A 547633-nucleotide genomic window follows, 5' to 3' on the forward strand; every position below is an offset into this window, starting at 1 on the left:
ACATAACTTTATCTGCACTAGGAAATAAAAAAAAATTCATTCGACTTGATTTATTATGATATTTGCTTTATTGCAGTAGTCTAGAACTGAACCTGCAGTATCACCGAGGTGTGCCTATATATGGCATTCTGCTAAAAGCAAAACTATGGAAACAGTAAAAATACTGGTTGCCAGGGGTTGGGGTGTCGAGGAGAGGAGGGATGAATAAGCAGAGCACAGAGGTTTTTTTTAGGACAGTGAAATTATTCATTATGATACTGTAAAGGTGGATACATGTCATTATACATTTGTCCAGACCCGTAAAATTTACAAGACCACTAGTGAACCTTCATGTGAAGTATGGACTTCGGGTGACTCTGATGTGTCAATGTAGGTTCACTAGTACAAATGTACTATACTAATGCAAAATGTCAGTAATAGGAAAATTGAGATGGTATATGGGAATTCTATGTACTTTCTGATCTGCTTCTCTGTAAATTTAAAATTGCTCTCCCCAAAATAAAGTCTGTTAATAATAACATTAATAAGGGATCCCTGGATGGCTCAGCAGTTGAGCGTCTCCCTTTGGCTCAGGGCATGATCCTGGAGTCCCGGGACCAAGTCCCAAATCAGACTCCCTGAGAGGACCCTGCTTCTCTCTCTGCCTATGTCTCTGCCTCTCTCTGTCTCTCATGAAAAAAATAAATAAAATCTTTTAAAAAATAAAATAGGGCAGCCCTGGTGGCGCAGCGGTTTAGTGCCACCTGCAGCCTAGGGCATGATCCTGGAGACCCTGGATCGAGTCCCATGTCAGGCTCTCTGCATGGTGCCTGCTTCTCCCTCTGACTGTGTCTCTGCCTCTTTCTCTCTCTGTGTCTCTATGAATAAATAAATAAATAATCTTTTAAAAAAATAAAAATAAAAAATAAAAATAATAATAACAATAATAAAAACCCAAAACACTGGTTTATATGTTTCTCTCTAGCCCCTACTGTGGAAACATAAACACAGAAACCATATCTTTTGTGTCTTTATAATCCTAGAATCTAAGGATAAAAAAGAAGAGTGTCCTATTGTTAGGTTTATTATATCTGACTTCACATGTCTAAAATAAAACTCTTGATTTGACTCCTTGAACCTGCATCTCTCTCTCCTTTCCTGAGTGAATAAATGGCAACCCCAATTCTCCAGTTGCTCAGGCCAAAACCCTGAAGATCATTTTTTACTCCTTTTTTTTCTTCTCTCACACCCAGCCTGTAGACTGTTAACCCTATTGGTTCTTTTTTTTTTTTTTAAGATTTTATTTACTTACTGAGAAAGAGAGAGAAAAAGAGAGAGAGCATGAGCGGGATTGAGAGGTAGAGGGACAAGCTGACTCCCCACTGAGTGCAGAGCTCAATTCCAGGACCCTGAAATCATGACCTGAGCAGAAGTCAGACACTTAGCCAAATGAGCCACTCAGCTCCCCCCCGCCCCCGCCCCGTTGGTTCTATCTGGAGAATATCTTTCAAATCCAGCAACATACTGCTTCCACCACCACTACTACTATCCTCTTTCAAGTCCTACCAACTTCAGGTCCTCATCAGTTCTCATCTGGCCTCACAGCTTCCTAATGGATCTCTATGTTTCCACTCTTGCTCTCCTCCAGCATCTTTTTCATTCAACAGCAAGTACTTAAAAAAAAAAAGATTTATTTATTTTATGATAGACACAGAGAGAGAGAGGCAGAGACACAGGCAGAGGGAGAAGCAGGCTCCATGCATCAGGAGCCCGACGTGGGATTTGATCCCGGGTCTCTAGGATCACACCCTGGGCCAAAGGCAGGTGCTAAACCGCTGCACCACCCAGGGATCCCCCCTCATCGTTGTTGTTTTAATTTGCATCTCTCTTATGACATATAATGTGGAGTACCTTTTCATATGCTTATTTGCCATCTGTATATCTCCTTTGGGCCAATGTTTCTGCTGAGGTCCTTGGCCTATTTTTTAATCAGGGTGGTATTTTATTGTTGAATTTTAACTCTTTTTTTGTATATTTTGGATAATAGTCCTTTATCAGATGTGTCCTTTCCAAATGTTTTCTTCCAGTCTGTGGTTGTCCTCTTATTCTCTTGAAAGTGTCTTTTGCAGAGCAGAAGTTTTAATTTTAATAAAGTCCAACTGACCAAAGATCGTTTTCATGGATTGTGCATTTGGTATTCTATCTAAAAAGTCATTACCATACTCAGGATCATCTAGTTTTTCAATGTTAACTTCTAGGAGTTTATTAGCTTCATGTTTTACATTTAGATCTGTGATCCATTTTGAGTTAATTTTTGTGAAAGGTGTAGGATCTTTTATTGGATTCTTTCCCTTTCTTTTTTTTCTTTCTTTCCTTTTTTTTCCCTGCATTTGGACATCCTGTTGTTCCAGCACCATTTGTTGAGAAGGAGACTATCCCCACTCCACTGTGTTGCCTTTGTTTCTTTGAGAAAAAAAAAAAAAAATCAGCTGTATTCATGTGGGTCTTTCTGGGCTCTCTATTCTGTTCCATTGATCTATTTGTCTGTTGTTTTCACCAGTACCACAATGTCTTAATTACTGAGTCTTTATAGTAAATCTCAAAGTCAGGTAGGTAATATCAGTTTTACAACTTTGTTGTTCTTCAATATTGTATTGGCTATTCTGGGTCTTATGCTGCTTCATATAAATGTTAGAATCAGTTTTGTATATCCACAAAGTAACTAACTGGGATTAATTGGGATTACATTGAATCTATAGTTCAAGTTGGGAATAATGACATCTTGACAATATTGGGTCTTCTTTTTTTTTAAGATTTTATTTATTGATTGATAGATTTTATTTATTTATTCATGAGAGACACACACACACACAGAGAGGCAGAGATATAGGGAGAGAGAGAAGCAGGCTCCATGCAGGGATCCCCATGTGGGACTAGATCCTAGGACTCCAGGATCATACCCTGAGCCAAAGGCAGATGCCTAACCACTGAGTCACCCAGGCATCCCAATATTGAGTCTTCTTATGCATAAGCATGTACTACCTCTCCATTTATTTAGTTCTTCTGATTTCATTCGTCAGAGTTTTGTAGTTTTCCTCATGTAGCTCTTGTACACATTTTTTTACTTTTTTTTTTTTTATTATAGTCACACAGAGAGAGAGAGAGAGAGAGAGAGAGAGGCAGAGACATAGGCAGAGGGAGAAGCAGGCTCCATGCACCGGGAGCCCGATGTGGGATTTGATCCCAGGTCTCCAGGATCGCACCCTGGGCCAAAGGCAGGCGCTAAACTGCTGCACCACCCAGGGATCCCTGTTACATTTTATATCTAAACATTTCCCTTTTGGGATATTAATATAAGTGGTATTGTGTTTTTAATTTCAAGTTCTACCCTTTTTTGCTGGTATATAGAACTGTGATTGACTTTTATATATTAACCTTTTATCTTGCAATCTTGCTATAATAATTTATTGGTTACAGGAATTTTTTGTCAGTTCTTTTGGATTTTTTTTTAAGATTTTATTTATTCATTCATGAAAGACAGAGAGAGAGAGAGAGAGGCAGAGACAGGTAGAGAGAGAAGCATGCTCCCTGCATGAGCCCAATGTGGGACTTGATCCCAGGACTCCAGGATCATGACCTGGGCTGAAGATAGGCAGTCAACTTCAACGCTGAGCCACCTGGGTGTCCCTGGATTTTATTCTTATAGACAATCCAGTCATGTTCAGTTTTATTTCTTCCTTCCGAATTTGTATGCCATTTATTTCCTTGTCTTGTCTTATTACATTAGCTAGTACTTCTAGCTAATGTTGAAAAAGAGTAGTGAGGGGGAACATTTCTACCTTGCTCCTGATCTTAGTGGTAAAGCTTTAGATTTTTTTTTAATTTTTTTTTTTATTATTTATTCATGATAGTCAGAGAGAGAGAGAGGCAGAGACACAGGCAGAGGGAGAAGCAGGCTCCATGCACCGGGAGCCCGACGTGGGACTCGATCCTGGGTCTCCAGGATCACGCCCTGGGCCAAAGGCAGGCGCCAAACCGCTGCGCCACCCAGGGATCCCAAAGCTTTAGATTTTTCACCGTTTCAGTATGTTGTTAGTTGTAGGTTTTTTCTTTATCAAGGAAGTTCCCCAATATTCCTAGATTACTGAGAGTTTGGGGTTTTTTAAATAAATTATTCATTCTTAGAGAGAGATAGAGGGACAATCTCAAGCAGACTCCTTGTGGAGCATGGAGCCTGATGTGGGGCTTGATCCCAGGATCCTGAGGTCATGACCTGAGCTGAAATCAAGAATTGTATGCTTAACCAACTGAGCCACTCAGGCACCCCTTACTGAGAGTTTCTAATCATGAAAAAGAGTTGGATTTTATCAAATTTTTCTGCATATATTGACATAACCATGTGAGTTTTCTTTTTAACCTTTTGATATGATAGATTACATTAATTGGTTTTCAAATATTGAACAGGCCTTCCATACCTGCAGTAAATCCCATTTGGTCACGATGTATAATTCTTTTTATTTATTATTGTATTATATTTGCTGTTATATTCTTAAGGACTTTTGTATTCATTAGAGATACTGGTCTGTAGTTGTCTTGTAATGTCTTTGGTTTTGGTATTAGGGTAATGTTATAGAGTGAGTTAAGAGAGAATTAGTTATCTTAATGGTGGATAATATCGAATTTTAACCATCAAACTAGTATTTCTGTTTAAGAATTACAGACCACTGCAGTGCCTTGGTGGCTCAGTCAGTTGAGTGTCTGACTCTTGGTTTCCACTTGGGTAGTAATCTTAGGGTCGTGAGGTTGAGCCTGCTATGGGCTCTACACTCAGCATGGAGTCTGCTTGTCCCTCTCCCTGCCCTTCTGCCCTTCCCCCTACTCGTGCTCTCTCTCTCTCTCTCTCTCTCTCCCTCTCTCTCTCTCCCCCCCCCCCCCCAGGCTGGATGAATAAATAAAATATTTGAAAAAAGAAGAGGGAGAAAAAAGAAATACAGACTAATGGGGTGCCTGGGTGGCTCAGTCAATTAAGCATCTGACTCTTGATATCAGCTCAGGTCTTGACCTCAGGATTGTGAGTTCAAGCCCCACACTGGACTCCATGCTTGGCATGGAGTCTACTTAAAAAAATAAAAGATACAGGCCACTATTCTTTTGTTTGTTAACACATTCTTTTTAGAGTGGCACCTGGGTGGCTCAGTAAGTTAAGTGTCAGACTCTTGATTTCAACTCGGGTCATGATCCTGAGATTGAGAGATTGAACCCTACATTAGGTTCCACACTAGGCAGAAAGCCTACTTAAGATTCTCTCTCTCCCTCTCTCACTGCACCTCTCTGTCTGCCTTTGGCTCAGGGCATGATCCTGGAGTTCCAGGATCAAGTCCCACATCAGGCTCCCCGCACAGAGCCTGCTTCTTTCTCCCTCTGCCCGTGTCTCTGCCTCTTCTCTCTGCATGTCTCTCATGAATAAATAAAATATTTTTTTAAAAAAATGAATCCTGAGAAATTACTCTCCAATCACATTCATTTCTTCAGTTCTCTCAATAAACATTTATTTATAACTTACTCTGTATCAGATATTCAGAATATTGAGGCAAATAAGGTGTGGTCACTGTGTTCAGGAAGCTCACAGTGTATTCGGGGGAATAAATTTGTAAACTAGTGGGATGCCTGGGTGGCTCAGCGGTTGAGTGTCTCCCTTCAGCTCGGCGTGATCCTGGGTCCTGGATCAAGTCCCACATAAGGCTCCCTGCCAGGAGCCTGCTTTCCCCTCTATCTGTGTCTCTGCCTCTCTTTCTGTCTCTCATGAATAAATAAATTTTTTTTAAAAATTGTAAACTAGTAATAGCAAAGCATTTTTTAAGTAATATACATAATATTATGGCACAGTAATAGATTTGCCTATGTTAAACACATATAGAAACTATCTACTTTGAAACTGGCAACAGAGTTAAACATAAAATTAGATGTTCTAACGAATAAGATATTGACCATTTCAAGACGCCTATTTAAATTAGGAGTATAGGGACGCCTGGATGGTTCAGCAGTTGAGTGTCTGCCTTTGGCTCAGGGTGTGATCCCAGAGTCCCAGGATCGAGTCCCACATCAGGCTCCCTGCATGGAGCCTGCTTCTCCCTCTCCCTATGTCTCTGCCTCTCTCTCTCTGTGTCTCTCATGAAAAACTAAAGTCCTTTTTAAAAATAAATAAATTAGGAGTATAGCCTGTGGCATTAAAGGGTAAGGATAACAAATCCTCAGCAGTATGTGCTTACAAATTAACTGGTAATAGCCTAGACTATTACTAGAGATTTTTTTTGTTTCATTTTGATGTCAAACTGAGGGCTTAGTTGACCAATTAGACAGAGCTTCGGAGATGGGTGGTCAGACCAAGACTGATTGTACATTTCCTTAAATTGGCTTTAAGTTTGTACAATGGAAAATAGAGCTTCAGGAATGTTGTGTACTTGTAATCTGAATATATTAAGGAATGATTCTTAGGAGGTAAAGGAAACTCTATCACTTTCATCAAATTATCAAGCTGCATCCATGTATATCCCTAAAAGAAGATTATTTTCTAAGGGGCATTTTTTGAGACATCTATGAATCCATACCTTTATTAACAAGTCACTGCTATAATCATGTTGTATAGTTTACCGATCAGGAGGGCGCCTGACTGGCTCAGTCAGTGAAACATGTGATTCTTGATCTCAGGGTTCTCAGTTTGAGCCCCATGTTAGGTGTAGAAATTACATTTAAAAAATTACTTAAAAAAATTTGCTTATGGGCAGCCCCAGTGGCGCAGCAGTTTAGTGCTGCCTGTGGCCCTGGATGTGATCCTGGAGACCCGGGATCGAGTCCCATGTTGGGCTCCCTGCACGGGGCCTGCTTCTCCCTCTGCCTTTGTCTCTACCTCTCTCTCTCTCTATCTCTATGAATCAATCAATCAATTAATTAATTAAAAATAAATAAATAAATAATTTGCTTTAAAATTTTGCTAATTAGGTTATAGCTTGTTTAGATACTCAACAGCCCTAAGGATACACTTTGAACATGTTTTATTCAGCTAATTTAACAAAGTTTTTTGTTCACCTATTTGTTGGGCACTGTGAGTATAAAGATAGATAAAATAAAATCTCTGCCCTCAGAGTGCTCACAATTTAGAAAGATAAGCAAATATGTTAAATAATTGCTATAGGATTTAGTAAGTACTATAATACAGGTATGTTTGAGATAGATTGTGGCACAATGGAAACCATATCTTCTTAGGTTTGTCTGGGAATGTTCCACAAAGGGGAAGAGATACTGGTTATTGTATGTATGACTAGAAGTTAGCCAGTTGGGAAGGGTATTCAAGATGAAAGAGTACAAAAGAGTGAGTCTTTAATAACATGGTGTTATGGGCTGACCTGTGTTCCCCCAAAATTCCTATAGAAGCATAACACCTAGTTCCTCAGAATGTGGTTATATTAGGAGGCAGGGCCTTTAAAGACGTGATTAAATTAAAATGAGGCCTTTAGGTGGGCCCTAATTCAATCCTACTGATGTCCTTATAAGAACAGGAAATGTAGGGCAGCTCAGGTGGCTCAGCAGTTTAGCGCCACCTTCAGCCCAGGGTGTGATCCTGGAGGCCCAGGATCAAGTCCCACGTCGGGCTCCCTGCATGAAGCCTGCTTCTCCCTCTGCCTGTGTCTGTGCCTGTCTCTCTCTGTGTCTCTCATGAATAAATAAATAAAATCTTAAAAAGAAAAAAAAAAAAAGAACAGGAAATGTAGGGACACCTGAGCGGTTCAGTGGTTGAGCATCAGCCTTCAGCTCAGGGCCTGATCCCAGGGTCCTGGGACTGAGTCCTGCATCAGGTTCCCTGCAAGGAGTCTGCTTTTCCCTCTGCCTATGTCTTTGCTTCTGTGTCTCACATGAATAAATAAATAAAATCTTTAAAAAATAACATAAAACAGATAATGCAGACATTCAAGAGACACCACGGATGTATACACACAGAGAAAAAGGCCATCTACAAGTCAAGGAGAAAGTTCTTAGGAGAAACCAAGCCTGCCAACACCTTGGACACCCAGCCTCTAGAATTGTTAAGAAAATAAATTTCTGTCTTTTACGCTATCCAGTCTGTGGTGTATTGTTATGGTACCCTTCAATGTGCGTTTTTTTCACACCACCAAGAAATTCTTCAATTCTCAGCTGATGGTAATGGAATGCCTTCCCATTTCAACTCAATTCTGTCTACCCTGAGATAGCATCAGATGTCACAGGTTAAGGGTCCAGACCCACCGAGACTGCCTCTCTCTTTCCTCCACTTCGGATGCCAGCGGCTACTCCCCTTTATCAACTGCTGTAGATTAGAGAGTTCAACAACCTCCTCCTGGGTTTGATTAACTGGCTAGAGCAGCTGACACAAGTCAAAGAAACATTTACTCACATTTTTTAGTTATTATAAAGAATATAATAAAGGATACAGATGAAGAGATACATAGGTCTGTTTGAACACTGACAATTGGTTCAGTTTGGTTTAGGCAAAGGAGAAATATACTTAAAGTGTGACTAGTGTGACTCAGGAGTTTATTAATTTCACTCCATTTTAATTCATTTATGTTTGTATTTAAAAATTGAAACCAGGGGATCCCTGGGTGGCACAGTGGTTTAGCGCCTGCCTTTGGCCCAGAGGGCGATCCTGGAGACCAGGGATCGAGTCCCACATTGGGCTCCCTGTATCGGGCTCCCTGCATGGAGCCTGCTTCTCCCTCTTCCTGTGTCTCTGCCTCTCTCTCTCTCTCTATCATGAATAAATAAATAAATCTTTTTAAAAAATTAAAAAAATAAAAATTGAAACCATGTTGGGGCACCTGGCTGGCTCTGTCAGTAGAGGATTGAACCCTTGATCTTGGGGTGTCAAATTTGAGTCCCATATTGGGCATAGAGATTATGAAAGAGAGAAAGAGGGAGGGAGAGGGAGAGAGGAAGGAAGAAAGAGAAGGAAAGGGAAAGAAAGAGAAGGAAAGAAAGAGAAGGAAAATGACAGAAGCAATTAAAAAAATTGAAGCAATGTAAAAAAATCAGAAGTACTATAAAGTGTTTTTGTTAAACACAACTTCATTTGTTTTAATCAGACTACATTTCACCTTAATTGTTGAAAATTCAGTGTTCCAATTAAGGTGTGCTGGAAGCGTAAAATACAGATCTAGTGCCGAAGAGAGAAAGAAAGAAATATCTCATTAATAACTTTTATATTATTTACAAGTTGAAATGACAAAATTTGGTGTATATTAGGTTAAGTAAAATATAATTTTGAAATTAACTCATTTCTTTTCACTTTTTAAAAATGTGGCTACTGGAAAATTTTTAATTTCATATGTAGCTTACATTATGTTTCTACTGGACAGCACTGATCTAGACTTTATTCAATAACCATTGGTACGTGATGGATTGATTTTTGAAGGAAATTGGAGGAGGGGAGACCCCTTAAAAAGTGATAAGGATCTGAGAGCTGGGATTAGGTGCTTCAGGATTAACTGGAGTGATGAATGGTTGAAATCCAGTTTGGACAGGAAAATCAACATTTTTCAAATTTTTTCTCTCTTTACCCTGTGTTTTATAGGGTATTTTCACATTTCTCATTCAAAAGGAACTTTGACTACACCCAACCTAGTAAAGGAACATCAGTAAATAACATACCGCAACAAAAGATGTTCTTTATGAGAAAAATTACAAATGCAAGCAGAGCAAGTAGAATTAACTCTGGCAATCTTTAGAGTAGGCATTAGTTTTTTGGTGTGCCTTGTAATGCCATTACACTGTTCTATGAAAGAAGCAGTCTTCTCTGACTTAACTCTACGTGTTTTAAAGTCCTGTATTCAAAAAAAAAAAATAAAAAAATAAAAAAAATAAAGTCCTGTATTCCTTGATTGCAGGATTTTTTGGTTTGTTTGTTTTCCCACTCAGTTATCACAATAGCAAACATCCTCCCACCTAGCAGGAAGAAATTGGCTTGAGATGTATGGTCTGCAGATACCTGTTTTTGGAGCTAAGAGATTTCAGGCCATTATTCACTCATTACTTCTCTTCTTAGCAGACCTACAATGAAACTATTAGGTAGGAATTTCATAATATTTCAGTCTATTCCATTTTTAAATGTATCCACCACATTTCCTCTTTTGTTTTCATTTCATTTCATTTCATTTCATTTCATTTCATTTCATTTCATTTCATTTCATTTCATTTCATCTTCCATCGAAGAACATCTCACAGGAATCAAATGATACATGATACATGTTCCAGGACATTTACCTTGCTGCGCTTCCCTAGCGTTGTAATCACCAGATTTCAGGAATGCTGTAGCTCCCGACTGACTGGAGCTGGTATTCTAGTAAGTGGGACCTACTTTCAAAGTAGGTCCCGAAGACCCCAGCCAGCCAACCAACCAATCTCCCCCAAACATACCAATATAAGGTTGTATTGAGCAACCTTTCTGCTGCCCAGGGGGAGGATTGCCTAATTTAGGTGTCCCTTGCTCTGGGGATAATAAGCCCAGTGTTGACTGATTTCTGGTCAGAAGTTTATTAGGTCCTCTTACTCAAAAAGCATCTGACTCAATATGTTCAGCACGCTTTTAGATTCTTGAGATTCAGTTGAATTCTAGTTGTAACCTTTAAAAGTGTGTATAATGCTAAAAGTAGAGTGCTCTCTGTCCCACTTAACTTTTTTGAAGGTAAGTTTTTCAAATTCAATTAGCCAGATGTTTCAGTTCTCTCTCCCTTGTACCCTCCCTCCTTTTTCACCAAAAAAATATTCTCCAGAATTCACACGTCTAAAACTTAACCTTCAGTATTGTCTTTCTCCATCACGGTTTTACACTAATTTAGGATACATACATTCTTTGCCTTTATAATTACATTTATTTCCTTAACCATTGGGCAAATAGTTACTGGGGCGAATCCTGATTACAAATTCTGATTACAAAAAAAAAAAAAAAAAAACAAAAAAAAAAACTAATTCTGATTACATTGGAGGCTGCTCTGAGTAAATGAACAGGCTCATACAGACCCGCTTTGTACTTTTACTCGTGCAATTTGCTCTTGCAAAACATTAAAGACTAATTATACTAAGTCTGGGGAGAGGGAGAAAGAAAAGATAAAGTGATTTATAGCCAAGAATGACCCTGTGAAACAAATAAATAAAAGCTAAGATAAAAAAGAACATAGAAGAGACCGGAGGAGAACAGGGCATCGAAGCTGCAAGGTCCAGCCATGAGCCTCACATGGCTATTGAGTACTTACATGTAGCTAATGCCACTGAGAAACTGAATTGCTAAAAAAAAAAAAAAAGAAAGAAACTGAATTGCTGATTTTTATTAGTTTAGAATCAGAGCAATTTAAAATATTTTCCCATCAAACACAACTTTGTTGTTACTTTAACTGTAGAAAATGGAGATGTGGGGATGCCTGGGTGGCTCAGTGGTTGAGCGTTTGCCTTTGGCCCAGGGCGTGATCCTGAGTCATGGGATCGAGTCCCACATCAGGTTCCCTGCATGGAGCCTGCTTCTCCCTTTGCCTATGTCTCTGCCTCTCTCTTTCTATGTGTGTGTGTCTCTCACTAGTAAATAAATAAAATCTTAAAAAAAAAAAAAAGAAAGAAAATGGAGATGTGTTATAAATGTGAAATATACACTGAATTTCAAAGACGCAGTAGGAGAAAAAAAGGGAACTACCTTAGTAATAATTGTTATATTGATATTATACTGAAATGATATTATTTGGGCTATCATGGGTCAAATAAAGTCATTATTTAATCTCTTGTGTCTTTTAAATTTTTTAATATGGCTACTAGCAAATTTTTCATAACATAAGTAGCTTGGATTATATTTCTATTGGACCTCACTGCCTTACAGGATATTCTTTGTCCTTTGGCTGCTAAATTCAGTTGCTGTGGTAACTTAAGGGGCCTCTAGGCTCAGTGTTTCCTGGAAGGACTGGAATGAGGTGGGGGAGGGGAAGTGTGACCTCAGGGAAGGTTTTCTTGGATGTCACGCTTCACTCATACTTGGTTCTCTCTGCTAATGATCAGATTTAGAAAATAGCCTCATTAAAAAAAAAGAGAGACACACACACACAGAGACAACATAATCTGGTTTGTGTCTGGTTCAGTAGCATCAGTTTGAATTCTAGGCGCTGAACCAAAACCCGAAAGAAAATGCACACACACACACACACACACACACCCCGTTTACCAACTAGAAAAATTGTGTCCAGTTACTGTGCTCTCTCTGCTCACCCTCTTCCCCCATCCTGAAGGAATTGCTAGGCTACAAATTAACTGGCATTAGGAAATTGACCATTGATATCCATCCCTTCCCTCCGGAGCCCCAGCAAAGCCGTGATAACAATCTCTCACCCAAATCTGTTGTTAGAACCAAATTGTTTTCTTTGTTTACTCTTACACTGGAGCCTCCTCTCTCTGTCTCTCTCTCTCTCTCTCCTTTCATTATCTTTCATCTTCCTTTTTTCGAATTTTTCTTATCTGTTTTCCCCCACTCATCTCAGCCTGTAATTAATAAGAATCAATTGAGACTGTCCCTTTTTTATTCTGTAAGTGGAAGTGGTACAGGACTTTTGTCGCCTACATGCCCACAGTCCTTGGTTGGCAGCAAAGCAAAGTTTATTGAGCAAGAGTATAAAGCTCCCGGAGAGGGAGGGGGGCCCAGTGGGTTGCCCCGGAGTTTCTAAGTTTAGGGGTTTTTATGAGCTCTTTTAAGCGAAATTTCTTAAGTGATCAGGGTGTGCTGAGTCGTGCCAATCAGGGCTTTGGTCACGTATCTGTCTCCCTGTTAGGTTAATGTCTCTGTGCTGATGGTCTTTTTTTCCTGATATCTGGAGGCTTAGGTCTTAACTGCCCCTTGCCTGTGATACCAACAAATGCTTTGTGGTTAACTGTCTTATTTTATTTAGGAATTTTTGCAGAAGTCATTTCTGCAAAGGCTGAAAAGCAAACTGTTAGTGTGATCCTGCCTACGCTGCAGAACAAGATGTCAATGCTATTTTATTTCAGCTGTCCTGACTCCATATTTTCTTGCTGGGGACCCTGGCCCTAACTACTTAACTGTTCAACTAACCCCTAACAGAATAAGAAGGGAAATGCTATAAATTCCTTAAAAGCCATGACACTTTTTTGTCCTACGTGCTGATGAAACCCGTTTCTTGGAGAGTACCTGACATGTAGTGTGCACTCAGCAAACACCTTTTTAACTGAATTTGGTAATTGTTCCATCTTCAGATGCTATAAACCTGAGCCTAGAGGCAAAATGTTGTAGAATCGGTAGGATTCAGAATAGGTGGTATGGTAAATGCCATATTAAGGAGTTTGGATTGTATCCCAAAAGCAGTTGATTCTCTCCTTCCTGCAGCCCAGGAGAGTTGGTCTGGCTCCCAGATACTCAGATTTTCTTCCTCCCAGGAGAGAGTGTGCTAATCAGAGAACAAGGAGAGCCAAAAAGTGGCCCAGTTCGTTCCTTGCTAGCTTTTCTTCTCCAGACTGCCCTTCCTTCCCCTTCAAGATTGTAGACCTAGTCTATAATCAAAAGGCAGCTGATAAGTTCATGGCATTGTGAATCCTTCTGCTTACACACCTTCAAACAACCTTAACTTTCAGATAGCAGCACCCCGTTGACTCTACCTTGTGTAAATAGCATTTAGTCTCATCTCTATAGATTGACTTAATTCCCAGCAGATGGAGAACACAAATTAATTTGCCCTCCCACAGGCTTTTCTGGAGCATTTTGTCTGTGAAACTAAGATGCTATAGCAGCTATTAGAAGGGGGAAGGAGGACCAGTTTAAAAAAAAAAAAAGAAGTGGGGAGGGTGAAGGATGTGGTTTTAAAAAGGGGGTGGGAGGAGGGAGGGAGTTGTTGCCTAGGGTGGGGGCAGAGTTTGAAGTCACCAAATTCCGAGAGGTCACGGGATCACTTGAGCCGGGTGTGGGGCGGGGCCGGGGGGCTTGTCTTCCTTGCAGGCGCCACCCTTTGCAGAGATTATAAATTAGTGCCTGGCGAGCTCTAACGTTGAGAGCGAGGAGGAGATGTGCTGCGGAGCTGGGGACCAGTAGAAAAACTTGCTGCCGAGAAGGACATTTTGGAGGTTTTGTTGACTGGAAGGCGGTGTCTCTGGGATCCCAACTCCCAGATCTTTATTGAAGATTGGAATAGAAGTAAATTAGGGCCATGGGGACACAGAAGGTAAGAAGGACTGATAGAATTATCAGTTATTTTTTTGCTTGTTGGGGGTACACTCAAAAGGCAGGCCTTTATGGAGGTGCTGTGCTCCGTTTTAATCTAAGTCATCTAGCCATCCTCAGGCCTATTCGTTTCTTCTCCAGCCTGGGATGCCATGGTTCTGCCAGTTATTTTTGGATGTCCAAACCTATTCAGGATTTATCCCAGTCCCATTCACCTTCCTGTCACAGGGAAAGCCACCTGGAGAAGCTATGTGTTTTTCTCAGGGTTGTTATTGTTTTTAACATAATCACATGGTACTGAGGATGCGGGGATGAGATGCCTGAGTCTGCAGGCTGCTTGGCTGTGTTGATTCCAAGTATGGGTCTCTTGAGCCGGCAGGAAGATTCCTCTGGAAGCATTAAACCTTGAGAGGACCTGGGATTCGTTTGAGGGCATGGGTCAGTGTCCGGCCATCTGCTCTGTAACCTAGAGAGTCCTTGGATATTAAGGAGAGAGAATTCCAGTTATCTTTATTGTGGTTGTGATGTGAGTGCACAATACATTAATGTGTTACTGTGTGTTATGGAAACAGTATTTTTACAGGGAGAAAATCGTTGTCACCAAGGTGAACATCTCTTACTTCATTTGAAAATGAAGGAAGATAAGGGATGAAAAAACAGGGTGGAAAATGAAAAGGCCCTCAAGGATAGTAAATGATGATGAGGCCAGGCTGAAAAGAAGAAGAGGTCCTTACTGATGAGAACTAGATTACACAGCTGTGTGCGGGCGAGGGCGCTTTGGTGCTTATACCTGGTGGCCTGGGGTGCAGGGTCAGCTTCGGAGAAGCAAAACTCCTGGCCACTCTGTCTAACCTAAAAGGAGGAGGGAGTTAAAGGTAAGGAAGGGTTGGGCAGGCGCCGCAGAAGATGTCCTCAGCCATAAAAATTGAGCTTATCTTGAACTGAAAATCTAACACTCACTTAAATTACTCCCAGTAAGGTGAGAGATGACTCCCTCCTCCCCCCCCCCACGACTCCTGTCTGTTAGGTTGGGAGTGAACTTGTGTTCTCCCTTTGTGGGGTGGGGGTAGTGGTACAAAATGAAGTAAACAGGAAGAATTTCAAATGTGACCAGGATACCGTGGGTAGATTTTATAGATTACGTTATCCTGAGCAATAAGAACAGCCGAATGGTGAAGACACCACCACCACTCTGGTCTTCAGTAGGATCCTGGGGTACAGGATAAGACAACACTGGATCTAGCTGTTTCCAAAATAGTCCATTTTTAGGAATCCCAGGGCTCTCTTTTCCTGCAGTTCTATGCTTGCTTTTACCTGGGGCAATTTTTTTTTTTCTTTTTAATAGTTTCAAACAGATTAACCCAGTTGTTCTTAACTTTCTAGCCAAATTTTCTTGGCACTTTTCCCAAGTGTACGTGGTTGTCTGTATATCTCTGGATAAGTTCTTGAGGATAACCGGTTCTTTTGTGTTCCATTTATTACCTAAATTTCATTAAGTTTTTGTTCTTTACATAGCATTCTTGGGCTAAGTGCTCCTAGTATATCTCCTTAATCGAGAAGAAACCATCATTAGTCAAGAGCTTTAAGGAAAGTTTCTTCCCTTCTCCCTCTTCTGCCCCCCACCCCAGGTCACGGTGTCTCTGATCTTTGCCATCTCCATTGCTACAATAGGCTCTTTCCAGTTTGGCTATAATACCGGAGTCATCAATGCTCCTGAAACGGTGAGTGCCAGGCAACTAGAGTTAGAATTTGGAATTGGGAAATTATTCCTTTAAAGTGGGGTTCAAAAAATAAATAAAGTGGGGTTCAACAATGAAGAATTTCAGTAAAACTTGGTATCTAGCTTGGTGAAGGCTGGAGAGACAGAATAATATTGGTGGGGAAGGCTAACTGAATCATTAATCAAAGCAAAAAGCTCAGTTGCTCTCTATACCCTTGACTGGACTGTACCCATTCTTCCTCTCACCTTATCATGGCACACTTCTTTTGTTATCCCTCAGGGGGTTAGTTACAACGGGGGTGGGAGGGTCTTAGGGGAGGACTAGGGGTAGTCTACTGAACATCTGTGCTACTACCTATCTGGATTTTCAGGACAAATCAAAATTGTTCTTTTCAGAGCTACCATTAACCTCCAGTATGTTCTCTATCTCTTCCATCTGCATCCATTTACTTGATTCTCTGCTGTTAATCCATAATGCTGTTTTCTTAGAGAGAAAGATCCCCCCCCAATATTTGCCCCTTCTCTCATTCAACTGTAACAGTCTGTCTGCCCACCAATCATTTTAATTTGCAGATAATAAAGGACTTTCTCAATTACACCTTGGAAGAGAAATCGGAAAACCTTCCCACTGAAGTGTTACTCACTTCCCTCTGGTCCTTGTCTGTGGCCATCTTCTCTGTTGGTGGTATGATTGGCTCCTTCTCTGTTGGACTCTTTGTCAACCGCTTTGGCAGGTATTGACCAGAAACTGGGTAAGGAAGGGGGCTATACTGGTTGCATTGGGAACAGGTATTGAGAATTAGGATGGGGAGGCCATGATGCATTTGAATGAAAACATCCCCAATTCGAATTGAGGTAAACTAAGCCAACTGGCACTGAATAGGACTGCTTGAAGCTATGCTGTCCATTAAAGAGGGTCGCCTTTGCAGTCCAGCTGAAGCTAATTCAGTAGTCTCTAATAAAGTGTACTATGGAATTTCCCAGAAACATACTTGATTTACAAGGTCAGGAGTTGTTTACTTTTCTTTAAAATTTTGGGATTTCATGCAAGTGTTTTCATTATTTTATAAAGCAGGATTGGGAGGAAACATTTTATAATCCTTGGCCTGTGGTAAATGTGGATAATGGCCAAATTACTAACATTTTTTCCCCATTACTAACATTGAATCTTCTCATTCCACACTGACTTAATAAAACATCGTAGAATATTTTCAGTTATAACTGGTGAAGAAATCATTTCAGTTGCTAATTAGATGTTCTGGAAACACAAGTAGAATTTAACTTTAAAAAAAAAAAATTAAAGTGGGCACCCCATGTGGCTCAGTGGTTTGGCGCCACCTTCAGCCCAGGGTGTGGTCCTGGAGACCAGGGATCGAGTCCCACGGCGGGCTCCCTGCATGGAGCCTGCCTCTCCCTCTGCCTGTGTTTCTGCTTCTATCTCTGTGTTTCTCATGAATAAATAAAATCTTTAAAATAAATTAAAAATAAATAAAAATAAAAAAATTAAAGCAACCCATTTTATTTGATAATGTTTGATGTTTGTTGTGTTTGCATTTTTAAGGCCACAATGTGGCTACTCAAGTCACTGAAATTTTATTTTATTTTTTAATTTTGTTTATTCATGAGAGACACAGAGAGGCAGAAACACAGGCAGAGGGAGAAGCAGGCTCCATGCAGGGAGCCCAACGTGAGTGAAACTCCTCCTCCCCAGACTGGGATCACACCCTGAGCCAAAGGCAGATGCTCAACCAAGTCCCAAGTCATTGAAATTTTAATGTGCCTTTCCCATAACTCCCCGTGACTTTCTTCCTATTGTTATTTTATTAGCAAAAGAACCTAATAGAGGAAGTGGGGTCTCCCAGGAAAGGAATGCAGAGAAAGGTAAAAACCGAATGAGGGATGAAATTTTACCCTTTAACAGTAGGCTCTCTTTGGCTGCATATTTAGGATCTCCCTGGGAGCTTTTAAAAGTACCAGGGTTTTAGAACTCCCTGGATAATTCCAGCAGACCACCCAAGGGGAGAGTTGCTAAAGCTCTAGTTTTTCCCAACATCTGCAGTAAATTTTCAGTGTTAATCTTTGACTTCCATTTTCGGTTAGCGGTTTCGATGGCTTTGCCTCCCACATTTAACACATAGATGCAGTAATTTGTTATTTTATACTGGCTATCAATACTAATTGAAAATGGCCTCCCCACAAGCTAGCCTGGAGCCAGGAGAGCTGAGGCTGTCCACTTTCTGCCCATAAAAAAAAATTTAGTCTGAAATCAGTCATCATTAGTATGTTGGGGGCATCCAAGCAACTATATTATAATAAAATGCAGTAAGAAGCATAAAAAGAGAGCAGCCTGGGTGGCTCAGCGGTTTAGTGCCGCCTTTAGCCCAGGGCCTGATCCTGGAGACCCGGGATCGAGTCCCACGTCAGGCTCCCTGCGTGGAGCCTGCTTTTCCCTCTGCCTGTGTCTCTGCCTCTGTGTGTGTGTCTCTCATGAATAAATAAAATCTTTAAAAAAAAGAAGAAGCATAAAAGGATCAGCACTGGTCCAGAAATTTCTCTTGAATGTGTTCAGGGACCAGCTGTATCAGGATTGCCCAGTACCAATGGTTCTCAAACCTTAGCTAGAATCCAATCACCCAGATGGCTTTTGGGAACAGATTGCTGGCCTCTGTCCCAGAGTCAGACTTAATGATTTAGTAAATTGGGATGGGGTGGGTCAATTTTAATTTCTTGCAGATTGGAAGCTAATGCTGTTAGTTAGTGGACAACTTAAACAAGCTCTCTAGGTGAGTTTTATGCATACAGAGGTATAAAAACCATTGCTCTTATCCCAGCCAGAGATGTTCTGATAATAGTAAGAGGAAAAGTTAGACCACAAGAGAAGATCTGTGAACCTGGAGAAGGGTAGAGAGATAAGGAAAGGAGGAAAGAGATCAGGCCAGGCCTATTTTGCTAACTTCTCTTGTCTTCATTTAACCTTTCAGGCGCAATTCAATGCTTATGGTCAACCTCTTGGCTGTTGCTGGTGGCTGCCTTATGGGGTTCTGCAAAATAGCGCAGTCGGTTGAAATGCTGATCCTGGGCCGATTGATTATTGGCCTCTTCTGCGGCCTCTGCACAGGTTTTGTGCCCATGTACATTGGAGAGATCTCTCCCACTGCCCTACGGGGGGCCTTCGGCACTCTTAACCAGCTGGGCATCGTCATCGGGATCCTGGTAGCTCAGGTACTCTAGAACTCATGCTTTGAGTTTTAGTCATGGCTCATTAAATGAGTTAACATAGATAAGCTCAGGAATATCCGCATCTATTCAACTATATGTAAGTTTCAGGTACTTTTCTTATTGTAGCTCACAAACAGCTAAAGAAGCAGGAAGGGTAGAGAAAGAAACTTTTTTCCTGCTGTAAAAAAATGGATGATTTGCTGAAATGTGTTTTTTCTGACTTTTTTTTTTTTAAACCAACTTTTGGCTTATATATATATAAAGAATGAGCTATACAGTATCCTATTGATCTGGTTTCTAGATCTTCGGTCTGAAAGTCATCATGGGAACTGAAGAGCTTTGGCCCCTGCTCTTGGGCTTCACCATCATTCCAGCTGTCCTGCAAAGCGCCGCCCTTCCATTTTGCCCCGAGAGCCCTAGATTTTTGCTCATTAACAGAAAGGAAGAGGAGAATGCTAAGGAGAGTGAGTATCCTTCACACTTTGACTGTAGGAATTTTAGGGTTGTGGTTTAGGGCATTGGATCTGTTTGGTCCTCTCCTTTCCTTGCCCCCTCAGAACCCAAATGGAGACTTCCCTGATTGCTCTTGAGTCAGAAACTTTCAGCCCCTAAAGAGTGACGTGAGAAGCAGGTTAAGGCACAGATGCTAATTGATCAGCCATATCCAGAGCTCATCTCTGTGGCTTTTGCCCAGCTGTATTAGAGGGGAAATGAAGATGGAATAGCACCTAATCTTTATCTTTTGTTTGACCAGTCCTCCAACGATTGTGGGGTACCCAGGATGTGAGTCAGGACATCCAGGAGATGAAAGATGAGAGTGCTAGGATGGCACAAGAAAAGCAAGTTACTGTGCTGGAGCTCTTCAGATCGCGCAGCTACCGGCAACCCATTATCATTTCCATCATGCTCCAGCTCTCCCAGCAGCTCTCTGGAATCAATGCTGTGAGTAGCTACTCTGTGGCCAGTGGGGGTTGCCCACTGCACTTAACTCACTAGAGGGGCTGAGCACAGGCAGTTGCTCACTTTGTTCCATCTACAGAGTCAGAGTCCCCCAGTGATGCTTGCCACACAGCAGCCACTCCAAAAATGTTGATTACCCAATTTTAACTTAGTTTTAGTTTAGTTTTGTTTTGTTTTGTTTTTTAAATAAGATTTATTTTAGGGGCACCTGGGTGGCTCAGTCAGTTAATGATCTGCCTTCAGCTCAGGTCATGATCTCAGGGTCCTGGGATCAAGCCCCAAATCGGGTGCCCTGCTGAGCAGGGAGCCTGCTTCTCCATCTCCCTCTGCCTGCCTTTCACCCTGCTCATGTTCTCTCTCTCTAATAAATAAAATCATAAAAAAGAAAAAGATTTATTTATTTTAGAGAGAGGGGCAGAGGGATAACGAACCTTGAGCAGACCCTGCACTAAGTACAGAGTGCGACATGGGGCTCAATCTCACAACCCTGAGATTACCACCTGAGCCAAAACCAAGAGTAGGACACTTAACCAACTGCACCATCCAAATACCCCTGTTTTTATTTATTTACCATTTTTTAAGTTTATTTAAGTCATCTCTGCACCCACCGTGGGGCTCAAACTCACAACCCCAAGATCAAGAGTCAGCCAGGTGCCCCTGTTTTTATTTAAGATTCTATCTGCAGTATGTGTTTTCCATGTGGAAAAAATTAAGAAAATAAATAATAAACGAAAAATTCATCACCTTTAGTCTCAGAACTTCTATAAACATTTGTCCTTTCAAACTTTTTTCAGTATATAGGACATCACAAATGTGGGACTCGATCCCAGAACTTCAGGATTATGCCCTGAGCCGAAGGGAGACTCAACCACTGAGCCACTCAGACGTCCAGAGTCTTATTTTAGAAAATACAAATATACATAGTTTGTATCCGAGGTTATATGTATTTGAAGAGTTGTTTCCTGAGAAGGTAAATCCCAGCGTAGACACATAAAAAGTCTGACAAATACAGCTATAGAGGCAAAAACACAGGATGAAATAATAAATTCCTGGCCCCAAACCTTAGGGACTGAACCTAGATGATCTAGATCCTGTTCCCTTGTTACTTTGAGGTTTGAGTCCAATATTTTGACATCTGTTTAACTATGGTAGCTATAGCATCTTTACATTTCAGCACACTGATCAGTAAATAATTAAAAATTAAAAATAATATATACTAAAGAGTAGTTTATTTAATAGTATATGTTAAAAGGATAGCTGGTATCATTTGCTAAAACACTTGGAAGGGACCTAGAGCTAGGGATTCCAGCCCAAGTTCTGTTTCTAATTACATGAGCAGGCTGAGATTATTTCTCAATTTCTTCACTGTCAAATTAACATATTGGTGTGGGCTTATCACTGTTTTAGGGGTTAGGGGAATTGTCCATTGAGGAAGTGTAATTGAGGAACTTGCTGCTGGCTTTGTTGGAAGAGCACATAACTCTTGATCTCCGGGTATGAGTTTGAGCCCCACAATGTGGGGTAGAGATTACTAAAAACAAACCCAAAACTTTAAAATGAACCAAAAAAAAGCTTAATTGAAAAAATTAATGGGACTAAAACCTTTATATCTAAGTTAATAAAATAGAGGTGTAAGGAAGAGACTTCATGAGCAGAAGGAATGAGCATAGAAGAAAAAATGGAAATGAGCAGCTAGAATTGAAAAGAACTAAAAACAAAGATACAGAAGATAATTTATTTGCAGAAAAGATACTGTAATTGAACAAAAAAAACCCGGAAAGGACTCCTTAACCTCCTGACCCTTTTATTTTTCTTTTTTTTCTCTCTCTTTTTTTTTTTAAGATTTTATTTATTTATTCATGAGAGACAGAGAGAGAGAAAGGCAGAGACACAGGCAGAGGGAGAAGCAGGCCCCCTGCAGGAAGCTTGATGTGGGACTTGATCCCGGCACTCCTCGGATCACACCCTGGGCCAAAGGCAGATGCCCAACTCCTGAGTCACCCTGGCATCCCAAGTTTATTTTTCTAAGGGTTCTCTTTTAACTGTTATGCACAACTGCGGTTTCAAAGTTGTCTTTTGTTTCCTATTAGGTGTTCTATTACTCAACAGGAATCTTCAAAGATGCAGGTGTTGAGGAGCCAATCTATGCCACCATTGGTGCAGGGGTGGTCAATACTATCTTCACTGTTGTCTCTGTAAGTTGGATGGTGTGATCGTTTGGGGTGGGGGGAGGGCCATTCTAACTGTGCCATGTTCAAGGATGGGTTTCAAGTCCTGCCATTTCCCTACTATCATTTAAACCTTTGTGTTGTTTCATTTTGGGGGGAAGAAGAGCTAGTGAATGATGGGTATAAGGAGTCTTCACTCTAAGCAAATATAAAAGGGATGAGAAAGAGGGAGGTATAAAAAGGATCCTGTAGGATGCTTTTAACTCGGAACTAAAAGGGGAAGTGTGATTTTAATAAGTATCCTGCTACTGGTAAGGCAGATTCAGGTAGATCAAACAGTGTTTTCATGAAAGGGAAAGCTGAGATTTTATGTTCTATTCTTCCTTTAGCTGTTTCTGGTGGAAAAGGCAGGGAGGAGAACTCTACATATGATTGGCCTTGGAGGAATGGCTGTTTGTTCCATCCTTATGACCGTCTCGTTGTTATTAAAGGTGAGTGCTCTTTGAGTGAAGGAAAGGGAGGGATTACAGGTGATTCTGTGACACAGGTGGGAAGATGAGGGTAGAGATCCATAAAGTCACATGCCCAGAGTCTTAAGAAAAGTGAATCATCAGAGATGGGTAATTAAACTGCCGGAATTCTTATATCTAAATGACATATAGTTTGCAAAATACCTTATGTAATTTAATTCTTCAAGTCATCTCAAGGTAATTATTCCCATTTTATGAGTGATGAAATGATTTTTGTGCCAATTGACACAGATGGAACACAAGGCTAGGATTCAAAAACCCAGGGCTTTTGACTCTTAAGTCCAATTAACTCCATTGTAACCCAGGACAGAAGGGAGCTTTTCATTGTCAAGTCTTCTCCTCTGGGAGGCTAGATCCTCTCCAGGCCGAGCTGTCTTTACTACTCACTTTCCTTTTTTCCTTCCTCGTTTAGGATAACTATAATTGGATGAGCTTTGTTTGTATCGGGGCTATCTTGGTCTTCGTAGCCTTCTTTGAAATTGGCCCAGGCCCCATCCCCTGGTTTATTGTGGCCGAACTCTTCAGCCAGGGACCCCGCCCAGCTGCAATGGCAGTGGCTGGTTGTTCCAACTGGACCTCCAATTTTCTGGTTGGGCTGCTCTTTCCTTCTGCTGCAGTAAGTAAATTAAAACAAAATTAACCAAGACCATTTTGAAACCAGCTCACCTAAGCCAACAGGTTTAAAATCTGGTTACTGACACCACAGGTCTAGGTGTCAAGTGTTTCGTGTTTGGTGTTTTCTTTAAGATTTTATTTATTTTAGAGAGAGCATGAGATCAAACGGGGAGGTGGGGTAGGGGGTGAGCAGAGAAAGAGGGAGAGAGAATTTCAAGCAGACACTGCACTGAACACAGCCTGTCATGGGGCTCCATTTCACGACCCTGAGATCAGGACCTGAGCTGAAACCAAGAGTCAGATAGATGCTCAACTGACTAAGCCACGCAGGCATCCCAGATATCAAATGTTTTAAACCAGATTTTCTTTCTTGTTCTCAATGACCTATAGAAAAAGGAATGGTTGTAAAAAAAGATTGAAGCAGGAAGGCAAAACTGGGAACTTTTATTTTTTTAAAGGAAACTCTACCTATAACACGGGGCTCAAACTCAAGAGCTAGAAATCAAGAATTGCATGTTCTGCTGACAGAGGGAGCCAAGTACCCCAAAACTGGAAACATTTATTTATTTAATTTTTTAGAGGATTTTATTTATTTATTCATGAAAGACACAGAGAGAGAGAGACAGAGACATAGGCAGAGGGAGAAGCAGGCTCCATGCAGGGAGCCCAATGTGGGACTCGATCCCCCAACTCTAGGATCACGCCCTGGGACGAAGGTGGGCACTAAACCACTGAGCAGCCCAGGCGTCCCAAAACTGGGAACTTTTGAAAGACCACTAGTCTGAGGTGATTACAAAGGCATAGTTCTGCCTAGATACAATGATCATGATAAGTCTCAAAGGATTCCAAACCAGCACTTAAAATCCACAATTTGGATTAGCTAGTCATTGACATGACTTCATGACCTTAAAGGCTCATTGAGATGGGAAGGAGAGGAGTTGGGCAATGACCAGATCTTACACTGATACTCCTTTTTCTGTATCTTTTCACTAGTTCTACTTAGGAGCCTATGTATTTATCATTTTCACTGGCTTCCTCATCATCTTCTTGGTCTTCACCTTCTTCAAAGTCCCTGAGACCCGTGGCAGGACTTTTGAGGAAATCACCCGAGCCTTCGAAGGGCAAGCGCAGGATGCCAACAGAGCGGAGAAGGGCCCCATTGTGGAGATGAACAGCATGCAGCCGGTGAAGGAGACCGCCACTGTCTAAGCCATGCCTCCTTCCTGCCTCCCTCCCAACATGGAAAAACCACCTCTCCCGGATGAGGGAGAAATCAATCAGGTTGTAACCCAGGACTGTTTCTGAATGCTGCTACTTGATTCCTTTCTCTTCCCCACACACTCCATGAGCACTCAGAAGAACCCAATGCTGGAGTTAGTTGTATCTTCAATGGCTTTTGAAACGTTTCATTTCTTGGACATTCTCTTCTGTTTAGAAGAGACCAAGTGAACCTACCTTCATTTCAGGAGGAACTGGCCACTCCAATATTGTCATATGGCAATATGACAACATTGCCAGCTCTTCCTACCTGGGGTTCTGGTAGGTCCTCACCAGGGCCAATAGGGGAATAAGAGTGAGGTGCAGCCCCCGCCCCCACACACACACACATACCAGACCTCCCAGGAAGCATATCTACATAAGTGTGGAGGGCAGAGAGGGATTAAATAGAAGCACCCTCCTCGCTTCCATACAGCTCTGCAGAGCAAATTAACTTGAGTTTTATTTATTTTATCTTCTGGTTTTATTGCATAAATATTTATTTTTTTAAGTGTAAAGTAATTTTACCAAATAATGCAAACATAAGGAAATTGAGGTTAGAGTTAGAGGGAGGTGCTTAAAGAGAGGTTTATAGGGTAGAAGATTTGATACGGGAGAGGTCAAGGTGCAATAAGGAGGGGAGATTCAGGGAGAAACAGAATGTGTTCTCAGACGGTGTGTGAAGTTTGCACGTTGCCTCTTAACCTTTCAGGTGGAAACTCTCAAGTTTAATTTCTCAGAAAAGTCATGTGCCTGTATTAAGCTACTGCTTACCTTTGGAATTTTTTTCTTTGTTTAAAATTACATGTAGTATTACTTGAAATCTAGGGTTATTATTAAGATGGGCATTATAGTTCACAGTGGTTGATGGGTTCTAATTTTGGTTGGAGTCCAGAGAAGGAAGAGAAGGTTATTTCTAGAAATCCTTTCTCCTTGCACTGGACCAAATGACTTCCTACCCTTGTAGTGGACTCCTTTTTTTGTGGGGGTTTGTTTTCTTTGTTTTAAAAATATTCCTAACACCCGCCTAGTAGGAGAACCTTCTAAATGAGCAACCCAAATAATGGTTCTTGATAGAGGTTCAGTATTTTCTCCATTTTGTTATTTAGGAGATTTTAGTTATTATTGATTGTTGTTTTGTTTTAAGCCATAGCTTTAAAAGAATTCAGAGGAGAATGTTCATAACTAACTTGGAATTTTTAACCTCAGCTCTGGGAGAGGATTTTTCCTGAACGACTATTATCTAATGGAAGTATGTTGTTCCTTTAGGGTCATGGCATGCTTGTTCTTCTGTTACCATATTTCCATAGTATTACGTACAAGTGCCCTTAGGGGCCCATACATTTGGGATGGTATGAGTAAATGTGCAGTGTAGCCCACACTTGAGAGTATGAATGTATACGCACTGTCACTTTGCTCTGGGTGGAAGTTGTTTATTGGTAACTTGTGTCCCCTATGCTCTATAGCCTACTTTTGAATAGAATATGTTAAAACTCATCTCTATGTATATAAATAACACTGCCTCTGCTGGGTGGAATTTGCATCTATGGTTTTCTTCCAAACTTTAGAGTTCAGTCTCCCCTAGCTACCTTTCCTTGTTGGAGAGTTGGGAGAGAACTCCTTAAATCTTGACATTGAGGGTGGAGGATTCACCTCCCTCTAGACCCAGATGGTAAGAATAGCAAAGAAAAGTGTGAGATCAGAACATTGTGCCCTCTTGGAAGAGAGTCGTGGAGAAGGGGCCTTTCTTTTAAGGGGATAAGAAACAAACTGAAGACTTCTAACTATGGAGCATTTTAAGAGTCAGATGAGTTGGAAGGATGGATGCTTGCCCCAGGTCATGGACACCTCCACAAATCATCTAGTTTCCCAGTATTTTTATAAATGAAGATTGGGCTTCATGACACTTTACTCGGTCTTCCTTCTTACATAGGTTTTTTGATTACCCTTTCTCTCCTTGGTGCTTATATATTTAAGACCCTTTAGCCAAACCCTTGCCAATGACAGTATTTCAGTCACGAGTTCTCACTGTTTCCTCTGATCATTGAGCCTTTGGAAAAAAAATCTCACAGAGCTTATATGTAATGGGGCTTGGTTGAACAGATGACTTCCTGTAACTGCACCTCTACTTCTGGCTTCTCAAAAACAGTGGGTTGGCAGTAATGCAGCGTGGAAGTTTTCCCATTTCTCAGTGACCAGATTGTGAATATTTCCAAATGGATTTTCTATTATTAATGTTACTGTGGTTCTTTGTTTTGAAATAAAAATTCTGAATGTACATGTGACAATCATGGGCTTGGCTTTTTGGGTTTATTTTGGTTTGTTTTTTTGTTTTGTTTTTTTTTTTTAAGATTATTTATTTATTCATAGAGACACAGAGAGAGAGAGAGGCAGAGACACAGGCAGAGGGAGAAGCAGGCACCATGCAGAGAGCCTGACGTGGGACTCGATCCAGGGTCTCCAGGATCACACCCTAGGCTGCAGGCGGTGCTAAACCGCTGCGCCACCAGGGCTGCCCATGTTTTGGGTTTTTGTTTTTTTGATCCTTCCTATAACAAGAAAATCCGCTTTAAATCCTGGTTTGGCCACCCAATACCTGTTACCTTAAGTAAGTTTCTTTTTAGAATCTAATACAAATGAAAACGGTACTTGTTTATGACACAGATGAAATGAACAGCCTTACTGCATTGCTTTGCACTTAAATTGTTTTGTTTCCCCAGTTAGAATACTTTTCTCTCTTCTGCTCTTTTTTACTTCTTTTCCCTACTAGTCTTTGCTCTCTGAAATTCATCCTATTCTGATGTCAGGATATCCATATTACATGTATTCATCCATTTAAGATTATTTTTTAGTAATCTCCGCACCTAATGTGGGGCTTGAACCTACAACTCCAAGATCAAGAGTTGCACACTGAGCTGGACAGGTGCCCCCCCCACCCCCATGTTACATTTATATACCTACTTAAGATCCTTCAGTAGCAAAAAAAAAAAACTTAAGCCCCCATCACACCACCTCCCAAAGGCAAGGTCCCTGCTATCTTTTTAGTTTATCATTCCTTAGTTCCCACTTATACAAGAAAACACCCATTTCACTTCATCCATTAATGCCTTTAACACACCCACTTCACTCATTAACACCTTCACCCCTTCATTTATGTATTTCTGACATTCTCTACATTTCCTTTCACTTAAGCTATTTGAATGGCTTTTTATTTCTGTGTAGCTCAGGCATGAGCTCCATAAAGACTGCCTTATTGGCAAACAGTCCCTCACACTTCTCTTTAGTGAATGAGAATGAAACCCTGAATGTCCTGAAAGAACTTGGTGACTGCACCATAACCCCCATAATTGTGGGGATCTTAACTCCCTTTTTCCATCTTTTATTTATTGATTGGAGAAAGAGTGGGAGAGGGAGAACCAGACTCCCCAGTGAGCAGGGAGGTGGAGACACAGGTATGGATCCCAGGACCCAGAGATCACGACCTGAGCAGAAGGAGGAGGATTAACTGAGCCACCCAGGTGCCCCTCCCTTTTTCCATCTTTTAATTCATTCTCCAGGTGCACCTGGGTGGTGGCTCAGTGGTTGAGTGTCTGCCTTCGGCTCAGGTTGTGATCCCAGGGTCTTGGGATTGAGTCCCACATAAAGGCTCCCTGCAGGGAACCTGCTTCTCCCTTTGCTTATGTCTCTGCTATTCTCTGTCTCATAAGTAAATAAAGTATTTAAAAATAATACTGCATTCTTGAATAACCAGAGTAATCAAAATAGATCCTGTCACTGCCCTTAAAGCCTTCCCATTACATCTTGTCACACTTAAAATATCATCCAAACTCCTTTACTCTGCCCTGTAGATTCTGTGACCGTACATCCCAGCTCACTCCTGTTACCCTAGTGTAACTTAGGGTATACTGCTTCTCATTCATTATCAAAATCACTTTAAAGATATCTTACGGTTACTCTACCTAAAAGGTTTGCTTCCCCAACTTCATCTCTTACTATTCTGCTCACAGAAGTCTAGCCCCACTGGCCATTATAGTTCTCAACTCAAGTTCATTATCAATAGCTTTTTTACATTTGTCCCATTGTGCTTAGAACATTTTGCCTAAAAGAAAAAAAAAAAAGAACATTTTGCCTCAAAATTTTGTATGGCTCAGTCTATTTTGTAAGTTAGGTCTTAATTAAAAACCACTGAAATAGGGATCCCTGGGTGGCGCAGCGGTTTGGCGCCTGCCTTTGGCCCAGGGCGCGATCCTGGAGACCCGGGATCGAATCCCACATCAGGCTCCCGGTGCATGGAGCCTGCTTCTCCCTCTGCCTGTGTCTCTGCCTCTCTCTCTCTCTCTGTGACTATCATAAATAAATAAAAATTAGAAAAAAAAAACAACACTGAAATATAAACTCAAAAGCAAATACCTTGTCTGTCTCACTGCTACTTTGAACACAGTGGAACATGGCTGGCTCCTATCAGAAGATAAAAACCACACAATGATTTAAACAGTGTAATATAGGGGATCCCTTGGTGGCGCAGCAGTTTAGCCCCTGCCTTTGGCTCAGGGCGTGATCCCGGGCTTGTGGGATCAAGTCCCACATCAGGCTCCCTGCATGGAGCCTGCTTCTCTCTCTGCCTCTCTGTGTCTCTCATGAATACATAAATAAATATTTTTTTAAAAATATTGTCAAACTGGGGCACCAGGCTGGCTTAGAAGAGCTTGTGACTCTCAATCTCAGTGTTGAATTTGAACCCCACATTAGATGTAGAGAATACTTGATTTTTTTTTTTTTTTTTAAGTAAAAAATAATAGGAGGGGTACCTGGCTGGCTCAGTTGGAGCATGCACCTTTTTTTTTTTTTTTTTTTTTAGAGCATGCAACTCTTAATCTAATCTTGGAGCTGTGAGTTCAAGCCCTACATTGGACGAAGAGCGTACTTTATTTTATTTTTTAAGAGACCTAGGCAGAGGGAGAAGCAGGCTCCCTGTGGGGAGCCCAATGCAGAACTCCATCCCAGGGCCCCGGGATCATGACCTGAACCAAAGGCAGACACTCAACCACTGAGCCACCAGGTGCCCTGAGGAGTGTACTTCAAATATATATATATAAATATTTTTATATATTTATATAGTTTTATATATTTATATATTTACTTATTTATTTATAATTAAAAAGAAAAAATAATAGCAGAACTTGATATGGTATCCTAGAGCTAAGGGAGAGTACCCAAGGAGAGACACACTTGGGAGAGAAGCCACCTCCCCAAGGCTGAGGTTCAGATGCTTAACCTAAAACTGAGCCACCCAGGCATCCCCTGAGGCTGTGGTGTGAGAAGCAAGGTCACTCCAGGTGAGCCACAGCTGGTGGCCAGATATGTGAGTGTACAGAAGAAGTCAGGGCACCAATATTGTGGGGTGGGGGGCCGTACTTGAGGCCTTTTGAGAAGTGATTGCCAGACATGGGCTGGGGCTGTGAGGAGACTATGGGAACTTGCATTCTGGGTGCATGGCTGAAGCTGGGTGCCACCAAATGTTCTGTTATCTATGGTGTAGCCACTGGAAATAGCAGGAAAAGACCCTTCTTTTTACAGTATCTTTCCAGCACCATCTACTGAGAAAACTTCATTGGGCTTAACACTCTCAAGAAGAAATGATTTAGGGGCACCTTAGTGGCTTAGTCAGTTAAGCATCTGCCTTTTCTGGGGTCATGATCCCAGAGTCTTGGGATTGAGCCCTTGGCTCCCTGCTCAGCAGGGAACCTGCTTCTCCCTCTCCCCCTGCTTGTGCACTCCTGTCTCTGTCAAAAAAAATCTTTTTTTTTAAGGGCACCTGGGTGGCTCAGTGTTTGAGCATCTGCCTTTGGCTCAGGTCGTGATCCCCAGAGTCCTGGGATCAAGTCCCACCTCAGGCTCCCCACAGGGAGCCTGCTTCTCTTTCAGCCTATGTTTCTGCCTCTCTCTCTCTGTGTCTCTCACGAATGTGTCTCTCTCTGTCTGTCATGACACACATTCATGGGTCAAAGGTAGACGCTCAAACGCTGAACCACCCAGGGGTGCCCCCCAAAATCTTTTTTTTTTTTTTTTTTAAGTAATGATTTAAAGGAATTCCAGCCATTACCAAAACAGTGAAGGACGAATTGGGAGCTGAGAGGCAAATAAATCAGTACTGGCACGTTAGATGGCTGGCTGGCTGAAATGAACCGCGGTTTGAGACTACTCTTTCCACATCTCCCAAACCCACCGTGCTTTTGATAAAATTCAGGTTGAACATGCCCTTTTTTTTTTTTTTTTTTTTTTGAGCCTAAGATGTTGCACCACCTCGGTTCAAGGTTCCAACTAGAGGGCTGCAGCGGAAGTTGGGGGGTGGCCCCCGCCCAGCATTGGGCAAGGGAGGAAGGGGAGAGGAAGGGGTGCCCCTGAGCCTGGATGCTGGCCGCAGGTGAGCCCCACCCTCAAGCTCTGGCTCTGCGTCCTGGAGCTTCCCTACGCCGTCCCATCACCACGGAGAACTCCTTGGACGTCGATCCCCAAAGTAACCGCAACGAATCACGCAGCGTCAACTCTGTGTCTTTGATCACGGCCCTGGGTGCGGGCCAGGGCAACCGCGGCCTCGCCAGGAGCCCTCCTTCCTTTGAGTCGTCGCCTTGCACCTTGAGCTCCCGCCGCGGGCAGAGAGTCCGGAACCTGCGGTTTCCGGCGCTACGCCCCGCCAGCCGCAGGCCTGGCCGTCAGGCCGGCCCCGCCCTCGGCCCCGCCCACGGCCCCGCCCTCCCCTGCGGCGCGGCTGGAGGCCCGCGGGGCTGGGGGAAACCTCGGGCACCGCGGGAGGCGGGGCTTCGGCCGCGCCTTCACTGCGCAGGCGTGGACGGCCCCGCACCTGTCCGCGTTCCATTTCTTTGCTTTGGCATCATTGAAACGATTTCTGGCTCTCGTCCAGGTCATAACCCGGCAAACCTTCCAATGCAGGTATTTCTCACCTGTCCTATTATATATATATATATATTTTTTTAATAGTGCAGCTGCTTTTTTTTTTCTTTTTTTTTCAATATTTATTTATTTATTCATGAGAGACACAGAGGGAGAGGCAGACACAGGCAGAAGCAGGCTTAGTAAGGCATGTGAATTAGATTTCAGAAATTAAATCCAAATCTCACTTTTTTTAGATTTATTTATTTATTTATTCATGAGAGACACAGAGAGAGGCAGAGACATAGGCAGAGGGAGAAGCAGGCTCCTTGCAGGGAGCCCGATGTGGGGCTCGATCCTGGGACTGCGGGATCACGCCCTGAGCCAGAGATGCTCAACCGCTAGGCCACCCAGGCGTCCCTTTTTTTGTTGTTGTTTTGTTTTTTGTTTTTGTTTTTGTTTTTGTTTTTTGTTTAATGAGGAAATTGAGCCCAATGAATGAATTGGCAAAACGAGCTGGCACGGCACCTCTGTCTCTCGACTCAATGCTTGAGGACTGGAATAAAGTTAAGTAGCCGATGAGGTGTAAGGGTGCCAGTTTCTGCATATAGTTACCAAAATATTTTATTAACAAGTATTTAAATTATTTTAAATATTTTACTTATTTACTTGAGAGAGAAAGAGAGTATGAGTAGGGGAGTGGGCAGAGGGAGAAGCACATTCCCGCTCAATATTGGGGGGTTACCTCCAACCCAGGACCCTGGGATCATGACCTGGGCAAAGGTAGACCCTTAACCCAGGTGCCTCAAGAGGTGTTTTATCTTTACCAATCTGAAGTGTGAAAGGGATTCTATACTTTTAGGTTTACATTTTTATTATGACATTGGGTATTTTTTTAGAGTTAGGAGTTGTTTGCATTTCCTTATCTGAGAACCATTTGTATGTATCAGAGGTAAAATATTTTGAAAAGGACATGTTTTAGTGAAGAAACAAGACAAACTGAATAGAAAATAGATTTTATAGGTAAAATAGTTATCATATGACACACCAAGTCCACTCCTAGGTATATTACCCAAGAAAAATGAAAAAAGATGCTTGGGTGGCTCAGTCGAGTGGCTGCCTTTGGCCAGGGCGTGATCCCTGGGTGCTGGGATCGAGTCCCACATCAGGCTCTCTGAATGGAGCCTGCTTCTCCCTCTGCCTGTGTCTCTGCCTCTCTCTCTCTCTCTCTGTGTCTCTCTCATGAATAAATAAATAAAATCTTAAAAAGAAAAAAATGCTTAATGTCTTAGCCTGTTCAGGCTGCTTTAACAAAATACTATGGACTAGGTAGCTGATAAACAACAGAAGTGTGGGGATCCCTGGGTGGCTCAGTGGTTTAACACTTGCCTTTGGCCCAGGGTGTGATCCTGGAGTCCCAGGGATCCTGCATGGGGCCTCCCTGCATGGGGCCTGCTTCTCCCTCTGCCTGTGTCTCTGCCTCTTTCTCTCTCTGTGTGTGAATAAATAAATAAAATCTTTACCAAGAAGAAAAAACAACCAGAAGCGTACTTCTCACAGTTTTGGTCTAGACACTGAAGTCCAAGATGAAAGTGCCAGTTTGGTAAGTCTTATAAAAGCATTAATCTCATTCGTGAGGTCTCTCCCCTCAAGACCTTATCATCTCCCAAAGACCCCACCAACTTATACCATGACATTGGGTTAACGTTAGGACTTTAACATATACATTTGGGGGGACACAAACATTTACAGTACAGTTAAGATGGTTTTGATTTTTTTTTAATTTGATCAAGTTTAAGTCATCTATTGTTCATGTCTACTAGATTGACAAAACTTTACAGATTGTAAATATCAACTGTGGGCAAGAATGCAAAAATGGGAACTGTCTTTACCGCTAGTAAGAGTATACAAATATACCACCACTTTAGAAAGCAAAGCACGGCTTTCTAGGAAAGTTGACTGTGCCCCAATTCTTCATCCACCCCACTCCACCCCCCCATTCCATGCTTTGTCAAATGGTTTTGTAGTTTTGTTATGGTCTGAATATTTGTGCCCCCCACAATCAGGTGTGGCCTTTGGGAAATGATTAGATCATGAGGGTGAAGCTCTCATGAATAGGATTAGTGCCCTTACAGAGGCTCCCTACCCCCAAAGAATTCCCACTCCTTCCCTCATGTGAGATTACAGCAAAAAGGTGGCAGTCCATGAACCAGGAAGTTAGCTCTCATCAGACACTAAACCTGCTGATGGCTTGACCTTGGACTTCCCAGCCTCCAGAACTGTGAGAAATAAATTCCTGTTGTTTATAACTCACTTAGTATGGTATTTTTGTTATAACAACCCAAACAGGGGTATGCTTCCATTTGTTTGTTTATTTCAGCCAAGTTGTGCTTGAACTCCAGACTATGAGATCAAGAGTTGCATGCATTTCCAACTGAGGCAGCCAGGCACCTCTTTTTTTTTTTTTCCCAATTTATTTTTTATTTTTTCATGCTTCCCTTTAATTTTAGGTTCAGCCATTTGACATGACTTGGCCAATAAAATAAGGCAAAAGAAGTACCTGTCTCAGCTCTAAGCCCAGGCCTTAAGAGATCATGCCCATTATCATTTACCCACTTGCATATCTGCCATTGCCAGGAAAGAGCTTTCCTGGGCAATGGCTGCAAACTTAGCCTGGCCTCCAGAATAAACATATAGAGATCTCTAGTCCAAACCAGAGAAGCCTCACTCAGCTAAATCTGTAGCTTGAGGCTTAGCCAAACTCAACCTGTATCTGCTGACCACTCCTAGCCTATTTCACAGATATCAGAGTGGTAATAAATAATTGTTATTTTATTTATTTTTTAAGATTTTATTCATTATTCATAAGAGACACAGAGAGAGAGGCGGAGACACAGGCAGAGGGAGAAGCAGGCTCCCTGTGAGGATCACGACTTGAGCCGAATGCAGACGCTCAACCACTGAGCCACCCAGGTGCCTCAGTAATTGTTATTTTAAGCTACTGAATTTGGGGGCTTTATGAGCAAAAGATAATTGTAGGATATAACTACCTGATGTCCCGTATAACTCCATGCTAAATCATATACCTAAAAGAAATTTTGCACTAAATTTAGGCAAAGATAGATGCTGAGAGACCGTTAGAAACTATTGCAATTATCTAGGTGAGAGGTGACTCTGACTTGGTACCAGTGGGGCTGGAAGAATTGGCAACAGCTATGTGGCTTTGACAACAGATGTACCAAGTCTAAAGATCTGGAAACTCAAAAGAAAAAGAATCAATAAATGCCAGGCAAACTTTAATTAAAAGAGAGTTATTTGGGCAGCCCGGGTGGCTCAGCGGTTTAGCGCCACCTTCAGCCCAGGGTGTGATACTGGAGACCCAGGATCGAGTCCCACTTCGGGCTCCCTGCACGGAGCCTGCTTCTCCCTCTGCCTGTGTTTCTGCCTCTTTCTCTCTCTTGCTCTCTCTCTCTCTGTCTCTCATGAAGAAGTAAATAAAATCTTAAAAAAATAATAATAAAAGAGAGTTATTTGGGGGCACCTGGCTGGCTGGTGGAATATAGGACTTTCTTTTTTTTTTTTTTTTAAGATTTTATTAATTAGGGACACCTGGGTGGCTCAGCAGTTGAGCGTCTGCCTTCGGCTCAGGGCCTGATCCCCAGGTCCTAGGATCGAGTCCCACATGGGGTTCCCTGCATGGAGCCTGCTTCTCTCTCTGCCTGGGTCTCTGCCTCTCTGTGTCTCTCATGAATAAATAAATAAAATCTTTAAAAAAATAAAAAAAGACAAAAAAGACCCAATTTACCATGAACATATAACAGTTTTAAATATATATAAACCAAATAAAATGATACCAAAATATATAAAGCAAAACTGATAAAATTAGCACACCAACCATAACAGTTGCAGAATTTGACATGTCAATTTCAATTCTTGTATATGAAATAAATTAACATTTTGTTTGTCATATATTTTGCAAATGTAGATTTCTCTTTTTTTCCCCTATGCTATGGAATTAAAAAATAATTATTATAAATCAAATTTAATAATCTTGGGGCACCTGGGTGGCTCAGTCAGTTAGGCATCTGTTCAGCTCAGGTCGTGATCCCAGAATCCTGGGACCCGCCAGCATCAGACTGCCTTTCCCCCTGCTGGTGCACTCTCTCTCTCTCTGTCAAATAAATAAATAAAATCTTAAAAAAGAAAAAAGACTTTCATCCAAGTATTATAAGTATTAAATATTAAAAATATTTATCAATATTTCTTCTAGTAATTTTATAACTTTCACTTATGTTTAAATCTTTGATTTCTATGGGATTTATTTGTGGGTATGCTGTAAAACAAGAATTCATCTTTGTGTTTTTATCAATACCTAGCCAATATCTTTTACTCAACAATCCATCTTTTCTTTTTTCTTTTTTTAGATTTCATTTACTTGTTCAAGAGACAGCACAAGGGGTAGAGAGACAGCATGAAGGACAGAGGGAGAGGGAGAAGCAGACTCTCCACTGAGCAGGGAGTCAGTGCATGACTCAATCCCAGGACCCCGGGATCATAACCTTAGCCAAAGGCAGACACTTGACCGACTAAGCCACCCAGGCACCCCTCCATCTTTTTTACTTTGATTTGAAATACCAACTTTACCGTACATTAAATTTTCATATGTACTTGGTGCTATTTTGGGCCATCTTTGTCCAAAATATCTATTTTTTTCTGCAGCACTAAATTACATACATATTTCAAAAATATCTGCTGGGCTACTCTCTCATTTTCCTTTTTTGGAATTTTTCAGGATTAATTTTTTCAAAAAAAAAAGGATTAATTTTTTTCAACTTCCAAAAAGAAACCCATCCTTCTGATATATATATACATATATATACATACACACATAGATATCTATATATATATACACACACATAGTATACATAGATAGATAGATATTAGTGTATGTGTGTGTAAAGGGATAGAAGTTTATTAAGTAAAGATACAGACAAAGCTCTCAGGAGTGAAAGGGGTCCCCACAAATTTGCCCACATCCTAATATTTTAATTGAGATAACATTGAATGTAAATTCATGCGAGGAGCACCAACATTTTAAAAATATTAAGTTTTCCTATCTGTACAGTCCTCACAAGAGTTTTGGTGGGTTGCTTTTTTTTAAAGATTATTTATTTATTTATTTATTTATTTATTTATTTATTTATGAGAGAGAGCACATGAGCAATGGGAGGGACAGAGAGGGTATGGGAGAGAAACTGAAATTGACTCCACACAGAGCAAGGACCACAGAGCCTGACTTGGAGATGATGACCTGGACCAAAATAACAGCTGGCCATTTAAATGACTAAGCCACTTAGGCACTGCTTTAGAAGAATTTTCTAATTTTACTCAGACAACTTCTCATAAAATACTTATGAGATATTTTATATAATTTTATTTTATTGGTGCTTATTGCAAATGGCTAGTTTAGTAATGAAAATAGGTTTAGGGGCACCTGGATTGCTTAATGGTTGAACATCTACCTTCAGCTCAGGTCGTGATCCCAGGGTCCTAGGATCAAGTCCCTCATCGCGCTCCCCACAGGGAACCTCTCTCCCACTGCCTATGGCTCTGCCTCTCTCTCTCTGTGTCTCTCATGAAGAAATAAATAAAATCTTTAAACCAGAAAAGAAAAACAGGTTTACTAGAATCTGAAAAATAAAACAATGGAGTAATTTCCATCACTGCAAGTGTATCTCAGCAATGTTTATGTAAGAATTCTTTAAGGGATCCCTGGATGGCGCAGTGGTTTGGCGCCTGTCTTTGGCCCAGGGCGCAATCCTGGAGACCTGGGAATCCCAGGTCGGGCTCCCGGTGCATGGAGCCTGCTTCTCCCTCTGCCTATGTCTCTGCCTCTCTCTGTGTGACTATCATAAATAAATAAAAATTTAAAAAAAAAGAACTCTTTAAAATATTATTTTAGGGGCACCTGAGTAGTGTAGTCAGTTGAGTGTTGGACTTTCACTTTCTGCTCAGGTCATGATCTCAGGATCATAAGATCAAGCCCTGTGATGGACTCCACACTCAGTGGAGTCTACCTTTAGATTCTCTTTGCCAAAACAAACAAACAAACAAACAAAAAAAAGATTCTCTTTGCCTCTGCCCTTCCTTTTTTTTTTCTTAAGATTTTATTTATTTATTCATAAGAGACACACAGAGAGAGGCTGAGACACAGAGGAAGAAGCAGGCTCCCAACAGGGAGCCTGATGTGGGACTTGATCCCTTGGCCCAGGGTCACACCCTGAGCCAAAGGCAGATGTTCAACTACTCAACGGCTGAGCCACCCAGGCATCCCTCCCTCTGCTCAGGCTTGCTCTCTCTCTCTCTCTCTCTCTCTCTAAAATAAATACATAAATAAATGAATCTTTAGGTTAAAAGTAGTATTCTAGGGCAGCCCGGGTGGCTCAGTGGTTTAATGCCGCCTTCGGCCGAGGACCTGATCCTGGAGACCTGGGATTGAGTCCTGCGTCAGGCTCCCTGCATGGAGCCTGTCTCTCTGCCTCTCTCTCTCTCTGTGTCTTTCATGAATAAATAAATAAAATCTGGGGGATCCCTGGGTGGCTCAGTGGTTTAACGTCTGCTTTCGACCCAGAGCATGATCCTGGAGAACTGGGATCGAGTCCCACGTCAGGCTCCTGCTTGGAGCCCGCTTCTCCCTCTACCTGTGTCACTGCCTCTCTCTCTCTTTCTCTGTTTCTCTCATGAATTAATAAATAAAATCTTCAAATAAATAAATAAATAAAATCTTAAAAAAAAAACAACCATAGTATTCTAGTCAACACTGGTATATCCAATCAATGTGAGTGGAAGGATGGATTTATATGCCTTCTGTTTTACAGTGCTAAGTAGAGAAAGCATTTCCCAGTCAGATACAATATCCATTCCTAAAATATATTCAGGCAAAGGAGATATAACCATTTCACATAAAGCCAGTTCAAACATACCACTTTCCACCCAAATTTTCATCTTAATCTTTTCCCTTGAATTCTTATATCTTTCCAACATAACTGTAGCCCCTATTAGGACTTCACCAACAGATTTTAGAACCATAGTGCATGGGGCTGCCATGTCAAGCATCCTAGAAATGTCGGGACAACTGGGTGGCTCAGCGATTGGGCATCTGCCTTCAGCTCAGGTCATGATCCTGGGGTCCTGGGATCAAGTACCACGTCCAGCTCCCTGCATGGAGCCTGCTTCTCCCTCTGCCTGTGTCTCTGCCTCTCTCTCTGTGTCTCTGATGAATAAATGAATAACATATTAAAAAAAAAAAAAGGATCCTAGAAATGTCACTTCTCCACCCATGTGCATATGGCTTTGAGTCCCCAAATGGAGTCAGGCCAACAAACCAAGGCTGTTTCATCATTTCTTTTTTTTTTTTTTCATCATTTCTTATTTTGATTAATTGCAAGAACATCACTCCAGGTAATTGGAGATCAAATTTTTTGAATTCTTCTAAACTAAGGCAAAGAAAGCATGCTTGTTTAGGGCCATTCAATTTTTTTAAAAATCAGCAGCAGCTAATTTCTTTTAAAGATTTATTTATTTATTCATTCATTCATTCAAGAGAGACACACAAAGAGAGGCAGAGACACAGGTAGAGAGAGAAGCAGGCTCCAAGCAGGGAGCCTGATGTGGGACTCAATCCCAGGTCTCCAGGACCATGCCCTGGGCCGAAGGCGGCACTAAACCGCTGAGCCACCCAGGTATACTGTAACAGTTTCATAGTCTTACGGTTTATGTTACTCCAGGTCCTTCCTGTAATATGCCAATTTTCTGTAGAAAGAGACCACAGAAGCAAATTAGAAATAAGGCATTATAATTTATGAGAATTATAGTGTAGAAAGTAAGCAAAATGCTTATTAAATAGGACTAAGGTATCAGCACTCCAGGCTTTAAAATTAAAACCATAGGCTCTCAGGGTACCTGGGTGGCCCAGTGGTTGCGCATCAGGTTCTGATCCAAAGGTCTGGGATCAAGTTCCATATCAGGCTCTCCATAGGGATCCTGCTTCTCTCTCTGCCTATGTCTCTGCTTCTCTCTGTGTGTCTCTCATGAATGAATGAATGAATGAATGAATGAATGAATCTTTAAAATAAAATAAAATTATAGGCTCTCTTTTATATATGTTAATATACCAAAGACCCACTCCAAGATTTGCCTGGGGGTATGTAGAAAACGAAGGGCTTCATGACACCATTATAGAAGATTAGATATTTGATGCTTAGCAGGTAAGGAAAAGGTGGGCTTTACCATAAATTAGCAATTTCCGAAAAGGTTACTAGAAAGTTAATAACATACATGGGAGTTACTGATAACATACTTTGAAAACAAAAATATAACACTGTTTAGAATAACAAAAAGGGTATAATATATTTTTTTAAGACTTTATTTATTCATGAGAGACACAGAGAGAGAGGCAGAGACACAGGCAGAGGGAGAAGCAGACTCTCCGCAAGGAGCCCGATGTGGGACTCGATCCCAGGATCCCAGGATCACCCCCTGAGCCAAAGGCAGATGCTCAACGGCTGAGCCACCCAGGCGTCCCGGGTATAATATTTAATATCTGTAAATGTACTATGATGTTTGTTCAAGGGATTTAAACATTAACCAAGTTTTCTATTGATTGAATGCTTATCTTAATGCATAACTTAGAGTTTTTTTATTATGGAAAGGCTGATTTCCTCCTTATAGTCTAGTAAGACAAAGACTGAGATTTGTCATTGCCTTTAGCACTATGGAGACCTTTAGTGATCGTGAGAGGAACAATTTTCATGCAGTGATGGTGTTGAAAATTTGATTGTGGGGGCACCTGGGTGGTTCAGTGGTTGAGTGTCTGCCTTGGTCTCAAGTCATGATCCGGGGATCCTGGGATTAAGATTCGCATCAGGCTCCCCTGGGGGAGCCTCCGTTTCCCTCTGCCTAGGTCTCTGCCTCTCTCTCTCTGTGTCTCTCATGAATGAATAAATAAAGTCTTTAAAAAGAAAAAAAGAAAAATTTGATTGTCATGGGTTCAAAATAGAATGTGAGCATTTCAGACAAAATATACTTAAAGAAGAGAGAATAATAGTGTAGTTGGCTGAATAACGACAGCATAAATTCCTAGGAGTGGATCAAAGGTTATTCATATCTTATATTTCCATGCCTATAACTGACATTATTGCGTATATTCTAGGAGCTAAAAAAAATCTTATTAAACGATTGTCTCATTAAATCCTCACAGGAACCTTTTGAAATAGCTTTGAAGCATTACGTACAAGAAAATTGAAACCCAAAAGACCGCAAAGAAACTTGTCCAAGGTCACAAATGACAGAGCTGGGATTTTAATTTGAGTGTTTTCTAACTCAGAAAACCTGATTGGGGCCCTCTTATCTGACCGCCTTTCAGAAGGCCATACCAAATTACTCTCCCTTCAGTCTTTTTTTTTTTTAATGGTCCCTTTCTTTTATTAATCACATAATTTTTTAAAAAATTTTATATATTTATTTATTTATTTATTTATTATTTTATTCATTTATTTGATAGAGCAAGCAGGGGAGCAGTAGACAGAGGGAGAGGGAGAGAGAGAGAGAGAAGCAGGCTCCCTACAGAGAAGGGAGCTCCATGTAGGGCTCCATGTAGGGCTGGGATCATGACTTGAGCCAAAGGCAGACGCCTAACCAACTGAGCCACCCAGGCACCCCTCACATTAATTTTTAAAAGATTTATTTATGTATTTATTTGAGAGAGAATGTGTATACACACGCACACAGACACATACACAGGCACACACAGGATCAGGGGAGGGGCAGAGGGAGAGGAAGAGAAAATCTCAAGCAGACCCCTCACTGAACAGGAGCCCAATACAGGACTTGATCTCATGACCTGGAGATCATGACCCGAGGCAGAATGAAGAATCTAGTGCTCTGGATGCCTGGGTGGCTCAGTGGCTGTTTGCCTTGGCTCAGCGCATGAGTCTCACATCGGGCTCCCTGCATGGAGCCTGCTTCTCTCCCTGCCTGTGTCTCTGCCTCTCTCTCTGTCTCTCATGAATAGATTTTTAAAAAAGAAGAATCTGGGGGATCCCTGGGTGGCTCAGCGGTTTAGTGCCTGCCTTCGGACCAGGGCATGATCCTGGAGTCCTGGGACTGAGTCCCACATCGAGCTCCCTGCATGGAGCCTGCTTCTCCCTCTGCCTGTGTCTGTGCCTCTCTCTGTGTCTCTTGTGAATAAATAAATAAAATCTTAAAAAAAAAAAAAAGAAGAAGAAGAAGAAGAATCTAATGCTCAACCCATATGTGCAGTACTAAAATTTTTCAATATTTGCTACTTTTTGAGACTGAGGTGCTCACTTTAGCAAGACATATGCTATTATTTTATTTTATTATTATTTTTTTAATTTTATTTATTTATTCATGAGAGACAGAGAGAGGCAGAGACACAGGCAGAGGGAGAAGCAGGCTCCATGCAGGGAGCCTGACATGGGACTCGATCCCGGATCTCCAGGATCGTGCTCTGGGCTGAAGGCAGGCACTAAACTACTGAGCCACCCAGGGATCCCTGCTATTATTTTAAGGCTGAGAATATGTGCCTCCTGTATTACAGGTTTTCTGGCTTGCATAGAACATCCAAATTTGAACAAATGATTTACTATATTCTTTTAGTTTCTTAGTGATTAATTCTTTAGTATTTATGTTATAAATTCATTTTAAATTTATTTTTATTTCAGATATAGTTTATTAGGAGTTTGGTGTGTCATAATTCCAAAAATCTCAGCATTATTTACAAAGGAATTAGTTTATGATAAAGAAAAGGAGTATATGGAGGGATCCCTGGGTGGCGCAGTGGTTCGGCGCCTGCCTTGGCCCAGGGCGCGATCCTGGAGACCCGGGATCGATCCCACGTCAGGCTCCCGGTGCATGGAGCCTGCTTCTCCCTCTGCCTGTGTCTCTGCCTCTCTCTCTCTCTCTCTCTTGTGACTATCATAAATAAATAAAAATTAAAAAAAAAAAAAAAAAAAAAAAAAAAAAAGAAAAGGAGTATATGGAGGGATCCCTGGGTGGCGCAGTGGTTCGGCGCCTGCCTTTGGCCCAGGGCGCGATCCTGGAGACCCGGGATCGAATCCCCATGGAGCCTGCTTCTCCCTCTGCCTGTGTCTCTGCCTGTCTCTCTCTCTCTCTGTGACTATCATAAATAAATAATAATAAAAAAATTTTTTTAAAATCATAAGAAAAGGAGTATATGGGGACGCCTGGGTGGCTCAGTGGTTGAGCATCTGCCTTAGGCTCATGGCATGATCCTGGAGTTCAGGGAGTCCTGCATCAGGTTCCCTGCAGGGAGCCTGCTTCTCCCTCTGCCTATGTCTCTGTGTCTCTCATGAATGAATAAATGAAAAAAAAAAAAAAAAAAAAAAAGAAGGAAAGGAAGGAAGAAGGAAGGAAAAGCAGTATATGGAGAATACAATCTGAAGATTTGTAGGAGTCTTAATATCACATATTTGCTGTCCCGGCAAGTTGCTCTGTCCCTCTTCGGGAATCAGCTTGCTCACCCAGGATATGCAAGTTGATAATGTTAAACTTTTTCACATAATACAATAAAAGCTGATGTTACAAGTCTACTTTGTAAAATGGTTTCATAATTTGAATAATATAATCAGTGCTTCAACAATTACTTACAAATGTGTGCACACACACAAATACTTATGTATTTGTCTAGAGGGATCTATAAATACAATATACATAAATTCTAAAGTGACTTGCGGCTGAGGGTAGTGAGAAGGATGGTGATAACAGTGATGAAGAAATGACCTTTTAAAAAAATGACCTTTTTATGGGATCCCTGGGTGGCGCAGTGGTTTGGCGCCTGCCTTTGGCCCAGGGCGCGATCCTGGAGACCCGGGATTGAATCCCACATCGGGCTCCCGGTGCATGGAGCCTGCTTCTCCCTCTGCCTGTGTCTCTGCCTCTCTCTCTCTTTGACTATCATAAATAAATAAAAATTTAAAAAAAAAAGAGAGAAATTTAAAAAATGACCTTTTATTTATTTATTCTTTAAGATTTTATTTATTTATTCATGAGAGACACAGAGAGAGAGGCAGAGACACAGGCGGAAAGAGAAACAGGCTCCATGCAGGGAATGTGATCCCAGGACTTGCTCCCAGGACTCAATCCGGGGACTCAATCCTGGACTCCAAGATCACTCCCTGGGCAGAAGGCAGGCGCTCAACCACTGAGCCACCCAGGCATCCAGAAATGTCCCCTTTTATTTTTTTTTTAAGATTTTATTTATTTATTCATGAGAGACACAGAGAGAGAGGCAGAGACACAGGCAAAGGGAGAAGCAGGCTCCATGCAGGGAGCCCGACCTGGGACCTGATCCTGGATCTCCAAGATCAAACCCTGGGCTGAAGGCGGCGCTAAACCACTGAGCCACCTGGGCTGCCCCAGAAATAGCCTTTTAAAAAAATACTATACAGGAGGCACCTGGCTGGTTTAGTCAGTGGAGCATGAGTAAATTAATAAATAAATAAATAAACTATACAACATTCAGAACTTTTCTTTTTACAATGTACAATAAGCATATTATTGCAATAAGCAATTATTTTATTATTTTATTAGTAAAGTCAATGGAAATTCTTTAATATAAAGTTACTATTATTAGCCTTATGAGAAATATTCTTGTTGCGGGGCACCTGGTTGCCTCAGTCAATTGAACATCTTAGCTCAGGTCTTGATCTCAGGGTTGCAAGTTCAAGCCCTGGGTTGGGCTCTATGCCCAGTATGGAGTCTACTTAAAAAAATAAATAAAAATATAAAAGAACTATTTTTATTGCTTTATCCTGGGGTGATGCACCAAATCTTAAGTTCAGGTGATCCTGGGCAGCCCCAGGGGTGCAGCGGTTTAGCACCGCCTACAGCCCGGGATGTGATCCTGGAGGCCGCTCTACTGCACCTGGAGACACACTCCAGGCCTGCCTTATTCCACGTGCGTCTCACAAGCCTCCCTGCATGGAGCCTGCTTCTCCCTCTGCCTGTGTCTCTGCCTCTCTCTCTGTGTCTCTCATGAATAAATAGATGGAGTCTTTTTAAAAAAATTTTTTTTTTCCAGGTGATCCAGACAATGAAGTAGAACTTTTATCAAGTTTCACCCCAAGCTATAAAACAATTATTATTTCTACTTCCTAAATAATTTATCTAATCAGCTGAAATGCAAACTGTGAGTATATATTTGTATCCTACCAGAAAATTTATATATTTGTGGCATATGTTTTTTTATTCCAAATAGAATTAATCATTCATATGATTTCGAGCCTGTTTTTTACATAATAATATGTCCTAGCAATCTAAACTATAATAAACTCTTAATTCAATCTGTAGTTTCCTTATATATTTTGTAGTATTTCTAGACTCTTACCCCGGAAAGCTGATTTAGTTTACAATGGTGTATCTGTCACAGTTACACATGAGTTACTATGTAGCAAAAACTGTTGGTTTTTCACCTATACCCAATTAGTTAAATCTCTTATAAAGGCTGTATCTTTTTGGTTTTTTTTTTTTAAGATTTTATTTATTTATTCATGAGATACACAGAGAAAGAAGCAGAGACGTAGGCAGAGGGAGAAGCAGGCTTCCTGGGGGCTCCATCAGGGACTCGGTCCTACGACCCTGAGATCACCACCTGAGACCTGAGACCTGAGACCTGAGCCAAAGGCAGACACTCAACCACTGAGCCACCCAGGTGCCCCATAAAGGCCATATTTTTTTTATCTGGAAGTGAATCTTGATTTATCTAAATCAATTATACTGATTTCATTTGTTTGGCCAAAGTGTTAGTTTTAATCTTGGGCTTATTGTCAATTCTGGGTAATATGTGAAGAGAAGCCTGCTGAAAAATCGAGAATTTTCTGGCTTATAATTGTTTACACTTAAAACCCATAACAGGGATCCCTGGGTGGCGCAGCAGTTTGGCGCCTGCCTTTGGCCCAGGACGCGTTCCTGGAGACCCGGGATCGAATCCCACGTCCCGGCTCCCGGTGCATGGAGCCTGCTTCTCTCTCTGCCTGTGTCTCTGCCTCTCTCTCTCTCTGTGTGTGACTATCATAAATAAATAAAAATTTAAAAAACAAAACAAAAAAACCCATAACAGCAACAGCCCTCTTTGGCCCCAAAGTAACCATAAGCAACATCAGCGATCAGAGTTTTGGTCTCTGAATATAATTCCTTACTAGAAGTAGCCAAGAGGGAACGGCCAACTCCAGGGGTCAGTGGAATGTGTAAAATGTGCCAGAATGTACTTAAAATGTGCCAACTGTACTCTAAAAAAAGGCAAACAAACTATAGAACCAATGTTCTCCGGAGTACATAGGCACTAACCTGAAGGAGCTTTCAGCTTTCACTGTCCTAATATGGTACAACTTGAGAACTGGGGAAAAAAAAAAAAAAGATTCACAATCAATTGGCTGAACTAGTGTAAAAGTGTGCAAAAATTAGTTTCATAACTCCAGTATAAATTGTTTTATACCAAAAACAATCAAATTTCTTTTTAAGGATTTTATTTATTTATTATGAGAGACATAGAGAAAGAGAGGCAGAGACATAGGCAGCGGGAAGCAGCCCCCCACATGGAACCTGTTGTGGGACTCGATCCCACGACCCGAGCCAAAGGCAGATGCTCAACCCAGCGGCGTCCCTCAAATTTATTTTCTATTTCCCTCCTCTGGCTAAAATAACTATGACTTTCTCAAAAGTATTTTTAAATTTTTTAAAATTCTTTTTTAGTTCTATAATGATAAAATAGAATGTAGTTGTTGATTCTTGAAGGTGTCATCCAAATTTGCCCAGCTTTGTTCAAAATGAAGATGCCTAGTTTAGCATATGTGGGCTTCCTAAAGGAGGCATGTACTTTATTATGACCTTGATTACTGGTTTATTATGAACGGAAATAATTCAGAAACAGTCAGAAGAGATGCATAGGTCAAGGTATGTGGAAAGAGTGGGGAGTTCACCAACCCAGAAGCTTCTCTTGTAGGAGTTTTTGGTAATAAAAATGAATTCATATTTTATTCAGTAGACCTGATTTTTTTTTTAAGATTTTATTTATTTATTCATGAGAGACACACAGAGAGAAAGACACACACACACACACACACACACACACACACACACAGGCAGAGGGAGAAGCAGGATCCCTGCAGGGAGACCCCCGGATCAGGACCTGAGCTGAAGGCAGATGCTCAACCAATGAGCCACCCAGATGTCCCCATTTAAAGGTTTTGAAGAGTAAAATATTTGCATTTTAGATTATTCTCCCTGTGTTGTGGGGAAGGAATTGGAAGTGGACAAGACCAGAATTAGAGATTTTAATGATTAGATCTACCAATATGGACCTAGATTAGGATCCATTGGAAAACAGCAGAGCAGAACATCTGTCTGGGACTTTGGAGTCAGGCAATTAAGGGTTTAAATCTAAATTTTTCTGCATATAGTCAGTATCACCTTTGACATTGTTTAAGCCCATGACTTCTTTCTCTTTATATAAAAATAGTAATGGGGTGCCTGCCTGGCTCAGTCAGTGGAGCATGCAGTCTTGATATCAAGGTTATGAGTTCGAGCCCCATGTTGGGTATAGAGATTAGTTAAAAATAAAATATTTTAAAGTTAATTAATTAAACTTATTATAAAAATAAAATTAAATGGTTATAACAATATCTACCTTAAATGAATATTCAAGGAAGTATTTTTTTAAAGATTTTATTTATTTATTCATGAAAGACACAGAGAGAAAGGCAGAGACCTAGGCAGAGGGAGAAGCAGGCTTCCCCAGGGGAGCCTGATGTGGGACTCAATCCCAGGACCCTGGGAACATGACCTGAGCCAAAGCAGATGCTCAACCAGTGAACCACCCAGGTGCCCCTTCAAAGGTGTATTAAAAAAACTTATTACACACTTGTTGCTCAATACTAATAGCTAATATAGGAACCTGTTGGTTGGTTTGGAATATATTAAAAAGGTAGACTTGACTAGTAACTATTTGGATATGGTAGGTGTAGGAAAGTAAGTATCCTAGGATAACTGCCAAGCTTCTGGCTATGATAATAGGGTGAATATTGCCATGAGCCAGCACAGAAAATCCTGAAAGAGGAGTGTGGGAAGAAGATGATGGGTTTGATTTTGGATGTGTTAGATTTGTAAAATTTCCATGAGAACTGTGATTACGGAGTGCTTATCCTGGGAGGTTTTGCATAGGTTAGTACCAATCTTCACCACAAAGTAAAAAAATTATTACTTACATTTATTTATTTTATAGACAAGAAAACTGAGTGTCAGAATCAGTCTAAATGAGGATACTGGTGCCTGGATGGCTCAGTTGGTTAAGTGTCTGCCTTCTGCTCAGGTCATGATCCCAGGGTTCTGGGATTGAGTCCATCTCCCAGCTCAGTAGGGAGACTGCTTCTCCCTCTCCCCCTGCCCCCCATTCAAGCTTTCTCAAATAAATAAATACATCTACTTATTTTTAAAATTGTATTTATTTGACACAGAGAGAGAGTGCACAAGCAGGAGGAGCAGCAGGCAGAGGGAGAGTGAGGAGCAGACTCCCCACTGAGCAGGCTCAGTCCCAGGATCCTGGGATTGTGACCTGAGCAGAAGGCAGACACTTAACCAACTGAGCTATCCAGGCGCCCCATAATAAATAAAATCTTTTTAAAATAAATAAATAAACAAGTAAATGGAGATGCCAAGTTGGCAGATATGTCTGAGATGTGGGCACTGCAGACTCTTAAAGTGAAGATCCAGATTTGAGCAGAGTGAGCCTAGAGGTGCAGAAATGCAGGTAAAACAAACCAGGGCAAAGCATGAGGACTGATCATAGAACAGGTATGATGGCAGAATGCGGTGGAGTCCTTCAGTCGGCAGAGGAGGAGCAGCCCAGAAAAAGTCTGCAGGGGGATCCCTGGGTGGCTGAGCTGTTTGGCCCCTGCCTTTAGCCCAGGGCATGATCCTGGAGTCCCGGGATCCAGTCCCAGCATCTAGTCCCGCATCGGGCTCCCTGCATGGAGCCTGCTTCTCCCTCTGCCTGTGTCTCTGCCTCTTGTGTCTCTCGTGAATGAATACATAAAATCTTAAAAAAAAAAAAAAGAAAGAAAGAAAGAAAGAAAGAAAGAAAAAAAGAAAAGTCTGCAAGGTAACAGCGGGTGGGAGAGGCATTCAAATGCCTCAAGAATAGAGAATTGTTTTTTCAGTAAAGGTGTGATGCAATTAGAAATAAATATATCCTAAAAGTGGAGGTGTGGTCAATGGGAAGCTGACAGCAGGCTGCCCCAACAGAAAATTTGGCCCCTCCCTTAATTACATACAGGACTCTAAATTGGGGGGTCTTTCCCAGAATAAGGGTTATTAGCAGAGATGAAATTTTATTTTTATAGTCCTGTCTGTACCACAGGGGCCAACATCTAATTAGCAAACATCTGCTTTTCTTTTTGCCCTATGAGTTGCAGTCCTTCTCTTCACAGTTCTCTATCACCAGCTTCTTAGTTCAGTTTGACATACAGACCTCATTTTGCTTGACTGCCTTTGGATTTCCATATCTGTGTTGATTCCCCATACATACGCTATTAAATTTGGTTTTCTCTTGTTAATCTGTCTTATGTCAATTTGATTCTTAGTCCAGCTGGAGGGACCCTTGAAGGAAACAATTCTTTTTTTTTTTAAAGATTATTTATTTATTTATTTATTTGAGAGAGAGCAGAGCTAGTAAGAACATAATTGGCGGGGAGGAGCAGGGGCGAGGTAGAAGCAGGCTTCCAGAAAGGGACAGAATTCTTGCTCCCTGACCTCAGCATTCTGAAATGGAAATAAGTGTGTATGGTTGCACAGCGGTTTAGTGCCTGCCTTCGGCCTGGGGCATGATCCTGGAGACCTGGGATCAAGTCCTACAGCAGGCTCCCTGCATGGGGCCTGCTTCTCCCACTACCTGTGTCTGTGCCTGCCTCTGTCTGTCTCTCATGAATAAATAAATAAAATCTTAAAGAAAAATTATTTAAAAAAAAAAAATAAGTGTGTATAGAAATATAGCTAAGGTGATGGATTCCAGACTCAGTTCTTCTTAGATACATGTCCATTGCGAAATTATTACCCTCGTCATCTGTAATAAGATGGTAATGCCTCATCTTGTTTTATGAAAATGAGAGATGCATTTAAAGTAGTTATCATAAAAATAAATAAATAAAATAAAATAAAATAAAATAAAATAAAATAAAAATAAAGTAGTTACCACACAGACACCCAAAATAAAGCATTTATCACAGTACTCGGCATATAGTTGCTATAAATGTTAGTTTAGAAAGAGTAGGGTAGGGATCCCTTGGGTGGCTCAGCGGTTTAGCGCCTGCCTTTGCACCAGGGCGTGATCCTGGAGTCCGGGGATTGAGTCCCAGTCAGGCTCCCTGCATGGAAACTGTGTCTCTGCCTTTCTCTCTCCTCTTTCTCTCTCTCTCTCTCTCTCTCTCTCTCTCTCTCTCTCGGTGTCTCTCATAAATAAATAAAATCTTAAAAAAAAAAGTCAGGTAAGGTAATATCTAAGGTCAAAGCATTTAGCCATCTCTGTCACCTCCAAGAAGACAGGCACATGTCTCTTCTGCTCACCTCCAACACCTAGCAATACCTGATACCTAGGAAGTATTAATAAATATTCCTTGAATGAGCTAATGAAGGATGAATTTTGAGATGATTTTTATTTTGATTTATTACAATGGCTCATGAAGGACAGAAAACGAATTACAGTGGATTGAAAAGGGATGGGGCAGTTTCTCAGGGGAGACAGGCAGTGTTATAGTAAACTCAAACTGGGAAGAAAAGGCAATATACCATTGGATGGGTAATTTAAACTTCCAGAATTTTTAGTTTCTTTACATATAAATGGTAGTTAACCTCAGAGTGTAGTTTAAGGATCATGTGAAATAATATTTATAAATATTTTCCCAGGAAAAAGGAGTGATATAAAAATATGTACTCATAGTAATTTTCTTCCAAGTTGAAACTGACTTATTTTTCACTGTTCTTTTGGAAAATGCAAGTAGCATAAGGAAAGACACAGTTGGGACACCTGGGTGGCTCAGTGGTTCAGGTTGAGTATCTGGTTTCAGCTCAGGTGTGATCCCGTGATCCCAGGATCCAGGATGGAGTCCTACATCGGGATCCCTGTGGGGAGCCTGCTTCTCTCTCTGCCTGTGTCTCTGCCTCTCTATGTCTCCCATGAATAAATACATAATTTTTTTTAAAAAAAGGAAAGACACAGTAAAGAGCCATTGATGGAGTTAAGAATAATCATATTTCTCTTATCCTGATAAAGGACTTAGAGTGTAGAGTCTCAATAGATCAAAAGAACCGTTTTTCTTTACCTAATGAAATAAGAATTGATCAGAGAACCAACCAGTGGAAATTAACGTATTTGTGCTGAATGGTTCGTCCAGCAGCGCCCAAGACACCTGCAAAGCTACACAGTTTGGGGAATGTTAAGTATGATCGTAGGATTAAGTGGCTGAAGAAGGATTGGAGATTTAAGAAATGAGATCTGGGATCTAGGAGAGGCTTTAATCAGGGAAGATCTAGGGTTGCAAAAAGGACAGGAATGTGTAGCTAATCTGGTTTTATGTGCACTTGCTAGATAGTCTGAGAACGTTCACTTCAACTGTGGAAAACAATTGAAATTTATGTAACACATAAGGGGCGCTTCCCTGGCTTAGTTGGTGGAGCATGTGACTCTTGATCTTATGGTTGAGTTCGATCCTGGCATAGGGTGTGGAGATAACTTAAAGAAAAAGTTTTTTTAAGATTTTATTTATTTATTCATGAGAGAGAGAGAGAGAGAGAGAGAGAGAGGCAAAGACACAGGCAGAGGGAGAAGCAGGCTCCATGCAGGGAGCCTGATGCCAGATTTGATCCCACATCCCAGGATCATGCCCTGAGCTGAAGGCAGATGCTCAAACCCAGAGCCACCCAGGTGCCCTAAAATAAATAAATAAATAAATAAATAAATAAATAAATAAATAAATAAATAAATAAATAAATAAAATAAAATTATAGGGGCACCTATGGTGGCTTCAGTCAGTTAAGCATCAGCCTTCAGCCCTTGTCATAGTCCCGGGAGCCTAGAATCAAGCCCCAGTCAGGCCCTGGGGAGCCTGTTTCTCCCTCCCTCTCCTTTGCCATTCCCCCTGCTTGTGCTCTCTGTCTCTATCAAATAAGCAAAATCATTTTTTAAAATTATAGATAAATTAACCAGTAAGACATAATTAGATTTAGATGGGCAGAGTACATGTGCATAGAGCCCAGAAAGGAATGGAAGGAGCAAGAGGCACCTAATTCTTTTCTTTAGCCTAACACTAAATATCCTTACATAGCCAAGGCACTCAATCTGAACTTCAATTTGTGGCCAGGAGTACTTGTGGTGTCTGCGATAGGGCAAGCCTGTGGGATCCTGGCCGGGTACTTTTACTCTGCAGAACCCAGGCCTCCGGTCTCAAATTCTCATCCTCCATCACTGCACCAGATATATCCTATGAACATCCTTGCAACCAGTTCTACGTACAAGAGCATGACCCATCTCATTCCCCATACTTTGCTCCATGAGAGTTTGGTTAGGTGGATTTAATACAATTCTAGCATCTTAATTTGATCTGTGAGCTCCTCGGGTAGCTTACTTGGTAGGATACTTGGAGCTAGCGCTACCTTGTATTCAAGTAATTCCTTAGTTTAACCTTCTAGAATTCTCAAGAACACTTTCTTTCTAGGACCACAGAGTTGTACATCAACCACCCTGAAAGCAGGAATCTTTTAAAGAGACTGGCCACCAGCTGCTGCTTCTTTTCAATCGGGTTTCACTACAACCTCACAGAGGAACCTATTCAAATGCTTACCTTTCAGCATCCTTAGTCGAACTAACTTCCTGTGCCAGAAGCTTTTGTCTGCCCCAATTGGCCTTCTTTATTTAACAAATTCCCTTTATCTCCCGCTTGCGGCAAAGCTCACTTGGCCCCAGGGGGCACGCAATATTTACTGAAGTTCCTCCCCCACTTTCCTGCCCCTGTCTGGCAGTTGTCTGACTTTACCTTTAGGTTTGCAGTCCTGGCCTGTTTTTCCCCTGTAGACACCAAGTTTTCTGAATAGTAGGATTATTCAGAACAGAATTAAACACGTTCTTTACCCTGAGAACTAGGTGCTTGAAATTCAGTAAGCAAGGCTTTTAATCCTCCCACTTTAGAGCTTTGAATCCGGACTGTAAAATCCAGAAGAGCCAGGCAAATTGACCCAGCGTGCTTCTTCCTTTCAAAAGACACAAACTGAAAGAGAAATGCTAGCCGAAAATGAAGGAAAAGTGAGTTTTTAAAAATAAAATAAAAAATAAAAAAAAAAAAATAAAAATAAAAATAAAATAAGATAAAATAAATAAATAAAAAATAAAAAAATAAAATATGATAAAGTAACTAAGGACACTGGAAGTAACCACCTCCTTTTGGAAGATGGAGAGAGCAAGATTTTCAAAAGAAAGGGATGTGAGAAGATGGAGGGGTGGCAGGTGAATTTATAATTAATTCCCTTTCTGCCTTATCTCTATTATAGGTAAATATTCTTGGTGAGTCTGGTGACCAAAAGGATAAGTGGAAGGCTTTACGTTGAGTTTGCACCTCTCCTAACTCCTCTTGGCAACTTTTTCAAGCTTTTATGTGGCTTACTTATAAAGATAGTGAATTTTGTTTTTATTAACTTTATTCTCAAACAGCAATCTTATACCTTCTTAGGTATTTATTACATATACATATATAAATTATGTACACATATGGAACATATGTATATATATGTTAATAGCAAAATAATTTGTAGTGGCAAATAACATTTAATATTATAAAACTATTGAGTCATCTTAATTTACTGTTGTGGAAAGATCTCTATGATATATTCTTTAAAAAATAAAACAAAACAGGGGCACCTGGGTGGCTCAGTGGTTGAGCATCTGCCTTTGGCTCAGGTTATGATCCTGGGGACCTGGGATCAGTCCCGCATCAGTCTCTCCCCTCAGGGAATCTGCTTCTCCTCTGCCTAAGTCTCTGCTTCTCTCTTTGTGTCTCTCACTCATAAATAAATAAAATCTTTTTTTAAAAAAAACAAAACACTCATGTTTCAGGGCACCTGGCTGGCTCAGTGGGAAGAGCCTGCTACTCTTGATCTCTCGGTCATTGGGTCTGAGCCCCACATTGAGTGTAGAGATTACTAAAAAACAAAAAACGGGCAGCCCCAGTGGCTCAGCAGTTTAGCTCCACCTTCAGCCCAGGACTTGATCCTGGAGACCTGGGATCGAGTCCCACATCAGGCTCCCTGCATGGAGCCTGCTTCTCCCTCTGCCTGTGTCTCTGCCTCTTTCTCTTTCTGCGTCTCTCATGAATAAATAAATAAAATTTAAAAAAATATATATTAAAAAAAAAACAAAAAACCACAAACCAAAAAACCCACTCCTATTTCTGTGCTCATGCACACCATCCATTTTATCTTATTTATTTCTTAATTTGTAAGTAAGCTCTGTGCCCAATGTGAGGCTCAAACTCACAACCCTGGAGATCAAGAGTCACATGCTTTCCTGACTAAGCCAGTGGGGCATCCACTCTGTAACATCTATATACATTTTTTTTCTGATATATTCGTAAGTAGAAAAGGCAGGTTGCAGAACAAAATATATGATGAAATTCCATATTTGGACAGGAAAAATGTGTTTTAATTCTGTTGTGTGTCATGTGTACACACACAAATGTCTGGAAAGATAATATTAAAGTTAACAATGATTTTTTTTTTTTTTTTTTTTTAGGGAATGACGAAGTCACATTGAGCTCTTAAGGAGAGTCCCAAAACTCAATCTTTCCCTTAATTCAACTACCTCAGCTTCACCTTTATGTTCTTCATATGAGAAAGATTTTGATAGGAGAAGATTCAAGAGAGAAACCATCTCAACCTTGGCTGATACAGTTAGGAAAATAATTTTTTTTTTAAATGTAATTATCAGGGTGCTTTCCTGGCTTAATCAGAAGAGCGTGTGACTCTTGATCTCAGGGGTTGTGAGTTCTGGCCTCATGTTGGGTGTAGAGGTGACCTAAATAAATAAATGAATAAAAACATTTTAAAATGTAATTATAAATTTTTCTGCTTTTTCCAAATAGATATACACCTCTAAATTCTGACATGCAAAGAAGTTGAAGATATAATGCTAAGCGGTAAAAACAAAACAAACTTTTGGAGGAGAATGTATGCTATAATCCTGTTGCAAAATCCATGAAAATTCACGTAAAACCATCCTTCTTGGGACGTCTGGATGGCTCAGCGGTTAAACTCTGCTTTCGGCTCAGGGCATGATCCTGGAGTCCAGGGATCGAGTCCCACATTGGGCTCCCTGCATGGAGCCTGCTTCTCCCTGGTCCTATGTCTCTGCCGCGCTCTCTCTCTGTCTCTCATGAATAAATAAATAAAATCTTTAAAAAAACCAAAAACCATCTATCTTATATATGTCAAAATATTTATTGGAGAAATTAAATAAATTATTCTTACTAGATTCATTTTATGATTCATTTCTCTACGGCTTAATTTGTTTTCAATGGCAAGTTTTAGTTTTGAAATCAAAAAAGCCCGGGCACCTTCTTTCTGCCCATGGGCTCTGCCCCAGGGCTTTCATAAAAACACCTATTTACATGGGGGGGCATGCAGGGGAAGGGAGGGGGAAAAAAGAGGTCCAATCTTTTATTTATTTATGAAAGAGAAAAAGAGAGCAGAGGGAGCAGCAGGCATAGAAGAGAAGCAGGCTCCCCCCTGAGCAGAGAGCCCGATGTGGGGCTTGATCCCAAGGCCCTAGGATCATGACCAGAGCCGAAGACAGGTAACCAACTGAACCACCCAGGTACCCTTATTTATTTTTAATAGTATATTTATTTATGACAGAGAGTGAGAAAGAGTGTGCATGCAGAGGGGTGTGGTAGTGGGGAGAGCAGAGGGAGGGACAGCTCTCTCCTGAGCTGAGTCAGAGCCCAACATGGGGCTTAATTTCAGGTCCCTGAGATCATGACCTGAGCAGAAGGCAGATGTTTAACCACCTGAGCCACCCAGGTCCTATCCTTTGAAAAGATAAATCCAGACTGTCTCTGGTTCCCTGATGATCCTGGGTTTCACAGTCCTCTGCCTTTGAGGGTTTGACTTTACCCCAACATTTCACCTGTTGGGAAGAAGAGACAGTAGGTGAATGGCATCTCCAAAATGGCTAATCTCCAAAAGAAAAGGCTGGACACCAGAAGTCATCTTTTTCCTTTTTCCTTCTTTCCTTTCAATCTTTATTTTTCTCCTTTTCCTTTCCAGTAATCAAGCATGTTTTATTTATTTATTTATTTATTTATTTATTTATTTATTTATTTATTTATTTAAATATTTTATTTATTCATTCATGATAGACAGAAAGAGAGAGAGAGGCAGAGACACAAGCATAGGGAGAAGCAGGCTCCACGCTGGGAGCCCAATGCGGGACTCGATCCCGGGACTCCAGGATCGCGCCCTGGACCAAAGGCAGGTGCCAAATCGCTGAGCCACCCAGGGATCCCCCTCAAGCGTATTTTAAACAGGTATTCTTTTTGGCACTCTGAATCTTAATCCTTGCCCATTCCCAATGTTCTATAACTGAACTTAATCCAAAGCAGAAACAAGCAAAAATCAAGCGTATAAAAACACTGTTCCACAACAAAGTTCAGTACTGGAGAGCTAACTTCAGGGGCACCTGGGTGGCTCAGTGGTTGAGCATCTGCCTTTGGCTTGGGTCATGATCCTGGGGGCCTGGGATGGAGCCCTGTGGCTAGCTCCCTACTCTAAGGGAGCCTGCTTCTGTCTCTCCCTCTACCTGCTGCTCCTACTGCATGTGTGCACACACACTCTCTAATAAATAAAATCTTCGGGATCCCTGGGTGGCGCAGCGGTTTGGCGCCTGCCTTTGGCCCGGGGCGCGATCCTGGAGACCCTGGATCGAATCCCACGTCGGGCTCCCGGTGCATGGAGCCTGCTTCTCCCTCTGCCTATGTCTCTGCTTCTCTCTCTCTCACTGTGTGCCTATCATAAATAAATAAAATTAAAAAAATAAAAATAAAAAATAAATAAATAAAATCTTCCAAAAAAGGGGGGGGGGGAGGCTACCACTTTATAATAGCTATTTTCCTTTTTTTTTTTTTTTTCTAAGATTTTATTTATTTGTTTACAAGAGACAGAGAGAGAGAGATAGAGGCAAAGACTCAGGCAGAGGGGGAAGCAGGCCCCATGCAGGGAGCCCTACACAGACTAGATCCCTGGTCTCCAGGATCACACCGGGGCCTGAAGGCGGCGCTAAACCGCTGAGCTACCAGGGCCACCCTCTATTTTCCTGTTTCTAGGCTATGGGTCACCATTTAGTATTAACTCATGTGTTGGTAATTCATTATGTGCAATGAATTTTATAAAAATGAGACATACTGGGGGGATCCTAGGGTGGCTAAGTGGTTTAGCGCCGCCTTCGGCCCAGAGGATGATCCTGGAGTCCCAGGATCAAGTCCCACATCGGGCTTCTGCATGGAGCCTGCTTCTCCCTCTGCCTGTGTCTCTGAGTCTCTCATGAATAAATAAAATCTAAAAAAAAAAAAAAAAAAAAAAGACATTACCAACCCCCCACCCCCATTTTCTTACAGTAAGTGCTACGCCTTAGGTGGGGCCTGAACTCGTGATTCTTGAGATCATAGGTCCCGGCTCCACTGACTGAGCTAGCCAAGTGCCCCTATTAAAGAAATAAGTAAATCCTCTACCCTCTTAATTTTTCCTTCACTCAATACGTTTAAAACATAAATGAGGGGCAACCCTGGTGGCGCGGCGGTTTAGCGCCACCTGCAGCCCAGGGTGTTATCCTGGAGACCCCGGATCGAGTCCCACGTTGGGCTCCCTGCATGGAGCCTGCTTCTCCCTCCACCTGTGTCTCTGCCTCTCTCTCAGTGTCTCTCATGAATAAATAAATAAAATCTTAAAAAAAAAAGTTTCAAACTGGGACGCCTGGGTGACTCAGCAGTTGAGCACCAGGGCATGATCGTGGAGTCCCTGGATCGAGTCCCACATCCGGCTCCCTGCATGGAGCCTGCTTCTCCCTCTGCCTATGACTCTGCCTCTGTGTCTGTGTGTGTGTCTCTCATAAATAAATAAACAAACAAATAAATAATCTTAAAAAATAAAAAAATAAAAATAAAATAAAACATAAATGAGGGAAGCCCATGTGGCTCAGCGGTTTAGCACCGCCTTCAGCCCAGGGCATGATCCTGAATACCCGGATCGAGTCCCAACTCGGGCTCCCTACATGGAGCCTGCTTCTCCCTCTGCCTGTGTCTCTGCCTCTCTCTGTGTCTCTCATGAATAAATAAATCAAATCTTAAAAAAAAATAAAAATAAATGAAAAAGCCAAGTGGCAGAACACTAAGATCCTGTGTTTTTCAAATATCATACCCAGGAGATGCCTGGGTGGCTCAGTTGGTTGGGTGTCTGCCTTTGGCTGGGTTGTGGTCCCAGGGCCCTGGCATCAGACTCACACATGGGGCTCCTTACTCAGCGGGGAGTCTCACTTTCCCTCTCCCCCTTGCTCGTGGGCTCTCTCAAATGGAATTTTTTTTTTTTAAGATTTATTTGTTTATTCATGAGAGACACAGAGAGAGGCAGAGACATAGGCAGAGGGAGAAGCAGGCCCCATGCAGGGAGCCCAATGTGGGACTCGATCCCGGGACTCCGGGATCACACCTGAGCCAAAGGCAGATAGATGCTCAACTGCTGAGTCACCCAGGTGCCCTCAAATAGAATCTTAAAAAAATGAATTAAAATGGGATGCCTGGTGGCTCAGCAGTTGAGCATCTGCCTTTGGCTCAGAGCTAGATCCTGGGATCAGGGATCGAGTCCCACACTGGGTTCCCTCTGAGGAGCCTACTTCTCCCTCTGCCTGTGTCTCTCTCTTCACTCTGTCTCATGAATAAATAAATCTTTAAAAAAAAAATGACATACTTAAATCTGATTGAATTATAAAACTAAAAATGAGGATTTAGTGGTGATTTCATGTACTATTTTAATTGTTGTATCGATGCTGTTTTTATTATCTATGGAATAATATAGTCCTTGGCACAAAACTCAAATATCTGGCAGTTTAAAAGAATATTGTGTTGTCTTGGCAGAAATGATCTCCGATTTCTTCTACAAGATTTTTTTTTCTAGATTGATTGATTTATTTATGATGGACAGAGAGAGAGAGAGAGAGAGAGAGGCAGAGACACAGGAGGAGGGAGAAGCAGGCTCCATGCCAGGAGCCGGACGTGGGACTCGGACGTGGGACTGGATCCCGGGACTCCAGGATTGCGCCCTGGGCCAAAGACAGGCGCCAAACCGCTGAGCCACCTAGGGATCCCCGATCTCCGATTTCTTCTGTCAAATGCCTAGATAATTTGATTGGTTAAGGTTACACAGAAGCATTGGAAAATTGGAGGAACCATGAGGGAAATGACCAGGAAACTGCCTGGTTGGGGTCTCTGCTGCTTTGGAAAGTGGATATTCTTGTGGAGGAGCAAGACAGTACTGACTGAAAGGGTGCTCAATCAGATCAATTTGGGGGCGAGCAAGGATGGGAAAGAGTAAAAGCATTAGCATTGTTCCTAGATGCCTGCCTTGCCTCTTCTAAGGTGAGAACATAATTCACCAGGAAAAAACAAAACAAAACAGCTATTTCAAACTAGCCTCAGACCTTAACATTTCTCTCTGATCCAGCTTGTAACATTAATATATTTATATATAGCTTCAACCACATTAAATTGTGCTTTGTAGTCGGTAAATTTAAGGGTTTTTGTTTTGTTTTGTTTTGTTTTTTTTTTTTAATGCTGGCTTTGCAGCTCACTGGTTGAGCATCTATCTGCCTTTGGCTGGGAATGTGATCCCGGGAGTCCCAGGATGAGTCCCACATCAGGCTCCCTGCAGGGAGCCTGCTTCTCCCTCTGCCTGTGTCTCTGCCTGTGTTTCTCATTAATAAATAAAATCTTAAAAAATAATAAAGCTGGCATTTACAGAAGATCTTTAAAAATATAAAATAGGGGCACTTCTTTTTTAGGACTCAGTGGTTGAGCAGCTGCCTTCAGCTCAGGGTGTGATCCTGGGTTCCTGGGAGGACTCCGGCATCCGGCTCCCTGCAGGGAGCCTGCTTCTCCCTCTGCCTGTCTCTCCCGGATAAATAAAATCTTTTTAAAAAAATAAAAAATGTCTTAAAATAAGCTTGTTTCAACTTAGTTTTTTCTGGCAGAGTGTAATTGGACAGAAGGGTGGACACAGAACCTTCCCTGTGAGTTACATTAGCTGACCTCCCCATCCCCTCCTTTTTTAAAAGATTTTATTTACTCATGAGAGACACAGAGAGGCAGAGACACACAGGCAGAGGGAGAAGCAGGCTCCATTCAGGGAGCCTGATGTGGGACTTGATCCCAGGTCTCCAGGATCACGCCCTGAGCTGAAGGCAGACACCCAACCGCTGAGCCACCCAGGCATCCCAACATTCTTCTTTTAACTGCAAATAACCACAAGTTTTATTGTTTCATTATTATATACATAAGGGAAATAAATTAGTTCAGATTAATTGGTCCGTCACTTAGCATTGCATACTTAGCATTGCATACCTTTCCTTTCTTTTTTTTTTTTTTTTTTTTTAAAGATTTTACTTATTTATTCTTGAGAGACAGAAACAGAGGGAGAAGCAGGCTCCATGCAGGGAGCCCGACCTGGGACTCGATCCTGGGTCTCCCAGGATCACGCCCGGGGCTGAAGGCAGGCATTAAACAGCTGAGTCACCCAGGGATCCCTCACTTTTACCCATTTCTAATAGCAGCCTCCCCCCAATGGCTAGAGAAATTTCAGTTGTTTCCTGTCCCATTGGACTATAAAGACCCATGTTTAGTCCAATTTTTACTCACTGAGTGACTGGTGAAATCAGGGTAGAGACAACAGAAGGTAAAGTGGATATTTTATTTGTACTTAAACCACCCAAACTGGTACTATTATCATGATACATTAAAATACAAGACATCTTTCCACAACTACTAGAATGAACAAATTAACAATTCTAGTAAATCACAAAGGGCAGAGGAAACCAATGAAGCATATTGTATATAGCTTAACCCTTCACCGTTAATTGAGGTGATGAAAACAAGACTCACAATCTCAGAAAATACAATTATCCTTTATCACAGGTCTTTGTATTTTTACTTCCTTTTCTTGATAGAATCTACAGCCTAAAGATACCTGAATTGGTATTACATCTAGTTATCTATAGCCAGAAACATCTTATCATGTTGTCTAAAAACCTTTGACTCCAATCATATTGCCTCAATGGATACAATAAGCATAATGGGACACTATCGAGGCAGAGATGTAGGACCCTAAAAGACAAATCCTATCAGAAATAATACTGCCCAAATTGAGATCGAATGATATACTTATCATCACATATCTTCAGGTTGAATGTTCAGAGTAATTTGGGAAAAAATCCATTATTTGCTGAGTACTAAAATACTTAGTGGATTGCTGTAGGACACCATGGCTTTCCCCAGCAGTTTCGAAGATGGACTCCAGATCGCCCATAGAATTTTGCTGGAACTGGATCGGGGGCTGCAGTGATTCCTCTTCACAGTTGTGGAGCGGATTGTTCCAGGCCTGGTTGTTCCAGGCTTGAGGGCACCAGGTCTGACTGTTCCAGGAGTGGTTGCTCCAGGATTGGCTGTTCCAGGATTGGCTGTTCCAGGTCTGGCTGCTCCAATTCGGGTTATTCCAGGCCTGGCTGCTCCACAGTGGGAGGTTTCCAGAAGGGTTCAGCAGGTACCCCTGGCGACAGGGGTAGAAGCCTGCGTATTCCGTGGTGGCAGAGCTGTTCTGAAAGGGAATGGCGGGTTAACCCAAGAGCTCTAAGGAAAATCAGAATTGTGTGTGGGCCGCGTCTTAAGCTTTAGTAATGAGCAGAACAGGAAAGTCCTTGAAAAGAAAGCAGAAAAAAAGAAAAGCTTCCTGTTACCTGAGTCACACTGTTGCTCTCCTTCGGCCAGTTGCTTTTCTGCCACCTCTTGCTTTTCATCCTCTGGTTCTGGAACCAGGTTTTAACCTACAAGGGAAAAGTGACAGGAAGACATGAAATACCAGTAGTGCGGATATGCTAGGGATCAAAGATTATTATTGACATTGTTTCCCCCGACAACAGCTATCTAAAGCTCAGGAACAAGACAGAAACTTCTAGAGTCCTTCCTTTCTTTCACGGAAACAACGTTCTAGGGATGGATGTCAACGCCCTTTTTCAATGAGCCTACCAGTTTAGAGAAGACACATTACATATCTATTCACTAGGAAGTTCACGTTTACTTTTCTTAAAGGATTTTATCTATTTATTCATTGGAGACACAGAGAATCAGAGACACAGGCAGGAGAAGCAAGCCCCACATGGAGAGCCTGATATGGGACTCGATCCCAGGACCCCAGGGTCACACACACCCTGGGCCAGAGGCAGATGCTCAACCACTGAGCACCCAGGCACCCCTAGAAGATTCACATTTAAATAAATGTCTAGGAGTGCCTGTGTGGCTCAATGGGTTAAGCGGCTACCTTAGGCTTGGGTCATAATCTCAAGGTCCTGGTATCCAGCCCCATATTAGGCTCCCTGCTCAGTGGGAAGTCTGCTTCTCCTTTTCCTTGAATGTCCTGCTGTCTTTCTCTGTGTCAAATAAATAAAAATAAATAAAATAAAAATTAAAAAATGAATGAATGTCTACCCACCTCTTTATTCACACTTACTCACGCCCCTAGTTGGTTAAATGTACTTTGTGATTAAAAAACCTCCTCCATAAGCACACTTTTTTTTAAAGATTTTTAATTTATTTGTTCATGAGAGACACACACACACACAGAGGCAGAGACACAGGCAGAGGGACAAGCAGGCTTCACGCAGCAAGCTCGATGTGGGACTCAATCCTGGATCCTGGGATCACACCCTGAGCTGAAGGCAGACGCTGAGCCACCCAGGCATCCCCATAAGCACACTTCCATGTAATACAATAGTGGTAATTTTAACTCAAAAATTATGAAATATACCACTAGGACAACTATTGAGAAAATATCAAGTTATGTAGGAGCACACAATAAACTTAAACTTCCAAATGATTTACAATGATAAATTAGAAAATGAAATTAAGAAGGACCAGAAGTATGTATGTACAAGTGTACACACACACAATAACTTATGGAATGGAGGTCTTTGGGGATGCCTGGGTGGCTCAGCGATTGAGCATCTGCCTTTGGCTCAAGGTGTGATCCTGGAGTCCCAGGATCAGAGTCCCACATGGGGCCCTCCTGCGTGGAGCCTGCTTCTCCCTCTCCTTGTTTCTCTGCCTCTCTCTCTGCATCTTTCATGAATAGAGAAATAAAATCTTAAAAAAAAAAAAAAAAAGGAAAAAAGGAATGGAGGACTTTGTCTAAGTATGGCACCAGTGATAGAAAAACACCATAAAATATCTGACTGAATAATAAGAATATGAAAAATAATTAACCTCATTAGTAATCATGCATACAGATAAAAGATTCCATTTTAATTTAATAAGCAGTGTTGGTTAAGGACTCTCCCTATCCCGGAAGATGAGATTATATAACTCCTTTGATCAAGGAGAAATTGGAAATATTTTTATGATCTTGACATGTGCAACATAGAAAAACTAGTTAAGTAAATTATGGCATATTAAAGAGAACCTTTTTTTTAAAAGATTTTTATTTAAAAGATTTTTATTTATTTATTCATGAGAGAACAGAGAGAGAGAGAGAAAGAGGCAGAGACACAGGCAGAAGGAAAAGCAGGCTTCCTGATGAGCAGGGAGCAATATGGCAATATGTGGGGCTCAGTCCCAGGACCCTGGCACCACGACCCTAGCCAGGCAGACGTTTAACCGACTGACCCACCCAGGTGCCCTAAAGAGAACATTAAAGATGATCGTGAAATGTTAGAAAGATCTCACTTTCATATTAAAATTATTTGTAGGGTATGCACAAATAACAGGCTACACGGATGTTAGTAATGCTCATCTGCAAATTAGCGTTTTTATTTCTCACTGCAAGGACAACAAAACCAACCCTACCTGCTTATAGCTGAGGTTCAGAATGTTGGAAAGTTCTTGCATCTGCTGGAGACTGAGGTATTTCTGTCTCTGAAATCGATCATTGAGAACATACAGCTGGGTCTGAGAGAACACAGTCCTCATCTTCTGTTTCTTGCCCTGGGTCGCATCTTCCTTCCTCGCTGTTCTCTGCTCTCCAGAGGTGGGTGGGAGTTTTACCCGCGGGCTGGTGGAAGAATCGGGGCTGTCCTGAGTAAGCAGATCCATGGAGGAAGGAAGAGGAGAGACTGTTGGGAATAAAAAAAGACACTTTTCTCTAAAATTTTTCAAATACTAAATTATCTTTGCAAATTTATTGTTTTCAAAGCATTTTTAAAGTCCTCACAACCTCGGAATTAGGGAGTAAGTAAAAATTTAACTCTTACATGACCCTGAACACTTTTTCTAGTCTTTGTGTGATGGCACTACAGGAAGTATAGTAGTTGGCACCTTAAAAAAAAAAAAAAAAAGTATACACACACACACACACACCCAACATGGAGCTCAAACTCACATCAAGATGAAGAGTCATTTAAAAAAAAAATCAGGGATCCCTGGGTGGCGCAGCGGTTTAGCGCCTGCCTTTGGCCCAGGGCGTGATCCTGGAGACCCAGGATCGAATCCCACGTCGTCGGGCTCCCGGTGCATGGAGCCTGCTTCTCCCTCTGCCTATGTCTCTGCCTCTCTCTCTCTCTCTGTGTGTGACTATAATAAATAAATAAAAATAAAAGAAAAAAAAATCAAGAGTCACATGGTCCACCAACTGAGCCAGCTAGGCACCCCTTGAACCTCTTTTGACAAAAGCTTTTTTACCAAATTGATGCTCAAGAGCCTAGGCTGTGGCTACTCAGAAAGGTGGGAATGATCGCGGGACTCCCTTCAGTAAAGGTAACCATCACCCACAGCAGATTCTGGGGACCCTTTAAAATCCAGTTTATTACTTCCCAGTTCTAAACCCCAGGACTAGCAGGAACGGGGAATTCTGCTAGGCTTCTGTTTCAATACAGACTCTGCCCTTTACTAGCTCTGTCACCGCATTTCCAGAATTATTTGTCTCCCTCCCAGAGTTCCTTAAATTGAGTAAAGCAAAGTGGCTGAGAAAGTTGGCTAGCACAGGACCTGGCATATATGGACTTTCTAATTAATAATTAACTTCCTATATTGCCTACATTTGGTAGCCACTTAGTCTTAATTACAATGCAGTATTTATTCCCGTGCTCAAATTCAGCTCTCCCCTAGTCATGGAATAAAGTGACAGCCTTTATGGGGCAAGAATTCACAATTTTATGCTTTTTGTAAATAGATCGAGAAGGAAAGAAAGTGGTGGTAGACCAAGGACTACAGCGGGGCATCGCCTAAAAATTAGCTCTACAAACTAGCACTTGACTCGCTAAGGAGATTGTGCCCACTTGCTTATTCCTACTGGCTCACACCCAAGGGATGTCTCATGATCCAGCACTGTATTTTCAACATTAGAAATTATGAAAGGACATCAACATGAAGCTTAGGACAACAGGGTAACATGTAAATAACTTTTAAGTCACTTTTTATCAGAAGCTTTTAAGAGATGATCTTTTTACCCAAAAGCTTTTAAAAAATGGTAAAAGCTAGTTTTACATTTTCATTTTTAACAACTACTGCGGGATTGGTTTACCAAAAAAGTGGTACTACCTTACTTACCTTTACAGTGTCCTCAGCACATCCCCTCCCACATGTGGTTACCATTCAGAAGCCGAACTGGGTTTCAGATCTGGGCTCTAGCCACTTTGACTGTCAGAAGATTAAACCTTCTGGAATTATCTACCATAAAATGGGATGGACATTTCTTCGGGATGTTGGAGACTGGGCATAGCAGCCTCCCAGAAACCCAGAACCGCCCCCTAGTTAACACCCACAGAGCCAAACCAACTACTAGTGTCGTACAAAGGCAAGATATTTCACCAAGGTGACATCCATAACTAGCCACGCTATTTCTGGCCCTCCTGGAAAGACAGACGAGTCATAAAGGTGATGCTCCTCGCACCCCCACCTGCAGCGGTGATGTTAGGATTTCTGGCTTAGCAGTAGCATTAGTATTTAATAGTATTAGTACTAATACTAATTAGTAGTAATTAGTATTTACGATGACTGTGGGCTCAGCACTCCGTGACCACTCGGGCATCAGCTCATTTATCACAACCCATGGGCTTTCCACTGCGCCTGTGCACGCGAGCCCTCAAATACCCCGTCTACCACCTACCGAAAGGCCAGCGTCCTGTGGCCCTCGTCTCTTGACTGACATCTGAGACAGGTGAAAGGCACAGGCCACCAAATTACAACGGAGACAGGTGTCAGAGGTCTAATCGAGGACACCTGCTTAGAATAATGCGCTACAATTGCTCAGGAGGGAAACGAATGGCCCTGCCCCTCCCTCTCCTAGCACTTTTCCCTGCAGATCAGCTTTTCGAGGACTGACTTCCCCCTTACCGGTCTCCGCGTGGGGCGTCTCAGCAGATGACATTGGCAAGGATGCAGGATTTTCTCGGGGCCCGTAAGTCTCAGGCATTGGAGAAGGGTCCCTAGAGTTGGGTGCTTGGGGGCCAGGCGGGCATTGGGGCGGAGCTGGATCCGCACTCATGTCGCTGGGTTGAGGGTAGAGGGGGGGAAACAAAAACAAAGAGCGAGATTGTAGAAAGGCCCAGCTTACGGCTCTAGGTGGAAGAGCGGAGAGGAGTACGAAGGCCTCCACATGTAAAGAGTAGGCGAAAGACAAGATGCGGCGGGGCGCCGGGCAACGGCGAGAGGCCAGCCCCTCGGCAGAAGGTGACTGTTTTGGAGGCCCCGGGTTTATAAGGAGGGCTCGGCCACCCTCAGCCCCGCCCCTGCTGGCAGCCCCACGCCCACACACACCCTCGCGAATTCGCAGTTAATCCTGTCTGCCAGTCTCACCGAGGCCATTGTCATGGAAAAGGTCGCTGCCGGGTAGTCCAGACTGGGTGGGGAACGGGAAAGCCCCGGCCGCAGAACCTCGAGAGAAAGCGAACCCCACAATTAAACATTTCTGGGTTCACCACGTTTCCATCCTTTAAAATCAAAGATACCCCTGAAGCTACCTCAGGTGATGGAAACTGACGCTAGAACAATTCATTTCTCCACTTCAGACCCCCTAGGGTCTCAAACTCGAGCTCGTGCTGACAGAAACTTCAACCAGGGAGCTGTTTTCCTCTCCGAGTCCCCCTACGGTCACAGTAAAAAGCATATTGTATGTTGCTAAGGTGTCAGTTGGTGTTAAAAACAGTACTTATTTTCAAGGCCCTCTTAATGTTTTTTAGCTTTCAGAGAGACTGGCAAGTTTTGCCCCCAGGACTGTTGTTTCTCTTTTTAAAAAAAAAAAAAAAAAAAAGCCAGAGGAAAGGAGCTGTGGCCTGCTGATCAGCTGACTTTGGTGCCCTAAGGGTAATTACGCACAGGCCATCCATATGGAAAATTTTAAAGTAGTTTTTATATACACATTGCTGGATAGACTCTTGGCTCAGTTTCCTCATCTGTCCCTCTTCTGTATTGTGTAAAGAGTGAAGAAAATACAAGCTAAATCCTAATATTTGACACATCAGTGATCTATAATATTTGGAACATCAGATCTACACATTTCTGTTAGTAGAAATTCTATCTTTATCCTATGCTCGTGATCTCCAAGTTATAAATTACCTTTTTGTCATGATTATTATTTTAATATAGTGAACAACATGATAGATTGGGAGCACCCCCTTCTTATTTGGGACATTCCTAGATGTAAAATAATGAAATTTATTGACCTGTAAACCAACTCAGTTGAAAAGAGGGAGGTCAAGAAGAACATCCCCTTAGCAAATGATATTCCTGTAAATGGTCTTGCCAAAGCATTTGTGACAGGTTCCTTTTAGAATATGTGTTGGGCCTCTTATCTCTTCTTCCTAAGCAAACCTCTTCTGGCTTTTCTTCCTCCTCTGGTTCTTTTCTAAATTTTCTTTCTCTGGCCTGGCAATTCTGTCAATATTGGGCAATCCCACTCCATCCCCACTCTCATTTTTTTTTTGTAGTTGTTTTTTGGTTTTGGTTTTGGTTTTGGTTTCCGGTATGCTTTCCAAAGGACCAGCTTTTACAGTTAGGTTTCAGCCCTAAGACAAAGATAACTGTGTAGCTTCAATCTTCCTCCCCACTCTCAAATTCAATAATCGAGAAACCTAAGATTTCTTCCTCTTTTCCAATCTCCCCCTCCTAAAAGTATACCCTTAGCCAATTCCAATTATATATTTTTCAGAGATGCAAGTCTGACTAATCCTCCAGTGTACTCCACCACTTGGGTCTCCACCTAGAGCTGCTGCTTTGGTTGCACGAAAAGAGATTTTTTGTTCTTAAGGATGCCAATTCGTGAGCATAGGAGTATTGCCTGCACCAAAGCACGGAGATCAATTCTATGTAATCTTTTGTCTTCTCAGACCATCATTCTGAAAGGGAAAAGAGGAGGAACAGGAGTGTCAAGGAAAAGGTGGGTGGAAATACAATGTGCTCAGGCAGACAGTCTCTGTCTTGTTATAGAGGAGGATTTCTTTCTTTCTTTTTTTTTTTTTTTTTTTTGATTTTATTTATTAATTCATGAGAGACACACAGAGAGAGGCGGAGACACAGGCAGAGGGAGAAGCAGGCTCCATGCAGGGAGCCCGATGTGGGACTTGATCAGGGGACCCCAGGATCACAAAGGCAGACGCTCAACCACTGAGCCAGCCAGGCATCCCCAAAATAGGATTTCATTAAAAGGGGGAACATGGGATGCCTGGGTGACACAGCTGTTGGGCGTCTGCCTTTGGCTCAGGTCACAATCCTGGTCTGGGATTGAGGCCCGCATCGGGCTCCATGTGAGAAGCCTGCTTCTCCCTCTGTCTATGTCTCTGCCTCTCCCTCTGTGTCTCTCATAAATAAATTAATTAAATAAAATAAATAAAAGGGGGAACATGAGTGATGGATGAACTGATTGTGGTAATCCTTCTACAACATCTATGTGTATCAAACAATTATGTTGTGCACCTTACACTAATACAATGTCATATGTCAATTACATCTAAATAAAATTGGAGGAAAAAAATTGGAGGAAATTTTTTAAATTTTAAATTTTTTAAAAAGCAGAAAACTTGACTTTCTGGCTTTCAATTAGCACAGTTGGTAAATGAGTGCAGTCAAGGCCACCAAACACCTTAGTTTGCCCGCAGCTCTCTAAACGGCAGGTACCAGAAGCTTTGTTCTTTGTTGATGGGGGTCTTTGCCTGAAAGCCTGGGCTGAATTCACCCCCATCCCCCACCCGTGTCTCATTGTATTTAGGGTCAGAGCCTCTGCAGTGAAAGACCAAAGGGAAGGGGGCTGGTAGCTAGAAGGCAAACTCACTACATTCTTTGCCCAGGAAAGCAATTTGAATAAGGTTGAGAATGCTTGGGAAGGTGTCAGAGACCTTGAATTTGTGGGGTGGGCTGTGTGTTGGAGGAGGGGTGTGTTATAATGTGCTTAGAGTCCAGGGCTGCAAATGCAAAAGTGATTTTAGATTTTGTCTTCCTAGGAGCGTAATCCAGAAGGGGGAAGAAAAACAAGAGCTAAATATTAAAAATGAAAAATATTTTTCACTTAAATGTAAGAAATGCACCGCAGGCAACGTGATGTTTTAAGAGCACAGATGTCCCAACTTTGCATCAGAGTTTGGTGACCTGTCAGGATAAGGGGGAAGTGACAATCATTATAAGTATTTTTTTAAAAGATTTTGTTTATTTATTCATGAGAGACACACAGGGAGAGGCAGAGACACAAGCAGAGGGAGAGGCAGGCTCCCTGCAGGGAGCCCGATGTGGGACTCAATCCCTGGACTTTGGGATCATGACCTGAGCTGAAGGCAGATGCTCAACACTGAGCCACCCAGGTGTCCCTGTTTCTACTCAATTCTTGTGTACATTTCTGTTCCTGTTTCTCTCTTCTTTACATTGTTTCACTCTACCTAATAAACCCAGTGTATAATTGTTTCTTGTCCCCATATGTACAAACATATGTGTGTGTATAGATATATTTAGTGATTTTTAACATTTTATTGGCCAGGAAGTATTTATTTATTGCTTATTCAACTAATAGTTCATGAGTGCCTGTCATGTGCTGGAGAGAAAAATAATTAAACATCATCTCCACTTTTGAGGAGCTAACGGTTCAGTAGAGTAGATAAAAATACACCAAAAAGACAGTTATAATGTCGTGTGATGAGAAAAAAGTAAAAAACCAAAAAGGAGGTATGCATTAGATGCTAATGAACAAATAAGGGAAGGTGTGGCCAGGGAGGGGAATCAGGAAAGACTTCTTGAAGGATGTTCTTTCCATTGAGGCAGAGATTGCAAAAAGGTTGAGAGCATAGGGAAGCAAATTCCAGAAAATGAACACTTCGGCAAAGGCAGTATCAGTGTCTTAGAGAAAATGAAGGGTTATTGGAAAGTACAGTTGAGAGACCTAATGAAGTGACCACAACTAGTGGTCAAAACAAAAACAAACTAGGGATGCCTGGGTGGCTCAGTGATTTAGCATCTATCTGCCTTCCGCTCAGGTAGTAGTCCCAGGATGAGTCCCGCATTGGGCTCCCCGTGAGGAGCCTGCCTCTCCCTCTGCCTGTGTCTCTGCCTCTCTCTGTGTCTCTCATGAATAAATAAAGAAAATCTTAAAACAAAACAAAACAAAACAAAAAACAGGGACGTCTGGGTGGCTCAGCAGTTGAGCATTTATTTGCCGTTAGCTCAGGGCATGATCCTGGGATCTGGGATCAAGTCCCACATCGGGTTCCTTGTGGGAAGCCTGCTTCTCCCTCTGCCGGTGTCTCTGCCTCTCTGTCTGTATCTCTCATGAATAAATAAATAACAGCTTTTTTTTTTCTTTTTAATAAATAACATCTTAAAAAAGAAAAAAAAAAGAAAGCAAAACAACCTTGTTAAGTTTTTAATTAAATCTCCTTTCCTTAGTTTATCCTCTATTGGTGTTGTACCTGCTAACTTAATGGTTCTCTCTCTGTCTCCTCTCTGGTTCTTCTCATCCCCAGACATCAAAAAGTTATAGTGGGGATCCCTGGGTGGCGCAGCGGTTTGGCGCCTGCCTTTGGTCCAGGGCGCGGTCCTGGGGACCTGGGATCGAGTCCCACGTCGGGCTCCCGGTGCATGGAGCCTGCTTCTCCCTCTGCCTATGTCTCTGCCTCTCTCTCTCTCTCTCTCTCTCTGTGACTATCATAAATAAATAAAAAAATTTTAAAAAAAAGTATTTAAAAAAAAAAGTTATAGTGTACCAAAGCTTAGTTCTCAAACCTCTTTTCTATCCACACTCACTACATTGGTGATTTTACCCTGTCTTCTTTTTTTTTTCTAAAGATTGACAATCTTTTTTTTTTTTTTTAATTTTTATTTATTTATGATAGTCACAGAGAGAGAGAGAGAAGCAGAGACACAGGCAGAGGGAGAAGCAGGCTCCATGCACCGGGAGCCCAACGTGGGATTCGATCCCGGGTCTCCTGGATCGCGCCCTGGGCCAAAGGCAGGCGCCAAACCGCTGCGCCACCCAGGGATCCCTTACCCTGTCTTCTTGACTTTCAATACCATCTGTATACTTTTGACCTTCAAGTGTACATCTTTAACTCAGACCTATTCTGCAAACTCAATCTCATATATTCAACTGCCTACTTAACCTTCCCACTTGGGATTCTAAAGGGCATCACAAAATTAATATTTCAAAAACCAAACTCCCAATATGCCTCCTATAGTCTTCTCTATCTCAGTGTACGACAATTTCATCTTTTTAGCTGCTCAGACCAAAACCTTAAAACCATCCTTGTTGACTGTTCTTCAAAATATATTTAGAATGCAATTGCTTTTTTCTTTTGATTTTTGTGTCCTCCAGTGTTTCTTTTTTCAGTTGCTGGAGTGAGTTTTGATCATCACATGGACTAGTGCTTGGGGAACCAGCAGAATAGCAAGAAATGGTTATTTCTTTTAAAGAACATTTATTTAATTTGTTATTGCCTGCATCCCAGGAGAGCTGGGGGCTTGAGATTACCTGTGTCCTCTAGCAAGTGTGCCCTTCCAAGCTGCATTTGACTTTTTCTAGAATCTCCAAGGCTACCACTCTCTCTATCCCTTGGATTATTCCAATAGCCACCCAACTGGTTTCCATGTTTGCATCCTAGCCTTCCCATAATCTAGTTTCAACATACCAGCCAGAATGAATTTTCATTAAGACAGGTCATATCAAGGGCACCTGGGTGGCTCAGTTAATTAAGCATCTGCCTTCAGCTCTGGTCATGATCCCAGGAGGATGGAGCCCCAAGTCCAAGTCTGCTCCCTCTGGAGCAGCAGGGAGTCTCCTCCTCCCTCTGCCTCTGCCCTCCCCTCATGCACACTCACTTGTGCTCTTTCTCTTACTCTCTCAAATAAATGAAATCTTTAAAAAAGAAAAAAAAAGACAAGTTATATCAAGCTATTCCTTTACTCAAAATCCTCTTTCGGCATTCTCACATTTCAAGGAATAAGTTAAAGTCCTGGATTACGTGAACCCTTTTGTTGCTTTGTACTTAACCTCTGTCCTGTGACCTTGTGTTCTCCTCTGCCCACCATGACACTGACCTCCTTGCTGATTCTGGAACAAGCCAGGAAATCTCCAGATTCAGGGCTTTTGCTATCACTCTTATCTCTTGCTGATCTGTTCTTCCCCCAGAAATCTAAGCAGGTTGATCTCTTACCTCCTTTCCATCTCTAATATTACCTTCTCTCTCTCTCTCTTTTTTATTATTTACCCTTCATTTATTTATTTATTTTTAAGATTTTATTTATTTATTCATGAGAGACACAGAGAGAGAGAGAGAGGCAGAGACACAGGCAGAGTGAGAAGTAGGCTACACGCAGGAGCCTGATGTGGAACTCGATCCCGGGACCCCAGGATCACACACCAGGCCGAAGGCAGGCACTAAACCTCTGAGCCACCCAGGGTCCCCTAATATTACCTTCTCAGTAACATCTCCCACCCCCTATCATTTTCCTCTTGATTTTTCTTCATAACTTTTGTCACCATCTTGCATAGTATCTCTGTTACCTAGCATCCACCTATCTATATCATCTATCATGTTCTATTTCCCTACAACTAAAATACAAGCTAAGGGACACCTGGCAAGCTTAGAAGACTAAGGGTTATGGGTTCCTCCTAGTCAGAAGATCTTGGGGTTATGGGTTCGAGCCCCACACTGGATGTAGAGATTACTAAAATAAATAATATACTTAAAATAATTGTTAAAGTATAAGCTATGTGATGGGGTTCCTGGCTGGCTCAGTCGGAAAAGCATGTAACTCTTCAACTCAGGGTTGTAAATTCAAGCCTCACATTGGGTATAGAGATTACTTAAATAAATTAATTAAAATGTTTTTTTTTTTTTAAGATTTTATTTATTTATTCATGAGAGACACAGAGAGAGAGAGGCAGAGACACAAGCAGAGGGAGAAGCAGGCTCCATGCAGGGAGCCTGACTTGGGACTCGATCCCGGGTCTCTAGGATCATTCCCTGGGCTGAAGGTGGCGCTAAACCGCTGAGCCACCAGGCTGCCCTAATTAAAACGTTTTTTTTTTTTTTTTTCTTTTTTTTTTAAATTTTTTATTTATTTATGATAGGCACACAGCGAGAGAGAGAGGCAGAGACACAGGCAGAGGGAGAAGCAGGCTCCATGCACCGGGAGCCCGACGTGGGATTCGATCCTGGTTCTCCAGGATCGCGCCCTGGGCCAAAGGCAGGCGCCAAACCGCTGCGCCACCCAGGGATCCCTAATTAAAACGTTTTTTAAAAATCTTTAAAATAAATATAAGCTATGTGAGAGCAATTATTTTAATTTTTGCCGATTTTGTTCAGTGTGGTATCTCTAGCCCTAGAAGAGTATGGTCTATAGGCCACCATCATTATCATCACCTGTGAGCTACTTAGGGACACAAATGGGTGGGCTTTACCACAGAACTACTGAATAGGAATCTCTGGTGGAGGTGACTAGGGGAATGTGTTTGAAAGTTCTCTAGGTGCGGGATACCTGCGTGGTTCAGTGGTTGAGTGTCTGCCATTGGCTCAGGTCGTGATCCCAGGGTTCTGGGATCAGGTCCCACATTGGGCTCCTCACGGGGAGCCTGCTTCTCCCTCTGCCTATGTCTCTGCCTCTCTCTGTGTGTCTCTCATGAGTAAATAAATAAAATGTATATTTTTAAAAAGTTTGCCAAGTGGGTGCATGGGGTGGCTCAGTCAGTTGAGTATCTGACTCGTTTTCAGCTCAGGTCATGATCTCCGGGTCATGGGATTGAGCCCCATGTCTGGGTCTGCACTGGGCACAGAGTCTGTTTGTCCCTCTCTCTCTCTCCTTCAGCCCCACCTTGAGCTCTCTCTTCCTCTCAAGTAAATAAGTAACTAAGATTTTTTTTTAAATATTTTATTTATTTATTCGTGAGAAACGCACACACACAGAGGCAGAGACATGGGCAGAGGGAGAAGCAGGCTCCATCCAGGGAGCAGTACTCAATTCCAGGACTTTTAGGATCACGCTCAGGAAGGCAGACACTCAACTGCTGAGCCACCCAGGCGTCTCAATAACTAAGATCTTAAAAAAAAAAAAAAAGTTCTCCAGGTGGTTCTTTAGCATGCCTTTTTTGAGAACCACCATCTAGAAAGGTACTAGGAAGAGAGTAGATATTTGATCATTATCTGTTGATGAAGGAAGGGGTTTAAATGAGACCTAGGACTTTGTAAGCAAATAGAAGGTAGGAGCCATTTCCTTACATTTAAATATTAAACTGCCTTTCAATGTAATATAGAAAATAATCCTGAAAAAGCAACAATGCTTTTTGCCTCAAGTCCTCTAAACTGAATTCAATGATCCTGAAGCTCTTCTAAAAGAGTCCACATTAAACTGCAACAAATCGTCTTTCTGGCCCCTCTGGGGGATAGATTACTCTCAATTTAGCTGTGTGTTATCAAGATAAACCATACAGCCACCAAAACTGGTGGGTTAGAGATTACAGATGGAATTACAAAAATATATTCTCTACTTACTTTGTCTGTTATCACTATAAGAGCAAAAATACACCTTTCTCCCCCTAATAGAAACTTATTATGAAAAATTTCACACTTACATAGGGGTTAATATGATAAATCCTCAATGTATCTGTCACCCAGTTCAAGTAATTTATGGCCACTCTTGTTTCATCAATGGCTTTACCATGAGCACAAGTTTTGAAGTTTAGTAAAAAGTTCACCCAACAAAATCTGTGGCATATCATTGACCCCTTTTCCACCATCCAGACTTCTTTTCAGTCAATCAATAGCTATGCCAGGATAATCTTATTTTCCAACACTTCTCCAGGCTGCCATCTCAATGTTCAACACTATTTCCCTGATCCTTTTTTTTTTTTTTTTTTATTTCCCTGATCCTTGTTCAGGCACCATCTCTTGCCCAGACCTCTGTACACTCCCACTGAACCTGAACCTTCCACACTCTGAACCAACTGTGTACCACAGTGATCTACTTTTTTTTTTTTTTAAAGATTTTATTTATTAGAGAGTGACAGAGTGAGCACAAGTGGGGGGAGGGGCAGAGGGAGGAGAAGCAGGCTCCCCTCTGAGCAGGGAACCTGAAGTAGGGCTGGATCCCTGGATCAAGACCTGAGCCAGAGGCAGATGCTCAACTGACTGAACCACCCAAATGTCACTGGAGTGATCTACTTTCAATTCAGCCCTATATCCCTCTGCTTAAATTGTCTAAGGAAGCACCCTGTCAACTCTCTGCCTGCCTCTCAAATCCGTTCTAAGCCTTGGCAAATTACTCTACCCAAGCAATCCCTCCAGTCCTGAATGCTTCCCTCCCCTTCTTTGTTTGGTTCATGTTTAGTTAACTTATTTTTTTTAATTTTTAAAGATTTATTTATTTATTTATGATAGACATAGAGAGAGAGAGAGAGAGGCAGAGACACAGGAGGAGGGAGAAGCAGGCTCCATGCCGGGAGCCCGATGCGGGACTCGATCCGGAGACTCCAGAATCCCGCCCTGGACCAAAGGCAGGTGCTAAACCGCTGAGCCACCCAGGGATTCCCAACTTTTTTATTTTTTTAAGCCCTCCCCCCCCCCCTTAGTTATCTTTTAAGACAGGGATCAGGTGTCAGCTTCTCCACCCCCCTTCTCCCAATAAATTAGGTGTCTCTCTTCTGTGCCTAAATCTCCCACAGCAGTGGTCACTATGCATTTTAGTTATAAGTTTTTGTGTTTGGAATAATAACTGGCTGGTGGGGCAGCCCCGGTGACCCAGCGGTTTAGCGCCGCCTTCAGCACAGGGCCTGATCCTGGAGACCCGGGATGGAGTCCCACGTCGGGCTCCCTGCATGGAGCCTGCTTTTGTCTCTACCTCTCTGCCTCTCTGTCTCTCTCTTATAAATAAACAAATAAAAATATCTTTAAAAAAAATAGTCTATCACAGTTTTTTAAAAAATATTTTATTTATTTATTTATTCATGAGAGAGAGGCAGAGACAGAGGCAGAAGTGGGCTCCATGCAGGGATCCCGATGTGGGACTCGATCCCTGGACTCCGGGATCACGCCCTGATCTGAAGGCAGATGCTTAACCGCTGAGCCACTCAGGCGCCCCGTCTATCACAGTTTAAAAAATAATAATAACTGGCTGGAATAATAATTCCTTAAGGGCCTTATTTGTTACTGTAACCTAATGTGATGGTGACTCAAAGTATAGTCCTTTCCGGCAACAACATCATCACCTGAGAACTTAGTAGAAATCCAGATCATAGGCTTGGTGATACCCTAGACCTACTGAGTCAGAATCTCTGGGAGTGGGACCCAAGAATCTGTCTTTTAGGAATCTAATTCTTGTGCATCCTGAAGTTTGAAAGCCACTGCTCAAAAAAAAAAAAAAAAAAAAAAAGCCACTGCTCTAGAATACAATGCTTAGCAGTAGCAAAAAATCTCAATACATATTTACTAAATTAATCAGCTCTTGTGTTTAAAACAGATATTCAGAAAATTGGGGAATTACAAGAATTCTCAAAAGAAAAAAATCCAAACAACTTCTTTGGTGTGATTCTGTTTTCTATTTGTCAAAGTTTAACCAAAGGCTTTTCATATGTAAGAACTAAATTGTACGTGTAGCAAATTCTAAGGTCTCCTTGGGGAGAGTTCTGAAGGGTAAACTGAATTGTCAAAGAGCCCTGACCTAGAGCAACACTATTGATATCAAGGTGTGACTCCCTCTTTCCCACCCTACCCTCCGGGGACCTTCAACCCAACTTGAAAAGGGATTCCTTTTTTCACTCCTATTTGGGCAAGCCCCCAGGGAGAGGAGGAATACCTAGGAATGCCTACCAAAATTTAGGGGAAGTATAAAATTGCTCTGGAACAATGTGATATAATTGGCCCCAAAGAGACAGGCTCCTGGGTTTCTCAGTGGGTGTGAGAGCAGGAAAAAGAATTTGGAAAAATTAGAGGGTGGGAGGGGCTGAAGGAAGTGTGTGTGGGGGAGAATGAGGGAAAAATCTAGCACCTTATTTGTTGCTTTCATTAGCTGTAGTGGGATGAAATAAAGCTGTTAACCCTCAAAATACCGTATCTAAATGTTTTACTTGTAATATCTCAGGACACCAGAGTATTCTAATATTGTAAGAGGAATAAAAGGAGAGGGAATAAGAGTGTCCTGCCTTCCAGGAGTAAATGAATTAAATTGTGTGAAAGAGCTCAAAGTTAAAAGCAAATTGTGTGATGTTGAACCTTTTCTTCTTTTTTTTTTTGAGTAATCTCTAGGCCCAACTTGAGGCTTGAATTCACAACCCTGAGAGTTGCATGCTTTTCCAACTGAACCAGCCAGGTACCCTAGAAATTCAAATTCAGGAAAACATTTGTTGACTGTACTAGAAAGGGTTAGCACAAAAAGATGAGGCAAAGCCTTTTTTTTTTTTTTTAATTAAAATTGAGAAATAACTCGCATACGATGAACAAATCTCAAGTTGTACAACTTGATGAATTTTTTACTCATATATACAGATCAAATGACAACTGTCCAAATAAAGAGAGAAGGGGATCCCTGGGTGGCTCAGCGGTTTAGCGCCTGCCTTTGGCCCAGGGCGTGATCCTGGAGTGCCGGGATCAGAGTCCCACATCAGGCTCCCTGCATGGGGCCTGCTTCTCCCTCTGCCTGTGTCTCTGCCTCTCTCTCTCTATGTCTCTCATGAATAAATAAATAAAATCTTAAAAAAAAAAAAAAAGGAAAAGAGAAGTCAGCCCTACCTTTAGTCAGCAAAACCAAGTACTGACTTATATATACGAAGAAATGGGGAAAGTCAAGAAAATCGATGCCTCTAAGTCTGTTGATGTTTTTTTAAAAAATTATTTATTTAAGTAATTTCTGCACCGAGCAGAAACCCAAAACAAATAGAGAAGCCACTTCCAGCACAGTAGGCCAGCTTGCATTTTTGTTAAATGCTCGGAATCTCAAAATCCAATGTCCTTAGATCTTTGTCATTTTTTGTGTGTTTCAGACATGAGATAAGACAGCTTGAAATTTTTTTTTTTTAAGATTTTATTTATTCATGAGAGACAGAGAGAGAGAGGCAGAGACACAGGCAGAGGGAGAAGCAGGCTCTATGCAGGGAGCCCGATGCGGGACTCGATCCCCGGACTCCAGGATCACGCCCTGAGCTGAAGGCAGATGCTCAACCACTGAGCCACCCTGGTGCCCTACCCCCCTCTTTTTTTTAAGTAGGCTCCATGCCCCAACATGGGACTTGAACTCAGGAACCTGACAATCAAGGGTTGTATGCTCTAGAGACTGAGATAGCCAGGAGCTCCACCAGCCTCAGTTTGAATCCCCCTTCTATCGACTAGCTATGTGATAATTAGTTTGACATTTCTGTGCCTCAGTTTCCTTCATATGAGTAACAAGTAAGGATTAGAATACATACAAACTAATTGGATGTGGACATGGCATATTGGAAGTTCTCCACAAATAAATGCCACTTTATTTTCTCTGTGCAAGCTATATTTTAGGGAATCCATGAATTCATTCACTCAACAAACAGCTCTTAAGCATCTCTGAAATGTCAAGGGCTAGGAGAAAGAAAAGAATTTTGCATGCTTCCAGTGCCAGAGCATTTTGTAGTGTAGTAGAGAAAAGAAGCCCTGCGAACAGATGAGTGCATTAAGATGTTATGGAACCGTGTTGTATGTGTGAGGTACGGCAGGAGTACAAAGGAGGGACTTCTACCTTGGAGGGAAATCAGTTAAGAGTATCCAGTCTCACCTACCCTGCAGCTGTCAGTGCCCTTACGGCCTGGCGGAGTGGTGGTATATGCTGGGCTGCTATGACCTCAGGCTGCTGCATGTCCTGGGCTTCAGGTTACCACTGCCCACCTGCTGGTCCCTTTTCCTCTACGCTCACCACCTCGGGAGCCTGCTGGTGATGTTGGTCCTGGACGGTCCTGCCCAGGCGAGGGGACCCAGGCAGTGTACCTGCTTGGGTGAAAAATTCAGCTTTTTAAAAAAGATTTTATGTATTTATTTCTGAGAATACATAGAGAGGAGAGAGAGAAGCAGAGACACAGGCAGAGGGAGAAGCAGGTGCCATGCAAGGAGCCTGATGTGGGACTCGATCCCGGGTCTCCAGGATCAGGCCCTGGGACAGGCGGTGCTAAACTGCTGAGCCACGGAGCTGCCCTTCACCCACCCTTCTGTAGGAGAATGTCTTCGTGATGAAAGGAAACTTGCAGATTCACAGGACAGTGAACTCATTAAAAAGTACACTAAAGATAGAAAGACTGGGCCAGTTGAGACAACCGTCCGTTTGTTAAAGAGGTGGATCCCATGACCCCATGAGGGCTGCCTATGCAGCTCAGAACAGATTGATGGGTTTCCAAGAAATCAAAGATGACAAGATAATAGGTGGGAAGGCAGATTGTATCTTTCAGTCTGGGTTTTTTTGTTTTTGTTTTTTAAAGATTCATTTATTTATTAGAGAGAGAGAGCTCGCATATATGCATTTTCGCAGGAGTGAGGGGAGGGGCAGAGGGAAGAGAGTACCTTAAGCAAGCTGGGCAGTCTGTGTGAGCCCATGCTGGGCTCCACCCCACCACCTCCAGATCACCACCTGAGCTGAAACCAGGAGTGCTAAGCTTGGCCAACTGTGCCACCCAGGCACAACCCCCACCCCCCTTCTGTTTTGAGGGAAAGAATGAGACCTGGGAACCCTGGGTGGCTCAAGCAGTTGAGCATCTGCCTTCCGCTCAGGTCGTGATCCTGGAGTTCCAGGATGGAGTCCCGCATGGGGCTCCTGTAGGGAGCCTGCTTCTCCTCCCTCTGCCTGTGTCTCTGCCTCTGTGTGTGTGTGTCTCATGAATAAATAAGTAAAAATCTTAAAAAGAAAAAAAATGAGATCTGTATTGAACCAAGTCTTGGGAGGAGAAAGAGTAGTGGTAGAGGTCGTGACCACAGAGAGAGCTTGGAAAAGAGAAGTCAGGGGATCCCTGTGGGGCTCAGCAGTTTATCCGCCCCCCCCCCCCCACCCCCGCCTTCGGCCCAGGGTGTGATCCTGGAGTCCTGGGATCGAGTCCCACATCAGGCTCCCTGGATGGAGCCTGTGTCTCCATCTGCCTGTGTCTCTGCCTCTCTCTCTCTGTGTCTCTCATGAATAAATAAATAAAATCTTTAAAAAAAAAAAAAAAAAAGGAAAAGAGAAGTCAGCCCTACCTTTAGTCCGCAAAACCAAGTACTGACTTATATATACGAAGAAATGGGGAAAGTCAAGAAAATCGATGCCTCTAAGTCTGTTGATGTTTTTTAAAAAAATTATTTAAGTAATTTCTGCACCAAGCGTGGGACTCAAGCTCACCATCAAGAGTGGGGTGATCTTCCCACTGGTGCCAGCCAGGTGCCCCATAGGACTGTCTTCTTTTTTTATTTTTATGTTTTAAGATTTTATTTTCTAATCTTTAAACCCAAGATGGGGCTCGAACTCACAACCTTGTGATCAAAAGTCACATGCTCTACCAGCTGAGTGAGTAGGCACTCCTATTGAAGTTTTTTATGAAGTTGTGAAGATTTTTGTTGGACAAAGAAGGCTAACTCTAAACCAGAAAGTGTCCTTGAAATCATGCTTGAATATTGCTTTGATAGCTGCTGTTTCAACCCTTTTTAGGCAATTTTTAAAACGATTTTATTTTTTTTTTATTTGAGAGAGAGTGGGAGAGAAAGGGAAGGGAGGGGGCAGAGGGAAAGAGAAGCAGAGTTGCTGATGAGCAGGAAGCCTGACATGGGGCTCAGTCCCAGGAGCCCGGAATCATGACCTGAGCCAAAGGCAGATGCTTAACCAAGTTAGCCACCCAGGCAGTCCCCTTTTTAGGCAATTTCAATCTTTCATAATTACCTCTCAATTAATGGCTGGAAAAATATGTAGTGAGACAAACTAAGTTTTTTATTTTTATTTATTTTTTAAGATTTTATTTATTTATTCATGAGAGTCAGAGAGAGGCAGAGACATAGGCAGAGGGAGAGGCAGGCTCGCTGTGAGAAGCCCAAAGTGGGACTCCATCCTAGGACCCCAGGATCACCTGAGCCAAAGGCAGATGCTCAACCACTGACCCACCCGGGTGCCCCTAAGTTTTTTATCTTCAATTTTTTGGTTGTAGGAATAGACAGAGAATTTGGGTCTAACTTCATCTTAGCTGTGGAGCTCACAAAACAAAGATTATTAGCTAGTTCTTTGCTTTTACTCAAAAAGCAGATTCCTTTTATAGTTTGTACCTTGTGTAAGCAAAACTTTTTGGTGAGTGTATATATCCCTTTAGTAATTACAACATTTTAGGATTAAGGAATCTCTACCTCCTCATTTACTTAAAGGTTTTAAATTTCCAAACTGTTAAGTAAATTTGTGGACCAAATTCCAAAGGAACCTTTATATAGTCAGTTCTTGCAAAATGTGTTTGATAAGTGAACTCATAAAAATTCCTAAGACGTGTTTTAGTATTTATCAAATAACCCACCATTTCCTATAGAAACATAAGAAAACTTAGGCTTTGTTTTATTACAACTTATAGAAAGTTGTGTGACAGGGTATCTTTTATACTTTCAAGGATTGGGATAGGGTCATTGGGCTTTCAGGGCCAGGTGGAATTGTCAGCTTTATTCAGACATAAATCTGAGGTAAGAGGCAAGGATCACATCTAATGACATGTGTTCCTGTGCTCTATTATATTGCATTATTAATTATTAAACTGATCTTTCCAAAATTCCTAGCAGTGGAACCTTGAAATGCATGTACTAGGTATATGATAAAATGATTTGCTTAGTGCTTTTTTTTTTTTTTTAAAGTTTTTTTTTTTTAAGTTTTTTTTTTTTTTTTTTTAATTTTATTTATTTATGATAGGCACACAGTGAGAGAGAGAGAAGCAGAGACATAGGCAGAGGGAGAAGCAGGCTCCATGCACCGGGAGCCCGACGTGGGATTCGATCCCGGGTCTCCAGGATCGCGCCCCGGGCCAAAGGCAGGCGCCAAACCGCTGCACCACCCAGGGATCCCTGCTTAGTGCTTTAGTAACACTTCCTTCAAAGTTTTTTTGTTTGTTTATTTTCTAGACTAAATGTACAGTTGGTATGAAGTAAAAAAAAATCTTAACAGTTAAAAATATGTATATATCATCATAAAACGACAGTACTTGAATTTAGTTTTGAAAGATAGTCACGCAATAAGAAAAAAAAAGGCATAGCATAATTGAAGAAGCCTGATGTCTATTGGAGACTATGCATAGTTTGGTGCAAGTATGGATAGAGATGATGCTACAACTAGTAGTAGGTAGGAGCTAGATCCTACAGGTCTCTGTCATGCTAAAGAGTGGATTTTATACTAAAGACAGTGGAGCCACTGAAGAGTTTTTAAGTGGGGAATGATATAATCAGTCTTATAGGAACATCTAAAGAGGCATTGAGGAAGAGGATTGGATCAAGATCCATTAAGAGATGGAGGGGTTGTTGAACTAGTTGACCAGTTTTGTTTGGTCCATGAGTATTAAGAGTAATTTCTACAATTCAATTAATTGATTGATTAATTTTTAAAAGTTTATTTATTTCTAATCTCTATACCCAATGTGGGACTCAAACTCAACCCTGAGATCAAGGATCATGTGCTCTACAGCTGAGCCAGGAAGGCACCCCATATTCTACATTTTTAAATGGTTGGGGGGAAAAGTCAAACGATTAATATTTTGTGACTTGTGAATAGTATCTGAAAATCAAATTTCAGTGTCCTTAAAATTGTACTGAAACACAGTCCACGCTCATTTATTTATATATTGTCCATGGCTGCTTCCATGAGCCAAAGACAGAATTGAGTAGTTGTCACAGAGACTATACAGTTTGTAAATCCTAAAATATTTACTACTTGACCCTTTGCGGAGAAAGTTTTCTGATTGAATGTGGGCAAAAGTGATCAGAGTCCCTGTAAAAGTGGGAGCCATGCAGAGAAAAGTGGGAGTGAATGTATTCAAACTGCATTTATGTGAACTACATTGATAGAATTTATAGGGGTTGGCAACTAATTTGATGTAAGCGGCAAGAAGAATGGGGATTATTAGGACATTTTTAAAACTAGTGTCTCAGTTGACAGAGTTGCCAGACACTTGATTTTATTTTATTTTTCTCAGTCACTCAATTATAAATTATAAGCAGAGAAATAATTTTGGAGAAGAAGATAATCAAAGTTTCAGGTGTTTTTAGATCGATGTATCTGAGATATATTCAGATATTGTTGGAATAAGGGATGAAACTCTTTCTTTCTTTCTTTCTTTTTTTTTTTTTAAAGATTTTATTTATTTACTTATGAGAGACAGAGAGAGAGAGCCTGAGACACAGGCAGAGGGAGAAGTAGGCTCCATGCAGGGAGCCCGACCTGGGACGTGGGACGGGACTCGATTCCGGGACTCCAGGATCACACCCTGAGCTGAAGGCAGACGCTTAACCTCTGAGCCACCCAGGTGTCCCAGGGATGAAACTCTTGAGAGAGATCTCATTTTAGATTAGTGCATTCATAGTCCATAGCTGGTAACTGAAGCTATAAAATCAACCAGAGTGAAGGAGTGGTAACTCACTTTCCCCTTAGGTTTTATATAAGGGTAAAATAAACATTTCAATAGGAAAGACACTTGGGAGATCTCACTCAGATTAGAGTGCGGCAGGGAGTCCAAGAGACAATAGGGTGTGGTGGGGACTAAAATGATGACAGGAATGAAGATTATGTATAAACTCACTCTGGACTTTCACTCCAAGACTGACCTGGCTACAGCCACTGCTGAGTGCCCCATCTGCCAGCAGCCAAGACCTATACTGCATCTCCAACATGGCACCATTCCCCAGGGTGGTGACCAGCTGTCCACCTAGTGACAGGTGGATTACATTGGACAGGTTCCATCTTGGAAGAGGGAACACTTTGTTCCAATTGAAATTGACATTTACTCTGTATATGAATTTGCCTTTCCTGAACGCAGTGCTTCTGCCAAAACTACCATCTGTGGACCTACAGAACACATATTCATACATTATTGCTTTGGATTGAGGAGCTCATTCCATTGCAAAGGAAGTGCTGCAATGAGTTTATGCTTATGGAATTCACAGGTCTCACAATGTTTCCCACCATTCTTCTTCTTTTTTCTTTTCTTTTTTTTTAAGATTTTATTTATTTATTCATGAGAGACACACAGAGAGAGAGGCAGAGACACAGGCAGAGGCAGAAGCAGGCTCTATGCAGGGAGCCCGATGAGGGACTCCATCCCCGGACTCCAGGATCACGCCCTGAGCTGAAGGCAGATCCTCAACCATTAAGCCACTCAAGCATCCCATCCCACCAATTCTAAGGTAACCAGGTTGAGAAAATTATGGAATAGTCTTTGGAAGACTCAAGTATAGTGCCAGCTAGATGGCAATACCTTTTAGGGCTGGAGCAGTGTCCTCCAGGAAGCTGTGCATGCTCTAAGTCATCATTCAATACATGGCGTTGTCTTCCCATAACCAGAATTTACAAGTCCAGGAATCCAAGGTGTAGAAATAGGTGTGGTATCCCTACTATTATCTCTAGTGATCTACTAGCAAAAGTTTTGTTAAAATTTTATTTATTTATTCATGAGAGACACAGAGAGAGGCAGAGACACAGGCAGAGGGAGAAGCAGGCTCCATGCGGGGAGCCTGACGTGGGACTCAATCTCGAGACTCCGGGGTCACCACTTGGGCCGAAGGCAGGTGCTAAGCCACTGAGCCACCCGGGCTGCCCTACTAGCAAAATTTTTGCTTTGAGTCCCAATGATCTTATCCTCTGCTGGTCTAGAGATCATGCTCTATTATTAAGGTCAGTAGAAAGTTATAATAACCCAATCTAGGAAGGACCACTAATGGCCTAGACCCCTGAAGAATAAAGATTTAAGTCACTAGCAGGAAAAAAATTACTATCAGCTGAAGTGCTTGTTGAGGACAAGGGAATATGTGCCGGTTTCTTAACAAGTTTGATGATTATAATACAATATTGTTGTCCATATCCACTATACTTGTGTTAGAGCTCTAGCGCTTATCTGCTACTGATTGGATTCAGAGGAAATAAGGAAGAGTACTGAAAGAAATTGGTACTGAAACTGGGTACTGAAAGAAATTAGATATAAATACCACCGATGCCCATGAGACCAGTTGCAGAAACAAAGGCTGTGATTGTTATAAGTGTTTCTTCCCCTTTTTGTTACTGTGTTAGTCTGTTCAGGCTGCCATAACAGAATACCACAGACTTGGTCGCTTGAACAGCAGAAATTCATTTTCTTTCTTTCTTTTTTAATTTATTATTTTATTTTATTTTTAATTTTTTTAAATTCATTTTCTTATGCTTCTAGAGGCCAGAAGTCCAAGATGACAGTGCTTATATGGTTGAGAAGTAGAGGAAGAAGTTATCCTTAGTCCACATTTCATCTAGCTAGACCAAGGATTAAATTTACATAAGAGATTAATAGGAGAAAAACCCAAAGTTTTATTACATGAACACACAGAGGCCCAATAATAGGATTGAGACCTGAAGAAGTAACTGAATACAGGCAGTTTTTATATTGTTTAGACAAAGAGACAATAAATCTGTGAGGAAATGAAAGGACAAAGAAAACTTAACATTGGGAGTTTCAATTAGTAAGAAATTCTAAGCAGAATTTCAGCTGTGGTAATAAATTAGTATAAAGTTAACAAAAGTTATTTCTACAGCCTCTAGGCTCTGAATTTCCTCTCTCTGGTGAAGGATGTTTCCTTCCCTCCTGGTAGAGAGAGGCTGCCTTTCACCTGGGAGATTTATTTCCTGCCTTCATGGGACAGAGGAGGATATGAGTGTCCTTATGGCACAGGCTATCTCTTAAGTAACTTTATTTTTTTAAGTAACTTTTTATTTTTATTTATTTATTTGTTTATTTATTTATTTATTTATTTATTTATTTATTTATTTATTTTTTAAGTAACTTTTTAAAAAAGATTTTATTTATTTTTTCATGAGAGTCACAGAGAGAGAGGCAGAGACATTGAGGGAGAAGCAAACTCCCTGCAGGGAGCCTGATGTGGGACGAGATCCCGGGACCCTGGGTTGAGTACTTGAGATGAAGGCAGATGCTCCACCACTGAGCCACTCAAGCATCTCTCTTAAGTAACCTTTGTTGAAAATAATCAATATGCCGGAGTGGCCCATTTTGGGGCAGCATGCCTTTGGCCCCCTGCAGTTGGGTTCTGGTGAGAATTCTTCTGGGATTGCAGATGGCAGCCTTCTTGATATGTCCTCACATGGCCTTTTCTCTGTGTGCATACTCTTGGTATCTCCTCTTCTTCTTCCTCTTCTTCTTTTTTTTTTCTCTTCCTCTTCTTTTTGAAAGACTTTATTTAGAGCATGAGCAGAGGGAGGGGCAAAGGGAGAGGGAGAGAGAGAATCCCAAGTGTACTCTGCACTGAGCACAAAGCCCAAGGTGAGGCTGAGTCCCAAGACACTGGGATCATGACCTGTGCCCAAATCAAGAGTCATTTGCTTAAATGACTGAGCCACCCAGGTGTCCCTGTCTCTTAATCTTCTTCTTCTTCTTTTTTTTTTTTTTTTTTTTTTAAGATTTTTAAATTTATTCATGGGAGACACAGAGAGAGAGCCTGAGACACAGGCAGAGGGAGAAGCAGGCTCCCTGTAGGGAGCCCGATATGGGACTTGATCCTGGGACTCCAGGATCACGCCCTGAGCCAAAGGCAGACGCCCAACTGGTGAGCCACCCCGGCATCCCTGTCTCTTACTCTTTTTTTTTTTTTTTTAAGATTTTATTTATTTATTCATGAGAGACACAGGGAGAGAGAGAGAGAGAGAGAGAGGGGCAGAGGCAGAGGGAGAAGCAGGCTCCACTCCAGGATCATACCCTGGGCCGAAGGCAGGCGCTAAACCACTGAACCACCCAGGGATCCCTCTCTTACTCTTCTTACAAGGACATCAGTCCTGTTGGATTAGGGCCCTACCCTTATGATATCATTTAACTTAATTACCTGCAGAAAAGTCTTTTCTGCAAATATAGTCACATTGGGAGTTAGGGCTTCAACATACTAACTTGAGGAGGACGTAGTTCAGTCCATAACAGTTATAAATATATGTATATGTGTGTAGCAAATATTTTTTTTACTTCCATTTCCTTTTCTTCTTTTTTAAGATTTATTCGAGAGACAGAGAGAGAGTGGGGGGAGGGACAAAGGGAGACAGTCTTCTTCTTCTTTTTTTTTTTTTTTTGGTAAGGATTTTATTTATTTATTCATAGAGACAGAGAGAGAGAGAGAGGCAGAGATACAGGCAGAGGGAGAAGCAGGCTCCATGCAGAGAGCCTGACGTGGGACTCGATCCACGGTCTCCAGGATCACGCCCCGGGCTGCAGGCGGCGCTAAACCGCTGGGCCACCGGGGCTGCCCAGGGAGACAGTCTTCAAGCAGACTCCTTGCTGAGTGTGGAGCCTGACACAGGACTCCATCTCAAACACATGAGATCATGACCTGAATTGAAACCAAGAGTTGGATGCTTAAACGACTGAGCCACCCAGGGACCCCAGTTTACTTCCTTCTCTTATCCTATATCATGGAACATAAGATGTATTCATAATTGTTAACTTCCTATCAGAGTATTTAAGTTATAGGATATGAAGGAAAAGAGTATACATCACCCAAAGACTGCATCATCTCATTGGGAGAAAGCATGTTTTTGGCTGTATGCAGGATATTTGTATTATCAGAAGTATGACTTTGCTATTTGCCTGATTTGGAGATTAAATGTAGTTTAAATGTATATGGGTGCCAAGTTGCCAAGGTTTCCAGTGTAGGGCTATTGCTAACAAGGTTGTGACATTCTTGTATATTTTTTCCTGGTGTATTTTTTCCTGTTATAAGGACATATACTGAGTAGTGGAGTTGCTGATTTATAGCATATGGGTATTTTTGGCTTTGAAAGATATTGCAAAATATTTATTTTTCAAGATGGTTTTGCCAATTTATATTCCTATTAACAGTTGATATGAGGTAGTTACTGCATCCTTGCTTATACTTGACACTATCAATTTTTTCAATTTTAGCTATTCTTGTGAGTATATATATTTCATTGTGTTTGCAACTGGCATTTCTTTGTTGGTATCAGTAAAGTTGGGTCATTTGCATTTCTTTTGTGAAATGTCTGCTTAGCTCTTTTGCCCATTTTTCTATTGGGTTGTTTGGCTTCTTATTGATTTGTATTAGTTCTTTATATCTTTTGATGAACAGAAGATCTTAATGCAGTCTAATTTGCCCATTTTTTTTGTAATGCTTTTTGTGTCTTCTTTGAGAAATTTTTCTGTCTTGAGGTCATTACACTTCTCCTTTTTTTTTTTTTTTTTGGTGAAAGATTTATTTGATCTGAAGAGAAACCAGAGTATCATTACACTTTTCTATATTGTTTTTTTCCCCAATTTTTTTTTATTGTGGTGAAATGCATATAATGTAAAATTCACTATTTAATATTTTTCACTGTACAGTTCAGTGGCAATAAATACATTCATGATGTTGTGCAGCCATCACTACCATCCATAATCCCAGCGTCTCAGGATCCAGTCCCATATCAGGCTCCCCACTGGGAGCCTACTTCTCCCTCTGCCTGTGTCTCTGCCTCTTTCTCTGTGTCTCTCATGAATAAATAAATAAAATCTTAAAAAAAAAAGATTTTATTTATTTATTCATGAGAGACACAGAGAAAGAGAGGCAGAGACACAGGCAGAGGGAGAAGCAGGCTCCGTGCAGGGAGCCTGATGTGGGACTCAATCCTGTGTCTCCAGGATCAGGCCCTGGGCTGAAGGTGGCACTAAACCACTGAGCCACCCAGGCAACCCAAATAAAGAAAATCTTAAAAAAAAAAAATTACATTTCCCTAAAGATTAGTAATATTGAGCATCTTTACTTTTTCTTTCATTTTTTAAAAAGATTGTATTTATTTATTCATGAGAGACAGAGAGAGAGAGAGAGAGAGAGAGGCAGAGGGAGAAGCAGGCTCCATGCAGGGAGCCTGACATGGGACTTGATCCCTGGTCTCCAGGATCAAGCCTCGGGCCAAAAGTGCCACTAAACCACTGAGCCACCGGGGCTGCCCTTGAGCATCTTTTCATGCACTTGTTGGCCATTTATATATCTTTTCTGGAGAAATGTCTGTTCACTTATTTGCCCCCTTTCCCACCAGGAACCCCCACCTCACAATCCCATTTTTTTATTTAGAAAAAAAATTTTAAATTGAAGTATAGTTGACACACAATGTTAATCCTTTGTGTATTTTTTTTAAGTTAAAAAAAAATTTTTTTAAAGTCATCTCTATACCCAACATGGGGCTTGAACTCACAACCCTGTGATCAAGTCCTGTGCTCCACCAACTGAGCCAGCTAAGCACCCTTCCTTTGCCTACTTTTGAATTGAGTTGTTTGGTTTTTTGTAGTTGAGTTTCAGTAGTTCCCTAAATATTCTGAATCCCTTATCAGATATGATTTGTAAATATTTTCTCCCATTCTGGGAGTTGCCTTTTTACTCTGTTGATCTTGTCTTCTAGTGTACAAATTTTAAAATTTTTACAATTTTGGAGTTTTATTTTATTTATTTTTAAAAAATATTTTATTTATTTATTTGAGACAGAGAGAACAAGCAGGAGCAGCATAAAGGGAAAAGCAGACTCCCCACTGAGGCGGGAGCCCAACATGGGGCTTGATCCCAGGACCCCTGCATCATGACCTGAGCCCAAGGCAGACATTCAACTGACTGAGCCACCCAGGTGCCCCCAATTTTGGAATTTTTTTTTGTTTAAGATTTTGTTTATTTAGGGATCCTTGGGTAGCGCAGTGGTTTAGCGCCTGCCTTTGGCCCAGGGCGTGATCCTGGAGACCCGGGATCGAATCCCATGTCGGACTCCTGGTGCATGGAGCCTGCTTCTCCCTCTGCCTGTGTCTCTGCCTCTTTCTCTCTCTCTCTCTCTGTGTGACTATCATAAATAAATAAATAAATAAAAAGATTTTGTTTATTTATTCATGAAAGACACAGAGAGAGGCAGAGTCACAGGCAGAGGGTAAAGCAGGGTCCATGCAGGGAGCTTGACGTGGGACTCAATCCCAGGTCTCCAGGATCGCACCCTGGGCTGAAGGCGGCGCCAAACTGCTGAGCCACCTGGGCTGCCCTTCTTAAATTTTTTATTTTTTATTTTTTATTTTATTATTTTAATTTATTTTTAATTTTTTCCCCTTCTTAAATTTTTTATTTTTATTTTTATTTATTCATGATAGGCACACAGTGAGAGAGAGAGAGGCAGAGACACAGGCAGAGGGAGAAGCAAGCTCCATGCACCGGGAGCTCTACGTGGGATTCGATCCCGGGTATCCAGGATCACGCCCTGGGCCAAAGGCAGGCGCCAAACCACTGCGCCACCCAGGGATCCCCCTTCTTAAATTTTTTAAATTAAAATATAGTTTTCTCTGTAGACATGTTACTTATCATTTGTTACATCTAGTTCTAGGTCCTTGAGATTTTTTTATGCTATTGTACATCACATTCTTTATATATATATACACACACACACACACACACAATATATATGTATTCTAAAGATATATCTAAAGATATATTCTAAAGACATATATATATATTCTGAAGATTTTATTTATTTACTCATGAGAGATAGCAGAGACATAATGAGAGGCAAAAGGAGGCTCCTTGTAGGGAGCCCAATGTGGGATTTGATCCTGGAACTCTGGGATCACACCCCGAGCCGAAGGCAGATGCTCCACTGATCCACCCAGGTATTCCTCACCTCATATTCTTTTATTAAATTTTATTTTCTTCTCTTGTAGTTGAAATATGATAGAATTTTATATATTGATTTTTGATCTAGCAACGTTTCTAATTTTTAAATTCTAATAATTTATCTGTAGGCTTATAATTTTTATGTACATAATTATGCTATCATTTTTTTTCCTTTTTCAAATTCTTATACCTTGTAATTTTGTGTGCATGTGTCATTATTGTACTTGCTAGGGTTTCCAATACAATAGTAAACAGAAATAGGAATAATGGTGGCTACAAAATATTCTCAATCTAAAAGGGAAAGCTTTTGGGGGATCCCTGGGTGGCTCAGCGGTTTAGTGCCTGCTTTTGGCCCAAGGCATGATGCTGGAGTCCCGGGATCAAGTCCCGCATCAGGCTCCCTGCATGGAGCCTGCTTCTCCCTCTGCCTCTCTGTGTCTCTCATGAATAAATAAATAAAATATTAAAATAAATAAATAAAAGTGAAGGCTTTTAGATCTTACCATTAAATATTGTATTTGCTATGGCTCAAACTTACACTTTGATTAAGAGGCATGCCTATTTGTAGCAGAACACCTTGTCCTCAGTCCACTTCCTCTAGAAATGTAGGGCAAGTAGGCCCTGTAAAGCCTTGTAAATCTTCCAAAAGCCCTGCCCTGTTCTTGTGGTGGCCCTGGTGTCCTGTAGAGAGGAAAGGGCAGGGGAGGAATTCTCACAAATGCTTCAGTTGCAGATGGATCTAGTGGGGCAATCTGCCTTTGGGGATTGCAGTTGCTCTTCAGCGCAACACTGACATCATCTGGATGGAGGAAGAATGAACCATTGCAACCAATGGATTGAACTTAGAGCAGTACGGTGATTACTCAAAAACCGTGGCCATTAACCTTTGTGTGGACAATTGGACTGCTCTAAAGGGATTCATCCTATGGCTTGGACAATGAGAAGCTCTTGTAGGACCAGTATGCATGGAAACAGGGGAGCCTGGCAGACTTACTTGATGGAGCAGGAGACTTGTCCTCAGGGTCGTGAGTTTGAGCCCTAAGTTGGGTGTGGTGATTACTTAATCAATTTTTTAAATAAAAAAAATATATATGTGGAAAGACTTTGGGGTTCACCTGCAAGATCATCACTGTCTTCCCATGTGTAAGGCACTGATACCCTCTAGCAATCAGGAAGCTAATGCCCTATTTCTGGTACAAGTCCTAGCAACTGGCCCTTCAGTAGATAGCAAATTGGGTGCATAGAAAGAGTGGCCACTGAAGTGCTCGGATGGGATGGCATTTTGCCAAGGATGCTGGGTTGCCCTTGAAAGACAATGACTTGGGGACTCCTGGGTGGCTTAGCATTTGGGCACCTGTCTTCTGTTCAGGTCGTGATCCTGGGATCCAGAATCGAGTCCCACATCGGGATCCCTGCATGGAGCCTGCTTCTTCCTCTGCCTATGTCTCTGCCTCTGTCTCTCACTCTGTCTTTCATGAATAAATAAATCTTAAAAAAAAAAAAAAAGAAATACAGTGACTTGGTTAATGAATGCAATAACAGCGTGCTCTACGTATTCTTTTTTTTTTTTTTTTAAAGATTTTTATTTATTCATAGAAACACAGAGAGAGAATGAGAGGCAGAGACAGGCAAAGGGAGAAGCAGGCTCCATGCAAGGAGCCCGACATGGGACTTGATCCCGGGTCTCCAGGATCATGCCCTGGGCTGCAGGCAGCGCTAACTGCTGCACCACCAGGGCTGCCCTGCTCTGTGTATTCTAAACAACACCCAAGGCAATTGCCAAAGGAGTCTGGATCCATCCACCACAGTTCCCAACCAGTGAGTGGTTGGCAAACTGATTATATTGTCCCCCTCCCTCTGAATGAAGGTTCTAAATATGCCCTGGTTTGTGTAGACACTGCATCTGGTTGAACCTGAGCTTTTCCCTGTCACTGTGCAAATCAGGTTGTTACCATTAGGGACATAGAGAAACTGAGTGCCAAGTACTCCTACTAGATAGACAGTGTTTTAGGAGTCACATTTCAAAGGTCATGATATGCAAAACTGGGCAAAAGAACATGGGATTGAATGGAGGTTTCATCTCCCCTAGGACCTGCAAGCAGCAGGATTGGTAGAAAGGAAAAATGGAATATTAAAGCAGCAGGCTAAATTATTACAAGTAAAACCACTTTGGCTGGGTGGACTAAGGTCCTGCCCTAGGCTTTAATACTTTTAAATGATCAACCAGTAGGGCCTTTTGCTCTATATGCCAGACTGCAGACTCCTGCTGAGACACTAAATGTCATAAAAGTATAAAAATCATGGGAAACAGCCATTGCCCCAACTCTTACTGTGGATCAATGTGCTAGGCTGCTGAGAACACCAAGCCCCTTGGGACGCCAAGCGGTGATCCTGGAGACTCGAGATCGAGTCCGACATTGGGCTCCTTGCATGGAGCCTGCTTCTCCCTTTGCCTGTGTCTCTGTCTCTCTCTCTCTCTGTGTCTCTCATGAATAAATAAAATCTTAAAAAAAAAAAAGAAAGAAAAAAAGAACACCAAGCCTCATTGTGCCTGAAAAAGGAATCATCTAGAATTTGCAATGGGAATGGGTGAGTTACTTTTCACCCCTGGCTGAGGGCGAACTACTCAATTTCACTAGAATCCTGTTGTCTTTTTTTTTTTTTTTTTAAATTTTATTTATTTATGATAGGCACACAGTGAGAGAGAGAGAGAGAGAGAGGCAGAGACACAGGCAGAGGGAGAAGCAGGCTCCATGCACCCGGAGCCTGACGTGGGATTCGATCCTGAGTCTCCAGGATCGCGCCCTGGGCCAAAGGCAGGCGCCAAACCGCTGCGCCACCCAGGGATCCCGAATCCTGTTGTCTTGCTACAAGCTGCACCTGTTGAAATGTATTCTACCTGGAATGGAACGTGCAGCAGATGAAGAGGGGGAGGGAGGCGCTGGAGTATCCTCATCTGGCATATCTCACCCCTAGTCCATCTCCTCACACTTGACGGTGCTATATGATATAAACAACCAGGTCAAATTCCTAAAGCTGCCAACCTCCTCCTCAAGGCCAGATGGGCCCATTTCTGTTTTCACTGGTACAGTTATTTGACTGCCATGTTTCTCCCTCTCTATTGGCCTGGAGAAAAACGTAGCATATGTAGAAATCCTTACTATGGGGCGCCTGGGTCACTCAGTCGGTTAAGCATCTGCCTTCCCAGGTTGGGTCAAGATTTCTGGGGGGGGGGGTCCAAGGATTGAACCCCACTTTGGGCTTCCTGCTCAGTGGAGAGCCTGCTTCTCCCTCTGCTCCACCCCCCTTGCTCCTGTGTGCTCACTCCCTCTTTCTCTCCCTCCGCCTCAAATAAATAAATAAAACATTAAAAAAAAAAAAAAAGAAAAGAAAAATCCTTGCTGTATTTACCCAACAAGCCTTAAATGATAGCTGGCAAAGCCTGTGTTTACTGACAACTAAAATGTCTCTAATGAGAAAAACTGTCCCCCAAGACAGGATGGCCTTGGACATTATTACTGCCTTGTAAGGAGGCACCTGTGGCATTATCCAGAGAATGCTGTGTGGTCATAGTTGATGATTCTGCTCATGTATCATCTTTATTAAATCACATGAGAATACACGTGAACACCTTGAGTGATTTAAACTCTAGCCTAGGGGAATTAATAAATCATGGGGCTCTTGGTAGAAAAAAGTTTATTACTTATTTTGGGAATTATTATCTTAATCTGTGTTTTTTCTTGCATGTGCCTGTATTTCTGCTATGGTATCTGCCTCCAGTACAGCCAGAGAGCCACCAAATGAGCCAACTCTGTGCTAATGAAACCCTTTGCTCACCCCTCAGGGCACACTTGAGAAGAGGGCATGCAAAATTTTAAGAACCTGTCACACAAGAAGTAGTGTTGGAGAAAATCAACCAAGAAGATGTGATTGCTGGTTGACCTATGACCCAGCCCTGGGCAGTTGGAGGCTCCTCACCCCCTCCCATGTCCTTGGAATGTATGTTCTGTCCACTGTTCCCACAGTGGGGGCCACTTTCAAGGACAGAGCCTTGAGGGAGCAAGGTTTTGTTGAGACCGTCTGGACGGCATACGTGACTGAGTCCACGGAAGACCTCTCTACAACTTTGAAGACTGGCAGGCAGATTCTGAGATCCATTCATCTTGTGGCTGCCCAAAGCAAGGCTCATAAATTAGTTCCCTGGCTTATTAACTCTGCCACCTACTAACCTGGAATGGTCGGTCTCTTTCTGCTGTCTTTCATTGCCCTCCGTGTGGGGCGCCAGTTACAGATTTCCCTGGGAAAAGTCATGAGGTTACAACCAACAGGGTAGAAGGCAAGAGTTTTTGCTTTTGTTTTTCACCCTGTGAACTTCAAGCATTTATTTAGAAGGTCCTAGTTCATACCTGGAATATTTCTGGAGCTCTTTTTTACTTCTGCTTAAGTATAATGCCTTATTCAGTAGAGTGCACAGCAGGGTGCGAGGTACTTTCAGGGAACAGTATCTCATTTGATTTTTTTTTTTTTTTTAAGACTTTATTTGGGGCAGCCTGGGTGGCTCAGCGGTTTAGCGCCACCTTCAGCCCGGGATGTGATCCTGGAGTCCCGGAATCGAGTCCTGCATTGGGCTCCCTGCATGGAGCCTGCTTCTCCCTCTGCCTGTCTTTGCCTCTCTCTCTCTCGTGAATAAATAAATCTTAAAAAAAAATTATTTATTTGAGAGAGAGCAAGAGAACACAAGCAGAAGAAGGAGAAGCAGGTTCCCCACTGAGCAGGGAGTCCCATGCAGGGGGACCCCCCGGACCCTGAGGTCATGACCTGAGCTGAAGGCAGACGCTTAGCTGAGCCACCCAGGTGCCCCACATTTGATTTTTACAATTCAACTGCTTTTATATAAACACAAAAGTATTCCAAATCATGTACAAAAGAAACCCTGCCCTCATCTATGACTCTTTCCCACGCCTGAGGCATCAATGTTGACAACCAAAAAGCCCTATTTTGGGAGGTGCCTGGGTGGCTTACTCCGTTCAGCATTTGACTCTTTTGATTTCAGCTCAGGTCATGATCTCAAGGTTGTGAGATTGAGCCCTATGTCTGGGTCTGTGTTGTTCCAATTTAATTTAAAATTTTTAAAAAGATTTTATTTATTTATTCATGAAAGATAGAGGAGAGGCAGAGACACAGGCAGAGGGAGAAGCAGGCTCCATGCAGGGAGCCCAATGCGGGACCTGATCCCAGGACTCCAGGATCACGCCCTAGGCTGAAGGCAGATGCCCAACCGCTTAGCCACCCAGGTGTCCCATCGTTACAACTTTAGTATATGTGCTGCTGAATCGAGCACAATGTCTGGCTCTGTGCTAGGCCTGGAGCCTGCTTAAGATTCTCTCCCTCTCCTGCTCCCCTCTGCTCATTCTCTTTCTTTCCCTAAGAAAACAAAACAAAAAACCCAAAACCCTATTTTGTCTTACTCTTCTGTGATTTTTTAAAAGATTTTATTTATTCATTCATGAGAGACACACACACACACACAGACAGAGACACAGGCAGAGGGAGAAGCAGGCTCTCCACAGGGAGCCCAATGCAGGACTTGATCCCTCCCCGACCTGTGATCACATCCTAAGCCAAAGGCAGACACCCAACCACTCAGCCACCCAGGCGTCCCTGTGATTTTGTTAACTGATTTTCCCAGGACACCTGGGTGGCTCAGTCGGCGAGGTGTCTGCCTTCAGCTCAGGTGATGATCCCAGGGTCCTGGAATTGAGCCCTGCATTGGACTATTTGCTTCCAGGGGAGCCTACTTCTCCCTTTCCCTCTGCCTGCTGCTTCCCCCACTTGTGCTCTCTCTCTCTTAAAAAACAAAACTGGTTTTGCCAACTATATTCAACTGTCTCAGTACAGAACATTTTGAGACTCATTTTGAGATTTTGCCAGGCATGTGGAAGGGCAACAGGGCAAGGCAACCAAGATAAGATGGTGATCCAGGTTGTTAACTACATAATCCAGACTTTAAAGAACTGAATGAGACGAGCGAGTGCTACTACATCAGAAGAACATTGAGGCATCAAGTCACAAGTTCTCTTTGAGGTTACATTGAAGCTAGGGAAGGGCAGTACAAACCAGCTGGAAGAACAGAAAAAAAGAGGAAAATGTCTAGGGGATCCCTGGGTGGCTCAGCGGTTTAGCACCTGCCTTTGGCCCAGGGTGCGATCCTGAAGTCCCGGGATCAAGTCCCGTGTCGAGCTCCGGCATGGAGCCTGCTTCTCCCTCTGCCTGTGTCTCTGCCTCTATCTCTCTCTATGTCTATCATAAATAAATAAATAAATAAATAAATAAATAAATAAATAAATAAATAAAATCTTAAAAAAAAAAAAAGTGTCTACAGTTTGAGATTTCCAGTGTGAAATACCTGTATAACGAGGTCAGATCTTTACCATAAGTGAGTGAAAGTCAGTGAGTTTCAGAAATTTCAAAAACTATAAGGCTTAGATGTTGGATGGTTCATCCTCATGAAATGAAAAATCACACTGATATCAAAGTCGGATGAGAGCTGGGGAGAGACCAGAGCAGTGGTAGATAAGGATCTAGTTTCTTTACTGATCATTTTCCTTACTCCCACTCAAGCTCCAACTTCTTGTCTCATGTCCTTATGTCCACTGGTATCATCTTTTTGCCTTCACTTCCTTGTGCACGGTTCATGTGTCTCTTCCCTCTGGCGGAAAACCTGAAGAAGCCTGCTTCTCTCTTTTAGTCACACACAGCAGATTAAAAAAAATCACCCTTCCAGGAGCATCATTATGTTTGCAGAGAAAAGTCAAAGGGGCTGGTTAGAGATATGTTGACAGATGGCAGGATATATCAAACCTTTTAGATCTTACAGTGGGTTTCCCTTTCATTCTCTGAACATTTCCACAGAGGCTAGTCATTTTTTCATTGTTTTTTTAAAAACAAAATCAATGACTATATGTTATACAGAAAAACTTCAAATCCATAGTAGGGAAAAAAATGTTTAGAAACTCCTTTACAGGGCACCTTGGGTAGCTCAGTGGTTGAGTGTCTGCCTTTGGCTCAGGTCATGATCCCGGGGTCCTGGGATGGGATGGAGTCCCGCAACAGACTCCCTACTGGGAGCTGCTTCTCCCTCTGCCTATGTCTCTGCCTCTTTCATGAATAAATAAATCTTAAAAAAACAAAACAAAACAAAAAAAAACACCAAACCTCTTTACACTCACCTCATCCAGTTCTACTCCACAAAGTTAACAATTGTTCTAATTTTTTGTTTATCCTTCTAAAACTCCACCTACACATGAGAATGGTGTCACACAAAATATTTCACAAGACAGTCCATGTGTTTAACATATATCAAAATGTGTTAAATCTAGAAAACAATTTAAACAAATATGTTAAATCCCCAGAACAAAGGGATCTTCCTAAAACACATTTGAAAATTTCAAATAGGGGATGCCTAGGTGGCTCAGGGGTTGAGCATCTGCCTTTGGCTCAGGGCGTGATCCCAGGGTCCTGGGATTGAGTCCCACATTGGGCTCCCTCTTAAATAAATAAATAAAATCTTAAAAAAATAAAAATAAAAAAAATTTCAAAGAGGTAAAGAGATAAAAGTTATGGAGAAGGTACAAGAAATTTGAAATCCTCTTGCATTAGAATGTTAACAGAGAGCATTATGAGTGTATAAACACTATATATGAAACACAAATTGATACAGCCTAGAATATTTGCTAGGTTGTAACTGAAAAGACAGTTTATAGCTAAGAGATGCAAGCAGAAATTGAAGCTTAGGCATTAGGAACTGGTACTTTTTTTTTTTTTTAAGATTGTATATCTATTCATGAGAGACACAGAGAGGCAGAGACACAGGCCAAGGGAGAAACAGGCTCCTCAGAGGGAGCCCAATGCAGGACTCGATCCCAGGACCCTGGGATCATGATTTGAGCTGAAGGCAGGCGCTCAACCACTGAGCCACCCAGGTGTCCCCCTCCCCACCCTTTTTAAACAAGAAGTAGGATTTATTGACAGACATGAATAGGGAGGGGGCAGTGTCCAGGTTCTCATGAGTGCAGAGCCCACCATTTTTCCAGGGGACCATGAGTAGGGATATATTTGGCCCCACAGCCATCTGGGATGAGCGGCTTTTCAGTCACCATGTCTTCAAATCCGTCCACATTAAACTTAGTAAAGCCCCACTTCTTGGAGTTGTGGAGCTTCTGGCAGCCAGGGAACTTAAACTTGGCCCTATATAGGACCTCAATCAGCCACTCCTTGTCTTTCAACTTGGTACAGATGGACACGATGACGTGGCCAGTGTGGGCCCTTGGCCACTGTACCCTGGGGCTTTCCAAAGGCACCTGGCATACCTTTCTGGAACCTGTCAGCCTCAGCACAAGACAACACCTTGATATAGATGATGTGGAAGGGGTGGAGCCTCACTCGGATGTGAAAACCATCGTTGCCACAGCTTTTCACCATGTACTTGCTGGAACAAATATGGGCAGCCTCCGGAGCTTCAGAGAAAGGCCGCACATATCCATCAGACACTATCTGGCCACATGGTGGGAACTCATCCACTTTTGCCTTCTTCTGCCCCACATCAAAGACGCAGATTTTGGCATCAGGGGCACCTCTGCAGAAGGGAGATTTTGGATATGACCTGTTCTTCCAATACTACTAACACCTGGCAGAGCAGCAGCCCATGGCGGCACCAGGTTCTTCAGTGGCTGGGAAGGAAAAGAGAGGAACTGGTACCTATTGGTAAAATCACATTTCCCAGCAGTTCAGTTTTCTCACTTATGGTTTAGAATGATGATCAAGTTCAGATAATGCATTAAAAATTGTATATAAATATACATATATAAAAATTCTATATAAAGGCTACTACTTTTAAAAATGTTGATGTTCTGGGATGCCTGGATGGCTCAGCGGTTGGGTGTCTGCCTTCGGCTCAGGGTGTGATCCCAGGATCCGGGATCAGGTCCCTCATGGGGCTCCCTGAGAGGAGCCTGCCTCTCCCTCTGCCTGTCTCAAGTGATTAAATAAAATCTTAAAAAAAAAGGTGATGTTCTTTTTTTTTTAAAGATTTCATTCATTTATTCATTTAAAAAATTTATTTATTTATTCATGAGACACACAGAGAGAGAGAGAGAGAGAGAGAGAGAGAGAGAGGCAGAGACAGAAGCAGGCTCCATGCAGGGAGCCCTACATGGGACTCGATCCCGGGTCTCCAGGATCACACCCTGGGCCAAAGGCAGGCCCTAAACCGCTGAGCCACCCGGGCTGCCCTCATTCATTTATTCATGAGAGATACAGAGAAAGAAAGGCAGAGACAGGCAGAGGGAGAAGCAGGACTGGATCCCGGAACACATCTGGAGCTGAAGGCACACGCTCAACCGCTGAGCCACCCAGGTGTCCCCAAAATGTTGATGTTCTTATCTTAATTTTTTCCAGTCATGTAAGGTTCTACCAATAGGAAACACAGAAAAGACAAGCGTCATAAATATTCAGTGTCTAAGGAACAAAAAAAGACAAGATTATGAATTCTATACCGCGATCAATAAACATCTAATGGTTGTAGTTGTATATTTGATAATATGGCCACATGGTAGATGGTGTCGTGTCTGTGTATCCATATGCATTTTTTGTGTTGAGCAGAATAACAAATAGGGCAGTCAACAGTTCTTTGTGTCACCAGCCAGAACAAGAAGTTTCTTTTTTTACATGTATTCTTACTTTATTAAATCTTGCTAGCATTCTTTAAAGGAAAAACGCACAGATAAGTAGGTTACACTGAAGAAATCTAATTTTTATAGGAGAATTAAGAAGCGTTGGGGCGCCTAGGTGGTTCAGTCGGCTAAACGTCTGCCCCATGTCACGGTTGGGCTCCCTGCTCAGCGAGGGGCCTGCTTCTCCTTCTCCCTCTGTTGTTCCCCCTGCGTGTGCTAGTTCTTTCTCTCTGTCTGTCTCTGTCAAATAAATAAAATCTTAAAAAAGAAAGGAAAAGAAAAAGCCTTTAAGACACTTCCAGAAGTGTTTGAGTGTCTCAGTGGTTGAGCGTCTGCCTTTGGCTCAGGGTGTGATCCCAGAGTCCTGGGATCCAGTCCCACATGAGGTTCCCTGCAGGGACCCTCCTCCCTCTGCCTGTACCTCTGCCTCTCTCTGTGTCTCTCGTGAATAAATAAAATCTTTTAAATATATATATATAAAAAGACACTTTCAGGTATTATCTTCAGTGATACTTATCTTTATTCTGGGACTTCAAGTCATATTCAGCCCCTACAGCTACCACAAATGCAGCAAATCCCTATTTGAATAATGCACCAAAGGAAACATTGTTTGCAAAGCCAGCCAATGGTTGGCTCCAAGCTTCCTAGCAGCCCCATGGATCCCTTGGCCTATGTGCAGTGAGCTTCTCCTGGACAGATTGAAATGGTTTTCCTTCTGTCTTCCACTGTTTATAATCTGGAAGTTCCAGTTTAATAGGACAGCGTCTGATAGCAATCTGACCTCTTGTAGCACTTAATATTCAACCGTCCAGCCAGAACCAAAGGGAAACGGTGGTATATGAAAAGTTTTTGGGGTATCTGAGAATTATGGGACACAATCTGTCTCTAAAAGTCAATATAGGGACTCCTGGGTGGCTCAGTGGTTAAAAGCCTGTCTTTGACTCAGGGTGTGACCCTCAGGGTGCGATCCTGGGGTCCTGGGATTAAGTCCCACATTGGGCTCCCTGCATGGAGCCTGCTTCTCCCTCTGCCTCTCTCTCTCTCTGTATCTTTCATGAATAAATAAATAAAATCTTTAAATAAATAAAAGTCAATATGTTCCTTTTTTACTTCCTTCAAACTTAGTGTTCTACATACAAAACAATCTTACCTCTTGGATCTTTTCTTATATTTCTGCTTGTACATATCTTTATTGTATCTCTTCCTCCTTTTACGAAACCATTGCTTTATCTAAAAAAGTGAAGTTAGGGAAATGATGAACCAAGGAATAAGGCCACTGGTTTATATGGGTGATAGCACTACACAGGTGACTCTTTCAATAAAGAAACATGTTGTCATACCTGTTTTACTGTCATGTTAAATTCAAATGCCAGTGATTGGCTATCTCCTCTTGTGGGGCATTTGTTTAACTTAAACATTGCCCAGAGAGTGTCCATGAGGGGTTTGCTGACTAATCGTTCCTGGGGACATTGTTCTTCCTTTTCCTCTTCCTCTTCCAGTTTTTCTTCTACTTCCACTTCTTTTTCTTCTCCTCTTTCTCTCCATTTTTCTTTTCTCCTTTCATCTTCATGATGATTCCTATTTGATTGCTCTGGATTTTGACCACAAAGCATAGCTGGTTCTTTCTGTATAGCAAAATCTGTGGAATAAAATCAAACTGCAGCTAAATTTGACTTTTAGATCGTATTCAACATTCTTCAGTGAAAGAATATATTTGATTTTCATAAAGTAACAGTGTTGTCCATTGTTGGAAAAAAAGAGAGGAAAGGAAAAGCAAAGTTATTAAAATCAAAGATATTCATAAAAAGATCAGTTTAGGGCAGCCCTGGTGGCACAGTGGTTTAGCGCCACCTGCAGCCCGGGGTGTGATCCTGGAGACCTGGAATAGAGTCCCACATCGGGCTTCCTGCATGGAGCCTGCTTCTCCCTCTGCCTGTGTCTCTGCCTTTCTCGCTCTCTCTGAATGAATAAATAAATAAGTCTTTAAAAAAAATAAAAATAAAAAGATCAGTTTAAAAATAATTTACATTTGGATTTAAATATAGACTGAGTAGGAAAGGGGCTATGTATTGAAATTAATATGTCTTCTTGTGATGTTAGTAAAAAATAGGGACGCCTGGGTGGCTCAGCTGTTGAGCGCCTGCCTTTGGCTCAGGGCGTGATCCTGGTCCCAGGATGGAGTCCCGCACTGGGCTCCCTGCGAGGAGCCTGCTTCTCCCTCTGCCTGTCTCTCTCTCTCTCTCTCTTTGTATCTCTCATGGATAAATAAATAAAATCTTTTTAAAAAAAAGTAGGTTACCTTGGGGTGCCTGGGGTGGCTCAGTCAGTTAAGCATCCAACTGTTGATTTTTCCTGAGGTCATGAGATCAGAGTTGTGATATCAAGCCTCATGTAGAGGCCCTCAGGCTCCATGCTCAGTGCAGAGTTGGCTTGAGATTCTCTTTCTCCTCTCTCTACCTCTCCCCCTTCTTATTCTCTCTATACATACATATATACATACATACATACAATCTTAAAAAAAATTCACCTTGAAAAAATTATAAATGACCTTTCTTTAATATTTTTTTAAATGACCTTACTTTAAGGACTATCTAGGCTTTTTATTTTCTCTTGAGAGAATTTTGGCAAGATATATTGTTTTTAGAAATTTGTTCATGTTTCAGTTTTTCCCAGGATATTTCTGGCATGCACCCATAAACTGACATTATTATTATTATTATTATTATTATTATTAATTATTTTAAGTTAGGTTTATACTGAATGTGGGGCTTGAACTTAGGACCTCTAACTAAGAGTTGCATGTTCTATTGAACAAGCCAGCCAGACACCCGATAATTATTAATAAACCACTTTTTACTATAAAGTACTCTGGTTAAAACTACATATAATCCCTCTACTTATACTATTAAAGAAATCAAATCAGTAATTTAAAAATGACCAAGATAAGGCCTCTGGGTAGCTTCGTTGGTTAGGCATCTGACTCTTGATTTTGGCTCAGATCATGATCTCAGGGTCATGGGATTGAACTATGCATTGGCCTCTGCACTCAGAGTGGAGTCTACTTGTCCCTCCCCTTCCTCCCACTCTCTTCCTCTCTCTCTTTTTCTTTTGGATAAATAAATAAAAATCTTTTTTAAAAAGGAAAAGAGGAGGGATCCCTGGGTGGCGCAGCGGTTTGGCGCCTGCCTTTGGCCCAGGGCGCGATCCTGGAGACCCGGGATCGAATCCCACGTCAGGCTCCTGGTGCATGGAGCCTGCTTCTCCCTCCGCCTGTGTCTCTGCCTCTCTCTCTCTCTCTGTGACTATCATAAATAAATAAAAAATTTAAAAAAAAAAAATAAATAAAAAGGAAAAGAGGGTACCTGGGTGGCTCAGTGGCTGAGCATCTGACTTTGGCTCAGGTAGTGGTCCTGGGATCCTGGGATCAGGTCCTGCATCAGGCTCTGTACAGAGAGCCTGCTTTTCCCTCTGCCAAGGTCTCTGCCTCTCTCTCTGTGTCTCTCATGAATAAATAAGTAAAATCTTTTTAAAAAAATAATAAAAAAGGATAAAAATAACCAAACACATCAGAAAAAGAATATATTCAATAACTTAGTAGAAAGCAATAGTCATTGAGATGGTAAAGTGTTGTACAAATGGACAAATTAACTACTGAAACTGAAAGGGAGTCTAAAAACAGATCCAGGGGATCCCTGGGTGGCTCAGCGGTTTAGCGCCTGCCTTTGGCCCAGGGCATGATCCTGGAGTCCTGGGATCGAGTCCCACATCAGGCTCTCTGCATGGAGCCTGCTTCTCCCTCTGCCTTGTGTCTCTGCCTCTCTCTCTCATTCTCTCTCTGTCTTTCATGAATAAACAAATAAAATCTTAAAAAAAATAAAAACAGATCCATGTATATAATCAAAAGTTGATATATGATAGAGGAAAATTACAGCTCTGTAATGGGCCATTTAATAAGTACTGCTACAGGGACGCTGGGTGGCTCAGTGGTTGAGTGCCTGCCTTCCGCTCTGGTCATGATCCCGGAGTCCTGGGATTGAGTCTTGCATTGGGCTCCTCTCGAGCAGCCTGTTTCTCCCACTGCCTGTGTCTCTGCCTCTCTCTCTCTGTGTGTCTCTCATGAATAAATACCATATATATATATTTTTTTAAGATTTATTTATTTATTTATTTATTTATTTATTTATTTATGATAGACAGAGAGAGAGAGAGAGAGGCAGAGACACAGGAGAGGGAGAAGCAGGCTCCATGCCGGGAGCCTGACGTGGGACTCAATCCCGCGACTCCAGGATCGCACCCTGGGCCAAAGGCAGGCGCTAAACCGCTGAACCACCCAGGGATCCCAAATAAAATACTTTATTTATTTATTTTTTAAAGATTTTTACTTGTTTATTCATGAGAGACAGACAGAGAGGCAGAGACACAGTCAGAGGGAGAAGCAGGCTCCATGCAGGGATCCCGACATGGGACTCGATTCTGGGACTCCAGGTTCACACCCCGGTATGAAGGCAGGCAGTAAACCTCTGAGCCACACAGGGATCCCCCAAATAAAATATTTTATTTTATTTTATTTTATTTTATTTATTTTTTTCAAATAAAATATTTTAAATAAATATATACTGCTAGAAAAGATTGATAAAATTTATATTAAAATTAAGAACTGCTGTGCAAAAATCCCATAAATAAAGTGGAGAGAAAAAACATAAAACTAGAGAAAATATATGTAATAGATTTATGTAATTTATTTCAGGCACCTGGGTGGCTCAGATGGTTGAGTGTCTGCCTTTGGCTCAGGCCATGATCTTCAGATCCTGGAATCCAGCCCCGCATTAGGCTCTGGCCCAGCAGGGTGTCTGCTTCTCACTCTTTTCACTGCCTCTCTCTCTCTCTCTCTCAAATGATAAATTTTTCAAAAACTTAAAAAAAATAAATTTATTTATTTAGAGAGACAGCACAAGTGTGAGGGGCAGATGGAGAGAATCTCAAGCAAGCCCTGCACTGAGCGTAGAGTGCCACACAGGGCTCAATCCCTACGACCCTGAAATCAGAACCTGAGCTGACACCAAGAGTCAGAAGCTTAAAAAAAAAAAAAAAAAAAAGAGTCAGAAGCTTAACCACCTGGGGTGCCCATATGCTCCTGTTTAGAAAACAATTTAATGCATTCTTAGAGAATTTTACATTCTGGGCAGCCCCGTGGCTCAGCGGTTTAGTGCTGCCTACAGCCCAGGGTGTGATCCTGGAGACTCAGGATCAAGTCCTACATCAGGCTCCCTGCATGGAACCTGCTTCTCTCTCTGCCTGTGTCTCTGCCTCTCTCTCTCTCTCTCTCTGTGTGTACTCTCACGAATAAATAAATGAAATCTTAAAAAAGAAAATTTTACATTCTCTTATCCTTGATATATATACATAGAAAATCTCTTGCAAATGTGCATCAGGAGATGTAGGAATGTAACAGCAATGTGAAAAAATAGAAGTAGAAATAATCCAATGTCTATTGTCACAGGAAGTTAGTGAATTAAAGCCACATTCAACTACAGTTAATTGTAGAAACATAACTTTGGTTTTTTTTTTTTTTTTTAGATTTTATTCATTTATTCATGAGAGACACAGAGAGAGAGAGAGAGAGAGAGAGAGAGAGACGCAGAGACGCAGGTAGAGGGAGAAGCAGGCTCCATGCCGGGAGCCCGACGCGGGACTTGATCCCGAGACTCCAGGACTTTAGGGGCACCTGGGTGGCTCAGCAGTGAAGCATCTGCCTTCAGCTCAGGGCATGATCCCAGAGTCCTGGGATCGAGTCCCACATTGGGCTCCTTGCAGGGAGCCTGCTTCTCTCTCTGCCTGTGTCTCTGCCTTTCTCTGAGTCTCTCATGAATAAACAAATAAAATCTTAAAAAAAATAAAATTAAACAAACACACTTCATATATTATACTATGGAATATTATACAGCAATAAAAGTATTCAGTCGATCAATAAATACTAACATGGAAAGATCGAAGTCCCAGATATATTTGAAATAAAAGAACCACTTTAAATTAACACATACGGGCATCCCTGGGTGGCCCAGCGGTTTAGCGCCTGCCTTCAGCCCAGGGTGTGGTCCTGGAGTCCCAGGATCGAGTCCCACATCAGGCTCCCTGCATGGAGCCTGTTTCTTCCTCTGCTTGTGTCTCTGTCTCTGTGTCTCTCATGAATAAATAAATAAAATCTTAAAAAAAATAAATTAACACATACAGTAGAACACATTTATTAGAAAAACAAATTTTTTTTTTTTTTTTAAATACAGAGAGAGAGAGAGAGAGGCAGAGACACAGGCAGAGGGAGAAGCAGGCTCCATGCAGGGAGCCTGATGCAGAACTCGATCCCAGACCCCAGGGTCACGCCCTGAGCCAGAGGTAGAAGTTCAACCACTGAGCCACCCAGGTGTCCCTACCTCAGCTCTACTCTTAAAACCTTAACTGATTGAATTAGGCTTACTCAGTCTATCTAGGATAATCTCCCCTCCTTCAAGTCAACTGATAAGAAATTTAAATTAGATTTATAACTTTAAAATACTACCAATACCTACATTAGTGTTTGAGTAACCGGGATCTTTAGCCTAGGTAAGTTGCACATAAAACTGACCATCACACCCTGATGCTAAAACCAGACAGATATTTTAAGAAAAGAAAACCAATTTTTTAAAGATTTATTTGAGAGAAAGACAGAGAGAATGAGTGAGAGGGGTAGAAGGAGAGAATCCCAAGCAGACTCCCTGCTGAGTGTGGAGCTGGAAGTGGGGCTCAATCTCACGATCTTAAGACCTGAGCCTAAAACAAGAGTCAGACATCCAACCGACTGCACCATCTACATTCCCCTCCCACCCCCATCTTACCTGAAGTATCAGGAGCTTTCAAAGTGTCAGGAGTCCTCTCCACCTTGAAAAGCTTTCTTCTCATAGCTTCCAGCACATCATCTTTTTCTGAGTTTCCTTTTAAATCAATGGCTGCTCCCTCAAATTCTCTTTGGGGTGCCTGGCTTGGTCAGTTGTAGAACACACAACTCTTGGTCTCAGGATAATGAATTTGAGCACTGCATTGGGTTTAGAGATTATAAATAATTAAACTTTAAAAGAAAAAAACCACAGTTTTCTTTGCTCCTTCTCTTTCCTCCTACCTTTCCCCAGCCTTGGTACTATTGAGTCACTCAAGGCTAAATCCCTAGATCTCTTCTCTCCTATTTATTCATGGTCCTAGCCTCAGTAATCCATTCTGAAGGATTTAAAGCCATCCAAATGGTGGCTGCAGATTTTTATCCCTAGGCTCATATATCCAGCTCCTAATTCAATATTTCTGCCTTGATGTTCACCAGGTAACTTAAGTCAAACTTAAAATTCCCAGATTTGGAGGCACATGGGTGGTATAGTCAGTTAAGCATCTGACTCTTGGTTTTGGCTCAGGTTGTGATCTCAGAGTCATGAGATCGAGCCCTGCTGGGGTTCCTTGCTGAGCGTGGAGTCTGCTTGAGAGTCTCTCTCCCTCTACCTCTCCTCTTTGCCTATTCTCTCTTTACCTCTCTCTGAAATAAATAAGTAAATCTTAAAAAAAAAAAAAAAATTCCCAGGCTCAGTCACAATCCCTTTCACTGAACCCTGACCCACTTTCAGTGCCCCCCACTTGAGCAACAGCCAAGTCCATTTGTCCAGCTAATTGAGTTAAAAACCTTGGTGGTATCTTTGATTATTTTCCTTTTCTCATAATCCAAACTCATTTGTCAGAAAAATCTTGCTTTTCTTCCTTCAAAATTCTTAGAATACTACCACTTCTTAACCACCATTTTCTCTAGATATATTTCATAACTCTCACTTTTTGTCTTTGCCCTTCCCACCTCATAGTCTGCTTCCAACATAGAAGAATAGTCCTTTAAAAATATAAACTAGGGGATCCCTGGGTGGCTCAGTAGTTTAGCGCCTGCCTTCAGCCCAGGGCTTGATCCTGGAGTCCCGGGATTGAGTCCCACATTGGGCTCCCTGTGTGGAGTCTGCTTCTCCCTCTGCCTGTGTCTCTGCCTCTCTCTCATGAATAAATAAATAAAATCTTAAAAAAAAAATAAAAATAAAAATATAAACTAGGTAATACCATTACTCAAAAGTTGACAATGCCTTCCTATTTTTTTTTCAGAGCAAAAGCCAAAGACTTTACAACAACTTAGAAAATCCTATAGAAAAAAAAAAAAAAAAGAAAATCCTGTAGGATTTGATTTCTTGCTACCTTTCATATTTCTACTACCATTTCCCTTCACTCCCTTTGCTCCAATCCCCTCTGGTTGCCAGGCTTTTTAATAAACAAGCCAAGCACAGTCTCAGTTTAGGGGGCTGCTATTTCCTTTGCCTACAAAATTACTTCTCCAGATAAAATCACAACTTTTTCTCCTACCTTCAGTTTACTCTTCAGTACATTTATTGGTGAAACAGTGACCAGAAATGAGACTTGAGTCAGTATTTGGTGAGACACTTAGGGCTTTTGGATTAGGGTCAGAGGGTAAATGGAAACTACTGGCGAGTTTTAATCTGGGTTGCGATCAGGTAAAATTTATATTGTAAAATTGATTAGAGCTATTCTAATCTGAGGACCATCAGGAGGCTGAAGTCTTTTCCAACTCAGGCTAAGGGTGTTGTGCTGAATATTTAAGACTACTGAATACCATTGAAGAGTTTTAAGGGATGAGATAAACTACAGAGTAAAGAATAGATTGGATTAACAACAATTAGAGACTAGTTTATTCCCGGGTAGTAGAGATTACAGTGATAATAGTGACTAGAACTAAGATAGGTATCATCTGCATCTTGGTTTGTCAATGGGTTGCAAAAAATGAACAGCCAGTGATAGAGTGGGAAAAGTATATATACAAGTTTAAAAATGAGTGCATTTCCAGTAGGTATGTGAAAAATGTTCAATTTAATCAAGATGTAAAGAAACTAAATATGGACACCTGGATGGCTCAGTGGTTGAGTGTCTACCTTCAGTTCAGGTCATGATCTCGGGGTCCTGAGATCGAGTTCACATTGGGCTCCCCTGGGGGAGCCTGCTTTTTCCTCTGCCTATGTTTGTGCCTCTCTCATAAATAATAAAAATTATTTATGAATAAATAAATAACATCTTAAAAAAAGAAACTAAATCTTTTTTTTAATTGAGGTTTTTTTTTTTTTTTAAGACTTTATTTATTCATGAGAGACACAGAGAGAGGTAGAGACACAGGCAGAGAGGGAGAAGCAGGCTCCATGCAGAGAGTTTGATGTGGGACTTGATCCTGGAACTCCAGGATCATGCCCTGGCTGAAGCCAGATACCCAACTGCTGAGCCACCCAGGTATCCTAAAAAAGAAACTAAATCTTAATAATGGGTATATGTGTATAAATATGAAAAATTTTGCAATATGATGCAATTTTTATTAAAAATTATATTAACAAATATTTACTGACCACTAACAACGTAGATGGCAAATATGTGTATGAGCAATCTAGAATATGTGCCAAAATATTAAAATAGGTTTTTTCCTGGCAGATGGGAATGGAAGTGATTCTTTTAATTTTTTATTTGTTTTGCTTGTTTCTAGTTATTAAAAGTTCTGTAATGTGCAGGACTATTGGTGTAATAAAAATAAGTAGAAAAAACAGACAATGCATTTAGGGGATTCAGCATACCCATTTATCCAATTCTTTTAGAATTTCAAGGAAAAGAATGAAAATAATGTCTAGGGTTAGATTTTTTTTAGCTAAGTAGTTTCCCAGCAAACAAGGGATATAAAGTTGTTTTGTGTGGCTCAGTCCATTGAGTGCCTGACTTCAGTTTGGGCCATGGCCCCAGGATCCTGGGATTGAGTCCCACCTTGAACTCCCTGCCCAGCAGGGAGCCTGCTTCTTCCTCATCCCACCACCCCCATGCTTTCTCTCACTATCTCTCTCTCAGATAAATAAAATCTTAAAAAAAAAAAATTGTATTAATTGGAGATGCAACCATTGTACAGATTATCTAGTGACTTTCTAGGTAATCCAAGCAACAGACACTCATATCCACCCTAGACACCCCACCTATAACAACAAACCATCTTTATACCAGTGGGTCTTAACTCTTTTTTTTTTTAATATATTTTTTTAAATTTTTATTTTTTTATTTATGATAGTCACAGAGAGAGAGAGAGGCAGAGACATAGGCAGAGGGAGAAGCAGGCTCCATGTAAGGAGCCCGACGTGGGACTGGATCCTGGGACTCCAGGATCACGCCCTGTGCTGAAGGCGCTAAACCGCTGAGCCACCCAGGGTTGCCCGTAATGCTTGATACTCATTAAAATCACCTGGGAGAGCCTGGACTACACCTTAGAGCAATTTAATCAGAAACTCTGTAGGGCAGGGCTCAGGCATTAGCAGCCTCTAAAGTACCTCAGGTGATTCCAATATGCAATCAAGAATAAGCCCACAGCTTTCCATTCATCGCTCCTCTTTTGATTAAATCACAGAGAGATGTTGAAAATGATGATTGTATCAACACACAATTTTTGGTAGGTATAAATCTGGTTCTCAGAAAGGATTTATGCCTGTTTGAAATATTTTAAAAAATAGTAAGTGTGAACTGCTTGGTATACACCGCCCAGGTTAAGGCAACATTGGAAATTAATGTCATCTGCTCTTGAGCAAATGAAAAGAAAAAAATAGTGTTGGGAGTATAGTACTTATGGAAGAAGTTTCAGACAAGGAAAGATAGTGAGTGTGTCTGAAGTATAGATTGACAGTGGAAAGACATTTGAAAGTTTGATACTTTGGACAATGGGTTGATAAAGGTCATGTGAAATCATTAGACATTTTGTGCTCTTGTTGATGTTATTTGCCTCTACAGTGGAGATTTTTTAAATGGTGCACAATCTATCTATAGTGATATATATTCTGGTGATTTTTAAAAAATTAATTGATCATTGATCAATTAATATTAATTTATTTTAGAGTAAAATAAATTTTACTCTACACCCAACCTGTGGCTCGAACTCATGACCCTGAGAGCTAGAGTCACATGCTCTACTGACAGTCAGCCAGACTCTATTCTGGTGAATTCTTAAAATTCCAGAAAATGGGCAGAATTAGTTATACATCTTTTTTTTTTTTTTTAAAGATTTTAATTTATTTATTCATGAGAGACACTGAGAGAGGCAGAGACACAGGTAGAGGGAGAAACAGGCTGAATGCAGGGAGCCGGATGTGGGACTTGATCCCCGGACTCCAGGATCACGCCCTGGGCCAGAGGCAGATGCTAAACCGCTGAACCACCCAGGCATCCCACTTTTTTTTTTTTTTTTTTTTTTTTTTACTATTTATTTATTTATTTGACAGAGAGAGAGAGCACAGAGGGAGAGGGTGAAGTAGACTCCCCACTGAGCAGAGAGCCTGATGTGGGACTCAATTTCAGGACCCTGAGATCATGACCCAAGCTGAAGGAGGACACAACTGACTGAGCCACCCAAGCCTCCTAGTTAAACATCTTTGTTGGGAAAAAAGATATAAATTTAATTCAAAAAAAATTTTTTTAATTTTTTTTTAAATTTTTATTTATTTATGATAGTCACACACACAGAGAGAGAGAGAGAGGCAGAGAGAGAAGCAGGCTCCATGCACCAGGAGCCCGACGTGGGATTCCATCCCGGGTCTCCAGGATCACGCCCCGGGCCAAAGGCAGGCGCCAAACTGCTGGGCCACCCAGGGATCCCTTAATTCAAATTTAAATTAATTTTTAGGGCAGCCTGGGTGGCTCAGAGGTTTAGTGCTGCCTTCAGCCCAGCGCATGATCCTGGAGACCCGGGATGGAGTCCCGCGTTGGGCTCCCTGCATGGAGCCTGCTTCTCCCTCTGCCTGTGTCTCTGCCTCTCTCTCTGTGCGACTCTCATGAATAATTAAAGTCTTTAAAAAATTAATTTTTAAAAGGCATTAAATTCATAATACCAGACTTCTCCACAACATGAATTAATGTCAAAAGGTGAAGACACTGATGTCGAGTGACTAAGTTTAGAGATTCTTATTCAGTAAATCTGGGGTAAGGACTGGAATTCTGTATTTTTAAACCTCACTGCAACAAATCATAAAACATCAAGAGAAAGTGTCTTGACACAAGATACGGTGTTTAAATAATTGAGAAGATATCCTTAGGTCTACATTTCTGAGAATTTTTGAAACCCAAGATACAATAAAAGAAAAAAATAGAACAAATATTCTATGAAGAATAGGCACCGAGGCAGCCCCGGTGCCCAACGATTTAGCGGCGCTTTCAGCCTGGGGTGTGATCCTGGAGACCAGGGATGGAGTCCCACCTCAGGCTCCCTGCATGGAGCCTGCTTCTCCCTCTGCCTGTGTCTCTGCCTCTCTCTCTTTCTGCGTGTCTCTGTGTCATGAATAAATAAATAAAATCTTTAAAAAAAAAAAAAAAAGAATAGGCACCGAGGATAAGAACTATCCAGAAGGAATTGGTTATAGTGATAGAACTGAGGCATGTCATTGGTTTTAAGAAACAATCCTCCAAAAGTTCAACCAATCTCACACTGTAAAGACTAGGAATTGGGGTGCCTGGGTGGCTTGGTGGTTGAGTGTCTGCCTGTGGCTCAGGACATGATCCTGGGGCCCTGGGATCGAGTCCTGCATCAGGCTCTCCACAGCGAGCCTGCTTCTCCCTCTGCCTATGTCTCTGCTTCTCTCTCTGAGTCTCTCATGAATAAATAAATAAAATCTTTAAAAAAAAAAAAAAGACTGTAGGAATTAAACTACTATTCTTGTCTCTGAATTCTCCCAGACAAATTTGGAAGCTCTAAGCTTTCTCTGATCTCTGGAAAATGATTCAAAGGTAAGTTTGAAACAATTATCATATTAATAATATTATCATATTTCATCATTAGTATGCACCAGCATCATAGTTAATAGAGTTTGGATTAAATATTCCCCTGATGACATTATTCCCAGTGGGCTGACATTATACCTGTTTTACATATGAGTAAACTGGGGCTTAGAAAAATTGAGTAACTTGCTCAAAGTCACATAGATAGCAAGTGATAGAGCCAGGCTCAAGACAAGCTGTCTGATTTCAGTGCCTACGCTTTTAAGATTACACTGTATTTCCTCTCACTAAAGGTGATGGATATTTCCAACTTTGGGAAAGGGCAGAAGTGGAAAGTGTGATATGCATGTGAGACTTCTAGGAGAAATAATTTATTTGAGAGGAATAAAAATGTGAAGAGCAGTATTACAATTTAGACATTAAAGAATATTGATGTCAAGAGGTGTGTCGGTGGCTCAGTTGGCTAAGCATCTGCCTTCTGCTGGGGTCATGATCCCAGAGTCCTGGGATGGAGCCCTGTGTCCAGCTCTCTGCTCCATGGGGTGCCTGCTTCTCCCTCTCCCTCTGGCTCTGCTCCCCCTGCTTGTTCTCTCTCTCTCTCTCTCTCTGTCAAATAAATAAAATCTTTTAACATTTAAAAAAATTAATTTCAATTTGCTATTTTACATATACCAATCATGGTAAATGATTTAATCAATCATGCCTATGTGATGAAGCATCTGTAAAAACCCTACAAGACAGAATTTGGAGAGCTTCCAGGTTGGTGAACCTGGAACATATCACATGTCACTGTGTGGGGCCCCAAACCCATTAGACAGAAGCTCCTTCATCTGGGGCCTTGACATGTGTATCTCCTCATCTGGTTGTTGATTTGTATCCTTTAATATTCTTTGTAATAAACCAGTAATCCAATAAATAAACTGGTTTTCTGAGTTTTATGAGCTACTCTGGCCTATTAATCAAACCCAAAAAGGAGGTCATGGGAACCTATTACTTGTAGCCAGTTGGTCAGAAACACAAGTAACAACCTGGATTTGTGATTGACATTAGAAAGAGAGGTAGACTTATGGGCCTGAGTCCTTGACTTGTGGAATCAGATGCGAACTCTGGGTAGATGGTGTCAGAATTGACTTGAATAAGACAATCAGCTGGTGTTCAGATAATTGCTTGGTGTGAGGGGAATAAAAGCACCCATCAGAATTGGTGTCAGGACTGTATTAGGTATGCATTTTTGGTGTTTAATGTTAATTTTATGCTCATTTGCATACATGAAATCAGAGAGAATTGAAATTTGTCTGGAATGTGTGACAGATTTTGTGAGAATATTTTCAGGTGGCAAGTTTAAAGGTATAATGCTAAATACACTGTAACCAGATGCAAATTTGATTCTTTCTTTCTTTCTTTCTTTCTTTCTTTCTTTCTTTCTTTCTTTCTTTCTTTCTTTCTTTCTTTCTTTCTTCTTTTTCTTTTTGAGTTTTATTAGCATCTGCCCAAACTATAAATAGGATGTTCTGTATAAAACATGCTAAGAGATTATAAAACAGGGGTGTCTGAGTGGCTCAGTCAGTTAAGTGTCTGCTTTTGGCTCAAGTCATGTCCCAAGGTCTTGGGAGGAGCCCCACACTTTCCCCTCAGCAGGGAGTCTGCCTCTGTCTCCCTCTCTCTGCCTCTCCCCCTGGCTTGTTCTCTCTCTCTTGCCCATTCTCTCTCTCAAATAAATAAATAAATAAATAATATTTTAAAAAGATTTTATTTATTTATTCATGAGACACATAGAGAGGCAGAGACATAGGCAGAGGGAGAAGCAGGCTCCATGCAGGGAGCCCGAGGCCGGTACTGGATCCCAGGACCCCTGGATCATGACCTGAGCTGAAGGCAGATACTTAACCACTGAGCCACCCAGGCATCCCAATAAATAAAATCTTTTTTAAAAAAAGGGAAAGAGATTATGAAACAGATTTTGCTATTTATTAGTAGCTTATCACCCACCAAAGTGTTTCTGAGGCAAGGAGGATGATCAATAAAGGTAATCAAATTTCCCTAAAGAGTTGGTGGAGAGCTGAGCTAGCCTTCCCTGTCCACACACCAGCCTCACGCTCTGGTGGAAGAAAAAAAGTTGCAGCTTTGTCAATCCCGGTCAAGTAAAGAGAGTGTCTCAGAGTCACTCACAGAGCTGGACTTTTGTCTTTGGAAATGCGCAGGGCCTGACACCTGACTCAACCCCGAGAATGCTTGTGTGAGGCACAGTTGGGAGCTGTCCATGGTGGCCAGAAGGTCCTGCTGGCAGCGGCTTCACTAAGAAGCTGATCAGGCGGTGGTAAGCCATATACATAACCATTTGACAGGGTCTGGGCTGGGCCTGACATGACAGGGCTGCTTTCTCTGGCTTCCCAGGTCATCTATCCTAGCAGCCCCTCTTGAAAGGGACGCTGACTACTGGAAGGCTGGTTCTGAGGAGGAAGACCCCTGGGACAAGTCTAAGAGGTACAGCCCTCATATAGAAAATTCATGAAAAAGGCACCCAGGGTGGAGATATTTTAAAAGACAATAGAAAATGCCTTGGGAAGACAATCCTGAAGCAGGATCTCTGCCATGTCTAGAGGGCACACTTGGCAGAGTTACAATCATACCAGTAATGTAGGACTTTGTCCTTTTTCTTTAATTTGCCTATCATCTAGCTGAGTCAGACCTTGTTAGGCTGGGGAGATGCAAGCTTTCTCATAATTTTTTTAAGGTTTTATTTATTCATGAGAGACACACACACACACAGAGGCAGAGACAGAGGCAGAGGGAGAAGCAGGCTCCCTGTGGGGAGCCCAATGTGGGACTCGATCCTGGGATCCTGAGATCACACCCTGAGCTGAAAGCAGACTCTCATCTGCTGAGCCACCCAGATATCCCTCTCATAATTTTTAGATTTTTTAAAATTTATTTATTCATGAGAGATGCACAGAGAGAGGCAGAGACACAGGCAGAGGGAGAAGCAGGCTCCATGCAGGGAGCCCGAAGTCAGACTCGTTCCCAGGTCTCCAGGATCACACCCGGGGCTGAAGGCAGCGCCAAACCACTGAGCCACCTGGGCTTCCCCCTCTCATAATTTTTAAAACATTTCCAATGATATATTTGAAATTGTTTTCAATTAGAAAATGAGTTTCACCCCATGGCTGATTTGTCTATTATTTGAAGAATATGTTTTATTTTTTTTTTTTTTTAATTTATGATAGTCATACAGAGAGAGAGAGAGAGAGAGGCAGAGACATAGGCAGAGGGAGAAGCAGGCTCCATGCACCGGGAGCCCGACGTGGGATTCGATCCCGGGTCTCCAGGAACACGCCCTGGGCCAAAGGCAGGCGCCAAACCACTGCGCCACCCAGGGATCCCTGAAGAATATGTTAAATCCTAGACAGATAACTCTTTTGACAATCTTAAGCCACTGATTTATTTATTTGTTTATTTATTTTTTTATTTTTATTTATGAGAGACACACAGAGACAGAGGCAGAGACACAGGCAGAGGGAGAAGCAGGCTCCATTCAGGGAGCCCGACGTGGGACTCGATCCCAGGTCTCCAGGATCACACCCCAAGCTGAAGGTGGCACTAAATTGCTGAGCCACCGGGGCTGCCCAAACTAATGTCTATTTTGTTCGGACCTGTGTCCGGGAGCATCAGGCAATCTGCAGCAGTATCATGAGTGTTATTGTGCATTTAATTTAAAATGTCTATTTTTTTAAAAAAAAATTATTTGTTTATTTGACAGAGAGAGAGAGCACAGGAAGGAAGAGCTTCAGGCAGAAGGAGAGGGAGAAGCAGGCTCTCTTTGGAGCAGGGAGTCTGATGCAGGGCTCAATCCTAGGACCCCAAGATCATGACCTGAGCCAAAGGCAGGCACTTAACTAAGCCACCCAGGCGCCCCTCTATTGTTATCTTCTAGGGAAACTTTGGGGAATATCTTAGTCCTCTCAGGTACAGACACTGAATAAACCCAGTTCTACTTAGTGGTTTTCCATATCAGAGAACTTACTTGGAAAGTGACATGAGGTTGTCTCTATTCTCATATCTCACAAAAAAGGGGAATCCCCTCACATTACCAAGTCTTGGACTTTGTTTAAGATTATACATTATACTCCCATTATACTCTTGATGTGCTTCAGGAGATACTACTCCAAAATACAGCACTTTGATATATCGAATATTCTAAGCTGAAAGAGTTTGAGAAAACTGCAGGAACAGGAAGATCACTCTGACCCCACGCCCCTTCTCCCTTGAAATAGGCCATAAAATCCTCTTGTGAAAGGTGCTCTTCCTATACCCAGAGGAAAAGAAAACATCCTTATCTCTGAAGACAAAGAGATGCCCAGAAGAATCCTAACAAACAGGCCTGGCTGGGTTTCTCCTAGTTTACCACAATTAACTCAAACTCTTTGATATATCGTATTTCTTCTCAACTGTCTGCTGTTCATCATACCTAGCATAAAAATACCCAGGTTTAACCATTTCTTTGGGTCTTCATTTTCTTATTTGTTTATTTTAAAATTATTGGGCGGCCCGGTGGCGCCCCGGTTTAGCGCCGCCTGCAGCTCAGGGTGTGATCCTGGAGACCTGGGATCAAGTCCCATGTCGGGCTCCCTGCATGGAGCCTGCTTCTCCCTCTGCCTGTGTCTCTGCCTCTCTCTCTGTGTCTCTCATGAATAAATAAATAAAATCTTTAAAAAAAATTAAAAAATAAAATTATTTATTTATTTATTCATGAGAGACACAGAAAGAGAGGCTGAGACACAGGCAGAGGGAGGAGAAGCATGCTCTATGCAAGGAGGCCGATGTGGGACTTGATCTCAGAAATCTGGGATCATGCCCTGAGCCTGAGCCAAAGGCAGACAGAGACTCAACCACTAAGCCAGCCACCCAGGCATCCCTAGGTCTTCATTTTCTTATGAAGTCTCCAGTGTCACATCAAACTTATATGTTAAATGAATTTGTATGCTTTTTTTTTCCTGTTAATCTGTCTTTGTTACTTTAATTTTCAGACCCAGCCAGGAACCCTAAGCAAGTTAAAGAAAACTTTTTCCTCCCCTATACTCTATAACGTAGACTGTAAACTCCTTCCAATATGTGAAAGGGTCTTTGACCTACACATGGTAAAGAAGAGAGGAACAAAGCTAGTTCCATTTAATTTTTTTTCTTTAAAATCTTTTGTGTCTTTTTTTTAATCTTTTGTATTTTTAAAAAATATTTTGTGTCTTAAACCAGATTGCACACTGTGGACTTAGGAGCCAAGAACTTGGACACTTTTGTTGTCTGATTTTACCATGCCTGGGTATAAGCAAGTGAACTGGTGCTGAAGGGATCCACAGGAGAAGAGACACATCTGTTAATTCTTTGCAGAATTATCCTACCTCAATGGAGTTAAGGACCATCCTCTTATCATCCTATTTCAGTGGAGTTAAGGATCATCCTCCTATTATCCTACCTTAGTGGAGTTAAGGATGGAATTCTTTGGTTTTTAGCTGATGAATGATGATTCCAACAGCAGAAACTGAAAATTTTGGAGAGAAATAAGTAGGTGTGTGAATTAGTTTCAGACAACAGGTATAAATGAAGAATATCCCCACCAGTTGAAGATATGACTTTAAAGACCTCAGGAAAGGTCAGAGCTAGACAGTGAATTGGGAGCCATTAACATGGTAGTGCAATGATTCATTTAGATGAGATGCATCCAGAAATTGCTTCAAATGGCAAATGGATTTTTAGAAGTTACTTCAGGGTGAAAAAAAAAAAAAAAAGAATCATCACCATTTCCACCTCAACTAGCCAATGACTTCTTTTTTTTTTTTTTTTCTATCTAGACAGTTGTTTCTTCAAATTATATTTTCAAGGCCAAAAGTTTGTCCCTCTAACCCCTTATGAAAACCTGATTGTTCAGAAGATGAATATTTTGGGAACAACAAAATTAAAGGGGAAGAATTAATCAGCTATATGATGATAATCATTGATGATCTTTTTTTTTTTTTTTAATTTAAGTAATCTCTACACTCAATGTGTGGCTCAAAATCACAACCCCAAGATTGAGAGTCATGCATGTTCTTCTGACTGAGGCTCCCAGATGCCCCTCTGTCAGTCTTAATGTAACTATTTTATGTGGCAGGTTGTAGGGAGGTGTGGGGGGGGGAATGGCAAGGAAATATGGATAACCCTTATCAGAAGTTTGAATGGAAAAAGGAAACAGGTGGGTGAAGCTATTGTCAATTGTCAGACCAAGTTTTTTTTTTTTTTTTTTTCAGACCAAGTTTAAAGGACAGAGGAAATGGCAGCAAACGTCTCTGGATTAAGCAAAAGGGTCAGAGTTAAGGACTCAGGTGAGTGTGGTTGGCCTTGAGTAGAATGAAGACAAGGAGGAGTCCCTCAGCTTTTATTCTTAGACCCCAGAAGTGACAGTGACAGGTACCAGGTACCTTTGTGAGATGCTTGGGCGGGAGGGGGCATTCCTGGGGGGCAGGGAGGAGATTGAAGAAAGTGGCTTACTGGTCTTAGTTTTTGTCAATGAGTTAGGAGAGAGGATATCTGCTTGGACAAAGGGGAGCAGGGTTCCATGGGGGCTATGAGGATTGATGAATAAAAATGATATAAACTGTTTATTGAATACTTTCCATTTAATATAAGCTAGTAAGATAAGAATATTACATAATTTTATTTATGTAATTATAAAATACTTGATTTTATTTATGTAATTATGTAATTACAAAATACTTAAAACAACCCTATAAGATGGAAACTACTAGCTCCTCATTTTATGAACAAGGACGCTGCTGCTTAGAGCAAGTCAGTAGCTTGTCTTAGATCATGGTTTATTTAGTGAGTGGTAGAGCCTGGAGAGGAAGAAGGACTGCTGGATTCCAAATTTCGAAAGTCAGGATGCCATCCAGGAAAGCTCAAGAGATCATCCCCAGGGGATCTGAGAGTCATGAGGTGAGATATCTCTACTCTGATCTGCCTAGCTGCTTGAGAATAATAAGCATCTGTACTTAAAACATTAACAGAAGTCTTGTGTTTCCAGAGTGAAAAAGAACAGGGCAGGTAAGCGATAAAAAGAGATGTGTCAGAACCTTTCTAGCCGGAGTGCAATCAGCAAATCTGAAAGCTCTGCAGGGCGCATTTATCCAAAGGACAAATCTGCTTAACAACAACCCGGTTAAAGTGTGCTGCAGAGGCCTTGTATACAGGTTCTCGTACATTTTCTCCTACAAATGCTCCTTATGGCAATTTTATTGAAGAAGCCACATATGAAATGAGATTAGCAAAACCCCTTTGGCAACATTCCCTGGCGCCTCCACCTCTACCCTGCCAAAGGCTCTCAAATTTTGGCATGCATGATAATCCCCAGGAGGCCTTGTTAAAACAGAAGCTCCTGCTGCTCAACCCCATAATTTCTGATTCTGTAGCTCAAAGGTGAGCCTCCAGAATTCGCATATTTGACACACCCCCGGGTGATGGCCACTGGTGGCCACGCTGCTCCTCCTCCGGGGAGCACACTTTGAGAATCCCCACTCTGGCGTGCTACACATCCATGCTCAACTGAAGGATTACAAAGGGTAGACCCGTGGGTTAGATTGGAAGTCCTGGTGCACCAACTAATGCCTGAAGGAGAGCTGACCTTCCCGCTCACCACAAGGGACTCCCCATGGTTTGCTCCAGAGGACAGAGCAAAAAAATTAGGACTTTCAGAGCACTAGCTAAAACATTAGAGGGATTACACAGATAGCTGAGCTCATCTAAACTTTAACCAACCGAAAGCAGGTTTTTTTTTTTTTTTTTTAAGATTTTATTTATTTATTCATGAGAGACAGAGAGAGAGAGAGAGAGAGAGAGAGGCAGAGACACAGGCAGAGAGAGAAGCAGGCTCCACACAGGGAACCCGATGTGGGACTCGATCCTGGATCCCGGGATCACACCCTGAGCCAAATGCAGACGCTCAAACAGGAAGCCACCCAGGCATCCCAAAAGCAGGTTTTCACTACAGTCTTCTCTTACATCAGACCAGTAATATCTTTAAGAATCATAAAGAGCTGCTATTTAGGTATTTTCTACTAAAGAAATTTTAGGAAAACATGGTGCTTTATGACAGAAGACAGAGTCAAAAACTTCAGTGGTCTGTGCCCGATGCTTCTGATGGAAATTTTTTTCAAGCATTCTATTGCTCCATTTCTGGGAAAAGTTTTGTTGTTTTTTAAAAAAATTCAAATCACATTGATAATATGTTTTCGTGTGGACTTGAAAAATGTCCTGGTGTTTTAGATGCTGGCAGTTTTAAAATACGAAGTATAAATTCCCAGAGGGCCATTGGTAGAGAAGCACTCACCATATCATTATCTCAGAGACTTTTAAAATATTTTTTAAGAGGGACAATAATAGTATTTATTTTCAAAGTATGATTAAAAAAACAATAGCTTAAGACCTGATACATATTTTTTTTTACCTCTTTTCAATAAAGTTAAACTTGGTTTGTGTAGTAGTTTGCTAGCGCTGCTGTAACAAAGTATAACAATTTGGGTGATGGAGACGTTTATGACATAGTTCTGGAGGCTAGGAGAATAAAATTGAGGAGTTGAAGTAGTTGGGAAGGATCTATAATATTGTTTTTAATTTTTTTAATTTATTTTTTAAAAGATTTTATTTATTTATTCATGAGAGAGAGAGAGAGAGAGAGAGAGAGGCAATAGACACATGCAGAGGGAGAAGCAGGCTCCTTGTGGGGGGGACTTGATCCCAGGTCTCCAGGATCAGGCCCTGGGCTGAAGGTGGCGCTAAACCGCTGAGCCACCTGGGCTTCCCAATATAATACTGTTTTTTTTTTTTTTTTAATATATATATATTTTTAAGTTTATTTATGATAGTCACAGAGAGAGAGAGAGAAAGAGAGAGAGAGAGAGGCAGAGAAGCAGGCTCCATGCACCGGGAGCCCGACGTGGGATTCGATTCCGGGTCTCCAGGATCGCGCCCTGGGCCAAAGGCAGGCGCCAAACCGCTGCGCCACCCAGGGATCCCATAATACTGTTTTTTAATGGAGATATAAACTTTGCCATAGAGGAAATCTAATGTCTCAGATTAACAACAACAACAACAACAACAACAACAACAACAAAAAAAAAAAAAACAAAAAAAAAAAAAAAAAAAAGGAAGGGGAGCGGAGAGGGTAAAATGTTGTCAACTTGTTGCTTGAGAAAAATTATTGTTAGGTGAAAGGTACTGGACTATCATCTGAATGCCAAATACAACTGTTCTTTATATCCCCAGGGACAAACATAATGTTCTTTTCCACCTTGGGACCCACTTGCTGGGAAGCTTCTAACTTTGTTTCTTCCTCAGGTACAAATGGATTGTCCAGATCAGGACTCTAGTGCTGTAGATGTGCCTGGGGCAGTCTCATTTCTTTTTTTTTCTTTTTTATTTATTTTTAAAATTTATTTATGAGAGACATAGAGAGAGAGACACACACAGGCAGAGAGAGAAGCAGGCTCCATGCAGGGAGCTCGATGCGAGACTTGATCCCAGATCTCCAGGATCAGGCCCTGAGCTAAAGGTGGCACTAAACCACTGAGCCACCCGGGTGGGGCGGTCTCATTTCTAACTGCAGGCCTCCCTTGAAAGCTCAGAGAAGTATGTGATGTATAAACATTACATTGTATACTTATGGATAGTAAGACTGGGAAGAAACACAAAAATGTTCAGGCTGATTCTTTCTGAGTAATTCACTTGCAGATGATTTTTATTTTCTCTTTTCACTTTTTGTATTATTTAAATTCTCCAGGATGAAAATGTGATACTTTCAAAGTTAAAAGAAAATACTGTTGTTTTTTGTTTTAAGGCTATGACTTATTGATTCATATTAGTGCTACCGCTTCTGATAAATATTTATTGCAATTTGGAAGGGCCATTTATTTATTTATTTATTTTTAAAGATTTTATTTATTTATTCATGAGAGACACAGAGAGAGAGGCATAGACACAGGCAGAGGGAGAAGCAGGCTCCTTGTGGTGAGCCCAATGTGGGACTCAATCCCAGGACTCTGGGATCATACCTTGAGCTGAAGGCGGATGCTCAACCACTGAGCCACCCAAGCATCCCTGGAAGGGCCATTTAGACAAAATATAAACACTGACACATCCTTGGTACATCTCAGTTCAGTAAAAAAGCCCTTATCATTTTTACATGATTGTTAAGTCATCCCACCACCCCCCACACACACACGTGAATGTGTCCATGTACTGCGTCTGATGTCTCAGTGAGCACTACTGCCATGATTCTTCTGAACCCATAACCACCCAGATTTCAGTACTAAGAATAACCTGAGAAATATTAAAACAAGGAAACAAATAGCAAACTATTGACCACAAATGACATTTATATAATTCAAGGGACTTCTAGTTAAACAGCAGCCAACCGAGGATATTTTTGAGTAATTGCTGAATTTCTTTCTGCATCTAGAGAGAGCGAGTTGCAGTAGAGCTAATCCTCATCCCAAGCAGCAGACTGGGCAACTGAGATAGGAAGAACTTGCCAGGGAGAAAGCAAAGCTGCCTCCACCAGGCCAGTTAGAGATTTTCCAGGACAGATTAAAACTACTGAGAAATCTGACCCGATGGGACTTCTCACTCTTGTGTACTTGCTCTGTACGCATGAACTAGAAGATAATTAGAAAATGGGGCCCAGGGGCACCTGGCCGGCTCTGTCAGTAGAGCTCGGAACTCTTGATCTCAGGGTTGTAAATTCAAGCCCCCACACTGGATGTAGGGATTACTTACAAATAAAATCTTAGGGGGCAGCCCAGGTGGCTCAGTGGTTTAGTGCTGCCTTCAGCCCGGGGTGTGATCCTGGAGATCTGGGATCGAGTCCCACATCGGGCTCCCTGCATGGAGCCTGCTTCTCCCTCTGCCTGTGTCTCTGCCTCTCTCTTTCTCTCTCTGTGTGTCTCATAAATAAATAAATAAATAAATAAATAAATAAATAAATAAAAATCTTAGGGACCCCTGGGTGGCTCAGTTGTTGAGCATCTGCCTTTGGCTTAGGGGATGATCCTGGGTCTGGGGATCGAATCCTGCATCGAGTCCCACATCGGGCTCCCTGCGAGGAATTTGCTTCTCTCTCTGCCTATGGCTCTGCCTCTTTCTGTGTCTCACATGAATAAATAAATGAAATCTTAAAAAAAAATTAAAAAATAAAATAAACCTTTTTAAAAAGTGGGGCCCAGAGAGGAAGGAAGCAAGGAAGCCTACTGTTTCCTAAACCCTGTGATTGTACATTGCTTTTTATCCACTCACCAAAAAAGTAGAAGGTTTTTTTTCAAGATTTTATTTTTAAGTAATCTCTATACCCAGGGTGGGACTCAAACCCACAACCTCAAGATCAAGTCACACGCTCCACAAACTGAGCCAGCCAGGCATCCCTCCCTTTTTTCTTTGTCTTGCTAAAGGTTTGTCAATTTTATTTATCTTTTTTTTTTTTTTTTAAATAGCTCTTAGTTTTGTTAATCATTTTTGTTTTTCTGCTATTTCATTTATTTCTGCTCTGGTCTTTGTGATTTTCATAGCTTTTTTATTTAAGAAAATTGGATGGATTTGTGATATTGAGTTCTAATCTGGAGCAAAAAGAATCAGACGATCACTCAAGATAAGAAGCTTGTGACGGTCATATTATGATCACTGTTTTACAGATGTGGAAATTGTGTTGATAAGGTCACATAGCTGGTGTGGGGGGAGGGGATGGGGGTGGGGGAGAAGGAAACCTTGGTCTAACCACCTCATGGTCCAATCTTCAGAAATACTCTTTGGAAGTTAGGAGGATGTCTTTTCCAGCCAAAGCAAGTACCTGATAAGATATCAGCATTCCAGAAAAAGTCTATTTTTTCCTGGAGTTATCATGACTTCAGTCATTTTTTCTGTATAAAGAGATTACACCAATAGTCAACCACCTAGGGAAAGAAAAAGTTTTACTTTAGTGGCTCAAACTGGTGTTAAAATAAGAAGCTTTAAAAATACTAAGCCCTGCACTCCATCCTTAGAGATTCTGATTTAATTGGTTTGGGGTATGTCTTAGACATTGGGATTTCTTAGAGCATCTCCATGATTACAGCTTTGGAAGCCACTGGTCTAGTTTGGTGCTTTTCAAAGTTCTGTAGCACCTAGGAATCTTGTTAAAATGGAGATGATTCAGTAGGTGTTGAGTGGGACCCAAGAATCTGTGTTTCTAATGACCTACTGCTGTTAATTCACCTTTTTAGTGTCAGGTGTGCAAGGTGACAATTATTTTTTTAGTGCAAGGTGACAGAATTATTTTCCTATAACTTAACTAGAGGTTGATGAGCAGGAAGCAAGTTGTAGTGTAAAAAAAATGCAACTGACTTGAACAAAAGGGGTAGGGGAACTCCTGAGGGAACCAGACTATCAGGACAAAAGCATAGGGTGGCAGGAAGCAACAGGTGGCCATTAGGGTAGTGAAGTTCTCTGGATTTCAAAAGTTGAGAAAGGGGTTTTGCTGAAGGATCCTATATCAGTCCTCATTGTCCCCCCCTGAGGTGCAGGCTAGGAAAGCACCAACAATTCAAGCTACCATTCTGAAATTTGGGGCGTGGGAGTAGGGAAGTGAGTTGAGTGGCTCACTGGGTGGCTCAGTCAGTTGAGCATCAGCCTTTGGCTGAGGTCATGATCCCAGGGTCCTGGAATTGAGTCTGCCTTGGGCTCCCTGCTCCATGGGGAGCCTGCTTCTCCTCTGCCCCTCCCCCCACTCATTCTCTCGCTCTTTCAAATAAATATATAAACTCTTCAAAAAAATAAAGTACATTTGGTAATGTGGGGTGGGAGAATCTCCCTGAGTTATAGGGTTCACTGTCCTAAGAAAGCCCAGAGTAGAAGAGGAACACAGCAAAGACTGAGCATAGGAACATGTGTGTGGAGGGGGCACTGGGCCTTTGAGCAACACACATGTAGGATTTGCTGGGAAGCTCGCCTATTTTTCACTGTAATCTACCTACTAGTCTAAGCCCAATTCTTGGGGAGCCAGGGATGAAAAGGAGAAGTAAAAGGAAAAAGAGAGCTTTTATGTACATAATGTTGACACTAAAAAGTGAAGGAAAGTCCCAGGAAAAACCTAATGGGTTGATGGTGCCACTTTTGCAAATTTCTAAATTCAGCAAGAAGGCAAGAGTGCATTAGAGGTCATTATTGATGAATTCATTTATCGAGTCCTTACTGAAGGCCTGTTATGTGTTCAGTGGTCTTCTAGGTCTTTGGGATACATTAATGAACAAAGCAGACCAGAGACAGAACTAATTGAGCTTTCACTGTGGTGAGGAAAGGGAGATATTTGCAAGACTAGAAGATTTTTCTCCAGGAAATGAGAAGCATAGAGGCACAGTTAACCTTTAGAAATTGGTGAGAAATTTCTTTTTTTTTTTTTTTTTTTAAGATTTTATTTATTTATTCATCAGAGACACACACAGAGAGAGAGAGAGGCAGAGACACAGGCAGAGGGAGAAGCAGGCTCCATGCACCGGGAGCCTGACGTGGGACTCGATCCCGGGTCTCCAGGATCGCGCCCTGGGCCAAAGGCAGGCGTCAAACCGCTGCGCCACCCAGGGATCCCCTGGTGAGAAATTTCTAAGTAATTTTTAAACTAATAGGTGAAATTTGTTCCTAAAAAATTGTCAGCATTTTGAATGTGAAACCATGAAAACATTTCTCTCTTCTGTTTCTCCGGCTTATTTCTTATTTATAGCCATCACAAGTCTTTTTTTTTTTTTTTTTTTTAAGATTTTATTTATTTATTCATGAGATACACAGAGAGAGAGGCAGAGACACAGGCAGAGGGAGAAGTAGGCTCCGGGATCCCGATGCGGGACTCGATCCCGGTCTCCAGGATCACGCCCTGGGTGGAAGGCAGGTTCTCAGACGCTGAGCCACCCAGGGATCCCACCATCACAAGTCTTTACTCTGTGGGTAAATAACAGAGAGGAGGATTTCAGACTTGAGCGTTGGAGGTGCCTACGTGGCCCATTTGGGCAAGCATCTGTTTTTCGCTTAGGTCGTGATCCTAGGTCCTATGTTGGACTCTGCTCAAGGGGAAGCCTACGTCTCCCTTTCCCTCTGTGCTCTATCCTCCCCCTCAAAAACAAACAAACAAACAAAAATCTCAAAAAAAAAAAAAAATCACACAATACTTGAGCCTGGGAAGAACTTTGTTTGGGATGTGCTATTTTTTTCTTTCTTTTTTAATATTTTATTTACTATTCATGAAAGACACAGAGAGAGAGAGGCAGAGACAAAGGCAGAGGGAGAAGCAGGCTTCATGTAGGGAGCCCGACGTGGAACTGGATCCTGGGTCTCCAGGATCAGGCCCTGGGCTGAAGGCAGATGCTTAACTGCTGAGCCACCCAGGCAGGTGTCCCATGCACATCTTGATTCATTAGAAAAATTACTAAAAGAAATAACTGCCTGACGGTTGATATGACCAGGTTGTTGTTGCAGAATGGGGTGTGTTCAGTTATGCAATTATTTTGGTAGAGGGCAGCCTGAGTGGCTCAGGGTTTAAGCACCTGCCTTCCACCCAGGGGGTGATCCTGGAGTCCCAGGATCAAGTCCCAGTCAGACTCCCTGCATGGAGCCTACTCCTCCCTCTGCCTGTGTCTCTGCCTTTCTCTCTCTCTCTCTCTCTCTGTATCTATCATGAATAAATAAATAAAAATCTTAAAAAAAAAGAAATTATTTTGGTAGAGACCAGGTTTAAATCAGACAAGAGCCCTAAAAAAATGAAAAAAAAAAAGTAGTAACATATTTCTGGCTAATAAAATCATAAGTGGGTATTAAAGGAAACGGGGTTTGGGATTGGGGAGAACAAAATGAACAGAAAATCATATAATCACCTTTACCCTACCAGTCAGATACAAAAATAATAATTTAGAAGCTCCTTTCTTTTTATTATTTTTAATATATATACATACTTGTTTGTATGCACAATATAAACAAAGTTGTGAAAACTATATATATGCTAATTGATATACTGCTTTTTTGGGGAAAATTTTATTTTTTTTATTTTTTTTTTTTTAATTTTTATTTATTTATGATAGTCACAGAGAGAGAAAGAGAGGCAGAGACACAGGCAGAGGGAGAAGCAGACTCCATGCACCGGGAGCCCGACGTGGGATTCGATCCCGGGTCTCCAGGATCGCGCCCTGGGCCAAAGGCAGGCGCCAAACCGCTGCGCCACCCAGGGATCCCTGGGGAAAATTTTAATTCATTTTTTAGGAATACTAGTGAGTGCTTATTTCTTTACCTTCTTAAACCCTCTAGCAGTTTCCTTTAGAAAGGAGTATACTTGGGATGTCTGGGTGGCTCAGTGGTTGAGCATCTGCCTTCAGCTCAGGACATGATCCCGGAATCAAGTCGAGTCCCACATCAGGCTCCTGCATGGAGCCTGCTTCTCCCTCTGCCAGTCTCTGCCTCTCTCTCTGTGTGTGTCTCTCATGAATAAATAAATACAATCTTTAAAAAAAAAAAAGGAATATACTTTTCACATATTACATCGAGCATATTCTCTTCTATTAAACATTTTTCAAAATATGAGTTTTAATGGGTGCATAATAATTTACTCTATGGCTCTCCAGCATCATTCATTAGTTCCATATGATGACATTTGTGTTTTCTACAATGTTTTTGTTAGAAGTAATATAATTACCTATCACATACATCACTGTCTATATTGTATGAATTTATAATTCATTTTTATAAATATTTTATTCTTTTAAAGATTTTACTTATTTGAGAGAGAGAGAAAGAGAGCATGAACAGGGTGAGGGCAGAGAGAGAGAGGGAGAAGCAGACGCCATGCTGAGCAGGGAGCCTGATGTGAGAATAGATCGCAGGACCCCAAGATCATGACCTGAACTGAAGTCAAATGTTCAACCAACTGGGCCACCCAGCCACCCAAAGATTTTATTTTTTAAAGTAATCTCTGTAACCTGCAGCTCAAACTCACAACCCCAAGATCAAGGTTGTCACGCTCCAACTGAGCCCCTCAGGCATTCCTGTATGAATTTACAATTCATTGTATTTTATTATTTTTTAAAAGATTTTATTTATTTATTCACAAAAAACACACACAGAGAGAGAGAGGCAGAGACAGCCAGAGGGAGAAGCCGGCTCCAGGCAGGGAGCCGGAGGTGGGACTCGATCCCTGGTCTCCAGATCACACCCCGGGCTGAAGGCGGCGCTAAACTGCTGAGCCACCAGGGCTGTCCTCATTTTGTTTTTAAAGATTTTATTTGTTTATTCATGAGAGACACACAGAGAGAGAGAGAGAGAGAGAGAGAGGCAGAGACAGGAGAAGCAGGCTCCTGCGGGGACTCCAACGCACAGCTCACGTCATTGCACACCGATGTTTCCTGGGCTGAAGTTAAAACCACGGAGAAGCCCAAGCATAAACCAGACACCAGGAAACGTCCTGCCAACCAGGAGTGTCAGTGTGCACAGGCCTTTGCTGCAGGTGTTGGCTGCCTGATTATGATTGCTTTATGCTTCAGGAAGGTGCAGGTTATCCTCTGCACTAGAACTTTTTTTGCAGTGTTTTATTGTCTAGATTCTCATTCCTGGTAGTGTGGGCAGTGTGAATTATTATTATTTTTAAAGATTTTATTTATTTATTCATCACACACACACACACACACACACACACACACACACACACACACACACAGGCAGAGACACAGGCAGAGCAAGAAGCAGGCGCCATTCAGGAGCCCGACGTGGGACTCGATCCGGGGTCTCCAGGATCACGGCCCTGAGCTGAAGGCGGCGCTACACCGCTGAGCCACCCGGGCTGCCCCTGGCAGTAAGAATTATGATGAACACTTGCCCAAGCAGTGAGGATCCTGCAGTTCGTTTATATGAAGGCCTTGATTGGTCCCGGTAGGTTGGGACTGGGGACGCAATGGTGCGGGCTCCACAGGAAGGAGGACTTGTTCTGCGGAAGAGCAAGTTATAAACGGCAGGTAAGAGTCTGACAGCATGAGATGCTATCACTGGTTGCTCATACTATAATTTGATGAAAATCACGGAGTAGGAGCAAGCGATTTCATGTCTATAGTTTTTAAATAAATCTTAATCCAGTTTTCATATTTGATGTGGCTTTCCAAATCGTTAGTACGGAAGTTAAGCCTCAGACCCTTAACAACCTTAGTGTTTATTGGGGCAGCTGGGGGGTTCAGGGGTTGAGCTTCTGCCTTCAGTTCAGGGCGTGATCCTGGAGTCCTGGGATGCAGCCCCGCATCAGGCTCCCCTTTCTCCCGCTGCCTGTGTCTCTGCCTCTCTCTGTGTCTCTCATGAATAAATAAAATCTTAAAAGAAGAACATTAGTATTTATTAAGAGATTTTAGCTATTATATTCTTTAAAGTCTTTTTGTTTTTCTCAAATGTGCCTTTGTACTGAGTATAAAAACAACAGTGCACAAATTATTTTACACTACAATTTACTGAGTTTCTTACTCTGAGACATTTTCTTCTCCTCTAAGTATGAAAAGAGGCAGTCTTTAAAAAAAGAAAAGAAAAGAGGCAGCCTTCAATGAGAAATTAGTAATTAAAAAAAAAAAAACAGGGATCCCTGGGTGGCGCAGCGGTTTAGCGCCTGCCTTTGGCCCAGGGCGTGATCCTGGAGACCCGGGATCGAATCCCACGTCGGGCTCCCGGTGCATGGAGCCTGCTTCTCCCTCTGCCTGTATCTCTGCCTCTCTCTCTCCCTCTCTCTGTGACTATCATACGAAAATAATAAAATAAAATATTAAAAAAAAAACAAAAAAACAATTAGATCTTCTGTAAGGATAGACATTTAAAAAAATTTTTTTTTAAATTTTTATTTATTTATGATAGTCACAGAGAGAGAGAGAGAGAGGCAGAGACACAGGCAGAGGGAAGCAGGCTCCATGCACCGGGAGACCGATGTGGGACTCGATCCCGGGTCCCCAGGATCGCGCCCTGGGCCAAAGGCAGGCGCCAAACCGCTGCGCCACCCAGGGATCCCAAGATAGACATTTTAAAAAAATATTTTATTTAATTATTCAGCAGAGAGAGAGAGAGAGAGAGAGAGAGAAAGAGAGAGAGAGAGAGAGAAAGCATGAGCAAGAGTGGTAGCAGAAGGAGAGTGAGAAGCAGACTGACTGCAGAGCAGGGAGCTTGATGCAAGGCTCAATCTCAGATCATGACCTGAGCTGAAGGCAGGTGCTTAATGACGGAGCCACGCAGGTGCCCCTAGAATATGCTTTAAAAAAAAATTTTTTTTTTTTTTTAGCTAGGTTCCATACCCAATGTGGGGGTTGAACTCAAGACCCTGAGATTAAGAGTCACATGCTCTACCTACTGGGCCAGCCAGGTGCCCCAAAAATAGACTTTTATTTTTATTTACTTATTATTTTTTTCTTTTTTTTTTAAACTTATTTTTATTTATTTATGGTAGACATAGAGAGAGAGAGGCAGAGACACAGGCAGAGGAGAGGGAGAAGCAGGCTCCATGCCAGGAGCCCGACCTGGGACTTGATCCCGGAACTCCAGGATCACACCCTGGGCCAAAGGCAGGCGCGAAACTGCTGAGCCACCCAGGGATCCCCTATTTTTTTTTTCTTAAAGATTTTATTCATTTATTCATGAGAGACACACAGAGAGAGGCAGAAACATAGGCAGAGGGAGAAGCAGGCTCCCTGTGGGGCGCCTGCTGTGGGACTTGATCCCAGGACCCCGGGATCACAACCTGAGCTGAAGGCAGACATTCAACCACTGAGCCACCCAGGTACCCAAGAATAGATTTTTATATCCACAAAATAAACACATATTTATTAGACAATATGAATGGATCCATGTGGATTTTAAATTGAATGAAATTCATGTAAAAAGTGTGGCCATGGGCAGCCCAGTTGGCTCAGCGGTTTAGCGTCCTCTCCTGCCCAGGGTGTGATCCTGGAGACCCAGGATCGAGTCCCACGTCAGGCTCCCTGCGTGGAGCCTGCTTCCCTCTCTGCCTGTGTCTCTACCTCTCTCTGTGTGTCTCTCATAAATAAATAAATAAATAAATAAATAAATAAATAAATAAATAAAATCTTAAAAAGAAAATAAAGTGTGGCCTTTTGGCCTCACTGCTGTATCTACCTTACCAAGGTTTCTAGAGTGTGACTTTAAGGCATAGCACATTGTGTAAAACTGGGGGCAAACCAGCTTTATCAACCCTACTTTACTCACATATACAAAGAACATGTATAGAATGGGGAGCTATGGGCAGCCCCGGTGGCGCAGTGGTTTAGCGCTGCCCTCAGCCCAGGGCGTGATCCTGGAGACGGCGGATCAAGTCCCACGTCAGGCTCTCTGTATGATGCCTGCTTTTCCCTCTGCCTCTCTCTCTCTCTCTCTCTCCTCTCTCTCTCGGTCTCTATGAATAAATAAATAAAATCTTAAAAAAAAAAAAAAAAGAATGGGGAGCTATAATCGAGGGCCACCAAAGTACTGTATAACATTCACTACAGATTGTATCATCACAAAAGTCAGGAGTTTTTGCCCATTTTTTTCTGAGTCCAGATTCGCCCTAATATGTTTTCTACATCCCGAGGAAAGAAATCGGGGAAAATGTTTTTTTTTTTTTTTTTTTTTAGATTTTATTTATTTATTCATGACAGACACAGAGTGGGGGTGGCAGAGACACAGGCAGAGGGAGAGGCAGGCTCCATGCAGGGAGCCCGATGTGAGACTCGATCCCCGTCTCCAGGATCACACCCTGGGCTGCAGGCGGCGCCAAACCACTGCGCCACCGGGGCTGCCCTGTTTTTCTTTTCATTAGAAAACAGTCAATTGGAAGAGGTATTAAAGAGTGAAACATTGCTGGTTTGGCTACAGATAAGCCGATGTCTTTCCTTTCAGACCACATTGTGAATTCTCTTTAAAAACAATTGTAATCTAGGGGTGTCTGGGTGGCTCAGTGGTTGAGCATCTGCCTTTGGCTCAGGGCATGATACTGGGTCCTGGGATGGAGGCCTGATCATGCTACCCTCGAGGAGCCTGCTTCTCCCTCTTTCTATGTCTCTGCCTCTCTGTGTCTCTCATAAATAAAAATAAATAAATAAATAAATAAATAAATAAATAAATAAATAAATAAACAAACATAAATATAAATAAACAAATCTTTTAAAGAATTGTAATCTAAATATTTCGGAATTAAGTTTTTATAACATAGATCCTGCTGAAACTTTTCAGTATGAATGGTATCAGTTATCTTAAGAAGAGACAAGGGCACCTAGGTGGCTCAGTTAGTTAAGCATTCAACTCTTGATTTCAGCTCAGATCATGGTTTCAGGATCCTGAGATTGAGCCCCGCATCAGGTTCCCAGCTCTGCTTGTCTCCCCTCTTCCCCTGCCCCTCCCCTCCTCCTCTCCTCTCTCACAAATAAGTAAATCCTTAAAGTAAAAGAGCTACTTAATAAGCACATTAGTTACATTTTTTTAAAAAGATTTTATTTATTTATTCATGAGAGACACAGAGAGAGAGAGGCAGAGACACAGGCAGAGGGAGAAGCAGGCTCCACGCCGGGAGCCCGATGTGGGACTTGATCCCTGGTCTCCAGGATTACTTCCCGGATTGAAGGCGGCGCTAAACCGCTGAGCCACCTGGGCTGCCCCCCCCCCCTTTTTTTTTTTTTTAAGATTTTATTTATTTATTGAGAGAGAGTGAGCAAGAGAGAGAGCAGGTGCAGGGGGAGGGGCAGAGGCAGAGGGAAAAGCAGGCTCCCCATTCCGCAGGGAGCTTGATCCAGGACTCAGTCTCAGGACCTGGGGATCCCGGGATCGTGACCTGAGCTGAAGGCAGATGCTCAACCAACTGAGCCACCCAAACGTCCCTAGTTATATTATTTCAATGCTATTTTTATTTATTGCCTTAGATACACTTAGGCACTTACACTTAGATACGCTATTTTTTATTTAGTGTAACAATGTTAAAACTTTAGTTACAACTTTTTATAGGCATATATTTGATTTTAAAAAGTTTATATTTTTTACTTATGCACAAACATATACAGTTTTGTTTATTTTATCTGACCATGTAAAACTACCGACTATTTAATGGCTTATATATTTGTTTTAATGCAGAATTTCTCAGACATACTGCATTTGTGCACCTGTCAAAGTTTTTTTACTCCTTTATGAAGAATCTCACAAGGAGATAATGGGCTCTACCCATTCACGGTGACTTGGGAAGTAAGAAGGTTTATACACTTTAAGTAAGCTTCCCCACTAAGTACAGATTATTATTGACTGCTGCTGTTTTATTTTTTATAGTCATAAACGTCATGTTTTTATTACCTGACATGAATTAAATTTAGGACACAAGTTGGAGCTATCTTCCCAGAAATACCATTAACAGAAACAATAAATAGTGTATCTGAGATGCAAACTGTAAGCAAATTGATCTGTGGATATTTGTCAGTTCCAAGCAGCAAAATTTGATCCCTGTCCAGGTGCTTGTTTTATTTAATTTTTTAAAAGATTTTATTTATTTATTTGAGAGAGAGAGAGAGAGAGAGAAAGCATAAGAGCATGAATATGGGGGAGGAGCAGACTCCCAGAGAAGGAGAAACAGGCTCCCAGCTGAGCAGGGAGCAGGACAAGGGGCCGACAGGGATCGATCCCAGGATCATGACCTGAGCCAAAGGCAGACCCTTAACCAACTGAGCCCCCCAGGCACCCCCAGGTGCTTGTTTTAGCTAGCAGAGAAGCACCAACTGTTAAGGAGAATTCTGTTTGCAGAGGAGTGGGATCGTCCTTTTTTCTCAAACAATTATCTATACTTTCAGCATTCAATTTCAATTATTCAAAGATTCTCTTAGATTTTAATTTTTTTCATATTGTCAGTGTTGAGTTTCTCAGAACTGCTTCTTTTCCTGTGTTCAGCTTTGAGAATACAGGTTTTCCTAACAGAAAAATGTTAGTAAAAAGAATCTTAGAAACAAGTATTCTTCTTCCCCTGAAACTACAAGCAAAGGCACTCTAGTTCTGCATCATAAAACTGTCCTTGAGTGAAATATCCACGCTCTTTTCTAAGGCCAGTACCTCTTGCCTGATGCTTGAGCTCATCCTCTCAGATTGCTTCCAGCTGTGACTCTGGGAAATCTTGCGGCTGTCTGGTGCGTCATCACTCTTTCCCTCAGTACTTGAGCTTTCCCCTCAGCATACAAATATACTACTAATGCAGAATTCTAGAGCCATCTGGGGACATCTGATGGTAGACTATTAAAATTCCTTAATCCATTTTTAAAGACTTTTCCAGCTGCCTCTAAAAAACAAGAGAATTGAACTTCTTGACATAATTGTGTTCATAAAAGACTCAGTCTCAAAACTGGGTTGCCCCTCCCCAATAGCTACTGAATCAGAATCTGCATTTTTAGCAAGATCCCTAGATGCTACATAGAAGTTTGAAGAGCACCAAACTCAACCAATGACTCCCAACGCTAGAATCTGATGTCCAGGGCACACCGCAGAGCAATTAACTCAGAATCTCTGGGGGTGGGGGTGGAGTCCATATATATATATGCATTACAGGCTCTATGCCCAATGTGGGCCTTATACTCACCACCCCAAGATCAAGAGTTGCATGCTATACCAACTGAACCAGCCAAGGGTCAATTTTTTTTTTTAAGGATTGATTTATTTACTTTAGAAAGAGAAAGAGAGCATGAGAGGGGTAAAGTTTGGACAGAGGATAAGGGAAAGAATCTCAAGCAGACTCCCCACTAAGCAGGGAGCCCACAACCCTGAGTCGAAACCCAGAGTCAGACGATTTAACCAACTGAGCCACCCAGGTGCCCCAACAATATAAAATAATTGATGCCTATTTATATAGCTTCACATCAGGACAAACATAAGTTCTACTTGTTCCACAATAAATGTGGCTAAGATTGACTGCTGGATTGGTGAGATTGCAGTGTAATCTGGAGTAATGGATTTTTATATAGTGGAAATGACTAAAAGAGGAAGGCCAAATGTATGTATTTGCAAGAGTAATTGTGACTATGGACCATGGCTAAGAAGGGAAGTGCAGCAAGAAGATATGAAAGGGTAGACAGAAATTTAGGCGTCAGAGGATTGGAGATTGTGCAAAAGTATGGAAAACTGTCGCTCCACAAGAGTCTTGCCCTTTTTAAAGTATCCTGGATAATGGGAATAAGAGACCTGGTGTTAATATTCACCAGTATCTGTGTTTCCTTTCTCTTTTGGAGGACACACCTTTTCTGCAGTTAAGAATAACCATATAATTGACTTCTGGCCAATGCAATGTGAGTGGAAGTGACAGGCACCACCCCCAGTCTGGCACAATCCTTTCTCTCTTTTCCACATCTATCGATTGACTGGAGAAGATGCTTAAGACCTAGGAAATGGCAGCACATATGATGGAAGGAGTCTAGGTCTAGATGCTATGGACAGCCACCTAGCCAAGCATGTTCACATTGGGCTGGAATATGAGCAAGAATTACTGTACTCTTCTGAGGAGTTTGCTGTAAGGAAATTAGCTAAAGACACAGGAGAGTAGCTGATGGTGAGAGTAGCTTTAAGAGAAGGTGTATTTAAAGTGGGGGAAATGAGGACAATTTTGATGCTCATGGACATGATCCACAGGGAGGAAAAAGAAATGTTGAATAAGGAGAGAGGGGAGAATTGCTGGAGCAACATCCTAGACTAAATCATGGGGATGAGATTTTGTGCACACATGCTGAGTTTGGCATTAGTTAGACGCATAGAGAGGCTGTCTGTTGTAATAGGAGAAAAGGCAGAGCATGTGGGTGCAAGTGCTAAGTTAGAGGCAACATTTTTTTTACTTTTTTTTTTAAGATTGTATTTTTAAGTAGTCTCTATACCCAGTGTGAGGCTGGAACCCACAACCCCAAGATCAAGGGTCACATGTTCCACCAACAAAGCCATCCAGGTGCACCTGACTTACTTCTTAAAAGCATTTATGTATAGTTTTAATTTTATTTACTTATTTTTAAAATATATTTTAAAAATTTATTCATGAGAGAGAGAGAAAGGCAGAGACATAGGCAGAGAGAAAAGTAGGCTCGCAGGGAGCCTGATGCGGGACTCGATCCGGGACTCTAGGATCACGCCCTGAGTTAAAGGCAGATGTTCAACCACTGAGCCACCCAGACGCCCCTATGTATAGCTTTTAAAAACCCAGAAATACAAATATGGATAGCTCCAGTTAGTCCTGGAAAGTCTAACTCATTTCTACAAGGTCAGAAAGTAATTTCATAATATAGAAATACTTCATTTTGTTAAAAAAACATGCTCACCCTATAATATTCTGTGACAAATTATGCTGATATGAACATACTTGAAACATAAATTCTTTTGCACATATCTAAAATAGTTTTCTGGAAGTAACACTGCTTCCTCAAATGGCACGCATGTTTTACATTTTGATAGGTTCAGTTGTTCTCCAAAATAGTTTTATTTGAAGAGTAATCAATAGTCACTGGGTAGATGGCAGTTGTCCAAGGTGTTTGGTGTTGATGGGGTTGGGTTGGGGGTGTTAGGGCAGGTGTCAAGGTTGATGGTAAAGTAAGCATGGCTACAGAATTAGTAATGGGTTATTGGTGGCTGCCAAACATCGATGGATCAAGATAACTTTCCCATATTAAGGTTTGGTGTGTAGTTGCTTTTGAGTTCCTTTCTGATGTTTCTCTGTCTTTGTCCTTTGATATTTCTGTTTGCCTTAGACATCTAAGTGCTTTCCCATTCATAGCCTATCATGGGTTTCTTCCCTTGTATCTAGTCAATCCTACATCCCACCAACAAAGCTTTCAGCTCAAGCTTCTGTAATAGTTGTCATCAAATTCATCATCAAGGAAGATCAATAGGGGTCCGACCAACATATCTAAAAACTCTCATACCTTACTGAGTAAAATATTATTGTCGTCCAGTTATTGATCTAATGGCCCAACCATCCAGACATTTTTTTCTTTTCCACTTCTGGAAAATATCCACATTCTATCAAAAGCAGAGTTAGTTGCAACATATTGCTAAAAGCTTTTGAATAATAATAAGTTTGTTGAGGGCAAAGATCTCATATTAGAGTAATTATTATCCCACACAAAAGCAGTTGGTGCTGGGTAATGAACATACACTTAATAGTTTCAATGTAACACTTCAGCACCATGTTGCTGGCCTCTTCCATGTGGTCATGCACTTCCCTTTCCATCAACATCATCCCGTGAGTCTCTCTAATCATGATCCTTTTCAACTTCCTCCTTTCTTGATGTGCCTGTTTAAGCATGGGAGTCAAAGTTGAAATGCCCTATACAGGATAAAAATCTATGTATGCTCAGAATGATTGCAATCTAGTTAGAACACTGACAAAAGTAATAAATTTTTTTTTCCCATGAACTGATTCTTTGATATTCCTTGTATGTTTTCATACGCAGGCTTATAAAGTCTCTGCTTAACAGCAGTATGTGTGTGGAGGGAAAATGGGGTGGTGGGAGGGGCACAGAAATCTTTCAGAGGGGGCACCTGGGTGGCTCAGTCAGTAATGCATCTTACTCTTGATTTTGGTCAGGTCATAATCTCAGGGTCCTGGGGTGGAGCCCTACATTGAGCTTCATGCTGGGCATGGAGCCTGCTTGGGATTCTTTCTCTCCCTCTCCCTCTCCCCACCCCATTCATGCATTTATGCACTCTCTCCACACCCCTGTCCCCCACAAAAAGGAAAAAATCTCTCAGAGGAATACTGACAGCTCCAAATCCTACAGCCTCAGAGTATAATGAGCATAAACTGCTGTGACATTCAAATTTTCCTTATGGAACCCACGTTAGCCAAGATACAAGGGAAGATGGAAAGAAAGAAAGAAAGAAGAAAGAAAGAAAGAAAGAAAGAAAGAAAGAAAGAAAGAAAGAAAGAAAGAAAAGAAAAGAAAGAAAAGAAAAGAAAAGAAAAGAAAAGAAAGAAAAGAAAAGAAAAGAAAAGAAAAGAAAAGAAAAGAAAAAAGAAAAGAATAAAAGAATGGGGGATGCCTGGGTGGCTTAGTGGTTGGGCATCCGCTTTTGGCTCAGGATGTGATCCCCAGGGTCCTGGGATCGAGTCCTGCATCACACTTCCCATGAGGGGTCTGCTTCTCCCTCTGCCTGTGTCTCTGCCTCTCTCTCTCTCTGTGTGTCTCTTATGAATAAATAAATAAAATCATTAAAAAAAGAAAGAACTAATTAAATGTATCTGATGCTGTTTTTTTTCAAGTATTTAATTCCTATTAGTCAACTTATATTAGTTTCTGATGTTTAATTTTTAATAATATTTTATTTAATTATTCATGAGAGACACATAGAGAGAGAGAGAGAGAGGCAGAGACACAGGCAGAGGGAGAAGCAGGCTCCATGCAGGGAGCCTGACGTGGGACTCGATCCCAGGTACCCAGGATCACGCCCTGGGCTGAAGGTGGCGCTAAACCGCTGAGCCACCCAGGCTGCCCCTGATGTTTAATTTTAATGTTTTATTTATACACACTTATTTGGTGCTGATAACTACAGTAGCATTGAGAGTCTTCTTCCACTGCTAATCTTTGAAAAATAATATTCAGTAAAAAAGCATAAAATAACAATTTCTCAAACTATTATATTAAATTGTTAAAAGGTACCATTCTCTACATCATCTTTATCCTTTACATTCTTCTGTACTTTTGCTTCCCATTTTCTCTGATTGGTTCAAATTATTCTTTGTTTTGTTTTGCTCTTGTTTGTTCTGTAATCCCATGGGTGTGAGGAACATCTTGACTCTGTCTTGACGTCATTCCTCAGTTTTATAAAATCTTGGCCATTTCATCTTCAAAATTTTCTTTTACCTCATTCTTTTTAAATTCTCCTTCTGGAACTCAATTACATATGTTAGACCTTCTCACAAGGACCCATATATGCCACTTAGGCTCTCTCCTGTTGTTTTGTCTTTCTGGTCTTCTGTATGGATTTTTTTTTAAAGATTTTATTTATTTATTTATTATGAGTGACACACAGAGATAGGCAGAGACATCATGCCCTGAGTGAAAAGCAAATGCTCAACCGCTGAGCCACCCAGGCATCCCTGTATGGATATTTTCTTCTCACTTATCTTTCAGTTAACTAAATTTTCTCTCTCTTTTTTTTTTAGGTAACCTCTGTGCCTAATGTGGGTCTTGAACTCACAACCCCAAGATCAAGAGTTGTGTGCTCTACCATGCCTGCCAGGAACCCCAACTAATTTCTTTCTTTCTTTCTTTCTTTCTTTCTTTCTTTCTTTCTTTCTTTCTTTCTTTCTTTCTTTCTTTCTTCTTTTTTTTTTTAAAGATTTTACTTATTTATTCATGAGAGACACAAAGAGAGAGAGGCAGAGACACAGGCAGAGGGAGAAGTAGGCTCCATGCAGGAGCTTGATGCGAGACACGATCCCGGGACTCCAGGATCACGCCCTGGGCCGAAGGCAGGTGCTAAACTGCTGAGCCACCCAGGGATTCCCCCCCCAAATAATTTCTTATTCAGCTGTGTTTAATCTGCTGTGAAATTCACCTACTAAGTTCTTAATTTGGGACGCCTGGGTGGCCTAGCGTTTAAGTGTCCAACTTTGGCTCAGGTTGTGATCCTGGAGTCCTGGGATTGAATTCCACATCGGGCTCCCTACATGGAGCCTGCTTCTCCCTCTGCCTATGTCTCTGCCTCTCTCTGTGTCTCTCATGAATAAATAAAATAAAATCTTTTTTTTTTTTTTAAAGTTCTTAATTTGTGGGACAGCTGTCTGGCTCAGTGGGTAGAGCATGGGACTTTTGATCTGGGGTCATGAGTTTGAGACCCACATTGGGCATGTTTTTTAAAAAAAATTCTTAAAAAAATAAAAAGATAAAAAAAGTTATTAATTTGTTACTTTTTTCCAAATATATATATGTATACTGGGACACCTGGGTGGCTCAGGGGTTGAGTGCCTGCTTTCTGCCCAGGGCGTGGTCCCCGGGGTCTTGGGATCGAGTCCCACATCAGTCTCTGCCTCTCTCTCTGTGTCTCTCATGAATAAATAAATAAAATCTTAAAAAAAGAACATGTATGTATATATACACATATGTATATATATTTTTTAGTTTCTAGTGCTTTGCTGAAATTTTTCATCCTATTACTTATATTCTTAAGCATATTAATCATAGGTATTTTAAGTCTGATTCTAATAACTCTAATCTCTGGACCTGGGTTTTATTTTATTTTCTGTTTAAGTCAACTCTTGTCTTTTTGTATGTCTAATATTGTTTATTAAATACTAGATATGGGATCCCTGGGTGGCGCAGCGGTTTAGCGCCTGCCTTTGGCCCAGGGCGCTATCCTGGAGACCGGGATCGAATCCCACGTCGGGCTCCCTGCATGGAGCCTGCTTCTCCCTCTGCCTGTGTCTCTGCCTCTCTCTCTCTCTCTCTCTCTCTCTCTGTGACTATCATGAATAAATAAATAAAATCTTAAAAAAAAAAACTAGATATTATGTATACAAACTTAAGTTGGAGCATAACTCCCCATCCCCCCCCTTTTTAAAATCTCCATCCCTTAAATGTGGCTGTGCATAGGACTTCTTTCCAAAGGGTACAATACAAAGGAGGATAAAAGAGTAACTTTACAATGGAGAAAACTGACAAACATTACCTCAGCCAGGTGATCAAGGTCAACGTTAATAGCAATAAGCATGTTGATAGTATGTATCCTTGATATGATGAGATGACAATGGGACTTTACCTCTGGTTTTGCTCTGAAAAACCCTCAATCCAATTTATCATGAGAAATATATCAAATTTCAATATGGGACATTGTACAAAATATATGACCAATATTCCTCCATCAAGGTCATCAAAAACAAGGAAAATCTGAGAAACTGTCACAGCCTGAAGAAATTTAAGACTTGATGACTAAATGTATCCTGGTTAAATCTGGAACAGAAAAAGAACAGTAGGTTGTAAAATAAGAAAATCTGAATAAAGTATAGGCTTTAATAATGCATCATTATTGGGTCATTAGTAGTGATGCCCATACCATACCGATGTTAATAGTAGGAGAAACTAGGTAGGTAGTATATACAGGAAACTCTTGGTACTATCATCTCAATTTATTATTATTATTATTATTTATCTTTTTTTTTATCATCTCAATTTAAATCTAAAACTATTTGGGACACCTGGGTGGCTCAGTCGTTGAGTGTCTGCCTTTGGCTCAGGGTGTGATCCCAGGGTTCTGGGATCGAGTCCTGCATCAGGCTCCCCACAGGGAGCCTGCTTCTCCCTCTGCCTGTGTCTCTGCTTCTCTCTGTGTCTCTCATGAATAATAATTTTTTTTAAAAAGATTGTATTTACTTATTCATGAGACACACACACACACACAGAGGCAGAGACACAGGCAGAGGGAGAAGCAGGCTCCCTGCAAGAAGCCCGATGTGGACCACAGGATCGTGACTAGCCGAAGGCAGACACCCAACCACCGAGCCACCCAGGCATCCCCCAAATTTACTTTTGCAAATGTCAGTCTTTATGAGGTCAGAATCTATTTTTCGCCCTCCAATATTCCCTGAGGGCAGCTCAGGGTGGGTCCTACACTTGTTTCTCCCTCTTAACCTGTGAGATTCCTGAAACTATTCAGATTCCCAGCCTCTGAATTGCCACGTTCAGGGCGGATACCTAGTCTTTCAGGCACTGCTGAGTCAGCAAGAGGCAGGTCCAGGCTTCCCTTCTCTGATACCTTGGCTTCTTCAATTCCTTACTGCATTGAAAGCTCTCTGATGCTTTCAAGTAGTAGTAGTTGTTGTTGTTTTAAGATTTTATTTATTCATGAGAGACAGAGAGAGAGGCAGAGACACAAGCAAAGGGAGAAGCAGGCTCCCTGCAGGGTCTGATATGGAACTCGATCCCAGGACCCAGGGAACACAACCTGAGCTGAAGGCAGTCGCTCAACCACTGAGCCACCCAGGCATCCCTCAAGTAGTTTTTGTGCTTATCCAGCTTTCCCTGATCTCAGCAGAGAGTTGACCTGACACCAGCTATTCAGTCACAATCCAAACCGGAAATTTCTGCTTCTCATTTTTTAGATTACTTTTCATTTCCTCACCGATACCAAAATACTGAAAAACACTTCTGCTTTCCATGAATCCTGGAGCTTCTTCTTTCAGCCAGCCAGTAATTTAGTAATAAAATTTTTAAAAAGATTTTATTTATTTATTTATTTGTAAGAGAGAAGGAGAGCAAATGGGACAGCACAAGCAGGGGGAGTGGCAGAGGCAGAGGGAGAGGGAGAGGGAGAAGCACGCTACCCACCGAGTGGGGAGCTTGCTGCGGGTGGAGCTCAATCCCAACACCCTGGGATCATGACCTAAGCAGAAGATAGATGATTAATCAACTGAGACACCTAAGTGCCCCTAGTAATAGCATCTTAAACATCAGTCAGATTTTTTAAAAAATTACATAGATGCTAGAAATGATTAATAACTAATTAAGGAATAAAATTAGAGAGTCAACAGGAAAGAACCAAGTGACATGACTAAAATCATCTTCTAGGAAAGTAAAAGGTACTGGTATCTGTGCTTGCTTCAGTAGTTAAATTGGAAAGGTACAGAGATTAGCATGGCCTCTGTTCAAGGGTGACACATAAATTCATGAAGTGTTCCATATTAAAAAAAAAAAAAAAGTACTGGCATCCGGTCTGTTATTTTGATAAATCCCCTAGTGATCGAGCTCTCTAACTGCACTAGCAGGACAGCAAAGTTCCAAGATAAGAACTAACACAGATGAATTCACTTTCTTTAATTCCATATAGATCAAAGGATGAGCCTGGAATATTTTGTGGTACCAAAAAGTAAGGAAATACTTAAAAGAGTGATGGCCACATGTCAAAAGGATGTAGTATGAAGGCTGAACTAGCCACATCTAGGAGAATTTGAATATATTTCCCTAAATATTTATAAACTATTTATATTACTAATAAATTATGAAGTTATGCTACCATCAATTGAATTTCCACCAAATTAATCAGCTCTTATTTTTTTATTTTTTTAAAGATTTACTTATTTTTTCAAGATAAACATAGAGAGAGAGACAGAGGCAGAGACACAAGAGGAGGGAGAAGCAGGCTCCATGCCGGGAGCCTGATATGGGACTTGATCCCGGGACTCCAGGATCACGCCCCGGGGCCAAAGGCAGGTGCTAAACCACTGAGCCACCCAGGGATCCCCATCTCTTATAATCTGATATGTTAGACTAACATAATTGCTTGAATATTATTAGAAGGAGATTCATAATCATATGATCATAAAGCTGATCAGTAAACTTACACTAAAACTAGTTAAAATAATTTTATTTTTTTAACTTTTTTTGTGTGTGTGGCACTGGGCTGGCTCAGTCGGTAGAGTATATGACTCCTGATCTTGAGGTTGTGATTTCAAGCCCCATGTTGGCTGTAAAGATGACTTACAAGTAAAATATTGAAAAAAATAAAAATACTTTTTTTCTTTGTGTTATCTTTTTTTCTAGAGTGAGAATTAGGGGCAATAAAGTCTAGATCTTTTCTAGCTTTATTTCCCACTCTCTTCTGCATTCAGAACATCATCAATCCTTCATTCCTATGTTCAAATCTTTTTTTTTTTTTTAAGATTTTATTTATTTATTCATGAGAGACACAGAGAGAGGGAGAGAGGCAGAGACACAGGCAGAGGGAGAAGCAGGCTCCAGGCAGGGAGCCTGATGTGGGACTCGATCCCAGGACTCCAGGATCATGCCCTGGGCCCAAGGCGGCGCTAAACTGCTGAGCCACCCAGGCTGCCCCATTCCTATGTTCATATTAAGATTTTTGCATTTGGGGAGCCTGGGTGGCTCATTCAGGTAAAAGTCTGACTCTTTAAAAATTTTTTTTTTTTTTTTTTTTTTTATTTATGATAGTCACAGAGAGAGAGAGAGAGAGAGTCAGAGACATAGGCAGAGGGAGAAGCAGGCTCCATGCACTGGGAGCCTGATGTGGGATTCGATCCTCGATCTCCAGGATCGCGCCCTGGGCCAAAGGCAGGCGCCAAACCGCTGCGCCATCCAGGGATCCCAAGTCTGACTCTTTAAATATTTATCTGGAATACTAAGTTTTGAAGTGCCCTCTCCATGTGTCCTGGCCTTCCTTGTCCCATCCTAGTCCCTGTCCTTCCTCTCCTATGGCCAGTAACACCCATTCCCTTATTCCACAAACATTGGTAGATATTGCCAAATGACCCTGGGGTGGGGTGGGGGAACTGCCCCTAGCTGAGAACCACTGCTCCAATGGTGTTAAATATCACTTTCCTGGCTCACACTGCACCCGAGTTCCTGTCAGGAATTCTGATTCCCTTAACACTCCCCTCTAGGAGTCCCTTTCATCTGGATCAACCAGGTTTTTATCGCTAGGAACTGCTTCTCTATTTGGTCCCAGGATTAGAAAAGGTAAATACGTTTTCAGCTGCTGGAAGATGGCATTCGAAGAATGGACAAACCCTTTTAATTTCTAAGAAAGAGAATTCTTGGCATAGCCTACTAATCGCAGAAGCAGTTGAGATCATGTGGTATTGTGATCCTAATCTAGACAAGATAGTGCCCGCACAACCCATTTCCTAACTTCCAAACACACATTCTAGAGGTTGTCTCAGAGAATGAATTTGTGCAGCGTAATTTTTAACAGTCATATCTGGTTTTAGATTCTCTACTTCCTGGCTTGTGACTTAAGTCAAATATTCAGGTTTTCTGAGACTTCCATCATAGGGATACTCCTCTGTGTAATGAGCATCATGACACCCACTGCACAAAGTGTTGCAGATAAAAAGATGATCTAATTTTTAAAAACTTTTCTGGACTTGCCATGAATGAAAATGTTGCAGGAGCACCCGAGTGGCTTAGTTGTGAAGCATTTGCCTTCAGCTCAGGTCATCATCTCACGGTCCTGGGATCCAGCCCCCCCCAACCACCCCGTGTCAGACTCAGGGAGTCTGCTTCTCCATCTACTCCTTCCCCTGCTCTTGCTCGCTGTTTCTCTCTGAAAAGGTTGTAGTTCACCTGGCCCTTGGAGCCTCTCTGCAGGCTCCTTTCTTGCCTGTGGACAGGCTCCCTGGTGAACATCATGTTCATGTTCCCCCCGCATAGGAGTGAGACATGCTCTCTAGCCATAGATGTCAACAGGCATGAAGGTGGCTTCACTTTTAAGATCTCTTCAGGGACAGATCCTGAAACCTAATAAAACCCCTGCTTCTGGGTAGGATGTACAATGTACCCCAGCTTTTGGGTGCCTTGGAGCTGGACCAACCGGGATTGAAAACTGCTACCAGGTTTGGCACATTAGAGTCAGGAGCTTGGCTGATTTCAACGAGGAAACGTGCATCCATCTGTTAAATCATCGTAGAAGGTGGTCTGTGGTGTCTTTAGCTTTTTTTGCGGCAAGTTGTACATGTCTCAATGGCTCCACCTGCTGTCAGAAAGAAGAACGTGACTTCATCCCTCACATTTTTAGATTTGGGGTCAGAGCCAAGTTAGTGGGGGGATTGGGAAGGATGGGACTCCTGCTACTGTTTTATCAGAACCCTCCTGGACTGAGGACTTGGTGAGTAGCATTCTGACTCAGGTTTGTTTATATTTTAAGTCTGTCGCTTCTGTTATATTAATAGTACTCCAATCTATGTTTTTCCCTTTGTGACAAGGTTTTACTTAGAGCTGATGAAAAATGCATATATAACTCTTCAGATTTCTTCCTTCTTCAGATATTATTGGTGTGTTGTGATTTTGTAGGAAATTTTTAAGTAAATTTCAAATTTATCAGGGTAAGGATTTACCTACTTTTTTTTTTTTCAGTTTTACTGAGCTATAATTGGCATATAACATCATGTAAGTTTAAGATGTACAATGTGGGGATCCCTGGGTGGCGCAGCGGTTTGGCGCCTGCCTTTGGCCCAGGGCACGATCTGGAGACCCGGGATCGAATCCCACATTGGGCTCCCGGTGCATGGAGCCTGCTTCTCCCTCTGCCTGTGTCTCTGCCTCTCTCTCTCTCTGAGTATCATAAAAAAAAAAAAAAAAAAAAAAAAAAAGATGTACAATGTGATGATTTGATACATGTATATATTGCAAAATGTTTATGACAACAAGGTTAATTACATCCATCCCCTCTCATAATTATCATTTCATTGTTGTTGTTGCTATGGTGGGTACATTAAAGTTTTACTCTTATAACAACTTTCAAGGATACAATAGAGTATCACTAACCATAGTCACTGTGTTGTACATTAGCTCTCTGGAACTTACTCCTCTTATGACTTACATTTATTGTAAGACTCATCTTATTGATGAACATCTCCCCATTTCTCTCCCCATGCCCAGCCCCTGGCAAACACCATTCTACTCCGTTTCTATAAGTTTGACTTTTTTGGATTCCACATGTAAGATCATGTAGTATTTGTCTTTCTCTGACTTTATTTCACTTAGCATAATACTCTCAAGGTCCATCTACATTTTTGCAAATAATAGAATTTCCTTCTTTTAAAATTTTTATTTATTTATGATAGTCACACACACACACACACACACAGAGGCAGAGACACAGGCAGAGGGAGAAGCAGGCTCCATGCACTGGGAGCCCGACGTGGGATTCGATCCCAGGTCTCCAGGATCATGCCCTGGGCCAAAGGCAGGCGCCAAACCGCTGCACCACCCAGGGATCTCCAATTTCCTTCTTTTTTTATGTCTGAATATGACACTTTAAAAATTTTATTTATTTTTCTTAAAGATTTTATTTATTCATGAGAGACACACACAGAGAGAAGCAGAGACCTAGGCAGAGGGAGGAGGCTCCCTGCAGGGAGCCCGACTCCACCCCCGGACCCCGGGATTACCACCTCAGCCAAAGGCAAACAGTCAACCATGAGCAGCCCAGGCATCCCTATTTCCAAATTTTTGAAGAACCTTCACTGTTCCACAGTGGCTGCACCAATTTACATTCCCACCAACAGTGCACGAGGATTCCCTTTTCTCCACATTCTCACCAACACTTGTTATGTCTTATTGTTGGACCCTTGCTCACGGGTGCCAACGTGTCCCGGTGGACGCCCCAGAGACTCAGACCCCAGACAGGCAGATGCAACAAGCAAGAGGGTTTATTGAACGTTTGCGCAAACGGGCTCTCTGCCTCAGAGGTGGCAGAGCGCCCTGATTAGCAATTACAGGCATTTTTTAAAGGCAAAAAGACCACGGGAGTAGCATAGCATTGTGACATGATTTATTTCTTTGAAGGTCAACATGACCATGTTCAGGGACTTTTCCAGTCAGGGCAAGGGGGGGATAGTTTTCCTATCTCGGAAAAACAGAATGTTTTTGTTGCTTGAATTTATGGGAGGCACCTGGATGGGCTGCCTCAGGGTTAGGCCTGGTCCCACTCACGGGTGTGTGTGTGTGTGTGGGGGGGGGGTTCTTCATTATCTTGATAATAGTAATTTTAACAAGTGTGAGTTTCCCTTATTATATTTAGAGCTTTTGGAATAAACAGGAATGCCATGTATTTTCATTCCTAAAATCAGAATGTGTGCCTTATCTTTTTAAAATAATCAAGTCTTTCCAGATTTTATCAAAATTGTTTAAAGATTTTGTTTTTTAAGTAATCTCTACACCCAATGTGGGGCTCAAACTTATAACTCCAAGATCAAGAGTCACATGATATAACTGAGTCATCCAGGTGCCCCCAGAATTTGGTAGACCTTTAAAATCTTGCATTGGATTTGTTTATTTTTTAAGTGAGTCCGTTCCATTTACCCCTCAATTGCTGTTGCTCCTGAGGTTATAGTTCTGTGGCTTTCAAGGTGGAGACACACTCTCTGTGGCTCTTTGTCAGGAGCTGAAAGTTGCTCTCCTAAGTAGAGCCTTCTAAACCAAGCATGACTCATTTTCCCTAAACAGCCTATCCATGTATATGACTCCTATTGGGATGTAATGGGAGAAGCAGGCTTGAAATGCGTATGTATTACCAGGGGCCATGCTATTAAGTCTATTCCCGTATTATACCATCTTCTCTAATAAAAGAAAGACAAAGGAAGCGAAACACACTCAAAAACCTCTATGTCAGGGTGACTGGGTGGCTCAGTTACTTAAGCATCTGCCTCCTGCTCAGGTCAGGATCCCCGGGGTCCTGGGATTTCACATTGGGTTCCCTTCTCAATGGAGAGCCTGTTTCTCCCTCTCCCTTGGGCCCTCCACCCCACACCCTGCTTATGCTCTCTCTCATAAATTAATTAATCAATTAATTATTTTTAAAGATTTATTTATTCATTCATGAGAGACACACACAGAGAGAAGCAGAGACACAGGCAGAGGGAGAAGCAGGCTCCTTGCAGGGAGCCTGATGTGGGACTTGATCCCAGATCTCAGAATCACGCCCTGAGCCAAAGGCAGATGCTCAACCACTGAACCATCCGGGTGTCCCTCTCATAAATTCTTAAAACTTAGTTTCCTCCTTTAAAAACAAAAAGACAAACAAAAAACCCCTCTACATCTACCCACTAACCTGGGTAGATTGTATTGAGCAGATAAATTCCAGACCAAGACCTTAACAGTCATCCAGAGCCCGCTGTCTGTTTAGCTACACTGGGCCATTTCAAACACTCTATCCGTCAGGGTGCAGACAGGAAAGCCGAAACCACACCAGGTATTTCAAACATCGCAAATCTATGAAGAGGAATTGTTATGAAAATATTTGAAGGGATCCCTGGGTGGCGCAGAGGTTTGGCACCTGCCTTTGGCCCAGGGCGCGATCTGGAGACCCGGGATCGAATCCCACGTCGGGCTCCCGGTGCATGGAGCCTGCTTCTCCCTCTGCCTATGTCTCTGCCTCTCTCCTCTCTCTCTCTCTCTCTCTCTCTGTGACTATCATAAATAAATGAAAAAAAAAAATATTTGAAGAGCTCATGGAGCAAACTGAGAAGGGCGGGTAACCCGAAGTGTAGTGTTTGCAGGTGTTGCTCCACACCCAAGGCAGGGAGATCTGAGCACAGAACACACTCCCTGCCAACAATATTGCCAGAACCCCTAGAGTCTGCTGCTGAAACTGCCCAAGCCTGTATAGCCTGCAGCATTGCATTGTTAGAGGGGAGCTTTCCAGACACAGAACAATGGCTTCTCCCATTTTCCTGTCTTCCAGTCTCCCCCAGGACTTCCTCTTTGGTCAAACACAACCAGAACCCAGCTGCCCACGGATTCCAGGAAGTACAATTTACAGGGGTCTAGTCCTCTGCAAAACAGAGCAGAGCACAAGGATAGATGCTCTGTTTACATTCCACTGAAGAATGGAAATGGAGCTGAGGACAGGAAAATAATTGGACCACTCACCTTTTGGGTTTGTCTTTATTTTTTGTTTGTTTGTTTATTTATAGCAGGGGAGAGGGAGGGGCAGAGGGACAGGGGGAGAATCTAATGCAAGTTCCACACCCAGCACAGAGCCTAATTTCAGGATCCTGAGATCATGACCTGAGCTGAAATCAAAAGTCAGATGCATAACTGACCCAGCTACCTAGATGCCCTTAGATCTTTTTCTTAAAGATTTTATTTATTTGAGAATGAGAGAGAGAGAGAGAGAGAGAGAGAGAGAGAGCGAAAGCACACAGAAGAGGGATAAGCAGACTCCCCACTGAGCAGGGAGCCTGATGCAGGGCTCAAACCCAGGGCCCTAACCCAGGGCCCTGTGATCATGACCTGAGCCAAAGGCAGATGCCCAACCATCTGAGCCACCCAGGTGCTTCTAGATTGATTGATTGATGATTGTATTTATTCATGAGAGACACACAGAAAGAGAGAGACAGAGACACAGGCAGAGGGAGAAGCAGGCTCCATGCAGGTAGCCTCATTCGGGACTCGATCCCAGACCCCAGGATCATGCCCTGAGCCAAAAGCAGCCGCTTACCTGCTGAGCCACCGAGGTATCCCTAGATGGTTGTTTTTAAATAAAATGAGACAAGTATCTGTCTCCCAAACTCTAGAGAACACATGTTAGCTCTGATTGTCCAAAGCATCCCTTTATTTGGCTTGAGATGGGCAGTGAGCAGCAAAGCACAACAAACTTCCATGTTGCTGAAATCGAAATACTGAATAACCTTTTTTTTAATTTCATGGTTATCCTGTAACAATTGTGTCGATGTTTTGCACTGAGGATGCAAAAGCAGAAGTGGGGAAGACGCTGGTGCCTTCCCATGACTGGAAACAGTGGTACCAAACTTTACTAATACTTACTGTATAGTTTGCTACCATGCCTGCACAGTAAAACTAAGTGCCACTGTCACTAAGGAACGTTTTTGACTGTAGTAAATGGAAGGATGTGTAAAGTGCTCTAACTCCAGGCAGCTCCAACCCGGGCTCTGGTTAGCCTTATCTTATTCTGGACCCAGATACTTAAGAGAACAGCAGGTTTGTTTATCTGTGAGAGTAAGGCAACTGAAGACCTCTTGTACCACCTATAAAATCAACAATGCCTCATGGATTATGTCTTTTTTTTTTTTTTAAGATTTATTTATTGACTCGAGAGATAGACAGCAGAGAGCATGTACTCAGGAGGAAGGGCAGAGGAAGAGGGAGAAAGAATCTCAAGCAGACTCTGCAGAGCAAGGAGCCTGCCCTGGGGCTTGATCTCAAGACCCTGAGGTCCCAACCTAACCTGAAATCAAGAGTTGGACACTTAACTGGCTGAGCCCAGGTGCCAGGGGTCATCTTAATAAGGGTCTAATTACCATGTAGAGGGAGGGTCCCTCAGAGCTCCTGCTCATATGATAACAAAAATGATTATAGGGTGAGTATAAAATAAAGGTATTCCAGATAGGCAAGTTTCCTTTCATAGAAAGCTGCAAAGGCAATATTTATCAAAATAGGGAAGGAACTCCCCCGCCCCAAAAGGAAATGAGCATGAGCTCAGGAGAAGGCAACAACTCATTACCTGAAGATGGTGAGGAAAGTAGCTCCACAGTGACAGGTATACACAGGCATAGAGAACAAAAAATCCACATGCATGCCCAGAAAGCTTCAGGAAGGAATTTGGATAACTGGGAAAGAATTCAGAGTTAAATTACTGATCAGTACTGATAAAACAAAGTGTGCAGAAAAAAATTAATCCCTGAGAAGATAGTTATGCAGAAAAGGAAAAATAATTTGATACATCTTTTTTTATTTCCTAATACTTTTTTTTTTAAACATTAAACTTTAGAGAATCTTTTTTTTTTAAATTTTTTAAATTTATTTATGATAGTCACACAGAGAGAGAGAGAGAGAGAGAGAGAGAGAGGCAGAGACACAGGCAGAGGGAGAAGCAGGCTCCATGCACCGGGAGCCCGACGTGGGATTCGATCCCGGGTCTCCAGGATCGCGCCCTGGGCCAAAGGCAGGCGCCAAACCGCTGCGCCACCCAGGGATCCCATACTTTTTTTTTTTTTTAAAGATTTATTTATTTATTCAGAGAGAGAGAGAGAGAGAGAGAGAGAGAGAAGCAGAGGACACAGGCAGAGGGAGAAGCAGGCTCCATGCAGGGAGCCCGACGAGGGACTTGATCCAGGGTCTCCAGGATCATACCCTGGGCTGCAGGAGGCGCTAAACTGCTGCGCCACTGGGGCTGCCCTCTAACACCATTTTTCTTTTTTTAAGTTTTAATTTAAATTCCAGTTAACACACAATGTGGTATTAGTTTCCAGTGTATGATCTACTGATTGATTCAGTATTTCCTTATGTCACCTGGTGGTCATTAAGTTAATGGTCGTTCCAGTTGGAACTCCTTTTTTCCTCACCTCCCTACATTTTAGTTATGTTATTATATTTCACATCCCTTGGTATGTGTGAAGTTCCTTCACTGATTTTTTGAGGTTTTATTTATTGATTGATGAGAGACACACAGAGAGAGGTGCAGACACAGGCAGAGGGAGAGGCAGGCTCCCCGCGGGGATCCTGATGTGGGACTTGATCCCAGGACCTTGGGATCAACCTGAGCCAGAGGCAGATGCTCTACTGCTGAGCCACCCAGGTGTCCCCCTTCACTGATTTTTATGTAAACATTCATTTTCACTGCTTTTGTGTTTCCTCAAGGTGGCCTCTTCTCTCCCCTTCAGCTGTGGAGTTTGTTGTCCGCCTTCAGGTCGACTTCTGGGGTATTGAGGATGGTTTGTTAGTTTTCTAGTTGTGTTGGTGGGAGGAGGTGAGCCTAGGGTCCTTCTCCACCAAGGCCATCTTCCCGTTCCTATGTATTTCCGTTTTTAATAACTTTCAGAGTCTTGATAATCAGAGTGGGAGTTTAATGTACAAGGCCTCCTGCCGAGGAATCAAGAAACAGCAAGACAGGGGCACCTGGGTGGCTCAGCGGTTGATCCCGGAGTCCTGGGACCGAGTCCCACATCAGGCTCCCTCTGACCATGTCTCTGCCACTCTCTCATGAATAAATGATAATTTTTTTTTTTAAATTCTGGACTTGAAGACACTGGAAAACATGGTCAACACTATTGACCTTTTGCTTTGGGGGCTCTCTGCACGGCGGTCAGCATACCGGGCTTTTACCCCCTCTACCCACTAGATGTCAGTAACACTCCCTTATTTGCCAAACTGGGGAGAGGAGGAACTACTGGCTGTTTATCATCTGTCTTAGCTTTACAAAGTGCAGCTCTCAACATCTTACTGATTCTGTCTTCTCAGGTTGAGAGGTAAAAAGAATTTAAAGATTTTAAGAAGGTTTTGGGGATTGAGATATGTGAACTACATACAAGGTTTTCCCCTAGAGTTGCTTTTCCTTTCCTGAGAAGGAAATTTAGACAGGAAGGTCTTTACAGATACTGTCAGAGAATCATGGGCAGTAATTACCAACTTTGGCCATATGTTAGAATCAGCTGCGGGAGAAATGTATGCATACTTCCTCCTCAACCTCAACCATGCCCGGGAAAACATTGGTTTGGAGATGGGCCCAGAATAGGTATTGTTTAAAAGCACCTTGGGAGACTCTACTTGCAATCTCTGCAGAGAAGCACTGATCTAGGAATGAGATGAAGCCCGGGTAGCAAACAATGATTAGGCTGAACAAAAAAAAATTTTTTTTTCCCATAGAAAATACTTGATGGGGCAAAGAATGATTCTCAAAGGGGAACAAAGTGATTTTTCCAGCAGCTTCAAGTATCTGAAACATGGATGCAGCTTGTCTGAATACAGACAAGAGAGTTTGGATTTCTTTCCCAAGTATCTGGGGGGGAAATCTTCAAAATTTAAGATATTAATCATTAAAATCCATTTCCAAGTTGAATTTGATGTGGTTTCATTTTTTTTTTTTTAAGATTTGTTTATTCATGACAGACACACACACACACAGAGAGAGAGAGAGAGAGAGAGAGAGAGAGAGAGAGAGGCAGAGATACAGGCAGAGGGAGAAGCAGGCCCCATGCAGGGAGCCTGATGTGGGACTTGATCCCAGGTCTCCAGGATCACGTCCTGGGCTGAATGCAGGCGCTAAACCACTGAGCCACCCGGGGATCCCTTGAGGTGGTTTCAAATAAGTCAAATATCTGCAATAAACCAGTTTAAGTCGAGAGAATATTTTTACCTTGAAAGAGATAAAAGCAAATATTCTATCTCTAGCCAATGATGCTTGAACATTAAATCCAGCACCAGGGCAGCCCCGGTGTTGCAGCGGTTTGGGGCCGCCTGCAGCCTGGGGTGTGATCTTGGAGACCCGGTATCAAGTTCCACATCGGGCTCCCTGCATGGAGCCTGCTTCTCCCTCTGCCTGTGTCTCTGCCTCTCTCTCTCTCTCTGTGTCTATGAATAAATAAATAAAATCTCTAAATAAATGAATGAATAAATAAATCCAGCACCAATCCTCCTTGTCTGCAGGGCAAAAAGGGCAAGAGTAACTTATTCATTATGCTGTTTCATAAGAGAACTTAATAATTCAAGAAAATTAAACTTTATTCTGGTAGCAACTTAAAACAGGAATTTATTACCAAGAAATCTGATTTTCATCCATCTCATTTTTTCTTTTACAAACCCATACTTTTAGTTTTTAATGCTTAAATTCTCAAGGGGTACACCATCACATCCACTGTGTTCAGTGGTCTTAGCAGGAATTTGGCGTAAACCATGCCACTGTCACATGCCTGTTACCTCTCCCCAAATTATTCTGGTTTTGTTTAGTTTGCCACCAGGAGTCAGTGTTCTTTGCACGTATTTAAGCATGTCTCTCACCTAGATAGAATTCAGTTTCATGTCTAACATAAACACCTTCAATTTTCTTTAAAGATTTTATCTATTCATGAGAGACACAGAGAAAGAGTCAGAGACATAGGCAGAGGGAGAAGCAGGCTCCCTTGATGTGGGACTTGATCCCGGGACCCCTGGATCAGGACCTGAGCTGAAGGCAGACTCAATGACTGGACCACCTGGGTGCCCCACCGTGAATTTTTTTTTTTCCTTTATACCTTCAATTTTAAGAAGAGCTGTGTGATTCCTTTGGTTTCAGAGACACCAGTTATAGTCAGCAAAAATGGCTTTAGAAGTCCTTTCGCCAGCATCACTACAGCCTCCAAAATGGCAGGAAAGGGCCTTAGGTAAAAACTGAGGATTTATATTCAAGCACAGCTCACCTTGTACTTTCTGTCCTCCTTCACGCAGCATTGTCCAGAATGCACTACTCAAACACAAAGGTAAACCTGGAGTATCTGAGAAGTGTTATTTTTCTTCAGTTATATTTCTTTGATGTTTTAGAAACAGTGGGATCTTGTGCAGTCTAATGAACAATTTGGAGTACTGCTGTTTTGTTGTTTCTGAAATGTGGGCTGAACAAATCCTCCTTAGGGTAATTATTTCTTTTTAAATCTGTGTTCTTAAAGATAAACGAACTAAACAGCTTTTTTTCATTCACAGAAATTGGGGCATGAAGATAAGCCTTAGTAATTCAAAACTGAGGGGCACCTGGCTGGTGCCATCAGAAGAACAAGGGACTCTTGATCTCAGGGTCATGAGTTCAAGCCCCATGTTGGGCAGAGATTACTTAAATCTTTATTTTTAAAAAGTAGAATAGGGCACCTGGGTGGCTCAGTGGTTGAGTGTCTGCCTTTGGCTCAGGTCATGATCCTGGTGTTCTAGGATTGAGTCCTGTATCAGGCTCCCCATAGACAGCCTGCTTCTCCCTCTTCCTATGTCTCTGCTTCTGTCTCTTATAAAATCTTTTAAAAAATTAAAATTGAAATAAAATGTTAAAAAGTGGAATACCAAGGAAGAGGAAAAGGATTCCAGAATTCACTATCCTGAGCACTGAATTCTGTTCTGATGTCCAGGTAACTCCTTTCGATACTATTCAAATATTCTTTAATGCATTTGTGACAGACTAAGAGTTGCTTTTCAAGTCAGTTTTCTGTCTCCTTTGGTAAAACTTTAATTTTTTGCTTGGCATATTGCACCCTCAGCTAAATATATAGGTTTCCAAACCACTCTTATGATTAGTATGGCTACAGGATTGAATGCTAGCCAAAGAGGAATAAGCAGAGGTGTTGTAGGAAGCCTCCCAAAAGGATCCCTAAAAGATTCAATAAGCTAATTGTGGCCTATACATGCTACAATGTTTGAACCGGAAAACATGTTAAACAAAATAAACTAGACATAAAAGGACAATTCTATGATTACACTTATATGAGGTAGGTAGGAGATGCTGATGGCTGCACAATGGGAATGTACTTTATGCCAGTGAACTAATTACCAATGGTTAAAATGGTAAATATTATGCTGTGTATTTTGACCACAATAATGACACAAGGAGTTTGATTTTTGACAAAGGTGTGGAATTCAATGGAAGAAAGATGGCCTTTCAATAAATGCTGCTAGAGCAGTTGGAAATCTATGCGCAAAAAACAAAAACCCCTCTGCTTCATACCTTATACAAAAATTAACTGAAAACGAGAATCATGGACTTAAATTTAAAACAAAACTAAACATCAGAAAACATCTTAAAGATCTAGGGGTAGGGAACACCTGGGTGGCTCAGTGGTTGAGCTGGTCGTGATCCTAGGGTCCTGGGATCAAGTCCCTCATCGGGCTTCCAGAAGGGAGCCTGTTTTTTTTTTTTTTTTCTTTTCTTTAGATTCTTATTTATTCATGACACACACACACACACACAGAGGCAGAGACACAGGCAGAGGGAGAAGCAGGCTCCCCTCTGGGGAGCTCTGTCGGTCTCTTCATGAATACATAAAATTAAAAAAAAAATCTAAAGGTAAGCAAATAATTCTCAAGAGTTGACACAAAAGCAGGATTCCACCCCTACACCCCCACCCAAAAAAGCAGGATCCCTAAAAGGAAAAATCTGTAAGTTGAATTTCATTAAAATTAAGAACTATTGCTCCATAAAAAAATTTTAGGAGCATAAAAATAAAGCAAAACAAAGGATAAAAAAAAAAACCAAAGTGGGGAAAAATATTTGCAAACCATGTATTTTCAATGTAGATGAAACAGGCCTCTACTGGAAGATGCCATCTAGGACTTTCATAGCTAGTGAGAAGTCAGGCCTGGCTTCAGAGCTTCAAAGAACAGGCTAATGTTAGTGGATAATGTCACTGGTAACTCTAAGCTGAAGCCAATATTCATTCAACATTCTGAAAATTCTAGGGCCCTTAAAATTATGCTAAATGTACTCTGCTTATGTTCTATAAGTGAACAGCCTGCATGACAGCACGTCTGGTTACAACATGGTTTACTGAATATTTTAAGTCCACTGTTGAGTCCTACTGCTCAAAAGATTTCCTTTCACATATGACTGCTCATTGAAAATACACCTGGTCACCCAAGAGCTCTGATGGAGATGTCCAATGAGGTTCATGTTGTTTCTTGGCTGCTAATACATCCATTCTGCAGCTCATGAAACAGGGCTTTCACCTTTCAAGTCTTATTTTTAGACTTGAGTCTTATTTAAGAAATACCTTTTGTAAAGCTATAACTGCCATTGATAGTGAATTTTAATAGATCTGGGTAAAATATATTGAAAACCTGGAAAATCATTCTTGATGCCATTAAGAACATTATTCAAGGTAAGAGGTCAAAATAAATATTAACAAGTTTTGAAGTTGATTCCAATCCTCATTGGAGGATTTTGAGGAGTTCAAGACTTCAGTAGAGAGTTACGATAGATGTGGTTGAAACAGCAAGAGAACTAGAATCAGTGGCAGAGCATTAAGATGTGACTGAATTGCTGCCATCTCATGCTCAAACTTGAATAAGTTTTTTTTCTAATGAAAGAACAGAAAGAGCAAAGAAAGTTGTTTCTTGGGCAGCCCAAGTGGCTCAGCGGTTTAGTGCCATCTTTAACCCAGGGTGTGATCCTGGAGACCCGGGATCAAGTCCCACGTCCCTGCATGGAGCCTGCTTCTCCCTCTGCCTGTGTCTCTGCCTCTCTGTCTCTCATGAATAAATAAAATTAAAAAAAAAAAAGTTGCTTCTTGAGATGGAACCTACTTCTGTTGAAGATGCTGTAGAGATTGTTGATACAGAGGACTTAGAATAGTACATTAACTTAGTTGATAAAGCAGCAGCAGTTTGAGAGGATCGACTCCAATTCTGAAAGTTCTGTGGGCAAAATGCTATCAAATAGCATAGATGGATGCTACACAGAAATTGTCCTGGAAAGGAATTGATGAAGCAAACTTCATTGTTGTCTTCAACATTGGAGGCCAGACCATTGGCCAGTAAAAGTATTACCACTGGCTGAAAACTCAAGTGGTTAATATTATCAAAAAAGCATTTAAGGCATAAATATTTTTAGACATGTTTTTTGCACATTTAATAAAGTATAATGCAAACCTAACTTTTATAGGCACCGAAAACCAAAAGATTCATTTGACTGGCTTTGTTGTGAGACTTGCTTTATGACAGTGGTCTGGTCCAAACTCACAACTCCAAGGTATGTTTGCAAATAGTAGAAACAACAAGAAAATTAAGTGGAAATATTTAAAGGATGCATAGGAAAAAATATAAAGATAAAGGCAATCCAAAATACACAGGACTGGACTCCCCAGGGAAAACAAAAGGAATGGAACAGGACAATTATGAGGAAAGCCCTCAGGAAACTAAATGAAACAAAGAACACACCAAGTTCGGAGGAAATGATCCAAAATGGTCCAAACAGAGAGCTATTTGAGGAGCTATCTTTAAAGATAAAAGACCCTTTTGAACCATCAGGCAAAAAGAGAAACACGTGAAGGGGTGGAGAGGGGGAAGGGGGAGCAAGCTGGCCTCAGCTCTCATTAACACTCAGCATTTACAACATTTCAACAATGCTTCTAATATCCTTGAGCAAAAGGAGACGAGTGGTCAAGAAAAAAAGAACAGTTTGAAATATTAAAGACTTCAGGGCACTGAGTCCTTTCTGAAGAAAGCACTAGAGAACAAGTGAGGAGTAACTGCAGGAAAAAGGACTTAAACTTTTTTAAAAAAAATTTTTAAGGAAAAAGGACTTTAAAAAAGGACAAAAATGGGATCCATGGGTGGCGCAGCGGTTTAGTGCCTGCCTTTGGCCCAGGGCGCGATCCTGGAGACCAGGGATCGAATCCCACGTCGGGCTCCCGGTGCATGGAGCCTGCTTCTCCCTCTGCCTGTGTCTCTGCCTCTCTCTCTCTCTCACTGTGTGCCTATCATAAATAAAATAAAAGTTTAAAAAAAAAAAGGGGGACAAAAATGGATATACAATAGTTGTTTCCGGGGATCCCTGGGTGGCTCAGCGTTTTAGCGTTTTAGCGCCTGCCTTTGGCCCCGGGGCGTGATCCTGGAGTCCCAGGATCAAGTCCCACATAGGGTTCCCAGCATGGAGCCTGCTTCTTCCCCTGCTTGTATGTCTGCCTCTTTCTTTATCTCTCATGAATAAGTAAAATCTTAAAAAAAAAGTTTCCTATGAAAACTTGAGTTCAGCAAGACAAAGCTGAATATATAATTTAATGGACTCCAATTCAAATTAAGAGGTAGAGAAGACAGAAGGGTAAGAGGGGAAAATGTAATAATCACTGCATTAGGAAAATAGGTACTAAAAGTAAAAATGTTAATGAAGTTATATGATATTTGAATTCTCCTAAATTCCCAAACTATTACACACATACAAATATAGCTGGCATGATAGAGGGAAAAAAAAAAAAAAATCACCCACCGAAACATTTTCAGATCGTGTTAGACCACAAAACCTAAATCTTTGCTGTGTAAGTCATAAGTCACAAGAATGATATAGAAAGGCTGAATATAAAGGAATTGTATAATTTTGCCTAAGTCTCTTAAATGACTCATTACATAATACTCTTGCTCAAGTTACAAGTACTTGAGGTTGAAGGGTTGTAACGTCTGAAATTTACTTCCAAATACCTCAGTAAAAAGTGTTAAGCATGGCTAACATCTAGATGAGTTGTGTACATAAGTTTATTGCTCTAGCCTTGGAAATTGTTTGAAATTTCTTAAAAAGCTAAAAATAAGTGTAGGGGCAACCTGGCTAACCCAGTCGGTGGACTTTTGATTTCAGGGTTGTGAGTTTCAGCCCCACTGAAGTAATAGTTTACATTGGGTGGAAGTTAATTTAAAATATTTTAAGACTATATTTGAGAAAGCTAGTGAGAAAGGACAAGCAGCGGGGAGAGGGAGAAGCAGGCTTCCCGCTGGGCAGGGAGCCCAATGAGAGGCTCATTCCCAAGATCCCGAGCCAAAAGCAGGTGATGCTTAATTGAGTAACCCAGGGACCTGTAAAAATAAGGCAACAACAAAAAAGTGACACCTGTTCTATATTGCAATCAGTGAGGAAATCTAACATAAAATCCCTTAACACCTGATAAATGAACTTTTTTTCATGATAAAAATCTTTTTAAAAACTTCCTTTATTTATTCATGAGACAGAGAGGCAGAGACACAGGCGAAGGAGAAGCAGGCTCCCTATGGGGAGCTCGATGTGGACCCGATCCCAGATTCCAGGATCAGGACCTGAGCCAAAGGCAGAGACCCAACCCCTGAGCCACCCAGGTGCCCAAAGAAAGGTACTTAAGAGGAAAGATGAAGAGGCACACAATAGAGCATTTGCTTTAGGCACAGGCAGTATTTCCATCTCACATCAGCCACTTCTTACGTGGTCTTGAATGGGCTTAATGAATACGGAACACATACTGTGTAATCTTGTTCCAAGTTTAACCTAACTTCAAGCCTGCCCACACTTACCATGTTGGTAGACTAGGATAGCCCGACTGGTTTTAGGTAGAATAACCCCTGAAGACCTACCTTGGTAGCAAGCAGGGGCTAACATTTAATATCCCAAGACATCACTGTTGCACTTGCCATTTATTGCAGCCAGTCCTCTCAAGTTCGTGCTTGGTTTCTGCCTCCACTCTGTTCTGAAGACCCACAGATCATCATTTCTTACCTATGTATTTATCGCATGGGATTTATTTCTTCAGCCTAGGTCTTTAGTGGCTTCTCTTATGTACGGTGTTCTTGTAAATGAACAAAACTCTGAACACGTGCTCCAATTCTATCTCCCTCCCAGTTGAGAGCTCTTCCAGAAGTTGGTATGGACAAGTATCTGTGTCCCTTAATTTCTAACCTTACCCACAAAGGTATCAAATTCCTTCCCAACAGGACAATATCACACATTAAAATGTCAGGTTACATTATAGCAATGTCATGAGGGTAAGAACTATTGTTCACTGAATACACAGCTAGCAAAAGCAATATAAAAAAATAAGATTTTTACTGCTATCACGAGGAGAAACAGGGGGACCAGCAGAGGGAGAGGGAGCAGGCTCCCCGCTAAGCAGGGAGCCTGATGTGGGGCTCAATCCCAGGACCCTGGGATCACAACCTGAGCTGAAAGCAGATATTTGACTGAGCCACCCAAACACACCCCAATAACAAGACTTTAAGTATTCAAATAAGTCTCAATTTTAATAAGATCCTCTACATACACATTTGCTACTAAAAATTGAAATAGCACATCAAGAAAATTACAATTTCTGAAAACCAGAAAAATCTACCTTATGCACACCCTCCCCTAATTATACTCTAACCAAACCACCCCAAGTTTTCTGTGTATTCCTTCTGCACAAGTTACTTGGCTTCCAATTTTTTGATGTTAGGTTTTATCTTAATGACTTTAGGCTTCTCAAACACTTAGGCACACTCAACCTAGTAGTGCTTCCTTAGGTCAAATTGAAAAGTGGACATAAACTGAAACCATTCAAATGCAAACTACAGGAACTGAAGTCATTCAAATGAAAACTACAGGAATCCTCACAAACTAATATCAAACTGGAATAGATACAAGACAGTTTATATCATAGATTATTAAAATATTACAATTTGTCTTAACATAGAACAGCTTTCCCGAGCTGCTGCATAACGATCCTAGAATTATTAATCAGAGGAAATAGTACAAGTTTATGTTTACATTGGCTCCGTGTCATAATTTTTCTCCATGCTGGTATCCTCAGAAACATCTTTATGATACAGGCAATAATGACAGGTACATCTAAATCTTTCCACTCTGGATTCACCCTGGGGGGAGGGGAGTGGAGAAATGGATTAATTGCACCATGAGCTGTAAACAACCCTCAAATCTAGGCTTGGTTTTTATTAATAACCTTTTTTTTTAAAACATTTTTTTAAATCTTTATTTATGATAGTCACAGAGAGAGAGAAAGAGGCAGAGACACAGGCAGAGGGAGAAGCAGGCTCCATGCACCGGGAGCCCAATGTGGGATTCGATCCCGGGTCTCCAGGATCGCGCCCTGGGCCAAAGGCAGGCGCCAAACCGCTGCGCCACCCAGGGATCCCTATTAATAACCTTTTTAAGTAGACTACACACAGAGCATGGAGCCCATGCGGGGCTTGAACTCACCACCTAGATCAAGACAGGAGCTGAGATCAAGAGGCAGATGCTTAACCAACTGAGCCACCCAGCAGAGCCACCCCTAGAATAGCCCTTGGAATACACCTTTTTTAGGGACAATGAGGCAGGATTGAAACGTGGGTACAAAAGAATGCCATATTGTGGGTCATTATGTGATGGTAACAGCTGATTGTCCAACAAAAATATATTCTGGTGTCATTCTCTGAAGGTCTTAAATGGGAGTGATTACTTCTCAACACTGAACTCAGGTTGTATGCCCTCTTACTACGGAGTATTATCATGACCGTTTTTTGAGAACATTTTATTGGGGGATCCCTGGGTGGCGCAGCGGTCTGGCGCCTGCCTTTGGCCCAGGGCGCGATCCTGGAGACCCGGCATCGAAACCCACGTTGGGCTCCCGGTGCATGGAGCCTGCTTCTCCCTCTGCCTGTGTCTCTCCTCTCTTTCTATCATAAATAAATTAAAAAAAAAAAAAAAACATTTTATTTAGGGGGGGGGCGGGCTCAGTGGACAGAAACAGAGGGAGAAGCAGGCTCCATGAAGGGAGCCAGATGTGGGACCCAATCGCAGGACTCCAGATCATGCCCTGGGCCGAAAGCAGGCACCAAACCGCTGAGCCACCCAGGAATCCCTCCATGACCATGTTTTTGACAGCACTTCAAGTACAAATATAGCACACCAAGAGTTGGCCTTAATGTAAGAAATAGACTGGAGGTGATGTCAGTGTAGGTTCATCAACTACCAATTTATCATCCTGGCATGGAATGTTCACAGTGGAGGAGACTGTTCAGGAGGTATGTGGGAATGCTCGACTTTCTGATCAATTTTGCTATTAACCAAACTACACTAAAAATTACAAATATGAATGGATTTCTCCAGAGCTGTGCTCGCTTCGGCAGCACATATACTAAAATTGGATTTCTCCAGAGTTTCTGGATATTCAGAAAAATCAAAGTCAATTTACCTTTCCTTCTCTCAAAAAGAAAAACCAAGAAATAGGGTGCCTGGGTGGCTCAGTTGGTTAAGCGTCTGCCTTCAGCTCAGGTCACTTTCCCAGGGGCCCTGGGACTGAGACCCGCGTCTCGGGCTTCCTGCTCAGTGGAAAGACCGTTTCTCTCTCTCTGTCACTCCCCTTGCTTATGCAGTCTTACTCTGTTACATGGATAAATAACATCTTTTAGAATACAAATCAGATACCCACCCACATGTATCATTTGAAAAAAATCTTATTTTACCTCAATTTCCTGCTCTGGTAGATCCTTTTGAAGCTTTATGGGAAGAAAAAAAAAATGATTGAAAGTTAGATTACTAATATTATATATCTACTGGAAGATAAAAATTGGAGAATGTTAAGAATCCAAGTCTTGGGCAGCCCCGGTGGCGCAGCGGTTTAGTGCTGTCTGCAGCCCAGGGCGTGATCCTGGAGACCCAGGATCGAGTCCCGCATCGGGCTTCCTGCATGGGGCCTGCTTCTCCCTCTGCCTGTGTCTCTGCCTCTCTCTCTCTAAATGAATAAATAAAATCTTAAAAAAAAAAAAAAAATCCAAGTCTTATTCACACCCTGCGCTCACCAGGATAGTTGAGTGACTGCTGCTCATCATTCTTAATTGCTTGTGCACCTCCACTCCCCCACCCCCACCCCCATGGGGAAACGCTGTCTAGATCACAGGAACCTACCATGGACCGCTTGTTGAGGTAGCGCTGGTACTGAATCAATCGAATCATCCTCTCCATCCTTTCTTTCCTAGCAGTTAACAGAGTCCTCACTCCACTCCTCTTCCTGTTGTTGCTGAGGATGCGGTCAACAAGCCCCTGTGGTTTCTTCTCTCTCTCCTGCTGCTGGGGTGGATAATCTGGTAGCGGGGAAGGGAGTTTGATACTAGGGTCGAGAGTCAGTTTGCTAAGGTTCTTTACTAACACTTCGGACATGGTTTGAACAGCTGCTGAAAGAAAAGAGAAAGATCCATTAGGATGCATTCCATCATCCAGTAGTTACTGGTCTCAGGCTGCAAGTAGGTCTGCTCTTAAGCAGATCAAGGATGGACAATGGGAGGTTTTTCAGGGTGGAAGATCACATAGCACGTTACCTACTGTGCCATCTAACACACTGCACATGGTGAGAGGGTTTGAGAACATGCTTAAGAATCTGCTTTGATAAAAAAAAAAAAAAAAAAGGGATCCCTGGGTGGCGCAGCGGTTTGGCGCCTGCCTTTGGCCCAGGGCGCGATCCTGGAGACCCGGGATCGAATCCCACATCAGGCTCCCGGTGCATGGAGCCTGCTTCTCCCTCCGCCTGTGTCTCTGCCTCTCTCTCTCTCTCTGTGACTATCATAAATAAATAAATAAATAAATAAAATAAAATAAAAAATAAATAAAAAAAGAATCTGCTTTGAGGGGATCCCTGGGTGGCGCAGCGGTTTGGTGCCTGCCTTTGGCCCGGGGCGCGATCCTGGGGACCCGGGGTCGAGTCCCACGTGGGGCTCCCGGTGCATGGAGCCTGCTTCTCCCTCTGCCTGTGTCTCTGCCTCTCTCTATCATAAAAAAAAAAAAAAAAAAAAAAAAAAATCTGCTTTGATGGGGGGCACCTGGGTGGCTCAGTTGGCTAAGCAGTTGACTCTTGATCCCAGCTCAGGTGTTGATCTCATGATCTCAGGGTCCTGGGACAGATAGAGCTCCCTGTCCAGCTCTGTACTCAGTATGGAGTCAGCTTGTCCCTCTCCCTCTTGCACTCTAGCTCTAAAAATAAATAAAACCCTAAAAAATAATCCATTATGATGGGAAACAGTTTGTTCTTTTTTATTTATTTTATTTTTATCTTTTTTGAAACCGTTTGTTCTTAAAAAAAAAAAAAAATCCACCCCCTTCCTATTTTGGTAGTTCTGAAGGTTATTTTTCCCCTACAGGGACAAAGGATACCTAAGTGTATGATTCCAATTGGAATAACATGGGACCCCCCCCTCCCCAAAAAATTCAGGTATTGGCAGTTTTTCCATTTTCACTTCTGTTAATTTGTAATAGAAGGTGGGGGCGGACAACAAAGTACCAATGCAAGTCAAAAAATCAGTAAACAAGTTTCAGCAGCTCAACTTGGTAACAATTATTCCCCTCTTTGGGATACCTGAGTAGCTCAACACTTGAGCATCTGCCTTCCACTCAGGGCCTGATCCTGGGTCCAGGGATGGAGTCCTGCATCGGGCTTCCTGCAGGGAGCCTGCTTCTCCCTCTGCCTGTGTCTCTCTCTGTGGCTCTCTCATGAATATATAAAGTCTTTAAAAAATTACACACCTCTTCAGTTTTCTTAGGCACACACTGTGAAATAGACAAACCCCAAATACAACAGTCCTTATACAAAACTAGGAAGCTGAACTGGCTGTTACCCTCTTCACTTATATCCAACCATTTCATGGTATGAACTCAAACACTCCTTTGTTTTGGGATGGGAGATCAGCCACTCACTTGCCTCTCTGATCCAAACCATTATGCATACCCCATACTCATATCTCATATAAAGGAGTTAACATTAATTCTTCCTGATGAAAGCATTAAGAGTCAGGATCCATTTCACTTCTAGGGACTTGTGCACAAGTAATAAAGTTCCCTAGTTGTGAAGCCATTAGGTACTAAGAGTCAAGGAAACGCAGAGATAGAATTATACAGATATTCTCTTCACTAATCTTCCCCCTATATATACCCACCCAGATTCTTTCCTCAAAGGAGGTGGGTGGGGTGGGCAGGTCTGGATTGGGAAGGGGATGCTGCCGGAATATTAAATATCAGTAAGCTTCCCACCCAGCTTTCTAGCTGCCCAGTGAGGATTGGCTCGGGGTTACCTACCACCACCCAGCCCCACCATTAGTCAGGGTAGTGAGGTTTCAAGTCCATTGGTTTTCTGTGGCCAAGCGTGGGATTGGGTAAAGCTCCAAGAAATAAGTTTTGGTACAGGTGGAACCCAAGGAGAGGACCCCGTTAATATTTCTGGAGCACTGTTCCTAAGAAAGCCCTCCAGAGTTTGTCCTACTAATTTACATTATAGAGCACATTCACTGGCTTTTTTAAGTGTGTCCCTTGGATTTCCTCTGAAGAGCCACTTGGTTTATTAACATTCCTAAAGGATAAATTCAGCTGCAAAACCAGTCCAGAGAAGTTTGGGGAGATGAAGAAAAACTTTAGGTTATTCTGGAGTTCAGGTTTCTTGTATTTTGTTCCTTTTTATCATTCCTGATCCGTATGGCTAATAGGCAGACATTTTGAGCCAGGACCTAGAAGGATTCCAATTGCTCTTCCCCAGAAGCTGGGTTGGAAACATTTAAGTGTTCCTGAGTGTAGAAAGCAGAGAATGCAGGCCTCAACCCTCCTTCCCCAGTCTTCCTTTGCGTTGTTTATCACTGGGGGTACCCACACGACCTAGGCCCTCCTGCCTGGATGGAAGAAGTTTTTCACTTCGCTGCATTCCTCCTTAAGACTGAAGTCAACTTAAGGAAGGCAACCTCTTCACTCGAATAAAGGGTACATCCGACTTACCTGAACCTTCCTGAGAGTGCTCTTCAGGAAACATCTGAGAGGATCCCGGGGCCCAGGCTGGGTGCAGCTGCTTTGGTGAATCCATTGAAACCCTAGTTGTGGACTGAAGCTCCTGGATCTTCGGGTGCCAGTGGGAGGTGATGCTCAAGACTCAAACTTGCTAGCCTGGGAAGAACTTTAGAGCCCAGAAAGAGCAAGAAAAAAATCCAAATTCCAACAAAGCCTGGCGTGGCAAGAGGAAGAACAAACCTCAAAGTTTCGGTCGGGTTTCCTCTTAAAACGAAAGATAAGCCAATGAGCCAGCCTATTTTAATGTAAATGCTAATGGTTAAGGGGATAAGGTGAGTGGGCGTAGTAGTATTAGTGGACTAATAGGGTAATTCTTCATCTGCTCTGCATCAAAACAATCATACTCTCTGTCACGTAGGCTGGAAAATTGTAAAAGAGCCTCGGTGCTTGTGTCTCCCAAGGGCTGCCTCAAAAATCAGTTTTTCTCGAACTACTTCTGGAGATGGTTACAGGTTTGTGGACTGGGCTTTAAAGTGTTATAGTGCGGAGATGAAGGGTGGTCCCCCCCAACTGTTAATTATTTCCCAATTAAATTAACTGAGAAAGGGACAGCTGGGTTGCTCAGTGGTTGAGCATCTGCCTTCAGCTCAGGTTTGGATCCCAGGATCGAGTCCCACATCCCTCTGCCTGTGTCTCTGCCTCTTTCTGTGTGTCTCTCATGAATAAATAAATAAAATATTTTTAAAAAAATTAACTGAGAAAGTCCCTAAAAGTTTTCCTTGGGGACGCCTGTGTGGCTCAATGTTAATTGAGCGGTTGCCTTTGGCTCAGGGCGTGGTCCTGGAGTCCCTGGATTGAGTGAAAAGTTTTTCTCATCTCTGACACATTTAAACCTGTGGATGCCAGTAAGGGAATGAGAGGAGAAATGAAGTGTCTTTTCAAATTTTTTTTGGAAGTGTGTCTTACAAATACTTTAATAGCTTGATGTTTTATGGATGTGTACTTTGGATCTATAATCTTAGTTTGTCTTATGGACAAGTAATTGAATTGCAATTAACATTTGTGAGCAGCTGAGATTAACTAAATGTATAAGCTCTCACCCCCACCCCAATACTGTACTGAACTCGGGCAAAGAGCACCCACATTAACTGCTGATTGCCTGCAGGAGGTGGGAGAACAAGTTACCCCCCAAACATGTTTTTCCCATCTTCTATGTGCAGTTTTCCTTAAACCCCCTGTAGCTGGAAATCATGAGAAAATACTCAAAGGCAATCTTGCTTCTTTTTACTAAAAAGCAAAAGTCGAAGTTATGATCAAGAGATATTTTGGAGATGGGGAACAGCCATAAAGGGATTTGAGGTTGCAATTTTTTATTCACGTGGTTCTCAAAAAGTATGGCCTTCAGACAGCATCAACAGCACCTGGTAACTTGTTGGATTCGATTAGAAAGCAGTGAGCACCAACCCAGATCCAAGGAATCAGAGCCGGCCCAGCAGTTTGGCAGGGCCTCCCAGGTGATCCTGCTCTGTGCTAAAGTTTAAGGAGCACTGCTTTATGGCACTCTTAACTCTCCACGCCTGTTGTGTTCTCAGATGTTCTCCCCTTTGCCCTGGGTACCGGTCCTGCAGCAGTGTCTCAGAATTTCGTTGGAGAAGTAAGGGCAACAATCAGACTGAAGGAGATGTGAGATGACAAGCGTGAAAAGGGCTGGCATAGACTCTCACTCAAAAGATCCAGACAAAAAAAAAAAAAAAACAAGATCCAGACTTAGAGGAGAGCCATTGCTACTGGAAGGTGTGGGATGTGGATGGTGGAGATTCAATTTGCTTCAACATAGAGAAGCTGAGCCAAAAGAAGGTTAAAAAATATGAGAGACAAGAGGATAGTTGGGGAAACACTCCCTAAATATGCTTTAAAAAGATTAGATCTTAAAAATCTTTAAAAATTATAACACTTTTCTAGTTAACCTGTTTTTTTCTTTATAGTATGAAAGATGAGGTTAGAGGCCAAATGGATTGAAACAACTTGAAAAAAAATCCACAAAAACAAAACCCAGACTGTAAAAGAACACATCAAGAAAACGATCCCTAGGGGCAGCCTTGGTGGCTCAGCGGTTTAGTGCCGCCTTTAGTCCAGGGCCTGATCCTGGAGGCCCGGGATCGAGTCCCACATCAGGCTCTCTGCATGGAGCCTGCTTCTCTCTCTCTCTCTCTCTGTCTCTCATGAATAAATAAATAAAATCTTTTAAAAAAAAAAGAAAACGATCCCTAATTTCTCCAGAGATAAGAAATCCTATGTAGTATTTTTGAAACAGGATGCACCTTCTAGAACAGGAAAACGGAAAAAAAAAAAAAAACCCTGGAAATTAGAAGTTTGGTATTAGAAACAACAACAAAAAAATGGTTTAAAGATAAAATCAAAGATATCCCCTTAATAAAGTAAAGCAGAACCACAAACATGTAAAATAGAGCAAATATAAGAAAACGAGAATTTTAAGGGACGCCTGGGTGGCTTAATGATCGAACGTCTGCTTTCAGCTCAGGGAGTGATCCCAGGGTCCTGGATCAAGCCCTACATCGGGCTCTCCTCAGGGAGCCTGCTTCTCCCTCTGCATACGTCTCTGTCTCTCTGTATGTCTCATGAATAAAAAAATAAAATTAAAAAAAAAAAAAAGAAAAGGTGAGAATTTTAAGATTCGGAATATAATGGCTTCAGATTCCCCAACAACACTGAATGTTAGAGGATAGTGGAGAAAAACCTTCCAAATTCTGAAGGAAAGTGCTTTCCAACCTAGAATTCTGTATATAGTCAAAGTATTGAGCATGTATGGAACATTCTCGGATACTCAAAAATGTCACCACCAGGAGAGATTCCTTTGTCTTGTGGGAAATGAACTGGATACAAGAACACTACCAGGTAAGTACTCTTAAGGTCATGAAACAGAAAGGCTCACCAACCACATTAAAAAGCTCCTATCAGGCAGGGCAGCCCGGGTGGCTCAGTAGTTTAGCGCCGTGTTTATCCCAGGGTGTGATCCTGGAGACCTGGGATTGAGTCCTACGTCAGGCCACATGCTTGGAGCCTACTTCTCTCTCTGCCTCTCTCTGTGTCTCTCATGAATAAATAAATAAAATCTTAAAAAAAGAAAAAGCTATCTCACTATATTTCAATTTAAGGTGCACAGCAAAAAGCAAGTGATGAGGTAAACAGATGGATTCAGAATGTTAAAAACTAGATAACAGGCTCAAAATGGAGTTGTTCCTGCTACGCTCCATATCACCAAATTGATACTGAATGTAATTAGTTTTGGCTCTCCCAGAAGTGAAATCTGAAGCCAGGAGTCTCCTGATTGGCGAGTTAGGGAATCTGCCAGTAGACCTCTGCCATTCCCAACAGGAAAGTCCCCTTGTATTAACCAATCTACTTTTTCACCCAGTACCACTTCCTTACTCCTACTCCCTTCTGCCTATAAAATCTCTTTTCTTGTTTACCACTTTAGAATTCCTTTCTACCTGCTAGATTGGATGTTGCCCAATTTCTGAATTATTGAATAAAGCCAATATGATCTTTAAAATTGATTCCACGAATTTTGTTTTTTCGGGAAATAGGATACAGTCGAGACGGATCTTAGTTCCCAAGCTAAGGGATATGCAGTCGATAGACTTCAATACATAGTCCCCTAAAATATGACATCTTGGCTGATCAAATATTTTAAGCTGAGAGTTGCCCTTCCCATACCTGCAAGAAATGAACATCCTCATCTCCAAGACAGAGGGACACTGATAAGAATCCAAATGAAGGGGCACCTGAGTGGCTCAGTGGGTTACGTGTCTGACTCTTGGTTTTGGCTCAAGTCATGATCTCAGGGTCCTGGGACCAAGCTCCACATCAGGCTTGTGCTGCAGAGTCTTCTTGAGATTCTCTCCTCTACCCCTTCCCTGCCCCACACCCAGCACTCTCTCATATAAATAAATAAAATTTTTTAAGGTTTTATTTATTTATTTGAGAGAGAGCACAAGCATGGGGATCAGAAGAGGGAGAGGGAGAAGTAGGCGCCCCACCAAGCAGGGAGCCCAATGTGGGACTCAATCCCAAGACCCTGGGATCATGACCTGAGCACCCCAGGTACCCCTAAATAATGTTTTTTGTTTGTTTGTTTGTTTTTAAGAACCGAAATGAACAGGCCTTGCTAAGTTTCCCCTTTCACTATAATTACCTCATACTCCTTAACCCATGACTGTCCACTCTTCATCAAATCTAGCATAAAAAGATTCAGCTTACCCACTTGTTCGGTCTTCGTTTCCTTATGAAGGCTGCTGTAAGTAAAATTTATACTGAGTGAATGTGTATGCTTTTCCCTTGCTAATCTGCCTTTGTCAGTTTAAGTTTTAGACCCAGTCAGAGACCTTAACAGGGTCAGGAAAGCTTCTTCCTTCCTCACACACTGTTTATATATGTTCATCTCTTGACTGCTTCATCCTTCACCTTTCATGGGGTTGTCATGAGAACCAAAGCTGAGGTTTGAGGAAAGAGCCCCTAAACAGAGAGTGCCAGGTACCAAGAACGCACCCTGTTTCCACCAGTGGCCATAGCTGTAGCTGGCCAATTAGCCTGGTGAGCAATCATGAATTTTGTTTGCATTTCAAGCGCAGAGCCTATGTGGTCCCACAATGAGATAATAGTGGGTACCACTAATGCGTTACTGACCGTTGACATAGTTGTCACTCACAGGTGATATGATCATGACTTGTTTTTTCCATCCTTTTCTTTCTGTAAGTAATAACTTTTTTTTTTTTTTAAGATTTATTTATTCATGAGAGACACACACAGAAAGAGGCAGAGACACAGGCAGAGGGAGAAGCAGGACCCTGATCCAGGACTCAATCCCAGGACCAGGATCCCAAGACCCTGGATACACAACCTAAGCCAAGGGCAGATGCTCAACCACTGAGCCACCCAGGTGCCGCTTGTAATATTGATTACTATTTTACTTACTGGATATATATTTTATAACCTACTGTATGTTTAAACACACATAATGAAATCTGCCTATATCGCATGTGCTAGTTATTTAGTGAGCATCCACACTTAACTATGAGTTTCATCTTTGTCTCATAAGCTGCTAGCTTAAGGGTATCATCCATCCCATTTCTTTTTTCCCTCTATTGCAGAATTGAATACACTCAAATAACATTTTATTTTATTTTATTTATTTATTTTCAAATAACGTTTTAAATGCACATTATATATGGTGCCTGAGTGGCTTAGTGGTTGAGCATCTGGGGTTAGTGGTTGAGCAATCCTGGGATTGGGTCTCACATTGGGCTTCTTCCAGGAGGCCTGCTTCTCCCTGTGCCTATGTCTCTGCCTTTCTCTCTGTGTCTCTCTTGAATAAATAAAAAAATTTTTTAAATCAAAAGAAGAAAAAGCACATTATATATACATCAATGAGAGAAAGTTATATGATCTCACTTATATGAGGAATTTAAGAAACAAAACATAGAAGCATAGGGGAAGGGAGGGAAATATAAAACAAGATGAAATCATGGAGACAAACCATAAGAGACAATCATAGGAAACAAATTGAGGGTTGCTGAAGGGAAGGAGGAAGGAGGGATGGGACAACGGGGTAACAGGCATTAAAGAGGGCACTTTTTTTGATGTGATGAGCAGTGGGTGTTATATGCACCTGATGAATCACTGAACACTTCTCTCTCTCTGAAACTGCATTAGGTGTTATTTAATTGAATTTAAATTTTATAAATAAATAAATACATACATTTTATAAATAAAGAAATAAATACATGCACCTTATACCTTTTACTAGGAATGCTGATCTAACTAAAACAGAAAATAACCAAATTAGAAGGAAAAGGAGATTTGAAATTTGTGAATGTGTGGTAGAGGAGAAGATAAAGCTAAATCTCTGTTGAAAGTCATTAATAATGCCCAATACCAAAAAAAGGAAGGAAGGAAGGAAGAGAGAGAAGGAGACAAATATATAAAATCAAGAAATATCATTATAAACATGCTATTTTGAAATATGGAGATAAACACACACACACACACACACACACATACACACACAGAAAATCCGCCAAAAAAATTTAAGGTCGGTGCTCCTCAGAAATAAAATGGAGAGGGCAGCTGAAGACAGTCTTCACAAATCCACAATTGTGGGCTACTTTACAGAATATGCACATATAACTTTTTAAAAAATAGAAAATAGGAAATATTCAGAAAATAGGAAGTATTCAGGAAACAAGAATGAACATGTTTCACGCTTAGGTTAGGAAAGGTGGGGTTTTTAGGGAGAATATGAAAAGTTTGAGGAGATTCAAAATGTGGAAAGGAACAATATAATTACAAAAACGTTGCCAGATTTCATACAGAAAATCAAGAACCATGGGACGCCTGGGTGGCTCAGCAGTTGAGTGCCTGCCTTCCGCCCAGGGCGTGATCCTGGCTTCCTGCATGGAGCTGCTTCTCCCTCTGCCTATGTCTCTGCCTCTGTCTCTCTCTTTCTCTCTCCATGTATCTCATGAATAGATAAATAAAATCTTAAAAAAAAAAAAAGAAAAGAAAAAGAAAATCAAGAACCAAGTTAGATTTATTTTTTTTATTTTTTATTTTTAGATTTTTTTTTAAATTTTTTTTTAAATTTTTTTTTTTTTTTTTTTTAATTTATGATAGTCACAGAGAGCGAGAGAGAGGCAGAGACACAGGCAGAGGGAGAAGCAGGCTCCATGCACCGGGAGCCCGATGTGGGATTCGATCCCGGGTCTCCAGGATCGCGCCCTGGGCCAAAGGCAGGCGCCAAACCACTGCGCCACCCAGGGATCCCTATTTTTAGATTTTATTTATTTATTCATGAGAGACACAGAGAGAGAGAGAGAGAGAGAGAGAGAGGCAGAGACACAGGCAGAGGGAGAAGCAGGCTCCATGCAGGAAGCCCAATGTGGGACTCGATCCTGGTACTCTGCGATCACTCCCTGAGCCAAAGGCAGATGCTCAACTGCTGAGCCACCCAGGCGTCCCCCAAGTTAGATTTAAAGGACAAATAATACAGTAAAAAAAGAAAGAGAGAAAGAAAGAAATTGCAGCATATATGACAGATAAAGAACACAATAATACTAATGAATAATGAATAAGAATCCAGGGGGCAGCAGGCTGGCTCAGTCTGAGGAATCTGCAACTCTTGATCTTAGACTCCTAGGTTCAAGCCCCACATTGGGTGTAGAGATTACCTAAATGAATAAAACAACAACAAAATCTATTAGATGAATTTCAAAAAAACCCAAAGATTTCTCATCTGAGGAAGTATGAGTAAACTAACGTGTAAAATATTTCACTTCTACTCAAGTTCTAAAACCCTAATTCAGATAGCTTTTAAACTATTTCATGGAAATTTTAGAATAGATAATACTAGGAAAGATGTATTGTGAGATTAGCATTTCCCATAGTTGGCAGCTGTGAATGAAATCTTTGAAATATTGTCTAACAATAGATATTAAGAGCTTTAAAATACATACATGCAAAACACGAGATTTGAGACCAGGTAAACTCTTCAATTATCTCTAGTACCTAACACATTACAGATTCATAGACATGAAACACTTGCTTGTTGAGTGAATTAACACTTAAGACCAACATCTCTACTTAGAGTATTATTAAAAACCAAATTCAACTGAGTACATTTTAAAGATCTATATTGGCTTTCTTCAACGATCTATGAATGGGACGGCAACCCATCTAGTGGATAGATTGGAGCTCCCAGGACTGCACAAAATGAAGGGAGACGGGAGCATCAAGGACATTACACCAGGTAAAAAAGCTCATTGGAAAAAATAAATAAATAAATAAATAAATAAATAAATAAGCTCATTGGTTATTGCAAGGTCACTTTCCTTTAGGGGATGTTGGGATTCCATCAGGCCGACTACCTAACTAGTGTTGATCAGGCGATTCCTGATTGATTGGTTTAAGATATCATCTCTGGGAGAGCTGAGACTATAATTAAGTCTCAGTTTGATGAAGTGTGTCTTAACATAAGTGAGTCATCTTGGGCATGTTACCTTGGTTCTAATGCTATCAAAATGGGCACAGATGTCCAAGGGAATCTCAGACACATAAACATATGGTGAACCAATGCATACCATTTACATTTTCCATTTTTGAAAGTTGGAAATATGAATTATCTTTTCTTAGTAAGAACTAATAGCTAGGATTACAAAATAGAGCTGGGGGAAGAGAGCTTAATAGGAAGAAGGAAAAGAGGAAAGAGAGAGCAGCTGGGAAGCTGTTCCAACCCATGTAAGGGCTTGAATTCTCTCAGATGTTGGGGCTCTTTTCCAGACATCAAGAACTGTTGATGTTTTCAAGGGATAGTGTTATTTAATTAAATAGAAGGAAAGGAGAAACCAATGTATCAAACAATTTGCTCATACAAGTTACAGTTCCATGGATATATTATTTTTAAAGTAAATTAACGTCACAATTGCAAAATATATGTGTAACTAATATCTTTTTGGGTTCTGCATGATTTACTATTTTGCAAGGAGAGATGTTAATGATGTAGTATTTTAAAAAATGTCTTGAAATATAATTGACATGACATCACGTAAGGTTAATAAAAATGGTGTGTTCATTTGATTCATTTATATATTGTAATACGATTCCACTTTGGGGTTAGCTAACACCTCTATCACATCACATAATTATTTATTTCACGAGGAAGAAATTAAAATCTAGTCCTTTAGCAACTTTCAAGTTTACAACATGGTATTGTTGTCTATAATCACTATTTTGTGATCAGAGCTCCAGAACTCATTTATGTACTAGTTGCACGTGATTTATTCTTCTACTATCCCTAGTGCTTTGTTATTTGTTTCTTCCTGTTGTTCTCCACTACCCTCAACAGAAGACAAAGTAGGAAACCCACAGGAGGTGAAAGAAGTGTTTGACAGGAAAAGCTTCAGAGAACTGGTCCCAGTTAGCTCCAAATTTTTCTGTTGGGGAAGATTGCCACTATTCTCCCTTTTGTCCTATAATACACAGGCCTAGCTTGCAAAGCAGGGTGGATTTTTAGGCAATCTCAAAGAGATACAACTAGAAAAGATAGGCTTTTTTTTTTCTTTTTTTTTTTTTAAGATAGGCTTTTTAAATTTTCCAATAGAATTGTGGAAGTTGCGGTTTTGTGAGAGAATAGAATTGGAAGCATATCAGTTCTAATTCAATCTCAATACCCACCCACTTAATTCTTTCAGTCAATGGTTCATTTCTTTTTAAATGGACTGGCAGATGGGTTTATTTGATAGGCTAAAAAGGGGTAAGAGCTGAATTTCTAGGCCAGTCCCACCTACCATTTTATTGGAAGTCTGCTGTAATTGAGCTAAAGTTGTTTTTCAGATCAACTTGAAGCAAAATATCGCCTCTCGGACAGACCTCTGGGAGAAGGTCAGATCTAGATCTGTTCAGATCTAGGTGGAAGTTCAAGCTGTGACTAGAGAGCTCCATGGACCCGCCGAAGAAGTTTCCTTTGAACTTCAGGATTCACAGATGGGCAGGGGAGAAAATTAAGGGGAAGACACAGATAAGCCTGATAACTCCCTTCTTGACAATGGGTAATTTCAGATTCCTTGTATTAATTTCCAGGCCTTGAAGGAGGAAAAAACTAAGTACACTTCCTCAAGCCAGAAGCAGAAAGCTTGTAAGTTCCTCCTGTGGCAAAACAGGAGGGCAAAGGGAAAATCTGTTAAGGGTGAACTACATTATTGAACTATGTTAACAATGCATTGTTAAAAACACACACACACACACACACACACACACAATGCATTGTTAAGAACAAGACAACAGGGATCCCTGGGTGGCGCAGCGGGCGATCCTGGAGACCTGGGATCCAATCCCACGTGGGGCTCCTGGTGCATAGAGCCTGCTTCTCTCTCTGCCTCTCTCTCTCTCTCTCTCTCTCTCTCTCTGTGTGTGACTATCATAAATAAATAAAAATAAAAAGTAAATAAAAAAAAGAACAAGACAACATGTTGGCAAATTGAATTTAAATTAAAAAAAAAAAAAAAAGACCACAGGCACGAAATGGAGTCACTTGCACTAAGCCCCACCTCACCAAACCTAGAATTAATTACAACTTTGGCTCTTCTAGAAATGGAATCTCAAACCTGCCAATCAGGGATCACCTGATCAGCCAGTGCTAGGTAGGTAAGCTGATAGATTACTTTATTATTCCCTAAAGGTAAGTAACCTTGTCAGAACCAAGCTGCTTTTTTGCCTAAGTATAATGTCCTGTTCCTGTTCTCTTCTGCCTTTAATTTTGTACAGCTCGCAGGAGCTCTTTTCTATCTGCTGGATTGAATGCTTCCCCATTCCAACTGATTTTTGCTCAAGTAAACTGACAATTTTTAATATGTCTAAATTCATCTTAAAAACTTTTTGGGAGGGGCAGCCCAGGTAGCTCAGTGGTTTAGCGCCGCCTTTGGCCCAGGGCTTGATCCTGGAGACTCGGCATCCAGTTCCATGTTGGGCTCCCTGCAAGGAGCCTGCTTCTCCCTCTGCCTGTGTCTCTGCCCCCCCCCCTTAAAAAAATAAGTAAATAAAATCTTTAAAAAAATTTTTTTTTTTTACTAAATCAGTTCATACCATTTTATTCATATTGGAGCTCCACTGGAGTCAGGGATGAAGTGTCCTCTTTCTAAGAATGAAATCTTGAAGTAACATCTCAGATGCTCTCTGAGAAGGCAGGATCCATAATTTCTCTGAATTACTGGTTTCTCTTTTCTGGAGGCATCGAATTAATCATCATGCTGCCAAAATCCGAACGGAGCCAGTCATCAGTGTCCTTCCCTTCTCTTAATATGAGGCAAACTTTTACATCTCAGGCATTTGTGCATTTTTTTTCTTTTTCTTTCTTCCTTTTTAAAGACTTTATTTATTCATGAGAGATACAGAGAAAGGCAGAGACATAGGCAGAGGGAGAAGCCGGCTCCCTGCGGGGACCCCGATGCGGGACTCCATCCAAGGACCCCGGGATCATGCCCTCTGCGCCATGCAGGCTCCTCTGCGCTTTTTCACGACCTGGTGGGTAGGCCACGGCGCTGGGGGCCTGGCGGAAGCTGCCTACCAATCACAAAGTAATCTGTATATTTCATTTCTGTTGGAAACTTCATCTCACAAGTCTTGCATTTTCTATTTTCCAAAGGGAAACCAGCATATCGATGTGTCAACGTTAGGGCCCGAAGGCTGTGCCACGACTGACCAGGCGCCTCGGCGCCAGCTGCTCCGCGGTGGGTTGGGGGGACCGCGGCCCGTGCACCTGCTGAGGCCCGCGGCGCACCAGGCAGCCCGGCCAACGCCGCAGCCAGCAGCCCCCGGCGCCCCGCCCCGCCCCGCCTGCAGAAGCTTATCGCTTAACCGTCCAGAAGCGTCCAGTACCCAGACTCATTTTTGGAAAAGGGAGTGTTCAACAGTGAAATAGCTTCAACTGGAGGCTGGAGGAGGCGGGAAGTCTTTTAAGATCAGATGAAGGGAATTTAAAATTCTAATCTGCCCCAGGAGTTTAAACTGATGGAGCCGGCGCCCTGGCTGTACTTTCTCTCTTATCTGGTGGAGCCCACCTCTTCCCTCCAGGCGGCTTCTCTAGCTCCGAAAGCTTTTCCGTTGTCTGCTTGGTTTCAGGTCAGGCAACAGAGCCACAGGCGAGATAAAAGCTTTGCCTCCGAGGGACGCCTGGGAGGCTCAGCGGTTGAGCACCTGCCCCGGACTCAGGGCGTGGCCCACGGTCTCAGGATCGAGTCCCCCGTCGGGCTCCCTGCCTGGGGCCTGCTTCTGCCTCTGCCCGAGTCTGCCTCTCTCTGTGTGTGTCTTTCATGAATAAATAAATCTTTATAAAAAAGAAAAGTCTTGCCTTCGGGAGCAAACATTCTGGTGGATTGAGACAACAAACCATAGATCCAAAATATAGGGTGGGTCGTGAAAAGTATTCCAAAGAGAGGGAAAGCCTGGTACGGGAGAGGCGGAGCTGCTGCTGGGGACGATCTCTCAAACGCGGTTTCTGCGTTGCCTGCGCTCCGCCCGCGGTCTGGGCTGGGTTTGGCTGGGCGGGTCTCCCCCTACACGCCTCTGCTTCTCCCCCCTTTCTCCGGCCCCTGCCTGGGTCCCTCAGCCCAGTGTGTCCCCTTTGCGCTGGTTCAGGTTGTCCACTGCATCTCGAGTGGAGAAGCCTGTTTCCCCCGGTGTCCAAGGCCATCTGCCCTGATAAGGCCCGACACGCGTCAAGTGGGGGGTAAGCAGCGGGGCTCCCGGCACCTGCGCCCACCCGGGCACCGAGGCCTCTGCAGCCCCGGGCGCCCGCCACACCCGACCGCTCCAGGCTTTGCCTCTTTTCTTGCCCGCACCGCCTGAGGCTGCTTTCCTTTCCGCGAATCCACCTTAATTCGTGAAATTCCACAACGAAGAATCAATATTCCCCGGGTTCGAATCCTGGGTCTGTCAATGATTGAAAGGCTTAGTGGAAAACACTTAATGACTTTACAATAGGAGAGCCGGCTAAAGAGCGGCCTGCGGGGCAGGGCTCTGATAGGAAGAGCTCAGTATGGGGGTAAATGTCCCAACATCTGCGGTTTGAATGGAGATCCTGGAACCATAAGGTACTGCCTAACTAGTCAATTAGGCCGGGGGAGCGCCTGGGTGGCTCCATCGGCTAAAGCATCTACCTTCCTCTTATGTGATGATCCCAGGGTCCTGGGATGGAGTCCCGCATAGGGCTCCCTGCCCAGTGAAGAGTCTGCTTGTCCCTCTACCTCTGCCCCTCCCTCTGCTGTGATCTCTCTCTGTCTTAAATAAAATCTTTGAAAAGAAGAGGGAAAAGAAAAAGAAAAAAGGAGAATGGGCATAATTCCCCCACTCCTTTTTTTTCTTCTTTAAAGATTTTATTTATTTATTCATGAGCGACACAGAGAGAGGGAGGCAGAGACATAGGCAGAGGGAGAAGCAGGGTCCATGCAGGAAGACCGATGCTGGACTCGATCCTGGGAGTCCGGGATCACATCCTGAGCCAAAGGCAGATGCTCAACCGCTGAGCCACCCAGGCATCCCAACTCCCCACTCCTTAAGTGTGGGCTGGACAGCCTCGTTTCATTTCAAAGTGTACAGTATGGAAAGTGGGGGTTGGGGGCACAATGGTGGAGAAAACTACCAAACATGATGACCTCAGCCAGGTGATCAAGGGCAACGTCAAGAGTGATAAGTCACATTGGTAGCACGTACCCTCCCTTGATCTGAAATGATGAAAATGACACTTTGCCACTGTGGTCTCCTTTCAGTAGTCTGTAACCCTGATCTCTTCACAAGAAAAAAAAATAAGGATGAATTCCAGTACTGCAATATAGTACAAAATGCCTCACTAGGACTCCTCCAAATTGTCAAGGTAGTCGATAACAAGGCAAGTCTAAGGAATTCCCCAGCCAAGAGAAAGCTAACGAAGACAGGACTGCTACATGTAATGTGGTGTCCCGTGTGGGATCGTGGAACAGGAAAAGGACATTAGGTAAAAGCTAAATAAAGGAAATCTAAAATAAATTTTGATTTTAATAATATATTAATATTGGTTTATTAATGTTAACAAATGTACCATTCTAAAGTAAGAAAATAATAGGGGACACGGTCATATTTGCTTCTCTATTTTCCTATAAATCTAAAGCTATTGGCAAAAAATGAAGTGTATTCCATCAAGGGCATAGCTCCTGGCAGTTTGACCTTTTATCCTTTATATACAGTCAGCAGCTTCAGCCTTTTCTACCTTTGCTTCCCTCAGGCTACCTTTACATTTATTAGGAATTTTGTATATCTTTCTTTCTTTCTTTCTTTTTTTTTTTTTAAAGATTTTATTTATTTATTCAGGAGAGACACAGGCAGAGGGAGAAACAGGCACACTGCAAGGAGCCCAATGCAGGACTCAATCCCAGGACCCTGGATCAGGACCTGAGACAAAGGCAGACGTTCAACCACTGAGCCACCCAGGTGACCTAAGATTTATTTTGAAGTAATCTCCACACTCAATGTGGGCTCCAACTCAGCACTCCAAGATCAAGAGTTGAATGCATTACCAACTGAGCCAGCCTGGTGCCCCTGTTTATATTAGAATTCCTAATGTTTTGTGTAGTTGCATAGATTTTGAGTGTTTTTGTCTCTTTACCCTATATTCTCCATAATGACTGCATGTGTGTTTCTGTTTGTGAGCATATGCACACACACAATTTTGCAGGACATGAGACTTTTCTGAAGTTGTATGTGGCAGGCTGAATCATGGCCCTCAAAAGGTGTCCAAATTCAGTTCCCTGGAACCTGCGAATATGTTACTTTACATGGTAAAAGAGACTTTGCAGATGTCATTAAGATTCAAGACACCAGAAGATGATCCTGGATAATCCAGGTAGGCCCAAGATAATAATAAAGGTCTTTGTAATAGGGAGGTTGAGGGGCCAGACAGACAAGCTTAGAAGAAACGAAATACTGTTTTCATTTGGGTTACAGAACAGTAGCAGATGAGAGACAAGGTCATAATGACCCCAGACTCAGCTTCCTATTAATATCTCCCCCTGGCACAGGAGAGAAGCCTACCTATGGGTATCGATGAAACTGGACCTGACATTAAGTGCTTGGTGCTTGCACACCATATTGGTGTGCAAATTTTTTCATCCACATTTTAAGGGAGGTGTCTCTACCCTGTGTGCAATGAGAATACTTCCATCTATGTTCTGGATTTCAGCCCCCTCTTCCTCAGGGAAATGGCTTTTCCTCTTGCTTTCTGTCTTCCAACTCTGGTTCCTTCCCATGAATATGTTTGAACAGGTCTAAGTCCCTACCTACAAAAAATACCACTTTCTTTTCTTTCTTTCTTTCTTTCTTTCTTTCTTTCTTTCTTTCTTTCTTTCTTTCTTTCTTTCTTTCTTTCTTTCTTTCTTTCTTTCTTTCTTTCTTTCTTTTCTTCTTTTCTTTCTCTTCCTTCCTTCCTTCCTTCCTTCCTTCCTTCCTTCCCTCCTTCCTCTTTCTCTCTTTATTTCTTTCTTGATTTTATTTTTAAGTAATCTCTACACCCGACTCAGGGTTCAAACTCACAACCCCAAGATCAAGAGCTGCATGCTCCACTGACTAAGCCAGCCAGGTGCCCCCCAAATACCTCTTTCTTTCCTTCTCTCCTTCTACTTCATCTCTTATCTGCTGTTCAATGCCGATTTCTCAATATCAGCCCTTTCCTTTTCTGGTCTCTCATCCCTCAATCTGGAGCCTACCTGCTCCCTTGAAGAGCTTTCTGTAGCTGCTCTGTATATATATATATATGTATATATATATATATTTAAAGGTTTTATTTATTCATTCATGAGAGACACACACAGAAAGAGAGAGAGAGAGGCAGAGACACAGGCAGAGGGAGAAGCAGGCTCCATGCAGGGAGCCCAACACGGGACACTTGATCTCAGGGTTATGAGTTTGAATCCCACATTGGGCATGGAGCCTACTTAAAAAGAATTAAAAAGAAAGATAAACTGAGACGTATTGAAATTTTTTTAAGAGTTTATTTGAGCAAAGTTTATTTCTTTTTTTTTTTTTTTAAAGATTTTATTTATTTACTCATGAAAGACACATAGACACACACAGAGGCAGAGACACAGGCAGAGGGAGAAGCAGGCCCCATGCAGGAAACCTGATGTGGGACTCGATCCTGGGTCTCCAGGATCACGCCCTGGGCTGAAGGTGGCGCTAAACCGCTGAGCCACCCGGGCTGCCCGAGCAAAGTTTATTTCAATCAGACAGCACCAAACTGGAAGTAGTTAGGAGCACTGCAAGGACAGGACCAGAGGGAAAGACATACAAAGTTTAGAAGAGAAGCAAGAAAATTATTTGGTTGATTGGCTATTGCTTAAAGCCTTGGTGGCTATGCTGGTTGTCCCTAGCATTTTGATTTTGTAATATTGAAGCATTCATGGGCTTAGATTTTGGTTTATTTATGTAGGCTCCATGGCATTAGAGTCACATCAGTCTAATGGCCTCCTTGTCTAATTAATTAAACAGTTCTTTCTGTGGATTCTGCGCTGTGTCCATGATTTTTCTCACGGTACATTAGATGTCGTCAAGGATTTCATGGATGTGATTTAAGAAGTTAAAGAACTCCCTAAAAATGCAATCAGGGTTGTGAATATGTTTTCTCTGGGAAGCAGATAGATTACTTTCATTATATTTTTCTAAGTGTCCCTGACTCATAAAAGATAATGATCCATTGCTCTGAGCAAGCTTCCTGGGCAATCCAGTGACACCTAAATTGGCGTATGCAACTCTCCACTCAACGTCTCTTTGGACATTAAGGCGGCAGCTGAGCTTTACCCCCAAACCTGCTCTACTTCCTCTATTTTCTACCTCAATGATTGGCACCCTCATCCATCCAGCTGCCCAGGTCCAAAGCTTCACTGCCATATAGAATTCCTCCTTTTCTTTAGCCTAGATACTCAATCACTAATTCTGTTTAGTTGTATGTATTTATTTTCATGTCTCTCCAATCCTTGCTGCTAAAACCACTGTTATTTCCAGTCAGAATTACTGAGCCAGTCCCCTGGTTGACCTCCTCCTATTACTTAGTTCTCTGTGATCCATTTCTTTTCCCATTGAGGGTATGTTTTGCTGAAAGGTTATGGGGAAATCCAGCCCATGCCCTACTATGGGGCTTTATTAGTCCAGAAGAGACTGTGTCTAAATGACTGTCTAGAGATGAAATTAAAAAAAAAAAAGTACTACAGTTGATGTGTGCTATCAAGCAGATCCTGGCCTCATGAGAGCCAGGGTGATGACAAGCTTGCTTTTAAACTCCTCAAAGCCAAATGCCAGCCAAATGAAGTCCACATTTTTCATATGGTTTACAGGGCTTCTCCTGCTCTAACCCCTCTTCTATTTTATCATCTTATCACTTCTCCCAGGGTTTGGTTTAGGCTCTGCTCAATTCTCAACCTCATCCCAAGTCCTGTGTGCCTGCAAGCCCCAGATGTCAGGCACATGTGCAGCTCCCTGCTGCCCCACCTGTCCCCCAAATCCCATGATGGTAATGGTGAATACTTGTTAAGGCTGAGTCGGGCTGAGCGCTTTGCTTTAATTATTTCCTTATTCTTACAACATCCATATAGGAAAAGTACCTTTTTTTTTGGATAAGGAAACTAAGACATAGAAGTGAAGTAACTTGCACAAAGCCACATGGGAAATAGTGATGGAGCCCTGGAAAGATCCAGGCAGTTGGCCTTCAGAGTACATGTCATAACCACTTCTCTAGCCTTACTGAAATGGCATTTCTTCCAGGAAGCACCTCAGATCCCTCATTTCTAGGTAAGGCACTTTTCACATTGCTGCCTCCGGATGCTGTACTCACCCTATTACATCATCATTGTTGGTTTTCTTACTAGTCCCCTGACCAGAATACTAACTCCATGAAAGAAAGCAGTTGTTCAAAAATGTCATTATGGTGGCATTCACACTGCCTTGCCAGGGACCCATATTAAGAAATATACCCAGGGTGGGACACCTGTGTGGCTCAGCGGTTGAGCATCTGCCTTTGGCCCAGGGCATGAACCTGGAGTCCCAGGATCGAGTCCCACATCGGGCTCCCTGCATGGAGGCCTGCTTCTCTCTTCTTTTGCTGACTATGTCTCTGCCTCTCTCTCTCTCTCTCTCTCTCTCTCTGTGTGTGTTTGTCTCTCATGAATAAATAAATAAAATCTTTAAAGAAAGAAAGAAAGAAAGAAAGAAACAAACAAACAAACAAACCCAGGGCATCTGGGTGGCTCAGTCCCTCAAATGTCTGCTTTCTGCTGGGGTCATGATCCCAGGACCTTGGTATCAAGCCCCAAGTTGGGCTCTCTGCTTAGTGGGAAGCCTGCTTCACCCTCTCCCTCTGCCTCCCTCTTCCTTTCCCTTTGCCTTCTGCTCCCCCTGCTTGTGTGCACGTGCTCTCTCTCTTTCTCTCTCTGTCAAATAAATAAAGAAATTTTTTTTAAAAAAGAAAGAAATATACCCAATATAGAGGTGGGTGCCTTGAGGACTCAGTTGGTAGAGCATGCAATTGTTGATCTTAGGGTTGTTAAGTTTGAGCCCTACACTGGGTATAGAGATTACTTAATCTTCCAAAAAAAAAAAAAAAAAGGAAGAATAAATATAAACACTATAAAATTTAAAAAATAAAATAAAAAAATTAACTCCCCTCCCAAAAAAAAGAGAAAGAAATATACTAAGTAACATATCCAGATAAATATTAATAGCTAAAATTTTCAGGAAAAAATTAGCCATTGCGCAATGCACTCTGATATTATCTACAGGGTTTTATTTTTTTAAGATTTTATTTATTTATTCATTCATAAGAGACACACACACACACACACACACACACAGAGGCAGAGACACAGGCAGAGGGAGAAGCAGGCTCCACACAGGGATCCCAACGTGGGACTCGATCCCAGGTCTCCAGGATCAGGCCCTGGGCTGAAGGTGGCACTAAACCACTGAGCCACCCGGGCTGCTCTCTACAGGGTTTTTAAAATATATTATATTTATTTATTCATGTAAGACACAGAGAGAGAGAGAGGCAGAGACACAGGCAGGGGGAGAAGAAGGCTTGCCCGAGGGAGCCCAATGCAGGACTGGATCCCGGACCGAGGGATCACACCCTGAACTGAAGGCAAATGCTCAACCGCTGAGCCACCCTGGTGTACCAGTTTATTTTATTTTATTTTTTTAAGATTGTATTCATTTATTCATGAGAAATACAGAGAGAGGCAGAGACATAGGGAGAAGGAGAAGCAGGCTTCCTGCAGTGAGCCTGATGTGGGACTCGATCCCAGGACCCTGGGATCACGACCTGAGCCAAAGAAAGATGCCCAACCACTGAGCCACCCAGGTGTCCCCAGTATTTTTTTTTCAATGCCGACACACAAAATTTATTTCGATATTCATTAATTAATGAGTTAAAACAAAGGTTGAAAAACACTCACCTAGGGCCCTTGGGTAATTCAATTGGTTAAGCCTCTGCCTTGGGCTCATAACATGATGGGGGGGGGGGGGGGCCTGGGATGTCCCTACATCAGGCTCCCTGCTCTGCAAGGAGTCGGCTTCTCCTTCTGCCCCTCCCCCCATTCATTCTCTTTCTCAAATTAATAAATAAAATCTTAAGAAAAAAAGAAAAGCACCCACCTCGTGCATTGCCTGGAACACCTCGTGCATTGCCATAATATCTGTTTAGTCATTTGTTTGATTGCTAAATCAATGGGCACGTATATTTCATACTCATCTATATAGTAAGTCACATTTAGTCAAAGAATGAGTGCATCAGTTTTCAAGGTTGTTTTGGTTTTTGTTCTTTCTACCTCAACCTTAAAATTTGTTAATTCTGCTACTGCTTTTAACAGCAAAAATAAACTTGGAGCTCCTGAATCTCAACAGAGGTTAAAGAGGTTAATCCCAAGGGTAAAGGTCAAGAGCAACATCTTTTCTATTATCTTCCAACCCTTTAAAACAAGAATAACTTTTAAAAATTTGTTATCTAAGAATGCGAGGCTTACAAAACACTGTTATCTAAAGTAATACAAATGACCCCACCAATCCTTATCAAGGGCTAACTTCTACCCTTGGAGGAAAGGAGGACTACTTTTTGTTTTCTTTGCTCTAGGTCCAGACATTCAGGGTAACCGGTTTAGATAAAATAAATGGCTTAAAATAGCATTAATATTTTATTTCCCTTGCCTTCAGAAAAAACTAAAAGATTCACACACAAGCTGTTATCCAGAAGAGAGATTGTTCATAAACATTTAAATTGCCATTCAAGTAATTTCTTAGTCATAATGTACAAAATATCAAATATGACATTTTATCATGAAATATTATTTTATCTTTCATCTAATTTTTATTTCCAAAGTTATTTGGGCAGCCCCAGTGGCTCCGTAGTTTAGCGCCGCCTTCAGCCCAGGGCATGATCCTGGAGACCTGGGATGGAGTCCCATGTCGGGCTCCCTGCATGGAGCCTGCTTCTCCCTCTGCCTGTGTCTCTGCCTCTGTCTCTCTCATGAATAAATAAAATAAAATCTTAAAAAGAAAAAAGTTATTCAATTCTGTGTTAAATATTTATCCTATCTAAAATACATAATTGACTGTTGCTCTATGTATTTATTTATTTATTTATTTATTTATTTATTTATTATTTAAAAAAGATTTTATTTATCTATCCATAAGAGACACAGGGAGAGGCAGAGACATAGGCAGAGGGAGAAGCAGGCTTCCCACGGGGAGCCCGATGTGAGACTTGATCCCATGACCCCAGGATCACGACCTGAGCCAAAGGCAGATCCTCAACCACTGAGCTACCTAGGCGTCCCAGCAATTCTATATTGTATAAAAACCTATAATATGCATATTCCTTGACCCAATAATTCCATTTCTAGGAAGTTGTTCTTTAGAATTACTTGAAGTGCCCAAAGATATTTCTATTTATTTATTCAACAAGTAATATTTACTTATTTATTATATTTATTGAGTAGTGACTGTCTTACCCCACTAGAATGTAAGTTGTTTGAGGCCAGGGATTTTTATCTGTTTAGCTCACTCGTACATCTCAAATGTGTAAAACAATGCCTGGCACAAATATCCATTGAACAGATTAATGAAATTATTTGTATGTTAAAAAATACATGCTGTGAAGGATGTATTTTTGAAAGTAAAGGAGACTGCAAGTGTGAGAGAAGAGCACAAGTTGGAGAGTAAAATGGAATGGTAAGACTACACTTTAATGAGAGAGTGAGGAATGTGTAGAGACTTGGAGGTGAGAAAGTCAGACATGGGGACATCTAGTGAAAGTTTTCCTGGCAGAGGGAGCTGTGAGCACATAAAAAATTTAGAATAGCACCAGTGGAGGAGAGGGAAGATTTCTCTCTCTCTTTCTCTCTCTCTCTGTCTCTCTCTCTCTCTCTTCTCTCTCTCTCTCTCTCTCTCTCTCTCTCTCTCACACACACACACACACACACACACACACAAAACAAATTGGAGTAGCAGCCAAATCACTGTGCTGGAGCCAAGTGAGGAAGGGGCAAAATTAGTAGATGAGGCAACTGGGATAGGATCTTGTAGACAATGACTTTTCCTTTGAGTAAAACCGCCACTGGAGGGTTTATGAGCACATGAATGAATGAGTTAACTGACCTTTTTAAAAAGAATTTGGCTGATGTAGGGTGCCTGGGTGGCTCAGTCAGTTGAGTGGTTCAGCATCCAACTCTTGATTTTGTCTCAGGTCACGATCTCAGAGTTGTGGGTTGGAGCCACATGTCTGGCTCACCACTCAAGCAGGGAGTCTGCTTGAAATTCAATCTCCCTCTCCCTCTGCCCCTCCCACCTCTCATGTACATGCATTCTTTCTTTTTTCTCTCTCTCTCAAATAAATAAAAAAATCTTTTTTTAAAAAAAGATTTATTTATTTATTCATGAGAGACACAGAGAGAGACAGAGACAAAGGCAGAGGGAGAAGCAGGCTCCCTGTGGGGAGCCCAGTACGAGACTCAATCCCGGGACTCCAGGACCATGCCCTGGGCCCAAAGCAGGTGCTCAACTGCTGAGCCACCCAGGCGTCCCTAAATAAATCTTAAAGAAAATAATTTGGCTGATGTGTTGAGAACAGACTGGTGGGGATGGGGATAGGCCAAGATTGGAGGCAGAGATCAATTCAGAGGTTACAGTAGAGAAGAAATAACAGTGTCTCAGATTAGAGTGGCTGCCGTGGAGTACAGATTCTGAAAGTATTTTGAAAATTGAGCCAGGAGAATTTCCTGATGAACTGAATATGGGGTATGAGAAAATGGAGTCAAGGAATTCTAAGGGTTTGCAGAGGGGTAGGGTACACAGAGCAGACATTCCAGTTTGAATAACATAAAATTTTACAATGAATTTTAGACACCCCAGAGGAGATGAGTAGATAGCTTAGTAAAATGGTTCTGAAAGAAAGAGATGATCTGAGCATACAAAAAGTCATCAGGATATATCAGGATATATATATATATATATGATGTTTGAAGCCATAGCTTAGATGAGATCAAGGTGGTGAATGCAATTAGAAAAGAAAAGAGACCCGAGACCTGAGACCCAAGGTTGGGATACCCCAACTATAAAAGACCAGTGGGAAGAGGAAGCAGAAAAGGAGCTTGGGAATGAATGACCAGTGAGATAGGTGGTAAACCAAGAGAGAGAGCACACTATCCTGGAAGCCAAGTAAGGGTAGGAAGTGGGAGAAAGTGATCAACTGGGTGAAAAGCTGCTGAGGGATAAAGTCAGATGAAAGTCAACAACTCAGTATTAGATTTGGTTGGTGCCGTGGACAAGAGCAGCGTTGTAAAATGAAAGAATAAAACAGGGTGCCTGGCTGGCTTAGTTGGTGAGCATGTGACTTTTGATCTGTGGTCATGAGTTCAAGCCCCATTTTGGGTTTAAAAAAAGAAAGAATAAGACAGCAAATATAATGAATTATTTCAAGAAGTTTTCGGCAAGGGGCACTTGGGTGGTTCAGTGGTTAAGTGTCTGCCTTTGGCTCAGATCGTGATCCTAGGGTCCTGGGATTGAGTCCTGCATTAGGCTCCCCCTGCTTCTCCCTCTGCCTATGTCTCTGCCTCTCTCTATGTGTCTCTCATGAACAAATAAAGTTAAAAATAAATAAATACTGCTTCTCCCTCTGCCTGTGTCTCTGCCTCTCTCTGTGTGTGTCTCTCATGAATAAATAAATTAAAAATCAATCAATCAATTAATTAATTTTTAAAAATGCTTAATAGTAAAAAAGTGGTGCCTAGGTGGCGCAGTCAGTTAAGTGTTGGACTCTTGGTCTTGGTTCAGGTTGTGATCGCCAGGTTGTCAAGTGAACCCCAGGTTGGGCTCTATGCTCAGCGAGGAGTCTGCTTGGGATTCTCTCTCCTTCTCCTTCTGTTCTGGTGTATATCTCACTTCAAACAAACAGACAAATCAAAAAATCAAACAAAATGAAAGGTCAGATTCTTTCCAAAAATATATTGTTAGTGTGTTGGCTTTGGAGGTGCCCTCAACAAATTCTTATTCTGCCTGTTTGGGTAATCCCTTATTGCCTGTGCTCATTCCTCTTTTCTCTAAAAATTGCAGGAGAGATGTCTATGGTGACCAGGGTGTGGGTTGTTGTAAGTAGTATGGAAAATCTTAATGAGTTTTCCTTATTCCTGAAGATCCTTCTCAACTTTTTCTTAAATTTTTAAAAAATTTATTTATTTATGATAGTCACAGAGAGAGAGAGGCAGAGACATAGGCAGAGAGAGAAGCAGGCTCCATGCACTGGGAGCCCGACGTGGGATTCAATCCCGGGTCTCCAGGATCACGCCCTGGGCCAAAGGCAGGCGCCAAACCGCTGCGCCACCCAGGGATCCCTGAAGTTCTCCTTACTTCTTAATGTAACTACCAGTTCTTTCCCTGTAGGACTTTGTATTGTCACTTCTATACCTTAGTCCTTAGAATGGTTTTCTAGACAATCAGTAAATATTTGTTCACTGACTGGCAGAAGCATCTGAATCACTCTGTGCTTTGGTAGTTATGACTATGCTGGTTTTAGTAACTTTTTTCTGATGATAAAACTAATAAATATTTAGTATACAAATTTTGAAAACTATAAAATTTACAAAAGTTATAAGAAATAACAACTATTAACATATTGATACCAATCTTCCAGACTTTTTTCTGTGCCTATTTGTGTAAAATTGGCTTTTCTATATATTGTTTCAAAATCTGCTTTTTTTGCTTAATAATATTCATGGCTATGCTTCTATAGCATTAAGTATTTTTTTCAACATTACTTATGGTTGAATAATATTTAATTTGTAGATACTCTATAATGTATTTACCATTATACAGTTAGGGGGGCAACCCAGGTGGCTCAGCGCTTTAGTGCCACCTTCAGCCCAGGGCCGAATTCTGGAGACCTGGGATGGAGTCCCAGGTCGGGCACCCTGCATGGAGCCTGCTTCTCCCTCTGCCTGTTTCTCTGCCTCTCTGTGTCTCTCATAAATAAATAAAATCTTAAAAAAAAAAAAACAAAAAAAACAAACAAACGACCTGAGCCATTATACAGTTAGGTTATTTTCAAATTTTCTTGATAAGAAATAATACTAAAATGAATAAAATTATAATTCTTTGTCCACTCCCATTAATTAATTCACTCAACCAATATTCATCAAATGCCCATCATTTGTCCCTACCCTCATGGAGCTTATAGTCTAGTGGCTTAGAATCATATTCCAGAATCAGAATTGCTGATCAGAGGATATGAGTATTTTTTTTTTTTAAAACTGTGGTAAAATGTACATAACAAAATTTATCATATTAATCATTCTTTTTTTTTTTTTTTTTTTAAGTCATCTCTATGGATGCCTAGGTGGCTCAGTGGTTGGGTGTCTGCCTTTGCCTCAGGTCATGATCCTGGAGTCCCAGGATCAAGTCCCACATCAGGCTCCTTGCAGGGAGCCTGCTTCTCCCTCTGCCTATGTCTCTCCCTCTCTGTGTGTGTCTCTCATGAATAAATAAATAATTTTTTTAAAAAAGTCATCTCTACCCCCTACATGGGGCTCAAATTCATGACTCCAAGATCAAGAGTCATACCCTCTACCCACTGCCCCAGCCAGGTGCCCTGCTATTGTCTTTTCTCATCTTCCCAGTTGATAGACATTTTATTGCTTTAATCTGCTTTTTTTTTTCCTAGTGAGGATGAACATCATTTATACTTATGATCACAGTAATTCTGGTGGACTGATATATTTTGTTTGTTTGCTTTATTGATTAGAAAACCAAAGATCAGAGAAACAACTTGTGCAGGACTGCCCAGACAGTGAATGATAGACCTGGGGTTTTAATCTAAGTCCATGACTACAGAACCAGTTCTGTACTATTTAGCCATATTGCCTCCCTTTTTGAATTTCTGATTTGGGCTGAAAATCCAGAATCACAACGTTTTTGTTTGTAAAATCCTTAAAGACAATCCAATTCAATCATGTGATTTTATAGGTAAAGAAAGTGAGGCCCAGGCATGCCTGGGTGGCTCAGTGGTTGGATGTCTGCTCAGGGTGTGATCCCGGGGTGCCGGGATCGAGTCCCATGTCAGGCTCTCTGCATGGAGCCTGCTTCTCCCTCTGCCTCTGTCTCTGCTTCTATCTCTCTCTGTCTTTCATAAATAAAATCTTAAAAAAAAAAAAAAAAAAAAAAAGGTGAGGCCCAGATAGGTTAACCCTTTGTGACATCTCAGACCATTTAAATCTTTCTATTTAAAAAATTTCCAAAAATAAAAAAAATAAAATAAAAATAAATAAATAAATAAATAAATAAATAAAAATAAAAAATTTCCATGCCTGGGTATGTATCATAAAACACTGACACTGAGTGAAATAACCAAGATTACACAGGCCATTAGAGGAGCTGTGATTAACTTAGGTTTTCTGACTCTTGCTTGATTTGGTGCTTTTTCTTGCTATATATAAATTGCTATATTGCATACTCTCAATTATTTTCTTTCCTTGATTATGTCCCCTTTCATAAGTAAAAATGATAACAATAATTAATACCAGCTAATTTTTATCCAGTAGGTCAAATGACAAAACTAAAACAGGTTAGTAACAAGTTTGATGTCTTTTTTTTTTTTTTTTTGATGTCCCTTTTTTAAGAGAAAACAATCAAGGATTGGGAGAGTACAGTGCTTCACAGCAGAGGGACACTCTTCTCTAGGGATTGGTTCAAGTGTCGGGTTTTTTGTTTTGGTTTGTTTTGTTTTAAAGATTTTATTTATTCATCAGAGACACACACAGAGAGAGAGTCAGAGACATAAGCAGAGGAAGGAGAAGCAGGCTCCATACAGAGAGCCTGATGCGGGGCTTAACCCTGGGACCCCGGGATCATGCCCTGAGCCAAAGGCAGATGCCCAACTACTGAGCCACCCAGGTATCCCTGCAAGTGTCGTTTTTATAGAGCTTTAGAAGAAGCAATATGAAAACAAGGCGTGATTGGCTAGGAGGTTGGGGATTTCCTTAGAAGGCTAGCAAGTTCTACTTTCAAGGGTAAGGTGTGCTAGCTAGCTAAAGCTGAGTTGAGGATTGTGATTGATGTATGTTAAGTTTTCTTTGATAGGTGTTTCCATAAACGCAGGCTAACTTAGATGTAGGTTTGTGATGTGGGCACCAGGCCCCCGGGGTGGCCTAAATTTCATGGGTCCCAATATACTAATGAACTTTATCAAGTGCTTCAATGGCAGACATTGAACTGAGCATTGAGTACACATCATCCCATCAGATTTCTTCAGCACCTTAGCAAAGAATGTTTTATTCTTACTTTACAGTTGAGTGACTTGGTCATGATCACACAACTTCTAAGTGATGGAGCCTGAATTTAAACCAGTTTGTCTGATTCTGACTTTAAGAAAAGTTAAACAAGGAAAAACAAAATGCAACTGACACTTATTGTTGAAAACAGGTAGAGATTATAGATGAATTTAAAAGTGCTAACTTTTCACTTTTTAGGATGCCAGCAGGAGGAGATAGGAGAAATGGAAATGGAGAAAACCTGGCTATCCAGAAGACGACGACCTCTGGAAATAGCACTGATCCATTTGATCATTTATTTATTGCCTAGATATCTACTGAATGTCTACTACCTGCCAGACACTTACATGGGCTGTGGAGATACTTAGAGAATACTACACAGTGAAAATACCTAGATGGAAACACATGATTCCAATTCCCCAGAAGTATATCATCTGGGAGGGACAGAGGTAAAAGACACAGTGAGATGCACTGTAGGAAGCGCTGTAACCAGTGCCCACTTGAGGTTCAGTGGGAGAAAGAAACCTCTACATCTACTTTGGTGAGTCAAGAGGTTTTTGCAGTGGAAATAAACTTTGAACTTGGTCTGGGGCAAGGCTCTCAGATGAAATGAGCTCACATGGGAACGACAAATAGATCAATATCATTATAGCATTAACACTGCCGATGGTGGGTGGGAGGAAATGAGACTGGCTGGTGATTGTGATGTGGGAAACAAAGGCAAAAGAGATGTAACTTAAATGAAAATCTCCTTACAGCTTGCAGCCCACTGATAGGTTCCTGGAACATGGACCAGGGAATCCAAGGCTGCCTTAGTGCCTTCAAGTTTATTTTATTTATTTATTTATTTATTTATTTATTTATTTATTTATTTATTATTTTATTTATTTTTCATGAGAGACACAGAGAGAGAGACAGAGACACAGGCAGAGGGAGAAGCAGGCTCCATGCAGGGAGCCCGATGTGGGACTCGATCTCGGGACTCCAGGATCACACCCTGAGCTGGAGGCAGACAATTAACTGCTGAGCCACCCAGGAGTACCCCTTCATGTTTAAAAGTAACCTGATTGGGGGATCCCTGGGTGGCGCAGGGGTTTGGCGCCTGCCTTTGGCCCAGGGCTTGATCCTGGAGACCCCGGGATCGAGTCCCACGTCGGGCTCCCAGTGCATGGAGCCTGCTTCTTCCTCCGCGTGTGTCTCTGCCTCTCTCTCTCTCTGTGTGACTATCATAAATAAATAAAAATTAAAAAAAAATTTTTTTTTAAAGTAACCTGATTGGGGCACCTGGGTGGCTCAGTGGTTGAGCATCTACCTTTAGCTCAGGTCATGATCCCAGGGCCTTGGGACCCAGTCCCACATCAGGCTCCCCGTGGGGGGCTCTGCTTTTCCCTCTGCCTATGTCTTTGCCTCTTTCTCTGTGTCTCTCATGAATAAACAAATTAAATCTCTAAGAAATATAATAAAAGTAACCTTATCTTGGCACAGCCCACCCCTCAAAGTCCTGAGAAACTTGCTTCCAGATTCCTTGGAGACTTGTGCTATCCCTCACCCCCACTAATTAAAAAGTATACAGTCTGTCACTCCTCACAATCCCAGGACAGTTCTTTCTGCCCACAGGTCCCGTCCCATGAGCAGGGAAGGGGTGAAGGTCTAGACAGGAGAGATAAGAGGCCCCTGACTCCTGTGACTGGGTTCCAGAACTATTTCTGGCAGGTGGAGATGTCAAGACTCAGCACAACAAGAGGTAAGGGGACAGACTAAGACGGCACAAGAATCTCAAGGCCACGAGCTTCCCAACTGGTTCTCAAGAAAAGACTGCCACTAAAAGCCCTCAGTGGCAACCCTTTCAAGACCCTCTCACTCCAGAGAGCTTTTTCTTTCCTTTCTGCTCTCACCTCCACTTGATAAACGTTTATTTCATTTCACCCTTTTGTGTCTGCGAAATTTATTCTTCACTCTGTGAGACAAGAACCCTGGAATCCTGCAACAATATGGGTGCCAGACAAATACAGTCTTTGAATGCCAAGCTAGAGTTTTGATTTTATCCTGTAGATGATGGGAAACTATTATTATTACTTTAAGATTTTATTTATTTAAGAGAGAGAGAGAGAGGGAGCAGTAGAGGAAGAGGGAGAAACAGACTCCCCACTAAGCAGGGAGCCCAATGCGGGGCTCGATTCTAGGACCACAGGATCATGACTTGAGCTGAAGGCAGAAGAGACATTTAATCAACTGAGCCATCCAGTCTCCCATCTAAATGGGAGACTATTATATATTAGACACAACATTTTGTTTTTCCTTTGAGGGAAACAAGTTCTTAGAATAGGTGGTATAAAAGAATGTAAAATAAAGTTCGTGTTCTCAAAAAGCATGAAAATTAGTTTGGCAAGAAAGCAGCTAATTCTTCTATAGCATTTGGAAATCTCCTAAGGGGTTTGTAAAATGACAAAATACAACACCAGAAATTGATGTATGCTGCCATAAACTCAGTAACCTCCATGCCTTTCCACGGTTGTTCCTTCAGCCTTGAATACACGATTGTCTTGCTGAAAAATGTCTACCTCATCTTTGAAGCTCTCTCCTCTGGGAACACTCTATGCTTGCCATTTGGCAGGCATTGTGCAGAACGTTTTAAAGACATCATCTTTTCAGAGTCCTATAACGAATCAGAAGGTCAGCTTTTCTTTTCAGGTGAGAAAACAAAAACTTCAGAAGGTGAAGTGGCATGCCTAATTTCATATAACGAAAAAGTAATGGAATCAAAATTAACCCAGTCAGTCCGATTTTTGACTTTTAATCAGGAAGGGCCAAGTTAGGGGCGCCTGGCTGGCTTAGTTGGAGGAACCCCTTGATCTTGGGGTTGTGAGTTCAAGCCGCATGTTGGGTGTAGAGATTACTTAAATAAAACTTTAAATATAAAGGAAGGGTAAAGTTAGGTGAACAAAATTCAATCCCTCTTAGAGCTGAAAACAGTGTAGATTGAATTCCTTGGGTGAAGTTTTCTCCTCCTTTTTAAAAAAATATTTTATTTATTTATTTATTTATTCATGAGGGACACACAGAGAGAGGCAGAGACAGACAGAGGGAGAAGCAAACTCCTAGTGGGGAACCTGATGTGGGACTTGATCCCAAGACCTGGGATCACACCCCGAGCTGAAGGCAGATGCTCAGCTGCCGAGCCACCCAGGCGTCCCAAGTTGGGTTTCCCACATCGTTGTGGATATGGTCTAATGGAAATCCACCTATGTATTTGTCAGTGACAAGACTTTGCATTTTTCATTACTATTCTAGCACCTTACCTCAAAGCCTTACACATATAGATGCTTAATCAATGTTTGTTAAATGAATAAATGCATGTATCCTTTCCACTCTGTCTACCGCTGACAAACCTCAAATTTTTGTAGTGAGGTCTCTGCATTGGTAATCTTTGTTTTGTGAACTTTTGAGGGGAAAGAGTAGAGCAAAAGAAGAGAAAAAAAAAATTCGATGTCCTTTCACATCCAATTGCCTTTGAGGAGCTGGGAAGAGAGCAATTCACACTTGATAATCTTACATCAGATAAAATTAGCAGCACTTGAATTGCCAGGCAGTCAGGCACTAAGGCTCTCTCCATCCCAGCTAGCAAGCTTGGTCTCAGTTCAGAGGCCATGATTCCTTCCCGGACTGTCTTGGCTCTCCGCCTCCTGTTAACTCTGGCTTTGGCCCAAACATTCCAATTTCAAGAACATGTCTTTCTCCAATTTCTGGGCTTAGACAAAGTGCCTTCACCCCAGAAGTTCCAACCTATGCCTTCTATCTTGAAGAAAATTTTCCAGGATCAAGAGGCAGCAGCGATCAATGGGGACTCCCAAGATGTATGCTACATAAAGGATCTTGGTATCAGTGGGAACATACTCCGACTTCTCCTGGATAAAGGTAAGGAAATTAGAGTGCTTTCTAGACAAAGGTGTGGCAGTAGATGGAATGAAGAAGAAGGACAAGGTCACAATTACCAGGGGGTTTGTAGAAGGCCTTGTGCTGGTAGTTTACATATTTTATCTCATTTAATCCTGACCACATCCCGAGATTCAAAAGGTAGGTTTTCTTATCAGCTTTTTAACAATAAGGAAAGTAGGTCTCAGACAGTAGATAACCTGTAAGCTATTCAAGATCATACAGCCAGTGCGTGAGCAAAGTCAGGGTTCAAAACAGGTTTTTTCTGAACCGACCCTTTTGTACTACAGGTAAGGGGGTTGGAGTGAGGGTGCAATTATGGCTCAGGTATCACTCTTCAGGCCACAATTTATGCATTGTGGTGCCTTTGATATGGCAAGCAGGGGGCGGTGAGCATTTGGAGTCCAGTTTGCCTTGGGGACTCTTGCTTCCGGTCTCCACACCTCCCCACTACTTTTAGATAGAAATGGCTTGTGATTTGTGAGTACAGAGCACTGATATATATGCCATTGTCATGCCCTTCAGATGAGGATCTGATTGACATTCTATAATTTGTCAAACTGACACCACCCACCAAAATTGCCTAGGCTGACTGTTAAAAGTAGACTCTCTAAATAAATAAATAAATAAATAAATAAATAAATAGTTGGTTCTCCTTACCGGTTCCTGAGCCTCACTCTCCCACCCAATTCTTATTCAAAGCCAGAGATGGGTGTTGTAATCTGCATTTCTGTAAAGCTTCCCAGGGTCGGGGGATGGGGATCAGAAGAGGAATGGAGAACCCCGATTGGTTGGTTTTACAGTAACTGGAGAGAAAATTTGGAAAATTTGAATACTTATTTGTCCTGGAAGCATTTCTGGGATACCTACTATGTGCTGGGAACTGTGTTTGGCTATGCGAATATAGAAATTAAAGATAAAGTCTGCCTTTTAAGAGTTCATAAATGATAGAAGAAAAAAACTTGTAAAAAGGAGATAGAAAAACATAAAACTGCCACACTTTATGCTAAGTATTATTATGTTAAAGACTCTAGGCCTTGGGGGTGGGGGTCCAGGCACAATTCCAGGAGGAAGGTTAAAAGGGATGGGAAGCTAGTTGAAGAGTTTTCCTTGGAAAGAGTAGAAAACAGCCATGCAAAAAACTATGATTTTTGTGGTGACCATAATCCCATCAAATGATACAGGAAAGGGCGTAATTTTGACATTATCCATCCCTAACCTCCACATAGAGAAAACCATTATAAATAGTTTATACATATATTATTCCAGACTTTTTTCCTTTGTGTATATTTATGATAGAAGCTTTTATTTTTTTAATAAATGGGGTCATACTATGCATTACTCAAGTATTATGACTATCTCATACAAATCAGAACTAAAGGTTATAATTATCTCACTTTATTTTTTTATTTCTTAAAAACTTTATTTATTTATTCAATGAGAGAGAGAGAGAGAGAGAGGCAGAGACACAGGCAGAGGGAGAAGCAGGCTCCATGCAGGGAGCCCAATGCCAGACTCGGGATCCCGGGATCACGCCCTGAGCGGAAGGCAGACGCTCAACCGCTGAGCCACCCAGGCGTCCCGATCCTTTTTTTTCCACCTAGAACGTTCTTAAACATTTTTGTGTCATGGGTCCCTTTGGCCTTTCTATTGAAGCTGATGGACCCCTTCTCAGAGTAATGGCTTACATACCTAAAATAAAATATTTAGAATTCCCAAAGAAATCAATTAAATATTACAATACATTTATAAAAATATTTGAAACCAAATGTGTGTATAGTAACATACATGGATGCTAGAGTTCCGTGAAAATAAAGAAGTAATTCTTTTTCCCATCCAAGTTCATGGACCTTCTAAATTCTATCCAGGACCCCTTGGGGACCTGTGGGTGTGAAGATAAGAAACTCTGGTCTCAAGTGAGGAGTGAGAGAAACAAATCCTTCCAATGGTAGGGTTTGAGTAACTCATCATTTTCTGCCCTTATTTTGTATATGTAGATATCATAGAACATCTGACACTTCTATCATATAGGTGGATATGAAGTCAAATATGTTATGGTGACTCTCACATCTCTGTTCCAATCCAGGTCTCTTTCTTTACTCCAAGAAACGTCCCCAAGCCTCCTCGTGCTTCCAGAAATTCCTCTACTTTAACCTCTCTGCCATTAAAGATAAGGAGCTGTTAACAATGGCCCAACTGGGCCTGGATTTGGGGCCCAACACTTACTATAAGCCAGGACCGGAACTGGAGTTGGCTCTGTCCCTTGTTCAGGAGCCTCACGGGTGGGGCCAGTCCATCCCTAAACCAGGTAAAATGCTCGTATTACAGTCAGTACCATGGCCTCAAGGTGTCGTCCACTTCAACCTGCTGGATGTGGCTAAGGATTGGAATAACAACCCCAGGAAGAACTTAGGTTTGTTGCTAGAGATACTGGTGAAAGGAAACAGAGACTTTGGGGTGAATTTTCAGCTTCAGGACACCTGTGCCAGACTGAGACAGTCCCTTCATGCTTCCCTGCTGGTGGTGACTCTCAACCCTGAGCAGTGCCACCCTTCATCCCGGAAAAGGAGGGAAGCCATCCTTTTCCCTAAGGCTTCTTGCCAGAACCTCTGCCATCGTCACCAGCTATTCATCAACTTCCAGGACTTAGGTTGGCACAAGTGGATTATTGCTCCCAAAGGGTTCATGGCAAACTACTGCCATGGAGATTGTCCTTTCTCACTGACCACCTCCCTCAACAGCTCCAATTATGCGTTCATGCAAGCCCTGATGCATGCGGTTGACCCAGAGATCCCCCAGGCTGTCTGTATCCCCACCAAGCTGTCCCCCATTTCCATGCTCTATCAGGACAATGATGACAATGTCATTTTACGACATTACGAAGACATGGTGGTTGACGAATGTGGATGTGGGTAGGCTGTTAGAAATAGAAGGAGTGCCCTTACAATAAATCTAATAAAATTAGAAACTTGGTTTATGACTTCTTGGATCTAAAATAACAATATATTAATGTTTAAAATTTGTCTTCTTGGAAAATCCATCATGATTAATGATCTCCCTAATTACATACACACACGGACACACACACACATTCAGCCCTAATGATCTAACAGTCATGATGTAAATAGGGAGATATTAAGCATAATTTATGCTAATAAATTAGAAACTGTCTTCCTAGAAAAAAAAAAATAAGTAACAGTCATGATGCACTTGACAGTATGTTAGACTCTAGATAGGAGACTGAAAAAATAAAAATAAAAAAAATAGATAGGAGACTGGCATTTATTGGTGGCCTATTATGGGCAGGCATTATCCTGTGTGTTACCTATAAACATCATTACAGGATGTTTCTTGAGGTAGGCCTTATTATTTATACTTCATAGATATTGAAGGTGAATAACAAATTTCCCTAAAGTCATCAACTTTCCCTGGCAGATCTCACAGGCTAACAACGTTACTTTTTTTTTAAACAATGTTACTTTAAAAAAAAATTATTTTGATGAGCACCTGGGTAGCTCAGTTGGTTAAGTAGTAGACTCTTGATTTTGACTCAGGTCGTGATCTCAGGATCCTGGGATTGAGCCCAGAGTCTGAATCAGTTTCCACGCTCAGGGGGGAGTATACTTGAAGATTCTGTCTCCCTCTTCCTCCGCCCCTCCCCCTGCTCATGTACACACGCTCTCAAATAAATAAATCTTTAAAAAAATTATTTTGAGACAATACAAAATTATAAGAAAAATATTATCAAAACTGTACCTGATATCTACATTTTGTTCTTGTCCTTTATTGTTATATATGATTATTTTTAAAAGATTTTATTTATTTATTCATGAGAGACACAGAGAGAGACAGAGATACAGGCAGATGGAGAAGCAGGCTTCTCACAGGGAGCCTGATGTGGGACTTGATCACCGGACCCAGGATCATGCCCTTTGCCAAAGGCACATGCTCAACTGCTGAGCCACCCAGGTGTCCTGTTATATATGATTTTTATAGCTCAGATCACACTGTACATATAATTTTTTTAAAGATTTTATTTATTTATTCATGAGAGACACAGAGAGAGAGAGAGAGAAGCAGAGACACAGGCAGAGGGAGAAGCAGGCTCCATGCAGGGAGCCCGATGTGGGACTTGATCCCCGGGACTCCAGGACCACGCCCTGGACCGAAGGCAGGTGCTAAACAGCTGAGCCACTGAGGGATCCCCTGTACATATAATTTTCTATCTTCCTGTATTCAACATTATCATAGGACTTCTTTTCATATCACCAACATCTTATGTAGATGTAGTTCTTTTAATAGGTGTATTATATACAATTAGATGATTATTTAGATACATATTTTACTTAAGAAATTTTATCATTGGGCATTATTATATTGTTTACAATTTTCATGGTGGAATACTGTTATGATTCTTTGTATATCATTGACCATATCTTGTCCCCACTTAGAAAAATTTTAGACATGGAATTACAGAGTCAAAGGCATAAATTGATTTCCATAATTAATAGAAAATGTACTGATATTAAATATGCATATGATGTAGGGTAAAATGCAAAATTCACACAGACTTCAAGTACAAAACTCTAGACTTGGTAGGATACTTGGAGTTGTAGCAGGAAGTAGGAGTTCACTCATCTTTCTTGTTGAGAGAACTAAAGCAGAAGTTTGTGAATCACTGCTTCATTTAGTCCCCCCCTTTTTTTTTAAGATTTTATTTATTTATTCATAGAAACACAGAGAGAGAATGAGAGGCAGAGACACAGGCAGAGGGAGAAGCAGGCCCCATGCAGAGAGCTTGACATGGGACTCATCCAGGGTCTCCAGGATCATGCCCTGGGCTGCAGGCGGTGCTAAACCACTGCACCGCCGGGGCTGACCAATTTAGTCCCTTTTTTAATGCCATTTGTCACTATCTTATGTCAACTTCACCACTCTCACCTGGATTATTGCCACAACTTTTAACTGAATTGTGGTTTTATTTTTAAGTTTTTAAAAATGTCAATTATTACAATTTAACTATATTACAAATACACGTATAGATGCCCACATAATATTCCCAGTCTCTTTTCCCATTCTCGTAATGAAACCACCATCCTGAAGTTGATATATTTTTTATTTATTTATTTATTTATTTATTTATTTATTTATTTATTTCAGAGAGAGAGAGAGAGCACAAGCATGAGCATGGGGAAGGACAGAAGGAGAAGCAGAGTCCCCACTGAGCAGGGAACCTGAGGTGGTACTCAATCCCAGGACCCTGGGATCATGATCTGAGCTGAAGGCAGATGCTTAACTAACTAAGCCACCCAGGCACCCCACTGAAGCTGATATGTCTTTCCCATTCTACAATTTGAATACATGTATTTGAAATCATAAATAGATAAATCATTGCTGCATAAATATGTAAACTTTATAGAAACAATATTGGAGTATATTTTTCTACAACATTTTTTCCCTCTACTATTTCACATATAATTAATTTTTCCCCCTCTGCTGAGTCATAATCCATTACATGTATATTTCACAATAGATTTATCCATTATTGAACACTGGAGGCATTCAAACAAACTGCTATAATCATTTCAATAGGATGGACACAAAGTCTCTTTGCAATCTCCTTGTCCAGCTGGGACTTCCTTGTAGCACAGCAGTGAAGGGGTAATTATAAGGAGAAGGGACTACAGAACTTGTAGCAACTCTGAATGCATATCCTTGAACACAAATAGAACTGATCGATAAAAAGCACCTTGTCAAATGCTGTTTGAACCAGGAACACTGTTCTGACAGGTTTTGGGGAGATTGGCTTTAGACATACCATTTAGAACAAGTTAGTGGAACAATCAGGATGTTGCCAACAATAGTAACTATGTCAATATGTTTACAGAAGTACTTTCAAATTATATATATTTTAAAATTTTATTTATTCATGAGAGACACAGAGAGAGGCAGAGACACAGGCAGAGGGAGAAGCAGGCTCCATGCAGGGAGCCCAATGTGGGACTCATCTCGGGGCCCTGGGATCATGCCCTGAGCCAAAAGCAGACGCTCAACTGCTGAGCCACCCAGGTGTCCTGCAAGTTATACTTGTTGAAGAAAGAGCTAAGATCACTGTAACAGAAGACGGTTGTTTTGGTAAAGGTGGCAATGGTTTGGTGGGGCTTCTGCGGTCCCAGCATTCTTGGTAGTCCATTCAGGCTTGAACAAGTGAATATGATTGGTATAGACAAAATTCATAAAAATTCACCTGCAAACCAGTCATCAATATATGAGTTTACAATAAGATTCCAAGGGAAGAGGATTAGCCAGCATAGTATGTTTGATTGAAAAGTGCACATGGAAAACAAGTTATCGTAATATTTATTTTGGAAATCAGAGGAAGGGAATTAGCTAAATGATCTAAATGGTGAGATTTATTAACCTCCAGGTGCAAACAGTAGAGGAATTGTAGTCATTTCAGATCATACCTTCCTATTAACATTCTTTAATCAGTCTACATGTTTGCTTGGATAATGGCTTTCTTATTTATAATATCACATGCTAAGCTTTGTTGATTGAGTAAATAAGCTGCTCATTTGATTGGGGTGATCCCAGATTATGTTGGACAAACATTATAAATCATCTTGTAGGGCAGTTTATTTCTGAAGTAAATTATCTGTTTTATTTCACTGAGGGACGCCTGGGTGGCTCAGTGGTTGAGCATCTCTCCTTTGGCTCAGGGCGTGATCCCAGGGTCCGGGATGGAGTCCCACATCAGGCTCCCTGCAGGGGGCCTGCTTCTCCCTCTGCCTGTGTCTCTGCCTTTCTGTGAATAAATAAAATCTTTTTTTTTTTAAGTTTCATTTCATTGAAGTGATATTTATTTTTATACACTATCATTTTTTTTTTAAATAACATTTTTTTTTTTTTTTTTTTTTATGATAGTCACAGAGAGAGAGAGAGAGAGGCAGAGACACAGGCAGAGGGAGAAGCAGGCTCCATGCACCGGGAGCCTGACGTGGGATTCGATCCCGGGTCTCCAGGATCGCGCCCTGGGCCAAAGGCAGGCGCCAAACCGCTGCGCCACCCAGGGATCCCCACTATCATTTTTTGATGATATATATTTACTGAACTTTAGGATCAGCATAACAATAACTTCTTGAACAGTATGTTTGAGGGCAGCCCTGGTGGCGCAGCAGTTTAGTACTGCCTGCAGCCCGGGGTGTGATCCTGGAGACCTGGGGAACTGGGATCGAGTCCTGCGTGGGGCTCCCTACGTGGGGCCTGCTTCTCCCTCTGCCTATGTCTCTATGAATAAATAAATAAAATCTTTAAAAAATAAATAAATACAGTATGTTTGGGGGAAAAACCTGGTTATTCAATCTTCTCCTTGATTGAGTTCTAGGTAAATAGAAATTTACTGTAAATGGCACACCTGGGTGATTGAGTCAGTTAAGTGTCTGCCTTTGGCTCAGGTCATGATCCCAGGGTCCTGTGATTGAGCCCTATGTGGGGCTTCCCCACTCGGCAGGGAGTCTGCTTTTCCCTCTCCTCCCCATCTGTGCTCTCTTCTCTGTTTCTCTCTCTCTTAAATAAATAAAACCAAGAAAGAAAGAAAGAAAGAAAGAAAGAAAGAAAGAAAGAAAGAAAGAAAGAAAGAAAGAAAGAAAGAAGAAAGAAAGAAAGAAAGAAGAGAGAAAGAAAGAGAGAAAGAAATTAAGAAATTTACTGTAAGGACTAGTTTTGGTAAAACAGGTAATCTGATCCGAAAGTGCTTAGTAAAAAAAACCACAAAACGCTTAGGAGATATTGAATTTGAGATTTTTTAAAAAAAGATTTTATTTATTTATTCATGATAGACATAGAGAGAGAGAGGCAGAGACACAGGCAGAGGGAGAAGCAGGCTCCATGCAGGGAGCCCGACATGGGACTCGATCCGGGACTCCAGGATCACACCCTGGGCCAAAGGCAGGTGCTGAACTGCTGAGCTACCCAGGGATCCCCTGAATTTGAGATTTTAGAAGAGAGATGGACAAAATCAAAATGGTTTCTTTAAATCAACTGGCATTAAAATATTAGAACAGAAATAGGTAATTATAAAATGCAATCATACCACTGTTAGTGGTATTTTTTTTTAAGATATTTATTTATTTATTTATTTATTTATTTATTTATTATTTATTTGAGAGAGACACAGAGAGAGGCAGAAACATAGGTAGAGGGAGAAGCAGGCTTCATGCAGGGAGCCCAATGTGGGACTCCATCCCCGACCCTGGGATCACGCCCTGAGCCAAAGGCAGATGCTCAACCCCTGAGCCACCCAGGCATCCCTGTTAGTGGTATTAATCAAAGTATTAGAACAGTGAAAATACTAAAGAAGGAATACTTTCAGACTAGAATGGGGGAAAAAATAGTAGGTGTGAATAAAATTTAAAGTAAATAATAAACAATTGGGTCTATGTTATGGTAATTCTTTGACATGGAGCATGTAATTAAGTAGAGTCATATCTGCAGAGAATCCTCTGCATTTAAGGGAAGAAATTCAATCTCTCTCAGAACTCCTTGACTTCTCATTTCTCTGGGGCATTTCAACTGCCTTGGGCTGCTTTATTGGTAGGAAAGTGAGGGCTGACCTTGGTGAGTTATTGTCACTAGGGGTGGGGTGGCAAAAGAGTGTGGCCTACAGAAAACCACAGAGCGGTTGGAGGAACAATGCTGAGGTTGGTCAGCTGTACAAAAGGCCAGTACATCAGTTCACTCTTATACATATACATTCCAGAATTTCTGTCTCTGTCCCCACACCTGTCATTTCGATGAGGAGAACAAAGGTGAGAGAAATGGAGCCAAAATCAATCTCCTTATGAAGCAGGAGAGCTTGGTTCTTGTCTCATGGAGTTAAAGGATGAATCTCTCAGACAAAGGAGAGTGAGTAAATCGATAGTTTATTAAGTGAGGATATAGAGAACACTCTCAGGAGTGAGAAGGGTCCTGACAGGGTTGCCACTGTAGGTTTTTTAGACTGGTCTTTTATTGAAAACTTGACCAGGGAGCTTGCGGCCTTGAGATTCTTGTGCGGTCTTGGTTTGAGCAAGGACTGTTGAGAACACCCTTACTGACTGTGGTCTGGTCGTTTTCTGTGATTACACTGTAGCCACCAAAGAAAAATACACCCTAACATCTGGGGTCAGGTGGTCTGGTTTATTCCCTTATCTCTGGTTTTCTTATATCAGCATTTTAGAAACTTTGTTGTGTGAGCCTGATTCCATGGCCCCCTATCCATCTCTCCCTGCCTAGTCCTGTCTCTTACCCACTTACAGCTTGCAGCCCAGTGACAGAGACCTGAAATGTGCAGAATGTGACCTTCCATAAAGAACCCATGGCTGCCTTAATGCCTTCATGTTTATGTTTTTTTTTTTTTAATTTTTATTTATTTATGATAGTCACAGAGAGAGAGAGAGAGGCAGAGACACAGGCAGAGGGAGAGGCAGGCTCCATGCACCGGGAGCCTGACGTGGGATTCGATCCCGGGTCTCCAGGATCGCGCCCTGGGCCAAAGGAAGGCACCAAACCGCTGCGCCACCCAGGGATCCCTCATGTTTATGTTTTATTAAAGACTCGAAGAAACCTTATCTTAACAGCAGCTGGCCCCTCAAGGTCCTGAAGGCCTTGCTTCCAAATTCCTTAGAGACCTACACTATCCCTAACCCCGGCTAACGAACATATAGTCACTTCTTACAATCTCACTGCAGCTCTTTCTGCCCATGGGTCCTGTCCCCATGCTATAATAAAACCACCTTTTTGCACTCTAAAATATCTCAGGAATTCTTTCTTTCTTTCTTTCTTTCTTTCTTTCTTTCTTTCTTTCTTTTCTTTCTTCTTTTTTTGGGGGGGCGGAGGGTTAAAGATTTTTATTTGAGAGAGAGAGAACATGAGCAGAGGGAGAGGGGGAGGGAGAAGCAGACTCCCTGCCAAGCAGGGAGTCCCACCTGGGGCTTGATCCCAGGACCCTGGAATCCTAACGTGGGCAGACACAGATGCTTAACCAACTGAGCCACTCAGGCACCCCAAGAATTCTTTCTTGGCCATTGGGCTCCTTGATCCCGCATCAGTCCTTTCCCTGGAGAACGCTGGTCCTGGTGCAGAAGACCCAGATGGCCAGGGGCGCGCCAAGAGCCTGGTCACTTGAGGTCAGTAGGGAAGGGCACAGGCACTGTGACCACGCAGCGTCTGTCCTGTTAGCCTGGCAGCCTCAGAGCAGCTGCTGCAGCAAGTGGCCAGCCAGTCCAGGAGAAGCCCAGTTTAGAGCAGATTGTTCATGCAACACTGGTGCTCTGGGTCGCAGGGAGCAGCACCTGACACTGGCCACCAGGCCTTATTTCCCAGGACCTAGTGCAGTAATTGGCATGTAATAAACAATAACTATCGGTTCTGGGGGACAGGGGGTGGCCACAGCCCAGAGAACTGGTGACCCCTGCCCCCTGACTCCCAGAATAATCATTTCAGCTATTTAAATTTTTTTTTAAAAGATTTTATTTATTTATTAATGAGAGACACACAGAGAGAGGCAGAGACAGAGGCAGAGGGAGAAGCAGGCTTCCCACAAGGAGCCCCATGTGGGACTTGATCCCAGATCCTGGGATCATGCCCTGAGCCCAAGGCAGATGCTCAACCGCTGAGCCACCCCGGTGTCCCTAATCATTTCAGCTATTATCACAGAGTTTTCTGTGCTTTGCCTGTGAGTAGAATACTTGGAGTCGCTAAGCTCAAAATAAGATGTTGGCTGGTCCCAGAGACAGAGGGTAGCCAAGGTTGCAACTGAAAAAAGGTTTGGAGGGAGGTCAGAGAATGTAGAAGGGGTGTCTCTGGATTTGTTCTGTCCAAACACAGTTGAAGAGATAGATCCATGGGACTGCCAGGAGCACTGCCTTCTCTTACTTTTTGTTTAATTGTTTGCTTAGCAATATTAAACAGCAAGCTGGTACAATTATTTTGGGATAAAAATTGTATCACATATTTTGCAACCATTACCTTTGCCATGTTGCAGTGATGTGAAATTTATCTTTCTGAGAAAGATGCGCACAGATCTTTTGGAACCTTACTTGAGAATGGCTGGTTTAGCTATAATCTATATTTTCATCTTTCAAAAAAATAATAATTATGCAGTGATTAATACAGGTAATTGCCCAAGGTCTCCTGGAACAATAATTAAATCAATAGTTATTTTGAAGGGAAGAATATGATAACTGCCAAAGATATCAACAGAATACACACGGAAACTGAAAGGTGGGAGCAAATCTACCTAAACTTGACTCTTGATATAGGGGTCATAAGTTCAATTCCCATGTTGGGCATAGAGTTTACTTAAAAAAAAAAAAAAAAGCTAGAACAAAGGTAGGAAATAGATGGCAGAAATTGAAGATTTATTTACAGGGGGTTGAATTTGTTAATTATATTGCTTTTCTGCCCTCTGCTGATTAAAACAGGGAAGAGTAAGTTATTAAAATACATGATTCCTAATATCTGGAGGATCAAGGGTGTCCTTGAGAACATGATAAGACATATAGACTCTCCTCCAGAATATAATACACATAAATACAGAATATTTTGCAAATAATTTCAGTTGTTTCATGGAATCCCTGAAGTGTAAACTATAGGATTGTGAAGAACACATTCTTCTTGAGGTTTCTTTCTTCTTTGTTTCATTATTTCATTCTTCCTGGTTTCCTTCCTTCCTTTTTCTTTTTTTCTTAAAGATTTTATTTATTTATTTTTAAATTTTTATTTATTTATTCGTGAGAGACACAGAGAGAGAGGCAAAGACAGAAGCATAGGGAGAATCAGGCTTCTCGCAAGGAGTCTAATGCGGGACTCCATCCCAGGATCCCGGGATCATGCCCTGAGCCGAAGGCAGATGCTCAACCGGGAAGCCACCCAGGCGTCCCAAATTCAGTGGTTTTAATAACTATATTCACAAGTATAAATCCATTACAACTGTATAACTCCAGAAATTTTCATTAACCCCTAAAATAAATCCCATTTCCATTAGCACATAGTCCCCAAGTCCTCTTACCGCCTGCCCCCATCCTCTGGCAACAGTAAAGTACTTTCTATCTCTATGGATTTACCTCTTCTGGAAATCTCATATAAACAGAATCAACACGTAGTCTGTTGTGACTGGGTTCTTTCACCGAGGATAATGTTTTCAAGCTTCATCTGTGTTGTAGTGTGTATCAGTATTTCCTTCCTTTTAATAGCTGAATATTATTTCACTGTATGGATATGCCTCAACTTATTTATCTGTTTATCAGTTGATGGATATTTGAATTGTTTCTGCCTATTGACTAGTATGATCTTTTTTTAAGATTTTATTTTAAATTGTATTCTTTTTTTTTTTAAGAGAGAGCACATGGGTGAAGGGGGGGAAGAGGGAGAGAATCTTTTTTTTTTTTTTTAAAAGGTTTTGTTTATTTATTCATTAGAGACACAGAGAAAGAGAGAGAGAGGCAGAGACACAGGCAGAGGGAGAAGCAGGCTCCCTCAGGGAGCCTGATGTGGGACTGGATCCCGGGACTCCAGGATCAGGCCCTGGGCCGAAGGCAGGCCCTAAACTGTTGAGCCACCCAGGCATCCCTCTTACAAATAATTATTGTCATGACAGTGTATCATATCTGATAGTTCTGAGTTTTCTTTATATATATAGATATAGATATACATATACATATAGAAATAGATATAGATAGATAGATTTATTTATTTGAGAGAGAGAGAGAGACAGAGTAAGTGGGGGCAGAGGGGCAGAGGGAATCTCAAGCAACCCACCCCTACCCCCCACCGCCCTGCTGACACACAGCTCCATGCAAGCCTCAGTCCCACAACCCAGAGATCACAACCTGAGCTGAAACCAAGAGTCACCCAAGGCGCCCCGATTCTGAGTTTTTTTTAACACAAAATCTAATCAAAAGTACCCTTAATGACAAACATTCGATAAGAATTCTAATAGAAACAAACTCGAATTATACTTTGCCTTAACTATCGCGTATATGCTTTCCGTGACTGTGTCATATTAGTATCTTCGTGCTGCTATAACAGATTATGACAAATTTAGTGGGTAAAACAATATAAATTATCATATAGCTCTGGAGGTCAGAAATACACAATAGGGCATGCCTGGGAGGCTCAGCGGTTGAACGTCTGCCCTTGGCTCAGGGTATAATCCCGGGGTCCGGGATGGAGTCCCCATCCAGCTCCCTGCATGAACCCTGCTTCTCTTCCCTCTTCCTGCGTCTCTGGCTCTCTTTCTGTGTCTCTCATGAATAAGTAAATAAAATCTTAAAAAAAGAAAAGAAAAGAAATAGACAATAGGGTCTCACTGGCTAAAATCAAGGTGTCATCAGGCCAGCGTTTCTTTAGGGAGGCTCTAGGGAAAAATCCATTTTTCCAGGCCCTTCCAAGCCTAGAAGCTGTCCTCATTCCTTGAATCATGGCCCTTTCCAGTCTTATCTCTGCTTTCATATTTGCACGGCTTTCTCTCAGTCCGATTTCTTTTGCATCACTCTTATAAGAGTACTTTTGATTAGATTGAGACCACTCATAATAGAAGTAAGATTACTTCTTACCTCAAGATCCTTAACTTAATCACACCTGCAAAGTCCTATATGCCCTTGTAAGGTACTGCACTTACAGGTTCTAGATATTAGGAAGCAGACGTCTCTGGGTGGCTGTTATTCTACTTACCATAAATATAACTTTGAAACATTTGGCTTCTGAAGGACCTTCGTTTATGATGTGGCACTTCTGCTCCTTCTTCAAAACTCTCAGCTGTCACTCCAAACTGCTTTCCTTGTGGGAGTTGCAGCTTATCTTTCATAATTAAGGAATATCTTTTATTTAGGGCTCCAGTATAGGGTTCATGGTACTTGAGATTCAAATTCAGGAGCTCTAGATCTGAGACCCTAGAGGGAGGGAGACTTAGGTCTTGAAAATGACCTCAATTCTGGGAGTCTGTACTGAAACTCAGAGATGTTTGAGCCAAAGTTCAGACAACAGGAGGCAATGGTAATCTGGAACACAGTTTTCACTGTAGTCTCAAGAAAAATGAAAAACCAGAAGTGGACTTGGCCATACACTTAACCTTGGCTTCAAAAAGGAAGGAAGATCATGTGAAACTTGTACATTAATTGCCCAACTCAGAGGCCGAAGTCCTACTGATTTTGCATCTAACAGCGCCCTTCCCCATTCCAACAGGATTAAGGGCAAAGAGCAAAATAAGAGGAAGTTAGAAATAAATAATAGTTAAAAGGCAAGTCCACAGAATCTTCACCAGGTAACATTGAAAGTCTTCAGGTTTTTTGTTGTTGTTGTTGTTGTTGTTTTTTTAGTCTTCAGGTTATACAAACTGGTTAATGCTCTCTTCCCTTTGTTCTTCCTTTGTGCTCCCTAATAAGGAATGATGGGTCAGTCTTCTCTCAGCCTTCACTCAAAGGAAAGGGAAAAGTTACCAAATTCAGATGTTATCGGGGAAGAACATAGAAATTTGGTTCTCCTTAGTGATTTACTCTACAGGATTAATTATTTGAATCACAAGCTTTGTTATCAAAACATTGATGCAAATCCCCACGCCAATGTCCTTCTTTAATCTGCTCCTTGTTTGTACAATCTAGGTACCCAGTAACTGCCTGACTTGGGACTGAGTCATCCTCTGCTCAAGCCAGGTAGCAGTGATCACACCTGTGACGTTCAGGCATGTTGTTGGTAAGAGCAATCAGCACAATATATAGTTCCAGCGGAAATGTCCGGTGACAGAGCACCATGGCTTCTGACAAAGGTAAACTGGACCCAGAGTCTGGCAAACTCTCTATTCTTGAAAAGGGCAAAAACTGTGTGCGTGTGTGTGTGTGTGTGTGTGTGTGTGCGCGCAAGCGCGCTAGCAAGTCTCCTGCCTGTACTTTTGTCCTTAGGCATTTTTCAACTTTTCTATTTCTTAATATATTGATATTATTCTTAAACAAGGTTTATTATTATTAATACTAACTTTTCACATCCACAAATGATTTTGATCAAATGACACAAAATCAGCAATGCTTATTTCACCATAATATAAAATAAAAAATATAACTGTTAATATATATGTATAACTGTTAAGTAACAGTTTAAAATAGCAACAGAAATGAAAGAACAAGCTCATATTCATTGATAATTTAAGATTCAGTTACTTAATGTTGGAGAAATTCGTGGGAGAGAGAGGACACTTCAGGATGTGGAAGGAAATGATTTTCAGCTGAAGTGAGATTTGAGCTGGATCCTAAAAGGGTTTCAGAATTTGGTTTGGCAAAAAGGAAGAGAGTCTTGACTGATACAAAGAGCTTGAGAGAATTTATAAAGATCATGTGTGGAAATAAAAGAATAAACTGGTTTTGGCTGAGGTTGTGATCTCAGGGTTGTGAGATCAAGCCCTGCATTGGGCTCTGTGTTCAGCTGGGAGTCTGCTTAAGGATTCTCTCTTTGCATTTTCCCACTACACTGTCTCTCTCTCTCAAATAAATAAATAAAAATATAAAAGTATAAAAGAAAGAAAGAGGAATTTCTGGGTGGGTTGGTGCTTGGGTGTCTGCCTTTGGCTCAGGGCATAATCCCGGGATCGAGTTCTGCATTGGGCCCGCTTCTCCCTCTGTCTGTCTCTGCCTCTCTGTGTGTCTCTCATGAATAAATAAATAAAATCTTTAAAGAAAAAAAGAGAAATCTTTAAAGAAAGAAAGAGTTCAAAGAAAGAGAGAAAGAAAGAAAACAAACCTGGAGTGATATTATAGATGGCTTTTGAGTGCCAAGCTAAGGAAATTGAGCTTGATCTTTTTAGAGAAAATTTTGGAGAATTTGTGAATAGCATAGCCATGACTAAAATAGTGCTTTATTTTCTTTTATTTTTTTAGAGAGGGAGAGGGAAAGAGAGAGTCTTAAGCAGGCTCCATACCCAGCATGGAGCCCAACATGAAGCTCCATCTCACAATCCTGAGATCACAACCTGAGCCAAAATCAACAGTTGAACTCTTAAGCAGGTGCCCCTAAAATAGTGCTTTAGACATACTTAGCTGGCATTTGGCGCCTTTGTGACAACAAGCAGAAAAGACTTGGAAGCAAAGAAACCCATTGGGAGACTTTGCGGGAATAGGAGCATGATGATAGCAGAGGATATATATATATATATGTATCAGTCTTAGATTTTAATAACAATATTTTTTACTCCATTATGCTTTTCCTCTACTAAAATTCTCTTGTGTGTGTTGGGGGAAAGACTAAAAGCATTATTTATTAAGTGTCTGGGTAATATCCCTGGCTTTCCTCTGAAGGTGGTCTGTTTTTTCCTCTCAAACCATCCCAACTAATGTGACTGCTATTATTGCCTTGCATCAAAGGGGTATAGATTCTGAAAATATATCTCACTCTTTCTTTTTCTTTTTTCTTCTTTTTTTATAAGATTTTATTTATTTATTTGACAGAGAGCAATAGCACAAGCAGAGGCAGCAGCAGGCAGAGGGAGAGGGAGAAGCAGGCTCCCTGATGAGCAAGGAGCCCTATGGCGGGCTTGCTCCCAGGACCCTGACATCATGACCTGAGCTGAAGGCAGACACTTAAGTGACTGAGCCACCCAGGTGCTCCTCTCTCTCTCTCTCTCTCTTTTTTTTTTCTTTAAGATTTTATTCATTTATTTGAGAGAGAGAGAGAACACAGCAGTGGGAGGGACAGAGGGAGAGAGAGAAGCAGACTCTCTACTGAGCAGGGAGCCTGATGTGGGGCTTGATCCCGGAGGGATTTTGACCTGAGCCAAAAGGCAGACACTTAACTGAATGAGCCACTCAGGTTCCCCTATCTCATTCTTTCTTTCTGAAGTTCTGACTACTGCTTCACCCAGAGTTCTCCCACCATCAATATGACCTTCTTCTATAGGTATGGCCTCTGTTTCTACAGGGCTCCCTCTGAGTGGACCTGCTGCTTCAAAGGCCCCAATTTGGATTGTCTGAGATGTATCCATTCTAAGATATTAGCCACCTTCTCCTTCCTCCATCTCAGTGCTTAAATTCCCTGTACATCCTCTTAGGGATAAGAGGTTTACTCTTCAGGTCACACTTAGGATAGTGTTTCTTGACTCTGTCCTTTTTCTAGATATCTGGTTAATTTCTCTTTTTATTTTTAATTTTTTATAATTTTTTATTTTTTTAAAAGATTTATCTATTTATTTATGATAGACATAGAGAGAAAGAGAGAGAGAAGCAGAGACACAGGAGGAGGGAGAAGCAGGCTCCATGCCAGGAGCCCGATGCGGGACTCGATCCCAGGACTCCAGGATCGTGCCCTGGGCCAAAGGCAGGCACTAAACTGCTGAGCCACCCAGGGATCCCCTAATTTCTCTTTTTAAAGGTCTCACACTCCAGAGACACCTGGGTGGCTCAGTCGATTAAGTGACTGACTCTCGATCTTAGGGTTGTGGGATCCAGACCTCTCTCACCCACAACATTGGGCTCCATGCTGGACTTGCAGTCTGCTTAAGATTCTCGCTCTCTCTAAAAAATAAAGACAAGACAAGAGAAGAAAAAGAAAAGAAAAATGTCCCACACTATAGCTAGAATTATAGCTCCCCTCTGGGTAACTTTCTACTATAGTACAAATGCACAGAGAGTGGCCACACACATATGCAGAACTGAGGAGGAAAAAACTTTTCCTTTACCCTCTTAGATTATGTTTTGGGGCCCCTGCAGATTTAAACTACCAAAAGACAGATTAGCAAAAGAAAAGACAAAATCATGTACAAGAGTTCACAAAAATGGGACTCAAAAAGGTGGGTAGTGTTTAGGGCTTGTATACCATCTTCATAGGAAAGCAGAGAGTCAGAAGAGCACTTATGGGAACACAAATAAACTTTTAGGAAATAGAGATGGGCCTTTAGGAGAATAGATAGCCATATGATAATTTTGTGACAATATCTGTGTGGGCGTGTATCTTGAGTGGTAAGAGACAATCTCTTCTGGTTGTTCCAGGGAATGGGATTTATGACAATTGATTTATTTTGAGTTTTTTTTGAAAGCCTCTGCTTGTAGGAAAATAAGGGATTTCAGGGCAAGGCAGTCTCTTTTCAAATGTTTTCAAATCCAAATTATTTTTGTGCCTAAGTGGCACATTCTGGACACCTCAACACGTGCACGTGCGCACACACACACACACACACACACACAGAAGGCCTTGGGCAAAATGCCTCCTATTTTGGAGGAAGTGTCTTCCAGGTCTTATGACTCTTCTTGGCTTAAAAACATCACCACAGGGGCACGTGGGTGGCTCAGTCGGTTAAGTGTCTGCCTTTGGCTCAGCTCCTGATCCCAGGGGCCTAGGATCGAGCCCTGCATTGGCCTCTTTACCCAGTGGGGAGTCTCCTCCTTCCCCCCTCCTGCTTGTGCTCTCTCTTTTTCAAATAAATACATAAAATCTTAAAAAACAAAACAAAACACCACCTCAGAGTTAAGGTTTGCCAGGAGGATAGACTGAATGTCCTGCCTGCAGCTCAGCATAGCCACATCACCCTCAGAGGTGGCAGTGATGTATGTACCTCTCTGGCCCACTGAGGAAGGGTATCATGTGGGGGGAACCATCTGCTCTGTGTCTCCTCTTTCTTGGAAAAGAGACTGGTGGGATGCCTGGGTGGCTCAGCAGTTGGGCATCTGCCTTCAGCTCAGGGCGTGATCCTGGAGTCCCAGGATAGAGTCCCACATCAGGCTCCCCAGAGGGAGCCTACTCCTCCCTCTGCCTTTCTCTCTCTGTGCCTCTCATGAATAAATAAATAAGATCTTAAAAAAGAGAGAGAGAGACTGGTAATAATGACAATTGAGCCTTTTGATTTATTGGTCCTTTTATCCCATTTCCACAAATTTTATCTTTCAAATAACCAGGGAGCAAACACTTACCATGAGTTCTCGTTGAAAAAAAAAAAAAAAATCCATGGGCTTCCAAAAAAAAAAAAAAAAAATGACTTGCATTTCTGTTCTCAAAGTTTTAGTATTCTGTGCTGTGAATACTCTGAATTCAGGCGAGGCCAGTGCTCATTTTATCTCTCCCAAGCTCCGTTTTGAGAGGCATGGGCCTCTAAAATCCAGGACTTGAACTTGAATCATCCTTATAAGCTCTCATGGTTCCCAGGACACTTTGAGAATACAATCTGTGGCTTAGAATATAAACTCCACGAGCATAAAGATAGGGATTTGCTTTGGTTCCTGTTCCTGTCCTTCAAAGGCCTACATTTCGTAGGCCTGTCATCAACATTTGTTGAAAGGATGGGGCACCTGGGTGGTTCAGTCAGTTGAGCTTCCAACTGTTGATTTTGGCTCAGGTCTTGATCTCGGCTCAGGTCTCCATCTTAGGGTTGTGAGATTGAGCCCTGAGTCAGGCTGGGTGCAGAGCCTGCTTACGATTCTCTCTCTCTCCTTCTGTTCCTCCACCCCCTCTAGAAACAATAACAACAACAACAATGAAAACCTAAAAAAACTAAACAAAATCCCAAAAAACATTTGTTGAAAGCTTAAATAAGTGAAATCCCCACTTTCCCTACACAGACTATAGTTTGCCAGGTTTCAGGGGTGACTTACCTGCTGGTCACCAGTAGGCTCTTCTTGGCCATTCTTGATGTCATGGCCCTATGTGACAGCAAAAGGATGGGCACAGGAACCAAACAGGGCTCTTGGCTGTTCCATGGAGTCTTTTGACTAAAGGAGGATCAGGATTATCTCCATTCCCTGAAACCTTGTGCACTGGGATCTCAGATGACTGGTCATGGCCATGTTGACTCAACTTTTACTTCCTGGCTCCCAATTCCCCTGTTAACATTATTGTTCTTTTCTTTCCCTAAGGGCACTGGTTGTTGGTTCTTGCTCTTCCTCCTTCTGTGTTAGCATGATTCAGAGGGAGAAGTTTGTCACCCTTGAGATCCTCTATGCAGCAGCATTTTGCGGTCAATGCCTTCAGTACCCGCTGGGCTCCAGGTTCTCTTCTATTGGTTCAGTAATATCTTTCTGTGTGTTCTTTGCAAATATTTTTTCACTCCTGTCACTTATGCAGATGCTTTTTCTCATTCCTCTTGATTTGTGGTTAAATAGGCTCTATCTATGCTCATGACCCTGAGATCAAGAGTCTCATGCTCTACCCACTGAGCTAGCCAGGTGCCCCCAAAGTACACATGTGGTGCCACAACTTCTCTCCACATTACCAAATACTCATTCCTGAAAACTGTTACTTTGAGGGCACCTGGGTGGCTCAGTTGGTTAAGCATCTGCCTTTGGCTCAGGTCATGATCCTGGGATTCCGGGATCCTGGGATCCTGGGATCAAGCCCCACATCAGGCTTCCTGCTCAGTGAGAGTGGAGAGCCTGCTTCTCCCTCTCCCTCTGCCCCCTCCCCCACTTGTGCTCTCTCCCTCTCTCTTTCTCTCAAATAAATAAATAAAATCTTTAAAAATAAATAAATACATTGTTATTTTGAGATAATCATAGTTTAAAACATGCAGCCTTAGGAAATAATAAGAGAGATTCCTTATACACTGCTCAGTTCCCCCCAGTGGTTACATCTTGCAAACTATAGAGTAAGATCACCACCAGAATATTGACATTGATACAATCCACCAGTTTTATTCAGATTTCCCTAGTTTCATTATAGTCTTTTGTGTGTGTGTGTTTAGTTTTATACAATTTTGTCACCTGTATAGGTTTGTGTATCCACAACCACAGTCATATCTGAATGTTCCAACAGTACAGAGACCTCTCATTGCCCTTTTATAACCAAACCCTCCTTCTTCTTGCCCTACCCCTGTTCTTAATTCTTGGGAATCACTGATCTGTCCTTACTTCTAAAATTTTGTCATTTCAAAATGTTATATAAGTGGAATCATACAGAATGGAACCTTATGAGATTGCTCCTCCCTCCTCTAGCATAATTCCTTGGAGATTCAGCCAAGTTCTTACATGTATCAATGGTTTGTTCCTTTTTATTGCTGGGTAGTATTCCATGGTATAGTCATACCTCAGATCATTTAACCATTCACCTACTGAAGGTCATCTGGGTTGGTTCCAGTTTTTAATATTACACAACAAGCTCATATGAACATTTGTGTACAGCCTTTATGGGAACCTGTTTTCCTATGTCTAAGATAAACGCCCAGGGACCGAATTGCTTGGTTTTATGGTGGTAGCATCTTCAGTTGTTTTCATTTTAGACTAATTCTTAAAAAGTAATCTCTAGGGGATCCCTGGGTGGCTCAGTGGTTTAGCGCCTGCCTTTGGCCCAAGGCATGATTCTGGGGTCCAGAGATCAAGTCCCGCATCGGGCTCCCTGCATAGAGCCTGCTTCTCCCTCTGCTTGTGTTTCTGCCTCTATGTGTGTGTGTGTGTGTGTGTGTGTGTGTGTGTGATGAATAAACAAATAAAATCTTTAAAAAAAATGTTATCTCTATACCCAACATGTGGCTCGAACTTACAACCCTGAGATCAAGAGTTGCAAGCTCTATGGACTGAGCCAGTCAGGCACCCCCATGCTGCTGTTGTTGTTGTTTAAATATTTTATTTATTTATTCCTGAGAGACACAGAGAGAGGCAGAGGGAGAAGCAGGCTCCCCTTGGAGAGCCTAATATGGGGCTCAATCCTGGGACCTGGGATTATGACCTGAGCTAAATGTTGGTAGCTAAAGGTAGCTAAAAGACGCTCAACCACTGAACCACCCAAGTGCCTCTCCATTTTGTTGTTTCTAATTGAGAAACTGCCAAACTGTTTCCTAGAGTGGCTGTACCACTTTCTTTGCATAATGCTGTTCTCCACCACCCCCCTATATATATAATGGATAGTAGTGAGATTCATTCAGTCATTTGTTTAATAAATACCTATTGCTAACCAACATGTTTCAGGCAGTGTGATAGGATCCGGAACAAGATACACATAACCCATATCCCACATAATTTACAATTCAGTGTTATTATAGGCATATAAATACCAATCAAAATATAGCATCATTGCTATGTTGAAGGAAGTACAGAATGCTATGGAAGCACATAGAAATTACACAAGAGCCTCTGAGGAATGACTTTCTCATTGCACTTAATCATTCTTGTTGGAGCATTAAGGAGGATTACTTGGTTTGGGATTGGGTAAATAGATTTCATCAGAGCCCTTAAAAACTTGCTTTTCTTGGTAGTCCAATCCAATTAATACTGGAGAGAATTTTTTTTTTCTTGAGAGAATCTTTATTTATTTTTTTTAAAGGTTTTCTTTTTTTTTTTTTAATTTTTATTTATTTATGATAGTCACACACACAGAGAGAGGCAGAGACACAGGCAGAGGGAGAAGCAGGCTCCATGCACCGGGAGCCCAACGTGGGATTCGATCCTGGGTCTCCAGGATCGCGCCCTGGGCCAAAGGCAGGCGCCAAACCGCTGCGCCACCCAGGGATCCCTGGAGAGAATCTTTAAACTCCATTTTCTGATTGCAGGTTTGGAAGAGAGAGTTTTTGTTTTTAGCTAAATTTGTGTGTGGGTGTTCTTTGACATAATCATCTCTTGGTCAACAGGTCCTTCAGCTGGAGATGCCACCTTGAGGTAAGAATAATACTATCATAGTGACCATTTTTTTAGAAGATTTTATTTATTTATTCATGAAAGACACACAGAGAGAGGCAGAGACATAGGCAGAGAGAGAGTACTTTACTTTTGTTTTAATAATTACCTTCCAATGGGGCACCTGGGTCGCTCAATGGTTGAGCATCTGCCTTTGGCTCAGGTCATGATCCCAGGGTCCTGGGATTGAGTCCCACATTGGGCTCCCCACAGGGAGCCTGCTTCTCTCTCTGCCTATATCTCTGCCTCTCTCTGCGTGTCTCTCATGACTGGAGAAATAGAATCTTATAAAAAAAAAAAGTACCTTCCAGCTTTGTTCCTTTATTGCTTTACCTTTGTTTCTTCTCTGTTTAAATCATATGATTGTATAACTACTAGTGAAAAATCCAGAGAACTCATCTGTCACTTTGATTTCATCTTTTTGTTTCATACTATATACCCATTTTCAAACATAGCATTAAAGCAGGGGGTCATCTGTCAGGGAATATATTATCTCATGATGGGTGGGAGGATTGATCTATGTAATAAATAAATGTAATACTTTAGGGATGAGTGGAAATATTAGGATGTAATAAGCTGATGACTCAACCATATTACAAAGAAGAGCCCTTAGCACAATCCTGAGTGTCCCCCGAGTTCCAGCTTTGACGCATGGAAAGTATTAAATCTAAAGATGTCATTGGGAGGGGTGCCTGGCTGGCTCAGTCAGTAGAGCATGTGACTCTTGATCTCGGTGTTGTAAGTTTGAGCCCCACATTGGGTGTAGAGATGACTTAAAAATAAAAGCTTAAGAAAATAAATGAATAAAGATGTCATTGGGAGCAGTTTGAATTTTTTTCTTATGAGGAATTAGTATACAGAATTTATTGTGGAAGAATCCTGAGTCTGAATCTCTCTCTTCTTACATTTGGCAACAGAATCTTGTTGGCAATTTGAGGCTTCTATGCCCAAAATCTAGTTAGAGTCCACTATGGCATGAAGATTAACAATTGGGACATGGCATTTCTATGGTGAGACAGAAAGATTAAAATATAAAGAGAAGGCTTATTTTTAAAATTTTTTAAAAAATATTTTAGTTATTTATTTGAGAGAGAGACAGAACATGAGTGGAGGACAGAGAGAGAGGGAAAAACAGACAGTTTGCTAAGCAGGGAGCCCAAGTGGAGCTTGATCCCAGGACCCTGAGATCATGACCTGAGCTGAAGGCAGATGCTTAACTGACTGAGCCACACAGGTGCCCCAAAGAGAAGCCTTTAAAAGAGCAACAAAGACACCTTTATATCTGAATTCAAAATTACCAAGTAATGGTATAAAGAGAGTGATAACCAAATAGCATGAGTTGGGAAAAATCTCTTCACTATGCTTGTGAGAGAAACTTTGATAATTCAAAAGGACCTCCTGAGGTAACTGAGAAATAGAATAGAAAAAAAAAAAAAGTTTTCTGAGATGTCATGTTTTAGATCTGCCTGGTAGAAGAGGGGAACAGGAAATGATTTCTAAGGTCCCTCCAAAGATAGCATGACCACATGCGAGTGCTTTTTGTGTTTCAGGAGGAGAATTGAACCCTGGGAATTTGAAGGCTTCTTTGACCCCAGAGAACTCCGTAAAGAGACCTGCCTCCTCTATGAAATCCAGTGGGGCACAAGCCATAAGACCTGGCGAAACTCAGGCAAAAACACCACCAACCATGTGGAAATCAATTTTATAGAAAAGTTTACTGCAGAAAGACAGTATTGCCCATCCATTCGCTGCTCCATCACCTGGTTCCTGTCCTGGAGTCCCTGTTGGGAATGCTCCAATGCTATTAGGGGATTTTTGAGTCAACACCCTAGTGTGACTCTGGTTATTTATGTGGCCCGGCTTTTCTGGCACGCGGATCCACAAAACCGGCAAGGACTCAGGGATCTCATTAATAGTGGTGTGACTATCCAGATTATGACAGTCCCAGGTAAACACAATAAACAAAGAGTCTTGGGTGTTGATGAGAGACTGTGGTACTGGCATGTTTCAAGGCCAGGAGCTTGATTATCCCACTCTGGAAGTCTCAGAAGTAAAAGTCCAAAATAACATGAGAAAGGACCAGGTCTGATCTTCATAATAAGGAAAATATCAAAAAGAGGACTCCTTTCTCCATTCCTGCCACTATAACCTCTCAGCTGTCTTCAAATAAACTACCTTGTCCTATTTTAGGGATTCTGGGGAGAGTTTAGCCTATATCCAACAGCAAATAGACTACTGGGCTTTATCTAAACTATATAAGTAAAAAAAAAAAACTATATAAGTGAGGCTCTCTTTAAAGTAACTTTCTGCTGTATTTGTTGAATGAACCAAGATTTGTGTTTCCTTAGAGTATGATCACTGCTGGAGGAATTTTGTCAACTACCCACCTGGGAAAGAAGATCACTGGCCAAGATACCCTATTCTATGGATGAAGCTATATGCACTGGAACTTCACTGCATAATTCTAGTAAGTTACTTTAAGGGACGAGATTCTGATGCCAAAAGAAGCATCCTTCTTCAAACTTCTTTTCTGATAAATTGACATGTACACTCACCATCTGTCATTTATATTGAAATCTGGTTATTTAACTACTTGATCCATCTGAAAAAAATGTGAGAATAAAATGATCTCTTTGTAGGAAGTAAGTGGGAGAAGGAAAAGGATAAACTGGTCTGTGATATATGTGGACTCCATGTTAATTTGATATTACTATTATCATTATTTTTTAATTATCATTATTTTTTAAAATGATTTTATTTATTTATTTGTGAGAGACAGAGAGAGAGAGAGGCAGAGACACAGGCAGAGGGAGAAGTAGGCTCCATGCAGGGAGCTGGATGTGGGACTCAGTCCGCGACTCCAGGATCACGCCCTCGGCTGAAGGCAGGTGCTAAACCGCTGAGCCACCCAGGCATCCCTACTATTATCATTATTATTACAACACTTACTGGCTTTAAAGAATGGCAGATATTCTCCTTTCCTATATTGGTGTGTGTCATCCTATTGAAGAAATGGAGGTGTCTCATTTGTATTCTCTTCAAAGTTGTTCAATAATCTTTCAACTAATGTTTTAAAATGTTTGTGGTAGGGGCATTTGGGTGGCTTAGTTGGTTAAGTGGCCAACTCTTTTTTTTTTTTTTTTAAGGTTTTATTTATTTATTCATGAGAGACACAAGAGAGAGGCAGAGACATAAGCAGAGGGAGAAGCAGGTTCCATGTGGAGAGCCCGATGTGGGACTCGATCCCAGGACCTGGGTTCATACCTTGAGTCAGAGCCAGATGCTCAACCGCTGAGCTACCCAGACACCCCAAGCGGTCAGCTCTTGATTTTGACTTGGATCAGGATCTTGGGGTCCTGGGATCCAGCCTCCTGTCAGGCTCTACACTCAGTAGGGAGTCTACTTGAAGATTCTCTCTCTCCCACTGCCACTCCCCCCCCCCCTGCCTCCCCGCTTCAACTTTTCTCTTTCTCTCAGATAAATAAATACATCTTAAAAAAATAAAATAAGAGAAAATAAAACAAAATGTTTGTGGTAATAATAGTATCAAGAAAAATATTATTCTAACTTTTTTTCTTCCAGAATCTCCCTCCCTGTTTAAAGATTTCAAGAAGAAATCAGAATCAGCTTACATTGTTCAGACTTACTCTTCAAGACTGCCATTACCAAACAATTCCACCTCCTATCCTTTTAGATATGGGGTTGATACAACCTCTTGTGACTTGGAGATGAATAGAGTGGTTCCTTGCATGACACTGTTTCTGTAGCAGACACTAAAACCCACGGAAGAGTGAATGCTTTTGGAATGTAGAAATTTTCAGTTTATGTTTCTGTACGTCAAAAATGAATCATCCAAAAAAGAAATAAAAAAAAAATCCTAGTCACAAGAGCATCAAAAATAATAAAATACCTCAGAATAAATTTAACAAAGGAAGTGAAAGGTTAGTACTGCAAAACCCAGGACGTTGATGGAAGACATTGCAGAACATGCAAATACATGAAAAGATAACCCGTGTTCATGGGTCAGTAGAATTAATATTATTAAAATTTCCATACTACCCAAAGTGATCTGTAGAATCAATGCATTCTGTATCAAGAAAATGGTACTTTTTTTTTTACAGAAATAAAAAAACAATTCTAAATTTCATATGAAACTAAAAAAGAGGGATGCCTGGGTGGTTCAGCAGTTGGGTATCTGCCTTTGGTCAGGGCCTGATCCTGGGATCAGGGATCAAGTCCCCCATTGGGCTCCCTACGTGGAGACTGCTTCTCCCTTTGCCTGTGTCTCTGCCTCTGTGTGTGTGTGTGTGTAAATAAATAATCTTATAAATTATTTATAATTTAAATAATAAATAAATAATAAATAAATAATCTTTAAAAATAATAAATAAATAAATAAATAAATAATCTTAAAAAATAAAAAATAAAAAGCTTCTGTATAGCCAAAGAAACAACCAGTAAAATGAAAAGGCAACCTATGGGATGGGAGAAAATATTCGCAAACTACATATCTGATGAGGGGCAAGTATTCAAAATATATAATGAACTCATACAACTCAAGAGCAAGAGAACTAAACAATCTGATTTTAAAATGGGCAAAGGACCTGAATAGATATTTTTCCAAAGAAGATATTCAAATGGCCAACACCTATGTGAAAAGTTGTACATTACTAATAATCAGGGAAATGCAAAACTACAATGAAATATCACTTCACACCTGTTAGAATTTCTATCATCAAAAGCATAAATGATTGGCAGCCTGGGGGCCCATCCAGTTAAACTTCTGCCTTTGGCCAGGTCATGATCCCAGGGTCATGGGATCAAGCCCTGCATCAGGCTCCCAGCTCAGTGGGAAGTCTGCTTCTCCCTCTCCCTCTTCTTCCTTGCTCATGCTCTTTCTCTCTCCTCTCTCAAATAAATAAATAATATGTTAAAAAATAGGGATCCCTGGGTGGCGCAGCGGTTTGGCGCCTGCCTTTGGCCCAGGGCGCGATCCTGGAGACCCGGGATCGAATCCCACATCGGGCTCCCGGTGCATGGAGCCTGCTTTTCCCTCTGCCTGTGTCTCTGCCTCTCTGTCTCTCTCTCTATCATAAATAAATAAATAAAAATTAAAAAAAATATGTTAAAAAATAATAAGTGATAACAAATGTTAGTGAGATTGTGGAGAAAAGGGAACAGTTGTACACTGTTGGTGGGAATGTAAATTGATAGAGCCACCATGGAAAACAGTATGGAAGTTTCTCAAAAAATTAAAAATAGAAATACAATGGGGTGCCTGAGTGTCTCAGTTGGTTGAGCATCTAATTCTTGATCACAGGTCTTGATCTCAGGGTCATGAGTTGGGTGTGGTGCCTACTTAAAAAAGAAAAAAGAACTACAATATGATTCAACAATGTTTTTCCTGAGTATATATCTGAAGGAAACAAAATCGCTATCTTGGGGTTCCTGGGTGGCTCAGTAGGTTAAGCATCTGCCTTTGGCTCAGGTCATGATCCCAAAGTCCAGGGATTAAGCCTTGAGTCAGGCTCACTGCTCAGTGGAGAGTCTACTTCTCCCTCTCCCTCTGCCTGCTGCTCCCCAAACCCCCGCTGTATTCTCTCTCTCTGAAATAAATAAAATCTTAAAAAAAATGAAATCACTGTCTCAAGATATTTGTACCCAATGTTCATTGCAACATTGTTTATAATAGTGAAGACATGGAAACAACCAATGTGTCCATCAATAGGAATGAATAAAGAAAATGTGATGTATATTATATACATACCCACATATATACATATATATGTGTGTGTATACACACACGTGAAGATTATATAGCCATAAAAAGGAGGTAATTCTGCTATTTGTGACAACATGGATGAAACTTAAGGGAATTATGCTATTTGAAATAGAAAAGACGGATACTATATGATCTCAGTTATGTGTGGAATCTAAAAAATCCAAATTCATAGAAACAGAGAAGATTAGTGTTTGACGGGTAGGGATGAAGGTAGTCAAAGGGTACAAACTTCCAGTTTTAAGATAAATAAGTTCTGGGGATATAATGTACCACATGGTGATTATATTTAACAATACTGTATTGTATACTTGAAGTTTGCTAAGAGAATGGATCTTAAATGTTCTTACCACACAGTCTCACACACACACACACACACACACACACACACACACACAACTATAACTATGTGAGGTGATGGATGTGTTTACTCACTTTATTGTAGTAATCATTTTGCAATATATATTATATCAAATCACTATGTTGTACCCCTTAAACTTATACAATGTTGTATGTTAACTATGTCCCAATAATGCTAGAGGAAAAAAAAAAGAGATTAAAAAAAATCTAGAAATTTTAGCAAACAGAGGTGTCATGGAGCATGTCATCTACTGCCCTCTTATAAATTATTCCAGTCCATTGTGGCTTTAAGACAACAATAAATATTTATTGTGTCAGCTTCATCAGGAATTCATGAGTAACTTATCAGAGTGTTTGTGACTCAGGATCTCTCAAGAGGTTTCAGTGAAGCTATCAGCCAGGGATGCAGTCATCTCCAGGCTTGATTGAGGCTAGAGAATATGCTCCCCAGATGGCACAGTCACAAGACTGGAAAGTAGGTGCTAGTGGTTGATGGGAGGTCTGTTTATTGCCAGGATGCCTCTCCCCAGGCTGCTTAGGTGTCCTCATTTAAAGCAGCCAGCTCTCTACAGAGTAAGTTGCCTAAGAGAGACCAAGTTGGAAGTTGCCCCGTCTTTAATGACTCAGTATTGGAATCATACACCACTTCTTCTGCAGTGTTATATTGGTAATGCCAGACAGTCATGATTCATGTGGGAGGGGACTACACAAGGACTTGAACCCCAGGAGGTGAGAATCACTGGAGGCCATCTTGCATTTTAACTGTAGGGACTTTTGCCATGTGTTTGGGACAAATAATTACATGGAACCAATTTCTAAGATGCTAAAGGGAAACAAGGAACAGGTCATACTTATTTCTGACTCAGGACATCGTAAGATTTTTTTTTTTTTTTAAGATTTCATTTATTCATGAGACACAGAGAGAGAGAGGCAGAGACACAGGCAGAGGGAGAAGCAGGCTCCATGCAGGGAGCCCGACATGGGACTTGATCCCGTGACTCCAGGATCACACCCTGGGCCAAAGGCAGACACTCAACCACTGAGCCACCCAGGCGTCCCAGGACATCGTAAGATTTAACGAAGATTTACTAGTCAGAATTTATAGGATGATTTACTCTCGTAATTATCAACATCTTAAACTTTGAGTGGCTAAATGCAAAAAAACCCCAGTTATTTCTTCCTCACACTGCAGCCTAATGTAAACTGGGTGAGAGTGTCGTGGATCTGTGCAGTTTTTTGGGACCCAAATTCCTTCCATGTCCTATGGCCTTCGGAGAATTCTGGAGTTCTCCACATTCAGCCCCTCATAGGAGAAAGAGCACACATGGGAGAATAGAGAGACAAAGACAGAAAGCATTAATTTGCGTGAAAGAGTGTTTTTTATTTTATTTTATTTTATTTTATTTTATTTTATTTATTTTATTTATTTATTTTTTTTTATTTTAAAGTAGGCTCCATGTCAGGCAGCCTGGGTGGCTCAGTGGTTTAGTGCCGCCTTCCGCCCGAGGCATGATGCTGGAGACCCAGGATAGAGTCCCACATCGGCCTCCCTGCATGGAACCTGCTCCTCCCTCTGCCTGCGTCTCTGCCTCTCTCTCTTTGCCTCTCATAAACAAACAAACAAACAAACAAACAAGCAAACAAACTCCATGGCTAGCATGGAATCCAACACGGGGCTTGAACTCATGACCCTGAGATCAAGACCCAAGGTGAGATCAAGAGTCTGACACTCAACTGACTGAGCCACCCAGGTGCCTTGAAAGAGTACTTCTAGAATCAAGGACTGGAAATGACAAACATCACTTCTGATTCAGTTCCACTAAGCAGAAGCAGTCATGTGGCTCCACTCAACTCTAAGAAAGACAGAAACATGGTCCAGGAAAAGAAGAAAATGGAACACATAAAGTGCCTGCCACATGAGGAAACTAGGAAATGGAAAGATTATGCAATTTAGCCAGGGTCAGAAAAAGAACACCATGGGACTAAATAAAGCCAGTGTGCTTTTTAAAAAAATTATTTAATTAAAAAAATTTTTGTTTGGGCATTCAGAATATGCCAGTAACCAACATCTCACCAACTTTCATAATGGAGGGACGCCTGGGTGGCTCAGTGGTTAAAATCGGCCCTCTGCTCCGGGCATGATCCTGGAGACCCAGGATCGAGTCCCACATCGCGCTCCCTGCATGGAGCCTGCTTTTCTCTCTGCCTCTCTCTCTCTGTGTCTCTCATGAATAAATAAGTAAAATTTTAAAAAGAAAAAACAACTTTCATAATGGAGTCAGACTGGCTCAGATACTTGCTTTGCTTGCCCTCCTGGGTTGGCATGGGAATGTAAATCAGTTTTCTGGGTGTGTGTGTGTGGGGGGGGGGCATAAATAGAGGCTGGGAACTTTTTTTTTTTTTTTAAGATTTTATTTATTTATTCATGAGAGAGCCAAAGGCAGACACTCAACTGCTGAGCCACCCAGGCATCCCGAGGTTGGGAACTTATGGAAATGTCCATATGAAAATTATATGCATTTTTTATTTTATTTATTTTATTTTTATTTTTTTAATTTTTATTTATTTACGATAGTCACAGAGAGAGAGAGAGAGAGAGAGGCAGAGACACAGGCAGAGGGAGAAGCAGGCTCCATGCACTGGGAGCCCGACGTGGGATTCGATCCCGGGTCTCCAGGATCACGATCCTGGGCCAAAGGCAGGCGCCAAACCGCTGCGCCACCCAGGGATCCCCTATATGCATTTTTTAATTTAAAATTTTTTAAAAGATTTATTTCTTTATTAGAGAAAGAGAGTGAAAGACATAGAGTGCAAACTGGGGAGAGGGGAGAGAAGAGAGAGAGAAAATCTCTAGCAGATTCCCTGCTGAGCTGGAGCCCAGAATGGGGCTGGATCCTATGACCCTGAGATCATGACCTGAGCTAAAATCATAAATAAATAAAAATAAAATATTTATTTGTTTATTTTTTTTAAAGATTTTATTTATTTACTCATAGAAGCACAGAGAGAGAATGAGAGGCAGAGACACAGGCAGAGGGAGAAGTAGGCTCCATGCAGGGAGCCTGAGGTGGGACTCAATCCAGGGTCTCCAGGATCATGCCCCGGGCTGCAGGCGGCGCCAAACCACTGCGCCACGGGGGCTGCCCAAAATAAAATCTTTAAAAGAAATAGTTTATTTTTAAGTCATTTCTATGCCCAGTGTGGAGCTTGATTAATAACTCCGAGATCAAGAGTCATATGCTCTACTGAGCCAGCCAGCCACCCTGCCTTGTCTTGTATATTAAATATATCCCTCCATAGTCCACACCCCCAATCACTTACCTTTTGTCATTTTATTCTTGCTTTAAAAGTTTTTGCTAGGGACAGCTGGGTGGCTCGGTGTTTGAGCATCTGCCTTTGGCTCAGGTCATGATCCCAGGGTCCTGGGATGGAGCGTCCCTGCAGGGAGCCAGCTTCTCTCTCTCTCTCTCTCTTTCTCTCTGCCCCCCCCCCCCCCCGTGTGTCTATCATGAATAAATAAAATCTTTCAAAAAAATAAAAGTTTTTGCTAACTATGAGGCTCCTGGGTGACTCAGTCAGTTAAACATCTGGCTCTTGATTTCAGTTCGCGTCATTTTTTAGAGTTGTGAGAACCTGTTGGGGCTCCATGCCCAGCCCGGAATCTGCTTATGGTTCTCTCCCTCTCCCTCTGCTTCCACCCTCCAACCCCTTCTCTCTCTCTCTCTCTCTCTCTCTCTCTCTCTCTCTTCCTCTCCCTCAAAAAAAATAAAAGTTCCTGCTAACTTGATGGGACACCTGGCTGGTTCAGTCCATAGAGAATGTGAATCTTGATCTTGGGGTGATGATTTCTTTTTTTTGGGAGGGGTGATGATTTGAAGCCTCATGTCACTTGTAGACATTACTTAAAAATAAAATCTTAAAAAAAAAAGGTTTTGTTAATTTGATTTGGGAAGTTGGTAATGGATAAGTCATTAAAGTGTGAATCATAAGTAACACAAGAATTACATGACAAAGTTATAGAACAATATGGGAAAGACTTAAAACTCTAAATAAACACATAACATATTAAGAAAGGATATACCTATGATCATCACATTTCTTGAAGAAAAATAAGTTTAGATTGACCCTTAGTGAATCTCTGAGGTCAATATAAATTTTTTCAATTTTGAAATCTCCATCTTGCTCAAATATACTCAATCTGGTTGTTTAATTTCTGTTGTGTGTCTGAACCTTTTCACATCCACTACTCTCATCAAATTTTTCCCTGTACTTTTCCTTCATCTCACCATTCTACCTTATGCAAAATCCACTTGACTTGCCTCACTCATCTTTATTTCCACAGTGACTAGGTCAGTGGCAAATATAGGACCTCCCTGTCTATACAATCATTTCATTAGGGAAAAAAAACCCAATAATTTAAAACTACTAAAGGCGACATGAGAGGGTACAAGGAACACTGTATGTCAGAAAACCTAAAAATGTTCATAGCTCTGTCACTTAAACACTGTAACCTTGAATAAGTATATTAACTCGTCTGGGCCTTAATTTAATCATCTATAAATTTTAGTGATCATGGCTTAAGGAAAAGATTAAGACGATATATGGCTTAAGGAAAGGGAAGATTGAAGTCAGAAACTTCTATTTCTCTACTCCATTAGTCATCTATTGCTATATAATAAATTACCCCCAAAACCTTGTGGCTGAGTCAAGACACACTTTCAGTTTCTGTGGCAAGAACTTGGGAGTGGCTAGGTGGGTGGTTCTTGGTGTGGGTTTAGAATTTGACTCTAGTACTTTAGCACTTGTAATAGATCTGCCATTTGTCAAACATTTGCAAATTTTGTTAATATTTCAAATCCACAGGGCTCCTGGGTGACTCAGTTGGTTAAGCATCAGACTCTTGATTTCAGCTCAGGTCATGATCTCAGTGAGGGTTGTGAGATTGAGCCCTGCCTGCCTTAGGCTTCTCACTGGGCATACAGCCTCTTTAAGATTCTTTCTCTCTCTCTCAGGGCACTTGGTTGTCTCAGTGGTTGAACATCTCCCTTTGGCTCAGGTTGTGATCTGTGGGTCCTGGGGCTGAGTCCCGCATCAGGCTCCCCACAGGGAGCCTGCTTCTCCCTCTGCCTTTGTCTCTGCCTTTCAATCTGGGTCTCTCATGAATAAATAAATAAAATCTTAAAAAAAAAAAAAAAAAAAGATTCTCTCTCTCCCTCACCCTCTGTCCCTCCCTTCTCTTCCCTTCTCTTAAAAAAAATAAAATCTACATCATTTCTGCAGGAAGTAGGTTTTCTTTCCAGTTTTTTAAATTTCCTTGCCTGATTTACAGAAAACTGATAGTATCGGAATTTTCTTATATGTCATGGCGGGGGGGAGGCTATTGATCAGAGACTGTCATATCAACCTTGGGAACTTTTGCCAGATGTATTAATAGGAAATCCCCAGGTTGGTTTTTTCCTACAGAATGGGCTGACTTGAATTTTGTTTGTGAGACAGGAATAATATTGTCTGCTCAGGAAAATTTCAAGCACAGAAGAGAGAAGAAAAAAATTCCCAGGGCTCCCAGGGTAATAGTAGACTCAGTAAGTAATTACATAGTTTTGGGCATGAAGTCAGTGGTCCAGAAAGAATGTATCTAAGAAAAAGCGTGAACTTCCAGTTTTCCCACATTCTTGCCAACACTGGGTAATGGAAAAACAGTCCCTCTAGGAATTGTCTGTTATTATTCTTTGCCTATTTCTCTTTTGGTTTTTGTCATCTCTCCTCTATTAATTTGTTTTATTTTTTATTTTTTATTTTTATTTTTTTTTCCTCTATTAATTTGTAAGAGAGCTTTGTACATTAGAGAAAACATCCATTTCTGTGATATGTATTTTTCCCTTTTGATTTTGTTTTTTCTGTGCTCGCTTCAGCAGCACATATACTAAAATTGATTTTGTTTTTTCTTCCCCTTAGGAGAAATGTTAATTTTATGTAGCCACATATATAAATTTCTAGTTCTATATCATGCTGCGAAAGGTAATTTATGTATCGGAACTGTGCTATTGTGAATTATAATTTGAATTGTCATCAATATATATTTGGTCTTCACCCATATTTCTAGCACAGAGCTTCTAAAACCCTTGGAATTTCCTAAGTGGCTGGAGGGATGAAGGATTAAAGCCTCTTTTGTTATGTTAATGAGGTAACTTTTGGAATGCCCCAAGTCTCTTAAGAAAGAGGGGTGGTTGCCAGGGGAACTGACCACGAGGTTAGAGGGTTGGAACTTTCAGTTCCAAGTTGCAGGAGGGGAGAGGAACTGGAGGTTAAATGGATCACCAGTGGCCAATAACTTAATCCATCATTGCTGAAGCACCGGAGCCATCATTCTTAAAAACCAAAGGGACAGGGTTTGAACAACTTCAGGGATGGTGAGCAGCTGGAGATTTCAGGAGAGCTTTGTGCTTGGGGAGGGTGTGGAAGCTCCCATCATTTCCCCACACTTTCCTTAATGTATCTATTCTGATTGTTCCTCAGTTATATCTTTTTATAAGATGCTGGCACTCTAGGAAGTAAAATGTTTCACTGAGTTCTATGAGGCCCTCTACCTATTGCAGGGAGTTGTTGGAAACTTCAGTTTGTGTCTGGTCAGTCAAGACACAGGTAATGAACCTGCCATTGGTGTCTGAAGGCAGGGATTGGGGTATGGGAGGTGTGTGACAATCTTCGTGAGACTGAGACCTTATTATGTGGAATCTGATGCTATCTCCCAGTAGATAGTGTCAGAAATGACACCAGCTGGTGTCCTAAGCATTGCTTTGTGGTGTATATGGGTGTTACCTTCCTTTCCTATTGGAATTGGGTCCAGAACCTCATTTAGGTACCCACAAAATGGTGGCCAGTCCATGTCACAAAACTAGCTGAAACCTAAGTCAGCTCCTACTTATAAGACATGCTCCATTGTGGGTTTTTTTTTTTTTTAAGATTTTTATTTATTTATTCATGAGAAACACACAGAGAGAAAGAGGAACAGACAGAGGCACAGGGAGAGGGAGAAGCAGGCTCCATGCAGGGAGCCTGACGTGGGACTTGATCCCAGGTCCCCAGGATCACACCCTGGGCCGAAGGGAGTGCTAGACCTCTGAGCCACCCGGGCTGGGCTGCCCGACATGCTCCATTGTTAAAGAAACATAACAGACTAATCACTCTCCTCCCTGCTCAGCTTTAGCTCACCTTGCCCTAGAAAATAGCTTTATAAGGAAATCCCTGACATCCTAGTTAATCATGCCACGTTTTCAAGTTGTGTCTTCTAAATGACTTATAAAACTCACTCTTGGCCAAACATCCCTGAGAAGAGTGCTTCATTGCTTATGAGGGACCATACTCCCCTAGTACTGGATGATTTTCCCTTGAGTGAAAGACATCAAACTTGTTTGTTTTACTTTCATCTTTAAGGATGCTTATTAAGGGACGCCTGGGTGGCTCAGTGGCTGAGTGGCTGAGTGGCTGCCTTTAGCTCAAGTCCCACATCAGGCTCCCTACAGGGAGCCTGCTTTTCCCTTTGGCTGTGTCTCTGCCTCTCTGTGTGTTTCTCATGAATAAATAAAATCTTAAAAACAAAAACAAAACAATGTATATTAAGACTCTTACCTCTTCCAGAGTATAAATATATTCACTCAGGGCCCCTGGATGGCTCAGTGGTTGAGCATCTTCCTTTGGCTCAGGTAGTGATCCCAGGGTCCTGGGATCAAGTCCCACATAAGCCTCTGCTCAGCGGGGAGCCTGCTTCTCCCTCTCCCTATGTCTCTGTGTGTCTCATAAATAAATAAAATCTTAAAATATATATCTATAGATATATATTCACTTATCTCCACCTCCTCCCACCCAAGATGGGGGGAGAGAGTTGACAAGAAAAACCAAGTAGACTCACCATGCTCTACAGCTATAGGGGCCCACTTGGGACTGTGATCTTAAATTCAGTCTTTAATCTACCTTTTGTGTGTCCTTCTCCAGTTACACTGAGCTGCTAAGGTGTAGGCACGGAGAGTGCAGATGGAGTTTTAGCAGATGACAGCAATAAAGTGAGGAGCAAAATAGTTTCAGGTGAGTCGGAGTCTGAGCTGGATAAGAAAGAAAATAGAGAGGGCTGGTGGGTTGGGAAAAGTCAGAAAGGTCAACCAGCTAGAAATCTTGATAAGATCATTAAATAGGTCTCGTGGGTGTATTTAAACAATCAAGCTTGAAGAATGGTATGCTATAATCAGAAACAGGATGGATTAACTATTTTGAAAGCAAAGTACCTACAATTGATAACATAGCTGAGGGTGTGACCCAGGAAGTCTGTGGAGAGTTCCAGTAAAACATAGAAAGGAGGAGGAGGTCAAGTAACTAAGAGGTAAGCCCCATGACTGTCTTGCTGTTGTCTTGGTGTTCTTAATAAGTTTCAGAATTTTCCTTGGTGTTCTCACATGTTTCTTTTCATAGATGAACTTTGGAATAATTTTATGGGATTCTGAAAGGTCTGTTAGGATTTTCAAAATGTCTGGGGCGCCTGGGTGGCTCAGTGGTTGGGCATCTGCCTTTGGCTCAGGGCTGATTCCCAGGTCCTGGGATGGAGTCCCACATCGGGCTTGTCTCGGGGAGCCTGCTTCTCCCTCTGCCTGTGTCTGTGCCTCTCTGTGTCTCTTAATAAAATCTTAAAAAATTTTTTTTCGAAATGTCACCGTTGAGGCTGTAAATGGCAGACGAAAAAAGGCAACTTTTCCTCTATTCTCCAAAAATGTGGTCCTGTGTCCATTTCTTCCCAGCCAAGTTTCTTAAAATAATAGTGTATACTCATTATTTTATTTACCTATCTTTTGCTCCTCAACTCCTTCAGAAAACCTATGCTAAGGACAGGTAAACTCTCTTCAATTTTTATCTTCACGTATTTGCAGAGATTTAGTAAAACCAATTTGGGAGATAGCAGTGACTAAAACAGAACCCACCTTGGCTTTCATGGTGCTCAAATACTAGTTTACTCATTCGATAAAAACACACTTCTCATAAGATCTCATTCATGTCCATGGCTTCAACTATAATCGGAGGTGATGGTCATAAGATACTAACAATGGATATCATCCAAGCGCCAACTAAATCGGAACAGGGCACCAGCCAATCAGACAGCTAGCCTGGTTGCACTGTTATGTTGGCTGAATATCAGCCCAACCTACAATATTAAATACTATATGATATTATGATGTCTGATAGTTAAGAGAACAAACTGGAAAGTCCAGACTGCTCAAGTTCTAGCTCTTAGTTCCTGCTGTGTGACCCAAGGGCAAGTTACTTTACCTGTTCCACTTTCTTCCTCTAAATGGGGATAGTGGAATCACTATCATGGGGTTGCTAGGAGAATCAAATGAGATATACATGGAAAGCATTTAGAACGGCCTGGGATATAATAAGCACTCAAAAAATGAAAGCTATTATTATTCGGTATTTTACAACTATGTCTCTAATCCTGACTCCCTGCTCCCACCCCAGCTTCAACGTTATAGATGAAGTGGCTTTCTTCTGCTCCCAACTATACCATGGATGCTTGGGAAACCTACAAGTCTCAGTATAATTAGTAGATGCAGCTTTGTAAACAAATCGGGGAAATGAATTTTATACGCCCTTGATTATAGGTACTAGGTTGAATGGGGAAAAATAATACAAACAGTAAATATAATAAGATACTTATCATATACTGGGTACTGTTAAAAGTTGGTCATGTATATGGACCGATTTAATGTTAGCAGCTGTCCCATCAAATAAGTCCTGTTACTATTCCCACTTTGTAAATAAGAAAGCAAGCACAGAAAGTTCACATGATTTGACCAACATCACATACCTATTAAGTTTTAAACGTCTCTGCTTCCAGAGTTTAAGTTCCTTGTCATGCCACTATACTGCCTCACCAAAGAGGAAGCAGTTATTTGTGACAAAAAGAGCATTTCTTATAACTTTCTCTACATATCAGATCTATTTCCCACTGGGTACTGTACCAAAGAAAGAGTAACAGTAACTCAAAGTAAGATTATGGAACAGATGAGCCATCCTGGGACACAGGATACAATTCTGAGCTTAAGCTGTTATTGCCATATAAGTCATTGCTATATTTAAAGTATATACTTAGAAAATCTCTTCTTTGAGTGAGCCAAAGTGAAAACATTTCATTAAGAATAATATTGTAACTTAAAAAAAAAAAGATTTTATTTATTTATTTGAGAGAGAGAGAGAGAGAGAAACAGTGGCAGGGAGGGGGAGAGGGAGTGAAGCAGGGAGCCAGATGTGGGGCTCGGTCCCAGGACCCCAAAATCATGACCCGAGCTGAAGGCAGATGCTCAACTAACTGAGCCACCCATGTGCCCCTGTAACTTTCTTAGGAAAAAAAAAAAAGTGTGAGAGCTTGTACTCTAAGTAGATGATCACCACAGGTTCCTCTAATTTTGTCATTCTATTCTTGATAGATTTTGTGTTTTTAAGACTCTGGTTCAACTTTACCAATCTTTATGAAGGCCCTTGCAAATTTCTGTAGCTCACTGGTTTCAACATTCTTTATCCCTCTTGGCTTAATTTTGGGTTTGGATCTCATCTCTGATAAAGGGTACATGAAGGCCTCATGGGATTTAAATCAGAAGGAAAAAGAAACCAAATTTCACGGACCATGACAGCTTTAAAACCCTAGGGGAAGGTTTTATTTGATTAACACTCAAAGGTGGTTATTTGTGCTGTGCAGATTTCATGGTCCAAAGATTAGAACAGCTTGCTATGCATCAACCTAGCCAGGCTTTGTACCTATCTCTCCAATGGTGTGTGACTTCAGACAAGTTCTGTCCTGAGCTGGCCTTTCTACAGCTAACCTGTCCAGATCCTGATAATCACACCTTCCCCTTTCCTCTCAGCCACATGTGGGATAGCTCCTGAGCTGTTAGCATCCCCAGGACACTTTACTGTCTCTTTTTGGCTCCCTTAAGCCCTATTCTCACCTTGTAAATAGTGAAAGTATGCCATCTGTTGCTTCCAGGATTCTGACCATTTTTATGAAATCAATGGGAAATATATTCTTGATTTTCCCAGGTTTGTGGGCATTGGCAATATTCGGTAATTGTTTTTTGTGAACCACCACATGGATGCATGTATTAGTTTGTTGTTTTGGCTTAGAAAATCAGGAATAAAGGAGACACCAGCCCTCAACTTGGACACCTGTATGGAATGGGACCTAAGTATGCCTCTTGTTTTTTGTTTTTTGTTTTTTTTTTTAAAGATTTTATTTATTTATTCATGAGAGACAGAGAGACAGAAAGAGAGAAAGAGAGAGGTAGAGGGAGAAGCAGGCTCCATGCAGGGACCCTGAATGCGGGACTTGATCCGGGGACTCCAGGATCACGCCCTGGGCCAAAGGCAGGCGCGAAACCGCTGAGCCACCCAGGGATCCCCTAAGTATGCCTCTTGTATACCCAACTGTGCAGTGCTAGCAACCAGATCCTGTCTTTGGGTCACATGCTAGACTCAGAAAAAGGTGGGCAATTCCTCAAGCATCTACTTTTCTTCATTTTTATTGGAGTTGGATGCTGGTTTGTGAGCTAGAAATTTCAGTGAGGGTATATCTGATTAGAGGGAGGTTGTTGGAGAGAGAATCTAAAGGATTTATTAACTGTCACTATAGTAGCTTTAAGAGGAGGGGGCAGTCTTCAAAGCTTGGATTGGAGGTAGGGGAGACATACCAAGAAGCAAACCAGTCAACTTCTCTAGCTTGGATTTTCTATTAGTACTTGATGCTTTTGCTTTATGCTACAACTTGTCAAGTATCTTACACAAGGGGCACCTGGGTGGCTCAGTGGTTGAGCATCTGCCTTCGGCTCAGGGCATGATCCCGGATCTGGGGATCTAGTCCCACACTGGGCTCCCTGCGAGGAGCCTGCTTCTCCCTCTGCCTATGTCTCTGCCTCTCCTTCAGTGTCTCTCATGAATAAATAAATAAATTCTTTAAAAAAACCAAACATATCTTAGACAAGCTGGTGGATGGTGTGTAGATCTTCCTGGGCTTTTGACAAATGCACAGAGGTTTGAGCAAGTTCATAGGATAAAGCCATTGGATAGTTCCTAGGGTAAAGCCAGAGCCAAAGATAGTTGCTGAAAAATGGTATACTCTTAGAGGAGTAAATTATTCTATGGGATTTCTGTGAAGGTAAGGTTGGTGAGCCAATCATATTCTTTGAGAGATAAATGGCAGAGACACTCTCCCAGGGTCTGACTAGTCATTAAGAAGAAGACTTGCACAGTATTTTTTAGAATAATGATCTAAAAGGAGAGCCATATGGGAGATTATATAGCCAAGTAAGCAAAAGAGGTAGAATAATCTAGTCTTAAAATAATAAGGAAAACTGCCTCCTTTTATCTTCTTCAACATTCAAACCCCTAATGAGGGACATGTTTGTACAGTTTTCTTTTCTTTTTTTTTTTTTAAGACTTTATTTATTCATGAGAGAGGCAGAGAGAGGCAGAGACATAGGCAGAGGGAGAAGCAGGCTCCCTGCTGGGAGCCCAATACAGGACCCAATCCCAGGATCCCAGGATCATGACCTGAACTGAAGGCAGATATTCAATCACTGTGCCACACAGGTGCCTGTTCGTACAGTTTTCCCAGCTGTATCCCAAATTATATTTCCATGGAGAGTCACATGCTTCCTACGAACATCCTTATACCACAAGGTAATAAACTTCTCAGCCTTCAGTAAAGAGTTATATATCACTTCAAGGCATTTTTTCCCCCGCAAGGAAACAAGTTATCCCCTATATGATAAAAAAAGAATAATAAGACCATGCTGAAATATAGGTTCTATGCTGTCAACTTCCTTTGCACCAGCCTTAGAGTTCATGCACAAATTTTTTTTTCATGCACAAAATTAAAAAAGTATTGCAAATCATAGAAACTGAGTCTTCTAAGGAAATAATAAAACCATGTAAGAATGGAAAGATAGGGATCCCTGGGTGGTGCAGGGGTTTGGCACCTGCCTTTGGCCCAGGGCGCGATCCTGAAGACTCAGGATCGAATCCCACGTCAGGCTCCCGGTGCATGGAGCCTGCTTCTCCCTCTGCCTGTGTCTCTGCCTCTCTCTCTCTCTGTGTGACTATCATAAATAAATAAAAATTAAAAAAAAAAAAAAAGAATGGAAAGATATTCCATTCTCTGTTTTTTGTCTAGTCTAATAATTAAATTGACATAAGAGATTAACAGGAAGAAAACAAATTTAATTTTATATGTATAGGAGCCCTGTAAAAATATAAGACTCAAAGAAGTGACCAAAGAAGGAAGCTTTTAGAAAGAAACACAAATTTATAAAAAATTGGCAAGACAAAGGGGTTTGGGTTTGGGGTAGTAAATTGTTGCATAAGTAACAAGTTTTGTTTATATAGCCTTCTTGGCCCTGTATTCCCTCTCTCTGGTGAGCAGGATGCCTTCTACTCTCCCAGTACAAGGGAGGTAACTTTCACATGGGAGATTTATGTACTGCTTCCAGGAGGACAAAGGAGGGTCAGAGTGTCCTCCTTGCATCAGCTCTTTCTCAAGTACCTTTGATTCACAATAATCAGTATGAGGCATACTTTGAGGTGGTATATTCTGTTCTCCTTCAACCTGAAAACGTTAAACCTGAGAATGACAAGCATCTACCACCTATGTTTGATAAAACAAGAGACTCTGTCAGGGATTAAAGGGAATACCCAGGGCAGTATATGACTGGGGTGGGGGGTGAGGGCATCCTCAGGTTCACCAACTAGATGCACTCATGGACTTAGGAAAGAGGCAGGTATAAGATACGATCATGAGTGATGGATCAAGGAGATCACTAGGAACTATCTTAAGACCTGCCATGTTGTGGCGTGCTTTATATTCTTTTATGAGGTGATCAGTCAAGTGCAGCCATAAGAGGAGACTGAGATACTCAGGGAAAATTTATTATATTCACAGGTTCTAGAGACAGGAGGCACAGCATGCCATACAGGGCCACATGAAAGAACATCAGAGTGGTCAGTGAGCAGAAGCCTGGAGGGAGCAGAACGTTTAGGGGAGAGCATTGGAGTTTCCAGGGGGAAAGGCAAGGCAGAGTAGGGTAAATAGTTTAGGACTATCTAGCTTGATTAATTTTGTTGGGCTCTAACCTATAGTGGTGGTCTCTACTTGCCTGGTGCCTGGTCCTGGGATGAATAAGGGAGAAGAATTTTGCTTCCTGGGGATATCGGCCAAATAAGGAGGTATGGCTATGGATTTGTTAGTTTGCACATCAAGGACATGCTGAGTCCTTGCTATCTCTACTACTGAAGGTGGTTGTGTTGTTTTTTTAATTTTTTTTTTTTTAAGATTTTATTTATTCATTCATGAGAGACACAGAGAGACAGAGAGAGGCAGAGACACAGGCAGAGGGAGAAGCAGGCTCCATGCAGGGAGCCCGATGCAGGACTCCATCCCCAGTCTCTAGGACCACACCCTGGGCCAAAGGCAGCGCTAAACGGCTGAGCCACCTGGGCTGCCCTAATTTTAATTTTTTTAAGTAATCTCTATGCCCAACATGTGACTCAGACTCTATCAACTGAGCCAGCCAGATGACCCTTTCTAAGGTGTCAAAATATAATAATATACAGAAAAAGCTTTAAAATATGTACAGCACAGGGGATTCTACTATGTATCAGTTGCATATATGTAACATTAAATTTATACATAAGTTAAGTAACTTTGGCCATTTGGCACATTATATTTTGTTGGTATTTATTTAAACATTTGTTTATGTTGCTTTTCAGCAGTTTGGCAGTGGGTAGCTGAGTATTTTAGAGGTGTTTGCTTTTAGATCTTAAATGGTTTTTAGACCTTTGAAAAGTTTATAAGGCCTAGGGTAGCTCAGCCTCCAGGCCATAACCTAGTTTACCAAATCACCTGATGTCTTTTATTTATTTATTTATTTATTTATTTATTTATTTAAGATTTTATTTATTTATTCAAGAAACAGAGAGGCAGAGACACAGGCAGAGGGAGAATCAGGCTCCATGCTGGAAGCCGGACGTGGGACTCAATCCTGCGTCTCCAAGATCATGCCCTGGGCCGAAGGCAGCACTAAACCTCTGAGCCACCCGGGATTGCCCTACCTGATGTCTTTTAATCTACCTTCACATTTTTCAGGAGTGATGGCTTGTGGTGGTGATCTCAAGTTTTGATGGGTATCATATCATCCCTCCACTCAGTAAGACCAGGCAAATTCACCCTTGACTAATGTACTGTGCAAACGTTGGCCTGCTATAATACCAAGCATCAACTGATCTGAAACACTACAGAAAAGATAAAGCCATCCTGCCCCCCATCAAAACAGAAGATATTATTTGTGCCTCCCAGGCAAGAGAAGTAGCCTGATTGCAGGCAATCTCAGAAGAATTAAGACTCTGCTGATTAGTTTGACCTGTAGCTCTGCTTAAGATGCAATCAATTGGGCCCCTGGGTAGCTCGGTTGAGTGTCCAACTCGTGATTTCAGCTCAGGTCGTGATCTTAGGGTCATGAGATTGAGCCCCATGTCAGGCTCTGTGCTAAGTGTGGAGCTTGCTTGGGATTCTCTCTATATCTCTACCCCTGTCCCCCTCCCCCTACAATGTGCACACAAGTGCATACTCTCTCTTTTTTTTTTTTTCTTTTTTAAACTATTTTTTTATTTATTTATGATAGTCACAGAGAGAGAGAGAGAGAGAGAGAGAGAGGCAGAGACACAGGCAGAGGGAGAAGCAGGCTCCATGCACTGGGAGCCCGACGTGGGATTCGATCCCGGGTCTCCAGGATCGCGCCCGGGGCCAAAGGCAGGTGCCAAACCGCTGCGCCACCCAGGGATCCCCATACTCTCTCTTAAAAAAAAAAAAAAATCAGTCAGAACAACACGAATCAGGGTGTACCAGGTTTCAGATTATTTTCTAAAAACAATAATGGACAAAAGAATACAAATCCTATAATTCCCTCTCATACTGTCAAACTTTATGAAAGAACAATTTCCTACTGTTGCTCCCAATCCCCAATTCTTCCCTGCTTATTGTTTCTTCACCCTGATGTAGTCACCTTTTCACTGAAGCCCTGTTGTTCACCTTTACATCATTAAATCCAATCAGTGCTTTTTTTTTTTTTTTAAGATTTTATCTACCTAATCATGAGAGACACTGAGAGAGGCAGAGACATAGGCAGAGGGAGAAGCAGGCTCCCCACAAGGAGCCCGATGCCGGACTCAATCCCCACCCTGGGATCACGCCCTGAGCTGAAGGTAGTTGCTCAACCACTGAGCCACCCAGGTGACCCAGTACTTAATATCTTATCTGCTTCTAACCACTCCTTTGTGAAAATTCCCTACTCCTTTGCCTCCATGGATGCTGCTCCCTTGGTTTCCCCCCTTTTTTCCCCTGGATGTCTCTTTTGAGACCCATTCTTAGATTCTTCTTTCCCTTTCTACACCTTACCTGTCTGTGATCCCCAGTTATCCCTCTCATTTCTTTGCATTTAATATCTTTTCTTCTTGGGGACCTCCTATACATGCATGAATTCATTTAAGAAGGCACAAGCCTGGAGTGCCTGGGTGGCTCAGTCAGTTAAGCATCTGCCTTTGGCTCAGGTCATGATCCCAGGGTCCTTGGATCAAGCCTTGCACCTGCTCCCTGCTCAGCGGGAAGCTTGCTTCTCCTTCTCCCTTTGCATGCTCCTCTCTCTGCTTGTGCTCTCTCTCTCTGTCAAGTAAGTAAATAAAATCTTTTAAAAAAGAATATACATGTAAATATATATATTTGGGGACACCTGGGTTGCTCAGTGGTTGCCTTCAGCTCAGGGCGTGATCCTGGGGTCCTAGGATGGAGTCCCACATCGGGCTCCCTGCATGGAGCCTGCTTCTCCCTCTGCCTGTGTCTCTGCCTCTCTCTCTGTGTTTCTCATGAATAAATAAATAATCTTTTCTTAAAATTTTTATTTATTTATTTATGATAGTCACAGAGAGAGCTCAGAGAGAGAGAGAGAGCGGCAGAGACACAGGCAGAGTGAGAAGCAGGCTCCATGCACCGGGAGCCCGATGTGGGATTCGATCCCAGGTCTCCAGGATCGCGCCCTGGGCCAAAGGCAGGTGCCAAACCGCTGCGCCACCCAGGGATCCCAATAAATAAATAATCTTAAAAAATATGTATGTGAAAGCATAAGGCTGATGACTACCAAATCTATTTTTCCAACCGACATCTATTATTTACAACCATTTTCCTGCTGTTATGCCTCAACGTAAACCTGTAGTCCTCAAGAAACAACAGATGTTGGCAAGGATGCAGAGACAAGGGAACCCTCTTACACTGTTGGTGGGAATGCAAATTGTAGCCACTCTGGAAAACAGTATGGATGTTCCTCCAAAAGTTAAAAGTAAAAAAACAAAACAAAACAAAACAAAACAAAAAACAAAAGTTAAAAGTAGAGCTACCAACAACTCAGCAATTGCACTACTAGGTATTTACTCCAAAGATACAAATGTAGGGATCTGATGGGGCACCTGGACCCCAATATTTATAGCAGCAATGCCCACAATAGCCAAACTATGGAAAGAGCCCAGATGTCCATCAACAGATAAATGAATAAAGAAGATGTGTTGTATATACACAGTGGAATATTACTCAGCCATCAAAAAGAGTGAAATCTTGCCACTTGCAATGATATGGATGGAACTAGAAAGTATTATGCTAAGTGAAATAATTCAAAGAAAGACGATTATCCTATGATTTCAATCATGTGGAATTTAAGAAACAAAACATGAACATAGGGGAAAGGAAGGAAAAAGAAAATAAGATGAAAATAGAGAGGGAGAGGGCCCCTGGGTGACTCATGGTTGAGCATCTGCCTTTGGCTCAGGACATGAGCCTGGAGTCCTAGGATCGAGTCCCACGCTGGGCTCCCTGCAGGGAGCCTGCTTCTCGCTCTGCCTGTGTCTCTCAGGAATAAGTAAATAAAATCATAAAGAAAAGAATAGGGAGGTAAACCATAAGAGATGCTGAACTCTAGGAAACAAAAAAATGAGGGTTGCTGCATGGGAGGTGGGTGGGGGATGTAACTGAGGGATGGGCATGAGAGGGCATGTGATGTAATGAGCACTGGGTGTTACACACGCAACTGATGAATCACCCCTCAACCATACCTCTTCCACAACTAATTAGCTAAGGCAGATGCCACTCCTTAATATTCACCAGTGCCCTCCCTCATCCGTGACTCTAGTCCTGCCTTAAAGTCTTCATCCCTTTTATCCAGGCCTAACTGCTGTAGTATTTTAAGAAACCTTCCAGTCTCCAGTGGATCCTGTCTAATTCATCCTCCAGCCCACTGCCAGAATGTTCCTAAATGGCAAGATGTATCAAGTTAGGCCCCCCCTTGGAAAAAAAAATCCTCCTGGATATTCTCCATAGCCTTTAGTTTTAAAATTAAACTCCTCAACTTAAGACAAGGGTTTTCATGATCAGGCTTCTGCTGATAGAGGACCTCAGCTTTATCTCCAATCAGCTTGTTCTCCCACTGCTGAGTCACACCAATTTATACCTTCTGCACTCCTTAAACCTCTCCATCTTTAAACGTGCTATTCTTCCTGCCAAGTGTATCCTTATCACTTTTCACTCCTAACTTCTTTTTTTTATTCTTAATGATTTTATTTATTTATTCATGAGAGACACACAGAGAGAGGCATAGGCAGAGGGAGAAGCATGCTCCCCATGGGAAGTCCGATGTGGGACTTGATCCCAGGACCTCAAAATCATGACCTGAGCCAAAGGAAGATACTCAACCACTGAGCCACCCAGGTGCCCCTCACTCCTAACTTCTTTTAATGTAAGCAAGAAGACTGGGAGGAGGCATAAGTGGAGCTCTGGAAGGATAGTAGTGTTCTACTTCTGGATCTTGGTGTTTGTCATACATTCATGAAAATTTTCAGTGTCATTTGTGATTCATGCACTTTTCTCTATGTGCATAATATTTACATTTTTAAAAATACTTAAAACTTAAAAATATTAAGATCCTGGCTATTCTGCTCTGGGAAGCCTTCTTTGGAACTTTAATTAAAACAACTTCCTCCACATGTCTGCGTGTTTGAGTCAAATTGTATGTAATTGTGGATTGGTAGCCTCTCTTTTCTAGGAGTTTTTTTTATTTTTTTTTAATATTTTATTTATTTATTCTTGAGAGACAGAGAGAGAGATTGAGAGAGAGAGGCAGAGACACGGGCAGAGGGAGAAGCAGACTCCATGCAGGGAGCCCAATGCAGGACTCCATCCTGGGACTCCAGGATCACACCCTGGGCCGAAGGCAGGTGCTAAACCACTGAGCCACCCAGGGATCCCCTCTAGGAGCTTTTTAAGGGTAAAGACTATTTCTCATTAGCCTTGTAGCATGATCACCCACCACAGTGTTTGACAAAATAGTAGGTGCTCAAAAGATAGATGATACAGAAACAGATGACTCTTCTCCTTCTGCTTTGAAGGAGACATGGCCACCCTGACCAGTCATAGTCAATAGAAAATGGAGCTCGATTCCAGAGTTTTGAGATAGAGCTCTGATCCTACCAAAATCAGTGATTTTTACTAGACTACTGAAGAGTTAAGCTAAGATTGAGTAGAGGAGAATCAAGATGGAAATATCAAGAATGAATAGACACAGATTCAAAGCCTAGAACAACAGAGATTAGAACTGAGATGATTCAATGACACTGAATTTAGAGCACAGACAGGACAGAAATAAGCCAAGGGGGGTCCTGGTAATGGTGAGAAACACAAGCTGGCGTTGGGCTTTGAGTGTAGAATTAAAGTGTTATTCCTGCATGAGTCATGCTGGCTTATGGGATCATTGGATAAAGAGACAGGAGGTTAGGCAAGGATGGGGCCACTGGGTGAGACCCTGGGGCCCAGGTATGATGTATTTCTCTCAAATACAACTATTTTTGAAGAGCAACACTCCAGTCACTGTAGAAACCTGTGATTTGCTTTTCATTCACTCTTCCTTTGCAACATTCATATCTAATCACTTGTCTCTTCAAAGTCTACAGACTGGTTCATGCCTCTCATTTCTAATTCCTATGGACAGCACCTTGGTAGGAACATGTTTTAAACAGCCCAGGAGATAGTTGAGGCAATTAAATTGTCCCTCTTTGGGAAATTTGAAAATATTGCCAAGTAGCCATAATGTTTATGAATAAAACAAACAAACAAACAAAAAAAAACAAAAACAGAAGATGGAAGCATCCAAGAGGGATTGTATGCAAGTTCAAGTATTATGGAACAGAAACTTGGAGTAGAGGAAGTAAGACAATTAGAGAGGTGAACAGGGGTGCCTGGCTGGCTCAGTCCATGGTATGTGCAGCTCTTGATCTTGAGGTTGTGCGTTCAAGCCCCACCTTGGGTGTAGAGATCACTTAAGATAAAAATCTTAAAAAAAAAAAAAACATAAATAAGGGAGATGAACAGAGCGAACCCTTATGGGGGAAAAAGGAGACTCTGAGACAGAGGCCATGTGTTCCCTGAAAAAGAGAGAAAGTAGTCAGTCACTAGAACCCTATCAGTTGCTAGTGAAACCATCTCACTTTTCCAGTTAGCCTACCTGTGACTGAAATAAATCTCCTTTTTATGTGTAAATTGAGCTGGTCTCTGCAACTAAATGGGTTATATTAATACAAGTAAGCTTCAGAGTCACAGGTACCTAAATTTGAATCTACTTTGGGGGACACCTTGGTGACTCAGTTGGTTAAGCATCTGCTTTCAGCTCAGGCCTTGATCCCAAGTACTGCATCGGGCTCCCTGCTCCATGGGGAGCCTCCTTCTCCCTCTGCCTCTGTGTCTCTTATGAATAAAAAAATCAACCAATCAACCAACCAATCAATCACTTTGGTAGCTGACCATGGGACTATAATGTAGTGACCGAGGTAATGTGTAAAGCAATTAGAGCCACTACAGGTTATAAGGTCTGCACTCAAAGATGGTAACTGTGGGGGTGCCCGAGTAGCTCAGTCAGTTAAGCATATGACTTCAGCTCAGATCATGATCTTAGGGTCCTGGGATAAGCCCCCACACTCAGCAGTGAGTCTGCTTCTTGTTTCTAATTCTGTCCCTCCCCCAGATTGTGCACGCTCTCTCTCAAATAAACACATTAAAAAAAAATCTTTAAAAAACTTTAAAAATGGTAACTGTGATATGTGTTTTTTTGTTTGTTTGTTTTTGTTCTTTACGTATACATCCTGTGACAAGTTTTTGTGAGTCAATTTGGCTTGGTCCCAGTTATTCAATCAAAGACTAACCCTGGTGTTACTCTGGGATATTCTGTTGATAAGCCTAGAGTCCATAATCAGTGGACAGTAAGATTCCTAGATAATCTGGGTGGGCCTAATTCAATTAGTTTAAAGGATATAAGAACAGAACTGAGGCTTCCACAGAGAAATTTACCTGAGGACTAAAGCATTGGTTTCTGCCCTAAAGCTCCTGCTTGTCTTCGTGGTGGCCAGCGCAGATTCCAGATCCCAGCTTCTACAAAGGCCTGCAATCACGTAAGCCAACTCCTTAATGTAGATCTCCTTCTCTTTCTCTTGGCGAGCTCCAACTAAGATTTGTACAGATCGCTGAACCCTCAAAACATGTTTCATAAATCACTGGTAGTAGAAGAAAGCTTTTAGACGTTGAAAGACGCATGCCTCTCCTAGACTTATTTTATTGGAATTATCTCAATTCCTTAGTGGTGGAATAGTCTATGTTAGTAGATAAACATAGGAGAATATGAAGTAATAAATACGCGTCCTAAATTTTATTTTTTTTGAGTCCTAAATTTTAAATGGTATTCTCCTCGCTTCAATTTTAATTATTCAAACTTTAGAGTTACATTTCTTTTGTTGAAATATACAAAATAAAAGTGAAAGTTCCCTCTCCCCTGCCTTCCCATCCAATTTTTCTCTTTGGATGTAATCACAGCTAATAGTTTGGATTTTCTCTATGCAGCGCTTTTGCTAACCAAGTATCTATATAAATATATGTATATATGGAAGTTCAATGTATACATATATGTATATTTAAGCATAAATGAGATCAACCTATACAAAGTGTTTTAAAACAATTGTTTTTTCACTTAGTAATGGTGCTTTGGATATTTTTTTATGTCTGTTTTACTGGCTGCTTGGAGTTTATTTTCTACTTGGTGCAGGGCACATGGTTACAAGGTGTCAGAAGAATTTTGTGTGGCTTGGATAGTAGAGAGTACAGTTCTCTCAACTCCCTTTTTGGTATTTAGCTGTTTTGATATAAAAGGACTCAACTGCTTCTGCTGGCTGCAGCCTGCCTACTCTACGGGGAGGGGAGCGGTGGGGAGGAGTTCTGATAAGCCTAGCATCTTCTGAAACCTAGTGGCTGGTCTTGGCCACTCAGGACTGGGGCCCAGCGTTGGCCTTGTCAGGCTGGCCACTGGGCCGCTTCCTCATGGCTTCCAGAGCCATGTCACAGGTGATGGAACCACTGGAGGCCTGGGAAGAGTCTTCAGCCTTCTGGGTACCTCAACACTAGAGCCACGAATGGGAAAGTGAACTTCTGGTAAAAGAAGCTTGTCCCCAGGGACCCTGGTCAGCATAGGGAGATGGGAGTGGTGAGAGATGGCTTCTCCAGGATGCCCTGCCTTCCGCAGGAGCTGTTAAAGGAAGTAGAACCCTCCGGGCTTGGGTAATAGTCCGGGGTGGCCATGATCCAGATTCTGGAGTCGGGGCTGGATGACATACGGTCCCTGTGCACTGGTGGAAATCTTAGGCGACCCCTCGTGGGCCTTTCCTCTGGATGGCAGGTGGTGGGGACCAGGAACCAGGACCCTAGGACACAGCCCACTTGCAGGGAGACAGGAAAAGACTGCTGGATCACCTAGGTTTAGGCAGGTCCTGTCTTTTTCTATATACATTTATGTAGCTTTACAGTATTCTTTAAAAATATATATATATTTTGGGCCCCTGGGTGGCTCAGTGGTTGAGTGTCTGCCTTTGGCTCAGGTCGTGATCCTGGGGTCCTGGGATCTCTGCCTCTCTCTGTGGCTCTCATAAATAAATAAAATCTTTAAAAAAAATAAAATCTTTATTTTATTTTTTTTTTTTTAAATTTTTATTTATTTATGATAGTCACACAGAGAGAGAGAGAGAGAGAGGCAGAGACACAGGCAGAGGGAGAAGCAGGCTCCATGCACCAGGAGCCCGATGTGGGACTCGATCCCAGGTCTCCAGGATGGCGCCCTGGGCCAAAGGCAGGCGCCAAACCACCGCGCCACCCAGGGATTCCAAAAATAAAATCTTTAAAAGAAAAAAATTATTTTATTTAGAACACAAGTGAGGGAAGAGGAAAAGAGAGAGGGAGAGAGGCTCTCAAGCCCACTCCAGACACTGCAGGAGCTGCTAGGGGTTAGATCTCACCGCCTTGATATGGAGACCTGAGCTGAAACCAAGAGTCTGGTGCTTAATGGACTGAGCCCACCCAGGGAGCCTCACAGTATTGGGACTCTAAATTGTAGACTCCTCTAAGTATGGATGTTCTATGCTTACACATTCCACTATTGGCTTTGTTATTTACAATTTCTCCCTACTACAGGGTTGGTTTGTACATATCTTTGTATATATAATCTTGGGTACATCTAGGAGATTTTTTTCAAGTTAGTTTCCTAGGAATGAAATTGCAAAGTTAAAGGTAATAGGTATTTAAAATACTATATAAGTTGCTTCTCCCACCAAAAGTACATAGGATTAACAACTTCATCATAGTGATATCAATGTTTAAAATATGTAACAGAATTTATAAAGGTCACTTTTGAACCATTCATCACTTTATTCACAGAGATTTTTGGAAATATACTAAAGTATTTAACGTTTCCCCCCACGGTCCTGGTAAATTTCAACCTCTTCTATCAATTTTTTCTTATTTATTCAACCTACAATGATCTCTTCCTTCTAGAAATCCAAACCATTATTGTTAACACTTATTTGTCACTAAGTCATACAGTGACTGGCAATTTCTCAAGCTGCATTGTAGTTGCACCGTTTAACTTCCAAAAGTTAGAACAACTATAGAATTGTGCCCAAGGGTGGTTCAGTGGGCTGTGTTGGACTCTTGATTCTGGCTCAGGTCATGATCTTGGGGTCGTGAGATGGAGCCCTGCACTGGGCTCCCCACTCACTGGGGAGTCGGCTTGAGGTTTTTTCCCTCTCCATCTGGCCCTCCCCACCCTCAAATAAATAAATAAAATCTTTTTTAAAAATGTGGCCAAGACTATGGGGAAAAAAATCAGTCAAATTAGCGAGGAGATTAGTTAAATCCAATCAAGTAGTGAAGGAGGTTAGCTGCAACAGGATATCAAATTCCATCTACCCAAATTGGGTAACTACCATTTACTTGCTGAGAGTACTTAGGGATCTCCTGTTGACAAATCAACACTATAAAAGGGCTGGTGGGCCCATTCCCCCAATAGAATAAACTTGGAGCTTTGTAGTTCTCGAGATTCCACTTCTCAGTGAAATTACTGAGAATTAGTGAATATCATGACTATTACAATAGACTAAGATGTTGGTAGCTCCAACTAAGATATGCCAATGGCCTCCATCCAAAGACAATAAATAACACGTCTCTTGTAGGTGAACAAGTGGGATTTATTACTCTTGCCATGAAGAAGAATCCACATTATGGGGAGCTATTAGCCATAAAGTGTCTCAGTAAGAGAAACACCCTCTCATTGAGACACTTCATGACTATGAATCTTATTACAGAATTTGGGTTTTGGTTTGGCGATTTGAGGGAGAGGCTAGGAAAATGGGGATTTGTTAGATTAGAAATTGTGAGAGAATTAGGTCAGTTCTATAATTGGGTGTGTCCCATCTTTCTGGAGGGCTGACTAGACAAGGATAAAACTGTAATTGGTAAAGAAGTAGCAATTTCTTTCCAGCCAAGAGAGGTGGTGTTTGGTATTTTGCCGGTGGCTCAGACAAATTATGAAATGGTTTTGCTCTCTCTCATTTTATCAGTCTGAGTAATCTTGTCTGAGGTTGGTATTTTATGAGATTGTTTATGTCCATCAGAAAAATAACAATGACCTGGTTTCTAGAAGTGTCAAGCCAGCTTTAAACTATTAGGGGCTTTTTTTGTTTTTGTTTTTGTTTTTTTCTTTCTTAGGTACTAGTAGAGGGGAAAGAGAAAAGTAAATAAATTCAAGAAGTATTTAGCCTACAAAGTCAATAGGACCATATACGGGGGCGCCAAGGGTGATGTCAAGGGCGATTTCTAGGTTTCTATCCTGCAAACGAAAAGGGTAGCAAAGCTAATCACTAAGTACCAGCTTTGTGTTATCTTCTAATTTAATACTTACCAAAAATATGTGAAAAGTTCATATTATCATACCCATATAGAGATCAGAAATTAAGGCTATAAAGGGGTTAAATATATCTTGCCCACTGTTACATAGAAACAGAATTCAAATTCAAGGTCTCCTGACTCAAATCATACCGACTTGTCTTAATTGAGATAAGATTCACAGAACATAAAATTTACATTTGTTAAGTCCTTTTATAAATTCACACAGGTGTAAATTTTAGCTCTCTAAAATACACACAATTTAGTGGGTTTTAGTACATTCGGAATGTTTTGCAACCGTCACCACCATTGAATTGCATTGAATTGTAGACCATTTTCGTCACCCCCAAGAGAAACTCCATACGCGATAAGTAATTCCCATACCCTTCTCCCTCTTGCCCCTGACAACCACTGATCTTTCTGTCTCTGTGGGGTTACGTGTTCTGGACATTTCATAGAAATGGAGCCATGAAATGTGGCATTTTGTGTCTGGCTTTCCTTCCGTTGGCACCATGTTTTCAAGATTCATCCACATTGTGGCATGTGTCTGCTTCATTCCTTTTTATGACTGAATAAAATAGTGTTGTATGGATATAGCACCTTTGTTTTATCTACCCATCACTTGACGGACACTTCATGTTTCCATATTTTTGGCTTTTAGGAATACTCCTGCTGTAAATATTCATGTATGAGCTTTTGTTTCAAAACTCAGAGTTTAATCTCTTGGATATATATACCTAGAGGTGGAACTGCTGGGTTATATAATAATTCAATGTTTAGGTTTTGAGGAACCATGATAGCAGCTGCACAGCTGCACATTTCCACCAGTAAATATATGGAAGGTTTCAGTTTCTCCACATTCTTAATTGTTTTTGATGTTGTTGATAGCCTCCTAATAGTAAGAGTGGAATCTGATTGTGGCCTTGATTTGCATTTCCCTAGTGACTAAGGATGTTGAGTATCTTTCATGTGCTTATTACCCATTTGTATATTTTTGGAAAATGTGTATTCAAATCTTTTGGTCATTTTTAAGTTAGGTTGTTTTTTATGTTCTAAGAGTTCTTTGTGTATTCTGTCTACTAGACTCCTACTGGGTATATTATTTATAAATATCTTCTCCCATTTTGCAAGTTGTCTTTTCACTTCTTACTACTGCCTTTGTACAAAAGCTTTTAATTTTAACGAATCCAATTTCTCTATATTTTTCCTTCTGTTGCTTGACTTGTCCAAGGTTGTGAATATTTTCACCTATGTTTCCCTCTAAGGGTTTTATAGTTTTAGTTCTTAAATGTAGGTATTTGGTAAATTTTGAGTTAACTTTTGTATAAAGTATGTGGTAGAGATCCAAAGTCATTCTTTTGCATATAGATATCCAGTTGTCCCAGCACCGTTTGCTGAAAAGGATTATTCTTTCTCCTATTGACTGGTCCGGGCACCCATTTGAGTGAATGCACAACACAACTGTGTATTTAATTTGTCCTGTGGATCTACTTATCGGCATTGCAAGAGTTGCTAGGTAATAAGTGCACAGTGAGGGTAGCCTGGGTGGCTCAGTGGTTTGGCCCCACCTTCAGCCCAGGGTGTGATCCTGGGGACCTGGGATCGGGTCCCACATCGGGCTCCCTGCATGGAGCCTGCTTCTCCCTTGCCTGTGTCTCTACCTCTCGTCTCTCTGTGTCTCTCATGAATAAATAAATAAAATCTTTAAAAAAAAATAAGTGCACAGTGATGGTTATATTGACTATTTTTCTCACAGTCAAGGACAGTTGTTACGAAGTTACGAATAGGCACTCTCTGCCATACTGGCTCTCTACATTTTGCTGGATAAAACACTATTTCTTTGCAATGTTCTGCCATCCTTCCTTTTCAAATCTTTTTTTTTTTCTTTTATCATACTCTCTTACACAGTGAACATTTCTTTGAGAGAAGCATCACATACATACAAAAAATAGGAAAGGTTGGCCTGGTTGACATTGTTCAAGTCAAGAGACCCACTGAAGAGAACTTATTTTTCTCTTCTCAACATTGAAACAACTCCTTTCCAAGTGTTACCTAATCTTATATGTGAAATTTGTGGTTGTGGTTTCTGACCTACTGACTTCTTTAAAGGGATTTATGTTTCCAGATGTGTCAGTTGAGGCATCAACTAATTTTAGAGTGTCTTCTTCACAGTCCTCATATTCATTTCAAGAACCTTTATTATAAAATAGCCTGAAGGTGATCATGCATATTTTATACCAAGAAAAATTGTCTTACGTACAAACGAAAACATCTCAGACAATGAAAACATACAGCACATGCTTATATATTAATGCCTTGGTTAGATGTTTTGGGATTACGATCCCCCAGGTCCTTTCATTAGGAGGTCTATATAGATCATGGACTGGTAAAAGTTTGTTCACTTGAAAGCGAGCTCCAAAGGAAGAGTAGAAAAATCTATCACTAATATTGAGAACTCCGTCTGAATCAAATAACAAAGGATACATATTATAAAAACACTTGATCTTCTCACCATGCTTTTAAGGTTTGTTTCCTCCCCACCTAAGAGTCTTAGAACAGGACACTTTCGGTGCTCCCCGACCCTGCAATTCGGTCGTTTCCCAGTAGGGGACGCTGTTGCATCAAAAACTGCACCACTTGCAGCATATAACCCTGTTGGGCCTCAGTTCCTTCTGTACTTTCAAGACTTGTTTCTTTTTTTACAAAGTCCTGTATATGAATATTTTCCTCTCTAGACTTTGAGAGAGTTGAAGAAAAACAGAATTCTTGAGATTATCCTTTTACCCACTGTCCTCAGAGATGGTTCACTGTATGTGACATTCTTGGAGGTTGGTATCAAAGTCCCAAAGTACGAAATGCATCTCGTAAGTCATCAACCTCATACAGGGGCTGTTGAGAAAGAGAAATAAACTGAGTAGATGAATTTGTAACATTTTGTTGGGCAGTAAATTCTGGGGAATAGGGAAAGGAGAGGCTAGAATCCTACCAGGAGAAAAACACAATCCTGCGGGGAGTCTAAAGGAGACGCTGGTGGGTGATGAGAGGGGAACCGAAGGGCCTGTCGGCAGAGGGCTCTGAGTCGTGAAACAACAGATGAGCAAACGCAGAGGTAGGAGAAATGACTATAAGGCATACAATGAGGCTTTCATCAAAGGAAAAATAAGAGTGATACCCACACACTCATGCACAGATGACAATGTAAAAAATGTAAGAGGGGAAAATAGAAGTAGCTCCAGGAAAAGATGACTTTGGAGAGAGAAAGAAAGCGAGAAGCAAAGTAGCCTCTTACCAAAAGAATGCGTCGAAGCTGTCTGGATAGTCGAACGGAATTTTCGTGCAACCCCTCCCAGGCTTTGAACGTTTTTTCACGATTTTCCACAAAAGTATTCCAGCAATAAAAATAATCTTTAAAAGGGTAGGGGAACGGGGCAGAAGATAGTTCAGATCCCAAACGTAGAGGAAAGAAAGAAATCCCTGCCCCAACCCCTTCTAAGTCGCATTTCCCCCAAAGCCTAGTACCCAAGCCCTTCATTCCCTTTTGTTCCCGTCCGGTTTGGGGCTGAATGCCGCGCCCCCGGCCCCCCATTTTCCGCAGTGCGAATTGCGATCCCCGACGGGCCAGGTCCCCCTCGCACCCTTGAAGGTCATGATGGCGATCTGGACGCCCGCCCGGTGCAGCCGCCGCAGCCCCTCGGGCTCCGCCTTGCGGTCCTCGCAGAAGTAGAGGCGCGCGGCGAAGATCCTCAGGCTGAGGTTGGGGTACCCGCGCAGGAAGTCCGCCACGTGCCGCGCACAGTCGTAGCAGGGGCTCCAGGACGTGAACCAGGTGACGCGGTAGCACCGGCCGGGGTCCAGGTCCCAGTCGGAGATGTAGCGGAGGAAGAGCAGCTCCACGTGGCAGCCCGACTGCGGACAGAGCAGAGGTGGTGGCGTTTACTGGCCTCGCCGGCCGCCGGCCGTGCCTGTGGCTTTAGGGTCACTCGTTCCTCTGCCTCCCACGGTCGCCTTTTCTAGGGTGTCTGCCCTTTGGGGGGCTTTAGGTTACAAAAGGGGTATGCATTTTCTGTGGAGCAGAAAAGCAGGAGGATGAGGTGCGTCTGTCTCAAGTAGCATCGCACTGTCCCGGAGTTTGGAGTGCTGGCCTGCCACGTGTCCCCCCCCCCCCCTTTTTTTTTTGCGCCTTTTTTTTTTGCGCCTTTGAGGAGAAAGAAAATGTTCTGGAAGGGCCCAGGGCTGTATACCATTGCGGAAATACACCAGACCACTGGTGGAGGCAGGAAACAGGCTGGGAGGACTGAAAGGGGTAAAGTAGGCCATGCTCAGGCCAACAGAGGGGTTTGTAAGAGAAGTCATAGGCGCTGCTCTGGGTTCAGAACCAATTAAATAAGGTGTTTGCTATCCTGTGATCCCTGGGATTGTAATCTAATCGCGCAATAGTGAGCTGTAGCAAGTCTGCTTAGTATTGCAGAGAAGTCGTCAGTCCTAGAATCTGAAGATCTAGGTCCATTTCCTTGGCATCACCACTCCAGTGAGTGGGACAACTCACCCAACTCTTGAATCTTCTAAGTCCTCACCAGTAAAATGGGCTAGTATCGTGGCGATTAAATGAGAAGGATCAAAGGGTTGGTAACAGCAAAGCCTTCTCTACTCAGAATGTGTCACCAGACAGGAAAGAGATTAGAATGTGAAGCAATTGCAGTGAGCTAATTTACACAATACAACTGGGGGCAAAGGAAATTGAATAGTAAGATAAACACTTTAAGAGTAGAGCCGGACAACGTTCTTCTACCTATGGATTCTTCCCTGGATCCCACCAAAATCAGATGTCACTGCCTGTTTTGAGACAGAAAATATTTATTGGCAGAAGCTTATGGAAACCCATCTGAATATGGTGAAGTCGCTTGAAAATGTAATTCTCTGATCTCCTAGATGCTGAGATTGATTTAACTAATTAATCAACCAGTTGCAGCTTCCGTGGTATTCTAGGTCTCACCATACTGAATGTACTCCTTGGCCTACGGTCTATTTGAGCAGGAGGGACTGGAAATTATTTGGAAAACAGAATTGAGTCATTAATTGCTCCTTTTCCTTAATTCTCAAAAATTCTAAAAACTTGTTTTTACATTTAAACTTCAGCTTGAATGAGCTGATAACATTTTTCCAAACCAAAAGGCCCTTGCACTTGATTTCCTTAATCTCAAAGGTAGTTTGGATGCTGGGGAAAGGGAAGGGAAATTTGGGGGCAGTTACTCTTGGCACTGATGCAAGGTATGGCAGACGTGCCAACATGATTGGGGAGGACATAAGATGGCATGCTTTGGGGCATACGTAATGTAATTTCATGGACATATAAAAAACAAAGATTTGAGGAATCTAGTGGAGACCTAAACCTGAAACCAGCTGCGGATGGTTCTGAAAGCGTCTGCAGTCTAGCTTGGAAGCAAATAACTGATACCTTGTTTCGAAGGTGACCAAAGTCCAGAGAAAAGGAGGTGGCACTATCCCGCCGCTTCACCACGTAGCACAAGTAAGTCTCATGGCGACCCTTGGCCCAGCGGACATTCTTGAAATGGTAAAGAAACTTCCTCTGCTTCATCAGGAGGCTGTGGATGAGGAGAGGGAGGGACATGCAGAAGCACAGCTCATTCTCTGGTCACTCCTGGCTTTTCTTCAGCTTTTTAAAAAAAATCTATGATGGCTTGAGCCAAACCAGAGAAGATTCTCTTCCTTACTTGGCTGGCTGCGTGAGACCTACTGAACTTGGAACCATTTTTGTGCTGATATTTAAGACCAAAGGACAGGTAGTCAGAACCCCCAAACCATAGGAACTCATAGGACCGTCTGCTCCCACAGCTGTCCATTAGATGTGGACAACTTGGACACTTCTGAACTTGGTCCTCGGTTCTATATTTTTTCAGAGATCTCCCCCTCCCCAACTCTACCTAAATGTCCAATAGGCACTTCAGACTCAACATGGTCAAAACAGTAGTCCTAAACTGTCCCCTGTCCTGACCTTCCTGTCTCCTTACTTTTCCATCTCAAGTAACCAGGCTCAAAGCTTGGGGTCATCTATGATTCTTCTCCTTCTTCATTCCTCATATTTAAGTAATGATCTAAATTTGATGCAAAATTCCAAATATTTATTTTTTTCTAGTATTTTTTTTTTACTTTTATTTTTTTAAGATTTTATTTATTTGAGAGCATGAGAGAGGGAGTATGAGAGGGAGGAGGGTGTGAGGGAGAAGCAGACTCCCCATTGAGCAGGGAGCCCGGTGTGGGGCTTGATCCTGGGACTCTAGAATCATGACTCAGGCTGAAGGCAGATGCCCAACTGACTGAGCTACCCAGGTGCCCCAGTATTTTTATTTTTTATTTTATTTGAGTTTTAAAAAGATTTTATTTGAGAGACAGTGCCCACAAGCAGTGGGGAAGGACAAAGGGAGAAGGAGAAGCAGACTCCCCGCTGAGCCAGGAGCCCAATGCAGGGCTCCATCCCAGGATCCTGGGATCTCACCACCTGAGCCACACAGATGCCTCAGTATTTTTATTTTTTAAACGTCCAAATATTTCTTGAGTTTGTACCTACACTATTTCCTGTTTTCTGCTTCCATCCAAGCCCACACCTTCTTTCTATCTCTTGTCCTGGCCTCTCAGTTGATCTGTCTGCCCCTAGTCCCTCAGAAAGAATATTCTCCATGCTGTGCCAGAGTGATCTCACAAAAACCCAGGAGTGACCATGTTATTTCTATGCTGAAAATCCCTAGTGAATTTCTTCTGCTCACAGGATAAATCCCAAATTCTGATGTGGTATTTAGGCCAGTTTTTACATTTGATCGTCAATCTGCATTTCTAGCCTCCTTTCCCACTACTTTTCCCCTTCCCGTCCCTGTCTGCAAGTGGCTGTACAGCCGAATCCCTGGCACTGGTGTCTGATTCTGAGGCTTTTTCTTTCCAGTCACCTTGTTGCTGTACTTGCTCTCAGTGAATGCTTTCCTACCTTTTTCCACTGGACAAAACTCAGATCCTTCAAAGCTGGCTCACAGTTCAACTCCTCTTTCTCACTTCTACTATTCCAAAATTTCTAGGCAAAAAATCAAACACTAGTAGCAACAAAAAACTCTCCTGTACTTTTTGTTTTCCAGGTTATCCCTATCAAAGCCCTCATGTTCTGTCACAAGTTGATCACTGACATCTCTATCTTCCCAATGAGACTTTCTGTGTTTTGAGGCACAAAGTGTCACTTTATGAGAAAGATTTCTTTTAATATAAGAGTAATACTTGACTGTTGTTAACTTGTATAACACAAAAAGTTGGAGGTTTTATGTGTAAGAAAATTTTTTAGAGGTTTTATTTATTTATTCATGACAGAGACAGAGAGAGGCAGAGATACAGACAGAGGGAGAAGCAGGCTTCCTGCAGGGAGCCTGATGTTGGACTTGATCTCAGGACTGGGATCACGCCCTGAGCCAAAGGCAGATGCCCAACCTCTGAGCCACCTGGCATCCCTATATGTAAAAATATTAAAGAATTAAATTTAGGGGCATCTGGGTGGCTCTATCAGTTAAGCATCTGACCCTTGATTTTGACTGAGGTCATGATCTCAGGGTTGTGAGATCAAGCCCACATTGGGCTCTCCACTCAGTGGGGAGTCTGCTTAAGAGTCTCTCTCTTTCCCTCTGCCATCCCCTCCCACAACTGGCGCACACACACACACACACACACACACACACTCTCAAAACCTTTACAAAATTTTATATTTAAAAAATCTAAAATTTAAGATACAGTGTCTAAAGATATTTGGATGTATCTAATGACAATTACTATTAAAATTTTTGTTTTGCTGGGAATCCCTGGGTGGCTCAGCGGTTCAGCACCTGCCTTTGGCCCAGCGCATGATCCTGGAGTCCTGGAATTGAGTCCCACATTGGGTTCCCTGCATGGAGCCTGCATCTCCGTCTGCCTGTGTCTGCCTCTCTCTCTCTCTCTCTCTCTCTCTTTCTCTATGATGAATAAATAAATAAAATCTTTAAGAAATTTTTTTTTGTTTTCCTAATCTTTTTATAGGCATGTTTACATGATTTTGATTATACTGATTTTGTATGCAATTTTTTGCATTCTGGTTTTTTTTTTTTAATATTTTATTTATTTATTCATGAGAGACACACACACACAGAGAGGCAGAGACACAGGCAGAGGGAGAAGCAGGCTCCGTGCAGGGAGCCCAATGTGGGACCGATCCTGAGGCCCCAGGATCACACCCTGGGCTGAAGGTGGCGTTAAACCGCCAAGCTGTGGGGGGCTGCCCACATTCTGTTTTTTAACTTGGCAACATAATCTAAATATTACTCTGTGTTGCTCACATGCAGGGACTGGTTGCTCTAGCTTCCTCATGCCTAACAGTGTTTTGCATGTCATATGCACTAAACTGAACTGAATCTGTGGCAATACTCTCAACTAACCAAAGTTTCTTTACAGTTGTGGATATAACAACCTATACAGTGTGGTTGATACCAAAGCCCTAATGATGTCTCTGGTGTTTGTCCCAGGTCTTTTCCAGAAATGTATTTATCAAGTTGTGGAGGTAATGCTGCCACCTAATGGCACTGGCCAGAAGTGCAGTAAACTTGTAAAAGTGAAGACCTAAGAAGGATTTGAATACGGTTTGCTGGCAAGAGAATTGAAACTTTTTTTTACCTTTATTTATTTTTTTAACATTGAGGTATAATTTACATATGCCACCAATTTAAAATGTGTGATTTTATGAGTACTGGCAAATGTAAACACCCAAACTGCAACCACAGAACATTTCCAGAGCACTCCTCCCCACAGTTTGCTCATTCACCTTTTCAGTCAGTTCTTCCCCACTCCCCTAGGCAACCACTAATCTGCTTCTTGTAACTGTACATTACTATCCACTTCCTAGAAGTCATTACAAGTCCTACATTATCTCTTCCTTTGTGTCTGACTTCTTTCACTTATGATAATGACTTTGGAATTCTTTTATAGTGTTGCACGTGTCAGTAGTTGGATCCTTTTTACTGCAAAGTAATATTCCATTACATGGTTATTGCACATTTATCCATTCACCTGTAGATGGACAGTTGGGTTGTTTCTACTTTGGTGCTATTGTGAATAAAGTTTCTACAAACAGGAGCAGCCTTAGGGCATACATATGTTGAGAATTAATTTTTATGTACTGCATGTGATAGGCCCTGAATTTAAAAGTTAAATACCCAAGCATCCACCTTATTAGGTAAGCAAGGATGAGCTTTTTATAGCTGTCTCAATTTAAATGTCGCGCTTCACACACATGAAGCTTATTGAAATACACTTTAAGTCCTCAGGTAGAGAACTAGATTTTGTCATCAGCATACACATATCAAACATTATAGAAATTGTTTAATCATATTTTTTTAGAATTAAAAATTAGCAGGAATCTGAAATGAATGCTAACAAAGATCTAATAACTATTGGCTTTAATTTAAAATGATAATTTTACTGCTTGCTTTGGCAGCACATATACTAAAATTGGAATGACACTGAGAAGATTATCATGGCCCCTGTGCAAGGATGACATGCAAATTCATGAGGCATCCCATATTTTTTGACCAAGATCATAAGTTTTGATGGTGAAAACATGACAATAAATTTTCATATACCAAAATATAAAATAAAATACAACAAATTGATACTTTTGTAGTAATCATCATAGCACTTACCACCATCACTATTACTGTTGTGACATAATTAGCAAATAATCCTTAGCATATATAAACCGAATACATATTAAGTGCTTAATACAGCAGTAAAAGGGAACAGAATCTCTTGGAGCTCAGTTTTAAGTAGATTAAGCATCATTCCTTACTGATAAATTTCTTTAAACAGGTAATCTACCCTCCTAGGCTATATGGCGAGAAAGGGATGGAAAGGGGTACTGTATAATGCACACCAGGCCATACGAAGAGGATCTACTACTTGGAGAAAGAAAAGGTGTTCTGGGAGTATAGGAAAGGACATGGCATAGGTCAGGGAATTCAGATGGACTTTTGCCTTCTGCCTTACATGAAAATATGTAGGTATTGTTTCTATCAGAAGTGATCAGTCACAGTGAAGCAGATTGGTTGACTATGATCCTTTAATTAACTTCCTTGGTCCAATCACTTTCCTTCAACTATAGCTAGGAGCCGGGTTTCAAGTACCCTGTTCTCTTAGTTTCTCTTTTGGGTACAAAGGACTTTGTAGAGGCAGTTTTTCAAGCTCACAGGTTGACAGCTGCTCTAGACAGCTGTGTTCTGTGAGGCAGAACATTGCCGCATCCCCAGCAACGCAGACCAGAGACAAATGGGTTAAAAATAATCGTGACCAAGTCCTCTCCTGTGGTGTGCCATCACTAATGCCCTCTGTAGGTCTTATTTTCCCTAATCATAATTATGTATTTCCCTTTTTCTCCTGTTGAATCTCATCTTTTTCCCTTTTGCCTTTGAATTCCAACTATTAATCATTGCTTTGCATTTCATTAAGTACAAATATTTTCATTGAACCCTTTACCTCTGATTTATACCTCAGATTAATTTTCAAAGTCTCAGTGCAAGCTGGGCAGACATTTAACATTTTTACCCAAGAAAATTTTCTGAAGAAAATTTAGACTTCCATTAAAAAATCATAATTCTGGTGGCACTTGGCTGGCTCAGCCAGTGGAGCATGCAACTCTTGATCTCAGGTTTGTCAGTTCGAACCCATCTGTTGGATGTACAGATTACTTCAAAATACAATCTTTAAGAAAAAAACACCTTAATTTAGTAGTGTAAATTCTTTGTGAAGGAGTTAAATTGAGTTAAAGCATATGGATTAGATAGGAATCATAAAAGCAGGAATAAAATAAGTTGTGATAATTGTCATAAACTGCATGTGAAAATCTTACAAAATACATTTTAAGAAATAAGTTGAGGGGATGCCTGGGTGGCTCAGTGGTTGGGCGTCTGCCTTCAGCTCGGCGTGGGTGTGATCCTAGGATCCAGGTTCGAGTCCTACATTGGGGAGCCTGCTTCTCCCTCTGCCTATGTCTCTACCTCTCTCTGTCTCTGATGAATAAATAAAGAAATCTTTTTTAAAAAAAAGAAATAAGTTGATGTCTGAAGAACTTGAAAAACTAGGTAGATAGTAAAAATGCCATTAACTGCCTAGCAATTGTACCTATAATGTTAACTTGCTTGCCTGAGGTCTCCTTCCTGTAGTAGATACATTGCATCATAGAAACTTGTAAGCAGTTTTTAATATTGGCATTAAAAAAATAATTTCCTTATTTATTTGTAAGTAAATGATTCAGTAAAGGCTCCCTAGGAAAGTTTACAAGTCCTTTTGTGGTAGAATATTTACAGAATTATTATTATAACTTCCACTACTGTTTTTAGTATAGACATTCTTGCTATTACCTTTCACAATTTGAATCTCTAAACACTTGCTATATTAAAAAAAAAGCATTTACTATGTTAATATTATTATCATAAATTAGTTCTAATTGCAGAACATGGCCTTACATGGCACATAACTGTTCTTTTGAATATGGAAGAGAGACAGAACCAAGAGAATTAAGCAGAGAGCTTGTAAGATCTGAACAGATGAGACAGATCCTGAAAAATGAATGTGCATATTGACCAAGCAGTGAGTCAGATAGTGAGAGGAGAGAAAGGGACCCATCTGAAAACTCAGATTTGCTCTGAGAGAAAAGTCAATGCCACCACCCGTGAGGAGACTGCTTTACCTGTCCATAGTGGATTCCAGAGTGTCTTTCTTAGTCTTAGGCCAAGGAGGGCTTGCCTCAAGTTCTGCTGCTTCACTGATTCTGTCTGGCAAGGCATTGGCCCCACACATTCAAATTTGAGCTTGCCCTCTTTGGCTCCTCCCCCCAAGGCATCATCACCTCCAGGTACCCCAACAGCCTTCCTCCTGTTTGGGTCAAAAAAACATAGGCGGGGCTGTCATAGGCAGAGTCATGTAAGTAAGTGATTGCTTAATGTATAGGTTCCTTTAAGGCTGCATCTCTAACAATCCAGTCTATGCTCCACAGGTAAAAAAGATCAGGAAGGAGATCGCAAAAGAGTAATTTTTGCTGGGGCACCTGGGTGGCTCAGTGATTGAGTGTCTGTCTTTGGCTCAGTTCGTGATCCTGGGGTCCTGGGATCGAGTCCTGCATGGGGCTCCCCCCCAGGGGGCCTGCATCTCTGCCTGCATCTCTCTGCTGCGTCTCCACATCTCATGAATAAATAAATAAATAAATACAATTTTTTTTTTAAAAAGAGTAATTTTTGCCAAAGCTGTCTTTTCCATGAAAGCCATATGTTTTGAAGTCAGAAGGAGCAGCATCCCAAACCATTAAAAAGAATGTTCATTTCATTAGACAGAGTCGACATCTAAATGACTGCCTTGAACTTGGAAAAACAGTTTGGGCTTTTCAAATGAAAGGTTTTAAATTCCTACCCTTGGGATGCCTGGGTGGCTCAGCGGTTAAGCATCTGCCTTCATCTGCCTTCAGCTCAGGGTGTGATCCTGGAGACCTGGGATCGAGTCCCACGTCGGGCTTCCAGCATGGAGCCTGCTTCTTCCTCTGCCTGTGTCTTTGCCTCTCTCTGTATGTCTCTCATGAATAAATAAATAAAATCTTTAAAATTAATTAATTAATTCCTATCCTCATACGATTTGGTCTATTAAAGGTTTTGCTTCTCCCTCCTACCTCAGTCTACATGTGTTCTATTACTTCATTCGGTAGAAACTTAATACCTAAAAGAAAGAAAGAAAGTTACTACGTCACTACATGGTAGAAATTGTGGTTTCCATACACTGGTAATACAATGGTGAGTGAAGCAGCTAGGGTCTCCTCCCTTCCTGCCTCAAGGCTGTAAACACCACCTATACATTGATCCCCAAATCTCTAGCTCCAGCTTGGACCACTTCCTTGAACTCAAGACAAATGCACACCACTTCTGCCTCAGCATCTTCATTTAATATCTGATGGGCATCTCAAACATGCCTCAACCTGAGCTCCTGTTCTCTCTCTCAACACACCTGTTCCTTTTGCCACCTTTCCTATCTTGATGGCGATGTCATCCCTCCCACTGCTCAGACCAATGTGGCAGCCTTCCTTGTTTGCTTCTCTTCCTCTTAATGTCTTAATTATCAAATCCTGCTAACTCTACTTGCAGAATAAATCCAGAATGGACCACTTTTCAACACCCCCAGGTCCAAGCAACCCAGATTGCTGCATTTAGCTTCCACACTGGTTTTCCTGCTTCATCCTCCTTCAATTATAGGCTGTTCTCCACACAAGAGTCAGATTCATCCTTTTGAAACCCTTTAGATTAGGGGTGCACAGGTGGCTCAGTTGGTTGAGCATCCCCCTTCAACTCAGATCATGAGATCAGGGTCCATGGTATTGAGGCCCGTGTCAGGCTCTGCTTCTCCATCTCCCTCTGTGCTCTCACTCTCTCTCAAATAAACAAAATATCGAAAACCTTTAGATCATGTCACTCCTCTATCCAAACTCTCCCTGTCTCCCCATTCTCTCAGTTATAGCCAATATCCTAACAGGACTCATAAGACCCTCTGCCATCTGCTCCTGCTTTACCTCTAAACTTTCACCCTTGGGGAGCCTGTCTGGCTCAGCTGGTAGGGCTTGCAATTCTTGGTCTAGGGGTTATAAGTTTGCTTTCCATATTGGGTGTAGAGATTACTTTAAAAAATAAAATCTTAAAAAAATTCACCCTCATCTCTCCTTTCCTTACTTACACAAAGAACACACACTCCTACCCCGGCCTTTGCACATACTGACCCCCTGCCTGGAGTGCTCTTTCCTTGTATATCATTATGCATTAAAAAAAATTTTTTTTTAAATTTTAATTGCAGTATAGCAAATATATAGTCTATTCATTTCAGGTTTTTAAAAATATTTTATTTATTTATCATGAGAGAGAGAGAGAAAGAGACATAGGAAAAGAAGCAGAGAGAAGCAGCCTCCATGCAGGGAGCCCGATGTGGGACTTGATCCTGGGATTCCAGTATCATGCCCTGGGCCAAAGGCAGGCGCTCAACAGCTGACCCACCTAGGAGTCCCCATTTCAAGTGTTATATCATCAAAGTTTGATTTCCTTATTTACGTCTTTACTCAAATATATCTTTGTAGTTGAGGCTTTTCCTGGTGACCACATCTAAAATGCAAGGAGCTGGATGCAAGACTCGAATCTGGATTCCGGGATCACTGAAGTGTTAGAGAAATCCAAGGGAATAATACTATGTGAGAAGTCACAAATAGGCTAATTTTGTCTCTTATAGTTTAGGAAAGAATTTTGAGGGACGTCTGGGTGGCTCAGTGGTTAAGTGTCTGCCTTTGGTTCAGGTTGTGATCCCGGGGTCCTGGGATGGAGTCCCCATCAGGCTCTCCACAGGGAGCCTGCTTCTCCCTCTGCCTATCTGTGTCTCTCGTGAATAAATCAAATATTTAAAAAAAATTTTTTTTGAAAAAACTAGTTTCTTCACAAGGCTCTGCTCAAGACCACACCTCATTCCTAGTTTTGTTCTCCTGCTGTCCAGTCTACTCCTCTTGGTCGAAAAGCCTCTTTTTCTCACTTCCACGGGGAAATTCTACCTTGTATTCTCCTGGATTATTCTTACTCATGAGTCCATTTCCTATCTAGACATTTGTTTCTCCAAATCTTTATTTCTGAAACAGATTCTGAGGGCACCAGAAAAATTATAACCACTCACCTTTGGCACTCTGAATTCCATAGAATGGTTGAATGGGGAAAGAAGGGGAGGGCACTTCACAAATTCCTCTGCAGAGACTACAGTGAGGCACAGCCATGGACAATCTGATCCCTTTAAGTTAAGTTGTCTCCTCAGATATGGGTTGGGCCTTTACCCTATTTTCATCCAATTATCCAGAGAATTATGCACACATACACACATCTTACTAAAAGATAAATATTAATTTTTAGAGGTGGTGGTATCTCTAAATCCAAAAAATAGAAGAGAAAAAAATTTCCCAACTGCACAAATGATATTGCTGCTTGCACTTCTCATGATTATGCAAAGCTGTATTAGTTTCCTTTATATATTATGTCCCTCTGAGGGACGCCTGGGTGACTCAATGGTTGAATGTCTGCCTTCGGCTCAGGGTGTGATCCTAGGATCCAGGATCAAGTCTTGCACTGGGTTCCCTGCAGGGAGCCTGCTTCTCCCTCTGCCTTTGTCTCTGTCTCTCTTTCTATATCTCTCATGAATAAATAAATAAATCTTTAAAAACAACTGTATCCCTCTGTTCCAGCCAGAAATAAGAAAACTAGCCTATTGCTGATTCACATGCCTCTTTGTTTGGTTTTGGTTTGATTTGTGTTCACTTTGGGCAATTCTAATCATTGCTAAGTGTATGGTTCAGTAGCATTGATCACATTCACAATGTTGTACAACCATCACCCCTATGTGTTTCCAAAATGTTTTTATGACCCAAAAAGGAGCTTCATATCTATTAAGCAATAGCTCAGCATTCCCTCTTTCTACATCCTGGTAACCTCAAATCTGCTTTCTTAATGAATTTACCTGCTCTAGATATTGCATATAAGTGAAAAATATTCAATGTTTGTCCATTTGAGTTTGGTTTATTTTACCTTGTATAATGTTTTCAAGATTCATCCATGTTATAGCGTGTATCAGAACTTCATCCCTTTTTGTGGTTTATACATTTATAATGTTCCATTGTATGTATGTAGCACATTCTAGTTATCCATTCATTTGTTGATGGACACTCCAGGTATTTCCATCTTTTGCTTATTGTTCATAGTGTTGCAATGAAGATTTGCCTGAGTCCTTGTTTTCAAAACTAGAAGTGGAATCACCTTCTTCTTCTTTTTTTTTTTTTTTTTTGTGGAATCACCTTCTGAATGACAACTCTGACACACATGTAGGCACTTGTGTACACGTACACACATATACATGCACATACAAATTCTGGCCTAAGGGCCCCTGGCTGGCTCAGTCAGTGGAACGTGGGACTCTTTTCTTTTTTTAAGATTTTATTTATTTATTCATGAGAGACAGAGAGAGAGGCAGAGACACAAGCAGAGGGAAAAGCAGGCTCCATGCAAGGAGCCGGATGTGAGACTTGAATTGGGATCCCGGGATCACGAACTGAGCTGAAGGCAGACGCTCAACCACTGAGCCACCCAGGCATCCTGGAATGTAGGACTCTTGATCTGAGCATCGTAAGTTCAAGCACCATGTTGGGCGTAGGGGTTACTAAAAAAATTAAAAACCTAAAAAAAATCTGCACCAAACTATGAAGTTATAGTTTTAAAACCCAATGGTTCCTCACATAAGAGCCCTCTTTTCTGCTCAGCCTTTTGCCGGGGAGAGATCTTCATTCTTTTCATAATGTTACATGTCTAACAAGCCCAGCCAGTAGCTGGGAAGTAGAATAACTATACCTGAGATCTGAACTCAAGTCAGCCCTTTCTTCCATAGTATCCATGCAATACTGTCATAGTGGTTAAACCAATCCCACAGGCTGTAATCAGATTGACCATATCAACTCAGCTTTCTCAGAGCTACAGAGAAGGATTTTCCCCTGTATTACTGTGTCACTTAGAATTGGGTTTGGCTATATATATGTCAGGCAAACTCAATGAATTACTTATGGAAGATATAATTTCATGAATTACTTACAGAAGATATAATTTCTTTCCCACATAAAACATGTACATGACTAGCAAGTAATTTAATCTACATAAAACATGTACATGACTAGCAAGTAATTTAATCTAAATCTAATTGAAATATGTTTGGAGCTCTTTATTTTGTCAACAGAGTATCTGTGGGTCTCATTTTCAGCCGGAGTGTTTTTCCCATCTCAGCTCAATGATGAGGCTTGAGTCTCAGCCATACCAAGGGGAAATGAAATGCTGTGTATCAGGAACCAAAGAATAGGGGTTGTGGGAGAGAAAATAGAAAGGTGGCTATGGGGGACACCTGACTGGTTATATTTTGAAGCATACAACTTGATCTCCAGTCTGGGTTTTAAATTTGAGCCCCACGTTGGGTGTGGAGATTACTTTTTAAAAGGTAGAGTCAGGGATCTCTGGGTGGCTCAGAGGTTTAGTGCCTGCCTTCCGCCCAGGGTGTAATCCTAGAGTCCATGGATCGAGTCCCACATCAGGCTCCCTGCATGGAGCCTGCTTCTCCTGCCTGTGTCTCTGCCTCTCTCTCTCTCTCTCTCTCTGTGTGTGTGTGTCTCTCATGAATAAATAAATAAATAAATAATCTAAAAAACAAGCAAAAAGGTGGAGTCAATTCCTCCAAACTGGTTTCTGAAGCAGAATTATCTGTGGATATTTATTTATTTATTTATTTCATCTGTAATGTAGATTTGATATGGTGTTGGCAAATCTATTAATACAACATGAGTATATTCTTGTATATCTTGCATTTGAATATCATACTTTTCACTGTATAGACTAAAGATTTTCTCCAAAAGATGTAAATACTTTAAATATTTATTACTTGGAAATGAAGGTGGTGGAGAGAAAAAAATCTGTTTTGATGTTCTGCTTTGGGGCAATTTAGAAAGTGCTCTTGTAAGTTATAAACTGAAATTCATTTAATTAATTTTTGTTAAAGATTTTATTTATTCATGAGAGAGAGAGAGAGGCAGAGACATAGGCAGAGGGAGAAGCAGGCTCCCTCTTGGGAGCCTAATGTGGGACTCGATCCCAGGACTCCGGAATCACACCCTGAGCCAAAGGCAAATGCTCAACTGCTGAGCCACCCAGGCAACCCCCAATTAATATTTATTGAAAGCCTACTATGAGAAAACATAAGGCTGAGCTTTGAAGGGGAACAATGATGCATACTGTAATTCTTCAAGGAATTCATTTTCGTTTAAAGCTTCAAAAATAGATAATGAGATGACAATATGAAAGAATTAAATGTCAATGAAAGACAAATCTGAAATTACAGAATCAGGGGTGCCTGGGTGGCTCAGTCCATTGTGGGTGGTCATGGAATCCCACCCCCCCACCCAATCCCTCTCCTTCTGCTCCTCCCCACACTCTCTGTCTCTGTCTCTCTCTTTCAAATAAATAAATAATCTTAAAAAAATAAAAATTATAGAATCATAGTATCTCAGAGTTGGAGGAATCTTAGTGTATATCTAGCCTTATGCTTCTCGAAATGACATGCATATTTGGAGATATTCCTAAATATGAGTGCATGACAGGATATTAGGGAGCAGATCAAAACTGTAGGATAAATATGTCATGCTATCCTAGAACACAAAAGGTTTCCAAAGACTAGCGGAAAATAGCATTATTATTTTATGTATTTACTTATTTTTTCCTAAGTGGAAAGAATGTACCAAACATACTTTGTGCTTTTCTTAAGCAAATGACAAAGACCTAGTTTACCAGCTTTAGTTTTTTAAACTGAAGCTTAATATTACTTATTTATTTTATTTATTTATTCATGAGAGACACAGAGAGAAAGGCAGAGACATAGAGGGAGGAAGCAGGCTCCTCACAGGGAGCCCAGTGTGGGACTTGATCCCCAGAAGGGGATCTTACCCTGAACCAAAGGTAGATGCTAACTGCTGAGCCACCCAGGTGCTCCTTAATATTACATATTTAAACGACTGTCAAAACTTACTAAGTTGCCAGCATTAAAGAGCAACTGGAAAAACATCCTCAGTTTGTATTAAACGAGAAATGTATTACCATTAATGCTTTAATATCTCTCACTACTAAATACTGAAAAAATTGAAATTATTTTGTGGAAGATTCATCTTGGCCATATTTTTTTTAAAGATTTAAAAAAATGTTTTATTTGTCAAAGAGAGAAGGAGCACAAGCAGAGGAGAGGCAGGCAGAGGGAGAAGCAGGCTCCCCGCTGAGCAAGGAGCCAGATTCAGGACTTAATCCCATGACCCTGGATCATGACCCGAGCCGAAGGCAGACACCCAACCAACTGAGCCACCCAGGTGTCCCCATCTGTTGATGTTAACTTCACAGCAGGCTGGCTCTACTTGGCTCATGCTGCAAATACAATGGAAAAGCAGGTCCATATTGGTGCTAGTGTATGGAAGAATCCTGGCCACATTGGATTACATTTAATAAAAAAGCAAGGATTATTTGAAGTAGAATATAATATGCACATTTGTTTTTCTTATATTTATAGCTTTTCCTCAATATGTAAAATGTAAAAGTTCTTAAAACATGGAGGATTTCAGAGATGATTATTCTCCCTTGTATGTATGTAGAGTAAGCCCACATCTGGCAGGCACACAAGTGTGACAGCTAATATAACATCATGTAAATATTAAGAATTAAACAGATCCCAGGGAAATTTCAGCCTAATATGGGTTGTTTGGGATTGGATCCTCAGATGCTCAGCATTTATTTGCTCTTTTATAGGATGTTTGAATGAGGGGGGAGATTTTGAGGAACAATGGTTCTCTAATTCTCCATAGGAAGCATGAATCCTAAAGCATCCCAAACAGTGGTCTCCTAACCTCTTGTATAATTCTAGTCACAGGACATACATCACCCACTTAGCTGTAGAAAGTGAGCTCAGATACCTACTGTGTGTGAACCTGAAAGTGAGATACTTGGAATTTGTGGAATAAGCCTGAAAAAAACTTTTCATCCTCTCTCCAGGTAACAGAAGCTCCATGAGCAAAAGCAGGGACTATTTTGATGTATTTCATCTGTTTTAGCAACAATGAGTAGCTTAGTTTGGTATGAATGATGGCTCACAACAAAATAATGATCACAGGTAAAATTGAGATGTTATTCATATTTCATGTAATCTTCTTAAGGAATGCTTTTGGGTATTTTTTTTTAAGATTTTATTTATTGGGATCACCAAGGTGGCTCAGTAGTTGAGCATCTGCCTTTGGCTCAGGGTGTGATCCTGGGCTCCTGGATCGAGTCCCACATTGGGCCTCCTACATGGAGCCTGCTTCTCCCTCTGCCTGTGTCTCTGCCTCTCTGGTCTCTCATGAATAAATAAAATAAATATTTTAAAAAATATTTTATTTATTCATGGGAGACACAGAGAGGCAGAGACACAGACAGAGGGAGAAGCAGGCTCCCCACGGATCAGGGAGCTAGGTGTGGGACTCGATCCCAGGACCTCGGGATCACGACCCAAGCCAAAGGCAGATGCTCAACCACCAAGCCACCCAAGTGCCCTTTTAAGGAAAGCTTTTGAACAAAGTGGAGAATTATATACCTTGCATAATGGCTGTAAATCAAAAGCTACTATAGAGGCATGACTTGTCCAGCATAAGAAAATAATTTTTTTTTCTCAGAAAGCTGTATTCCTGCTTCCCTTTCTTTTAAAGGAAGGAAAATGACATCTCTTCTAAGTACCATAGCATTTTTCATTGGCATTTGGAGCTGGTGCAGTTAAAAAGACAATTCTGCAGGGTTTCATTTTGCTATTTTTAAAACTTTCCTTACTAATTACCCTCTTTCCTCACCAACTTCTCTTGAAAAACCACAGGACAACCTGGTGAGTTTATTTTTGACAAAAACAACAAGATTTGGAAATTATGCCTCTGACTGGGTGAAGGTTTGGACATCTGGACTTCACCACCACTGATCTTCACCATGGGAAGCCAGAGGTGAAGTTTCATTCTGGCCAGCACAGGAGGCCAAAAGGCCCCCTGGGAATCCTCCAGGGCACACATTCCTGGGTCTGTGAGCCAAGATGCTCAGATAATGACTCCCCAGGCCACTATTTTTGGACACCAGGTAGATTGTTCAATATGATACTTTCTTGTTTTTGAAAAAGCCCAAAAAAGGGATCCTTGTGGGTAAAGTGTGGGTTTTGGAGTGCTTCAACTTCTGCATTTCCTGATTTTTGTTTTTCTCAGTTGAGTACCAGACACATTACTGAATTTCTCTGGGGTATCAAGAAACTGAGGGACAGATCTTTAAACATATACAGGAATTACTCACTCACCTTCTGCTGTGCAGCTGCCCAGGTCTCATTGAGGTTGAGAGAACCAAAAAAACAAGTATTCATCAAAAGCCTAGTGCTGGGCAAAGGGCTGAAGAAAAAGTTATTTTTGATGGGAAAAGTCACGGAAGAAGCTTCATTGATCATGCACATAATGAAAAATAGTATAGGGTAGTGGGAAAAGTTAGGTTTTGAAATTAAGTACATTAAGAGTTGAATTGTCTCCACCACTTCCTAGCAAAGTGTCTGAATGTGTTTCAGTTTCCCCACGTGTAAATGTGAACAAAAATAGTAAAAACAGCTAACCTTTATTGTGCACATACTTTAGGTCAGGTTTTGTGCCAAGTATGTTACATATATTTTACTTTAGTATAGGAGATAGAAACTATTATCCCAACTTTCAGGCATGAGCACTGAAGCTCAGATTTGAAACTATTATCTTGCAGGATTCTTAAATATAATATAAAATAGGGACTCCTCCTGTTGCCTATTGCATGGCAGATAATCTATAAAGAACACCTGGTTTTATAAAATATTATAGAATGGATATATTTAGAAGGCCAGATCTTTCAAAATATCAATTGTGATCGTCAGCACGTTATGGGAGAACATGGTTTTCTGATTAGTAACAAAGTATGAGTGAGGAGTTTTGTGGTTCTCACACTTCAGTGTGAGTGAGTGTATAAAACTGCAGATTCCAGTATTTAATCCCTGAAGAGTTTATTCAGTAAGTCTGGAATGCAGCCCAGGTTCTCTGCCTTCCTGACAAGCAGCCTTTCATTCCAAAGCAGGTGGTCTGGTTGGACCTAAATTTGAAAAATATTGGCTGAGAGGAGCTCAATTTTCTCCCAACTCTAAAATTCTGTTTGTATGACCTCACTCTAAAATTTTGTGTTTGTATGACTTCAGAGTTTTGAAAAATTAGTGTGTGTTTGCTTCATTGCTTTCTAGCCATTTGGAATGCCAGGGAAAATTAGAGATGCTCCAAATAACATGGAGATCTTTTCTCTTTTTGTGGGTAGGTGCATTCCAAAGACCAAATTCCATGTTATTTGTTTGCTCAGTGATATAACATAAGGAAGGATAATTGCAATCATGACAAAATATCTCTAAAGTGGATAAGGGACAGTCCTAAAGAAAGTATGACATATGATAAACAGTATGTTACCCAGAGAATTGCCATTTTCCTATTTCTCTTTTAACTAGTCTGGGACACTTGAAATAAAATCACCTTCTGCTCTAAGGAAGTCCTGGCACCATATTTGCACATTCTTCCTCTGTTTTTATAGAGTCTGTGCTGATCATTGCCTTTCTTCTCAATAATTGTTCTGTCACTAATTAAATCACAACCCTCTTGGTTTTATTATATTGTGTTCTTTAAAAAAAAAAAAAAATTTATCCATGAGAGACACACAGACATAGAAACATAGGCAGAGGGAGAAGCAAGCTCCCTGCAGGGAATTAGATGTGGGACTCTATCCCAGGACCCCAGGATCATGCCTCAAGCCAAAGGCAGACACTCAACCACTCAGCCAACCAGTCATCCCTATTATATTCAGTATTCTTGATGAGATTTGAGAAAGAACTGCTTGATATCAGTAGCTCCAAATTGTGTTACCTGGTTTCCTTTTCCCCCATGACCCTCACATCTTTCCTCCTCCTCCACTCAATCAACATGTGGCTAAAAGTACCAACAAAGATCTCTTCACTTTACCAGAGGGGAACTGGAAGAGCTAACTACATCACTAATACTAGAAAAAAACATGACTTGTACGCTCAGCATTTTCATTAATTCATTCAGCATGGTCCTGGCTCCCACACATTCTGGTTACTTTAGACCTCCATCCACAGGTTCCATAGAGGAGGTATGGCTACAGATTGAAAGAAGTAAAGTCAAAGTTCTCCCTATTGGGACAGTTATTTTGGATATGCTCTTTAATTAGTTGCTTATGCCCTATACAGACAATCTTTTTAAAAATATTTTCTTTATTTGAGAAAGACAGAATATGTGAGTGCGTACACATGCAAGCAGGGAGAGGAGCGGAGCAGAGGTGAGGGAGAGGGATGAATAGACTCTGCTGAGCTCTGAGCCTGATATGGGTCTTATGACCCTAGCTAAAACCAAGAGATAGATACTTAAATGACTGAGCCACCCAGGCTACAGATAATCTTAACAAGCAGGGTTATGGCAGATACAATAGGTCACAGCGTATATGATTCCATTTTTTAAAATTTTTATTTATTTATGATAGGCACACAGTGAGAGAGAGAGAGGCAGAGACACAGGCAGAGGGAGAAGCAGGCTCCATGCACCGGGAGCCCAATGCGGGACTCGATCCCGGATCTCCAGGATCGCGCCCTGGGCCAACGGCAGGCGCCAAACCGCTGCGCCACCCAGGGTTCCCCTATGATTCCATTTATATGAAATATTCAGTATAGGTGAATCCTGAGAGGCAGAAAGCAGAGTGGTGGCTTCCCAGGGACTAGAGGGAGGAGTAATTGTGTAATGGATATGGAGTTTTTCTTTGGGGTGATGAAAAAGCTTTGGAAATAGAGGCGCACCTGGTTGGCTCAGTCAGAAAAATGTGCAACTCTTGATCTTGGGGTCGTGAGATGGAGGCCCATATTGGGTTTACTTAAATAAGTAAACTTAAAAAGTTTTGGATGTTTTGGAAGATATGTACAATTTGCATACTAAATGTTGCTAAATTGTACACTTTAAGATAGTTTTATGTTATGTGAATCTCATAAATTCTTGATTAATTCAGAGACTTCTGAATAAACAGCCATAAAAAGGAGGAGATGATGACAGGGCTATTCTCATTATGCATGATGTTAGTCATTAGTATGTATACATGGAAGAGAGTCTAGAGTAAGGGAAGCAAAGGTGATATACACCCTGGGACAAAGGAGAGGATAGTAATGGGAATGGGAGGGATGAACTGAGATATAAATGACAAATTCACTTGACCAACACTTGGGGAGCAGGTGCTAATGGGGAACTGAAGGCTGTGGTGCGGCTGTACAAAATGAAGGGCCTCTTTGTTTCTTAACAGGAGGAAACACAATACTTTTTAGTATAAATTAAAGCATTGCTTTATCTCTAATCAAAAATTAAACCCGAAAACAAGAAAACGTATGCCATTGTAGAATACCAAAGGTGCTATTCAAAGCAGAAACAGGTTGAGTAACAAAGAAGTTACTCTAATCTCATTGAGGGAAAGACACCATGTCTTACTTGACTTTGTATTCCCAGCACTGTGCCAGGCATTGGTAGTCAAATGTTGCTGCTGATCAGGTCCTCTTCTAATCATCTAATTCACTTAACCTTACAATGGCCATAGGCATTTGGTATCATTGAGTTCTTCTGAGGCACAGAAAGGTTAGGATCACAATGGTGGAATTAGGCTTTGCACCCAGGTAGTCTAGCTTCTGTTTGTGTTCTGAAACACTTGCTATATTTCCTGAAAGAATCAAAGAAATAATAATTAAAAGACTGACTAGTCAACAAACATATAGCTTCTCTTTTTCCTTCTGAGGAGAGGAAAAAATCTGAATGTCTTTGGCACTTCCCATGTTATTTCTCTGGCCAGATTCATTGCTCTCGACCATTGGCTGTGTGCAAAAAATTTCCGAGTAGCCTAGTTCCTGGGTAGTCTATGGCAGCATGTGAAAGCAAGCCAACACCTGCTTTCCACCTTAATTTTAATAAGGGAGCACACATCACATTCCTCACAGGGTAAAAAAAGCATTGGGCACCCTGAGATAATTAAGGAAACAAATAAGTAGTATTGTATCATCCAGTTCTAGTCTCCAAAATTAATAAAGCCTTCAGCCTGTCCTGTAAAATTAGTGACCCCTAGCAGAAACAATTGTATACGTATCTTTGGCAATGGTGATGTCTGAAACTAGCCTTTGACGATATGCTAATAATGTGGAAAAAATTGCTGTTTTTCCATCAGGAGTGGACTAGTAAATTTGGTTATCTAAAGAGTCTAATTTTGAGGGACGCCTGGGTGGCTCAGCGGTTGAGCATCTGCCTTCAGCTCAGGTTGTGATCCCGGGGTCCTGGGATCAAGTCCCACATCAGGCTCCCCGTGGGGAGACTGCTTTTCCCTCTGCCTATGCCTCTACCTCTCTCTCTCTGTGACTCATGAATAAATAAAATCTTTTTTAAAAAATCTAATTTTTATATTTAAGTATACTGTATTTTTTGTACCAATTTTTGAAAAGTCTAAACTCTCTTACAAACCTTTGGCAACTCAAATACTTCTGACTTTTAAGTACTTTTGTCTCCGGGATCCCTGGGTGGCTCAGTGGTTTAGCACCTTGCCTTCAGCCCAGGGCATGATCCTGGAGTCCCGGGATCGAGTCCCCCAGTGGGCCCCCTGCATGGGGCCTGCTTCTCCCTCTGCCTGTGTCTCTGCCTCTCTCTCTCTCTGTGTCTCTCATGAATAAATAAATAAAATCTTTAAAAATAAATAAAGAAACAAACAAACAAATAAATAAATAATTTTGTCTCCAAATCTTCATTTTGCAATGGAAGGAACATTAAGTTTTAGAATTCATGGGTTCAGCCTTCTTTCCACTGTGCTACATTTTATGAAGTCAGCAGTACTTCTTCACTTCTCAAAACCTTATTCTCTGTCCCCAAAATAGAAGCAATGATCCCCTTAAACTTCTCACCTTGTGGATTGTTCTCAGAATGAAATATGAGGTTCCTAAAATACAAAAAACAACCTGATAAAAAAAATTTTAAGTGAAATGTAGTCTGGGTTAGTTGGAGTAGGAGGTGGCATCATGTGAGTCACCATCCACCACAAGTTGAGTGCCAGGACTCCAAGAGCTGGGGCATCTACCAAAGGCTAGGCAGGCTGAACAGGTTTCTGGCCAGATGAGCCAATTATACCTTCAACCAAGTTGTGCCAAAAATGTTGAATCACACCAGCCAGCCACCTCGGTTCCTTTCTTGGACCATTGGAAGATGAAGTTTCCTGGCCCAGATGACAAAACAGCTGTGTTGTAGGGACAGTATCAGATGATGTTGTATGTCCCCTACATGCCAAACTATCTGTTTGCACTGGCACACCCAGAGCCACAGGCTCAAGAGCAGAGACCTGATCAGTACCTTAGACCAGCTGGCCCCAGGGTTCCCCAAGGGATGTGGTGCCATTGTGACCTGCACTCCCATTCTCCAATGGGCCAAGAGGTGTATGGGCATTTGGGCAAGGTCTTGCAGAACGGGCATAGCCAACCAGACCCTAAGTGCTCTCTAAGGGCCGAGCATGCCAGAGGTGGAGGACATCTGCCAGGGCCTGCAAAAACTCACCCTGGATCCTGCTCTCTCATTAAGATTTTAGATGTTGAAAAAAAATTTAAATTAGAAAACTTGAATTAGAGAGAAACTAGTATTGTACACCTTTTGCAGGTTTCCACACCTGTCTGCTCAGTGCCTAACCAGAGAGGGTTACCTCATTTTGTAACAAGAGAAGGAAGAGCCAACCTACTCAAGAATAGTTAGGGAGAAATCAATCCATTTTAGGTAGAAAAAAAATCTTATTTTATTAAATATGTAATATTACAAGTGCTAACCCTTTTGAATACATGATCTTGTTAATTCTCAGAACCACTGCTAAAGTAGATGTATTTCCATAAATCTACAGTTGAGCAGGAACATACAACTACTGAGTGCTATGTCAGGACTGGCCCTGAAACAAACACAGATTCCTTTATGTTAAATTGAACAGGATGATATAAATATATTTTTTGTTTTTTCTTAAAGATTTTACTTATTTATTCTTGAGACACAGAGAGAGGCAGAGACATAGGCAGAGGGAGAAGCAGGATCCCTTCGGGTAACCTGATGTGGGACCTGATCCCAGGACCCTGGGTCATGACCTGAGCCAAAAGCAGACAGTCAACCACTGAGCCACCCAGGTGTCCCTAAATATATATTTTATTATACCTAGAACCATGTTGATTTGAGTGTAGGTGCCCCATGCATAGATATTTTTTAGTTGCTATGAGGCAAGATAAATTATTCCTGCCCTATGTCATTACAACATCCTGTAATTCTTATGAATTGTACTTACACATTAAATCTATAATTTATGAAATATTGTACTTTATCACTTATCACACTGCCAGATCTTTCTATCCCACTTCCTGTGAGATATTGGCAACATAAGAGCATAGTTTAACATTACCGAGTTAATGATTACCTTCCAGCAAACTAGTTTCTCTGAGTAACCAGTTGAGGAGCTGTCATTCATGATTTTATATGAACATTTTCTAAGTAATTTTTGTTTTAAACACATTGATTTTGAGGTTAACATTACACATTTTCATAAACTTATTTATATTAATAATACTTTGTTGGGGCGCCTGGCTGCCTCAGTCAGTGGAGCATGCTACTCTTGATCTCAGGGCTGTGAGTCTGAGCCCTGTGTTGGGTATAGAGATAACTAAAATAAATAAAATCTTTTTTTTTTTTTTAATAAATAAAATCTTTAAAAAAATTGGTTTCCCTTCCTCCCCAAATCTCATCCCTTTTGGAATGGATGGATAGATATATGGATGTAATTTTATACAAATGGAAGAAAACTTTTTCTGTGCAGTCCTCATTATCCTTTATTGTAACTCCTTGCATTTGACCTTTAGGGACAGAACAACGTATTAGGACACAGTGTATAATGACGTAGTTGAAACTTCAATGCCCATCAATCAATCCCTTACGGATCATTTGGGTTATTTTCTATTAAACTGTCTCTTTAAATTTGCTCAGATTTCATCTGTTCATTTTTTTTCCAGATTAAGGGAGGAGGTGAATCTCACACAAATTTAAGAGATCATCCTGAATTCAATCCTCATGGATTATCATCTAAATTTAACAATATACTCCATAAAGCTACACATATGGTAGGTAAATCCGCAAAAGAAAGGAAAAGGGAGAGAAAAAAATAAATTAGCAGAGCTAGAGAAAAGGACCCCCTGGTTTAGTCAAGAAAAAACCAGAACCTTCCTGAAAGTGATTGGACAAATTGAAATTAAAAAAAAAAAAAAAAAAAAAAAAACACCTTCATCAGCTATTTAAAAAAAAAAAATGAAGGTTTGAGGTGAAATGAAGCTCAATTTGTCAACAGGAAGCTATGGGCTCTGCACCTCTATTTATATAAATAGCATTTGCTTTTTCCATCTTTGGTTCTGCCCAGAAGTTGTTGTCTGACCGCTGCTTCTGGCTCTGCTTGACTGGTTTTTAGAAAAAAAGAAAAGAAAAAGAAACTGTGGCCACATGTTCCTTTCTCTACCACACACAACCTCTACAAGTCACTTTCCCTGAAGTTTGGTTAGTGAAAATGCTAAATGATACAGGATTTCAGTGTTTATTGGAATGTTGTATTTTTAACCAAATCTGCCTCCCCGAGTTGACAAAATTATAAGGACAGTCCTGACTTCTTTCTGCTGTGCTCTTGAGGTCTTTCCATTCTACCCTGTAAAGTTCCAGGTCTCTCGGGACCTCTTTGCCACACTTTCCAAATTCCCTTTTCCCATCAAGTCTGTGAATTGCCGTCTTCCAACATTCTGGTCTCCTACCTTGATGCCAACCTGTCATTCTCTCCCATCTGCTAACTCCCCTTGTCTGGGGTCTGGGAGTTTCTTCTCAGATTTCTTTCTTCACTGGGTTACAGCTGCTTCGGTACTGAAGGCAGGGTAACCCAAGAGGCTGCACCTAAGTTGTTTGCACCTCTGACCTGTGTAACACATTTGGTTTGACACAAACACCCTGAGGCAGAGGAGGGAGGGGCTTGCGGCTAGCAACATCCACTGATTGATGTCATCAAAAGTAAGGCCCAAAAGTGGGGAGACCAGCTGGGGTTTGCACCATCTGCCTGTGAGTCAAAAGAATACTTAAGAGAAAGTGTGCACCGAACTATATTTAGAGTATAGTGCACACGTGAATTTCCCATTCAAGGAGAATTTTCCTAAGCATGAAGTGTGGAAAACATTAGGCTCAGAGCAGGAGCAGTTCAATTGTGGAGGAGGAAACAAGAGATAACCTCACAGGTGGGCAGATGAAGGTGCCATCTTTCAAAATACCAGGGGGACGCCTGGGTGGCTCAGAGGTTGAGCGTCTGTCTTTGGCTCAAGGTGTGATCTCTGGGTTCCAGGATCAAGTCCTGAATCGGGCTCCCTGTGAGGAGCGTGCTTCTCCCTCTGCCTATGTCTCTGCCTCTCGCTCTGTCTTTTCATGAATAAATAAGTAAAATCTTTGAAAAAGAAAGTACCAGGAACACATTCAATCTCAAAAAGATACTCTCCTAAAAATACTTTCACCAAATCCTTTAATTCCAAGGCTAAAAATGCACTGATATGTTTCCAAATATTTTTCATCAAAATATAAATGCCTTGGGACACCTGAGTGGCTCAATGGTTGGTTGAGCATCTGCCTTCGTCTTAGGGCATGATCCTGGGATTAAGGATCAAGTCTCACATTGGGCTCCCTACAGGGAGCCTGCTTCTCTCTCTGCCTGTGTCACTGCCTCTCTCTCTGTGTCTCTCATGAATAAATAAAATCTATCTCTCTATATATGTTTATTAATAAATTCCTTGCTGAAGAGCGATATCAGTTGTGCTCACCAGGAAAGGGATAGTATTAATGCCTAAAAGAGTAAAAAATTTTCAAAGCTTTTCGTGGGAGGAACAAGGAATGAAAACTAGAACATCAGAAATGGGGCAAAGATGAAAAACAAGGAGGTAAATGAAATTCTGCCAGTGGACAAGAGAACAGAGGGAAAGAACAGGACCGTGGCTTCTGGCTGGCCCAGTTGGTTGAGCGATTGACTCTTGGTTTCAGCTCAGGTTGTGAATTGGAACCCCACTGTTGCCCCCCACCCCTGTGAGGTCCCCTATTCTGCTCTATACTCAGGGGGGGAGTCCACTTATGGTTCTCTCCTTCTCCTCCTCCTTCTGCATTCTCTCTCCTTCTCTTAAAAAACAAAAACAAAACAAAAAACAAAAACAAACAAACAAACAAAAAACCCAGGACCAGGCACCTGGGTGGCTCAGTGGTTGAGCAACTGCCTCTGGCTCAGGTTGTGATCCCAGGGTCCTGGATTTGAGTCTCGCATTGGGTTGCCTGTGGGGAGCCTGCTTCTCCCTCTGCCTATGTCTCTGCCTCTCTCTCTGTGTCTCTTATGAATAAATAAAATCTTAAAAAAAAAAAAACAGGACCAATACAATATCCTGAAACTAATCTGGGACTGTCTTTATGAGAAAGTTGTGGCAGAAAATAAGAATCTCTAAGCATAAGGAAAGAAAGAATGGGCAGCAAGTTAGAAATGTTGGTTTACATTTCAAGAGTTAAAAAGGTAGAAAATATAAGAACAATGAGAACTAGGAAAACACTGAAATGCAGAAGAGAAGTGAGAATAAAGCGTGAAGCTTTACCTAGGAAGACTGTTGGGACTGAAGGGGGCAAAAAGAAAAAGAATTCTCTGAATTGAATTTTCTGGAGGAGAGTAGATTTGATGTGTTGGAGAACCAATGGCAAAGTTGTGGAGTGAGGAAGGATATAATAGAGAATAGTGGAATAGAGCACTACTGGTGCTCTATTTGCAAAGTGGGATAAAACTGTAAATTGAGGTGGGGGTGCACCTGGGGGGGCACAGTTGGTTAAGCCTCTGACTCTTGGTTTTGGCTAAAGTCATGATCTCAGAGTTGTGAGACTGAGCCCCAAGTTGGGCTCCACAGTCAGTACAGAATCATCTTGAGATATTCTCTCCTTCTGCTCTTCCCTACTACATGTGCTCACTCTCCCTAGAATAAATCCTTTTAAAAAATGCATATGGACACCTGGGTGGCTTAGTCATTGAGTGTTGGACTCTTGATTTCACTCAGGTCATGATCTCAGGGTCATGGGATCAGGCTCTGCGCTTAGGATGGAGTGAGTCTACTTGTCCCTCTCCCTCTGGACCCACTACCCACTCGTATACCCTCTCCTCAAATAATATCTTTTTTTTTAAGATGTTATTTATTTATTCATGAGAGAGACACACACACACACACAGAGAGAGAGAGAGAGAGAGAGAGAGGCAGAGACACGGGCAGAGAGAGAAGCAGGCTCCACGCAGGGAACCCGATGCAGGACTCAATCCCAGGACTCCAGGATCACACCCTGAGCCAAAGGCAGATGCTTAGCCACTGAGCCACCCAGCTGTCCCTCAAATAATATCTTTAAGAAGAAATTTAAAAAAAATTCTTTAAATGAAAAAAGCATAAATTTTGATCTTTCTAGACATATAAGAGAACAAAGAAACAGATCAAAGACCACTCTCCTGAAAAGGAATGAAGAAACATTTATTTTAAAATATTTAATTTGAAGTATACACAATACTGGGAATTGAAGTGCTTTGTGGTGGGAATGCCACTTCATTCAATATAAGGTAGGAGGGTCATGTTCATGGTGAGATTCTTAAATGATTCTTGGAAATTCTGTGCCTATGAGATTTCTTTACAGTGGGTATAATATTCACTTAATAGATATATCTATACAGAAATACTTTTAGAGGATGTGGAGCAGAGATTACATACTTTGGGTCTTTTCCTAGCATTTCTCTTTAATCAGTTGTGCAAATCCCATTAAACTAAATTGTTTCTTAATAGCAAGAGTCTGATGCACATTAATATAGTTGAATTCTTTCAATATGAAAAGAATCTAACCCTACCAAGCAGAGTGGATTTTTTTTTTTTTTTTTTTGTAACTTGCCTCGAATTCCCTGACTTCCTAATTAAATTCCACTGGCTGTTTTGGAATGTTACTAAGTTATTCAGATAGAAGGATCTGTGTAGTATGTAATTGGTCACTTATAACGGGAATTTTGTCTATTATGTTGTAGACTGCTGTCTTCATAGAGGATATTTCTCCCGTTATAAAGCAGATGAGGTGGTTGTGAATTAGACTGCTTCTAGGCTTCAGGAAATATGAATGATGCATTTAAACCTTGAGAATCACAGAATGGAAAGAAACTGTAGAACCAACATAAAATTAACTTTGTTGTGTAAAGATGGGAAATTAAACCTAGTTTACTTGTTTCTTGGTTTACCTGATTACTGCTAGAGCCAGGATAAGAATGTAGTTGTCGGAATATTGTCTTTCTTTAACACTTTTTAAATAAACTATTAGGTAAATTTGGTCTGCCTGCCTTTAAGCCCCAAATCAGGCTCTTCCAGGCTTGTCAATGTGGTTCCAAGAGAAAACCAGCAGGGGCATTAGTTTCAAGCGAGGCAGCTCCCAGATTTAGAGATTAATTTTTTTACCCCCTAAGGAGTATTCACTCAAAGACATGGAATGGGAGCTGTCAGTACCAGCTGTACTTGAGTTTCTGACCGAAAATGATGAAGAATGGACTTAATTATGCTAACAGATTGAAAATCTAGACATACACTACCCAATACCCAATTAGAGATATTTTCTATATAGATCATGAGCGTTACATGTGTACAAAAAGGTTAACGTTAGGCTGTGGTAAAGTAACCATTTAATGCTGAGGCTCTATTTGGGAAATACACTACAAAAGTTAAGATCCGTGGCTGTCATCTCATGACACCAGTAGGGCAAAAATTAATCACGTCAAATTAATTCTGTTACACAGTGTGATCTTTTTTTTATACTAACCATTTCTTATGGAAAGCAAGTCCTCTTGGACGATCCTCTCGCCAGCCCATCACAGGCTCTACATATACATGTACCCAGTGTGGACTGAGAAGTATTACTTTGTAGATGTATTTTCAATAAAGAAAAGAAATTAGTTTTACATTAAAAAAAAAAAAATCAGGCTCTTCCAGAGCCCATTTGCATGGTTATCTCTACAGATCCTGGTTATTGATGAGGATGAAAGAAGTAGCAACAAATCAAGGAACCTCAGACCAATGCTATGATTTCACATTAAATTGTCTAACTTGTGAGGGTGGGCCAACCTCCATATGACCAAAAATGAGTAGGTAAATGGAACTTTGCACCTCTACTTGTTGTACAACTGCATGAAAAAGTGAATAGGAGACCACGAGTCCAAGTTCCATACTTGGTCTACTCTTCTCCTTTATCATTGGCCTCCAAACTTAGCAGATGTCATCTTGGGTCTTTATATATTGCCAGTAGGATTGTATAACTTGGTTCCAGAGAATTCTCTAAGACTACAGAAATTACCATGACTCTTCTCAAAGAAGACCTGCCAGGCAAATCCCAGCAAAATAGTTAAAATAAGAGTAATGAGGACTATGTAAATGAGTGGGGAGTTAATCTAGGAAACTCTTCTTAAATAAATGGAGTTCTATGACTAGTTAAATAGACAGCAATAGGTTCTTCCACCCTAAGATCTATTTCAGACAGATTCAATAGTAAATATTAACCTAAAGTTTATTTTCCTTTGAAATTCTATGTAGAATGTTTGTATATAAGCCACATGGTTATCATTAATCTACTATGTCTATGATATTGAGAAGCGGTGAAACCATGCAATAATATAGACCTTATGTTATCAGTCTGGGTGAAAAATCAGGGAGTGGGGGCAAAAGCTAGGTACTGCAAAGGGATTGGTTTAAGAAATACTAATGTCTATGGGTTAGCTGACAATGATTGGACAAGGAGTTCCTTCTTGTTGAGCGTTTTCTTCCTCCCTCCCACACATTCTTCTTTCTGCTTGACGATCACAGACCACTGGGTCTCTGCAAATTCACACTTTCACAGGGAGGAAGTCGGAAGTAGTTGGAGCGACGGAGTCGCCTTGGGGGTAAACCAGCCATCTGACGGCAAAGTTCGTCTAGAAGAGAGACAGAGCATAATGGAATGGGAATGCAAAAAGATAAGGGGTCCTCTTTTATGAGAAAGAGAAGACTATAGGTGCTGTAGTGAAAGATCAAAGAGAAATAGATCTGAGCTAGAACCCCAGATCTGCAGATTCCTGGTTATTTATTACTTACTAGAAAGTTTAACTTTTCTCAACCTCACTATCCCTTCCAAGTATAGTCATGCAATACCTGCCTCAATGGTGTACTTGTGGATATTAAATTCAAATAATGTATGCAAAGTACCTAGCACAGGTGGCCAGTCAATTTTAGGTTCCTCTGTATACCTCGCTCCCAATTCTTAAAATCATGGATTTATTAAATCTCAAAAAAAAAAAATGAAATTCAATCATTCCTTGTATATTTAAGTGTTTACTGTGCAAATAGCTAACTTTAGCAAGTCCCCTGAGACACTTGAAAGTGCCTAGAGTCCCAAATACTCATCTTCAATCTCAAGGTGCTTCCCTTGCAGGTGGCTTGCGCAAGGTTGATGGGGGCAAGCAGCAAGTTTCCTTCTGCGAAGTTAACTACAGCTCTTACTCAGGAGCTCAGTGCAAGATAGGCTGCTGAGTCAGAAGGGGCTGTGTCTGTGGTGCCTTCACCAACCGCACTTATCGTTTGGGGCTGGCCGTGGGGAAGGTGAGAAGTATCTTTGTTTCCACAATGCACGGTTTATAACCACATGGTTTGTACCCTTGTAATCGTTCTTATAAAGTTTTTCTACCCTCTTTTACTTCTAAAATTTCACAATAAGTCATGTAAATGGTTCCTGGAATTGGTAGACTGTTTAAAATGTTGCCAGCTTCTAAAAGTCCAGTCTTTCTTTTTAAAGATTTTATTTATTTATTCATGAGAGACACACACAGAGAGGCAAAGACATAGGCAGAGAGAGAAGCAGGCTCCCTGCAGGGAGCCTCATGTGGGACTTGATCCCAGGGTCCCTGAGCTAAAGGCAGACAGACGCTCAAGCACTGAGCCACGCAGGTGCCCCAGGCTGGGGTTTATTTGTTTGTTTTACTTATAGGACCTATCTAAACATCAATATCCGAATTAGTGGAGTTATTATTACTATTTTTTAAGTAATCTCTATACCCAACCTGTGGCTTAAATTCATGACTCCAAGATCAAGGGCTACATGCTCCCCAGACTGAGCTAGCCATGTGCCCCTGACTTGGCTTTTCACCTAGAGCCTCAGTGAATGATCTTCAAAGCAGCAAGAGCTTCAGAAAGCTCTATGTATAGGACAGGTCGGGGGTTGCAATCAAGCTGGAAAGAGATCCAACTGTACTTGTCTTAGGGTTGTGTTAAGCATACTTCTTTATTTATATTGCTCATTTAAGAGCATCTGGGTGACTCAGTGATTGAGCATCTGCCTTTGGTTCAGGTCATGATCCCTGGGTACTGGGATCAAGTCCCATATCAGGCCCCCTGTAGGGAGCCTGCTTTTCCCTCAGCCTATGTCTCTGCCTCTCTCTGTGTCTGTCATGAATAAATAAAATCTTTTAAAAAATGGTTATTTAGCAGGGCACCTGGGTGGCTCAGTCAGTTGAGCATCTGCCTTCAGCTCAGGTCATGATCTCAGGGTCCTGGGATCAAGCCCTGCATCCCATCAGGCTCTCTGCTCAGCGGGGAGCCTGCTTCTCTCTCTCCCCTCTGCTATTCCCCCCACTTATGCTCTCCCTATCTCTCAAATAAAATCTTAAAAAAAAAAATTGGTCATTTAGCAACGACCAATCTTAAAACCCAGACATCATCTTACCTTTCATAACTTCGTGCTCTTTACAGACAAGACGGGAGCAGATCTCATTGTTGATGATATACATACGTCGTAAACTGCCATGGTCCCAGTAACATGGTTAAGGAAGGAGATAGAAAAAAGCATTGATGGAGAACTAGCCTAGGCTGAGCGTGCCTCCTCAACTTCCATATTCTCCACTCTCCCCTATCTGTTCTCCTCTTCTGGATTTCCTTAATTATTTTGGATTGCTTTTTTTTCTCTCCCAGAGGAGTAAAGGGGATAGACTGGAATTAATCCTTCTTCTTAGTGAAACTTACCCACTCCACCTAGAGTCAAGTTTAATGCTCCCTGCTAGTTTTTACCTTTAAGAGTTGGATCTTTTACTTTGGCCTTTTTCTATGAAGTAATAGATTCACTGTACCAGTCAGTGGTACATGACTGTCTTTTTCTCAGCCCTCTCCTCACTTGCCTACTAGCATCTAGTCTTATTGGTCAGTCTGTCCTCCATATACCTCAATTTAAGCTCTAGGTTCTATTTGGCACCAGCAGGAATAGCAAGGGGGGTCACCTTAAAAACTTCTGTGCCACCAAAGATTGAAATTCCATAGTGAGTGCTCTTTAAATAGTTACTGACATGAAAACACTATAGAAGAATCTGCATCTCCTGGGATTCTTTTACCTTGTGAAACATAGCTGATGAATGCATTGCTTGACTGGCCGGTGCACAGAGTAGAGTCTCGTGCAAGCAAATTTTTCATCCCGGCAATCTGAAGAAGTCCAACATAGAAAACAGAGGCATAAACAAAGGATTCAAGAGATGGAAGAAGATAGATAGAATGGGGAAAAAATATAAGTATTCTCTACACAGGATCTTTGTAAGTTGGAGAATGCCCTCCTTGTTCACAAAAGCAGAACAGGAGGAAATTGGCTAAAATAAAATTTAGGTGCTTTCCTACTTGGAAGCAGAAGTAGGTAAAATAATCTGTAAGAGTTCTTCTAGGAAAGTCTTTCTAGGTTTATCCAGGTGGCAGTATGAAATACAAAATTGAAATGCTGCTGCTTACCCCATTCTATAGAATAAGAATTCTTAAGTGGGTCATAGTTTCCGTTTCAGTAGTTTCCAGTTTTAGATGCACATCAGAATCATCAGTACAATAGAGAATGCAGCTTTGGCCATGACAACTAGAGTAATATTGAGTCCTTGCAGTCACTCCCTGACTCACTAACCATCACAGAAAGTCCATAGGTAGTTTAAGAAGAGGACTGTTACCAGACTATCCAAGAGTGCTTCCATATTTTCTCCCATGAGTTTGAAGATAGGAGCTCATAAAAAAAGGAGGGTACTGGGATCCCTGGGTGGCGCAGCGGTTTGGCGCCTGCCTTTGGCCCAGGGCGCGATCCTGGAGACCGGGGATCGAATCCCACGTCAGGCTCCCGGTGCATGAAGCCTGCTTCTCCCTCCGCCTGTGTCTCTGCCTCTCTCTCTCTCTCTGTGACTATCATAAATAAATAAAAAATTAAAAAAAAAAAAAAAAGGAGGGTACTAAAAATATTCTTTAACAGAGAATTGGAAGCTGGACAGCCCAGGTGGCTCAGCGGTTTAGTGCCGCCTTCAGCCCAGGGCGTGATCCTGAAGACCCGGGATTGAGTCCCACGTTGGGCTCCCTGCATGGAGCTTGCTTCTCCCTCTACCTGTGTCTCTGCCTCTCTCTGTGTGTATCTCATGAATAAATAAATAAAATCTTAAAAAAAAAAATAATCAGAAGCAAGCTGGAAGGTATACCAAGTACCCTCCAAAGAATAAGAAGGTATATGAATCCCCAAGAAGAAAGCTGAAGAAAAAGACATGCAAAAGATAATCATACCTGCTGTGGTATTTTTATCATTGGGTGAAGCTGGAAGGCAGAAATTTCATTGAGTTATTACCAGTTCTAGAATTCATTACTTCTGTAATTGTCAGGTTGCCTCACTTGGGACCCATACGGGGCAACCATAAATAAAAAACAAGTGAGTTGGAAATGCTTTTAGCAACATCTAAAAACCCATAATGGGCTGTTTTGACCCACAAAATTGTGGAAATTTATAAGTTAGAATGGGAAATTTGATATTGCCTTTCTCCTTTCTCTTCTAGAATTGAAAACTGCACGGTTGTGTTGTTGACAAAAAACAAATTTAGTAGGGACACAAGGCAAGTAGCCATATGCCCAGAAGGGCTTCCTCCTACAGCTAAGGAGAGAAATGAATGTTAACCTGTAGAAGCTCATTTTCATAAAAGAAAATCACCTCTCTGTAAATCAGATACATCATCATGGGATCTTAGATAAAAGTTAGCAAAGAATAGCAAAGGTCACAGCCATAGCCAAACCTAACCTATGGTCAAGCTAAATAGGGACCTAGTTTGTAGAATGAATAATAAGTTAAGGATCAAGATGAGTTTTGGGAATACACTAACCATGGGAGTTATGTCATAATGCCATTGGAGGAGTTGCTGATAGATAGGATAGATACAAAGTGTAATAGGTGATCTCATCTATCCCCTGGTTTCAATTGCAGGCTTACATGCTGAGAAGTCTCAAACTTCCAGCCCCAATCTCTTCTAAGCTCCAGACCTATGAAGCCACCTGCCATTTTATGGAAGAGTTTGTGGATTTTTCAGAGATCCTTCAAATCCAACGTATCTTAAACTGTCTGATCTTTCCCTTCACCAATTAAAACCATTCTTCGGTGAATGGTACCACCATCTACCCAACAGAACACTAGATATCATCTCAATAGTCCTCTCACACAACTCACACTTAATTCTATCTCTACCTTAGTTCAGGCCACCATCTTTTACTGGAACTAGTGCAATAGCATTCTGGCTGAATTTCCAGTTCAAAAATCTGATGGGAATCTTTCTTTGTCTAATCTAGTCTCTGATGCTTTTTTATTTTCATCCTAAGCCTTTGGGCATAGTGTTTTCTTTACCCAGAAGCTCTTCTGCCTGTTTACTCGATTCACTGTTTTTTGTCTTTCAAGAAGCAACTTAGTCAATGTCCCCTCCACAGAAGCCTGTTCTGACCCCCAGCCCTGAATATTCTCAAGGACTCTTTCTAGAGCTTCCACAGCTTCTTTTGTTTATCCTGATCATGGCATTTTGTGAAACTGAATAAAGTTATCTTTCTTTACCTTGTGTATTACACAACAAATATCTAGTAAAATGAATCGGCTTCATATTCCTGGCATTTAATAGTAGGTTTTCAGTAACTATTTCTTCAAAATCATCTAGTTTTTGTCTCCTTTTCTCACATCCTACCACTGTTTCTTGTAGATTTTGCCTTAATCATTTAATAAACCTCGTTTCTTCAATGTGCCAAGCACTATTTTGTGTTGACACCTTTGAACATACTGTTCCCTCTTTGACTGCCTGGCCGCCTCCAATATTTCTTTCAAGAATTGATTTAACCATTTCTTCTAGAAAGTTTCCCTTTATCTTCCCAAATATTGATCTGTTTATATATTTGTCTTGCCTTTACCCATCCGGTCTTGGGATCTTTGAGGGAAAGATCACATGTTGGTATTTTGTATATCAAACACCCAGCACAGTCTCTGCTTGTTAAGGAATCAAAAATGTCATTAATATAAATTGAACTATTGGAAGAATGTGCTACATAAACTGTAGTCCTATCTATTTAGGATCCTTCACCAGCTGTAACTGCCTTCCATAATGGGTTCTGGGGAAAGCCCAGAACGGCCCCAGTGGCCCTGGGATCCCACATCTGAACTCACCCAGGTCATCTGTGGAAGGCTCGATATCGGCCAGAACTGAAAAGGCACAAAACAGCAGGTGTGAGGAGGGCTTTGAGTTGGCAAGGGAGAAGGCAGAGGATAAAAAGGGAGAATGGAAGGGTGCCTGGGTGGCTCAGTTGGTTAAGCGTCTGACTCTTGGTTTTGGCTCAGGTCCTGATCTCAAGATCTTAAGAGAAATCCCAGCATGGGGCTTTACACTGGGCCTGAGCATGGAGTCTGCCTAGGATTCTCTCTCTGCTCTTCCCTGCCCCCCCCCTCCAAAAAAAATGATTTAGAAAATGGGAGGATGGGGGTATCAGGCAAAGTCAAGGCTATGGCTGGAATTGTGTATTATATCCAAGGAAATAGAGTTAATTGAAGAAATTATGAAATTTTTTTGGTACTGTTTGGCCTACTGACAAAATTATACTTTATTATGCATGCCTTATTTTAGTTATGCATCCACTTTGTTTCATCTATTTAGAGGACTGGGGGACTCTGTTTCCTTTTATCCCACTGTCACTGAACAAAACACCCCCAATCCCTTTATCCCTTTCTCAGAGATAAAAGCACAGGATTAATTAAAAGCTGGAATGAATATTGTGAATATCACAAAGAATCATGCCATTGTAAAAGAACGGTAATAAAATTTACCTGTTTCATCTGTAGAGGGCTCATTCACCAGATCTGCAAAGATACAATATAGGTAATAAAAAAACATAGGCAGGAAAAGTTGTAAAGGGAAGCAGGATAAAGGGGTGATCTAAAAGGAGGCAAGAAAGATTGAAGTGAAAGGATGTAGTTTAAGGGACTTCCACAGAAGGAAATAGGAGAGAAAAGACTGGGCATATTCACAGCATCAGTGGCATCTATGACAGATACTAGGGTCTGCATGAGCTCAGAGCGCCCACTAATTTCTGTTCTACTCCTTGTTTATCTTTGTTGGACATCACCCTCAATCCTTCTATTCCCAGTACAAAAGCAAAGAAATAAAAAGGGTAGCTTACTTGGATCCTCTGTAAATGTTTCTGGTGTCACTGGAGTCACATCATCTGAATGAAAAAACAAATCAGAAAACATTATTTTTTTAACAATTTGATTTGTTCAATTTGAGAGAAGGGGAGAGAGAAAAGATAAGCAGGGAGAGAGAGAACAGACTCCCTACTGAGCAGGGAGTCCAACATAGGGCTGAAATATAGGACCTTGGGATCATGACCTGAGCCAAAGGCATATGCTTAACCGACTGAGCCACCCAGGCACCCCAGGAAAACATTTTTTTACATTTAGTGCCTCCCATTCTTGCACTCCCAGTAAGTGGCTAGCACAGCTGCCAGCCCACAGCAAGTATCCCACAACCCAAACAAATTTCCATTTCCCACTTCCATGAATATACCTATGAGGTCCTAACCTAGAATGTCCTTTTCCCTTTGTCTCTCACATGCCCATCAGATAATCCTCCACAGGCATCCACTTTCCTAGTCAGACTTTGGTTTAGGAAGAGAAGAATAACATATTTAATTGTCCTACAAAATAATAATGTATGTCGCTAATTTGAGTTTACTATGTGGCAGGCACTATTTAAATATGTTTGTACAGATGATAAAATTGAGCACCGGCTAAGTAAATAATTTACCCAGGGTCATAGAGCTGTGATAAGTACAGTGGATTGATGACCTCTTTGTAATACTTATTTTAAGTGAAAATTGTCTTTCCCAAAGACCCTGATTTTGATAATTACAATTTTGAAATAATTGGATATCACTTTGCTGATATACTTACATACAAGCATATTCACCAAAGATGATGTTATTTTTTTTTAAGATTTTAAAAAAAATTTTTATTCATGAGAGACACAGAGACTGGCAGAGAGAGAAGCAGGATCCCTGTGGGGAGCCCGATGTGGGACTTGATCCCAGGACCCTGGGATCACTACCAGAGCTGAAGGCAGATAGATGCTCAACCACTGAGCCACACAGGTGCCTGATGTTGATTATTTTCTGGTGCTTAGTGAGAAGTGAGGTGAGGAGAAGGGAGGGGATACTTGTAGAGAATACCTTGCAGTTGTTCATTGGAAAATAAAGGCAGGAGGACTAAAAAAAAAAAAAGGGTTCAGGTCTTAAGGTGGAATCTATTATGATACATTAGAAAAATGTATCTGAAACTATAAATAATAGCACTACCTGAAACAAATTGTCTCAACCTTAAGAAGCAAAATGACAGGGCAGCCCTGGTGGTGCAGTGGTTTAGTGCTGCCTACAGCCTGGGGCACGATCCTAGAGACCTGGGATCAAGTCCTGCATTGGGCTTCCTGCATGGGGCCTGCTTCTCCCTCTGCCTGTGTCTCTGCCTCTCACTCTCTCTGAATGAATAAATAAATAAATCTTTAAAAAAAAAAATAAGAAAAATGACAAAGCAGTGTTCACATCTAAATATTTAATAAATATTCCATCTTCAATTATCCTTTATTGCACACGATTTATCATCATAATCTAGTTTGCCCACCAGGGGTCAGCAAATTCTTTCTGCTTTGACTTTTTTTCTTAAACTGGTGTCTAAATGCCATGTTTAGTCTGGAGAGAATAGCATTTTTAGAAAGCATGCCAGAGCTATTGATCATTGTGGCAGAAGCAAAACACAAATAAAACATTGTGAAGCAATTTCCCTGGCTTACTACTTACATCATCCTCTTTTTTAAAAATTCAGGTAGAAGGGGATCCCTGGGTGGCTAGGCAGTTTAGTGCCTGCCTTCGGCCCAGGGCCTGCTCCTGGCGTCCCGGGATCAAGTCCCACGTCAGGCTCCTTGCATGGAGCCTGCTTCTCCCTCTGCCTGTGTCTCTGCCTCTCTCTCTCTGTGTGTCTCTCATGAATAAATAAATAAAATCTTAAAAAAAAAAATGCAGGTAGAAAGTCATGAGATTTGACCAAAGAGCCTTTTTATATTTAACACTCAGCATTAGTTTTCATATTTCAAAACAAATTTTGGTAAAAGAAATCCAAGTCTGTTCTAATCCCCCAGGACATATTTAAAAAAAAAAACCATTAACCCTAGTCATTCTGAAAACCATAAGAGGGGAGTGGAGCCTCTCAGGGTGTAGCCTGGTCTCACCAGTTCCCTTCCTCTCTAGCTACATTCCAGGCCAGCCACTCACAGAAATGGAAGTGAAACAGTGGGAGAGCAGAGGGGTTGAAAGTGATTCCTTGCTGTCACCTAAGAATTTCTGGATAAAGTACTCTATTTCGGTATATTCCTCAGATTACCTACCTTTTCCATGAGCTACCACTGTGTAAATCCTTATCTAGAATTCATGAATGTTCTCTGAAAAGAAATCTTAAGTAGACATTTCAGAAATCATATATTCCTGCTAGGAAAGCATCACAAATATGTAGACAAGGACCTGACCATAACCAACCCAGAGAAATGAATTCAGAATTTTTTTGCTAATGCTGAATGCTGATATAGGCCCAGAAACTTAGGGATTTGGATCCCTTTACCCACAGCAGGAAAAAAAAAAAAAAAAGAATTGTTTCTATATTTTCTGTACCAGGATGCAAAGAAAGAAATGATATTGTGTCCCAATGCACACATAGAAAATTGAAGCAAGTATAATAAGGTAATCTTTTAGTCTTGGAATGTACTAGTAATGTACTCCATTTTTATTTTAGTGTATACTAATTCATTAAAAATACCCATTGTGATCTGCTAATTTGATTTTATGGCCCTTTAATGGCTTATATACTGCTCTCAAGGGTCGGGAAAAGTAGGAGATAAGTTGTAATTATATTGAATGTCTGGAGGCAGAGTGGAGATGTTTATTGGAGTTTCTGTCATCGAACCGAAGGAAGCCAAAACATTTGGGTTTGGTCCATTAGTGCCAGAATTTCACTGTAGCACTGAGATGACTTCTTTTTCTGCCTGCATGTTAGCTTCTCCATTGTTATATGGAGAAGAAAATGCTGTTAGGATTAGTGGCGTTTTCTGAGTGAGATAAGGGCTGTATTGGAGAATGGGAAAAACAGATGGGCATAGTGGATGTTTTCGGCAAGGTATTTCAGTTGTTAAAAGAGGTAAAGTTTTATGAACTGGATAATAGGATTGTGGAAACTGGTGAATTAGAGCCTATTTTCCACACATTGGCACTGTGTCCCTCTGTTATATTATACATTCTTTAACTCTGAACATTCATCTATACTATCCTGATAATCCCAGCAGATAGGGTGCCTGGCTGTCCTGTCAGAAGAGCATACGACTCTTGATTCACAGGGTCTTGAGTTCAAGCCTCACACTGGGGGTAGAGATTACTTAAATATTTTTTGAAAACACAGAAGAGCCCAGATCCAAGAATTTACCTACCTCCTCGTTGACCACTGACTCCTAGTGGTGTCCACTCTGTACCAAAGGACAGAGAAAAGGGTTAAATGACTCCAGCTCCCCACCCCATATGGTTTTTATTAGATGAACCAGAAAATGATGAGAAACTGGTTGTACTTGATTTTTCTGCACTGTATTTCTATATGGTTCAATACAACATCACTCAGACCATTAATGACATGGAAGTACTCAAGAAAAAGAAGTTCCTGAGAAGAAAGCCATGCTTTGCCAAGCCCTGACTCCAGATGCCCTGTTACCCCCTTTCCTAGCAGAAGGAGTGGGATCTTGTTCAGCACCTGGGGCCAGCAGCCTCTCTACTGTGTCCTGTAGTATCCCCACAGCCATCTTACTAGCTACACTACTGAACAAAGCGCAAAATGATTTTCTTACAGTGTGTATCTGGCAAAATGAGAAAATAAAGCAGGATTTCTCTGCGGTCCGAAGATTCACTTTCTGTGGCCAATCTCCTAGCTCCATTCTGTGAAACCTGTGATGGCTTTTCTTAGCTTACAGCCTGGCACATGTTTTCATGTGTGCCTGTGAATACATTTGTGTATATGCTGGAGCTAGTATGGGTTAGGTGGGAGCATATATTCCTCCACTGTGTCCCTTCATGTATTGAATTTGGCCCAGTTTATTAGTTGTCTCCATATCATGCCATTGTGTATCAGCTTCTTGCTCCTCTGTTTACTTGTATCTTTCATTGTGTGTGACCCTCTTTTGGTTAATAGGCCTTTGTGTGGATCTTCTACTCAGAACTCAGGATATGTCCTCCCAAGTCTGAGGTCATCTCTGATTTCATCTCAGCCCCTGCTTCTCAGAACCAAATCTGTCCTTTTCTTTAATGGCGATCCTAGAACTCAGTAGCAAGCTCTGAGTAGCCTCTGCTGCCAGTCTCCTTCACCATCCCTCAATCCTGCCCTCTAACACACACATCCACACACACCGAGGAGCTGGCATTGCAGGGAGAAAAGATTCAAGGTAGGGACTCACCAGAGGGGATGATGAGCACGGTGAGATACAGCAGCACCTTGGGTCCCGTGAGCAACATGTCTAGTGGGAGTGTTGGGAGAGTAGAGACTGTAATGCTCGCAGACACATCAGCATTGAGGTCCAGGCAAGGGTACCTGTAGGGCTCCTGTCTCTTTGTCTGCCCAGGGCTTTCCCTGGTCCCCCCTCTGACTCCAGGCCTTTCTCTCCTTTCTTTCACTGAACATTTATTTTCCTTCAAATTATCTTCTTTGCCCACTCACCGTTATTCTCATTCTCACTCCTCTTTTCTGCCAAGTCAGAGGATACTTTCCATTCTAACTGGTATCTTTGCTCATGTCCTGTGGCCGCTTTCAACCCCCAGTGTCTTATAGTCCTTTTCAATATCTGTGGCTTCTTAATATCATCTGCTAACCTCAGTGTCTTATCTCTTGAATTCCATGGATAATTGAGATATTCACTCAATTCTCAGTCATTGTCATTCCCTATTGCCCCACTCTGGCCTTTCAGTTTAACACACACACCCACACATACCCAACCCATCCAACACACCCTCTTTCTGTTTAGGGTTTTATACAATCAAACAACTCACTGTGTATTTCTCCTCTGCTCTTTTCACCGAGTCCGTTGTCTGCCGAAAATGCGGCTCTCTCCTTCTCACGCTGTTTCTACTTTGGCTGGAGAATAAGATGAACAGAGCCACTCCCTGGGAAGGACTTCAAATTTGGCCTACTCTGAAACAATGAGATGAGGGAGAGCGAGGGAGAGAGAGAGAGAGAGCACACGCGAGACAGAGAGAGAGAGAGAGAGAGAGCGCGCACCAGGCTAGAGGAGTGTGATGAGACTGGAATGAGAAGGGGGCTGGGGATTTGCACTCACTCACACCCTCATTCCAAAGGTTATGACCACACCAGTGAGTGATACTGCTGCTCCCTAGGAGGCCTGGCTCCCACTCACAAATGCCTTTCTTCCATGAGCCTCTTTTCCAAACTCTTGCAACCCAGCCCCTGGCCCACCTCTGCTGTGGGTTCCTTCTTACCTAAATAGTTCCATTTCATGCTTGGACAGCCTGCCCCTTCTCTGGCCATCTTCCATGTTTGCAACCTCCTCCTTTCTCACTTTCTTTTTCTTTCTTTTTTTTTTTTTCTCACTTTATTTTTCGACATTCATTTCTTCAACTCTAACAAATTTCTTTTTCTTTCTTTCTTCCTTCCTTCCTTCCTTCCTTCCTTCCTTCCTTCCTTCCTTTCTTTTTCTTTCTTTTTACATCCTTCTTGACCCACACACTCAAGAATGTGGTTTTTTTCCCCCTCTCAGGGAATTCTATTCATTCCATTTTCAAACACAGATACCACCTGAGTTTTGTCTAAGGTTGGGTTGGCTGTTGTTAGGATTAGGAAAAACTGAAAAATACAGTACCCTTTGAATCCTTTTGAAATGTGGAGGAGTTCTGTGAGAAGACCCGTTAGCCTTCTTTTTGTCTTTTGGCTTTAAGTTTATGCTCAGAATCTTGGTTGCTGGCATCTTGAGGATAAAATGCCATTGGAAGCCCAAAGAACATTGGGTGCCAAGTTCATTCCACTTGCCTTATTTTCCAACAGTACTTTTCTTCATATCGTGGAATATGTAGATAACATGTTCTCTGATCCAGAAGTTTTAAAGACTTTGTATTTGCTCTTATTCACAGAAACATAGTGGTTTAGACTGGTAAAAATACCTCCACTTTGGAAGGAATAAATTAGAATTACAGAAAGTCTAGTCTAAGGAATCAGTGACCATGTGTGCATTTAAAAGTGTATTAAGTTTCAAGTTGTCTCTTAGCTCCCTGAGTCTGCATCGTGTATCTCCCTGAGGAGAGTATAGGTAGAGAGAGCAGATCTTGTTAATAGAATACAGACTAGACAAGGAAAAAGAGTTAGAGAAAGGAAGGAGGGAGGGAGAGGAAGGAAGGAAGGAAGGAAAGAAGGAAGGAAGGAAGCAAGCAAGCAAGCAAGCAAGCTGGTTAGTTGGGAGGAAGGGAGAAAAATGGACATAATCAGAAATAAGGAAATAGCACCTTTGGCTCCTCCAAAGGAGCGATACATGTTCCATCTCTGAGATACATGGGTGCTGATCAGTCTCTAGAACAAATCTGAGTACCAAACCCAGCTCCTCCTCATCTGCCTGGACGAGAACTTGCTCTTCGCCCATCTGTTCTGCAGTGAGAATGTAGAGGCTGGAAAACAGATGTGATTCTAATCTGGTGAGAGTCAGGGAAAGAAAAGGCAGGGAGGTGGGGGTAGGGAAAGAAACAACAACAAAAAGCCAGATGCAATTCAGAGCTAAGGCAGGACATATAATAGAGAGCTTAGAGCAACAATCATGTTTTCCATGAAGCTCAGACAGATGGACAAACTGAACTCAGGCCAATCATTTGGCAGCGAGAGCAATGACCTCAACGTGCTGGCCCAGCTCGAGACCATAGCATAGGAAAGCCTCCCCAGGCAGTAGGAGGGGGTGCTCTCCTGGGGTCGCAGGAGGGAGTCTGAAGCTGGGGCAGTGAAAATGGAACAGAATGTTCAGAGTAAGGCAGAGGGAGAAGGCAGGGAGGGACCAGGGGCTTAGAAGGAAAGGAGAGGAAACCGGCAAGCACTGGGGAAAGCAAAAACTTCATCTGTTCCTGCTGGGCTTATAGTCATTCAAGAATGCAGTGTGTTTTGAGGTAGTCTGATTAGTGTTTCTCCCTTGCAGCTATGGTGGCCCCTTTATCCTGGCGTTGTTCCCCCATTTGTTTTCAGAGTTCAGGCTTGGATGCCCAGGTTTGGAGAACCTCAGATTAACTTTTCTCAAGGTGATTTGGTCAGCACCTGTTCTATGACGCCATCAGTTTATCACTGGAGTATGTGGAGTCACGATCAGCACAAATAGTCAAAAAATGAGCAACCATGAGGTGCCAGGGTGGCTCAGTCAGTTGGGCAACTGCCTTGGGCTCAGGTCATAGTCCTGGGGTCCTGAGACTGAGCCCTGCCTCGGGCTCTCTGCTTGGCAGGGAGCTTGCTTCTCCCTCTCTCTGCTGCTCCCCTTGCTCATTTGCACACACTCTCTTTCAAATAAATAAAAACTTTTAAAACAAGAAGAAAGAAAGAAAAGGAAAGGAAAGGAAAGGAAAGGAAAGGAAAGAAAGAAAGAAAGAAAGAAAGAAAGAAAGAAAGAAAGAAAGAAAGAAACGAAGAGCCACCATCCAGAGCTGTGAGAGTATAATTTTCAGTTCTCACTGATCCTGGGGAAGAACTCCCAGGGCAGCAGCAATCTATGCTCCCCTCAACATAGACTGATCCAGGAAGCCCAGGTGGCTCAGCGGTTTAGCGCCACCTTCAGCCTGGGGCGTGATCTTGGAGACCTGGGATTGAGTCCTGAGTCAGGCTCCTTGCATGGAGCTGGCTTCTGCCTCTGCCTGTGTCTCTGCCCCCTCCCCCTCTGTGTGTGTGTGTGTGTGTGTGTGTGTGTCTTTCATGAGTAAATAAATAAAATCTTTTAAAAAGAAACAAAAAAAACATAGACTGATCTCCTGTGGGTAGAGAGAACATTCTCCAGCAACAGGAAAGTCCCGCATGGAACTGTCTGAAACCATCTGGCAGGTGCAGAAGCCATTTAAAGCAGGCAAGGTAATGTTTGAGTTACCTAGGAATTTTTTCCTTTTCCAAAAGGGTCTCCAGTCAATGGAAGTTGGTTAAAGTGCAAAGAAACAGAAGGGAGGCAGACAAGAGAGCTCAGCAAGCTGGCTCTATTCATCTGTTTATTGGCCTGTAAAGAATACACCCATTAGCTGAAGGCCTCTGGGCAAATGTACAGAAACGTTATTACTACAGTCCAATCTAACTAAATTAAATCCAGGGCCTAAATGAAAAAAAAAACAAAAAACCAACCATAAAAGGAAGGCAAGAAGGGGGGAGGATTATACGAGGTGGGGAAGGAGAAAACACAGAAAGCCTGTGTGTGTAGAGGAATGAAGCAATAAACTAGTAATAGCCAAACTTAAAAGATGGACTCAGTGTAGGAGTTAGAAGCTAGCAAACATATGTCGTCAGACAACTGCCCACTTCTTAGTAGCCCAGACGTGCTGTAACACACTCCATCCCTCTGTGCTTTGCACTGTGTGTTCCTTTCTGACCTAATTCCAATTCCAGTAAATAAATGCTCATATATACATCGAATCCCAGGTTAGATGCTATGCTATCTCTTCCCAGAAACCTGTCCTAGTATCCTCTGCTTCTGGAGAGTTTTGTTTGGGTTTTTAAAGTAAGCTCTGCACCCAATGTGGAGCTTGAACTCACCACCCTGAGATCCAGTCACATGCTCTACTGACTGAGCCAGCCAGGTGCCCCCTGCTTCGAAAGAGCTTATCAGGAACAGCCTGGGTGGCTCAGTGGTTTAGCACTACCTTCGGCCCAGGGTGTGATCCTGGAGACCCCAGATCTAGTCCCACATTGGGCTCCCTGCATAGGGCCTGTTTCTCCCTCTGCCTGTGTCTCTGCCTCCCTCTCTCTGTGTCTTTCTCATGAATGAATAAATAAAATCTTTATAAAAAATAATAATAGAAATAAAGAGCTTATAATTTTCTTGATTGAGCTACCTTTTTATTTTTTTTTTAATTTTTTTTTTTATTATTTATTTATGAGAGTCATACAGAGAGAGAGAGAGAGAGAGGCAGAGACATAGGTAGAGGGAGAAGCAGGCTCCATGCACCGGGAGCCTGACGTGGGATTCGATCCCGGGTCTCCAGGATCGCGCCCTGGGCCAAAGGCAGGCGCCAAACCGCTGCGCCACCCAGGGATCCCCCTTTTTATTTATTTTTATGATTATGTCCTCAATGATGGGGAAACATAGGGCTAGCTGAGGACAAGGCATGAGCCCAGAGCAGCACATTGACAAGTCCTTGAACAGGCAGAGGGACATTCCTCTACGAACTCAACTGCCTCGATACATTGCTAAGGGCAATAGGCAATCTTAGCCTGCCCCCCAGGATCCTGTAAGTCTACATTAATGGATAAAAATTCCTTTAGAAATTCCCTTTTTCGGGCAGCCCGGGTGGCTCAGCGGTTTAGCGCCATCTTCAGCCCAGAGCCTGATCCCAGGATAGAGTCCCACATCAGGCTTCCTGCATGGAGCCTGCTTCTCCCTCTGACTATGTCTCTGCCTCTCTCTCTCTCTCTCTCTCTCTCTCTGTGTGTGTGTGTGTCTCTCATGAATAAATAAATTAAAAACCTTAAAAAAAAAAAAAAAAGAAGTTCCCTTTTTCTCTACTCCCAAGATACATGTTGGTAATCATCCCTCAAGCATATGACCTATGGGTATACATCTGAAGGGTCTCATGACTAAGGTTTTATTAGACGGTAATGAGGGACCTATTCCCAACAATAGCTAGCCCCCTCAAGGTCCTGGAAACCTGGCTTCCAAAATCCCTTAGAGAGTATGCTATCCTCAAACCCCTCCCAAGTTCCAGGTATATAATCAGCCACTCCTCCCAGGCCCTGGGCAGCAGCTCTTCCTGTCCATGGGTCCTATCCTCATACTTTAATAAAACCACTATTCTGCACCAAAGATGTCTCAAGAATTCTTTCTTGGTCATCGGCTCCGGACCTCACCTATATTCCAAAACTTCATCATTCAACTCTATTATATTCTTTCATTTGCATGTCTGCATTCCTGATTAGACAGAGTTCTGACATTGCAGAGGCAAGCTCTTACTCATCTCTGGCTGATATTAAGATTAGCACTAAAAAGTCAAAATTTGGTCATTCGAGGTGAGTTGAGATGAAGACTTAAAGTAGGAACTTGCTATTTCCAAGTAGAAACTTTGAAAACCTGAGTCAACTGCAAAGAAGTACAGGATAGAATTCTAGAGAAGAAAGTAGTTTGAGAATACACAAGGAGTGTAGCCTAAGTGGAACAAATATCCAGTGTATTGAAGTGACCTGAGATGAATAGAGCAAAAGGAAATAGTTATTTAAAAAATAACAATAATTTTGTTATTGTTCAGAAACAAAGGAATTCTGGCAGCAAGGCTGTAAAATCAGTGCATGTAAAACATGTAATCTAAATCTACAGTAATTAGTACTTTCGTCCTACTATTTTGTTTGCGTAAATCTGATTGCACTGGTGGTCTTGCACTGTATACCCACACGCCCTTGGCCATGCAAATGTAAAATGCTCCATCCAGTTTCAGGATTTTTTTTTTTTAAGATTTATTTATTCATGAAAGACACAGAGGGAGAGAGGCAGAGACACAGGCAGAGGGAGAAGGCTCCATGCAGGGAGCCAGATGTGGGACTCCATCCCGGGACTCCAAGAGCACACCCCGAGCCAAAGGCAGATGTTCAACCGCTGAGCCACCCAGGTGTCCCAGTTTCAGGATTCAATTAAGATTTCCAAAATCCACAACAACAATAACAAATTTAGCTGATAAAACTGGCTATAAACAAAGTAGGACAAATACTAGAAATTTATTAATGGGAAGGAAATTTCTATCTTCCCTGTCTACTCATTAGAAAACAAAACAGAAAGTCTGGTCTTTGCAACTAGGGGGGGAAAAACAGGAAAATTCAATTGTATATAATTATTAACAATAGCTAACATAATACATTTGTAGATGTGTATGATACCTATTTATAAGCAGCCTGCAGGAGTGGGGAGGCATGATCACCACCTCCTTTTCTTTAACCACTTGAGTGTGGGCTGGATTTAGGGACCACTAGCAAATAGAATGCAGCAAAGGAATGGTGTGTATCTTCCCAGATGAGATTACAAAGACTGGCTTCTAGAATTAGTGCTCTCTTTTGATCTCTTGCTTGCTGTTTGCTCTGAACAAAGCCAGCTACCAGGCTGTGAGCTACTCTATAGTAATGTTCATGTGAAAGAAGGCATGTCTTTAGCCAACAGTCAGCAACCTCAGGACAGCAAAAAGCCACGTGAATGAACTTGGAAGTAGATCTTCCCTCAACTGGGCCTTGAGGAGACTGCAGCTCCAGCCGACGTCTTGAACCATAGCCTGAGACTGAGCCAGAGATACGCGGCTAAGCTGTACTTGCAGTCCTAATCAACAGAAATTTGGAAACTAAATTTTTGCTGCTTTAAGCTGCTAAAAAGATAACTAATATGTCCTATACTACATTACAAACTATTTTATCTATTATATAAATAACATATTTCTAACTGTATATGCTATATAATAATGTAATATAATACTGATACAATATATGAAAGACTAAATTAGCTATTATGTGTTAGCTATTTATACATATATAAATATATTCTAGTTAGTGGTGATGACTAATGTTTATGGAATATTGACCATATGCTAGACACCGTGTTAAAAAAATATGATCAGGGATGCCTAGGTGGCTCAGTCAGTGGCTTAGCGTCTGCCTTTGGCTCAGGTTGTAGCCCTGGGTCCTGGGATGGAGTCCTGCATTGAGCTCCCTGCGAATAGCCTGCTTCCCCTCCTCTGCCTACGTCTCTGTCTCTCTCATGAATAAATAAAATCTTAAAAAAAAAAGTTATGGTTATGCTACTTCACAGTAAAGCATAAAGAGGGATGCCTGGGTGGCTCAGTGGTTGAGTTTCTGCTTTCAGCCCAGGGTGTGATCCAGAGTTCTGGGATTGAGTCCCCCATTGGGCTCCCTGTGAGGAGCATACTTCTCCCTCTGCCTGTGTTTCTGCCTCCCTCTCTGTCCCTCATGAACAAATAAATAAAATCTTAAAAAAAAAAAAAGCATAAAGAAAAGAGAAAGATGGGGATGCCTGGGTGGCTCAGTGGTTGAGTATCTGCCTTTGGCTCAGGGCATGATCCTGGAGTCCCGGGATCAAGTCCTACTTTGGGCTCTTTGCATGGAGTCGTCTTCTCCCTCTGCCTGGGTCTCTGCCTCTCTCTCTATCTGTGTCTCTCATGAATAAATAAAATCTTTTTTTATTTTTTTTCCTTTTTAATTTATGATAGTCACAGAGAGAGAGAGAGAGAGAGAGGCAGAGACACAGGCAGAGGGAGAAGCAGGCTCCATGCACCGGGAGCCCGACGTGGGATTCGATCCAGGGTCTCCCGGATCGCGCCCTGGGCCAAAGGCAGGCGCCAAACCGCTGCGCCACCCAGGGATCCCAAATCTTTTTTTAAAAAAAGGAAAGATGAAAGGAAACAACAGATAATGGAGAAAGGAAAGACACAGATAGGAAGAAAAAAAAGAAGAGAGAAAAGAGGATGTGAGAGACAGAATTCATGTGGAAACCACAAAATTATCCTGTAATATTGAATATGAATGATTGGCATAATTCAGTAGTATAATTTACTTGAAATGTAGACCATAAAAAAAAAAAAAACCAATTTGAGGCACCTGCCTGGTTCAGTCTGTAGAGCATGTGACTTTTGATCTCAGGGTTGTGAGTTTGAGCCCCATACTGAGTGTGGAGATTACTTGAAGTATTTTTAAAAACATTAAACAATCACAAAATCTGGTTTGTAAGAATGAGCTTAAGGAATTTAAATAATTTTGCCTGAAGAAAAAACCTAAAAGAGGAACTTAATAATTTTTAAATGTGCTAGTGAGGATTTGGGTAAAGTTTTTTATTTACCACTTCCATAAATATTAGGACACAATAAAAAATGAATTTATTCTGGCATTTAGTTAAATTATATATTGAAGTGACATCCTGCATAAATGAGTGTAAATGTTTTATACTTATTTACTGTGCCTGAGTGGCTCAGTGGGTGGATTTGTGCAACTTTTTTTTTTTTTAAGATTCATTTTTTTTTTAAGATTTTATTTATTTATTCATGACAGACAGAGAGAGAGGCAGAGACACAGGCAGAGGGAGAAGCAGGCTCCACACAAGGAGCCTGATGTGGGACTCGATCCCAGGATCCCAGGATCATACCCTGAGCGGAAGGCAGACACCCAACTGCTGAGCCACCCAGGCATCCCAAGATTCATTTATTTTAGACAGCCCAAGCACGTGTGAGTGAGGGAGGAACAAAGGGAAAGAGAGAATCCTAAGCAGACTCCACCCTGAGACTCACATGGGGCTCAACCTCAGGACCCGGATATCATGACCTGAGCCCAACCCAGTTATGATTTAACTGACTGAGCCACTGAGGGATCCCAAGTGTGAGATTCTTGATGTTGGGGTTGTAAGTTTGAGCCCCACTTTAGTTGTAGAGATTATGTAAGAAAATATTTAATTAATAAATAAAATGTTTATTCAACAAGCATGAAGAACTTCCAATACTCCAGCCATTCTGTTATATACATTTGAAATATAGTGGTAATAAAATAGACAATATTTTGCCATTATATTGCTTACATTTCTTAAGAAAGGCTACAGAAATTCCTTCTTTGGAGATAAACTTCTTTTTTTTTTTTTTTTAAGATTTTATTTATTCATGAGAAATACAGAGAGGAGAGAGAGAGGCGGAGAAGCAGGCTCCATGCAGGGAGCCCGACATGAGATTCCATCCCGGGTCTCCAGGATCACGCCCTGGACTGAAGATGGCACTAAACCACTGAGCCACCCGGGCTGCCCCTGTAGATAGACTTCTTTAGTGACTTAAGGTGGATATATTTCTAGAAACAGCATGATGGATTGGAAAATCATTAAAGTTGGAACTCTTCATAAGTAGGCTCCACACCACACTTAGTGTGGGGCTTGAACTCATGACCCTGAGATCAAGAGCCACAGCTGAGCCAGTCAGGCTGTCCATGATTTTTTCTGGTAGAAGAGTGAAGGAGACTCTTAGAGCTGTCCCAAAGATGGTGATGGGCAGGACTACAGTGCCACTCTTAGAAACACTGCATACTGGTTGGTCGATTTTTTCCTTGATTTTGTGTGTCAATCAGGCAGAAATTCTGCTTTACATGGTGTTGTCTACAGGATCCAAAGTGGCCTTGCTCCAACAGCTAGCTGGCCCTAGCTGCCCACAGGAATCCATGACGGGGTTGCTGGCAATGGTTCTCTTCCATTAGTGTTAACTCATTTGGGTTTTGACAGTGTAGCCATGGGTTGAGATGGAGCATTCCAAGAACCAAAGGAAGAAGTGGAGCTTTGTTAAGACTCAGACTTCATTACCCAGCATCTCTCTCCCACATCCTATTGGTCAAAAGAAGTCTCCATGGTCAGTCCTAGTTTTAGGGGAGGAGCACCAGACTCCCTCCTGATGGGAGGAGAGTCAAAAAATGTGCAGCAATCTTTAATCTACCACAGTGCCTCTGAGGTTAAAGTGAATCTTTTCAACAGCCTAGGTAAGTGCCAAACAGACAACATTTGTATTTTGCTCTTTCCTGGAAACCTCATTCACTGCTCTTGCCAATGCTAAGCACAGCTGTCGTACAAGGGCCTCTTTGATGCTCAGTATTATAGATGAACTGTACTCTCATTTTCTTGTTTTCTGCAGCATTGGGCACTGTTGACCAATCCTCCTTGTTGACGTATTCTCTTCCCATGCATGGCATCTCTGACACCTCATCCTTCTTTCCCTCTCTGCTCCATTCTGTGTTCTTTACAGTTTTTTTTTTTTCTTCTGTTCATGCTTAACATGCTGGTCATTGTCAAGGTACTCACACCAACATCTCTCATTAGTACATTCTGTCCCTCATTAGTCATGTTCACTATCATGTTTGTAGGCTTATACTCCCAGATCCACACCTCAGTCTAATTTACATCTGTTTCTCTACCTCTGAATGTCCCACACATATCTCTGTTTGGAATATGTCCCACAGGCACCCTGAGTCAGTCTAGAGTTGACCTGAGCAAGGAAGCAAGCCTAAGAGCAGACTCTGGCTGAGCTTTCAGGAGTGACAACCAAGAGACTCCATTGCCCCTCCTACCATCAGAAGGCTCCCTTCCAGACTGAGACATCACCACTCAAGCTCTAGAACTACCCTGGCTCTGCCACCATCCACACTAGCAAAATGGACCCTCACTTCCTGCCTTTCTCCTCACTTACTGTGGTTTTGACTTCAAGTCTTCTACTAGTGCAAATGGTTGCTGGGACTTAACTAACATCCCAACTCCAGCTGTAGTAGAGTCTCGGGTTTGTAGTTTGTAGTTTCCCACCCTATAATGCAGAAAGGTACCTTAGAAGGAGGTTTGAACAAATGTTGGGTAAGCTAAATTATGATGTCTTAGTGTCTTAGGTGGCATCGCCTTCTTCCCTGCACAGTGTCATCCCCCCCTCCCCCAAACCTCCCTTAGGACTGTGCTGCTACTAACTGCCCAGCTACTGAATTGAAATATGGTGAGTCATGCTCAGGCTCCCCCCATTTCTTTTTCTTTCCACCTGAGTCCTTTCCCACACACCTTTTGTCATCAGAATTCTATTGATGTTATATCCTTTATCTTTCACATCCATCCATTCTATTATTCCCATCACCACTTGAGTTCAGCCCAGCTATTACTCTCAGTTTCAGCGTTTCTCCACCCTTACAACACAAAGCATCAGGAGTACTATTTCTAGCAATGGTCAGATTAAGTCACCTGCTGGCTTCAAGCCCTTAAAGGTTCCTTATCCTTAGGGTATGGATGGAATTCTTAGTATGCATACATGGCTATTTATAATACTTTTATCTCTCATCACCAGTGCTCCAACCCACCCAGTCTATCTATATCTAGGACATTTGCACCTTGCTTTTCACCTCTACTGAATTACTTGCACTTCTGAAAAGCTGCAACCTCTCTTTTGCTTCTAAGCCACTGTACATGCTATGTTCTATTTGCCACACCTCCACCATAATCCTCACTTTCCCACAATCTTTTTGTTCAGCTGGCTAATTTTTAATCATCCTTTTTAATTCAGCTTGGGTAATAATTCCTTTGAATTGTTATCCAGAGCGTCTCCACCACAATGAGTGGCTCAGTGTGGATAGATGGTGTGTGCCCGAAACGAAGTGTGGAGACTCAGTCTGCGCATCGGAAAGAAGTGTTGAGTGCGAAGGGGAGAGGATGTACTTCCTAGAACTGGTCACAAGAGGGCAGCAAATAACTGCTTTAGGTCACCTAGGCCGTTTTGCTGCCTTTTCTTGCATCCCATACTCCAACTGTCTATTGATATTTATGTAGCACGACTCTGGAGCTATGCCTAATGGGATGGAAAATTTCTAATGACTTAGAATCGTACTTCATTTATATTCTGATCGGTTTCTTCATGCCAGCCACTTCACTGCGTACTGGTAACTACAAAAAGATGAATCAGCAGCACCTGGTTGGCTGAGTTCTTATAGTGTAGGACTCTGTGAGTTCAAGCCCCATGATGGGTATAGAAATTACTTTTTAAAAAAATGAATCAGTCACAGTTCCTACATTCAAAGAATCAATAATTTAGTGCAAAAGAGAAGTGTTTCTGAACTGTCTTTATTCCTGGACATATGAAGAAACAAGTGACTTGACCCATTTTCATCAGTAGCAAAGACAGTTTCAGATGGTGGCACAATGGCCAGTTTCAGAGGGTACCTGGCTAGCTCAGTGGGTAGAGCATGCAACTCTTGATCTCTAGGGTCATGAGTTCAAGTCCCATTTAGCCTACAGCTTAGTTAAAAGGATAGTGGGATGGTTGGTTATTGGGTTCAAGTAAGATAGTCTCCTTAATGACTGACATGTTTGAAGACCACATTACCAGGAACCCAGCTAATTCCACCCAGGTAATTCTCGGGTGGCTGGGAAAGCATGCTCCATCCCAAGCCCCCTGTTTTTCTTTTTGTCTTTAACAGACTTGAGCAGTGTTATGTTCACAACAAAAATGAAGTGAAAAGTACAGAAAATTCCTATATAACCTTTGCTCTCCACACCCACATCTTCACCTACTATCAGAGTGGTGCATTTGTTAGAGCTGATGAATCTACACCTATGCATCATTATCACCCAAAGCCCAGAGTTTACCTTTTTTGCCTTTGTTATGACAATGTATGACAATGTATCATGACCTGTTCTATCATTAGAATGTTATACCAATTCACTACCCTAAAAATGCTTTTTAAAAAAAAAAAAAAAAAGTAAGCTTTATGCCCAACATACAAGCTTTATGCGGTGTGAACTCAAGACCTTAAGATCAGCAGCTGCATGCTCCTCCAACTCAGCCAGCCAGGTGCCCCCAAAATGCTCTATTTACCCCACCCTCCCCTCTAAGCTCTGACAAGTGACTCTACTGCCCCATAGTTTTGCCTTTTTTTCTGGAATATATATAGTTGGAATTTTTTTTTAAGTTGGAATATTTTATACTATGTAGCCTTTCCAGATTGGCTTCTTTCACTTAGTAATATGCATTTAAGATTCTTCCATGCTTTTCAATGGCTCGATAGCTCATTTCTTTTTAGTGCTGAATAGTATTCCATTGTCTGGATAAAACAATTTCATTATCTGCTCACCTACTTACTGAAGGACATCTTAGTCTCTCCCAAGTTTGGGTAATTATGAATAAAGCTGCTCTAAGCATCTGTGTGCAGGTTTTTGTGCAGACATAAGTTTTTCCTTTGGGTGTATATCAAGGAGCAGAATTAATAGATCCTATCTTAAGAGTATGTTTGCTTTTACAAGGAACAACCAAACTGTCTCTTCAAAGTGGCAGTATCATTTTGCATTTCCTCCGGCAATGATTGAGAATTCCTGTTCTTCTGCATCCTTGCCATTCTTTCATGTTATCAATGTTTTGGATTTCAGCCATTCTAACAGCCATGTAGTGATAGCTCATTGTCTTCAGTTCATAATTCTCTCATGACATATGATACCTCCAGAGTGTGTTTTTGTTTAGGTTTTATTTATTCATGAGAGACACAGAGAGAGAGGCAGAGACACAGGCAGAGGGAGAAGCAGGCTCCCTGCATGGAGCCTAATGTGGGACTCAATCCTGGGTCCCAGGATCATGACCTGAGTCAAAGGCACAGGCTCGGGGCAGCCCCGGTGGTGCAGCGGTTTAGCGCCGCCTGCAGCCCGGGGTGTGATTCTGGAGTCCCAGGATCGAGTCCCATATCGGGCTCCCTGCATGGAGCCCGCTTCTCCCTCTGCCTGTGTCTCTGCCTCTCTCGCTCTCTCTGAATAAATAAATAAATAAATAAATAAATAAATAAATAAATAAATAAATAAATCTTAAAAAAAAAAAAAAGGCACAGGCTCAACCGCTGAGCCTGAGCCACCCAGGCGTCCTTCCAGAGTATTTTTCATATGGCTATTTAGCGTCTATGTCTTTACTGGTGAGGTGTACAGGTGGGTCTTTTGCCTTTTTTTATTTTTTATTTTTTATTTGGGAGGGAGACAGAATGAACTATGGAGAGGGCCAGAGGGAAAGAGAAGCAGACTCCTTGCTGAGCAGGAAGCCTGATGTAGAGCTCTATCCCAGTACCTGAGCCAAAGGCACAGGTTAACTGCCTGAGCAACCCAGAAACCCCCACCCCTGTTTTGTTTTGTTTTTTAGTTTTTTTGTTTTTTGTTTTGTTTTGTTTTTGCTAATTTTTAAATTAGGTCCGTTTTCTTATTGTTGAATTTTAGGGCTTAAAGACTTTGTGTGTGTGTGTGTGTGTGTGTTTTTTTTTTAATTTTTTGTTAACTTTTTTATTTATTTATGATAGTCACAGAGAGAGAGAGAGAGAGAGGCAGAGACATAGGCAGAGGGAGAAGCAGGCTCCATGCACCAGGAGCCCGACGTGGGATTCGATCCCGGGTCTCCAGGATCGCGCCCTGGGCCAAAGGCAGGTGCTAAACCGCTGCGCCACCCAGGGATCCCTGTGTGTGTGTTTTTAAGATTTTATTTATTTATTCATGAGAGACACAGAGAGAGAGACGGGGGCAGAGACATAGGCAGAGGGAGAAGCAGGCTCCATGCAGGGAACCCAATGTGGGACTTCATCTTGGGACTCCAGGATCACGACCTGAGCCAAAGGCAGGCGCTCAACTGCTGAGACACCCAGGAGTCCCATGGCTTAAAGACTTTGGATAACAGTTCTATATCAGATGTGTTTTGCAAATATTTTCTTTCCTCTGTGGCTTGTCTTATTCTCTTGACATTACCTTGTGCTGAGCAGAAGATCAGATTTTTAATGAGGCCCAGCTTACTATTTCTTTCATGGATCATGACTTTGATGTCATATCTAAAAAGTCATCTACACACCCATGGTCATCTGCTATCTTCCAGGGTCCTTCGCAGTTCTGCTATCTTTCAGGGGTTTTGCAGTTTTGTGTTTTAGATCTATGATTCCTTTTGAGAAGGCTGTGAGCTCTATATCTAGATTCATGGATTGTTTTTTGGGGTGGGGGGGCACATGGCCATTGGGTTGTTCCAGCATGATTTGTTGAAGACTGCCTTTGATCCATTGTATTGCCTTTGCTCCTTTGCCAAAGATCAGCTGACTATATCTATGTGGGTCTATTTCTGAGCTTTCTATTCTGTCCCTTTGATGCATTTGTCTATTCTTTTGCCAATGTTACACTGTCTTGATTACTGTGGCTTTCTCAGATTTATACATAAGTATTATATTTTGATGGGTACTGTGACAATGTAAGGTATATATATTGAGTCTTAGCTTACCCACAAACACTTCCTAAAACCCTAGGAATTGACACGTGTCTTTTTGGATGTTAATGAGATGACTGGTGGTTGGGGACTCCAGGATAGCCTCGGGATGGGTGCTGGTTGCCAGGGGAACAAACCAAATAATTGGAGGGCTGGAACTTTTGAGTCCTACCTCCTGGGATGCAGTAACTGCTAATGGACCATGATGATTGAATCTACAACCCCCATGTAATGAAACTTCCATTAAAAAACAAACAAACAAACAACAACAACAAAAAAAAACCCTAACCAACTGGATTTGAAGAGCTTCTGTGAACACATTCAACTGCTGAGAGGGTGGTGTGGCCTGAGATGACATGGTAGCTCTACACTCATCCCTCATACCGTTCCCTATGCATCCCTACCATTTAGCTGCTCCTAAGCTGTAGCCTTTATAATAAATGGGTGATAACAGGAAAGCACTTTCTTGAGTTTGGTGAGCCATTCTAGCAAATTACTGAACTCAAGGATGGACTCCTGATTTATAGCTGTTAGAAGAGAGGCAGGATGTACAATTGATAGATGGGAGCAGTCTGTGGGACTGAGCCCCTAACTTGTGAGATCTGAGATTAACTTCAGGTAGATAGTGTTGAATTGTAGGATGCACAGCTGGAGTTTGAGATTGATCAATGAATTAAACAACCCTATTTGGTGTCAAAAGTGTTGTGAATAGAGAAGAGACAGAAGTTTTTCCTTTCAGGTGATAATGTACTTTTTTTTAAAGGACTTTTTAATTTATTTATTTGAGAGCTCAAAAGCAGGGGGAGGGGCAGAGGGAAAAAGAATCTCAAGCCACTCCATACTGAATGCAGAGCCCAACACAGGGCTCCATCCCATGACCTGATAGACATGACCTGAGCCAAAACCAGGAGTTGGACACCCAAACAACTGGGCCACCCAGGTGCCCCATAAATGGTATGTTTTAATGCCAAATTCCGCTTGTTCTTTGCTTGCATTTGGAAAAATGTATTTTGTACAACTCTATATTCTGCAACTTTGCTAGTTTCAGGAAGGTTTTTTATTTTTATTTATTTATTTATTTTTGGTCAACTCCTTAAGATTTTCTATATAGATTATCAAGTCATCTGTAAATAGACAATTTTATTTCTTCATTCTCAATCTGTATACCTCATCTTTGCTATTCTTATTGCATTAGCTAGACTTCCATTATGCTGTTCAAGAGTAGTGATGAGATGATACATCCTTGCCTTGTTCATGATCATAGTGTGAAATTGTCTAATATCTCACTATTAAGTATGATATTAGGTAGAGATTTCTATCTGTCAGCTCTGCAGCAGTGATGAAGTTTTGGAATATAGGTAAGGTCCAGAGCTGACGACCAAGAAAGAATTCTTGATGTCTTTGGTGCAAAATGGTGGTTTTATTAATGCACAGGGCAGTACCTATTGGCAGGGAGAGTGGCTGCCCCAGGCTTATAAGGAATGGCTGACTATATTCTTTCAAGTTGGGACAGTTTTGGGGATAGCATACTCTATAAGGAATTTTGGAAGCCAGGTTTCCAGGACTTTGAGGGGGCTAGCTATTGTTGGGAAAAGGTCCCTCATTACCGTCTAATAAAAACCTTAGTCATGAGACCCTTCAGATGTATACCCATAGGTCATATGCTTGGAGGATGATTGCCAACATGTATCTTGGGGGTAGAGAAAAAGGGAATTTCTAAAGGAATTTTTATCCACTAATGTAGACTTACAGGATCCTGGGGGGTGGGCTAAGATTGCCTATTGCCCTTAGCAATATATCGAGGCAGTTGAGTTCGTAGAGGAATGTCCCTCTGCCTGTTCAAGGACTGGTCAATGTGCTGCCCTAGGCTTGTGCTTTGTGGTCAGCTGGCCCTCTCTCCCCCAACAGCAGAACAATGTGATCCCAGTAAAGACTGAGTAGTTCCCCTTAACATAGGAATGCAAAGTATCCCAGTGGGATGTCCCATTGCAGATCCGCAGTAGATAATTCCTTTCTCTGGCAGGATGAGGCTTGGTATTTTCAGCAGCACCTCATGTTGATCCATGGTGAGATTTGGAATGATGGATGTTTTTTGCATCTTCCATATCTTTACAGTATGGGGTGCCTTGACAGGGTACCCAGTCTGGCATAGGAGTCAACAGGCCTTACTGGGTGATCTTTCAAATGTATTAAAGCCTAGGACAGGAGTGCCTGTCTGGCTCCATTAGTAGAGAAAATGATTCTTGATCTTGGGATTGGACATCAAGCCCTATGTTGGGTGTAGGGATTACTGTAAAAAAAAAAACTAAAATAAAATAAAAATTTCACAGTTGTAGAACCCCTCGTTCTTCTAAGAGAAAAGACGCTGTCTTTTTAAGTAATCAAAGACTTGCTAAAAGCCCAGGGTGTGATCCTGGGGTCACGGATTGAGTCCCACTTCGGGCTTCCTGAATGGAGACTGCTTCTCCTCTGTGTCTCTGCCTCTCTCTCTCTTTCCATGCCCCCCATGCATAAATAAATACAATCTTTAAAAAAAAAAAAAAACTTGCTAAAGACAAAACATAGCCTTTTTATCTTGGTAGATTACATTAAATTTTTATGTATTGGAGTGCCTGGGTGGCTCAGTCAGTTAAGTGTCTGCCTTTGCCTCTAGTCATGATCCTAAGGTCATGGGATCAAGTCCCTGCTCAGCAGAGAGCCTGCTTCTCCCTGTTTCCCTCTGCCTGCTGCTCTGCCTTGTGCCCTCTCTCATTCTCTGACAAATAAGATCTTAAAAAAAAAAAAAATCCTTTTCTTTTTTAACTTAAATAAATCCATTCTGATCTTAGCTTCACTACACATAAAATTCCTTTCTCAATATTCCTTTCCACAAACTTTCTGTAATTTTCTGTATCCATTCAGCTTTACTCTATCTTATTTTTTTCATCTTGGAACAGTAATTTTACTTGAGGATAAATTCACTCTCCCCCTTTACCAAAAGAGAACAACCCCCCTCATGTCCTTCACATCTTTCCTTACTCCCTTAAACTCCACCACATTCTACTTGCCTTATTTTCATTCATAGTCATTTGCTTCCACCCTTATTATTTCTAGTAATTTTGTGGAAAAAAAAAAAAGCTTGCCTGTTTTACAAATCAATGGTGGTAGTACCCTCCAGAGATTTATTTTTTTTAAGATTTTTTTTTTTATTTATTCATGAAAGACACAGAGAGGCAGAGACACAGGCAAAGGGATAAGCAGGCCCCACGCAGGGAGCCCAACACAGAACTCGAACCCAGGGCTCCAGGATCACGCCCTGGGCTGAAGGCGGTGTTAAACCGCTGAGCCACCCGGGCTGCCCCCCTCCAGAGACTAAAAAAAAAAAAAAAATCACATATACACAACATACATCTACACAGATCGCTTTTATTTCACTCTCTTGGCTACAGCTTTTTACTGAATATTTGTGATCTTTTGGAGGGTACCGAGTAGATTGGGGCAAGGGAACTTATACAGCACTATATTATAAAAACCTTTCTGCTCCTGGTCTTTTCTTTGTATGCAATGTTTTGGTTATCTCCTAGGTGTTTACATTTCAAAGACATGATAAGATTTACAATTTCAAGGGGGGCAAAGAAACAATGTTAAGTTTTTGCCCTCGGCATTTTTGGCTAATTGCTACTTAAAATTGCTTTTGTAGGGCAGCCTGGGTGGCTCAATGGTTTAGCACAACCTTTGGCCCAGGTCGTGATCCTGAAGACCCGGGTTCTAGTTCCGGTAGGGCTCCCTGCGTGGAGCCTGCTTCTCTCTCTGCCTGTGTCTCTACCTCTCTCTCTGTGTCTCTCATGAATAGGTAAATAAAATCTTTAAAAAAAAAAATTGCTTTTGTAGAATGCCTGGGTGACCCAGGCTCAGTGGTTGAGCATCTGCCTTAGGCTCAGGGTGTGATCCCAAGATCCGGGATCTAGTCCCATATTGGGCTCCTTGTGGGAAGCCTACTTGCCCCTCTGTGTCTCTGCCTCTCTGTGTCTCTCATGAATAAATAAATAAAATCTATTAAAAATTAAAATTGCTTTTGTTTTGGGAGTTGACAGCGTGGGGGATTTCATCTCTTTCCCCATCAACCATCACAACATCCTCTTCATTCCCATCACTTTCTAGGGATTCCACCCCTTAGCACCCCAGTCAGGCTTTGTCCCAAACACTCAGACCTTTATCTGTGCCCATCTAATTTTTGAAAATGGCCCCCTAGGGGATCCCTTGGTGGCTCAGTGATTTAGTGCCTGCCTTTGGCCCAGGGCGTGACCCTGGAGACCCGGAACAAGTCCCACATCGGGCTCCCTGCATGGAGCCTGCTTCTCCCTCTGCCTGTGTCTCTGCCTCTCTCTCTCTCTCTCTGTATTTCATGAATAAATAAATAAAAATTTAAAAAAAAGAAAGAAAATGGCCCCCTAAAGTTTCCAGATTATTCTGCTTTCCTACCTTGTCAGCCAGCCCCAAAACTAGAAGAACAGTGGAAACCTTCATGCTCTTCTTTCAGTTTCCCAACTCCAGCTGCAGTGTCTGGTTGGACACTTGTGCCAGCTAAACTGCCCACAAGTAGGAGCCATTACAGCAGCCATGTGTCCCTCCCCCCCTTTTGTACAGTATACTATGCAGCTCCTCAAATACGCACATCAAACCAGCCAGCGTTTTCAGGATGTCTTCATACTCATGTGTCAATCTGCAGGCATCTAACACAGAAGCCACCTCTTTCGCTGACAGGGAAGTCAATGGCCATCTAGGATCTCTTCTGTAGATACCTCTTTCCTGGGGCCTATTCCTTTGCTTTCCTGCTGGGTTTACCAATTTTTAGCTTGCAAATTGGTCCTGTATTTTGTCGGCAAAGAGATACTGAAGAGGCAGACCTTTCCAGATTGGTAAATGGCAAGTTTTATAAGCTAAGGAACTTACTTACAAAGCTTGTCTTAGGTGGTCTCAAGATGAGATCTATGCTCCTGCCTGCCAAATCTTAAAAGTTTATATAGAGGCCTTAACTGTGTTTAGTCACATCTATTGTGCAGATAGTCTCAACAACCCATTTCTATCTCAAGGCTGTCTCCTTGGGGCAGCTGCTGGGAATAAGGAAGGCAAGCAAAATGCATATTCCAAAGACTGCATGAGGGAGAGAGGCCCTTTAATTGTCCAGATCTACCTTGCCAGTCCAGCTGGGGGTCATGCTTTCTTGATGATCTCCTCCAACACTAAGTTGGACCCACTTCAATTCTGGCTTGTTCCTGAATCCAGTCTGGAAAAAAAAATACTCAAATAAAGCTCCTAACACAGAAGCTGCAGAGCTAGATCAGTGAGGCACCAGACACAGGGAAAAAGCAGTGAGTTCATTGGGCAACTTGGTGTCATTGGGTTGCTCATTGATCCTGGGGATTATCAAAAGTCTCCTTTGGTTCCCTCTGCTAACACCAGGACTATTAAAAAGATAAACAGAGACATATTAACATTTTTAGGAGTTTATTTGAACAAAAAATTTATTTGAATTGGGCAGCACCAGACTGGAAGTGGTTATGAGTGCTCTACCCATAAGAACTCTGTGAGAGGGACCCTGGGTCACTCAGGGGTTGAGCATCTGCCTTTGGCTCAGGTCGTGGTCCTGGGGTCCTGGGATCAAGTCCCACATTGGGCTCCCCTTGAGAGCCTACTTCTCCCTCTATGTTTTTGCCTCTCTCTGTGTGTCCCTCATGTCTTTCAAAATCTTGAAGAAAAAAAAAAAGAATCCCCTGATTGGTAGATAAGATACAGGATGGCCCAATAAATTTGAATTTCAGATAAATAGATAAATTTTTAGCATATTTCAAATACTGCAGTATTCGCAAGAAATCTCATCTGTTTTAACTGAAATTTAGTGCACTTTTTCTCCAACCATCGATAAATACTTTCAAATTGGTTGTTTGAATCTTCCTTGTGTCAGATACATGTGATGGGTGTCTATTTTGTTTTTTTAGGAAATTTCAAAGTACATAATCACATGAGTTGATTCTCTTTATCACGGATTTTCTGTTTTTTAAGAGAGAGAGAGAGAGAGAGCAGGGGAGGGGCAGAGGGAGAAGGAAAGGGAGAGAGAGAATCTTACCCAGGCTCTGGGCCCAGTACCAGTACGGAGGCTGATGCAGGGTTTGATCTCAAGAGGCTAAGATGATGACCTGAGCCGAAATCAAGACTCAGATGTTTAAACAAATGAGCCATTCAGGAGCCCCTCAGTGATTCTCTTTTTAACCATTTGTAATCTCTCCTACTACTAGGGTTACCTTAGTGACTTCCTGGGTAACAAAAAGCTTGAGAAACTGTTATAACTGATCTGTCATACTTTTATCTCATTTGTTTCTCCTTTTTCTTTTACACCTGCTCCATTTCTCTCTCCTCCTCCCTCTTGTCTTTCCTTCTTAAGTCTGTTTCTTTGCTTTTGTTCGAGTTGTCTTTCTTGAAATTTCTACCATGGCTTTCTCTTTTCTGCTTCCTTCTCTCTTTTCTTTCTTTTTTTTCCTTCTCTTTTTCTCTCCTCCCTGCCTTCTCTGAAAGCCTTCCATGTCAAAATCAGGCTCAGTAAGAACAAGTTAGGTCAGTAGGAACTGACCTACGGTGTTGTGTTCCAGAAGGAGATTCTGTTCTGACAATCCCTTTGCCAGAGCAAGTTCTCGGCTGGGAGAACAGAGAGCTTCAAGAAATAATTCCTTTGCCTGAGGATCTGTTGGGAGGGTGATGGATGGCACTGCAGTTACTACTTCGGGAACTGCAGGAAAAGGAGGGGAGCCACTGCCAGGCAGCGGGGAGGAGGTGGCTGGGAAAAAGAGCCAGTCAGGAAGAGCTTATGAAAGGGGAGGAGAATGTACTGGCTGTGTATGCTGCATGCAAAAGACCTTTCTGCAGATATTGTGTCTTTGTGAGCTGACTGCAGAGGCCATGTGCATGCAGAATGTGTGTGAATGTATGTGTTGCTGATTTCAGATCATGGGTCTGTGCGAACTGCTGAGTACAAGAATCAGGAATGTATTGTTGAAAGGATTTTGCAGTCAGAGTGCTTGTTTGTGGTTGTATGGTATGTGTGACTGACTTTTTGCCAAATGCACTGTTCTGATTCCAGCTCTGAAAGTTTAGTGGAAGTCTGGCCGACTAAGCCAAGACACAACAAAGTCCGAAGGAAACATGGGGGCAAAGATGAGCTGGAGATAGAGAGCTGTTGTAAAAAGAGGGGGAAAAAGATTTGAAGAAAGAGGGAATGAGAAAACAGAAGATTGAACAATAGAAATTCCATTCTTAGAAATTTTAGAGGAGGAGGGAAAGAAAAGTAACATTCTTCCAGATATAGGCATTGTATTTCCCTAATTCTTCCTGCACCTTGTTGAGATTGTTCCTAATTTTCCTCTTTCTTTCTAGACAAGTCTATCTAAACATATATGCTACAGGTATATTTTGAGTATGCCAGGAGATGTTGTAAAACTTAAGTTATCCAAACAGGAGCATTGATAGTCTTAAAAGAGAAAAAAGGTTTGTTTTATTGTTGCTGTTAGATAGGAAAGCTACTGGACATAATGGAAGGACATTCATTCTTTTTAAAATTTAGTTTCTTTTTTTAAAAAAAGATTTTATATATTCATTCATAAAAGACAGAGAGAGACAGAGAGAGAGAGGCAGAGACACAGGCCAAGGGAGAAGCAGGCTCCATGCAGGGAGCCCGATGTGGGACTCCTGGGTCTCCAGGTTCACGCCCTAGGCCAAAGGCAGATGCTCAACTGCTGAGCCACCCAGGCGTCCCAAGGACATTCAGTTTTGATCAGAGATTAATTGAACAGCATCAGAGAATTATCTTCGTGGTGATTAATAATGTGAGGTGCAGAAGCACGAGCATTGAAACATACTCTATCTCCACATTCCAGTGGTGGTTATTATTACTACGGTTATTAACAAAATTTAACAAGTACTACTTACACCTGGAATGAAATACTTAGTCCTAAGAACTTGTAGATCTAGACAGATAAACCTAGAGGCATCATAACCTTGCACTTGGATGTGGGCCGTGGAGGGAAGTTTCAGTTGGGAGCATCCCAGTTTTGCTTTGTTGCCAAAACACTAATTACATATTTTTTATTTCAAATCATAACCATTACAGTGTCTTTCTCATCTCTTCACTTGCATCATTTTTGAAGTATAAGAGGTTAGAAATTATTATAATTACATTTGCAGTGCTACTTTTGCCCCATCATTAATAGGTCTTTTGTTTCATTCAGCCATCTTTTCCTCCTTTTCTTTGTTATGTCTTCCTCTTCATCATGGTTCCCTGGATTTGATTAAAATTCTCTTTAACTTCTTGCCTCACCTGTCTCTCCTTTATCAAAATAATTATTTATCAGGCTTGTCTTTCTCCTCATTCCTTTCTCTGGTGTCTTTGTCTCCAGCAGAGGGGGTCTGAGGGTGATAGGAGGTAGGGATGAGGCCTGGGAGAAGGCAGGCTGGAAGGGGGAGGAGGAAGTGGTGCTTCAGCTGTTTCTGCAATCAGCCTATGAAAGGCTGATTTAAGCTCGCCTCTGTAAATTCCTAGCCTCCCGGCCCACAGATCACCCTTCAAAGAGTCTCTCTACTTTCCCACCTTAAATTCCACCTCCCCTTCTCCCCACCACATTTCTCGGGTGACATCACTTTCTGCCAGCTGTGACTGCCAGGGACGCTGACCTACTTTTGCCCTCTCTATTAGGCACCAAACCCTGGCTTCTTGGCTAAACTCTGAATTTCTGGTAACCACTTGTTTGCCCCAGTGTGTCCGTTTGGTCCCTTTTAAACCATGAAACATTTCATGATCTCTCATAAGGCAGTAGTTTTATTTTTAGTCTTTAAATGTTGAGAAAAAGCATAATGATGAAAAGCTTTCATGACTGGAGCAAATTCATTTATTACTTAAATGGTTGTTTCGTTCTTTTTAAAGATTTTATTTATTTATTCATCAAAGACACAGAGAGAGAGACAGAGAGAGGCAGATAGAAGCAGTCTCTGTTCAGGGAGCCTGATGTGGGACTCAATCCCAGGACTCCAGGATCACAACCTGGACTGAAGGCAAGGGCTCAACCGCTGAGCCACCCGGCATCCCTACTTAAATGGTAGTTAATCAAAATGGAATCTCTATAGTTGGAGAATAACAAGTACTGGTAATTTTTTAAAAGATTTTATTTATTTATTCATGAGAGACACAGAGACAAGAGAGAGGGAGAGAGAGGCAGAGACATAGGCAAAGGGAAAAGCAGGCTCCATGCAGGGAGCCCGATGTGGGACTTGATCCCGGGACTCTAGGATCACATCCTGAGCCAAAGGCAGACACTAAACTGCTGAGCCACCCAGGGATCCCCACCAGGGATATGTTTAAGACCCCTAGTGGATGCCTGAAATCACAGGTAGTTTATAGTCTGTTTTTTCCTGTACATACGCACCTATGATAAACTTTAATTTATAAATTGTGCATAGTACAAGATTAGTGATTAAGCTAATAATAGAATAATTATAACAATATACAATAATAAAAGTTATATGAATGTGCTATTTCAAATATCTTTGCTGTATTCCCGCTTCTTCTGGTGATAATATGGGATGACTCAATGTCTGTGTAATGAGATGAAGTGAGGTGAATGACATTGTGACGTAGTGTTAAGCTATTGACAAGGATCATCTGCTTCCTGACCGTGGTTGACTGTGAATAACTGAAATCACAGAATGCAAACCACGGACAAGTTGGGCTACAGTAATAAGAAATGGGGGATATTGGAGAGAAAACCAATTTTAAAGCCTTTGGAGGGATTAGAAGAAATAGTTAAGAACATCTAGTTTGGGGACGCCTGAGTAACTCAGTGGTTGAGCATCTGCCTTTGGCTCACAGAGTGATCCTGGAGTCCCGGGATTGAGTCCCACGTGGGCTTCTTGCATGGAGCCTGCTTCTCCCTCTGCCTGTGTCTCTGTCTCTCTCTCTCTCTCTCTCTGTGTCTCTCATGAATAAATAAATAAAATCTTAAAAAAAAAAAAAAGAGAGAGAGAGCATCTAGTTTGATGCTTGGATTCAAGTTATGGTTGAGTCATTTGCTAGCTGTGTGAATTTGGATAAGCTACTCAGCCTCTCAGTGCCTCCATTTGCTTATTTGAAAAGAAGATACTGAGGGTTGCCTGGCTGGCTCAGTGGTTGAGCGTCTGCCTTTGGCTGTGGTCAAGGTCCTGGGATACTGGGATCAAGTGCCGCATTCTGCTCCTCTGGGGGAGCCTGCTTCTCCTTTACCTATGTCTCTGTCTATGTCTCAGTGTCTTTCATGAATAAATAAAATCTTTTAAAAAATGTTTGCTATATATAATTCCATATTATAAAACATTTTAGGTGTATTATGAGCCTGGGGACAAATAACTAAATATGCTTCAAGTATTTTTTTTTTAGATTTATTTATTTATTTATTCACAAGAGACACACACACACACACACACAGAGGCAGAGACCCAGACAGAGGGAGAAGCAGGCTCTATGCAGGGAGCCCGATGTGGGACTCGATCCTGGGACTCCAGGATCATGCCCTGGGTCGAAGGCAGGCTCTAAACCGCTGAGCCACCCAGGGATCCTGTCAAGTATTTTTTTTTTTTTTAAGATTTTATTTATTTATTCATTACAGACACAGAGAGAGAGAGGCAGAGACACAGGCAGGGGGAGAAGCAGGCTCCATGCAGGGAGCCCAATGTGGGACTCGACCCCGGGTCTTCAGGATCAGACCCTGGGCTGAAGGCAGATGCTCAACCGCTGAGCCACCCGGGCGTCCCTGTCAAGTATTTTTTTTGATAATTCTCTCATACCTATGTTTTCATTCTTCATTTCTCTACTAGTTAAGCCAATATTACAGATCCTCTATCTAAGTCTAGGTTGCCCATGCTAGTTATCTAGAAAAGTTCTGGGAAACAAGAAGGATTGGACCTGTATATTAGAGATTTGTCTAGCAATTGCATTGTCACTCAACGTGGATTTTTCTTTCCTCTCTTTACTCTCTCTTCTGATTTTTTATCATGCCGTTGGGATAAAACTCAAGTTGCAAAACAGAGAGAAAGAAGAAAAATCAAGGAGTTGGGAATTTAGGTGGAGTTGGCAGGAAGAAATGTGATTTAACGGCAAGGAAGTTAATAAAAAACGAACTCAACAATTGATATGGGGTTTGAAAGCCAAGAAAGCAAAAGTGATGTAAAAACAAAATAAAAGGAGCCTCTGGTTAGCTCATTTGGTTAGGCTTCCATTCTACTCAGGTCCTGTTTTAGGTTTGTGGGATCTGATCAAATCCTGCATAGGGGCTCCACACCCAGCCGGGGGTGGGGCATGGGGTGGGGTGTCTAGTTGGGATGCTTTCTCTCTCTCTCTCTCTCTCTCTCTGCCCCTCTCTCTGCATGAGTACGTGCTTTCTCTCTTTAAGATCTTTATTTTTATTTTTTTAAATATTTTAATTTTTATTCATGAGAGACATAAGCAGAGGGAGAAGCAGGTTCCATGGAGGAAGCCTGATATGGGACTCTATCCCAGGACCCCGGGATCATGCCCTGAGCAAAAGGCAAATGCTCAACAGCTGAGCCACCCAGGCATCTCTAAAATAAATATTTAAAAAAAATAAATAGAAAATAATGCATAGGGCAAATAAGAATTTGGACAGAATACATAAAAATTATTCTGTTTCTTTGCACTAAGGACAACTACATAAACTTAGACTCATGAACAGGGCTCCATAGTCTAATTTCTTTTTCAATGTGCAAAAGACAGCAAAGCAGACCAGGGCAATCATGGCAGTGCTAGGTCACAAGAATACTTCTAGAATTTTTATTCAATATGTAAATGTTTGTTCATAATTTGGGGCACTGATAGATGAATTCTGACTGATCCTTATAGACCTTGTGTGGTTTAAATATCAGCATTTCTGGTGCCTGGGTGGCTTAGTTAGTTAAGCCTCCAACTCTTGCTTTTGACTCAGGTCATGATCCAGGGTTGTGAGATCAAGCCCCATGCTGGGCTCTGTGCTCAGCACTGAGGGATTCTCTCTTCCTCTGCCCACCCCCTGCTTGTGCTCTCTCTCTCTCTCTCTCTCTAAAATAAATAAGATCTTAAAAAAAAAAAATAAACATTTCTATTGTTGAAATGTCTGCTAATTCATTTATATTTCCCTGTACTGAGGGTCTTTCTTGTTTTTTTTCCTTTATTATTCGAGGCTTGCTCTATTCTGTAGAAGAAAACACACTGCTTTCCACATTTACTTATTCCATTCTATTTTCCTTTATTCTTCCCAGATTGATACCCTTTAAAAAAATTGTCAAATTTTACATTTTATTTAAATTCAATGTAGTTAACATATACTATATTAGTAGTTTCAGGGGTTGAATTTAGTGATTCATCAGTTGCATATGACACCCAGTGCTTAACTACATTAAGTACCCTCCTTAATGCCCATCACCCAATTACCCCATTCCTCCACCCACCAAATTTAAACATTTTAAAATTTTATTTATCTTTTAAAGATTTTATTTATTATCCATGAGAGACACAGAGAGAGGCAGAGACCAGGCAGAGGGAGAAACAGGCTCCCTGCAGGGAGCCCGACAGGATCACGCCCCCAGCTGAAGGCGGCGCTAAACCGCTGAGCCACCCGGACTGCCCTAAACATTTTTTAAAGTAATCTCTACCCTCAACATGGAGCTCAAAATCAATCCTGAGATCAAGAGCTGCATTCTCTACCAACTGAGCCAGCCAGGTGCCCCCAGATTGATACACTTTTAAGATACTCCAGTGAACAGGGAACAGGAGACTAGGAAATTACCACCAATGATTTAATCTCATTGCTTCAATTTTCTGTCGGAAGGGACTAGCAGTATTTGCTTAACCTTACTAAATTGCTTGAGGCTAAAATTAATTTAAATGTTGAAGGCTTTAAGGAACATTTACAAATGGTTATTTTTCTCAAACTTTAATGTGTCTAAGAATTACTTGGGGTGCAAATTAAAAATGTAGAGTCATGGCTGGTTCTGTAAGCTTTCAGTTTGGCTCAAAAAATGCAGATACACAAGCTGATTCAGAAGGTCAGAGATGAGGGCCTGCATGGAATCTGCATTTTAAACAAGCATTCTAGGTTATTTTTATGTGGTAGAGAAAAAGAAATATTCCTTGCAACCAGATACAATTACAGGAGGGGGAAACCTACATTAGTCCTCTAAGTCTTATTTTTCTTTACATTGTTTCCTCCTGATTCAGCAAATCCAGGACTTCACTGCCTCCCCTCCCATCCTCCTTTGTGTCTGGCATTGGCATTTTCTTAGCATAGTTAGAGAGACGCTCAGTTTAATGTGTAGAAATGGAGTGGCGGAAAAGGAGGAGGGATGTGGGTGGGGAAAGGCTAGATCAGTATTTAGCTATTCTAACTGTGAAGACTGTTGTTGTCGGGCTGGTTCTAGCCGGCTGGTTCAGGGAGAGGAAGCGGTGGGGAGAGTTAGATCTACTGCAGCTGCTGTTACCATTTCTTATTTGCTAGTGTAGGTTCTGATGTGACACCCACTACCTTTTCCCCACCAACATGAATTTTACAGTAATCACATTAGATATGCCATAAAGAATACTATTTTAGGTACTGATAATAATCCTGGATTCATTCCTGTTTACAATTCTCTTTACTACTTTGAGGACTTTAATTTTGATCAAATCCCAGCTTGTTTTCTTGTGTAAACCGGGAGGAAAAGATTTGCACCAGATGGTGTCTATGGGGTACTTAAATATTTTTGTTTGACATGCATCGTAGGTAATAATATGTGCATTATGTTTTTCTGCCTGATGTAGAGGATACACCACTGCAACACAAGTCAAATCAGCGGCATGGGATTGGTTGGACCCGGACAACTTTGTTAGGGGAGCTTTTATTTTCATCAACTCCTCGCATTTTATGTGCCTTCCACCTAGTATATCCATATTGTTTACCGAAGAGCTTGTATTTTTCTTTTTTTTTTTTTTTTTTTTTTAATTTTTTTTTAAATTTATTTATTTATGATAGTCACAGAGAGAAAGAGAGAGAGGCAGAGACAAAGGCAGAGGGAGAAGCAGGCTCCATGCACCGGGAGCCCGATGTGGGATTCGATCCCGGGTCTCCAGGATCGCGCCCTGGGCCAAAGGCAGGCGCTAAACCGCTGCGCCACCCAGGGATCCCCGAGCTTGTATTTTTCTTAAGGATTTTATTTATTTGAGAGAGAGAGAGTAAGTGCACATAAGTGGGGGGGGGGGGGTAAGGGGGTGCAGAGGGAAAGGGAGAAGCAGATTCTCTGCTAAACTGGGAACCCCATGTGGGGCTCCATCCCAGGATCCTGGATCATGACCTGAGCCAAAGGTCATGACTACCCAACTTAACCAACTGAGCCACCCAGGTGCTCCTACCAAGAACTTTTAAAAGTGCTTCTTGCTGCAAATCTAGCCATCATATTCTAACCAGTTAATACGATTAACTGAAATGTGTCTAGATAATGTACACATTTCAATACAGTCATATGTAGTTAATTCTAAAATCTCTGTTGTCAAAAATAAAATAAAATAAAATCTCTGTTGTCTAAACCTGGTCCAGCTTGGATGCATAATAGAATTCCCCAGAGAGCATTAAAAAATATTGGTGCTTCCATCCAAATCACAGATATTCTGATTAAATCAGTTTTTAAAAAGCTCTCCATTGATTATAATGTGTCTAGGGAGGAGAGCACAAATAGGGAAGTGTTTTTGTTTAGGTAAAAGATGCATTTCAATTTAGTCTCAAATATATTACTTATACATTGGGACATGCAGTAAATGTGTGTAACTATTTGTACTATTACACATATTTAAATATTGTATAACTTGGGATCCCTGGGTGGTGCAGCGGTTTAGCGCCTGCCTTTGGCCCAGGGCGCGATCCTGGAGACCTGGGATCGAATCCCACATCGGGCTCCCGGTGCATGGAGCCTGCTTCTCCCTCTGCCTGTGTCTCTGCCTCTCTCTCTCTCTCTCTGTGTGACTATCATAAATAAATAAAAATAAAAAAAATAAATATTGTATAACTTGTCTTAGATATTTGACTTTTTTTGGTATCTGTCTTGTATAATAATGGCCTATATCTATCTTACCTATATTTAATCAATTTTTATTTTTTTATTTTTAAAGATTTTATTTATTTATTCATGAGAGACACAGAGAGGCAGAAACATAGGCAGAAGGAGAGAAACAGTCTCCATGCAGGGAGCCTGATGTGGGACTTGATCCTGGGACTCCAGGATTAGGCCCTGGGCTGAAGGCAGGTGCTAAACCTCTGAGCCACCCAGGGATCCCCTATTTAGTCAATTTTTAAAGTAGGTTCCAGGCACAGGAGAGAGCCCAAAATAGGACTTGAACTCAGAGCCCTGAGATCAAGAGTTAAATGCTCAACTGACTGCCCACCCAGCTGCCGTATATACATATATATTTAAAGATTTTATTTTAAATAATCTCTACACTCAGTGTGGGGCTCAAACAATCCCAAGATTGATCAAGAGGTACATGTTCTATGTACCGAGCCAGTCAGTTGCCCCAATAGCTAATAATTTTGGGGCACTTACTATATAGTACATTATATTTAAGTTACCTCAATCTTTATTTTGTTGATGAGGTAACTGAGGCTTACAGAGTTTAAGCAACAAATCACATGCCACTAATAAATAAAGCTGGGATTTCAAATCAAATTAATCTGATTCCAGAGATGCTAGGCTCCTTATATATTCTCAAGGGATTCACCCAGCTGAGGAATATTAATTGGCTAAAGAATATTAATTTTATGGTTAAAAATGAGTGGTGTACAAGCTACTTAAAATATTTATTTATTACAGGTTTTGTTTATTTATTTATTTTTTTAAAGATTTTATTTATTTATTCATAGAGACAGAGAGAGAGGCAGAGACACAGGCAGAGGGAGAAGCAGGCACGATACAGAGAGCCAGACATGGGACTCGATCCCGGGTCTCCAGGATCACGCCCTCGGCTGCAGGCATTGCCAAACTGCTGCCCCACCGGGGCTGCCCGGTTTTATTTATTTATTCATGACAGAGAGAGAGGCAGAGACATAGGCAGAGGGAGAAGCAGGCTCCCTACAGGGAGCCCCATGTGGATGTGATCCCAGGATTCTGGGATCATGCCCCAAGTCAAAGGCAGATGCTCAACCACCCAAGTATTCCTAAAATACTTTTTTATTTTAAGGTACTCTACCCCCAATATGAAGATCAAACTCGGGACCCAAGCCTAAGTCACATGCTTTACCAATTGAGCCAGTCAGTTGCCCCAAAATACTTTTGCATATATTGCTACCCAAAGGAGATGTGAGTCCATACCTGTCTAAACATAGCAACCATAGGGCACCTGGGTGGCTCAGTTGGTTAAGCAGCTGCTTTTGGCTCAGGTCATGATCTCAGGGTCCTGGGATGGAATCCCACATCAGGCTCCCTGCTTAGTGGGGAGTCTGCTTCTCCCTCTCTCTCTCTCTCTCTCTCCCCCTCCCTCTGCCCCTCCCCACTGCTAATGCTCATGGTCTCTCTCTCTTTCTGGCTGTCTTAAATAAATAAAATATTTTAAAAAAAACCATAGCAACCATAAAGAACAAAGAATATGACTGAGTCTAAGGAACTGAACCTTTTTGGACCTTGCTTTCTATTATAGAAATGTCAAAAATACTTTCTTCTCACTTATTACTTCATACAAAAATATAAACTATGATTTTGATCATTCTTCTAAATATTATCTTATATAGTGATGCTTTAAAATGAGCCATATCCTTGGCTTTCCTTTTTTTTTTTTTTTAAGATGTCATTTATTTTAGAGAGTACATGCACATGAGTGAGGAAGGGGCAGAAGGAGAGAGAGAGAGAGAGAGAGAGAGAGAGAAAATCTCAAGCTGACTCCATGCTGAGCAGGAGCCTGATGCAGCAGCCACATCCTTGACCTGGAGATCTTGATTTGAGTCAAACTAAAGAGTATTGCTCTATTGACTGACCCACACAGGCACCCCTCCTTGGCTTTGTATTTGTTTGTTTGTTTATTTATGAGAGAGCAAGAATGAGCAAAAGGAGAGGAACAGAGGGAGAAGGAGAAACAGACTGCCTGCTGAGCAGGGACCCCAACGCAGGGCTTGATCCCAGAACCCCAAGATCATGACCTGAGCTAAAGGCAGATGCTCAGCCGTCTGAGCCACTCAGGCACCACTTGGTTTTGCTTTTAAGAACATAGTTCTGTTTGGGGCACCTCAGTGGCTCAGTTGATTAAGTGTCAGATTCTTGGTTTTGGCTTGGGTCATGATCTCAGAGTTGTGAGGTGGACTCTGCCTTGGGCTCCGTGCTCAGAAGGGAGTCTATTTGAGGATTCTTTCTCTCTCTCTCCTGCCTCTCCCCCTCCCCGTGTGCCCATGCACATATTCTCTCTTTTCTTTAAAATAGATAAAACCAAAACAAACAAACAAAAAACATAGTTCTTTTTGTTTGTTTGTTTGTTTGTTTCTGACTACCTTAAGTGGAAAGCAACGTTGTATACATTATGAATTTCTTTGGATGTATCTGGCACATAATGACAGTACATGAATAGATAGCATTAAAATTTTTTTTTATTTTTTAATTTTTAAAAAAAGATTCTATTTATTTATTCATGAAAGACCCAGAGAGGCAGAGACAAAGGCTGGGGGAGAAGCAGGCTCCCTGCAGGGAGCCCAATGTGGGACTCAATCCCAGGTCCCTAGGGATCAGGAACCTGAGCTGAAGGCAGATGCTTAACCACTGAGCCACCCAGGTACCCCGATAGCATTTTTTTTAAAGGCAAGTGGTCAGTGAATTAATAGTCTGATACTCCCTACCCACAGTTTCATCCTTTTTCTGGGTGATACATGGTTACCCCAAGTTGAGTTTCTTAAAATTAGGACTGAAAGATAGGCTACGTTTTATTGATAATCTGCGGGGCCAATCATGCAACCTTCTCTCTCTGTCAATTTTCCCATTTATCCTTGACCAGATTCTCATTGTATTAGTATCTCTGTGATCAAGGAAGCTTGATCACAAAATGCTTCTCTTTTGTCTTTAGGTTGAATATACTTTGTTTCAGGAGACTGAATATCAGGGTGGAAATAAATAGCAACATTTTAGCTCTGTAGACTTTACCCCCTTTCTTCTTTAGGTAGTGTGTCATGTAGCACATTTATTTCTCTAAATGTGTCCTTTGTGAAACCTGTTCACTATCCTAGGTTACTCTTGGTGGCAAAATATAGCAGTAGTATACACTTCAAATACCGTTTGCTTTGTGCTGAGCATTAAGTCCTATACACTTACTGGGTCATTTACTCCTTATCAATTCAATGAAGTAATTAGTTCTATTTTTTTTTTTTTTAAGATCTTATTGATTTAAGAGAGGGAGCAACTACAAGCAGGGGAGAGGAACAGAGGGAGACGGAGAAGCAGACTCCTACTTGAGCAGAGAGCTGTAAGGGGGTGGGAAGTAGGGCTGGATTCTGGATCCTAGTGACCTGACTGAGCCACCCAGGGCGGTGACTACTTTTAAAGTTTCTATCAAATATTTTTATAGATAACTTGTGTAATCAAGTATATTAAGATACAGAGAAGTCAGGGTGCTTTTTTTTTTTTTTTAAAGATTTATTCATGAGAGACAGAGAGGCAGAGACATAGGCAGAGGGAGAAGCAGGCTCCCTGTGGGGAGCCTGGTGCAGCAAGACTCAATCCCAGGATCCTGGGATCACCACCTAAGCCAAAGGCAGATGCTCAGCCACGGAGCCTCCCAGGTGCCCCGAGGTCAAGGTACTTTAGAAGATCACATAAGTAAGTGAAACTACAAGTCTGGTCCAGTCCCACAAGTTACCGCTCTGGGTTATGCTCTATCTCTTAAAGGACTAAGTACTGAGTGAAATTAGAGGGGGGGGGGGGGGGGGGGCAGACCAAAAAGATTGGGAAAGGAGCGCTGAAAGGAATTTGTTGGCTGAGGCTGCTCAGAATGGAATGTGACTCAAGAAGGCAAACTGGTTAGGACATTATTGTATCTCCTATCTGGGATCTGGGGCGATAATAAATGAATAAGGTTATTTGGAAATGAATTTGCCATGTAAAGTATCACGGTCATCTGTTGCATGGCTTCATTCTTCCTGATCTAGAAAAACCAACAGTAAGTAACATAGCTGAACATACTCATTGTTAGCTTCCTTTGGACTATCAGTTTATTTTTATAGACAGCTTGGATTTTCAAAATGCTCCTAAATATATTTCGTTCTCACAGCAACCTTGGAACAGACTCTTAGCTTTTTATAACAAAGGCTCAGAGGAAGTTAAGGAACTGATTTGCCCGAGGTCAGTGCTGGACCACACTACCCTGTCTGTGCCTCTTAACCTCCTTCAAGCCCCGAACATACGATGTACTGTGGCTCCACGATCTGCCCCACATCGTACAGAGGCAAGGTCTTTATTCCGCACACGGATAAACGGACCTTCCAGGTATTGATCTTTGTTCCCCGGCTTGCCTCCGGGAGCGGGGCTCGGGCGCCGCAAGGGCTGCGCGGGAGGTGGGCCGGGCCGGGCCGGGCCGGGGCCCGAGGCGGGGCCCGAGGCGGGGCCCGCAGGCAGCACCCGGTCCCCGCGAGGCTTGAGGGTTCAAAGTGTGGATGGATGCGGCCCCCGGAGGGAACGTGAGGGCGAGGAGGGTGGGCAACGGAAGGGACCAATCTCGCGGTTCCAGCTGGGAACAAACCTCGCCCCCCCACCCGTTTCCTTTCGTCGGTGAGGACGGTTTGGCGGCGGGTGGGGAAAGCGCGTCCTCGAAGCGCTCTCGCGCTCCCATCGCCCTCCCGGCGCGCGCGCTCCATCGCGCCTCCACCACCCGAGAGGCCGGCGATGGCTGCGAGAGGGGACGCGGAGCCCGGGGGGCGGGTCCCGCCGCAGGTGTCGGATCCGCTAGGCCCGGCTCGGCTGGCTGGCCCGGCCCCTCGGCCCGCCGGCCGCCGCCCCCTGCCCGCCGCGCCGCCGCGCCGCCGCGCCTGGGGGGCGGGGCCGGGCGCGCGAGGGTCCTCCGCACGCGGGCGGGCGGCGCGCGGCGCCTCGGTCTGGGGAGCGCGAGGCGGTCTCCGCCGGCGTCGCGCGCGCTGTGTGAGAGCGGGGTCGCGCGCGCGCGCACCACAGGCGAGTGAGGGCGCGAGGAGCGAGGAGCGAGGAGCGGCCGGGTGTGAGTGTGTGTGGGGGCGGGGGCGAGTGTGTGTGGGGTGGGGGCGACGGAGAGCCAGACCGACCGCGAGGCTGTGAGAAAGTGGGCGAGTGTGCGAGGGCGCCCGGCCTGGCTGCGGGAGCCGCGGTGGCGGAGGAGAAAGGAGGCGGCTCCCGGCATCCCGACCCCCTCCCCCTCCCCATCTCCTCGTCGGACTTCCAGCCCGCCCGGCAGCCCGCGGTTCCCTCGGAGGCCCCAGCCCGGCTCCGCCGGCCGAGAGCGAGGGAGGAGCCGCCCTCCCCAGGTGAGCGGTGCGGGTGGCTTCCCTCCCCAGGTGGAGCGGCGTGGGGCGGAGGCGCGCCCGCCCCCCGCGCCCCTCCCCCCAGCAGGCGACTGCAGCCGGAGGGACTCGGCGACGAGACGGGGCTCGGCCGGGGCCGGCGGAGGCCGGGGGTCGCGGCGCGGCGGGAGGCGGCGGGAGGCGGCGGGGAGCCCGGCCGGTGCCTGTGCGGGGCGGAGGCTGGTGACGGGAGAGCTGTGGGAGCGAGGCGGCGACCTCGGGCGTGAAGTGTGCCTCCCCGGGTCTGAGGGGGTGTGGTGGCCCTGCGAGTGCTTGTCGGAGTAGAACACGCGTGCTGCCAACCTGTCCTTGAGACTGTGGTGATCTCTCCTACCCCTGCCTCCATCAGACATTCCTGCGGTGTGACCGAGGGAAGAGGCTGTGCTGCCGTTTGCACTGCGCTTAGTGTGGCTTAAATGCCCTGTTCTCCTCCTGACACGTAAGATTTTAGAAAGTGTGACAGTCATTCCTCTTTCTCTTTTGACAGTCCTCTGAGTGAGAATGAGCTGACCAATAATCGCCTATTTGAATCTTTTTTTTTTTTTTTGCAAGCATTTGACCACGATGCACATCTTGCCTCTCCATCCCCTCCCTTAAACCCCAAATAGAAGATAATAACTTCAGATTTGCCTTACTAATGTATCCTTATCTCTGATTGCAGATTTGTAATCCCCAGTATTTTATCCCATTTGTGGGTTTGAAGAGAGATGGGGCCTTAATTGTATTCAGTGAGTGAGGTTATTATGCTAACCGTGTTGAATGTGACTTCGATGTAAATTCTTTCAGCTTGCTGTTATTTTCCCATTAATTACATAAATTGTTCCCCCATCTTTCTTTCGGGAGTTGGGCTAAATTCTAAACCTGTATGGAAAATACATGGGGCAGCCTAATATGGGAGACACTCCTTTTTTGTGGACTTGATGTTTATTATATTTAACGAAACTCTTTTTATTTGTTAACCATTAGAATTTAAATGCTCTGTAGATCTCATTTCTTTCACATTTAAAGGTCACTTTTTTCTGTTTTTTAGAGAAAGAATTGATTGTCAAAACACTTTAAGGTATTTATTTGGAACAAAACAGTCTGAAATTCCAGTCATAAGGATTGAGCATTTATTCACTAACTTTTAGAATGACAATTTGTAATTTTAGAAAGTCATAGTTTAATTTCCTTTCTAATGCTTACCGGGTTATTTGGTTAGTGTGTTAAAGGGGAGGAGACCTATCTTGTTTAGAGGTAATTTTATTTCTATCTTTGTCAGTGCAATTAATTTCCTTCTTTTATGCAGTACATTTAGTTGTTAGTTTGGCAAGATGGCTGTTGGTGTTTTCATCTTTTTCTGTCTGCTTTTTTTCCCTCTCTTGCTTTCCTCTTACCCCCATCAGGTGTTGGAGTCTGCTTGTCGGGGAGGGGGGCATTCTGTGTTTCTGAGAACAGAGAGCCAAGAAGGGGAGCAGCAAATTCAGTCACTTAGAATCCTCCACTCAGTGAAGATCCTTTTTTCTGTTCCCGCCTTTCCCCCTGCAGGGGGTAAGGAGTTGTTTATTTCTAATCTTTACACTTTGGGCTACCAGCTAAAATTCCACTTATGTTTCTGGTAAATATCTTTAATATTTTTTTTCATTTTCTTTGATTGTTTATTGAATTCAGTAGCATCTGAGGATGGAGGGGAGAGTGACAACAATAAATTTCCCTTTTTTCCTTTCCCTTCTCATTGAGTCCCCTTTTCCTCTCCAGAGGGAAATTACTAGCAATGTTTTATAAATCCTTTACCCTTTTTAGCCATATCATGAAGAAACAAACTAAAGAGAATATATATATATTTTTAACTCAGACCAATGAATGTCAACCAGCCTTCAGTCATTAGTGTGTTGGAGCACAGGATAAAACATGGCTTAAAAAAAAAAATCTCACTCAATTCTTGATTTCCTCAGTTTGTATCCACCTGGGATTTGCTACTGGGGTAAGTCACTAGCCGGATTTCTCAACTTCTCCCTTCCCTGTGAGCTGAAATACCGAACATCATAAACACTGGATGGGGTTGGGGGGGAGGAGAGAGATCACAGCCAGTTGTTCCACAGTTTGAGAAGTAGCTTTTATCATCTTCCTCTGGGAAGCAGGCAAAGAGTCCTAAACTGAGTGAAAATGGGTGGAGGAAGAACTTCTGTACCCAGGAACATGTGAAGAGTGAGAAAAACACACACACACACACACACAAGAAGGGGTGAGTTTTGTGTTTGTTACTGGGGGTGTAGTTTAGTGATATGTGGATTTGTAGAGTTTATGGCATGTTAGCTTACAGAATATTCTCTGCAAGTGAGATTAAGTCATAAGCATATGGGAAAAGAGCCTTGAGAAATTAGAATCTAATGTTATTTTAAAATCTGGGAGTAGATTGTGATAAGAATAATGAAAATATTTTAATGTTAACTGTACTGGCATGTGCAGTTTCAAGAGGTTGAATAGGAGAGATTAGGTACAGATGTTGAGGAAATTGTCTTTCATTATTTGGGAATTTTCCTGCTTGTCATATTAAGAGCTGTTAAATGGTAACACACTACCTCAAAATACCTGTGCATAGTATATTTTAGATTCATGTACCATATGCATCTGTGTACATATTAGGTTTGCAGAGAAGAACTGACTTTCTGGCTTCATAACTCCTACTATGGTATTTTTACAATGTTTTCTTTTCCAATGTTTTTTTCCTTTCAAAATTGGCTTGAAGGACAAAAGCTACAGAGCTAGTCAGCTCTACTCCCTTAGAGCCTGGTCTGCATAGAACCCATCTGCTTGTATCTTTTTTATTCCTTTTACTAAAATTATAAGTTTTTTTTTCCCCTCTGACTTTGTTAGCAAAACTAATTATTTAAGGATAAATTGTATAACAACAATGGAAAGTAGCATTAGGCTTTTTTTTTTTTTTTTAAGATTTTATTTATTCATTCATGAGAGACACACCACAGTGAAAGAGAGAGAGAGAGAGAGAGAGAGAGAGAGGCAGAGACACAGGCAGAGGGAGAAGCAGGCTCCATGTAGGGAGCCTGATGTGAGACTCCATCCTGGGTCTCCAGGATCACGCCCTGGGCTGAAGGTGGCGCTAAACCACTGAGCCACCCAGGCTGCCTGGGTTGTTTTTTTATAAGAAATTGAAAAGACAAATTAGGAATTTAAAACATTTTATATATTTGAGAGAGAGAAAGTGGGGGGGGGGGGAGAGTAGTGGGAGAGAATTTTCAAGCAGATTCCCTCCTGAGTGCAGAGCCCAGCTCCTGTCTCTATCCTATGACCCATGAGATCATGACCTGAGCTGAAAAGCCAAGAGTCACCAATCAAGCCACCCAGGCATCTTGATAAATTATGAATTTTTACAGCTGTGTTTAGATGGTGATACACATTGGCCTGGTATTAGATATTGAAAATAGCTATGATTTTTTTGATACTGTCTTACGGTTCAGTGTAACAGACTCCTTTAAAATAATTTCTAACCCCTAACCCTAACATTTGTCTCTCAAACATGAGGTTCTATGTTACCTGCTAAGGATAATAGAGAACAAAATGGGGATTCTGTCTTCATGGAGTTCACAATCTAATTTCATTGATCGTTGTTCTTTTCATCTGGTGGTGTGTTCTCCCAGCAGTGTCTGGTGGAGTCTACTAGATTCTTCTAAAATGTGTACAATTTGTCAATTGATGAAGTAAAATTTGTATAAGCATTGATACGCCTAAATAATTTTTGCAACCCTTTCAAAAGTGGTAGTAAATCATCAAGTTGTGACCAATAAAAATAAAAATTCTACAATTGTTGAATCACTCAGGTATCTTGTAACACCTGAAACTAATATAAAACTGTGTGTTAACTGGAATTAAAATTAAAAAAAATTCCAAACATACCCCTTAAATGTTTTTACTTTATTCAGCTCCTTACTTTCCCTTTCTCTCTCCTCTTCCCTTTTTAACCTTTTTGATATTCGCTCTTGGATTCATGTTCTTAGGAATAAAGAGATAAGATCTCCAAAATGGAACATGGATTTCTTCTTTTTTTTTTTTTTTTTGAACATGGATTTCTGTGTTAGATCATAGCAGTTCTCTTTTACTGCTCTGCTGTCCCATATTTGGCAGCATTTCAGACGTTGATGTGTTTTTGTTTTATTTATTTATTTATTTATTTATTTTTAAATGAGTTTTTTTTTTTTTTTTTTTTTTTATTTATGATAGTCATACAGAGAGAAAGAGAGAGGGGCAGAGACACAGGCAGAGGGAGAAGCAGGCTCCATGCACCGGGAGCCTGATGTGGGATTCGATCCCGGGTCTCCAGGATCGCGCCCTGGGCCAAAGGCAGGCGCCAAACCACTGCGCCACCCAGGGATCCCGTGTTTTTGTTTTAAAGATTTTATTCATGAGAGAGGGAGAGAGAGACAGGGGCAGAGAGATAGACAGAGGGGAGACAGGAGCCCTATGCGGAACTGGATCCCAAGACCCTGAGATCAGGACCTGAGCCAAAGGCAGACAAACTCTACCACTGAGCCACCCAGGTGCTCCCAGACATTGATAGTACATCTTGGAAATTCATGCAGGTTTGTCTAAATAACAAACTTGAAATCTTCCTGAGTTCTTAGTTAGCTTATTCCTTTGACATGTGATTTAGCTAGCCATATCTATAAAGTCTTCAGCTTGAGTATATTAATCTGTTTCTCAACTCCTTCTTCTTCTTTTTTTTTTTTAAAGATTTCATTTATTCGGGATCCCTGGGTGGCACAGTGGTTTAGCGCCTGCCTTTGGCCCAGGGCGCGATCCTGGAGACCTGGGCTCGAATCCCATGTCGGGCTCCCGGTGCATGGAGCCTGCTTCTCCCTCTGCCTGTGTCTCTGCCTCTCTCTCTGTGTGTGTATCTCTGATGAATAAATAAATAACATCTTTAAAAAAAAAAAAGATTTCATTTATTCATGAGAGGCACAGAGAGGCAGACATAGGCAGAGGGAGAAGCAGGCTCCCTGCTGTGCTGGGAGCCTGATGCAGGACTGGGTGCCAGGACCTTGGGATCATGACCTGAGCCAAAAGCAGATGCTAAACCACTGAGCCACCCAGGTGCCCCCCAACTCATATTTCAAAATAAGGTCCAGAAAGAAAATATGGGAAAGAAGGCCCAACATTTAGCATGTTAAGCATGATGAATTTTTTTTAAAGATTTTTTTTTTTTTTTTAAGTAATATTCCAAGTTGGAGCTCTAACCTCACAACCCTGAGCTCAAGAGTTGCATGGCCCACTGACTGAATCAGCCAGGCGTCCCTAAAACATGGTGAACTTTGAGCGAGCCACACTGCATAGTGTATCTCAGGACAGTTTTGCAAATTTTGTGCCATATTCCAGAGAGAGCTACTTTGATTTAACATTCCTGTATTAAAAAAAAATAGCATTCCTGTATTAAGTGAAATCATTAGAAGTTTTATTTGGATTCCAGAGAAAACTTTTTTTTTAAGAGAAAACATTTTTTCCAGAGAAAACTTTTTTTTTTTTAATTTTTATTTATTTATGATAGTCACAGAGAGAGAGAGAGAGAGGCAGAGACATAGGCAGAGGGAGAAGCAGGCTCCATGCACCGGGAGCCTGATGTGGGATTCGATCCCGGGTCTCCAGGATCGCGCCCTGGGCCAAAGGCAGGCGCCAAACCGCTGCGCCACCCAGGGATCCCGAAAACTTTTTTTTTTTTAAGATTTTATTTGGGACACCTGGTGGCTCAGTGGTTAAGTGCCTGCCTTCAGCTCAGGGTATGATCCCGGATTCCTGGGATTGAGTCCCAGGTCAGGCTCCCTGCGTGGAGCCTGCCTGTGTTCCCTGCCCCCCCCCCCCCCCCCCCCGGCTCTCATGAATAAATAAATAAAATTTATTCATGAGAGACACAGAAAGAGGCAGAGACATAGGCAGAGTGGGGAGAAGCAGGCTCCATGCAGGAGCCCGACATGGGACTCGATCCTGGAACTCTAGGATCATGTCCTGAGCTGAAGGCAGACGCTTAACCGCTGAGCCACCCAGGCATCCTGAGACAACATTTTTTATCTTATTTTATTTTATTTTTTAATTTTTTTAAAGATTTATTTATTTATGATAGAGAGAGAGAGAGAGAGAGAGAGAGGGGCAGAGACATAGGAGGAGGGAGAAGCAGGCTCCATGCCGGGAACCCGACGTGGGACTCGATCCCGGGACTCCAGGATCGCGCCCTGGACCAAAGGCAGGCGCTAAACAGCTGAGCCACCCAGGGATCCCCGAGACAACGTTTTTTAAAGATTTTTTAAGTAATCTTTACATCCAACATGGGGCTCAAACGCACAATGCAGAGATTAAGAGTGTCATGTTCCACTGACCGAACAGCCAGGTGCTCCATCCAGAGAAAACGTTTTAAAAAAGTTTAATCAGTTTTATAGAGTGCTCGCTTCGGCAGCACATATACTAATTAGTTTTAGACCACAAACTATTTTGGGAAATTTAGTAACAGAACTACAGGTAATCCAAGGTAACAGTTTTCTGATCCTTTAGATGAATATGTGTTAAATTTGCATGTTAATTTGCTCATGACATTTGTCTTATCCAGTTTTCTTTATTTTTACTGTCGTAAAATACACATAGCATAAAATTTACCATCTTAATCATTTTTAAGTATGTAGGTATTAACTATATACCTGTTAGTGGTATTAACTATATATTCTTGTGCAACTGTCTACCATATTCATCTCTAGAACTCTTCATATTGCATAAACAAACTGTTTCCTAATAAAACTAAGTCTCGATTCCCCCAACAGCCCAACCCCTGGCAACCACCATTCTATTTTCTGTGAATTTGGCTTATATACTGATGCATAATGTCCTCCCAAGTTCATCCATGTGGTGTAGTATGTATTGGAATTTTTATTTTTTATTTTTTTAAAAGATTTTATTTATTTATGAGAGACACAGAGAGGCAGAGACACAGGTAGAGGAAGAAGCAGGCTCCATGCAGGGAGTCTGATGTGGGACTTGATCCTGCGTCCCCAGGATCAGGCCCTGGGTTGAAGGTGGCCCTAAACCGCTGAGCCACCCAGGCTGCCCTGTATTGGAATTTAATTCCTTTTTAAGGCATTATATGTATATTCTGTATTTTACTCTTTGAGTCATCTTTTGATGAACACTTGGGTTGCTTTTACCTCTAGTTATTATAATGCTGCTTTGAACATTTGTGTGCAGACCCCTCTTTGTGAAGACTCTGCCTTCATTTCTTCTGGTTATATATGTAAAACTAGAATTACCAGGTCAAATGGTAATTCTGTTTTTAAGTTTTTTTTTTTTTTTAAGATTTTATTTATTCATGAGAGAGAGAGAGAGAGGCAGAGACAGGCAGAGGGAGAAGCACGCTCTATGCAGAGAGCCTGATGTGGGACTCGATCCCTGGGACTCCAGGACCACACCGTGGGCTGAAGGCGGCGCTAAACCACTGAGCCACCCAGGGATCCCAAGAGAATCCCTTTTATAAACAATACCACTACTTGCTGATGTCTGCAAACTTTGATGTTAAGGGAATAATTTCCTATAACTTTTGGGCAAGGTATGGTAGACTACACTTGTTAAGGTAAAGTTCTATGGCCTACAATAAAGAATTACCAAATATTGACATAAGCAAAAGAGGTTGTAGGTGGTCCAAGGTTATGGCACCACACAATTGTCTGGGATTCAAGTTCTAACAGGTAGCTGTGCTTTTCTTAGGGTTCACTCCTGTCCTCATAGTCCAGGTGGTAGTTAATCATGACATTTACATTCTAGATAACAGGATGGAAGAAGGGCAAAGGGGCAGCATATCTCTCAAATATGCATTTTTTAAGAGATTTTATTTATTCATGAGAGACACATAGAAATGCAGAGACATAGGGAGAGGGAGAAGCAGGCTTCTCATTGAATAAAATTTACTTATATGACCACATCTTGTCGCAAGAAAGCTTAGGGAATTCAGTCCTTTAGTTACTTGGCCTGTGGTTAACTAGTATCAGATATCTTACTACTATTGAGTCAGTAGAAATGGTTATTGAAAAGGAACAGGCATTCTCTGCCATGGAGTGTATAGAATTTGAATTCACTCTGGACTTTATCACTTTGTAATTTTGCAAATTTAGACAAGGTTAACATCTCTCCTGGAACAGCCTCACTTGCCAAATGAACACAATAATGCTTCAGGGGATGGTTGTGAAATGAGAAGCTACAAATTGCCTAACACAATATTTGGTATTATATGATCACTTACAATCTGGAATTCTTATATTTTTCCAGATTCCTTTCAGTGTCTTTAGGCATGGTAGAAAAAAATAGAAATCAGAAAACCTGAAACCTATTTCTGGCTTAATTATTGTGGTAATTGTCCCCTCTCAGTCTTTGGATTCTAAGTTTATATGCTGTGTCTTTTTTTTTTTAAATTAATTTTTAATTTTTTTTTATTGGAGTTCAATTTGCCAACATATAACATATCTATATGCTGTGTCTTACCTGGAATAATTTTCCTAGTAGTAAGAGGTACCTTAATATCTTCAAATGGTAGATTGTAATTGTGCTTTTTTTCCCTAGCGGAATAATTACCATTGGGAAGGGTTCTCATGAGATAAATGAATGAAGTACTTTATTTATGATTCCCATTTAATTAGCCCTGCCTAGACTATTGATAGATGACACTGACTTTGTTTTTTTTTAAAGATTTTATTTAATTATTCATGAGAGACACAGAGGAGAGACATAGAGGGAGAGATGACAGTGACTGTTATTGGTGTGTGTATCCAGAAGTTTGCATGGGAAAACTATCTCAAATGTAAAAGTGAATTTTCTTTGAATGTCTCCTTGTAAAAAACAAAAAACAAAAAACAAAAAACGAAAGAAAAACAGTAGCAGTTTATCAGTAGCATTTATTTATTTATTTGTTTATTTTTTGTAGCATTTATTTAGTATCTGATATTTGCACATTGTTTTCCTTGATACTGTGGTGGAAATGAAGAAACAGAGGATGAAAATTAGTTGATCTGAGTTTACATTACTCCTTTGTATATGTGGACATTTGCAAATGCTGTATTTTTCTGACTTACACTGTTGGAGAATGAACTCTTTTCTTAAAGATATCTTACTGGATAACCAAACCTATTCCTTTAGGTGTCATGGGGACAAAAAAAGAACCATTTTACCTTTACAAAGGAGTCTTTAATGGCTTTTATTTTTTTTGTTTTAATTTTTATTTATTTATTTATTTATTTATTTATTTATTTATTTATTTATTTATTTATTTATGATAGTCACACAGAGAGAGAGAGAGGCAGAGACATAGGCAGAGGGAGAAGCAGGCTCCATGCACCGGGAGCCTGATGTGGGATTCGATTCTGGGTCTCCAGGATCGCGCTCTGGGCCAAAGGCAGGCGCCTGACCGCTGCGCCACCCAGGGATCCCTTTAATGGCTTTAAAACGGACTGTAATCTGAAGTTTTTTATTTTTAAGAATCAGGACTATCATTTTATTGGTGGATTTTTGGTCTCCTGGACTGTGTAGATTTAGCGTTATGCTTTTGACTCTCATCAATGTTTTTTTTCCCTCCCCCCCCCCCCCCCCCCGGGTGTTCATGGATGGGATAAATAGAAAAAATAGATATGTTGGAGGAGGCACTGGCCTACTGGTTTCCACCTGACCCACAGGAAGGTGGCCTCCCAGGAGGGCCATAGATTGGGGGGGGGAGGGGAAGGGGGAGGGAACGCAGAGCCTCTGCCTTTGTGGTTGGAAAGTCTTTGTTTGTTGTTGGTATTCTTAGATGTGAATTCCAGTAGAGCAGCCTGATAAAGGCAAGCAACCCTGGGTGCCTGAGGATGGTCAGCTGCTCCACTACCTGTTGAAATAGAAGAGGACCATTGGGTAGCGAGAGTTGTGCTTTTTTCTTTCTCTGGCAATAAACTGGTCTTTGGAGATCATTGTAAAATTATACTGGATAAAAAATTGGATAGGTGTCTCTTGAAGATACCAGCACCAATGAGATGGTAATTAACAAGCTGGAGGTTGTTAAGCTGACTTGCCCTTTTCAAGCTGGGGATGTCATCTACTTGATGTACATTGGAACACAATGTGGCATACCTCTGTGATTCTTTATATGAAAAGCAAGACAAATCTTTTGAAGCTGATAAAAATGTATTTCAGGGGCACCTGGGTAGCTCAGTGGTTGAGTGTCATCTGCATTTGGCTCAGGTTGTGATCCCAGGATCCTGGGATCGAATTCTGCATGGAGCAACCCACAGGGAGCCTGCTTCTCCCTCTACCCATGTCTTTGCTACTCTCTCTGTGTTTCTCATGAATAAATAAAATATTTTAAAAACTTGTATTCCGTATGAACAAAGGTATCTTGGTACAGGGCAACAAGGTCATGATCCCCAGATCTTGTCATATTGGCTGCCACTAGGTGGGCTTTGAGGAATCACAGTCCTTGACATTGATACTGGAACTCTTCAAACTGGTGTCTACCTCTTTCATAGAGTTTTCTGCAGGGCGACAGCATTTCTTTAGTTTCAGATCTGGTTGTGCGGGTATCTCCTATGAAAGTATGTAGTCCAGTTGTGTCAAATGATGAGATCTCTAGCCTTGCTTCCAAATCATGAAGGCGAGAAAGAACATTATTTTCTTTGTTAGAATCCCAGGGTCAAGAGGATTTGGAGCCCATTAAAAAGAAAATGAAAGGAGGGAAACCTGGGTGGCTCAGTCACTTAAGCATCTGCCTTTGGCTCATTCATGATCCCACAGTCCTGGGATCGAGCCCCCTGTTGGACTTCCTGCTGGACAGGGAGCCTACTTCTCCTTTTTTTTTTTTTTTTAATTTTTATTTATTTATGATAGTCACACAGAGAGAGAGAGAGAGAGAGGCAGAGACACAGGCAGAGGGAGAAGCAGGTTCCATGCACCGGGAGCCCGACGTGGGATTCGATCCCGGGTCTCCAGGATTGTACCCTGGGCCAAAGGCAGGCGCTAAACCGCTGCGCCACCCAGGGATCCCTACCTACTTCTCCTTTTTTTGCCCCTCTCTCCTGCTCTTGCTCTCTCTGTAAATAAAATAGAAAATATGTATTTATTTTTTAAAAAAGATTTATTTATTCATGAAAGACCGAGAGAGAGTCAGAGACATGGAGGAGCAGGCTCCTTGCAGAGAGCATGATGTGGGATTTGGTCCCCGCACCGGGATCATGTCCTGAGCCAAAGGCAGACGCTCAACCACTGAGCCACCTAGGGGCCCCAGAAATCTGTAAAAAAAATAAATGAAAGGAGATAGGGAGGCTAACCTGAACTTGGCTGTTGTCAGTTACATACTAGTGTGGAAACACCCAAAGATTATGCAAGGGTATTAGAGCTGCAGCCATGAAGCCAGACATGGTGATGCTCACGTGCATGATCTATCAGGAGTTGCTGCACAACTACATGAGACTGTAGCCCAGGTGTGTGTTTGTCTGATTATAAAATGATTAAAAAACATCATGTATTACTCTTGTGGCTTGGGCATTTTCTATGACTTGTCACATCAGTATTGGCAAGCATTTCTGCTTCCCAGTTGCCAGTGGTTGTAACATCCTATCCTGATTTCTGTTGGGGCCTGATTTCTGCTGTACTCATTCAGTACACATTCACGCAGTAAAATTCAGTCATACTGGTCAACAGATGATGTTTAAGACCCAGGTGTCAGGGAAGGCACCAAGATGGCTCCAGAGTATTGGAGGTCATTGACAGGGTGTTTCAAAAACAACTCAGTCTAAATGGGTCATTTTTACAGTGCCCCTTTCAAGGGAAACTGGGGATCTCTACATTAGGTACTCTGGTGCGACTTTCCTTTTGTGGAGCTTTTCCTTTGAAACTTCTCAGTGACGACATCTTCCACAGATGCAGGTCACACTCATGTGTGTATCTCCCACGTTATTTTATTCCTTCCCTGCTTTCCCGTGATTGATGCCTTTGAGACACTGGGTTGTGGGGCAGATTGGGTGAGTGTTGTAGTCATAGCAGGCCAGGGTTGTGGGGGGGGGGGGCTGCTGTGTGTGTGTGTGTGTGTGTGTGGGGTGGGGGTGGCTCATTTGGCTTATGATGTTCTAGTCTAAATGTGTGCCTCATGTTAAGGGTGGAGCAGGCCCTTCTGACTGAAACCCTGGAGAATGCATGACTGGTGTATGAGGGACCACTTCTAAGTTCTGTAATGCTGGAAGCTGTTCATCTGAATGGCCGTTGCTTCCCTTAGTTCTTAGCCTTGTTGTTTTTTCTATGTTACATTTGCCATTAGGATTTTTTTGAGGGGGGGCGGGTTTTGTTTAGGTAGGCTCCTTGCCCAATGTGAGGGTTGAACTCACAACCGAGGTCAACAGTCACATTCTTTACTGACCAAGCCAGCCAGAGACCTCGGGAATTTCAATTTTGTAAAAAGTTTTCTTTCTTTCTTTTTTTTTTTTATTTTTGGGTTGAAATCACCTGTTAGTAAAACTTTTAACTTTTTGCTTCTTAGGAAAATAATTTTCAACTGTTGTCTTGTTCATGATACAAGCTCTTGCTCATGATGTAAACTCTGAGAAGCAGCACTATTTCTGGAAGAATGTCCTTTTTTGTATTCTAGTAAACAATCTGTGTTTGTTTAAAAAATTTAAAGTAAGCATAAAAACATTGAGTAAGAGCATGCTATCCCCTGACTGAAATAAATTTTAGTGAATGGACCCCAACGTTTATTTTTTTAAAAGTTTTTTCCTATATTCTTGAACTATTAATTTTTATTAAACTTGCTATGTAAATGACTTTAGTGTTGCTACTCCTCTAATAACACAGGTGTTGCTGTCTCATTATTTCATACATTCTTGGGGGTGCTTGGTTGGCTCAGTTAGTTAAAAGTCTGCCTTCAGCTCAGGTCCTGGGATCGAGCCCCACATTGGGCTTCCTGCTCAGTCTGCTTGTACCTTTCCCTCTGCTCTCTCAAATAAATAAAATCTTTTTTTTTAAATTTTTTATTTATTTATGATAGTCACACACAGAGAGAGAGAGAGAGAGAGAGAGAGAGAGAGAGAGAGGCAGAGAGGCAGAGACACAGGCAGAGGGAGAAGCAGGCTCCATGCACCTGGAACCCGACGTGGGATTCGATCCCGGGTCTCCAGGATTGCGCCCTGGGCCAAAGGCAGGCGCTAAACCGGTGCGCCACCCAGGGATCCCAAATAAATAAAATTTTAAAAATTCCTGTAGATATGTTTGTAATAAAATATACATATAACAAAATTGAATAAACTATAGATGTATGAGTATACATAAATGGAGTTTATCATAATTGAAGGGATGGAGATGTACTGATGATTACAATCTCATCTATTTTATATTAAGGGATTTGCATTTTGGGGGAAGGAATAAATCAGTCAAAAGTAGATGATAGGATTAAAGTACATTCCTAGATAGTATATATTAACACAGGGATTGGCATTGAATATATAATATAGAAAATCAGACTTTTACTAAGAGACATGCTGTAATTATAAAACTACAATGCTAGCTTCCCTGGTGGAAGATGGAGAAATTTTGTTTCAGGGGAGGTTGTGAGTTTCTGTATTTCTAGCAGTATAAAAGTTTGATTTGAATGGAAGGGAAGTCATTAATTTTGTGTGTTTATATAGTTAATATATAATCACAGCATTTGTGTGAAAGCCAAGAATTAAGTAGATTTTTATAAACATTAATGTAAATGTTTTTAAAGATTTTATTTATTTATTTATTTATTTATTTATTTATTTATTTATTTATTCATGAGAGATACAGAGAGAGACAGAGATACAGGCAGAGGGAGAAGCAGGCTCCCCATACGGAGCCCGATGCGGGACTATCTGGACCCCGGGATCATACCCTGAGCCAAAGGCAGACGCTCAACTTCTGAGCCACCCATGCGTCCCATTAATATATTTTTTTAAGTGATCTCTAAGCCTGATGTGGGGCTCTTAATCATGACCCCAAAAGAGTTGCACATTTTACCAACTGAGCCAGCTAGGTGCACCAAATCTCTTTTTTCTTTTCAACAGGAGAAAATCAAATTTAATTTTATATGTAAGGGGGAGTCACAGAGACATGAAACTCCTTAGGTTGAATTCTTAATTTACCCTATATGTGAATTTTGTTTTTCTGTGTAGAAAGAATCGGCATTCAGGAAGAAATAATCCAGGAAAAAGGAAGAGCAAGCAGATCAAGATGTGTAGCTCTGTGGCTGCAAAGTTGTGGTTTTTGACAGATCGTCGAATCAGGGAAGACTATCCCCAAAAAGAAATTTTACGAGCATTAAAGGCCAAGTGTTGTGAGGAGGAATTGGACTTTAGGGCTGTGGTGATGGATGAGGTGGTACTGACAATCGAGCAAGGAAATCTGGGTAAGTCTATACTAAGTAATTTAAGATTTTTATCTTAGAATATATTGTAACTACCTTTTTAAGGAATAATTTGGAGGAAGGAATTGTTAATAGCCTTATTACTAAGTATCATCTAATCTTAAAATCTAGCATATGTTATGGAAGTAATGAAAATACCAGTATTTATTGAACCTCTTAATTTATTATTTAGGAAGTAGTTGGGAGAGAAATTAAAAATGATCTAGTAATTTTTTTCCCATTATTGCTGTCTTCTAATTTTTTTTTTAATATTTTATTTATTCATGAGACACAGAGAGAGAGAGATAGAGAGAGAGGGAGAGACACAGGCAGAGAGAGAAGCAGGCTCCATGCAGGGAGCTTGATGTGGGACTTGATCCTGGGTTTCCAGGATCAGGCCCTGGGCTGAAGGCAGCACTGAACCGCTGAGCCACCCGGGGTGCCCACCTGTCTTCTAATTTTAAAATACCTTATTTATAACATGCTCCTAAGAGAATTTGCACCTCATGGAGGTCCTTTTAATAAATGCATCAAATTCCTTTTTTTTTAAACTATTTTTTTAAAAACACATTTTATTTATTTATTCATGAGAGACACACACAGAGAAAGAGAGAGAGAGGGAGAGACACAGGCAGAGGGAGAAGCAGGCTCCATGCAGGGAGCTTGACGTGGGACTCTATCCTGGGTCTCCAGGATCACACCCTGGCCTGAAGGCAGGTGCTAAACCGCTGAGCACCCGGGCTGCCCATAAACGCATCAAATTCCACATATGATTTCTTTTTTAAGATTTTATTTATTTTAGAGAGAGTACAAACAGGAGGAGAGGCAGAGTGAGAAAAGACACCTCCCCACGCCCAGCAGGGAGCCTGACGCAGGGCTAGATCCCAGGACCCTGATACCATCATCTAAGCTGAAGTCAGATACTCAACCGAGACACCCAGGGCCCCTTCACATGTGATTCTTAATGTTTTTTCCTGTATATTTTATATAAATAGTGTAAAATAATAATACAATTTTTTTTCTTTTACTGGATAGAAGTATCCTAATGATTTGACTCAAATAGTGATGTCTGTTAATTTTTAATATTTCATGTTTAAGGGTTCCAGTGGGAAAATATCTTAGAAATATAGAAATTCTTAGAACTGAGGAGTCTTTACATCTTTGGAAAGCTATGACTTGTAGCTAAATTGGTCATTTTTCTTAGCTTTATATGGTGGTGGCATATATGTGGCATTTTTAATTTCAGAAAATACTTTAGAGTTTACTGATGGAATTGGATAAGGGTATAAAATACCCAAAATAGATTCTACATCACTTTTCTTGCTTTGTGTCTAGATCATGAGGCCAAGTGTTTTAATTCCCTCATCAATAAAATGGAGAGAGATGGTTATTGTGAGAATTTATAGTATTAAGTCTATAAATCTGTTATTAGGGTAATTTCATACATAGACCAGTTAATAGATCCAGAATATTACCTGATTAATAACATGATACTGAAGGGACATGTGGATGACTTAGTGGTTGAGCATTTGCTTTTTTTTTTTGTTTTTGTTTTTGGTTTTTTTTTTGAGCATTTGCTTTTGGCTCAGGTTGTGATCCTGAGATCGAGTCCCACATTGGGCTTCCTGTATGGAGCCTGCTTCTCCCTCTGCCTGTGTCTCTCCCTATCTTCTGTGTCTCTCATGAATAAATAAATAAAATCTTTAAAAAAAATACATGATACTATAGTTTAGGTAGAGTCTCTTAGCAAATAGTTACTCCTTACTGTGCCCTCTTGACATTTATTTCATTCTCATTACCTCTCAACAGTTTTTTTTTGTGACAGATTTTTCATATGTAAATTAATTTACATAAAAGAGTTAATAGGTAGAAAAGCAGAATGAGCCCCGTTTTAGCACAAATGATTCTCATTGCTAATGTAGAATCAAAAGTAATTGTTGCTTTAGAGGTAACTTATTTAGAACTGAGCTGTTTCAGGACGCCTGGGTGGCTCACCAGTTAAGCCTCTGCCTTTGGTTCTCCCAGGATCAAGTCCCGCATTGGGCTCCCTGCATGGAGCCTGCTTCTCCCTCTGCCTGTCTCTATGCCTCTCTCTCTCTCTGTGTCTCTTATGAATAAATAAATAAAATCTTTAAAAGAAAAAACCAGAACTGTTTCTAGATTGTTTCACTTGAGTGTGTAAGTAGTTAGTACTTTTATTTTTTTTATTTTTAAAGATTTTATTTATTCATGAGACAGACACACACACACACACACACACACACACACACACACACACACACACAGAGGCAGAGAGAGGGAGAAGCAGGCTCCATGCAGGGAGCCCAACATGGGACTCAAATGGGACTCGACCCCGGGTCTCCAGGATCACACCCTGGGCTGAAGGTGGCGCTAAACCACTTAGCCACCAGGGCTGCCCTAGTAAGTACTTTTATAGAAAAGATGCACACTGTTTTCAGTCAGGTTTTCTTTTTTTAATTATAACTTCCTAGGTCCAGCAACTAGTTACTCAGATTCCAGAGATTTGGGATACAGCATACTTCATTCCTAAACATAATTTGAGTACTTACTATGTGTTAGTTAATTGGTATGTTGTGTAAAATGAGACAAAGTAAGATTAACATTAATCAAGTGATTATACAAATAAGTGTAAAATAGTTACAACTTTAAAATGGACGGATGTCACTTTGCACCCCCCTGCCCTGCACCTATGACAGATACTCCTGATCAAAGCAAGGTAAATCTTTTTAAAATCCTGAATCTAGGGGCACCTGAGTGGCTCAATCTGTTAAGCATTTGACCCTTGATTTCAGTTGAGGTCACGATCTCAGGATCCTGGCATCTAGCCCCTTTGGACTCTGTGGTCAGCAGGGACTCTATTTAAGATTCTCGCCCTCTGCCCTTCCCCCCTCCTCATGTGCATGTATGTGCTTGGTCTCTCTCTAAGTTTGGCGCCTGCCTTTGGCCCAGGGTGCGATCCTGGATTCTGGGGATCGAGTTCTGCATTGGGCTCCCTGTGTGGAGCCTGCTTCTCCCTCTGCCTATGTCTCTGCCTCTCTGTCTTTTGGTCTCTCTCATGAAAAAATAAAGTCTTAAAAAAAAATACAAATTTTCTCTCTAAAATAATTACATCTTAAAGAAAAATAAAATCCAGAATCTATTACATGCTTTTACAGTATACAGCTTTTCAACGTAAGTGCATGTACAGTTGTTGAGATTGGAGTCAGAGAATTGGATGCTGTATTATGTTAGGAGCCATTCTCTCCAAGTATGTGTGAAAAGGGGATTAAAGGCCAATGTGGTACATAGCTCACTAACACCACTTCCACAAACTTATGGTGTATGTTTCTGTGTTTTAAAGGTTGGAAAAGGGATGCCTGGGTGGCTCAGCGTTTGAGTGTCTTGCCTTTGGCTCTCTCTGTGTCTCTCATGAATAAATAAATAAAATCTTAAAAGAAAAAAGGTTGGAAAACCAAAAGCTGCAAAAACAGATATTGGCAAGGATAATAGAGAAATTGGAGCCCCCTCCTATATTACTAAATCGAATATAAAATGGTACAGTCCCTTTGGGAAACAGTTTGGCAGTTCCTTTAAAGGTTAAATGTAGAATTACCATAGGATCTATCCCATTCCTGCATACTACCTAAGAAGAATGACAACATATGTTTGGGAGAGTTTAAGATGGGTTGGTGTTAATTGTTCTTTAAATGTTTGGTAGAATTTACCAGTGAAAACATCTGATGCTATGCATTTCCTTGTTTGGAGATTTTGGATTACTGGTTAAATATATCTGTTCTGAATTTTTATTTCTTAATGATTCAGCCTTACTAGGTTGTATATTGCTAGGAATTTACCCATTTTTTCTAAGTTATCCAGTTTGTTTACATATAATAGTTCATAGTTGTCTCTTAGAATCCCTTTTATTTCTGTGATATCCATTGTAACATCTCACTTAATTTCTAATTTTTATTAAAGTCCTCTCTTTTTTTAAAAAAAGATTTTATTTATTCATGAGAGACCCAAAAAAGCAGAGACACAGGCAGAGAGAGAAATAGGCTCCCGATGGGGGACCCCGATGCGGGACTTGATCCCAGGGCCCCGGGACTGCGACCCGAGCCAAAGGCAAACGCTCAACCCCTGAACCACCCAAGTGCCCTAAGTCCTCTTTTTTTCTTAGTCTAACTAAAGGTTTGCCAATTTATTGATCTTTCCAAAAATCTGTGTCTTGATTTTTTTTTCTCTTTTCTGTTTCGTTATTTGTGTTTTAATCTTTATTTCTCTCTTCTGTTAATTGTGGGTTGAGTTTGTTCTTCTTCCTCTTATTCATGGTGTTAGGTTGTTGCTTTGAGATTTTTCTTTTTTTAACGTGCATTTTTTGATGTGCATGTTTATAGCTTTTCCCTTCCCTCTTAACAGTGTTTTCACTACATCCCATGAGTGTTTCACTTTTATCTTAAGATATTTTCTTTCTTTCTTTTTTTTTTTAAGATTTTATTTATTTATTCACGAGAGACAAAGAGAGAGAGAGGCAGAGGGAGAAGCAGGCTCCGTGCGGGGAACCCAATGTGGGACTTGATTCTGGGACTCCAGGATTACGTCCTGGGCCGAAGGCAGGTGCCAAACTGCTGAGCTGCCCAGGGATTCCCCTATCTTAAGATATTTTGTAATTTCCGTTGTGACTTCTTTTGTCTTGCTTGTTTATGAGTGTGTTATTTCGGGGTGCCTTCGTGGCTCAGTCCGTTAAGCAGGCAACTATTGGTTTCAGCTCAGGTCCTGATCTTAGGGTTGTGAGATGGAGCCCTGTGTCGGGCTCAGTGCTGGGCAACGAGCCTGCTTAAGATTCTCTCTCCCTCTCCCTCTGCCCTTCCCCACCCTCAAAAAAAAAGTGTTATTTTCTAATTTCCAGATATTTGTAAAGTCTGTTTCCTTTTGTTAATTTCTAGTTTCATTTCATTGAAACTTGAAAAGATAACTTGGTATTATAACAGTATTTTTAAATTTGTTAGGTCCGTTTGGTCTGTATTATTTTCTAGTTATTTTGTTTCCTTTTTAGAATTTTCTCTCTTTATCCATTGTTAAAAGTAGGGTGTTTCATGATTTAGTATTAGTGTCTATTTCTCTTTGTGGTCTCTCACTGTTTCATATATGTGGGTGCTATATTAGGTGCATGCATATTTATAATTGTTATAGCTTCCTGGTAAATTGACTCATCATTATAATGATGATTATCTCTTGTGACAGTTTTTCCTCTGAAAGCCTGTTTTGTCTCATAAGTAGGGCCACATCTACTCTCTTGCTAATAACCATTTGCACAGAGTATCTTTTCTCAGCCTTTCACTTTCAGGCTTTGAGTGTCCTTACATCTAAAGTGAGTCTCTTTTTGATAGTGTATAGGTGGATCTTGTTTTTTGGTTCATTTTGTTCTTCTGTATCTTTATTTTTTTTAAAGATTTTATTTATTCAGGAGAGACAGAGAAAGGCAGAGACATAGGCAGAGGGAGAAACAGGTTCCCTGAGGGGAGCACTTGATCCCAGGACTCTGGGATCAGGTGCTCAACCACTGAGCCACCCAAGTGCCCCCCCTCTGTATCTTTAAAAAAATCTTTTTTTAGGCACAAAGGGAGGGGCAGAGAAGGAGAATCTCCAGAGGACTGTCCCTACTGAGTGCAGAGAGGGAGACAGAGCTTGACCTCATGGCCTACAAGACCATGACCTGAGCTGAAACCACAAGTTGGATGCTTATCCAACTGAGACACCCAGTCACCCCTCTTCCATTGACTTTTAATGTGATTACTGAAGGAGCAAGACTTATTGTTTCTGTTTTATTTTCTATATGTCATAAACCCATTTTGTCTCCCTTTTCCTCTTTTGCTACCTTCCTTTGTGTCTTGTTAATTTGTTGTACTGCATTACTGTGAAGATTACATAATACATTGTATAGTTTTAATCTATTTTAGATGATAAATTTATTCATATATAAACTCTACCCTTATAAATTTCTCAAGCTTTTTATATTTATATTTTATTTTATTTATTTATTTTTTAAAGATTTTATTTATTCATGACCGACACAGAGAGAGAGAGAGAGAGAGAGAGAGAGAGAGGTGGAGACACAGGCAGAGGGAGAAGCAGGCTCCATGCAGGGAGCCTGATGTGGGACTCCATCCCAGGTTTCCAGGATCACACCCCAAGCTCTGAAGGTGGTGCTAAACCGCTGGCAGTTTTTTATATTTTTAAAATAAGCTCTAGGGATCCCTGGGTGGCGCAGCGGTTTGGCGCCTGCCTTTGGCCCAGGGCGCGATCCTGGAGACCCGGGATCGAATCCCACGTTGGGCTCCCGGTGCATGGAGCCTGCTTCTCCCTCTGCCTGTGTCTCTGCCTCTCTCTCTCTCTGTGACTATCGTAAATAAATAAAAATTAAAAAAAAAAATAATAATAAAATAAGCTCTAGGCCCAATATGGGGCTTGAACTCAGGACTCTAAGATCAAAATTTGCATGCTATTCTGACTGATCCAGCCAGGTGATTCTTTAACGCTTTTAACATTTAAATGCTATACCAGCAATAACACTGATTTATGCACTACCATTGGAGTATTTTAGGCTTCTGTTCGTATTTATATATTTACCTTTATCCAAAAGCTTTATTTTTTATGCCTTTGTGTTGCCTTCTAGCATTCCTTTTTTTTTTTTTTTTTTTCCTAATTTTATTATTCACAAGAGACACAGAGAGGGGCAGAGACAAAGGCAGAGGGAGAAGCAGGTTCCATGCAGGGGCCCAATATGGGACTTGATCCCAGGACCCTAGGATCATGCCCTGAGCCAAAGACAGACACTCAACCGCTGAACCACCCAGGGGTCCCATAGCATTCTTTTTTTTTTAAGATTTTATTTTTAAGTAATCTTTGCTCCCAATGTGGGCCTTGAATTTACAACTCTGAGATCAAGAGTTGCATACTCCACTGATGGGAGTCAGCCACAATCCCTGCCCTATAACATTCTTTTTCAACCTGGACTCTCTTTAGCATTTCTTTTATGGCCAGACTATTGGTGAGGAACTCCTTAGGTTTTCTTTATCTGGGAAAAATCTTTATTTCTCAATTTTTGAAGGCCAATTTTATTTGAAAGATTTATAAAAAAATTTATTCATGAGAGACAGAGAGAGGGGCAGAGACATAGGTAGAGGGAGAAGCTGACTCCCCATGGGGATCCTGATGCAGGACTCAATCCCAGAACTCTGGGATCACAACCTGAGCCAAAGGCAGATGCTCAACCACTGAGCCACCCTGGCGTCCATTGAAGGACAGTTTTGCTGGATATATTGTTCTTAATTGTTACTTTTTATTTCAGCTCTTTGAATATGTGATCTTACTATTCTGGCCTGTGATTTCTTTCTTTCTTTCTTTTTTTTTTTTTTAAGATTTTATTTATTTATTCATGAGAGGCACAGAGAGAGAGAGAGGCAGAGACACAGGCAAAGAGAGAAACAGGCTCCATGCAGGGAGCCCAATGTGGGACTTGATCCCGGATCTCCAGGATCATGCCCCAGGCTGAAGGCAGGCACCAAACCACTGAGCCATCCAGGGATCCCTGCCTGTGTGATTTCTACTGAGAAATGTTTTAATACTGTTATGGGAGCTCCTTTGTTTAGGATAGATTGCTTTCCTTTTTTAAGATTTTATTTATTTGAAAGAGAGAGAAAGAGAGTGAGCAGAAGCAGGGGAATGGCAGGAGAAGCTGACTTTCCACTGAGCAGGGAGCCTGACGTGGGGCTTGATCCCAAGACCCAAGGATAATGATCTGAGCCCAAGGCAGATCCTTAACCAACTGAGCCACCCACCCACCTCCTCTTTCTGATTTCTAGATTTTTGGTCTTTGACTTTCTTTTTTTAAAGAAAGATTTGTTTATTTCAGAGAGGGAGTGCACTGGGGGACAGGCAGAGAAGGAGAGTAAGAGAGTGTGTTAAGCAGACTCTGCTGAGTTTAGAACCTGATATTGGCGCAATCTTACAACCCTGAAATGAGCACCTGAGCCAGAACCAAGAGTTGGACACTTAACTGACTGTGCCAGGCAAGTACCCCTGTCTTTGACTTTTTAGCTTGATTTTGATTCTCAGTGTGAGTCTCTTTAGGTTCACCCTACTTGAATATTTCTTTTCCCAGATTGGGGTACTTTTCAGTCATTATTTTGTCAAAAAATTCTCTGCCTTTTTGTCTTGCTTTTTTCCTTCTGGGAGTTCTATAATATCAATATTGATCTGCTTGAGGGGTACCTGGGTTGCCCCAGCAGTTAAGTGTCAGACTCTTGATTTCAGCTCAGGTCATGATCTCAGGGTTGTGAGATCCATGCTGAGCATGGAGCTGCTTAAGATTCTCTCTGCCGGGAAGCTTGGGTGGCTCAATGGTTGGTGTCTGCCTTTGGCTCAGGGTGTGACCCTGAAATCCCGGGATTGAGTCCCATGTCAGGATCCTTGTGTGGAGCCTGCTTCTCCCTCTGCTTGTGTCTCTGCCTCTCTCTTGTGTCTTTCATGAATAAACAAACAAAATCTTTAGAAAGAAAAATGACTCTCTCTGCCACCCAACCCCCAAAAGAGTTTGGAAGTGCTCTATACGAAGGCAATCCATAGAGATTGAGAATGATGGTTGTTTTTTCAAATGTTGAAATACCAATAAAAAATAATAACACATAGAGAGAAACATGGTACAATCAGAGAACCAAAATAAATATCCAGAAATGACCCTAAGGAAACAAAGATCTAGTACAATTGAAACTAATGGAACATTGTATGTGAAATATACTTCACTAAAAAAAATGTTTTTAAGAGTTCCTAGGTGGCTCAATTGGTTAGGCATCATACTCTTGATTATGACTGGGTTGTGAGATTGAGCCTTTTATGTCAGGCTCCATTCTCGGAGTCAGCTTCAGATTCTCTCCCTCCCTCTGCTCCTCCCCTCTTATATGCTCACTCTGTCTCTCGCAGATAAATTTTCAAACCGTCTACTCCATTATAGCTTTGTCTTTCTTTTATTTGTTAGTGTCACAAAATTATATCTTTATACATTTTGTTTCAAAAAACATCTTTTATCTTTTATTTTTAAAAGATTTATTTATTTATTTATTTATTTATTTATTTATGATTTTATTTATTTATTCATGAGAGATACAGAGAGAAGCAGAGACACAGGCAGAGGGAGAAGCAGGCTCCACACAGGGAGCCCGATGTGGGACTCGATTCCAGGTCTCCAGGACCACGTCCCGGGCTGAAGGTGGCGCTAAACCGCTGGGCCACCCAGGGATCCCCAGATTTTTTTTTTTTTTTTTAATTTTTATTTATTTATGATAGGCACACAGTGAGAGAGAGAGAGGCAGAGACACAGGCAGAGGGAGAAGCAGGCTCCATGCACCGGGAGCCCGACGTGGGACTCGATCCCGGGTCTCCAGGATCGCGCCCTGGGCCAAAGGCAGGCGCTAAACCGCTGCGCCACCCAGGGATCCCGGATCCCCAGATTTTATTTATTCATGAGAGACACACAGAGAGAGAGAGAGAGAGAGAGAGAGAGAGAGAGGCAGAGACAGGCAGAAGGAGAAGCAGGCTCCATGCAGGGAGCCTGACGTGGGACTCTATCCTGGGTCTCCAGGATAATGCTCTGGGTTGAAGGCAGTGCTAAATCGCTGAGCCACCCAGGCTGCCCATAAATAATCTTTTAAAATGCATTAGTATCCTAAGTTTGTAGGAAACAGGAATTGGGAGTTAACAACCAGTGACTTGTTTTCACATTAATGACTTTATTTTTTTCTTTAAATGTGTTAATTGCCATTGTCATGTAGAAACAAAAGGTATGGTTAGACTGTTATCACAATAATACTAGCTTTTTAAATTGCACATGTATTTACCTTTATTGAGATCTTTATTTGTCTGATTTTGAGTTAATGTCTAGTATCCTTTCACTTCACCTTGGCAGGACTTCTTTGAACATTTATTGCAGGACAGGTCTAGTGGTCATTTACTTTTTCAACTTCTATTTTTCTGGGAATGTCTTAATTTCTCCCTCAATTTTGAATGACAGTTTTATTGGATATAAGATTTTTGGTTGATTTTTATTTTTGCACTGTGAATATTTTGGCCCCTGATCTTTTGGCCTCCAGTATTTCTAATGAGAAATCTGCTGATAATTCCATTGAAGATCCTTAGTATGTGATGATTTGCTTCTTTCTTCATTTAAGATTCCTTGTCTTGGGTTTTAAAAGTTTGATTATTGGGTCACCTGGGTGGCTCATTTGGTTAAGCATCTAGCTTCAGCTCAGTCATGGGTCCTGGGATCAAGTCCCACATTGGGCTCCCTGCTCATCAGGGAGCCTCCTTCTCTCTCTCCCTCTGCTTCTCCACCTCCCCCCCCCCCCCCCGCCCCCGTTCTCACTCCTGCTCTCTCTCTTAAATGAATAAGAGTTTTTGTTTTTTTTTTTTAAGAAAAAAAAAAGGTTTGATTGTAGTGCATCCTCAGCATGAGTCTGAGTTCATTTTACTTGGAGATTGTTAAGGTACTTGGATGTTTCTATTCATGTCTTTCATCAAATTCTTGATGTTTTCAGCCATTATTTCCTCAGATACTCTCTCTACCCTTTTCTTTCCCTCCTACTCCCCATCCCATTCACTCTCTGGTTCTCTACCTTACTTCTGGGACTCCTACAATACATGTCTCTTCAAGTTTAGTGATTCTTTTTTCTGTCTGCTCAGATCTGCCTTTGAATCTGTGTAGAGAATTTTTCATATCTGTTATTGGACTTTTCATTTTCAGCTCTACAATTACTCCTTGGTGTCTGTGTTCTTTTTTTTTTTTTTGTCTATATTCCCATTTGTTTCACCCATGGTTTTCTTGATTTTCTTCTCATGTTTCTTTAGTTCTTTTACTATCGTTGAGACAGTTGTTTTAACATCCTTGTCTAATATATGTGGTATTAGCACTTTTTCAGGAACTATTTCTATTGATTTATTATTCCTTTGAATGACTATACTTCCCTGTTTCTTTGTATGCCTTGTGAGTTTTTGTTGAATATTGCATATTTGAATCTAATAATGTAACTCTGGGAGTTAGATTCCTGTCCTTCCCCAGGGTTTGTGTTTTTTACCTTTTTTTTTTTTTTTAATTGTTACAGGCTCTTCCATGTCCTGAGGATTAGCCTGGGCTGTAAATTTAATGTCTTGTCAGGACTTTATAAATCTTTACTTAGTTGTGCACAGTCATTTTGTAATTTTTCCCATATGTGCAATTGTTTATTGCTGTAGTCCTAGTCTTTCATGTCTGGTTCCTGAAAGGGGAAAAAGGATAAGACATAGGGAAGCAGAGAGGATATTTGAAGAAACAAATCCTTGAAAGTCACTTCACCTGGATGGGGAGGGGCTTGTAACAGTAGGTGGGGGTAGTACAACAATAATGGCTACTGGCTCTTTGTCTGCAACTCTGTGATCAGAAGCTACAACCAGCATCAGAGGAGAGATCTCTAATATTTGCAGGACAGGATCTTTTTAGTGAATTTTGGCTTCTGCAAGCTATGTCAGCTGCCTCAGGAACAGGTGCACAGTTGTGCATTAAGGGTGGGAGATGGATAGTGCTACTATGCTTAGAGGGTGAAATTGACCAAAATTTGCTGAATTTTCCATTCTAGTCATTTCCTGAAAGTTAGAATCCTTCAACAGACTGCGGGGTTCTAAAACAATTATATCTGACAGGTTTTGCCAGTGCAATAAATGTCTAGGGGTGGGAGACAGATTCCTGGTACACCCTACTCCAGAAGAATTTATTTATTTGAGAGTGTGCATGAGTGCATGTGAAGAGGGGAAAGGCAAAGGGAGAGGAAGAAGCAGACTCGTGGCTGAGCAGGGAGCCTGATGTTGGGCTCAATTTCAGGACCCCAGGATTATGACCTGAGTTGAAGGCAGGCAACTAACTGACTGAGCCACCAAGACACCTCTCTGTTGTCATTTTTGATTGTGGTTCTGTTTGTTGTTGTTGTTGTTGTTGTTGTGTTGTTTTGTATTTAATTTTGGGAATAAATCTCTTATTGGTTATACATATTGTGAATATTTTCTTTCACTGGTTGGCTTGCCTTTTCACTCTGTTAATGGAATCTTGGTGGGTAAAAGTTGCCAATTTTAGTTAGGTTATTGTATTTCTACTTTTTTTGGTTAGTGCTTTTTGTGTTCTAGTTAAATATTTATGTACCTAAGAATTCCTTTGAGATACATACTGAGATATCTACTTGATGAAGTATGACATTGTTAAGGAAAATTATGATGTTGGAGAAAAGGACATACGGTATGGAACCATTTTTCTAAAGAGAGAGTATATGCAATTATAACCTTTGCTGGGATCCTAATGATTTTTTTTTTTTTTTTGATCCTAATGATTTTATACTTTACCTGTGAAGACCTTTGTTGTCTTATTTTTCTAAAGAGAGAGTATATGTATTTATAACCTTTGCTGGGATCCTCTGATTTTATACTTTACCTGTGAAGACCTTTGTTGTCTTATTTCGGAAGAGATTGACAAGAACTCAATTTTTGTTTTCCAAAACTCATTTCATACCTGAAATAATCTGTAATCTCCTTTTCACACCTTGTTTCTGAAGAGATGTTGAGTCTGGAAATTTGAGTCTGTTTTTATTCTTTTTAAAAATGAGTTTGTAAGAAGAAATCAGTTTGCTTTTACATATACCGTATTACTTTGGTGTTTTGGTTTTAATTTCTAGATTTACAAATTGCTTACTTTTAATATAGGCATACACTTTGTTGTTGTGTCCCTCCCCTCCCCCCTTCCCCTTTAATGTTAGAGTTCTCTTATGATAGTTGATGATTTGATTAGTTGAAGCAGTTACTGTCAATGAGACCTTAGCTGCTCCTAATTTATTGGGCCAATCCTCACTCTTTGGTATTTTTTTTCCCATTGTTACATTAGTAGATAAACCTATCCCCAAATAACACTTAAGTAATTGAAACATTTTAATTTATTTTCAACATTTTCCTTAAATATTCCCCTAGAAGTTTCCTCTTAGTTAATTGCGAAGGAAAGAGAAGGGAATAATTTGAGAGCAGTACTACATACAAAGCATAGCACTAGGCATATGTATCTTGTTTTTTTTCTCTTTTTAAAAACACGAATAGCTTTATAATTTTTACTAATTACAAAGTGACACAAATAGTACTGAAATATAAAATTAAATATCATTTGAAATTTTATCATCCATAAATTGATCACTGCTAAACACACATATAAATGAATTAAAGCATATATACTGTTCTTTAAATCTTTTTGCTTATCAGTGAGTGTCACTTGTGTGCCAAGATATTTTAGGTACTGGAGATACAGAGTTTAGCAAAAAGACATGTTTTTTTTTTTTTTTTTAAAGACATGTTCTAATAACTGGTTTATGACTTTTTTAAGGTAAGTGGGAAACATGGACATTATACAAAAGCCAAAGAAATAATTACATACTAAGTGGTATAAAAGAAAAATACAGTGTGATTTGAAAATCAAATGGAATCTATGGACTCAATAGAATCAAATAAAACCCATGGAATCTACTTTTATTTCTTTTTAGGATTTTTTATTAAGTAATCTCTATGCTTAGCATGGGGCTTGAACCCACAACTCCGAGATCAAGAGTCACATGTTCTACCAACTAAGCCAGCTAGGTACCCCAATGGAATCTAATTTAGACTGAGAGGTTAGAAAAGGCCTCTTTAAAGAAGTGACGCTAAAACCTGAAGGATAAGTAGGTGTTACCCAGGTGTACAGTGAGAGGAAAAGTATATGCATTGCTCTTACGTAGTTCTAAGTTCTAGAAGAGGAGTCACTGTTCACTGCCGGACTGTCCTCCAGAAATTGATACTACTGTGTCCTTTTCCAGTATGCTCTCCAGTGTGATTGTTTGCATTTTAATGTTAATTAGATGACAAATGGCCCTGGTTGAGTCACTTTTCTGCTTAATCTTTTAGGAACTTGGACTGTGATTCCAAACCCAGCTGGACAGTGAGATTTACAGTTGAGTATTTCCTTAAGTCAGAAAATAAGTTGAGTATTCAAAGGAAAAACCTTTACCAATTTCAGTCATCAGGAAGAAATTTCTTTTATGAACTCAGGCTCTCCCCGCCGATTATCACAATAGTTGGGAGCTTTGATTATACTTAGTCTCCATGCTAAATTGGTCTGCATTTTTATTAATTCCCCAATGAGATACTTGAATCAAATTTATGTTTTCTGCAGTACTGAGTGCCTATACCAGTTTATCAGAGCAATTGCGTATCCGTTTCCAAAGTAGTTCAGGAAAGTGAAACAATTGGATTAGTTGTACCTATAATGCTTTAAACTTTTTCTCATATAGGGATCAAATTGCTCATGGAAATGGTTGTAGTTTTTATATACAATGTTGAATATTATAAATTAAGGTATGAATATAAAATGTATGTTCATATGAATACAAGTTACAATGATAATTTATAGACAAGAAATGAGATAAATTAGGAAATGTGATATTCTTGCAAATAAAAAGAGTAGTTTTTTTTTTTTTTAAGATTTTATTTATTTATTCATGAGAATACACAGAGAGGAGAGAGAGAGAGAGGTGGAGACACAGGCAGAGGGAGAAGCAGGCTCCATGCAGGGAGCCTCACATGGGACTCGATCCTGGATCTCCAGGATCAGGCCCTGGGCTGTAGGCGGTGCTAAACCGCTGAGCCACCCGGGCTGCCCAAAGAGTAGGTCCTTAATTATAGATGCCATGTCAAAATAATTTCTTGGTAATGCTTTTGGATAATTTAGAGATAAAGACCTTGATTATCTCTGGTCTATGTATGCCCCCAAAATATAGTCATTAAAGTTAACCAAAACTGTCCTAACAAATATTATTAAATAGTGTGGACTGCATAAAAGGTAGATAAAGTTGATAATTCAGTTCTTGGCTTTTAGTCTTGGCCTTCGGTATCTATGCCCCCATTCCCCTGTCCCGCCTTTTAACTAACAGCACCTGGATTTCATTTTGAGAAATCTCCTCTTCCATATTGTGCAATCTTGGTGAGACTGTTGGTCATCAGTGCCCTGCCCCCCTTGATAGTCAAGCTAGGCCATAGGTTGGAAGTCTTTGTCTCTTTCCCTGTTGTTGTTTTAAGATTTTTTTATTTTAGGGGATCCCTGGATGGCTCGGCGGTTTGGCGCCTGCCTTCGGCCCAGGGCGTGATCCTGGAGACCTGGGATCGAGTCCCACGTCGGGCTCCCTGCATGGAGCCTGCTTCTTCCTCTGCCTATGTCTCTGCATCCCTCTCTCTCTCTGTGTGTGTGTCCCATGAATAAATAAAATCTTTAAAAAAAAAAAAAAGATTTTTTTATTTTAGTGAAGAAGAAAGTGCAAGTGGGGGTAGGGACAGAGAGAGAGAGGGAGAGAATCTCAAGCAGAGTCTGCACTGAGTGTGGAGCCTGACTCTGGGCTCCATCTCACAACTGTGAGATCATGACCTGAGCCAAAATCAAGAGTTGGGTGCTCAAGTGACAGAGCTACACAGGTGCCCTCTCTTCCCTTTGAATTCTAGCAGTTTGACTCAAGGATAGGAGAATGTTTATTTAATGATGTTGATGTGGAACCTAGAGATTCTGGGTTATTTCTTGGTCCTAGATTCCCAGAATGGCCCTAGTCTTTTTTCTACGCCTGTTTTTGTTATCGTTCTTTTTAGTGCTAAGTACAATCCTATATCCATCCATTAATTTTTTTCTTGCTCAACTTAACTAGAGATATTTTAGTTGGTTATAAATCAAATAACCTTAAACCAATTCAGAAATTAATTCCAGAGAGCTTATTGCAAATGGTAGACCTTCAGAGAACTGATTAGTTGGCATAGACAGGACAAAAAATCAAATTTGGACCTTCTAGAACGAGGAGTTCAAATCTCAGTTCTTTTTTCAAAGCAAATAATAAAAATCAGGAGCTTTCTAGTATCTGGGCCTATATGTCCAACTTAGCCATTAAGAGTACATTACTGAAGAGTCTTCCAGCTGTCATGCTGCTTAGGAAATTAGCACAGCTAGAGATTTGTAGGGAATTCATGTGACATAAAAATAGAGATTGGGCTTTAGAGCTAGCTAGATCTAATTGTCCTGGCTGTTCTAGTTATTAAACCTTTTGCAGTTGGTCAGACTGGTTGTCTGGTTTTATCTACTTACTGAGAAATTAAATCTGTTGGTAAATTCTCTTTCCAACAAGGAGGAATAAAAATTAAAAGGCCTACTCCACAATGTTGTGCTCAGGACTACTTGAGATGTGTAAAAAATTCCCTGCTTGGCATCTTACATATAGTAAACATACATTAAATGGCACTATTATTAATTAGGAACAAGAAAACATAATATGCAAATTACTTTTTAAAAATGTAATTATTTATTCTCTAAGTATGCTCTACATCCCATGTGGGACTTGAACTCATGAGCCAGGTGCCCGTTTTGCACAGTACTTTCGGTAGTTGTGAAATTAGGTGATCTGATTCTAGAAGACTCTTCTGTGAGAGGTACCCAAGTGACAAGTCACCAGAGAACTTAGAGTAGTAGTGAATTTACTCAACTGAGTTAGGCAAAGAATGTTATTAGTCTGAGGTCTTAGAATTCAAATTATAGGGACACCTGGGTGGCTCAGTGGTTAAGTGTCTGCCTTTAGCCCAGGGCATAATCCTGGAGTCCCAGAATCAAGTGCCGCAGAATCAAGTCCTGCGTCGGGCTCCCTGCATGGATCCTGCTTCTCTCTCTGACTAAGTCTCTGCCTCTCTCTCTCATGAATAAATAAATAAAATCCTTTTTTTTAAAAAAAAGAATTCAAATTATAAAGTTATATTTCTGTTACAAACACTTAACAATATTCAAACGTTATTACAAATATCAACTCATTTAATCCTGGCAATAATCGCATGAGGTTGGTACTGTTATTGTTTGTTTTACAAATAAGAAAATAGAATCCTAGATTGGTTAAATGTTTTTTAACCTACATCATAAAGCGGTAGATGGAGGAGCCAAGATTTAGAATCTGGCAGTCTGTCTTCCGATTTTGGAATATATTTGTATTTCTTCCCTTTTCCTACATATAAAGTGGTATACTATAAATAGTCTTCTGTCTCTTCGTTGTTTCCTCCATTTGATTCTATATAGGATGTCTTATGCAAATAATATCTGCAAAAGATGACAGTTTTCTAGTTTCTTTGCCTCTTATTTTTCTTAGTTTACTGGATTAAGTAGAAACTCTAATACAATGTTGAATAAAAATGATGGTGAGCACACTTTTCTTCTGCTTGATCTTTTTTTTTTTTTTTTTAAGATTTTATTTATTTATTCATGAGAATACGCAGAGAGGAGAGAGAGAGAAAGAGAGGCAGAGACACAGGCAAAGGGAGAAGTAAGCTCCATGCAGGGAACCTGATGTGGGACTCAATTCCAGGTCTCCAGGATCATGCCCTGGGCTGAAGGTGGCGGTATACCACTGAGCCAGCCAGGCTGCCCATCTTCTGCTTGATCTTAAAAGGAGTATTTTGAGTTTGTTCCAATAAATAAAACTCCCATTTGCTGCAGATCGTTTTGGCAAATACGTTTTACCAGAAAGAAAAGGAAATTTTCTGTGAGCAAAGAAGTGTTTCTTCTTAAACCATGTACTCCTCAAAAGTTGTTTATGGTCAGTTTGGTTTTAGCTGTTTTAGTGGGTATAAAATGGTGTCTAGTTGTGATTTTGTATCCCAGTGTAGTAATAATAATAAGGTTGAGTATCTTTTCTTTTCTTTTCTTTTTTTTAAGATTTATTTATTTTAGGGAGAGAGAACATGAACAGGAGGGGGGCAGAGGGGGGAAGGAGAGAGAATCTCAAGCAGAACTACACACTGAGCATAGAGCCAGATGTGGGGCTCTATCTCAGGTCTCTGAAATAAAGTCCTGAGCAGAAAACCAGAGTTGGACGCTTAACCAACTATGCCACCCAGGCACCTGTATATCTTATTGATTTTTTAAAAAGATTTTACTTATTTATGCATGAGAAACAGAGAGAGAGAGGCAGAGACCTAGCAGAGGGAGAAGCAGGCTCCCTGCAAGGAGCCTGATGTGGGACTTGATCCTGGGATTCCAGGATCACGCCCTGAGCTGAAAGCAGATACTCAACTACTGAGCCACCCCAGGTGTTCCCCCCCCCCCCCCCCCGGCATCTGTATTCATAAATTTTATAATGAGCTCACAAGTTCCACACATAGAACACTTGGAATTTTTATTAGGATTTATTTATTTTTATTTATTTATTTATTTATTTATTTATTTATTTATTTATTTATTTATAAAGATTTTATTTATTTATCCATGAGAGATGAGGGGGTGGGGGGAGAGACACAGGCAGAGGGAGAAGCAGGCTCCATGAAGGGATCCTGATGCGGGACTAGATCCCGGGTCTCCAGGATCATGCCCTGGGCTGAAGGCAAAGCTAAACCTCTGAGCCACTGGGGCTGTCCTTTATTTTTTATTTTTAAAAGACTTTATTTATTCATGAGAAACACAGAGGCAGAGACACAGGCAGAGGGAGAAGCAGGCTCCCCGAGGGGAGCCCGATGTGGAACTCGACCCCAAGAGCCTGGCCTGGGATCGTGCCCTGAGCCAAAGGCAGACGCTCAATCACTGAGCCATCCAGGTGTCCCTAGGATTTTTTTTTTTTTTTAATTTATAGATCAGTTTTGGAAGAGATGACTCATACTATTGAACCTTCCAATATGAAAGAATTTGCATGTGCTCTTATACTTGTTCTCTCTATTGTCTTTAATGTTTCTATGAAATTTTGTGATTTTTATTCCCAGAGAACTTGTACATCTTTTGTTAGATGTACTTAATCCTATGAATTTTATACATCTGTTGCTATTGTAAATTATAACAATAAAAGTTTTCTTTTTTCTAATTCATTGCTGGTTGAGTTTATTAATATTGACAGGTGGGGAATTCCCGGGTAGCTCAGTGGTTTGGCACCTGCCTTTGACTCAGGACATGGTCCTGGAGTCCCGGGAATCCCGCATCTGGCTCCCTGGGTAGCTTGCTTCTCCCTCTGCCTGTGTCTCTGCCTCTCTCTCTCTGTATCTCTCATGAATAAATAAATCTTTAAAAAATAATATTGACGGGCAAATAACTCACTTCGATAATTTATGATATTTTTGATTGCTTTTAAAATTGTATCATATACAAGTAATAACAATTTTATACTTCATTTCCAATCCTTATATCTTACTTCCTTTTCTTGACAGCACAGGGCAGGACCTTTGGGACCATATTGGATTAAATAGTTACAGTGAACATTCTAGTCTTACTCTTGATCTCAGAGGAAAGCTTTCAACATTAAACCAGTAAGAATGATGTTGTCGTAGGATTTTTAAGATATTCTTTATCAGATTAAGGAAATTTCCTTCTATGAGTATGCCAAAAGATTTTTTAAAATCCCGAATGCTTGTTGCATTTTATCAGTGTTCATACATCTACTGAATGGTTAAACATATTTTTACCTATTGCAAATTACATGATTGGTTTTTACAAGTTAAACCAACCTAAAAATTTTAGAATAAACCTAACTTGCTTATGATGGTTATTGTTATTACAGTGGTGGGTTTAATTTTTTAATATTTGAAGATTTTTATATTAATATTTATGAAGGAGATTGGCTTGTAACTTTCCTTTTGTGAACTTGTCACTGTCTTTTTCTGCTAAGTTGTTTGGCCTCACAAAAAGGGCTGGACAGTGTTTGTTTTTAATTTATTTATTCATGAGAGACAGAGAGAGAGAGAGAGAAATGCCAAGACATAGGCAGAAGGAGAAGCAGGCTCCATGCAGGGAGTCCGATGTACTTGATCTTGGGACTCCGGGATCAGCCCTGAGCCAAAGGCAGATGCTTAACCGCTGAGCCACCCAGGCGTCCCTGTTTTAGATTTCTATTTACAGTTTTGGTAAATTGTATTTTTCTAGGAATTTTTGTACATTTTTTCTAAGTTTTCAGATGTGTTGTTAACAAAATCATTATCTTTTTAATGACCACAGGGTATATGGTGAAGCTCCCGTTTTATTCTCAACTTTATTTGTTCCCCTTTTTTTCCTTCCTCTATATCAGTCTTGCTAGGGACTTAACACATTTTTTATTTTGGGCGGGGGGCCCCCACAAAATTTTAATTTGGTTGTATTTTTTATTTTTGTTTGCTTTGTATTCAATTAATTTCTGTTCTCTTAATTTTTTTTCCTTCTATTTACCTTGCATTTTTTAGATGTTAACATGATTTCTTGTTGGTCTTTCTGAGTTTGCTAGTTTTTCTAACACAATTGTTTTTTTTTTTTTTTTTTTTTACACAATTGTTTTTTAAAATATTTTATTTATTTATTCATGGGAGACGGGCGGGGTGGGCGGGCAGAGACACAGGCAGAAGGAGAAGCAGGCTCCATGCATGGAGCCTGATGTGGGACTCGATCCCGGGACTCGAGGATGAGGCTCTGGGCTAAAGGCAGGGTTAAACCGCTGAGCCACCCGGGCTGCCCCTAACACAATTTTTTTTAAGATTTTATTTTCTTTATTTATTCATGAGAGACAGACAGAGGCAGAGACACAGGCAGAGGCAGAAGCAGGCTCCATGCAGGGAGCCCGATGTGGGACTCAATCTCAGGATCAGGATGACGCCCTGGGCCAAAGGCAGACGCTCAGTCGCTGAGCCACCTAGGCATCCCTTCTAAAACAATTTATAAGGGACAATTTTGTTTAGGCAGTATAGCTTCAGACTCATACCTGGCTTTAAATCCCTTTTGATGCTTCTTGAAAACTGGGAGATAAGTTTAAATTTCAATAGATAATAATTGAGCATTTACTGTATGCCAAATAGTGCTGGTAGACATTAGCTGTTAAAAAGTTAGTCAGATTCCTACTCTCAGGGAATTTACTTTCTGCTTTCTTCATTTCCCAGCTGCAGGAGGGGATGGTGGATGACAGTGATGATTAAGTGTGTATTATGTGCTGGGTACTTTTTCACTAATGTAGACCAACCTAATCCTCAGCACAACTCTATAAAGGAACTACTCTTAGTGTTCCCATTTTACAGATGAGGAACTTGAGTCACAGAGAAGTTAATTTGTCTGAGCTTACACAGTGGGCAAGTGGCTGAAGTAGGTTTGAATCAGATGAAGGGTTATTGTTACAGGCATGCCAGCGAAGACCTTGCAATAGATCTCTTTTTGCCTTTGCTATTCCCTCACCATTATTCCTTGCTATTTGGGGATCTAAACAAAAATGTTTGAGGGAAAAGCCTTAATTCCCTATAGTTTTCCTGGGAACATTCAGTATTCAAGAGTTTGATATAGTTCTCCTCCTTTTGTTATTAATTATCCCATAACCTTTAACTTATTTTTAAGATTATATAAATATTTATATAAATATGTATTTATATTTGTTTTTACTTATATATAGCTGAATTTAGAAAGTTCTAGTTATCATTAGTTGTGTAAGCTGCTATTGATTTCCAAAATATGGGTAAAACAGATTAATAGAAATATTTTTCTTTATCCTGGAGCCACTGTTACAAAGAAGTTTGCCCTTTTAAAAGTGGACAGAGGGGGCTTTGCCTACATCACAAGGAAGCTTTGCTGCCTGTCTCCTTTCTTCTGCAGCTGCAGTTCATTTATGTCTGGCTTCATTAACAGTGACTTGAATTATACATTTACCCACCCATGTCCTATACAGCTTCTCTTACCATTTCAGGAAATCTTGCTATTGGGGGGGGGGGGGGGGCTTAAAATAATTAGGTTAGATATAGTATTTCAACTTGTAATTTTTAAATTAGGGTAATAGTAAAGGAAAAAACTTTATAAAAGGTTTTCCTGCTAAATTAGCAAAATAGAAGTATATCTTGTTTCTAATAGTTCTTGTGCGTAAAATATTAAAAATATTAGATATAGTTTTGATTGGGATTGGGGAAAAAAAGATAAACAAGTTTTATTGCTATTAATAGATATTAATAGATATCATTTGTGCCATTAACCTACCCTCCCCAGCATTGTAAACTGAGGGTAATTGATAGCCACTAACAATTATTAAGCACTTACTGTATGCCAGTCATTTATTAGGTACTTTACATGCATTTTTTCCCTCTTGTCTTCATCCTTAAAAACTCTCAAGTGGGGTTAGAATTTTATCCCAAAGCTCAGTGTCTTAAAGAGGGTGTTCAGCAAATGTTTTTGAATATATATAAAAGAAGGAATACATAAATGGAAGAGGCCCTTATATGCATTTTGTTTTCTTGTTTATCAATTTCAGTATTTCTCCTAGATAATTTTTTTAAAAAACTATCCATGGAAATGCTGATGAGAATGTACTCAAGCCTTTAGAGCTTGAATGTTGGCATTTGTAAAATTTTAAGGAAATGAATAATTTTTTTTGTTAGGAGATGAATTATTTTAGTTAGTGACATTACATTTCTGTTTAATTGATGTTTCCTTTCTACCAATTTTTGGGGTAGAGTTGGTTATATTGACCTCAGATTCTTTGGTAAAGGTACTTGGAAAAGTAGCCAATCAATCACTACCTTCAATAAAGATGCTTTTATAAAATGGACAGTGATAATCTGATTGCTTGTTTACCTGCTTTCCTTCTCTTTCTTTCTTTCTTTCTTTCTTTTCTTTCTTTCAAGATTTTATTTATTTATTTATGAGAGACAGAAAGAGAGAGGCAGAGACACAGGCAGAGGGAGAAGTAGGTTCCATGCAGGGAGCCCAATGCAGAACTGGATCTTGGGACCCCAGGATCCCTCCCTGAGCCGAAGGCAGACGCTTAACCGATAAGCCACCCAGGCATCCCATCTTCTTTCTTTTTTAAAACTTTAATTCAATTTAAGGGGAAAAAAAAAAGACCACCAATTCACCCATTTTCTCTCTCTTTTTGTTTTTAAACACATGACTGTCAGCTGCAGTGTAGCAGTGCTCAGTGATAATGAGGTACACTGTTACAGTTGTCTTCCTTTTCTTTCATTCTATGCCACTGATGAGGGATCTGGAAAGGAATTTTATTGGTTCCTTATCATATCCAAAGAGGCTTACCTTTGAAGAAAATAATTTTGTTTTTACCTGGGATTACTAGCTAAGACTTGGAAACAAATTGGAGGGGAAAAGGATTGTTGAGGAGGGCTAAAGAAAGATATTTTGATAGGAAACAATATATATCCTGTTAGGAAGCAACTAAGCAGATAGGAAAGACATCATATATATATTTATGAGAAAGGATTCTTTTAATTTTTTTTTTAAAGATTTTACTTATTAGATCACTTGCTTGCATGAGCGGGGGCGGGGGGGGGGCAGAGGGAGAGGGAGAAGCAGACTCTGCTGAGCAGGGAGAGCCCAATTTGGGGCTGAATCCCAATCCCTAGGATCTTGATCCTGAGGATCATGACCGCAGGCACACACCCACTGACTGAGCCACCCAGGCACCTATGGATTCTTCTTTTTCTTTTCTTTTCTTTTCTTTTCTTTTCTTTTCTTTTCTTTTCTTTTCTTTTCTTTTCTTTTCTTTTCTTTCCTTTCCTTTTCCTTTTCCTTTTCCTTTTCCTTTTCCTTTTCTTTTTTTCTTTCTTTTTCTTCTCTTTTCTTTTCTTTTTCTTTTTTCGATTTCATCTATTCATGAGAGATGCAGAGGGAGAGGCAGAGACATAGGCAGAGGGAGAAGCAGGCTTCCTAAGGGGAGTCTGACATGGGACCCAATCCTAGGACCCTCAGGACCCCTGCCCTGAGCCGAAGGCAGACACTCAACTACTGAGCCACCCAGGTGTACTGGCACCTGTGGATTCTTAATTTTATACTTGTTTTAGGTATTTGATAATTATTAGCTGTTTGAATTCTTACACACCCTTATTAGAAACCTTATAGTGTTTTATCTGTCTTTAGTACATAAATACCCATTATCTGATTGTCCTATCAAAAATACTTCATTTTGATTAGTTTGGAACCTAGTAAGGGAAACAAGCCAGTAATTAAAAAAAAAAAAAAAAAGTTTAGGAGGACATTTCTTATGTGTTAGATATACATGAAGACAGATTTGCCCTTTGCATTTAATGGTAGGCATTAGTTCTGTCTGAACAATTGGAAAATAGGTTTATAGTGACGGAGTATCTTAATGTTCAGAATTATTTGGTCTTTTTTTTTGGTGATAAGATTCTTGAGATTTTAGAATGTGGGGAATACCACTTTTTGGTAAATTTTTAATAGTTTTGTTGGTTAAGTAATGGATCAGTTTCCTGAACTATTGACCTAAACAACTAAATTTTGTTACTTGAATTTAGCTGGGGTGAATATGGAGCTCAAAGTTGTTAATCTCTTATACTGCCAGCTTGCTCTTTCTTTTCTTTTCTTTTCTTTTCTTTTCTTTTCTTTTCTTTTCTTTTCTTTTCTTTTCTTTTCTTTTCTTTTCTTTTCCTTTTCTTTTCTTTTCTTTTCCTTTTCTTTTCTTTTCTTTTCTTTTCTTTTCTTTCTTTTCTTTCTTTCTTTTTCTTTCTTTCTTTCTTTTTCCAACTTGTTTTTTCTAGCTAGAACTCTGGGAAAAAAACATTTCTGGACCTAGATTTGGTTCAGATTACCTTTAGCAAGTTATTCTGTGTTTTAGGTTTTCCTTCTCACTCCTTCCAAGATATGAACTAATAATTTTATTGTGTTAATTAACACTTACAACATAAATGGCAGGGGAAGTAGGGTAGTGGTAGAAAGTAAATGGGGTTTTAATGTTCGTGAAAGCATGAGAAACCATTAAAAAACAAAAGAGAAAAAGCTCAGCAGCAAACCCTGGAGATTTAGAAATAGGAATGACTAACATCAGTTTTCTTTGGGTGAATTTGATATGATGTCTTGGTTTCTGCCCCCACCCCACCCGCACTTTGTATTTAAAATTTTGAGTAAATAAAATAAAATTTTGAGTGAATATATAAGTTAAAAGAATAGAATTATGGCTAGCTATATTCTTGCTGTCTATATGGAGTGTTCAGTAATAAGCTTTTGTTTTATGTCTCTTTCTCCTTATATACATTACACACAGCTTTTTGAGAGTTGTTAGTCTTTCATGACAGGTAGCTGTACCTGTTTTCGTGTTACCCCTAAATTCTTCAATATCTGTAGCCAAAAAATAAAGACACTGTCCTATAGAATTTAATACCAGGGGATCCCTGGGTGGCGCAGTGGTTTGGCGCCTGCCTTTGGCCCAGGGCACGATCCTGGAGACCCGGGATCGAATCCCACGTCGGGCTCCCGGTGCATGGAGCCTGCTTCTCCCTCTGCCTGTGTCTCTGTCTCTCTCTCTCTCTCATTCTCTCTCTCTCTCTCTCTCTCTCTCTCTGTCTCTGTGTGTGTGTGACTATCATAAATAAATAAAAATTAAAAAAAAAAAAAAAAAGAAGGGCTTACTTAATAAATATTTACTTAAAAAAAAAGAATTTAATACCATTAGCATACCTTAAGAAATGAATAATTCTTTAATGTCATCTAATAAATACTAGAGTCAGATTTTCAGTTAATTCTAAAATATCTTTATCTTTTCTTTATTTTATTTTATTTTATTTTTTTAAGATTTATTTATTCATTCAGAGAGACAGAGAGGCAGAGAGAGAAGCGGGCTCCACTCGATCCCGGGTCTCCAGGATCACGCCCTGGGCTGCAGGCGGCACTAAACCGCTGCGCCACCGGGGCTGCCCTCTTTACGTTATTCTTTTCAGATCAGGCTTTCTTTGTAAAAGTGTTCATGCAAGGGTATTTGGATGTAACGTCCACTTAGTCTTCCTAACTCTAGAACTCCCATCTTTATTTCTTCAGTGACATCAACTTTTTGAAGTAATCGGAACAGTTATCTTAAATGTCTCATTCTTTGTTTGTCTAAGAGTTCCCTTGTGGTGTCTGCCTTCTGAAGTTGCTAGTGAATTGGTATGATTACATACGTTTTGAGCAAAAAATTGCTGCCTAGGTGGTGGTAGTTACTTCAACCAGGAGGCACAAAATGATCGTCTGTGTCCCACTGGTAGTGATGCTAACTTTGATCCCAGGGTAATATAGTCTGTCTGTTACAAAAACTTGTTTTTACTTTTGGCTTAGCAAATCAGATATTTTGGCATTATACAAATATCCCATCAACCTTTTCTTAATGCTTTTTTTCTTCCTTAATGCTTTTAACATCTTTGATCCTTGCCTGAATCACTTACTGCATTGGGCTTTACAAAATGATTATATTTCAACTTTAGTTATTCTTCTATGTTAATTGGCATTTGTCTCTAAGGAAGAGCTTTTCCCACCTTTTCCTGGTAAACTGTAGTTCCTGCTGAAATGGTAGGATAAATGTAATTTTTTCCTCATTATTTACTGGTTTTTAGAATAAGGAATTATGTTGTAGTCCTTTCAGTGATAGTAGATGAGGTTTTTTTTTTTTTTAATTGCCCTGTTTCTATAATTATGAATTCATGAACTTTTTTGCATTGAATGTGTTATTAGTTAATTGGCCTTTTTGATGGTCAAATCATCCAAAATTTGGCTAATGGGAACCCCTCCATATTGTCTCCTATTTCAGTGACACATCTCCGGTAGTCTTTGAGTGCGTCCTTGATCTATGGAACAGAGATCGTGTGGGTTTTTAATTGTGTACAAATAGTACCTTCAATTGAAACTTTCAGTTAAAATTCTTTCAGTTCCCTCCCCCCCCTTTTTAAAGACAAAACATTTAAGAGCTAAAATAAATAAATAAATAAATAAATAAATAAATAAATAAATAACATTCTTAAAATTCTGTAAGGTCTAAATATTCAGAAATCTTGAAGGATCCTCTGGAACAATAGCAAGTGGAGGGAAAATATATCAGCAAGGGACCTGTTTCTTTCTTTTCTTTCTTTTTTTTTTTTTGTTTCTTGTTTACTGAGGACAAAAACACTAGTATTTTTAGTGCTGTGGCCAAATTCTACTCTCATAAAGCACAAGGTTACAGTAGGGCTACATAAAAGATTCTCTACCTTAATTATTGGCAAGGAGATTTTTAAAAAAAATTTATTTATGTATTCATGAGACAGAGAGAGAGAGGGAGAGGCAGAAACACAGGCAGAGGGAGAAGCAGGCTCCATGCAGGGAGCCCGACGTGGGACTCGATCCCGGGACTCCAGGATCGTGCCCTGGGCCAAAGGCAGGCGCCAAACCGCTGAGCCACCCAGGGATGCCTGTGTAGGAAATTTTATACACATTCATGTGCACTTGTGTACTGAATAACAGGGATCTAAGCAAAGAGTTATTTCTTGTGTTTCAGTTTTATAAGCTGTACATCATATATACTAGTACCATTTGCTAAGAGTGCCTAAGAGGTCAGTAACACGGCAGAGTTGTGAGAAATGTTGCTTTGCCTTTTTAGGCTCACATTGATCTGTACCTGCCCTTCTTTCTAACTGTAGTTCACCTTCTGCTTGTCTAAAATAACAAAGTGTTTCTGATACAAGAGGTATTGAATTTCTTTCCATCCTCAGTAATACCCGCATATGTTATATGCAGATCTGCACTTTGGGGTAAAGTACTCCCATGCTCCTGATTTCTGGTGACAGCAGATAGGTGGTTTCTATTGTTGGTGTGTAGACTAAGAGTGGAACATTTCTATTACTATATGATCTGTGTACATACATTTGATTATTATTCAACCATTAAAAAGAAGGAAATCCTGCCTTTTGTGACAGTACGGATGGACCTTCTGGGTACTATGTTAAGAAAAGTAAGTCAGACAAGGAAAAGCAGATACTGTATATGATCTTACTTATATGAGGAATCAAAAAAAGCCAAACTCGTATGTACGGAGAATAGTTTGGTGGTTGCCAGAGGTGGGTGGTGGGGTGGGGAAATGGGAGATAGTGGTCAAACGTTACAGACTTCCAAGTTATAAGATAAATAATCCTAGAGATATAATATAATGTTCAACATGTTAACTGTGACTAATAGTGTATTGTATATTTATTTATTTATTTATTATATATTTTAAGAGAGAGCAGGGGTGGGAAGGAGTAGAGGAGAAGGGGAGATACGGATATCTTGTTCCTTTATTATTTAGGACCTCTTTAGATAGAATGGAAATGGATAAAATCCAAGGAACTTCTCCTTTTATTTATTTTTTTAATATTTTATTTTCAAGTAACTTTTAGACCTAGCTTGGGGCTAGAACCTACAACCTTGTTTTTGTTTTTGTTTTTTGTTTTTGTTTGTTTTGTTTTTTTTAGAACCTACAACCTTGTGATTAAGAGTTGTACACTCTACCAACTGAGCCACCAGGTGCCCTAAGATTTGCTTTTTAAAAAACATAGTATTATGTATGTGGACATTTTTCTGTCTCTCAACAGAGAGATTATGAGATTCTTTTTAATTTTATTAAGTAAGTTCTACACCCAGTGTGAGACTTGAACTCACACCAACTGAGCCAGCCAGGTACACCTATGACATTCTTTTTAAAAGGCTATGTGGTATTTCATTGTATTGACGCACATACCATAGTTTTTTTGACCACTGCAGAAATTTTTCTCATTAAATTTTTTTTCTTGTAAAAGAATATAATTTAAGTAGGAATGTCTCTTTGTTCCGGTGAAATCTTAACAAAATGGTACATTTAGTTTTGTGACCCAAGCTTTTGTATATTTTGGTATATTCCCTTTTAATGGTTTTGGCTTCATTCCTATATATTTCAGGTCTACGGATCAATGGAGAACTAATTACTGCCTATCCCCAAGTGGTGGTAGTGAGAGTACCAACCCCTTGGGTACAAAGTGATAGCGACATCACTGTTTTGCGCCATTTAGAGAAGATGGGATGCCGGTTGATGAACCGACCTCAAGCCATCCTGAACTGTGTTAATAAGTTCTGGACATTTCAGGAGTTGGCTGGCCATGGTGTTCCTCTGCCAGATACTTTCTCTTATGGTAAGTTCACCAATAAGAATTTACAGTCTAAGTTTTACAGCACTTACAGTTTTGAAAGCCATACTAAATTGAGTTATGTGATAAAAGAAATTTGTAAATATAAAGATACTTCTTAAAAAAATAACTTACACGACGCCTGGGTGGCTCAGAGGTTGAGTGTCTGGCTTCTGCCCAGGACGTGGTCCTAGAGTCTCAGGATCAAGTCCCAACATCAGGCTTCTTGCATGGAGCCTGCTTCTCTCTCTGCTGCCTATGCTCTGCCTCTCCCTCTGTGTGTGTCTCTTGTGAATAAATAAAATCTTTTTAAAAAAAAAGGAAAGAAATAATTTATAGGGGTTCCTGGGTGTCTCAGTTGGTTAGGCATCTGCCTTAGGCCATGGTCATGATTTTGGGGTTCTGTATTGGGAGTCCTGCATTGGCTCTGTGCTCAGCAGGGAGCCTGCGCCTCTGTCTCCCTCTGAATGCTCTGCATACTTGTGCACTCTCTCTCTCTGTTCAATTAATACATAAAACTCTTAAAAAACCTTTTCAGTTTTAACAAACTGGGCACGAGAACTATGAATCCTGTGTTAAGATTTAATTCCATGATATTGGTAGAGTTGATTTAACAAACTTTTCTTGTAAAGGGCCAAAAAGTAAATATTTTGCACTTTCAGGGCCATAAATTCTCTCTTGTGACTCTGTAATGTTGTTGTATTGTGAAAGCTGCTGTCGACCACACTTAACCAATAAAACTTTTTAAGATTTTATTTATTTATTCATGAGAGACAGAAAGAAACACAGAAACACAGACAGAGAAGAGGCAGGCTCCATGCAGGAAGCCAGATGTGGGACTCGATCCCGGGGCTCCAGGATCACACCCTGGGCCGAAGGCACATACATGCTCAGCCACTGTGAGGTGCCTGGGTGGCACGGTGGTTGAGTGTTTGTCTTTGGTTCAGGTCACGATCCTTGGTTCTGGGATGGAGTCCCACACCAAGCTCCCTGCAGGGGAGCCTGCTTCTCCCTCTGCTTATGTCTCTGTGGATCAGTACTCTCATAAAGAATGATAAAAATGTCTGAGCAGTGCCAGATTTCTATAGAAGTTTCCAGTGCTTACGCTTATATTTATCTGATCACATCAGTAGCAGAGAAATCACAGATAGGCACAGGTTACTGGACAACAGTTTTGAGTAGCACTGGTATAAATAATATTATGTTAATATATTTCCTGCCTGTCCAGTTCCTTTGTTTAGAAAAGATCAAGCTTACTATAGATCATTACAATTTTCCATAAAGACAGTTATTCAAATAAATGTTAAGTGGTGTGCTTGGAGAGTTAATGAGGCATTCTTTTAAAAAAGATTGATTTATGAGAAAGGGTGCACACACGTGGGGAAGAGCAGAGAGAGAAAGGGACAAGCAAAGTCTGCACTGAGTGTGGAGCTCAACTCAGGGCTCAGGCTCATGACTCTGAGATCATGACTTGAGCCGAAATCAAGAGTCTCATGTTTAACCGACTGAGTCACCCAGGCACCCCAACTTGAATATTTTAAAGAAATGAACCAAGTCTCCAAGTCTGTAGGGCATGTGTGGATATATTGCTATTTTTAGCAATTGCACAAGAAGAGACTATATGAATAGTTTGAGAATTCTGTCAGATGCTTTTGGGGTATTTTAGCTTATATCATGGGTCTCCACTTCTGATTTCAAGAGAATGGAAAAGAGAAAATGGGGCAGCCTGGGTGGCCCAGCAGTTTAGCGCTGCCTTTGGCCCAGCGTGTGATCCTGGAGTCCTTGGGATCAAGTCCACATTGGGCTCCCTGCATGGAGCCTGCTTCTCCCTCTGCCTGTGTCTCTGCCTCTCTCTCTCTGTGTCTCTCATGAATGAATAAATAAAATATTTTTTAAAAAGAAAGAAAGAAAGAGAAAATGGTTACCAAATTAACAAATGTTACCTATGCTCTAATGTTGAAGGTTTATTTTATTTATTTATTTTAAAGATTTATTTATTAATGAGAGAGACAGAGGGAGAGAGCGAGAGAGAGAGAGAGAGAGAAGCAGGTTCTATGCAGGGAGCACAACGCGGGACTTGATCCCGGGTCTCCAGGATCATGCCCTGGGCTGAAGGCGGCACTAAGCCACTGAGCCAACTGGGCTGCCCATGTTGAAGGTTTAAAATTAGGTGACTGAATCATCTTAATTTCTCTAAACTGCAAACCTATCATATTGCAGTTACTTAGAGAACTTTTTCGTGGTTTAATTTTTTTTATATCACTATGCTGATTTTTTACAACTATAGTTCATTTTTGCTGTAATCTTATTACTGTATCACTTGTTCATAGGCAATAAAAACAGTAAAGAACAAAACTCATTGATACTGGGTGGCTCAGTGTAGAAAGAACTGATGAATACTGGAGATTATAAAAGTTAATTTGTGTTTGAGAGGGAGAGAACACATGTAGGATCTTTTCAACCTTGGATGAGTCTTCTAAACAGATTCATTCTTCTAAACAGGGAGATAAATCTACACTGAAGTAGATCTTGATGCTTCTGTTTTTTATGTAGTGGAAGAATAAGGGATAAAAGTAGAAAATATTGTATAGAATTAGGAAACTTTTAGCTGAAAGATACTTAATTTCTTGAAGTTAGATGCTAGCATATTTATAGTTTAAAATGGCTTTCATCCATTTTAAAGGGCTTGTTTTTTATTTATTTATTTATTTATTTATTTATTTATTTATTTTTTAAAGATTTATTTATTCATTCATTCAGAGAGAGCGAAGAGAGAGGCAGAGACACAGGCGGAGGGAGAAGCAGGCTCCATGCAGCGAGCCCGACGTGGGACTCGATCCTGGGTCTCCAGGATCACACCCCAGGCTGCAGGCGGCGCTAAACCGCTACGCCACTGGGGCTGCCCTAAAGGGCTTGTTTTAAAATGGTATTTGACTGTACTTTCAGCTTTTTTTTTTTTTTTTAAGATTTTTATTTGTGAGAGGCACACACACACACACACACAGAGGCAGAGACACAGACACAGACAGAGGAGAAGAAGGCTTCATGCAGGAAGCCCGATGTGGGACTCGATCCTGGGACTACAGGATCAGGCCCTGGGCCGAAGGCAGGTGCCAAACCACTGAGCTACCCAGGGATCCCAGCTTTTTTTTTTCTTAAAGTAGCCTCCATGCTGGGCATGGGGCTTGAGCTCAAAACGCTGAGATCATGAGATCAAGACTTTAGCTGAGATCCAGATTCAGATATTTATATTTTATTTTTAAGATTTTATTTATTTATTCATGAGAGACAGAGAGAGGCAGAGGCACAGGCAGAGGGAGAAGCAGGCTCCATGCAGGGAGCCCGATGTGGGACTTGATCCTGGGTCTCCAGGATCAGGCCCTGGGCTGAAGGCAGTGCTAAACCGCTGAGCCACCTAGGCTGCCCCAGATTCAGATGTTTAACTGCCTGAGCCACACAGGTGCCCCTCAATTTTTAATTACTTTCTTTAGGAAAATTTAGCCATCATGTTCATAACCTTCTACCTCCTCTGTTTTGCTGACTTTAGTATAGATAAAACTTAACACAAAACACCTTTGTTACTGTTCTTAATTTCTTTTTTGCTCATGTCAGGTGGTCATGAAAATTTTGCTAAAATGATTGATGAAGCAGAAGTACTGGAGTTTCCAATGGTAGTAAAGAATACACGAGGTCATAGAGGTGTGTATGAATTGCTACTATGGAATATCATTTTGACTTTACTCTTAATAATTAATAAGGGTGATTATACAAAATACATTTCTAGTAATTTGATTAATGCTATTATTATTCTCTTTGTATTTTCTCATGGTTATTGACTAGATAGTAACCTTATCAATTGAAATATATACCTTTCGAAGCAGGACTTTGGGAAAATAGAAGGAAATTGTTGGTGCATGGTACTTGATACAGAAGTCTACTGTGAGTTCAGTTTGGCTAGAAGTGATTTCTGTTAATTTAGTGGTTGTCATAGAAAATTTAAGATGCATATTTAATTTAGACCAACTTTCAAATTGTATCTTTATCTTCCTTTTTAACAATGCAAGGACCTTAGATCACTAACACCAGTCATCTCTGTCCCAATTTACATAGTTTAAAGACTTAAATATATAAAGCAAAACTATGAAGCTGTAGAAGAAAGTATATAAAGATATCTTAAATGACTTCAGAGTAAGGAAGGATTTCTTAAGGCATAAAATATTCATGAATCCAAGTACTTCATAAAGCTTAATGCCTTCACGGGGATAGTTGGATCGGGGTCCAGCTGGGGCTGTTGAGTGTATTGTTTATAATTGGGTCTCCAATATGGCAGCCAGGAAGTCTTAGGGCTCCACAGAGAGGCTCCAGTGAACACAGAAGCTGCATGACCTTTTCTGAATTAGCCTCAGAAGTCATACAGAAAAGCTTCTCCTATGTTGAACCCTCCTAGATTCAAAATGAAAGGACAAAGATTCCCCCTTTTCTTGATGGGAAGAATGTCAAAGGATTTATACTCATGTTTTAAAAACAGCCTCTTGTTTTGGAACAAAAATTGACAAATACAGCAATGTAATTGATAGTGAACTCAAATAAGACTAGGTATGTAGTAACATACTTCTATTTTACTGTATGCATGTGTTATATATATTGTATAATAATATGTAAGACACATTTTTTACTTGGAAATGTTTTCCAGTAAATGAGGCTGGCATTGTTGGCTTACCTGGAAGAATACAAATCTTAGACACTTATTTCATGACATATAACAAAATAAATTATGGATTACTGTAGGAATTCAGGGAGTGGTAAGAGATTATTAACTTTAAACACATTTTTGCATTGTTTTACTAATTACCATAACTGTTACTTTGGTTAAAATGTAATGGATTCTCAAAGAGCAGGTTGAGACCCAAGAAGAGGCAGGTAATACATACAACTGCTGTCAATATGATGACTTAATATTTTTTAAATTCTTTTTCAATATCAGGCAAAGCTGTTTTCTTGGCTCGAGATAAGCACCATTTGGCTGATCTAAGCCATCTTATTCGCCACGAAGCTCCATACCTGTTTCAGAAGTATGTTAAGGAGTCTCATGGACGGGATGTGCGTGTCATTGTTGTGGGAGGCCGTGTAGTTGGCACCATGTTACGTTGTTCAACAGATGGAAGGATGCAAAGCAACTGCTCACTAGGTAAAAACAATGCAGGTGTCTTTCTAGTATATATAGTATTACAATAGCTTGTCCAGTGAGTATTCATATATAACTACTACAGATCTTTTTACTTAATAGGCTGAAAAACTCGTAACTATATCAGTAGACTTGTAACGAATATAATAAGTACAGTTTTGAATTGTTTTTCTGGTAATAAAATTGGATTTTTCTGAATCATAAATTTGTTTCTACCTGTGCTCAATTTGTAACCCAATTCACATTTGTGTGAAATATCTGACCAGAGTTAAAGATTCCATCTTCGGTGATATACTGATTTTGTATGTAATTGGAATTCATTCAAACTGTTTCCTAACCTATTTTACCCATCAGTTCAAACAAGATTATTGATTTTACTTTAATGGTGTATTTTTTGAGATCTCTTATTGTTAAAGTGCCTTAGAACTTAGTTGGTTTTTTTCTTTTCTGTGTATTTCATTTTCTTAGTCATGTGATCTGGATTGCGTCTTTAAATACTATCTATGGGGGATCCCTGGGTGGCGCAGCGGTTTGGCGCCTGCCTTTGGCCCAGGGCGCGATCCTGGAGACCCGGGATCGAATCCCACATCGGGCTCCCGGTGCATGGAGCCTGCTTCTCCCTCCGCCTGTGTCTCTGCCTCTCTCTCTCTCTCCGTGACTATCATAAATAAATTAAAAAAAAATAAAATAAAATAAAAATACTATCTATGTTTTTATTTTCAAGTTTATATCTCCATTTTAGGCTTTCTCCTTGAACTCCAAGTACATATAAATAACTGTCCACTCAGTATGTCCAAGTAGTTGTCTAACATATTTTAATCCTCTCCAAAACTGGACTTCCAATCTAATTCCCCCTCTTAGTGTGTTTCACCTCATATTCTCATCATTTAATGGCAACTCTTGTTGAGTCTCTTGTTGAGACTCCTGTAGAGTCATCTAAATCTTTTTTTTTTTTAAGATTTTATTTATTTATTCATAGAGACACAGAGAGAGAGAGAGGTAGAGGGAGAAGTGGGCTCCATGCAGGGGTCCTGACATAGGACTCGATCCTGGGTCTTCAGGATCACGCCCCGGGCTGCAGGGCGGCGCTAAACCGCTGCGCCACTGGGGCTGCCTGAGTCATCTGAATCTTATACCACGTATCAAAACTGTCAGATTTCAATTTCTTGATATTTCTGCTCTCTAAATGTATCCAAATCTGACAGTTTCTCATTATCTCTGCCAGTAACATTGTCTTACCTTATTTGGATTACTTGTTGTATCCCCTGATTGGTCATCTTGCTTCCATCCTTACTTAGTCTCCTACAGTGTCTTCCTAACACAGCAGTGATGTGATCTTTTTAATATACAAGTGCAATCAAGTCAAGCTTTGTTTAAAATCCTCCAGTGGTTCCCTGTTTCATTCAAAGTACACTAGTCTATAGTCTTACAGTAGACTAACAGGCCCTGCATTATTTGCCCCTGTTACCTCTAAGAAATACAAACACAGGGGTAAATCTCAGAAACATAATGTTGAGAAAAAATTAAAGTCACCGAAGAGAGTACATGTTGTATGATTCTATTTATATAAAATATAAATATATGCAAAAATCTATAATAGTTTGCTGGGAATATAAATTTATGCAGTAAACTATAAAAAAATATACTGGGGGGTGCCTGGGTGCCTCAGTGGTTGAGCATCTGCCTTGGCTCAGGTCGTGATCCTGTGGAACTGGGAATGAGTCCCGCATCAGGCTCTCTGCAGGTAGCCCACTTCTCCCTCTGCATGTGTCTCTGCCTCTCCCTGTGTATCTCATGAATGAATAAATAAAATCTTAAAAATATATATATGTATATTAGTATATATTTGTGTGTGTGTGTGTGTATATGCACATATATATTGATAAATTTGAAATTCAGTATAGGGGCATAGAATAGGAGCACAGGGGATTTGAAAGCTAACAGTGGTAAATAGCCTCTTTTCTACTCTTAAAAAAAGGATTTCTGAAAAAAGAAAGCAAAAAAAAAAATGATTTCTGCCTCCTGGCATTAGTTCTTCATATCCCATTTTCCATTTTTCATCCCATCATAATATGCTTATTTGCTGCTACAGAGCTGCATGGCATCTTTTCATTTTTGGGACACTTTTTTTTTTCTTTTAAGATTTTATTTATTTATTCATGAGAGACAGAGAGAGAAAGAGGCAGTGACACAGGCAGAGGGAGAAGCAGGCTCCATGCGGAGAGCCTGATGTGGGACTCGATCCTGGGACTCCAGGATCATGCCCTGGGCTGAAGGCGGCGCTAAACCACTGAGCCACCCAGGGATCCCCTTCTGGGACACTTTTACTTTCTTACGTTTCTACTGTGAGATTTAATTAACAATTACTTTTTATACTTTGAGCAAAAGAAATTAAAAAGGTAAGTTAATTTTACATAAAGAAGTGATACTTTTAAAATTTTGAAGTAACTGAGGCTTTTCCTAGGAAAGTATGTACCCATTAACCAGCTTGAGAAATAAGTTATCAATTGAATTAAGTTCTCTGTTAACCCCCCCCCCCCCCCACCGTGGTTATTTCTCCTTTTCCTCCCCAAGTTCTGAACTTGTTTCTCTTTCCCTTAAAAGTGCTTTCAGTACTTCTGTCTTGATAAACAACTATACCTCCCAGGTGCCCCCATGACATTACTGGAAGTCTGTACCTCTTAATCACCCCCTTCACCTATTATAACCATCCCTCCCACTCTGGCAGCAGGTTGTTCAGAGGCCTAAAAAAAGACCTCTGAAAATAGGAATTTTCTTATATTCAATATTTACAGTAATGGCAACTACCATCTCTTTAGCACTGGTACTGTAGTAAGTGCTTTATGACTATTGCTGGATCAAAATGTATTTACTTTTAATTTTTATAGATGTGGGCAAGTTAATTTCCCAGAAAACTATATGTGTATTTCTACTTCTGACATATTAAAATACCCTTTTTTCCTCCCAGCCCACAAGCAGTAGTGTTACTTTTTTCTTTCTCAGGTTTTTGCCAATCTAACGGGAGTTAAATGCTATCTCACTGTTTCTTTCAGTTTATTTCTCTGTTAATGATGGGAGTATCTTTTCCTGGCTTGTTGATAATTTATGTGTACTTATATATGAATTACTTTTATTATATTTGTCCTCTTTTCAGTTAGGTAGTTTGTCATTTTTGTTCAACATTTCTGACCTATAATAACCAATAAATGCTACCTATAGAGCAGCTATCCTCAGTTAAACAGCCCAGAATGCCTCTATTCAGTTTCTAAATTCTTACCAGTTGAGAATCACTGCTTTAAAATCTCCAGTACAGTGTTATGTAATGATTGCAAGTATCTAAGTTTCTGATTTTCATTGAAATTGCTTTAATGAAAATTAAAGCTCACTTTGGTAGCATATAAACAATACAGAGAAGATTAGCATGGCCCCTGTACAAGGTTGTCATGCAAATTCGTGAAATGTTCCCTATTTTTACAGTGGAATATTACTCAGCCATCAGAAAGGATGAATACTTACCATTACTTCAATATGGATAGAACTGGAGGGATGCTGAGTGCAATAAGTCAATCAGGGAAAGACAGTTATCATGTGGTTTCACTCATATGTGGAATATAAGAAATAGTGAAAGGGATTATAAAGGAAAGGGAGGAGACTAAGTGTGGATAAATTAGAGAGGAAGACAAACCATGAGACTCCTAACTGGGAAACAAAGGATTGCAGAAGGGGAGGAGGGTGGAGATGGGGTAACTGGGTGACGGGCACTAAGGAAGGCCCGTGGGATGATGGGATGAGCACTTGGTGTTATATATGTCATACTATATGTTGCCAAATTGAATTTGAATGAAATATTTAAAAAATAAAAAAATTAGCAATTAAATGGATTTAATGATTTGCTATTTCGGATATTTAAGTACCTTTACTAGAGTTTTTTTTTTTTAGTAGGAATGAATTCTATCTAGTGCTTTTGGCGTCCTTGTATTGATAAGATCATTAGTGTGTTTTTCCACCTTTAATTTCTTTATGTATTGCATTATGTTGATAAATTTTAGATTTAAAACAGTTTTTGAACTACCCTTGCAATTGTAGAATAAACCTTCTTTAAATGGTAATAGCATATTTTTGACTGGAATTCCTTTAGTATTTCATGTAAATATTTACATCTATTTTAATAATTAAAGATTGGCCCATAGTGTTTTAAAAGCATCGTGATGATTTTTTATATCAAAGCTATATAACATTCGTTCTTTGAATGTATTGGGGGAATTTTTATTCTTTTCCTAGGGCATTTTATAGGTAAAGTAACATTGGAATAAAGGATAGCTAAACAAAACTCCTCTTTGAACCCATTTGGTCCTGATTCTTTTTGTAGAAGTAACTTCTTTTATCACCTTTCCAGTCTCTTCTGTAATAACAGTTGGCCTCTTTAAGTTTGCTGCTTCTTGGATCAATGTTGATAATCTCTCATTTGCTTAGAAATCAACCATTTGTTTCAGGTTTTGATACCAGTTTGAGATAATTGCTTACGCTTATTTGAACCTCTGCTTTGTCTGCAGTTCTGTCTTTGACATCATTCATAATCTTGTCAAAGTAACATTTGGATTTCTTTTGTCCTATTTTTTCTATTCTAGTCATTCAACTTTTTGTTTTTATTAAATCTTTCTTCTCAGTTCCTTTTTCTAAGAATACTTAATTTCTTATTTCAAAGTAAAAGTTTTGGTATGAAGTGTTTTTACAGGTGGGTTTCATTTTCCTTTAGGGGATTAGTGTTGCAATTTGAGTCCTTAATAATCTTTCGGTTACTTAAATCATTAATTTATAATTTCTGAAATTCTTGGGGCAGCCCGGGTGGCTCAGTGGTTTAGCGCCGCCTTCAGCCCAGGGCATGATCCTGGAGACCCTGGATCGAATCCCACGTCGGGCTCCCTGCATGGAGCCTGTTTCTCCCTCTGCCTGTGTCTCTGCCTCTCTCTCTCTCTCTCTCTCTCTCTCTCTCTCTGTCTCTGATGAATAAATAAAACTTTTTAAAAAATATTTCTGAAATTCTTGGGTTATTGTCAGAGAATGTTGCCTATGAAAAGTGTTTTACAGTTTGTTGGGGCACCTCAGCCTGGTTGGCTTGCGTGTCTAACTCTTGATTTCAGCTTGGGTCATGATCTCAGGGTTGTGAGGTCCCACAGTGAACTGATTGTGGAGCCTGCTTGGGATTCTTTCTGTCTCCTCAGTCTGTCCCAGCTCCCGCGTACAAGCTCTTTCTTTGTCAAAAAAATAAAAATAAAAAAATAATAATAATGTTTTGTTTGTTTTGGGCCAACACATGATTGATTACTGCCAATATTTGATAAAAGAAAAATGTGTATATGAATATATACTAATTCAAGAGATATAAGGCTATAAAGTGAAGTTTATTTTTGACTTCGTCCCTTATCTCTTTGCCCATTCCTTTAGTTTTCAAAAGTTTTTTCCATTTAATACAGGATATAGATAAACTTTGTCATTCATACCAATCTGATCAGTTTCCACCTTTTCCATGGGAAATTTGAGTTTGTTTTTAGTGTAATTGCCAATACAATTCATTTTATTCCTTCAGTTTTATCTTGTGTGTATTATTTAAATTGTTTCTTCCTCTTTTTTTCTTTTTTCTAATTTTTGGTGGTTTGTAAGGTACCGTTAATTCCATTTCCACCCCTGTTCCCAAACTCCTGTCAATCTGCATGCTCATTCATGTTTTAACATTCCATTAATGGCTAACCTCTTTTCCTATGCTCAAATCAGACATATTTCTTCCTATTATTTGGAAAGGTAACAGTTTTCCCTGATATTCTTTTCTACTCTCCTGCCTTTATAAAACTATGAACTCTTCAGGATAACTTCCCCTCGATCCATATTATTGCAAGTAAGATAGGTTTCTATGAAAGTTTAATGCTATGTTCAGAAAAAAATAGCATTTTGAAAAAGTACTAAGTTATTTCTTTGAATTGGACAAGGATTCTCTAATGAAGAAAACTTAGACTTCAAAAGCCACAATTTTACACCAGAATGGCATCTTTGTTATCATTACTGATTTAAGAGTTAACGTTAGAGGCAAGCTTTAGTTTTACTTCAGAAATTTATCATTTTGGTAACTTATCTTGTTTCTTTTTTGCCAGGTGGTGTGGGGATGATGTGCTCGTTGAGTGAACAAGGAAAGCAGCTAGCTATCCAGGTGTCTAATATCCTAGGAATGGATGTGTGTGGCATTGACCTATTGATGAAAGATGACGGCTCCTTCTGTGTCTGCGAGGCCAATGCAAATGTAGGTTTCATCGCCTTTGATAAGGCTTGTAATCTAGATGTAGCTGGTATCATAGCGGACTATGCCGCCTCCCTCCTGCCCTCTGGCCGGCTCACCCGGCGTATGTCCCTGCTCTCCGTGGTGTCCACGGCCAGTGAGACTAGTGAGCCGGAGCTGGGTCCCCCAGCCAGCACTGCTGTCGACAACATGAGCGCAAGTTCCAGCTCTGTTGACAGCGACCCTGAAAGCACGGAGCGAGAGCTACTCACCAAGCTCCCAGGGGGCGTATTCAACATGAACCAGCTGATAGCCAATGAAATCAAACTCCTGGTGGAGTGACTCCACCGGTAAATAATTAACCAACAAAACCCTTGTAAAACTCACTTTCTTTTTCTTCTTTTTTTTTTCTTTCTTTCTTTTTTTTTTAACCAACTTGCAATGCTGTTCATGGAAGGTACTCAGGAAGATGAGAGAAAATTGATTAGGATTAGTTAGAAGAGAAGAAAGGGGAAATAGACTAGACCTCTACTGTTACTGACTTTCATTTACAGATACTACAGATAGAAAGGCAGAAGAGGTGAGATTCAGAAAAACGTCAGGCTCTTATAGTTAACCTTTTCCCCCCCCGTATAGTTACCCTTTTAAATTAATCAAAAATATGTAGCTCTCAGACCATGAAAAACACAGTTTTTTTCATGGTCCCTTGCTTTTGCTTTTGTACAGTTCCTACAAATTTTAGCATAGCATAACTCACATTGTGTTGCAAAGATGTAACGAGTGAGGAAAACATCTACCTAAATTACAGAAATTTTTACATGCAAATCTGAAAATTCTGACTTTACCATATTAACTAGCAACTTTATGTTCATAGTTTCTGAAATCTTGAGCTCTTTTACTGGATTTATGATTTTTGGTTTTTGGTTTTCCCTTAATTTGGGTGGGAGGGCAACATTAATATGACCCAATAAAGGTCTTTTAATGACAAAACTGGCATTTTTGCATGATGGGGAAATGAACAGTATTGCAATGTCTGGTACACAAAATGACATTTACTCCAATGTAGATAAAATTACACTAGTTTAAAATATGTGCATTGACTTGTATTTGTTAGTGTTTTAATCTTTTTTGAAAGATATATGCTCTGTTAATGTTGCAAATTTTTTTTAATACATGCTAGTCTAACATTCCCTGAACTATGCCTGCATCTTTAACAATGGCCAAAGTGAAGAAAGTGCTACCTTTTTTGTTAACAAGACACTGACTTGAAACATGTGCATTTAAAGCCTTTTCCTTTTTCCTTTTTTCTTTTGGTGGTGGGGCATTTAAAGTATAAGGACAAGGAAGAATATTTTTGGGGAGCAGATCAAGGGCCTATAAGTTCTTAAGCATAAAATTGAAGTGATTTATAATACCAGCGTTATATATTTGCATTTTTCACATTTTAGGAAGGAGTATATATGTGTGTGTGTGCACGCATGCATGTGTATGTGTTTTGCTTTTTGTTTACACCAACCGATCAAAAAGGATAGATTCTAGAAAATGGAGCATGATGGGGAAACAGTTTTACTTTAAATAACAAATAACTTGTTTTAATAACTACACTGGGGTAGACGTACTCACTAAAGACATAGAATAGATGCTTCTTAGGGTTTTTTATGTATATGTATGTTGTTTGGTTTTTTTCTTTGGTTCTAGACTGTTCAGTGTATGATTTATTCAAGGCTACATGCTTTTCTCTGCTTCTGGCTGTGCATTTTCTATTACACGTAGGTTTTAGGGGGGTGGACTGGATGTTTTTGTTTGGGGACTTATTTTGCAGTGTTAAGTCTCTTATAGCCCAACTCTGAAGCCTTCAATACTGTCCACTCTTTATATTCCTTTAATTTCTGAAGTTATAAAAGCCCCAGAATGGCATATAACACGAGCCTTTAGAACATGGGTAAATCTATTTAAATAATGGTTTAGAAGGTGTGTTAAGAAATGGAGATGCTCCAGAGCTCAACGTAATTTTTTTAAACAGCAAGTTCCATCTCACTACAATCCTCTGAAGCTTTTACCCGAGTCCTTTCTTGCCTCTCCAGTGCTTTTTTCCTTCAGATGGACCTTAAACATAATTTCTTGGACACTACTAGAGAGACTTCAAGGCAATAATAAAAGAGCAGTATTAACCAGCTCTAACAGAGGTTTGATCATGCTTGTACAGTTTTCCCCCGTTTTAAAAAGGAATGTAATAAAATTTGTTTTTTTCCATAGAATTAAATAATATTAAAATTGAGTGAAAGGTTGATTGCTGGCAAATAGAATAGTACCTCTAATCTGTGCAGTGTCTCATTTCACCTCAGAAAAAGATGATAAGAGGATTTTCTAATTTATTTTAAGATATTCTAATCTCATTTAAAGAATTTGACTTGCATAGGGTTATTGTGGGCCTTACTGTGTGTGTGTATATATATATACACACATATGTATGTGTATATATATATATACATATATGAAAGTACCTCTGACTCATTAACAGAAAGAAACACTTGGTACTTCTTTCACTGAATGATCATAGGAGGATGCATAATATTTGGGATAGAGAAATAAATGAGGGAGAAAGAAGTGCTTAATTAAGTCATAATTCATATGTTTGTGTAGAAACCATCTGGTTGTCACATAATGATACATTACTTGCATAATACATGCATATAGATTTACCAATTTTTAAAACATAGAACACATACACTACTTTGATGAAAAACTCAGGGTTTCTGTTGGGTGGGATAAGGTGTCAGGAAAAATGTAGATAGCCTTTAAAAACATTTTATCAAACTAACCAAATATAAGAATTATTGGAGACTATTTCACCTTTAGTTTTATTCACTACTGATCAATATTTTGTGCATTCACACTATATTAAAACATAGCTTTACGAACCTATTTCTGGATTTGCACTCACATGTTAGAATGAGAAGGGTAGGAATGGTCATCTTAGGGTTTAAAACATGAATATCTTCTTGAACTCCCTCAAAAATTAAGGTAAAGAATATGAACAAATCATTCTGGAAGAACCCAAATGAAACACCCCAGATATTTAAGTGAAAGTTAAATATATTTTCATATTGTTGAATAATTTTTGTATAATCTTCATTGCTATTATGAGAGGTAAAAATGTATTTATTAAATATGTATAATTTCTATCATGCCCAAATCTGAATTATTGTAAAATTGTATATTGTTAAAATTGTAATTTTTAATTGTATTTTAAAAGTAATTCTTTCTGCTATTGTTTTTATGTTACCTATGATGAAAATTGGACTACACACACACACACGCACACACACACTATTCAATTTAAAATTTTTAATAGTTTTTTTCTTTTTTTGGTGCCTAATAATTGATTGGTCATTTCTGCTGGCTTTTGCTCCACTGAACTTTGAAATCTTTCTGTACATGCTATCAATAAGAAAATATGCTGGAACATTAGAAAAAAACCACCAAGAGACTTGATTTCATCAAGCACTTTATCAGACTTTTGAGAAGGTATCGAAGGCATTGAGAGAATTGACTTTCAAAATCATCTTTTTCTCAAGAAGAAAACAATGGAAAACAAATTCTCTTCATTCAGTGAATCCTCAGTTTGGGGTCTGGGGAGCTTAGAGACATTGTGAAATCAAATCTTGTGTTACATTTTTCTCCTGGCTCACTCTTTTTGAGAAGGTTTATGGGCTATATGGCTGGTGAGACACGATCCCCTCCTAAGAAAATGTAGGTGCTCAGACAGGTAACCTCTGCTGCTACTGTTTTTATTTGTTTGTTTGTTTGTTTAATTTCATTTCAAAATTTGTTTTTGTTATACTAGGATATTCTTTAATGTAATATATTGCAGGATTTATAACCAGGTTCACTGCTTTCTTTCTTTCTTTCTTTTTTTTTTTCTTAAAAAAAAAAAAAACAAAGTTTCATTTAAGATACATTTAGGCGCCTTTGAAGCTTGGATTTTGGAATGTTTCAGTAGTGGACAGAAATCTGCTGTTGGAATCTTCTAGTCTTCCAGGTTTAATTTGAAATGTTTTTAGTTTTGTTTTGGATTTTCGTGTGGTATTTTATTTCCTTTATATCAGTGCCCTTTTGCCATGCTGTTTTGGGGTGGCTGCCTAACTCTAGTGAAAATTCTTCTATATTAACGAAAGTTTGGTGTTTTAAATTCCTTAATGTTTTGCATTTTTTACAATTGTTTTTAAAGAAATATTCTAACTGCTTGCACTGTTACTGTTCTTTGCCAGCCTTTTCAGGAGCCAAAAAAACAAAAACAAACAAACAAAAAAATACCCAGAGAAAAAACTTTCCTTCTTCCCCCTTCCTGATGATGAGTGAGAAGTATTGAGAACTTTCGGGGTCAGTGCCCTTCTAAACTCCCCTTCCCCCAATAATGCAGCTGTATAATGAATGGTAAATGCAGCGGTTTGGATTCAGGCACAGCCCCAGCCTGCTTGCAGGTAATTTGACTCTCCTTTCTTTGCATCGCAAGGCTAACTTTCTTTTTTAAAAATTTTCTTTCTTTATGTACTTTAAAGGCAACCATGGGTTTGTAAAAACTCTTGTTTAAAAAATAACGCATAAGTAAATCTAACAAATAATTTGATTAAAGAAGAACTTTTGGGGTTAAAGTTTGAATTGGTTGGGATGAACTCAGGACTTTCTTTGGGGATTTACTTTAGCTATTTAGATAACTCCATTCCTTGCATATATGTCTATAATTAAGTATTTCAGAGTGTGACTTTTTTTGGCTTTGTTTTCGTTTTGGGTTTGTTTGTTTCTTCCATTGTGCTACTCTGGCTTAAGCTTTTTCAGGGGTTGGTGTTCCGAATACACAGTGAGCTCACAGTATAAAGACATCAATTAGGAGTTGACAGGTATGGAAAACTAGAGTTTTGAAAAGGTAAAATTAGGTTCTAGGATATATATGGTAAAAACTCACCGTAGTGTTGAGTTGATCTTAGTGCTTCTCCTTGACATAAATTATAAGGAATGATGAGACAAAGATAATAGAAAGCATTTCAGTTATTTTAGGAACAGTATGATTTCAGAACTAATCATTTTAGCATTTCTAAGATACTAGATCTAACAGAAAAGTACAAGGTTATCATAATGGTTTAAGCATTAAAAAATTACAGGTTTGAACAGATTGGAGGGCATTTCTGAAGCACAAATCAGTAAGCACGTTAACCAAGGCTATAAAATATAAAACAAAGTCAGTGGCAGGAATGAGGAATACAACTTGTCCGTTGTAATAGCCTTTCCATTAGTTAGTTAATGTAGTATCCTCTGCTCTGTCTACCCTAGTCCACCTGCCCTTTCCTCCTCTCTTCTGTCTTTCCTAAAGTTTTAGTTCTAATATGAGTTATCAATGGGAAGATATCCTTTTTCTGCTAGGTAGAATTTTAGTGACAGTGGTCAGGACCACTTCAAGATATACTTCTGCATAATTTTATTCGTTGGCTTTAGATGTCCTCTCCGAAGTGGCTTAAAGTTCACTAGTTAGCTAATAAGATATCCTTGTTTGTAATGCATTTTATAGCTGAAGGCATAACATAATTCTTTAACCTTTTTTGTGCTTCAGTTCACTTGTTTAAGATGGGGCCAGTCTTTCCCCTAAACATCTTAAGACAAAAATATTTATGTGTTGAGCTAAAATTTACTAACAGAGGAATCCCAACTGCCTCCTGCAGGAATTTATAACTTATACTAAAAAAGGCTTGAACCAGAGAAACTTGTCCTCTTGCTAAGAGTGGCCAGCATTAGCATGTGTGGACTATGCGATTGCATGGGACATGGAGGATTTAACAGTCTCCATTCTGCTGTCCCCATGAAGATTACTGACTTGTTAAGAATGACCTTGCTTTCAGATTTCACCATATTCAAACTTACTAGCTGGGCCTTATATAGCATATATACCTGGCTGCAATTGTTGGGTTTGGGAACATGAGGGGTGGGGTGAATTGTTGTTGTTTTAGGTTTCAGTCAGACAGACATCACTGTGCCCCAGTTCCCAGAAGCACAGCAGGCCTCTAGAAGCATCCGTGGGAACGGCGCAGTCCTGACATCACCAACTCTCCTGCTCAGGCTCATCCCATATACAGAGGTCAAAGGGTGGGGTTTGAGATCGGGGGAAGGAATGAGAAAGTAGAAACAATGTCACTGCAGTGCCACTGTTGACTAGCCTTTGGTGCTTATGTCAGTGTTTGTTTTATTTTTTATGTTGGCAAAATACGTATTTTGGGGTAAAGTTAATGGGAGGGTGGAGCAAAAACAAGCCATTACTATCGTTAGTAGTTCATTATTGGATACTGTTCTTTAGTAACTACTATGGAATAAACTTGAAACTTAGACCATCAATGACAAAGAGAATGGGAATAGAAATGAATCTCAGGAATTTAACAAACAGAAAACATTTATGTTAGTTTCCAGTTCTACAACTGCTATTACATTTGTGCCTCTGTCTCCCCTTTTCACCCTAATTTTTTTGTGTATGTATATAGTTTGAGGAAATGTGCATTTGTGATCAGTCCTTTTAAAAGGACTTAATGACTTTATTACTCTTGCAAAAGATATACCCAATGCTTATATGGGCATACAAATGCTACCCTATTTTAAATGTAGGTGGCGTATGTGTTCGTGTTTTAATGTATTCAGAGCCATTGGGCAATAAGCAGTCCAGAACATTGAAAACTCATGCAGGTAAAGCACCTAACACCTTTAGTTTCTAGATTTACTTTTAAAAACTCCTTTATTGCTGCATCTTCCACAATTCTTTAATAGTCCCTGAACTTAAAATTTGCAGGAGTTGTGGACTACCTCATTAAAATTTTAAGTTGCACACTTATAAGATTGTAGGGATAGGTGAAAAAGGAAAGTGTAACAAAAGAAATGGCTCCCTGCGATGGCAACTGCTGAGTGTCTAAATCTTTCCAGTTTAAAATAGGAAATTGCCAGCTTAGCATGAATATTGATCATACATTGTTTGGTTTTCTGTGATTGGGATTTTTGTTGTTTTGACTTTGGCGGGGAGGTCTTGGAAAATCAGTGAGAAAGCTCATACACATGTGAAAGTATGAAATGTTTTAGGAATTTTTCCATTTTATCTGAATAATAAGCAAGAACTTTTTCTATATACCCTTCTGCTGCAGCAGAGAGATAAACTGGTAGGTGGCAGCAGAAGAAGGAATTCTTCAGATTGATGGCTACTGAAAGGATCTACATAGGAGAAGAGATAGAGCATAACATATCAAGTCAAGCAAAGGGGGCATAAAGTGGAAACAGGACTAAAATTTTTGGATTTTGACTAAATGGTAAGTTATTTTCAACTAAGAGTCTGTGATCAGTCTGATAGTGGTGTTATAGGCCATTGTGATATGAAATCACAAATGGTTCTGTAAGTTCTTGCATTAGGATGAATTTAGCCTAACTAGGGTACTATCGTTTTTTAATTTGGAAAAAAAAAATCAATATGTAAAATTAGGGATCTTTCCCCAGTATGTTGATATATATGAACCTTCTTCCAGCTTTATTGAGATACAATTTACAATTATAAGATATTTAAAGTGTACAATATGATTTGATAGGTGTATACATTGTAAAAGAATCCCCCCCACACACAAGCTATTCTGTAACATCCAATATGTGAATCTCAATGATGACAAAAATTATGCTTCTCATAGTAAATCTGATTTTTAAAAATCTGCAAGATAAATGAAATATACATTGTCTAACTATTTGGAAGAAATAAAAGTCTGTGTCCGTTTCATTGGCAGTACTGGGGGGATAGCAACAAAAAAGTAGGTAATTGGGAAAACTTAGGGGGTGAAAATGATTTTTTTTTCTTCAACTGTCTCTTACCTAGTCCTTTTTCTTGTCATTGTGTCTGCCCATCAGTTCCATTCTGTTCACTTCTCTTTGTTGCTTATCTGTCTCTGCTCACTTTCTTCCATTTTCTTTAGTTGTGTTTTTGTCTCCCTGTCTTTGTATCTCTTCCTCACCTTGGTCTCTTTGTATGCCTCTCAGTTCATTACCTCAGAAATTAACTTTTCCAGTGTTGCCATTTTTCACCTCTGCCTTCCATTTTTACTGTGTGTGTCTCTCCCCCACACACTTTTTGTCTCCCCCTTTTCATTTGCATTCTCTTTATCTGTATCTGCCAGGGTAAACAGTTTCATTTTCTTTGCATCAACAACTGCCTTAAGACATTTTAATCAGAGTATCAACATTGTGATTATCTATTTTAGAATTTGGTGAGAAAAATAAAAAATAAAAAAGAATTTGGTGAGGCTGAATAGAAGAAATTGGGATTTTTTTTTAAGTCCCTGAAGTTAAGATTAAATTTCAGAATTGTAATTGATTGATTTATTTACTAATTTATTGAAAAATTTTATTTATTTATGAGAGAGAGAGAGAGGCACAGGCACAGGCAGAGGGAGAAGCAGGCTCCATGCAGGGAGGCTGATGTGGGACTTGATCCCCGGACTCCAGGATCACGCCCTAGGCCAAAGGCAGGCGCTAAACCGCTGAGCCACCTAGGCTGCCCTCATCTAGACTTTTAACTTCAAATGGATTCAGTCAGATATCACTGCCCCAGTTCCCAGAAGCACAGCAGGCCTCTAGGAGCATCCGTGATTTTTAAAGTTTTTGATTTTTAAAGTTTCTAATGAAATCAGAAAATGAGCAGAGCAGTTATTATTTTGTAGATTTTTACTAGAGAAAATAAATTTTTTTTTTGAGAAAATAAATTTTTTATTGAGCTATTTGGCATATACTCTAAGCTTTAGATGTACAACACAATGATTTAATATTTATAGACATTGGGAAATTATCACTATAGTAAGTTTAGGTAGCATGCATCATTATACATAATTAGAGTTTTTTTTCTTATGATGAGGACTTTAAAGGATCTACTCTCACCAACTTTTAAATACGCAGTACAGCATTATGACAGGTATTTTATAACTGGAGAGAAAATAAACTTTTAGTCTTTCAGATAAAAGTAAGCTAATAAGTCTTTTCTAGAATACACATGTGAACATTTTAGAACTGTTAATTAGCTTCCTTAAAGTAGCACACAAGTAATTGTTTTCAAATTTTTTTTTTTTATAGGTCAGGTTGTTTTTTTTTTTTTTTTTTTTTAAGATTTTATTTATTTATTTATTCATTTATGAGAGACACAGAGAGAGAGAGAGAGAGGCAGAGACCCAGGCAGAGGGAGAAGCAGGCTTCATGCAAGGAGCCCGATGTGGGACTCAGTCCTGGATCCTGGTATCACGCCCTGAGCCAAAGGCAGACGTTCAACTGCTGAGCCCCCCAGGCATCCCTGGCATCCTAATTTTATAGAAATTAAAAATAGGATATCCAGAGGACAAATTAGTATTTAAAGAAAAGGAGTGCTGATTCCTATTAATATATGTAGTAACAGATTGAACTACCAGCATACAGGTGCCCTCCATAGAAGTTTAGAATTTTTAAGCTGGAAAACGTAGAGGCTATATATAATAATCTTGAATATGCTAGTAAGGAAACTAAGGTTCAGAGAAGTTAGTAACTTTCCCAAGATTATAGAACCAGAGCACGGACCTAAGTCTCCTACATGCTAATAGAGTGCTCATTGCATTATATATCACGTATCTTTGAAAATATATTGTAGGAACTGAAGAAATGGAATGCTCTGTAATAAGAGCTGTGATATACCAGTAAGAAGTTAGCAATGGTTATCTAATATAGGGTGGGGAGTCTATTCAAATAAAGGATATTAAGGCAAGCTGTGGGTGACTATTTTAGATGACTTATATGTAAAATTAAAGAGTACATCATTTACAGGGTTTGGTAAATGAAAAGGTGTCCTGTGTTAAGACACAGAGGCCTTCAGGCTCTTTGCAATTTCTAGTTAAGGGAGAAGAGGATTGGATTCCTTAGACCTAGTATATCATGGTTGAATAGTAACATGAAGCGATCTTTTCTAACAGTTTTGTCTTTATCACAAATTCTGGTTCGTTTATAAATGTCAGTGCTTTAGAACTGAAGGAAAATGACCAACTTGAATTTTTATCTGAAGCAAAATTTATTGTTTATTGTGTAACTTACTGAAAAGGTAACCTAGGGATGCCTGGCTGGTTCTGTCTGTAGAGCATGTGACTCCTGATCTTAGGGTTGTGAGTTCAAGCCATACATTGGACATAGAGCCTACTTAAAATAAAAATTAAGAAAAAAATGTAACCTAGGGTAATAGAGTAAGAGCATAACATCTAAATATAATTTTGTTTGTTTAGGCATTTTGGTATAATTTATGTTTTATTTTATGTTTTGTGTGATATTGTGCAAGGATTATTTTTGCCTTAAGGTTTTCCTCTTAGTACAGTTATTTCTAACTAAAATCACAGTTGTCTATAGTAATATTGCAGATGCATCTTTATATGTCAAAATAACAGACTATACCTTAGTATACTTTGTATACCTTTTGCAGCTGAGATCCCAAAGGTAAAGTGTGATAATCACAAACTAGTTGTAAATTTTTTTTGATAATCTAGATAGTTGTAATATTTTATTGTCACATTTGTTTTCAATATTTTCTTTTTCTTTTTTCTCATCTTAATTATAAAGACTGTTTAAATCTGATTTAAGTGAGCTGTATGTGTTTTTCCCCTCTAGGTTCTTTTGAAGTAACCAGTGATCGTTTTTGCTTATTACTTCATTCACAGAATGGACGAAGATAGATTTGACTGTATGTCTTTTGAAATGGAGGATAGAAATACCCAGAACAAGGAAGCAGTAGCTCTAACCTGTTTGATTCAGTGTGTTTCCTAAAATAAAAATACCAGAACTGGGAATTAAATAGTATGGAGTATGATTTGTTCCTTTGGCAGTTATTCCTGCCCGCTCCATCATATATGAATTCACTTTAGACTGTATGGCTAGACTTGAACTCTAGTTCCACATGTATCATTCTCTTTATTCTTTTCTTTTCTCCACTTTGTGAACTCCTTTGGTTCTTGACATACTAATTTTTCTATAATATATATTCTGAAATGATTACTTCTCCTCTTAGAACATAGGCCCTACAATATGTATAATTTTACATGTAAATATGTATTACATGGATTTACCCCTGCCTCTCTCCATCCCATTTTATCTGTCCATGCTGAGTAACTGTTTCAGTGTTTTTTATTTTCTGAAGAAATGCAGCCTTTTTTCTGTTTCACTCTGACAGGACTCTGGCATATGCTTATCACAGCATCACTCATTATATTTTAATCTTCTTGTGACTAGAGGCCGTATCTGACCCACTATATTTGAACTATAGAAGATCTGATACATACATGTGTATACAGAGGCAATCCTAGTACTTAGGACAAAAAATACTGATATTCTTTGTAGTCAGGTATTGATACAAATTCTAATTCCATTATTTACTGGTTACATGGCCTTTGGACGAATCACCCTCTTCAAACCACAAGGGAGTATTTGTAAAAATTGGAAATGAATGTACCTACATTACTAGATTCATGTGTAAGTACAGTTTTGCTATAACACATGTGTAGTGCTTAGCACATACTTGAATAATAAATGCTGACCTTTAATTCTATCAATTTTGGGTATGGATATCTTTTTCAAGAGCTACTGAATCTTTTCATTTGGAGTCCATGAGATTTTCTTTCTTTATTACTTTTTGGTTTTCCTGTTTAAGTTCCTTTCATAAGATTTCATGGTTGGAACATTGTGTATGCATATGTATGTGCATGTACACATTTCTGGCATTTCTCCTAATCTAGACTGATTATTCCTTATCTCCATACCTCATTGACTGAGGAATTTTATATAAGAAACCTTTTATCTTCTCTATTTTCTCCAGTTTTTCCCTGTCAGCTCATAACAAAAATACTTTTTCTTATAAATCAGCAGAACAAAACAAGTGAGGAATATGCATACCATGCACCATAAGGAATAATTTAGGATAATATGACTTGTTTTCCTAAAAATAATTTGAAATGACTTAAAACAGAGATGTACTAAAACAAATGGAGAAGCCAAAATAAAGGGCAAAAATATGGTGAAACAAAGGTTAACATCATGCAAATGCATACTCTCAGGTCTTATATATTTGCTTAGAGGTGGAACAAAATTGGCAAAGAGTGGAATAAGATAATTACAGGGGCACCTCAATGGCTCAGTTTGTTGGTCGGCTGACTTGATTTCTTCGGCTCAAATCAGTCTGCTTGATTTGAATCCTGACCCTGCTACTTAGGAGCTGTGACATATTGGACAAGTTACTTAACCTTTCTGTGCCTTAGTTTCCTCATTAGTTTTTTTTTTTTTAATATTCTATTTATTCATGAGAGACACAGAGAGGCAGAGACATAGGCAGAGGGAGAAGTGGGGCTCAATCCCAGGACCCTGGGATTACAACCTGAGCCAAAGGTAGATGCTCAACCATTGAACCACCCAGGTGCTCCAACAAATAGTCTTTAAAAACTAAAAGTTTATTATTTAAAGCATCTATGCTAGTGTCACTTTGGATCCTCCAACAGGCAGACACTAAGATGGAGTTAAATTTGCTAAAGGTGTTTTGAAGACGATGCAAGTGAAGGTTATTAAGAGAGAGGGAACAGTATGTGACACCTATGACAGAAGAGAAAAAGATTGAATGGAAAAAGCATCAGACCTAAGCTGCTCTGAGAAAGCCTCTGCCAAGCTGATAGAGGAATGTTAGACCAGATTACCCATTATGGCAGTTCTGTATTGGGCAGAACTGGCCTGGCTAGTATGTTAGGAGTAGCCTTAGAAGAAATCATGGCCTCCATACAAATGCTGTGACAGATCAGGAGTTGATGCTGGAGGCTGCTTGCATCAAGTTTCCTTTTTTCCCCAGCTTGACTAAGATATAATTGAAATGTAACATTGTATTAATTTAAAGTGTATAGCAATGATTTGCTATGTATATATACCGCAAAATTATCACAATGAGTTTAGTTAACATCCATTACCACAGTTATAAATGTTTTTTCTTATTATGAGACTTTTAAAGATCTACTTTCTTAGGAACTTTAAAATACTTGATATAGCATTCTTACCTGTGGTCCACATGCTGTATATTATACCCCCCAGATCTCTTCTATCTCATAACGGGAGGTTTGTACCTTTTGGCCACCTATACTTATCCTGGTCCTTTCTGCAAATCCACCTCTGACAAATCTGATCTTTTTTTCATATGAGTTTTTGTTTTTTAGATTCCACATATGAGCTCATTACAATATTTGTCTTTTTCTGTCAGACTTTATTTCACTTAGCATAATGCCTCCAAGTTCCATCCATGTTGTCACAGATGGCAAGACTTCCTTTTTTATAGCTGAATAATACCCCATTGCTTCTAGTTTGCATCTAGATACCACATTATTTTTATCCAGTCATTCATTGATGGACACTTTAAGTTTCCATACCATGGCTATTGGCTATTGTAAAGCTTAGTGAACATGGCATTGCAGATACTGGATCACATAGTACTATTTTTACTCTTTTGAGGGGTCTCCATGTTTTTCATGGTGGCTGTCCCAATTTACATTCCTACCAGCAGTGTACAAGATTTTCTTTTACTCCACATCCTTGCCAGCATATTTCTCTTTTTTTTTTCTCTCTTGTCTTTTTGATAATAGCCATTCTAATAGGTGTGATATGATAGCTCATTGTGGTTTTGATTTGCATTTTTCTGATTTGTGATGTTGCTCTTTTTCATGTGCCTGTTGGCCACTTATATCTCCTATTTGGAAAAATTTCTATTCAGGTCCTCTATTTTTATTAACTATTTTCAGATATGTAATTTGCACATATTTTCTCCCATTCCATGGATGGCCTCTTCATGGTTTCCTTCACTCTGTAAAAGCTTTTTAGTTTGATGTAGTCCTTTTGGTTTTGTTTGCCTTTGCTTTTGGTGTCAAATCCAAAAAACTATTGCCAAGGTCATTGACAAGGAACTTACCCTCTGTTTTCTTCTAGGAATTTTATGGTTTAAACCCTAATGTTCAAGTCTTTGATTTATTTTTTGTCTTTCATTTATTTTGAGTTAATTCTTATATATGTCTTATGGTAAGGTTCATTTTCATTCTTTTTGCATGTGGCTGTCCAGTTTTCTAACACCATTTATATTATAGTATCCTTTACTCATTGTATATTGTTGGCTACATTTTTAATTAATTGGGCATATAGGTGTGGGTTTATTTCTAGGCTCATATTCTGTTCAGTTGATTTATGTGTCTTTGTATGTCAATGTCATGCTGTTTTTATTATAGCTTTGTTTGTTATATTGTTTGAAATCAAGAAGTATGAGGTCTCTAGCTTTGTTCTTTGCATCAGGTTTTTTTTTTTTTACACTACATTTTAATTTTTTTATAAATTTATTTTTTATTGGTGTTCAATTTGCCAACATATAGAATAACACCCAGTGCTCATCCCAAGTGCCCCCCTCAGTGCCCATCACCCAGTCACCCCCACTCCCAGCCCACCTCCCCTTCCACCACCCCTAGTTCGTTTCCCAGAGTTAGGAGTCTCTCATGTTCTCCATCAGGTTTTTTTTAAGGGATTTGAGAGCACACCTCTGTGGCAACTCCATTTCACCCCTTACACTGCACAGATTTGTTCCACATACTTTTGGGGAGCAGCTCCTTTATAATTCCATGAATCTCTTACATAAAAGCTGTATCATATCTTCTCTCACCACTGACACACATCATACTATAGATCTGGTGGATCATATGGCCCAAGTTGTAGGGTTGCTTGCACCCCAGCCTGAGTCTTCTACAGATCCCTTTTCTGATCCAGGTCCTACTCAACCTGGATGGACTAACCTTTTATGTCCTCCAGTCTGTGGGTTGGAATGCTGTTTCTAGGTGGAATGTGTTAGCTCCATAATCCAGAGAGAGCCACCAGGTATTGTGCTTCCTGTCATGAAACAGGTGATGCAAATGTAGCAAGGTTTAACTTTATAGGGGTGTTCCAGCATGCCCTTTACCACTGGGTCTTCTAAAAACTTCATAAGAATAGTAGACCCTCAGATCTTTATAGAGTTTACCTCCCACCCTCTGAAACACGTATCTCCACAAGGCCTTCAATGTGGTAAACTTTCGCGTTTCTTGTCTAATCAGCATGATGTCATTGATGTGATGTTCTGTGGAATGTCCATTTGACCTGTAATGTAGATTAATTCATCAAAGGTGCAATGGTTAACATATCCCTGGAGCAAAACTATGAATATTTTCTATTCTATGTACATACAAACTATTTTTGGTCCTCTTCTGTTCAAGATAGAAATTTTTTTTTTATTTACCAGATCAATGGCTGTATATTAGGCATCTGAGATCTAATAGCACTGCTGTGTGCAGTCATTGGCTAGGAGTAAGCCAAGAAGACAGTTGGCTTGAATGCTGAAGTGGATCCAAAAGAGGAGCAGCTGGAGACTGGCCAGTCAACTACATTTTTCACAGCACTTTAGGAGAGATCTGATTGGTAAACCTCATTGGTAAACAGATGAGTCTCAAGAAGAAAAGAAACTGGAAAGATCCACCAGTATCCCCACCCCTCCTGATCTTACTCCCTGGAGGGAATTATTGTTAACATTTTCTTGCAAAAAAAAAAAAAAAAAAAAGCATGCATTTTTTCCCCCTTAAACTCAATGGGACCATGATATAAAGCATCCCATAACTTCACAACAATACTTTAAGTATCTTGCAATACAAATAGGTATACTGCTACCTCAGTTTAAGCAGCTACATATTAAAGATTTTATTTATTCACGAGAGACAGAAGCAGAGACACAGGCAGAGGGAGAAGTGGGCTCCCTGCAGGGACCCCCATGCAGGACTCAATATCCGGACCTGGGATCATGCCCTGAGCCTAAGGCAGACACTCAACTGCTGAGCCACCCAGGCATCCCTCCAGTTTTGTTTAAATGAAATTTCTCTTCTTAAAAAAATTTTTCTATTAAAAATTTTTTTTCTATTATATGCCACCAAACAAGTCTAATACAAGAAAAGAGAATGAGAAAAATAGAAAATAAACTTTGACAAAATTTCTTAGAATAACCAACTGAAAAATTTTTATAGAGAAATTGAGCTTTGCATTTGTTTGCTGTAACAAAACAAAACAAAAGGTGACTTAATTCTGTAATCCAGAAGGTTTATTATACTGACCTGAGTGGCACTAGGTCTAATGGAGGATAGCTGGACCATAATAGGGATGTAGTAGGATTAAAGAATTGCCAGGTCTAATTAACATCTAGGGACTATGCAGTGCCAGCAGGAATAGTGAAGCCATTTCTACCATTTCAATAAAATCAATTGAGTATTTAAACACACACTCGGGATATATTCAAAATCCATATTTGGCCTAATTAGGGTAGAGGATCATAAAGCAAAAAGAAAAGAAAAGCTGCCAATCCAATATTTCCAAAACAATTTTTATAGTCCTCAATTTTATTTTCATATATACTCCATCTCTAAATCTACAGGAAAATCCTTTTGAGTGAAAACATGACTAGACAGAAACAGTACATATTTGGTGGGCAAGTAATAAACATTGTACATCCATTTTATAAGCAGAGGAATTAGCATAATTCTAGACCACTTTATGTGAAGCATCTGTGCCAAAGAGCCTGAAATAGTATATAGTAGGCCTAGTCTGGGTTAAAGAGGCCTGACTTGATATCATAAATGCATTATACCTAAGTGTAGATCTATACAGGTTTCCCAGTTCATGGAGTTTGCAATGAAGTCAACTAATAAGAATAATCAAGTTCATTACATGCCCAATAGTATCTAATAACCCTAGCCTAATCATTTGACAAGTATCATGCATAGTGAGCAAAGAAGTTAGAAAAGACTCTAAATTTCACCTGCTCCAAATACTAGTTTGTGGACAAATTAAACTTTTCTATGCACCAATTTTTTTATCTGCAAGAGATGATCAGTGATAAGTTTTCCTTTATTTGGAAGTAATCCTAATAACATTTGGTACACAATTGATATTAAATAAATGGCTCTCCTAGAATTTCTCCCCTTTGCACTGAACAATCAACAAAGATACGGGATAATGTAGGTCTTCCGTGAGCCAGAATTCTGCTGGGATATGAAGAAAAGGAAATACCTGTAAACAATTAAAAACATTTATGTGGGGACACCTGGTGTGAGCATCTGCCTTCCGCTCAGGGCATGATCCTGGGTCCAGAGACCCGGTTCTGCATTGGGCTCCCTGCAAGGAGCCTGCCTGCCCCTCTATGGCTCTGCCTCTCTCTGTCTCATGAATAAACAAAATCTTAAGAAAACACATTTGCATAATAGCAAAAAAGCAAACAACAGAATGCAAGAATGTTTGCAAATCATGTACCTGATAAGAAATTAATATCCAGAATATTTAGAGAAAACTCAGCAATAGAAAAAACAAACCAAATTTAAAAACAGGCAGACATATCTCCAAAGATGTGCAAATGGCCATTAAGCACATGAAAAAGACGCTCAACATTAGTAATGAGCGAAGTAACATAATAACATAAGTAACATTAACGAAGTGCAAATCAGACTATGTGACATCATCATTAAGTGTTAACAGGATAACTAATAACAAGTGTTGGCAAGATAGGTCAGCCCCTCCTGATACACATAGTTTCCCACAACAATAAAAGGGAGTGGTAGTTTTCTTTCACAGAAGACAGAGGAGGTGAAGAAGGAAACGAAAATGGTTGAAGAATGTTAATATAGACTTGTCTTGGGGCTCCTGGGTCACCCAATTGGTTGAGCATCCAACTCTTGTTTTCAGCTCAGGTCATGATCTCAATTGTGAGATCAATCCCTGCAGGGGCTCCCCAGTCAGTGGGGAATCTGCTTAAGAATCTTTCCTTCTGCCCTTCTACCCACACTCTCTCTAAATAAAATTTTCTTTAAAAGACAGTATCATCTTAATGGAGAAAAATAATAATTGAAAGATTAAGGCATAGATTTGGAGAAATTACGTACCTTCCAATGATCACATACTAACAAACCCAAGATACAGAAACACTAGCCTTGGGCAGCCCTGGTGGTGGGGCGGTTTGGCGCCTCCTGCAGCCTGGGGTGTGATCCTGGAGACCCGGGATCGAGTCCCACATCGGGCTTCCTGCATAGAGCCTGCTTCTCTCTCTGCCTTTCTCTCTCTCTCTCTCTCTCTGAGTAAACAAATAAATCTTAAAAAAAAAAAAATAAATAAAACAATAGCCTTTTGTTAACTCATAGTCACTACTATCAGAGTAGGGATTTCAAGGATTTTGGTCTGTTTTATAATGATCTGGTAAAGGAAAGTTAGTTGGAATAGTTCCGGATACTCAGGAAGCAAGAATGAAATATCTTCCACTAAGTATTGCAGTAGGCAAAATTCTAAAACAGCCCTCAAGATTCCTATCTCCCAGTGTACATGCCCTATATAGTTCCCTCTCCTTGAATGGAATCTTTGAATATGATGAGATATTCCTGTGATTAGGTTATCTTATATGGCACAGGTAAAGGGATTTTGCTGTTAGAATTTAGGCCTCTAATCAATTTACTTTAAGTTAATCAAAAGGTGGGTCTTGGTAGGTCCTACCTAATTAGGTGAGCCAATTAGAAGATCTAGAGGACAGGGACAGGAGAAATCAGATTTGAAGCAGCAGAGACTTGTTGGCCTTAAAGAAACAAACTGCCATATGGAGAGGTCCATATGGCAAGGAAAAGTAAGTGAGAGTCAAGCCTAAACTATCACCACCAACCAGCCAATCTTTTGGTCCTGCAATCACGAGGAACTGAACTCTACCAACAGCTAGTCAACTTGGAGCCTCATGAAATTGCAGCTTAGGTAAGAACTGAGACTTGTGTCCAGATTCCTGACTCATGATAACTCTAAGATAATAAATATATGTTTCAAACCACAAAAACTTGTGGTAGTTTGTTATACAGCAATGGAAACCTAACATAACTATCTTTATAGTAAAAATATTTATAAAATAAACATTTTAATATTTTTATGTACATGTATTATACATTACATAAATATATAAATATGTTTTATACTATAAAACATAGTATGTAGACTGGCAGATTTGTGCTGCGTTGTCTCTGATGGTGGGGTAACAACATAGCTTATAGGTTCACAGCCATAGGGATCTAGTATATGATTTAGGGCAATAGCATTATGTGATGGAGAGAGTGCTGGATTGAGAGACAGGAAATAGTATTGTGTACTAGTTTAGCCATGAGTAACCCTAGATAAATCATTTAATTTGGGGGAGCTTCAGTTCCCTCATCTGGAAAAGGAAGGAATTAGACTGGTTGGTGGTGATAGTTGTACAACAATGTGAATGTACTTAATGCCGTTGAACACTTGAAAATGATTAAAAGGGTAAATTTTATGTATATTTCACCACCATTTTTTTTAAATGTTTGGAACACAATTCTGCCATTAATTTCTAAGGTGCTCAGGTCCCTGGGTGGCGCAGCGGTTTGGCGCCTACCTTTGGCCCAGGGCACGATCCTGGAGACCCAGGATCGAATCCCACATCAGGCTCCCGGTGCATGGAGCCTGCTTCTCCCTCTGCCTATGTCTCTGCCCCCCCCTCTCTCTCTCTGTGACTATCATAAATAAATTAAAAAAAAAATTTAATTTCTAAGGTGCTCATTTTACCACATCTCTATCATCAAAAATGTTGAGAAATTGAAAAAAAAGAAAAAAAATGTTGACAAATTTTAAAAAGATGGTGATACTGTATCATAAGTCTTCAATGAATCCTAATAGGAATATTAGACATTTTGCCCTTTGAAATTATGTTTATGAGGCATTTCAAGTCGAGCTTAATATCAGATCTTCTTCTTTTTTTTTTTTTTTTTAAGATTTTATTTATTCATGACAGACACAGAGAGAGGCAGAGACATAGGCAGAGGGAGTAGCAGGCTCCATGCAAGGAGCCCTATGTGGGACATGATCCCAGTACCCTGGGACCATGATCTGAACCAAAGGCAGATGCTCAACACTGAGCCACCCAGGTGCCCTCAGATCCTCTTTCCAGAGTCTGAGTCCCTTTATTCTCATCTCAGCCAGATTTTGGGTTAATTACTGATCATTAGTAAAACACATTAAAAAACTAATTAAATAAATAAATAAAAATCAAAAATAAATAAAACACATTAAATATCTCTTGTTCAACAATAACACTTAGCATCAAATAACCTTTGTTATTGGCAAGACACACTCTGATATATTACATTTTTGGTAATTGGATTTCTGTTTTTGTCTCCTATAGGTGGATACCTATTTTTTAACCTTCCTAGTATCCTAATTCTCTATGACGTTCATTCAACAAATACTTAAAGTGTGTACTGTGCACTATTTTAGCTGCTTAGGTTAGAATAAGGAAAAACAAAAAAAGCCTTGCCATTATTTACTTTTTAGTACAGTAGAGGAAACAGTAAATTATAAATGTGTTTAAGCTGAAAATACTCCTGGAATGTTTGAGGAACAGCAGTGAGTATGGATGGACAGAGCAGTAGTAGGTCAGAGAGGTAATGAAGAGACAGGATAACTGTAGAGACATTGTTTTAATTTGAGGGAAATTGAAAGGCACTGCATACTTTTTAACAGAAAAGTAATAGGATGGGGCACCTGGGTGGTTCAGTTGGTTAACCGTCTTCCTTTGGCCCAGGTCATGACCCGAGGGACCTGGGATGGAGCCCTGCTGAGCAGGGTGCCTGCTTTTCCTTCTCCCTCTGCTCCTCACCCTGCTTGTGCTCTCTCTCTGTCAAATAAATAAAATCTTTAGGAAAAAAGAAAAGTAATATAATCTATATTTTAAAAGACTCAATAAGACTCCTTTTAGCTACACTGTTGATCATAGACTCTGGACAATCACAGGTAGAAACAGGGAGACTATGGAAATAATATAAGCAAGAGGATTTCTACTTCTTGCCAATATGGGGTAACAGAGATTAAATTTTTTTTTAAGATTTTATTTATTCATTCATGAGAGACACAGAGAGAGGCAGAGACAGAAGGAGAAGCAGGCTCCCTTCAAGGAGCCTGATGTGGAACTCATTCCTAGGACTCCAGAATCATGCCTTGAGCCAAAGGCATACACTCAACCCCTGAACTACCCAGGCATCCCAACAGAGACTAAATTTGCCCTGCCATCTGAAAAAAACTAAAAAAAAACAGGACATAATATATAAAACAAATATTGAATGTCAGCAGAAGATAATGATTCCTATAGAGAAGGAAAACAACTCAGGTGAGCCCTGTGATTGCCTGCATACTACATGGAGATTTTCCTCATCACAGTGCGGGGAAAGGCAGACAGGGGCCTAGTGGACTTACTGAGTTGAAGATACGGAGTTGAGAAGTAGAAAACCAGCACAGGGATCCCTGGGTGGCGCAGCGGTTTGGCGCCTGCCTTTGGCCCAGGGCGCGATCCTGGAGACCCAGGATCGAATCCCACGTCGGGCTCCCGGTGCATGGAGCCTGCTTCTCCCTCCGCCTGTGTCTCTGCCTCTCTCTCTCTCTCTCTGTGACTATCATAAATAAATAAAAATTAAAAAAAAAAGAAAAAGAAAACCAGCACTGTGGGAATTCTCAGAGCAGAGTCCCAGAGAAGAAAGAGCTGCACAGATGAGTACAGAGTTTGCAGAATATCTCCCTGAGTTTTTGGATGAGTACTGTTCAGCACATGTGTATGAAGACACTATGTAAGGACAGGAAAAGAACTGCCTGAAATCACTAGTGGGAACAGTCCCTGGGGCTCACAAGAGATTTGGAATAGTACTCCCACCAGCCAGAGTGGAAAAACTAAGTAGATCATGGGGGGGAAAGTCGAGAACTCCGAAGGGTATTGCTTCAGGCGTAGGGGAAAAAAATTGCCCTAGACTAAAGGCTGCTCCATCATACCTAACAAGCTTAAAAGAAAGCCTCCATCACAGTTGGGGCAGACAATAGATTAGCCAAAATTCTTTAAAAGGAAAAGGTGAGGAATGAGATGGGCAGATAGGCTTTGCAAACTCCAACATATTCCTGGGATCTAAGGGGCCACATGCATGAGTAGGGCTGTACACATGCTCAGGAAAGACCTGAGAAGGTCCTAAGCTCTTACTTTTGACTGGCCTTGTGAGTACAGAAGCAGGAAATAAAAGCTAAGATAAAGTGTAAACTGCCTGGGTCAATGTAGAAGATGTGCTCCAACATGTACAAAGACCTCTCCACAAAGACGAAGATTTACTGGCTTTAGGATATAAGGGGAAAAAAAAAAAGGATATAAGGAAATTTCTCTCCAATTATTAACTGACCATTGAGCTGAGGAGGGGCATGCGCGCGCGCGCACACACACACACACACACACACACACACAAATAGAGAATTTACAGAATCAATCCAGAAGACTCACTGAACAAACAACTACAAGTAGCAACAACAAACCCTGGGAAGGGGAGAGAATCTGATTTCCAGAGTTGCTTAATTATATTATTTGAAATGCCCCATTTTCAACAAAAATAAGCACATATGCAAAGAAACAGGAAAGTATGGTCCATACATAAAAGGAAAGAAAGCATTCAGTAGAAATTGTACCTGAGGAAGAGCAAATGATTTACTAGACAAATATTTTAAATCAGCTATTTAAAATATGTTCAAAGAACTAAGAGAAAACTATATCTAAAGAATTAAAGTTTGAGAACAATGTCTCATCAAATTAAGTATTGATAAAAAGTATGAAAAGGATCCAGATAAAATTTTTGGAGTTGAAATATACTATATCTGAAATGAAATAAACACTAAAGGAGTTTTGAGCAAGAATAATTAAGAATCAGCAAACTTGAGGATAGGTCAATTAAGATTGACAACATAAAATGGGAGGAGGTGTGGAGCCATAAATAAATATACAGTTTTTGTAAACTATCAAAATTAAATTTGTATTAATTGAAGTTAGAGTGCTATCAATTAAGATGTTAATCCACAGAGCAACCACTAAGAAAATAATTTAAAAATATATAGTAATATGATAAGGAAATGAAAATGATACCATAGGATCATCTATTTAGCAGAAAAAGATGCAGGAATGAAAGAACTGAGAAATGATAAGCCATATAGTAAATGGCAAAATGGCAGACATCTATCCTCCTTTATCTGTTAACATTAAATGTAAGCAGGTTAAATTCTCAAACAGCAGAAATTGGCATATGACTACATAAAAGGAAAAAAATACTCAATTTTATGTTGCCATTTTAGATTCAAAGAAAGAGAAGGTTCACAATAAAAGGATGGTAAAATATATGCAATGAAATAGTAGCCAAAATAAAACTTGAGTACTGTACTAATATCAGAAAATATGGATTTTAAGGCAAAAATTGTTACAAGAGAGGAAAAAAAAGGATAAAATAATAAAGGTTAGTCTATCAAGAAGAAATAACATATATGCACCTAATAACAGAAACTCAAAAAGCAGGGTGCCTCTGTGACTCAGTGGGTTAAGCTTCTGCCTTGGGCTCAGGCCATGATCCCAGATCCCTGGGATGGAGCCCACATCAGGTTCCCTACTCTGTGGGAGAGCCTGCTTCTCCTCTTTCTCTACCTGCTGCTCTACCTACTTGTGCTCTCTACCAAATAAAAAAGAAAATCTTTTTTAAAAAAATCAAAAAGCATGAAGCAATAAATAAATAAATAAATAAATGGACAAAATTGACAGGAGGAGAAAAAATACCAACTTTTGATAATAAAATCAGGCAGAAGAGTAACAAGTAAATAGGAGGCTTAAACAGCAGTAAAAACCAATTAAACCTAATACTTCAATACCCAACAGCAGCAAAAGACGTATTTCTCTCTAGCACATACAAAACATTCTCCAGTATACAACATATGCTATACCATAAAAAAACTTCAACAAATTTAAAAGGATTGATATTATACAAGTTATATTCTCTAACCACAATGGAAGAAATTACAAACCAATAACAGAAAGAAATTAGGAGAATTCACAGCTATGTGGAAATTAGACAACATCTAAGTAATCAATGGACCAAAGAAGAAATCACAAGGAAATGGGGAAATAATTTGGGATAATAAAAATAAAGATGCTGGGATCCCTGGGTGGCGCAGCGGTTTAGCGCCTGCCTTTGGCCCAGGGCGCGATCCTGGAGACCTGGGATCGAATCCCAAGTCGGGCTCCCGGTGCATGGAGCCTGCTTCTCCCTCTGCCTGTGTCTCTGCCTCTCTCTCTCTGTGTGACTATCATAAATAAATAAAAATTAAAAATAAAAATAAAAATAAAGATGCAATACACAGAAATGTATAGGATACAATGAAAGCAATGGTTAGAGGTAAATTTATATTGTAAAAACCTATATTAAGAAAAGAAGAAAGAACTCCAATTATTTACCTGAACTTCTACCTTAGGAACTGAGAAGAGAAGAGCAAAGTAAACCCAAAGCAAGTGGAAGGAAGGAAATAATAAATGTTAGAGTAGAAATTAATGAAATAGAGAATACAAAAACAATCCAGAAAATTGAAAAAAAAGATGGTTCTTTAAAGTGAACAAGAAGTGCCTGGGTGGCCTCAGGCAGTTAAGTGTCTGCCTTTGGCTCAGGTCATGATCTTGGGGTCCTGAGATTGAGTCCCACATTAGGCTCCCTGCTCAGCATGGAGTCTACTTTTCCCTCTCCCTCTCTCTGTTCAGTCTCTCAAATAAAATGTTTTAAAAAATAAGAAAATAGGGGCGCCTGGATGGCTCAGTGGTTCAGCATCTGCATTTGGCTCATGACATTATCCTGGGATCAAGTCCTGCATCAGGCTGCTACTCCCCACCTCCACAGGGAGCCTGCTTCTCCTTCTGCCTATGTCTTTGCTTCTCTCTGTGTGTCTTTCATGAATAGATAACATCTTTAAAAAAATAAAATAAAATGAACAACAAAATGGATAGACCATTAGCTAAACTGACCAAGGTGGGAGTGATGTGGAGAGAATACTCAAATTATTGAAATTATGAATGAAATAGGGGATATTACTATTGACTTTACTGAGGTAAAAAGGTTATAAGGCAATATTATGAACAACTGTATTTCAACAAATTAGATATCTGGAAAAAAGACAAATTCCTAGAAAAACACAAACTATCAAAACGGACTCAAGGTAATATAGAAAATCTGAAATAGATACATAAAAATTAAAGATATTGAGTTAGTAATAAAAATTTCTTACAAAGAAAAACACTGCCCAGGGAGCTTTACTAATAAATCCTACTAAATGTTTAAGAATTAACACCAGGGATCCCTGGGTGGCGCAGCGGTTTGGCGCCTGCCTTTGGCCCAGGGCGCGATCCTGGAGACCCGGAATCGAATCCCACGTCAGGCTCCCGGTGCATGGAGCCTGCTTCTCCCTCTGCCTGTGTCTCTGCCTCTCTCTCTCTCTCTCTCTCTGTATGACTATCATAAATAAATAATAAAAAAAAATTGTTTAAAAAAAAGAATTAACACCAATTCTTCATGAACTCTTCCAAAAACTAGAAGAGTAAGAAATACTACTCAATTCACTCTGTAAAGCCAGTATTACCATGAAACCGAAACTTGACAAATCACAAACTATCAGAATCTCAAAATCAGAATTCATAAATCATGAATATAGATGAAAAAATCCTCACCAAATACTAGCAAAGTGAATGTAGCTTTTTATATAAAAAGGACTGTATGCCATAGCCAAGGAAGATTTATCTTAGGAATGCAAAGTTATCATCCAGAATCAGTGAAATAATGTAATATACCATTATCAATAGAATAAAGGTCAAAACCACATGAATATCTCATTATGAGTGGCAGAAAAAGTTTTTGACAAAATCCAATACCCTTACATGATAAATAAATTAGGAATAGAAGGAAACTCCTTTGATTGGACAAAGGACATCTGGCAAGGTTGAGTCAATTCAAACATTAGTATAATCCATCACATCCATCATATCAAAATATATCAATAGATGTAGAAAAGGCAAAATCCATCCCCCATTTTTGATTAAAAAATTTAAAAATAAAACAAAACAAAACCCCACAACTAAACAAACTAGAAAGAGAGGGAAACTCCCAACTTGACAAAGAACGTCTACCCCAAAAACTTATAGCTAACATCATAATTAACAAGGAGAAATCATATGCTTTCCTTTTAGGCCAGGAACAGGGCAAAGATGTTCTCTCTCACCTTGCATGTAGCAATAGTTCATTTCTTTTTATTGCTGAATAGAATTCCATGTACACTGTCACATATTCCTTCTATTTTCTGGAAAAGCTGGTGGAGAATTACTATCATCCTCTAAATATTTGTAGAATTCATCAGGGAATCCATATGAGCCTAGAGTTTTCTTTGTGGGAAGGTTTTCAAATATAAATTTGATTTCTTTAATGTAAATAGGACTAGTTACATTATTTTTTCTTGAAAAAGCTTTGTAGTCTGTATTTTCTAAAAATTTCTCCATTTATCTCAGTTGTCAAATGTGTTGTCATAACATTGTTTATATTTCCTCATCTTTTTGATGTCACTAGGATGTTCTTAGTATTTTGTACTTGCCTCATTAGTTAACTTGGCCCAGTCTTTTTCTTTTTCCCCTAAAGATTTTATTCATTTATTCATAAGAGACAAGAGGAGAGGCAGAAACACAGGCAGATGTGAGGAGCCTGATGTGGGACTCAATCCCAGGAACCCGGGATCACGCTGTGAACTGACGGCAGAGGCTCAACCGCAGAGCCACTCAGGGCCCAATCTTAAAACTCCCCAGCTGGCAGAGAAACAAGCATACTTAACCAAAATTTCAAAATCTCTACTAGAGTTTTCTCTGAAAACATTTAAAATTTCTTAATTGCCCTTCAATTACTTCTTAGGAGACTGGGTGCGTTTGAAACACTGGTCAATCATTGAGAAGATTAGAGATGTAGAAGATATATAAAAAGATTGAATAAAATCAGTGAAATGAGGGGCACCCGGCTGGATCAGTCAGTGGAGCATGGGACTCTATCTCGGGATTGTGAGTTCAAGCCCCACATTGAATGTAGAGATTAATTTTTAAACAATTAGAGAAATGAAAAGAATCTGAATAAGTCACTTCGGTCATCCTTCTGCCATGAGTTAAGTTCATGTTTGAACAATGTGGGCCAATTACATTTTAGCTTAGTTTCTTAAAACTTCTTTCACAAAGATTGTTACCTCCTTTTAGCCGTCTAGTCCAAAGGTAACAATCTGTCTGAAAGTATGTTTCCTACTGTCTGTGCTAATATGACTGTCCATTTCTGTTCATGCCTATCAAAATAATTGCTTTAGGGGCACCTAGGTGGCTTAGTGATTGAGCATCTGCCTTTGACTCAGGTCGTGATCCCAGGATCCTGGGATTAAGTAACATGTCAGGATCCCCGTGAGGAGCCTGCCTTTCCTTCTGCCTATGTCTGCCTCTCTCTGCGTCTCTCATGAATAAATAAATAAAATCGTTTTAAAAAATAAAATAATTGGTTTGTCCTAGTCTAAAGCCCTCGCTCCCTTGAATGGGTCCCTTGTACTCTGATTCCATCTACTGGTTGGAGCCAGAAATTACAATGGATTTCACCATCAGTCCTCTTTATTTTACTGCTGTGAATATGGAACTTGTTATTGATAGAAACAGACATCTCTTTTAGGAACTTGGTGACATTCTTTGGATTTTTAAATATCTTAATCTTGGGGCGCCTGGGTGGCTCAGTCGGCTAAGGGTCTGCCGTTGGCTCAGATCATGATTCCAGGGGCCTGGGATCCCAGGGGCTTCTTGCTCAGCAGAGAGCCTGCTTCTCCCTTTCCCTCTGCCTGCCACTCTCCCTGCTTCTGCTCTCTCTGTATTTCTGTGTCAAATAAATAAAATCTTTTTAAAAATCGTGTTTAAAAAAATAAACATCTTGGGGCAGCCCGGGTGGCTCAGTGGTTTAGTGCCACCTTCCGCCCAGGGCCTGATCCTGGAGACCCGGGATGGAGTCCCATGTCAGGCTCCCTGCATGAAGCCTGCTTCTCCCTCTGCCTGTGTCTCTGCCTCTCTCTCTCTCTCTCTCTGCATCTCTCATGAATAAACAAAGAAAATCTTAAAAAAAAAAATCAACATCTTAATCTTTCATCTTACCCCTTCAAATTCCCACCAAATCTGTCCAAAGACCTTAACAAGGTCAGACAGAAGCAAAGGCATTTTTAGAAGTCATTTTTACGATGCTTTTGGAATTCTTATAGAATCCTATTATGCCTACTTGTTAGACAAGTCTCTGAAGATAAGTCTCTACTGTTAATTTTTCAGTTATTGGAGAAGTAGAATAAATTCAAGATAAGTTCCATGTAAATGTCTAATTGATATTTGATAATAGGTCAATGCTAAATTTATAATTAGACTTTTTTTTCTTAGTGGTTTTCCTAGGATTACCATTAATATCTTAATTTATAACAGTCTAGTTTGGATTAATGCCAATCTAACTTCAAGAGTACATAAAATTCTGTTCTTATGTAGCTGTGCCCCCTACCATGCTGTTATTGTTGAAAATTACATCTTTATACATATATGCCCAACATCTTAGATTTGTAATTATTGCATTATGCAGTTTCTTTTTTAAAAAAGATTTAATTTATTTATTTGAGAGAGAGAGAATGAGAGAGCACGAGCATGGGGCACAAGAGCAGGGGGAGGGGCAGAGGCAAAGGGAGAAGCAGACTCTGCTGAGCAGGGAACCTGATAAGGAGCTAGATCCCAGGACCTGGAGATCATGATCTGAGCCAAAGGCTAACAACGGACTGAGCCATCCCATCGACAAACACGTTGTACATTTATCTCTATTTTTACATTTATCTTCATAATTGCCTTTACTCGTGCTCTTTATTTTATTCATGAGGCTTTAAGGGGCGCCTGACTGCCTCAGTTGGTAGACCATGTGACTCTTGATCTTGGGGCTATGAGTTTAAGCCGCACACTAGGTGGAGATCTTACTTAAAAAAAAAAAAGTGAGGATTCAATTACTGTCTAAAGTCCTATTTCGAGATGCCTGGGTGGCTCAGTGGTTAAGTGTCTGCCTTCAGCCCAGGGCATGATCCTGGAGTCCTGGGGTCAAGTCCCAAATCAAGCTCCCTGCATGGAGCCTGCTTCTGCCTCTGCCTCTGCCTGTGTCTCTGCCTCTTTCTCTGTGTCTTTCATGAATAAATAAGTGAAATCTTAAATAATAATAATAATAATAATAATAAAAGTCCTTTTATTTTAACCTGAAAGATTCCCTATAGGATTTCTTGTAAGCAGAAATCTGTAAGCAGGTCTGTTACTAAGGAAACCTTGAAGTTCTTGTTTATCTGGAAATGTCTTTTAATTTCACCATTTTGGAAGATATTTTTGCTGGATAGAGAATTCTTGAATGAGGGACGCCTGGGTGGCTCAGCAGTTAAGCCTCTGGTCCAGGGCGTGATCCCGGTCTGGGGATCCAGTCCCGAATTGGGCTTCCTGTGAGGAGCTGGCTTCCTCCCTCTATGTCTCTACCTCTCTTTGTGTGTCTCTCATGAGTAAATAAATAAAATAAATAAATATGTAATATTAAGCTTCGGTTTAAAAAAGTAAAGCTGATAAACTAGGTCATTTGCTTTAAAAAAAAGCACAAAGTATGTTTGGTACATTCTTTCCTGAGTGGAAAGAATGTAAAAAATAAATAAGTAAATACATAAAATAAAAATGCTATTTCGGGGATTCCTGGGTGGCGCAGCGGTTTAGTGCCTGCCTTTGGCCCAGGGCGCGATCCTGGAGACCCGGGATCGAGTCCCACGTTGGGCTCCCGGTGCATGGAGCCTGCTTCTCCCTCTGCCTGTGTCTCTGCCTCTCTCTCTCTCTCTCTCTCTCACTGTGTGCCTATCATAAATAAATAAAATAAAAAAATTTAAAAAATGCTATTTCCCCTAATCTTTGGAAACCTTTTGTGTTCTAGGATAGCATGACATATTTATCCTACAGTTTTGATCTGCTCCCTGATATCCTGTCATGCACTCATATTTAGGAATATCTCCAAATATGCATGTCATTTCGAGAAGCATAAGGCTAAATATACACTAAGATTCCTCCAACTCTGAGATACTATGATTCTATAATTTTTATTTTTTTTAAGATTATTTATTTATTTGAAAGAGAGAGACAGAGACAGAGAGTGTGGGGAGGAGCAGAAGGAGAGGACCGGGGTGGGGGGGGGCACGGGATTCCATGATCACCCACAATGGACTGAGCCACCCAGGCACCCCTGATTCTGCAATTTCAGATTTGTCTTTCATTGACATTTAATTCTTTCATATTGTCATCTCATTATCTATTTTTGAAGCTTTAAACAAAAATGAATTCCTTGAAGAATTACAAGGTGCATCATTGTTCCCCTTCAAAGCTCAGCCTTATGCTTTCTCATAGTAGGCCTTCAATAAATATTAATTGGGGATTGCCTGGGTGTCTCAGTGGTTGAGCATCTGCCATTGGCTCAGGGTGTGATTCCGGAGTTCCGGTCGAGTCCCACATTAGGCTCCTAGGAGGGAGCCTGCTTCTCCCTCTGCCTATGTCTCTGCCTCTCTCTGTGTCTCTCATGAATAAATAAATAAAATCTTAAAGAAAAGAAAAGAATTCAAGAATTCTTGAATGACAGTTGTTTTTTTCTTTCAGTACTTTAAATATATCATCTATTTGGTCTCCATAGCTTCTTTTTTGCTTTATAAAGATTGTATTTTTTAAGTAATCTCTACACCCAACAAGGGGCTCAGACCTACAACCCTGAGATCAAGAGTTGCTCATCTAGCAACTGAACCAGCCAGGCACCTCTCATCTACATGGTTTCTGAGCAATCAGCTGTTAATCTTATGGAAGATTTCTTATTCATAATGAATTGTTCTCTCTTGCTGTTTTCAAGATTCTTTCCTCTTTTCAGAGTTTCTAATACACCTGGGTGTGGAGTTCATTGCACTTAGTTGTGTAGATTAATGTGTTTTTTAAAAATCAAATTTGGGGGGATCCCTGGATGGCTCAGCGGTTTAGTGTTTGCCTTTGGCCCAGGGCACGATCCTGGAGTCCTGGGATCGAGTGCCCCATCAGGCTCCTGGCATGGCGTCTGCTTCTCCCTCTGCCTGTGTCTCTGCCCCTCTCTCTCTATCATGAATAAATAAATAGAATCTTTTTAAAAAATGAAATTTGGGGAATTTTAGACAATTATTTTTTTAAATGTTTTTTTCTGGGATCCCTGGTTGGCTCAGTTGTTTAGCGCCTGCTTTCGGCCTAGGTGGTGATCCTGGAGTCCGGGGTTCGAGTCCCATGTCAGGCTCCCTGCATGGAGCCTGCTTCTCCCTCTGCCTGTGTCTCTGCCTCTCTCTCTTTGTGTCTCTCATGAATGAATAAATAAAAATCTTTTTAAAAAAATGTTTTTTTCTGCTCCTCTCCCTTTCACCACTTCCATAATGAGTATGTTGGCATGCTTGATGGTCTCACAGGTCTTTAGGGCTCTGTTTATTTTCCTTCATTCTTTTTCTGTTCCTCATGCTAGGTAATCTCAATGGACATATCTTTAAATTCACTGATTTCTTTTCTTTCTTCTTCTTCTTCTTTTTTTTTTTTTCTGCCTGCTCAAATTTGGTGTTGAACCCCTGTAGTGAATTTTTCATTTCAGTTCTTTTATTTTTCAACCCCAGAGTTTCTACTTGTTTCCACTTTTATTTTTTAAATATTTTATTTATTTATTCATGAGAGGCACAGAGAGAGAGAGAGGCAGAGACATAGGCAGAGAAGTAGGCTCCCTGTGAGGAGCCGATGTGGGATTCGATCCTGGGCCTCCAGGATCAGGCCCTGAGCTAAAGGTGGTGCTAAACCGCTGAGCCACCTGGGCTGCTCTGTTTCCACTTTTATAAATTGCTATCTCTCTATTGATGGTCTTTATTTAGTGAAATATTGTTCCCATACTTTTTATAATTTTTTAGACATTGTTTTCTTTAGTAATTTAAACCTAATTAAAATAATTGATTTAAAGTCTTTGTCTAGGGCAGCCCCGGTGGCTTAGTGGTTTAGGGCCGCCTTCAGCCCAGGGGGTGATCCTGGAGTCCCAGGATCGAGTCCCACATAGGGCTCCCAGCATGGAGCCTGCTTCTCCCTCTGCCTGTGTCTCTGCCATTCTCTCTGTGTCTCTAATAAATAAATAAAATCTTTAAAAAAATAAAAATAAGTAAAGTCTTTGTCTAGTATGTTCCAGGACTTTAGGGACTATTTCTATTGATTTTTCCCCCCTGTGAATAGGTCAAATTTTCTTGCTTCTAGTATTTTTTTGTTGAAAACAACATTTCAAATAATATAATATAGTATCTCCAGAAATCAAATTCTTCTGCTTCTTCAAGATTTACTATTGTTGCTGCTTTTTATAGTTGTATTTTTGTTTGTCCAGGGACTTCTGAACTAATTCCATAGAATTTTTCAATGTGTCTATGGATCTCTCATTCCTCAGTGTTTTTTTTTTTTTTTTTTTTAAGCATTTTGGTTAGTCTATTATTTATGCCATCATCTAAGGCAACTATAATGTTAAAATATTCAACAAAAGCTCTTTCTCCATTTCTCTGGGGTGTTTAGCAGTAGGCAAATTTGTGTGAGGTTGCATAAAGAAAAGACTTTCCAGTAGTCTTCCAGGGAACCATTAGCAAATGGGTCAAATAATGACATTTTTTCGGGGAATGAGATTCTTTCCACATTCCCCCCTACCCCCATTATTAGAAAAGCATGCTATTATTTTTCAAGGTTACTGTGGTACTGGGGAGTGAGAAATGGACTAAGGAGAGGAAATGTCACAAAGTTCACTGCCCTTACCAGGATTCAGATGTTTTTCTTAAATGTTCTCTGGATGCTGCAAACCTTTAGTTGATTTCGAGGTTCTAAAGCTGATCCTAATGATTTTGCCAGGATTTTTGTTGTTTTTAGAGATCCTTACTGCATTTTTTTTTTTTTTTTTGCTAAAATCACCCCAATTCAACCTTTTTGCTCTCATTTTAAAAATTCATTCAGCAGAGTCTGGGTGGCTAAGTCAGTTAAGCATCTGATTCTTGATTTCAGCTCAGGTCATGATCTCAGAGTCAGGAAATTCATGCCCAGCACAGAGCCTGCTTAAGATTCTCTCTTTCCCTTTCCTTTTGCTCCTTCCCCCACTAAAAAATAAGTTAACAATAATTTTAAAAATAAACAAATATTCATTCATATTTATTAAATGCCTACCATAGGTAGACACTGTTCTAAATGGACTGAGGATATAGCATGATGGTTCAGTTGCTGTCTGAGTTTGGGTGTGGTTGGGTGGTAATTTCATTTGCCACCCAACCACATGCATTCATGTTTGAACTTTGACACATGGTGTAGTTTCCTCAAATGGATTTGAAGAAGAAATAGTGAAGCCTATAATTAGTAGAGAAGGGTGGAGAAGACACAGAGGCAAGCAAGGTGTGTCCCTAACTTCAGCTGGTTCATCCTTTCCATTTCCCCAAATTATAACTTGATTTTCTTAGCTCCTGACTTTCTAGTAGTAAAGTCTCAAATCAGTAGTTCTGGAGTGTGATGAAAATAGGCCCTTGTATTCTGGCCTCCTCTGGAATGAGAACAGAAAGCTGGCTTGCTAAGAATACTATTCCTTACGGGATAGTATTCAAGATGTCTTGTAAGAGATTACTAAATAAGGTGAGCCAGTGGCTTTTGGAGAACAAAGTATTCACAGGAAATGTTAGCAAGTGGAAGACTAAAGACTGTTTATGAAAAAGTAGAAATAATCTGGACTTGAAAAAAGAACATCGCTGAGTAAAATGGTGTGGGACTAAATATGAAATATATTTTTAAAAGGATCAAGAAAGTTGGGATACTACAAATAAAGAAGCATTCCAAGCACACCAAAACAACTTTTTTTTCCCTTAGCTCTACTGAGTCCTTATCACCAGGAAGTTTTTGGTGTGTATGAATGGGAATTTTATGAGTACCCTCAAATAAATATTTTATACATTATATAACTATAATATAGTTAACTTAGTTATGCATAAAATAATAACCTATTAGGATAAGATGATAACAATAAGATAATATGTAATACATATAATTGTTATTCCAGAAATACTTTTATTATTTACAATAAAGGTCCACGTGCAAGAACCCTTTCAAGTAATATATTATGGTGTTTATTCAGGGTTAAACCCTCAAGTCAGGGGACACCTGGGTGGCTCAGTGGTTGAGCGTCTGCCTTTGACTCAGGTCATGAACCCACGATCCTGAGATCAAGTCCCACATCGGGCTCCCTCAGGGAGACTGCTTCTCTGGGCCTATGTCTCTGTCCTCTCTCTGTGTCTGTCATGAATAAATGAATAAAATCCTAAAAAACAAAACAAAACTCTCAAGTCAGGATTCTGATACCTAGAACAAAACTAAGCAGGCTAACTCTTTACAGAATAACTATTAATGTGGCTATTTCCTCTGTATGTGCCATGTGATGTGCCAGCAATAGAATTTTATGCAGCCTAAAATTTGGAGATTGTTAAACCCTGAATATTTTTCCCCACCAAATTCCAGGCAGATTATCAGACTGATAACTGCATTAAATAGATTTTTAAGGATCCCTGGGTGGCTCAGTGGTTTAGAGCCTGCCTTTGGCCCAGGGCGTGATTCTGGAGTCCTGGGATTGAGTCCCATTTCGGGCTTCCTGCATGGAGTCTGCTTCTCCCTCTGCCTGTGTCTCTGCCTCTCTCTCTGTGTGTGTCTCTCGTGAATAAATAAATAAATAAATAATCTTTAAAAAATAGATTTTTAAATGTATCAGAAGAGATAAAAATATTTGACTGAAAGGATAGTAAAGAGAAGTAAACAACTCCTAATGTAAAGTCAGCTAGCCTCCCACAGAGGAATTGGTAATACTAGAGCTAGGTTATTCTCCTTATATAGAAAGCAGAAACAGGATGATGAGACGCCTGGGTGGCTTAGCTGTTGAGCGTTGCCTTCAGCTCAGGGCATGATCCTGGGATTCTGGGATTGAGTCCAGCTCAATCCCCTCTGCCCTGTCTCTGCCTCTCTCAGTCTCTCTCTCTCTCTCTCTGTGTCTCTCATGAATAAATACATAAAATCTTAAAAAAAAAAAAAAAGGAACAGGATGATGGGACAAAGGAGAGATAAGACTGGCCAAAATCAAGCTTATATCATATTCTTATAACATGCCAATGTTATGGGCAAATCACATTCTTGGGGGCCTCAAGGAGTGTTCATGCTCTGGAGTTTATTTCAAAAGCAGTTTAAGTTGAGAGCAGATATGGAGAGATTTCCTGATTCTAAATCAAAATAGGTATTAGATAGATCAGTAAGTATAATTGGTAGGAATGTATTTGGACTAAATTAGTATAAATATAATACTTAACTAGTGAAGCATGTTTGAAATATCTTCCCCCTGCTGCAGGATTTCTTGAGATATAATCCACAAATAACACTGTGTTAGTTTAAGCCTAAAACACGGTGATTTGATATATGTGTATGTTGTGAAATGATTTCCATACTAAGGTTAGTAACTACATCTATCTCTTCATAGAGTTATAATATTTGTGTACTAAGAACATTTAAGATCTACCATCTTTGCAAATTTCAAGTATACAATACAGTATTGTTAACTACAGTCACCTATGATGCACATTTGAATCCCTGAACTTATTATAACTGAAAGTTTTTTTAATAAAGATTTTATTTATTTATTCATGAGAGACAGAGAGAGAGGCAGAGACACAGGCAGAGGGAGAAGCAGGCTCCCTGCAGGAAGCCCAGTGTGGGACTCAATCCTGGGACTCCAAGATCATGCCCTGGGCGGAAGGCAGGAGCTAAACCGCTGAGCCACCCAGGGATCCCCATAACTGAAAGTTTATACACTTTGACCACATCTCCCCATTTCTCCCTCCATCAGCCCCTGGCAACCACCATTCTACTATGTTTCTATGAGTTCAAGTTTTTTAGATTCCACATATAAGCAAGATCATATAGTATTTGTCTTTTTCTGCCCTCGAGATTCATCCATGATGTAGGATGAAAATAGTAGGATTTCCTTCTTTTTTTATGGTTGAATAGTATTCCAGTGTGAGTGTGTGTGTGCGCGCACGCATGTGCGCACGTATGTGTGTGTACATACCATACTTTCTTTATTTATCCATTGACAACAAGATTGCTTCCATGTCTTGGTAATTGTGAATAATGCTAAATGAACATGAGGATGCAGCTATATCTTCAATATAGAGATTTCATTTCCTTTGGATATATACCCAAAAGTGGAATTACTGGATCATATATGGTCATTATATTTTTAATTCTTGAAGAACTTCTATACTATTTTTCATAGTGGCTGCCCCAGTTTACAACCCACTAACAGAGCACAAGAGTTCCTGCTTCTCTTCATCTGCACCAACATTTGTTATCTTTTTTCTTTTTAATAATAGCAATTCTAACAGGCCGTGCGATGCTATCTATCTCACTGTGGTTTGATTTTTATTTTTTAGTACAGTTGACATACAGTGTTGTTAGTTTCAATGTACACATGGTGATTCAACATCTCTATATACTATGTGCTATGCTCACCACAAGTATAACTACCATCTGTCACCATACAAGGCTATTACAATATCACTGACTGTATTTCCCTATGTTGTGTCTCTTATCCCCATGACTTATTTATTCCATAACTGGAAGTCTGTACCTCCCACTCCTCTTCATCCATTTTGTCTATCTCCCTACCTTCTTTTCCTCTGGCAACCATCAGTTTGTTCTCTATATTTACAAGTCTGATTCTGCTTTTTGTTGTTTATTCATTTGTTTTATTTTTAGATTTATATATGAGTGAAATCGTATGGTATTTGTCTTTCTCAGTCTGACTTATTTTACTTAGTATGTTATCATAGGTACCATAGGTCCATCCATGTTGTTGCAAATGGCAAGATCTCATCCTTTTTTTATGGCAATGTAATATACAAGTGTGCACAATGTACACAGTTGTGTAAAATCACATTGTACACAAATGTGTGTATATGTTTATGTACACACAACATCTTTTTATCCATTCATTTGTCTATCGGTGGATTCTTCAGTTGCTTCCATATCTTAGCTACTGTAAATAATGCTGCAATAAACATAGGGATGCATATATTTTCTTGAGTTAGTGTTTTTGTTTTCTTTGGGTAAATACCCAGCAGTAGAATTATTAGATCATATGGTACTTCTATTTTTAATTTTTTGAGGAACTTCCATACTGCTTTCCATCATGGCTCTACCAATTTACATTCCTATCAACAGTATGTGAGAGTTCTTTTTTCTCTACATCCTTACCAATACTTACTATTTCTTGTGTTTTTGATTGTAGCCATTCTGACAGGTGTGATATGATATCTCATTGTGTTTTTTTTTAAGATTTTATTTATTTATTCATGAGACACACAACGGAGAGAGAGGCAGAGATACAGGCAGAGATAGAAGCAGGCTCCATGCAGGGAGCCGGATATGGGACTTGATCCTCGGACTCCAGAATCATGCCCTGAGCCAAAGGCAAACACTCAACTGCTGAGCCACCCAAGGTGTCCCAGTCTTCACATTTTGTCTAAGTCTCTGTGCCTGTTTCTGTATGCTAGGAAATTCAGCTATGTCTCCTGTTCTTAAGGGTAATGGTTTTATGAAGAAGAGGTCTTGAGTGTCCTGCAGTGTAATATCACCTTGGTCCCCAGGACCTGGTTCTTCTGGGAATGTCTCCAGTGTACACTACATGTGCTCTGCTGTTGTGTCCTGCCTGCTTTATCCTTCAGGCCAGTTGTCTGCAGAGGCTCTCTTTACCTGTTAAGGTCAGCGTTTGGCCCCTGGCCAGAATGTAATGCATTTTAACTAGGTGTGCTCTGGTCTGCTTGTGAAGTGAGACCTGTTGCTGTTGCCATCAGAACCAAGGCCTTGCAAAACTCCTGGGGCTGGAGATGTGGGGTTGGCAGGAGTTTGGGCCAGTCTTTTAGGATGGGGCCATTATACTGGGGCTGAGGCAGGTGTGACTGGGAAGGGTAGTTCTTCAGAGAGCAGGGGACAGGGCATAGTGTAAGCAAGTTAAGGTAGGTAGTGAGTGCCAGTGCTGTGCTGGTTGCCACAGGTGGCTCTGTGTTATGCTGAAGGGGAGGGAAATGGCAACTGCCAGTTCCTTTTTTTCCCCTGGAGGGATCTTTTCATGAATGCTGCCTCTCTGGAATGTGCTCTGAGATGAGCAAATAACCTTTCCACTGTGTGCTTCAGACACTCTTAAGATCGCTGTTTCCACACTGTATGTCCACAGGCTGTCTGACTGCCTTTTCTCCAAGAGTAGCCTCAATTTCTTCTGATTTCTCCCGGATCCAAGCATGCCGACCTTTAAAACTCCAGGCTTTAAGTCTAGCTGGTTGCAAGAACGGACAAAATTTGGATTCTGTTGCTTTCTAAGCCAATTGCTATGGGTAATCATTTACTCCATAGGCTCTTCTGTGTGCTAGGTTGTCTCTCCCCTTTCTCTGTGTCTGCAGCAGCTCCCTCCCCACCGCAGCAGCCATGATCCTCTTCTTTCCCAAGTCACATTTCTGAACTTCTTACCTTCTTTTTTTTTTTCACACCCTCCCCAACTTCCTTACCTTCTTTGATGTGGTCTCTTCTCTACCTTTAGTTGTGGATTTGTTCTGTCAGTCTTCAGATCAATTTCTGGGGTATATAGGATGATTTGATAGTTATCTAATTCTATTCATGGAATCAAGTAAACCTAGAGTTGTCCTACTCCACCATTGTCTTCCTCTCCAATTCTAGCACCATACTATTTGGATTACTATAGATTTCTAATATAGTTTTACATAAGTGTAATGATCCAGCTTTATTATTCACAAGATTGCTTTGGCTATTTGGACTTTTGTGGTTTCATATGAATTTTAGTGTTTAGTTTTCTATTTCTGTGAAAAAAAAAAAGCCATTGGATTTTTTTTTAAAAAAAGATTTCATTATTTATTTATTCATGAGAGACACAGAGAGAGAGGCAGAGACACAGGCAGAGGGAGAATCAGGCTTCTTGCAGGGAACCTGATGGGGGACTTGATCCCAGGACCCCAGGATCATGCTTTGAGTCAAAGGCAGTCAACTGCTGAGCCACCCAGGACTCCCGTCATTGGTTTTTTGATAAGGATTGCATTGAGTTTATAGATTAGCTTGGATAGTATGGACATTTTGAAAATATTATAACCCATAAACTTGAGATATCTTTCTATGTATTTGTGTTGTCTTCATTTTTTCCATTAATGTCTTATAGTTTCCACATGTACAGATCTTTTACCTCCTCAGTTAAATTTATTCCTAAGTATATTATTGGTTTTAATGTTATTGTAAATGGGATTTTTACAAGTTTCTTTTTCAGATAGTTTATTGTTTGAAGTATCTATAAGGTAAGACTATAAGGTAAGACTGGCTTACCAGTAGTTGAAAGCTACCTGACACTCTTCATGGTCACTTCAGGGAGAGACAGATAGAAAGGAGAGGGATAATATAGGATAGAACCATGTATTTAAAAACAAGTAGTAGGGATGCCTGGGTGGCTCAGCGGTTGAGCGTCTGCCTTTGGCCCAGGGAGTGATCCTGGAGTCCCAGGGTTGAGCTCCCTGAATGGAGCCTACTTCTCTCTCTGCCTATGTCTCTGCCTCTCTCTGTGTGTCTCTTAGGAATAGATAAATAAAATCTAAAAAAAAAAAATAATAATAAAAACAAGTAGTAAAAAAAATAATAAAGTTGAGTAGTTATTAATAATATAAAGAAAATGGAATATAATTTAGAATATTTCAAAATTCTGGATTTCATGTTATCTAAATTTGTGTTCATTTTTATATAACCTTTCTATAGACTGTGAATACACAGTATAATAAAATTGATTTTTAAAAAGTCAGGGGCAGAGATACAGTCAGAGGGAGAAGGCTCCATGAAGGGAGCCTGATGTGGGACTCGATCTTGGGACTCCAGGATCACACACTGAGCCAAAAGCAGATGATTAACCACTGAGCCACCCAGGTGCCCCTAAAATTGATTATTTACTTAAGAATTTATTTGATGTAGGGGCACCTGGGTGGCCCAGTGGTTGAATGTCTGCCTTTGGCTCAGGTCATGATCTCAGGGTTCTCAGATCAAGTCCTACATCAAGCTCCCCTCAGGGAACCTGCTTCCCCTCTGCCTATGTCTTTGCCTCTCTCTCTATGTCTCTCAAGAATAAATAAATAAAATATTTTTTTAAGTTTTTTTTAAAGATTTTATTTATTTATTTATGAGAATAATGAGGCAGAGACACAGGCAGAGGGAGAAGCAGGCTCCATGCAGGGAGCCCAACATGGGACTGGATCCCGGGTCTCCAGGATCACACCCTGGGCTGAAGGCGGCGCTAAACCACTGAGCCACCAGGGCTGCCCCAGAATTTTTTCTTAAAAAAAAGAATTTATTGGCAAATTGAACACCAATAAAAAATAAATTTATAAAAAAAAAAGAATTTATTTGATGCAGACTAAAATTAAAATTGGACATACTGGTTTTCCCTTGTATCCGTATCAGTCGGATCCCCCAGAGTCAACCACAAAGGGTTCCATACCTAGAGAAGGGAGCTTTGCCGTGTACATGTATATGTGTACCTATTGTGTATGTTTGTCATGGGAATGACAGAAACAGGCAGGAATTATCTTAAACTGTAGAAACAAGTTTCCTAGTGTATTTCCAACAAGGCTCTGATGGGATATTTATGGAAGATCTAATCATGATCTTGTTAGTACTCACCAGTGTTCACTGTTTGACTGAAAGCTTCCTAGGTGGCAGGTACTATATTAAATGCAGAGATAAAATAATTAGCAAAATGGAGTTCCTGTCCTCAGAGGTTAGAGTCTGTGCACACCAGAGAGGTTTCCAAATGAATGTAGACATGTGTTTTATATTCCGGGCCTTTGAATGCTAACTAACTATGCCATGGTGTAGATTAACATTCACTGTTTTACTTACATGTTACTGTTTTATGGGTATATATTAAAGAAAATGATAAACAATAAAACACAGAGGCAGCCCTTCATATTTTCTGAACAGCTCTCCTTTCCCATCAAGGGAGAATTGATCTGGATTCATTCCACCGAGAGCTCATTAGCGTTGGCATCTTATTTCTTCCACCTCATATGGTTACCAGGTCCATTTTATTCCATGTAGCAGAGTACCAAACTATAATTGCTGATAAGTTCAGAGAAGTGCTGGGAAAAACTGACTACAAGAGAAAAAGAACAAAGAGGGAAAGGCAGACAATTTCATGACCTCTTTCTATTGGACATTGGTGTGGGAAGTGCAGAAGAGAGTTGACTTTCTGCACTTCTATTATCAGAGCCTTGCTCTAACTCCAGGAAACTACTCTTAGACCTAGCATTACAGCAGCTATCCTCAAAGTATGGTCCCTGGACCAGGACCCTAGCATCCCCCTGAGAATTTGTTCAAAATGCAAATTCTCAGGCCCCGCCACAGATCAATGACTCAGAAACTCTGGGACAGGGGCCCAACAAAAGCTATTTCAACAAACATTTTTATCATGTCTCTCTTATGAATAAATCAGTTGAGACAAAAGATAGATTCTTTGAGGGCACCTGGCTGCCACAATTGGTAGAGTGTGTAACTCTTGATCTTAATGTTGTGAGTTCAAGCCCCACCCTGAATGTGGAGCCTACTTAAAAAAAAAAAAAAAAAGAAAGAAAAGATAGATCCTTCTTCCTAGTATGTGAAATTAGCTGAAGGAAAGAACAATTAATTAATGGTGCCACTAATTCCACTAATCATAAAATCATACCAATCAGGAGCTACACACAGGGAAGAACATTGAAAGAGTGTGAAGAGCAGGAGCAGAGGAAATTAATTTGAAGTAATTAAGAGATGGATAAGATGTGAGATAATCTGTGCCTTTTGCTCCTTATTTATGCATTCACACTGAGTACCTAGACTAGGGGAAGAACTAGCATAAGCTTTGACTCACTAAAGCATCTCGCAGAATGGGTTGAGAAAGAAGAAGTAAAGAAGTAAAGAGTGAGAAGACAAGATGGCTGGTGCTATGGTCAACCTAACTAGGTACCCAGGTTTGGAGGCACAGGAAAAAGAGAAATTAGTTCTATCTGGAGCAGTGGAGACTATGAGGTAGGGTAGAAATGCCCTCATGGAAGTATTAGATAAATCTGGAAGGATGATGAGAGATTCTCCAGGTAGAGGAGGAGAAAAGGCAATCCAGGCAAAGGGAATAGCACAGATGAAAGCTACACATATAAAGTCTTGTCCTGTCTGCCTTGCTATGTCTCTCTTTGTCTCTCTCTTCTGCTGATCATGTGGAACCCTCAGTGTAGCCATACAAAAGTAAACATCTATCTACAGATCTTTCTCTATTTATTTATTTAATTTTTGAAAAGATTTTATTTATTTATCCATGAGGAACACAGAAATAGAGGCAGAGACATAGGCAGAGGGAGAAGCAGGCTCACTGCAGGGATCCTGATACAGGACTCCATCCCAGGACCCACGAGCCCAATATTTCTCTTTTTAATGGAAGTTGCAAGTTTTTCAGTTTAAAAAATACTGAAACTAGGGGTACCTGGGTGGCTCAGTTGGTTAAGCATCTGCCTTGTGCTCAGATCATGATCTCCAGATCCTCTGACTGAGGCCCTCATTGGACTCCCTGCTCAGTGGGGAGCCTGCCTCTCCCTCTGGCCCTTCCCCATGCTTGTGCTCTCTTTCTCTCTCTGTCAAATAAATAAGTAAAGTCTTTTAAAAAAAATACTGAAACAAATTTACTTTTGTTGTTTTTTTCCTAATCTCCAGATCTTTTTATTATTATTATTTAAAACATTTTAAAAAGATAGTTTATTTAAGTAGGCTCCGTACACAACATGGGCTCAAACTCACAATCCCAAGATCAAGAAGCACATGCTGTACTAACTGAAGCACCCAGGTGCCCCTATTTTCATTTTTAATTATGGTAAAAAAAATGATATAAAATTTACCCTCTTAATCAGTTTTAAGTATACAGTTCAGGAGTGTTAATCATATTCACATTGTTGTGTAACAATTCTCCAAATCTTGCTTATATCATTCTTTAAAATGCTGATTGCGTGAAAGTTGCTAACCCTGAGAAATCTGTTCCACCATAATCTTTAATAATATTAAAGCTAACATTTGTAGGAAGCTAAGTATGTGTCAGGCACTGTTCTATATACTTTCCATGCATCAGATCATTTGATTCTTACACCAACTGTGTAAGATTTGTGCTATTATTTTTCTCATTTTATAGATGAAGAAACCAAAGCACAGAGAGGTTAATACCTTGTCAAGAGTCACACAGCTAACAAATGGCATTCAGTATACAGATGCTTTGCACCATTGTCTTTCTTCTGCAAGACTTACTATATTACTGGATGCACAGATAGCTCCTATAACTAGAACCATTCCTATTTTTCTTTTTTTTAAAGATTTTATTTATTTATTCATGAGAGACACACAGAGAGAGAGGCAGAAACACAGGCAGAAGGAGAAGCAGGCTCCATGCAGGGAGCCTGATGCGGGACTCGATCTGGGACTCCAGGATCACTCCCTGAGCCAAAGGCAGGCACCCAACTGCCAAGCCACCCAGGTATCCCAACTAGAACCATTCCTATATCTGTCCTAGCTTCTATTTTAGATCCACAGGATTGGAAAATATTCAATACTATCCCAAAGTTAACCAATCTTATCTGCTAGAATCAAAGGGCCAGATAAAAGAAGACTAATGGCTGAAGAGAATTAAGGTTTCTTTCTCTCTCTCTCTTTTTTTTTTTAAGATTTTATTTATCTATTCATGAGAGACACACAGACAGAGGCAGAGACATAGGCAGAGGGAGAAGCAGGCTCCCAGAGGGAAGCCTGATGTGGGACTTGATCCCAGGACCCTGGGGTCATGACTTGAGCCAAAGGCAGAGGCTCAACCACTGGGCCACCCAGGTATTCTGAATTAAGGTGTCTTTATGGACTTTTGGAAAAGCTGAGAGAAGTAGACATAGTAGCAGTGGGCCCTGAAAAAGTTAGAAAGGGAGGAGGAGAAAAATTTCATCAGAAAATTCAAAATAGGAGAAAAGGAAAAGGTGCCAAAGAAATTATGCAGAGTAGGTTCCTCAGTGTTTCTTCTTTTTTCATTCCCTTTGTCTTGACATGTAAAAAATGCCTCATCCCTATGATGTAGCCCAGAATGAACTATTTTTTGCTTTAGGCAGTCATTTATCTTTTAGAGTGATTAAAAATGGATTTAAAAAATATTTTATTTATTTATTCATGAGACACAGACTGAGAGAGAGAGAAAGAGAGAGAGAGAGGGAGAGAGAGAGAGACAAAAGCAGAGGGAGAAGCAGGCTCCCTGCAAAGACCCCGATAGGGGACTCGATCCTGGACTTCCAGGGTCACGTCCTGGGCCAAAGGCAGATGCTCAACCGCTGAGCCACCCAGAAGTCCCTAAAATTGGATTTGAATGGATTTTATGTTTATTTTATTTGATACAAGTTCCAGAGATCTTCATTTATTTGTGCAATTTCTGTCTGGTATCTTGAGAGGAGTTAGCTAATTTTCTGTAAATGATCAGACAGTAAATAATGAGGCTTTGCATGCCAAATGGTCTCTTTAATCCCTCAAGTCCACCAGGATAACACAAAGGCAAATGAGTATTACTGTGCTCAAATAAAACTTTATTTACAAAACTTGTAGGAGGCTGGATTTAACCTGCAGGCTATAGTTTACCTCTCCCTGTCATATCTGCGGCCTTAAGAACTTCCTTTATTTTTTAATTTTAATTTTTAAAAAAGATTTAATTAATTAATTTTTTAAAAGATACTTCTTTTAATGAGAGAGAGAGAGAGAGAGAGAGAGAGAGAGACAGCATGTGCACAAGCAGGGGGAGGGGCAGAGGGAGAGGGAGAGACAGGCTCTTTGCTAAGCAGGGAACCCAATGCAGGGCTTGATCCCAGGACCCTGAGATCATGACCTGAGCCAAAGGCAGATGTTTAACCAAGGAGCTACCCAGGTGCCTCAAGAACTCCCTTTAATATTCCTTGTAGCACAGATCTGGCAATACATTTTCTCAGCTTTGGTTTCTCTGAAAAAGTCTTTTTTCCCTTCATTATTGAAAGATATTTTTGTTGGCTACAGAATGCTGAATTTGGCATTTTTTCCTTCAGTATTTTGAAGATGTCAATCCATTATCTTTTGGTTAACATTGTTTCTCATGAGAAGTTTAGTATAATTCTATATATAATGCAGTTTTTCCATATATAATGTAGTTTTTTCCTCTGACCATATTCAAGACTTCTTCTTTATCTCTAATTTCCAGCAGGTTGAAAATAAGGTGATTAGATTGTGTGTTTTTGTTTTTAAGTAGGCTCCACACCTAGAGTGGAGCCCAGTGTGGGGCTTGAACTCACAACCCTAACATCAAGACCTGAGCTGAGATCAAGAGTTGGATGCTTAAGCAACTGAGCCACCCAGGTGCTCCTAGGTGTGTTTTGTTTTGTTTTGCTTTATTTTCCCTCCTCTAGGTGTGTTTTATTTTGGCATTTATCCTGCTTGGAATTTCTATGATTTTTTATTCTGTTTTTAGAAGTCTTTTATTATTTTTGGAAAATTCTCACCTGTTATCTCTTCAAACATTTCTTCTACTTGTTCTCTCTCTCTTCTCTTTCTAGGATTTTTTTTAAGGTTTTATTTATTTATTCATGAGAATACACAGAGAGGAGAGAGAGAAGCAGAGACACAGGCAGAGGGAGAAGCAGGCTCCATGCAGGGAGCCCCATGTGGGACTCGATCCTGGGTCTCCAGGATCACACCCTGGGCTGAAGGCGGCGCTAAACCACTGAGCCACTGGGGCTGCCCTCTAGGATTTTTTTTAAAAAAATGTTTTATTATTTATGAGAGACAGAGAGAGAGAGAGAGGATCAGGGACACAGGCAGAGGGAGAAGCAGGCTCTGTGCAGGGAACCTGACATGGGACTCGATCTTGGGTCTCCAGGATCAGGCCCTGGGCTGAAGGCAGTGCTAAACCGCTGGGCCACCGGGGCTGCCCCTCTTTCTAAGATTCTAATGACATATATTTTATTTATTTATTTATTTATTTATTTATTTATTTATTTATTTATATTTTATTTATTTATTCATGAGAGACACAGAGAGAGAATGGCAGAGACACAGGAAGAGGGAGAAGCAGGCTCCATGCAGGGAGCGTGATATGGGACTTGATCCCGGGTCTCCAGGATCATGCCTTGGGCTGAAGGTAGCACCAAACCGCTGAGCAACCGGGGCTGCCATGACATATATTTTAAACCGTTTGATATGTTCCTGTAGCTCTTGGATATGCTATTTGATTTTTTTTTTCCAGTTTTACTGAGAAATAATTGACATACATCCCTGGATAAGTTTAAGGCATACAGCATGATAGTTTGATTTACAATATTGTGAAATGATTACCATAATAGGTTCAGCTAGCATTCATCTTCTTATATAGATACAATAAAAAGGGAAAAAAAAAGAAAAAAATTCTCCTATGATGAAAAAGAACTCTTTCCTAATTGGGGAGCCTGGTTGGCTCATTTAGTGAAGGATGTGATTTTTGATCTCAGGGTCATGAGTTCAAGCCCTCTCTTAGGCATGAAGCCTACTTAAAATAAAAATAAAATAAATTTAAAATATAACCTCCTATAAATCCTACAGCAGTGTTTGCTAGAGTCATCATGAAGTACATTACGCCCCTAGTATGTATTTATCATATAGCTGGAAGCTTGTACCTTTTGACCACCATCCTTCAACTCCTTTTCCCCTCTATCTTTGGTAACCACAAGTCTGATCTTTCTTTCAAAAGATTTGTTTGTTTGCTTGTTTGTTTGTTTGAGACAGAATGAGTGTGCATGTGGTGTGGAAGTAGAGTGGGGGCAAGGGACAGAGGGAGAGGGAGAGAGAAAATCTGAAGCAGGCTCCATGTTCAGCATGGAGCCTGATGTGGGGCTTGATTTCCCAATCCTGAGATCATGACCTGAGCAGAAATCAAGAGTTGGATGCATAATTGACTGAGCCACCCAGGCACCTGTTTTGTTTTTTAGATTCCCACATAAAAATGAGATCATATAGTATTTGACTTTTTCTGACTTATTTTGCTTAGCATAAGGCCCTTAGGGTCCATCCATGTTGTAAATTGTAGGAGTTCTTCTTTTTTTTGGCTAAAAAATATTTCAGTGTATGTGTGTGTGTTGTGTGTGTGTGTATTCATATATATCACAATTTCTTTATCCTTTCATCCATCAGTGGACACTTAGGTTATTTTCATGTATTGTCTAAATAATGTTGCTGTGAACATGGGGGTGCAGATATCTTTTCAAGTTAGTGTTTCATTTCCTTTGTATATAGTCCCAGGAGTGGAATTGTGATATCATATGATAGTTCTTTTTTTAAGTTTTGAAAATCCTCCATACTGTTTACCATGGCTGCTGCACCAATTTATAATCTTATCAACAGTTCACAAGTGTTCTCTTTTCTCCACATATCAGCTAGTATCTGTTACCTCTTCCCTTTTTTGAGGAGATTAAATTTTTTTCCACTTTTTTTCTTTGTTTTTTAATTGGATGATTTCTATTGAGCTATCTATAAGATAGATATTGGTTATTTTCTGAACTGTGTCAAGTTTACTTATGAGCCTGAAGAAGGAACTGCTTATTCTTGATACTTTATTTATTTATTTATTTATTTATTTATTTATTTATTTATTTATTTTTTAGCACTTCTAATCGACTCTGTCACTTCCATCTTTCTGCTGAAGTTTCCCATCTGTTTATGGATGTCGTCCACCTTCTTCATCACATTTCTTAACATATTACTTCTAGTCATTTTATTTATTTATTTATTTTAAAGATTTTGTTTTAAAGTAGTTTCTACATCTAATAAGAGGCTCAAACTTAGGACCCTAAGATCAAGAGTCACATGCTCTACTGACTAAGCCAGCCAGGAGCCTCTCTTCTAGCCACTTTAAAGTCTCATTTAGGTAGATCTAACACCTATATTATCCCTGAGTCTGGTTCTGTCAGTTGCTTTGTATCTTCAAAGGGTGTTGTCACCATTGTTGTCTTTGTCATCATCAACATCATCATCTTTTTGTAAGTCATAATAATTTTTTTCTTTTTAAATAGAGCTCTACACCCAACATGGGGCTTAAACTCACAATCCTGAGATCAGGAGTTGCATGCTCTACTGACTGAGCCAGCCAGGCACCTCATCATATAATTTTTTTTTTTCATCATATAATTTTTGATTGAATGCCAGACATCTTATGTAAAATGGGAAATTTAGGTTAAGTAGCCTTTATGCCTGAAAAGGGACACATGTCTTCTCAGGCAGTTTAGCATGATAGATGGGAGTCATTCTAGTTAAAAGATGAGGTAGATTTAGGGTTTGCTCTTTCAGTGCACCATAGGCTTCAAATTCTTATGGTGCTTTATACTTAGGATAGGGTCTGGAATGCTGGGGGGTTTTCTCAAGGCTTGTTTTCCACTTTCAGCTCTCAACCTTCTCTATATACAATATAGGCACCACAGAGATGGTCTCTCTCTATATTCTTGCTCTGCCAGGGGTGAACTGCTGCTACTTGTTGTGTTTTGCTAGGGTGCTGATGAGAGGGTGTAGTAGTTCTCTCTTGTCCTTTTCACCTTCAGTCTTAGGTAGTTTATATGCCTGGGCTTGGAGGATAAGATTTTCTTAGGATTCCTGCCTCTACTCCCAATCAAACTCTGCCTTGTGTGTGTGTGGCAGGTCTTATGTGGGAAATATTTTTCTGCCCTTCCTTCAATCTTAGAAAACCTCTGAAAGTATGGGTATAGAATTCTAGGCTGAGATCTATTTCTTTTCCCTCCCTGTGGGATAGATGTATATATATATATATAAATGTATATATATATATAAATATTTTTTTCTTCTTCTTTATCCTTCCCCTGGCAACAGTGGGTCTTTACCTGTGCAACAATGGGGCAACAGTATTTACTGCCACTCCCCAGAACTTTAAGCCTTTGGAAGGACCCTGGGTAGCTGAGGCCTTTCCTACAGGATAGATAATACTGCCCTCTATGTCTGCACTACTATGGGAGGCTCTTTTTAGTCTCATTCTTTTGCAGTCATTTTTTTTTAAGGTTTTATTTATTTATTCATGAGATACACAGAGAGAGAAGCAGAGACATAGGCAGAGGGAGAAGCAGAGACATAGGCAGAGGGAGAAGCAGGCTCCTCGTGGGAGCCCGATGTGGCACTTGATCCCTGGACCCGGGATCAAACCCTGAGCTGAAGGCAGACGCTCAAACGCCGAGCCACCCAGGCATCCCTTTTGCAGTCTTTCTTATGAGCACCTGATAAAGGTCTTAGAAGACATCCTGTAAATAAGTACAAGCTTCCCATGTGGCACACAGAGAATTTTTTGTAGTTACTCTAGCTCACACTAGACCTTTAGTAATTCATTAAAAATTTAGCTATGTTCTTACTTGGTTCTATGATGGCTTAAATACCTCCCATGTTCTGGCACAGATGAGACGATTCAACACTCAGTCTCTTCTTAGAAGGAACTGTGCCTTCTTGGATTTCAGGCTACTTGAGTTAACCTGCACCTTTCAACTTTTTGGTTCAAGAAAAGTTATAGTGATGCCTGGGTGGCTCAGTGATTGAGCATCTGCCTTTGGCTCATGTGATGATCCCAGGGTCCTGGGATTGAACCCCACATCAGGCTCCCCACAGGGAGCCTACTTCTCCCTCTGCCTATGTCTCTGCATGGCTCTCTGTGTCTTTCATGAATAAATAAATAAATAAAACCTTAAAAAAAAGTTACAATTTTGCAGCTTATCTATTTTTTTCTCACTATCAGGGACAGAAAAATGCTCTTTCCAGGTTTTTTTACATCCTAAGTGGAAGTGAAACTTCCTACATATTGGTTTTTTTTTTCCTACATATTGTTTTGTATCATATTCCCTCTTTCCCACCCTGCCATTCAATTAGTATTGCAAACAATTCCCCTTGTCATGGAAATATTATTTTTAATGGCTGTGTATTATTGCTTGATATTAATATAGCAAAATCTTCAACCAAATTTATATTATTGGGCATTGTAACAGACCTAACATTTGATTTTCTCAGAATTTTATCCCAATATACTTACTGTAGCAGTGGACTCCTTTCTTTAGAGAACCCCCATGTCCAATTCATGTGTCTTTTTGGGGTTGCCAAACATAGGACTTTATTGTACTGGCCTCTGGGTGATAAGAATGACCCAGGTCCTCTCTGTTGTAGTATCTTGGCTACAATGATCAATTCAGAAGTGAACATGTGAGTAAAGGAGGAACAAAATCCTTCTCAGACATTTCTCTGAGTTGGATAAGAAATTTCTGTCTCTTGGGATCATAGAGTTGGAAGGATTCCCAGTTCCCTCTTCTCCACTACTTGATGGAAATCCTGTGTGCAAGGGGACTGAAAGATTGAGAGAAATGAGTCTTGGCAGTGTCAATGCCTAATTTCAAGCCATAACATTTCCATTTTCTCTGGTTCCTTCAATTCTTCATGTCTGATCCACCTAGTTACCAAAAATTCTTTTTTGTTTAAGTTGGTTTGATTTGGGTTGTTTATTGTTCCAGAAAGTATCCTCACAAATTCATATTGAAGGTAGCATTCAAGTCTTGCCATTATAAAGAATACAGTGAAGAAGCTTAGGGTTGATAGATCTTTTGCATATATTCAGGCTCTCTCTCCCCATTAAGAAACATTTCCAAAATAGGAGTTGCTGGGTCATAGAAATTGAAAAGGGTTTTGACGTGTGTGAAATTGCCTTCAGAAAAGTTGTCCATTTATACTTTTGTAAGGAGTATATATGTCCCTATTTCTATATAGTCACTCAAATACTGAGTATTATTAATTTTTTAAATTCCCAACTAGAGGGATCCCTGGGTGGCGCAGCGGTTTGGCGCCTGCCTTTGGCCCAGGGCGCGATCCTGGAGACCCGGGATGGAATCCCACGTCGGGCTCCCGGTGCATGGAGCCTGCTTCTCCCTCTGCCTGTGTCTCTGCCTCTCTCTCTCTCTGTGTGACTATCATAAATAAATAAAAATTTAAAAAATAAATAAATAAAATAAATTCCCAACTAGATATATACTGCTTTTCTATTGATACTGTTCCCATATCTGTGTTCCCAAGTATGTCTTAATAGAATAATAAAAAGAGAACAAAGATCAAGTGTGGATGGAAATTTGGAATGAAACCAGAAAAAAAGGGAGGAGTCCAAAATTTGTTCTGAGAGATTTCCACTGTGAATACTCAGCCCTGAGTTTTCCTCAGAATAGGTATTAAGGACTGGCTGAGCCAGTATGAATGTATCAGGGAGAAATAAATTTGAGGAAGTGAACAGAAGTCCTACCTAGGGTTACCACCCTAGCCTGAGGCTCTGATAGGAGATTGGCTGTAGCTTTAATCAAAGCTCCTGTGGGGTTGTATATATGTTATAGCATGGATGCAGACTTCTGGTTCCTGCTCTTGAGGAAGTTCACCCACAAGGATGTGGGCTCAACTCCTTCTAGGAATATTGACCCTATCACCAGCCATTGCAGAAAAATATCTCCCGTAAGTGTTTGGTATCAGAGTTGACTGAAGGCAGAGGGCAGGTGGCTTCTTTATTTTTATTTTTTTTTCAGATTTTACTTATTTATTTATGAGAGAGAGAGAGAGAGGCAGAGACACAGGCAGAGGGAGAAGCAGGCTCCATGTAGGGAGCCCGACATGGGACTCGATCCCGGGTTTCCAGGATCACACCCTGGGCTGAAGGCGGCACCAAACCGCTGAGCCACCCAGGCTGCCCAGGGCAGGTGGTTTCTTTGTCTATTTTTCTCAAGTGTAAATATGGGAGAGAACTGATAACCTCTGATTTAATTTCCTCCTCATCTGTACCTTCTTTGGATCCATTTCTCCTTTATCCAGAGAGAAAAGCAGAGGTACCAAAAGGAAGCTTTAAGAAAGATAATGTATAAAAAAAAAAAAAAAAGATAACGTTAAAATATAGTAGACTCCTCATACTCTGGTCTCTGTAACAAAATTAATTTCCTTTTTGGTCCCTAGGTGTAGGTTCTCAGTGATGGCCTCCTAAATATGGTTGGTTTAAGGCTGTATACTGAGTTATTTGTTATTTGTCTGTTTCTCCATTATAGAAAATAAGGTTCACAAAGGCAGAAGCAGTCTGTTTAATTCACTGCTATATGCTGAGGGCTTAGGAGAGGGCTTAACTTTTCATTGAATGAATGAATCATTATTGCCCTGAAATCCTTTTGCTTCCTTAATAGAAACTACCTGGTGACATTACCAGCCCGGCTTAACTTCCCCTCTACCCAGAAAGTTTGTTTGGATCTGAGCCCTGGGTCCCATGATTTAAAATTCACTATTACTCTGGAGACCAAGGACAAGACTCAGAAGTTGCTAGAAACCTCTGGATTGAAGAAGAGGCTCTTACGCTGCACTTCCTTTCCGGTAAGCACACATTCAACCCCAGCTCTGCTTCCTTCCTTCTTATCCTCCTTCCTAGGGACATAGGCAATCTAACTTTAAGTATGATTTCCATTATTTTACTTCTGCCACGGTTTTTAAACCTGTCTCCCCTAAACCTAAACTCAACTCCTGGCTATAATTTATTCACGATTTCCTTGACCTTGGATTTCTTTTTTTTAGCTTTTGACTTTAACCTCTAAATACTGTTTCCCTTCTTCCTGGCAATTTGTTTTATGGCCCTACCCTTGCGACTCCCATCTAACTCAGTTGATTCCATTCTCAATATCCTAATCTACAGAGCTCCTTTCTCTTGTCCAGGTACCACCTCCTGCTGGTGGCACAGAAGAAGTTGCTACAGTCTGGGTGTCCGGGACTGGAAATAATATCAGCTTTGAGGAGAAGAAAACAGTTCTAATTCAGAGGGAGGGGAATGGCATCTTTATACAAACGGACAAACCTATCTACAGCCCAGGGCAGGAAGGTAAGAGACACACATATGGGATTAGACAAGACAAGGCAAACCGCTGCACATATTCAGAAAGAGGAGCTTTGTGGTTTGGTGGTAGGTCTACGGGACAGGCAGCAGGGACAAAGGTCTGCAAGGATGAAGGGTCACAGATGTTGTATACACGCTGTGCTACATAAGCAGGAGTTAGTGGGTAGAGTTGCTAGTGTGTGTGTATCCAAAACAAAAGTACACATTTTTCCTGGGCTGGAATTTGGCAAGTTTAACTGGGCTGCTGGTCTTAGAGCAAGCTGCTTGTGTATGAATATGAAAGCATCAAGGGCATGTGGCTTGAACCCCTCTTATTTGTACTTTGTGCCTTCTTCCTTATTAGAAGGGCATTCCATTCTAACATTTCCAAGTCAGGAGCCTTGAAGAGAGACCCTTTGGGGGCTTGGCTTTGATCTCTCAGACTAAGTTTTTTTTTTTTTTTTTAAGTTAAGCCTGATGGGGTTTTGCTGACTCAGAAGTGTGTGTGGGGAAGTAGAAAGGGTGGAAGAAAGATTCCAAGAGGGGGAAATCCCCTTTGTTAATGATGTCTGTTCTGTCCTAGTGCACTTCCGCATTGTCACCCTGAAAAGCAGCTTTATTCCAGTGAATAACAAGGTAAGAATTAAGTTGGGAAGAGTGAAAGAGAGAGGACTAGGGCAGCCTGAGAGTACTAGAGTAGGCAAAAGAAGAGATTCTTGTAACAGTGTGATGAGGTGAAGTCCTCTGAGATGCAGAATGTTTGTGCTAACTTCAGGGTAAAGTCTAAACCCTCCTTGTCCTTGCTCCTAAAAACAGACAGAGATGTCCAGTTCTCAGGTTGATAGCTGAGAACATCAATTAGGTTAACATTCCTGAGAGATGCTCATATCCGTTGTCATTTTATTTATTTTTAAAAATATTTTATTTATTTACTTGACAGAGAGAGAGAGAGAGAGAGAGAGAGAGAGCGTGCACACACAAGCAGGGGAAGAAGGAGAAGCAGAGTCCCCACAGGGCAGGGAGTGCGATTAGGGACTCAATCCCAGGACCCTGGATCATGAGCTGAGCTCAAGACAGACGCTTAACTGACAGAGCCGCCCAGGTGCCCCTCCACTATTGTTTTATTAAAAGGATTTTTACAAACTTGAAGGCTTTCTCTCCGGGAATGACACCACATGGCTTTGCAGTTCAGATACTAGAAATAAATCAGGAGTATGTTTAACAAAAAGAAGAAATAAGGGCAGCCCGGGTGGTTTAGCGGTTTAGCGCCGCCTTCAGCCCAGGGTGTGAACCTGGAGACCTGGGTTCGAGTTCCGGGTGGGGTTCCCTGCATGGAGCCTGCTTCTCCCTCTGCCTGTGTCTCTGCCCCCTCCCTCTGTGTCTCTCATGAATAAATAAATCTTAAAAAAAAAAAAGAAGAAATAAGAATATCCATCCCTACCATCTTTTTTTCCTTCTTAAAATTTGTTGTTGTTTTTTTTTAATTTATTTATGATAGTCACACACACACACACACACACACAGAGAGAGAGAGGCAGAGACACAGGCAGAGGGAGAAGCAGGCTCCACGCACCGGGAGCCCGATGTGGGATTCGATCCCGGGTCTCCAGGATCGCGCCCTGGGCCAAAGGCAGGCGCCAAACCGCTGCGCCACCCAGGGATCCCTCCTTCTTAAAATTTGTTTGACAGAGAGAGAGAGGGAGAGAACAAGCAGGGGGAATGGCAGCAGAGGAAGAGGGAGAAACAGGCTCTCCCAGAGCAGTAGAGCAGGGAGCAAGATGCAGGGCTTGATCCCAGGACCCTGGGATCATGACCTAAGCAGAAAGCAGATGCTTAACTGACTGAGCCACACAGGCACCTCTCCCTGACCCATCTTTTTTTACTACAAGGCAAGGTGTTTGATAAAGTAGGCAATTCTCTTAAGACTACATTATGTGCCAAAGGTAAAAATGTGGTAACATTTGGCAATTACTTAAATGTTCCTTGAATAACTCAATCCCTAGGATCATAAACATTACAATACATTTAATCTCAGTTTAGGGTTTGTGTCATTTTTACTTTTATGAAATACCTCTTGGAGATCCCTGTTACCTTCTTTCTCTTTGGGTCACAGCCCGTGATACATGCTGTGTCATGAAGCTTTTAAAGATAATGATAGGGCAAGCATTATTTTTATTTCCATCTCCATGTTCTCAGAGCTCTTTCCTTTCCCTACAGACAGTGAAGCGATCAGCTTATTGATTAGTAGCTTCCTCCACCACTACCTTCTTCCCCAATTTAGAATTCTTTTTAGTTGCTCCTTCCTATCACCTGTGTGCTTTCTTTATCAATCTGGTTTACTATTGTCTACTTATTTCTCAACAGACTGTTAATCCCAGAGCTGAAAGGAGGAAGCACTAGGGCGGAGCATGACCACAATTTAGTGTTATTTTAGACTACTGCTCCCTGAACGTGGATCTCATTAGTTACCCTTGTTACACTATTTTTCCTCTGCTCAAATTAGACCCCATTACTGATGATTGTTCTGATTTCCATCATTATTCTCTATTTCTATTGTAAAATTACTCCTTTCTCCTCATGCCACTTCTTTAGCCAGCACCCACTCCAAGTTCCAATTTGAAACACTGAAAATTTGAAATTCCAATTTGAAACCCTGAAATAAACTAAAGGAATTTTACTAAGGAACCGAGGAGAAAAATTGTGAGGTTACAGAACACAATATTTTATCCTTAGGCAACTGAAATACATGTTAGATTAACTGAGCCAATCTAATTTGGTTGCTACAACCATTTACTCAGAAATCTCAGCCTGCTTACAGTTGAAAATGCTCTCTTCCTAGCATTGTTGAACTCTTGTTTTTTTCCAGAGCCTACTTCTGGGTAATTGGTGTCCTCCCTGCTTCTTGACTCTGTGAGAAGAGTACTTTGTCATCTGAGAAGTGTTCTTTTTCTGTAACTTTTAGCAATCCATAGTGGTGTTATGTCTGTCTCATTTATTGAATAAACTTCTCCATATCTGCAATGATAAGACAACATTCCCCCATGATTTTCCTAAATTCATTGCCAATTATGATAGTAAAAAGCTGAATTACCATGGCCAGATTCCTTAATCTCTCTGTGGCTCAGCCTCTTTGCTTATTGTCAATATATCTCCAGTTTGTGAAAGTTTTGTCTCCCCCTTGATCCTAAAAGGCAGCAGAATGTGCCAGCCCAAAATGCACAACTTTGCCATGTGGATTATTTTGAGCTGGAGGCAATCAAGAGCCAGAATACTCAAGAAATTTTTTTTTTTTTTTTACCTCTCCCTTAACTGAGCCACCCAGTGGGTTAAGTGTCTGACTCTTGATTTTGGCTCCGGTCAGGTCTCAGGGTTGTGATATCGAGCCCTGCTTTGGGCTCCATGTTTAGCATGGAGTCTGCTTGAGATTCCCTCCCTCTTTTTCTGCCCCTTTCCCTGCTGTGCTCTCTCTCTCTCTCTCTCAAATAAATAAAACATATAAAAAAAATAAAACAAAAGTAAGTTGCAGACATCTTTACATGTTACTCCTGAACATTTTAGCATGAATCTTTTTAATTTTTTTTTTTTAATTTATGATAGTCACACACACAGAGAGAGAGAGAGAGAGAGGCAGAGGCAGAGACATAGACAGAGGGAGAAGCAGACTCCATGCACCGGGAGCCCGATGTGGGATTTGATCCCAGGTCTCCAGGATTGCACCCTGGGCCAAAGGCAGGCACTAAACTGCTGCACCACCCAGGGATCCCAGCCTGAATCTTTTTAAAAGTACATCTTAGGGGTGCCTGTGGCTCAGTGGGTGGAGGGTATGAGCTTGATCTCAGGAGTGTGAGTTTGAGCATTATGATGGGTGTAGAGATTACTTAAAATTAAAATCTTAAAAAATACATCTTAAATAATCATGATATCATTTTCAAACCTAAGAAAATTAAAAATAATCATTTAACATCATTTAATACCTAGCCTTAAATCATTTTTTAAAATGACTTTACAGTTTTTTTTCTTTTTTTTTACAGGTTTTTTTTTTTTTTATTTTCAAACTAGGATCTGCCCAAATTCATGCATTACATTTGATTAGGTCTTTTAAATTTCTCTTAATTTAAAGTAATCTTATTTTCTCATTATTTACTTCTCTTTTTTTAGAGAGAGAGAGAGAGAGAGAGAGAGAGAGAAAGTGATCAAGCTAAATGACTTGTAGACTTTTGAGGAAGCCTAGTTGTCTTATAGAATATTCAACATTGTTGATTTGTCTGATTTATTACTTTCTTGTGTAGTTGAACTTGTTCTCCTATCTTCTGGAAGTAGTTCTGAGGTCTTAATTAGATTAAGCTAAACATATTCAGCAAAAATGTTTATTAGGTAATGCTGTGAACCTCCAATGTATTCTTCAAGAGACCCATAATGTCAGGTTGTCCCATTATTAGTGATGGTGAGTTTGATTATGTGCTCAAGGTGGTGACAGCCTAGTTTCTCCAGTGTAAAGGAATGTCTTCTTCTTCTTCTTCTTCTTTTTTTTTTTTTTTTAAGATTTTATTTATTTATTCATGAGAGACACACAGGGAGAGAGACAGAGACACAGGCAGAGGGAGAAGCAGGCTCCTTGCAGGGAGCCTGACTTGGGACTCCATCCCGGGGCTCCAGGATCACGACCGCTGAGCCACCCAGGCTGCCCCGAATGTCTTCTTTTTAAACATTTTTTAGTTCTATGCCCAACATGGGGCTTGGACTCACAACCTCAAGATCAAGAGTCACATGCTCTACTGACTGAGCCAGCCGGCTACTCCTGTCTTCTTTTTTTCTAATTAGCGAGTAATTTTGGTGACACTTTGGCACCTAGCCCAATAACCTATTCACCACTAACTGCGTGGTTTTAGCATCCATTTTCTTGAAATCCTTTGATGGAACTCTTTTAAACAAATTTTTTTTTAGAAATTAAATTTATGATGCTACCAGTGGCATTCAGATAGCAGAGGAGGAGACAAGGAGATAGTTGGCTCCCAAGAAGAGGTTTATTTTTTTATTTTTTATTTTTTATTTTTTTTTAAGAAGAGGGTTAAACGTCGGGGAGCCTCCAGATGTTAATACTTTCTTTTAAGGCATGTTGTGGTAGAGCTCGGTCCTAGAGCCCTAAAAGATGCTGAAGGGTCGGAAGCCTCATTTCTTCATATTTTCTGGAGACTGGCAATCCCTTTGAGGAAATCTCTTCCCCCTCCTCCCTTAGCTAATAAATGTTTGTTCCAATGTTACCTGTATGAGGGCACAAAAGAGTCATTTAGGAAGAAAGAAGTGAATAACAGAGAAAGAAAGAGTCCCTTGTGAACTTTTTGCTTTCAGCTTATTCTTAACACTGCCCCAGCTTTAACTCACGTTATCTGATTTTCCTTTTCAGTACTCCATGGTGGAACTGCAGGTAAGTAGAAGTTTCCTTTTTTTTTCCTGTCAGTTGTGGAAAAGGGGAAATGAATTTGGTGCTAAACCTTGAAGCCAGAAACAGCTCTGAGATCTTGGCCCAGAGCCCAAGACTCTGCCCCAGTACGAAGCACCCAGAGTTGTACCCAAAGCCATGCCTGTTTTCTTGCCTGTGTCCCCCCCACCCTCTCAGTCCTGAACTGCTGAGATAAGAATACCAGGCTTGGTTCAGTACTCCTCTTATTCTAAGAGCTATTGTCATAGACACTCAACAGTTGAATAGGGCAGGAATACCTGTAGGAAGTGCCAAGAAGGAGAGGGACTAGAAGGGTGAATAGGCCACAGCAACCTCTCCCCTGTTCTATTAAACCATCTTTCAAGTATCTTAGATACAATAAACTCCCTCAGCATTGCCCCTAAATAGGTAGGAAGAACAAATACTCTTTGTAAAGGACATCCTAAAGCTCACTTTCTGAAATTGACAATAACACCTTTGAGGACTCCGTCTGATTATTTGAATCCACAAGGATGCTTTTTGTCCCAAATGGGATCGGAACTATAGGAAAATTTATTTCCTTTAGTAATAGATTTTTTTTTTAAGATTTTATTTATTTATTCATGAGAGGCACACACACAGAGAGAGAGAGAGAGAGAGAGAGGCAGAGACACAGGCAGAGGGAGAAGCAGGCTCCCTGCAGGGAGCCTGACGTGGGACTTGATCCTGGATTTCCAGGATCATACCCTGGGCTGAAGGCGGCACTAAATGGCTGAGCCACCGGGGCTGCCCTCATTTAGTAATAAATTATAAATGCAACAGAGAGCCCTTCCTGGGCTCAAACCATGGGGGGCATGAACACGGAGTGGGATTCTTTACCTGTGCTTTGCATCTTTACCTGCTTTTTGCAGTGCAGAGTGAGAAACAGGCAGGTACATCATGAGTTTCTTTCTAATGACCACAGGATCCAAATAGCAACAGGATTGCACAGTGGCTGGAAGTGGTACCTCAGCAAGGCATTGCAGACCTATCCTTCCAACTGGCACCAGAGGCAATGCTGGGAACCTATATGGTAGCAGTGGCTGGGGACATGGCCTTTGGCACCTTCAGTGTGGAAGAATATGGTAGGTGGGAGAATTAACAGGTCAAAAGGTGGGACATAATCTTGTCCCCAAATTAGCAGAGGTAAAATAAATCTACTATGGGAGGGATTTTTTAATTCCTATTGAATCCATGCTAAACCAGCTAATAACTTTAGGAGCATTTTACCTTAATAATACCCCCTTAATTTAATTAATTTAATTTTGACTGTTTTTATATCCCTCTGCCCAGTCCCTATATGGTCAAATCCTCTTCCTATTTCTTTCCCATTTCGGTTTCCACCCTCTCTAGTGTTGCCTAAGTTTAAAGTGGATGTGGTGGAGCCCAAGCAGTTATCAACAGTGGAAGAATCCTTCTTAGTCAAGATTTGTTGTAGGTAAGAGTAAAGCTCTGGCTCTGGTGGAAATTAAAGCTCTATTGAGAAGAGTGACAAGGCAATGTTTTGAGGAAAGAGATTATGGGTGCAGTGGTTAAGACTTGAGATATTTTATGTGGTCCAGAATCATGACTTCTCCAAGAATACATTTTCTAATTGTGTTTCTGCCCTTACTTACTTACTTTTTTTTTTTTTTAAGATTTTATTTATTTGACAGAGAGCAAACACAAGCAGGGGGAGTGGCAGAGGGAGAGGGAGAAGCAGGCTCCCCATGGAGCAGGAAGCTGGACACAGGGCTCCATCCCAGGACCCTGGGATCTTGACTTGAGCCAAAGGCAGATGCCTAACTGACTGAGCCACCCAGGCACCCCCTGTCTGCTCTTACTTCCCCTGCTCGCTCAGTCAGCATTATTGACTTAGTGTCTACCTTATGCAGAACACAATATTGAATCCCATGGAGAAATAGGAGTAAGGAGAAAGAAAGACACTATCTCTGTCCTTCAGATGGTACTTATTGTGTAGTGGCAATATTGTAAGGCTTTGAGTGAGGCAGGGACGTGAGCAAGACTAGTGAAGGACTGTCATTTCTTTCAGAAGTTAGGGTATAGAAAAGAAGGGAAAGTGGTGTTTAGGAAAAGGAGGGTTGGATCTTAAGTGGAATCTCCCAACTCTGACTTCTCATGCTTTTCTGGGTTAGGTACACCTACGGAAAGCCCATGCTAGGGACAGCACAGGTATCAGTGTGTCAAAAGCCATATAGGTACCATTTTCCAGAGCCAGAACAGCAACAGCTACCTGACAGATGCACAAACCTTTCTGGACAGGTGAGTAAATGGGATGTGGAAAAGAACCTTATTCATATGTCCTAATGGGTAACTAAGCACCTGTATAAAAAAATCAAGAAAGGAATTTAAGAAATGAAACAGATGAACATGGGGGTAAAAAGAGAGGCTTTTAACTCTAGAGAACAAACTGAGGGTTGCTGGAAGAGGAGTGGGGGAATGGAGTAACTGGGTGGTGGGCATTAAGGAGGGCACTCGTGATAAGCACTGGATGTTATATATAAGTGATGAATCACAAAATTCTACTAGTGAACCTAATATGTTAACTAACTGGAATTTAAATAAAAATTTTAAAAAGAAAAAGGAATTAAAAAATGGTAAAAAAAAAAAAAAAGGGTGGTAAAAAACCCAAAGTAGAAATCATTTCATGCAATTATTGCCCTAGTTCCTTTTTCTTTTTTTTTCTTTTTAAAGATTTTATTTATTCATTCATGAGAGACACAGAGAGGCAGAGACATAGGCAGAGGGAGAAGCAGGCTCCCTGCAGGGAGCCCGATGTGGAACTTAGTCCCAGGATCCTGAGGTCATGACCTGAGCCAAAAGCAGACGCTCAACCACTGAGTCAACCAGGTGCCCCTTATTGCCCTAGTTCCAAAGAACAGAGCAGTCTTCTTTATTCTAAACAGATGAATTTTTTTAGAATTCTATCACAGACTCAAGAAATTAACCTAAATCCTTGGAAGGTACGATTTTCCTTCCCTGCAGTTGGTTCTTTGCCCCCTTTCATATCTTGGACCTTCAAAGTTATTCATGATTGTATACATGCAGTTGTAGACTACGTTATAGTTGAGTTTTTCTGTTTTAAAGGTGGGGAGACTAGAGCATGGAGATAAGAATTTCTTTCTTAGGGATGCCTGGGTGGTCAGTGGTTGAGCGTCTGCCTTCAACCCAGGTCATGATCCCGGGGTCCTGGGATCGAATCCAACTTCGGGCTCCCTGCAGGGAGCTCACTTCTCTGTCTGCCCATGTCTTTGCCTCTCTCTCAATGTCTCTCATGAATAAATTAAAAAAATCTTGGGGGGGGGGAGAATTTCTATGGTACATTATGAAATGGAGTAAAAGTAGGTTATTCATCCTCTTTCTCTCTCCCTGATTGCGTCTCTAGACTGACAAAGCAGGATGCTTCTCAGCTTCTGTGGACATGTCTACCTTCAACCTCACTGGGTATATGTACAGCCACAGCATCAATATTGTGGCTATTGTGGTGGAAGAAGGAACAGGTAAGTGGGATATTCCTTGGTTCATTAAGAAAAGAGAAAGGAGAAGGGCTATTCCAGACTTACTCAGAGGATTTAAGACTTACCCTCATTAGTGTTTGGAAATGACTGTTCCTAGTTCATAGTCAAAGGAAAATGCTAGATTCCAATCTGTCATCCATTACCTATTTCCCCAAAAGTTTGAGGAGGAGGAGTTTGGATCTTTGGCCAGACATATGTTCAGCTTTATATTTCCAGTAGCACCATCCTTTCAGGGATTTTTATGTTAAACATGAAGATGAGGGTATGAGGTATTTAAGTTGTCTATGTCTGGTTTCCCTCTGCAGGAGTAGAGGCCAATACTACTCAGGATATCTACATTTCTTCACAAATGGGATCAATAACCTTTGAAGACACCAAAAATTTTTATTACCCCAATTTTCCCTTCAGTGGGAAGGTATGTTAAAATTTGGTCTACACAAAAAAATGCTTTACCATCCACCGTTGTCTTCTTCCTGTAGACATATAATAATGTCTAATTTAGCATTGTTTTTAGTACTTTACACATTTACTTATCTAATCTTTATTAGAATCCAATGAGGTAGACACTACTATTAGCCTCATTTTACAGATGAAGAGACTGAGGCACAGAGAAGTTAAGTGATTTTCCAGAAGTTATATAGCTGGTTAGTGGCAACTAAGATCAAACCCAGGCAGCTTGCATATAGAGTATATACTCTAAATTCCTTAGGCTGTGCTGCCCTTAATCTCGCGAGATGTGTTTTGAATATTAATGTGACGTTATTGCCTTTCCCAATGCCAGGGGCTCATATTCTAATGTTTAAGTTTTTGAATTTGGGACTCCTGGGTGCCTCAGTGGTTGAGTGTCTGCCTTTGCATCAGGGTATGATTCCGGAGTCCCAGGTTTGAGTCTCACATCAGGCTTCTGTGAGGAGTCCACTTCTCCCTCTGCCTATGTCTCTGCCTCTCTCTGTGTGTCTCAGGAATAAATAAAATCTTAAAAATCAATCAACCAATCAATCTGAATTTTAGACCTGCAAGGAGGGTATCTAAAGAAATCATCTAGTGTGGCTCCTCATCTAAACAAGATTAATGTTAAATTTTCCTCAACAGAGAGCCATTTATAGCTCCATTTAAAAAAAATTATTTATTTATTTGAGACAGAGAGAGAGAGAGAGAGAAAGAAAGAAAATGAGTGGGGATGGAGGAAGGGTAGAGGGAAAGGGCAAAGCAGACTCCCTGCTTAACAGGAAACCCCACGTGGGGCTTGATCCCAGGGCTCCAAGATCATGACCTGAGTCAAAAATAGACGCTTAATTGACTGAGCCACCTAGGCACCCACCATTTACAGCTCCTTAAACTGTTTTTTCAGAGACTTAAAATTTTGTTAGTGTCTTCTTTCTTTCTTTTTAAAAAAATATTTATTTAAGTAATCTCTATGCCCAATGTAGGGCTTGAACTCATGACCCCCAGATAAAAAGGTGCATGCTCTACTGACTGAACCAGCCAGGTGCCTCTCCTGTCTTCTTTCTGATACTTAAAAAATCTATCCCTCTCTTCAGCTTATATTTTTTAACTTCCAAATAACTGCTCCACAGAATAACCTTGTATATTTTTAGATACATTTAGATCCATCCTTAGTCATTTTTTCTCTAGACCAAGACTGATCCACATTTTCTTAGGGCCTACGGATTATACAATTTGGGAGTAAAAGGGGACTCTCTTTTAAAAAATTAAAGCAAAATAATGTACAGAGAGCCTTGGAAGGGCCCTGTGTAAATCAAGGGTCCTAGAGTTTCATTAGCTACATGGCAAATATCCAGGCTGAGCTATTTCTATTTGTTCTCCCTTCTTCATAGATGTTAGTTTCCAATGCTTGAATCACATTTACCTGTTTCTGGGCTCTTTCCTGAAATGTATTTTTTGAGTTTCTTTTATCACCTCACTTTACTTTATACTTGCACCTACTTCAAACCTAACTCTCTAATGCCCTGATAATCTTTATGCCCAGGTAAGAGTTAGGGGCCATGATGGCTCCCTTCTCAAGAATCATCCAGTATTTTTGGTGATTAATGGCATAAATGGAACCATCAACCAGACCCTAACAACTGACAATGATGGCCTTGCTCCCTTCAAGCTGGATACAGTAAATTGGAAAGGGGGAGATATTTCTCTGGAGGTAAGGCTTTCCTTAGGGAAAACTTCAGACGTTTCCTGTTTCTCTCCCCTCCCCCCTCTTTTGTAATTTCATCTCCATCACTTACCAGTCCTGCTTCCCAGTTGACAAAAGGATTTATTTATTTATGTGTTAATTTTATTTATTTATTTATTTATTTATTTATTTATTTATTTATGAGATGGGGAAGGGCAGAGGGAGAGGGAGAGTCTCAAGCAGATTACCCGCTGAGGATGGAGCACAGAGCCCAACACCAGGCACAATCCCAGTACCTCAAGATCCTGACCTGAGCCAAAACCAAGTCAGTGTGCACAACGACTGAGCCACCGGGGTGCCCCAGGTTTTGTTTTTTTTTTTTAATGTCAATCTAATAAATGACCCTTCAGATAAAAATTGTTATTTCTACTAACTCATCTTACAACATATCCCCATCTATTTGATCCTATATTTAAAATCAGAGTAAGGAGGGAAAAATAATTCAAAGTCATTTTCCTCCTTCTATCTTCCTCCTCCCACCTGCCCCAGTCTATTACTCATAACTATGGCAAAAAAGGGATGCCTGGGTGGCTCAGCAGTTGAGCATCTGCCTTTGGCTGAGGGCATGATCCTGGGTCAAGTCCCACATCGGGCTCCCTGTGAGGAGCCTGCTTCTCCCTCTGCCTATGCCTCTGACTCTCTTTCTGTGTGTCTCTCATCAGTAAATAAATAAATCTTTAAAAAAATGACAGAGAAGAAAACTCTAGGTTTTGGACAACTTATAGGGAAGGCTACTAACATCGGTTATCGACTGTGACACAATGCTGCTCAACAAACAACTACAAAACTTTAGTATGATACAACAAGCATTTATTGCTCGTGCATCTGGGGTAGTCAGGCCACTCTGCTTATCTTGGTGGGCTTTCTTACATGTGTGCGGATCAACTGACTGAAGGCCAGTCTCCCATGCTCTGGCAAGCTGTCCTGGGTATATATATATATATATATATATGTATGTATGTATTTTAAAGATTTTATTTATATATTTATTCATGAGAACAGAGAGAGAGAGAGAGAGAGGCAGACATTGGCAGAGGGAGAAGCAGGCTTTCTGCAGGGAACCTGATGTAGGACTCGATCCCAGGACCAGGGATCATGCCCTGAGCTGAAGGCAGATGCTCAACCACTGAGCTACCCAGGCATCCCTGTCCTGAGTATATTCTTATGGCAACAGTGAGATGCAAGAGTAAAAGTGTATACTCCCCAAGGATTTTTCTAGGCCTCTACTTAGCTTGCTTATGCTCACATCCCATTCCCAGCAAGTCACGTGGTGGGCTTGCAGTTAGGCTAACAGGGCATTCATTGTAAGATTATATGATAAAGGACATTAATCCAAGGAGGGAGGAATTGTGCTGTTAATGCCATCATTCAGCCATACTACTTAAGCAAACACATACAATTTGTGTTGTGGCTAATTTAGTTCTTTACACGAGGTTCTCACTCTACTTAGAAATAACTACCTCTAAGTTATAATAATCTTGTTGTCCTTTATGCCTAGTTTTATTATCCATAGGATGTATTCTTTAATTTCTATGTAATCTTAGTCATGCTTATCTATATCCTCTGCATCAGTCCATGAAGGTTTATCATCCATAATTGCCCCTTACTTCATAGCTATAATTCAGCCCTTATGTCACTCCACTATATACCAAAATTCTGCCGTGAGGAGTTTCTCAACCATCCTTGGTTGGACCTATTGTAAAATATCTACATGCCATTCTTAGGCAATGAAGATTTGATTGAGAGAGATCTGTTTAAAAACCATAACAAGTCCATGGGCTTAATATGGTTGGGGTATATGTTAAAAGCCTTTTTCTATCTCTCTTTTCTTAGGCCAGATTCCAAATGGAAGATTTGGTATATAATCCAGGAGAGAGGCCTCATTACTACCAAAATGATTATCTGCACCTGCAGGCCTTCTACAACACAACTCAGAGCTTCCTTGGCATCCACCCGCTAAGTGGACTCTTGGCATGTGGCCAGCCCCAGGAAGTGCTGGTGGACTATAACATTGATCCAGCTGATGCAAACCCTGACCAGGAAATCATCTTCTCCTACTATGTGAGACAGGGAAATGAGGGCTGGTGAAAGTGCACTGGGGAAGGAAAGGAAATGAGGAGAGTGAGCTGGAGAGGGTGAATAGACTGTCTAGAGATGTAATGCAAGTCACATAGGTAATTTCAAAATGCTTAGAAGCCATATTTAAAAAATTAAAAGAATAGGTAAAACTAATTTAATCTATTTATTTAAAAAGATTTATTGGGATCCCTGGGTGGCGCAGCGGTTTAGCGCCTGCCTTTGGCCCAGGGCGCGATCCTGGAGACCCGGGATCGAATCCCACATCGGGCTCCCGGTGCATGGAGCCTGCTTCTCCCTCTGCCTGTGTCTCTGCTTCTCTCTCTCTCTGTGTGTGACTATCATAAATAAATTTAAAAAAAAAATTTAAAAGATTTATTGATTTATGAGAGAGAGTGAGAAGACATATGCACAAGTAGGGGGAGGGGCAGCGGAAGAGGGAGAGAGAGAATCCCAAGCAGATTCTCCACTGAGCATGGAGACTGACCTGGAGCTCCATCCCAGGACCCCAAGATCATGATCTGAGCCAAATCAAGAGTCTGCCACTTAAAAAAAAAAAAAAAAAAGAGTCTGCCACTTAATTGACTGAGCCAGCCAGGCACCCCTATGTAAAACTAATTTTAAAAATATATTTTAGGGGCACCTGGCTGGCTCAGTTGGGGGAATGTGTGGCTTTTGATCTTGGGGTCATGAGTTCAAGCCCTATATTGGGTATGGAGATTCCTTAAGTAAGTAAACTAAAAAAAAATTTTAAGTATTTTATTTAACCAATGATCATATATACCTAACATATGATCATGAAATCCACATCAAAATTATTAATAGATATTTCACATTTTTTGTTTCAGCTGAGTTTCAAGTCTTTGAAACTCAAAGTATGTATTTTATAGTAGCCACATATCAAAGGCTCCAGCAGTCACTTGTGGTTAGTGGTTAGCATATTGCACAGTGTAAGTGCAAAGGATGGGGGGAGATGAGAAAAAAGAAATTTTAAACAGGAAAATTGTGTGGGAAGATAAAATGAGGAATTAAGGACAAAACATTGCTGGCCAGGGTTGATTGGGAGCTGGGTAGGTGAGGGAGGGAGAGAGGGAGGAAGGTATGGGACTCAGAATAAATTTCATGGTGTTTCATTGGTCAATATTTTAAAATAGATGATAAAAGTTAAAATTAATATGAATAGCAGCTTTGTTGTGGAAAGCTATAACTTGTAGCTTGAGGGAAATGTGTAAAGATAAGCAGCTTTATTGGTCACCTTGGTGATAGTAAGGAATTAGATTTGTGTAAATACTGGGTTTGATGACACAGAATCTCTCTTCTCTTATCATCCTCTCAAAGTTTCTGAAGGATTTTTCTCCCCATTGACTCATTTCAGTGTCTTCATCAAGCTGAAACAATCAGCCTGACACAACAGAATGAGGAGTCAGGGTGATAGAACACGTACTACCTTCTAGGACAGGGATGTGGTGAGGCCCAGGAGAAGTAGCCAGGCTGATTAGTATAGAAGGGCTGAGTGTCAGCTGGGAGTCTGAGGAGCTGGCTATAAAGCTGTTGACAGCAGTCTGAGGTGACAGCCCTGCTTAGAAAGTTTCACTGAATTTGGTTTCAAGGGAGTGAACAGGAAGGAAAAGGAAAGTCAGAGGATTTCTCTTCCAGAGACTCAAATGTCAGAGAGCTCAAGGTAGTTTAAAGGATACTCATTTCCGTTGAATTTTTAATTAAGTGATCATCAGAAAAAAGGTAATGAAGATGGATTTTAGGTAACTTAATGTTATTAAAATTACAAAAGAATAAAACCTGAAGACCTTCAAGAATTGATGGATAGCAATCTGTTGTGAAGAGTGGTTTCTCTTCTATTTGGGCTCAAGGTACTAAGACCTTTGTCTCCTCCCATCTACCCCTGTGGTTCTCAGGCAGACCCCCAGGAGGAAGAGTCATCAGGACTGTTGGCACCATCTGACATTTGACAAACTGATGGACACTGCCTGAAGTATTGGCCCAGGCACTGGAGCTATGAAAGGAACCTCTCCTTACAGAGGGCAGGGATACTCCAGAGTAGGGTCAAGTCTAAACTCCTATCATTTCTGTACTGTTGAATTTTTCCCCCTTCTTTTTTTAGTTAATAGGGAAAGGGCACTTGGAGATGGAGGGGCAGAAACACCTGAACTCTGAGAAGGAAGGTGAGTGTTCATGTTTCTGTTGAAAGACCAAGGATATTTTGAACTTCCAGGAAATATTGTTATACTAGAAGCAAAAGAAGAAGCAACAAGAACAGGACACTAGTGATAACCACAGGAGGACAGGAAAATGGGAAGTAACTTGTACTACAAGGCCTATAGCTGCCCAATGAGAAGAGCAGGCATGTGGTTGGAGATTATTGGTCGACGAGTGTGCATTCTCATCTCTGTGTATTCTCTTTTCTTTTTCAGGAATGAAAGGCTCCTTCTCTCTCTCACTGACCTTCAATTCCAGACTAGCCCCTGATCCTTCCCTAGTGGTCTATGCCATTTTTCCCAGTGGAGGCATTATAGCTGACAAAATTCAGTTCTCAGTAGAGATGTGTTTTGACAATCAGGTAAAATGGCAGTTGAGGAAGCTGAAGAAAAGGTCTGGGCATAGAGATCTCATGTATGCTGGGGTTGGAAATCAGGCAGATGCAGGGAAATAAGATCATATTGAAGTTAATGTCATTATTTTTTTAATGTCATTATTGTATTTATATTTTCAGTATGTTTTGCTGAAATCTATCTCCTGCTTCTTTTTAAGAAGTCCTGCGAGGGGGGGGAGGGGGGAAGAACTCCTGCTGGGAGAGGCATCTGGGTGGCTCAGAGGTTGGGCATCTGCCTTTGGCTCAGGGCATGATCCCAGGGTCCCAGGGTGGAGTCCTACCTACATCAGGCTCCCCTCATGGAGCCTGCTTCTCCCTCTGCCTGTGTCTCTGCCTCTCTCTCTGTGTCTCTTACGAATAAATAAAATATTTAAAAGAAAAAAAAGAAGTCCCTGATGGGAAATTGTATATTCTATTTGGCTATTCTTTCTTTTTTTTTTTTTTTTTAGTTATTTATGATAGTCACACAGAGAGAGAGAGAGAGAGAGACAGAGACAGAGACACAGGCAGAGGGAGAAGCCGGCTCCATGCACCGGGAGCCCGACGTGGGATTCGATCCCGGGTCTCCAGGATCACGCCCTGGGCCAAAGGCAGGCACCAAACCACTGTGCCACCCAGGGATCCCTGGCTATTCTTTCTTTCTAGTTTTTGTCTCTTAAACTTTCTATATTATTCTGTGCTATGCTGCTTACTTTTTCCAATTGTACCACAAGATGTGTGTTCCAAAAGGGCTAGACTTTACAAAAAAAAAAAAAAAAAAATCAGTATAAAAGTGAGTGAATGGTCTTGAACACCGGAGTTGGGGCATATTGGCTGATGATCCAGATTACATTGTTTCTCTTCCTCTCCAGGCTGACCTCATCCACAAGTTATAATTTTCCTTTCTTCAGGTTTCCCTTGGCTTCTCACCTTCGCAGCAGCTTCCAGGAGCAGATGTGGAACTACAGCTACAGGCAGCTCCTGGATCGCTGTGTGCAGTCCGGGCTGTGGATGAGAGTGTCTCACTGCTTAGGCCGGAGAGAGAGCTAAGCAACAACTCTGTGAGCAGTCTGCTAATGGATGGGGAAGAGGGATTTGGCAGAGAAGACAGTTTGATTGAATTAGAATAGAAGATGGATTTCAGGGAGTGGGAAAGAAAATCTGAGGGAAATAGTGTACCACTATAAGGTGGTAGGAAAGCTGGTGTGGAAGTGAAGGTAAAACAATAGTGAGAAAGGCATGGTTCATGTGGACATAGAGGTAGAAAAGGTGTGATAGGGGATAAAGGTGAAATATTATTGAAAAAAGTAAGAGAGAGATGAAAATTTAAAAGATAGGGAAGGGGTAGGGTGCCTGGGAGGCTTAGTTGGTTAAGTGTTCAACTCTTGATGTCAGCTCAGGTCTTGGTCTTGGGTCTTGAGTTCAAGTTCCACCTTGGACTCCATGCTGGGTGTGGAGCCTACTTAAAAAAAAAAAGTAAGGAAAGGATTATGGTGGAACAAATACAGGAAGAATTCTGGAGTAATGAAGAGAAATAATACAAGAGCGGTGAACTATGGCACAAGACTCAGAGAAATTTTTCAACTGATTTCACTTTGTCAGTAGTTTATTTCCTTTTCCTCTCGTATTTCAGGTCTATAGGATGTTCTCATTCTGGTATGGCCACTACCCCTATCAGGTGGCTGAATATGATGAGTGTCCAGTGTCTGGCCCCTGGTATGCTCCTCAGCCCCTCTCAGCTATGTGGAGGCCTTGGTTCTCTGAAGGCATGGACGTTTTCCATCTTTTCCAGGTAGATGTTCTCACCCATTGTTCTTATAGAAACAATGGTGGTGGGGTGAGGTGAGGAAGGAAAATCCATATCTAAAAAAAATGAGGGACTCATGTGGGCACTGAAGGATAAAATCTTGGAAGAAACTCCTGATGTGTGAAGTAGCTTCCCTTGGTCCTTATGCTTGAACAAGGGTCCCATTTGTGCAATTGCATTGGAAGAGAGCCACTGTGAGAGGCTGTGTTCAGCCTCTCTCTGTCCCTAAGCAAACTGATTTCCATGGGATCAATCAAGAAGGAAAAATGAGGAAAGGTAGACCAGGGGTCTCTTAACATTATTATAAAAAATACTACATGAGTAGAAATTGAGTCCTTTATGTGTGAGCAGAAGTTGGGGATCTATGGCCCAAAGCTGATCAGGAAGTCTTTGAAGGAACCATGTCTTGTTCAGCTTTGTAGTCTCTCTAATGACTGATCCTTCCTAACACTCAATGTATTTTTGTTGAATTGGCTGAGTTGATTTGACGCCTGCCCTCAGAAAGTTCAGTCTAAATTAAATAGTAAGGACACAGTGACTAATATTTGGAAGAAGCATTAAACATATTTGACAATAAAATAAGTGGAATACTATTCAGCCATACAAAGGAATGAAATCTTGCCATTTGTGACAACATGGATAGATCCTGAGCGTATTCTGCTTAAGTGAAAAAAGTCAGAGAAAGACAAATACCATACAACCTCACTTATATGTGGAATATAAAAATCAATGACAACAACAGCAAAACCAAGCTCATGGATACACAGAATAATGTGGTGGTTGCCAGAGGCAGGGGGCCTGGAGTGGGCAAAATGAGTGAAGGTTGTCAAAAGGTTCAGACATCCAGTTATAAAAGAACTAAGTCCTGGGCATGTAATGTACAGCATGGTGACATCATGGTTGACATTGCACTGCATATTTGAAAGTTGCTAAAGAATAGATCTTCAAAGTGCTCATCACAAGAAAAAAATTTTTTGTAACGATGTATGGTGATGGATGTTAACTAGACTTTTTGTGGTGATCATTTTGCAAAGCATATATTTAAAAAATTGAAAGCCTTTCACATTAGCTGACAGAAGTGAACACACCTTGGTGGCTGAGTATTGGGTATTAACCACCAGTCTCACAATTAATAGGAAAAGAATATCTTGGCTCAGTCCTCGGGGAGTGGAATTCCTAGGCAGTTGCCCTGGTGGTAAGGGAAGGGACCACCTTAACACTTCACTCTGGTTTCTTTGGTGCCTATCAGGGCATGGGCCTGAAAATACTGTCCAATGCCAAAATTAAGAAGCCAGTAGATTGCATTCACCAGCCTCTGAGATACGGCTTTTCAATGGGTGAAGGTAAGCTACCAGTGTGACCTGTGGATCCTCTGAGATGTTTTTTTTTTTTTTTTCTCTGAGATGTTTAAATCATGGCACTTGACAATCTGTCCCTGGGGATCCCTGGGTGGTGCAGCAGTTTGGCGCCTGCCTTTGGCCCAGGGCGCGATCCTGGAGACCCGGGATCGAATCCCACACCGGGGGTGCATGGAACCTGCTTCTCTCTCTGCCTCTCTCTCTCTCTCTCTCTCTCTGTGACTATCATAAATAAATAAAAATTTTAAAAAAGAAAGTAAATCTGTATTTAAGAAAAGAAAAGAAAAGAAAAGAAAAGAAAAGAAAAGAAAAGAAAAGAAAAGAAAAGAAAAGAAACTCTGTCCCTGCACTGAGCCTCTAGCTTCAGGACAGCAATGGGCTGTGGGTCATAGAAGCAGGTAGGGAGATCTCTCTCCCAGGGGAGAGCTTTTGAAGACTGAATCCCTTACTTCTTCATCCCCTGGCCAAATCTCCTCATCTGTCACTTCCCCCTGATGGCCTTATGACTAGTCAGTTCCCAGAGGTCCTTCCCTCTTGTCTCTGACTGGATGTTCTCTGTTTTCCTCTAAATTTCTTCCTAGTAGTTTGGACTCAAGTTATCTTACAACAGAAGTCTTCTGTTTCCCCCCAATTCCCTTATTTTTGTTTTCCTTAGCAAATTATAATATTGGTGCAGTGAATTCTGAGTCATCATCTTCTTCATCACTTCAGTCAGAGGACTCTCAGGTCCGCCAGTACTTCCCGGAGACCTGGCTCTGGGATCTGTTTCCTATTGGGTAAGTGATGCATCAAAGGTACCGCAGAGAACTCACACTCAGATCATTTCTAATGAATCTAAGTCTTAAGCAAAGAAAGTTTAATGGTGATATGGGAAATTGCTTCTTTCCCTGAATTCTTAGGGAATTATAGACAATCCTTCAAAACAAACTCACATGTCTCCACATTTACACAGTGTAGACAGCACATTCTGAGTCCAGGTCCAACAAATATAAAGGCACATGTTGACATCAATTCCTGCTCACTGCTTACCTGATTTTTTTTCTCTACAATTTTATTTATTTGAGAGAGAAAGAGCACAAATAGGCAGAGCAGCAGGCAGAGGGAGAGGGAGAAGCAGGCTCCCCACTGAGCAGAGAGCCTGATGTGGAGCTCTATCCCAGGACCCTGGGATCATGACTGAAGCTGAAGGCAGACTCTTTTTTTTTTTTGAAGATTTTATTTACTTATTCATGGAAGACACAGAGAGAGGCAGAGACATAGTCAGAAGGAGAAGCAGACTCCCTGCAGGGGACCCGATGCAGGCCTTGATCCCAGTACTCAAGGATCACACTTTGAGCAGAAGGCAGTCACCCAACCACTGAGCCACCCAGGCGCCCCTTACCTGCTCTTATCCATGAACGAATGACATAATGACAAGCCCCATTTCATCCCAAGGCACATGTGTCCAGCAGCCCCATGAAAAGATGCTCAATATCACTAATCATCAGAGATATGCAACTCAAAACCCCAATGAGATATCACCTCACAGATTCAGAGGGCACTGGCCTCTTTCAGATATGTTTGCACACATGTGCCCACCTTTACTCACTCACCCCCTCACATACTCAAGTATCCCCTTTCTCCATATTCCTAGCCACCTACTTGAAGGTTCACACTCTGAGATTTGCATGTTCCTCAGTTCAGTTGGCTTTTTATATCCCTCCACCATCAGCAACAACAAAAATGACTTTGGCAGTGAATATCTATAGCTTCATTCACAGTGTTCTCCTCCTGCTATGTACCTCACTCGGGTTCTTGTGTCCTCACAGTGACTCAGGGAAGGAGGCTGTCCATCTTACAGTTCCTGATACCATCACTGAGTGGAAGGCCATGACTTTTTGTACCTCCCAGTCCAGCGGCTTTGGTCTTTCACCTACTGTTGGACTGACTGCTTTCAAGCCATTCTTTGTTGACCTAACTCTCCCTTACTCAGTAGTTCGTGGGGAATCCTTTCGCCTTACTGCCACCATCTTCAATTATCTAAAGGACTGCATCAGGGTAAGACCTGGGGATACAGGAAGCAGATGTCCCTGGAAAAGAGATGAGATGTGTCTCCACCCCCACATTTTCCTAAGCCTCTGTGGGTTGTTTTCTGTACTCAGACCTTTTATTTCTTAAACATCTGTAGGTTCAAACTAATCTGGCTACATCAGATAAATACCAGGTGGAATCGTGGACAGATTCTCAGGGATCCAGCTGTCTCTGTGCTGATGAAGCAAAAACGTATCACTGGAATATCACAGCTATCAAATTGGGTAAGAGAAGGAAGTGGTAGAGGAATAAAGGAAAGCATACAGCAAAAGCTCAGTGATTGAGAACTTTACCTTTTCCTGTCCTGCATTTGCTTTGTTCTTTCTTCCTCATTTGGTTTACCTCTATTTTTTTCCCTCCTAAGTCTATGCTATAAATAAATAAGCAGATGTTTTTTGATAGATCATGAAAAAATTATCCAAACAAGATTATTATGAGTGTGAAAGGGGAGCTTTTAGGGTGTCTGAATGGCTCTGTCCATTGAGCATCTGCCTTCTGCTCAGGTAATAATCCCAGGATCCTGGAATTGAGTCCCACATCGGGCTCCCGGTTCAGCAGGGAGTCTTCTTCTCCCTCAACTTCTCCCTCTTGCTCGTGCTCTCTCTTACTCTTGCTCTCAAATAAATAAATAAAATCTTAAAAAAAGAAAGGAAAAGGGGAGCTTTTGATATTTATGCCAGGACAAGGGATATATAGTCATGTTACTAATTAAATAGTTACTACGAGCCCACCACTATTCTAACTGCTTGGCATGTAGTAACTCATTTAAAACCCTGGTTTTCAGAAGTATTATTTATACTTCTAAAACTATCTATAATATAAATATTCTATCTACTACGGCTTGACAAATCACCCTAAAACTTAGTGGCTTGGGGCGCCTGAGTGGCTCAGTCTGTTAAGCATCTGCCTTTGGCTCAGGTCATGATCTCAGGGTCCAGAGTCATGCTCAGTGGGGAGTCCGCTTCTCCCTCTCCCTCTGCTCCCGCCACCCCCTGCTCATGCTGTCATTGTCTCTCAAAGAAATAAAATCCTTTAAAAAAAACCCAATAATTTAAAGGCTTAAAAGAGCAAACATTTATAATCACCCAGTTTCCATGGGCCAGTAATCTAGGTGCAGAATGTAGCAGGGTGCTTCTAGCTCAAGGTCTGTCATGAAATACCAGTCAAGCTGTCAGCAGGGCTGTGTTCTTATCTGGAGACTTGACTAGGAGATGATCCATTTCCACACACCTTCCAAAGTCTCTGTCCCTCACAGGCCACAATTTTTGGCCTCAGCTGTGGGCCAGTAGCCTCATCAGTATCTCATCACATGAATCTTTCCACTGGACTGCCTCAGAACAGGACAGCTGGCTTCCTGCAGAGCAAGTGGCCCAAGAGAAAGAGTGCACCTGAGACAAAAGCTATATTCTTTTTTATAACCTAATCTCAGAAATGGCATCTCCTTGCTCCTGCCCTATCCGCCTCATTAAAAGTGAGTCACGTAGTCCAGCCCATGCTCTGAGAGGAATTTACACAAAGTGTAAATATCGGGATGCAGGATCACTGGGGGCCCTCAGAGGCTGCCTGCCTCACTGGACCACCATTTGGACTTCACCTGGAAGCTTGTTAGAAATGAAAAAAAAAAAAAGGAAAAGAAATATCAGTATAGGTCTTGCCCCAGATGTACTGAGTCAGTTTGTATTCTAAAAGATCCACAGGTCTTTGCATGCCATTAAGTTTAAGAAGCATTGGTCTAGAGGGGAAGAGACCTCTTTGGTACCTCTCGTAATAGGGCTAATGCCTTCCTTTCTCCTTCTTTCTTCCAGGTCATGTGAACTTTACTATCACTACTAAGATTCTGGACAGCAGTGAACTCTGTGAGGGGGAAAAGGGGTTCATTCCAGCAAAGGGCCAGAGTGACACACTTATCAAACCAGTTCTGGTCAAGGTGAGTTTTCTGCAGGCCCAGCTTCGGAGGTGGAGATAGCAGTCACCCCAGGGATGTTGTGTGTGTGTCTAGCTATACTGTGAGTCCCTCACAGGTGTCTCATTCCCACTTCAATCAGGTAGCTCACCTTCCTTCTTCTGTGGTGCCTTTTTGCCTTTAATTATTTGCTTAACCCATTCCAATGCTCTATGATAGTGCCTAATAGGGGGGATACCTGGGTGGTGCAGCGGTTTAGCACCTGCCTTTGGCCCAGGGTGCAATCCTGGAGACCCGGGATCGAATCCCACGTCAGGCTCCCTGCATGGAGCCTACTTCTCCCTCTGCTTGTGTCTCTGCCTCTCTCTCTCTCTCTCTCTCTCTGTGACTATCATGAATAAATAAAATCTTTTTTAAAAAAAGTGCCTAATACAGTACCTGGTACTTTATTATAGAGATGCACTAAATGTCAGTTTCTCTTATTAAAATCTCTAATATCATCATTAATTGCTTTTTTTATCCCATTATGAACACCATTGTCAGTCCTCCCTCTTAGAAGTTTTCTAAACTTGTCCTTAGCTCTATCCCATTCTCAGAAAGAATTTTATTGATAGGCCCATCCCGGCACTGAAATAGAGTTCTCCTGAGTTTCAAAGAGAAACTCTGTTCTCTCCAATTCTAAGAAGCCCTGGAGGCACAGGGAGGGCTTCTCCCCATTTCCCTTCCGCTTCCTGTTCCTTCATTGCCACCTGCCCAGACATTCATCTTCATTGTTTTTACCCTATGTCTCTCTTCATGTCAGCCTGAGGGAGTCCTTGTGGAGAAGACATACAGCTCATTGCTATGCCCAAAAGGTGGGTGAATACAGAGAGGGGTTGGTGCTGAGAATTTCCCTAGGCAACAAGAGATTTTTGTAGGCTAAGGAAGGAATATACAGACTAGAAGAGATAGGAGAATCTAGAGTGCTATCCCTAGTAGGGCGGATTAGCTGAGAGACACGATGAAGAAGAAAATATGTACAACACAATTATGTGTTTTGGGGGGATTTATTTTCAGCAGAGAGCACTATGGGTAGGTTAAAAAAAAATTGCCTCCATCCCATGGAAAGCACTGGGTACAGAAAACATTAGATTATAGACAGTTTTCCTATGGTTTGGGCTTGAACTCCCAGTACTCCTACCTTCTATAGTTTCTCCTTTTCTCTGCTTCTCGCAGGACAAGTGGCTTCAGAATCTATCTCCCTGGAGCTCCCTGTGGATGTTGTTCCTGATTCAACCAAGGCTTATGTTACAGTTCTGGGTAAATAGCCAGAGATCCTTGTTCAAAAGAAAAAAAAAAAATGAGACTGAAATCTGCCAAAGCATGAAGTGGTGTGGGCCATGTAGACTTATCTGAAGGAAGGCATGTTAGATTGGAAGTGACAGAGAGCTTATTTTATAGTTGGTAAATACACTCTATAAGTAACAGTACACATGGGATTAGATAGATGTATGTGATAGTTAAAAACAGAAAGGAGCTGGACAGAGGAAGTTAAAGGTCAAGGAAGCTTCATATGTATTTAGGTTCACCAACATGGTCTATAAATTGAGTAGAGGAGAGACATAGTGTTTGTAGCAGCCATTTAAAAAATGAAGACTTTATTTGAGTATAGTTTAGGGAAGATAAAACTATTTACACAGATGGGACACTTCACTCTGGGCAAGGAGAGGGATTGAGTAGAAAAGCATGAGCTTGAAAATAATATCTGAGTTGGGATCTTAGTTCTACCATTAATGGCCATGTGACCTTGAAAAAATTAGTGGATAGTCCTGATCCTTTTTTTCCCTCTGTAAGACAGTGATGATAACCTACCTCTAAGATTGGTATAAAAATTAAATATAATATAAAGTTTCCAGGAATCCCTGGGTGGCTTAGTGGTTTCGCACCTGCCTTTGGCCCAGGGCCGATCCTGGGGTCCTGGGATCGAGTCCCACATCGGACTCCCAGCATGGAGCCTGCTTCTCCCTCTGCCTGTGTCTCTGCCTCTCTTTCTCTCTCTCTCTCTCTCTGTCTATCATAAATAAATAAAAATAAATCTTTAAAAAATATATAAAATTTCCATATTGTATCTAGCATATAGTAGGAGCCCTGGACGTGTTAGATTATTTCTTTATATTTATCCCTACCAAAATCCTTTCCAGGTTAAAATTTCTCTATTTTTGAAGGTATTAGATTCATACTTGTCATATAGAACTCATTGTAGTATATAGCTTACTCTCTAGGCTTGTCTTTCATACTGCATTGTGGGCTCCTTGAGGACAACAGCCACGTCTTTTTAATTTCTATTTCTAGTACATTTCCTGCCACATAATTGACATTAGTACATGTTTAGATTTGAATTGAACTTAATGGCTAAAGTGCATTAATGGGTCACTTATGTCAGGCTTACTGGTTTCTAAAATAAATATATGGCTAGGTCAGTAGCTATAACTGGAAAAGGTGCCAGGATTGTGTGTGCTTGAGGGGAACACGGCAATTTGGAGGATAATGTATTTATATGTGGTGGAGGACCTTAGCAATCGGGTCTAAGTATTGTGGGTTTTGTTATGTCACTACCAGCCCCAGTGACACGTCCTCTTAAAAACCCCGAATTCTCCTAGGTAGCCTATGTACTTCTCTGTGTATTCCAGTACCTTGTGTGAACCCGATATTATAGTGCTATATTATAATTGTTTATAATGAATCTACTTATAATGTTCTGTCAGTGTTTACCTCTCTGATTGTGATCTGTTGAGGTAAAGACTGTATTTGACTTATTGTCTCCTAGGCACAGTGTAGGTACTCACCTAAGTGATAGCTGGTACATGTTTGTTAAGTGAATGACGTAACTCACAAGGGCTCCTTCTATCATCAACTTTCTCCTTTTGGATCTCAGGAGACATTATGGGCACGGCCCTACAGAACCTAGACAATCTGGTGCAGATGCCAAGGGGCTGTGGGGAGCAGAACATGGTCTTGTTTGCTCCCATAATCTACGTCTTGCAGTATCTGGAGAGGGCAAGGCTGCTGACTGAAGAAATCAAGTCTCAGGCAGTGGGTTTCCTGAAAATAGGTGAGTTGGTTCAATCTTTCTTCTTGGACAAATTCTCTAGGGCCCATGATAAGTTAATAAGATACAGGGGAGTTCCCCCTGAAGTGTTCTGCTCCCTTGAAAACCTTGAAAGGCATATTTTTTGAAGTTGTCCCTGTGATCTAACATCATATCTGGCTTCCCAGGGTACCAGAAGGAGCTAATGTACAAACACAGCAACGGCTCATACAGTGCCTTTGGGGAGCAGGATGGAGATGGAAACACATGGTAATATTGCCCAGTTCTCAGTGTACTCCAGAGCATAATTCCTGGGTCTAAGGAACAATTCCTCTATCTCTCCTCTTAACCCTATTTCTTCTTCTTTTTTTAAATTTTATTTAAATTCAATTAATTAACATATAATGTATTATTGGTTTCAGAGGTAGAGGTCAGTGATTCATCAGTCTTATATAACACCCAGTGTTCATTATATCACACGCCCTCCTTAATGTCCTCACCCAGTTACCCCATCCCTCCACCTCCCTCCCCTCCAGCGAACCCCGTTCCTTCTTATATCTATCTTCTCTACCTCTTTAATATTGTTTATTTCAGCCTCATGTATGGTCAAGCCCCTCACCTTTCTCCCTGACCTTGTGACTCTCCAATTCTTGTCCCCATTAATGCCCAATAATATCTCCCTTTTCTAGCCTCCTATGACATTATGTTTTCTTAATCCTCTTCTGGAACCATATACCAAAATAAAATATCAAACTATTGTACCCTTGTTGGGGAATCCCCCTTCATGCCACACTTCTGTCTTTACCCATATAGGCTGACAGCGTTTGTCACCAAATGCTTTGGCCAAGCTCAAGAATTTATCTTCATTGATGACAAGAATATCCAGGATGCTCTCAAGTGGATGGCCGGAAACCAGCTCCCCAACGGTTGCTATGCTAATGTGGGAAACCTCATTCACACAGCTATGAAGGTGCAAATCTGCCCTAGGGTCTTCAGCCCACTGTCAGGTCTGGGAGGAATTTGCACCTCTGACTAAGCAGAATCAAAAGAGCATAAGCCTGGGAGTCAGTGTTCTTTAAGGTCTGAGTCCTAGCTCTAAGTGACCTTGCTCAAAATGCTTAACCAATCTGAGCCTCAGCTTCCATATCTGTAGAATTAGAAAATGTACTGACGCATGGCTCTCACATCAGCAGCTCCTGAGAACGAGTTTGAAATGCAAATTCTAGTCCTACCCTGGACCTACTCTGAGAAACTCTGGGGATGTGGGCCAGCAATTTGTATTTTTAACAAGCCCTTGAGGTGGTTCTGACATTTGTGAAAGTATGAGAACCCCTGGACGAGACATTCACTGAGTTGTATACTATCTCCCTAAATCTGGAGCAAGACCATTTTGGTGAGGACTGATAGACAGCCTAGTGTTTTTTGTTAAGAGGTTTACTCTGCGCCGGGCACTGCTCTAAGCACTTCGTTTATTTGATATTACTTAATGTCTACAACAAATTAATGAGCTAGCTGCTGGTATGCCATTATTAATCCCATTTTACAGATGAAGAAATTTAGGTGCAGAGATTAAGTGAACTGCCCAAGGTGAATGCTAATGCAGGGTAGGACTGGAATTTGAATCATGGGGGATCCCTGATCGCAGGGTGGCGCAGCGGTTTTGGCGCCTGCCTTTGGCCCAGGGCACGATCTTGGAGACCCGGGATCGAATCCCACGTCGGGCTCCCGGTGCATGGAGCCTGCTTCTCCCTCTGCCTGTGTCTCTGCCTCTCTCTCTCTCTCTCTCTCTCTCTCTGTGACTATCATAAATAGATTTAAAAAAAAAAAGGAATTTGAATCATGGCCTCAGAACTCTACAGGCACTGCCCTTGCCCATTCACTGCATTGCTGGTACCCCTCCTGAACACAGGATGAGGTGTTGCGATACATCCGGAGAATTTGTTCAATTCAGAGTATGCCCAGTGAAAGAAAAGAGTTGTATGTATGTTACTAGAGAAATCATTTACATTGCTGTTCCAGGGCTTGGATTACAAATCTTGAGCATTAAAAAAAAAGTCTCTATAAAGGATTCATTAGTTTTCCTTATGCAAGATTTTATTAGTGCCCCCAAGGTGCTCTCCTCTTACATACTGTGTGAAATACATGTGGAAGTAGCACAAACCAGGGCTTGACTCCAACAAGATCCCAGAGGTCTTCCCTTTTCCTCCTTTACCAGACCCAGCCAGTCTATTAAGAAACCCATCACCAGTATAGCAAGCTTAGTGGTGTAGTGCGGGAGCTCCATAATTAAACTCCCTGAGTTCAAATCCTAGTCCCTGTTTATTAGCTGTGTAATCTCGAGCAACCTGTTTAATCTTTTTTTTTTTCTTATAGAATTCCTTATAGGATGAGGATAACAATTTAGATTAGCTGTTTTTAAAAACTTGCTATTATCTTTCCATGAAAGGGATTAAACAGGGCAGGTGTCACCTTATCTCTCCTGGAGAAGAGGCTGGGCCTTTTACTTCTGGACAGGATGTCCATTTGAAGAGGCACAGGTTCAGTAAGAACCTGAGAATAAGAGATTTTTCTCCTTATCCCCTCCACTGTGTTTGTTTGCTTATTTGTTTAAATAATCCACCCATTAAGAAGGGATGCTTTTTTGCAAATTGCACATAATTCTTGCATATGCTGTGCTGTCTGCTGCCCTGACGTGGGGTCCCTGTACCCTCTAGGGTGGTGTTGAAGATGAGATTTCCCTGACTGCATACATCACAGCTGCATTGCTGGAAATGGGAATGACCACACATGTAAGTATCTCTAGCTTTTTCTCTTTATATCCTTCTTATTGTGCCTAGTTGTAGAGGAATTCAACTACTTTTAATCCCTGTTCACCCTTATAAACTCAAAAAGGATACAATGAAGGGCACCTGGATGGCTCAGTGGTTGAGTGTCTGCCTTCGGCTCAGGCCATGATCCCGGGATCCTGGGATCCAGTCCCACATTGGGCTTCCTGTGGCAAGCCCGCTTCTCCCTCTGCCTCTCTCTGTGTCTCTCATGAATAAAATCTTAACAAAACAAAACAAAAAGGATTTGATGATTTCCTTATCCCTTCCCATTTTCCCAGGAATGCCTTATTAAGTCAGTTCTTTATCTTACTTTTCAGGACCCAATGGTGAGTCAGGGTCTGAAGTGCCTCCAAGACTCTGTTTCCTCTACTACCAACCTCTACACACAGGCCCTCCTTGCTTATACTTTCTCTCTGGCTGGGGAGATGGACATCAGAAACGTTCTTCTTGAAAAGTTAGACCAGCAAGCTATCATCTCAGGTATGTTAGCCATGTTAGGAGTTCTCTGAAATTATGAAAATATGTTGTGAGTTATCTATAGTTTTCACTAGTCCCCATGGTCCCACATATATTCTATCATATCTAGGATTCCTTTTAGGAAAAGTTGTGAAGTCATTAGATCATTGTTGAGAGTTTTGTGAGAAAGCCCATGGAAGTCTTTAAACGCATTGTTATATTTTAACATGAAGAGGAAAGAGATGGTAGAAGCTAATCAGAAGACCTATGGGCATTATAGAATCTCCCTTTTATAAAGGTCTTTAACAATTCTTTGTATGAGATCACTGAGGTTGATGGGGTAAAACTCAAACTTAGAGATTTCTTTCTTATTTCTTCTTTTTTTGGAGGAGAGAGGGGTAGGGAATGGCAGAGGGAGAGGGAGACAGAGAATCTTAAGCAAGCTCCATTACAGTTGGTGGGACCGTACTCTTGGTTTCAGAACAGATAATGATCTCAGGGTGGTGAGATCCAGCCCTATGTCAGGCTCCATGGTCAGTGGGGAGTCTGCTGGGAATTCTTTCTTTTCTCTGTCCCACCCCCAACTTGTACACACACACACACACACACACACTCTCTCTCTCTTAAATAAGTAAATAAATCTTTTCAAAAAAAAAATGTTAAACTTGGGCTGCCTGGGTGGCTCAGTGGTTTAGCACTGCCTTCAGCCCAGGGTGTGATCCTGGAGACCCTGGATTGAGTCCCACGTCGGGCTCCCTGCATGGAGCCTGCTTCTCCCTCTTCTTGTGTCTCTGCCTCTCTCTGTTTCTGTAATAAATAAATAAATAATCTTTTTTAAAAAGTTAAACTTTTGATTAAATAAAATAAAAGCTGAGGGACACCTGGGTTGAATGTCTGCCTTCAGCTCAGTGTGTGATCCTGGAGTGCCGAGATCGAGTCCCACATTGTGCTAGCCCACTTCTCCCTCTGCCTATGTCTCTGCCTCTCTCTCTGTGTTTCTCATGAATAAATAAATGAAATCTTTAAAAAAATAAAATAAAATAAAGGCTGAAAAATTAAAAATGGAATTCCATAAGTCAAAAAAATGCCCTAAAACACATAAGATTCTTGTAAGTTTCTACTTACCTATATCTACTAGCATTAGAATTTATAAATTAATGAGAGTGGTTTTCATATAATTACTGGAAGCATTTACTGATATTCTCAGCTTCACCATGGGTAATTTCGTATGACTCTACACACACACTTATGCACACACACATCTCTCTGTAAACATAATAGCCAAAATATCAAAAGATTTGAAAAATATTTTTTTCTACCTCATGATTAACTTTTGGTTGGTACTTGCTCTGCTCTAGAGTGTAGCATTTACAAATTGAATGTGAGAAACCATTTCCTAATTATGCTTCTTTTTCCATAGGAGGGTCTATTCACTGGAGCCACAAGCCTATTCTGTCATTGGAAGACAGACCTTGGTCTCAGCCTGAGGCTGTAGATGTGGAACTTACAGCATATATATTACTGGCCCAACTTAGCAAAGCCAGCCTGACTCAAAAGGAGATAGCCAAGGCCACTGCCATAGTGGCTTGGTTAACCAAGCAACGTAACGCATATGGGGGCTTCTCTTCTACTCAGGTAAATAGCCTCCTTTCCAACTGTCACACATCAGGTAGGATTAGGTCCTGTGTGGAAATAGAAAACAAAACAAAACAAAACAATAACAACAAAGCTATTGCCCTTGACTTCTAGGTCAAGGGACTTCTAATTCTATATAGAGAGAAAAAGCAAAATAATATTGGATCATATGAACACATAAATAGTACAATATGCATTTAATGCTCTTTCTTTTTAGAGTATGAAACATCATGAGATCAGTGTTTTACATGTGAATAGGACATATATAATTATGGTGAAATTATATGTTAAAAGCTTAGAAATCGGGATCCCTGGGTGGCGCAGTGGTTTAGCGCCTGCCTTTGGCCCAGGGCGTGGTCCTGGAGACCCGGGATCGAATCCCACATCAGGCTCCCGGTGCATGGAGCCTGCTTCTCCCTCTGCCTATGTCTCTGTCTCTGCCTCTCTCTCTATCACAAATAAATAAAAAAAAAAAAAATTAAAAAAAAAAAAAGCTTAGAAATGAGTTGGAAGCATAAAAGCAAGGTTTTATGGGTATCCTTCCTTCTACTACTGGGAGGTTAGTAAGATATATAATCTCTACTCTAAAAAAGTTAACAAACTAGAAGTAAAGTTAGGAAAAGTGTGGGACACCTGGGTGGCTCAGTGGTTTAGCACCTGCCTTTGGCTCAGGGTGTGATCCTAGAGTTCCCGGATCAAGTCCCACATCAGGCTCCCTGCAGGGAGCCTGCTTCTCCCTCTGCCTATATTTCTGCCTCTGTCTCTCATGAATAAATAAATAAAATCTTAAAAAAAAAAAAAAAGTAGGAAAAGTTCTAATAACTACAAAGCAGGATTTGGTTATATAACATAAGATACAAAAGATACAAAATAATGCATTTCAAAAGGGAGCAAGACCTTACATCAACATGGAGGATAAGAAAAATCTTCAGGAGAATGACATTTGAGGTAGATCTAGAATAATATGTAGCAGTGCCTGGCTGACTTATTCAGTAGAGCATGTAACTTTTGTTCCTGGGGTCATGAGTTCAAGCCCCACATTGAGTGTAGAACCTACTTAAAAGATGACAGATAGATAAATAGATAGATAAATAGATATATGATAGATAGATAGATGATAGATAAATAGATTAAATAAAAGGGTATGTAAGATTGTAAGATTTTGGGAGGCAGTTATTGAAAGGAAGGGGAAAAAAAAGGAAAAAAAATGAAAGGAAGGGGAAATGGCTTGAGCAGAGACAACAGTTTGCAAAAGTATAGGATGACTCTCGGGAAAACTGGGTTATCTAAAGCATAATGGGACTTCAGTTTAGAAAGTTAGGGCAGCTTTATACTATGAAGGAGGCCCTTGCATAACAGACTCAAGATTTTGAGGAGATACTGATTTTTTTTAAAACTTTGTTTCAGGAAGATTGACCTGTTATTTGTATAGCAGGTGGTTTAGAGGTGGAAGACACTGGATTTGAAGAGATAAGGACAATATTTCATTTGTCTAGGTTAGGAGTAAGGTAATTCAAGAAAATTGAATTAGGTGGCAGTGAGGGAAAAAGGGATAGAATTGCACGATAAATTCTAATAGCATCATAAAAATTGTCTTAGATGATCATAAAGAGAGTAGTGATTAATTCATTTGTTCTGCAAATGGTATTAAATACATACCATGTCCAATTCACTAAGGATACAAAATAATCAAGAAAACATTTTGCTTACCCTTGTAAAGATTATATTCTGACTTGTTGAAATTAGGGCCAGATTCACTGAAGATGTAACATGTACATTAGACCTGGAAAAGGAATAGATTTTTATTGATACAGTGTTTGGTAAAGATGTTAAGAGCACTAAGCTTAAAAAAAAAAAAAAAAAAAGAGCACTAAGCTTGAATATAGTAAAGACTTAATTGAGGGACGCTTGGGTGGCTCAGTGGTTGAGTGTCGGCCTTTGGTTCAGGGCATGATCCTGGACCCAGGATCCCAGGATCGAGTCCCACATCAGGTTCCCTGCATGAACCTGCTTCTCCCTCTGCCTGTGTCTCTGCCTCTCTCTCTGTCTCTCTGTCTGTCTCTCATGAATAAATAAATAAAATCTTAAAAAGACTTAATTGAAATCTTAAAAAATTATATAGTACTATATACTTCCTTACTTCAAGGCCAAAGATCAGGAAGGACTTCTTGCTGAGCCCTAAATAATTATGACATACAATTTTAGAAAGCAGTGAGTGAAATGTTTAGAACTCTCAGCGACACATATGTCAAAATTGTTTTTGAATAAAATCCTTAGCTATTACAAGAAGTCATATAGCACTTAACACTGGTTTTCCAGCTAATAACGAGGTCTCATTTCTTGAATTGTTTCCACATATTTGAGTAATAAGGACCTCCTTGGATCCAGTTCACAGAGAGTAGACAAAAAGTTGTTTGTAGATGGTCAACTGCACAGCTATCACTTATTCACAGATTTCCCAGGGGGGTGACCTGTCTTCCTATTTTTATATGACCATGTGATGTCTACAACTGTTCTTTTAAACTTGGGTTAGGAAGAAAGTGGGGTTCCTTTATTCTGTAGATATTGCACTAAGTGTCAAGCATATAGACATACTCGTAGCAGTAAAATATAACAATTTTCTGAACATTTCACTCTCTTTTTTCTTTACTTGTAGTTTATATAAATCATGTTTTCAGAATAAACAAGTTCCAACTACATGATGCCATACTCTCTTAGTGGCAGTTTATCTGTCTTATACCCGAATGCTGAAAAGATTGTCATAAGACACAGTGGTGAAGAAGCCTTGGCTTGCAAGATAGGATCCACTGATACCCTCTCCAGCTGTGCCATAGAAGATCATTACACAGCTAAACAACTGAAGAATGTGCAATTTTTAGGGCTATCACTGCTTGTTTCCTCTCTAAATAAGGAAACTGCAAAATACATACTAAACAGTTATCCACTTGTTTATAACTATAGCCCGTTCTGAAGCTATGTTTGGTTGAATATGAGTATGAGGGATGCCTGGGTGGCTCAGCGGTTGAGCATCTGCCCTTGACTCAGGGAGTGATCCTGGGGTCCCAGGATCAAGGCCCACATCAGGCTTCCTGTGTTGAGCCTGCTTCTCCCTCTGCCTATGTCTCTGCCTTTCTCTTTGTGTGTCTCTCATGAATAAATAAAAATAAAATCTTTAAAAAAAAAAAGAATATGAATATGAGATTAGCCTAGTGACCTATAGGCCTATAGTTTAATACTAGCTTGATGGCAATTTTCTACACAGGCAAGATATGGTTTCTATGTCAGCTTCCACAGCATTAATGAATGTGGTTCTTAGATACTTAGAAGAAGTGTTGTCCAAGCTGATGAACAACAACCAGATATATAGGTTATGGGGTTGTTTGAGGCTAATGCCAGTGGCTCACAAAATGTAAGCATATGCTTGATTGTCTTCTTTAGGATACTGTAGTTGCTCTCCAAGCTCTTGCTAAATATGCCACTGTAGCCTATGTAACATCTGAAAAAGTCAACCTGGCTGTAAAATCCAATAAGAATTTCCAGCACACTTTCAGCATTCAGGCTGCCAACCGGTTGGTGCTTCAGCAGGAAACTCTGCCCAGTATCCCTGGAGTGTACACCTTGGAAGCCTCAGGCCAGGGCTGTGTCTATGTGCAGGTAAGTAGAGATCCATGAGAACAAACATGCACTGGGAAGGAGAGTCCAAGGGCATCTTTGCCACCAGGAGAATCTTTACTCTATTTCATTTATAAAGAGAATAGTTTGGACTGTGTGATAAAGTTCTTCCCAGTTCTGATTTGGTTATCTATTTCCCTCTGCTAGATGGTGCTGATATACCATATTCCCCCTCCTAAGTTTGTGGACACCTTTAGTCTTAGTGTGGAAATGGGAAAAGCTAGATGTGAGCAAGCTACTTCACCTCGATCCTTGATGCTCACCATACACACCAGGTAAGAAAAGCTGGTGGTGGGGGCACCTGGATCATAGAAGCATAGAGTTGTGTGTGTGTATTTGTGTGCATGTGTGTATATGTGTGTGCTGGGGATACAGAGTATGCTGAGAGGGAAAATAATGGGTTCACACTGATGTGCTTCTTTCTGCCCTTAGTTACGTGGGGAGTCGCAGTTCTTCCAATATGGCCATTGTAGAAGTGAAGATGCTTTCTGGGTTCAGCCCCAAGGAGGGTACCAATCAGTTAGTAAGTCTGTTCTATTTTCTTCATTTAACTAACTCCAAGGGGACCTAACATTATCCCTAAAAAACTGGTGAAGTGGGCTTTATGGTATATACATACAACTCATGATTGTATTGTTTTGGTGTGCTACAACAGTGCATCAGATACATAAAATGGAAACTGGAATAGTCGTGGTTCTTTTTTCTTACTTTCTCCACAGTATATATTGTCTCCTTGATCATGACAGAGCTTTGGAATATTACCCTAAGGGATACGAAGACTCTGGATCTTAGTCTGTTTTATTTTTCCCTTTCTTATTCAGCTTCTCCAACAACCTCTGGTGAAGAAGGTGGAATCTGGAACTGATATCCTGAACATTTACTTGGAAGAGGTAGGTATTCAGAAGTGAACCTAAGAGTTTGATTGCTTATGAAGCTTTGCAACTTCCTAATATTAATAGGTTAGTATATATACTCTATATACTAGTGTCACATACACAGGGATAAGAGAGAATGAGTCCACAGCCATGAAATGAATTCTACCTCCATGCTGGTATACTATATCAAATATTCTTATTCACTTCCAGTGCAGTACTGTCTAACAGATATGTAATATGAGCTATCTATAACATTTAAAAATGTGGAGGCCAGGGGTGCCTGGATGGCTTAGTTGGTTATGCATCTGCCTTTGGCTCAGGTCATGATCCCAGGGTCCTGAGATAGAGCCCCATGTCAGGCTACCTGCTCAGTGGGGAGCCTGCCTCTCCCTCTCCATTTGCCTCTCCCCCAGCTCATGCTTTTTCTAGCTCTCTCTCAAAAATAAATAGACAAAATTTATTTATTTATTTATTTATTTATTTTATTTATTTTTTAAAGATTTTTTAAATTTATTCATGAGAAACACAGAAAGAGAGAGAGGGGCAGAGACACAGGCAGAGGGAGAAGCAGGCTTCTTGCAGGGAGCCCGATGTGGGACTCAATCCCGAGTCTCCAGGATCACACCCTGGCCCAAGGTGGCACTAAACCGCTGAGCCACTCAGGCTGCCCCAATATATATATTTTTTAAATGTGTAAGCTAGAATGTGACCATTTTAAGATAAGGTGGTCAGGGAAGGCCTCTCTGAGGAGATATTATCTGATAGGAGACTGGAATGAAGAGAGAAAACCAAAAGGGAGAGTAGAACTGTTTAAATAAAATGAAAATTTGTTTCTTTGGCCACTTCAATTAACCATGGGTTAGAGTAGACCAAGAATGGAGAGAACCAATTTATAGAAGGGCCAGAAAGCTATAAGATCCTAAGAAGAAAGAGCCAGGAAGTCAGCAGAAGCCAGTATCTCTAAGACTGGTATGGGGCAGAAGAGTTGGTAGAAGGGTTTCAGAAAATTTATGTGAAGACAAAAGTCTTTTAGCCTCCACAATATACAGAGTGTTATTTTCACTTTAGTTTTAGTATGATGTTTTGTCTTTGTTCTCCACAGCTGAGCAAGAAGACTCAGACCTATTCCTTTACCATCAGCCAAAGTGTATTGGTCACTAACCTGAAACCAGCAACCATCACAGTCTATGACTACTACCTCCCAGGTGAGGGCTAAGAAGATATACTTGTGTCTCCCAACATATTTCTGCCTCATTCTTCATGACATCTCTCTTAATTTTACAAATACTCCTTCCTAAACCAAGTAGCACATAATTACATTATTCAATCTCCTAAAACATCATAATTTAATTATGTCATTCTTAAGTCTTCTGTGCTAGGGATATTTTATAAGATGAGGTCTATAGACCAAAAGAACAATACAAACCACGGTTCTTTAAGGACTATTCTGAATATTTTTTCTGTGATTAATAATTTACCACAATATTAGTATTTGGAACTTTCCTATAATTCTTTTTTTTTCCCCTATAATTCTTAATATGCTTGTAACCTAAATGGATCCTCTGAAAAAGGCTAAAGCGGTAGTTTTCATGGAGTATTTTCTCTTTGAATGTATGAGGCTTATAATGTAATGATTGATACATGTCATTTCATTTTACAGATGAACGGGCAACAATTCAGTACTCTGACCCCTGTGAATGAGGTAAAGGTGAGCTTTAGGGTAGGCTGACCATATTTAATAGTTAAGGAGATTTTCTTCTGAGTTACTATTATTGTATTTTGGAAGTTAATTTTTTATAGAAAGTGGGCTTTCTTTTTTTTGTCTTAAACTTTTCTTTTCTTTTTTTTTTTTAAGTAAACTCTACACCCAATGTAGGGCTCAAACTCACAACCCTGAAATCAAGTCACATGCTCTACTGAGCCAGCCAGGCACCCCACTTTTCTGTCCCAAACTCTGAAAGAAAGAATAATAATCTCCATAGTTCACACCAGAAAAAGTTAATAGTGGCATCTGATTGAGGGCTTCTATGTGATTTTTATTTTTTTAAAGATTTATTTATTATTTTAGAGAGAGAGAGGCAGAGAGATAGAGCATGAGTGGGGAGAGGGGTAGAGAGACGGGGAGAGAAGCAGACTCCCTGCTGAGCTGGAGCCTGGATGATAGGGCTTGACCCTGATATCATAACCTGAGCTGAAATCAATAGTTGGACACTTAACCAACTGAGCCACCCAGGCACCCCTCTATGTGATTTTTAAAAAACAGTATTTTTTTCTTTAAAAAAAAAAAAAACTAATTTTTTTCTGATTGAAATTGATGAATTTTAAAAATTATTTTTTAAAATTCTACATCTTTATTTTATAAAAATACTAAGGGAAAAGTAAAGATTACCTGATTCTACTCCCCTGAGATAACACTATTAATAATCTCATCATGCATCTGTGAGATTTTTTTCCAGATAGGAAAAAACTGAGGACATGTCTAGCTGGCTCAGTTGGGAGAGCATATGAATCTTGATGTCAGGGTTGTGAGTTTAAACCTCACCATTGGTACAGAGATAAATTTTTAAAAATATTTTTTTTTAAATTGATAGGAAAAAGATCCTCTATACTTGTGAAGATTTCCTGAGTGTAATGATGTCTTCCTTTTTTTTTTCCCTCTCCCAGGATAGAAGTTGTAACGAGACCAATTTAATCCTTTGTGACATTACTGGACAGCCTTCTTCTGCCTCTTAAAGGAAAACTCATTTAATCAAATAATATGATTTCTCTGATTGATAGTAACAGCTGAGCAGGTTTGAAGCTCAGCTACTTTCTACTACTTCACAGATGCATAGGTGCTAGAATAAAGGGCTGGAGGAGATGAGAGGAATTATATGGAAAAGACCACGGGGGGGGGGGGGGGGGTTGGATCCCTGGGTGGCGCAGTGGTTTAGCGCCTGCCTTTGGCCCAGGGCGCGATCCTGGAGACCCGGGATCGAATCCCACATCAGGCTCCCGGTGCATGGAGCCTGCTTCTCCCTCTGCCTGTGTCTCTGCCTCTCTCTCTCTCTCTCTGTGACTATCATAAATAAAAAAATAAAAAAAAAAAATTTAAAAAAAAAAAAAAAGGAAAAGACCACGGGGAGAGATGTGGTTTAGCCATGTAGGGAACTCTCCAGAGATGATATGGAGGTAGAGGGTGATCCAAGGAAGATAAAAATGTCTTCTTGGAGGTTAAATCTAAAAGAGGATATAATTTAGGGCTTTGGGAATAGATTAAAAAAGTTTTTTTCTTTGAAAATAAAATCTGTGTCCTTGACTTTGTGCGTATTTCTATGGATACCAAAGATTCTACTTCAAGATGATGATCATCCCTTAACCAAAACTCACATTTTGGCTTCTTCTTTAAACCTTTTGACCCAGGAATGCCTGGGTGGCTCAGCAGTTGAGCCTCTGCCTTTGGCTCAGGATGTAATCCCGGCATTCCTGGGTTGAGTCCTACATCGGGCTCCTACATGGAGCCTGCTTCTCCTGTCTCTGTCCCTCTGTGTCTCTTATGAATACATAAGTAAAATATTTTTCCTTTTGACCCAGACATGTCAGAGAATCATATTACGGATTCAGAGAGGGGTCAGAGTAGAGAACCCTAATAAAGGGGCTGACTGAGTTCAGCCAGCCAGCATTGCAGGGCAACACAGTGATTGATAGCAAGAAGAGTGGCTGGCCAGGATTCCCTATCTCTGCTTTTCTCCTTCAGGATTCCTCTAGGCTTTTTCTATAGGGGATACCTATCTTTGTGTACTCTTTCTTGGGCAATGTTTTTGTTTTAGAAACAGGATTGGAGGGGTGCCTGAGTGGCTCAGTTGGTTAAGCTTCTGCCTTTGCAGAAGGGTGCTGGGATCAAGCCCTGTATCAGGCTCCCTCTCAGTGGAGAGCCTGCTTCTCCCTTTCCCTCTACCTGCTGCTCCACCTACTTGTGCTCTCCCTTTCTCTGTCAAATATATGAAATCTAAAAAAAGAAAGAAAGAAAGAAGAAAGAAAGAAAGAGAAAGAAAGAAAGAAAGAAAGAAAGAGAAAGAAAGAAGAAAGAAAGAAAGAGAAAGAAAGAAAGAAGAAAGAAAGAGAAAGAAAGAAAGAAAGAAAGAAGAAAGAAAGAAAGAAAGAAAGAAAGAAAGAAAGAAAGAAAGAAAGAAAGAAAGAAAGAAAAAGAAACAGAATTGGAGGCAAAGGTATGGGAGGAAAAAAAGAGATGAATGCTATTTTTTTTTTTTTTTAGATGAATGCTATTTAAACAGAGAAGATCATCTAGGTAATCACGCCTTTTAACCCTGGATAGTCACTCTCTGATCTTGTTCCTCTAGATTTTATTTTATTTTATTTTTTTCCTCTAGATTTTAAATTTTGACCAAAAGAGTCAAGGGAAAGTCAGTCCATGATGTAGAGAGATTTTCCTAAGCCCCGGGCCATACTTGAAAAACTATTTGTTCCCTGTCTCCCCCACCCTAGATTCTGCCCTGGACCTCTTAGGAGTTCCCAAAATAAGAGAAAATGGAGAACAAGTTCAAAGGAGGTCATCCCCAAGCCTGCCTTACTCTTTGGGCATAACTGGAAGAGAATAGAGAGAACTCTAAAGAAAAGAGGGCACTTATGAATGCTCCTCCCACTCCCAAACACTCTACACTCTGTAGCATTGGCTCTGTAGCTCCTACCAGAGCATCCCCTTTTTTGTAATGGAGGAGAATGGTGATCCTCAAGACTTAAGTTGTATCTGGATAGGACATTTTAAATAAATACAGAAACTATTCTTGTATCTTTTGGGCTTCAGATTGAAAAAGAATATTCTTACAATTTAAATTATCAACTACACTAATAGAAGGATATAAATGAAAAAATGTACATTGTTTGGGACACGTGGGTGGCTCAGTCAGTTAAGCATCTGCTTTTGGCTCAGGTCATGATCCTGGGGTCTTGGGATGGAGCCCCAACAAGGGAGCAGGGAGCCTGCTCCCTCTCCCTCTGCCTGTGGTTCCACCTGCTTGTGCCCGTGCTCTCTCTCTCTGTCAAATAAATAAATAAAATCTTTAAAAATTTTACATTATTCAGCTTACTGAAATATAAACATTTCTGCATATCTGAGAAGCATGGTGATTGTAAGGATTAAGTGACACTTGGCATTATTATAGTACTTATAGTACTCAAGACATGCATTTATTAATTTATTGATGTTAAAGATTTTAAAGATTCTGCCTCCCACTTAGGCTTTTTTTTTTTTTTTTTTTTTTTTTTTTTTAAGATTCCATTTATTGGGACACCTGGGTGGTTCAGCAGTTGGGCGTCTGCCTTCGGCTCAGGTCGTGATCACAGGATCTGGGATCAAGTCCCACAATGGGCTCCCTGGGTGGAGCCTGCTTCTTCTTCTGCTTGGTCAATAGTCTTTTTTTTTTTTTTTTTTTTTTTTTTTTTTAAGATTCCATTTATTGGGACACCTGGGTGGTTCAGCAGTTGGGCGTCTGCCTTCGGCTCAGGTCGTGATCACAGGATCTGGGATCAAGTCCCACAATGGGCTCCCTGGGTGGAGCCTGCTTCTTCTTCTGCTTGGCTCAACTACTGAGCCACCCAGCCATCCCATGGTATCAGTCTTTAAATTTAATTTCCTATTTGTTTTATCTTTGGACTTGAATCCAGCGACCTTTCTAAATCCACTTATTGTCTTGACTTTTCCTTAGACTTTTAGATTATTTAGATACAAGACCTTGTTATCTATATAACAGTGCAGTGGACTCTGTGGCATACCACCTACATCTATTCCTGTTCAGGTTAGAAGTACTTATTTCCTCCAGCTACTGAAAGCGTTAACAGCTGACAATTTACCATGGTGTTCCTTCTGGATTACTGCCCTCAGCTATGATCTCCCATTTCCCAGCGACAAGCTCGTAATCAATAACTGGCCAGTGTGGGGAATAAAAATTCTACCTTTTTGCCTCAATTCAGGAACACTCTTCACAACCATCTCAGCTCTAGGGTTCCTCATGAGATTCGTAGTGACAGAATTAATTGCAGCCCAGCTTCTCCCTTCACCAACAACAGGCATTGGTCTTGAGATCATTCCTAATAAATTTCCTACATGCAAACCTACATCTCAAAGTCTGCTTTCTAGAGAATCTGATTTGAAACTGTGTTATCAGAATTGGTCCAGGAAAAAAGACTAAATTGTGCTTTTGTTGCTGAATCATCAATGGACCATCTGCTGAAGAGGACCTCATCACTGCAGGCAGGTGGAGCATTCACGGCCCCTGGCATCTCTGGCAGCACAATTGTTAAAATTTTCATCTGCATTGGAGTGAAATGGCATATCTATAGAAGGAAATTCAGGAGACTGGGCACTGTGTTAGGTGTTTGAGAAGTACAAGGAAAATAGTATTTATAATAGTATAGTTTAATATAGTGGTATAATATAACAACATATTAACATAGAATTGTATATTATATAATATCACATCATATCATGTATTAATATATAATCATACATCAACATATCAATCATTAATAGTAATTAATATATTAATTGATATATTCTATATGTGGCACATATAATACTATAATAGTGTTCTGGTATTAAAATAATAGTATTTATTAGGACAATGGAATTGGATGACTTTTGACAAGGATCATAGATACTTTGGAGAGAGAGAATTACATCTTGAGAGTTTAATTAATAAGCAATTAAATGTGGGGCACCTAGGTGGCTCAGTGGGGGGAGCATCTGACTCTTGATTTCGGCTCAGGTCATGATCTTAGGGTTATGAGATCAGCCCCTGGAGTTGGGCTTCTTGCTGACTGTGGACTGTGCTTAAGATTCTCTCTGTCTTCCTCTGCCCCTCCCCCCAATTCATGCACTCGCTCTAAAAAAAAAAACAATAAAATAAGCAATTAAATGCTAAATATGAAAGCAGAGGGCCTCTTGGCAAAATATGAAAATTGTCAACTTCTGCAGCCACAGTGCAGGAAAATCTGAAGACAAGGCAAAACATTTTGCTATAAGAGGAACAGCTCCAGAGAAAGTTGAATTCTCAGCCATTGCCAGACTGCTATGCCAAGGTCAAAGCACTCTTTGGGAAGGACTTGGACCCTAGATATTGGGATGGGGATGTCACAATTGATGCACTCGTGTTTTTTTTTTTTTTTTTAAGATTTTATTTAGGGATGTCTGGGTGGCTCAGCAGTTAAGCATCTGCCTTTGGCCCAGCGCATTATCCTGGAGTCCCCGGATCAAGTCCCATATGGGGCTCTTGCAGGGAGCCTGCTCCTCCCTCTGCCTGTGTCTCTACCTCTCTCTCTATCTCTCATGAAAAATAAAATCTTGGGCAGCCCCGGTGGCACAGTGGTTTAGCACCACCTGCAGCCCGGGGCATGATCTTGGGGACCCTGGATGGAGTCCCATGTCAGGCTCCCTGCATGGAGCCTGCTTCTCCCTCTGCCTGTGTCTCTGCCTCTCTCTGTCTCTATGAATAAATAAATAAATAAATAAATAAATAAATAAATCTTTAAAAAAAGAAAAAATCTTTATTATTTTAAAAAATATTTTATTTATTTATTCATGAGACACAGAGAGAGAGAGGCAGAGACACAGACAGGGACAAGCAGGCAGGCTCCCTGCAGGAGCCCCATGTGGAACTCGACCTGGGATCTCACCCTAAGACGCTCAACCGCTGAGCCACCCAGGTGTCCCAGATGTACTCATGTTTCTGAATTTTCAAAATTCAAAATGAATTCAAAATGGAAAATGGCCCACTCCTCCCTATTAAATGCTAGAATTTCTTGCTTAAAGATGAGGCAGAGGCTTCCACCTTGCAAGATGGCACATGATCCCCTCAGGATATGTCCCTTATTCCTCTCCTGTTCATTACTTCAAAAAGTGGTGATGAGGGTAAAATAATATATTCATATGAAATACTTACATACGTATCCAGAGGGACGGAGAGATGAATTACAAATTAGCATGAAAAAACTTTTGGGAGTGATGGATATGTTCATTATCTCGATTGTGGTGATAATTTCAGGGTTGGATACATATGTCAAAATTCATCAGATTGTACACTTTAACGGCACTTGGCTGGCTGAGTCGATGAAGCGTGTGACTCTTGATTTCAGGGTTGTGAGTTCAAGCCCCACATTTAGTGTATAGATTACTTAAATAAATATAATTCTAAAAAATTGTACACTTTAAGTATGTGGGCTAGTTATACTAATTTTACTTTAAAGCCATTTACAAAATATTATTTGGCAGTTAGTAAGTATTCAATAAACATTAGCTATAATTGTGTGGAGAGATCCTGAACCCTTTTTTCCAGGAATTAGTTTCCATGCCTATTTAAATCCTCTGCCATGTAACTGAGACTGTCCTGTTAATCCAGCACCTTCTTTCTACAGCCTCAGGAAAGGGTGGAAGCAGCTTGTATCTAGGCAAGAAAGTGACACCTTCTGGCCGGAGAGGAGAGTACACAATGGTATCTTTTGCTTTTAAGTGTTCAGATTTTACTTCGTTTTTGTTTTTGTTTTTATCATTTATTTTGGAATAGATAAAACATCCTGATGTAAAATTCAGGGGTACCAAAAAAAAAAAAAACCCACCCTACCTTCCCCGTCTCTTTCCTCAGTTTGATCCTCATGAGTAACTCCTGTTAATTTTGTCAAATGCTAGCTCCTTGAAAATACTACTCAGGGGCCCCTGAGTGGCTCAGTGGTTGGGCATCTGCCCTCAGCTCAGGGCATAATCCTGGAGTCCCCGAGAGGATGGAGTACCTGGATCGAGTCCCGTTATCGGGTCTCCAGACCACTCCTCCGGCTGAAGGCGGCGCCCAAACCGCTGAGCCACCCGGGCTGCCCAGCTAAGCAGTTTCAAATGGTTTTCCTGGATGTTCCTGAATTGAACACTACAATTATTTGTAACTTTTATTTTCCGGGCAAGAATTTCCTGGGATACTAAATTCCTGTTGATAAAGACGGTGGAATAGTAAAGTCAAATTCATGTAAACAGCACACTGTGTGGGTGTAGAGCGTTCTCAGTTTCTTGTATATGTTTTCAGAAATATTCTGTGCATGTTCAATACACATGTATGCATTTAAGAAATGTCATTTAAAAAAAATATTTATTTATTTATTCATGAGAAACAGAGAGGGAGGCAGAGAGACATAGGCAGAGGGAGAAGCAGGCTCCCTGCAGGGATCCCGATGGAGACTCAATCCCAGATCCCAGTATCAAGCCCTGAGCCAAAGGCAAAGATGCTCAACTGCTGAGCCACCCAGGTGTCCCAAGAAATGTCATCTTTAAAAAAAGTTAAGGGGCAGCCTGGGTGGCTCAGCGATTTAGCACCGCCTTCAGCCCAGGGCCTGCCTGATCCTGAGACTGGGGATAGAGTCCCCTGCAGAGAGCCTGCTTCTCCCTCTGCCTGTGTCTCTGCCTCTCTTTCTCTTTTCTCATGAATAAATAAATAAAATCTTAAAAAAAAAAAAAAAAAAGCATCTGCCTTCTGCTCAGGTCCTGATCCCAGGAGCCTGGGATGGAGCCCTGCATTTGGCTCTCTGCTCAGCAGGGAGCCCGCTTCTCCCTCTCTGCCATTCCTCCTTGCTTGTGCTCTCTTTTTCTCTCTGTCAAATAAATGAAATCTGTAAAAAAAAAAAATTGGGTATAAGATATTCCTTAAATAATAGCTATCCAATAGCATTTGCTCTGTAGTGATACATGATGTACTTTTTTCAGAATATGCATGTTTTTATCTCTTTATGTTGAGTGGAATTACTGTTGGAAGAATTCTACTAGCATTTTTCCCCTTCAACAATTTGTCTAACAGATGATGGTTTTGGCAAAACCAGAGGGACACATTTTCTTTTATTCCTGTTTTTTTGTTTTCCATCTTAAAGTGCAGTTATAAGACTATACGACAGTGGAAGCAAGAATTATTCCAAAGCACTGAAATATGAAGGCAACTGGAGAGGGCTTTATTAAATACATGTTCATTGGGCATCTACTCAGTTCCAGGTGCTGTGCTGGCACAGGATGAAAATGATAACTACACTCTCTGCCCTTGTAGGGTGTACTTACGGCTTAACGAGGAAGATAAACCCTGAACAAAAATTATGAGTTGAATGAATATAACAAAGAGCAAGAGGTATGGGAACCTAATCTAATCTTGGGACCAAAGTAAGGCTTCCCAGCTGATGCTGGTGCTGCATGCGGAGGGATAAGCAAGAATAATATAGGTATAGAGGTGAGGTGTGGGGAAAGTTCCATACAGAGGAAATAGCTTATGCCTTCTCTGAAAACTGAGGCTATTTTTTTCAATTTCCCTGTTTTCCGTGTCTAGCCATTTGTTCTACCATCTTGTGATCTCCTTTCCAAATAATTTGAATAGCCGTGAGTATGTAGATTTTCTCAGTTAAAAATCATCATCCTGGAGGTGCCTGGCTGGCTCAGTCAGAAGAGCGCGTGACTCTTGATTTTAGGGCCTTGAGTTTGACCCCCACATTGAGTGTAAAGATTACTTAAATGAAACTTAAAAAGAAAGTCATCATTCTGAACACATAAGAATCTATTCTGTGACTAACATCCCTCATCAGTGCAAGCCTCTCATGTTAGTGATCCTAGGGAAAGACAACACTGTACTACTTTTTAGTTTTTAGATGCAATGAAAAGCATTTTCTAAATCCTGCATAAAGTTCAAGAATTGACCACCACTAGCAGAAGAGAGAATTATATTTTTTTTAGTACGAAAAGGGTCTCTAGAAATCACCTAAAATGATCTCTTTCTTTTTTTATTTTTTTAAAGATTTTATTTATTTATTTATTCATGAGAGAGAGAGAGAGACAGAGAACAGGCAGAGGAATAAGCAGGCTCCATGCAGGGAGCCCAATATGGGACTAAATCCCGGGACTCCAGGATCACGCTCTCGGCCAAAGGCAGGCGCTAACCCACTGAGCCACCCAGGCTGCCCTAAAATGATCTCTTTAAATGAAAAAGTGGAAACTGAGACCCAAAGTACAGAATTCTTTATGACATTCAAGACAAGCAGTACAGGAGACCTGAGGGCTGCAGAAATTGAACAGGTTATATAATCTCACAGAAAATCTGATGTGCTGATATGTTTCCCCAACAATTAGTCTTCTGTGATGTGTGGAAGGTGGAGATGATTTAAAATAAAAGATAAGGAATCCTGGGCTTCTTTTTAAAATATTTTAAATTAAATATTAATAATTAAATATTGATAATATTATTTTAATAATTAAATATTAAGGATTTTATTTATTTGAGAAAGTGAGAGCAGAGTGAGAATAGAGAGAGAGAAAGAGAGAGAGCATGAGCAGGGGTGAAGGGGAGAGGGAGAGGGAGAGGGAAAAGCAGACTCCCTGCTGAGTGAGGAGCCTTATGCCGAGCAGATCCCAGGACCCCAAAATCACGACCAGAGCTGAAGACAGATGCTTAACCATTTGAGCCACCCAACCGCCCCTTCCTTCTTTTTAAACTAGAAAATTGTTGCTCTGGAGAAATTCTAGACAAATGTTCAGAGGGTATCTTACCAAGGGGATGAGGAATTTTCTTAATTAGACTTCAATTTTGTTTTCCAGGTAGGACTCACCAGTGTATGTTCTCTGTGGTTATGGCTCCACCTCTGGGAGATCTCTTTGCCATTATTGTCCTTGGCCACTTCTGAAGAAGACATTAGATCCCTGAGGAGGGTTTACAGCTTGCTCATTGCCTACAAAAGATTAAGCATCTAGGAGTCATTTTTTTTTTTTAATCTAGGAGTCATTTTTAATTTCCCATAGTTACAGTTTTCCTAATTCAGGTTCATGGTTTCAAAGTTAGTCAGCTTGTTATCTCTCTTATTCTTGTCAGCTCTGTGTGTCATTAGCCACATCAGTAATTCTTTCAAGACTTATATCTTTCTTAATCTGTGGCTACTGTAGGTCTATGTAGCTTTGGTTAGGAGAGCTATACTCTAATCCATTGTTTCTAGCTGAAAGAATTTACTGGGCAATATATTAATCCTTTCTGGTTTACTAACTAAGGGGGTTATCATACTTTGATTTGATCTTTGCCACAAAACTAAGGTCTGATTGGCCTCTATTATTCAAAAGCTTTTTTTTTAGACTTTATTTATTTATTCACAGGAGACAGAGAAAGAGAGAGAGAGAGAGAGAGAGAGAGGCAGAGGCAGAGACACAGGCAGAGGGAGAAGCAGGCTCCATGCAGGGAGCCCGATGTGGGACTCCATCCCAGGACTGGATCACAGGACTCCAGGATCACACCCTGGGCTGAAGGCAGGTGCTAAACCGCTGAGCCACCCAGGTATACCCCTATTATTCAAAAGTTTTATCACAAAGTTGCCTCTTCCAATCCCATTATATGCCCAGAGTTTTGGATTCTCTTTTCCCTTATACTCCAGATTGAAGACTGGCCAGTTCTTTGCAATGGTCATCTCTTGTAGTACCTTTTCAATTTCAGTTGAATGCAGTATCCAAACCATGCTATCAGCAATATTCTATTTTCCAACTTCTTCAAGAGCTATAAAATGGTCAAACATATTTTTGACGTTCAAGTTATTATAGACAGAATAACAATATATTGTTCCAGACTCTCAGTTCTCCAGTTGGTTTCCTCATCATCTGCTGACTAGTTCTTAAGTTAAAGTTACATATTTTAGGAATTTAATGAGAACAGCACCACATTTCCAGTTCCAATGAGTCAGGATTTGTTACAAGTTGCCAAAGTAAACAAACTTAAAACTTAGTGTTTAAAGACATTTATTTCTCATTTTTTATGTCTATGGAGGGTTGGATCTGTGCTCCATGTTATCTTTATTCCAGGGCCCAAAGTGACTAAACAGCTGCCATATTGAGTATTGCTATATTTTGTGGCAGAGGAAAAGGGAACAAGGTTAATTGGGTGCACCAGTCCTTGAGGCTTCTGCTCAGAAGTTATACACATCACATCCACTCACATTTCACTGGCCAGAGCAGTTCACATAGCCATACCTAACTTCTAGTGGGCAGGGAAGTACAGTCCTACCATATGCCCAGAAAGAGAAAGATCTGGAACATTTGTGACACTAGTGATACTAGTGACATTGTGATACTAGTTTTCTTCTTTTCTTCTATTCACTGTCCAGAGATAATGTATCATTTCGTTTTTATTATTAAAAAAAATTTTTTTAAGGTTAAAAAAATTTATTTGAGAGAGAGAAAAAACACAAGCAGGGGAGAGAGAGAAGCAAACTCCCCGCAGAGCAGGGAGCCCAACCATGTGGGGCTCGATCCCAGGACCCTGAGATCATCACCTGAGCTGAAGGCAGACACTTAACTATCTGAGCCACACAGGCACCACTATCATATGGTTTTGGTATTTTCAGTAAAGAAGAATTTGTACATGTTGGTTGTCTGCTGCAATTTACATTAAAAATTTTCTTCTATCCTACCATATTACAAACTTTTTAAGAACAGGCATGTTTTATAGTTCTTCTGTATCTCTTACATTGCATAGCAGTGTTGAAAACATAATACAAGCTAAAATGTATACATATTATTTTCTCCTATAAAGTGTCTTATTTCTATGGGACTGAGTTAACTCTCAAATGAAGCTTTCGACAAATTTCAATTTTCTTTCCTAGAACTTGTAACTTGTTTTACAGCCTTTTCTAATTGATTATTTTATTTTATACTTAACAAATATTATGATGACTCAAAGGAGATGTTACACTCATTTATAATTAAGTAATAGAAATCAGGGATATTCATTATTTCACTCCACAGCTCACCTTTTGGCACAACAGCCTTAGTGGCTTTACAACCCAAGAAACCATTGACATAATTTGGACTGTATTTGCCAAGGGAAAGCAGGGCCAGTAGATTGGGAACATGCTACTTATTTGCAGTCGTTTCTGTCTAGGTCTGGCTGCTCTCTAAAGCCTTCCAGGAAACCAGACTAAAGACAGAGTTTAAAGGCAGCCCAGGTGGCTCAGTGGTTTGGTGCTGCCTTCAGCCCAGGGCCTGATCCTGAAGACCAGGGATTGAGTCCTTCATCAGGCTTCCTGCAGGGAGCCTGCTTCTCCCTCTGCCTGTGTCTTGCCTCTCTCTGTCTCTATGTCTCTCATGAATAAATAAATAAGATCTTAAAAAAAAATTGTCTTTTGGTCAGTTTGATCCAGAAAGGATTCTTTAAGAGTTTCCCTCTGACCAAACTCCATATGGAGTTTCCTCCATATTCTGACCAAACCCTACTACAGATATTATTTGTCTCTTTATCGTAGGAAGAGCAACTCTTTTGGAGACCAGATTAGGGGGACATTAATATCTTGAGTCTGTACAATCTTAGAGAGTCCTTATCACAACCTGCTTTACACTCTGGTTGTTAATAATAACCACAATTCCAATATTTTTTTCAATGCTTACCAAGGATAATCAACGGGCTATCTGAATTGTACTCATTATTCACTTAATTTTCATAACAACCTTGAAAGTAGGTAGAGGCTTCATTTAACAGATAAGGAAAATGAGATTTACACAGGTTATGTTACATGCATAGGACCAAGTAAGTGGCAGAGCTAGCAAGTAGCAGAACCAGAATCTGAACCTAGATTTCAAAGTTCATGCCTTTTAATTTTTCTTATTAAAGTCTTTTATTTGATTCTTTTTTTCACACTTAAATTTTGTTAGTTAACATATAGGGCAATATTGGTTTCTGGAGTAAAATTCAGTGATTCATAACTTGCATACAACACCCAGTGCTCATCACAAGTGCCCTCTTTTAATACCCATCCCTCATCTAGCCCATCACCCACCCTCCTTCCTCTATCAGCCCTCAGTTCATCAAGGGTCCCTTATGGTTTATTTCCCTCTCTCCTTTTTTTCTGTTCCCCTTTCCCATATGTTCATCTGTTTTCTTTCTTAAGTTCCAAATATGAGTGAGATCATATAGTCTTTGTCTTTCTCTGACTGACTTATTCCACTTACCATAATACCCTTTAGCTCCATCCATGCGTTTGCAAATGACAAGGTTTCATTCTTTTGATGGCTAATATTCCATTATATATATATATAATATTCCATTATATTCAGTTATATTCCATATAATTTATATATATTATATATATAATATTCCATTTATATATATCCATGTTTTAATCTTTTTTATCTATTCATCAGTCAGTGGACATTTGTGCTCTCTCCATAGTTTGCTATTGTTGATAATACTGTTATAAACATCAGGATGTATGTATCCCTTCGAATCTGTGTTTTTGTATCCTTAAGGTTTATGCTCTTAACTGCAATAACAGACTTAAATAATGTATATCCCTGACTTTGTTACCCAGTTATATTAATTCCTTGAAAGGAATGAATATTTTTGTTCATCTCAGTGCATCCATAATGTTTATAGCACAATACGTTGAACAAAGTAAATAATTAAATAATGGGAAATATCTATTAATTTTCTGCAGGTCGTTATGTTTGTGCAAATAATTACAGGTTTAAAAAAAAAAGAATTACAGGTTTAGGTATATGAACCCAGGTTTTATGAATGATGCACCTGAAGTGAATTAGAATATACCTATACCACTCCAAAATATGCCACTTTGGCATAAGAATTATTTTGAGCTAAAGGCAATTTAGAAAGAGCAGATGCAAGAAAAACTTTCTACCCTTCCCCTCTCCCTGTCTAAAATCAAGGCATAAATTTCCCTTTGTGAAGGTGTCTTCCTCCCCTCTCCCACACCAAGAAAAGGAGAACAGATGTTTAACCACCAGACACAATAAGAGAGATGCAGCACTGAGATACGTTTGCACAAACAAGCCTCGCTAAGGTCACCTTTATTTTCCATTAGTTCCCTCATATATTTATCTTCTCACAGTTTACCAGTCCTAGAAATCTTAACCCTTTTTTTCTTTGTCTTATCACTTCTCCACAAATTTTTTGCCCTTTGTTAAAATGGTAGACAGAGTCACATTTCTAACTGCTTTTGGGGATTTTCAATTCTTTCCTATGATGCCCGTTCCCTCTGTGTGTATGAAAAAAATTTTTTTTTCTTCTGTTAATCTGTCTTTTGTCAATCTATCCACAGGCCCCAACTACAGAACTTAATAGAGTAGAAGAAAGTTTTTTTCCTCCCCTACACATTTAAAAGTTAAAAAATCAGACTACCTTTGTGATAGTAAAATATCCCCATTTAACAAGACTTAACAAGTTGTTAGGCTACAGAAGCCACATCTCACATAGGATCGACAATGTTGCTTTCTCTACTTGAGTTACTTTAAATTGTTCTCAATACAAAATGAAGGACAAATGACTAATCACATGATATCATAGTTTATGGCTTCAAAAATCTAAACTTAAAAAAAAATCTAAACTTCTCTTTACTTATATGTCCAGTTTAAACTTTTGGAGAAAATGGTTGAATCTATCAATAAAGTGTAGAATTATTAAAGCTGAACACACCTAGATACATCCTGGAGGCAATACTTTCAAATTTCCCATTAATATTCTTGATGCTAGAATCCATTCAGGCTTGCTTTTTCATTCAATAATTTCACATTGGGGTGCCTGGCTGGCTCAGTCAGAAAAGCATGTGACTCTTGATCTTAGGGTTGTGAGTTTGAGCCCCATGTGGGATGTACAGATTACTCAAATAAATAAAAATTGAAATTTTTGGTTTATGTGCAGAAAATTAATTTATGTTCAAATAATATACTTCTAACCCTAGCCATCATCTTATAAATATATGATATTGACATAAGTTCAGCATAAATTTATTGCTACAAACAAAAACATCAAAACTGTGTATTGTATTGATAATAGGTCATCTTTCTATGGGAACTACAGCTTATCTTTAGTTAACAAGAGTCCATAGGAGACATGTTCTGTGTTGTGTGTGTGTGTGTCTGATAGGTGAGTGGATAGGTACATGTGTGTATGGAGGATCGGAAAGGCAGAAAGAAAAAATTTAAAAGATAGAAAAAGACAACTATAAAACCACAAGGCAGGCCTAGATAAGAAGTCATCTAAGTAGAAGTTTTTAACCATTTTACTGCCACAGCATGAATGACATTTTCACATGCCATCCCTACCCTGACTCATCTCTATAAAAGGGGTCCAGGATTATGTCTAATTCTGGCTGCCAGCATTAGTTCACCCACTTAAGAACATACTGGGATGCCTGGCTGGCTCAGTTAGTAGAGTGTGTAACCCTTGATCTCAGGATTATGAGTTCAAGTCCCCCCTTAGGTATAAGGATTACTTAAAAAAAATAAAATCTTTAAAAAAGGAAAGAAAATACAGACATAACTGTTATGGATTATAGTTTTACAATAGTCATTGAAATATAAAACATACACATATTTTGACTGAATAGCAACACATTAAGGAACTTATTTTATAGTTATGCTTGCATCTATACATACTATACATGTTTTTTTTAAAGATTATTTATTTATTTATTTATGATAGACATAGAGAGGGAGAGAGGCAGAGACACAGGCAGAGGGAGAAGCAGGTCCTATGCTGGGAGCCCGACACGGGACTCGATCCCGGGACCCCAGGATTGCACCCTGGGCCAAAGGCAGGTGCTAAACCGCTGAGCCACCCAGGGATCCCTTGTACTATACATGTTTAAGGCTATTGTGATTATAAAATATTACAAATAACTAAAATGTTCATCAATATATCTATATTGTATAATAACAAAAATGTCCATTCAATATATATACACAAGGGAATACTATGCAGTTCTACATATTTTCTTTAGGATAATCACTAGGGTCTATCTCTACACAAAAAAGCTTGGAGGTGGACATGGATGACTCAGTTGGTTGAAAGAGGGACTCTTAATTTTGGCTTAGGTCATGATCTCCAGGCTCTGCACCAGCACGGAGGCTGCTTATCTCTCTTAGGGTCTCTGGCTGGGTCTAAAAGCCAAAATGACAAAGACAGAATAACAGAAGAAAGGCAGATAAATTTATTTAATTTCATTTTGATGTGCCAAAGGAGCCTTCATAAGGAAATGAAGACCCAAAGAAATGGTTAAGCTTGAGTATTTTTATGCCAGGTGTGATGACGAGCAGATAGTTGAGGAGAAATATGGTATGATCAAGAGTATGAAGTAATTGGGGGAAACTCAGCAAGTGCTGTTCAGATTCTTTGTGCCATTCTTTTATCTTTGGAGCTAAGGATGTTCCTTGCCTCCACGTATAGGGAAGGCACCTTTCACATTAGGCTTTTATGACTTATTTCAGGGAAGAAGGTTCAGGAGAGGGTCAGATGACATTTCTATTTCTGCTGTTCCCTCTAACTCCTTCAGCTGAAAATAATCAGTATGCCAAGGTGCTACATTTTGGGGTTGAGGACACACATTTTCAGTGTGTCCTGAACTCCATCATTCCTCTAATGCACTGGCGTATGATCCCTCTGCCTAGAGGAAATAGACACAGGACTGCCTCTCACTCCCTTCAGATCTTAACTACTATCTTGTCTGTGAGGTCTTCCTTGACAATGCTACTTAAATTCTAAGGTACATCCCCCCAATTCTCCCAACTGCTCTCTATTTAATATTTTTTCTCCTTTGTACTTGTCATCATAACATTCTACAGATTATGGATTTTACTTATGTTTATTATTCCCCTTGCGCCCCCTCCCCCCGCACTAGAGTGCAAGTTCCATGAGGGTAAGAATTTTTGTCTGTTTTGTCTACTAATGGATGTTCATGGCAGAAAGAAATGGCTGTCTCATTGTAGGCCCTCAAACTATTTTTGGTGAATACTGAATACACAGATGAATTAGATATAGGGTATGAACTAAAGAGAACAGTCACGGATGATTCTAAAGTTTTTTGCCTTTTACCTAGATAACTGGGATTGCCATTATCTTAGCTGGGGAAGTCTGAGGAGCAGATTTCCTGCGATTATTGGTGGTCTCTCATACATATCTCTAGAATGCAATCAGGAAGGAAACCCAGGCAGAGTGTTTTGTTTTTTTTTAATAAAGATTTTATTTATTTATTTGAGAGAGCATGAGTAGGGGGTGGGGGGGGGGAGGAGAAGCACAGGGAGAAGTAGAAGGACAAGCAGACTCCCCACTCAGTGCAGAGCCTGATGTGGGACTTGATCTCAGGACCCTGAGAACATGATAAGAGTGCTTAACTGACTGAGCCACCCAGGTGCCCCAGGCAGAGTGCTTTGACAGGGAGATCCATTCTCCCTGATTCTGACAACTCTAACAATTTCTTACTCAGATTTATAGATGTCAAAAAGATTACCCAAAAGTTAGAAATGAAGGAAGAAGTTACTATGTGTCCTTTCAGCTTAGGACTGGGTTTGTGTCTCTGATTTCCTATTGACTGGGTTACTTTACAACTGTAAAGAGGCAGAGATTAACTCATAAATGCAAATACTTCCGATCTAGTGAAGGAAAAAATAATCCTTAAGGCTATGGTTCATGGTTCAATAGGAACCATTAACCAGTTTTGTGGATACAAACCAACCCAGCAATCTTCTCTAACATTCCTTTATTAAATTGACTGTAAACACCCAGCTTCTCAAGTGAACTTTGAGCTGATTTTAATGTCTTATTGGTTCTTTCATCACTTAACAAGTTATACAAAACCTTTGACACATGTTCACTTTACATTTATAGTAGACTTATGATTCTACCTTTTTGAAAATTATACTTTAATATCATTTTCACAGAATTGAAAAGCTGCCACTGAAAATGATTCCTGGGCACTTATTCATTGATTAGTCCAAGCATGTGATAAAATACATTCTCCTGTTGTTAGCATACAAAGGAGTAATGAAGTTGGCAATTGGCTGGACTTCAGGCAGCAGAAAAGGCCTAAAATTAGCTCCTGCGTTTTGAAATATTGGTTACCTTATGTGTTAGTTTTCTACTGCTGCTGTAACAATTTACCACAACTTAGTGGTTTAAAGCAACACAAATTTATTACCTCACAGTTCTAAAGATCAGAAGTCTGACATGAACCTCACTGGGTGAAAATCCAGGTGTCATAGGGCTGTGCTCTTTTCTCGAAACTGTAGGGGAAAATCCATTTTCTTGTTTTGTTTTTTTCTCCAACTTCTAGAGGCTTCCTGCATTGCTTAGCTCATGGTCCCCTTCCATCTTCAAAGCCAGCAATGACAGGATAAGTCCTCATGTGGCAACATTCAACCTGTCTATTCTGCCTCCCACTTAGGCTTTTTTTGTTTTTCTTAAGATTTTATTTATTTATTCTTGAGAGACACACACAGAGAGATAGAGACATAGGCAGGGGGAGAACCAGGCTCCCTGTGGGAAGCCTGATGAAGGACTCGACCCCAGGACCCTGAGATCACAACCTGAGCCAAAGGCAGATGCTCACCCACTGAGTCACCCAGGTGTCCCTGTGCTATGCATTTTGAATAGATCTTTTACACTATTTTCATGGAACATAAGATGTGATGCAGTTATGAAGTCAGACAGAACTGAATTTAAATTCTATGACTTGCAATCTTCATGAACTTTGAGCAATTTCCCTAACCTTCCTAAGCTTTAATTTTCTCATCTATAAATTAAGGATTAATAATAGCTAGTGAAAAAAGCTATTGAGAGGGTTGAACATAATAGTGTATGTGAAGCCAAGAATAGAGGCTTTAAGTATATTTTAAATAATTTTTTCCTTCTTTTTAGATTTCTTCCTGGGAGATTAGCTCTCTTGACCTGTGGTATGTAGCCCCAAAGGGTATAAATCTAGCTCTTAATCTCAATATTGATTTGTACCCAAATCCTAGGAAAGTAGACCAGAAAACATAATGGAAGCCTCAAGGAGGTAATTTTTGAAATTATTTTATTTATTTATTTATTTATTTAAAGATTTTATTTACTTATTCATGATAGACATAGAGAGAGAGAGAGGCAGAGACACAGGCAGAGGGAGAAGCAGGCTCCATGCCGGGAGCCCTATGTGGGACTCATCCCAGGTCTCCAGGATCAGGCCCTGGACAGAAGGCAGGCTCTAAACCGCTGAGTCACCTGGGGATTCTGGTAATTTTTTTTAAAGCAATCTCTACACCCAACCTAGAGCTTTAACTCACAACCCCAAGATCAAGAGGTGCATGTTCTTCTGACAGAGCCAGGTAGCCCTCCAAGGAGGTAAATCTTTTATACAGGGAAGGGAATATATTCTTTTCTTATGATAGTAATAAAGGGGAATATGCCACCCCAAAATATACACATTGGCATAAAGATTATTTTGAGCTGAAGGTGAGTGAGAATTAACAGATGCCAGACAAGTTCTTCCCCTAATAAATTTCCCTTTGAGGAAGATCCCACCTGCACAGTTTGGTTTTGGGCACAGGAGACAAGTGAGCAACTCCCTGCAATTTAGCATCCCTGAAAGCCCAAATCCTTTTTCATTTATTAAGAAGGGTGTATAAGCTTCTGAGTTGAGGTGGTTTTTTGACTTTTACTTCTTTTCTGTGAACTCGCATACAAATAAATATTAATAAAATTGTGTGCCTTTTCTCCTGTTAATCTACCTTTTGTGAAATTCATGGGCCCCCATTAGGAGACTAAACATTTTTCCTCCTCAACAGTAAATTCATTAACTGAACTCATTAATGTATGAACCCATTAACTCAATTAGTTAATAAATCTGTGATGTATGTTGAATAAAAAATAGTGATTTAGGGGGCACCTGAGTGGCTCAGTAGTTAAGCATCTGCATTCTGCTCAGATCATGATCCGGGGGTCCTGGGATCCAAGCCTCAAGCCTCGAGCTTGGAGCTTTCGTGTGGGGTTCCCAGTCCAGCGGGGAGTTTGCTTCTCTCTCTCCCTCTGTCCCTCCCCTCTCGCTTCAATTTACTGCTCTTGCTGGCTCTCTCCAATGAACATATTTAAAAAATCTTTAGGGCAGCCCGGATAGCTCAGTGGTTTAGTGCCTGCCTTTGGCCCATGGCGTGCTCCTGGAGTTCCGAGATCGAGTCCCACATTGGGCTCCCTGCATGGAGCCTGCTTCTCCCTCTGCCTGTGACTCTGCCTCTTTCTCTCTATGTCTATCATGAATAAATAAATAAAATCTTAAAAAAAAATATTTAAAAAATAGCGATTTAGATACATCTGATTATGACAAAAATATATTGAGTTACTAAAGGAAACTAATAATAGATGTGTCTGACATCGTATAAAATAATTTATGTTACACTTATCTCCCATTTTATGAAATGCTATTCCCATTTCACAAAAAGAAAGTCAAGGCTGAGAGAAGGTATATTATCTGCCCTTAATTACACGCTAACAGTCTAAACTGGTGAATCCTATGTTATTGTCAACTTTGTTACTTGAGGAGGTGGGCGTGTATTCTTTTGATGGAAATGCTGGATGCAATACTGAGCAGAACCAATCAATATGGTGATTTTAAACTTCTACTCTACACCAAATGTATTTTTTTTTTTTTTTATATGATAGTCACACACACACACACACAGAGAGGCAGAGACACAGGCAGAGGGAGAAGCAGGCTTCATGCACCGGGAGCCCGATGTGGGATTCGATCCCAGGTCTCCAGGATCGCGCCCTGGGCCAAAGGCAGGCACCAAACCGCAGCGCCACCCAGGGATCCCTAAACTTCTACTCTAAAGGAAGTATGGCCAGTTGATTAAGTTTTGGAATATAGGTGAGGTCTGGAGCCGATGACCAAAAGAGAATTCTTGAGACGTCTTTGGTGCAAAATGGTGGTTTTATTAAAGCACAGGGGACAGGACCCATGGGCAGGAAGGGCTGCTGCCCCTGGCCTGTGAGGGGTGGCTGATTATATACCTGGGAGTTGGGAGGGGTTTGAGGATAGCATACTCTCTAGGGAATTTTGGAAGCCAGGTTTGCAGGACCTTGAGGGTGTTAGCTATTGATGGGAAAAGGTCACTTATTACCGTCTAATAAAACCTGAGTCGTGAAACCCTTCAGATGTGTATCAGTGGGCCATGTGCTTGGGGGATGATTGCCAGCACGTATATTGGGGGGGGGGGCGGTGGAGGGTTATAGATAAGGAAATTTCTAAAGGAATTTTTATACATTAGACTTACAGGATCCTGGGAGTCTAAGATTGCCTTTTGCCCTTAGCAAAGTATTAATATCGAGGCAGTTAGGTCCACAGAGAATGTTACTCTGCCTGTTTCAAGGACTTGTCAGTATGGTGCCCGGGGTTGTGCTTTGTCCTCATCTAGTCCTCTGTTCTCTCATCAAGTGTAGTAGAGGAAAAAGTTTTCCTTGACCCTCTTAGGGTCCCTGGCTGAGCCTGAGAATTAAGTTGACAAAGACAAATTACCAGGAGAAAAGCATACGAAATGTTTCAAAATGGTTAAAGAAGACAATTTAGGTGACATAAACAAATTTTATTTAACACCTTAAGTAGTGGACAGTTTTCATTCAGAGAACTGCAAACTGGAGCAGGAGGCAGGAAGCATTTATGGGATAAACAATAAAGAATGAGGAAATATGTAAAGAGCTCAGGTTTGGCTTGGTGTTTGGGGATTGGCTGATTGGATATATTGAGTTTGTGGCCTGGTGAAGCATTTGCAGGGACATGAAATTTATCTAAATTTCAATTTACTGGCCCAGCTTCCTGGGCAGAAGAGACTCCATCTTGGCCCTACGAATTTATTTCATCAAAATTTATTTAATATAATTTTGATGTAACTTGGGAGCCTTCATAAGAAAATGAAGACTCAAAGAAATAGACCAGTGTGCTGTTGTGCTAGGTTTGATAAAGGGTGAACAGTTGTAGAGGAACATCCTAAGTTAAGGAGTATGAGGTAATTGTTCTAAATTGGGAGAAATTTAGCAAGGCCTGTTAGGATTCTTCTTGGTTGCCCTTTGTAAACTTCACAGATAAGGATGCTCCTTTCCACCCAGGGCACTTCTCACAGGAGGGTTTTATGACCTGTTTTAGAGAAGAAGGAAGAGAAAAAGAATAGTTTAGAATGACTTTCCTGCTTCTGCCATTTTCTCAAACTCCTTCAGCTTAAAATAGTCACTATTTTAGGTGCTATATTTTGGGGTAGTGTGCCCTGAGAATTCCATCCTAGGTATTTGTAGTGAGGAATAAGAGGTATTTTTTAATCTTTTAATCCCATTTTTCTTTTTTTTTTTTTTCAGTTGAGAGAAGGGCAACCATCTAGGAAATTAATTCAGTTAATCTTTATTGGACATGTCCTATTTGGTAGAGATTATGAAATTTCCCTCTTTTACATTCATCTTTTAGCCTACAATTTTCTCCAATTAAAATTGAGGGGCTTAGATAATTTTAAAATTCTTTTTTGCTTTAAAAACTTAAAAGAGTCTATAAATCCTTTTAATCTCCATCTCATTTTTCTCCCAACTAGACCTTAAAATGGCATACAGAACGGTAGGATGGGGGTGTGACGTGTATGGTGGTTCACATTTGCAACTGGTTGTGGTTAGAGTAAAGGTTAGGATTTTCTATTTTCCCTACTTCATCCAGTCCACATTTGCATAGAATGATTAAAGAAGACGATTTAGAAGTGGTGATCATATTTGTTTACCTACTTTGTTACCTGTAAACAGACACATTCCAATGATACCAACACCTCTAGGGTTGAGGGCAATCTCTTCCTCTACAATTCATTGTGGAATTCTGGGCTTGGAAGGTTTGAAGAAAGCTTATTCAATGTTCGGTTGATATGCAAAATTGTATTGGCCAGCCTACTATCCTATTTACTTTAGTTGCAGCCAGTTGAGTTCCTTTCAAATCCTGATCTTTCGGTATTTAGGTATGTTTGCAGGAGGAGGGCTTCTACTTCTCAACAGCTAGAATGCATTTCCTTTTCACCTGTTTAGGCTAATGACTTTCAGTGTTATGCAGAGTAAAGAAATTATTTAGCTTCCATTCAGGAGAACTATTTCGTTTGAAAAAGAAAAGACTAATTCCAGCAGAATCATTAAATGAAAATGAGAAAGCTTAGCAAAATTCTAAAAAAAAAAAAAAGTCAGTTAAGGATTTCCTATGGATTACAAATTGTTTTGCTCTGTTTAGATCTAGCGAGACAAATTCTTTAGTACCTCTTTCCAAGCTGATTTAGTCCTCAAGAATGATTTTTCTATGGATGGAGTTTTCCCAAACACTTCACTTTATTATTGCTCCATTTCCTTTTTATCCTGAAATTTTCTTTGGAAAATTGCTTAGACCCAGGTCTGTCTTAGAGGGAAATGAAGCTGAAAAGAATTACTGTGAAATACAGGTACAAGCCTTTAGGTCAGAAAATTAAACTGCTGGTTCGTATCAATAAGACATGACCTGTGACTAGATTTATATCATTCAACAAAATTACACATCACCACTCTCTTCTTCCCTAAGATCATCTAAACGTGTAACTTTTAGTAGATGTAGGGGCCGGTGACCAGAGAATACAAAAAGTCTTTGGAGGCGGGATATGCATCTATATGTACATAGATACCGCAGCTGTGATTGGGCTTCACTTTTGACGGGGCTGGGATGGCCATGTTCAAGCAGGTATGCAACTTCCACAGGCTTTTGAAAAGTTCTCTCTGGCACCTGGATTTCTATCCAGGAATATATTCCTGCGATGTATTACAGGCCTTCTCCAGGCACTTCAGAGCAACAATTCTCCCGTGGAACGGCAGGAGTAATGTGAACGTTGTTATCATCTGAAAATTATGGACACCAGTTTTCCATTGGGGCTAGGAGATTGAGCTTAGGCTGTGAGCCTCCGCAAGAAAGCTTTCAACTTCTTTGACATGCCAGAAACCCAAGTTTGAATTAAATGACTAATGCTTTACCTAGTTTTTACCAGCAGCTCTCTGCCAGAATCTTTTCAATTCATCCTCTGCCAAAGCCTGTCAACCATCCTGGCAACATAGCCTTTCACCTCCCCACACCTCCTGCCTCTCTGCTTTTGCAGGCCTTTGGCTGCCCCCCGGGTTCCTTCCCTCACAGACCCGTCTGGCTGGTTCCTAGAAGCCTGGCAGGGATTTCTCTGGGACATAAATCTGGCTATCCCACCAACTAAGGGCCGGGAGTGCAAACACACCTCTCTCCGTGCAAATCGAAACGGATCTCATTTACGAACAAAGAGGACACTTGGAGGTTTTTCCTCTGAAAGCAAATCACGCGTTGGCTTTTAAAGGAGAGCATCGGGGGGGGGGGGGGGGTGGACAGAGAAAATAACGGAGAACAGAGCTGAAGGGGGAAAAAAGGAGGTTAAAAAAAAAAAAAGTGACTGGCCGAGGAGGACGGCAGAGAAAGCGGCAGCGTCAGTAAGGGGCTCACAGGGGGTCCCCAGCCGCGCGCCGGGAAACGAGGGCGCTCAGCTCCCGACACAGGGGCGGCACCCATGGGTGCTCGGCTGGTTCCCACGCTAGGACTGCACGCTGGCAAGCCGCTATCGGAGCTAAAACGAGGAAGGCCACGGCCGCCGCATCCCGTGCAGCATCCCCAGACCCGGCCCCATTGTTCTACGGCCTCGTCGTCCTCCCTCGCACCCGGGACGCACACGCACACGCACACGCGACCCCCGGAGGGCACGCGAGCGTGCAACCCCCGGCACGTCGAACCGGGCTGCAGCTCGGAGGCGCGCGTCGGCGCCCTGCGGGGCAGCCCCGGCGCAGCTGCTTTCCCGCCTTCTCCGAGGCGAGGGGTCAGGACCAGCGGCCTCCTCGGCCTTCCCTGCCCGCGCTCGCCGGCCTCGGCCGTGGCCGCTTCCCAGCCTGTCGTTCCTCTAGGGTCGCTGCTTCGCCTTCTCCCTCTTGGCGCGACCGTCCCTTTGATCCTTTCTTTCTCTACCTTATTCCCAGAAGCTCCTGAAAAATACCTCCTTTTTTTCTCCCCCCTTTTCACGTCACTTCCCTCCCTTCGCCCCGGTGAGCGCGCCGTCCCCACTAGAGGCCAGCACTTCTCAGCTTCGTCCCTCCAACCGGCGAGCAGAACTCGGAGAGAAAGAAGGAGGGAGGAAAAAAAAAAAAGAGGAGAAAGAGCGAGCGAGCGAGAGAGGAGGGGGGGAAACAAACAAAAAACCCACCAACCCCGAGGCCCGAGAGCGCCGAGGCCCGGGAGCGGCGTCGTCATGGCAACGGGCGCCGGCAGGAAGCGAGGGACGCGCGGGAGGGGGCGGGGAGGGCGCCGAGGGGAGGGGAGGGGAGGGGCGGGGAGGGGTCCGGCTGCCCCGGAAGCACCTCCCCGCCAGCCCCCTCCTCCAGCCCGGCCCGCAGCCCCCGGCCTGCAGCCCCCACCCTCTCGGCCCGGCAGGAAGTGACAGGCCCCGAGCGAGCCCCGGAGGCCTGGCAGAGCCGCGGCCGGGCCGGCACCCGGAGCGGCGGGAGGGGCGGGGAGCGGCGGCCGCGCCGGGCCCCTCCCACCCCGCCCTCGGCGCCCCCGCCCCTCCAGGAAGGGGAGGAGGCGAGGGGAGCCCGCCGCGGAGGCCGAGCGAGCCCCCCGCCCAGCCCGGCGACTGGGGACCCCGGCACATGAGGTGGACGCCCCCCGGGAGCCCTCGGGTGCGGAGCCGGGCGCGAAGGTAACCGTGCGGCCGCGGGCCGGGGAGGGCAGGACCTCTGGGGGCTTGGCTGCGCGGGGATGTGCCTGCAGCCGCCGGCGTCCGTGCAACGCCCCAGGTACCTCCCCCAGCGCCTTCCCTGCCTACCTCTGGCGCTCCGCTCTGCGGTCCTGGCTCCGTCCGTCTGTCCCAGTCCCCCGCTGTTGGTCTCGCCGCGCCGAGTGCCGTCTGTCCGTCAGCCCAGTTGCTTCTGACTGCTCGTCTTCTCATTCATTCTTCCTTCTCCGACTTTGGTCCTGCCATCCGAGCATGCTGTCTGGTCGGTAACCCCCCTGCTTTTTTTCTGGTCCGCTTGGTGCCTCAGTCTCCAATTCCGTGGCTCCTGTCTGTGTGTCTCCTGCTTGTCTCCCTGCTCTCGGTAAGCACATCTCCCCGCGCTTGGGTCGCTTCCCTCCAGGCCCCGCTGTCTGCCCCTTCCCCCGGTGCCTTTGATTCCTCCGTGGAACCCCGTTCTCCAGGTTGCGTGTGCAGCGGAGCCTTGTTGGCGCTGACTGCGCCCGTTCCCGGACCACTTGCATTCCTTGGGCACGGTCTTCCCCCGACTCCCGTCTGTGTCCCACACTTTCTACGAGACAGAGTTTTCTGTTTAGGGAGATTTGTTCCCTCCGGCTCTTGGCTGTATGGACCCAGTACCAGGTACACCTCACTGTCTTTTCTAGGAGCTCCCTTCCGAGATCTGTGCTCCTTTCCCAAGCCAGCCCAAGCCGTACACCCTCCAATACCACCTTTGAAGATGACTGTACTTTAGCTATTGTGGGGACCTCCGCGGATCGGCGTCTTGCACTTTCTCTTGTGGCGTAATTTTGAAAATGGAAACGCACTGTGCCTCCCAAACTTTTTATTGTTTTCATTTTTCTGTGTTTCATTTTGCGGCCCCAACATTGAATGCGAGTGAATAGATTATGTGCCCGGGAACCAGGAATTCTGGTTTTGAGGTCACTTTCTCCTGATTTTATTACATCTCTATCTTCATTTCACGGTCTGGAAAAAAAAAAAAAAAGTTACTAAGATTTCCATTTTAGAGGACGTGAGGGGTCATATGGTTAATTAGCATTTTCACCTGTGAAGGTAGGAATTAATGTCTCCTCTAGCTAGTAAAGGGGCCTCATGTCTCTTGAGTCCAGTGAACTAAGTCCATTGATCTATACAACTGTGCCATGCTGCCTCTAATCCTTACCCACTTTTTTTCTTCACATGCTGATAATGAGGATTCATGGGTCTGTATCTGTTTAGTGCTTTCATATTGTGGCAAAAGATGTGGGAGAAGATAATAACTAGAGTTGAAGCTGATGTGATTTCTCCTGTGTACTTCTTGGGGTATATCCATGTTTGCACTGACATTTGCTATACCTGAATAAAACTGAAGAGATGGGTTGAGTTGAGTACTTGGGGGGGTAATGATGGCAGTCAGGTAATACCAGGAAGGGAATAGTAAGAAATCTCCCCAGCTCTGTTTCCAATGCCAAGTGGTTTGATTTTACTTACTTTTGTCTTGGATGTAATCATGATAAATCCATTTTAATAAAACTGTTGACAAGCCTTAGCAGAAATTCTGGTTTGATGTTTACATTCCTAAACCAACTATTGCTTTGCTGACCTAATATTTCTAGTGGCCCCATGCCTCCAAACTAGAGAATATAGTGTCTAGGCCTAGCAAAAGAGAGGAGAAAAAAAGAATGAACAAAAAGATTTTATTGTCATTTAGTGGTTTTTGGAGCATATTTCTTCTCCCTCATCTCCTCTCTCTGCTTAGTTCTTAGCAACGTCTTCATGACTTTTTGCAGATTTTAGTGTAGACCCCAGAGGGTAAATTCTGACTGCTAAAATGAACTAAACAGTTGAGTTTTACTTTCTTGAAGATTTTCATTGCTGTGTATTTAATACGTTTAATACCTGGCAGTCATTCGTTAAAATGGTACATTACCTTCAGTTGTGAAGGCTTTTCTGCAAATGGGGAAATGAGGTGCCAGCAGGGAAAGTGACATGCCCAGGGTGTTTTTATTAGTAGCCTGAGCTGGAACCAGGCACCTATTTGGACTGTAGACTGTTTTACCTCCTAGTTTTTGTTTTGTTTTGTTTTAAAATTTTATTTATTTAAGTAATCTCTACACCCAATGTGGGGCTCGAACTCACGACCCGAAGATCAAGAGTCCAACGCTTTTTCACTGAGCCAACCAGGCGGCCCTCTACCTCTAGTTTTATGACTTTCTATGATGCATTTAACATATCTGCATCATAAACCGCTCCTCCATAAAATGAGGACGGCGATACTCAAACCAAATGATACTGCCTTTATCATAGATTTGTATTTATTTATTTTTTGGTTTGAGGAAGTAGCCTGTGTTAATATATAAAGACTCGATACTAGGATAACTTCTTTACCCTCAGAAAACCTCATTTCTACAATTATAAGATGGGGATAATTGTATTTACCTTAAAGCACTGTAGGGTAATGGAGATGAAGAGCCTGGTCCAGTAAGAGGAGGCACCTGGTGGCTTCTCGGTAAATGGTGACCATTGTTAAAGTGATGCTGGTAATGAGGTCACAGGTGCAGATGAAACTGAGAAAATAGCAACTTTTAAGTGGGAATATTTTAAACTGTTAAAAAATGCTATGGGAATGAAAGGTAGCCTTAGTATTATGAATCTGAAATTCTGGCCATTTGATATTTAATAGATAGTCATGAGGAAATATGTAAAGGTTTCTTTTGAGACATTGCATAGCTTCAGAAGATGGTATAGGAAACATATGGTTGTAAGTGTGTATTGCAGATTTGATAGTTGAAGAAGCCCAAGGAATCATGGCTGATGGAACGAAGAGGAAGAGCTTTAGATAACTTGAATAATAACGTGAAATAATAGCTTGAGATCAGGTGTGAATTTTAATCCTTTGTTACTTCCATCTAGGTCTTGAGTCAGAGCACCAGCTTTGGGGACCCTGGACCACCATCATGGAGACTGAGAGCGAGCAGAACTCCAACTCCACCAATGGGGGCTCCAGCTCTGGGGGCAGCTCTCGGCCCCAGATAGCTCAGATGTCACTGTATGAACGGCAAGCGGTGCAGGTGAGCCTCAGTCCTGAGGGGCTGTGCTCTGTGGGTATTGACTTTGGGTGGGCACGGGTGTTGGAAGATAATGCCTCTTAGTTCCTTTCCAGCAAACTGGGGGATTTGGATTAGGTGACAACTAATGTTCCTTCCAGCTCTGAGAATCTTAGGAGTTTACAACAGTTCGAGTAATCAAACAGAGAATGAGAGTCAGTCTTTAAATCAGGGTTTTAGTTCATGTAGCTAGATTCTTTTTTTTTCCAAAGATTTTATTTATTCCTGAGAGACACACACACAGAGAGGCAGAGACACAGGCAGAGGGAGAAGCAGGCTCCATTCCATGCAGGGAGCCTGATGTGGGACTCCATCCCGGGTCTCCAGGGTCACACCCCAGGCTGAAGGCGGCGCTAGACCTCTGAGCCACCGGGGCTGCCCAGTGAGTGTAGCTAGAGTCTAACTAAGCATTTCTCTTCATGGATTGTCAGGTTTTTAATCTTTGGCTTTTCTTGTAAATCACCCTGAGTAATGGAAGTCTGAAACTCATTGGAGTTTTATTTTTAGAAAACAGTAATTCCACGCTTTAAAAAATGTTGGGAATGGGCCATTTTACTCTAAATTTCTTGGTTGCTAAAATCATTCTGCACATCGGAAGGATAGTTCTAATTATTAAAGAATAAGAATACAGTAATATCCCAGAGGTAACCCTAAAACTGCATTACCAATATCATCTTTATAAATACCTACTGTAAATATTTGAAAATGCCAGTTAATTTGGAAATTTACCTGATGATAGGATCTTTCACAAGCCACTGTTTACTCTTTTTCATCATTTTCAACCATTTGGGGCTCTGTCACCTTAACTGTGTCCCTAGAATATGGTCTCTTGTCTTCTCTTCCATTCATTTATTTATTTATTTATTTATTTATTTTTTCATTCATTCATTTTTAAGTAGGCTCTGTGCTCAGCTTATAGCCCAACATGGAGCCCAGTGTGGGCCTTGAACTCAAACCCTGAGATCAAAGACCTGAGCTGAGATCAAGAGTTTGATGCTTAACTGACTGAGCCACTTAGACACCCTGTTTTTATTTATTTATTTTTTTAAAGTAAAGCTCTATGCCCAGTCTTGGGCTTGAACTCCCAAGCCCAGACCAAGAGTTGCATGCTCTACTGACTGAGCTAGCATGGTGCCCCTTTTTCTCTTTATATTAATCGACATCCAATTTATTTTCAAGTTGTTTAGTCTTAGTTTCTTTCCTTGCTATATCATGTGTCTCCACATTCCATTTTGGGAATTAAGAGTTCATGTGAGTTAGATTGCTTTACTTTTCTTTATATACAAGAATAGAGTGTAACAGAATTAATTGTTTCTCCACTTTTTGAAGACTATGTGAACTTACAAGTTCTAATATAAAAATGGACAAATCACATGTTGTTGATTTAGCCACACTCCCCATCTTCCTTTGTTTCTCTCCTTCCCAGTGGTCCCTTTCACCAGATCATAGTCATTTGCATAGAATAGGAATTAGGAGTGATTCATTCTAAGTGGGTTGATCCTCTCTTTTTCCTCTTAGGCTCTACAGGCTCTGCAGCGTCAGCCCAATGCAGCTCAGTATTTCCACCAGTTCATGCTCCAGCAGCAGCTCAGCAATGCCCAACTGCATAGCCTGGCTGCGGTCCAGCAGGTGAGAGGTCAGCAGTCAGCTGGCCCAAGAGGGAAGGGGATAGGCACTACAGGTGGGTCAGGGGGTACTGCCTCCTCCACTAAGTCAGGCTAGAAATGGTCTTCTGCCTCCTGTCCTCCCGTAGGAGGAAGAAAGGATCTTAGTTTTGAGAGTTGCAGTAGGAACTGGAAGGTAGAATGGCTATGTTCTAGAACTGCATTGTCCAATGTGGTGGTCACCAGCCACATTGTAGCTACTGAGCACTTAAAACGTGGCCAGTCCAAATGGAGATGTATAATCAAATTTTGGATTTCAGAGACTTAGTATAAAGAAATGTAAAATATCTCAGTAGTTTGTTGTTATTGGTTACATGTTAGACTTATTAGCTTAAATAAAATAAAGTTTATATCTCCAGTTTCTCTTCACTTTTTTTATTTTTTATTTTTATTATTTTTTTTAAGATTTTATTTATTTATTCATGAGAGACAGAGAGAGAGAGAGAGAGAGAGGCAGAGATGCAGGCAGAGGGAGAAGCAGGCTCCATGCAGGGAGCCCGATGTGGGACTCGATCCGGGGTCTCCAGGATCACGCCCTGGACTGAAGGCGGCGCTAAACCGCTGGAGCCACCCGGGCTACCCTCTTTTCACTTTTTTAAAAAATGTGCATACTAGAAGGTTATTTGTGTGGTTCACGTTGTATTTGTTCTGGACAGCCCTAGGTTAGACTTAGGAGTGACTCATGATAAGACCCGATCAAAGGTTCTTCTACCTAAAAGAAAGTGGGAGGAGGAGGAGGAGGACAGGTTACCCAATTGCCCCAGGAGGGTCGTGTGGGAGTTATTAGGTTGGTGTACGTGGTAATATAAGGGTTTCTGGGGATAGTGATTATACTTTTCCTTGCTCCAGTGTAGAGTCTCTGGGTTCTTATCTGAAATCTCTATTGCATTTTGTGCCTGTGATAAGATTGAGTCTTTTCCTTCGTTGTCTCTGCTCTGCTCCTGTTTCCTTACCCCTTTTATAGGCCACGATTGCTGCCAGTCGCCAGGCCAGCTCTCCAAACACCAGCACTGCACAGCAGCAGACTACCACCAGCCAGGCCTCGGTGAGGACCGACTCCATCTCCCCAATGAGAGGCTTCCCTCCCTGGGTCTCTGTCTCCAGGTGGAAACAGCTTTGTGTATTAAGCCATCAATGGCGATTATTGCTCTTATGTTAGAGAGTGTTAGTAGAAGGGAAACAACTGACCTGAATCTATATAGGAGTCTTAGGAGGTTTAAGAAAGGAGGAAGGAAATCCTGGGGAAGAAGAGGAAGTAACAAAGGAAAGGGACTGGTCTCTGGACCCTTTAAAGAGGAGTGAAGCCTGTTCTGTTTTGTTCCTTTTCCCTCTCAGCTGTTAATGCTAGTGGTTAGGGACTAGTTTCTTTACTTTGGTATGACCCTGCAGTAGCCAGGATGACAGTTATGGACAGGAAAAGTATTATTCATTTCCCTCTGACTCTGAAAATGAGATACTCTTCTAAAAAAAAAAAGAAAGAAAGAAAAAGAAAATGAGATATTCTGTTCTTGACTGTGTCCCCTCTGAATTTTGTCAGTGAAGTGCATTTATTTTTACCTCTCCTAAATCCTTAGTTCTGGTTGCTTTCTGTACCACACAGATCAATCTGGCCACCACGTCGGCCGCCCAGCTCATCAGCCGATCCCAGAGTGTGAGCTCTCCCAGTGCTACCACTTTGACCCAATCTGTGCTACTGGGAAACACCACCTCCCCACCTCTCAACCAGTCCCAGGCCCAGATGTATCTACGGGTAAGCCACAAACACAACCACCATCGTTCCAGGGGCATAATTGTTATGCCCCTGGCAAAGACTTGCGTGAAAGCTGTTTGGTTTAACCATGGTTGCCCAGATTACGTTAAGATATGCTGATCTACTTCCTAGGCCTTACTTACCTCTAGAAGTGATGCTTAGTATTCACAGGTAGCCTGCAGATTACATTGAGATCCTAAGAGAGAAGATGTTCGCCTTAACATTTGACTGAAGTAGTGTCACATATAGTCTAATCTTTAAACCTGTGGCTCGAGTACACAAATTCTGAGTGTTATCTCTTAGCCTATCTACTTACTGTACATGAGTACTTGTTCTAAAATCCTCATTGTCTCAACTTCTTTGATGTTTGACTCTTTGGTGTCAATCTGTAGTTTTATATACATTTTAGGTTTCCTTCTGGATGATTCATCGCATATGGAGAATAAGGGTCTCCTGGGTTGGTGTGGAAAGGGGCAGGGCTTAGCAGTTTCGTATCTTCTGTTTATTTTGTCTTGTGGTCCTTCCCTTCCATTTCTCCTGTCTTTCTTCTTCTCCTCTTGTTCTCTTTCCTTTGCTCTTCCTCTTCCTCCTCTCCTTGCCAGCCACAGCTGGGAAACCTATTGCAGGTAAACCGGACCCTGGGCCGGAATGTGCCTCTAGCCTCCCAACTCATCCTGATGCCTAACGGGGCAGTGGCTGCAGTCCAGCAGGAGGTGCCATCTGCTCAGTCTCCGGGAGTTCATACAGATGCAGACCAGGTCAGTGGCAACCACTTGACCTGTGGATGGGCACTGGGGAGGATGAAGGGAACCACCACAGACCAGGGCCTACCCTGCTACTCCGTGACTACTTCTCAGGATTCTTATTTTTTCTCCCCTTTTCTTAATTTCTGTAGAACTTGAATCCCTTGTAACTGTTGAGTTATTTGAGTTAGGAACGGAAGTGGTTGTGACTCAGAACAGCCCTGCAGGTCTGGGAAGCTGTATTCTCCATGCAGGGCAGATTTCCTTACATTCTTTTAGCCCTCCACGGCTCAGCTTTATTCAGGAGTTCTCATTCTCTTTCTTGGCGATGCACTCCAAAAGATAAGGGACGATCGAGGGACTTCTGTAGTTAGGTAAATGTGAAGCTAACCTGGCTGACTTGCTGAAAGAATATTTGATTCCCTCTCTTTATGAGTTACTGTGGCTATAGACTTTCAGCAGTTACTGTGGCTATAGACTTTCAGCATTCTGTTTCTACTCCCGGGGTGCCCAGGAAAGTCTTCCTCATCCCCTAAATATGTTTGTTTCAAGACTGAAGTTTTCGCTTCTTATGGATGGAATACAAATTGAGGTTTCATAGTAACTTTTTCCACTCTCTTAGTTTAGCAGTTGGCAAGTAAATATTGAGGTTGAGCTTTTTCTCCTGATGTGCTCAGGTTATCCTAGAAAATTTGGAAGATTGAAAAGGAAGACAAGTCAAATCTTCAAATATCTTAGAGCACAAAGAAGTACAAAGGAAATGGTACTAATTTGGGGTGACACTTGAGTTTAGAGAAGAGTTGGCTGCATTCCTGCTCAGTGACTTTTGGGATATTTGAGCAGATTCTTGAAGGATTGGTTGGATTCGATTTGCAGTAGGAAGAAAACTGGAGAGAGAACAGTATGTGTAAAGGCATGACTTATATGTGACTGAGTTAGGGATGAGTGGATAAAGTGGAGACAGCACGCTTGATGGTAGAAAAGGTCATTGTCAGGGAGAAGTCTGAAAGCCAAGCAAAGGTAGCAGGGGTCATGGCTGACTATTGAATAGCACATTAATAGGATAAGGAAAACACTTTGGAAAGAATCACCTAGGAACATATGCCTGGAGAGGAAAGAGAAGTTAACCTAATAAGAGACTCTTGGGGGTCATTTAGTTTACTAGGATAAGACCTTTGTTTTAGACTACGGTAACAGCAGTGGGAAGAGAGGATGAGGTTGAGACTGGTTTCGTATTCAGTTCTTTCATTTATCTGTCTCTTTATTCATCAAATACCTCAGTGCCAATATGTGGAGGGGCCATGGTAGTGGTTGAAAATATGGATCTTCTTAGATTTTATTTATTTATTCAGACACAGAGAAGGCAGAGACACAGGCAGGGGAAGAAGCAGGCTCCTCGCAGAGAGCCTGATGTGGGACTCGATCCCGGGACTCCAGGATTATGCCCTGAGCCAAAGGCAGATGCTCAACCGCTGAGCCACCCAGGCGTCCCGAAAATATGGATCTTTTATTAGGGTCAGATTCCAAGTCCATGATTTACTCTGTGACTGAGGCAGATGGCCTAACATCTTTTTTGCCAGTATCTTCGTATATAAAATAGCTATTGTTAAATACCTACCTTGAGGTGTGTTGAGGATTAAATGAATTATAGGTGTAAGTGTGCGAACACTGGACTGGTAGACATTACAAACCATTGAAACACCAGACATTAAGGAAAGAATCACCTGGATGGTTTAATAATTGCTTCATTAGAAAGTACAGAGTGCCTTGAAAACACAGAAGGAGACCTAATTCAGCCTTGGGACTCCGGGAAAGTCAAGGCTGCCCCGAGGAGGTGACATTTATCATTTTTTAAAAAAGATTTTATTTATTCATTCATGAGAAACAGAAAGAGAGCGCAAGAGAGAGGCAGAGAGAGAGAGAGAAGCAGGCTCCATGCAGGGAGCCCAATGTGGGACTCAATCCTGGGTCTCCAGGATCAAGCCCTGGGCCCGAAGGCAGGCACTAAACCGCTGAGCCACCCAGGCTGCCCGGAGGTGACATTTAAATTGAGTATCCCAGGAAGATGTGGATGGGGAGTGGTGAAAGCAGGGAAAATCTAGATTTGAGAAAAACTTAGAAGATCTTTGAAAAAGGAAAACTGATTTTGAGGGAGGTGCTGGATACAACAGTGAGGTGGCTGTTTAGTGCTACTTTTGAGATGAATGTTGGAGAAGCGGATTTAGGGTGAAGTTTAGTTTTGGATATACACCAGATCATGTGGTCAGCAGTTTTATATATCTGGTACTTGAGCTTAGAGGGAAGGTCTGCGTGGGGGATAACATTAAGAGTAGTGGACACAGAGATGATAATTGAAATCAAGAGAACATTTGGCATTGCTGAGGGAAAGGTATGGATTGACAAGAGAAAAGCCTTTAAGATGGAGCCCTGAGGGTTAGATCTGTTCCTTAGAAAATGGAATAGTTCAAGGTCGAGTAGAGGCTGATGGACTGGCAGAGGGGAGTATGAAAGAGTGACAGGGACACAGGACAATCTGGATTGTGTGGTGTCATAAAGAGAAGGGAGCAAAATGTTGGAAGTGGCAGGGAGTCTTTTGTCTAATACAGTAGGGATGACAAGAAAGGTAGAGTTTACTCTGTTACAGATGGAGAACCGTATCAGTGGAGTTCAGGGTTGTTGAAACCAAAGTAGTATGACTTGAGGAATGGCTGGATGGTGAGACTAGATGCAGTGAATCTAAATAATCACTACCAGTTTAGTGATAGCAGGAAAGGAGGATGAAGCTGGGGTTGGGGAGGTGGGGTTCAGGTGTGATGGGAGGGCACCATTAGCAAAGAGGTTGAAGAGACAGGAAGGAAATGAGAAGGAAGCTCCTTGAGAAGGAAGAGGAGTGGGGCCTTGAGTGGGGAAGGATTTGATCAGGAGGGAGGAAAGAAGGGAGAGCAGGGAAAAGGAAGTGGTGGGTGTTTATGAGGGGAATGTGTAGATTTAGTGATGGAACTGCTGAAATGTGCTCATGTAGTGGTTTTATTGTCTCTGCAGGGGTGATGGGGAAGAGCAAGTGGTTCTGAGGTATATCGGGAGATGAGGAAAGTTTTATTTTATTTTATTTATTTATTTTTAAAGATTTTATTTATTTACTCATGAGAGACACAGAGAGGCAGAGACACAGGCAGAAGGAGAAACAGGCTCCACACAGGAAGCCTGACAATGGGACTCGATCCCGGGTCTCCAGGATCGCGCCCTGGGCTGAAGGCGGCGCTAAACCACTGAGCCACCTGGGCTGCCCCATGAGGAAAGTTTTAAATCGCTATTATGGAAAGCTGATTAGAAAAACCCTATTATGTAATTGCCGGATCACATTAAGTGCCCCGGCACCCAATCCTGATAATTCTTGTAAATCTCTCTCAAAAGCTGTCACCTCTTCTTTACTGCTTGTCTGAACTCAGGTTCTTTTTATTTTTTTACCTGAATTACTGTACTGGTTTTCTAAATGGTGTCTTTGACTTCCTCCTTGTCTACCTCTAAACATCTTCCATATTACTATCAAAATAAGTTTTTTAAAAGAAAATATATGTTGTTACTAACATTTTAAATGGTACTACTGGTATGCCGAATTTGATAAATCATAATCCTTGGTTCATGACATCCTCTCCACAGTGGTCCATTTATTGGACCACTTTTATTTACTTACTATATTTTAATGATGTAATAAGCAAACCTCAGTTCTACCCATTGCCTGCTGCTACCCATGGTAATAACCATTCTGATTCCTAGGTTCTTCCTTCCCTGTGTTCCTTTTTCTACAGTTTTATTGTGTTTACATATATTTTTAAACAGTATTGTATATTATGGAAAATTTCAAACTTAATGCAAAAATAGAAAAAAATACGACTCCCTTTGTACCTACCAACCAGCTGCAACATTTATCAACACATGGCCATTTTAACCAGGCCACTTTCCTCCACCTGTGGACTATTTAGAAGTAAATTCCAGATACCATATTTTATACACACACACATATACACACACATACACACATATGTGTATATACACACACACATATATATGTATGTATTTGTATTTGTATTTAAATTTATAAGGTTTTTGTGCTGTATATAATTTGGGGAGAACTTTCTTAATAGCTTATTGTCAAAATCCATCCATATTGTTGCATGTTACTGTATTTTATTAGTTTTGATTTCTATGTAGTATTCACCTGTGTGAATATACTGTAGTTCCTTCCTCTCTTCTGACAATGGCCATTTAGGTTGCTTCCAGACTTTTGTTAACTATGAATAGAGCTGCTGTGGCATTCTTACACATGCCTCCTGTTGTATACAGCAAGAGTTTCTCTTGTAGGATTCCTGGATTTCAGAGGAATGTGTGAATGTTCAACTTTAGGACGGGATGCCAAACTATTTTCCAAAGTGGTTGTGCCTCCATCAGCAATGTTTACAAGAATGGTTTCAGCTGTAGAGTTGATTATGTTTATTCTGATTAATATTCTTCAGTGGCTTCCTGTCATCAGTTAAGTGCTCATCAGTCCTCTCTTCATATTTTTGAGTACTTACTATGTCAGGCACTGTGCTAGGTGCTGGAAATATTAACAACGGGGGAGATAGATAAACTTCTGTTTCTGAACTGAAGTTCAGACTCTCCTCATTTTAATACACCAAGCCCTTCCTGGTCTGGTACCTTTCTATACCCCCAGCTTCAATCTGTCTTCCTAGCTTAATTTCTTTCCATTCCCTCTAACTCACCTCAAACATAATGAAATATTTATCATTTCCAGAAATGCTATGTTCTTTCTTGGCTCTATGGTCTTTAAGATATTGTTACTTTTTCTTCACATTTCCACCTTTGCTCTCACCCATGGAGTCACAGATCAAACAAAAGACTGTTTTGGGAAGTCTTCCCTAATCTCCCTGGTCTGAGTCCATCTTCCTTCTCTGTGCTCCAGTAGCATTTGGTGCATGTCTCTGCATAGTAGAATACGGTTATTAGTGATTTTCTCGTCTGTCTTTTCTGGTAGAAAGTACCCATTAAGAGCAGAGACCGTGACTTTCGTTCCTGCATTTCCAGTATCCAGTGTAGTGCCTGAAGCATAGTAGGTATTTGGCCGATGTTGAAGGAACGGAGGGAGAAGAAGGAAAATCTGAGCCATCTCGAAGGAATAAATGAGCAAACTTGCAGATAGATTTGATAGTGAATAAAGGAGACTGAAAATCAAATAGGATTCAAGAGTCTCTCCCTGGGTGACTGGAAGGACTTTAATGTATATGATTGTAAAGGTTGGGGGGGATACCCTGTGGAGAGGCTGGGGAATATCTGTAACTGTCTTCACTGCTTCTGAACTAGTCACAGAAAGCTCTGACCTCAGTGCCTCCTGTTCCCCTTTTCTCAATGTATCTTTTTCTTTTATCTTGCAGGTGCAGAATTTGGCAGTGAGGAACCAACAGGCCTCGGCCCAAGGACCCCAAATGCAAGGCTCTGCTCCGAAGGCCATTCCTCCTGGAGCCTCCCCTGTCTCCAGCCTCTCCCAGGCCTCCAGCCAGGCCCTTGCTGTGGCTCAGGCTTCCTCTGGGGCCTCAGGCCAGTCCCTCAACCTCAGTCAAGCTGGTGGAGGCAGTGGGAGTAGCATCCCAGGGTCTCTGGGTCCCGGTGGAGGTGGCCAGGCCCCTGGGGGCTTGGGCCAGTTGCCTTCCTCAGGAATGGGTGGGGGTGGGAGCTGTCCCAGGAAGGGCACAGGAGTGGTGCAGCCCTTACCTGCAGCCCAAGCAGTGACTGTGAGTCAGGGAAGCCAGACAGAAGCAGAAAGTGCAGCAGCCAAGAAGGCAGAAGCAGATGGGGCTGGTCAGCAGAACGTGGGCATGAACCTGACACGGACAGCTACCCCTGCTCCCAGCCAGACCCTTATTAGCTCAGGTAAGCTGTCACCTCTCAGAGTATCCTTATTCTCTTAGAACTTGTTTGAAATCTTCAGAGTACATCTCTTTGCCATTGTTCTTGCTTTTTTTAGTCCTGGAGTAGTGGGAAGGAAAGGAAAATCATATCAGCCTTGATCATATTAGTCCAGGGAGAGAGGAGGACCAGTAACAGATACATCTGTATTTCCACCAGGCAGCAGTCAGTTTACAAACTACTTTGTCCCCATCTTCTTAGGCCCTGAGTTTGTCAGTTTTCTCATCCTACCCATTCATTTACCCAGTTCTTACTGAATTGCCTACTGTGTTGCAGGAGGTGTTAGGGATGCATCTTTGAAAAAAAGATTCCCGTCCTCATGGAGCTCATGATTTATCTTGAGAGGAGATGGCTTTTCCCCTCACTCCTCATCTTGATGATGATGGTTTGCATCAGGGTAGAGTGGAGTTGTTTTAAGTGCCTTGGAGCACTTAGGACTAGCAAATAGAGCCACGGTTTAATATAGTCAACTTGTGCTCATCTGTATCAATGATAAGGATAAAAAAAGGGATGCCTGGGTGGCTTAGTAGGTGAGCATCTCTTTGGCTTAGGTTGGGATCCCGGGGTCCTGGGACTGAGTCCCATGTCAGGCTCCCCACAGGGAACCTGATTCTCCCTCTGCCTGTGTCTCTGCCTCTCTCTGTGTGTCTCTCTTGAATAAATAAATAAAATCTTTTTAAAAAGTATAAAAAAGAATAAATAATAATAACCCCAAATGGTTTATAGTTGTTTTTGGACTGTGGTTCCGTATAGTTAGGTGGGTGCACCTTCTTTGGTAATGTTTATTTTTGCCTGCCTTGTTTCTAGCACTTTAGTTGTTGCTTTATTTGGATGATTTACTTCTAAAAAATTAAGAGTTCGGGTGCCTGGGTGGCTCAGTTGATAAAGCGTCTGCCTCCGGCTTAGGTCATGATCCCAGGGTTCTGGGATTGAGCTCTGCTTTGGGCTCCCTGCTCGGTGGGGAGCTTGCTTCTGCCTCTCCTGGCTCGTGCTCTCTCACTGTCTCTGGCTCTCTCAAACAAACAAACAAAAAAATCTTTAAAAATATTAAAAAATTAAAAGAGTTAATCATCAGGCTGTATTACTACTACCTGTGTTTACATACCATAGCACTTCTGTTTCCAAAGTGCTTTCATCTCACATGTGCTCTCTGGACAATCTGAGGCATAGGGGGTGGGGGAGATTGTAGGTTCCACCTACAGTGGAGAAAATTGGGTCAAGTCTGAGCCTAAATAGCAGCTGACTCTTAAGACTTCTCATAGGTAGTGACCTAAACTGATGTTTCTGAAAAATCGAGCCTTTCACAGGAAGATGTTGGAATCTTTACCTCTGTGGGCACTTACTCTCTGGGTGACCATTAAGTCTTTTTCTTGTGCTGGGCACTGGGCTGGGTTCTAGGGATGTAAAAATAAATAAAGCAGGGACTGAGCCCTTGAACTTAGTCTAATCACACAGAAGATGGGCCAGCCATTCTCTGCTGGGTCAGACTAACAGGATTTAGTATAACAAAGGAAATAAAAGTTAGATGGCTGCCAGAAATGATTGAGGACTGTGAAATGATTGGGCAAGGGAGTTTCTTCCCTTAAGGTCTTGAACTGTGGAGAGAGAGAGTTGGTAATGTCTGGCTCAGAAGAAAAAGTACAAATGAAGTGATCTCTAGGCCCTTCCAGGCTAGATCTTCATTCACTATGTGATACCAAAGCTAAGAACACTTTGAAAAGAGCGGCCTGGGTGACTCAGTGGTTTAGCGCCACCTTCAGCCCAGGGCATGATCTTGGAGACCTGGGTTCGAGTCCCATGTTGGGCTTCCTGCATGGAGCCTACTTCTCCCTCTGCTTTTGTCTCTGCCTCCCTCTCTCTGTGTGTCTCATGAATAATAAGAAAATAAAATCTTAAAAAAAAAAAAAAAAAGGAACACCTTGGAAAGGTCATTTTAATTTCAATTTTAAAGGCTGATTATTTTCTGCTCTTGTCTGTTCTGTGCCGGGCTTATTCCTCTAGCCACCTACACGCAGATCCAGCCCCATTCCTTGATTCAGCAACAGCAGCAGATCCACCTCCAGCAGAAGCAGGTGGTAATCCAGCAGCAGATCGCCATCCACCACCAGCAGCAGTTCCAGCACCGGCAGTCCCAGCTCCTCCACACAGCCACACACCTCCAGTTGGCCCAGCAGCAGCAGCAACAGCAGCAGCAGCCACCACCGCCGCCGCCGCCACCACCACCACCACCGCCACCACCGGCCACAACCCTCACTGCCCCTCAGCCACCGCAGGTCCCACCTACTCAGCAGGTCCCACCTTCCCAGTCTCAGCAGCAAGCCCAGACCCTGGTTGTGCAACCCATGCTGCAGTCTTCGCCCTTGTCCCTCCCACCTGACCCAACCCCTAAGCCACCCCTCCCCATCCAGTCCAAGCCACCTGTAGCACCTATCAAGCCGCCTCAGTTAGGGGCTGCTAAGATGTCAGCCACCCAGCAGCCACCACCCCATATCCCTGTGCAAGTCGTGGGCACCCGGCAGCCAGGAACAGCCCAGGCACAGGCTTTGGGCTTGGCGCAGCTGGCGGCTGCCGTACCTACGTCCCGGGGGATGCCCAATACGGTACAGCCCGGGCAGGCCCATTTGGCCTCCTCACCGCCTTCGTCCCAGGCTCCTGGTGCGCTGCAGGAGTGCCCCCCAACGCTAGCCTCTGGGATGAGCCTGGCTCCGGTGCAGGGGACCGCACATGTGGTAAAGGGGGCTACAACATCCTCCCCTGTTGTAGCCCAGGTACCTGCTGCCTTCTACATGCAGTCTGTGCACCTGCCGGTGAGTGATGTTAGATGGCTTTGAAGGCACAGTCCCCTTTGAGTGGACCTGGGGCTCAGTGGACATATAGCTTAACTTAGGGAGCAGTGAAGAGTTGAGAAGCTTGATCTACTGATATTTATCATGTTACCTTAATTACTTTCTTAGAAGCCCCATCTCCAAATACAACCACCCTGGGACTTATGAATCAAGAGGGGAGGGTACCACAAACATTCAGTCTGCAACAGATACAAAGTTACTATGTGTGAGTGCCTGTGTGTGAGAATATGGTATCACATCAGCTGCTCTCTTAATCATTGCATTGCTTCATCTGTGACAACTATTTGTTATAAACTGTACAACTTAAAAGATACTGGTATGTACTTCTTTAGTAAGACATTGATGGAAGGTTAAGATACTGGTACTTACTTGTTTCTTTTGTAAGAGAGAGAGACATTAATGTATATAATCTGTACTTTATACTCCTAAATTTGCTACTGAAATCATTCTGGGTTTCTGGATCTGTACTAAGTTAGATCAAGATGTTCTTAATCATCCAAATCAGTCTTTGGAAAAACAGCAATTCTTGGTTGGGCCATAACGAACCCAAGGTCACAAGGTCTAGGTCAGGACTAAATGTGACATTTTCTTTTGTACTGATGTAGGAGATAATGCTTCTTGGCAATGACTTGAGAATTTTAGTGTGCCCTGGGAAGTAGACAAATTGGAGAATGTGGAACTAAGAAAATTTTCACCGACAGAATGGGAGTAATGGAGGTTCCTTATTATTCTTCACTCATAAATCTTGGTTTCTCTTCTATTCTAAACTTTATAGAGCAAACCGCAGACGTTGGCTGTCAAACGCAAGGCAGAGTCTGAAGAGGAGAGAGACGATGTTTCCACATTGGGTTCAGTGCTTCCTGCCAAGGTGTCTCCAGTAGCCGAGAGCCCAAAGGCCATGGAGGAGAAGAACAGTCTTGGAGGTGAGGAACTGACTTCTGCAGTGCTATTGGAGTGCAGAGATTAGAGACCTGTTCTGAGAGAGCTCAAAGCTAAGTCTCGTTCTGTAGAATATGGGCCTAAACTTGGTAGATGAATGGGTGGATCCAAAAACCAGGACTCCAGTGTTAATGATCAAAGGTGAACGTGTATTATTGTGGAAGATCAGACTGGCTGGGCTAATAATAAATGAGTCCATTGCATCATCCCCTATCTGTTCCTTAATCTGTTCCAGAGAAAGCTGAACCAGTGACTGGTGTGAATGCTAATACTCCAAGCAGTGAACTAGTAGCCTTGGCTCCTGCCCCATCCGCACCGCCTCCTACACTAGCCATGGTGTCCAGACAAATGGGTGACTCAAAACCCCCACAGGCCATCGTGAAGCCTCAGATTCTCACCCACATCATTGAAGGCTTCGTTATCCAGGAAGGAGCAGAGCCTTTCCCGGTGAGGGCAGGGCCATAAGGTGGGACTTTCAAGTGGGGACTTGGTCTGATTATTGTCTTTCCAAGTCCACTAAAATCAAGTCTCAGAACTATTTAATTATTAGAGGAGGGTTCAGTGCTACTGTTTGTATGGTTAATTGTAAAGAAGGAAGGGAAGGGGGAAAGGAAAGAATATGTGTAGACCACCAAATGAAAATGTTGAGAAGAGGAGAAGAAGCTGTAGTGTTTAGTTACACAAATTAGGCTGTATTAGAGTGAAGAAATTTGTGGTAGAGAAACTAAGGGACTTTACTAAAGCCCAGAAGTTGCAGAACCAGGACTAGAACACAGGTATCTGCAACATTGGAAGGAAAAAGACAAGATAGGGAGCCAAGGCAGGACGCTGTTTTCCAGTGGCTTATCTGAAAACAGCTAGTGAGGGCCTCTTGATTGCCATGTTGAAAAATGTTTCTTCTCTAAACCAAACTTGGTCATTAACTCAGAGAACCAGGTAAAGATATGACAGTAAGAATTGCCGGGGAAGGCTATAGAGAAGCAGAAAGGAATTAGGTTAACTTAACTGTAAACTTTTTCTGGCACAGGTGGGTTGTTCTCAGTTACTGAAAGAGTCTGAGAAGCCATTACAGACTGGCCTCCCGACAGGGCTGAATGAGAATCAGTCGGGGGGCCCCTTGGGAGGGAACAGCCCATCTGCTGGTAAGTATTTATTTAGAGACCCATCTGGGGAAGGAGGCTCCGGGAGAGGTGTTTGAGGGCTAAGTGTAAAATAGTAATTATTTAAAGTGGGAGTTATACAGAATCCATCTTACATATAGGAACTCTATTAAATATCAGAATGTGTAGAATCACACAAAAGGAGTTCCCATAGGATTAGGGTAGTTTTATCAAGCTAACCTCTTGAATTATTTACTGTAAGGATATATTTTTCAAAAGATGATCTAAAATAGGATATTTCTTATATTTTCAGTTCTCCTTATTCTAGAATTTATAATCTTTATTAAGAACTTTTTTTTTAAGATTTTATTTATTTATTCATGAGAGACACAGAGAGAGAGGCAGAGATGTAGGCACATGGAGAAGCAGGCTCCATGCAGGAAGCCTGATGTAGGACTCGATTCCGGGACCCTGGGGATCATAACCTGAGCCAAAGGCAGATGTTCAACCACTTAGCCACCCATATGCCCCTATATTAAGGACTCTTGTTTACATTTCTCCCACTGCTTTTGTAAACTCTTATTGGAAGAGGGATCCTATATTTTCTAATTAGTAATTAGTTTCTCTCTTCTATTTGAAAATGCAGTCTTGTCTGCAGTCTGAGAGTATAAATTGGGATAAAGTTAGTCATCGAGAATGGAAACTAGTCTGGCTTAAGTCAGGAAGACCATGATGTTCTTGAGGCACGTGTCTTTGTGTTTTTGGATTTTGAACTTTATGTTTTAGGGATTCTGAATTAGATTGTTTAGGTCTTTGGGGGGCAAACCCTGAGAGTAATTAGAGTCAGCTGTGGGCCTAATGATGGCCTGAGCAGCAGCAGAACCAGTGACAATTCTCCAGGGATGCCTTGTTTTCCAGAGCTCGATAAGAAGGCGAACCTCCTGAAGTGTGAGTACTGCGGAAAGTATGCTCCTGCTGAGCAGTTTCGAGGCTCCAAGAGATTCTGCTCCATGTCCTGCGCTAAGAGGTACCATGGGCACCCCTTCCTCACCTTCAGCACCAGTTCCTCCATCTAATAGTGTGCCCCTTCTCTAGGACCACCTCACAGCTGATGTGTAAGGTCTTCTTCTTTGCTTTCATGTTCTCCCCCAAGTCAGTTCCTACAACACTAGTTCCCAGGAGGGGTAGCAAGGTAGTCTTCTAGAGCACCTCTGACATCCCATATATGCCCTACCTATAGGTATAATGTGAGCTGTAGTCACCAGTTCCGGGTAAAGAGGAAAAAAATTAAAGATTTCCAAGAAGCCAACTATGCTCGTGTTCGTCGGCGTGGGCCTCGCCGCAGCTCCTCCGACATCGCCCGTGCCAAGATCCAGGGCAAGCGCCACCGGGTGAGCTTCAGTCACAGAGCCAGCTACCTTTAAAATGGTCTCCTTTCCTTTTTCTTTCCCTACTGGGCAATTCCTTTGCCCAGGTGAAAGAGTCTGAGACCAAAACTCTGAGTCGTGTACTGATGGTATCACTCCCCAATTCCAAGAGATCCTGACTCCTTGTCTTCTTTCACCTGATTACTGGCTCATGTATCCATGAATCATTGCATTACATTATATTTCAGAAAATCTAGATTGATTGTTGGAAGAAGGGAAGAATCAGGAAAGTGAGTTTACTTGAAAGTTACTTGAGAAGTGGACTGGTGACTCTGGGCATTTGCAAACAAAGTATAGTTTTTTCACTTGCAATACTAGTTTTTCCTCAGTATTAACCCAAACCCAGTTGGCTCAGAAGGGGCGGGGGAAGCCTCCCAACACTTATTCACAACTCACTGCTTTGTAATGTTCTCCATAGGGTCAAGAGGACTCTAGTCGGGGTTCAGATAATTCCAGTTACGATGAAGCACTCTCTCCAACATCTCCTGGGCCTTTATCTGTGAGAACTGGGCATGGAGAACGTGACCTGGGGAACCCCAATACAGCGCCCCCGACACCAGAATTACATGGCATCAACCCTGTGTTCCTGTCCAGCAATCCCAGCCGTTGGAGTGTAGAAGAGGTGTATGAGTTTATTGCTTCTCTACAAGGTATTGAGGGCCTATCTGGTAGGACCCAGATCACATAGATGTTTACTTTTCTTTAGGTCATCCCATATGGGCCATAGGCCTTTGTGACAGGGAACAGAACTGACTTTTAAGCAGTAGGCACTTTTAAGTATGGTATGATGAAGGCTCTATTCTTGATATTTACTTAAGGTACTTGCCCACAGCCTGGTTTCTTAATTTCTTTCTGGGCTGTCCTCTACTATGTCAGCAATCTTGCAGTGTTTGATTTTTACTATTATATTTCTTACCAATAATTTTTGGATAAAGTATATTTTATTTATATGTGATTGTGATACCTGTCATGGATAAGACTTTTTCCACGAAAGGGATTAGAAAGTTAGGAGCATTGTTACCCCACATTCTTCCAGGTAGTATTGTTTATAAGCTGTTCTTAACAGAGGATGGTTTTCTCCAGAAAAGAAAATCACCCTACCTTTTATTGCCATTTGTCTGGAGTCTGGGCCCTTTTTTGTTTTTTTTTAAAGATTTTATTTATTTATTCATGAGCAACACACAGAGAGGCTGAGAGAGAAGCAGGCTTCCTATGGGGAGCCCAATGTGGGACTCAATCCCAGGATCCTAGAATTACAACCTGAGCCAAAGGTAGATGCTCAACCACTGAGCCACCCAGGAGCCCTTGAACTCTGGGCCCTTAAACAAAAATGTCATAAGGGCTCTGAACGTTTTTTTTCTAGTGTAACTAAGAAGAGGTACAGATCTTGCTCCTTCCCTTTCCTCCCTCTTCAGGCTTTTTGAATGAAGTTATTTCTGTGGTCAACTTTTTCTTCCTCTTGGCTTTTTTCTAAAGATTTATTCATGAGAGACAGAGAGAGAGAGAGAGAGAGGCAGAGACCCAGGCAAAGGGAGAAGCAGCCTCCCTGTGGGGACCCGGGTATGGGACTAGATCCCCAGACCCTGGATCATGCCTTGAGCCGAAGGCAGATGCTCAGCTGCTGAGCCACCCAGGCGTCCCCCTCTTGGCTTTTTGAAATAGCCAGTTTCTCTCTGGTTTCATTTGACTTTCCAAGCTCACCACCTCAGACTTTTATGTTCCTGACTGTAGGATGAGAACCTTGGGAGGAACCACTGCTGGGTCTCCATGTTTTCTTTCTTTCTTTTTTTTTTTTTAATTATTTATTTATTTATTTATTTATTTATTTATTATTTATGATAGTTACAGAGAGAGAGAGGCAGAGACACAGGCAGAGGGAGAAGCAGGCTCCATGCACCGGGAGCCTGACGTGGGATTCGATCCCGGGTCTCCAGGATCGCGCCCTGGGCCAAAGACAGGCGCTAAACCGCTGCGCCACCCAGGGATCCCTTTTTTTTTTTTTTTTAATTTTTATTGGTGTTCAATTTACCAACATACAGAAAAATACCCAGTGCTCATCCCGTCAAGCGTCCACCTCAGTGCCCGTTCCATGTTTTCATCTTGAGTTTCCCCCTCCTATCTTCTGGTGCTACCATGTAATGTTTCTCATATGTATCCCCACCATTTCCTTATAGGCTGCCAAGAGATTGCAGAGGAGTTTCGTTCCCAGGAGATTGATGGACAGGCCCTTTTATTACTTAAAGAGGAACATCTTATGAGTGCCATGAACATCAAGTTGGGCCCCGCCCTCAAGATCTGCGCCAAGATAAATGTCCTCAAGGAGACCTAAGGTGGCCCTCTTGCACAAACGAGCCTAAGGCAGACACTCTCCACTGTCCAGGTTGTAACCTGGTATCAGCAGACTTTACAGGGAAGAAAGAGCTGTTCCAATTACATAAATCTTCTGTAGAGGGGATTACTGAGACAGGGAAGAAAAGTGCAAGAATTGGTTGCTGGTGCTACATGGCGGCAGCTGTGACATTTTCTCTGGTTCTACCTTATTTTTTAAAATCATTACACTTCTCACCTACCCTATCTAATCTTTATAAAAGAGGCAGTCTCAAGAACTAAGACTGCTCAGCCTTATCCTGGAGTGGAGTATCTAGCCAGGGTCTCAGTTTTCCCAGAGGGGTAGACCGTATGGTAAGGTAAGGAAATGGGTGGGACGTAGGTGTGCCTCCACAATGGGAGGTAGGGTTCTTCTAGCTCGTGTGACACAAGGAGTAAAATCCGGTACTCCCCCTCTTCCCTCTGGATCGCCCAACTGTGGCCATGGCCCAGTCTTTGTTGTCACTCTGTTAGTATCCATCGTTCCTCCTGTGTCCATGGCAGGGTCACTAGCCGGTGCAGATTCGGTTGGCATCATTCTGATTCGCTGCAGGGGCTAGAATGTGTGTGGCACATGTGTGGCTGTCATTCTGCATCCCCCTGCTCCCTTTGGTTGATCTGTTGTGTCTTCTACCCTGCCTTTCTTTTCAGTTCCAACTCTGCTCTGTCCTATAGCTTTATTAAAACGGGAGTGTGTGGGACTGAGGTCAGGAGTATAAGTACCTGCCTTAGGCGCTATTCCTTATACAACAAAAATATTAAATATTTTTTTCCTCCTCAGTAAAAGGATAAAAATTGGTCTCAGTTGTCTCTTACTCCATTTCAGTGTCTCTACTCTCCTCTTTCACACAAAAGACAAGGGCAACTGTTTTTTTTTTTAATTTTTTAAGTGTTTTTGTACAAAAAAATGTAATTATTTTTCCTTTTTTGTTTTTGCATTTTTAAAACACCAGTGTGGGGAGGGAATGCAAACAAATAACAAAAAAGATGCTTTTATATAACATTTTCCCTGTTTAGAAAGAAGAAAAAAAATCATTCCAATAGTATTTAAAAGTCCAAAGATGAAATAATTTCATTTTCTTCCCTAAAGGCTATAAAAAGCCCCTGCCTATTGATTCCACCATCCTCTTGTGTCCAGTGGAGCCATGTTACTCTTCAATGGCCCAGGTTCACTATTACAGAAAGACTGGGCCAGGCTTCTTGGGCACGTGGCCTATCAAAAAAGTGGAAGCATCAGAGGATTCAGAACCTCTCCCCACAGAAATGTTGTGGGCAAGAAGATACTTCCCTGAGCCAGAAGGGACAGGTACAGCAGCATTCCACACCCAGAGCACAGGATGGCAAAGCCCTAGATGCCCCACCTCTGCTTTCATTCCCTTTCCAGAAGATTTGGGGGGGGGGGGGGGCAAAGGGGAAGTCGACATGCCTGTGAAGAAAGTGCAACATATTTAGAAATACTAGTAGAGGGAAACATCTTAGAAGAAAAGCTTGGGCCAGTTTTTACTGCAAGTGGGAGAAGAAAGCCATTGAGGAGATTCTACTACAGGTAAAGACTTTTCTGGAACCCCTGTAGCACAGGAGGTCCAATTCACCTTCCCTTTCTGAAGGACTAGACTTCTGGATAAGGCATTTTGGCCACATAATGGACTAATGACCATGAGCCCCCAATCCAGGGCCCAGTTCCACAATAAGGTCACTCCAAGGCCAACAAATGATGCGATGGTATTTCATAATCCTCTGAGTGGGAAATTATTTTCCCCATCCTAATCCCAGAGGTGGGACAGCAAGTCTGCAACATCTCCAGGCTCTGACCAAATGGCAACACTTGGAATGCAACCAAGTATTACACTGTAGAGTAGTTCAAGCAGCAAGAAATTACATCCAGGTTCTCATGGAGACTACTGTAGAGTACAGAGTAACAGCATGAAAGCAATCAAACCTTGTATATAAATAATGTTTCTTTGCCTTTTTTTTTTTAATTAAAGAAATCCAGTGTCTCAAAAACTTGTGAAAATGTGTTTAAAAAAGAGTCAGGGAGCCTGCCACACTTTTTTTTTGTTCACTGTAACTATCCTACTTGTACCTTCTGATAGCAAGAGATAGTGTGATGGCCTCTTTTGCACAGGCCCTATTTATCTCTGTCCTACAACTGTACCTCTCTAGAGGAACAATAAAATAAGGGAATCAAGGGAAGGCATTTCTACTAGTAGGAGAGAATGCAAATCAACAGCAAACTGAAAAGCAAGAGCAATGTTAAGGGTGGGATGAGAGACTGGAGTGGAGACTGCTTAAGAAATCTGGCTGAGTATGCTTTGGTTTGGGGGACTGAAGAAGCAGCTGGGCATTTAAAGTGCAATCACATTGGTAATAAATGATCATCCCTTTCTTCTGACTCCTCCCCCAGCTGATCATCCCCCACACCACGATACGCAGCAGGCACATTTCGGGGTTTAGAGCGGCACACAAAGTCACAACCATCCTGTAGAGAGAAGCAAAGGAAGGAAATGATAATTTGGAATAACCAACTTCTAGGGTGAGGCAAAATGTACCTGTGGCCTAAGTTCAAAGATAATGGAGAGAAAACCCAGGACCAGCCAAAATTGAATTCAGGGCTAACAGGAGAAAAATTCTCCTTAGGTCTTTCTTTCTCCCCATCAAGGCCCCTTAATAGCTTTATCAGATTCCTCAATTTAAGCAACAGCATGTCTCTTCCAACAAGTCTTTAGCAAGGCCAGACACTAAGATGCTATACTACTTGTTACTTTGTATTAGGGCCAATGAGTACTTTGTACTTGGTTTGCTGGGATGTCTGTTTTAGCACCCAAAGTCCTATGTCCCCAGAAATCCCTCAGTCTGGGTCCAAACCAGGATGGTTGGTCACTCAACCCTACCCGCAGGCTCCAGACTCAGCAGGTAGTCCTGTTACTTACTGCTACCAGGTTGCCAAGATCTTGCCAGAAGGCTAAGTGGGGAAACTGCTCCATTCCTTTGGCTCCCACCACCAGTCGCTGGTATAGGAACCCCCCGATGATGTAGACTGCGACCAGTGATGCAAACCTATGGAAGAGAGACCTCTCTACTTAAATAATTGAGGGATGGTAAAACTTCAATAATAAAGATAATCTTTCTATTCATTAGCTGTTTCCTACAGTCCATAAAAACAGAAGGAAAAAAACCCTGGGGAGGGTACCTTCTTAAACTAGTTGGAACACTGTCTAAAAGCAAAAGTTCAGGAAAAAATAAGACCTAGTGTGTGACTCTGACTTCTAGCCAAGGATAGGTCCTGTTAGCTATACAGTTTCATTTCTTTAAAAGTTCTTATAATCTAATAGAATGGTATTAAAAACTGTCCGGTCCTCCAGTAATGAGATATAAAGCACCTCTAAATGCAAATATTTATCAGGGGTGAAACATACCTAATTTTTAAAAACTTGCATAGAATTCAGAGGATTCTCACACAAAGCTTTGCCCCCTCCAGTTATAGCATAGCACACACAATTTGAGTCTAAACATCACCAAGTAATTGAGTTTAAAGAAAAAAAAAAAAAAAAAAAAAGGAAGGTTTGGATTGATAAAGGGAAAAGCACTCACGTGACTAGTAAGATAGAACCCACACTGAGGTGGGAGGTCTCGGGGGAACAGGCCAGGCTGCTATCCATTTCAAAGAGGTAGAAACAATCTTGGACTTTGCCTCGCTCCTCAGACACAGGGTTAAAATTGTCCTGATGATGAAAGGACATAACACTACATTTAGTGTACCATTTCCTTCTGACTCCTATTTAGAAAAAGAGAAAACCCACAAGCTAAAAAAACATTTGCTTTCTCCTGGTTCAACAACTTATTTTCCATGTATGATGGCAGATAGGTGGTCTATGGCAGAGGGAAAAACTGAACTAGTTTTCCCTTATCCATCCCAATGTATCTTGTTCCCTCTGGAAATTCTCTCCCACTTCAGGTCAGTCCTTTCATCTCCTCTCTAGGCTAGTGTGGCCCAGGATGCCTCACCGCTAGGGTGTGTCGATTGCAGGAGATCATCACCACCGCGCGACGCTGCTCCATGCCACAGTGATTGTCATATTCATCACCCCCTTTATAGATCAGCATGATCCAATTACCTGAGGAGGGACAATGAGAATGTTGCTTTGGGGTGGGGGAAAAGCAGAGGCAGGCCTGGGTACTATGGTAGAAAGGAATTGAGGAGTTCAATGAAATTGGCTTTAATTCAAATAACCCTTGTCAATATGAGCTCTGGAACCAAGAAATACCAAGCTAAAACTTGCTTTTTTTTTCTAATAGCTTTGAGTTCCCTTAAGATAACTAAAAATCAGATATTCATGTAATAATCTTAATTTTCCACAATAAAGTTAGGCAACCGATAGTGCAAAAACAATTATGACCCATACTTTGACACTGATTCACATTTTCTGAACACCCACTAACATCGAAAGAAGAGGTTCCATAAAATTCTTAGATCAGGGATAGCCTAAGATTTAAAATTAGCCACAGATAAATTCAAGGTGGAGGATTTTTAAGATTGGGAGCCATTTCTTCTCTCATATTTATTGCATTCAAGTTTCTTTTGCAAAATATCCTTTGATTCATCAATCACAGGAAGTAAACAAAGATGCTGCTTCTAATCTTGCATATGAAGAAACACAATGACATGGGTGCCGCCATGTTGCTTGCGGTTAAAAGAGTCAGTGGCGGGGGAACCAGGTGGCCCCAGTTATGCGCAGGCATAGCAGAGGCTCAAAGGCAGCTCGCTGAAGTGATTTTTCAAAGTCACAGGACAACTAAACATGAGCTCAGTCAAAAATCCAGTCTTCCAACCCCTATTCCCAAACTCTTGATGTTATTTTTTATTATATTATTGATATGAGCAAAAATCTGCACTGGAAAATACAGTTATCTGCTTAAGGAATTGAATTAGGTCACAGGTGCTCATAGTCCTTTCCAGCAAAATGATTATATGGCTTTTGAGAAACATAATAGCACAAGTCAGTAGGAAAATTTTTATAGACTGGCTTGCAAAAAAGCTTAATCTCTAAAGATGTAACTGGCAAAGTTGGACTAATTCCATGAGAAATGGTCGTGGTTGATATTTTTAAGTCTAGCTTGAAAAACACATTAAGCAACAGAATCCTAGCTAGATTCTTCTTTTTGCATAAGTTTTTCATTAACTTTAAAACAAACATACCAAGGTCCTAAGTCATGGCTCCAGAGGAGCTGTGGAACTATGTATCTTGTGATTTATTGTCTCAGGTGAGCTGAAGCACGTGCACCTTATGATACTCTGAAGAGAATGAGAAAGGCTGACACATACAGGACTGTCAGAGGGATTGACTCGGGGTCAGTTAACAGGGAGAGTCTTACTTCCATTGAAGATGTGAGTCTCGTTGAGTCTCCCTACCACTGTCTCCTTCCCGTTACTTTTGTTGATCTGCACCAGGCCTGCCCCAGAGGTGCGGTTGCCAGCTTCCCGGCACACCCTGAACATGTAGATATATGTGTCTGGGCCCTGGCCCACAGTGCTCTGAAAGCTGTAAGGAGAAGTGAGGAGAAAGAAGGAAGAGAAGAGTTACTGGCTATCAGCCTTAGGAGAAGCAGCCTCTCTTCCTTTACACTCCTTCCCCATTCCCCATCCCAAGAGTGATCAATTTACCTGATGTCACAGCTAAATGTAATAGTGAGTAAATTTGTTGATCATGAGATATCCATCTACTAGTGAATAATTTTTATTTGTTGAATCATGAGACAATCCTAATTGTTGATTGATGACAGATTAAAACACAACATCCCAGACAGCTAGATATTCTAGAATACCTGTTCCAGACTGTGCGGAGTGTCAGCTGCTATTTCCCTGTGAATAAGGATTTACATTCACGGGAAGTATCCCATGGTCCCTTGTTCCTTGAAGATCATCTTCAGATTTATGTACCTAAAGAGTCCTGACATGATGTTTACAGGCCTCAATGTTTATCTGATATTTCTAAAGTCCTATTATATGGAGGTACCAAATAAGGCTTTTAGATTCCTACAAGCTGCTCCTGAATCCAGTCTTGGAAATAGCTATTTTTCTGCATAAGAGAACTCACATTGCTATTAAAAACTGGGCTGAGAATTTGCTCTATAGCATTAAAAAAACAAAAACAAAAACGGTAAGTAGGGATGCGATGCCTGGGTGGCTCAGTAAGTTAGGTGTCCGACTCTTGACCTCTAGCTCAGGTCTTGATCTCAGGGTTGTGGATTCAAGCCCTGTGTTGGGTATGCGGCCTACTTAAAAAAAAAAAAAGGGCAAGATATCATGGACAATGAGATCAGTATTACGAACATTCAGATTACAGCCATCTCCCAGAGGTTATTATACACATAGTCCCTCCACATAGAGTAGAAATACTAAAATAAATTCAGTAAGTAGAAGAAACTTTTTTTTTTTTTAAGATTTTATTTTTTTAAAGTAATCTCTGTGCCCAGTGTTGGACTCAAACTTATAACCCCACGATCAAGAGTCAGATGCTCCACCGGCTGAGCCAGCCAGGCGCCCCAGAGGAAAAGATTCTTTAACAAAGTTATTTTCTGAAGCCCTTCAAAGCTCTTTTCATTTACCTTTTGTTATACAGTGGTTGTAGCCTCTTCAGAAGAGCCAACTCTTTCTCTGACTCTCTACCCTTTTCTCCTACCAGGTCACAGGTTTTTTCTTCTGTCTGCCAGGATTCTCTTACTGCCACAGCTAGGAGCAGTGGCAGGAGCAGTCCAGTCCTCCAGCGGCTGAAGAAGGGGAACATCCTTTTGGGAGAGGGTGTGTGTGTGTTGAGGAAGCAGGGAAAGATCAGGAGAGAAGGGAAAGAGAGAAAGCACATGAATGTGTAAGTTTTACAGTTTTATCTTCCATCCATCACTTATTTTATCAGTTTTCCTCATTATCATGTTGGGTTTTATTTTCTTGCGTCTATTTTAGCTTTCATCCATTATTTTTTCCTGTCCTTTAATATTCAGAATAGGATTTTTTTTTTCCAGAATAGGATTCTTAATCTCTAGGTTTCTCTTTTTCTTTTATTTTTAAAGTTTTATTTCTTTTGAGAGAATGTGCATCTTTACTGTTTTGTAGAAAGTTAGACTGTGGTATCTCATATTTAAAATTATTACTAGTACATAAAAGCTGCTCCAACCTGTGGCCCTCCCTAAGATAACACCTAAATTATAGCTTAACACTTGATATTGTCTAGTTGAAAGTTATGGAGAAATATGTAAAATAGGGAAAGGGACTTCAGTACTTTGGGTCATAACTTCTGTCAACAGTCAGGAGCATCCATCAGTCTTTGTTCACATTTACCATAAGAAAGATGACTAGAGATACACATAGCCACAGCATTACAAACTTGACATTTATCTACTTTAATGGCTCATCTCAAAAGACATTCAATCATTTAAATTATCGGAAGAAGAAAATTCACTAGGTCCAAGTGAGCGGTTTAAAGAAGTCTTCCAAAACCCACCTAGGGCTCTACATGTCACAAATCACAAGAGTTTCTAAATTTCCAGTAAGCAGAACTGTCTTTGTACACTTCTAACTGCTGACAATTCTTGGGAGTCAGTAAGTTACTTTCCAATTCATCTGCCTCTTGTATTGCTCTAGGAATGGAAACACATGGTTCCATTTCCCAGGCTCATTTTCTTTTCTCTAATCCATCTTCACACCAAGGATATACCGATTTACCCTTGCAAAAGACTTCACTCTGGTATCCAATAATGGTCCTCCAGTCCATTGCTACTTGTTAATTTCATAACAGTGTTACTGCTACAATACAGAGATCTAATTCTTCCAAACTTTTCCCACTTATAATAACATGCTTCCATCCTACAAGCCTGGGCTTTGGTTAATACTCTTTAAAATCCTCTAATTCTTTTCCAGGCTGGTTTATCAACTCCAGTGCATTTCTAGAATATAAAACTAGGCAGAGTTTAATGGGTACTAGTAAGTTTAAAGATAGGAAAATGGAAGCTCTGAGCCCTGACTGAAATCTCTCCTAACTAAACTTACATTTGACCTTCTGTTTTCCACACTCCACTAGAGCAAAAAATGCTTGGGAAGTTGTCTCCCTGACTTTGTGTGTTTCCAAAATCAACTCACTATAGTAGTATTAATAAAATGTTTCCAGAGAATAATCATCACCAACCATAAAGGGTAAGGCCCCCATAAACATATTTAAAGCAGTAATAGGAAACTTAATAGAGTGCTTGCTTTTTACTGTTAAAAGTACTTAACATGCATTAACTAATTAATTCTTACAAAAACTCTATGCAGTAAATACAATCATTGTCCTTAATTTACAGATGAGAAAACTGAGGCACAGCCAGTGGAGTGACCCAGAACGTCTGGTTCCAGAGTTCATGGTCTACACTTAACCACTACATGTATATTACTTTCACATTACTTTTTTGGGGATCAGAGTAGGCAGCCAAAGCCTTGCTTTCTTTTTGACAAAGCAGGGGGAAGTGACTCCTCACACAGATCACTGAATAGGAGGTGGAATAAAGAACTCAAACCTCAAACTCCTATCTTCCCTAAATTAACTCATTGCTCAACACACTACGTGACCAGCTGCGTTCCTTAAAAAATATTAAGAGATTCCTTTTATTAGATTGATTTTACACATGCCATATTCCTTATATTTTCTCAGGATCTAATTTAAAATTTCAACATCCTGGACTTTACTACATGTGCTGCCAAAGTGAGCACTTAACATCCTGGACTTTCAAGCTTTTTTTTTCTTTTTTTTCTTTTTTTCCCAGGACCAGTTTTCTGGAGGAATGCTCATACAGAAAGCTGTGTTCTTTGGCTTCAAAGTTAGTTTCTTATCTGTTAACAGTTGATTTCTTTTCCCAAATTAAAACAAAGAATCTTACAAAATTGGGATAGGATAAAGGGTTAAACACCCTGCAGTCTGCATTAGTTGAGTTTAACGATCTTTCATTTGCTAATTGGTTCAAGTTAGGATGAGAATCAACTTATATTCTTTTCTCTTTTCTGCTTAATGTTTGTCTATATGTTTGACTCAGTGCAAATGCTCTAAGTGCTTCATCTAGATTACATTAATTTTCACAGCCCAGAAAAGTAGGTATCATTTCTCTCATTTTACAGATGAGGAAGCTGATGCTTACAGAGAGTAAATTATTTGCCCTAGGTTATACAAGTATTAAACATGTATGAAGTTGGTGGGACAACTCGGATGATTCATGGAATACAGCTATTTTCTGGAAAATTTGTAATACAAGGGTGCAAACATCTCTTAGGGAGAGTATGAAACCGAAGGGCTGCCGTAGTTCCCTCTTAAGGTGCTAAAATTAGGTGCAATAGTTTGTCTACGTACTTTGGAAGTAAAGGGCAGGACTTTAAGATTTTGAAATATCCTCTTCAGTTTTCTTGCTCTGGAACAGACCGATTTTGGTAATGCTAAACGTTTCTCTTCAATGGGACGACCAATGACCAAGCCAGGGATTGGGAAGCAGTTCACACTACTGGGCGTCTGCACCACTCTTTCCCACCCCTCAAGACGAGCCATGAACGTTTTCCGCTTTTCAGTGTAATTTCTACTTTCTGCTGTCTGGCTCCTTTCTGCGGTAGCGGCCCTTATCTCCGGTCTCCAGCAGCCTCCACTTTTAGAAGAGCAGCCTTAATTAGCTAGACCGCCCCAATGCTGGAAAGCCTGAGAGAAGTAGCTCTAGGTCGAGGGGCAGAAGCTCCCTACAAAGAGAAAACACTAGAGAAACCCTCTGTTAGCTCCTCCAGACCATCCACGTATCCCCTCCAGACTTCTTCCAGGATTCTGGAAATTCTCCTTCCGTCCAGTCTCCTGATTTCCCAATCACCTAGGGCCGTATCCTCCCCAAATGATGCCACTTTACCTTCCTTCACGCTGCAGATCAGAAAGTCCCCCTACAGGTATCCGGTAAGCCCTCAAACGACTCCATACCCAGGGTCCCTCCTTTCTCTGCTTTCCGAGTGCACGTCGATTCCCTCTCCGGGCTGGGGCGGTCCGTCCTCCCTCGCTCCCTTCGGGGCTCTAACCACGCCCCTCGCGCCTAGGGCTCCGGGGCCGATCTCGGGCTGCACCCCCGGCCAAGGAGCCTGAGCGGTCGCAGCCCCCGTTCCCGGCGCCGAGGCGTGAGCGCGCTCAGCTCCCCTCCTCCTCCACGCCCCTCATACTCACGTGTCACGGGCAAAGGGAGCAGCCAAGGCGCAGAATCCCCGGCCGAACACCCGTCTGGGGCTGGGCGACGGGGCCAGCGAGGGGCCAGCCGCAGAGCCCGGACCCGGGACTCGTGTTAAAGGCCAGCGTTCCCCAAGGCGCCTCGCGGTGCTCCACTCGGGGAACCGGAAACAGGAAGCGCCGGGCGTCCTCCGGGCAACTGCTCCTCCCACCAGACCCCGCGGCATGTGACCACAGAGCCATTTCGCCCCTTTCCCCTTCCCGGTCTCCCGGCCGATCCCAGACGCTGATTGGCCAGGAGCCTGGGCATGTAGCCCCGCCCCCGTCCCATCAACTCCAATCACTACCGACATTTTCAAGTCGAAGTCCACCTTTTCGGGGCGCCTTTCTACCAATGGGGTCTCGGAGTCCCGCCTCCGGACTCCGGGCTCTCGGAGTCACGCGCGGTCACGCGCGGGGTCACGCGGCGGGTCGGCTCCCCGGGAGGTCCCCCTGAAGGGGGTACGCGGAGGCGGAGGCGGGCGGCGGAAGCGGAAATAGGGAAAGGGGCCGTGGGCCGCGCCGCGCCGCGCCTCGGTGGGAGCTGTAGTTCTTACCCCAGCTCTCTTCCTCCTCCCGGCGCTGCCCCAGGCCGTTTGCCGCCTGCGGGGGGCGCCGTTTCGCCGTCTGCGGGCCCCGAGGCGCGTTGTCCCCAGGTTCGGCACCTGGAGGATAGTGGACAGCGATTGGGCCCCGGGCGGGAGTCGTGCCCTTCTGAACGACACCTCTGTTCTTGATTTCCTTTCTACATTTTAGGACTTGGAGCCCGTTGTTACCGATACCGTTTTCCGTCACCTCGCCGTCCCAGTCATTTTGCGTGAAACACGGCAGCCAGTTCCGTTCACCGGAGGTCTCCAGGCGTTGTGCGTGACGAAGGCTCCGTAGCCAATTCCGTTCGCTCCCTCGGGGCGGCGTTTCTGGTGTCCTGGGGGAAAGAGCAGTTCCGTTTTAGCCTTTGTGCCTTGGCCAAGATCCTCTGCTTTTCCAGCTGAGGTCTGGCTCGCTCGTCGCTTGTTGGAGTCTGCGCCTTCCTAGAACTCGGTTCAAATGCTTTTGCTCCTGTGAGCGTCTGGATTAACTCTTCGGAATGAAGATCTCTTTCCTCTAAACGCCCGACAGTTGCCTCTACCTGGTTCTAGCCCGATTTTCTAATGCTTTTTACTCATACGAGGCTTTTGCATGCCCCCCCCCCCCCTTTGCGGGTGGGGACTGGATTTTGATTCATGGTTCTCATCAGAGCTAGTACAATATTTTGAATCCAGTAACAATAGAAGCTATTAAGCACGTAGTTTTGTGGTGCCGGCATGCTTTAAGCGCTGTATTTATTTATTTTTAAAGATTTTATTTATTCATGAGAGAGAGGTGGAGACATAGACTGAGAGAAGCAGGCCCGCTGCCGGGGGAGCCCAATGGGGGCTCAATCCCAGGACTGGGAAGTCACGACCCGACGCGCTCTACGACTGAGCGCCCCCCCCCCCCAGGTGACCTGTTTTAAGTGCTTTATTTATTTAATTGATTTTTTAAAAAAGATTTTATTTATTTATTCCTGAGAGACACAGAAGGAGAGGCAGAGACAGAAGCAGGCTCCATGCAGGGAGCCCGATGTGGGACTCGATCCCAGGTCTCCAGGATCACGCCCTCCGTGGGCCGCTAAACCACTGGGCCAGTGGGGCTGCCCTTCCCACTTGAATTTTAAAGCTCATGGAGGCTAAGTAACTTACTCAGGGTCCCACAGCTATTAAGGTGTCAGTATTCAGGTTTCTTATTTTAGGTGTTATATATGCATATAGTTAGTCTTCAGAGTCCAAGCTCTCAAGCGATACCTATGTTCACTTTAGAGTCTCCTGCATTTGTTTATTAATAGGTACATTGAATGCAGCCAAAGTGGTTATCATGTCTGGGTTGGGTTTGGATGTGTTCTCAAGAAAAAAATAAGAAAATTACAAGGTGAGTTTCTTTCTGATAATAAAAGTAATTTGTAATCAGAAAATACAGAGAAGGACAAAAAAAAATCCATAAACCCACCAACAGGTTGTGTATTTCTCTTAGGAATATGTTACCTGTTTCTTTTCTTTTTTTAAAAAAGATTTATTTATTTATTCATGATAGACACAGAGAGAGAGAGAAAGGTAGAGACACAGGAGGAGGGAGAAGCAGGCTCCATGCCGGGAGCCCGACACGGGACTCGATCCCGGGACTCCAGGATCACGTGTGGGCCAAAGGCAGGCGCTAAACTGCTGAGCCACCCAGGGATCCCTTACTGTTTCTTTTTCTTTTTTAATTTTTATTTATTTATGATAGTCACAGAGAGAGAGAGGCAGAGACACAGGCAGAGGGAGAAGCAGGCTCCATCACCGGGAGCCCGACGTGGGATTCGATCCCGGGTCTCCAGGATCGCGCCCTGGGCCAAAGGCAGGCGCTAAACCGCTGCGCCACCCAGGGATCCCCCTTACTGTTTCTTTTTAAAAAACATTTAGTATCAAGTATTTCTCCATGTCACTAACTTTACAAATAAACTTTTTAAAAAAGATTTTATTTATTCATGAGAGGCGGAGACATAGGCAGAAGGAGACACAGGCTTGTTTTCGGGAGCCCCGTGCAGAAATTGATCCCAGGACCCCAGGATCAGACCCGAGCGGAAGGCAGCCACCCATGTGCCCCTAGAGTTAGGTTTTTTAAGTTATTTCTACAGAATTGCTTTTATTAATTCATTCAACAAATATTTACTGAGCAATTTACACTCTTACAGATTTTTGGAGATCCATGAGAAAAAGGACAAAAAAAAAAAAAACCAACCCTTTTACATTGAACTTTCATTCTACAATTGATACATATTTGTTGGTGAATTCAAATTTTAACTTCAGAAACCTTGCCCTTTGGTCATTGCCTAGAGTAGCATTGGGCTGGAGGGAAGGTGGGTGCATGTTGGAAGTGGTGAAAGGTCCAGCAAAGCAGTGGAGTAGGATGAATAACGTCATATAGGAGTGAGAAGGAGGGAGACAGTTCCCTTTCCATCCACTTACAGATAACCTGGGTTACTTACCTGCTTCTCAGACTTCAGTGCCCATTGTGGAAACCTTCTGTGTCAGGGGCAAAAACTGAAATTTAGTGGGTTTTTTGTTTGTTTGTTTGTTTTTACCTTTCTGCTCTCTCTCTCCAGCCACATCATTAACAGGGACATTATACCCATAACCCACACCCCCCTCATGTACAAGGTTAAATCGCTCACTTTGTTTAGAAAGCAGTTCTGTGAGTTTTGTCCTAAAATCAAATGCTGAGGATGCCTTTTGTTTAGTATAAGCAGAGGAGAGAAAGGGGCTTGAAATAGTCCCCCCACCTTGTCCAACAGGGATATATTCCAAGACCCCTAGAAACCACAAACAGTACTGAAGCCTAATATATACTGTATTTTTTTCTTATACATACATACCTATGATAAAGTTTGTGAGGCACAGCAAGAGATCAATAATAATAACTACTAATAAAATAGAATAAATTATAACAACATATGAGTGTGGTCTCTGTCAAAATAGCTGACTATACTGTACTCACCCTTCTTGTGATGGTGGGAGATGTTAACATGCCCACATGATGAGATGAAGTGAGGTGAATGACATAGGTATTGTTTAACATTAGGCTGCTATTGACAGGTAAGTCAGAAGGAGGATCATCTGCTTCCAGGATGTGGTTGACCTTGAGTAATTGACACCATAGAAAGCGAAACTGTGGGTTAGATGAGACTACTGTATCCTGAATTCTTCCTTCAATTCGTTGCTTTGATGACCTTCTCAGATCTGCTTTTTTGTTAACTCTGAGCTGGGAGTTTGGTTGGGAATGGCTTTTTAAACCTCTCAACAGCTTCCTTCTGTATGTGGTACAGGTTTTGCTTTTCACCATCAATCCTCCCTGATCACAATTTCTGATCTGCTGAGGGATCTTTCAAAATTTGTTTGGTAGTTTCTTTTTTTTTTTTTTTTAATTTTATTTATTTATTTATTTATGATAGTCAGAGAGAGAGAGAGAGAGAGAGAGAGAGGCAGAGACACAGGCAGAGGGAGAAGCGGGTTCCATGCAGGGAGCCCGATGTGGACTCTATCCCGGATCTCCAGGATCATGCCCTGGGCTGCGGGCGGTGCTAAACCGCTGAGCCACCCAGGCTGCCCTGTTTGGTAGTTTCTTAATCTTGTTATACATGTATTTAATTTGCCGTCTTGAACCAGATTTCAGTTTTGAATTTTGATTGATGCTTTCCTTTTAAAATATTTAACATATTTCAAGGACTATATATATATATATACATATACACATATATATATATATTTGTTTTTGGTAATTTTCAATTTTAATATGAGTTATCATTTCTAGAATAGATGCAAGAATAGTATCGTATTCACCTTGTATTCACCTCGATTTGCCAGTTGTTTATAAATTGTCCCATTTGCTTTATTAGTCTCCCCCCCTACACACACACACACACACACACACACACACACATGCACACACGCACACATACACACACTAGTTTATTTTGAACAATTTGGAAGTTGCGCATCACTGTTAAGTACATTAGTGTGTATTTCCTAAGAATAAAGACATTCTCACCTTATCACAGTGTAATTATCCAAAATTAGAAACTATAACATTGATAGAATATTATTGTCTAATCTATGGTCCATATTCAGATTTCATCAATTGTCCCAGTAAATATGCTTTATAATTTTTTCCCATTCCCCAACCACTGAAGCCAAGCAGGAGTCACACATTGTAGTTAGTTGTCATTTTTCTTCATCTTATCTGTCCTTCAGATTTTGAAAAGTACAGGTCACTTAATTTGTAGAATGTCTCTCATTTTAGGTGTGTCTGATATTTCCTCATGATTATATTAAGTATGCATTTTTTGATAACACTAAGAAGTGGTGTGTTCTTGTATCAGCCAGGACCCAGTTGGAAGAGAGATACTGTATCAGTAATTTTTAAGGAAAATTTTAATACAGACTTTTTTTATTATTATTTTTTAAAATATTTTATTTATTCATGAGAGAGAGAGAGAGGAGGAGACACAGGCAGAGGGAGAAGCAGGCCTCCATGTAGCCAAGCAGGCTCCATGGGACTTGATCCTGGGTCTCCAGGATCAAACCCTGGGCTGAAGGCAGCGCTAAACCACTGAGCCACCTGGGCTGCTCTACAGACGTATTTTTTTTTACAGACGTAAAAAATAATTAGAGGGGATAAACAAGAACTCTAGGTTATTCAGAAGTTACACAGAAATAACAACTACAAAATGTAGCTACTGCTTCTGGGCTGAAGCAGAGTTAGCTAGGAAGTACCTTAGAAACTTGAAGGAAGAGCTAGCTTCCCCAACCACATGGTAGAGTCAGACCTCAGAAGAGAGGGTATAGTTCCTGCCACAGGAACAAGCCACCTACTGATGAGGTAAAGATAAATCGCTGGAGGGTGTGGGTTGATGTTAAACTGCCAGTGGGAGCCTTCCTTTGTCATTTTGACACGTTCCCATCATTTTTTGAGCAAATTCTTTACTCTTGGGTACACAGATGTTCCATGTTTATCTTGCATTTTAATTACCCTAGAATCAGTTATTTCTCCAAGGGAGCCTGGTGCCTTAGTGGAGAGTAGTGTTGAGAGACCAGGATGTGATTACAAGGTGTGTTTGTTGCTACTTGTGGGCCACTGCTTTAGAGCCCCTCAGCAGGCAGAGTTAGGAAATCTATATATCTTTCTAAGAATGAGAAACCACGCTCTCATTATACTCAATATATTTATGTTTGTTCACACATGAGAAAACGCAGGAAGTAGTTTTATAACTGACAAACCATGCTATCGTGTAAAGTAAGCCTACTAATTAGAGTTCAGTATTTGCTTAAAGTTTCATTTTTTTTGTTGGTGAGATGAAATTTATAAATAATGAAATACACAACTCTTAAGGATATAATTCAGTGAATCTTAAAAAGTGCATCATAACTGTAACCACCCTGTAATCAAGATTTGGTAGATTTTCATCGCCCAAGAAATTTCCTCATGTCCCTTTGCAGTCCTGTCTAGGATTTTCATTACAGTGTTGGATAGAAGTGGTAAAATTAGACATCCTTGGTCTGCTCCTGGGATAAACCACACTTTGGCATGATGAATTGTCTCATATTTTTTCTGAATTTGATTTGCTGATTTTCTTTCAAAGCTCTTGTTGTCTATTTTCATGGTTGGAGTCTAATATTTTTTTCTTGTAATTGTCACTTTTGATATCAGAGTCATGATGGTTGCCTAAAATAAGTTGAAGAGTATACTTTTATTTTCTATTTACTGAAGGAATTGTGTTGTTTATTCTTTGAAATTTGATAGAATATGCTATTGAAGTCATCTGAACATGAAGCTTACTTAACAAGATTTGTATTAACAAATTCAATTTCTTTTTTTTTAAGATTTTATTTATTTATTCATGAGAGACACAGAGACATAGGCAGAGGGAGAAGCGGGCTCCCTGCAGGGACCCTGATGCAGAACTCGATCCCAGAACTTTGGGATCATGCCCTGAGCTGAAGGCCGATGCTCAACCATTGAGCCACTCAGGTGTCCCAACAAATTCAATTTCCTTAGTAGGAAGAGCTGTTCAAAAATTTCTGTTTTTTCTCGTGTCAGTTGGTAAACTGTGTTTTTCAAGGAATTTTTCCATTTTATGTAAATTGTTAAATTTATTGGCACACAAATATAATATCCCCATATTATCCTTTTAATATCTTTATAGTAATATACTCTCTTCATTCTTAATATTCGTAACTTGTCTTCCCTTTTTGTTTCTTGGTAAGTTTTTTAAAAAATGTTATTTATTTATTTATTCATGAGAGACACAAAGAGAGAGAAAGGCAGAGACACAGGCAGGGGGAGAAGCAAGCTCCATGCAGGGAGCCTGACATGAGACTGGATCCCAGGTCTCCAGAATCAGGTCCTGGGCTGAAGACGGTGCTAAACTGCTGAGCCACTTGGGCTGCCCAGTAAGTTTTGTTAGAAGTTTGTCAGCCAGTAATCTTATCAAATAACCAAATTTTTACTTTGTTAATTTTTCTGTTGCTTGTGGTTATGTTTTTAAAATTTTACTGATTTAGATTTAAAAATTTCTGACCTTTCTTCTGCTTGCTTTGGTTTTAATTTGCTACTCCTTTTGTATCTTCTTAAATTAGAAACATTATTTTAAATTTTTTTCTTTTGTATTCACTTAAAGCTCTAACATTCTCTCTAAGCCACTGTTTTAGCTGTGATCTATACCTTTTCATGTTGCATTTTCTTGATTATTTAGTTTTTAAATAATTTCTAATTTTGATTATTATTTTTTCTTTGACCCATGGATTATTTAGTGTGTGTGTGTGTGTGTGTGTGTGTGTGTGTGTGTGTGTATTTTAGGCATACAAAGAGTCATGTTAATTATTTTAACAGAACTTAATTTTTTTCTCCCTCTTTCTAATTATCTTTATTATTACATCAATGAAAAAAATCTCAAGTTAGTTCCAGTGGGTTTTTAACACCTCTCACCTCTCTAATGCTTTTAAAACTTTTTTTTTGCTTTTAAAATTTTTAAGAAATTAATTGATTAATTTATGTTTTTTTGGGGGAAAGATTTCTTTTGGAAAGATTTTTATTTTATTATTTATTTGAGAGAGAGCAGGCACAGAGGGGGTGAGCAGGAGAAGCACACTCCCTGCTGAGCAGAAAGCCCAATGCAGGGCTTGATCCCAGGACCCTGAGATCATAACCTGAGCTGAAGGGACACCTAAGTGACTGAGCCACCCTGGTGCCCCTGTAACACTGTTTTTAAATTGAGATATAATTAACATATATGTTTTACTTTTGAGTGTACAGTGTAATGATTTGATATATGTATACATTTCAGAATGATTAGCACAATAAGTTTAGTTAGCAGCCATCACCACAGTTACCAATTTTTTTCTTGTAGTGAGAGCTTTTAAGATCTACTCTCTTAGGAGCTTTCAAATATGTAATACAGTATTGCTAACTATAGTCACCATTCTGTACATTACACCCCCATGATTTATGCATCTTATAATTGGAAGTTTGTACCTTTTAACTAACTTTACCTATCTCCTCTACTCTTACTCCCTATGTCTGGCAACCACCAATCTTTTCTCTGTATCTATGAGTTCAGGGTTTTATTTTGTTTTGTTTTTGTTTTTTAGATCCCATATATAAATGAGATCATACAGTATTTGTTTTTCTCTGTCTGATTTATTTCACTTAATAGTACCTTCACGGTCCATGTATGTTGTCACAAATGACAGGATTTTCTTCTTTTTTTTATGACCAAATAATATTCCATTATGTATATATACCACAATTTCTTTATTCAGTCACTTATCAGCAGACAGTTTGTTTCAATGTGTTGGCTATTGTGAATAATGCCACAGTGAACCTGAAAATGCAGATATATTTTGATATAAAAGATATGATAGTGATTTTGTTTTCTTCAGCTGTATACCCAGAAGTGGAATTATTGGATTATATGGTAATTCTATTTTTTAAGATGCCTTCATACTGTTTTCCATAAGGGCTGCACCAATTTCATTCCCACTAATAGTGTACAGGGTTCCCTTTTCCTCATATCCTCTCTGTTACTCTAATAACATTTGGTATTTCTTATTTTTCTTTGGCTATTTTTTTAAAAAAAGATTTTATTTGTATATTTAAGAGAGAAAGAGTGTGAGGGAGTGAGGGGCAGGGGGTGAGGGACAAGCAGATTCCCCACTGAGCAGAAAGTCGAATGTGGGTCTTGATTCCAGGACCCTGAGATCATGAGCTGAGCCAAAGTACCTAGGCTTCTCTGGCTATTTTTAGAAGTACCCATTCTAACAGGTGTAAGGTAATACCTCATTGTGTTTTTATTTGTATTTCTCTGATGATTATAAGTGTGTTTTAAAATTTTTAAATAGGGGATCCCTGGGTGGCACAGTGGTTTGGCGCCTGCCTTTGGCCCAGGGCACGATCCTGGAGACCCGGGATTGAGTCCCACGTCAGGCTCCCTGCATGGAATGGAGCCTGCTTCTCCCTCTGCCTGTGTCTCTGCCTCTCTCTCTCTCTGTGTGTGTCTCTCATGAATAAATAAATAAAATTTAAAAAACTAAAATTTTTAAATATTTAGGAACTTTCTAGGTTTTTGATTCCACTCTACTGGTCAAATCTTCAAGATTGTAACATATTGAAATTTATTAAAGCTTGTATTATTATTCAGTATGTAATTTACTTGGTAAATATTTCATTTACATTTAAAGGCATGTGTATTCTGTAGTTGTTTGGTGTCATTTTGTTGGATAAATTTCAATTCGTTCAAGACGGTTGATAGTATTGTTTAAATCTTATATTCTTACGATTTTTTTGTCTGTTTTATCAGTTATTGAGAAAGGGGTGTTTAAATTTTCATCTATGATTATGGATTTGTTTTTTTTTCAATTCAGTGAGATTTTGTTTCATGTATTTTGAAGTTGTATTATTAAGTGCATACTCATTTACAGTTGTTACATATATTTGATGCAGTGATTTATATAACTATGAAATGTACATCTTTACTTGTCAGTTTTGTCATATATTAATTTAACCACTGTGGTAGGCTAAAAAAATGTTCCCCACTCCCACCTCCAAAGATGTCTGTGTCCTAATCCCTGGAAGCTTTGAATGTATTTCCTTACATGGCAAAAGAAACTGTAGATATGCTTAAATTAAGAACCTTGTAATAGAGATTATATTGGATTATCCAGGTAGATCCAGTATAATCACACTAAGGTAGTAGAGTAAAAGTTAGAAAAAGGGGATGTAATGATAGAAACAGAGATTGGGGTGATGCACTTTGAAATGGTGGAAGTGGCTTCAAGCCAAGGAATTCAGCCTATAACAGCAGGAAAATTGGGGTGCCTTTGTGGCTTTGGGGTTAAGCCTCCAACTCCTGGTTTTGGCTCAGGTCATGATCTCAGTTGCGAAATCAAGCCCCATGTCGGGCTCTGTGCTCAGTGCAGAGTCTGCTGGAGATTCTCTCCCTCCTTCTCCCTTTGCCCCTCCCCCTCCTCATGCTGTTTCCATCTCCCTCTCCCCCTCTCTAAAACAAACAGACAAACAAATAGAATCATTAAAAAAAAAAAGTAGCAGGACAAATCAAGGACATGAATTCTTCCCTGAAGCTTCCAGAAGGAAAGCAGTCTTCTAACACCTTCATTTAAATTTTTTGACACCCAGAACTGTGAAAGGATAAATGTACATTGTTTTAAGTCACTGTTTGTGGTATTTGCTACAGCAACAATAACTAATATTACCACTTTAGGTTTTTTTGTTTACTGTTTGTATGTATCTTTTTCTGTACTTTCTTTCAACCTATTTCTTTCAACCTGCAGTGCATGTGTTATAACACAGCATATAGTTCATTTTCCCTTTTTCTCTAGTGTTACAATCTCTGCCATTTATTTGATGTGTTTAGTCTATTTATGATGAATTCAGTTATTGATATGGTTGGCTCTAGGTCTGTCATTTTGCTATTTGTTTATAGTTGTCTTGTATGTTATATTTTCCTTTGTTTCTTCTTTTAGAGAAATTAAGAAAAACACCATCTTGTATATGTTCCTATGTATTTACTCTTTCTGTTTCTTCTTCAGTCTTGTAGGTCTAAGTTTTCATCTTGTGACATTTCTTTTCAGTATGAAGTGCTGCTTTTAGCATTTCTTATTGTGCTGGACTGCTAATGACAATTCTATGTTATTTTTTTCTAAATAAAAGTCTTTTTTTCCCTCTTTATTTTTGGTGGGTGTGTTTGCTAGATACAGAATTTTGGATTGGTAGTATCATTTACCCCAAACAGCAGATTTATTGAAATATAATTGATATATAGCATTTTGT

General features: G+C 41.0%; 12 protein-coding genes, 3 non-coding genes and 1 pseudogene across 54 annotated transcripts; 8 read left to right on the forward strand and 8 right to left on the reverse strand.

Moving 5' to 3' along the window:
- The first annotated feature begins 13973 nt into the window (after window positions 1–13973).
- On the forward strand, window positions 13974–26959 carry LOC121480283 (solute carrier family 2, facilitated glucose transporter member 3). The gene is made up of 10 exons (XM_041736732.1): window positions 13974–14213; window positions 15841–15933; window positions 16506–16666; window positions 18914–19154; window positions 19453–19615; window positions 19906–20093; window positions 22202–22306; window positions 22669–22770; window positions 23222–23425; window positions 24418–26959. Exons 1-10 carry the CDS (start codon window positions 14199–14201, stop codon window positions 24631–24633), a joined length of 1488 nt encoding a protein of 495 aa, XP_041592666.1. The 5' UTR covers window positions 13974–14198; the 3' UTR covers window positions 24634–26959.
- A 34187-nt stretch (window positions 26960–61146) lies between these two features.
- Window positions 61147–66438, reverse strand: NANOG (Nanog homeobox). Of its 2 annotated transcripts, none has more exons than XM_041735543.1 (4): window positions 66288–66438; window positions 63804–64069; window positions 61703–61789; window positions 61147–61515 (listed from the first exon to the last, which is right to left on the reverse strand). In XM_041735543.1, the coding sequence occupies exons 1-4, from the start codon at window positions 66436–66438 to the stop codon at window positions 61147–61149; spliced, it is 873 nt and encodes a 290-aa protein (XP_041591477.1). The 2 variants fall into 2 exon arrangements, with proteins under 2 accessions (XP_041591477.1, XP_041591476.1); XM_041735542.1 differs by having other exon boundaries at window positions 61147–61563.
- Window positions 66439–99291: 32853 nt separating this feature from the next.
- On the reverse strand, window positions 99292–99934 carry LOC121480321 (annotated as a pseudogene).
- Window positions 99935–101759: 1825 nt separating this feature from the next.
- On the reverse strand, window positions 101760–107892 carry NANOGNB (NANOG neighbor homeobox). The gene is made up of 4 exons (XM_041736400.1): window positions 107829–107892; window positions 102300–102598; window positions 102110–102189; window positions 101760–101817 (listed from the first exon to the last, which is right to left on the reverse strand). The coding sequence occupies exons 1-4, from the start codon at window positions 107890–107892 to the stop codon at window positions 101760–101762; spliced, it is 501 nt and encodes a 166-aa protein (XP_041592334.1).
- Window positions 107893–144419: 36527 nt separating this feature from the next.
- Window positions 144420–144522, forward strand: LOC121480452. The gene has a single exon (XR_005984973.1). It is a non-coding gene; the product is annotated as a U6 spliceosomal RNA (small nuclear RNA).
- An 18259-nt stretch (window positions 144523–162781) lies between these two features.
- DPPA3 (developmental pluripotency associated 3) lies at window positions 162782–212686 on the reverse strand. 6 transcript variants are annotated; one of them, XM_041735739.1, is made up of 7 exons: window positions 212334–212686; window positions 200847–200919; window positions 178945–179108; window positions 168280–168454; window positions 165436–165701; window positions 164994–165026; window positions 162782–163403 (listed from the first exon to the last, which is right to left on the reverse strand). In XM_041735739.1, exons 4-7 carry the CDS (start codon window positions 168362–168364, stop codon window positions 163293–163295), a joined length of 495 nt encoding a protein of 164 aa, XP_041591673.1. In that variant the 5' UTR covers window positions 168365–168454; window positions 178945–179108; window positions 200847–200919; window positions 212334–212686; the 3' UTR covers window positions 162782–163292. The 6 variants fall into 6 exon arrangements, with proteins under 6 accessions (XP_041591673.1, XP_041591675.1, XP_041591671.1 ...); XM_041735741.1 differs by lacking the exon at window positions 200847–200919; XM_041735737.1 differs by lacking the exon at window positions 178945–179108.
- GDF3 (growth differentiation factor 3) lies at window positions 197778–202439 on the forward strand. The gene is made up of 2 exons (XM_041735743.1): window positions 197778–198602; window positions 200707–202439. The coding sequence occupies exons 1-2, from the start codon at window positions 198335–198337 to the stop codon at window positions 201534–201536; spliced, it is 1098 nt and encodes a 365-aa protein (XP_041591677.1). The 5' UTR covers window positions 197778–198334; the 3' UTR covers window positions 201537–202439.
- A 160-nt stretch (window positions 212687–212846) lies between the features above and the next one.
- Window positions 212847–399226, forward strand: RIMKLB (ribosomal modification protein rimK like family member B). 10 transcript variants are annotated; one of them, XM_041735724.1, is made up of 15 exons: window positions 212847–212922; window positions 213260–213423; window positions 221188–221215; window positions 222784–223181; window positions 223582–223700; window positions 248872–248939; window positions 347720–347952; window positions 376690–376920; window positions 380527–380613; window positions 381899–382102; window positions 388246–392136; window positions 392639–392851; window positions 395016–395093; window positions 395543–395704; window positions 399048–399226. In XM_041735724.1, exons 2-11 carry the CDS (start codon window positions 213408–213410, stop codon window positions 388707–388709), a joined length of 1848 nt encoding a protein of 615 aa, XP_041591658.1. In that variant the 5' UTR covers window positions 212847–212922; window positions 213260–213407; the 3' UTR covers window positions 388710–392136; window positions 392639–392851; window positions 395016–395093; window positions 395543–395704; window positions 399048–399226. The 10 variants fall into 10 exon arrangements, with proteins under 10 accessions (XP_041591658.1, XP_041591655.1, XP_041591656.1 ...); XM_041735721.1 differs by lacking the exon at window positions 395016–395093; XM_041735722.1 differs by lacking the exon at window positions 395016–395093 and having other exon boundaries at window positions 388246–392120.
- Window positions 255029–264649, reverse strand: AICDA (activation induced cytidine deaminase). Of its 3 annotated transcripts, XM_041735732.1 has the most exons (5): window positions 264512–264649; window positions 258206–258353; window positions 256386–256656; window positions 256040–256155; window positions 255029–255639 (listed from the first exon to the last, which is right to left on the reverse strand). In XM_041735732.1, the coding sequence occupies exons 1-5, from the start codon at window positions 264619–264621 to the stop codon at window positions 255586–255588; spliced, it is 699 nt and encodes a 232-aa protein (XP_041591666.1). In that variant the 5' UTR covers window positions 264622–264649; the 3' UTR covers window positions 255029–255585. The 3 variants fall into 3 exon arrangements, with proteins under 3 accessions (XP_041591666.1, XP_041591667.1, XP_041591665.1); XM_041735733.1 differs by lacking the exon at window positions 264512–264649 and having other exon boundaries at window positions 258206–258657; XM_041735731.1 differs by lacking the exon at window positions 255029–255639 and having other exon boundaries at window positions 255772–256155.
- Window positions 262253–262355, forward strand: LOC121480435. The gene has a single exon (XR_005984958.1). It is a non-coding gene; the product is annotated as a U6 spliceosomal RNA (small nuclear RNA).
- Window positions 284086–298270, reverse strand: MFAP5 (microfibril associated protein 5). Of its 2 annotated transcripts, XM_041735734.1 has the most exons (10): window positions 298051–298270; window positions 297462–297521; window positions 296451–296486; window positions 293107–293151; window positions 292754–292786; window positions 292100–292135; window positions 290197–290226; window positions 289011–289098; window positions 288353–288426; window positions 284086–286568 (listed from the first exon to the last, which is right to left on the reverse strand). In XM_041735734.1, exons 2-10 carry the CDS (start codon window positions 297517–297519, stop codon window positions 286456–286458), a joined length of 513 nt encoding a protein of 170 aa, XP_041591668.1. In that variant the 5' UTR covers window positions 297520–297521; window positions 298051–298270; the 3' UTR covers window positions 284086–286455. The 2 variants fall into 2 exon arrangements, with proteins under 2 accessions (XP_041591668.1, XP_041591670.1); XM_041735736.1 differs by lacking the exon at window positions 292100–292135 and having other exon boundaries at window positions 298051–298268.
- On the forward strand, window positions 385469–385572 carry LOC121480441. Its single transcript, XR_005984964.1, has one exon. It is a non-coding gene; the product is annotated as a U6 spliceosomal RNA (small nuclear RNA).
- A 31290-nt stretch (window positions 399227–430516) lies between the features above and the next one.
- A2ML1 (alpha-2-macroglobulin like 1) lies at window positions 430517–479881 on the forward strand. The gene is made up of 36 exons (XM_041736401.1): window positions 430517–430611; window positions 440826–441009; window positions 441346–441508; window positions 442086–442138; window positions 446907–446927; window positions 447886–448045; window positions 448314–448398; window positions 449096–449222; window positions 450346–450460; window positions 450784–450893; window positions 452469–452636; window positions 454503–454730; window positions 456865–456925; window positions 457175–457320; window positions 458244–458393; window positions 458966–459124; window positions 460389–460482; window positions 461153–461273; window positions 462306–462534; window positions 462665–462791; window positions 464373–464494; window positions 465273–465324; window positions 465686–465769; window positions 467385–467561; window positions 467726–467807; window positions 468351–468507; window positions 470252–470326; window positions 470683–470845; window positions 472242–472456; window positions 475895–476110; window positions 476276–476403; window positions 476561–476651; window positions 476950–477018; window positions 478106–478208; window positions 478664–478711; window positions 479668–479881. The coding sequence occupies exons 1-35, from the start codon at window positions 430517–430519 to the stop codon at window positions 478702–478704; spliced, it is 4371 nt and encodes a 1456-aa protein (XP_041592335.1). The 3' UTR covers window positions 478705–478711; window positions 479668–479881.
- Window positions 479882–500168: 20287 nt separating this feature from the next.
- LOC121480108 (collagen alpha-2(I) chain-like) lies at window positions 500169–505101 on the reverse strand. Its single transcript, XM_041736402.1, has 3 exons — window positions 504813–505101; window positions 504050–504593; window positions 500169–500934 (listed from the first exon to the last, which is right to left on the reverse strand). The coding sequence occupies exons 1-3, from the start codon at window positions 505099–505101 to the stop codon at window positions 500928–500930; spliced, it is 840 nt and encodes a 279-aa protein (XP_041592336.1). The 3' UTR covers window positions 500169–500927.
- Window positions 503215–527284, forward strand: PHC1 (polyhomeotic homolog 1). Of its 10 annotated transcripts, none has more exons than XM_041735924.1 (16): window positions 503215–504544; window positions 504642–505219; window positions 507491–507648; window positions 509203–509313; window positions 510313–510393; window positions 510949–511098; window positions 511701–511856; window positions 517274–517769; window positions 519807–520612; window positions 521427–521574; window positions 521826–522037; window positions 522618–522732; window positions 523609–523717; window positions 523931–524081; window positions 524536–524767; window positions 526292–527284. In XM_041735924.1, the coding sequence occupies exons 2-16, from the start codon at window positions 505204–505206 to the stop codon at window positions 526444–526446; spliced, it is 3096 nt and encodes a 1031-aa protein (XP_041591858.1). In that variant the 5' UTR covers window positions 503215–504544; window positions 504642–505203; the 3' UTR covers window positions 526447–527284. The 10 variants fall into 10 exon arrangements, with proteins under 10 accessions (XP_041591858.1, XP_041591859.1, XP_041591860.1 ...); XM_041735925.1 differs by having other exon boundaries at window positions 504655–505219; XM_041735926.1 differs by having other exon boundaries at window positions 505042–505219.
- A 1205-nt stretch (window positions 527285–528489) lies between these two features.
- Window positions 528490–540337, reverse strand: M6PR (mannose-6-phosphate receptor, cation dependent). Of its 13 annotated transcripts, none has more exons than XM_041735943.1 (10): window positions 540287–540337; window positions 537517–537659; window positions 537292–537399; window positions 535856–535913; window positions 533091–533270; window positions 531858–532024; window positions 530490–530599; window positions 530076–530206; window positions 529415–529541; window positions 528490–528963 (listed from the first exon to the last, which is right to left on the reverse strand). In XM_041735943.1, the coding sequence occupies exons 5-10, from the start codon at window positions 533267–533269 to the stop codon at window positions 528841–528843; spliced, it is 837 nt and encodes a 278-aa protein (XP_041591877.1). In that variant the 5' UTR covers window position 533270; window positions 535856–535913; window positions 537292–537399; window positions 537517–537659; window positions 540287–540337; the 3' UTR covers window positions 528490–528840. The 13 variants fall into 13 exon arrangements, with proteins under 13 accessions (XP_041591877.1, XP_041591869.1, XP_041591870.1 ...); XM_041735935.1 differs by lacking the exon at window positions 535856–535913 and adding an exon at window positions 536696–537187 and having other exon boundaries at window positions 540287–540334; XM_041735936.1 differs by lacking the exon at window positions 535856–535913 and adding an exon at window positions 536696–537187 and having other exon boundaries at window positions 537511–537659; window positions 540287–540334.
- Window positions 540338–547633: the final 7296 nt, after the last annotated feature.

Source organism: Vulpes lagopus, chromosome 21, assembly GCF_018345385.1.
Source record: "Vulpes lagopus strain Blue_001 chromosome 21, ASM1834538v1, whole genome shotgun sequence".
NCBI lineage: Eukaryota > Metazoa > Chordata > Mammalia > Carnivora > Canidae > Vulpes > Vulpes lagopus.

Bases quoted from the DNA above. Each gene is read 5' to 3' on its own strand.
- NANOGNB (XM_041736400.1), bottom strand. From the start codon at position 107,892: ATGAGAAGAAAGCTTTTCAAGGTGGAGAGGACTCCTGACACTTTGAAA. The intron at 102,190-102,299 runs GTATGACAACAT...TCACTTTTTTAG, and splicing joins TTAACATGACAGTAAAACAG to ATAAAGCAATGGTTTCGTAA. The intron at 101,818-102,109 runs GTAAGATTGTTT...CATAATTCTCAG, and splicing joins TATAAGAAAAGATCCAAGAG to ATACCCCAAAAACTTTTCAT.
- LOC121480108 (XM_041736402.1), bottom strand. From the start codon at position 505,101: ATGCAAGTGGTCCGGGAACGGGCGCAGTCAGCGCCAACAAGGCTCCGC. The intron at 504,594-504,812 runs GTCGGAGAAGGA...ATCCCCGCGCAG, and splicing joins GCTCGGATGGCAGGACCAAA to CCAAGCCCCCAGAGGTCCTG.
- NANOG (XM_041735542.1), bottom strand. From the start codon at position 66,438: ATGAGTGCGGATCCAGCTCCGCCCCAATGCCCGCCTGGCCCCCAAGCA. The intron at 64,070-66,287 runs GTAAGGGGGAAG...TATTCCCAACAG, and splicing joins GACGCCCCACGCGGAGACCG to TCTCTCCTCTTCCTTCCTCC. The intron at 61,790-63,803 runs GTAGGGTTGGTT...TTTCCCTTGTAG, and splicing joins TGAACCTCAGCTATAAGCAG to GTTAAAACCTGGTTCCAGAA.
- AICDA (XM_041735731.1), bottom strand. From the start codon at position 264,621: ATGTGTGGGGCCAATGCCTTGCCAGACAGAATCAGTGAAGCAGCAGAA. The intron at 258,354-264,511 runs GTAAAGCAGTCT...CCTCATCCACAG, and splicing joins CTGGAATCCACTATGGACAG to CCTCCTGATGAAGCAGAGGA. The intron at 256,657-258,205 runs GTATCAGTTATT...CTCTGTCCGCAG, and splicing joins TTGGTCACCTTCGAAACAAG to TCGGGCTGCCACGTGGAGCT.
- PHC1 (XM_041735924.1), top strand. The intron at 511,099-511,700 runs GTAAGCCACAAA...TCTCCTTGCCAG, and splicing joins AGGCCCAGATGTATCTACGG to CCACAGCTGGGAAACCTATT. The intron at 523,718-523,930 runs GTACCATGGGCA...CCCTACCTATAG, and splicing joins TCCATGTCCTGCGCTAAGAG to GTATAATGTGAGCTGTAGTC.
- LOC121480283 (XM_041736732.1), top strand. The intron at 16,667-18,913 runs GTATTGACCAGA...TTAACCTTTCAG, and splicing joins TTTGTCAACCGCTTTGGCAG to GCGCAATTCAATGCTTATGG. The intron at 23,426-24,417 runs GTAAGTAAATTA...TCTTTTCACTAG, and splicing joins TGCTCTTTCCTTCTGCTGCA to TTCTACTTAGGAGCCTATGT.
- MFAP5 (XM_041735734.1), bottom strand. From the start codon at position 297,519: ATGTTGCTCACGGGACCCAAGGTGCTGCTGTATCTCACCGTGCTCATC. The intron at 292,136-292,753 runs GTAAATTTTATT...GTGCCTTTTCAG, and splicing joins GCCCTCTACAGATGAAACAG to TTCTGGCCGATATCGAGCCT. The intron at 286,569-288,352 runs GTAAGATGATGT...TCTCTCTTCTAG, and splicing joins AGAGCACGAAGTTATGAAAG to ACGAACTTTGCCGTCAGATG.
- A2ML1 (XM_041736401.1), top strand. From the start codon at position 430,517: ATGGCTGGTGCTATGGTCAACCTAACTAGGTACCCAGGTTTGGAGGCA. The intron at 441,010-441,345 runs GTAAGCACACAT...TCTCTTGTCCAG, and splicing joins TACGCTGCACTTCCTTTCCG to GTACCACCTCCTGCTGGTGG. The intron at 467,808-468,350 runs GTAATATTGCCC...TTACCCATATAG, and splicing joins GATGGAGATGGAAACACATG to GCTGACAGCGTTTGTCACCA.
- GDF3 (XM_041735743.1), top strand. From the start codon at position 198,335: ATGATTCCTTCCCGGACTGTCTTGGCTCTCCGCCTCCTGTTAACTCTG. The intron at 198,603-200,706 runs GTAAGGAAATTA...GTTCCAATCCAG, and splicing joins CCGACTTCTCCTGGATAAAG to GTCTCTTTCTTTACTCCAAG.
- DPPA3 (XM_041735741.1), bottom strand. From the start codon at position 168,364: ATGGATTCACCAAAGCAGCTGCACCCAGCCTGGGCCCCGGGATCCTCT. The intron at 165,702-168,279 runs GTAAGTCGGATG...CTTTTCTTTCAG, and splicing joins GCACTCTCAGGAAGGTTCAG to CAGCTGTTCAAACCATGTCC. The intron at 163,404-164,993 runs GTAAAATAAGAT...CCCTCCCCCCAG, and splicing joins TACCAGAGCAGGAAATTGAG to GGTGAATCCAGAGTGGAAAG.
- RIMKLB (XM_041735724.1), top strand. The intron at 223,182-223,581 runs GTAAACACAATA...GTGTTTCCTTAG, and splicing joins CCAGATTATGACAGTCCCAG to AGTATGATCACTGCTGGAGG. The intron at 382,103-388,245 runs GTAAAAACAATG...CTTTTTTGCCAG, and splicing joins GCAAAGCAACTGCTCACTAG to GTGGTGTGGGGATGATGTGC.
- M6PR (XM_041735935.1), bottom strand. From the start codon at position 537,048: ATGTCGGTAGTGATTGGAGTTGATGGGACGGGGGCGGGGCTACATGCC. The intron at 532,025-533,090 runs GTAAATGAAAAG...TTCTCCTTACAG, and splicing joins CAACCACTGTATAACAAAAG to CTTTCAGAGCACTGTGGGCC. The intron at 529,542-530,075 runs GTGAGTGCTTTT...TCTCTTCCATAG, and splicing joins GGTTCTATCTTACTAGTCAC to GTTTGCATCACTGGTCGCAG.